Source organism: Marmota monax, unplaced genomic scaffold, assembly GCF_021218885.2.
Source record: "Marmota monax isolate L192 unplaced genomic scaffold, Marmota_monax_Labrador192_F-V1.1 WCK01_AAM20220418_F8-fsc00001, whole genome shotgun sequence".
Lineage (NCBI taxonomy): Eukaryota > Metazoa > Chordata > Mammalia > Rodentia > Sciuridae > Marmota > Marmota monax.
In genome coordinates, this window is record NW_026693777.1 from 15341266 (window position 1) to 15828138 (window position 486873).

Sequence of the window (486873 nt, forward strand, 5' to 3'; positions counted from 1 at the left end):
TTATGTATGTGTGCACAACTATGTATTGTGTTGTTATGTCTACATATTTGCTTATGTCCATGTATCATGTACATGGTATCAAAGTTGGCATTTAGATAAATGAGTGCTCATAAATTAAAATTTAAATGAGAAATGGATCCAAATACCTTTTAGTTCGTGAGACTTAAAAAGTTCATTTTAAATTTAGATAAACAGATGAGAGTAAAGATGTCTTTAAGTCCTTTGTGTATAAACTGAGGAGTGGGATAGCTGGGTTAAATGGTGGTTCCATTATAAGTTTTCTGATTATGTTTCTTAATTCACAAGTTTTTCTAGGTAGTCAGTTAACAAAGTGTTAGTGTCTATAAAATGTCTAAAATATAATATCCATTGCTTCTAGGATTTTTTCTTCAACAAGAAAGAGATGGCTAGTTCTGTTTACTATACTTGTCTAAGATCTTGGTTTTTACAGACATCTGATTAATTTACAAAGCTAAAGTTCTGAAACATCAACCACTAAATATAAAATCAAGTACTCCTTACTTATTAAGTTCCGTAAGGTAATATATTTAAACATTATGTGTGTTTTCATAAATTGGTAAATGGAAAAAAAAGTTTAATATTGCTTTGTGTCTGTGTCTTTGCTGAAACAAGGTTACTAAGAGTTAAGATTCTATCAGGTGTAATTTATATACAAAGAGTATAAGAAGTTTCAGTTGGGTTTCAATATAGTACCATAGTACCATAAAAACATGAAAGTATTTCATCTTATTAAAGTGGAGTAATTTGTCTAAATTCAGAAATTTTATAAGGGTTGTTTCAGAATGTGAATTTTTAAAAAGGGTTAACGGCTAGAAAAGAGATATAAGAAGATTCAAGATGTGGAAATATATTTTAATATGGAACGTTGAAGGAAAAAGAAATGTTTCTAGATGAGATAATCTTTCTGTGGTAAAATAAAAAGTTGTAGAAGGTCTAAGTAAGTTGCAGAAGGCTTATAGAGGGTAAATTTCAAAAAGTTTGTGTATAATTAAATTGGTTACATATAATTAGCATAATCAGTTAAATCATTCAAGGTTTTCCCCTAAGGTCAAATATTAATGTACTGATATAGTCCAAAGTTTAATCCTCTATGGGGTGCTGCTGGGAGCCATTAGCCAAGTAGGTATGACAATTTCCTTGCCAGCGTACCCCATGTTGCTGACATGTTGCAGTGACATTGAATGTAAGTGACCTTGCTCAAGGACCAAGGCAGATTAGGGTGTTCCCGGTTTTAAGATAATCTTGTTTAGGGCGTTCCCAGTTTAGGTTCCAGGTTTAAGGTTTAAGATTATTCCTGCTGGGAATAGGGCGTATCCTGCTGCCTGAGTTCCCCTTGAGTTCTCACGGGATTCAGACAGGGTGCAGTAACAGATTTCTAAAAACATTAATCTTCTCTTGTATATCAAGATAACTTCTTGTGTCTGTTAAATTTTATTCTTTGGAGAAACTGGTCTTAAAGGAATTAGGGTTTACACTTCTCTGGTTAAACAACAACTGTTATTTTAAGAGTATTTCACTATGTTATAGATTACAAACTTTTCTTTGAAAGCTAAGCATGGTTAATATGTGAACATCAGTGTAATTATGGTGCTGTTACTGGCCTCTTTTTATACTAAATGTATTTGTATCTTTCAGGTATTCAAGTCTTTAAGGTATAAGATTTAAAAGGATATTTTACCAAGTTGTTCTTAAAATTAATGTTTAAAGTAAAGGTTTGGGATTATAAAATTATATTTCTTAGTTAACAGCTATTATGCAAACTGAAAATGTTTTTACTATTGTTAATTTCATTTTGTATTTTCCTTGTAACTTTAACTGTTATCTGTTAGTACCTTACAGAAGTATAACAACCTGAGTTAATTTGCAATAATAGATCATCATCTATAGGACAGACAGGATGTAAGGCTAACTTCCAGTACTAATACAGACTTCAATTAAATAGAAGGAATAAACAACTGTAAAGTTATATATATTAAGGTTAAAATCTAGTACTCTTACTTTAAGACTGGTGAAACTGTCTTGTTGAATGTTTAAGACCAAAACTTGGAGATTAAAGTTAAGGAAATAAACATTGATGCGTCTGCATTACTGTAATATGCTGATTTTAAGTCATTTGGATAAGAACTGTGGATGGATAGCTAGGTAAAATGGTGTTTCCATTACAAGTTTTCCAAGGAATCTCCATATTGCTTTCCATAATGGTTGCACCAATTTGCATTTCCACCAGTAATGTTTGAGTGTGTCTTTTCCTCCACTCCTCGCCAACATTTATTATTGTTTGTAATCTTGATAATTGCCATGCTGACTGGAGTGAGATGATATCTTAGAGTAATTTTGATTTGCATTTCTCTAATTGCTAAATACGTTGAACACTTTTTAATGTATTTTATTGATCAATTGTTTTTCTGTAGCAGCCCAACTCACAATTGCTAAATGTTGGAACCAACATAGGTGCCTTTCAACAGATGAATGGATAAAAAAATGTGATATATACACACACACACACACACACACACACACACACAATGGAATATTACTCAGCCTTAAAGAAGAATGAAATTATGGCATTTGCTGGTAAATGGTGGAGCTGGAGAATATCATGCTAATTGAAATAAACCAATCTCCAAAAAAAAAAAAAAACAAATGCCAAATGTTTTCTCTGATATGCAGATGCTAATTTACAATAGAGGCATGGACTAGGGAAGAATAGAGTTACTTTTGATTGGGTAGAGAGTAGTGAAGTGAGGGGAGGGGGCTTGGGGGTAGGAAGGAGAGTAGAATGAATCAGACATTATTACCCTATGTACATATATAGCTATACAACTGGTGGGATTCTACATCATGTACAACCAGAAGAATGAGAAATTATACTCCATCTATATATGATGCATCAAAGTGCATTCTGCTGCCATGCATAACTAATTAGAACAAATAAAAAAACTAATAAAAATGATTTTATCTTTAAAATAAAATAGCTAAAAATAAAATTAAATTAAAAAATAAAAGGGCCAAAAAAGAAAATAACCAATTTTTGGCTATTGCCCTCTGAGTCAGCTTGAACCAAGAGAACAACGGAACTTCTCTGAGGGCTTTGCAACTCTGGGATTAATGAGACCCTGGAGAACAGAAAGCTGATCCATGCACATGCTGCAAAAAGGAGGGTCATTGAAGAAGCATCCCTGATGCTTCCAAGGTCAAGGAAGCCACAAGACCAAGGAGACCCTGATCCATTCTGGGAGATGGCACTAAAGGAGCTAAGAAGCTGCTTTCAAGTTCCTAAGAGTGACCCTCTGAGGAAACTCAGCTGATGCTTAACAATAGATAAAAACAAGGTCAATTTGACCAGCTTGGTGTTACACATCTAGAAAACAAGTTATAACCAAAGCACAACCATACCTGGGAATTTAAAAGAAGGAGAATAATCTAACTTAAGATGTATACTTATACTTGTTAGCCTCACCAAGAATAAATAAGAGTGGAGGCTACAAAAGAGAAATTCTTAGACAGGAGTGCCAGATAACTATCAAAAGAGACTATCAGAGTCAGCAGGTTTTTAGTCAATAGTCAATTTAAGGCCTACAAATCCTAACCTCCTACACAGGTAGGCTTGATCTGTGTTTGCTAATATGATTATCTAGCCCTAAGTGCTAAAAATAGGATCTCTACTAAACACAGAGGTTATGCCAATAAAAAGATATTTTATAAAAATCAGATAGCATTATATATCTTAACTACATCTTATAAGGGCATCTATGATGTTACAAAAACTAAGTTCTATGCTTACATTCCTGACAACTCTGACAATGTAAAAGATTTACATTCCCAAATAAATGCCTTATTCTCACTGGCCTTGTTATGGGAACAGCTTCTTAGCTCTTGCACCTCCTGGTGAGAGAGTATTGTGATGTTCCAGATAGTACAACATTTATTTTGTATTAATCTCATTCTAGTGCTCATGTCTTTTTTTTTCTCTCATAGAAGCACCCACCTCTCAGATGACTTTACAGCCTGTTCTTTCTCAACCAGACTTTTGCCACAGACCCCTTGACTGACCCAAAACATTCCTAAACGGGAAACCCAAAATGCTTGCCCCAGGTTGCTCGCTCTCAGCTCAAAGCAGCCAGGGCAGTCATCATCCAATTTCCCTTATAGCAGTAAGGGTTCCATTCTCAGAGGGGATATTGAGGCCAGGGGGGCAAAAAGGACATTCCGTGTAGGTAAGGTATGATTGGGTCAGATTGGGGAAGATGGGAACTTCTTTTTGAAGTTTGAAGGGAAAAGAAATAAAACGCTAATACCTTCAGAGCCCTTCGCCTCCTCTCCTGTTGCCAAGGTTACCTGTCTTCAGGGAATTGTTCCTCCCTAGAAGGAGTTGTTAATGAATGAATGACCCCCTGGGCCATTCCCTTCCTGGTCACTAGTGACAAAGGCAGGATGGGGGAGGAGAGAGCATGAGAACAAAGGAAATCTAAAATGTATGAAAGGGCCAGGACACCTCCACTTCCTCAGACACCCAGCTCTGGGACTCCTTCTCTTTGGAGAAGTCTATATCTCTTCTGTCCTTTAAATGAAGCTTGCTTTCTATGCTTGCCTGGCATTCCTCAGGTGTTCAGTCTTCACATTGGGGAAATGGAACTCGGCCCTGATTCTTATCACCAGTATCACAGCCACAGGAGGCACTTTGAGAATGAGCAATTCAAGGATTCTTTTAAAAGCCTGTTTAAATCATTTCTGATGTAATCCAGGCTGGGTAGGGGTCAAAAGAAGCTAGAAAGACAATCATTAATGAATGGGGTAAGAAAAGGGAGGCCCAGTCAAGGTGAGGAAAGATTTAGTAAGAATGAGAAAGCTCTAGGGTGAGAAGTAAGGAAGGGTTAGATCAGAAGGAGGAATTTTCCAGACTGAGGTCTTGGCAAGGGAGTCGTTCCCAGGGCTGAGCATACCAATAATTACTTGTGGGTCGGTTATTTCCTAGATACTCGCTATCTGGAAGAAAATTTAGTGGCTCTGAGCTGAGGCATGGGGGCCTCTCAATTTCAATTTCCTCTTTTGAAAATTGAGAATAACCAGCCTTTAATAACTATTATCCTACATTAAAAAAAAAAAAACCAGAAATATTAAATGCTCAGGAATTCAAAAGATCTTTGGGGATTGGGAAATTTTGTCTAAAAATTTTAGATTCAAAAGCCACTGGAGAGCCTATTATGGCAAATATTTCAACATCCCTTGAGCCTTTGAGCCTCGTTCCTTCATGCTCTTGCCCGTGATGCCCAGCACCTCTCTCTTCTGGTTGAGGTCTGCATCTGGGGTGTGTTGCAGATAACAGTCACTCCCCTTGAGTAGCCCCACCTCGTCTCCCCTCAGCCATGACGTTTATTTTCCTTGGTGAGCTAGCTACCCACCACCTCTGCAGAGTGGTGACTGTCATTAGCAGCGCTGTGGCTTGGCTGTTTTCGGTGCCAGCTGTGCTGGAATCTGCCCTCCTTTTCCATAGACACGCCGGCTGGCTTGGGGCTTCACCAGATTGCAGCAGGCTTTGTGGGCTTCTGTCAGCAGTTCTTTCCTTTTGCCTTCTTGGTCTCAGTTGTTTCTAGAAGGAGCAGAACTTGTCACTTAATCATCACTGGCTGAGATGCAGGAAGTCAGAGCAACTCTTAACCTTTCCCTGCCAATTTGTGACTTCTCCTTTACCCTTCAGAACTCTGATGGTATCTTCAGGGAGAAAATCCATAGGAAGAGATTGATCTAGCAGGAGGTTGGGATGGACTTAATTCCTCCATGTCTGATCTTGCTGACCATTTGGAGGTGTGGAGGGGTCCATTAACTGTGCCATGTCATTGGGACTTGCTTTGGCATCCATGTACGATGATGAATGCAGGAAAAGCAATGATGGGATTACATTAACTCTCCAAAAAGTGCTTATTTTAAAAAATAGATTGGAAAATAGTGTGAAAAAGGAAGGAACATTTTGATGCAGAAAGAAAGGTGGTGGAAGGTAGTAGAGAACCATAGCGAAAGACCAAGCAAATGGGTTGCCTCAGCTCTCCAGTGTCCCTGGACTGCACTCCTGGCTCTGCCCTGGGTTTTCCATTCTTGCTGACATTTCCAACTCATGAATCAAGGGGGTGTATTTGAAGAGGCTTTTGTTCAAACATGAGCAGCTGGGAGCCCCTCTGGGTGAAGGAGGACTTGCAGGTGCTGGAGGTGGGCAGGATGTGAGTTGAACAGCAAGGAAAGATGGTATTGGAGAGGGTGGCCACTGCTTGTGAATTTCAGAATTTCTCCATTTTAAAAGAAACTTTGGGGTTTTGGCTTGTGAAGGATGGTTCAATGAGTCACTTCTGCTGAGCTGGAGTGGAAAATTGCTAGTTTTTGTTCCCTTATGATTTCAAAAAAGTCTGTAGGTGTGCCACCATAGATCTTATTTATTCCCTTTGCACTCTGCCTTTCAACAGCTCAACAATTAGCAAAACTTCCTCATTCTGCTCCAGGTGGATCAAATTCTTTTTCTGTCTTTGGACTCCACAATTTTCTTGAGAACTCTCTGGGCTGGGAAGCTCTGTTTTGCTCCAAATTCTGTCCTTGTGACAGGATTCCTTAAATCTTATGACCAATCTCTGACCAGATTTATGTTTTCAAATAAGCAATGGCTTCACTTTTGTACATGGTCTAACACTTGATGTGGGTGTTTATCTTAAGGACTTTCTTTGTGGAGCTCTTTAGGGACTGTCCTTAATTGCTCAATGCCATAGTCTGTGGCAGTGACTATGTTGTTGGTATTGTGTTAATTTCCAGACAACCATGATTTTACTTAATTTTGACAACCCTGAGAAGTAAGTATTATTATTGTTGTTGCTGGAGGAATACAAGGAGCTTCACAAAAATTAGGTAAGATAACCCAGAATCATAAAGTTGGTAAGTGGCCAAGTGAGGATTTGAACCCAGGTCTGTCCTATCTCAAAACCCATGTGTCTAAACAGTCTGCAAGGGATTCGGTCTGGAGTTCATACCCTTGTCACTGCCATGTTCTATGTGAATTTTGTGTGTGTGTGTGTGTGTGTGTGTGTGTACTTTTCTAGCAAGTGGGATCATGGTCTCTGTTGGACTTTTGAAGGGTTGTGATCCCTCATAGGTTAGAAATACTGCACTAAACCATTAGAGTCAGTGCATCAGTGGGGTTGCTTTTGGTTACAAACTAATAATACCCAACTCAGATTGGCCACTTGTCATTGCTCTTATTGAGTTCAATCAGGATTCCTGCTTCCTTGCTCTGTAACACTCCTGGCTTTGCCCTCCTTTGATACTGCTTTTTGTCCTCAGGTTTCCCTCACTGATAGGACCATGCTTGCAACAGTTCTAGTTCGATGTCTGCGTGCCACATGTTCAGAAGGAGGATGTTTCTCTCTGAGTGAGGATTTGACAGGTTCTGCCAACAGAACCTGTAGGCTACCTTCTGACTGGACTAACTAAGGTCAAGTGCGCTATCCTGACCAGTCCGTGGGGCTGAGGGATGCCATGCATTTATTAGGAGGCAGACAGCTGGAAGAATACAGTGTGGATGGAATGCTGTGAGCACATCAAGCCTATGTCTCCATTACTTTCAAAAATGAAGAAACTAAAGCTCAGAGATCCCAATAACTAATCCTGGCTTGCTCAGCAAGTCAGTGAGGGAGACAAGATTCTTGTACCTAATTCTGAAACCCTTGCTCTCATTTGAAAACCTATAATATTAAAGAGGGTAAGACTATAATGGGCCTTAGGTCACTCAAGACCCACCACTGGGACTAGGAAAAGTCTTACCCAAAACAAAATGGCTGTTTCATAAGTCAGGGAGGGGTGAAATGAATGATGGGGAACCAGCTCACAATACCCAAGTATTACTACCCCTGGTAGTAAGTTTTTTTTTTTTTTTTTTTTTTTTTTTTTTTGGCATTTCATTGTTCTCTTTGATTTGAGGAGTTTAATATGCTGCTGTCTCCCCATCCCCAATCAGAGTCTATTTAGTGAGGCAGGATGCCCCTACCAAGTAACAGATTTCCTTTGAGATGCAGTTCTAATTAGAATCTCTGCCTCTGAGAAACACTTGTGTGGCCTGAGTTAAAGACTTCTTTAGTATATTTTCAACTTGTTTAAGAGTATATCGTCTCAGACTGAAAGGGTGGATGGGGTAGAGGAAGAGCATTTGAAAATGAGAATGTGAAGGAAGACAGAAGTCTTTTTGTGAGAAACTAAGCAGAGTGATGACTGCATGTGTCTGAAAATATAATTATCCTCTTTTGTTTGCTTGATAGAGTTTTGATAGATAGAATCTTGACAGCTCTGTTATGAAATGTTAAAATGTAATTTAGGTTAAAAAATCTTAATTATCTTAAATTATAGTCTGAAGTCATGTTCTAGGCTTTGATCCTTTTCTGTGTGGGACACAGCAGGGGCTGCAGGTGCAGCTAATCCAGCTGCTTTGTTTGCATAAAAGAATGGGGAAAAAAAAGGTTGATTGACTCACTGGACACCCCTGTGGTATATATGTATGCACCAAGGGACACTAGCAGGATTTACCTCCTACCCAGAAATTCCTAGATGAGGCTTTTAAATTTAGAGCAGAGGGGCATTGTGGGTATTTTCATTCATTCGAGAATAAAGCCCAAACTCCTTAGAGCAATATTCAGGCTCGTAAGGACCTGTTCTTAAACTGCTCTCTTGGTCTCAGGGAGATGGATGGTGCAGAGAGGAGAAAGTGAGTTTTAGAGTCAGGGAAAAGACTTACTTTCCCTGCTGACCAGCTGAGCAAGTCAGGATTTGCTATTTTAGATCTCTGAGCTTTAGTTTTTTCAGTTCACTAGAAAAGCGATGAAGATATACCATCTTGGTGTGTTCCCATCATTTCATCTCTTCTCTGAACACTTCCAGCTATCTGCCTCTTTTCTGTTACTCAGACCCTTCCATATATTCTGCTCTGTTTATTTCTCATGGCCTCTCCCTCTCTCCCATTCACGCTGGAGAGACTGAATGCTCATTGGAGACCCAAGCTGCATGTCTTTCCCTTCCCTCTTCATTTCCCCATCCTAGGAGACTGATTGGTAACAAGGTTTAAGTGCTGGGTACAACTTGCTAAAATGAATGTTCCCCAACATTTTCATCATCCATTTGGCCTTCTTAGCAAACGTCAGTAGAAAGATAAAAAATACTTCAGTGAGTCAGAAGGAGAGAGGGTTGGTGCAGTGAGTCATAGATTTGTACGGTGAGTGAAGTGCTCTGAGTTCAAATTCTGACTAGCTGATGACTTTGGGCAAGTCACCATTCTGTGCCTCAGTCAGATGGGCAATGAGGAAATGGATCTGGATGGAGACAAGTCTCATTACAAACCCTAGGGCTTCACTGCCAACCTGCTGACTCCTCCACTCATGGTATCTGTGCCCCAGTGGTACAGTACGACCCTGAGTCCATGCTCTCCTTAAGGTTGGCCCTTCCCATCGGGGAGCTCCTTCAAGTATATTGGATGGTGATAAAAGTTAATGGAGTTTTGGACTTGAATACCTATTTCTTCCTGTTTCAAAGAGGGGATCATGATTTAAAAGAGGTTTAGTGAAGTTTCACAATTCAGAAAGATGACTCCTCTAAGCTTGGGGTGAGTTGAAACAGAATTCAATACATGCCAATCCGCTTGATGCAGTGTCATTGCTTAGGGCCTACAAGGGTTCAGTATGAAAAAGATGAAAGGTCCAAGGTGCAAGGAAGGCATGCATTTCCTTCCTTCTGCCAATGGGTGTCCTTACTCCCAATCTTTCCAGAGACTCTTCTCATCTTCCACCCAGCCCCTGGCTCAAAATCCCTGCACACCTGCAAGAAAGCAAGAACCAATTTTACCATAAACACATTGCACATGCTTCTTGTAATTCCAGGGTAGAATCAAGCTCCACAGAGGGAAAGAGAAAACAGTGAATTTTATTTTTCTTCAAACACCTTGAACTCTACTGGCTAGTCTCAGAGGAAACACCAACAGTGCTCTAGGGTATCTTGGGGCCAGGAAGCTCCCTAGAGCATTCACTGCCTCAGGGGAAATCTCCAGAGAAAATTTCCCTCATTTGATTCAAGTGCTTCTGGAAGTAGAGATTCTAAACCATGCTCAGAAGATGGTGGTTATAAGGTTCTCTCTCTTTGGAGCCTGTTTTTAATATCTCTGGGGGAAAGCGTATTTGGAAGACAGAAAGAAACTTTTCTTTTTTAATTAGTAGTTGTTTACCCTACAAAGTTCTCATGTAGAAGAAGGATAGCTGTTAATAAGGCTGCAGAAATTATTGTGGGAACCATCTGGCCTCAGGCCTCTGTACAATATGCTAAGACACAGGATCATTTTACTTGCTTGCCCGATGACATTCCCTACTGGGTTCTGTTTGGCCTCTTAGAAAGGTCTCCCTGTTTTCTTCCTTTTGACATGTAGGGCTATAAATTCTAGAGCTTGCTGAGATGTCAGCCAAATGTGAAGCCAGACACTGTGTAGTGCTGCCTGCCTTGTCTTCCAGACCTGAAGCCTTTAAAATAATCAGACATATAAGTACTTGAAAGGCCAAACAAGGAAAACTGAGCTGAAGAAAGACTGCAACAAGACGTGACAAGCCTCCTACAAATTATTCATAATTCCATTCTGATTCATAGCAGAAGTTAAAATAGCTTGCAAGCCCAGGACCGCAGCTGGTTAAGGGAGAGCACTGGTGTGTTTATTTCCTCCAATGAGGGCAGGCCAAGTGGAGACCTTGGGGAGGGAGATCCCTGCAGATAACACTGACTCTTCAAGGCCAAATGGTCTTTTGGCTGGAGCTGTCAGAGATTTGGTAACCAGGATTGGACTATAACCAAGGAAGAGGCTGAGGAAAATCTTAACCATCAGTTTCCTGGATACTTTCTGGGGGTGGTGGCCCTTTCTGTGCCACCCTTCAACCCACCTATTACAGATTGTTTCTGGGAAATGAGGATCCCATAGCCTAGTTTTTGGTCAGTAGAATTGATGAATTATTATCTACTTCCAAATTACTTAGAACACTTATTAAAATGCACATTTAAAGTTCTACCCCAGACCACTAAATCAGAAACTTATCAGTACATCTGGGAAATCTGTTCTTCTAGAAAATACTCCTATCTCTTTGTATTAAATGTTGAAATCCACTGCTGTAGCCTAATAGGCAAATACTTTCCTGGGCTCTAGCATAATCTAAATGTTTCTTTCAGTAATAGAAGGATCTATTATGATCCAGATTGGATGTAGATGGGCAAGAATTTGACGTATACAGACAGACTTATGCACGGGTTCCAAAAATGAATTAACAAGTGCTTACCAAGCACCTCTGTCAGAGAAGAGAAGCTCAGTAATGCTGGTTGTGCATGTTAACTTGTGATGCCACAAGTAAGAAATGCTCAGGCCATGTGGCAGGTACTTGGTCTCAAAGGACTTTCACTCTATGCCGATTTCTGAATCCTGTGAGGTAACTTATAATTAAGTACTGAATTACCTAAGGTGAAAGTTAAATATTAGGTAAAAAACTAAGGCCTGGAACAGTCAGGGAAGCTTCCTGGAGGAGATGGGATATAAGACGGATTGTGAAGGGCAGGTGGATTGGGGGTCTTAAGAAAGAAAAGATGTTCTCAGCAAGGGGATCATGATGTCTGGAGGTCTAGAGGTAGAGTGGGGCTTGGAGCCTCATAGCACAGTAAGAACACCACGGTGGCTAGAGCAAAGGGGTGCACTGGAGGTGGGTAGGATGGGCTGGATCATGAAGAATTTTAGAAGCTATGTAAAGGAATTTAAACAAGAAAAGGGAACAACTGAAGTTGTTGAAAGCTGTTGAAATCAGGAACCACATTATTGCATGGTCCCAGCAAGACCAGAATGGTGATTAAATCTTTGGGCACCCAGAGCTAAGTGCCATTTACATGCTAAGCAGAGAAAGCAGTGAGAAATCAGATAATCTGCAGAGATTCAGCATAGAATCTGCAGCCTAGAGAGATGGGGGGAGATGGGAAAATAGAGGACAGACAGTCCCAGGTCTGTGAAGCCCTGGCTAGCAGGAAAATTGGGCACCAAATTCAGTCCATGATGGCTTGAGCCAGATATGGAGTTGAGTCGAGGTCATCCATGGTGGAGAGGGCCAGGACTTCACAAGCAGGGCAAGAGGCCAAAGAAGACATTGAAGTTAGCAAGTAAAGAAGTCTTGGCACTGCAGAGTCTGTGGAATTAGTCTGATTATCCATGGTGAAACGAGGCTCATGGGATATGCTCTTTGGAAATTCCAACAAAAAGCCAGTGCTGGGCCTTAAAGGGCCATCTCTCTTTGTACAACAAGGACTGGAAATACATTCCACCCATCAGGGGGGTTAGAGTCAGAATTGACTATAGCTTTCTTTCACATGGTGTGCTGGCAGGGTCATTCCACAGTCTGCTTAGAGCTGCCGTGGAAAAGACAGTAGGCTCTAGGTGTGTTACTGTCAACTTCTAGGATGTCATGATGCTTCTCTTTCTGGTGATTGCTCATCAATCAGCAAATCTGTATGTTGGGGAAATCCATGTCATGAAGGAGAGAATGTTCAGATAATAAGGGGAGGTTTTAGGTCAGAACACAGGGATGTTAAAGAGATTGTCTCCTGGGCCAATTCCAATTATTTGATGGTTAGTTTCTTGGAGTGCTGGGTCCAAACTGGGTTCCTCAGGAAAGAATGTCCTGATTGATTAATGGTGTGTGCCATGACACGGGAGGGGTGAGTGAACAGTGGCAGCAGCACTACTTATTTGCCATGTCTGATTCAGTTCCAACCTCCTGGCCTCATATGGGAGGAAACTGAAGCCCATAGATATTGTGTTACTCAAGCCCACAGAACTCAAGAGGCCATCTAGGGCTGGAGCTGAGGTCTCCTGACTCCGGGTCCAGTGTTTTTTCCTTTGGATCTTGCAACCTTCCTACCCTCCCACTCACCATGGGGCTGTCGCACTGACTTCATTTTCCCAGTCCCGCCCTTGGCTTCTGTTAGATTTTGCATTAGGAACTTGGCCACAGAACTAATTTGCACAATGGCTAAACTTGTTTCACATGTGATGAGGACTCTTGGGGTTGGATTCTAGGAAGAGGAATGGCAGATTGATTGAGAATTCCCAGGTGCTGGAAAATGTAACTACATAGGGGGATGGCAAGAGCTGACAAAGCGTGGGGAGGAGAATTAATGAGGGAAGATAGCATGAGTGAGGCAGGAGTAGATTGTCACTACTTTTACAGAATTAAAGATGCAAAATTGAAGTTGGAGGTTGTGAGCTACTCAAATAGGGGGCATTGGAAGGAAGGAAACTGATATTTATAGAGCAATGCTCAGTATGGGAAAGATGATGTGGGGTCTTGGGAAGCTTGTGGGCAATGGGGACACTTAAAACCTGGCTGTGCTGACGTGAAGTAGACATACATTCAATGTTAACCCAAATGACCAGCTGTGCTTTCAGCATGTCGTCTTCACAGCCACCCTAGGAGTGATGATCAGCACAATCTGTACAGAAGTAGGAAGTGACTTGGGTCTCAGAATGGTTAACTAACTCCTCCAGGTCTACAAGTGGCTGATCACAGTAACAGGTCCAAAATCCCATTCTCTTTTCCCTGGTAGTGAGAATGTGCCCTTAGGGAACCTTCTACTTAAGAGAAAGGAGTTCTCTCTCTGCTGATTACCCTGTTCGCTGGTGAAAGCCAGTTACCTTCTTGTGTGTGGGACATCAGTCTAACTTAATTCCTAATCCCTAGAGTAGAGACAGCTCTGTGTGCTGGTTTGTTCTTGGAGTGTGTGCATGTTGAAGAGCTGACTTCATAACTAAGGAGTATGTTTTTAACGTTTGTTAGCTGCATTTGTAACATATATTATTGAACCTCGTCTCTCTTCCCTCCTGTTTTTGCTTTTTCAAAAAATGGTGATTAACCATTTATTTGGAGAAATGTGTAGCCTGCTGAGTCCAAACCACCCTCAAGTTCCTTTGGTATTTTTGAGATATAAAATGTTGTTATTTGAGTCTGTTCGAAGAGGCTCCCAGCACATGCCCAGGCAGGGCCTCAGGGTGGGCAGAGCTCAGCTTGGCTACTGGCTCCACCAGGCTAATCACAGGGTAACGTGGCTCCTCCTCACTACAAGCTCCAGAAATTCAGCCTACATTTCTGGGGCCTGGCTATAAACCACCAACCCTGGGCTGCCAAGCAGGAGCTGTGCCCTCAGGGACCATCTGCAGGGGTGGTGTGGCCACTTATGGGCATTAAAAGCAAGCCAACTGGTTTAAACTATCTTTTGCTGCCAGCGTTGGAATCCAGAATCTAGAGGCCACTGGGGAAGTTATCCTGCAGCCTCTCTTCAGTCTCACAAAGACCCTGTGTCTAATTTAACTTAGTGCGATGGTCTCACAACTGCACCAAGAGCTGTGAAGAGGCCATCGATCTCCTTTAACACATGAGAACCAGGACACAAGACTTAATACATGGCCTGCCCAGGGTTACATAGAATTCCTAGCATTTTAAAATGGAAAGCCAGCTTCTCCATTTCTATAGACATGATTGTTTACATGAATACAAGCAGTCGGATACTGTTTTTATTACAGTGATCTTTTCTGAGAGAGATCATTATAATGCAAGTGAAAAAGAAAAAGAAAAAAAAATATTAATAGTTTCCCGCTTTTCGTTTTGGAGGGGAAGAGAACAAAATGATGCCAACCAAAAATACTTAACTACATGATATTTCAACAGTTTCTACTGTTTTGATTTAAAGTCTTTGCATATGCTACAGATTTATATTTTTAAAATCCTGTATTCAAAAGTCTTTGCAGTTATGATTTCTAAAACTTTACACATTATTGAAAAATAAACTCATAGTGGTAAACTTAGAAATCACTATAAAAATAGAAAGCAAATGCTATCCTACAATAAAAATTCAGAAATAACTATTTACATTCTATATTTCTTAGTCTTTTTTTTTACTGAATGCCTACATATATTACTTAACAAAATTAAAGTTTTGCCATGTACACTCTAGAGACCTAATTTTTCCCACTAATACCGCATTACCCTATTTGTGGAATATTAAGATTTCAATGCATTATTATTTTTAATTGACAAACAAAAATTATATATATTTACAGTATACAGTGTGGTGCTTTGATATATGCATACATCGTAGAATGCTTAAGTGAAGGTAATTAACACATCCATCACCTCACATCTCCTTCCTCATAGAGAAAATAGAAGCCACAGAACAGGTAATTGTTCAGTTTCCTGATGCTGTATCTACAAACATACCTACCTTTTTCCATTTTCACACATTTTGCTCCCTTCCTATAGTGAAGTGAAACATTTCTCCTCCTTACCAAGGCCTAGCCATTCCTATCCGGGGCTATCTCCCTGACTTCCTTGTCAAGGAATTCATGACTTCAACTTGGCCTCCTCTTTTTTTTTTTTTTTTTTTAAATTTCAATCTAATTAAATTTATTAGAATCAAGTTCAGTAAACCAGGTTCTCTTAAATATTAAATGTTGCTTACAAATGTAACTTCTATTGCAAATTCCATATTATAATGATTCTCCAAAGCATTTTACATATCCTTTTTTTTTTTAAATTTTTTATTGTTGGCTGTTCAAAACATTACATAGTTCTTGATATATCATATTTCACAATTTGATTCAAGTGGGTTATGAGCTCCCATTTTTACCCCATATACAGATTGCAGAATCACATCAGTTACACATCCATTGATTTACATATTGCCATACTAGTGTCTGTTGTATTCTGCTGCCTTTCCTATCCTCTACTATCCCCCCTCCCCTCCCCTCCCCTCCCCTCCCCTCCCCTCTTCTCTCTCTGCTCCCTCTACTGACATTCGTTTGTCCCCCTTATACTATTTTTCCCCTTCCCCTCACTTCCTCTTGTATGTACTTTTGTATAACTCTGAGGGTCTCCTTCCATTTCCATGCATTTTCCCTTTTCTCTCCCTTTCCCTCCCACCTCTCATCCCTGTTTAATGTTAATCTTCTTCTCATGCTCTTCGACCCTACTCAGTTCTTAGTTACTCTCCTTATATCAAAGAAGACATTTGGCATTTGTTTTTTTAGGGATTGGCTAGCTTCACTTAGCATAATCTGCTCTAATGCCATCCATTTCCCTGTAAATTCTATGATTTTGTCATTTTTTAATGCAGAGTAATACTCCATTGTGTATAAATGCCACATTTTTTTTTATCCATTCATCCATTGAAGGGCATCTAGGTTGGTTCCACAGTCTAGCTATTGTGAATTGTGCTGCTATGAACATCGATGTAGCAGTGTCCCTGTAGCATGCTCTTTTTAGGTCTTTAGGGAATAGACCGAGAAGGGGAATAGCTGGGTCAAATGGTGGCTCCATTCCCAGCTTTCCAAGAAATCTCCATACTGCTTTCCAAATTGTTGGCCTCCTCTTTTTGGTATCTTTGAACATTCCCTTTCATTGGGCCTTTCTCAGAATATAAATAAAAATTTCTTAAATGTAATAAATCTCTTTCATGACACAGTGTCTTCTCCTGATCTCTGGTCTCCTTCAATTGGCCACTTTTTAAAGAAATGTTTGCTTTTTAATTGACACATAGCGATTGTACATTTTTATGGGTTACTATGTGATATTTTAATACACATATATAATGTGCACTAAAATTGGGTCAGGATAATAGGCATATCTATGTCCTCGGGCATTTATCATTTCTTTTTGTTAATAGCATTAAAAAAAATCTCTACTACCTATTTTGAAATATTCAATTAATTGTCAACCATAGTTATGCTACTATTCTATTGAACAGCAGAAGTTATTCCTCCTGTTGGACTGTACCCCTGCACTCCATTTGCCCTCTCCCACATACTTCCCAGGCTCTGTTAATCTCTCTTCTATTTTTGACTTCTTTGAGATCAACTTTTAGCTTCCTCATACAAGTAAGAACCTGCAATATTTGTCTGTCTTTGCCTGGTTTATTTTACTTAACAAAATGTTCTTCACTTCCATCCATGTTGCTGTAAATGACGAAATTTTATTCTTTTTTATGGCTGAATAATATTCTGCATTTTCTTCCATCTGTCAATGGACCTCTAGGTGGATTCCATATCTACTTAGCTGTTATAAATATACTGCAATAAACATGGGAGTGCAGATATCTCTTCAACATCCTGACTTCATTTCCTTTGAATATATATACCCAGTAGTTAGAGAGCTGGATCATATGAGAGTTCTGTTATCTAGTGCTTTTGAGGAAATGCCATACTGTTTTCCATAATGGCTGTACTAATTTACCTTCCTGCTAACAGTGTGCGAGAGTTCCCCTCTCTCCATATCCTTTCCAGCATTTGTTATTTCACTTTAAAAAAAAATGTTTTATTGATTTTTTAAAATAAATGTCAGCAGAATGCATTACATTTCTTATTACACATATAGAGCACAATTTTTCATACACTTTTTGATAATAGCCATTCTAAATAGAATGAGATGATATCTCAGTTTGATTTTCATTTCCTGAATTATTAGTAATATTGAACAATTTTTCATATGCCTGTTGGTCATTTGTATATCCTCTTTTAAGAAATGTCTGTTCAGGCTCTTCCCCCATTTTTCAATTGGATTATTTGTGTTAAAGCAGTTGTCATAAAACCTTTTTTTGGAGTTCATTTCAATGTGGGGTACCATCATAAAATGGTGCTCAGTGATTTATTTGATTCCAGTTAGAAAAACTCAGTACTTCAATGCTCCTTCCTTATTTTAAGCCAAGTTCATGAATAGAGACTTGGCCTCTAGCAAATTGATCTTTAATGTCAAGTGCTAAGTAACACTCTTTATTTACTGGGCATCTAACATTGATATCAAGTTATTCAACACTAATATTGCAGGTTTATTGTAGGCACAAAATTCCTGAGATTTACAGAATTTGGGGACCCGTGTTACTTTAATTTATCATTTAACTTCTGTCGTTGCAGGACACACATGTTATGGCCCACCTGAATGTTTTGATGTTCCCTGTGTAGTATTGACCCCTGTACAAAAGATAATAGTCATATATTATGTAAGAAAATCTTGAACAGGTCTTTAGTACTTGTAGAAGGCACAATTTTGATCTCCAGTGAGTCACACCCTTGTAACAAGTCACCTCCTATTGAATGTTGGTGGAGCCTGTGAGTCGTTCTTAGCAAATAGAATATAGATAGTTACCCCCATTGTCAGGTTATTGTTATATAAGACTCCATTGTAGGAGACTAGAGAGGAGGCTTCTCCTTCTGGACTTGAAATGATAAGCTATCACATAGCAAAATCTCTGATACCCAGTGAGAAAATGGGAACCTTAGTTCTGTAGCCGCAAGGAAGTGAATTCTACTAAACCTGTGTGCACGTGGTGTGTTCCAGAAGGTAAAACAGCTGGGCCAACACCTGGATTGACCTTTACAAGACCTTGCAGAAGATCCAGTCAAGCCATACCTTGTCTGCTGACTACAGAAACTGTGACATGATAAATGGATGTTGTTTTAAATCATTAAATTCTTGGTAATTTGTTATATAGTGACAGAAATTTAGTATAATTTCCTTATCAGGGTGGAATGTGGGAGGGTGGGTATAAATCTCAGGTTTGCTACTTATTAACTATTTAACCATGACAAATTACTTAACCTCCCTGAGCCTTTTACCTCAACTGTAAAATAGGAATAAAAGTGATACTGTTTTAGGGTGAGGAGGATTGAATGAAATAACATGTGTAAGTCATTTAGCATGGGATGTGATCCAACCCATAGTCAGTTCTCAGTAAATGTCTTCCATTGCTGTCAGAAACTGGACATTTTTAGCTCCCAAATTCTAAACATTTCATTGTATTTTTTCTCCATGTATCCCAGGTTTTGAAGATTTTTGCCCATCATATTATTTGGATTTATCAAGTATAATTCATTTTTTCATCATTTCTAGATCATCAGCTACATAGAGCTTCTGATTCACTTGAGATATTCTTAATAATTGGATAATTATAGTTAATGTAATTTGGCTAAAAGCAAAGCCATTTAGTGTTATAGTTAATGTAATTTCCATTAGCTTTGAAATATTAGAAATGGATTGCTGAATCTTGTTAGACTGTCAGATTTGGAATTACATTAGTTAACTGATGGTAAATAGACATGGGGTGACTTCTGTAGGTAAATAAGGTGGTTATGGTTTGCCCCTAAATGCTGCTCCCTGCTCAGGTATTGTTAGAGCATGAGAATGGCTGGAAAGAAAATTGTAAGTTCACATGAAATAAAGAGGTGCCAGGAAAGGAAAAGAAAGATTTTCGATTCAATGTTAACATCATTTACATACTTAAAGGCTGGAAATTTTCTCACGAATCCTTGAGATTTTAGGAATGGTTGCAATGTCAGTGTTTGAACTGTGGTGAAGCGAGCAAATATCTGAGTTGATGCTCTGCATTTATATTGCAATGTTATTCTTTTGCAATTTATTTTGTGTATGGCACTAATATTTGAAGTATGATTGCTATTCTTTCATTAGTGCTTTATTTTCTCTGAATATTTTCTGGAAACTAGTGTTTTGTTGTATTATTTGCATTGAGGCATAATATATTTGGTTTCTAGCTGAATACTTTTCAAGTTGATTACATTCTTGATAGGAATTTGTATTTATGTAGTAGAGGTTTCTCTTATACAAGCTTAGCTAAAATTCTAAGAAAAATAGCTGTAAGGAACTGTTTCATCTGGTCTTAATACACTGATTTTTTTAATGCAGAAAACAAAAACATAGCTTAAGAATTACATTGGAAAAGTTAAATAAGACTTGCCTTTTACATTCTGTATATACCCTGAAAAACACCCGTTCTTCAATATAACACATTCACAACATACACAGTCACATAACATAACTTACACTCACATACAGACACATAATACACACAAAACACATAGCTTATACACACAAATGGCCTCCTTTATGAGCATATTAAGAATGCCAGGAAGTCCTGCAATAGAGACCAATTAAACTTTGTTTAATCATTGGCTCTTCAAATTAAATTAATCTCAGAATACCCTCCACTGTGTGACCCAGGCCACTCTGACTCTTGAGGACTTAATGTTTCCTGGAATATACTTTGTGAGAATTAAGTGTTGCATAGGGTAAGTAGGAGGTACCCCAAAGCTCATCAGTACTTGATACATACCACCATTAAATCAACCCACAGGACATACCCTACCTTCTCAATTACATTGTACCTCCTACAGTTTTCACTAATTCTCAATAGTCCATTCAAATCATGAATACATCAAATGGATTAATCCACTAATGAGGCTGGAACTCTCATGATCTAATCATTTCCTAAAAACCCATCTCTGAACATGGATGCATTGGGGACAAAGCCTTTAACACAAAAGTCTTTGGGAGTCACTTCATACTCAAACTATAATAACTATATATATAAAATAGCAATAGGAAACCTATTTCAGTAGATATGTACAAATGTCAATAAGCAACTCATTCCTGGACTAAAACAATGGTTCCCAGTCAACACTGTAGGACACCTCCAAGTTGTTTCCCAAAATTTCAAGAATATTGCAGTTCTTTAAATAAAATTGACTTTGGTTTGAAAAAAAGATAAACATATACAATTTGCTATGAATACAATTAAATAAAAAGTCAAAGAAATATAAAAAAAACCCCACAAACTAGAATGTAAAGAACATGGAGAATTATGGCAGGTACCGAATATCCTTCTTGCTTCCTTCCAGGATCATGGTTCTTTCTTTGGGTGTTATGTAGTGATAAAGCCAGGTTTGGCTTCAGGCAGTCACTGCTTTGCTATCCCCTTTCACATAGGTTGAGAGATCCTGCTCAGCAGTAAAAGGTGGTCATTTTCCTGCAAAATGATCCCATAACACAGGGATGGAAGCCATGACTCTCTGCTGCCTTCAACATCCTTGGACTTGACAACATGATTTGCAGCATTATCCTTGTGTGTTCCTACCTCTGAGGACCAGAGACAACTCCTTATCAGCTTATACACGTCTCTGTTTACTTCATAAGGAATGAAAGGGAATATATTTCAACATCTTAAGAATGTATGGTTGGGCATTTGGAGAGTGCTTACTCTAAAAGATGAAAATGGTTTTATCTTCATTAGGAAACTTTGACATTTTTTTTGTCAGGAAGCCAGCCCACAGTCTGTATATGCTCTCCTTGAAGCTTAACTGACAACTGCTCAGGCATAGGAAACCTTTATTGCTGCACTGAGAAGCAAAGTGCTGTATAGTTGAATGCATTAATATTTTAGATTTTGAATAAAACCATAATCTTCCACTGGGGGACTTCTCTATTAGAGAAATTGAAATCTTGGCAACTCCTAGATAAGCCTTTTATCAATAAATTACCTATTTATTAAGATAAAGCAATGAAAGAACTCACTAGAAACTACTTTGATTTGGTACACTCAACTTTTGAATATATATACAAGATATTTTGCTATGCACTTTGCCTGTCTATGTCCTCTGTAAGCAAGAAGCCAATGCATGATATCCTCATTCTTCCAGTATAATTTCCACTCATTCAAGGGCCTATTTGATTGGTATTAGCAGACTGGACATGTGCCAGAGCCAAACTGTCCTTTTTTCTTAAACACAGAACTAACCAGGTTAGTAAGTGAGCAGCATATAGCACCAAACTAGGCCCAGTTCACAGGAAATTTAAAATAGTAAAGAGCTACATCTACTCAGAAATTAGTTTACTGATTAAATGAAAATTTTCCCTTATTAATATTCTGAACTGACATTTTTGCCAAGCTCTTTCTGCCTTATTTTTGTTTTGTTTTGTTTTGTTTGTGCTGCTGAGGATTGAACCCAGGCCTATGTGTGTGTGCAAGGCAAGAACTCTACTGAGTTATATCCCCAGCCCCTCTTTCTGCCTTTTTTAGTGTAGTGTCTTGAGTTGAAACACCAAAGTCCCCACTTTGAAATGCACATATGGTTTAGGAAGTCAGATTGTTATAGAACATTGCCACCCTATCAATAGGACAAAGACAGGAGCTTCTTCAGCTTTTTGCCTGAGATCATTTCTAGAGACTCAACTCTGGGTGTTGGGGTGCAAGGGCTATCTTTTATTTGTGGCAGCATATGATTGTTAATTTCATGTGTCAATCAGCTAAGCAATGATCCCCAGATATTTGGTTGAACAATATTCTAGATGTTTCTGTGAAAATATTTTTTAGATGAGATTAATATTTAAATCAGCAGACCTCAACTAAAGCAGATGACCTTCCATGATATGAGTGGTCCTTGTCTAATCAGCTGAAGATATTTATTAACAAAAAAAAGACTGGCTTTCCTGAAAGAAGGGGAAATTCTTCTAGCAGACAGCTTTTGGACTTAACTGTAACATCAACTTTTCCCTAGGTCTCCATCCTGGCAGCCTACCCTGCAGATTTTGGACTTGACAGCCTCCAAAATCATGTGAGCCAATTTCTATTTGTTTATTTATTTTATTTTAAATATATTTTTTTAGTTGTTGAAAGACCTTTATTTTATTCATTTATCTCTATGCCATGCTGAGAATCAAACCCAGTGCTTCACATATCCAAGGCAAGCGCTCCACCACTCAGCCACAACCCCAGCCCATTTGAGCCAATTTCTTTAAATCTTTCTCCATATCTCCTATTGCTTCTGTTTCCCTAGAAAAGTCCTGACTAATCCATGGGTGATCTTTAATATGTCTTAGGGCCAAATGTATGAGTTCCTTTATTAAAACAATCTGGGATGACAAGGAAGACTTTTGGCCATATGGCTTGGTATCTAAATCTGCCTGGACTTTAGCTGCTGGGGGGCTCCCTGAAAACCCTGCAACTGACCCTCAGAACTATGCCTCTTGGGGGAAAACCTAGGTTCTCTTACACAGAGCTGAGCTGAAGCCCCTTGGCATTTTCTCTCCAGCTAAGATTACACATGGCACACTCCTAGTCTGGCACAACTCAAGGATCTATTCAGAATTTAAACAGCATGTCTGAGTGCCAATATCATACAGGTGGGCCAATTACTTGTTTAAGGTTTAGTGTTTTGCTATACTCTCCCCATTCAAGTCACATAGAGCTGGCCCTGTTCTATTATAGTGCCATTTTCTATAATTTTGGTGCATTTCTGCTCATGGTTTCCCCTGACCCTATCCCAGAGAGAGGAACTGTAAGACAAACTCACAGAGTCACCTGAATAGATACAATATTACATGTAGATGATCTAACTCTGAATGTTGGTAATGCTAATTATTATAATTATAATATTCATATATAGAAAATGCTTACTATGTAGCAGCACTGTTTTATAGATAACCAAACCCTTTAATGCTCACACCAACCTTAAATAACATAGCGCTATTATTATCCTGATTTTAAATGCAAGGAAACTGGACCACACATCCAATAGCACTAAAAATAGCAAATGACCCCAGAGGTTGTTCAGCTGTACTTATTAAAGGGCTTCCTAGTGTGTTCCACTGTTGGTCTTGGGGTTTCCCTCCCTGCCTCCATCCACAGGTGCACACAGCAGCCGCATCCTAAGCCTGCCTTCAAGGACACCACCCTTTAGAACAGAGCAGATGTGGCTTTGCTTCCCACCAGAGAAGACAGCTGTTTTTTTTTTTAAACCAAAGTTCCATGTTGCTTATTTCTTGTAAGTATGGCTTCAACACATGTATGAATTTATAGAGTTATAAGTTCTCAGTGATTGTTATTAAATTCTTAACTGGGAGGGAACAGTCTTCTCTTGCCAGAATACACTGGAGAACTCTTCTTGGATTAAAGGAGCCCTTTCCACACATCTCTCTGGAGAATCTTCCAGTGCTCTGTAACATGTTCCCTCCCTTCAAGTGGAGGTTCACTTCTTTGCTGTGTGTCCTTGTCTCCCTGACATAACAGGAGTCCATGGAGCCCATTATACTCCATGGTAAGATGACTACCCAGGTAATTTTAAAAAAATATTGCCCTCCAGAAAAAAGGCAGCCATTATAACCCAAAGAATCAATTCTTGCTAGAACTGCAAGGTCTGAGTGCTGCTAGACATGGGCAGACAGAGCTGTCACTGTCACGAGGCAGGAGTAGGTGAGAAGGAACTGCAGACTAAGAGATCTGAGACCTGAGGACAGGGCCATAGAGTTAGAAACAGAGGTGGTGGCTCCTGATGCCGACTGGTGCAGACACTGATGAAATAATGGCCAAGTTGTAACCAAGAGAGGAATAGGGCCATAAGTGGATAGCCAGGAAAATGTTGGACGTGGGTTTGGGACTAGGCTGAAAAGACTCAGAATTGAGACTTAGAGACATCACAGTTATTCTTGCCTCAGAAAGCAATGACTTTTCTGAAGTGATAGGTAGATTCCCGTTCTCTGAGGATTGACAGCTCCCATAGTACTGGAGCCAGGGTGTGGGAGCTCTTCATGTTGTGAGTGTTACTCCTGGTAGCATACTCGTGTTCTTTTCTGTACAAGAAATTTAGATGTTCTTGGATCTTAAGAGCTTGTTTGGAGGTTTTAGCAGGAGAGCACAGCTACTAGTCTACCCTTGATGGAAGAACACTCCTCTTCAACCAAGAGTGCAGCGTCAGGAGGGATGCACATGGGGATGTGAGGGGGGAAGGGGATACCGCCTAGCCAGCCAGATCAGCCGGATCAACCCTGGCCATCAATGGTGTGACAGATGTTCCAGCCAGATTACCCTTACATCCTAGATATTCTTGGAACACTGAATTGAACTATGTGAGAAAGAAAAGAAGGGAGAAGAGGAGGACAAGAAAGGGAAGAAGGGGAGGTGCATACCAGTGAATGAGCTGCAGCTGAGGCAAACTTTCTCTGAAATGCATATTTTAATATTTAGTTGTGTATCTGTCTCTAAATATAACATTCCATTTAAGAGAGGAACATGAATCTAATTTATGATTCAGATATTTTAAAAATCTCATTTGTTATTCCTCTCATGCTACAGGAAAGCAAAGTGAACTACATGAATTAAATAATTATATTTCATGTTCTTGAGTGATGTATTTGCCAGTTCTTTTCCTTTTCTTCCAGGTTTTTTTTTTTTTTTTTTTTTTTTTTTTTGGTGAATTACAGATGTCCAGAGTGGCGGGATTTGTAGTTATATATCTGTACATGCACACAATTGAACTATATAATTTGGCCAATATCATTCCTCAATAGTTTTTTTTTGCCCTCCTCTCCTCCCTGTCCCCCTCCCTCTTCCCTTCCTCCTCTCTACTGATCTTCCTTCAAATCTCTCGAGACCCACTCCTCAACCTTTCTTTGTCTTTTTCCTCTCTGGCTTTCACATTTGAGAGAAACTATATAGCCCTTGACCTTCAGAGTTTGGCTTATTTCACTTAATATAATGGTTTCAAGTTCCATCCATTTTCCTGCCAATGACATAATTTCATTCTTTCTCATGATGCAGTAAAACTTTGTTGTGTATGTAAACCACATAGAGTATACCATATATCCATTTATCTATTGATGGTCAACTAGGCTGGTTCCATAGTTTGGCTATTGTGAATTGTGCTAGTATAGCATGGGCCACTATAGTATGATGACTTTAATTCTTTAGGAAAATACTGAGGAGGGATATAACTGGGTCATATGATGATTTCAAGCCTACATTTTTTGAGTTATAAATATGTGCATTTATTTCTGAGATTTCTGTTTTGTTTTATTAATTTACATATGTGTTTTTATGAGCGTATTATGAAATTTCGGTTGCTACAGTTTTTTTTTTCTTTACAGGGGTGGCGTGCATGTCAGATGTCTTTATTTTTTCTTCATGCTTAAATTATATGCTTCTTAAAAAATCAAAATGGAACAGGGGTACATAAAGAAGAAAGTAGCAGTCTCTTATAATTCACATGTAAGAACCCTTAGAATGTAACTGTTTAACAGTGATTTATTGAGCACCTATCACATTCAAATGCAGGCACTATTTTAGAAGGTTCAAATACATCAGTATTTAAACAAAGGTCTTTGTCCTCCCTGGGTTTATGTTCTGCTGTGCTGTATGTCACAGTAGCCACCCTATGCCTAGATTTTTGAGGAACCTTCATATTAATTTCCATAGTGGTTATATTAATTTACTATCCCACCAATAGTGTAAAAGTGTTCCATTTTTTATCCACATTCTGTCCAGTATTTATTATTATGATGTTTGTATTCTTGATGGTTGCCATTATAATTATAATAAGATAAAAATCTGTGTAGTTTTGATTTGCATTTCCCTAATTGCTAATGATGTGGAACATTTTTTAAGTGTCCTTGAGCATTTTTTTTTTATTTTGAACATTATTTTTCATATATTTGTTGGCCATTTTTATTTCTTTTTTTGAGAAATGTCTTTTTAGTTCATTTGTCCATTTGTTAATTGTGTTTTTTTTGTTAGTTTATTTGTCCCAGGAATTGAAACCAAGGAAATCTAACCACTGACCCATAAACCCCAGCCCTTTTTAATATTTTATTTAGAGACAGGGTCTCTCTGAGTTGCTTAGGGCCTCCCTAAATTGCTGAGGCTGGCTTTGAACTCACAGTTATCCTGCCTCAGCCTCCTGAGCTGCTGAGATTATAGACAGGTGTGTACCACCACACCCAGCTTAATTCTTTATATATTCTGGATATTAATTCTCTGTCAGAGATTACCTATCAAAATTTTTTTCTCATTCTGTAAGTGCTCTCTTGACACTCTTGTTTCCTTTGCTTGGCAGAAGCTTTTTAATTTGATACCATCTCATTTATTAACTCTTAGCATTATTTATTAAGTCCTGTTGAAAAAGTCATTGCCTGACAGGTCGGGAGTGTTGACCCTATATTTTTTCTAGGAATTGCATAGTTTCTGGTCTAATTCCTAGGCCTTTGATCCATTTTGAGTTGACTTTTGTGCAGTAAGAGATAAGGATCTAGTCTCATTTGCTTCTATAAGGATAACCAGTTTTCTTGCACCATTTGTTTAAAAGGTCGTCTTTGGCACCTTTGTCAAGGTCCAGATGACTGTAGATGTGTGGGTTTGTCTCTATGTCTTCTGTTCTGTACCACCGGTCTATGTGTCTGTTTCTATGCCAATACCATGAAGTTTTTGTTACTATAGCTCTGTGGTGTACTTTGAAGTCAGATATGGTGACACTTCCAACATTGCATTTTGGGCATAGAATTGCTTTGGTATCCTGGGTATTTTATTCTTCCAAAGGAATTTTAAGACTATTTTTTTCTAATTCTGTGAAGAATGTCATTGCTATTTTGATGGGGCTTGCGCTGAATATGCATATTGCTTTTGGTAGCAGGGCCATTTTCAAGTCTTTCTTAACAGCCTTAGAACAGATTTCGTGAAAACCCCTGAATAAGCACAAAAGGTAGTAGATGTTAGCAGAAGTTAAACTCACCTTCCTAGGCACTGTGGAAAGAAGCCACACTGGTCCACAGATTAGAGGGATACCTATCTAGAGAAAATGACGTTTAAGACTTATAAAAGATGTTATTCCAGCTGGGCACAGTGGCACATACCTATAATCCCAGAGACTTGGGAGGCTGAGGCTAAGTCTGAGATATGTTTAAGAGTAGACTGACAATTTAGAAAGACACTGTCTTAAAATAAAAAAATAAAATAAAAAGGGTTGGGGAGGTAGCTCAGTAGTAGAGTACCCCGGGTTCAATCCTTAGTACTACACACACACAAAAGATATTACCCCGACTCAATCCATGCATAATTATAGCCTTCCCCACTTACTTTGCAGGTTTTTCATTATTCTGTCCCATCCAGAGAAGATACATCTCTTTGGTTGGGTAGCTCTCATCCTCCAGTGTAGCAGCAATTCCTACCTATAAACCTACATAATTAGAGACCTAAAAGAGATCCACATTCCTTCCCCATTTTGTCTCTTTAGAACTCTCATTCATTTTCATTTTCCCTGACACATCCTACATGCTCTTCCTTCCCTTCAAGCTGCTCAGAGCCCAGTTGCAGGACAGCACATTTTCTAGAACTTTCTGGAGACATGGTGCCTCTATCTAAATGCCCTGTGGTCAGAGTTCTGGTAAACAATGAAAGGCGTGTGTGGACTTGTGGGCATATGAAGATTTTGCCCTTCTGCTTCTTGGTGGGAAGCTGGGGAGGCTGGCCCTAGTTCAACCTCCAGCTCTTTCTTTTTATGAAGATAATGATGATCACAGAGTCATATTATTGGCTTCCCTGAGGGCACTTGGAAACAGCCAGCCTGATGCTCTCACGTTCCTTTGCTTTTCATTTGGAAACAACATGTAGGGGCATATAGGCTTGGTCAAGATAATTTGAAAAGAAGAATTTTGGGATTTAATGAAATAATATTTAATAATAATAAAGTTAGCTCAATTGCACTGCATATTGCAACATGCAAAGGACTTTCACATGTACTTGAAACACCGAGCCATCTTTGTGGTTGCACAACTATTAAAGTAGATGTTTTCCTCTGTCTCCATTGAAAGTGTGGCAGGAATAAAATATTTGCCATTGAGTCTTTTGTATAAGCCATCCTATTCCCATGCTTTTCAGCACAGACTAAATCCCACCTTAATCTAGTGCTCCTTTAAACACCTGTACATCTTTTATAACCTATCATTTAAGCTAAAATTAGGATTCACAGTCATAGACTTGTTAATTCCCTTTATAACAAGGTGTGTTGTTATCAATCTGTGCCGATGATCCTTTAGTTTGGGCTTGCAATGCACAGATTCTTAGAGTGAAAGCAAAGCATAGGTGGGCTGGCTTACAGGATGTTATTTTCTCTTTTCTACAACAGCTTATACCTCAACAGTCTCACAAGAAGCTGTGTGATAAAGTTTTGGCATTTGGGAAACATAATTCAACTTTGCAAAATGGTATGGACCAGCAGAGATCTTTCTGAACTAATAAACGAGACAGAAAATAAGCAATATTGAAGGGGAAGGTGTATCCCTGATCTTGAACTGAAAAAATGACTTTCTTTTCCTCCTAATCTTTCAAAATACTGAGATGGGCTGCATGTTACCCCTCAGTGGGCTCCACTGTCAGGAGTCTAGGCCAGTGAAGAGGGACTAAATGTATCTTTTCAATAACAATAACAAAAACACCCTTTTCACTGAGTACTTTACACAAAAGGTATGTTGCACGTGTGTATTTGTGGGCACACATAGATTTCCTAGCTCTGTTTACTGACAACACCTAGAAACAATGATCAATCCAATAGTGATGGACATCCTTAAGGCCTAGATATGGTCTCAAAGTACCATTTCTCACTAAAGGAAACTAGAGAAATGGACATTTCTAGGCTTGAGGTGGGAAATGTACAAGATGTGTTTTGGAACACCTTGTCATACCAGTTAATGAGGAAGTTGTCCAAGCCAACACAACCATGTCACAAACACTCAGAAGTCAACTTGAAGAGGCTTCCAAGTACCAAAGGGGGAAATTTGAGCAAAAAGGATCATAATTGTAATTATTTGAAATCCATCAAATAAGTTGAAATCCATGACTTAATAATGATGGAATCAGCTCTCTATCTGCAGTTCTGTATCTGTGGATTCAATCAACTGTAGATCAAAAATATTTGGAGCTGGGTATGGTGGCATATACCTGTAATCCCAGCTACTGGGGAGGCTAAGTCAGGAGGATCACAAGTTTGAGGCCATCCTATGCAACTTAGTGAGACCCCCATCTGAAAATAAAATTTTAAAAGGGCTGGGGCTGTCACTCAGTGGTAGAGTGTCTAGCATGCTCAAGGCCTTGGGTTCAGTCCCCAGAACCATAATCAAAACAAAACTGCATCTGTACTGAACTTTTTTTTCTTGTTCTTATTCCTTAAACAATTCAGTGTAACAGGTGTTTATATAGCATTTACATTGTTAGGTATCATAAGTAATCTAGAGATGGCAAAGTATCCAGGAGAACATATGTACACGGGTTATGTGCAACTGCTATGCATTTTGAATAAGGGACTTAAGCATCTGTGGATTTTGGTATCCATGGGGGTTCCTGGAATCAATCCCCTCCAGGTACCATGGGATGACTGTAGGTTAAAAATTGGCCTCCTTCAGAGGATGGTGAGAAGCCAATTCATTTTTGTGAAAATTGCTAGATGAAGGGAGAATCAAATATTCTACTTTTCTATGTGAAGGTGCCACTGAGCAATCAAATAGTAGACGAGGGAACCCTGTTTCCCATAAAAGCATTCCAATGGAAGAATAAATAAATGGAAAAGAAGTGAAAGAACTAAAGTCTCACCATCTAGCAACCCTCTTTGAAGGAACATATCCTGGCATTGAGCATCCACAGCTGTTATCATCACAACAAGAGAGACAACCAGACGTTAGTACATGGCTCAGGATGAAAGAACAAATCACCACCTAGAATCTTGCCAAAGATCAAACGGGAGACTGACCAGTTATCTGCATCCAACTCCTATTTGCAGGAAATCTAGAAGACAGAGGAACACGTTGTCTTATACCACAAATGTACAATCAGCAAAGGCCAGATGGCAGGAGGTCTATAGGTGAAATACTCAGATAAGTAGTAAGAAAAAGAAACTGAAGAAGTAGGGAACTGGTATAACACAAGTCATGTTGAAATTTACAAATGGTTAATATTCTGTTGTGGTGTTTAGGGATGAACACTCAGATTTTTTTTTTTTTTTGGTATGGAATTGAACCTAGAGGTGCTTTACTAATGAGCCACATCCCCAACCCTTTTTTATATTCTATTTAGAGACAGGGTCTCACTGAGTTGCTTAGGGCCTGGCTAAGTTGCTGTGAGGCTGGCTTTGAACTTTCCGTCCTCCTGCTTTGGCCTCCTGAGCCACTGGGATTATAGGTGTGTGCCACCACACCCCGCAACACTGAGGTTTTAACCAGGGAGAAAACACCAACAACACAGAATATAAAAGCATAACTAAATCAGGTTACTTTAGAAGTCAGGGTAGTGATTAGCTTTGACAGGAGGAAGCCACATGGACCAGAATAGGACACATGGAAGCCACCTGGACCAGACTTTGATTGTGAGTGGAAAGTTCTCTCTTGGCCTGGTTGGTGGTTGCTCAGGAGTTCACCTTGGAATACCTTACACGTTCCTCAGCCACTTTGTGTGGTTTCTGGAACCCGTGTTTTATTTAATAATGGAAAGATTAAAAGAGAAGAAGAATATAAGAATAGCAGTTTTAAATTTACATTTTTACCAATGCAATAAAACGCTTAGATAGTCAAGAACACTTTGGGTCCAGATACAATATAATGGGATGATAAAGAGCATGAGCTTTGGAACCACCCCACCAAATCACAGCTTGAACATTTTCAGACTGTGTAAACCTGGGCAGGTTACTCAGCCTCTCTGTTGTCTCGCAGTTTTCTCTTCTATGACATGGAGGTTGTTACAGTTCCTACTTCAGAGTGTCTTCATGAGGTTTAAGTGAGATGATGCATGTGAACTTCTAGAATACTGTAGGCATGCTTAGTAAGGGCTCAATATGTGATAGGCACATATTCTTTCTTCTTGTTTGGTTTCCTGTTATTTTCCTCTCACACGGCAGCACTATCTCTGCCTTAAAAGTCCTGGCCAGGGACTTGGGGGCAGGTCCTCCGCTAGTCCTCAACTGGGTCCGTCTCATCCTATTCTTTCTATTTTGCATTTAAAGACACTAAAAGAGGAATCTGACAGGATGGATCAGGAAAGATCCCAACTGGGCAGATTCAACCTGCTTAGTGGCCAGCAAGGAAGGAAAGGGACTTTTTTTATTTGCTACTGGATTCCCAGTTCCTTAAACAGCGCCTGACAGAGGTGATGGACATTGCTGAAAGGAGGAGTGAAAGAACTTACAGAACATGATTTAGAAAGCTCTGGTCCAGGATTTCTGTGGTCCATGGCTTTGGTTTTGCTTCCCTCCAGCCCAGCTGTTTCTCTTCCTTGCTGCCCCATTTCTGTGTTCATGAGTCAATTCGTGTCTATGTATCCCCTGGACAAAATGTATGTATTGCACTCATCCTTCCTCCAGAAAGCCAGACATTGACCCCCACCCATGCCTGTCACCCTGCTTGTCACTTTCCTCAGGAGCTCCCTCCTGCCCAGCCAGTCCCTCTTCTTCCAGTGCCCTTCAAATCCTTGCCCCACACCTGGCTCCTTCCCATCCTGTAGTATCAGGGTGGATACTATAGTATCAGTATCCTTTGGAGCAAAGCCTTTCTGGACCAGCCTCTCATTGGTATGTGTCCCTATACCTTGCTTGTTGAACCCTCCTGTCTTCCTTCAAAGTACTTCCTATGTCTCTTCCTGTGAACAAATGTGATGAATACATGGAGCAGTACTTGGCCACAAATGCCTAGCTGCAAACTGCCAGAGTGGAGGCGTGAGTGTGAGCAGACTTATCCATTGTCTCCATCTTGACTTTCAGGAAGGTGCCATGACTGCTGAGCTTAATAGCTGCTGCTCCTTAGTGGGGTTCCATAAATACTTTCCATAAGTACTTTGCAAATGAATGAATAAACAAATGGATACAATGTGAAGCCTTAAGAATGACCTTCTCATTGAGAAGGGACACCAAGGAGACAGGGAATCCAGGGCAGGGAAGCTCATCAGACTTAAGGAAATAAGCTTTTTATTACCTGAAAGACGTGCCTACAGTGAAAGAGACCACTCCCTGACTTTACTGAAAGGCAGGACTTAGGATCAGGACTGAGCCTGTAGACAAGGATGAGGGCTTCAGGATGGTGAGCAGGATTCCTGGGCCTCACTGGTGTTCAATGGGCAATCCTTGAAATGCTGATCCCCTTGGGCATTTCTGAGGTTTCTGAGAGTGACTGATGCCTCAGTTCCACCAAGGACTCAGCATGGCCCATCCCTGACAGGGTTCATTAGGACTTGGTGTGATCTGTACCTGTAGATAGTATAGCTTAGAAAGGCTTGCCTTTGAGTCTTGGTTTTGCCACTTCCTGTGTGACCTGGGGCAAGTTCTTAACTTTTCTGAGATTTGGCTTCATTGTCTATAAATTGACAATTTTCTACCTTCTTTTGTTATTCTGAAGATGAATCAAGATCATGTGAAGTGCCTCATCTCATATTGCTCAAACCTGACTGTAGTCAGAAAAGTCTTTAGGGAATTTAAACTGTGCTCACACACCTGGGCCCAATTGCTGAAGATTCCAATGAAGCAAAACTGGGTTTTTCCAAAAATCAGGTTTAGGAAAGCTAAAAGATGACAAAGCTCAGGCCTTCCCTGAGCAATGTCATATATGCAAAGCCACAGAAAATGGTAGCTTTTTCATCTACCTCTTCCTCCACTGCCACCACCTCATCTTTTTTCAGGTCCTGCGTGTATGTGTGTCTGAGTGTGTGTGTTTCTTTGTTATTAGGTGCAACATAAGTGGACTCGAGAAGCAGAGCCTTGAAAAACAAGTAAAGGCTAACAGCAGACATGTTGAATATTGAATCCAGTCAAGGGCCAGACGAAGGCTGCAGGAGCTGAGGTCTTGGTGCTAATTAGTCAGCCTCAGATATCTGGAACAGCAAATGTGAAGGTGAGAGAGACAGCCCTGCCAAAGCAAGCTTTGCATGAAATGACACATATACACCTTTCCAGGTTTTCTGTATTTTAAAAATTCACTCTGTGCTTTAAAAAATCACTTTTTACTAAAGCTGGAAGCACTCTTAAACAAAGTATAACCATACAGAATAAGAGTTGTAGAATAATGTAATTTTCTAGTGCAATGGAAATTTACAAAGTGGCTCCTGGGTAAACACTACTGAGACATTTACATTCATTTATTTATTCAAAGTGTTTATGAAGCACTTTTAAATAGGTGTTGGAATATAACAGTGGCAAAAAAATCCCTACCCTCTTGGAGTTTACATTCTAGTGAGAAAAGACAGGGCATAAAAGAATAAACATAATAAGTAAATCATAAAATGTTAGAATAAGATGAAATGCTATTTAAAGGGTTTTTTTGTTTTGGTTTGGTTTGGTTTTTTTTTTTTTTTGCAGCCAGTGCAAGGGCCCTCAGGCATACTGAGTATGTCTGAGGAGCAGCCAAGGCCAGGTTGGTCTCAGTGAAGAGCAGTTGAGGACTAGAGAATGAAGCTAAAGAGAAAATGATTAGATGATGTCAGGTTTTATAGGTCAGTCTGAGACTTTGGCTTTTACATTGAGTAGGACAGAAAGCCTACGGGTGGAAGGGTGGTGAGAAACTGAAGGGATAAGATTTGTAGTATAACAGGATCACTCTGCCTGCAGCTTTGAGCATATATTTTAGGAAGGCAAGGATGCAAGGAGGAGACACATGAGGAGGAGCCTGCAGGGATCCAGGGAGAGTCTCAGTGACGGACTGAGGTGGAGCCAGTGTAGGTGGAAATTCTGCAGGATTGCCTGACAGTTTGAAGTGGGGCATAATAAATAGAGTGGAATTAGAAAAGAACTCCAAGTTTCTTTTGTTATTGTTGTTGCTATTGTTCCTTCTTCTTCTTCTTCTTCTTCTTCTTCTTCTTCTTCTTCTTCTTCTTCTTCTTCTCCTTCTCCTTCTCCTTCTCCTTCTCCTTCTCCTTTTCCCAGAGTGACTTAAAGGACTGAATTACTTTCAAGGTGGGAAGAGCATAGGTGGATCTAGTTTGGGGAGCGATATTAAAGTTTGCTTTTGGTTATCAGAGTTTGATTCCCAAGTGGAGACTTAGGACACACTGGACCAAGGGTCTGGAGTTAGGAGAAGCAGGAGGTGCATATGTGGGACCATAAGCATATAGATGGCTTTATGCCAGAGTCTGTATGAAGTCACCAAGGAGCTGTGGTGCAGATGGGGGAAAAGTGTGAGGACTGAGCTTCAGCCCTCCCCAGGAGGTGGGGGCCACAAGGAGGAGCCAGCAGAGCAGAGCAATGAGGGAGAAGTCAAGGGAGTGTGGTGTCCTAGAATCCGAGGGAAGCTGGTATGGTGGAAAGGTGAGGGAAGGGGTCAGAGGAATGTAGCCAAAGCTGCTGGTGGTTGAGTAAGAGAACTGAGAGGTGACCATCAGATTTAGTACTGGGGAGGCCACTAGTTACCCTAACAAAAGCAGAGGAGTTAAAGCTAATGTGGGGAGGAATTGAAGACAGAATAGAGAAATAGAAAGTAGCTTACAGGGAACTGGGTCAAGAGGTTTTTATATTTTTGTTTTTAGTGGGAGTGATAATAGCATTTTTGTGTGATGATGAGACTAATGCATGAGATGAGGAATTCTTGATGAGAGAGAGAGACAGAGAGACAGAGAGAGAGAACGAGAGAACAAGCGAGCAGAGTTGCTGGAGCAACAACCTTCAATAGGTGGGAGGGGATGAAATCTGCATGCAGTGGAGGCTTGGCATTAGCTGGGCACATTGACAGGAAGCTGTAGGATCAGATTGAGGCAGCACATATGGTTGCTGATGCTGGCTCTAGTTTTCTCTGTGAAATGATAAGCCAGCTCATGTTCAGGAAGGAAGGAGGGGGAGATGACATCAAAAGCCCAGGGAGGGATAAGGCACTGTGTGGACTGCCAGGACAGCGGGAGATCTACCCATTGGGGCGTGGTCATGGTTGCCTGGCAGCAGGAGGAGCTTGTCAATGTTCACCTTGAACACAAAGTGGGATCAGTGAGTGTCATTATGAGTTTGTCCCCAGTCACATGTAGCTGCTCAGAGGCAATCTCAGTTTGCTGGTTTAAGGATTGAGATGTTGCAGGTGACAGAACTGGAGAGGGGTGAGGAAATAGAGATCAGATGCTCAGGGGTCATTGTGGCAATTGACCATTTAAGCAGGCTGTAGAGCGAAGAGGGCAAGGGGCATAGAAAGGTGGTCAGATTAATATAGGGGAAGTCCCAGTGGGAGGAAAGTGGCCAGAGACTGAATAAAAATGAGAATAAGGATGGTGTGGTTGTTCTCCACTAAGCATGGCTGAGCTACATTTTAAAAAATCTCTCTTTGCAGTTAGATGTGTTCAATGACTGATTCTGGCAAAAGGAATGTGGTGGAAGAGATGTGCCCAGTTTCTAGGCCTGGCACATAAGAAGTCCCCTCATGCAATCATATCTCCTCCCTCCTTTCTGTCTTCCAGTGGAGTGCAGAGAATCCAGCCAAGAACTGTGAGACCAGGGAATGGCCACACCTCGGGCCAGAAGGAGCCTGTCCCCCTGCACCATCACATGGAATCTCTCCACCCAACCCAACAGTGTGATGTAGCACAAAACAATGAAATACATTTAGAACGTGCTTATTTAGTCAGATTTATAATATTTTTTAAAAAATATTCTCCCTCTACCAAATTGGAGATGCTGAAATTATTGTTCTGGGAGGGTGTATCCTTGGTAGTGGGTGGTTGCTTTGTCACTAAATAATATGGAATGCATCACAGTGCTCCTCAAACTTGAAAGTCCCTGAGAGTCACCTGGGGATCTGGTTAAAATGCAGATGTTGATTTAGTAAGCGGCCATGACCCTGTTTTCCTAAGGAGTCCTGGTGATACCCATGCTGCTGGCCCATGAACCACTGGGTGAGAATCTCCTCCAAGATTGTTGGAGGAGAGAAGTTTGTGTGACCAAGAGGACAGGTTGTTGGAGCCCTGTATTGAAATGTATTGAAATCAACAAGAATAGAGAAAGTAGTATAGGGGAGAACAAATGAGCCAGGAACTGAAATAATCAAACAATGAACTGGGAGTAGAGAATAGCAACAAGGAGAGGTAATGGGTGGAAGGAAGTGCAGAGGACTGTTAACCAGGGAGGAGAGTAAATGGTATGGAAACAGTGTTTGGGGGCAAGGGCAAAATCATTCAGCCTCCAGGCCCAAGGGTTGGAAGAATGAGGGAAAAGCATCACTGGTGCAGAACGGGGTTGCCTAGGCAGTGGTGTCTCAGGGATCCAGGGGAAGGGAAGGTTCAGGACGGAGAGAAGGGACTTGGCTAGAGGATTGTGAAGCGAAAGGGCACATGGAGGGGTCTTGAAATGGGAAGATGGAGACAGAATGAGGGATGTGTGAATGGGGGGCAGAGAGTGGGAGGAGAAGGGTGATCTGAGAGTCTGGACTTCCTATGGCCACAGACACAGACAGGGATAAAAAAGCAAGATGCAGTTAGTCCTCAGGAACCGAGGGCAGAGGGTGGTAATGAGGGGCAGGGAGTGGTGTGTGCATGGGACTGTCTCGACTCCTGATGGTGGAGACAGGGAGGTCTGGGTAAGCGTGAATGGCATTTGTCCTGCTCCAGGGTTCTTCTTGAACTCAGGCTCCTTTTTAGCTCCTGTGGATACAAGAAAGAATGCCTGCTAGGCGTCAGGTCTAATAGTTGGGATTAAGACGGTGTCACATTCTCAGGAAGCTCAGTTTATCCATGGAGGAAAAGCATACTTCTACATATAATATGCCTATTATAATATGCAGTCTTCATTTAAAAGTTTGCTCTGTGTTCATTATAGAAAGCCGAGTCTGTGCTCTTGGCATTCTTTGCATGACTGGGTGGCTGTGCACAAGTTCCACCTACCAGGTGAGCCTTAGCTAATTCCTTAGCCCTGATGCTTTGCTTCTCACTGAGCAGTCCATGGGCCAGCAGCATGGGTATCAGCAGGGCTCCTTAGGAAGGCAGGATCTTGGCCACTTACTGAATCAGTATCCCCAGGTGATTCTCAGGCACTTTAAAATCTGAGAAGCACTGTGATACGTTCCATAATATTAGTAGGAACAAAGCAGGTGCCTCCAAGAAGAAAAACAGCAAGTCTAAGAAGAAGCCTGAGGAAGGATTACATGTTACTCATCAACCTTCAAATCCCAAATTCAATGCAGTTTTTTTTCCAGCCCTGGCAGCATCCTGGATTCATGTGAACTTCATTAAAAAATAAAACAAACAAAGTTCTAACTTGCATGACTTGAAAAACATTTCACTGTTTCTTTAGGGAGAAATAGATCAGAACAAAGTTGATTATACAGAATAAGGGAGAAAACAACCCTGAACTTTTAACCTGCATGAGTTGTCATTAGAGTCTTAGAGAATTCCAGAGTTCGCAGCAGTCTTTTTCCTTGTTGGATGTTGGCTGCTCATTAGAGTCACCTGGGGAACTTTCAAAACAGGAAAGAATACCAATGTTGAGTCCCAACTCCAGTTATTCAGACTTAAGTCATCTGGGGTGAGACCCTGGCATCAGATGATTTTTCAAAAGCTCTCTGAGTGATTCTAATATGCAGCAAGGAATGAGACACCTAGGTAGAAATAAAATGCAAGGCACTTTAAGTTATCTAGGAGCCAAATTAAAAATGGAGAAACAAATGAAATTGATTTCAATCATGTATTTTATTTAATATATTCAAAATATTACCACTGAACATGTGAAAAATGATAATGAGATATTTTCTTTGTTCTTAGTGAGGCTTCAAAATCTGGCATTTATTTTGGGCTCGAAGCATACCTGTTACAAGACTGTGAGAGCCACGTGCAGCTGATGGTTGTGGCAGAGAGTGCAGCTTCAAGTACTAACTGCAGAGCCAGGCTCTGGAAGATAGGTGTTACAGTTTGAATGTGAGGTGTCCCCCAAAATCTCTTGTGTGAGACAATGCAAGAAGGTTTAGAGGAGAAATGATTGGGTTATCAGAGCCTTAACCCTATCAGTGAATTAATTCCCTATACCACTCATTAACTGAGTGGTAACTGAAGGCAGGTGGGGTGTGGCTGGAGGAGTTGGGTCTTTGAGGGCATGCCTTTGGTGAGCTGAGCTTAGTCTTTCTCTGCTTTCTGATCATCCTGTGAGCTGCTTCCCTCTGCCACACACTTCTGCCATGATGTTCTGCCTTTTCCAGAGCCTGTCTTCTATGGAATGAGACCTCTTAAACTGTGAGATTCTAAATAAATTTTTCCTCCACTAAAATTGTTCCTGTCAGGTCTTTTAGTCACAGCAATGAGAAAGCTGACTTGAACAATAGGTTTCTACCTCTGGAAAAGCAACAATTGCCCATTTAAAGCAGAAGAGGAACATCGGAAGATAATGAGCGGTAATTCAGCATTTCTTGAATTATTTCCTCAGGACGATTGCAAATAGCCCCTTAAAAATCACTGTGGAAGTTCTACGAAGAGGTAGGATTTAGAAAGTTCCCAGATTTTCTTCCTAAAAGGAAAGTGTTGTCTGAGATTTCACTGACCTAGGCACATCCTTTGCCATGCTCTACTGTGAAGGCACACGGATGAGTACAGTGCTGGGTTCACAGCCTAAGGTGTGGGCAAATAATCCTATTCATCTGGTTTTGATGTAGGGAAAGTAAATGTGTGTGTGTGCGTATGTGTGTGTGTGTGTGTGTGTGTGTGTGTGTGTGTGTGTATGCTCTTTTCTGCCTTGGAATGAGCCACTATGAAGTGCAGGCATCTTTGGGGGTTTTGGTATCTGCATAACTGAGTTAATGTTGGAATCAGAGATGGGAGAGGATAAAATTCTGTGTTTTGGCATTGTTCCAATCTCCTTCCTCCTCTTAAAAAAATAAGCATAATTCACAGATCTTCTCCTAGATCAGTTGTGAAGAATAAAAAAGACCTTAGTATTGACATTAGATTGATTTCCTAGGTTTTAATTTTTACCCTGTTTTTTTTTTCCCTAAAAAAAGTTAGAGAAATCAGCCACTGGCATATGTTAAACTATAACCAGGTCATGGAGGTCTTCAGAACCTGAGGCAAAGAAGCAGAAAGCCTTAGTGGCATGTGCTGAGAACTAGGCTAAACTAATTTCTCAGGATGATTGCAGAATGGCTTGCTAGCACTAGCAGTCAAAAGTAGAGACTTGGGAGGGTTGGCCCCCAGTTACTCCTGTCCCTGCATCCTCTCCAACCATCCAACTCCCTATGCTTTTCATTTATCATCAACATGTCTTAGCTTCCATCAAAGCTACTTCTTCCTGAAGCTGACCATAGTTTATAAAAAGAAAACACTGAGATAAACAAAAATTGCCTTTGGTTCATCTACCCGCTCCATTTTGAGCCCTTCCCAGTGAGAGAAGCATAAGACCTCTTCTCTTCTGAAGGCCCTGGAGTGTATCTCTGTGTCAGAATCCCCCTCAGCAGAGCCATGATCTTACCCACACCAAACTATAATCTTTTACTTCAAGGTTCAAGTGACACATAATTGGTTGTCTCTATCCCAAGATTTTTGTGAAAAGGAATAAAGCTCTACCAGAAGAATATAAGGCATCAGCCAGATAGTGGGGATTTCTTAAAGGTAATTATTAAATTAGACCTAATGGAATCCTGAAATACCACCATGTAGGCAATAGTGTGACCTTTTGGCAAGGATTAAGTTGGAGAACCTTCAAGGGGTCAAGTACAAGCCTGCAATTATGGTACGCTGCCACTTGGGGCACTTCAGGGCCTTGGCCGTGTTGCCAAACTCCCAGGCTAAATATAATCAGAGAATAAGGTTACTTTTACTTTTTTAAAAATGTAGACTTTAAGTACTATTGCCAAAATTAGGTTTCAAGATGATTCAGATAAGTAAATTCTCTAGAAAATCAAAGCCTGAGAAAAATCTTTCTACCTGCCCTCACTGTTTTCATCTTTCAAGGCTAGAGACATTGTTTATAGCCAAGATGTAATGACTGGTTCCTTCTGACTCCCACTGATCTCTTCTTTGAGAACCATCTCTTTTAAAGGAGAACTTTTAAACAGGATTCTCACAATTTCAGTGGCCTACCACTTCCCGTCACTCTCCCTGCTTCCTTTTCTACAGTGTGGAACAGGAGGAGCGTTGCTGCCAGCACGTGGGGGTGCATTATAGACTTGACTGAGGAGGATAGTCACATGAATTAGGCTCTTTTTTTTTTTTTTAAATAAATGAAGTCATTTCGGCGGATGGCTGCAAGATGTTTTAAGGGCTTTTTGGGTCAAATTATTCTGAAGTCATTGGTTAAGAGAAGTCTGACACTTAGGAGACAAAATACGTGTTATTTAATCTGCAACTCTACAGTGCTCTCTTTTGTTTAAAGATTGGGTCTGATTTGTTCTAATGTGAATGACCATAGGACACATGGTGCACTGTTTCAGGTTAATGCTGAAAACTAAGGTGAAGACAGGTTATGAAAAAACCTTAATGTTTGCTTCTAGAGATTGCACGCAATTTTGTGGGAGCAGGGAACATTGAAGGTTTGGAGTAAGTGGGATGACGTTCTTACAGTGGTACTTTAACAGCAGGGGAAATGAATAGAAGGAGAAAGGCTCAAAATCTCTGTGGAAGTGGAATCGATAGGACCAGGCAGCCAAGCAAACTGTGGGAACTATGGAAGAAAGAAGAATTAAAGATGGCTCTGATTTTGAGTACAGGAGAGTGCTAGTGTCCTGAAAAAATAGGGAGATCAAAAGTTCAGAAGAAATAGAATAAACTTGATTGTGAAGATCAAATAAAAATATGTACTGGAAGCCCCTTGAAAAGTAAAAAGTACTATTCCCATGTAATAAAATAATAGCATTTATTAAACATGGGGCAAGTATTTCTGTACTTTCTCAGAAAAAGGCTGAGCCTTCCCTACATTAAAATGATTTTTACGTCTAGGAGGAAGGAACTTTGTGCAGAATAGATCCTAGGCTTCTTTTCCAGGTGGGCTAAATGAGAGAAAGCAATGACAAAAGAGCAAAGGGCCCATAAGTAGTCACTCGGCATGGCATGGCAGCTTGGACATGATGAGCTTTGGTACAGGAACATGGTCTTCAAGTGGAATTGGCCAAGTTCAGATTTGGACTCTGCTACTTAACCAGATGAGTTATCTTGGGCAACTTAACCTGTGTGTTCATCAATTTTCCTATTTGTAAAACTGAGCTAATAAATGTAGCTGCTCATGAGGATTAAGTGAGTCCATGCTTGTAAGTGCTAAAAACAAACCCCAAACACACACAGCAATACCTCAAGAGCTGTTAGTAGTGGTATCATGGGAGTTAAATCAGAGAAAGTTGTAATGACGTGATCAGTGATGTCAAATGCTGTGAGGCCCTTGTGACAATGGGGAGGAAACAAGGTCATTGTGTTTGGCAAAGGGAGCTGCATAATGACATTATGCAGGAGAATTTGCTTAGATCTATGGTGGGGGAAGGCAAAGCTTACCTCAGGGATATTGTATTTCATTTATTGTGTTTGTTAGAGTAATAGTAATAGCAGTAACAAAAAAATATATATAATTATTTCTTTCACAGTGGTTTTCTGATAGAATTGTAATACATTGAGAGGATTTTATTTTTACTCTTCTTCTTGCACATGAATAAAGCCCAAAAAGTAACAACATGTTAAAAGAAAGGGTGTTCATATTGTTGGCTCTCCATTTCTGTGGGTTTTGCAATTGCAGATTCAACCAACTATAGATCAAAAATACTTGAGCTTGGTGTGGCGCATGTCTATAATCCCAGGAGGCTGAGACAGAAGCATCACAAATTCAAAGCTAGATCAGCCACACCAAGGCACTAAGCAACTCAGTTAGACCTGATGTGGCTCAGTAGTTGAGTGCCCCTGACTTCAATCCCCAGTACAAAAAAAAAAAAATTGTTTTTTTTTTTGAAAAAAATTGCATCTGTACTGAACCATACCAACTTGTTTTCTTATCCTTATTCCCTGAACAGTACAGCATGACAACTATTTACAGAGCATTTACATTGTATTATGTATTATAAGTAATGTAAAGATAATTTAAAATATATCGGAAGATGTGTAGTAATTTATATGCAAATGCAAAGCCATTTTATTTGAGGGACTTAAGCATCTATAGAGTTTGGAGGGGTGTCCTGGAGCAAATCCCCCAGGGATACCAACTAGATGATTTAAAATACACAGAAGGATGTTCATAGGCTATATGCAAATACTATTCCATGATATATGGCGACTTATGCTTCCTAGAATTTGGTATCTGATTTAAAATACTTAGGGCTGGGGATGTGGCTCAAGCGGTAGCACACTTGCCTGGCATGCGCAGGGCACTGGGTTCAATCCTCAGCATCACATAAAAAAATAAAGATGTTGTGTCCACCAAAAACTAAAAAATAAATATTAAAAAATTCTCTCTCTCTCTTTAAAATACTTAATATAAAGTAAGTGCTGTGCAAATAGTTGGTATACTATTTTGTTTTTGAATTTGGAAAATTTTTATTTTCTTTTTTCTTTTGGTACTAGGGATTGAAACCAGGGACATGGCTTAACCACTAAGCCATGTCCCCAACACTTTTTACATTTTATTTTGAGACAAGGTCTCATTGAATTGCTTAGAGCCTCTCTAAGTTACTGATACTGGCTTTGAACTCACAATCCTCCTGCCTCAGCCTCCTGAGCTGCTGGGATTACAGACGTGTACCATGGTGCCTGGCTATTTTTATTGTTTTTTAACATTCTCAATCCATAGCTTATTGAATTCCTGAAGATTTAGAATCTGTAGATTCAGAGAACCAACAGGTTATGCCAGATTATTCCCCAAGAGGACACTTGTATGTGCATATGCATGTGTATGTGCTAATAGAAAAATATGCCTTGCTTTAGTTTCTATTTCTCTGATTATTTCTAAGTTTCAATACTTTCTAATTTCATTCCTCTAATATCATTTGCTGGTTCAGCTTTTTGTGTTGGCTTATTTCTAAGAAAACGATTCTTAAATTAACCTAAAATGGATGGTGATAATAAAGTTAGATTATTTTTTACTTTCTGATACTTACCCCCACCAAAATATAGTCTTGAGTCTAGAGCTATGCTTTTGAAATGCAATCACCATGTCAAGGTTTGATGCATATGAGTTTTAAAATGGCCAAATCCTGTTTGTACTCAAACAGAATAAACCAGCTGAAATACTTCCCTCAGGGGAAAACAGACAAACAAACTTCAGAAATCTTTAAAAAGAAAAAAGATCTTTAAGAAGTAAATCTCAATATAATATACAAGTACTTAAAATGGTGGGGCAATTTGAAAGCATTTTTTAAAAAGTAATCAGTTTTTTTCATAGATTGATTGAAAACCTAAATGCAAGATTCCTTAACATCTTGTACCTACAGAATCAATTTCTTTCTTTCCATGAAAACTGTACTTTCTGTTAAAGACACAGAAAAGAAAAATGAAAAGCCTGGGAAATGGAAAATGACCAGTGTGTGGGTTACAAGTTCTAGCATTTGATGTGTTTGACACATAACGAATGTCCTTTTTGTCCTGCTGTATTGATAAATTGGCAAGAAGAAAAAATCAATTCCAGACCCCCACCCCCAAAAAAGCAAGCAGGAAAAAGAAAGGAGAAAATTTATGGGTGGGTTATAAGAATATCTCAAGGAATCCAAGTGTGTGTGGGGTTGGGCGGGGGGTGGTGTAGCTGGGCTCTAGGAAGAGTCAGGGAGGGAGCTTTTGGGGGATACCTCCTTTCTCTTAATCTCTGTCTCTACTTCTCTCAATGCCAAGTTTGTTCTTTTACTTAAGGTTTTTCAGTCATGAATCCAAAATTTTTGGGAAAGAACCAATTGGCTGAGCTTATAGGAAGCTACCTATATGTGGGTCTCCTATAGCTGTGTGGGCAGAGATTCCATAGTATGAAGACATGGCATTTCCTACTACAACTATTTGGGTAGTAGATGAGTGGATAGAAGCTGTTCTCAGCAAAAAAAGTACACAGGGCAAAAAATTAAATAGTGTGTCATCTATACCTGCTATCTTGTTTCCCTTTGTGCCAGCCAACTGCAACTTCAGCTTTTCAGGAACTCTTGATGTATTCTTCCATTCCTCTGGTGTACTATGCAATGGGACACTTTTTGTATATTTGTGTCTTGTGTCTATGTTCAAGTAATGTCTTATAAATACCTATGTATTGAAAAGCACAATTAAAGAAATGCTTCTATGAAAAATGTCTAGAAAAACAAAATAATGTTCTTTGTTCAAATAAGTTCTAGAAACACTGAGCTAAACAAAGATACACATTTTTTTATTAATTCAGGGTCTTTAGTGTGCTAACGTGTTCTGCATATGTATAATGGAGTTGGGGAAAGAGAATTAGTTTCCTAAACTTATTGAAATACACATATGTGTGTGTGTGTGTGTGTATTTAAATTTGACAAATATCTAGAAACATCTTGGATATCATCTAGAATGCAATTTTGGAAATGCTGGCTCAGGTTTAAAGAAATGAAAAATGGAGGAAAAAGGTGTTGTGTACCAAAGAGATGAAATTTGTTAATATAAAAACCAAAGAGAGAAAAGAACTGGAGGGAATGTGTACCTCAGGGAGAAAATTAGCAAGGGGAAACAGTGGGATGCAGCCTAGTTTCCCATTGGCATGTAAAGCCCTCAGGTGAGCAAACACCCCACTACCCAGTGTGAAACACCAGAATGCACATTTTATATTTTAGGGACACCAACTATATTTTTCATGGTGTTTGTGTTTATTTATGAAATACTTTATCTCAGAATTTCACACATTCTTGGGAGTGTGTTTCTATGTAAGTTTAGGAGCAAACATCAGTAAGCAACAGCAGTAGGTTTATAACCAGCCTCTTGAACTGAAATTATCATGTCCTTTTAACTAATTAGTAACTGGATGTTTCAACCTCCACATGTCTTCCTTCTCTGCATTAAAGTCTTTTCTTCTACATCCAGAGAACCAGTCCCCTGACCTCGGCCTTCTCTCTTAGTGATAAATTACCAAATTACCAGTTTACAAATTAAAGCCTTTGTTTTTAATATCCTGCAAGGCAAGGGACAATGGCTATATAAAATTTTTCGTTATCTTGATGACACCTTAGGAGAGTTGGTCTTTCATTTAAACCACAATCTGTTATGGGCCAGTCGCTGTTTTAGGTTCAAGGACAGTGGCTTCCATTTGAATGTCTGTGTGCAGCTAGGAGAGAGAGAGAGAGAGAGAGAGAGAGAGAGAGAGAGAGAGAGAGAGAGAGAATAAACCAAGTAAAGTGAACAAATATATAATGTCAAATATGCATGTGCTAACAAGAAATGTAAGTCAGCCTTAGCAGATGAAGAGTGACTGAGATGACATTTTAGGGAGGGATGATCAGGGAAGGTCTCTGTGTTCAGTAACACCAGAGTGTTCACCTGGACTACCTGGGGGAGTAAAACCCAAAGCTCTGCCAGAGAAGAGAGTTCCAGGAGTCTAGAAGAGTAAGAACAAGGCTTGGGGTTCCCATCTGCTGGATGTGTTTGGGGAGCAACAGGTTCTCCCTGTAGACGTACTGATTTTGCTGAACGATGTTTGTCTCTTACACTTACATAGAAGCACACTCCTAAGAGTGTGTGAAATTCTGAGGCAGAGCATTTCATAAATGAAAACAAACATCATGAAAAACACAATTGTTGTCCCAGAAGCATAAAATGTGCACTCTGGTATTTTACACTGGGTAGTGAGTGGGGTGCTCGGTCACCTAATGGTGAACAATGGAACCAGGTGAGCAATGGGAAGAGAGACGGGGGAGGAGTCAGAGCTGCAGTGGGGAGGAAGTGTGTGTGCAGCCCCTCAGATTGTGAAGGGTCTTGTAGACTATAGGAATCATTTTTTTTGTTTTATTTTGGGATGGGATATAATAACCAGAACATAAAATATCAGCAACCACATCCTCTATATTCTTTGGTGACTCTTCTCTCAATTGCTATACCAAAAAATTGTTATATGAAAGGAAAAGAAACATACATGCTCTCTGGTGAGCACTTGGGAGAAAGGCCATGAGGAACTAGCAGTACTGCATGTGTGGAGCCATGATGGACAGGCCCCTCGTAAGTGGGTGGGCGTGGCCACTGATTTGGTATTCCATTTGCTGTTTATAAATATCACTGTTAATGAGAGCCATTAGCTTGGTGACTGGGTGAAGAAAGGCAAGTAGCACCAGGTCGCAACTGCTGAATCAGTGAGTCAGAATAGCTCTGTTCTTACCTGCATGTTTTAAATAAGTGAAAAGCTATTTGTAGGTGTATAGAGGCATGCTGGTGCAAGTAGGGAAGAAACATAAATCAAATGACACTCAAGACTTGCTGGTGTCGGGAGCAGAGAGAGCTTTTACTGTATCCTCAGAAATCCACTGAAGATAGAGATTAGTTCTGAGGAAGTAAACCACTCTCCATTATGCTTCTAACACTCCCATTACAGTGAGTTTCAAGCAGGTTGCTCAGAACTGACTCTGGGAAACATCTTTGTAATAGTGGCACTTAGAAATGGTAACATATTCCAGGTGCCAGGGCTTGGTGATGTGGCTCTGCGGTTGCTCTGAACTTGGTAGCTTTAAATTCTCCCTCTGGCTTTGTCTCTGAGCAGCTGTTTGTATACTTGACTCACCTTGTTTCTCTCTTCCCCTTCACTGTCTCAGATGTTGGGACCAGAAAGATTCTGGGCTCCAATTCTAGCTTCAGAACTCAGTAACCATGGGTCCTAACTAGCAAGTACCGGATCTTTCAGGACCTCAGTTTCCTCATTTATAAAATAGGGACAATAACAGGTACTTGTTATAAAGTACCCTAAAAAGGATTTGGCATTCAGGAAGCACATGAGAAATGTCATGGATGTTGGCATGTAATAAACAGGAATCTGAGTCTCCTGGAACTATCACTTGTTGATTGTCTCACTTGAGGGAAGTTTTTACATATTGTTGGTGTTAAAAAAAAATTTAAAAATTTAGCTATAAAATTATATATATATGGTCTCTACTTGTGCTTCAACTAGACACTAATACTCTTCCCATTCCTACAATGCTGCCCAAATACAGAAAGGGAGAGGAATCAAGATTTATTAAGTACCTACTACTGTTGAGGCATTATATAGATATGTATTGTCTCATTAGATCCTCACAAAATTTTTAAATATACCTATGTTCATCCAATGATTGAGAAAACAAAGTTCTGAAAAACTAAAAATTAAGAATTTAGTAACTGGTGAAATGGTAGAAGTAGATGCCAATCTAGGTCTGCTTGAATCCCAGGCCTGAATTCCTCCCAGGACCCTGGGTGGTCTACCAACAGCATCACTATTTGCAAATATTCAGTGTTGCGCCCAAATATTACCCTGAAAATAACAACCAGGGGACTAGCAGGCAGGGGATTTTACATTTCTGGCTGAGTCTCACTGGACTCTGAATAATTTATGTCCCAGAAATGGGGCCAGTCCAGTTGATGGTTGAGTATAAATCTATCCTTGGGCAACACTAGACAGATTTTTCTAGTCTATTTTAAAAATCAACTCCTTCCTGCCAATCATCTCTGGAGTCTCCAATCCTTGTAGAAGTCCTCATCTTAAGTATCAGTCCCCTTCACAGCGATGCTGCCACTCCTCACATAGCTCTACCCAGACATGAAGACAGATTTTGAATCCCACAGTACACTTCTTTAAAAAAAAAAAAATAGCCCCAGCTCCTTTAGATTTCCCATAAGGCCCATTTTTTTTGGCCTTTTAATAAATTTCACAACTCTTTTCTGGACATTTTTTCAAACTTTCCACCACTTGCCAAAGTTACTGAGTCCAAAATCGGGCATTTAAACCTAATGAAGCTCTAAGAAAACCCGGACGGCCTTATAATTCTATATTCTCACCTCCTGCTTCTGCGTCCCAAGGGTGTGCTCCATGTTTATGCTGCAGCATTAAAGCATTGAGTCATTTTCCTCAAGAAATGCCAACTTTGGAAAAAAATACCCCCAAAATGAGAAAGCCAGGGCTTCTAACAGTATTTAATAGAGCTCCTGCTACTACTATTGTTAAGGACAATTCCCACACATAGTTCCAAGAAGGAACATACCTAAAAATGAACATTTTCTACTAGTCTCAAGAACTAACAAAAGATGCCAAGCAAATGGATCAATTAAATGCACTTTATTAATGTTCCTGGCACCGAAAGAGTAAATTCCTTAGTTAATAAACAATTGGGGAGGGACCTGTAGGAGAAAAGCAAATGAGCTAAGATAAAGACTTTATAGCATGCATTCTTTCAAAAATTTTAAAGTAATAACATTTGGTTTTTATTTATAACTTGGGGGTGGGCAGTTAAATGGATTATTTGGAACAACAACAAAAAAAGAACGTTGCTTATTGCATTAAAAGATACTCTCTCACATACACCCAGCCAGAGGGAAACATGTTCAAAATTTGTTATTTGAAGTTTCAGTATTTGATTTGGTTAGGTTTTTTTTTTTTTTTTTTTTTTTTTTTTCCAGAGTCATCATTGCATTTAAAATTTAATTCAGCTTGGAGATTAGAAGAGCTTTCAAAATTCTTACATGTGATTTTTTTTTCTTTCCATCTCTGATCAGTTTTTTTGTTCCCTTTGGGACTATATTTTTCAGTTTCAAAGAGTCAATGAAAACATGAATGCTTCAATTTACAGAAAGTTCTTATTTAATAAATTGATCAAAACAAGCAGGCAGATCTGGCTACAAATCTGGTCTCCCACATTTGACAAGCAGCGTGACCTTGAGAAAATGACTTAATTCTGTCTTAAGTGTTTTGTAAAAGTGATTGTACTTGCAGTTCTTAACATGGGTTGAAACATGGTAACAGCTCAACAAACATTAGCAGCCCTTACATCTTTGCCAACTTCTTCTATTTGTTTAGTTAATTTGAATTCTAATCAAGTTCTTCAAAGTATCTGTAGTCTCACCGTTTTAACAAACTTGTCTTTGGGAAAAACATAAAATACCATTCAAATGAAATAAACCTTTGAAATTCAAGTTGAAATGTTATCAAAGTCAATATATCTCTTGCTTTTGTTTTTTCACTTTATCTGAAAAATTTTACCATTTCTTCATGAATCTTATTAATGTGTGACACGTCCATTCTTTAGGACATTTATGTGTGCTTTACGTCTTTTTTTTCATACATTTTGCAGTGATTTTCATCTGGGACATGTGCATTCCTTGTTTCCTTGTAGTTCTATGATAATTGTTATTTTAATAAGAATATTTATTTTCCCAATTTTATTTACCCATAGCACTTTTTTCTCTCCCCTGCCATTTTCATAAGTGAAGTGAAAAGTTGGGAAACATTGGTATTAAGTTTCTGACTAATATGAAGCATAGAAGTGGACAAATTTACCAATTCTCAATGGTAACAAAACTTTCCACATTCTGTGATAAACAGAATCCTTTCCCACACAGACTCTGCTCTTGTAATGGAGATATTTTTTGGCCAAGGAGACATCAGCTGTATGATGCAAGGGGAAGCCTGGTAGTACTTGCATATCAGAGCAAGTTTTGGGGGGGACATTTGCTCTTAGGAACTAACTGCCATACTGTGAGAAAAACCCAAGTAGACACACAGGTCTATGTGAAAGGAGACTGAGACCCCTGATGAACAGTCCCAGTTGAAGTCCCAGCTGATAGCCAGCAGGAGACTGCTAACTTTACAAAGAACCATACTGAAGGTGGATCTTCTAGCCCCAGGTTACCTGTGCCAAATGACATATATAGAGCTGAGACAAACTGTCCCTGCTGAACCCTGACCAAATTGCAAAACTGTATGCAAATAAGTGATTGTTCTTATTTTAAGCCACTGGATTTGGGGATGGTTTGCATGTTGCAATAGATAATTGAAGCAATCACTTTCACTACTGACCATAAATGCAAAATCAAGAGAAAACTATCAACAAATTGACTTTAATACAACAGTGTTGATGCTAGATGAATGCAAATCTGTCCCCCCCCCCCAAGGCATAACTAGACATTGAGAATAAGGAGGGTCCTGAGGCTTAAAGGAGAATCATTTTTCTAGTGGAGGCAACAGATCATCTGTTCTCTTTCTCCTCTTTCTTTTTTGACATGTATCCATGAGGCACTCATAGTCAACAAAGGAGACGGCAATCTCTGATGGAGTTAGCTTACTTTCCTACTACTTTAATTTCTTACCAGATGTCATAACCTTTGATAGATTGAAGTCTGACTGACTTTCTTATGCCTTATACAGTGCTGAATTGTTGAGAATAGTGAGCAATGGTGGGCCAAGGAGGAGCAGCAACTGGGACATGAGCCCAACTTCCATGAGAATGGCTGACACAGATGATAGATATGATGTCTTACATGTGCCATATTCATACTTAACAGGTCCACTTTTCCATACATACATGATTCGATTGTGGAGAAACTCCTCAGTGTGTGAGATTGTGGATTTTAGAATCTGAACACAAGTCTGAAGGGGTGAGGCAGCTCTTACCTTCTAGCTGAAAAGAAGAGTGGTGTCTTTATGATCAGCAGCTGCCAAGAGGATAAGCTTTGGAATCTTGGAAAAGATGGAAAGGGTGGAAGAGGGTTTGTGTTGCACTATAAATACAGTCTCTGACTTAATGATGGTTTTAATGACCATTTTTTACATTATAATGATGCAAAAACAATATACATTCAACAGAAACTGTATTTCAAAGCTTGAATTTTGATCTTTGCCTGGGCTAACGATATGAGGTTCCCTACTCAACAGAAATGCTGGCCAGGGGGAGTAGGCTGCAGATCCCAGTCATCTGATAACAACCTGTTGGGGGCATTTGTACTTTGTTTACTCCAAAGCAGAGAAACTGCTGATTATTTCATCAGATAACTAAAAAATAAAGGATTTTCCTTTGAAATCTGTAGAGAGACTGACTGTACAATGTAATAGTTTTAAGAACTGGGGTCAGACTTCTTGGGTTCTTAATTATCTTCTGCCAATTATCTCAATTTCTAAAATCGAAGATGAGGAAAGTAATAATAGTACCTACCTCATGAGTTGCTGGAAAGAGCAAATGTGCTTTGTAAATATTCAATAAATATCATCTATTAGTACTGGCTATTAATTCTCTCCTCGAGCACTTTTGCATTTTCCATCCATTGATTGATTGAACATGTTCTTAATTGCAAGACAGGAAGGGTCATTTTAACTATTCTACAGATAAACTTCTAGATGGGCCCCATTTAGATTTTCTCATAAGAAACCTAGCTGCAAATCTGGAAACTTCCAGCTTCAGAAAACCTTTTTTTTTTAAAATCTAAAAATACATTATAAAGCCATATTTCATGAGCTTTTTCATTCGTAAGCATTTAAATGATCTGTGTAGTGGAGATGTTAAAGTAATGCATATCCCTCACAACTAGTTACAGTATGTAAATAGGGTTTTCAGGGCCAAATTTTAGTCATCTCTGCCTGTGGAAGATTTTTGATCAAGGTTTGCAAAAGACTATTCACTAAGTGAGCACTAGGATCACTATTATATACTTGCAATCTTCAAAGTGCTGTGTTAGGAGCTTCACTGGGAAGCCAGCAAAATTCATCCATATGAATGCAAGTGAGTTTTCCAGCAGAGCCTGACAAATATTGCATATCCCTGTCCTGACCTTTCCTTCTTAACTTTGTAATAAAAATGTCTAACATAAGATATGGCTTTCTAACAGCTTTAAGGGTATAATACAATATTATTAACTGTAGGTTATAATATTGTACTGCAGATCTCTAGAACTTATCTTACATTAAAGAAACTTGTACCCATGGAATAGGAACTCCCCCTCTCCCAATCACTGGCATCCACCAACCATTCTACTCTGTACTTCTGTAAGTTTGCCTATTTTAGATACCTTAAATGGGTGGGTTCATATTGCATTTGTTTTTCTGTGACTGACTGATTTTACTTAGCAGAATGTCCTCAGGGTTCATACATGTTTGGATGATGTTCCTTTGTGTATGTGTGTGTGTGTGTGTGTGTATATATATATATATATATATATATATATATATATATATATATATTTAATCCATCTGACATGACTGAATAATGCAACGAACATGGGAATGCAGATATCTCTTTGGAGTCCTGATTTCAAGTTTTTGAGTGCATACCCAGATTTTTGTATCATATGGTGGTTCTATTTTTAAATTTTTAGGAATCTATACTACTTTCTATAGAAGCATCACCATTTAACATTCCTACCAATAATGTACATGATTCTAGATTCTTCAAATCTTTTCCAAAATTTGTCATCTGTCTGTCTATATCTATCTGCTATCTACTGTCTAACCATCTATCTTATGATCATCTTGACAGGCACAAGGTAATATCTCATGGTTTTGATTTGCATTATTTACATTTTCCTGATGATTACTAACATTGAGCATCTTTTCCTATAATATACCTGTTAACCATTTTTATGTTTTGGAGAAATGTCTATTCAAGTTTTCTGTCTATTTTTACTTAGATTGTAATCCTTTATCAGATGTAATTTGTAAATATTACATCTATCAGTGTATTGACTCAGTTAGTTGATGCCTTTTCCATGCAGAAGTTTGATTTCCTTTTCTACTCCCTCCCTTTCTCATTCCTTTCTTTTGTTTCTCTTTCTCTTTCTCTCTCCCTCATTCCCTCTTTCCACTTCCTTCTGCTCTTTCCCTTCCTCTCATTGAGTTTCCCTCCTAATATACTTGGGCTCTTAGATTTTCCTGTTGTGGTCATAGAAGAAATAACAATCAAAGTTATCCATATAATTTAGAAAACCTACTTGGTGCAATGGGAACTTGCTCCTTTTACTCTTTTGCACCATGTTGTAAATTCTGGGATGGAAATTTTTATTCTTTTTTTTCTTGTACTGGGGATTGAACCCATGGTCTTGGGCATGATTGGAGCTATATCCCCAATCCTAGAGTGAAACTTCCTGAATGTACTCAATCTTGATGTCAAGGCTCATAGAGTTGATCTACTTAGTTAACAATCAATCTCAAAACTGGAAGGCTTCACATCCATTAGGATGACTACTACCCTAAAAACAAACAATAACAAGTGTTGGTGAAGTGTAGTTAAATTGAAATGTTTGTGCAGCATTGGTGGTATAGTAAAATGGTGCAGCTTCTATGGAAAACAGTAAGGCAGTTCCTCAAAATATTAAAAATAGAATTTCTATATGGTCCAGAAATTCTGCTTCTGAGAAAATACCCAGAAGAATAAAAAGCAGAATCTCAATGAGACATTTGTATACTCATGTTCATAGAAGCATGTGAATTCATGACAGCCCAAAAGGTAGAAGCAGCCCAAGTGTCCATGGATGGATGAATGGATAAAGAAAATATGGCACATATATACAATAGAATATTATTTGATCCAAAAAGGAAGATAATTCTGACACACCCTACAATATGTATGGACCTTAAAGACATGCTCAGTGAAATAAGCCAGTCCCAAAGGAACAAGTATTGTATAATTCTACTCATATGAAGTATGTTGAGTAGTCAACTTTATAGAAATAGAAAGCCAGGGGATGATGGGAGGCAAATGGTGAGTTAGTGTTTAATAGGTGGACAGTTTCACTTTGAGAAAATGAAAGTTCTGGAAATGCATGGTGGCGATATAACTGAATTGAACTGCACAAATAAAAATGGATAAGATGGGGACTGGGGTAGAGCACTTCCCCAACATGCATGAGACCCTGGGTTTAATCCCCAGCACTGCAGAGGAAAAAGAATGCTTCTAATGGTATATTGTATGTTGGGTATTTTACCATGATTAAAAAAGTGTTTAAAGATAACATACAATAAACAAAATGTTTGGAAGGCGTGTTTAATTTGTTTCTCACTGGGTAGGAAAATACTATGATACTAGTACCCAAGTTTTATAATGTTTTCCCAAAAGTTGACACTAATGTTTATTTGTTAACAGATGACATAGAATGAACACTTACCTGTATCATTCACACAACAAACATATGAAGGTAGTATTATTATCTTCGTTTTAAAGGTGAGTATATTGTTCTTAGAAGCCCAGCAGTTAAAGTTGGTATTCTTGAGCATTCCTAATAGTCGCACAAGGTATGGCAGAAATGATTGGGCCCACTCAATCAAATGAGGAAGTGGAAGGGACACAGGTGTCTACTTCTCAACACCTATGAAGCTTTAGAATAAGTTGGTCCTAAGTATAGCTGATTGTGTCCCACTTCTTTCTTGGAGATGTTAAAAATGAATTCAGAAAAAGTGATACCCAGCTATTTCTCCCCACCCAACAGGTGTCAAACACAGATTTACCTCAGAACCTGGAATCATTCTGGAAGCTGGATGTGAGACATGCTTTAGTAGTGTACACACACACACATGCACACATACACACAAGATCCAAGGACTTCACAATTAGAAAACCATGTTCCCATTTATTGTCAATTTTAACTAGTTATCCCCATGCCCAGTACCCACTTGGTGGATATTTGCCTGTTAGTTCCCTGATCTTGATGTATTCTAATCCTATTAAGAAGTGGCCAGATAATAGCAGAATCAAAATTTCAAATGCTTCTTTTGACCAGACAGGCCTAAAGAGCACAAATCCTCTGTCTCTTCACAAGTCTGCTCAGAGGGCCAGACTCAAGAAGTCAGAGGGTCCTGGGTCTCTCTGGTTCCCAGACCTGAGAGGCATCCTGTTATTAGCAATGAACCTGAGTCTTAGGATCTGGAAAAGCACTAGATGCCTTCAGTGAATGGATGAGAAATGGTCGACTGATGATTCTGGAAAGTAGAAAAGTTAAAGTATTTCCATGATGGTTTTTAGCAGTACTTAACAACACTATGATACAGAGAGCATGGTAAAATGATGGGTTGTTTCACTATCTAATATCCTGTGAATTTTTCCCCAAGAAAGGACTGTCTTATTCCTCCCTGTGTCTAGCCCAGTACTTAGCACAGTGTTGTCAGCAAGAGGCACAGAGCTGATTGCCTGAATGAACGCATACTCTGTTCAAAGTTTGTCAATTACATCTAATAAATGTAATTATTTCTATCTTTAAGACTCCTCAGTTCTGATGTTAGCAGAAAACACAATGTCATGTGTAAAATACATGTGTGTCCCTTTGGAGTAGTTTAAGGTCCAACCCATCCATGCTTCTCTGCTCTCTTAGGGCCCAGTGGAATGCTACCCTGGGATGTGGGAACCTAGGTTTCCAAGACACAGGCAAGTTTGGAGGAGAGGTGCCAGTAAAGCTCAGAGGAGAAGGTTGGCAGAGCTGCCCCAGGGTTCCAAGGCTGACCTTGGAAATTCTTCTTTTCTAATCATGGTGCCTACCACAGGGAAGGATATTTGGTGGAAGGAAGGAAAGAGAGTGAAGAAACTTGCACTTACATCTTTTGTATAACTCCAAAGTTTTTCCAAAACATCTGTGGAAAAGAAAAGCAAAGAACCTTCTCATTCCTTCCAGTACTACCTTGAGGGAGAAAACAAACAAACATAGAAGGTTGGAACCTGTCTCCCCCACTCCACCCCCTACGCGCCCCTTTTTTGTTTGTATATAGTTTAACCTTATCATTGTATAGGTGAGGGAACTAAGGGTCAGGGTGGCAAAGTGACTACCCAGTTATTTAATTTTGTACATGAGAACTAAAACCCACTGCTCTGGACTCTCTAGATGACTATTGTTTCTACTAATTTCCACTCTGTCTTCTACTAGTCTTCTTTCTTAGAGCCCCTTGTCCTCCACCATTATTTTTGTAATTTATGGACCATTCTTTATGTCCCAGACAACCGGCATTTTCCATGTATTTTTATTTTATCCTAACAGCTTTATAAGGTCAATGCAATTGTTTTAACATTTTTTGCTACTGTAACCAAAAGACCTGACAAGAACAATTTTAAGGAAGAAATGTTTATTTGGGGGATCGCTGTTTTAGAGGTCTCAGACCACAGAAGATGAACTCCATTCCTCGGGGCTCTAGGTGAGGCCGAACATCACAGTGGAAGAGAGTGGCAGAGGAAGCAGCTCACATGATGATCAGACAGCAGAGAGACTCCACTCCCCAGATACAAAATATAAACCCCAAAGGCACACCCCTAATGACCCACTTCCTCCAGCCACACCCTACCCATCTTCAGTGTCCACTCAGTTAATCACCAATGGGATTAAGGCTCTCATAACCCAATCATTTCTCCTCTAAACCTTCTTGCATTGTCTTCCACATGAGCTTTTGGGGATACCTCGCATCCAAACTGTAACAATTTTAATTGTTACATCATGGATGAGCCAACTGAAGTTCAGATGAGTTGAAAAGCTGACCTGAGGTTCTGTAGCTTGCGCTGATTCCAAAGCCCATGCTCTTAAACACAGTGCCCCAGCATCTTCACAAGGGCCCAGATTTGTTCATGGTCTCCCTTCTTCAGCACTATGGAGATTTGCTTCTATTTTCAATAATTCCAAGTGAAATTCTCTATGTAGTAGCTTGAGTACCACAGAGTAGGAGACTCGAATAACAGAAATTTATTTACACATGATTCTAGAGCTAGAAGTCTGAAATCAAGATATCCCCAGGATCATTTTCTTCTGAGGCCTCTGTCCCTGCTTTGTAGATGACTCACTCTTTCCTGGGTCCTCATCTAGGCAACCCCCTCTGTACAAGTCTGTGTCCTAATTGCCTCTTCTTCTAAGGATGTCATTCATATTGGATTAGGGCCCACCCTAATGACTTGTTTTAACATAACTACCTCACTAGTTAATTAAGGCCTATCCCCTAATCCCATCACATTCTAAGGTACTGGGGGTTAAGACTTTAACAAAGATTTTGTGGGGAAGGAATTCAGCCCATCAATAGCCTGTTACACTCTTCCAAGAATGCTCTCATTTTGAAAGAAGTGCCTTAGATTAAAAAAAAAAAAAAAGCTAAAGCCTAAAAGAAGAACCATGGTGTTACTTCATGTACAAGATGAAGGTAATATGTACTCTGTTTAAGGGCAGGTGGGAGGAACACAGGTTGAATATAGGGTTTCAACTTCACTTCCAACAATACTGGCCAATATTGAATCTCAGCTGGTATGTATGAATTCTCAGATCATTGCCAGTTACTTAAGAGGAAAAAAAAAAAAAAAAGAAAAGAAAAAAACAATTTAAACGGGTCATGCCTGTTCACTGGAACTTCACGGACACCTCACATTTCTAACGCTCATCCCTTCTGGAAAAATCTGTAATTCTCACAGTTTAATGTGATTAACAGCAATTTTGAAATTCCAGAGCCTCATCGGGTGAATTCCCAGGGTCAGTGAACGACACAGCTCCAGAACCATTTACTGTTAGTTTGAGAGTTATTTGCTTGGTGTGCAAATAATTCCCTGGCTCCTGACTGAAGAGCAGCCAATTCCTCTTTCTCAGGAAAACCCTTAGGTTCTGTTTATAAATCCTCTTTTGTCATAAACTTGGGACCCAAAGAGTCTCCAGTTGCACTCTGGTTACTTCCTGTCATGAAGTAAAATCAAGGATGGGAGTAGGGACAGCGCATGTAAGTGGACTTCTAATGCCCGCCCAACTGGAACCTCTAGCATCAGGAATCCTTGAGGAAATGAGGAAGAAGCACAAAGTTGGGGGCCTCCTGGGTGTTGTGGGGTTTACACAGTGGTTCCATTGTTCAAAAAGGAACGAGATGCCAAACTCCCGTCCTGAGAAGAAGAAACCAAGAAACCGCTCCTCATCTCTTCTCTTCCTGTCCTTGCCCCCTTCTCCAGCCATCTTGGCATTTGAACTTGCAGTTCAGGTCAAGCAAGTTGGTGCAAATGGTATATTATTATATTTAACATGTCCCTGTGTCAAACAGGTGTGGGTTTAGTAACATAAATGGTGCCTGATGTTTTTCTTTTCCCAACCACTCCTTACCACCCTTAAAGCTCTGCCATTATTTTCCTTTGAAGAATAATTAAATTAAGCTGGGCGCACACCTGTAATTTCAGAGGCTCTGGAGGCTGAGGCAGGAGGATCATGAGTTCAAAGCCAGCCTCAGCAACTGGGCACTAAGCAATTCAGGGAGACCCTGTCTCTAAATAAAATATAAAATAGGGCTGGGGAGGTGGCTCAGTGGTCTAGTGCCCCTGAGTCCAATCCCCGGTAACCAAAAAAAAAAAAAGTTAATTAACTTTCATTTAGGCTAATCATAGCATAGGATGGTCAAACATTAAAAGTGAGGTCCCCATCCTTGGGATCTAATGCCAACTCTTCATTATCTCTTATAGGAACTAAACCCAGCAGTCTACAGCTGATCACCAAGCTGAGGGCCTGTGACACCCAGCCAGACTGTCCTCCCCACTGTGTGAGGAACCGCTGGGTTGACTGGTTCTGCCTCTCGGGCTGGGTGAGGGGGCAGGTGCTACATGCCAGCTGCTACGTGGAGCCCTCTTGGGAACAAGTCTGGGCTTCACCCCAGTGCTGGTGAAAGCAGGTCAGAGCCTGAGCAAGAGGGCGGGGGCCAGGGAGGGAGGCTCCACACATTTGTTTTTGATCCTCAGAGCACGCCAGATGGACTTAGGATAACTTGGGATCCGTAAGTGAACATTCTTGTCAGGAGGCCAGAGGACAGTGCCAGAACCTTCAGCACTAGGTTGAGCCGAAGGGTGATGCTTCCCCTCTGAGGCTGGGAAGGCCAAAGGCCTGCTTCCTGCTTCAAGGAGAGGCAGATGTGGTGCAGAGAGGTTCCCTATTTTCCTACTCTGTTGTTCATAGCTCTTAGGCACCTTGGCTAGCAAAGAACTCATCCAACCCTTTCCTTCTTCTTTCCCATCCATCCTTCCTCTTCTCTTCCTCTCTTGCAAAACAGCATTCATTTTCTCCTTTCAAAGCCGTAACAAAAATATTTGTTGTCATTTCTAAATAAGAGGATAAAACCAGAGGGAAGAAGTTCTGTTCTTGCTTCATAGAGTATCTGTTCCCTAGTGTGGGGAAGATCCAGTAACCTTTGGTGTGTCATGAAGAACTGTTCAATACACACAATCCAGAAAGCTGGGAAGGTAAAGCCTGATGTTCCCTACATTCCCATGTATTTAAAGAATATATTCTATGACCTACAAATTTCTTATAATGCAGTCATAGATGAACTACTAGTTAGTAAATAACTCAGAATATTTGTTCATGGAGGTGGAAGGGATTTTTCTCATGATTCACCACCATCTGGTTAAATAGCAGGAAATGAGATGTTTGGCAAATTTCTTTTTTTTGGCTTGAGGATTCTTTTTTTTTTTTTTTTCCTGAAGAAGTTGAACATGTGCTGCATGGCCTGTGACCTGCGAGAGGTCCTGTACTCTTTTTCATTACAATCTGTGGGCTTGTGGTGTCCATGTTGCCACGGAGCTGTGGGTTAGGGAACACAGCTGCCGGGGTTAACGACTTGGAGCCACCACCTGTGCAGATTTGTCTCTGGCGTTCATCACACAGACATGTGCAGAGGCCAAGGCAACGTTCGCACTTGCAAATTAACATCCTGCTTGACAGAGCAACTTTCCAGGTAGAAAGTCCAGTCTTCTGAGCATTAAAACTTCAGATGAGTCACTAGAGTCTGTATTCAGAGAGTCTGTTGGCCCAATTAGTCAGCCAGCCAGTGTGACAAGTTGGACACCAGTATGTAACTTGGCATGCCACAGGGACCTTACTAATCAGTTAGTATGAGCAGGCTCCTTTTATGATTGCAGATCTGATGGTCCAGTGGTGGTTGGTTTTGTCCCTTTAGAGAGGGCTCTGAGTAACGGTACATTGTGTGAGGAGCTGGGAGCCCTTGGCCTCACCATGACCGCTCTGAACTCACCCTGTATGAATTTGCACAGAGGTTAGATTGGGAGCCTGGTGACCTAGTCAGGGATCTGGCCTTGGTCAGTGAGGAACAGAGAAGGATCTGAGAGGTAGAATTTCATCTGCAAGAGGAAACTGGAATATGGATCCATGCAGGCTGCTCGGGGAGGTGACATCCCAATATCCCAGGGCAGAGGGTCAGGCTGTACATGTGTAAGTCAGGCAGGAAACTTTGGTGAAAGAGGGAGCCCCAAGCAGAGGATGGGGTACACATTGGCCTGCAGAGTTGCCTTCATAGGGACCGCTGCAGCCCCTTCTTATAGGGTGCCTTTAGCTCATTGCACAGGTGGGAAGGAAATGTCAAGATCAACAAGGTAGCCCAGATGCCTTCCCTTTGGCCCTACAATATCATAGGCAAGAAACAAGCTCTAGACAAGAGATGGGAAGTTTCCGGAAGTTTTAAAATTCTTGCAAAGTATATTCTGTGTGAGTTGCAAGGATGATTTTTGGAGAGAACAACTTTTGCCTCAGATATATATATATATATTTTGCTTCAAATGTTAGGGGCATGAAAATGTACTCTGTACTTGTTTTGTGAATAAATTTGGTTATGTTTGATGTATTTAAAAGTGTGAAGTCCTGTGAGAACGTTTAGAATCAATAGGGCACAATATTTTTTTTTCTAAGATAAAAAGGGAAATGTCCTTAGGAGAAACTTGTTTTGTGTTTATGCGTGGATATACCACAAAACTTTCTGTGAAGATTTCTCCCTCAGTTTTGGAACTGATTAGATACATATCTTAAAATTAGTTATTTAAAGCTTTGCTCTAGTTCCTTGCTTGCGAAGATGTTGGTATATGTTTAAATTACTGAAGCCATCCTGAGATGAGAACAAGCTAACTGTGCCTTTCTGTCCATGCCCCCATCCCCTGAACTCCCTGGGCAGGTAGATATATACTTCCTTGTGCATGTCCCAGGATAGAAGTCATGGTCTTTAGGCAAGAAGAGCTAATTTTCTTTACTTCTATTTTTGGTGGTGAAATGTGCTTAATAATTCATTCAAGAATGATAAATATGCATTAATGGCAGTTTTTCAAAGAACATTCTCTCATCATCTGTATAAGAAAAACATTAATGTCACAAACAATGTCAATTAAAGTGACCAGTGTTTATAAGCTGAGCAGACTCTATTTCTTATTTAACTATCTCACTAGAGACTCTTAGATTATGCAAGGGCACTAAAACCAAAAATCTTTAACAACTAGTCTTTTGGAACAAAGAAATAATGATAAACCCAATTTATTACTTTTCCAAATTCAAATAATTGCACTCTGTTATAGTCATCTGAAATCAGCAGGTAAACTGGAAAACATTTTGGAAATAAGTCTCAACTAGGGACAGTGGATCCCATAATCTTCTCACTGGTATCCTGGTTTTCCCTGAGTCCAAACCACCCACCCACTGCTGCCAGAGAGAATGTCCCAAACCTAGATTGGCTCACTCCTTGGCTCAGGAAATGCCAGGAGACCCCCAAGCCCAAGCTCCCAAAATGGCCTCTGAGTCTCTGTCTGATCTGGCCCCAGCCCGATTCTCCAGCTCTGTTTCCCACACATTTACTTGTCCCCACCCTGAGTACACACACCCTAGACTCACACAAACTGCTCACTACCCTGGAGCCACGCCCTTTTCCTCTGTGTCTGCTATTGCACATCTGCTTTCTCCCATTGATATCCGCTCTGCTTTTGGAAACTTTACCCTTTCTTCTTTCCCTGAGTCAGGCATTGCCACTCCCTCTCCTGCGTTCATCCAACATCATCACAGCAGATCCTCCTCCTCCTCCTTTGTATTAGTCCTGTATCAAATGCATTTCCTGCACTAGTCTGAAGGCTACCCATCAAGACTCTTGATTGTTCTCCAGTGCACCCTGGCTCCCTTATTGTGAATTAGTGGGAAAAGGAAAGATAGTAGAACAAAACAGACATTATTTATGTATATATGTGACTGCATGACCAATATGATTCTACATCATGTACACTCAGAAAAATGAGAAATTATATCCCATCTATGTATGATATATCAAAGTGCATAAATGCATTCTACTGTCAGGTGTAACTAATTAAAACAAAATTTAAAACTTTTTAATAAAGACTCTTGGTTGTTAATCTTTCATTCCTTGCAGTTACTTGAAAACACAGGTTCAGTATCCCTTATCTGAATAAGGGACCAGAATGCTCTGAATTTTACATTTTTTCCAGACTTTGGAACATTTGCAGATATATAATGAGGTGTCTTGGGGAATGGGACCCAAGTCTAAACTCAAAATTCATTTGTTTCATATATATATATATATATATATATATATATATATATATATATATATCTCCTGAAGGTAATATTATACATTTTTAGCATATCTGTGTTTTGGTTTTGACCTGTCACATGAGGTCAGGTATGGAATTTTTCATTTCTGGCATCATATCGAAGTTCAAAAAGTTTCAGATTTGGGAGCATTTTGGATATGAGAATTTTAGATTAGGGATGCTCAACCTGTACCAAGTGCTTAAATCTATTACTTTCTTCGGTAGTAGGTATAAGCCACAATTTGAATGTGTTAAACCTTTCAGGAGGCACATGAATGCCAATGAACCCTCACTAATCTATATTAAATTTGAGATACTGGTTTGAATTAGAGAAATATCTGCTTATTAGAATATTATTTCCAAATTATAACAATATTACTTTTGAGTGCCTGCCATTACCTGAGTTAGGCTGTCAAAGTTTGGGGCCTCCTCTAATTGATCCTGATGAATGATTTTGAGATCATTCTATCACCAGAGTCTTAGTAGGGTCTCTGCTGTTTCAAATTCAGCCAGATTCTGAGAACATTAAGTAGGTGCTTCCAAAGTCTTTATCTAAGACAGCTGCATGCTCTCTCTCTCTCTCTCTCTCTCTCTCTCTCTCTCTCTCTCTCTTTCTCTCTCTCTCTCCCTATTTTTATTCCAATTATATTCATATTATTGATTGACTCTCACAGAATAAGCTTCACTCAGCTCTGTTCAAAATTAGTATATTGTTGAATTGACTTAAATAGAAAGGAGAGGTTTTATTGTATAAGGCAAAAATATAGGGGAATATGGAAGTGAGTATTTTTAAAATTTGTATTTTCTTTTTGTTTCTTTTTATGTTTTTATGTCCAGGAAGATTTGGTTTGTTTAGTTAGAAACTATTCCATGATTCCAGACTATTAGTAATTTGATCAGATTTCACAAATGTTTGCAAGATGGGAACAATTAAGCTAGTTTCAGATAATAGTGATATATCTAGTAAGTAAGTAAAATTAAAAAGTATGACATTTTAGGTTATATGTAAACAGCTACTTTATTATTTATCTTTTTCACCCTCTGGTAATTAGTAACCAGAGTTTCGCATTTATAGAAGCCAGTTTATATGAAATGTATAACACAGATGTCTGTATTTTTTATGCTGGTACAATTATAACTAATAGAAACTAACACTTAATGAATGTTTCCTATGTGCCAGACACTCTTCTAAGTATGTACATTTATTAAATCATTTAATTATATGAAGTAATTTAATTCCTGCAGAATTTTGGAGACATTATAGAATGATCATTTTATTTTAGAGATGAAGTAACAGACATAGAAACATTGAGCAACCTGCCAGAGGCCACACAGCTGGTAGGTGGTGGAGCCAAGATACTAAGATAGTACTGTCAAACAGGGAGGGATTGAGTGAAGCACTATGAGAGGAAAACACAGAAAACAATCCATGCCTCAATAATGCCACAATCTAAAAAAGAAATGCAACACACACACACAGAATTCCAAGGGGTGAAAGAGACAAAGGACAAGAGGATTTTATTCATTTTTTATTTTGCGGGGTACAGGGCATTGAACTCAGGGGCACTCAACCATTGAGCCACATCCCCAGCCCTATTTTATATTTTATTTAAAGACAGGGTCTCACTGAGTTGCTTAGTGCCTCACTTTTGCTGAGGCTGGCTTTGAATTCATGGTCCTCCTGCCTCAGCCTCCCAAGCTGCTGGGATTACAGGTGTGTGCCACTGTGCCTGGTTCAGTGTAGTTTTAATTTGCATTTCTCTAACTGCTAGTGATGTTGAATATTTTTTCATATATGTTAACTGATTGTATTTCTTCATCTGTGAAATATCTGTTTAGTTTCTTCATTCCTTTATTCATTGAGTTATATTTTTGTTTGTTTGTTTTTGGTGTAAAGTTTTTTGTGTTCTTTATATATCCTGGAGATTATTGCTCTATCTGAGGTACAGGTGGCAAAAGACTTTTACCCATTCTGTAGGCTCTGTCTTCATGTTCTTAATTATTTCCTTTGCTGTGAAGTTTTTTAGTTCAATAACATCTCAATTATTCATTCATAATTTTACTTTTTGAGCTTCAGGAATCTTGTTGGCAAACTTGGTTCCTAAGCCAATATGATTGAGAGTTGGGCCTACATTTTCTTCTAGAAGGTGAAGGGAAGCTGGTTTAATGCCTAGGTCGTTGGTCCATTTTGAGTTGAATTTTGTGCAGGGTGAGAGATAGGGGTCTAATTTCATTTTATTACATATAGATTTCAGTTTTCCCAACATCATTAGTTGAAGAGGCTATCTTTTCTCCAATGTATGTTTATGGTTCCTTTGTCTAGAATGATATAACTGTATTTATGTGGGTTTGTCTCTGTGACTGCTTTTTCTATTTCTTTGAAGAATGTCATTGGAACCTTAATAGAAATTGTATTAAATCTGTATAGCACTCTTGGTAGTACGGCCATTTTGACCATATTAATTCTGCCTATCCAAGAACATGGGAGATCTGTCCATCATCTAAGATCTTCTTCAATTTTTTTCTTTAGAGTTTTGTAGTTTTCATTGTAGAGGTCTTTCACCTCTCTGTTAGATTGATTTTCAAATATTTTATTTTATTTTTTAGGCTATTGTGAATGGGATAGTTTTCCTAATTTCTGTTTCAGTGGAGATTTGGGGTCTTTTAAATATCAAATCATGTCATCGGCAAATAGTAATAGTTTGATTTTTTTTCTTTTCCTATTTGTATTCCTTTAATTTCTTTCTTTTGTCTAATTTTTTGGGCTAGAGTTTTTAGGACTATGTTGAATAAAAATGGTGAAAGAGGTCATTCCTGTCTTGTTTCATATTTTAAGGAAATGCTTCCAATTTTTCTTCATTTAGGATGATGTTGGCCTTGGGTTTAGCATATATAGCTTTTACACTGTTGAGGTATGTTCTTACTGTTCCTAATAGTGTTTTGAACATGAATGGATGCTGTATTTTGTCAAATGCTTTTTTTGGCATCTATTGAAATAATCATGTGATTCTTGTCTTTAAGTCTATTGATGTGATCAGTCATGTTTATTGATTTCTGTATGTTGAACCAAACTTGCATCCCTGGCTGAAACCCCTCCTGATCATGGTGCCTATTTTTTAAGTATGTTTTTGTACGCAGTTTTTCAGTATTTTACTAAGAATTTTTGCTTCTATGTGCATCAGGGTTATTGCTCTGAAATTTTCTTTCCTTAATGTGTCTTTGTCTGATTTTGGTATCAGGTTGATACTAGCTTCACAGAATGAGTTTGGAAGGGTTCCCTCCTTTTCTGTTTCTTGGAATAGTTTGAGGAGGATTGGTGTTAGTTCTTCTTTGAAGGAATGGTAGAACTCAGCTGAGAACTCATCTGGTCCTGGGCTTTTCTTTGTTGGTAAGCTTTTGATGGTGTCTTCAAATTCATGGCTTGAAATTGATCTGTTTAAATTTTCTATGCCCTTCTGATTCAATTTCTGCAGGTCATATGTCTCTATAAATTTGTCAGTGTTTTCAAGGTTTTCTATTTTATTAGAGTATAAATTTTCAAAATAATTTATAATTATCTTCTGTATTTCATTAGTCCATGGTGATATTTCCTTTTTCATTGCAAATTTTAGTAATTTGATTTTTTTTCTCTTTCTGTTTGTTAGCTTGGCTAAGGGTTTATCAATTTTATTTATTCTTTTTCAAAGAACTAACTTTTAATTTTTTTTTTAATTTTTGGACTTTTCTTTTGTTTCAGTTTTATTGATTTCAACTCTGGTTTAATTATCCCCTGTCTTCTACATTTGGTGTTGATTTGTTCTTCTTTTTCTAGGGCTTTGAGATGTAATGTTAGGTTATTTATTTGATGACTTTCTAATCTTTTAGTGAATGAGCTCAATACAATGAACTTTCTTCTTAGCACTATCTACATGGTGTCCCAGAGATTTTGATATATTGTATCACTATTCTCATTTACCTCTAAGTATTTTTTTAATTTCATCCCTGATTTCTTCTGTTATCCATTGGTCTTTCAAAATATATTATTTAGTCTCCAGGTGTTAGAGTAGCTTCTATTTTTTATCATTAATCATTAATTTCTAATTTCATTTTATTATGATCTGATAGAGTGCAAAGTATTATCTGTAATTTTTTTTTTTTGTATTTGCTAAGAGTTGCTTTGTGGCCCAAGATATGGTATCTTTTAGAGAAGGTTCTATGTGCTACAAAGAAGAAAGTGTATTCAGTCTTTGAAAGATGAAATATTTTATATATGTCTGTTAAGTCTAAATTATTAATTGTATTTTTAAATTCTATAGCTTTTTTATTTAGCTTTTGTTTGGAAGATCTATCCAGTGGTGAGAAAGGTGGGTTAAAAAGTTACCAAGTACTATGGCTTTGTAGTCTATTTGATTCTTGAAGTTGAGAGGGGTTTGTTTGATGTGCATAGCTGCTCCATTGTTTGGAGCAGTAATACTGACAATATGTCTTTTTGATGTATAATCACCTTAAGCAGTATGAAATGTCCTTCTTTGTCCCTTCTGACTGATTTTGGCTTAAACTCTACTTTATCTGATATGAGAAGAGAAACCTCTGCTTGTTTACAAGATCCCTTATGAATGATATGTTTTTCCCCATCTTTTAACCTCTGATCTGTGGAAGTCTTTGCCTATGAGGTAAGTCTCTTGGAGAAAGCATATTGTTGAGTCTCGTTTTTAAATCCAATCTGCCAGTCTGTGTCTTTTGATTGATGAGTTTAGGCCATTTACATTCCATGTTGTTATTGAGGAATGATTTTTATTCCCTGTCATCTTGATTTATTTCTGGTTTTTAACATGAATTAGTTTCTCCTTTGATTAACTATTCTTCCTCCCCTTGCTGGTTTTCACTTTTATTTTTTATTTCTTCTTCATGAAATATTTTATTGTGTATATTTTGTAGTGCAGGCTTTCTAGTTTTGAATTCTTTAAACTTTATTTAGCATGGAAGATTTTTATTTCTGTGTCAATTCTGAAGCTTAATTTTGCTGGATGTGTTATCCTTGGCTGGTATCCATTTTCTCTCAGAACTTGATATAGAGACCTGGACCTCCTAGCTTTGAGGGACTAGGTTGAGAGATCAGTTGAGATCTGGATTGGTCCCCCTCTAAATGTTACCTATCATTTTTCTCTGGCAAGCTTTAAAATTCTATTCTTAATCTGTATGTTGGGTATTTTCATAATAATGTGCTTTGGTGTCCTGTATTGTGATTTTGTATATTTGAGGTTCTATAAGCCTCCTGTATTTGATTTTCCATTTCTTTTGTTAGGTTTTGGAAATTTTTTGATATTATTTCATTGAAAAGATTGGGCATTCCTTTGGTGTGCCTCTATGAGCCTTCATCTCTGCTGATAAATCTTAAATTTGGTCGTTTCAGGTTATCCCATATTTTTTGGAAGTTCTCTTCATGGATCCTCAACATGTTTTCTCCATGGTCAACTTTATTTTCAAGATCATATATTTTGTCTTTACTGCCTGAAACTCTGTCTTCCAAGTGATCTAGTCTGTTGGTGATGCTTTCCATTAAAATTTTCATTTGGCTTATTGGTTCCTTCATTTCAAGGATTCCTGCTTGATTTTTTTTTCAAATTCTCTTTTTATCAGAGTGATCTTTCTTTTTCTGTATTTTCGCTCTGATATCACTCTTTACATCATCCTTTACCTTGCAGGTTAATTTGACTATGTACATTCTAAATGCCTTCTCTGACATTTCTTTCACTGTGGTGCTGATGGATTCTGTTATTGAAGTATCTTAGTTTGCTTGGGTTGATTTGCTTCCTTGTTTTTTCATGTTCTCTGTGTGTCTACCCATTTAACAATATGGATCTGAGGCAGCAGAGTTTCTTCCCTGTACACTTACAGTGTTCCTGAAGGTTTCCAGTACCTCACTGTTTAGGGGAAGACTAATAATAACAACAACAATACAAACAATATACAGCATTAAACCAAATATTTCCTGCTATGACATCTACAAAGTTGTCACAATAAACAGAAGTGATATGATCAGTTATTTCCAACAATAAAAACAGTATTGCAAAATGGTTTATAATTTTGAATGGTGGACAGGGAGAGAACAAAAGTGATGTAGGATGTGATGATTATGAAGGAGGAGGAGAAAAAATAGAAGTAAAAAATTAAAGGAAGAGCGACAGAGAGAACAATAGAGATTGGCTGTTAGCATAAGAAAGAAAGAGATTCAAGGGAAACAGATAAATGAAAGAGAAAAAATATATAAAGTAAAATTTTTAAAAATTTAAAATAAAATAAGAATACAAAATAAAACAAAACTGACATATACTAATCAAATTCCTAGTCCTCAAAACAACAACAACAACAAAAAAAAACTGATCCATGAAAAATAACTGGTTTCAAAAATGCTAGAAATGAGAAAAAAAAAAAACCAAAAACCAAATATGAACATGTATAAAAGTCCATGAACCATTAAGGTCACAATTAAGCAGAGAAAAGAGAAAAGGAAAAAAAAAAAGATTGCAAAGAAAAGTTAAAAATTGTTTCTGTTGTAATTCAAAAGATTCTCAGCTTCTCTTTTTGCTGGGTAGGTTGGGTTGTCTGAAGTATGATCCTTGCTCCACCCTCAGGTTGGGGTTGCTGGGGTAGGAGGGGTAAAGACATGGAAAATCAAATACAGGCAAGGCTTTAGGCTTAGGTAGGCTCCAGGCTCTTCGTTGGATGCCAATTGGCTTGGAGATTCTAAATTGGTGACCTCCAAGGCTCAGCAATTGCAGGTCCATGTTGGAAGACTGTAATCCAGGGTTTCCCCTGGGTTCCACTCATGTGGTGGAGGAGTCAGTCCTTAGTCCACCATGTCACCTGTGGACCACAGGTTTCCTAGTCTTGGGTTCAGTCTCCAAACTCAACCTCTCCTGCCCCTGCCCTTTCAAATTCCTGGCCTGGCATATCTTTTCCCAGCACTCCTGCAACCAGCTGGAATGAAGGGGGAAGGGCAAGAGCTGGGTGAATTTCCTGTTGTCCCCTGTGTAAATCTCTCTCTACATTTAATTTTCTTCTGGTCACTTAGGCACACACTATGTCATGCAATGTGGGCTTGCCTGGCCTGTATTTCAGGCCAGACGAGGGTTTTCCTGGACTCGGCTCCCCCAGCTGCAGGTCTCCCTGCTATGGCTGCAAAATGGTTCCTTCCTCTGTCTTCCACATGACACCCGGGGAGATGTGGTTTCTTTCCTGTACAAGGTATTTTGCAGCAGGCCTTTCAGTTTAGTTGGGCAGTGTCTTTGATGTCTAAACTCTCTGTACCCAGACCCGCCTCAGTCCTCCTAAAAATGTTAATTCCCTTGTCACTCCACTGTGCTTGCCGAGGGTCCACTCTGGCTGGTGCCTCTGGCCATAGCAGCAGCTGTAGTGTTAGAGATTTTTTTTCTTATCCAACCTCCGGAGTCCCCAATTTGCTTTGTGTGTCCAGTATTAAATGCTAGTAAAGCCCCCACCCTTTTTTTTGTTGTTGTTCACCCATCTTGATGAGAAGCTTCCGGTCTGCTTTCTTGGTTTCACGCCAGGGAGCAGCCAGGAAAGCAAACTGCTCTGTTCTGCCATCTTGAAACGAGTCCACACAATTTATTTTTTGATTCAAACATATAAATCTACATTTATTTACCCAACTAGACAAAGCGCTTAGACATTATTCTTGTCTTCTTTCCCACTTGTCTACTGTCACCTCCTTTGATAGTTTATTTTATTTTATTTTTTGCAATTCTATTCAGTCTTTCTAAAATTTTCAATCTTGTTTTAAAAGAAATTAAAATCTCTTTTATAATTTCACTGGCATACATGTTACTTAATTAAATCACATAATTACAACAAAAACTATAGCAGCATAAACAGGCGTGGGTGTATGCAACTCAGCTAGTGGGAGCAAGTGCGTGGGTTATTTAAAAGCAGCCTAGAGGTGAGTGCTCAGCATGCTGGGGCATTAGACAGCAAGTTTATGTAGAGAAAGGAGAGTTATGGTTAATCCAGAAGGTTCTTTAGGTTCTAAAGAGCATTTCTACTATACAGTAATTTATTTAACCAATTTCCTATGTTGGACATCTAAGCATTTTTTTTCCTGCCTTTATTGTTAAAAGTAATGCAGCATTAAATACTTACACAGAAAAATCTTTGGGCCCCTTCATAATTATTAACAGAATTGGAGCTGCTGAGTGAAATTATATGCATTTTCAAAAGCTTTAAATACATATTTCCAAACTGTTCTCTAGAAATGTTTCCCTGGATTTGATGTTTTATAACACAATTTAAAATATTAAAAGACCTCTTAATAGGCAGTCTAATTAAGCAACAATTGCATTTTCCTGCATGTGGTAGGAATTTAAGTCTTTTATTTCTAAAACAATGACTTCACCTCTTCTAAGACGTGGCATAAAAACACCTTCCTTTTGTTTTCTGTGACAATAGCAACAGTTCCCACTGATGGAATTTATTTTTCATCTAGTAATTCAATCCATTTGGTTTTAGGATGTGGCTAGGAAAAATGAGCCAAAAATGCAAGATTAAGGCAACTTGATTTCCATGCTGTGTATATAGTCCAGCTTTGGGTTTGGCCAGTACAGTTTCTATGGTTTGGGAGTTTTTGTTGTAGCAACAAGTTCCTCAGGCATCAGTCTGTAAAATGCAAGGTCCCTCTGTGAGGAACATGTTGAACTCTGAGAGGAAAATAATCAGATCAGGTGGTGCCTTGGATAGGTTCTCTGGAATGCCCATCCTACCCCAAGCTCAAGCCAAAAGTGAAACAGTCATGTTTCCCTGCAGTTTTTCCGTTGTTCCAAACTTCCCAGTGGGAGGATTCAGCTTGGCTAATGTTAACAGGGTTTGCATGAGGATAGTGGCAGAAGTATATGACTTAAACTAATATGAAACTATGATGAATTTGCTGTCATTGCTCTTCTCTGACCTCCTCCCCTGATATTTGAGATGAGGAGGTAGGTGTCTGAGAGAGCTGGATTTCTTCATCCCCACGGTGTTCCTTCAGGGCTTGAGAGTGGACACTGGAAACAGGCTCTAAAGAAAGTGCTGAAAACAAAGCAGAATCCCTTAGCTCATCCATGCCACCCAGCCACAAGAGCTGCACCAACGGCCCAAGCCAAACAACCGGGCCAGAAATGAGGGAGTTGGGGTAACCAGGAAAGCCTGGGGCCTGTGGATCTAGGTCTGGGTAGTTTCAGCCAAGACTGGATAGTGCTACCCTTGAAGGTTTTTTATAAAACCTTGGCAGACATTTGTGTGGATAAATAGTGTTCTTTTAAAAAGGCTGGGATGGAAATGGGCTGTTATGGTTTTGAAGAGAATATCTGCACACGACAGGAGGCAAGTCAGGAAGCAATGTAAACACAGAGTCTCAAGAGAGGCAAGAGAACCAGGAGTCCAGGGACCATTCGTGGCCAAGCCTTAGGCCCTTCTATCCCTAGGGAGGGGGCAGGAGGGTTCCTGGGTTCCCTCTTATCTCTGTCCTGAATTCTTATAACAGCTTATAGCTCCCCAGTAGAAATGCACTATTTGGGGAGTACATGGTATTTGAAAGTATTTTCAAAATGAAAGATCCAAAATAGATATATAAAACACATGCCAAGTAAAATGAATAATAATACCATCTACCTGACTGAAGAAAAATAGTTTATTATCATGTCTGAAGTCTTTGTCAGGACCTTCTTCTTTCAGAGAAAATTGTTTTCCTTATAAGGTAATATAGTAATATATATAAGGTAATCTAGTCACCTAGATTTTCTTTAAGATTTTTACCTTTCATATTAATTTATTTATAAATATATATTGTTCAGATTTACCTATATTTGAACTTTATGTAAATAGAATCAGACCATATCCTGCCACTTTTAAAAATTAATATTACGCCTTGGGACTCATCCATGTTCTTGTACAGATTTTCAGGTTTTTTTTATTGCTATATGAAACTGGATTGAATGAATATGTCACAAGTTTAAATTTAACCTACAATTAAAGGGCTTTTGGGTTATTTCTTGATTTTTTTTTCCTATTACTACACAGTGATGCTATGAATATTCTTACATGGGACTTCTGACGTTTGTGTGCAAGGGTTTCTCTAGGTTTATTCCTAGGATAGAAGTTGTGGAATTACAGGCTGTGAAGCTTCAAATATATTAGGGAATGCTAAATTATTTTCCAAAATGGTGTGCCAATTTTAACTTCTTCTAGTGTATGCAAGTGTTAAAACAATCACCAATTCTTGTTATTTTCAAATATTTGCTTTACTCGTGGGCATAAAATATTATGGGATTGTAATTTAATTTTGCATTTTTTCTTAATAATAATGAAGTTGGTATTTCCATGTTATTGATATATTTTCTGTTTTGGTTTTTTGTCTATTCAAAGTTTGACTTTCTTTCCTTCCTTCCTTCCTTCCTTCCTTCCTTCCTTCCTTCCTTCCTTCCTTCTTTCTCTCTCCTTCTTTCCTTCCTTCCCTCCCTCCCTCTTTCTTTCTTTTCTTGGTATTTAAAAATGTGTATAGTCTGAATATTCACCTTTGGTTAGTTGAATTTGTTGCAAATAACCTTCTCCAAGTTGGTGGATGGTCTTTTTACTGTGTGACGCTCTTTGTTATTCAGAAGTGCTTAATTTTAATGTAGTTGACATTTGCCAATTATATTCTTTATGGTTTAGACTTTTATATCTTATTTTCTAAAATGTTTTCCTCATAATCATAAAGTTGTTTATCTATATTTATTTTTTTCTAAGAATGTTAGTGTTAGCTTTTCCCCTTAAGTCTTTAAGCCACCTAGAATTGAATTTTTATATAAACTGTTAAGTGAAGATCCATTCAATTTGTTTTCCTTGCAGTTAAAATATTGTTCCAAAACCATTTTAGAAAAGTCCATTCTCCCTTTACTGTTCTGTAATGCTCTCCCAGTCACACTCCATTGTTTTAATTAACATAATATATAATAATTTTGGCATTGGATTAGGTGAATTCCTTTACCATTAGCCCGATTCTTCTTAAGATTATCTTCATTACTTAAACATGCATTGTGAATGCAACTTGTCTAATTATGTACATGCACAAAAGGGAAAAATTTGTAAAAAGATCTCTCAGAATTTTAATTTACATTATATTTAAGTTATAGATTTTAGGAAACTTAGCATCTGCACAATATTGAGTTAACCAATTCATGCTGAAACCTAGCTCTACATTTGTTTATGTGTCTTTAAATCATGTTTTGTCATTTTCTCTGTGAAGGCCTTGTTAGATACATTGCTATACATTTTTATGCTATTATATATGGTATTTTAAAAATCTCATTGTGGAACTCTTTTGTTGTATTAGGAAACACAGTTGCTATTTATATCTAGATTTTTATATCTAAAAAACTTGAATAACTCCCTTACTAGTTCTGATTATTTATATAAAGGTTCTTTGGGACTTTCTACTTGAGTAGTCAGATTAACTGCATTTAATGTGAATTTGTTTTATAAGTTTCTACGTTTCCTACAACTGGCTAGGACTTCTGGTAATAAGGTAAGTGTACAATGTAATTCACCACATTGTATCAGTTGATATTTTAGTTTTAAGTCAACTTATTATTCCTAGAATAAACCAAGTTGTGACTGGAACATACATTTTATGCATTATTATATTTGTTTTGCTCATATTTTAAATTACACATCTATGTTAATAAATAGTATTGACATGTTATCTACTTTTCTCCAACTGTTCTTAAGAAGATTGAGTATCAAAGTAATGTTAGGCTTATACAATGAGTTTGAAGGTATTCCTCCTTTTCTGTATTCTAGAATAGTTTGTAGAACTAGAATTATTTCTTTCTTGAATGTTTGGTAGAATTGCTGGTTAAGCCCACTGGACCTAGAATTTTATTTGTATGAAGATTTAATTTCTTTAATGGTTATACAGTTAGGTCCTCTTGAGTCTATTTTGGTAATGTACATTTTAAAGGAGTTTGTCCATATAAATATTTATGACTGCTTTCTGTATTTAGTAAATAGAATTTTTTAAAACTGAGTTTAAAATATTTTCTAATTTGTATTTTGATTCCTTCATTGGTCTACAAGCAATTTAGAAGTGTGTTTCTTAATTTCTAAACATGTGAATGTCTTTTAATAACAATTTTATTATCTGTATGATTTAATTACCTCATTAGAGAACATGAGGTGTGCTTTATGGTCCACTTTAATTTGGTTAATTATGAATGCTTTATGTGTGCTTTGACAGTATGTGTATTTCAATGAATTTTTCTCTTTTATATAAGGGATCAAATTTATGGGCACAAAGATCATAGTATTGAACTTTATTGTTCTTTTGAGCAGAAGACTGGCTGCTCTTCATATTTTATCTTTGGTGTTCTGGAATTTGGTTAAGATGACTCAATTTGTGGACCTTTTAAAACTTATTATAACTAGGATACACTGAACATCCTGAGTCTTCACATTGTTACTTATATTACTACCAGAAAGTTCTCTGCTATTATTTTAAAAAAAATTTCCTCTCCCCATTTTCTCTCACTTCATTCCTGGACATAAGGGACACTGATTGGATTTATGTTGACACCACCTTAGTCTATTTTACACAACTCTAAACTTCCCTTTTGAAATGTCTACCTATATCTGTATCTAATTGTTGTATTCAGGATTATATATTCAGATTTGCCTTTCAGTATACTAATTCTCTTTTCAACTTTGTCAAATCAACTGTTTTCAAATAGGCACTATTTTTTTTTTTAATCTCTTGCTTTTTACTTTGCTTTGGCAGTACTGAGGATTGCAACCAGGATGCTCTGCTGAGCTACATCTGCAGCCTTTTTAAAAAATTTATTATTTTGAGATAGGGTTTCACTAAGTTGTCCAGGCTGGTCTCAAACTCATGATCCTCCTGCTTCAACCTCCCAAGACTCTGGGAGTATAGGCATGCACTTACCTTTTACTTGTATTACAATCCTTGTACAGCCTCTTCTCTGATATCTTTTCATTGTTTTCTGCTCATGCTTTTGGTTATTTATTTTTTCTTTGAATACATAAAGTATTTTTTATTTGTGTCCAATAATTTCATTATCTAAATATTATGTATATCTGCTCCTCAGTCTATTTCTTGGCTTTCTTTCTTTTTTTGTGGGGGCAGGGCACCCGGATTGAACCCGGGGGCACTCAACCACTGAGATACATCCCCAGGCCTATTCTGAATTTTATTTACAGACAGGGTCTCACGGAGTTGCTTAGTGCCTCGCTTTGCTGAGGCTGGCTTTGAACTCACAATCTTCCTGCCTCAGCCTCCCAAGCCCCTGGGATTATAAGTGTGTGCCACCACACCCAACTTTCCTAACTTTAAGATGGCGATTTTCTGACATTTTGGGGATTTTTTTTTTTAACATGAACTCATATTTTGAGAACTTTGTAGTTGGCAACTTTTTGCACATGGGTTAAGAATTGTTTCCCTCATAGGGTTTTTACTTGGCTTCTGTCTAGTTCCAGGGCTACTACCAACCCCAAACACTTTAAAATAAATATTCACCTTGAAGATTTTTGGATAACCTAAGGTAATATGAAGCCCCATAAAATGTGGCTCGTGGTTAAGAATACTCAGAATTGTTCTTCCTCCCACCATCCCCACAGTTTGAGAGACAATTTTCCTTATATTTCACAGGAATGGAGCTGGCCTTCTATGGACTGAGACCTCTGAAACCATGAGCTCTCAAATAAATTCTTTCTCCTCTAATTGTTCTTGTTAGCTCTTTGGTCTCAGTGGTGAAAAGGTTGACTGAAACAGGGAGAGGGACATTGACGTTTTTATAAAATATGTTTGAGTACAACTTCCTAAATCACCCCTTACCTGAGCATGTAGCCTTTGTAAACTTTTATGGGGATCTCTTATTAGCCATCCTACTCTCTGTGTTCAGGAAACAAATTCTTCCTCCATGAACTCTTTGCTGTATAAAAATTAAGATACAATTTCCCCTGGGTTTGACAAATCCCTTGGAGCAAAAGCTGACCTAACTACTCTGCTTACTTTTCTAGATTCTTGCTTTAAATAAGTTCTTTTTCTGGCCTCAGAATATGTCTTCATTTCTAGACAGTTCAACAACAAGGCAAAAAAGATACTAAAAGACATCTCATTCAGAATCTTTACTTGTTTCCAGCAGTGGAATTGATCAGTGTCTCTAGCTCACCACAGTACAGAGAAATGGATATCAATTTCACTCCTTTAACCCAAGGCTTGGATCCTTGTTAAAATGCAAATGCCCATGCTTGAGGTAGTGTGTTAAGGTAGCTTGTCTCCTAGTGTTATCTTAAAACCACCTCCAGAAAAGGTCATCTGATATGCTTATTAAAATGCCAATCATAGGTTCCCACTCAAATTTTCTGAATACAGTTCTTAGGATGAGAGGGAGGAAGAATTTTTGTTAAGTATCCCACTGGAGAACTACTTTTAGGTTGTCATCTTCTATGCTTTTATATAAATTAGTTTCATATTCTTTTCTGAAATAAATTTTCATAACAACAGCAGTTACAACAACAAAAACATAAGAAATACTTCATATATGGAAGAAAATGTTTTCCTGATATTGACTTTAAAAAAAAATCTTTTCTTGTCCCTACATTGGAGGTACTTCCTCCCATTATCATTTTTATCTATTGGTTATTTAGTCTCAAAGCCTGAGGTTAACTTTTGTTACTGAATTTTCTCAAGAATATCCAAGAAATTGTATAAGTAGGTTTATTTTTGTGTCACACTTGTAGAGAAAACATGGATCCTCAAAAAGAGGAAGCAGCTTCTTCTTCCAGATAGGGTTGTATTATGGTTTAGATATGTGGTATCCTCCAAAAGTCTGTGTACAAGACAATGCAAGAAGGTTTAGAGGTGAAATGATTGGGTTATGAGAACCTTAATCTAATCGTGAATTAATCTCCTCATAGGGATTAACTGAGTGGTAACTGAAGGCAGGTAGGGTGTAAGGTAGGCAGTAAGTCATTGGGGGCAAGGCTTAGGGGTACATATTTTGTCCCTGGAAAGTGGATTAATGGATAAAAAAATGTGGCATATATACACAAAGGAATTTTACTCAGAATTAAAAGAGAATAAAATCTTGGCACTTGCAGGTAAATGGATGGCTTTGGAGGAGATAATGCTAAGTGAAGTTAGCCAATCCCCCCAAAACAAATGCCAAATGTTTTCTCTGATATAAGGAGACTGACTCATAGTGGGGTAGGGAGGGGGAACATGGGAGGAATAGATGAATTCTAGATAAGGAAGAGAGGTGGGAGGGAAAAGGAGGGGGCAGGGGATTAGCAAGGGTGGTGGAATGTGAGGGACATCATTATTCAAAGTACATGTATGTAGACTCAAATTGGATGTCAACATACTTTATATACAAAGAGAGATATGAAAAATTGTGGTATATATGTGTAATAAGAATTGTAATGAAAAAACAAAAACAAAACAAAACCAAACCCCAAAGTACATGTATAAAGGCAAAAGTAAAGAAAAGAAAGTAGAGTCTCTCTCTTTGCTTCCTGATGTGATGTCCTGAGCAGCTTTCCTCAAACATATTCTTCTGCCATGGGGCTCTTCCTCACCTCAAGCTCCAAGGAATGGAGCTTGGCCTTCTATGAACTGAGACCTCTGAGACCATGAGCTCCCAAACTCTTCCTCCTCTGATTGTTCTTGTCAGATCTTTTGGTCACAGTGGTGAAAAAGCTGACTGAAACAGGAAGAGAGACTTTGAATGTTTTTATAAAATATGTTTGAGCATAACTCTAATTAATTATTTTGATAGAAGAGGTCTTTGAAATATATTTACTAGCTCAAAAAGTATGCATATTTTAGGATTCCCCATTCCTAATAAAAATGGCTTTATTATCCATATTGTTAAAAAAACAGTATATACCCAGTGTTAAATATGTAAAGATATGTGAGAAATATTTAGGAAGAAGTTAAAATTACCCAAGCCTATCATCACCTAGAGAAAACTATGGTCAAACATGTTCATATAATATTCTATTAGCCATTTTTATTATGCATAAGCACTTATATTTTTCAAGCAGTGTGATTTTTTACATGCTCTTTTGTAATCTCATTTTTCACCAACATTATATTGAGACTCTCTTTTGACATCTATAAAGGTGAAATTTATAAACCTGAATAGTATTTTGTTATGCTTGGCATCTAGCAGAACACCTGATACTAGCAGTTCTCAGCCCCTGTATTTGTAGAAGGGATGGTCATTAGGAATTCAGGTCCAAGCCATTAGTTCCCTTCTACCATCAGTCATTGCCTGTTGAACGAGGGACAAGCAAGCCCCGCACAAACCAGCTAGTTCACAGGCTGATGAGAGATCCAAAGTGCAATCTCATAAAAAGGGCTGAGATAACTCATGAGATTCCCCTTTTAAAGGAATTTGAATTGAGAATTCCATAGAGGGGAAAGACAGCAGCAGGAGAGCAGAATTGAAGTCACTCAGTGCAAGACACTGGAGGTCATGAAGGAACATGTCCAGGTGAATTTCATCAAAAAAGCAGAATCTGACATAAAGACAAGATATGGAAAGGGAGCTGCTGGGATGCAGGAAGAAGCAGTCAATCCATGAGTCAGTTCATGGCTGAGCACCAGAGCAGAATCCACGCTTAGGCTGCTGTACTCTCCCTTGGGTCACTTTCTGTTGGATTGGGGATGGCCCATCATGTGGCTTTCATTGTTAAATTCCTGTTAGAGTTCATCTCTCTATTAGATTTCATCTCTAAAATTGTATCCTTACAATTTTATCTACCAATATATCCACCCATAATTTGAAATTTTGGGTGAGTCTCTGTTCCATGAAGCTTGAAGAATATAAATAGCACAATTATTTTAATTGTTTAGACCCAAGAGTTAAGACAGTAGATTTTTTTGTTTCAAGATTATAGTTGTTGTGAGGGGGGTGTGTGTGTGTGTGTGTGAATTTTGTTTAAATATGTTCCTTATTTTTAATTTCATTGTAGTGATTAGGAAGCATGACCTATATAATTTGCACTTTTTGGAATGTGAGGGGTTTTTTTTTGCAACTAAAAATAGTATATATTTATACATGCACTAAAAGGAATGTGTGAATGTGCATTCTCAATGTGAAGGTTCAATAATTTAACTTTATCAAATGTATCATTTAAATACTCTATGTTGGGGCTGGGGCTGTAGCTCAGTGATAAAGCACTTGCCTTGCATATGTGAAACACTGGGTTCGATCCTTTACTCTATTTAGAAATAAATAAAACTGTGTTTGGGCTGGGGTTGTGGCTCAGCGGTAGAGCACTCGCCTAGCACGTGTGAGGCACTGGGTTAGATCCTCAGCACCACATATAAATAAATAAAATAAAAATATATATTTTTTAAAAACTTTGTGTTCATCTACAACTAAATAAATATTTAAGAAAATATTAAATAAATACTCTGTGTCTTCATGTTGACTTCTTGATCTATCTATCTATCTCACCAGTAGACCACCAAGGGAGGTCAAGCCCAGTAGCCCAGATCTACCCACACAAACTTGTGCAGGACCCAGATCCAGGATGCAGTAGCATTTATTGAGGGACACCAGCAGGGTCTGGAAGCCAAACATCAGGGTGAGGTACAGACAATCTGCATGGGTACTACAAGAATATAGGGAAGAAACTGTAATATCTCAGATCCACACTGCAAGAAAGAAAGACACATAGACAACATGAAAAAACAAGGGAGGAAAGTGCCCCAAACAAACCATGACACTATATAACAGAACCCATGGACAGTAAAGTTGATGAAATGTCAGAGAAGGAGTTCAGAAGTTTCATAATTAAAATGATCTGTGAATTAAAGATTAACTTAAATGAGCAAATACAAGCAAAAATTGATCACTCCAACAGCAAGATAAGAGAGCAAATACAGGTAGCAAAAGATTACTTCGAGAGAGAGCCTCTGAAAAAAAATAACAGTCAGAAATACTTAAATTGAAGGATATAATAAATCAAAGAAAAAATTCAATAGAAAGCATAACCAACAGACTAAGATCACTTGGAATAAAGAACATCAGATAATGAAGATAAAGTATACAACCTGGAAAATAAAGTTGAGCACACAGTGAAGATAGTTAGAAACTATGAACAGAACATCCAAGAATTATGGGACAGCATCAAAAGACCAAATATAAGAGTCATTTGGATAGAGAAAGGCACAGAGTTCCAAACCAAAGGAATGCACAATCTCTTCAATGAGATAATATCAGAAAATTTCCCAAGCATGAAGAACGAATTGGAAAACCAAATACAAGAGGCTTATAGGACACCAAATGTACAAAATTACAACAGATCTACACCAAGCCACATTATATGAAAATGCCTAGCATACAGAATGAGGATAGAATCTTAAAAGCTGCAAGAGAGAGGAATCAGATCACATATCGGGAGAGACCAATTCATATCTCAGCAGATTTATTAACCCAGACACTCAAAGCCAGGAGATCATGGAACAACATATACCAAGCTCTGAAAGAAAATGGATGCCAACCAAGAATCTTATATCCAGCAAAACTAAGTTTTAGATTTGATGATGAAATAAAAATATTCCATGATAAACAAAAGTTAAAAGAATTTATAACTAGAAAGCCTGCACTACAGAACAACCTCAGCAAAATATTCCAAGAAGAGCAAATGAAAAACAATGATGAAAATCAGCAGAGGGAGGGATTACACTAAAGAAAAATCTAATCAGGGGAGAAACCAAGTCACGTTAAATAACAAAAATGGCTGGGAATACAAATCATGTCTCAATAATAACCCTGAATGTTAGTGACCTAAACTCACCAATCAAAAGACATAGACTAGCAGATTGAATTAAAAAAAAAAAAAGACCCAAACATATGCTGCCTCCAGGAGACTCATCTCATAGAAAAAGACATCCACAGACTGAAGGTGAAGGGTGGGGAAAAATCATACCACTCACATGAACTGCAGAAGCAAGAAGGGTTTTCCATCCTCATATCAAATAAAGCAGACTTCAAACTAAAGTCAATCAAAAAAGGATAAAGAAGGACCCTGCATACTGCTCAAGGGAACCATACACCAACAAAACTTAACAATTATAAATATATATGCCCCAAACAATGGAGCATCTACGTTCATCAAACAAACTCTTCTCAAGTTCAACAGTCAAATAGACCACAACACAATAATTTGGGGCAACTTTCACACAACTCTTTTATCACTAGATAGATCTTCCAAACAAAAGCTGAACTAAGAAACTATAGAACTCAATAATGCAATCAATAACGTAGACTTAACTGACATATATAGAATATTTCATCCTTGAATGAGAGAATACACTTTCTTCTCAGCAGCACGTGGATCTTTCTCTAAAATAGACCATATGTTATGCCACAAAGCAACTCTTAGCAAATATAAAAAAGTGGACTTACTACCCTGATTCTATCAGATCATAATGGGATGAAATTAGAAATCAATGATAAAATGAGAAATAAAATCTACTCTAACACCTGGAGACTAAATAATATGCTACTGAATGAACAATGGGTTACAGAAGACATCAAGGAGGAGATTAAAAAATGGTAGAGGTGAATGAGAACACAGATACAACATATCAAAATCTCTGGGGCACTATGAAAGTAGTTCTAAGAGGAAAGTTCATTGTATGGAGTTCATTCCTTAAAAGAAGAAAAACTCAACAAATAAATGACTTAACATTACATCTCAAAGCCCTAGAAAAGAAGAATAAATCAACACCAAAAGCAGTAGAAGACAGAAAATAATTAAAATCAGAGCTGAAGTCAATGAAATTGAAACAGAAGAAACAATTGAAAAAATTGACAGAACAAAAAGTTGGTTCTTTGAAAAAATATTGACAGACCCTTAGCCATGCTAACGAAGAGAAGGAGAGAGAAAACTCAAATCACTAACATGTGATAAAAGAGGAAATATCACAACAGATATTACAGAAATACACAAGATAATTAGAAATTATTTTGAAAACTTGTACTCCAATAAAATAGAAAATGTCAAAGCCATCAACAAATTTCTAGAGTCATATAATTTTCCCAATTGATTCAGGATGACATACACAATTTAAACAGATCAATTTCAAGTGATGAAATACCAGACGCCATCAAAAGTCTACCAACCAGAAAAGCCCAGGATGGACGGATACACAGCCGATTCCTACAAGACCTTTAAAGAAGAACTAATTCCAACATTTTTCAATTTATTTCAGGAAATAGAAAAAGAGGCAGCATTTCCAAATTCATTCTATGAGACTAATATCATTCTGATTCCAAAACCAGGCAAAGACACATCAAAAAAAAAGAAAAATTCAGACCAATATCCCTAATTAACATAGATGCAAAAATTCTCAATAAAACTCTGACAAATCGAATACAAAAACATATCAAAAAGATCGTGCACCACAATCAAGTGGGATTCATCCCAGGGATGCAAGATTGATTCAACATACAGAAATCAATAAATGAAAGTCACCACATCAATAGACTTAAAGATTAAAAGCATATTATCATCTCAATAAACACAGAAAAAGCATCTGACAAAATACAGCACCCCTTTATATTCAAAACACTAGAAAAACTAGGGATAATAGGAACATATCTCAACATTATAAAGGATATCTATGCTAAGTCCCAGGCCAACATCATTCTAAATGGAGGAAAAGCATTCCCTCTAAAAACTGGAACAAGACAGGGATGCCCTCTTTCACCACTTCTATTTAACATAGTTCTTGAAACACTGGCCAGAGCAATTAGACAAAAGAAATTAAAGGGATATGGATAGGTAAAGAAGAACTCAAATTGGCACTATTTGCTGATGATATGATTCTATACCTAGAAGACCCCAAAAGTTCCACTGGAACACTTCTAGAACTAGTAAATGAATTCAGCAAAGTAGCAGGATATAAAATCAATACCCATAAATCAAAGGCATATTTGTATATCAGTGACAAGTCCTCAGAAAGGGAAACAAGTAAAAATACCCCATTTTCAATAGCCTCAATAAAATAAAATACTTGGGAATCAACTTAATGAAAAGAGGTGAAAGATCTACATAATGAAAATTACAAAACCCTAAAGAAAGAAATCAAAGAAGGCCTTAGAAGTTGGAAAGATCTACCTTCTCTTGAATAGGCAGAATTAATATTATCAAAATGACCATACTTCCAAAAGCACTATACATATTGAATGCAATTCCAGTCAAAATTCCAATGACATTCCTCATATGAATAGAAAAATCAATTATAAAATTCATCTGGAAAAATAAATAGCTAAAGTAATCCTTAGCAGGAAGAGTTAAGCAGGTGGCATCACTATATCAGACCTTAAACTATACTAAAGAGCAATAGTAACAAAAATAGCATGGTATTGGCACCAAAACAGACTGGTAGACCAATGGTACAGAATAGAGAACACGGAGACTAACCCACAAAATTACAACTATCTTATATTAGACAAAGGTGCCAAGAACATGCATTGGAGAAAAGATAGACTCTTCAACAAATGGTGCTGGAAAACTGGAAATCCATATGCAACAAAATGAAATTAAACCCCTATCTCTCACCATGTACAAAACTCAACTCAAAATGGATCAAGGACTTAGGAATAAAACCAGAGACCCTGTGTCTAATAGAAGAAAAAGTAGGCCCTAATCTCCATCATGTGGGATTAGGCCCCAAATTCCTTAATAAGACTCCTGTGGCACAAGACTTAATATCAAGAATCAATAAATGGGATGGACTCAAACTAAAAAGTTTCTTCTCAGCAAAAGAAACAATCTGTGAAGTGAACAGAGAGCCTACATCTTGGGAGCAAATATTTACCCCTCACACATCAGATAGAAAAATAGTCTCTTGGGTATATAAAGAACTAAAAAAGCTAAGCACCAAAACAACAAATAACCCAATCAATAAATGGGCCAAGGGCCTGAAGAGACACTTCTCAGAGATGATGGACAATCAATCAACAAATATATGGAAAAAGGTTCATCATCACTAGTAACTAGAGAAATGCAAATCAAAACCACTCGAAGATTTCATCTCATTTCAGTCAGAATGGCAGTTATTATGCATACAAGCAACAATAAGTGTTGGTGAGGATGTGGGGAATAAGGTTTACTGTTACATTGCTGGTGGGACTGCAAATTGGTGCAGCCAATATTGAAAGCAGTATGGAGATTTCTTGGAAAATTGGGAATGAAACCACCATTTGACCCAGCTACCCTCTCCTCGATCTATATGCAAAGGACTTAAAAACAGCATACTACCACATCAATGTTTATAGCAGCACAATTCAAGGTAGCTAAACTGTGGAACTAACCTAGATGCCCTTCAATAGATGAATGGATAAAAAAAAAGTGGCATATATACACAATGGAATATTACTCAGCCATAAAAGAGAATAAAATCATGGCATTTGCAGGTAAATGGATGGTGTTCGAGAAGATAATGCTAAGTGAAGTTAGCCAATCCCCCAAAACCAAATGCAGGATGTTTTCTTTGATATAGGAGGCAGATTCATAGTGGGATAGTGAGGGGGAGCATGGGAGGAATAGAGAAACTCTAGATAGGGCAGAGGGATTGGAGGGGAAGGGAGGGGGCATGGGTTATTAATGATGGTGGAATGTGATTATCCAAAGTACAGGTATGAAGACACAAATTGGTGTGAATATACTTTGTATACTACCGGAGATATAAAAAAATTGTGCTTTATATGTGTAATAAGAATTATAATGCATTCCGCTGTCATATATAAATAACAAAACAAAAAGGGAAAAAAAAGAACCAAAGAGTACACACTTATTAAAAAAAAAAAAGAACTAAAGAGTAGTCTGGCAATGTCTGCACTTCTTATTATCTCTGACCATCTTTTTCTTAAACTTTTAATTTTCACTTTATGCAGTTTGACATTATTCATTTACTGAAATGTTCTTTTCTATTTAATGTCACTCACCTTCTTTTTGTGTGTTATATCTTTTGTCATGTCTGTATTTTTAACTGTTCTGCATCACAGTTTTTGTTTAGGTATGCCTCTTAATGAATATATAGAGATTTTGTTCATATTTTTGTCGGCTCTGTTAAAAGTCTCTGGAATTGATAGAATGAGTTTAGACACTGTCTAGCCATTCCCAAGTCTGTTGATTTTCTTCCTGGGCCCATAGTTCCCCTTGGTGTTAGGTGTGGCCATGTTCTAGCTAAAATATGATGAGTAAAGTCTCTTCACTTCCCTGGCTCTAGCCTCTTTTTCTGATTTACTTGCCAATAGCCAAGGCAACCCTGTAAAGTACAGGTGAATAGCAGAGCCTCTATCAGTCTGAGTTCTTCGATAACTGCATGGAGCAGAAGCCCTGTTCTGCTGGTTAAATTACATAGAAGAGCGAAACTAATTTCTCTTATGCAAAGTCACTCAGTTGATATAGTCACACCAGCTAGTGTAAAATAATGCAAGAAACGGTAAAGAATGTGGAGTGGCTCAGTAACAAAAGGCAAGATCATATACAACCTTAAAAGTTGGGCAGCCAGGAAACTGAGATTGAAGGCTAATGGGATGGAGACCCAAAATCTGCAAAGGCAAAACATTTGGAGAAAATATTGTCATTGGGCTGGTTAAGTAGTTCAGTGGTAGAGCACATACCTACTTAGCACATGTGAAGCTCTGGATTTGATCCCTGGCACTGAAAAAAAAAAAAAAGAAATTACTTATAATTTGCAAGGTAGATAAAATGACTACTGATCTCATAACTTTAGGGAAGGGAATTCAATGAAAGAATGTTAGTAATGGAGGCTAGTTGACAGGGGTATATTTTTTTAAAGTTTTAGGAGTAAAAGCTTATTATGCAAGAATTGGTTTAGTTTTCTGATTTGAAAACTAAAAGAAAATAGAGTCCAGAAATTTGGAGCTTAAGGAGCAGGAAAAGCTGACTGATCTAGAACACAGACAGCAGCAAATGTGGTTGAAAATAGATTTTGAGGAGTTACAACACTTTGAGATTGAGTCCTAGAGCCAAGCATTCATTAAGGTTGTGGTATTCCCTACCAAGTCACCCCAGATCACCACTATTTCACCAAGTGAAAAAAGAGAGGAAAAAAATTGAATGAGAAAAAATTTAGGCTCAAGTATTATGTCTAGGAAAGAAATTTGGGTATAGTTTTGAACATAGGGAGCTTCCTGATAACTATTAAACACTTTTTGGGGTTGGGGGTGAGGATTGAACCCATGGCCTTGTGCACGGAACACAAGCACTCTACCAATTGGGTTATATTCCCAGCCACTATTAAGTACTTTGAGAGAATTGTATAGCCTAAGTATCTAGAGTCTAGATATTATTAGAAGCTTCCTCTATGATATTTAAACTCTGGTAAATGGAAGTGATATACGTACAAGTACGTATATCACCTGATATAGCAATCTGGAAAGAGTGGCCACAGACTAGGACACTGTCAATCCCAGTCAAGGCTATCCATGCAGTTTCTGTCCTATGTTTGGTAAAGCTGCTGAATAAGAGGTAAAGGTCTGAACATCATTTGTCCATACATCAGAGGAGTCCCACAGCATGAGAGAGGTAGCCCATACCTGCAGGCTTCTCTTTGCTCTGGATAATGCTACAGGTGTGTAGCAGGAGAAAGGTGTCAAGCAAGCTGACCTCACCCATCCCATAGCTGTCTCTCACTCATCCCTGTCCCCTCCACGCTTAGGAAGGTTAGTATGGTTCCCTAAGGCTTCCTTCCCTTCTCCCTCCCTTTTCTTTTAAAAATTTTTTTTAACAGTTTTATTGGTATTCACAAACCATTATATAATTTATTCATTTAAATTATACATTGTCATCATAAAGCTGAAATTGTGCATTGAATAAATTCAGGGTCTGTTGACAACTATGGGTCTGTTTGCTATTTCACTAAATGGCCTTTGGAAAAAAATTCCCTTTATTATCATCAGCAGTAGCAGTAATGATTTATTGAGCACTCATTATGTAATGGGCTGAGGATAGCAAATGCTTTTTGGGAATTATATATATATATATATATATATATATATATATATATATATATAAATCTACTGTGGTATGCTTAGTACAAAAATTAAACATATAAGCTGTTGAAAATTCTTTAATGAACAAGTACGTAGAAAAATCAATGATTACAAACAACGATAAATTCTATGAGGGAAATAAACAGAGCGAAGTAAGAGGATGAGAGGAACCTACTTGATTAAAGTGATCTGGGAAGAATCATCCAAGGAGAATTTACCATGGAATGATTTATTGCAATAAGATGAACAATTAAGAGTTAAGATATGTCTTATATCTGAATCTTTTCATTTCATATTTGGGCAATATTTCAGTGAAGACATGAAACCAAGTTGGCAGATAGGTTTTCAATTCATTTTGTACTTTTTTTTCACATAATGGCAATATATGTATATATTAATTTTCAAAAATACATAAAATTCGAGAACTTTTAAAATACAAATTTATATCATTGGTGATCATGCCAAACTAAATAGTCAAGTGCTTAAAATATGACCCCAATTTTTCAAAATAATATATGCAAGTGACTGTTTTGTATATATCATATGTATGCATGTATTTTTTTAATTTGTTCTAATTAATTATACATGACAGTAGAATGCATTTTGACATATTATACATAAATGGAGGACAACTTCTCATTCTTCAGGTTGTACATGATGTAAAATTACATCAGTCCTGTAATCATATTTGCACATAGGGTAGTAATGTCCGATTCATTCCACTGTTCTTCCCACACTCAACCTCACTTTTATTGAGATGATTTTCACTCAGTGAGTAGGTAGATGAACATCTTTGGGTAAACTCTTTATCCCATGGGTGGGATGTTGTTAGTGTTTTTCACAAACATTCCCTTCCAGGCACAGTTAGGATTGTACTTTACCACCCTTTTGAATCTAGGCATGGCCCATGATTTGCCTTGGCCAATGAGAAGCCAACAGAACTGATGTGGGTCTTTTCTGGGATTAAGCTTTCAGAGCCAGTGTGCAATTCCCATAGCTTTCTTCCTATGATGTGGGGACATGGACATTCACAATGAGATGAAGGCTTCTTCAGTCCAGCCCCCTGAGCTATCTGCCTAGCAGAGCTCTCTGCCAATCTGTTTTGGATCTGCAGTGCGAATGAGATAGAAACCTCTGTTGTGCCAGGCCACTGGGGTTCTGGAGTTATTTGGCTTATTCTCATTTCAGCACATGAATCTCAGGATCAGGTCACTTTATAAGATCAAGCTAAACTAGTTGTTTCTGAGAACCACCTCCCCCTGCCCCATGTCTCTACAAGTGTCCAGGCACATAGCTGTGGCCATGTGAAGATGCCAAACACCACAGCCCTTTGGGCCAGCAAAACTGTCACAGAGGGGCATCAGCTCCCCTCTGGTATAGCTCCTCTTGCATGTAGACTTTGAGTCTTGGAACTGAGCTCCTGACAGGGCTCACCTCCTCTCTTTTGACTTTAGACCAACTTTTCCTCTTCTCATCCCTTCCTAGTGATTCAACTACCCTGTCCCAGACCCTCAGACAAATTTTCCTCTTGCTATGTCCCAGGAGTCTTCTGAGATGCTGTGGTTTGTCCTCATCTTCCTGGTCCAGCACAGGATCTGGCATATCCCTTTCTCTTCTGTATCCACAGTGGTGATGCCTACTTCACCAATTTCCTCTTAATCTCACTGTTTTGGTCCTCCCTTGCCATTCTTACTAGCCACTTCTTAAGGGTTTAGTAGTAAGGTTACTTACATCTGGAGAGCTGGAGTATTCTTGTGTGAATAGGTACCCAGCACTCTCTTGCCATTTAATGTGGGAAATTTTTAAAAATAAAACATATAATTCTTGAACACAAAATGTCACCTCTTTAGAGAAAGAACTCATTATATATGAAATAATGTGTGCCTTATGTCAGCATCAGCATTACATATGCATCAGTAAATTCTATGATGTGCCGTTTAGACAATTGAAAAATTGGGCAGCAGTTGATTAGGTTCAAGCTGCAGAATACCTACTTTATTGAGAAGGGGAATAACCCTGATGAGGTGTTGGAAAGATAGCAGCATCCTTTTTTCTCATCTTTTGGGCAATAATAGTTAAGGGACAAGGGGATGGGGGAAGCCACTGGTTACATTTTAGAAGAAATGTGAAAATAGAACATTTTTGTTTCATTGAGTAATAGATTAAGCTCTCGAGTCCACATGTGGATGTAGATAAATAAGCATTTGGAAAAGTTGTTTTCTAGGGTTTCTATAAGAATCATCACCAGGGTAAGTGAAAAATGGCAAATGTGGCAAAATTAATCACTAAAATTCACTTCCTTAGACCAGCACTGAAGGAGTGGAGAGAATCTTAGAGCTAGAGAGACCGTGGGAATTACAGGCTGTGTATCACTTTGCCTCAGTGGAAGGGCAGAGGCACCCATTTTTGTCAACCTCTTGTCTGTACCCATTCCAGAAAATGGCCTCACTTTGCAGGATTTGAGTCTCTTCAGGGAGTCCCACAGCAGCACTCTGTAAAACCCCTCCCTGTAATAATGTTGTCTAAAACAGTGTTGCAAAAAGGAATTCCTGTTTCTTGTTCTTATAAATGTAGGATTTGCATGTGTTGTGTTGCTCTTTAGCAACAATCAACAAATCTTACGGAAAAAGAAAGTGTCTCCAAGAACGGGAAAGAAAATTGAGAAGGAGCAGCTGTCATCACCCTCCTAGCCTTTCTGAGCCATTAATTTAGTTGTAGATTTCTCCAGGACAACTCCCTTCTCTATCCCTGCTCTACTCACTCCCAGGAGAACAAAAGGTCAACATTTTCTGTGAACACGTGGTGTGTTTGGACTTGGCAGGACTAGCTTTCATACAAAACAGCCAAAATACAGGATCCGTCTATGGTCTTCACCCCCAGGGCCCTCTGTATTGATGTCAGCTCAGGCAGCATTTGCCCCCAGCCCTTCCCTCCCTTTCTTTCCCAAGCCTCTGTTTTTTTTGCCCTTATTGGCACCAAGCAGTACAGCAGCCCAGGCTCTTGAGCCCTGGACATGACTTTGGGTGAGCTGCTCTCTGATCTCATTTCCTGATCAGGCCTTAGCTCCTGACCTATTATCTTAGTCCTTGAAATCTCCACTTGAACTCCTCAGCTCTCTATCCTCCATCACCTGGATCTGCTCTTCAGTGCCCCGGCTGGACTACCTGGGAATTCCCAGGACTGACAGGGCACATCCCAGGATTCTCTGTTTGTCCAGTCCCCTGTATCTCATGTGCCCATTCATCTTCCATCCCTCCACTTGGTAATTGGCCAAATGCACTGCCTCAGTGTCACCTTCCTGCAGGAGTCCTTCTCTTCTGACCACAAGTTTTATGCCTTCAGCTTCTAGCAACTGCCTTGGTATCTTCTGGGTGTTCCCTGACCCCTCTTCTTTAGTATGCCCCAAACTCACCCTCTGTTTTCTGATTCCCGTGTTCCATTTCATCATCACCCTCTTTAAGGTCTCAGGGCCTTTGCTACAGTTTCCTTTTCCTAGGGGGTGTCCCCTGCCCCTCCTCAGCCCTATTCTATGTATAGCTATCAACTCACCATCTTTCCAGTCTCAGTGTAATGTCTGATCCTCTAATAGAGTATAAGCTCCATCAGAAGTATTTTGGCACTGAATACTCTGAGTGCAATGGCTGGCACACAGCAAGAGCTTCATGATGGCGTATTGGATGAGTGTGTTGGATTTTCCTGGATACCTAACCCCCAAACCTCAGAGTCATGATGACTTTCTCCTCTTTCTTGCTGTCTAAATCCACTCTCAAGCCTGTTAACATTCTTGCTCAAATAAGACCTTTGTTTCTGAATTATTAAAATAAGTTCCCAAGAGGCATCCTATTTTATTTATTCTCTCTGCCTTCTTTGTCACCATTGCTCCTTGGTGAATTTTCTTTAATTATTTGTCTTGATTGCTCTTTCATATTAAAACACCTTCTACTTTCCTTGTACCTTAGCCTGGTCTTTAAGAAAATGGCCTCAGTGTTGTTTTCATTCTTTCCCCTCCCACACCCTCTGTCTGGTCAAGCTGTGTCTCAGCCATACCATTCAATTCACCTCCTCTCCATGTGCCTGTATCCTTCCCCTGTACTCACCTCTGCCTTCTCCAGTCTATCTGCAGTTCTTCTCCCCAGCCTGAGCTGAAATTGCATACTGCTCTCTCAGAATTCTCTGATTTTTGTTGATACTTGCAAGTATCTTGTACTATAATTGTTTATATGCAAACTACTTTAAGTGGATTGCAAACTCCTCTCTATATAAGACTAAATATGTATGTGTATTTAAGTATGTGTATGTATATATGTGTGTGTATATAAATGCACATAAACATACACATATATTACTTAGTGTCTACAAAATTTGATTTCAATTTGCTGAATGAATGCACAGGGATAACTGATCCCTAGTGGAGATAAGTGGCACCAAGTAAGACAAGAGATACCAGGTACTGTGGCAGGGTGGGAGTGGAACAACTGAGCCCAGAGTTCAGTATCACTGAAGCTTCCTCATTGGAGAGGGCTCAGGTACTGAGGAAAACTTTCCCTTGAACTTCAAGCCTTCTCTATTATCATCCTCTTTGGACGTTGAACTGAAAATGAGGATCTGGCTTCAAGGCTGGTGTTAGTGTTGGACGGGGTTTGACAACAGGCTTTGTGTCCTCTTGCTTCATTCCACAGTCTTAGAGCTGACAGAAAAAAAAAATTCACAGATTGAAATGACCACAGGAAAATTGGATCTGCCTTGCAATTAGCTTACTGGAGTGTGGATCAACTGTTGATTACCAATTTTTCTTTAACTTTCTTTTCTCCTCTCTTCACACACTGGGGCCAAAGTTCCTATTCAAATAATAAAATATGATTTTTTATTAAATTAGGAAAGTTAGAGTAGTTGCTTTCTGAGAACTTACTGGATATTTTTCCCCCTTGAGGCTCAGGACCCTTTATTAGCAAGATGGAAAAATGGGTTTATCTCATGAGCTAGTTCTAGTCGGGTGGTAGAGGCTCCCTAGAGTACCTACCATCTTGTAGCTGAGTATCATGATCTATTATATTTCCTGTTATGGGGGCAGGAAAAGAGAGTGGAGCACATGTGTTCTTTTGTTTGGTCAACATATGGTTATTGAGAACTTTAATATATTCCAAACACTTTGCTGATCACTGGGGATATGAAACCAAAGGAGAAAGGAACACTTTGGCTTCATGCAGTTCACAGGTTTCTTTGGAAAGCAGACAAATTGTGAGGGTGTGAAAAGGGGAAGCACATAGGTCTTTTGGAATATGTGATTGAAAAGAAAGGATAAACTTAACCCCATGCAGTGGTAATTATTATTATTACTATCCCCATTTTACATACACAAAATTGAGACAGGAAACCAGCTTGTTGAGGGTCACATGTTGTAACTAGAAGAATTAGAATTATCAACCAAGATAGTCTTACTTCAAAGTTACTGATCCTCCGTTCTTATTTTTTTTTTTAACTCTATATCAGACCTGACCATAAACTAGCACACAGTGGTATGCCTTTTAGCTTGTGCTGTATCATAAGAAGTCATCATGTATTTTTAGGATCGTTGCAAGTTTTTTGATGTTGTGCTGAGCTTGACATCAGTCATGGTGAGTATATCTACAAAATAGAAATTGGCATCCTCTATAAAACAGATATTTTTCTTTTCCAAAGAGCTAGTTATTAAATATCAACCACACACCACTGAATGTTCAATGCTACCACATTCTTTAAAAATTCATAAAATGTAATTAAGTTTTTAAAAGAAGTCAGTCCAGCAGATCTGAACTTTTAGTGGCATAGGAATCATTTGTGGGCAGTGGGATTTGTTAAAAGGGATTTGGGTTCAGGAGGTGTGATGGTTAATCTTGATCATCAACCTGAATTAATTGAGAGGCATCTAGGAAAGTAGTAAAGCGCACTTCTAGATGTGTCTGTGATGGTATTCACAGACAATGGGGATGTCAGTGACCTGAGAGGGGAAGACCCACCCTGAATGTGGACAGCAGTATCCAATAGACTGGGGGTCCAGAAGGAAGCAAACGTGGAAGGAGTCCATATATCAAGCTCCATAGAGACAGAGCCAGGGCCAGTGGGTTCTGGATAGGTACTGGGTGACTCCGTGCCTAGCTGAGGGAAAACAACTAAACATGGGCAAAAGCGATCCTAAGAAGCCAAGGGACAAAATATCATCAAATAATTTTTTTGTGCAAACTTGCCAGGAGGAGCACAAGAAGAAGTACCCAGATGCTTTAGTCAACTTCTCAGAGTTTTCTAAGAAGTGCTCAGACAGGTGGAAGACCACATCTGCTAAAGAGAAGGGAAAATTTGAAGACATGGCAGAGGTGAACAAGGCCTATTATGAAAGAGAAATGAAAACGGATATCCCTCCTAAAGGGGAAACAAAAACAAAGTTCAAGGATCCCAACACATTCAAGAGGTGTCCATTTGCCTTCTTGTTCTGTTTGCCCCCAAGTTGCAGGAGAACTCCCAGCCTATCCATTGGTTGATGTTGCAAAGAAACTGGGAGCGATGTGGAGTAACACCGCTGCAGACGACAAGCAGCCTTACAAAAAGAAAGCTGCTAAGCTGAAGGAAAAGTACAAAAAGAATACTGCTGCCTACGGAGCTAAAGGAAAACCCAATGCAGTGAAAAAGGGAATTGTCAAGGCTGAAAACAGCAAGAAAAAGAAGAGTAGAAAGATGATGATGAGGAGGAGGAAGATGAAGAAGATGATGATGATGATGATGATAAATAAGTTGATTTCTAGCGCAGTTTTTTTTTTTGTATGTGTGTGTGTCTATAAAGTATTTAATCTTCCTGTGTCCAACTCACTCCTTTTAAAGGGTGGGTGGAGGGGAGGAATGTAAGGCTGTGTAAGATTCATTTTAAAACTGTACAGGTCCTTTTTTGTATAGTTAACACAATAGCAAATGTGTCTGTCCTGGTAGTATTTTCAATAGCCATTAACCTTGCCTTACAGTATGGGATTGTAAATTGGCATAGAAATTTAAAGCAGGTTCTCTTTGGTGCACTGCAGAAAATAGTTATACATAGGGATGATAGTTTTTCAACTTCAATTATCTCTGATGCAGCTTATGTGAAATAATTATTGTTCTGTTAATTGAATACCACTCAGCAAATGCAAAACAAAACAAAACAAAAATTGAAAAAAAAAAAGTGGAAGGAAGGAAGCCCACCAGTGCCCACAAGCTCACTTCTCCCTGAGTGGATAGGTTTTTTGCTGTTGCCATCCATGGTGAACATTAGACTCCAGCCTTTTCAGCCATGGAAGGTGGATCCACATCAGTGACTGTCAGGATCACTGGGCCTCACCCTTGGAGTGGGGCTGCATCATTGGTTCCTCTTGCTCCAAGTTCTTGGACTGAGCCGTTCCTGGTTTCTCTGGCTCTGCAGCCTGCAGACGGCCATTTGGGGATCATCCAGACTACAATGTGAGTTTGTTTAATAAATTCCCGTGTGTGTGTGTGTGTGTGTGTGTGTGTAATATATACATATTTCCTATTGGTTCTTTTCTTCTAGAGAACTCTCATACAGGAGGTCTAGACTGAGGGAAGAAACTTACATGTCAAAAAAAGATCCAAATCAATAAATGGGATGGAATCAAACTAAAAAGAAGTTTCTTCTGAGCAAAAAAAAAAAACAAAACAAAACCAAAAACAAAAAAACAATCTGTGAGGTGAACAGAGAGCCTATATCCTGGGAGCAAATTTTTACCCCTCACACATCAGATAGAGCACTAATCTCTAGGCTATATACAGAACTAAAAAAGCTAAGCACCAAAAAAACCCAAATAACCCAATGAAAAAATGGGCCAAGGATCTGAACAGACACTTCTCAGAAGAGGATATACAATCAGTCAACAAATATATGAAAAAATGCTCGTCATCTCTAGCAATTAGAGAAATGCAAATCAAAACGACTCTAAGATTTCATCTCACTACAGGCAGAATGGCAGCTATTATGATGACAAACAATAAGTGGTGGTGAGGATGTGGGGAAAAAGGTATACTCATACACTGCTGGTGGGACTGAAAATTGGTGCAGCCAATATGGAAAGTACTATGAAGATTCCTTGGAAATCTGGGAATGGAACCATCATCTGACCCAGCTATCCCTCTCCTCAGTCTATACCCCCAAAGACTTAAAAACAGCCTACTACAGGGACACAGCCACATCAATGTTTGTAGGAGCACAATTCATAATAGCTAAACTATGGAACCAACCTAGATGCCCTTCAGTGGATGAATGGATAAAAAATGTGGCATATATACACAATGGAACTTTACTCAGCAATAAAAGAGAATAAAATCATGGCATTTGCAGGTAAATGAATGGCATTGGAGAAGATAATGCTAAGTGAAGTTAATCGATCCCCCCAAAACAAATGCCAAATGTTTTCTCTGATATAAGGAGGCTGACTCATAGTGGGGTAGGGAGGGGGAGCATGGGAGGAATAGATGAATTCTAGATAGGGAAGAGGGGTGGGAGGGAGAGAAAGGGGGCAGGGGTTTAGCAAGGATGGTGGAATATGATAGACATCATTATCCAAAGTACATGTATGAAGACTCGAATTGAATGTCCACATACTTTATATACAAACAGATATGAAAAATTCTGGTATATATGTGTAATAAGAATTGTAATACATTCCGCTTCCTTTTTTAAAAAAATCAATAAAAAAAGATCCAAAAGAAAATAAGAACCACTACTTTATAACATACTCAAACTTTTAAAATATTGTCTTTCTTCCTTCCTCCCCCTCCTTCTCCTCTTCTTCTCTTCCTCTCCCTCCTCCTCTTTTTTTTTTTTTTATGTGAAAAGTGCCATGTGAATTCCCTGTCAATGGTTCCAACCCTGATCACCCATTAAAATCACCAGGAAAGCCAATAAAAATTTGAGGAATTGGTAATTTGTGCCCAACTGTATTTCAGAATTGATATGTACAAGTAACTTCTCTATGACTTCTGTTGACCCTCTCTTGGTTTTGAACTTAAATGTTTACTGCATTTGTCTATCTCAGTATGATTATTGTTGGATGGGGCAGATAACTTGACTCTTTAGTTTACGAGTTTCCAGATCAAAACAAACTGTATTTGAAGAATCATATATGATTAGACTCATTTTTATCTGGGCAGGATTTAAAAGGCAAGATTCTGGCTTTTTAGTCTGAGTCTGTTGCTGTAATGAGATGAAGTTCTCGGGGTTGTGGGAAGGGGTGAGCATATTTTGCATATGGAAGTAATACAAATAATTGGTGGATAGAAAATGGACTATGGTATATTAAAATGGTCACAAATTCTTTGATACTTGTATGGTAGGATTTATCTCCCCCAGCCTCCCCTGCCTTTAGGTCTGGGAAGCCAGATAACATTGACCAATAGAGAATGCAGCAGTAATGCTAGGCCAGAAGGGGCCTAGTCTTTAAAAGGAATGGCAGAGCTGGGGATGTATCTCAGTGGTAGAGTGCTTGCCTACCTGGGTTCAACCCCTAGCACTGCTAAATAAATAAAAGAATTGGTAGTTTCTACTATGTAAAAAATTTGCCATATAAGAAGACTATGTAAATATTCCTAAGAAGACATAGGGAGAAGAAGATACCAGGTGAACCCAGACTTATATTTGTGCCTATAAAGGCAATATAAACCAATTCAGTTACCAGCTAAATACCACTGAGTGATCCCAATTGACACTACCTGGAGCACTACATGGTTACTCCTGCTCAAATTCCTGTCCCTCACAATAGAAAAACATGCAAAAGATCTTTGTTGTCAGCCACTAAGTTTTTTTGGTGGTTTGTTACATAGTGATGGATAAGCAGAACCCTTCCCCAGGTGAGTGTAATGTGCAGCCTTGGTACTCAAAAGTCATTTGCCTAGGTAGCCAAGAAGGACTTTTTCCCCCTAGCCTTTTATCCACGTATTCCCTAATCATTTTGTTCATTTCCCACCTAATTAAACTATTTTTATTTGGCAAAAGATGTCTCATGCATTTAGAGGAAACAATTCATTACTCCCATTTAACATTCAATAAAATGTTGTGGACTTTTAATGAGATCAAGTACTGGGTAAAGAGTCAGGAAAATTTGACTTTAGTTTTACATTTGACATCAGTACCTCCATAACTTTGAGCAAGTCATTTATCTTTTCCCAGTCTTGTTTTTGACACTTTTATAAAAAGAGGAAGTTAGACTACATCGTCTCTAAGTTCCCTTTCACTTGTGGGATTTTGTGACAGCCAGTGTAATGAATGATAGGTCAAATAGTGACTACCAATGGGGAGGGATTATTTTCATAGAAAACACACAACTCATCAATCTCCTCTTGATCACCACTGACTCAGTACAGATTCATATTCATCACCCAAGGGTGAAAAGCTTTGTTTTTACATCACTAGCTAACTTCTCAGGCGCTTAGCTTCCTAAGTATGCATGCCTATTTTAAATGCACATAGCTCAAGAAGAAAGAAAAAAGAAATAAAACAAAGCTCAACATCCATTCTTTCATTCCATAAAATTCTGTGGAGGCTTTGTATTCAGTGTGATTATGCTGGGCAAAGGATACTTTGTGCCATGAGCTGTTCCGGTGGAATGAGAGATAGAGTAATGAAATTCATGGCATGTAAGTTTGGATTTATAATTCGGCAACAAATCTGTCTGTGAGTCTTTCAGAATTTATCCACCTCACCCTAGTGACATGTCAAAAGCAGAAAGAAAGGATTCTTTGTGTGGAAAGCTGAAATATGCACCATCCTAGGACTGTAAATATAGTTGCTCACTTCCTGAAGCTCCAGTTAATCCCACTGACCTTTCTCAAAGTGTTTTTTTCTGGCTTCCATTAATAGCAGAGAACCTAACCCACTGCTGTTAACAATGCACATTATAGTTCTTAAAAGCTGGAAAGTAGTAGTTCCATGCAATTTGAAATGTTTTTTTTTAATTCTTTTATTTTCAAAATTCAGATATAACCTTGTGTAGAAGTTCAAATGTTCCTGGTAGTTAAAAGTCAATGCCAAACTCTTAACATACCACAGAGGATCATCAAAAGAACACTTCTCCCCTCACCCCAATAAATCAGACCAAACAAATTCTTCAGTAAGAACATTTTCTCTCATCCTTCGCTCAGTACAAAAAGCAGCAGTACAAAATATGAACTTCACGATGTTTGCTACCCTTGGGTGGCAGCTGCTAGAATGCAACACTGCCATTTGTATTCAAGGGATCTTTTATTCCCAGCTGCGTGAGCCAAGCCACAAGGCTTGCAAGAATGCTTGGGATGCTTCCTGTGGACTTAGGACACAAAGAAACTGTGGTGTGGCTCTGAAAAAGGAACCAATAGAGACAGAAGAGCTGAAAGGGACATTTATTATGTTAGAAAAAGCATTGGTATTCATGCATTGAGTGTGTGTGTATGAAGAAAACACCATTTACGAGGATGTGTATATGCAACTTTGGTTTCTTTATTTGAAACAATTGAAGTTATTGTTTCCAGTATAACCTAGAAGAGTGTCAGAAGGGCTTGGTGGGCACTGAGCCATCATACCTGTGGTTGGCCAAGTTGAATGAGAGAACTGAAGAATTAGAGAAGAAGCCTGTGTTTTTCTTATTATTGGTTAAGCCATTGCCCCTGATAAAAGATTTGAAAAGTTTGCAAATAGGAAACTGGTCACTCGAGCTGGAATTCCTTCCAAAATAACTCCCTATTTCACTAAGTATTGAGCAATTTTGGTATGCTAGGGACTCCAATAGAAGTTGTTTTCCATGAAACATTCGAAACTGATGTTTCTAACTTATCCCATCTGCCCTAAAAGGGCCTTGAAAGTCACCAGTAATATCACCTGGTACAGCAAGTGAAAGATTTGAAACATATTTGAGTATGTCTAAGTCAGGGGGGTCACCACACACACCAAAGATCTTTTGAGATGATTAACTAAGGTTGTGGTGAAAAGTGAACTTGAGCTTAAGTTCATGGTCCTTATTTAGAGCATCATGGTTTTAGGAGTACAGAAATATAATAGCAAATACAAACAAGACCTTGAAATTCACCTGACATGAGTGATCAACTCCCCTTAGTTATTCTTTTCCAAATTATAGATGTACTAATGAGCATTTTAGGGCAAAGGGTACCCCAAAAATATAAGCCAATTTTTCTTAGTCCCATAAGTAACAAATAGAGGTCATATGAAAGAATGGTTTGTAAGTGTCAGGGTAAGGTTCTTCATCATGTGAGATCACTCATATGGAGAAGAAGCCCAGCTTTTACAGGTACCCTCTTTGTGAGGTGCCCCTGTACCTTCTTACTTAGCATAAGCCTTATTTAAGCTTATAGTCCTGTGTATTTCTTCTAGCCTTGGAGACTATAAACAAAGGAAGATATTTCATTATTTAATTTGATTATGGTGCTAAAGTAAATAATGGTGCTAATAGTTTCTTAGAGAATCAAAACAAGAAAATATGTACCAGAAAATGTTGAGATTAAGAAACAGTAATGAATGTTGTTCAAATGATCCATTTCTTACTGATCTAGCATTGAAAAGAAACCGGCAGAAATGCTATATTTGCTGAAGGTTTACCCTCAATGGATCAAATCCAGCTCTATTTCTGACCTGACCACATACATACACATAGTTGATGCAGATCCCCAGGCAGTGCTTGTAATTTACAAGATTGATTTTTTTTTCCTCTGAAGAGCTGTTAAATGTGATTCATTCAAATGAAACTCAGGAAAATTCCCTTTTCCTTTTGCAAATAGAGAGGTAGAAGAATTCACAATTATCTGGAACACAAAATCGTCAGTCATGGGGTCATTTAGCTCTGACCTTTGCCAAATGGGGTGTTGAATGACTTTTCCCAAAATGAGACATGAGGGCTAAACACTGAAACTCAAATGTTAAGATACTAAGAGCTCATGTTAATTGTTAACTTCATGATTTCTATATCAAACACAGCGCTTACTCTTAAGCATCTGCAAATATGGTTTTTATTGACATTGGAAACCTAAAAATAACCATGAGCTTGGATTCTCAGATGACAGAGCTTGGTCAGAACATCAATCAACCTGCAGGATCAAGGTCACAGACAAACTCTGGAAGGAACAGAAATCTGTCTTCCCAGAATGCTGGGTATATGGATAGGGCTGAGAAAGCATGCAAGTGTAAGGTCTCTGGGTCTGCAGGTCAATTCGGAGAGCTGGGCCCAACCAACTTTGGAGCCAGATCTGATAATTCATAACAAATGATATAATAAAAAATGACCTTAAGCATATGAAAGTTGTTCACATTCATATTTAGAGGAAAACAAAACAATGCTGAGATGCCATTTCTTGTCTACTGGATTAGCTAAAAGTAACTTTTATAACATATTCTGTTGGTAAAGGTGTATGTGAATAAAATAAACAAATGAAATTTCACATATCTTGCTGGTAAGAAATTAAACTGGACCAACCTTTCGGGAGTGAAATCAATACCTTTTAAATTTATATCTTCACTTACTGTTTGACCTAGCAATTCCATTTTAGAAATCCAACCTAAAATACACTACCAATGATAGAAAACTACATGGACAGAAGGTTGTTCATGGAAGCAATATTTATAATTGCAAAATTTTGGAAAGAGTCTTAAGGTCTATAGCACTCTGTACCTGAAGTAAAAAAAAAAAAAAAGAAAAGAAAAAAATGCTGGGTACTGATTTCCTAAGATATTCTTAAGTGAAAACAAACAAACCAATATGCAAAGAATAAAGAATATTCCACATTAAAAACATAGAATATTAAAAGCATATACCCATACTGTTTATTTGTTCATAAGTAATTCAGACAGAATAAACCAGGGAGGAGTGTTATTAGTTACCTACAAGGGGTGGAAGAAAGCAGGGTGGAAAGAATGGGGAATGAACACAGAGTAGAAAGGGTTAGATATGAATAGTGCTTCTCTGAATATACCACTCCATGTAGATAGGACTCAATGAGATCTAAGCCTTCCATGAGAGTGTTTCACATGATTTTCTGCTTATCAAATAATTAATTTAATTCAAAGAGGGTGCTGGGAAAAAAACAAAATAACAATAGTAAGAAAAGGACTAACTTATATAACATCGGAAAACAGTATGTTGACTATCTACTGAAGGACATTGTAAAAAAAAACTGCAAAAAAAATGTATGTACAAATGTTGAAATCTAGTTGGTAAATGTGTTTCTCATGGATATGAGGTATAACAATTCTGATTTTGTGTGTCTACTAGGATTGAGTAGATAAATAAAAGCATTGCGAATAATGAGAACAATATTTCTCAAGTAGAAGATAGAAGTTACAGATAAAGAAGAGGGAGGAAGCTGGAAGGAACCCTATGGTGTTAGAATAGGTGGTGTCAGCATAACCCATGATTTTTATTATGTGTATGGGATAAAAAAGTAAACATAGATATGTGTATTCACATGTAATATACATGAACATATTTCCTATACATGTCATCACAGTAGTGATGAGCACATCTAGAACCTGAATCTTGGCTCTTCAATACTGTTCTTCAATAAAAGGAACCAGAGTTCCTTATAGAATTGGTTGATTCCAGGTCTGAGCCACAGAAAATGTAAGCTTGATTTGGAAAAGCCTAAGATGCTAGAAAGGAAATATTCAAAAACTGATGGACAAATGTTGAAAGGATACAAAAGATTTGAAAAGGCTATATATGGTGAAAACTTTAACAATTTGAGCAACAACAAAAGATGGTAATAATGGATTATACTCCCTGGAACAACAACAACAACAAAAAACTATAAGTCTAAATATATATAATTGAATGAATACTTAAGAAAATGTAAAAAAAACCCACAAGTCTTTTTAGTCCAATTAATAAATGTAATTAATAAAAGAAATTATGGAAATCAAAATTACTCTTCATCAAAGAGCAAACTGCTCAGGCAACAGTCATTGGGCACTAAGATTAATGGGTAAAATAGAAGGAAAACAATAATTTGTTTAGTCTCAAATTTTCTCTCAAATATTACAGAGGGAGAAAACAATGTCTTCATGGTGGAAAAACCTAGCAGACACTAACTTCATCAAGTCATCCAAGTTAACATCACTAGTAATAAAGTATGTGGATATTGTATATCCCTTGATATAGGACACTGAAGTAAAAATAGCCTTCAGGACATTCTTGCAAAAAAAAGTATAATTATGAGAAATAATCAGAAAAACCCAAACTGTGGGAATTTATCAAAAATAATTGGTATCAGAAGTGTTAAAATGAAACTTTTTGTCAAACAGACAAAAATGACCAGGAGTTGTCACAGATTGGAGATTTAGGAGATAGCACAGTTAAATGCAATGTGGAATCCTGGATTAAATCTTTTATCAAAAAAAAGACATATTGGAAAAAATGGAAAATTTCTAGTAGAGTCTATAGATTAGTTAGTAGTATCTTTCATTGTTAATATTCAGGTTTGCATAATTGTAATGGTTATGTCAGGTGTTGTTAGGGAAACTGGGTGAAGAATACTGGGAATCTCTGGACTTTCTTTGCAACTTTAAGTCTAAAATTATTTCAAAATAAAAATACTAAAAAGCTGATAAAGAGGAGCAAACGGAGACACAAATGAACATTTTCTTTTTATTAAAAACTTTAATAGGCCAAGTCTTGAATTTTTTACAACTGAAGAAAGTACCAACTGCATATCCTCATGTCTACCATGTGTTTAATCAAAAGCATGTTTAAAACTACTTATACTAAGAGGATATGCCTTAAAAATGACCATAAGAGATCAACTAATTTTTCTCACCTGATTAAACACAGCTAGACATAAGAAATCAGCCATAAAGATACTATATACACATGCCTCAAATTCTATGCACACAAGTCTCTATACTGAACTCTAAGGAGATGCCCTCAATCATTATTCAGAGCCTATTTATTCTTCCTTCCTACATAGGTCTGTCAATGTTGGCTCTGGTTTTCTTGCTTACAATAAATGAGAAGAGAATAGCCTGTATCAGACCACTGCAGAGGCAGGTCCACATAAGCGACTCGACTCCTACTCTGTGTTCACCAGGCTCTAAGGTTTTATAAAACTGCAGAGGTAAACTATGTTAATCACAACTAGCTCAGACTGCCTGGTGCCACTGTGACTTGCCCTCCAGCACACCTCACCTCATGTCAGATGGCATGGAGAGGCTGCAGGCATTTTTTGAGCTCCAGCTAAGAAGAGGTTGATTATGGTTTATTGGGATGTATTTATGTATTTTACAGTCACTTCTGTGTATTATTAAATCATTTCAGAGTGGGATTATCTACCAGAAATACCCTCCCTCTCCAATTTGGTGTCTAATTTTGTATTTGCAATTTTGTATTTTTTCTAAAGATTGCCCTTTACCCTGCAGCCACAAATTGCCTAAACTTCAGGCTCCTAAAATTTTGAATCCACCTTTGGAATTACACTAATATTTGAGGGGAGAGTCAGTTAGAAATGTTATAATAAGGAACTAGGCAGGAAGAAAACCCTCTTAGTTAATGTAAACAAAAGATCAAAAAGCTTAAGTGCTCTGGGGCTATTTAATATGTATATTAAGATCCAGAAAACTTCAGAAGATCCTTAAGCCACCATTGTATGGGACCATATATGATAATTGCCTCTAGCACTGATGATGGTGAGTCATGAAGAAATGCTTAAGCTATTGAATTTACTCTGCTAAAAATACACAAGTATGTAGTTCACTTTAGGAAGATTTAATTTTTTTAAAAATGTTGGTGCTAACATATCTAAATCTTCATTGATCCAGAAAACATACCTAAGAACAATTAATTATCCAAGGGTATAGATGACAGGGGTTACACTCTAATTGGCTTAGATAAAGCTAGAATGGTGAGTTCTGATCCTTAATCTAAAAGTAAGTGTGCTGGAGCAATCAGTTGAATCACACCTTTCTTGACCATAATTCGATTTCTTCTTGTATGAGTTTTTTTCAAATTGATTTTTTTAAAATAAATGATAGCAGAATGCATTATAATTCTTATTACACATATACAGCACAATTTTTTATATCTCTGGTTGTATATAAAGTATGTTGACACCAATTCGTGTCTTCATACATGTACTTGGATAATGATGTCTATCACATTCCACCATCCTTGCTAAACCCCTATCCCTTTCCTCTCCCTCCCACCCCTCTTCCATATCTAGAATTCATCTATTCCTCCCATGCTCCCCATCCCTACCCCACTATGAGTCAGTCTCCTTATATCAGAGAAAACATTTGGCATTTGTTTTGGGGGGGATTGATTAACGTCACTTAGCATTATCTTCTCCAACATTTACCTGCAAATGCCACGATTTTGTTTTCTTTTATTGCTGAGTAAAATTCCATTGTGTATATGCCACATTTTTTTATCCATTCATCCACTGAAGGACCTCTAGGTTGGCTCCACATTTTAGCTATTATGAATTGTGCTGCTATAAACATTGATGTGGCTGTGTCCCTGTAGTATGCTGTTTTTAAGTCCTTTGGGTATAGACTGAGGAGAGGGATAGCTGGGTCAAATGGTAGTTCCATTCCCATATTTCCAAGAAATCTTTATATTGCTTTCCATATTGGCTACACCAATTTGCAAATAATCCAATCAACAAATGGGCCAAGGACCTGAGCAGACACTTCTCAGAAGAGGATATACAATCAATCAACAAATATTTGAAAAAATGTCCATCATCTCTAGCAATTAGAGAAATGAAAATCAAAACTACTCTAAGATATCATCTCACTCCAGTCAGAATGGCAGCTATTATGAAGACAAACAACAATAAGTGTTGGCAAGGATGTGGGGAAAAAAGGTACACTCATATATTGTATGGGTTTTTTTGCACTTTTCTCAAAAAACTGTTATCAGAGAGGCAGACCACTCTCACGAAATGCTGTAGAGCTAAGATTTTTGCTAAAGATGTTTTGTTGAGGCAGAATGGTGTCTGTCAAAGATGAAACGTGGGCCATAAAACCAAACAGATACATTTGCACCTTTTAAATAGAGAGAAAGGGAGAAAAAATTGCCAATATTTACTGAGCATAATTGATCAAACTCTATGCAAAACATCACTTCATATTATAATACATCTAATTTAACCAGCACAATAACTCCAATAAAATAGGTATCTATTGGTCTTGTTCTTCATATGAAGAAAGTAAGGCCCAGAAGGTTTAAGTAATTTTTCTAAGGTCAGAAAGCTTCTCAACCCTGGCACTATTAATATTTTGAGCTGTATAATCCTTTGTTGTAGGGGATGACTGTGTGACTTAGATATTCAGAGCATCTTTGGCCTCTACCCACTTGATTCTGGTTGGGAAAACCCACCCCTAATAGTGATAACCAAAACTATCTGCAGATATTACCAGTATCCCCTGGGGGAGATCATCTTTGGGTGTGAAACTTGCTTACCAGCAGGAGTGCAGTCACTGCTACAAACCCAGCATCCAGTCATGCTCCTTTTGCCCATCGGATTCCTTTGTGCCTCTTTCAGAAATCTTTGTATTCTCAGTATCAGGCTGGCCTTTTTCCACAGCCAGGAGCAGGACACCGGGAGACTTTGAGCTCTGCCCATGTTCCTAGGTCCTGACACTCAGTCATCAATGGCTGGGCCACTCCCTTTGGAGAACTCCTTTTGTATCCCATCAAAGATCTGTAGAGGTTCTTGTCTATTCTTTTGTCTCCCTCAGGTCCCAATTTCACCCTAGTTGATATTCCATTCCTCAGAGACTGAAGTTTGGAGTTATGACTTTCTCCTAGTTTCAGGGAAGATGGTGGGGGTTTTATTTTACTATTTTCCATTTTTCTTAAATTTTATGTGGCTTTAAGGAAAGGATGTGAACCAATATACTTCTATTCTGTGGTCTGCCCACTGGGACCCTGGTCCATCTTTTATTTACTGAGTCACAATATTTGAAAAGAGACAGAGACAGGGAGAGAATAAAGTGTCTAAATGTAAGTCAGTGCCCTTTGAGCTTTGATATTATTTGCCTCTCTTCCTACATTGATTGTGGAATGAAGGCAAAGAATGGATATAGAGCTGGACGTGATGTTGCACACCTGTAATTCCAGTGACTCAGGAGGCTGAAGCAGGAGGATCACAAGTTCAAAGCCAGCCTCAGCAACTTAGGAAGACCCTGTCTCTAAATAAAATACAAAATCAGGGCTGGGGATGTGGCTCATTGGTTAAATGCCCCAGGATTCAATCTCCAGTTCCAAAAAAAAAAAAAAAAAAAAAAAAAAAAAGCAAAAACATACATAGAGCTCTTCTTAGAAGTATAGATTTTCAGAAAAATGCATTAAAAATCTTGTGGGAATAACCTAACATAATGATATAAAATTGCCTTGAAAATTGCCAAAACTATACAGTGATAATCTAATGTGCTTGATAATTATATACTACTTAATAACATAATTAATCCTTTCTACCTCTATGTACTCAGATGAATACAGAGACATGCACTATTTGAGTACCTGAAAAGTCAAGGCCCTGCCCTGGGCAGGCTTGCTGTTCTCTATTTTGTGTGTGTGTTTGGAACTTCTACCGTCAGACAGCCCACTAGGTGCCACAGGTCCCGGTGTAAGGTCCATTTTTAACCAGCTTGTTCCATGAAGTACATAAACGCTTCTCATACATTTAATATCTTTAAAGCCTTTGTGGCTGGTGGTGACTTTAACAATTTTGATATTAGCAGAAAGTGCTTCCTGGATTCTGAAGGGGGAGAGGTGTTGGACTGGGTAGGGGGTCCCTTTCTCCCCTCTTCTCCTTTTTGCTGTCCTTTCTTACCCCTCTAATCTTCCCTTCCTATCCCTTTACCTTCTTTCCTTTTTTAAAACTCCTTCATATTCAGTTCTCTCTCTCTCTCTCTCTCTCTCTCTCTCTCTCTCTCACACACACACACACACACACACACACACACTTCTCTCTTTTTTCGAAGCCCTGCCAAGGGTTTTAAATACTATACCTTGAGAAATAGTCATTTTGGTTACTGCCCAGTATAGACCTCCAGAGGAGGCCAACCTTGAGACTTCCGCACAACAGACTAACCAGCCTTGCAAGGGTTTCAGCCTCAGATTTCACCCTGACAAGCTCCTAGAAAGCCTTGCCCTTTGTTTGCCTTTAGTTTTACTATCTTCTAATTGTAAAATGGTTATCTCTTACCCCTGTGAAATGTTATAAGGGCCTCAGGGCAGGGACTATGCCTTTTAAGTTTATATTATTCCAGAGATTGCTTAGAAAATATTTGTTGACATATTTGACATGTTGACTTTCCCAGATCACCTAACTTCCATGGCTTGTAGCTAGACATTGCTGATCACTTCCTTCTCCTCTCCCAGACAACCTTCTTCAGGGTAACTCTACACCAGATCTCTTTAGTATGGAAACTCTGTGCTCCACCTCAGAAGAAGAGGGAGAAAACCAACAAAATAATGCACATTTCAGCAATAAACCCTGGAGTAGCAAAATGGGTGACTTTACCAGCTTCAAGCTGTGCTCTGATGCTCTCTGGACTGAAGAAAACCAGCTTCTGCCTGCGTGGGAAGAGCCCACAGGAATTCAACCTGATGGCCACTGTTTCTGGAAGGCTTTGTCCACTTTTCTCTGCCCTGGCCTAGGACACACCTGGCTCTAAGAAATAAAAAGATTTCTTCTCTTTCAACTAAGTTTCCCAGTCTATTGTATTCAAGATATTCAAAGTTTTGAGCAAAGGCTCTCCTCCCACGGATTTTGTTTTAACGCAGGCAAGACTGCAGACGGACCCAATGCACACTACCAAGAAGAGCTTGAAAACGTCTAAAACATCTACATTTCTTATTTCTGCTCCCCAGATCTTTCTATTTATATTCTCTGAGTGTCAAAATGGATGTGACTCAGCTGTGATACACCAAAAGATTAGGCAGTGTGTAATTCAACCCTCGCTCCCTCATTCTCAGCATATGGCAAGGTTTGAGGCTGCCAAGCGCCGCTCAGGCTCTTGCCTCCAAATATGGATGAACAAAGCCCCTTGGGCTTCATGAATCCAGCTCACACAGGACATGCTGTCCTCCTGGGTGGGGTCAGGCCAAAGTTCAAATGACTTACAAGGACCAGAGCTGGGTTTCCTAAGTGGGCTTCATCCCTCATCCTACATGGCCTGCCTTGCGCAGCATCCTTTGTCCCCGTCTTCCAAAGAAACCAGACAAAGATCTCTCCCCCCAGCCCATTTGAAGCAGCCTTCCCTTGAAAAAATAAACAAGGAAATGTTTCCTTAGCATCCTCCACCATTCCAGGCTTGCCTCCCACTAACAGAGAAGATTGTAGAAAGATGATTGCTTTTCTTTGAGTGGAAAAAAATTTGTGTGTATGTTTGAGGTGGGCATGGGAAGAATGAATTATCCCCTTTGAGTTGTGAGTTTTTAACAGAATGATTTTTTTTTTCCTGCCGAGTACTGGCTCCACTAGCAAAAGAGACCCAGTGATACTTTTGTGGTTCTCAGTCCTGAGATTAGTTCCTGATATTTGCCCTGCTGTGGCTGGAAAGTGAAGATGTGTATTGGCTCATGAATACACCAGGAGTTGTTTGTGCATGGTTGCCAGGATATAAAATTGGGATTACACTTCAGTTCAGTTTTTCCTGTTTTTCCTAAGCAACCTGTGGCAACACAATTGTGGAATATGCAATATGGATGGTAGTCATTTTGTAAAATGCCAGCCTACACCTGTGGGCTTGTGAAAAATGGGAGAAAACAAAGGAATTTATACTCATGACCCATCTTCGGGTCTTGAGTTCTCTAGTGCAAACACTATTTCTGCCTCAATTATCAATGGCACAGGGTTGAAGATCCAGCTCCTTCTTGGAACTGGGCAGGAGTCGCTGAGCCCTACCCCCTTAGAGTTTTAGTCATCTGATTTCTAATCTGGTTTCCTAAATTGCTTTGGCAGGCAACTCCTGTGCAGCTGCCGGGGTGTGGAAGCATCCCTGTGCTTGAGAGTTCCTGCTTGTCAAATGTTGGTTTCTACAGAACCTACATTCCAGTCCATTCCTGTGTCCCAAGATGAAGCGGCTCCTCAGATGTATTCTTTTTAAGTTCTCCCCCACCCAACCCACCATCTTTTTCTAATGTACTGTGCTAAAAATCTTATTCAGAGATCATATAAGAATCATTGAAATACCATAGAACACAATGATCAACTTTTTTTTCCTATTTGTTTAATGAACCAGGAAGAAAGTGAGGGTCTGCCTCCATCCAGTTGATCACCTTAGGCAGGTCATAGTTTTGCTCCCTACTGAGGAAAGATGGACAAGAGCTGGAAGTTTAAGGAGGCCCTCTTAGAGACCTCAGGCACAGCTGCCTCTGGGAGAGGCCCCCTCTCTCTATCCTATGGTCATCAAAGCCAGTGGTCAGGGCTGGTTGTGGGTCTGGGCTCTTCTTTTATGACCTCAAAAATGGGTCCCTTGTGGGCTTTCCTAATCTATAGAAAAAGAGAGTAAAAGAAAAGCACTTAAACAGGAGTGAAAATTTTCACAGACATCTAAATCCCCATGATTACAAAAAATCATACAAATTTAGAGCTAGAAGGAGCTTATAGACCAACTAGTCAAGCCTTCTGACTTTACAGTTAAGGAAACAAAGACCAAAAAAGAATTAAGGAACATACTTATAGAAGGTTATTTTTGACACACACTAACATCTTATTAGAGGTAGCTTATAGTGTTAAATGTAATAGGGAAGAGGAGAGAAAATAGTATTTTCACAAGTAACATACATGCTATGATTTGATATGAAAAAAGATCACATCTAGCAAAGGATTATCCAGGGTTGTGATTTATTTTCCTTATAATGATCTCAACAAATATTTAACAACAAATATTAAACAATGATTGTGCTATAATTATTATGGTGCTAGCTAACAATTCTTGCATTTAATACATGGCAGGTATGTCGCTACCTACCAGGCATTTGATGCTCACAGCATGCCTCTGTGGTAGGTAGCACCATTATCTCCTTCTCAGACATGAGGGGGCAAAGCATCAAGAGGTTGGTACTTACTCACTATGAGAGCTGAGAAATGACACAGTAAGGATTCAAGTTTGGGGTGACCGGTTCCAGAGTCCATTCTTAACTTCCACCATCTTGCGGACATCAGTTATGGGCCTAGGACTGTGCTAGTAGTTACAGAAGACAGTTTTCTTAAGCAGTTTACATGTTCTATGTGGGTACAATATTTTTATATTGGCAAAGCTCTGAGTTGGGTTGCGGAAGAAGAGGGGACCTTAGGAGTGACTGGGATGGTTTTCCTTTTGCTCATGTCTCTTGTTTCTGTCTTTGAGATAGGATTTACCCTACCAATGAGGAGAAGGTAGAAACAGGTTTGAAGATGAATTAGAGATTGCACTGCTCTAAGGAGAGTAGGAGGGAGCAACAGAGGGAAATGTGGCCACAGAGGATGATAGTCCTTCTCTCTGTGCAAGTTGGGGCTGCCTATATTGGGTCTTGGGTTTCCTATTTTTCTAAGTCTATAGAACATCCAAAGAAAAATGAGTTTAGAAACCATGCAATGTGGTTATCATTTGACTTTTTTTTTTTTTTAGAAATAATTCAATGAATGTCTATCTTCTGTATATGCACTAGTATCCCAGACTCTGGATATTGCTGAAAGCAGCAGTCATTGTCTTCAGGGTACTTTAGTGAGACTGTAGTAAAGGGTTAGTTTACAGGGCAGGAAAATAGACTCTGTGATTGAGAGGCACTGTGAAAATCCTGGGAGAAGAAACAAATAGGGGAGGGATAGGGAAAGTCAACATTTTGGAGAGAAGATCATCATGGGGAAGTATAGCCTCTGGTTCCTGGGAGAGCTTGGGCAGGAGGTGATTGAGCATTGGTCATAGGTGTCTGACAGGTTCCACACTGATTGCAAGGAAGCACTGAAAGACCTTAAAGGATTGTGACTTCTTCAGTATTGTTTAAAAACTCTGTTTCCCTGTGAGTGGGCAAATGAGACCAGAGATGCAGAACTCACAAGGAATCCTTCACAGCTTCTGACTCCTTGCATTTCCCATGGCAGGGAGTGAAGAAGTATAAATAAACAGAGGGCTTCCAGGGGCCATGGGAAGCAATAGCTGGGGCACAGGGAGAAGTGGAGGGATTTGTGTAATTGGTTGACCTCCTTAGTTTAGGAATTCTAACAGAGACCCAAAGTGCTCAGAAACCACATAGAGTATTCTAGAAGGACTCTCGAAGTTCCTAATGAGTTTACTCAATGTTCTGCCTCTTCTCACAAAAGGAGTGTTCTTCCAGAAAGCCCTGAGCACAAGTTGAACACCAGGAAGAAGGAGGTTGTGCTTTCTGGATGCAGATACTAGAGCATTCTGCTGTTTTATGTTGCCTGAACATACCACAGAACTCCATGTATAACCTGGGACATTGGCTTGGACTGTGCCCTGTGTAGGGCCACCAAGCTGAGAAGTCAGAGAGGGCTGGCATCCAGCTTATAGCCTACACTCTGGACCCTTGAGCTTCTGGAACTGGGGTGTGTTAGAGGTAGAGTCTTCTCCTCATGCAAAGGGATCCTGCAGCCAGCTGCAGCTCTGCCTCCCTACTCCCCAGCCTCCTAAACCCTACTCAATTGTCTGGATCCAAATCTAGTTATATGCCACTTGTTCCATTCACCACCCTCCATGCCACCATCTATACACAATCAATTGCTCCTTCCTTAACTTTCTCAGAGCACCTCATTGACTACTCTGTTACAATAGTGTTCATAGTCTAAATTGTTTTATTATTGCAGTTACATGCTGCCCTGAAGACATTATTTCTCTGTCTTTTGGGGCTTTCATACTGTCATGGAGAAGCTAGTGACATTTTGTTGCTGTTGCTTTGTAGGTAATATATCTTTTCTCCCTGGATGCTTTGAAAATTATCTCATTACCTTTGACACCAAAGGATTATTTGTAGAGTTCCTTTTATTTAATCTCTTTGGGATTTATTTGAGAATGATATTTGGAGAATCATCAACTTGAATATTGAATATTCCATTGAATATTTCTTCTGTGTCATTCCTATGTTCTCCTTCTGGATTTCTAATTAAATACATGAAATTGTCTTTTAAAACATCTTTTGTATGGCTGGGTATGGTCATCACACACCTGTAATCCCAGTGGTTCAGGAGGCTGAGGCAGGAGGATCATGAGTTCAAAGCCAGCCTCAGCAACTTAGTAAAGCCCTAAGCAACTCGGCAAGACCCTGCTCTAAATAAAATACAAAAAAAAGGGCTGGGCATGTTGTTCAGTGGTTAAGCGCTCCTGAGTTCCATCCCTGGTACCAAAAAACAACAAACAAACAAAACTTTTATATGCATATAGTCTTTGATGACTATAAAAATATTTCTGGAAAAAATATTAAAAATATCTCTATTGTTTTATAACTCTAGGTTTCATTCTGGATAACTTATTTGACTCCACATTCTAGTTCACTGATTGATCCTTAAGTAAGTATGTGTTTAATTCCATACACTAATGTCTAATCTCCTTGAGGTAAGGAACTACATCTATTTCTTTTTGGTTTAGAGTTTTATACATGGCCAGTGATCGATAAAGATTTGCTGAGATGAATTGGCCGGGAGGCCAGGGAGTCGGTGGTTAAACTTATCTTCATATGAGTGCAAGGTAGAAATATGTGCTGAACTATAAGTTGATTATCCAGTAGCAAGGAAAGAGGGATCGTGGTCATTTAGTGCTTGCTATTGGCATATAGCTCTGATTGGCTTGTAATTCTCGTCTGTCATTAAAGCACGTTAGGCCAGGCAGAAGCATGTAGCAGGTGTGCTTAACAACCAAGGCCAAGCCTCATTTTCAAATAAAACTCTCAAATGTCATCCTGCTTATGCAATAAAAATTGAGGCAGGAAATGAGACCTAATGCCAAACTTCAAACTGAGGAAAAAGCTGCTTTTGAATGGGTTATCTCACCTGGGTTGACACAAGGATAATCTGGACACATTTTCTCACTTAGAAGGAGATGGAGAAAGGTTACTGTCGAGAAAAGGGAGTTCACTAAGCCTCAGAAAGCTTGCTCAGACTGGTCCCCTCATGGTATCTTATCCCAGGCACCAGGGAAGTGGGACAAAGCCAGGCAAACAATGTCTGCAGAAATACACGATGCTGTTGGTAATCACAGTAGCCCCTTAGGCCTCATTAAAACAGATTCACATCTGATGTCTGCCCTTCAGTTGCCGTGCCCTGTGGCTGGTGGCCACAGTCATGCACACACAGTGTTACAGTCCAGAAGAGATATGCATGACTTCAGAGGGAGTTTCCCAGCATGTGTTTGGCAAGGGGAGAAGGCCTAGTGAGAAGGGTGAGTCTCTCCCCATGGCATTCATGCCTGGCCTTTAGCCATTCTTCAGTGGGAGGTTCTCGGGAAGAGACACGAAAATCAGTCTACAAGGCAGTTCTGTAAAACAGCATGTGATGTCTGCTGCTGATTTTGAAATTCTACCCAGTGAGAAAGGACTCTCAGCGTGCAATGAAGTTCCCCCTCAGCTTATATGATTATCGGGCTGGTGCATATCTTCTCCTGTCTGTCAGTGCTGCTGTCGAACAGTCCCAAAGCCACAAAGAAACAGCTGGCCTGCTATTCCAAAGAAGGCCATCTGACACACATCTGTAGTCCCCAGTCTCAGTTTCCAAATTGAGCATGTTGGGTGGTGGTGTAGTGATCCCGAAGAGTGTCATCAAATCCTCCCAATTGGATTCATTTGAATTAACTTTATCATTATTAATAAATATGTACCCAAAAGCATATATGAGCAGTATCTAGTAGAGCCAAACATATAGGGTGACTGTCAAAGCCCAGAAGTTAGCAGCATGGTCTGCATTCAATCCAAGTGAATTGCAAACCCACAGCTGGATGACTCCCAGGTCCCTTGGGAGCCCCTTCCCCTCAGGTCAGCACAGAGGAACAGATGGCAGCACTAGTAGGTCAAATCTGATTTCCTCTGCTTAGAAATCTGCTGCTTTATCTCAGTCGGGGATTTCAGCTATTCCTGATGGCAGCGATTTCCATCTGGGCCTGTGGTGAAAAATAAACTCTTGAACCATTAAAATTCATAAAGCTGTTAACAGTTAAGATGCAAAAAGCTCTTGAGATGTCTCCGAGCATGTGATTGTTGTCTGTTTTGTGTGAAAACAATCATACCTGTGGCGAAAATTCAATATACTTTTTAAAATTGAATCTCTTATGCCAAGACCCTGTGACTTAATGTCATGGAGGTAAGAATTAAATGAGATGGCAATGATGAAAGTGCTAGTTTGAAGATGATAATGTCACTGCCATCTTACAATCCTTTAAGGGAAAAGTATGAAAGGAAATTTGAGATAAAGTTGAGTTTCAAAAATTGAGCTAGGAATTAACAGTCTTTTGATTTAGACGTTAGGTAGAAATCTAGATGGGAAATGAGCAGAGGTACTCTGGGCCAGGGTGAGTTTCTCCCTCAATCTTGGGCCTCCAAGTTGATCTCTGACTATGGCACCCATCTGCTTTGGACAGACTCTGGCAGCTCCCCCAAATGAAACCCAACCAAAAAATTCCCCCAAACATTTCCTTGAGCAGAGCAGACAGGAGGAACTTGCCCTTGTGGCAGCAATTCCTTCCAGGGGTCAGAAAAGAGGTGGGCTACAGGTAAATTGTGAAGATGTGAGCAGGTGTCCTTTCTAATGAGGTCAGCCGCACTAGCAAAATATGAACCTAACGTTTCCAGATATTTAGACTTCTTAAGAGATTTCAGAATTTTGGATTTTTGTATGAGGTCTTCATATTTTCAAACATTGATATATAAAAAATAAAAGCCATCAAGTGCTGACTGTTGTGGCACACACCTGTAATCCCAGCAGCTTAGGAGGCTGAGGCAGGAAGATCATGAGTTCAAAGCCAGCCTCAGCAACTTAGCCAGGCTATAAGCATCTTATTGAGATCTTGTCTCTAAATAAAATATAGAAAAGGGCTGAGGATGTGGCTCAGTGGTTAAGTGCCCCGGGTGGTTAAATTCCCAGAAACAAACAGAAAATCTGTCATGTGACCCAAACAAACCATAAATGTGAGTAGGATTTGATTTGCTGGCCACCAGCTTGTACCTGGAGGAAATAGATAAGTTCCACCATAATTTTTTCTGAGGTCTATCTTGTACCAGACATTATTCTAAAGGTCACGGACACAGAGGTGAGAAAAACCTAGGGTCTGCTTCTATGAGTTCACAACCCAGAGGAGAGGAAAGCTGACTCATAAATCACTCCAAAGTTCTAGAGCTGGTGGTGGGTGGTGGTAGTTAGGGTGACCACCCCTGTTTGCCTGAATTGTTCTGATTTTAATACTGAGAGTGCTGTATCCTGGGAAGCCCTTCAGTCCTGGGCAAACAGGGATGGTTGGTGATTCCAGTGATGGTTCTCCAGCTAACAAGGGCGATAGTAGAAGAAGCTATAAGTTTGGGAAGATAATGAGTTTGATTTAGAGCATATTGAATTTGAAATGCTGGTGGATATTCAGGGAAGGATATCAGCAGACACTTGGAATAGGAGTCAATAGCTTAGGAATGGAAGTTTTTTGACACAGAGAGAATATATTTAGGGGCCATCAATATAAATAGAGGTTAGTTAGGACCACGAAACAGGTTTTATCACCCAGGGGCAGATTATAGAGCAAAATCAATAAAACTCTGGAGAACATAATATTGGCAGAGCCTCTGAAATACTGAGGGCGGAACAGAGGATGTAATAAGTACAGACTAAACATGGGATCTGCAAAGCCAAGGGAGTACAGAGCATCCCAAGGAATGAACAATCATCAGGGTCAAAGGCAAGGGAGATGTCCAGTACCACCAAGCATGAAGACTGTGGCTCAGCACTGGTAAAATTAGCAGAAACCCTTGCAGAGCTTTGACGGGTAGAACGTAGGGTGCTCCTGTGGAGAAGGGAATATGAATTGAAAAGTGGAGACAGTGAAAACAGCCTAATCTGCTAAGAAGCTTAAGGAAAAGGGGACAAGAGAGGTAAAGCAATGGCCAGATGGCCATGCAAGGTCAAGGGGGAGTTATTTAAGATGGGTGAGAACTGAAAAAATCTCATGAACTATGAAGGAAAAACTGGGAAAAGGAGGAGAATTAAAGTTATGACATCCAACAGAGGTAATTGAAGGGTCAGGGCCCATGGAGATCAGATGATATGAGATGGACTCAAAGCCACAGAGGAAGATTTTGGCCTTAAATAAGGGGAGAGAAGAACATAGCATACTCTGAAACTATGGGATGGAGTGCAGGTTAGAGTGATGGAGAAGTGAAGGAGCAATAACCATGTGGAAATGGGAAGACGTGAAACAGAGTGGCAGTTAATGTCAGGTAGAGGAGATGAAAATGAGGAAAATTGATGGAAACTATGGACAGATGAAGAGAGACCTCAGCCACCACTTTTAAGGGGAACAATAATAGCCTAAAGATTCCAAGTACTTTAAGATAACAATGGACCTAGAGTTTTTTTGAAAGTTCAAGTAAATAGATATTGCAGAAGTGGCTAAGTGCATGCTATTTTTCAGAGGGTTATAAAATTACTCCCTTTAGGATTAAAGGATTTGAGTCAGATTCAAGTAAGCTGTCAGCTCTGTCTCACACACATACACACACATGTGCAGCTGCACATGTGCACACATGGATACACATAGCTCTGATATGTAAACAAGATATTACCTGCTTGAATTCCAAAATAGAAAATCTGTGTTTTTAGACATAGACTGAAGAGAAATCTTTGCTAGGTGGGACATTGATACAGAAAGGTAATGTAAAAGAAAATGTTTTCAATTAAACTTGTATATTCAGTTAGGATGCATTGAGAAATCAGAGAGAAATCATTCAAAGTCAGTCTGGAGACGCATGCTTTGAAAGGAAATTACTAAAGCCTACAAAGTAGAACTGTGCTCTGTGCCAGTTGGTGGGTGAAGCCATAGCAGCAAGATGTCTATCAGAGAGGGTGATACCCAGCCAGCAGTCAGCAGGGAGGCCTAGCACCCCTGTGAATCACCCCTCCCTCACAGCCTAATGCCTCTCCTGGCACGGGAAGTACAGAGGTATTTCATCAGCTCTGCTTATTTTGGTCAACCACTAGGAGGTATGTACTTTTTCTTCTGGATTTTTTTTTTTTTTTCATTTTTAAAACATCAGTGTCCCCCACTAACTCCACCCTAGCATTAAAGCAGTATGTGCCTTGGTACACACTTTGGTCCATGTAGAACAAATAGGACAAAAAACAATATACTGGGCTGGGGTTGTGGCTCAGTGATGGAGTACTTGCCTAGCATGTGTGAGGCACTTGGTTCAATTCTCAGCACTACATATAAATAAATAAAATAAAGTTTCATTGACAACTAAAAACATATTTTAAAAACAAGATATCACCTCAGTTTCAAACACATTAACATTTTGGTAAATTTCCTTCTTACCTTTCTATTATGGTTTTCAGGATGAAAAGGACTGAGATCTTCCTTACTCAGAGGCACAGAAATTCCAAGACAGAGAAAATTCCTGGCAGAGGCACCGAAAGAACTGGATTCTAATCCCAACTCCTCCACTGCAGAGCTACCAATCCTCCTGAGGCTGCTTCCTAATTCATGAGATGACGGCATTGATGGACCAACCTCTAGGGCCTGTTCCTAGATTCAGATGTCACAGCCTGGGCATCCTCACTTCCTAGGAATTTTGGATACAAATTCTTCTTGAGCAGTTAGAGCTCCCGCTCCAAAATTCAGAGTCTTTCAAAGCTGTGACTATAGGACTGCCAAGGAGGGTCTTTGAAGTGATATGACTGCTTTCTATATTCTTTATTAAGTTCTAGACATTTTTAAAAAGTGATTGCACTGATTAAGGATGCATTTCAATGCAGGACATGTGTCAGAGGATGTTGATAACAGGTTTATGATTATTTAGTGAACTGGGGAAAGCCAATAGCTGATTCATTCTGGCTAATAATGCTACTAAAAGAATCAGGAATTAAAAAAAAATAAACAAATATGACTCAGCATCTCCCAGTTTGTGTTCTCAGAACAATTAGGAATTTTTTGGGGGGGAGGATTGGAGAGACTGAGAGAGAAACAGAGAGACAGAGAAGGAGAGGGAGAGATGGATCCATCAGTGGTCAAGTGAATTCAGGAAAGATTAGGGGTTTAGATCAAGTTTAACAGGTTTCTTTACTATAGGACCTTAGGACCTTAAGTATGCTTGAATGAGTGGAGAATACCAAAGGTAATATGGAGTCTGTATTCTAAGCTATCCTGATCATGACTATTTTGTTAAGGCACACAATTCACATCCAAAAGATTTAATTTTATAGAGAACATAGTTTGAACAATATTGGTCTAGCTTCTTTCATCAGTTCCCAAAGAGTAGTTTTCTTAAGGCACCGTTAGAAATCTTTCAATAATCATTCCTGATTGCTCTGGTCATTGTGGGGATATCTTGAGCTGAATTTTTTTAAAACCCATACCTTTCTTGACATTTTATAAGATACATTTTATAAATTGCATCTGAAGGGTGATTTTTATTTTCTCAAATGTATGTTTATCATGTGAGTGATAACCTGAACTCACATCATTCCTGTGTTCTTAGCTCTGTGTTTAATCTCTGTGATCTTGGATGAGTCATCTTTAAGTAGGGTTAGGTGACATAGGCTGGGGTATCTCCCTTAGGCAGAAAACTGGTTCAAGAGCCAACTCAGAATTATAGGATTTGGGTAAGTTAGAGGAGAGGTAAAGGTCTTGGAGTGAGAAGAGGAAGCACGGAATCTTGGCATGGAGAGGAGTCAAAGGTGAGTCAGAGGATTCTGAGCTCTCCATTGCCTAGGCCTGCTCTTCTAAGAGAGATCAGTATAAAGACGGGGAAGGTTAAGTTCAGGATCAGCAGGGAAGGTTAGAGATCAAAATTCAGAGGAAAGTCTTGAACCTGGGCCTTGGCTTCCTGTCACCTTCTGGGATTATAGGAGGTTGGTTCAGGCTGGGGGGTGAGCTGCATCTGCAGATCCGTGGGCTGAGGAGCCCAGGAAGGAGTGATTCCTGGCATCTGGACCCAGATAAAGTCTTTGGAAGCACTGGGTTTGAGGGGTCTGTGTGTGGGTATTTATTTCTACCTGGCTCATCACCTGTTAGGAATATTTCTTTACAGATATATCAGCCATTACTAAATAAGACCCAAATCTGCCTAAAGTAGAATAATGCTGCTATTAATGTGATTCACTTAAGAACAATAGACATTTGTTATCAAAGGCATCTTTATCAAGACTCTTAGGATATATCTCAAGTGGAAGAAAAAGGAGGTTTCTAGGGATAATTAGTAAAAGTAAAATTATTCTTTACTCTCCCTCCTGTTCCAGCCCATCTCCCTGTTGTCTCCAATCTGCTTTTGGCCATAAACTCACTTCCTACTTTTCTAATTCTTTTCTATGCTGTTTCCTAGAAATCTTGGCTTGGTTTTGTGTCATTGTTGTTGTCCAGATTTTTTGACTGATCTTAGCACCTAAATAACCAGATTTTTTGGTTTGGGCTTCTGAGGCCCCTCCATCCCTTTCATTCTCCCTCTGTATCTGAGGACAGGGTAGGAGCTGAGCGCAGAGGCACAAGATGGGCAGGGTAGAGGAAACACCTGACTTCAGGAACAGACCTTCTGATTCAGGAATAGACCCTCTGGCTCTTGTTTCTGGGGTTCCTGGAGTCATGGAATGTGGCCCAGAGGGCTGAGCCTCTGAACTCTGGTCTTTTTGATCACCTAGATTCCGGGTAGAAAGACACTGTAGAGAGGGACGGAAATGGCAAATGCCCAAGGCAAATGATCCAAAGCACAGTTAGGAGTAAAATGAAGAAGGAAGGACAAACTGGCTGAATCTAGGTGATCAAAAAGACCAGAGTTCAGAGGCTTAGCCCTCTGGGCCACATAAACAAGACTGTACAAAATACTAGGAACATAGTGGAAATAGAAAAACATCTGGACAAGGGGTCTGGAGAGCTGACTTACTTGGCTCCACTCTGTCTCTAACATGCTGTGTGATCTGAGGCAAGTCGCTTCACCTTTCTGGGCTGCAGTTCTCCAGTCACTTTCTCCATAATGAAAAGATCTTTTGGGACCATATTCTTCCTCTTACAATAGGAATTGACTGCAAAAAGGGCCAAACTGAACTAACTAAACCCCTTAGGCATCTTCAGAACCAGTGATGACACCTATATTTAAAGAGTTTCTGCTATAATAATCATCATTAAAAGCCTAAGGATGCAACAAAGAAAAGGCTGTAGGTGATCAAGTGTTGGATGACTGCAGAAACAAGAACAAAATCCATGACAGAAGGGTTGGGGCTGTGGTTGACAAGGCATTTTTATGAAAAGCAGATGTGGGCAGCTACAAATTCCTGGGATATCAGGTCCTTGCTTGCACTACATTTATAAAGCACTTGGGGCAACTTATGGGTGCTTATTTGAAGCTAATGGTGTGACCAAGAATCAGAGAAATGTCCCCACTTTCTACCCTGCAGCTAGTCTTCCTGAACATCCATCCATATTTATTTATTTATTCATTAATTCATTCATTTATTTATTTGGCAGTACTGAGGATTGAGCCCAGAGCCTCGTGCATGCCAGGCATGTGATCTACCATTGAGCTACACCCCCAGCCACATTTCTTAGATATCACTATGGAATAATGCTTTATAATATGCCCCAGTTACAGTAAGTTCCAGATGTTAGGAATTGGGTAGGTCATTCCTCACTATCATTGAATGAAAGACCTAATCAATGGATAAAAGAACATCCCTTATGGGAGCCCTCAACAGGGCTAAAGTGACTGGTTTATGCATCACACACAGCATGGAGCTGCTGAGGGGAGTGTTTGATAGGAATCCTGAGATTTGCATCTTTGCATTCATTCCATGGCATGCCTGCTGTAACACAGAACAGATGAGTTTTAATGTGGAACAAATAAACCCAACTGTGACTATTTGGTAAATCCTGGGAGTAGAAGAGCCCTCAAGAGCTCAACCTGTGCTGCCTCTGAGATGCCCTTGGTTTCTGACATGGTTGTTTATTTATCAACTTTTTTAAGGAGCCTTGGAATGTGGGCCAGATAAAGTGGGTATAAAGCTGACTTGCATTCCACATGTAGAACGTGATTCCTTGGTTCCCAAACTCAGCTGTTCTCTCTTTGACCCATCTTGCTTCGTATGCTGTCATTCTTAATAGTTTTTTGAAGAATCGAAGAAAGTTGTGTTGGTAGGATATGAGAGAGCAAGGCCAGTTATTAAGTGTCCCTTTCTTCAAGGCTTCTTTCCCACCTTCTCTCACCTCTGCCAGGATTTCTTATCTGTCCAGGGAAACTGTTTGCCAAAAAAACTGATTAGACTTTCACAGTACATTGCATTTTTGGGAGATGATCCTGATAGCATTTTCACAGCTTCCATGGAAGGTTCTGAGATTATGTATCTTATCTTCAAGCCACTCAGTGTCTTTGTCTAAGCTGCAGGTTATCTCCAAGGGTTTTTTGGTGTGTTTTAAATGGGTTAGGTGCTTTGAAGTTTGGAAGAAAGTTCTTCCTGAGTCTTTCTCAACTCAGTGAATGTCACAATATTATCTTTCCAGACCATTAGTGATGCAATTCCAGAACCAACGGGGATGATTGATTACTTATAATTAGGAAAGCTAGAAGATAAGCAAGGTGAAAATGAAGAATTGAAAGGGAACCTGGACTATGTTCTAGTTTGCATCCTGTTTTTCTTCTTCTTCTTTTTTTTACTTTTTGGTTGGGCTGGTCTTGAGGTGAGCAAAGGGTGACTCATGTTCTGTCTAGTTGCCAATACAGTCATCCATGGATTTCTATTCACAAGCCATCACGTACTCCTGGTCTGGTTCCTAAGAAGCCTGCAGCTTTTAGGAAAGCTGGTTGATGGAGGTGGAGAAGTGTACTTATAGAGACACTCAAGCTCACAGGTACTAGGACAAAGGCTGTGACTTTGTGGCTTGGGTTGCCAGAGAGATCGATAGAGTGCTTCTTTGAATTAGCAGGGATGGCAGAGGTTGTCTGTCTCTAACGTGCTGTGTGATCTGAGGCAAGTCATTTCACCTCTCTGGGCTGCAGTTCTCCAGTCACTTTCCCCATAATGAAAAGATCTTTTGAGACTACGTGTCATAGTCTTCCTCTTACAATAGGAGTTAGTTGCAAAAAGGGCCAAACTGAACCAACTGAACCCCTTAGGAATCTTCAGAACTAGTAATGACACCTATATTTAAAGAGTTTCTCCCATGGGTTTTGATTTCAAGCTAATGGTGTGGCCAAGAATCAGAGAAATACCCATCCCTTCTCTATCAGCTCTGTCAGAAGGTTATACAGTGTCTGAGATGCCCAAGAAAACAGAGAAAAGCACGGAATGGGGCTAGCACAGATGTTCCTCAGCATACAAAGGGGTTACATCTTGATAAACTTACTTGAAGTTGAAAATATCACAAGCGGACAATGCATTTAATATAACTCACCTACTGAACACCATAGCTCCGCAGTGCAATCCACTAGTGCCAAGAAGCTCCAGAGAGCACTGTACTGCATATTACTAAAGTGAGAAAATCAAAATTGAAAATAAGAAGTGCGTTTCTACTAAATACACATTATTCTTGCACCAACATAAAGTTAAAAAAGTAAAATAAAAATTTAAACCACCATAAATTGGGGACCATTTGTAATGGATTAAATAGTTTCCCCCTCTTATGTTGACCCTTACATTTATTTACCTATAGCTGAAATCCACTGGTTTTTACTCACTTTCTTCATAGCAACAAAAAGGAAATATCATGTTTTGACAATCCTTCCCTGTATTTAGTCTTCTGTTATTTTTTTTCTGCTTCCTATAACCTCTCAAAGTTGACCATCAGTGACTCTAAAATTCCTGCAGGCCTTGGGACTCCGATTCATGTAGGCCTGGAAAGATGGAGCCACTTAAAGTAACCAAGTCCTCTCTCACAAGCCACCTGGAACCCAGATTCCCTCTTTTCATTGTTTTTTCAACCCTCTGTAGGTCAAACATTAATCTCCTTGTTGATTAGCACAGAGATGAAACAGTCATTATGCATTTCTGCTCTCTCTCTCCTCTACTATTATTATACATCAACTTTTCCAAGCAATGTTCTTTGTTTCTTCTTTTCCTATAATCATACCCTTAAAAAGCAATTGCAGGGCAGGGGCTGGGGATGTGGCTCAAGCGGCAGCGCGCTCACCTGGCATGCGTGCGGCCCGGGTTCAATCCTCAGCACCACATACAAAGATGTTGTGTCCGCCGAAAACTAAAAAATAAATATAAAAAAAAAAAGCAATTGCAGATTCTAATTTTTTTCCCAAGTCTCACAGCTAATGCTAATTGTTAGCCTTCCTGACACTACCTATTCAGCACACACACACACACACACACAAAGAGGATACTCTTAGCTTGAATGATCTTGTCTTTCCTTTAATACAATTTGAAAACCTAATTTTTCCTACTAGATATTATGTTGTGAGAATCTTTCCAAATCATTAGAATTTACTCATAGGTATTGTACCCATTCATTCAATAAGCATTTACTGAGTAGTGACTATGTGCCAGGAACTATAACAAGTATTAGAGACGTGTTAGAGAAAAGAATAGAAACATGGCCTAATATGAGAAATGTGTTAAATAATAACACAGATGTTCAGTCACAACAGCAAGTGATACAAAGGAAACATATTAGGACTATGAGAGAGAACACATGGGAATCATTGACCTAGATTGGCACATAAGAGGAGCTTCTCTGAACAGCACAGACCATAATTTTCTCCATGATTACCCCATTTGGGGACTTTACACTGTTTCCAATCTTGCTTATTTTCAATAAATCTTCAATCAATAAGTGTTATTAATTCCTTTAGGCAGATTTTTTTTTATATTATTTTGGTACCGGGAATTGACCCCAGGGACACTTAATCACTGAGTCACATCCCTAGCCTGTTTTATTTTTTATTTTGAGACAGGGTCTCATTAAGTTGCTCATGGCCTCGCTAAGTTGCTGAGGCTGGCACTGAACTTGTGATCCTCCTGCCTCAGCCTTCCAAACAGCTGGGATTACAGGCATGTACCACCATTCCCAGCTAAATTCTTAAAACTATGATTATTTGATCCCTCTGTGCCTAAGTGATGTCATTACTCATTTTTAGTTAATTCCTAAAAGTGTAATTATCTGGGTCAAGAATGTGAACATTTTATGCCTCTTGACACATGTTGTCAAAAAACCTTCTAGAAAAATCAATACCACATTATAAAAGCTTGTGAAGGGTTTTGAACTACCACATCACCAATAACCTTTATGAAAATAGATTGATTTCCAGGGATCAATTAAATTGCCAGTAAGAGAAAGTGACCTGTTTCCTGTACATGTTCTAAACCTGTGCTACTCAAATGTAGTTCTCCCACTGGTGTAGGTCCTCCAGATATTTAATAGTCTATAATAATTAAGTAACTGAGAATTAAACATTTTAAACCTTTTATGGCAATCTGATAGAGTGATTTATGTAAAAACTTAGGTATGCATATTGTGTGTTATTTTTTCATTTTTCCCCCTAGTAATTCATGAATCTTTTTTCAAAACCAAAAGTTCATGATGAATCAGGAGGACAAATAAGTCCTTCCTCACAGAAAGTTCATGCAAAAGGTAGTGGAACCCCATTTTCCTTCTATAGGCCCCAAATGCTTTAATGCTAAATGATGATGTTTCCCTCTTTCTCATGGGAAACCAATGGGGTCAGCAAGTTTTGGCCATAGTTTTGTGTACTTAACTCACATGAGATTAGTGTATACCTTTCCCAGAAAGATAAAGCACATCTTTTGCAACAAATTGGATGTGTGTTGTTTAAAGAATTTCTGTGAAAAATTTCTCAGTCTGGGAATTACTGTTGTTTGCTTTTTGGTTTTGCTCTTAGACTATAGCAAGAACATAGCCTTTGAACCTGCCTGTGATCCAACAACATAATTAATGTTAGATGAATTATTATTAGTTGCTAGTACTGCCAGTGATTTCTTCCCAGAGGAAGTAATAAAAATTGTCCAAAAGGGGGCGGGGAAAGACCTTCCACCTCTGAAACTTTCCACCATTTGTATCCATAAAGTTTAACTGTGGGTTAAACTACTTCCTGTGTTTTTATATCCCCCAAACAGAAACTAGAACTATTCAGATGTTTGATAGGATGAAGAAATCTCACCAGTCAAGGGCTGAAACCTATATGGATAATATCTAAATGTCATTTAGCACTATACCAGATAGGAAATAAAAGGAGCTTCAAAACAATCTTTTGTTGGTCTCTTAGCGTCCTGAGAAAGCGTAAGTGGAGATCAGAGGAAGGGATCAATCATTAACATTGGCGAGGTCCCCACAGGTGAGAACCATATTTTCTTAAAAACTCTGCTTACCACCAATTTGCTGGTCAGTACAAAAATTAAGCATTCCCCTCCTTTTCTTCTCGTTTTGAATGAAAAGGAAGCTACGTTGTGGTAGGTGGAGGAGTGTAGATTCTGAAGTCAGACTTTACAGATCACCCGTTGGTAGCTGCTCAGGGTTACTTCCTTCTCAGGATCCCAGTGTTCTCATCTATATGTAGGAGAAAATCCACATGAGGTCCTTAGCACACACAATCCCAGCACACTATCAGAAATGAAAGCTGTTCTTGTTTTTATTATAAAACTCCTCAGAAGAGATTCTGTTTGGAAGGAGAGAAGGGAAAGAGAAAGAAAGAAAAAAAGAGAAAGATTGAAAAGTAATGGTGCTGATATCATAGGCTTATCCTTCCTGTGGGATGTTGGAGAAGGGCATGGGATTTGTATTGGGCTGATCTGAGCTCTGGGCCTGGTGTGCCCTTTACTAAGTATGGAATCCAGACAGGCAACACCATGCAGCCTCAGTTGCTCTTCTACAGATGGAGTGATGTCAATAACACCTGCCTCATGGGTTGAGTGCAAATGAGCTAATGCCCTGATAGATGCCTTGTGAGGAGTCAGAGTCATGTCAGTGTGGATGATCTCGCTTGGGAATCTTCCTTTGGTGTGGCTTTTCTTTGGCATGTGCCTGCTTGAACTGGCTCCTGGAGGAGGTGGGCCCTTCCTGAGGTCTAAGCTTCAGGGTTGGGGCTTTCCCTTTCTTTTGGCCTTCTGTTCTGCAATTGTTCACTTAGATCAAATGGATAGACCCCACCTACCTGATGGGAAGGGAGGGCTCTTTCTGGGTTTATCAGCAAGTGTGTTTTCTGAGTTGCTTCATCATACAAAGTGCCTGTTGATGAGGAAAAGCTTGGTCCTGGGCCCTTCAGCAACTGGTTTAATAGTGTAACCTCTTTGGGAAACAAAAGTATGAGGCCCTGTAAGATAAGTTTGTTTTCAAAGAGAGGGGAAAATAAAAGGAAAATTCATAGAAAAAGAAATAAGCAGAAAAGCCAGAGGCCAAGGATTCTAATCCACTTGTTTATGTGACATTGGGCAAGTAACTTAATCCCTTGGTGTCTTCATGTCCTTGTCCATAAAATGGGTTGTGACAGCACTCACCGACCTTATTAACATCTGCCTTATATGGATAATTTTCAGCAACGTATTGCTTCTAGGACTCCCTGGAATGGCGCAGGCTGGAAACAACTTTTCTTATGGTATTTCAATTTGATTGGCTATTTTCTCCATGTTTTGCTCTTTTCTCCATAAATTTTCTCAATTCTCCTGGTAGCTACTCACTAATGCTAATCTACTGACTGAAAAATATCTGTTTATTTTTCTAAAGGGCATTTTATTTCTACATTAAAAATAAATGTCCAGGGCTAGGGATGTGGCTCAGTGGTTAAGTGCACCTGGGTTCAATTCCTAGTACCAAAAAAAAAAAAAAAGTCCAGAGTGAAGCCACAGGAAAGGACCCAGGAGGCTCTAAGGAAACATGGGAGTAGGAAGTGCTGTAGTAACTCCATGAGCTGTGAAATGAGCCTCACCTGGGAGCTGCAATGAGCTCATGCGCACCAGCTTCTGACACCCACACTCTGACAGACACCTTGTAGGACTTCTTGGAAGACACATTGAGCCACTGCCCACATCAGTTTTCTGCCCATTCATATTGAAATATTGCCATCTTTAAAAAAAAATAAATAAAGTTTTTAATAAAGAGCAATTATGTTGATCTCTGCTCCTACCAAAAAAATCTTTACTGATAGTGAAGGGATATTTGTAAACCCAACACAACAAAAGCAGAAGAAACAATAGCAGAGGGGAGAGAATAAATTTTTGGAAGATAGAAAACAGATGAAATGTCCCTAATGAGCAGAACATGTGCTGAAGCCCGCTAACTAGTGCTGTAGAACTTCCGGAAGGCTGGAGATTTGGAGTTGGGTGTTCCTGAAGGCAGCTGGGGAAACTCCTGAGGACAGGAAAATGGGGGTAGCAAAAAATGACCCTCCTTTCCCTAGCCTACAAGATAGCTGGCCTCCATCATAGACAAAGGTGAGTTTCCCCCCTCAGGAGATGACATCCCAGGAGCTCAGGGCAAGAAAGGGTAGAAACCCAGACTGAGCTCACAGTGGGAGTGAGAGGGCAGGTCTGTAAACAGGAAGGGAGAGCTGGTGCTGAATGCTAAGGTCTCCTGCTCACCTGGGCCCCAGGATGCCACCAGTCCTTCACACCCAAGGCAGGAGGCTGGAATAGTCCTCTGGGGAAACAGGCAAGCTGAGGGGAAATGGTCTGCAGAAACTGAAGTATGAGAGTTCAACAAAAAAGCTGGATCCACGCAAGATCAGCAAATGATGAAATATACCTGCCATGCAGCTCAGCCCCCGCCACACACACAGCTTCTAACCAGCCAGGAACCAGGGGAAATTAAAAGGATGACTCAATATCCAGAGAGAAACCAAAATAAACAACGAAAGGTCCTAAAGGAAAAATAGCCAGTGTAGGGAGCAGATAGAAAATAGGCAGAGTAATGTAATTAACTTTCTGAGCTAATTAACACGGGTATTATGTCATGAGGCAAAAGGTAATTGTGTTACTTTTACTCCACAAGAGTGGTTGTTTGCTTAGTTGAAAATTAAATTGTTAGTTAAAACTCAATTGAAAAATCTCTTTTCAATGAATTTATTAACTATAACTGATGGGCAGTAAGCTGTACATTTTTTAAAACATACAATTGATGAGTTTAGGCATTTGTATGTATTCATGAAACCATCATGACAAACAGAAATGTCCATTTCTATCGTCTCAAAGCTTCCTCATACCCTTTTGTAATTACATCTCTCTGTCGACCTCCAGGTAACCATGATTTGTTTTCTGAAACTACAAAATCACTTGAACTTTATAGAACTTTAGATAAATGGAATCATATAATAAGTATTCTTTTCATCTGGCTGTTTTCACTGAGCAGGATGATTTGGGGAGTCATGTTGGTATTGCACATGTCAGTAGCTGGTTCTTTTTTATTGTTGCATCTTATTCCGCTGTATGAGATAGCACAATTTATTTACCCATTCAATGTTAATGAACATTTGAGTTGTTTCTCATTTGGGGCAATTACAAAAAACCGCAATGAATATGTGTAAACCTTCATGTAAATATAAGTTTTTATTTCTTTTTGGTAACTAAGAATGGAATGGCTGGTTTTATAGTAGGTATGCAGCGAACTTTTTAAGAAATGATCCAGCTCTTTTCCAAAATGGTTGTACCATTTTTCATTCTACCAGCAGTATATGCATTCCAATTGCTCCACATCCTCACCAGCACTATCAACCAGTCTTTTTAATTTTGATCATTCTGATGTGCATATAAAACTTCGTTGTAGTCTTAATTTTTATTTTCCTAGTGAGTGATAATGGAAAACATTTTTTCCACATGCTCATGAACATTTATATATCATATTTTGTAAAGTAGTCTAATCTCTTACCCATTTTTTAAAAGTGGGTTGCTTGTTTTATTATTGATTTAGAAGGATTCTTATATATTTTGGATACACATCTTTTATATAGATTGTGAATATTTTCTTGTATTTGTATATTTTAATTGTGTTTTTGAAGAACAAAAATTTGATTGGAAAACATTTTTCAATTTCTTTCTTTTGTAATTCATGCTTTTTAGAATCCTAAGAAACTTTTGCCAAGATCACAAGGTTTTGAAGATATGTGTGTGTGTGTGTGTGTGTGTGTTTTATAGTAATAGGGTTTGAACTCAGGGGTATTATACCACTGAACTACATCCACAACCTTTTATTTATTTATTTATTTTGATACAAGGTCTTGCTAAGTTGGTGAGATTATCTTCAAACTTTCCATCTTCCTGTCTCAGCTTTTTGGAATTAGAGGTGTGAGTCACCGTGCCCAGCTTTCCCATATATATTTTTTCTAGAAATTTTTATCATTTTAGGGGTTACATTTAGGTCTAGGATAAAATATTTTGAGTTAGCACTTATGTGCGATGGGATATGAGGATTGATATTTATTTATTTATTTTTTCTGTACAGGTACATAGTTGATCTGGCACTATTTGTTGAAAAGATTTTTCTTTCCCCATTGAATAATTGTGGCACATTTGTCACAAAATTAGTTGATCATATATATGTGTGAGTTCATATCTAGATTCCCTGTTCATTCATCTAAGCATCTCTATCTTTTTGCCAGTACAAAACTGCTATTATTATCACAGTAGCTTTATAGTAAGCCTTTGTGTGTGCATGTGTGTGTGGAGGGGGTGCTAGGGTTCAAATCCAGAGCCTCCCACATACTAGACTAGCTCTCTGCTCCTAAGCTACACCACCAATCCGGTAAATCTTAAGAGTAAGTACTCCAATTTGTACTTTCTAAAATTGCTTTGGTTATTCTAAGTTTTTTGTAATTCTGTATAAATTTTATAAGACGTGTATCAATTTCTACAAAACGGATGGCTAGATTTTGATAGGAGATTGGTTTGAAACTAAAAATCAATTTGGGGATAACTGCTATTGTAGCCATATCGTCTTCCAGTCCATAAATGACATTTATGTTTCTATTTTAGAATTCTTTAATTTTTGTCATCAAAAACTAACCATTTCCAGCATAGACATCTTAGAAATAGTTTAGTAAATTATTCCTATTTTATGTTTTTTTTTTCTTGAGGTGCTACTAAAATTTGAAACTTTTGAATTTTTTCAAATCATTCGATATGTGTATATAAAAGTTTATGTATCAACATTGCATCTTGAGTTCTTGAGTGTTCAATTCAATTATTGGTTCTCATAAGCATTTTGTAGATTCTCTGAGATTTTCTATGATATGATATAACCATCATATTAGAATAAGGGCAGTCTTTTTTCTTTATAATGCTCCTTTTCCCTCCTCTTTTTCATTTTTGGCTCTATTTCTAGAATTTCCAAAGCAATGTTAGATAGAAGTAAAAGGGAGTATCCTTGTTTTGTTCTCAAACCTAGGGGGAACAATTCAGTCTTTTGTCATTAAGCATGAGGTTAGCTGTAGGATTTCTTTTCTTTTTTCTTTTTTTTTTTTTTTTGCAGAAGATCATTATGAGTTTGAGGAAATTCTCTATAATTTCCAGTTCACTGTGGCTTTTTCTTTCTTTTCTTGCTTAAGTGATGGATTTTGCGAATGCTTTTTTTTTTTTTGCATCTATTGAAATAATCACACGCCCTTTCTCCTTTATTAATATGTGAATTACAGTCACTGATTTTTTTTTTATTGTTAAACTGAACTTGAATTTCTGGGAAAAAATCTCCTTGGTCAGCATATAGTATTTTTTTTAATGTCACTGGCTTTAATTTGCTAATATTTTGTTAAGAATATTTTTATCTAGGGATAGGGAGGTAGCTCAGTGGTGGAATGCTTGCCTACCAAGCTTTGTACAAAGCCCTGGATTCAATCCCCAATATCACCACCACAACAACAAAAATGAAGAAAGAAAGGGGAATAAAATTAAAAAAGAATTTTTTTGTCTATACTGTAATGTTTATTTTTTTTTCTGTTATGTCTTTGTCAGGTTTAGTATTAGGATTATGCTAATCCCATAAAAATAAGTTGTAACAGTGTTCTTTCTTCCTCATATATTCTGAAAATGTGTATGTACAATTGGTTATCATTTCTTCCATGATTGTTTGGTTTTAATGACCACGGAAATCATATCTACACTTGGAGTTTTGTTTGGGGAAAGAATTTTGATAGAGATTTAATTTTTATATAGATACATAGCTACTTAGTATCCTGTTTCTTCTTGTATCAATTTTGGTAAATTGTATTTTCCCAGAGTTCATTGAAATAGTTGGATTGGATGGTATAAAGTAAAGTTTTTCATCTTATTCTTTCTATCTTTTAAATGTCATCTAGATCTATGTTGGTAATAACCCCCTTTTCATTCCTCATATTGGTAATTTATGTTTTTATCTCTTCCCCTTTTTTCTCTATCCATCTAGCTTAGAGTTTGTCAATTTTGTTGATTTTTAAAAAATCAACATTTAGCTTTGAGACTTCTCTAAATATTTATTTTGGTAAACTCTGCTCTTGTTTTTTAATTATTCTCTGAGTTTTAATTTTTCTCCTTTTTATAATTTTAAAAGCACTTTAACTGAACTCCACAGATTGTGGTACACTGCTTTTTTTATGTTCATTCAGTTAAAAATCTTTTCTAGTTTCCCTTGTGATTTTTGTCTCAGACTAATAAATTATTTAAGAAGTTCTTGTTTGCTTTCCAGATGTTTGGGGGTTTACCTAGTTATTGTTATTGATTTCTCATTCAATTTTGCTGTATATTCCGATCTCTTAGAGGTCATGGACTGTTCTGCTGTACAGGCTTAGACAGCATATACCCTATCTTTTCAACACACTATGTGTACTTAAAGAGGAACATTCTCTGCAGTTGTTGGACCTGGTGTTCTAAAATGTCAATTAGACAGTGATTGATGGAGCTGTTCATATCTTCTATATTTATGCAGATGTTTTAATCAAGATTTTCCAAGTTGCTTGCTGACAGGGTGCTAGAATCTCTTGATATAACTGGAAAATTATCTATCTCTCCCCTTAATTCTGTGATTTTTTTTCTTCATTTATTTGTCTGCCTTGTTATAATTGTTATGTTTTCCTGGTAGATTAGTTGTTTTTATCATCATAAAATGTTCTGTGCCATTTTAAAGAAACATTCAGTGCTCTTTAAGGAAGGCATGAGAAGTGAAATTTAAATATATATACATGTCCAAAAAAATGTAGATAAAATTTAAGAACTTTCTCAGCAAGTAGAACAATAACAACAAATAAAACAACAGTGATAGAAACTGTTAGAAAAATGATAAGAATTTGAGAAGATTGCTGTAGGAGTGCCAGCATTCAAATAATATAAGTTAACAGAAGAAAGAAAGAAGAGCAAATAATATGGAAAGGAGTAAAATATCCAAGAAATAATAAAAATATTTCCCATAAGTGAAGGACAAAGTTTATCAGATTCAAAGGGCCCCAGAGAATCAGCACAATGAAGGGTAAGAGCTACACCAAGACCGGACATTGTGAGATTTCAGACAGGGGGTCCTATGGACCCCTGAGAGCAAACAGGGACCTCGCCTCTCAGTTGCAAGGTCCTATCCCCAGCTTGCCTGGACTCAGCCTCACAGCTGAAGCAGAAATTCCAAGCAGCTCCATTCCCCTTCCCCAGGTTTCTGGTTCGTGTGAATCTTTGAAATGCTCCTGGTACTCAAGCACTGAGGCGCCAGGAGTCTTTGTTTAACCACTTTAGCAAGTTAATCCCCAAGGCTGTGCTTTAAGTCTGCTACCAGATTTAATTGAGGATAATGTGTACGCTTCCTTAGGAGAACATGTGCCCCCACATGTGATAAAACCTAATGGTTACCCTTGGAACGCTTATCCGCTGATACCCTTGAGCAGTTAGGGAAATAATTTTCCAATGAGGTATAATGAGTGCAGTTATTTTGGAGGTCATCCAAATGAGGATACTCAGACCAACAGGAACTCTGGGAAAGAAGTGAGGGCCTGCACCTGCGCCCTATGGTCCTGCTGCTTGTGCTACCAACTCAGGATGATCATTTACAGCTGTAGTTTGCTGGGGCCAGATCAGCCTTGGGGACAATCAGGACTTGGCCTTAAATCATGTTTGTAGGTAGCTCTTGGTCCCTTCCTAGTCTTACTTTTGTTCTAAGTCATACCCTATCTCATTTTAAAAGGCCCCCGGAAAAGGCTGATCCTCACCCACGCAGTTGTCAGTTTCTGATGCAGTTTCTCCATAACTCCATGTGGCCACCATCAATCACTGCTGCTCCTCTGCTCCCCAGCTGACTTTGAACCTGGTGACAGTGATGCTCCAGGGGTCAGAGCTTCTGACCAACACACAATGCTCTGGTCAGTAAGAGAGCACACCTCTTTATGCTTCCCAGAGATAGTCCCGTCCTGCCTGTTTGACACACCCTGCATTGAGGACATTTGAACAGGTTGAAACAGTACTCCTTTCATTTGAAGATACTACCTGGAGTCTCTTCAAACACCTTTCTTGCTGTTCTGGACTGAGCCCTGGTTAGGGCACAGGCTTTTGGCTCTTTCTCAGGATTTTCAGCCTTCCTAGAGCAACATTTTCTCTTCTTCCTCCTTTCTCTCACTCCCAAGCACACACATCTGAGGTATGAGCATCTTTGTTTCCTACTTCCTACTAAGGACTGATATTCATGGTCTTAGAGCTAGTTTTGATGCTTTCTTTACCTTTTTATCCCAAGAAACCTTACAATCTTATTCAATTTCTCTTCACATAGAACTATCCCAGAGTTCTCAAAGGGATGATTCAAATGGAGCCATCCCTTGGAATTCTTTGTTTGGTTGTTTTTTTGTTTTTGTTTTTGGTACTGGGGATTAAACCCAGGGATGCTTAACCACTGACCCATATCCCCAGCCATTTTTATTTTTTATTTTAAGATAGGGCTTCACTTAGTGGCTTAGGGCCTCATTAAGTTGTTGAGGCTGACCTCGAACTTGCTATCCTCCTGCTTTAACTTCCCAAGTCACTGGGATTACAGGGATGCAACAGTACACTCAGGTAGAATTCTTCTTATTAATCATAGTTAACATTAATTGAGCACCTGCCATGTGCTTAAACATTTACATGACCTCAATTAATCCTTACCCAAACTCTGAACTCCCCACTGGACAGATGAGAAAACCTGGGTTAGAGAATCTATTTAATTTTTCCAAAATTTACAGATAAAAGTAGGCAACCATGGATTTGAATTCACATCTCTCTTCATCATTGTACAATTTGGTCTCCCAAGACCTGGAATACTGACCTCCTTGCTGCCCAAGAGGGCTCAGGGCTGAGAATCTTCAGCGGCTCTACTTTCAGGTCTGCATTTGAACAGTGTGGACAGACTTGAATATCATCCCAATTCAGGAAAATGCTGGGATGCTTAATTTTCCTCCTTGTCATGATTAATACAATGAGGACAGAGAGGAGGGTTAAGAAATATGTCTGCTCTTATAACTCTGAGGGATGAGATATTCACACAAAGTAGTTCAATACTGCCTGATGAATTTTCATGGTACTTAGATAACAGAGAAGAGGGTAAAGTGGTGACAAAACCAATGAGAAACTACAGTGGTGATTGAGGTCTGGCAGGAAAGAAATCTGGATAACACATCAACTATAGAAATCAGCACAGCTAGAGTGGCTGGGGGATTGTTCATGGAGACAAGTGGTCTTAACCATGTCCTTGGGCTGGTGAGATTTTGGTTTGTAGAAAGGAAGAAGGATGATGCAGGTAGGAGAAAGTATGACATGGCAAAGCAGAGAAGAGAGAATGAATGTGGCCATTGAAATGGTCCAGTCTGGAATGTAGGAATGGGGCTCACACTAGGGAAGGATGCAGGATAAGTTTGAAAAGGATCTTGAGCGTTATATTCAGAAGTTTGGAATTCAGTGTGAAGGCTCTGGGGAACCACAGAAGGTGTTTGGACGTGGGAGAGATGGGCAAACAAATACTAAATGCAATGTTTTGTTCCTAGCATGGCTCATTTTGCCACATCAAATGACTGTGACTGGAGTCGATAGCTAACACTGAACTACAGAATTAGGTTCCATTATCTTTTCAGCAACAGAGCCACCTTCTTTCTGCCCAGATTTTACCCTGGACTGAAGAAAAACCTTATGCAGAAAGTGAGAGATTACTCCCTGGCTCAGAGTCAAGAGAGCTAGATAACCTTAATGACAGAGTCATCAATTATGGTAATCCCCACTTCCAAGATAAGAATGTACCTGCTAGGAGAGTGACAGGGCTTGTTTCAGCCAGCCCAAACTTGCTGTCTCTCTTAGATAATGACACTCACCCCGGACTTTTGCTGTTTCCCTGTTCCTAGATTCAAAGTAGACTACATTTTCCACAGGACATGTGGTAACTAAAAGTTTTCTCAGTCAGGAGGCTATGCAGCTGATGTGGTTATGAACCAATTTGCATAAGTATTATTCAACCCTAAGGATGCAAATTGGTCACCCAGGTTTTTGACTGGATATAAGAGATACCTCATTTGCTTGTTTCAATTGGGCAAATGAGCTGTTCTGGCTGTATTTCACCCATTCTGAACTAATAACACCCTTTCAGAGGATGTTGTCACCCCCAGGGTCTAAGAGAAGTGTAGATGCTTTGGATCTTGTAGCTTTCTTTGCCTCTTTATGAAAAGCATGAATCATTATGGTGCTGTTAGCATACTGCATGATTTCCCTGTCCTTTAAATAAATCTATGAGTGGCATGAAAAACTCTGTTCTTCCCTTATATTACATTGAATACTTAATATACATGTTATGCTTAATATAGGTATATATATTGGTATACACAAACATTGCTACCAACATTTAAAAACTCCTATTGACAGACTTTGCAGCTTATCATAGGAGAAAATAGGGAATAGCTAAAAATGCTTTCTTCCAGACTTTTGCCTGAAATACCCTGGAAAACTACAAAAAAGAAAGACAATAGACTATAAATTTAAGATACAGAAAGGCCATATGCAGAGGTCCACAGGGAGTGCCACTAATGTAATTGTCAGTGAGACGCACTGAGAAGCATATTCTTAAGATTACATGCCACATGCCTCACACACTCAACCAGACAAGCCCAGCTGGTGCCCTGGTGCTGACAGATAATAGAAAGCTAATGTACCTTGCTTCCATCGTTTGTATCCTACTATTTCAGGACCTCAAGGCTATCCTGGCCAGGAAAGCAAATGGCCCAACAAAGAAGAAACTATCTTCTAAGCTAACCAGAACTAAATCCAGAGTCATGCCTCTCACCCAACTCCTCAATTTCTCCTTTTCACATCTATTCATGGACTATGGCCTTTAGTCTATAGCTGGGCAAGAGATAGAGGGACACAAGCAACAGTGTGTTGCAGCCTAGAATGGTTAGCTGTATGATACAGAACACCACGATAGGGACCCAGTGAAGAAGAAGGCTCAGAGCGATGCATGCTGGGAGGACACCTGATCTTTTATGTACTACTCTGTGATATAGGACAGCAGATTGTGTTTCTGTCTCTCTCTTACAAGTTGGAAATAATGTGGCTAGAACAGAAAAAGCCCAAACCTAATAGCCTGATACCTGAGCTAGAAAAATGTCTGGAAGACCCTAAAAACTCAGATAGGGAGGTATTCATCAGTTTATACTGTAACTCTGCTTTTCTTGTGCATAAAGGAAAGTGAGGGAGCGTGAAGACTCTTCTCTAACACTGTCTGTTGGCAAGTGCCAGCCTTGAACATATTGTTCCCTTTTCTATTATGAAAAGGTGGGAAAAAGCCCAAAAGGGACTTAAGAAAATAATATTACAAGATAAGGGAGAGGAAGCCTTTCCACTAAAACTTGTAGCTAGATGATATCTTTGAAAATAAATTTCTCAAGTCAAAAGGATGTTTTAGCAGATGTATTTTTTGGTATCCTCAAGATTAGTGGGCAGGCTTAGTCAGTCTTAGTCAAGGAGCGAGGGGCCATCAGGAGAAAGCAGACTGGGATGAAGGCAGATTTGAAAGACTGAAACAGAAGTAAGGGCAAATATACCAAAACTACAAGGGCAGAATTAAAACTGGTGTTGAAGACAGAGAAGACTTTAAAATTGAAAACAAAGAAAGGAACAAAACAAATGTTGAGTGAGAAGACAGAAAACAGGGCTAATATAGGAATTATGTTTATTATTATTATAAATTATGTTTTTTATTATTATAAATTAAACAAAATATCAGAAACAATGGTCAAATATGTGGCAGAGATCTCTGTCCTGAGCTGAAGAAGATCTGGAATTAAATTATCAGACTGGTACAGAGACAGAGCTTATAAAATGTTTTGAGGTTGCAAAACATTTGAATTCTATCTGAATCTTTCCAGGATTCAGACAGAAATGAGCATTTTACTAACAGGGACTCTGAGCTCAAGCTTCTCAACCTTTAAGGCTAAACTCCATTCATGGAAATTAAGTTGTATCTGAAGAAATCTGTTTTATGTGCAAAGGCTGTAGGAATACATTTTCAGATTTATAAGAAGGTGGAAAATGCATCCCATGTTATTCTTCTTGAGAAAAAGTACTTGACTTTGCTATCCAATTGATCAACAGGTGGCAATGGCATGGGGACATGCATGCATATACATACACCCCCCCCAAAAAAAAGTAGAAAAAGTACTTCCAGTGAACATTGAAGTCTATTTAAATGTAAAATGAATAATTCTCTTGCATATTACCAAACTGCATGCTAAAGCTAATATATGTTCTTGGAAAAAAAATTAGGTCTAAAACTTTAAATTAGATGCACAGAGACTGATAAATGAAGAGGAAGAAGTATACTCCATGTTCTCCAAAATGAGTGGGTGTTTTTTCTATAACTGTAGGATGATACAAATTGTTTTTCTTTACCATGATATAATGTTTTCTCTGATTGAATGTTTTAGTTAAAAACCTCCAAGAAAATGTTTTTCAAGCTAGCTTATCATCTCCAACACTGAAATTATTACAGATTTAGATGGGAAATATATCTGACTTCATTGGCAAGAAGGAAATCCTAATAAGCTAAGGCCTTCAAAAACTACAGAAAGAGAAAAGGCATACAAATGTTTTTCTTTTTCCTTTTTGTGTTTCATTATTCCAAGTAAGAAAAATGCTGGCATTCGGGAAAGTGAGGAGTAGTCGGTGGAAACTCAACGTGGGGTGACTGGTGAGGTACCTTTTCTCATTTGATATGTTGGTTGACAATGATCTGTTCCTTTATTGCTTATGAGTTTGCTTAGAAATTCATGAATTGCAGTTGAGCCAATGTAAGAATTTTGAAATAGAATTTCTTTCTCTATGGTCTTGGCCTCTGTTGAAGCTTTGATTTGCAGTGGGAGCGAAGAGGAATCTCACGGATTTTACATGTGTTATACTTCATAGAACGGGTATGTGTTGAGAAACTGGAAATTATGCTGAGAATGAATATAAGAAATAATTGTGAATGCTACAAATGATTAAAACTTTATTCTAAATGAATCTTTTCCCCTCCTTTACAGTGACACGATGATGTGATATTATCTTTGCTGAATTTATATCTGTACTCACCTTTGGTGTTAAAAGAAAAAGGATTTTCTGAAAGAGATTTGGAGGAAAGCTATAACATTATGCTGCAAATATTTGATTACTGGGGAAAATCTTGTTGCCATCTAATTTTTAATAAAATTAGAAAACCCAAGTCTTGGCCAGTAGCCCTTGCCCTGTCCTGTAACCCTCCAAAAATGCTAGTTAATTTTTTCATTAATTGTTGACAGCTCATCTATAATTCCCCATCTTTACTATTTCAAATATTTAAGAAGATGCATGTAGTAAGAGTAACTTAGCATCCCATAGGGCCATTTTTAGACTACGAATTTCCCCACACCATTCATCATTGTGCTTTTAAGTATTTGTGTAGTATTTGTTCGTTCATTTTACAAACTCAGTGCAACTCTTGCAGAGTAGAGATTTTAAGAGATGTAGAACATCTGCCTGTATAAATGATCAACCGACAATACTGATAACTTAGAGTAAACCCAACACTCTGCTGGTTGTCCAGGAAACATGGAATAAACATGCAGCTTAGTCTGTCATTGCAGTGGAAAGTTAGTTAGAGAGACAACAGTAACACACACAAAACAAATAGCAAATAGCAAGTGTTAACCTGAACTGTATTGTCTTCCCTGTGTTTCTCCATCTCTAAATAGAAATAATAAAACGACTTATTCCAACATGGCCTGACTCATCATTAGTGTTATATGCATTATTATTAATTTGTAAATATAAGAGGAGATAAAGAGAAAGAAGTGATCAGTGTGTGCTATAGCAGTGGGGACAGTTTAATTACAGAACTGAGACTTGAGCTGGGCCTTTGGTGATGAGTAAAGTGTAGGTAGTTAGAGACCTGAACCATAGGGAGGTCACCTGAGGTGGAGAGCCTGGTGTCATAGAGGCATGTAGGTTCTGCCTCTATGGTTAAGATAACAGTCTGACTGGTTCAGTGGGTGAATTGCCCTTTGTGGGATAGAAAATTGAATAGAGAGGGTGGGGTGAGATTACAGAGGCTTTACTAGTCAAGCAAAGGCGTTTGGATTTTGATGTGATCAACAATGAATTGTCTATACGTGAATTGGAAACTGTGATATGCCAAAGCCGAGTCTAGTAGTGGGACACAGGATGGTGGGAAGGAGCAATCAGGAAGGGCAGGAGGCAACAGCCCCACAGAGCTGTGGTGGAGGCTTGGCTGGCAGAATGGAGAATAAGAGGTGGAGCCAAGGAACTAAGAAAGGACCCATGAGCCCTGGGAAAGGCAGCAATGGAAGATAGCATGTCACATCTGGGGTCTAGTGCCATATTTGCTGAGCGGAGCACTGGAGTCCACAGTTGACACTTACATGTGTATTGATGGAACAATGGCTGTCTAATAATGGATGAGGTTGCTGAAAAGCTGAGACTTATGGGGACTCTAAATATATAGCCAGGTAGAGAAAAAGACCAACAATTGATAAAGAATATAAAGACATGGTGTCTTTTCTTCTGATCTTTTAGCTATTTCTATTGTGTGTATGTATGTTGTGTAGAAAATTACCAAATACTTATAATCCGGGATTGTAATTGTCCATTTGCCTATGTGTGTCCTCCACTGGTCTGTGGGTGCTTAAGGGCAGGAATGCATCATATTTATACCAAGTAACTGTATCCTTTGAAGTCATCTGATGTCTACCTAGGTTCAAATCCTACCACCACTTCCAGCTATTGACTCTGAGTGAGTTGCTGACTATCTCTGTTTTAGTTTCCTTGTGGGTAAAATGTAATATTACTAATACTTGGAATGCTTTTTTTTTTTTGGTACTGGATATTGAACCTAAAAGCACTTAACAATTGAGCCACATCCTCAGCCCTTTTTTATTTTTTATTTTAAGACAGGGTCTCACTAAGTTGTTTAGGGCCTTGCTAAATTGCTCAGATTGGCTTTGAACTTGTGATCCTCCTGCCTCAGCTTCCCAAGCCATGGGGATTACAGGCATGTGCCACCAATCCCGGCTGCAATACAATTATTATCGTGTAATATCATGGTACCACAAGGTGAGGCTGAGAGCTAATACATACCAAGAGCTTGGAACAGTGCCCTGGGAGGGCTAGAAGCTATCTGGGAGGAGTTGTAGTGGTGGTGGGTATTATGGAGAGGATAGTAGTAGCTCACTTTTCCCCAGTGAATATAAACCTTTGTGAGCCTTTTGTTCAGTAAATGTTGTGTGCATAGTCATCAAAGTTGATTCCTGTGAAAGCTCATGTACAATACTAAAGGTCAAGAGCAAATATTTGGGGAGTGTCTCTTAATGCCTAAATCCCAGTTTTCAAGGAGTGTCACCTTAGTTCAGCATTCACACAGTAATCATTCCACTAAAACAATGCTATGTGGGTTATATTCTTAAAGATACAAAACACTAAAGAGTGAAAGCTATTTGCAAAAGCATAAGGCATAAATGACACCAATGTATCACATGAGTTCATCACCTGGATTTCAGGTTGAGCTCCCTTATATCTTGCTTACTTTCATTAGTTCTTACACTGCAGGAACGTTGGCTTCTAGCCCCTAAAAAGTGGCTAATGTGGTCAGAACAGTAAGTGTGGACTGTCAAAGGAATACTCTCAGTCTCCTGACTGGAACCAGAAAGCCTCAGAGCACTTTCTGGCATGTGAACTCCTCCAAATGCATTCTGGGGGCCATTCAGCCAAAAACTCAGAAACAGAGATTTGGGCATATGCAGAGCAGGCAGAGCCTTTTGTTTTTCTAAGAAGTGGCCCCAATTTGTATTATGTTTTCTTTTGTTTGTTCACATTGTGTTTTATAATTTCAAATTGCAGTTCTCTTCCAGGTATACCATAAGGCAGGCAGTCTGTTATAAGAACTTCAACCCTTACTGTTTTTCAAAAGGGTTGGAAGTTTGAAGGACTGAAGAGTGGGTATCCTTTCAGTACAGAAGAGAAAAACATGTCTAGGAAAGGCTGACAACCTGAACTTGGTTAGTGTTTTCCAAGACGTAAACGAGATGCTGCCTCCAATACAACTATCTGGCTTTACCTACTTTGGGCTGGAATCCAAATGCTCCCTAGAGCTATTTGCTGACGGTCTGAAACGCTAAGTCTGGGGCTTATGTCATGGTACATGGGCAGGATGTAGGCCCTCTTTCTGGAGCCAGTACCAGAACGTGGTGTCATGGAAACTGTGGAACCCCACACCCACGTTTGGCTGAAGGCCGTGCACTCCCTTCCAGGGCCAACCAAGAAGCTTTTAAATTCTTATTTCTAGAACAAAGCTCCTCTTACAGCAGAGCAGGCTGAAAGATGTGTTCTGTGGGTATTTCCATATTTTGACTTTATCAGGGAGTCAGAATTGTGTATTTTACTTCTTTCTCTACTTAGCAAGAACAATTTGGAAGAGTTGAACTTCAGAAATGCCACAAAAAATAATCTTTTTATTATTATTATTAGTTGTTCAAAACATTACAAAGCTCTTGACATATTTCATACATTTGATTCAAGTGGGTTATGAACTCCCATTTTTACCCCAGATACAGATTGCAGAATCACATCGGTTACACATCCACGTTTTTACATACTGCCATACTAGTGTATGTTGTATTCTGCTGCCTTTCCTATCCTCTACTATCCCCCCTCCCCTCCCCTCCCCTCCCATCTTCTCTCTCTACTCCATCTACTGTAATTCATTTCTCTCCCTTGATTTTTTTCCCTTTCCTCTCACATCCTCTTATATGTAATTTTGTATAACAATGAGGGTCTCCTTCCATTTCCATGCAATTTACCTTCTCTCTCCCTTTCCCTCCCACCTCTCGTCCCTGTTTAATGTTAATCTTTTTCTCATGCTCTTCCTCCCTGCTCTGTTCTTAGTTGCTCTCCTTATATCAAAGAAGACATTTGGCATTTGTTTTTTTAGGGATTGGCTAGCTTCACTTAGCATAATCTGCTCTAATGCCATCCATTTCCCTGCAAATTCCATGATTTTGTCATTTTTTAGTGCAGAGTAATACTCCATTGTGTATAAATGCCACATTTTTTTTATCCATTCATCTATTGAAGGGCATCTGGGTTGGTTCCACAGTGTAGCTATTGTGAATTGTGCTGCTATGAACATCGATGTGGCAGTATCCCTGTAGTACGCTCTTTTAAGGTCTTCAGGGAATAGTCCGAGAAGGGCAATAGCTGGGTCAAATGGTGGTTCCATTCCTAGCTTTCCCAGGAATCTCCATACTGCTTTCCAAATTGGCTGCACCAATTTGCAGTCCCACCAGCAATGTACAAGTGTACCCTTTTCCCCACATCCTCGCCAGCACTTGTTGTTGTTTGACTTCAGAATGGCTGCCAATCTTACAGGAGTGAGATGGTATCTTAGGGTGGTTTTGATTTGCATTTCTCTGACTGCTAGAGATGGTGAGCATTTTTTCATGTACTTGTTGACTGATTGTATGTCCTCCTCTGAGAAGTGTCTGTTCAGGTCCTTGGCCCATTTGTTGATTGGGTTATTTGTTTTCTTATTGTTTAATTTTTTGAGTTCTTTGTATACTCTGGATATTAGGGCTCTATCTGAAGTGTGAGGAGTAAAGATTTGTTCCCAGGATGTAGGCTCCCTATTTACCTCTCTTATTGTATCTTTTGCTGAGAAAAAACTTTTTAGTTTGAGTAAGTCCCATTTGTTGATTCTAGTTATTAACTCTTGTGCTATGGGTGTCCTACTAAGGGATTTGGAGCCCGACCCCACAATATGTAGATTGGAGCCAACTTTTTCTTCTATCAGACGCAGAGTCTCTGTTTTGCTATCAAGCTCCTTGATCCATTTTGAGTTAACTACAAAAAATAATCTTAAAAAGAGGGAGAAGCTGAGCTGGACATGGTGGCACAACCCTGTAATCCCAGCAACTCAGGAGGTTGAGTTCAACCCACAATAGGGATCTTTTAAATTGTTCACTGTATGAGCAGGTTTATGCTTTTATTGATAAGACAGACGTCGATTCATAACACTCTTGTTTGAGGGTCTGTCTTCTCATACCATTCCTACCCTCTAACTTAATTCTGTTCAAAATGCTTTGCACCACATTTTCTCTCTTGTCCATCAACCACCTAAACACCTAACCATAACCCCGGCGTCCCCTTGGGTTTCTCCCTGTCCTTACCACTGCCTGCAACCAGTCATCAACCCTTGTCTAAATGTCCCTGAATCCCTCCTGTCTCCTCCCCACAGCCAGTGCCTGGCTCTCTCACTGCTCCCCAGACACTGTAAGAGCCTCGCATTAAGGCTCTCTAGCTCTGGTCTTGTTCCCAGTCTCCATGTTGCTGACAGGGTCTTTATAGATAAAAACCTGCTCAGTGCACCCTTGTGTGATTAAATCTGATGCCTCAGCAGACTTCTACTTGTCTCCTTTCTCATGGCTTCACTCAGATGCCGCACTCCAGTCACATGCAGGCTCTGATGGTGTCCCGAGCTTGCCTTGCTCCTCCTCACCTCCACACCTTGGAATGTATTGCTTATAATTTCTGGCTTAACATGCTGTTAAGCCTGCCTGACTCATATCTCTCCATCCTTATCTCAAGGCCTGTTTTCACTTTGGAAGCCATTTCTGATGGGCTGTCAGCTGGGTTGGGTGTACCCTTCACCAGTACCCCTCATGTGCCTGCTTAATCCTTGATTTTCTTATCTGTATCCCAAACTAGATTCCTTGATGATATATCCTTTCTACTCCATATTCCACTCACGAACAACCTAATGTTTGAACATAATACAAGGCAGATATAGGCTTATTAAACACTTATGAGTAGAATGAGATATTTCTGGCAGACTTTAAAATGAATGACTGACCAAATCAAGACCAATATGTGGCTTATTCTAATGCAATATGTGGCTCCTTAATATTTCTAATTTCTGCATTCTACTCTTCAATATGTGACTCTGCTCATATGATCCTTTAATGGTGATCACCTATGTGGCTATAAAGCAAGAGTGTGACTCATCCAAAGAAGAAAATGTGTGTGTGTGTGTGTGTGTGTGTATTTTTTCTTTTTCTTTTTATGGCTCTATAATTCTAACTAAGGGAGTTTTCAACCAGTTAACTTCCCTGAAGTGAGGGAGTTTGATCCCTGAGATTTTAACGATGGAAGACATCTAGAAAGCATTCTACTGTCAATCAGAAGAATTTCCAAGAAGCATGTTCATGTACTTGTCAGTAATTGCCTTAAATTTCCAGATCTGATTCTTGTTGGACTACTCTGAGTTCTAGCTATATTTGCAAGTTTAATCACTTTCTTTCCAGGAGTCTACATGGATGAGGTGGGGTATCTGACTACTAAGCATTAGCAGTATGAAGTGTGGTAGAGCAGCTCTGTACAAAGATTCCCATGTGAAATTGCTGTGTGTGTTCCATGCATCAGTGCTTTCTTTTACTGGCTCTGCAGGGATGTATGTGTGATGTTCTTGCTGTATAATTGTTATCAAAACTGCTACTTTGAATACAGAGAGAAAAAAAGACTAGAATAGCTCCCAAAGGAACCAAATTTTGTTTCATGCTTGGGTCTTAATGTGCACTTGCATATCTCTTTCCTGGTCAGTTTATATAGTTTGCTTTCTTTAGATTCTATCGCAAGATGCTTATTTAAAAATGGTGACTCTGTTGCTGAGGATACTGATCCTGGGTCCTTACCTTGAAGATGCTGAAAATTTCATTCTTTTTTATTTTTTCAGCATGTAACATATATGACATATCAGCCAGCAATATCTGACCTCATAGCTCTTTAAAAAAAGGATGATGTAATGTCACACGGATGGTATGGAAAGCTGCCCCAGATACAGTAATGAAGAGGGAAAAAAGCAAGTTTCAGGTTTATATACATAGGGTAAAACCACTTTTATTTTTTTGAAATACTGTTAAAAATGTTCTGGAGCTAGCAGCAGCAGTATTCCCAGGAACCTAGCAGAAATGCAAATTCTTAGGCCTCGCCCCAGACCTACTGAACCAGAAACTCTGGGTGTGGATTGGCAGTTGTGAATATGACCTCCCAATGGATCTGATAGGTGCTCAAATTGGAAGACAATTGCATTTCGAGCAAGCTCTAGGTTGCTGATGCTGCTCTGTGGGTCATATTTTAATAGCAAGTCACCAAAATGTTATCTGTGGTTATTTGGGAGCATTCGAATAGTGGGTGATTTATACTTCATATATTTTACCTGTACATATTATTTGAATTTTGAACAAAGAACTATATTCAGAGAAAAGAGTAAAGAATTTAAAAATCTTTCACCAAAATCTATATTACTCCTACACCTCTCTGCTGTGCAGGCATAGCCTTTTAAAAACATTGCCAAGAGTAAATCAAAAGGAAACTCATTTATTGTCCCTAAATATCCCTATACCTCCCACATTGTTGTAGATATAAATGTTAAAAAGCAGTGGTGTTAAATGTTGAGGGCAGTAGGAAGGATTTTATTAACTGAAAGTTTTTCAGGGTAGGAATCAGAAACCTAATTGGGTTCAAGATGAGAAAGAACATTTAAAAAAAAAAAAAATCCAAGGCAAATGCTGTGTCAGCCATGACAGAATCCAACTCTTCAATCGCATTCTCAAGCATTACTCTCCTACTGTCTCTGAGATGTGCTTCCTCCTGCCATGGCTCTATCTTCAAGACAGTTCCTCTTTCTCTAGGATAACCATGCCAGCTCTGGGCTCTGCTTCTGTGATTGGCAGCAGCAGCAGGAGGAGTCTTCCTTTTTCCCAACAAAAAGTCTAGGAATGACTCTGATGGGCAGAAACCCACCTCTGAATCTATCACAATGACTCTGGTTGTTTGAACTTGGCCACATGTCCACTTATGAAGATGTCTGGGAATGGTAAAACCTCATCCAAACCAGTGGAGAGGAAAAGATGATTACCTAAAAAAAAGCAAACTTTGGATACAAGAATAAGGGGGCATAGATATAATGGTGAAAGATGGTATTGTGTTATGCAGATTTTCCAGCTCAGTCTTCTCATTGCACTTATTTGGAACCCAGGGTGAAGTGACGTATCCAAGGTCACACAGATAGCCAAGAGTAGAGCCAAGATGTCCCAATTTCTCTGCTGTCTTTTCTTCTCTACCGTGATATCTCCACCTTCTTGGAAACCAGTAATGAACAAAACATGGAAGCTTCTACAATCCTTGCCTTATTGTTGAAATGTCTTCTTCAACACTATATTTCATATTAAGCTTTAAAGAATCTGTAATTACACATTCATCATCTTTGACTCTCCTACATTGACTTCTCAGGGTAAGAAAACCACATTCCTCCTGTGATAGTAATCCCTGCTGCTCCTTTCCTCTTTGGGGAAACAAGTCAAAACTTGACCAAGTGTGGCTGCTGATCTACTTGGAAGAGTTTTGAGCCCTAACCAGGTGATCCCATGAGTGAGGTGGACACCCTATGGACAGAAAATCTCATGCCAGCCCCGGCTGTCCTTTTAGGGCATATTTCATTCCAAGAATTTGATTAATAGTCTAGTCTGGGTCCTTTCCCCTGGGCAGATATGCTGCTCTCTCAATTTTCCCAGGCCCAGTGATATCCCTCCTGACAGGTATAGGCATGCATCAGAAATCTGGAGGCCTGCCCAAAAAGTATGTCTGCTGTTTGTGAAGGGGCCGTGTAGCAATTACATGAGTAATGCAGAGGCAAGCTCTCCTAAGAGAAATTGAAGCTGGAGGAAGAGGGCTTTCCTCCTTGAAGGAAGAGTGTTGGGTGAACTAACTCTTGCCTGGGAAACCTCTGTCCTCTCCTTCCAATCCCCTAAACTCAATTCCTTTCTCTCCAAACATTCTTTCTTGGCTACCTGGCTCTGGCACTCTGCAAGCCATGGAATAAGAAAGAGCTGGCAGGGAGGAAGGAGTCTGCTTGCTCAGAGCAGCTGAGAGTTCTCTTTCGACCGTTCTGGTTCCAGGGAAGGGAGCTGAAGAAACTGACATCTGTCCCGTTCTGTGACCAGTGCCTGGCTTCTGGTGGCTCCAGCAGCAGGTAGGAGAAGAATTGCTTAGTCTTACCTTTTGCTTTTCATGGAATATAATCTGAAGACAATTTTCATGTTAAATGTCAGTAGGTTGGACACAGTAGAATCATCAAAATGTTTAAGTAATTTGATTTCTGTCTGTTAACCAGCCCAGACTAGTGAAAGCATTGGTGCTGCTGTTGAAGACTTTCTGTCCCATGATTTCTTCTTTGGGGAGGAGAGGCCTCAAGTTGTCCAATATTATTACAGCCATGGCAGGCATGGCTGAGAAGGAGCTCCCATCTTGAGGAATTAATGCCTGTGTGCTCTGGACTTTAGCTTGTCGTGTGTGTGTGTGTGTGTGTGTGTGTGTGTGTGTGTGTGTGTCTGCATGCATGCACTGTGTATTATGGAGACACTCACCTTTGTTAGAGTCCTCTCAAAACACAGGTGCTGATCTGCGAGAACACAGGCCCCCTTTATGTGTCACATTTTGTTTTCAATGTTCCTGCTCTAAACATTTCATGAGTTCAACAATGACTTCTTGTAAGACACCAGCGTACATTTTTCAGAGTCTGAAAATATCAAGAAGGTGTCCGTTACATGAATATCAGTTACATGTTCACCCTCTGGGTCACAAAAAGAGACATTTATGTATTTTGGGTTCATGCACTTCTTTTATAAAGGATATAACTTAGTAAAACTAGACAAGAGACCATAAAGTGAATGCAATGAGCTGTTGCAGAGTTTGTCATAACCAGATCCCGAGTGCTGTAAAAGTAAAATATGCTGCATGTGTGATAGAAGGAAGTCATAAAGGGAATATGGGAAAGAACAAAGTGAGTTTATATGAAGTTTTAGATCTACTTTTTAAAAGAAAACTAAGTTTGTGGGTCAACAACCAGGATGTCAATTCTCAGAGAAGATATTTATGAAATGTGTCATTGCATTACTTTTCTAAAAGGACTGAAAGTGAAGTTATCTATTGTTTACCATTGTAGGTACATTTATACATATGTATGAGAGAGAGAGAGAGAGGGAGGGAGCGAGAGAGGGAGAAAGGAGAGACTGAGTTACAAATAGATGCTGAGTTAATTTAAAATACATCACAGTTACCATGTATTCTGCAAATTTTAATCAGAATCTTCTGTATATACACACACACACCCATATATATATTCCATATATGTATATGTATATATATATTCCAGATACGTATATGTACATATATTTTAGTTTTAGTTCAATTATTGTTAGGGAACTCCTGAGGTCACCTAGTTAACCTGAATTGCTTGTGTACTTACCTGCTGGAAGATATATATATTGTTCAATTGGGAAAAACACCTGCTGACAATGAATAGCACCTCTCAAGCCTCCCTGCTTGGCTCAAGCTTTCTTAAAATTCAGTTTTCTGAGGCCATTCCAGTTAATGCACTATTAGATTAGGATCCTATTGGTGGCTGCTGAGTTTTCTAGAGGAGGACAGTTCTCTCGACTGAGAGCAGGTGCTGGGCAGGAACCAAATGCCTTCTCTGCCCTGTCCCATCCTCCAAACCCTCTGGAATGAGCTTGACTGGTGTTAGGAGGTAGAACTCCCAGCCCTTCGGAGCACTCTTCTCAGAATGTTTCTCAAGGGACATGCTTCTTCCTTTTGTGTCAGCTCTGATGCTCTGCGGCCTCAGCAAGTGCTAGTAGGCCTCTTTGCATGCTAGCCCTGTGGCCCTGTACTGTCACTGGGGCCTGGCTCCTCAGCTGGTCTGAGGCAGACCCAGAGGCAAGGTTGATAGATGGGACAGTCACCTCATTCCCAGCACATGCTCTTCCCTTGCACTTCTTCCCTACAGCTGCTTCTCATCTTGGTCACTGTAAATAAACACTACTTGCCACTCTGGAAAATGTCTGGTTTGCTACTGATGGTGCCTTAGCTCTGTACATCTCCCAGCTCTGGTGATAAATGCTGTCATTTCACAAAGCAGAAAGAAATCAACAGCAACAATGATAACAGCACTTAAACCTGCCGAGCCCTGGCTCTGAGCCAGGCAATGTGCTAAAGGCTGGGTGTTCTAATGTATACTTGGCAGCGATCCTGTGGGGTAGACTACTGGAATTCTCATTTTACAGAAGAAGAAACTGAGGCTTAGCCTTTTACCTGCTGCTAGGAGATCAATCTAACTCTCTACTCCAAAGCACACACCAATGGCCTGCAATGTGCGTGACAAGCAGGTTTAGCTTTGAGAGTTGGCCAAGGGGAGACAGTGCAGGCCCATGAGGAAGGCTCTGAGGCAGTTCCCTCTGGTCTCCCTAGCTCCCCTGCTCTTCTGTGGAGCCCCTGGAAAGGTCTGCTGGAGACCTCCAGGGAGACCAAAGGGCTTGCTCTGCTGCCTGTGTCTTCTCTCTTCAAATGGTCTATCATGCCTGCCTTTGAGGTCTGGCAGCTGACATTTATCCTGATCTTTGTTTATAAACAAGGGCACACATCCTGTTCTCTACTTGCTATTCAGTTCGACAGGAGCATATGCTCTACTTCCATTGTGCTGGTGTTTGGGGAGACAGACTCCAACCTGAAGAGGAGTCAGGGAGTGTCCATCCCTGTTCTTTTCCTTTCTTTGACTTTTAGCTAATACACCTCCCAGAACCCACCTAGAACCAAGCAAGAGGAGTTCTCTTTGGGGATGATCTCTGTTTTATCAACTACCATTCCCAGTAACTGAAACTGCTTTCAGAAAGAGTTTGAGAAGTCTCTGGGATGTTTACCCTTAGGATCCACATGCCACGAGTGATGTCCTAGGCTTGTTTCTGAGGGGCAGGTTCATATCCAGATTCCATTTCTTTTTTCAATCTGTAGACAAATTTTTTGTAATGTTGATCTTGTCTCACAAGATGAGGGATATTAGGGAAGGACTAAGATCAGCCTCAGTGACTGACACTGAGTTATCTACCAGCTATAATTCCTCCAGTCAGAGCAATACAACCCTGAACTGCCATGTCCCATGCTTAGTGGAGTTAGAAGGTGGAGGAAAGGTATGGGATATGTTAAGAAATAGGGGAGGAACTCATGATAAACCCCATTGGTAGCACTTTGGTTAACTTGAGCAGTGCACCCCCACCCCCCATGGCTTCTTAGAAATGACTATTGTATGACTTGGAAATGAATTTAATGAAGCACAACCTTCATTGATATTTGGCCTTAGCTGGCTTATTTTCAGTTTCAAAAGGTTTCCTTATGTTGGCATTTTTAAAGAAGAGAATGAAAGAATTGGAGGTTTGAGACAACAAAATGGGAGAAGACTACTATATTCCTGGTACCCTCAATAGCCTCTTTGCATATGATACAGCATTGCATCATGATAGAACCTGGCCAGATAGAAAGACCCAGTTTGTAGTCGAAGAACCTGGGTTCATAAAAAGTTAAGCTACTAAGTATGATGGAGGTAGAATACAAGCATAGGTCAGAATTCAAAGCAAGATTACTCTCTTTATTCCATACTACCTCCATTATGGTGCCTTGATAATAAGACTCTTCCTAGTGGAAGGAGTGTCCCCAGATGGTTTATCTCATTTAACCTGCATAATCCTGGAGTGTGGATACATGGAAATGATTTGATCAATAAGAAAATTGAGACTGAGCAGGTGCTTCTGGGCCAATGAAAGCCAGTGCATATTAAAGTTTCCTACTCATCTCAAAGACAGCTGACTTCTGGGGGAAATGGCATTCATAAGAAATTTAATCCCCTGGATTCTAGTCAACAATAAATCTCTCTATATCACTTTAGATTTTCCCAGCCTTGATTTTAGCAGTGTGTTTGTTACATATGCTTTACTTTGTTCTACTCTATCTTAGCCCTGATATTTTCCAAATGGCCGTCAGGGCCATTCCTGGTTGCCTTGGATATAGGGTCTGATTTCTGTTTTAGATGACTGACTTCCTAGGGGACTGTCACTTGGCCACACTCTTGGTGTTCTCTCCCAAACACATTTTTTCGTTCTTTATAGCCTGGATAGGATGAGAATTTTTTCAAATCTTTAAGTTCTGCTTCCATTCAGATCAATGATTCCATATTTAAAATCATTTCTCTCTTCTCATTTCACATAGGTAGTCAAGAAAAGCCAAACTGCCCCTTCAATTTCACTAAGAAATTCCCTCAAATATCCAGTTTCATCACTCACAAATTCCACTTCCAATAAACACTGGACACAAACACTGTTCAGCTATTTTTTTTTTTTTACCATTTTATAACAATGATCATCTTTTCTCCAGTGTCCAGTGCCACTTTCCTCACTCCCTCTGGAGCTCATCAGAATGGCCTTGAGCACCCATATATCTACCAACATCCTGTTCAAGACCACTTAGGCATTCTCTAAGAATACTGAGGCTTTCTCTATAGCTCTTCCTTTTCTTCCTGAGTCTTCACAAGAATCATCTGTAAAGATTCATTTTGGAGAGAAACCAAACATTTAGACCCTAGCAGGAAGGTATGCGCTCCTAAGAGGAAATCACTGAGTCAAATAGTATGACACATTTTTTTTTAGCTTTATTGACAAATTGGTTGATTCCTTTTCTCAGAAGCCAGTAACAAACACCAACACTTATTTCCTTACAGTCCCAGGCTGGCCTATTCTTTATTAACCTGAATTCTTTTCTTTTTATAGTTCTCTCCAAAAGGTTTGGGGAACTGACCTTAGACTGCTTTTTCTCCCCATCGTTGATCCTTCTGAGGACAGACACTGAGTTATCTACCAGCTATAATTCCTCCAGTCAGAGCAATACCACCCTGAACTGCCATGTCCCATGCTTAGTGGAGTTGAGAAGGTGGAGAAAAGGTATGGGACATGTTGAGAAATCGGGGAGGAACTCATGATAAACCAGCAGTCAGAGCAGTTATGGAACTATTAACCTCTTTGCATATTGAAAGGAAGGCTAGGATGTGAAATACATTTATTCATTGATTGGTTTCTGTGGTAAACATCTATAGACAGTCCCAAGTGACCCCCACCTCCTGATCGTAGCACCCTGTATTGTACCTTTCCACATTCTACCAGGTTGTTCTGCGTAGCTAGTAGAATACAGGAGAAGTGATGGTGCGTCTCTTCCAATAATGGAGGTGGCTGCTTCCATCTTGGGCAGTTTCCATGTTGTGAGCAGCACTGTGGAGAAGCTCATGTGACAAAGAACACAGTGGGGACAGAGTTCTACCTGCAGAAGAATCCAAAAGCACACCTCCACCAGAAACCCTGTACATTGGCTCAACTTGTTCCTTGTTAGAGTTTGAATAGATAATAACAGGTAACTGTCTCTGTAGAACAAACCACCCCAAACCACGGTGACCAAAAACAACAAGCATTTATTGTTCTTTGGGTTAATTGAATAGTTCTTATGTGGGTTTTCCTGGGCTTACACATGTGACTATAGTCAGCTAAAGATTTAAGAGGCCCTCCCAAGGGCAGGGCCTCAAATCGGGGTGGCTGGAGCAGCCAAGAGGGCTGGAGTTCTTCCTCTTGTCATCATGAACTTTATCAAGAGGACATTTGGAGACTCTACAAGGCTTCTTGAAGTCTGGGCTTGGAAGTTGAACAATCTCACTTCTGCCACCTTCTATTGGACAAAGCAAGTAGGAAGGTCATCCTGGATTCAAGGGATAGGGGAATAAACTCTACTTCTTAATGAGAAAATTTTCAAGTAATTTGTCTTCATTTTAAATTGACTAAGTCCACACTTTGGCAACAATTATTACTTATGTAAATCCCATGTGCCAAATGCACTCATTCTTTTCAAAATCCCTGGAGTCTCCTCCTCCTCCTCCTATTCTTCTTTTTATAATATTTTAGCTTTAGATGGAGACAATTACTTTATTTTTATTTATTTATTTTTATATGGTGCTGAGGATCAAACCCAATACCTCACCCATACTAGGCAAGCATTCTACCACTGAGCCACAACCCCAGACCCCCTGAGTGTCTTCTAATAACCACGCAAGCTCAAAGTGATGATCTAATGATCTGCATTCAGTCCAGACATAGATAAGGCTTCTCGAGTATAGCTCCTCTTCATCCAGAGAGGAAGTTTTCCTTCCAACCTAGCAAGTCTTGGCCTGTTTACTTTCTCTAAACTCTTTACAAATTAAACCATATATCCAGCGTGCAATGAAACAGGGATGAGATAGTCCTGATAGGTATTCATATTGAAAAGTTGGCGTAATAGAGGCAATGGTAGTAATTGGTCCATAGTATTTCTGAAGTCTATCAGGTTCAAGCAGGAAGGCTTTGCTTTTTACTCATCCTTCTAGGGTTTTGATTCTGCCTTCTGAGATGTCTTCTTTTTGAAAATAAATGGCCTATGTGTGCAGCTAAATAATTTTCTCAGCCTGCTTCCTGCCTATGGAAATGTGAGAGCCCAGAAGTCTCCTATCATTTTAAATTTTACTTCAATCTGCTACAACTACTTTAAAAGCTTTGTGGATTTCTCTGCTTCTTATTATTGTATTCTCCATTAGACAAAATCTTCACCCATAATTCTTTTCAGGACAGGCCTCTTACACTGGTGTCGTTCAATAGAAACATAATGCAAACCACAGGTGTAAGCCAGATGTGAAAGTTTTAAAAATCCTAGTAGCCGTGTGTGTGTATGTGTGTTTTGTTGGGGATTGAACCTGGGCTTTTGCATATGCTAGGCAAGAAATCTACCACTCAACCACATTCCCAGCCATAGCCACATTTTTAAAAACAGCAAACAAAAACAGGTAGAAATAATTTTAATAACATATTTTCTTTGGCTCAATAGTTCTAAAACATTATCTCAACATATAATCAATATAAAATTATGGATATGATATTTTACATTTTGCATCCTAAGATTTTTTTAAATCCAGTGTATATTTTATACTTAAACACATTTCAATTCAGACTGGCCATATTTCAACTGCCCAGTAGCTTCATGTGGCTAGTGGTTACCATATTGGACATCCCAGCTCTAGGTTACTGAGCTATTTTAAGATTAAGCTTCTATGAATTTTAGAAGCCTTTTTATCTAGTTGAGAAGGCTACTCAGCACTACCCAAAGTCTTTTATTAGTGTTCCTAATAAAAGGTCTTACATCCACCCCTTTGATTAACTTTTACCTTGAGGTCATTTCTTACTCTGAGAATCTTTTGCCATCTGGAGAGAATGAAGATGAAAAACAGTTTTAGTTCCAACCCAGCAAGTTCTGGTCCCTCCTCATTTCTTCTACATTCTGTTTGCAAACTAAATTGTTCCTTCTTCAGCTCACACCTCTTCCTGCATATTTAGTGTTCTGTCTGAAAATCTCTTTAGACAGACCCACAGACTTATTACATAGATCTTTTTTTAAACTTACAAGTTACCACAGGTGGCAGTTTTGCTGATTGTTGCACCAATATGGGTTGCCTTTTTCCAGCTTCCGAAGACAATTTCTTCACTGTCTTCCAGCCTCTGCCCACTGTCTGGTCCCAAAGCTAATGCCACATGTTTTACATTTTTGTCCTGGCAGTACCCCATTTTAGTTTTTTTTTTAGTGATCTGTTGCAGAAAAACGAACACCTCCAACACTTAGTGACTTAAAACAACAGCAATTTATTACTTCTCATGAGCTATGGGCTGACTGGCTAATTTAATCACTTCTGGTATTATACAGGCTTATTCATATGACTGCCTCCAGCCGGAAGATTGACTGGGGCTGGGCTCATCAGGGTCAGCTGGCCTCTCTTTCTCTGAGTGTTCTTTCATCCTTAAGGAAGCTAGACTTTCTCACCTAGTGGCAACAATGTTCTAAGAGTACAAGTCTCAATGTACAAACACTTGCCAAGTCTCTACATTATCAGTTCTGAGAACCCCGTTGGCCAAGGTGAATCCCACAACAAAGCCCAGAATCAATATGGAAAGAAACCGCACAAGGGCATGGATCCTGATAGTCATGTCTAGTTGAGGAATAATTAGTGTAAAGCCTTCCAGTCTATTTCCTATAGGCATGGTGTGCGTTACCCAGGATATTTAATATAAAGCCCTTTTTAGAACAGTCCTGCTGCTCTGCAATCTGTCCAAAGTCCCACAGGCAGTTACTAGAATTCTGTTCCAAAATTGCTTTTCCTTTATATCTAGAAAGATTCCATGTTGCTTGTTCTAGTCACAGTCCAATAAGGAACAAAGAATTGAGTAGATGGGTCCTGTTTTCTGGGAGAGGTGTGACTTGGAATTCTACTACAGTGGAAGTAACCTGGGTAATTCCCACACAGAGACCTGACATTGTCCCTTGCTGTAGGTTCACTGAACACCTGTTCCATCATGGTCTTTTTCTTCTAGAGAGGAGAGTTGCCCTTCTTTAACAGAAACTGTTAACCTTTAGCATTGATGGCTGAGCCTATACTTTTTCTGTGAAAAGAGGTCACCTGGCATGAGCAGACAAGACAAAGTGAAGTAAGAGGACTGGAGATCTGAGTGCCAATTTTCCTTTCCATATTTTATATTAAAAGTTCTGTGATTTTTACAGAATATCAAATTTCCTGTGAAAGAAATTGGCTAACATTTTTTTCAGCACTTGTTATGTGTCAGATATTGTATAAAATCTTCAACTATTTTATCTCATTTAATCCTCAAAGCAATCTGTTTAACAGATGAGGAAATGAAGCCCAGAGAAACTACTTAACAGTCCAAGGTAACACAGCAAGTAATGGGGAGATTGAGAGCCTGAACTCAGGCAGCCTGGCTCTGAGGGCCATTAATCACTGTCACACAGCTTTCTTCATACAAGGAAGGCAAGAGAGACAAGGAGAGAAGAAAAGGAAGGCATGGGTTATAGTAGGAGTGAGGCAGCTGTCCAGATTTTGTGTATGTTCTCTTCAAGAATTTGGTTCTTTGGGTTTTTGTATAAACTGTGTTTATAGGTCCCTGACTTCTGTCTGGTGCCTTGCTTTCCCAGTTAGGAAAGCATTTTTTTTTTCTAGTTTATCTCACTCATATCTGAACTGAGCTTGGTAAATCCACAATACTCTAATGTCTTGTAGAAATAATGGCCTGGTGGCCCTGAATCCTGGCCAGAGAGTACACTGTGTCCCCTAAGACCTCAGCAGGACACTTACTACCCTAATGGAGAACACACAGCCCCATTAAAAAGTAGTTACTCTGGTTCTGCTGCTGTCGTATCAAGATGTATGACATGTGAATGAGCCAGGTTTGCAGGAAGAAAAAACAAAGCAGCTCATAGTCACAATTGACTCTCTTAAAATCTACCCAAATGTTGCTAAAGTTGCACTTTAAAGGCTTTTGGCAATGATGCATTTTGGGAAATGATGGGGGAAATGTTAAAGATGTAAATTCAGGTGGAGGTAATATAATGTAATATGCTTGTAAAGAGGAAAGTTTTGAATGGAGCCAGGATGTGCTACTTCATCATTTTTTAGCTTAATTTTTGTTTGCATTGACACAGAAAGGCTTGGGACATTAGTGTGTCTTCAGCTAACAGAGGGAGAAGATTTATGAGGTTAAAGAATTCTGGAGGCCATAGAGGATGCTTCGTAGTCATTGTTAGGTATGAGTCACGTATACCTCAAGCACTTTGAGTTGGAAGCCCTCAGCGTGACCAGTGAAACACATTGTTCTTACTTTAATTTCCATTGCAGATGTCAACAACCTCAAATGGATTTTGTAAATTAGGAAGTATCTTTGATATTTCAAGGATTTTGGCCATGAATACTCAATTAGTCTGTTTTTTTTTTTGTTACTATGATGAAATATGTGAGGCAGGATTATGTTATTTAAAAAAGGTAGCTCACACACTTTTGGAGGTTCAAGGCCATGGCCTGGCATTAGTTGAGCTCTGGTAAGGGCCTTCTTTGCTGTGTCACATCATGGCTGGAGTATGAGTGTGAGGAAAAGCTCATGTTGCAAAACAGGAAGCTAGAGGGATGTAGGTCCCATGATCCCTTCCAAGGGCATGTGCACCGTTGACCTAAGGACCACCCAGGAAGCCTCCCCTCTTAAGGGCCTCCTCACCTCCCACATCCCCACACCGAAAGCCAAGCTCCCAACACATAAACCATTGTGGAGACAAAACACACCCAAACCTTTGGAAATACAGGGAAACTTGCCAGCTAACCAGGGTCGCTTGGCATTAAGAAGGCTGGTTCCTTAGACAGCTTCCCTTTCCCTTCTTCATAGCACCATCCATATCCTCTGTCCCCAAATTCAGATGACTTAGAATCTGCTACATGCTGAATAATCTCTCCATGCCATCTCCAGTCTTGCTGCCTCATTTGGGATGCATTTACATCATTTTCAATAAACATCCTTTGGAAATTTCTAGTAAGAAACATTCTAGAATGCTAGTCATGATTTATCTTGTATGATTTTAGCTCTGTTTTAAGCCATTTATTTCTCCCTTCTGCATTGTCAGTTTCATGGGATTAGGATATGTCCTCTGCACTATCTTTCCATACCGTAGATTCCTAGTTTAAGCAATCTTTAATTTTTGGCTTGTCACTAATTATATTAATAAAGGGGAAGGCCACGCATCCTGCTTAACTGATACCTATCATGGAGCCCAAATGTTGTTTTTGTTGCTTTTCATTAGGTTATGATTTCTAGTCACGTCCTTATCATTAAAATAATAGAGGTTTCCTTTTGCTTATTTGTCAGTTTGGGTAATTGTGGCGCCTCTGATGTAGATTCTTTCTGGATGTGCCACAGAATGGAAAGCACCTGTTTCAAAGCATCATGTGTGGGTGATAGCTCCTGCTTGACTCTCTGGGACAGGCAGCCCTATTTTACCAGCTAGCAGTAGGCTCCTCTGATTTGACTCACCAAAGAGAGAACTGAAGGAAGCCAAGGAGCAAAGCAGGAATGAAAGAAAAATGAGCAGTTTTGAGTCAGGCCAGAGTAAGGTTTTCCTGGTCTAGAGATAAACTGCAATGTCAGCAGCTGAGAAATGAAGCCGTGAGCTGTCACTCACCCTAGAACTCTCAAAAGCACTTTTTTTCCCCCCTAGATAGATTTATGAAGATGTTGAAGAGGATAGCATAGACGACGCTTGCCCAAATTTGTTTTATAGTGTTTCTTTTAAAATTTAGACAGCAGCTGCCTGACATTTTAATTGAGCTGTTCCAATCCTAACCAAGATGCCAATCAGCCACTGGCACCTGGGACCATACCTCTTGTTTCTCCTCAGGTCCTAAAGCTTAACGCTGGCTCCTTGGAACAGGTTTCTGCGAGAAGTTCTGTCTTCAGGCTCAGACTTGAGTTGGGAATGGTTCTTCTGGTGGCTGACACCACTCTGACAGGGAAGCAGAGCCCCTTACCTAAAGGCTGGGTTGGACCTACACTGTTCATGTATCATTTCTTTATGTTAACAAATATTTTTTGGCCAGGCACAGTGGTGCATGCCTGAAATCCCAGCAGCTCAGGAGGCTGAGGCAGGAGGATCTCAAGTTCAAAGCCAGCTTCATCAATGGCGAGGCACTAAGCAACTCAGTGAGACCCTGCCTCTAAATAAAATACAAAATAGGGCTGGGAAAGTGGCTCAGTGGTCAAGTGCCCCTGAGTTCAATCCCCAGTTCCCCCCAAAAATAAAAAACCCAAATATTTTAAAAATATTTATCATTTATACCATAAGATGCATCACTTATATTTTAAGTTTTCCATTAATTGGCTGTGTTAGGTCCATTCTTTTGTATAACAAACTGGGCATGTCTTCAAGAAAGGAAGGAGGCTCACAGGTCAGGGGACAAGGACAAAGGAGCTGTCCACACAGGATATCAAGCCTGATGGAAGGAAGGGTTTCTGGTAGATTCTGAGGGGCGATGACTCCCAAATCTGTATCCACAGCTCTCAATTCTCTCTAGAGCCCCAAATCCATTGTACAATTTCCATATGGCTGTATCCACTTAAGTCCCAAGGGGGACCTAAATCAGCATGTCCAAACCTGACTCCATCCTTTCTTCTTCTTTGTCCCCACTCACACCTTCTCCTTCCTCCAAGTTTTTTTTGAACTTCTCTCCACTTTACCTACCAGTCACCAGATCCCCTATATTTTGTCTCATAAATTTTTCTGCTCCAAGTCCTACTGTTCCTGTCTTCTTTGTGACTCAGTGTCTTCACACAACCAAAGGGAGTAGCCTTTTTTATTGCCCTTTCTGCCTCCATCTCTTATTTCCTCTTCCATACTACTGCTAAAATTAACTAGGTCAACTCCAGTCTGGTCACCATTCTCCTCTAAAATCCCTGCCCTTAACAATCTGCCATATCTACAGAATAAAGTCTAAATTCTTCAGTGCACCCGCCAGAACCTGTCTCCATCTGAAATCCAACCACCCTACCTGACAGTGGCCTCCTCTGGAACGCAGGTCTTAGTGACTTTGCTTATACTCTTTCCTCTGTGTGAAATGACATTTTTCTACCTATCCCACTCTCCACTGTTCCATCAAACCTAGCAGAAGTATCACCTCCTCTCCATACTTTCTCCAGCTCCCCCAGGCCAACATATCAGCCCCTAGAGCACTTCACACAAAGCCACCCTTGTGCCTGTGACCAAGATATTCAGCTTGGAGCCTACATATAGCAAGTGCTCAGTGATGTTTACTATTGGATGAACAGGTAGGAACGGGGCTCCAAAGAATGACAGAAAGTATCAGAAAGGAGAAGAGAAAACACTGAACACCAAGGTAAAACAGCAAGATGTGTTCATTTACAACCACCAGACTGGAAAAGACTAAAAAAAGACTTACTATCCAGTGTTGAGGTTGAGGGAGGACAATTGCCAGTATCCTTTGCTGCTGGAAGTTTGGACACTGGTAGAGACTTTGTCTAGGAAAATTTTGACAGGATGCATCAAAGCCTTTAAAAAGATGACAGAATTTGACCCAGCACTTCTGTTTTGAACAATTCTTCTTAAGCATCATTGTCAGATTCTTCCCTTATCTAAAGATCCTTGTTTATTTCAGCAATAATGTAGTGACCTGTGAAATGTCAAATTATAGGCCATTGTAAACCAGAGCATGTTTTTTCACTCTGGACTATTAAACAGACATTAGAAATGATAATGTGGGTCTGTATTTACAAATGCGTAGGATGATACTTGTGATATAGTATAGAATGGAGAGGTCAGTTATAAAAAATATATGTACACCATGATTTCACTTATAAATCAAGAAGAATACATACCATAATGTTAACTGTGCTTATTCCTAGTTAATGGTATTCTTTACATTTTCTGTATTTTCTGAATGAAATGAGCAGGAATTCGTTATATAATGAGAAACACACGCACGTGCGCACACACATGCACACGCCATAAAGCTGTTTCTATTAAGGGAAAGAGCAGGGAAGGAAGAAATCAGTCACAGCACTTAGCCACCTCACCCTAAATTCCAGTTCCCAGCTTCACAATAGCCTCAGGGCAGCCTGGCTTGGGTGGACACTTAGGCAGAAGAGAGGCAAATGTGTCCCATACCTACCTTAATATTCAAAGGAGCCAAAAATCCATTTGAGGCTATCTGAAAGACACTGGGGGCTAAAGCAGCTAGTGACCCTGAATAATTCATAGATCTTTTCAAAAGTCTACTATAAAGGAAAATCATTTAAAAGCAGTGTGATCTAACAGGAATTCCAGTCTGACTGAGCTAAAACAGAGCAGGGCAGCTGGCAGCAGCTCCAGGGGCTGATGACCTCCTCCTCTTCCAGTCTCCCACCAGCACATTTGAGCTCATAGAGAGCCTGCTGCTTTCCATTCAGTTAGAAGTGCTCCAGCAACAGTGTTTGTTGAAAACACAACCCAGGGGAAGCCAAAAGGGGCAGACTGGGCATTGTGGTGGTGACAGTGCTAAGTGGGGACCTGGGGAGTATGACTCCACATTTGACTCTGGATCCTTCCCCAGACCCCTGGGCTGGGCGACAAGTGAGGAGACGCCTTTCCCTTGGCTCTAGAGATCAGGGCCACTCTGCCTCCAGCTGCTCTGTGCAGCTTGGAGCCACACAGCCCTTGCCCAGCCATGGAAGTCACCCTATCCTTCACTGCTCCTTCCCCTGCAGGGCAGCCTCAGGCTCCTGGTGTCGCTGGAACAGCTTCTCCCCTCTCCAGCCCCTCAGCCCTCCCTGCAGCGGTTTCAGTGACCAGAAGGCCTGGGCCTTAAGGATGTGTGTGGAGAGCACCCAGCCTGCTCTGTGTTCACAGCCCGCGCCAGCCCTGCCTAGTGACACATGCCATGTCTTCCCCCACCTCCTGCCTCTGTAGTGCCCCCTCCCTTGGCTGCCCAAACTCATAAATCTGGAGGGCCTCCGAGGCTGGCCCTGGCAGCCGTTTAGCTGAGCCTGTCCCCAGAGCAAATTGTCTGGGAGCTCTGCCAGCTCCTGAGGGAAAGTCTGCCTTGTGAACAGGGAAGAAGCCTCTTTCCTACTTGCTGTTAATCACGTTACTCACAGGAGAGAGATCTGTGTTTCCTTCCTTTCCCACAAGTCCCCGTACTCAAGCCCCTACTTGTCCAGAATCCTGGAGGAGACGAGAGCAGAGGTGAACAGGTGGTGGATGACTGTCCAAAATGTAGAGGAAAAAGTAAAATACATGTTCTAAAAAGGGGCCCGATGTTTCAAAAAGCCAAGGCAACTTATTAAACAGAAGAAAAATAACCATCTTGCTTGACTGGAAAGTTTATGGCAGCCCATGATGACTGCTTTCCCCCTTCCCCAAACAAATCATCCTGCGAATGTCTTTAAAAAGCAAACTGTAATTAAAGTCTGCTGCCTATGAGGTTGATTTCCCTGTGATGTTTCTAAGCTAATTTGATTGTCTCTGCCTCAACTTGTCCTCTCAATTTGGCCTTCTCTCTCTTCTCACCCTTTCCTTCAGGCCGTGGTCTTTTTCTTTATTTCATTCTAGGCTTTGAGCATTCTCAATCTCAAAGAGAGTGGAGGCCAGTGGCCACGGTGTGACTATGAAAGATCTGGATTTGTAAGTTAAGAACAACAACAACAAAATCATGTTTAAAAAAAAGTCAGGCATGGACAAGGGAGTCCTCCTAGTAATGAGTTCAGGAAGTTATGCCTTGACATCACTGCCCACCTTTATTCTAAATGTTAAGCAAGTCCTCCTCAGGAATTGCTTCTAGGGGTAGTATACCAGGAACACAAGGGAATCCATCACCATACTTTAATTTTGTCCCCTCTTGACACTGTTCTTTTCTTCATCAGGCTTGGCTCTAAATTACAAATTCTAATTGGAAAAAAAAATCACTCTAGAAGGACAAACATTTGCTACCAATAACTATACACAGGTGTGTGTGTTTTAAATAAGCCTTGAGGGCAACCCCATAAAAACAGAGCAATGCTGGAGTCAGGCAGAGCACCCTGAGTGGTGCTCTGTTTTGGAAGAGAGCTTCAGTTCGATGTCTAAGTTCAGAAAAGTTGTGTGTTGTTTATTTTTTAATCATTCTTCTTACTGTGAAGGTTGGCCGTTGTGACGTGGGGTGCATACCAACATTTATTGGGTAAGGCTTCTGAGAAGCCCAGCTTTGAGCTGAGCATTTTAGATGCAATCTCTCCCGTGATTCTCCTCCCAGCCTGTGAGAAAACAGGCTTTGAGAGGCAGCAAACCTGAGGAAGGCCCAGGATTTGGACCCATTTTGCCAACTCCAAAGCCCAGTTTGTCAACTCACCAACCTGAGGCCGGTCTCTTGTTTTCTTTGTGCTCCTACCATCCCAGGTTGTTTAGTGAGTCAAATAAAACACAGTGCAAGAAACACATCTCAATTGCTCAGCAATTAACAAACAACTGTCCATATGTTCCTTTTATGACATTTCTCCTTAATGCTCAGTATTCCTATTCCTTTTTCTCCACCAGGAATTATTTCCCTCTTTTTCCCCTGGCATATTATGAGTGATCTCTAAAAGATATCCAATAAATACTTTATTACTATAGATTTTTGCTTTAGCCAATAGCTTTATTTGTAGATGTTTCTGACTTGCCTCATAAAAAGAGGATCTCATCACTGATGTACCACAGGCAGTGCAAGTGATTTTCTGTGTGTACTCTCTGAGAAATCTGAATACATAAACACATCATATCCTGTGTTTACCAGCTCTATCAAAAATGTCTATAATTGGTCTCCTTCTCTAGTACTGGGAAATCTGCCTGTCCCTCAGGGATTATACCATAGATTTTCTTATTTTTTAAATATATATATATATATATATATATATATATATATATTGTAGTTGTACACAATAACTTTATTTTAATTATTTATTTATTTTTATGTGGTGCTGAGGATCGAACCCAGGGCCTTGCACTGAGCCATAACCCCAGCCCAATGGCCCTTCATAGATTTTCTATCTTTTTCAGTTTCCACCTTCTCCTGCCAACCTGTACAGGGACAATGTCTATGATATCTGTTTCATTCACCTAATGGTTTCTTTATACCGTCCCTGACCTTTCTGGATCATGTGAGCCCTGCTTTACTAGGAGGACTGTTGAGGCACTGGCTGGCTCTTCACTCTCTCTTCGCAGCCCAGAGTGAAGTTTGCAGGGCTGCTTGGAAAAGACTGTTAACTTAGTTGCTTTATTACCTCTAACCCTGTTCAAATTCCCCAAGTGGCCCTACTACTTTCTAACCTCCCAGGTGGCTATTTCCAGTTAAATTTATAAAACAAGAAACTGATGTTCTCCAAACAGAATAGAGACAGAGACAGATTTTTAAATTACTAATAATTTTTGGCCTTAACAATGTTTTTTGTTTTGTTTTGTTTTTTGGTGCTGGGGATCAAACCTAGAACCTCAGGCATGCAAGGCAAGTGCTCTACCACTGAGCCACATCCCTAATACAACTATAGTTTTTTATGTATAACCTCGGTGGTAGTTTTTGTGCCAGGTTTCCCAAAAGAAAAAGACTAGACTGATTCAGATAAGATAGTGTCAGAGTCCAATGGCCATGAGATGACATGAGGAAGAGGAAAATCCTGATTGTGGAAATTCTTCAAGGTTAAGGGATAAATGTGGATAATCCACTTCAAATTATGAGGATAGCAAAATATGAGGATAGCCTTCCAGCAGTTACTAGGAAGCATGAGTATTTTTTGTAGGTTATAGAACACATTACATTACAAACCATTAGTGCTTCCGATAGAGAAATGTAAGAGATTGGGGGTACCATTATGTCACCATTTTATAGATGGGGAAACCAAAACAAAAAGAAGTTACATTTCTTGGAAGAGAAAAACATTGGTTAAAAACTAGGATTCAGATTGTAGTTCTTATAAGGAAATGATAAATCCAATCTATATGTTTTCTACTCTCTTGATAATAGTACTTCACAGTACGTATGTACACAGGAATCATATGATCCTTCCAATCACTTCAGTCCTCTTCAATGCAAGACTAGAAATGAAGAGCATTGGGCTTTGGGTTTTACCTCTATGATAATCTCTGTCTCTGAAGTCTAGCCATGTTATCCTTCAAGTTCCTCATCTTTAAAGCATTGGCCTGGAGCTGGGTGGTGGTAGATAGATAATAATTATTCATATGAAGGTGTTATGTGTTGTGGCAATTTAATTAATGTTTATAAAGTATTTGGAGATCTTCAGATGAAAGGTGCTTGATCCAAGAACAATTATCATAGGATCCTTCCCACATTCTGCTCTAGATTTGGGGTCCAAAGTGAAAAGGGTTAACCTAGGGTCTGGGAAGCCCTAGCACCAATATGCATTATGATGGAGGGTATAGAAATCACCCTCCACTCCTCATGTAGAGAGATGGCTTATTTTGGTTGCTGAAATGCTGCCACAAATCACTATAACCCCAGGAAAAAATGTCCTATCATCCATCAAAGACTGCCACTGGGGAATTTTCTGCCTCAACAACGCCTTGTTCTCAAAGCTGGTTCTTGCAAGGAAGTCGCAACTGCCTTCAAATCACTGCTGTAAGATTCATAAAAAGAACTTAAGTCTTCGGGAGGCGGCATGAACTGGTGTGTTCTAGTAAACGTGTAGGAGAAATGTTGGCAGAAGGAGAAATCTGCATGTCTCCCCTTCTTCCTCATTTCTGGAACCTACTCAGTTCTGTGACCAGAATGAATGGAACAAAAGCAATGACTGGGGTTTAGTGGTGAGGCCACCGTGGGCCCCCGGAGCTCCTGTCCTCACTGCCGTGGTGTTCCTAGGATTGGTCACTGAGGCACCTTGGAGACCTCCTCCTCCCCAGCTCTGAGAGCGGATGTTCGGAGCAGACTGGCCATTCAATGTCAGATGAGGAGGCTTTCTACCTGCATTCTCAAAGTCAGGAGTGCCCTGACAGGCACAGTGGCCAGGAAGGAGTCTCTGTGCCAGCTTTCCCAAGACGTCCCTGCAGAACCAATTGGATCAGGATCACCTTGGAAACCTACTGAATGTGGGGCCCATGACTGAATTTTAACCAGCTCCCCACATTTCTCTGAAGTGTCCCCATCCTCTGACTCATGCCTTGTTAAGACCAGTCATGACAAAAAAAATTGGTCCCAATGACTGAAACAGGCTGGGAGTTCTGATTTCCTGAGCAGAGCCATTCCTGCCAGATGGCATATTCGGTAGCTGCTACCTAATTTGAGAAAATGTCTTCTCAGAACCTCATCAGAGAAGACTGAAGGACTGATTCTTTGGGCCATGCCTCCCAGCCTATTCAACTATTTAATACCTACCATGAATACCTGGGCCACGTTTTTCCCCGCTGATAGCTGATTTGGCTTTACAATGTAAGGTTTGGATAACAAAGGCTCAAGACAAATGTTCTTACATTCAGGGGAAGTTAGGACTTATTTGGCCAATGTTCTTGGCTATTTCCTGAATCTCTATTTTTTTTTTAATTTTCTTAAAAACTTTTATTTGTTCTTTTTAGATATGCATGACAGTAGAGTATATTTTGACTTATACATTCATGGAGTATAACTTATTCTGATTAGGATCCCATTCTTGAGGTTGTACATGACACGGAGTTTCACTAGTGGTGTATTCATATATGAACATAGGAAAGTCATGTCCAATTCATTCTACTGTCTTTCTTATTCCCATCCCCACTCCCTTCCCTTCATTCCCCTTTGTCTAATCCAATGAACTTCTATTCCCCCCACTGCCTTTGTTGTGTGCTAGCATCTTCATATCAGAGAGAACATTCAGCTTTTGGATTTTTGGGGGACTGGCTTATTTCACTTTGTGTGATAGTCTCCAGGTCTATCCATTTACTGGAAAAAGGTCATAAAGTTATCCTTCTTTATCTCTGAGTAATACAACGCTGTGTACATGTACCAAATTTTCTTTATCCATTCATCTGTTGAAGGGCAGCTAGATTGGTTCCATAGCTTAGCTATCATAAATTGAGCTGCTATAAACATTGAGATGGTTAAGTCAGTGTAGTATGCTGATTTTGAATCCTTAGGTTATATCCTGAGGTGAATCTCTATGTTTTAAAATGAAAGAAGGATTTAAGTATAATTAAGAGGTTCTCTCATGGCCCAGGACTAAGTCTGGGTACAAATCAGTTAACTTGGTCTTCAGCCTGGGCTCAGACTTCTCTGGAATTCTATCCTGTCACCCCTTTGTGCATGTCCTGCCTTCCTCATCTTTCATATCTGTGTTCTATCATCTTTGCAATGGAGGCCCATCTCTCCTCTCATGTCCTGATTGGAGGCAAGAGGGATTTAAGCTTTCTCAGCTCCTATGCCTATTGAGTGTAGGCTGATAGAGCACGAACTATGGGATATCAGGGAAGTCATATACCTCTCTGAGGCTGGTGACTTTCTTTGGGAACATGAGAAGAATAATTCTTACCTTGCCAGGATTAAATTAGATGATGCATATTACACATCTCACCTTGTACCTGGCACATGAAGAAGGTGCTCAACAGTGGTATGATGTCCCCACTATCATCTCCTGGACACTTGCTGTGCCTCCCCCATGTGTCTCCCTCTCATCTGATCCTAGAGGCAGCCATCTCTGACTAAGAGTCTCCCAAGTAGAATGTAGCTGGCCATAGGGGAATAGTTCTTAAAATTCTTCCCCTTGGGATGGGATTGTGGCTCAGTGGTAGAGCACTTGCCTTGCATGTCCAAGGCACTGGGTTAGATCCTTGGCACCACATAAAAAAATAAATAAACGAAATAAAATCATAAAAAAATTCTTCCCCATTCTAGCACGTTCTTCAAAAGTGATCCTCTTCAACAATTTTTAAGATAAAAATGTTAATCAGTTTTTAAGGGTATGATATGCCAAGAAGAGAAAGGGCACAATATGGGAGGTGAGATAGGTAGAGAAGGTGGTGGGTATTACATTTTTTATTGCTTATCTTGTTTCTTTTCCCCCCTCCTATCAACTACTAGTAGAGTTTCACATATAAGTCCCTGATCTTCTGGTTAAACCACAGTTGTGTCCCCACCCTCATCCTAGAACTGAGTATCAGATGCCTCCTTTCTTAGGTTTGCTGTGAGAGAAATAGAAGCACAAAAAACATTCCCCTCTTGGTCAGTGGTTCCATTCTGATAATGAACCTCTTGCTCTTGCCCAGTTCCAAGGCACCTTGCCTCACTCATTTCCATTACCCAGATCATAGCTCTCTTTGGTTCCTGCTCTGAGTGCTGATTCTGGGACACAATTTAGTTCCCTTCTACGCCTCATAACTTCCTATCCCTAACTAGTGCCTTTGCCCAGTTGAAGGTCTTTATTCTCCATCTGCCTCCATCTGTCACTACCTATCCATCTGTACCCACTGCCTACCTCTCTGGATTTCAAAATCTCTGCTGCCCTGTGACTAGACTCCACATACATATGGTGCCTCTACATCTAACAAAACCAGAGCCCCATTTTCTGCACCCTGTGTGGACCTCCCCAAGCTCCCGGCACATCATGTCTTGGTAGGGCAGTCTACTCTCACCAGGGCCTACTTAACCACCTGTCTTGCCCCTTAATGACAGGTTTGTTCGTCCTTGCTACATGGCCTTAATGGTATCTAGCTATAGCCAGAATACTAACTGCTTGAAATAGGCAGCCAGTGACACAGAAAGAATATCCTCAGGAGATAGGGAAACAGAACTGCTACTGAGGTTTCCAAGGAGACCTATCCATTGACTAATTGAATAGCTGTATTGAGAAGAACCATCAGGGAGGCTGAATTTTTATCATCGAATAGCATAAAATCTCTACCTAGAGGCTTAATAGGTATAAAATGGTTTGGAAGAAAATTCAGCTTATGGTACAAATTGAATGTGAAAAGTTTTAGAAAAACATAGCTTCAAGGGGACTAAGATGCTGCCAAGTAGTTACTATTGAAATGCAGAGGAACTGTAGGCTAGAAGGGGACATTTTCTAACCTGGGTGTTCTCTGTTCTGATCCCCATTCCTGAGCCTCAAGAAGTTCAGCTATTGTGCTTCTTAACTTCATCTTTAGCCCTGTACAGGAGGGGGTGACTGTACTAGGAGGAGAGAGGAGAAAGTGCATGCACAGTGTAGGGAGAGAGGCTGACAGTTTCTCCTGCTAAAGATTTGTCCATTGGTTAACCTCTTACCTTGAATTCCTTTTCTGAAGGACTAAACACAGCTATTACATATCCCAAGACTCCCTTTTAAAAAGTGAAATGTGTTCCACTTGAGTTAATAGATTCTCCATTAGCAGGGACTGGTTTTTAGGTTAGCTCTTTGCCATCCAGGCAATTAGATATAGGACAGGTCTATTTGCATTGAGGAACCAATAGGAGAAAAGAGTGCAGGCAGGCATGCATTGATGAAAGTGACCACTGGGGAATATAACTCTGGAGTCAAAGACATCAGAAGTAGGAAGAGAGCCAGGGTAGTGAGAAGTGAACACAAACAAAAATGGCACCTCCATCCACATGCCTCCAGAATGGAAGAGAGTGAGAGTGTGCAAGCATGTGTGTGTGCGCATGTGTTTGAGAATGGGGAGACTGGGGTGAATTCCTGACTTTCATTTGTCTGTAATTTACAACCTTTTAGAGCCTTGTCATCTCGGATGTTTAAAAAACTGAGAAAGTGCTCATACCTCCCTACCTTCAGGCAAAATAGACTAAGAAGTTCAGATAAATATGAAAATCTGTGGGCTTAAAACTCCATTTGTTTATTATTTTGATGAGCATGTGGAATAAAAAGTTCCAAATTTAACATTTAAAAGGGAACAAATAAAGTAGCCCATTATGCAAATGCTGTAATGAGGTGGAGAGTCCCTGGGCAAAGGAAGATAAATGTATTTATATTTGTGTTTTAATCTTTTCCAATGGAAACAATTCCTTTGCCTTTTTTAAACCTGATACTAATCTTTGAGTGAAGAGACAGTAACTTCAGGCTAGGACTTGGTTGAGATGGCTATCAATAGCCATTATAATGGATCTTGTAATTTTGTCTCCAAATTGTAATATCACTTTCAATTCTCTTTGTCATTACAGATAGATAGATGTTCTGTTATGAAAGACTGAATGATGAGCTTTGTTGTATACTTAATTATTATTTTTGTTTTGAAAAATGCCTAAAATTTAGAACTAGGAAATAACACTGATGATTAAGCAAACAATCTGTAATTGATATACTCCTCCCTCTAAATTACATTTTCCAGTGGTTTATTTATAAAAGTGGACCAATATGGTTTGGTTATTTCCATACATACAAGGCCATATCTCTTCCCTGAGGAGTTTGCTGGCAGACAGGCTAGGAGCAGTAATGAGTTTTCCAATCCAAACCAGCTGGAATCAAGGCTCCAAGTACTTTATTCCATGCAAAGAATGTACCACATGTCACAAGGACATAAAAATCCTTAATGAAGCATTAATAAAGAGAGCTGTTTATCCTTCATGTAGCTATTATAGAGGCCAAGAAGAATGTAGAAATATGGCTGTCTGAGTAAGAGAAATTTAGTGGTGTTTTTCTCAGTCATAGCTCTCAACTCTTAGTGAGGAAGGATAGAATACCAAGTTCTGTTCACTCTCCCAGTCCTGATCCTGAGCACAGTTGAGTTTTCCTCTCTTAGGACCCAACTCCAAAGCCTACCATTACACCATTACCATCCAGGTAGAGGCAATTGCACTTCATCTTTTGCAAAGCAATGAGATAAAATGTAACCCTGCTACAAAGTTAGCAAGAAGCCACAGTTATTTCAGAGTCATGGCCCTGCTTTCATGGAAGCTCATTCTCCAAATGCAAGCAGGTTCTCTAGTATGTCCTTCTATGAAAACTCACCAACCGTACGGCCTCACTCTGCTCCTTGGAGAATTGAACAGGAATGATGAGCAGCCCTACAGCCATTCTTCCCAAGTTTCTGTGTAAAACTATCAAACCCCATTCATTGCTCCACCAAGCATGACCGAGGCAATGGACAGATAGGATTAAGCTAACGCATTCCTTCTGCACAAGTATGACCTAAAACATTGAGGCCACTGTGACTAAGAGAAAAATATCATCTCATTATGTTCCAATGAACCTCTTTTAAAAACAGTCCACAGAGAAAAGGGAATTGGAGAGTTTGCTAGGTCCTGTCTGCCAGCCACTCATCTTCAGAGAGTCAGATGAAGCTTTGTGTGAAAACCCTATTCAGCAGTTATGTTTTTTTTAATATGAAGCAGAATATACCGTGAAGATGCACTGCAATACCAATAATTTAATCTCATCTCATGGCACAATGAAGGGATATTATTTAAAGTCAAGAGAAACGTAGGGAAAAGAGAAATGGAGACTTAGATGTTGACTACCCTCCATGGCACCCTGTAAGTAAGAGAGTTATCTTCCAAGGGCAGTGAAAAAGAGTCCCAGAGTTCTATCTATCTATCTATCTATCTATCTATCTATCTATCTATCTATCTATCAATCAATCAATCTATCTATCTATCTATTTGGGGAGTATTGAGACAAAAAGGCACTTTTTCACTGAGTTATATCCCTAGTCCTAAATTGCTGAAGGTCTCTCTAAGTTGCTGAGGCTGGCCTCAAACTTATAATCCTCTCATATCAGCCTCCTGAGTAGCTGGGATTACAGACATGGGACATTAAGCCCAGCTTCACATAGACCTGCTTGCATTAAATAGCTGTGAAATCTTGGGCATAACATTTACATTCTCAGAACCCCATTTCTACCTCTATATTATGGTCATAAGTATACCAGTATTCCTTGTGACTACCTCCCAGGGGTGCTCTAAGGGTCCAGTGAGAAAATATATATAAAATTTCTTTCTGAATAGTAGTAAATCTTCTTTTTATTGTTAGTTTTACTTCTGATATAATCCAAAGAGTAAATATTTTCCCTGTGACCCCTGTCATTTCTGAGGTCCAGAATATTTTTTTCCACTTTGGGAAATTTTAACCATTAGGAGTGAAAATGGTACAAGTCTTACTCTGAGTATTAACTGACTTCCTGCCTGGGGTGTTGCTGGGAGATTTGGATTATCTCATTGCTGGCATAGCATTATTTTCTGTTGAGTGGCTGTGGCTCTTTGGTGATAGTTCTTCTATTATAGCAAATACTGCTTAGGGGATAGGCATGTGTTTCTGAATAAAACAAGCAACACCTTCAGAATGACTCAAGCAAGTTGACTGACATTGATATATGCATCATATATGCATACAACCATCATACATTAACTGTATTTAATAAATAACCATTAGCCAGGGGAATGAAAGAAATTGTCCTGACATCATGGTACACACTGTTTCACTGAAAGATTTAATACATGTTTCTCTAGATAGAGTACTCAGTACTTAGAATATGGTACATTTAAAAAAAATAGTTGGCTGAAAGAAATGAATAAAATATAGTCCACTTGCGTTCTAAGAGTCAGAACAAACTCATTGGATTCCAATTTTGAGAGGCTTGAGGTTTTCAGTTTAATACATCAGAGGTTCCTGTTCTTAAATCCAGAACAAACCCAATTTTTAAATTACTTCCTCCAATGCAGTAAGAGGGTCATGGTGACCCTTACACTGTATGAAATAGTTTGTATTCCTTGCTGACTCATCCTGTGTAGTGGAGACGATTTTCTGTGGAAAAGTATTGGAGAGATAAGAAAGGAATGAAAGTGGACATAAAGGCAAATATTCCTTTTAGCTCAAAACATGGGGAGGGGGCGGTCTTTATCATTGATGGGTCTTGCACTTCATAAACCCAGGGGCTTTGTCTCAGATACTTTATCAATTATGGTGAAATTGGCAATATGATTTGCATTGGCTCTGAATTTTAAGAGAGACATCCACTGCATTCATGAACAAAGCTTATTTATAAATAGTCATGTCCATTCTGTCTTAAGGAAGAATAATTTAAATATTTCTTCTCTGTGAAAGATACCAAGATGAAAATGAAAAGTCAAGCTACAGAATGGGAAAATGTATTTACAATACATATGTCTACCAAAAGATTTGTCTTCAGATAAAGAACTTTTCAAACTAAATAATGAAAAGACAAATAACCTAATTTTAAAAATTGGCAAAAGAATGGAATAAATATATCAGTAAAATTAATGTGAATGATCAATAAACACATGAAATGGTATTCAAACTCATTTATCATCAGGGAAATGCAAATTTTATACCATAATGAAGTACCACTGTGCACCCACTAGAATGGTTAAAGTTAAAAAAGATGTAGGGCTTCTTATGGTTTCATACACTGCCTATGGGGATACAAAGTGGTGCAACCATTTTGGAAGAGGCATTTCCTTACAAAGTGAATAAACTATTATTTTATGACCCAATAACTCCATTCCTGGGTATTTTATTCACCATAAATGAAAATATATGTCTACAGAAAACTTTCAACATAAATATTCATAGTAGCTTTATTCTTAATAGTCTAAAACTAGAAACCACCCAAATGTCCATTAAGAGGTAAATGCATACAGTGAAATTAGGCAGCATTTAAAAGGAGTGAAGTATTCATATATACAGCAACATGGATAAATCTCAAAAACGTGATGTTGATCCAAAGAAAAACCACAGATGCAAGAGAATACACATTAATGATGCCTGAAAAAAGAAATTATGTGATAGAAAACAGATCAGGAGTTGTTGGGCTGGGGTAGGGGAGGATGATATTACAAAAGGATGTGAGTGGACTTTTTGAGATAATGGATGAAAGCATTCTGTGTCTTGACTGCAGAGATGGTTATAAGATGTATACATTTGGCAACATTATGTACTAAGATAGGTGCATTGTATCATTAGTTGTAGTTCTATGAGATTGATTAAAAAACTGGCATCATGCAAAAGCACACAAAAATGTACTAAAATATAATTTTTAGTCAAAGTAGGTATATTGTATATAATTTGTATTAAAATGTTTTTATTGCAATGGAATGTAGAGAGCTAAAATGAGATTGGAGTACATAAATTGAAAGAAGTGCTATCTCTTTCTTCTCTTAACAGTCATACTGTGGTGTATGCCTCCGAGAATATGAAGCACAATGCACCTGAATCTTCAGAGAACATTTACATATTTATGTCTTTTATCTTCCAATAGAGAATATATGCTCCTAAAAGCAAGGATGCTTGTCATTTTTATTTAAATTCAGGGAATAAAAGCATTGCTTTGTTGATAAAAGTAAGGCAGGTTAAGAAAGTCAGATGCAAAAACCCAGCCAAGAAGCAGGTCTTAACCCCAACCAGGAGAAGAAGGGGAAAAAGCCTTGCATCGGCTGTTTTGAGATTATAAATTTTCAGCAAAGAGATGTCGTGACATGATGAATTGGTCTCCCCATGATGCCAAATTTATTGAATTACACTGTGCACTTTGTAGTCACAAATCCCAGTCCTGGCCCATCTACTCCTTTTCTTTTCCTTGAAATACATCTGAGGTGCAAATCTCATAGCAATTCTATAAGAGATACTGAGACACTGCTCGGAAACAGGCTACTCCAAGACAGAGACCATGACTTTTCTACCTTTCATCTAGAGATCTTGGCATTGTAATGGCGCATACAAAACAATACATTCTGTAGAGTGGTCAGGTCTTTCTTATTTCATCCCTAAAATTTTATTTCTCTACTTTTCTTTAACTTCCAAAAATAGATTTGTGAAGGGCAGAAGTGATGTTTATGTACCATAAGTTCTTAGCTTTTGATAAATCACATTTGTGCTTTCATCTTCTTTAAGCCTACTTATTTACGTAGGCTTTTCTTTGAGTAATGCAGAAAATTCACTTAAAATGCAATTAAGAATACAAGGTATAGAATGAATACTTTTAAATGTAATAATCATTTTAAATGTACCAGGATTAAAGGTCATTTAAATGACTCATCCATGAAAACATGGATTAAAAAGACAGAATTCTTAATTTAGCTGTTCTTTAGGTTTGTTAGCAGAATTTTTAAAGTGGTTTAAATGCACCTCATGGTGAATTATGCAAGACCATGCATCAAATCATAATTGAATTCCTATCTAAAATGTCTTATTTCTAAATATCAGAAAATAAGCTGGTCTTAACCTCAGAATTTTTAGGTTATGAGTGACATACAAACAAAATCATTTTTGGTTGTACATTCTGCATATGGTAACAGAAATCAAAAGTGCAGAGACAGGAGTAATAGCAGAATGATGGGCAATTTAAACTTAGCCTTTGCAAATGAGCTTTCAATTTTTCAATTAGCTTTCTCATTTAGGTTTCTCTTGGTTGTACTGCTGTCGTAAGATCCAGCCACATGGTTTCATCCCATAATGAGAATGCCTGTTTTCCCTTCTACTTTATTTAGAAAGTGCTCTAGGAAATGGGGCATGAATTTAAAATCCAGTCATATGTATCTGCACCTTAGCATCATCACAAAATCGTACATTTGACAAATTTGCACAAGGGCCCCCATGTGGGCATTTGGAAAGAGAAAGCTACATTTTCTCCCTGAATTGGAAATGCTTCCTGTGCTAGAAATTTCTCTAGCAAATAGAGCAAATTAGATTTGGCCTGGAGAATTGAGACCAAAGAGGAATCCTGCTGTGGGTAAAGTTAAAATATATTAGACATTGAAAATACAGAACATAATGTAAACTTTTATGAGTAGTACTTCCTTCAGCTGGATGTATACTCAGAATTAAGGGAGATTGGCGTGGTCCCTGTGCAAAGGTGAACAGTGAACATTTTTTGTTAAAATAAAATGTTCTGCTGATTTCCAGTACACAAAACAGACAGAAAACGAGGTGCTCAATGACAGTGCTGCAGAGCACACTTTAGGCAAATGACAATGAATACATGAGTCTTTGGTAAATCTTCTATTAGACTTAGGTCAGGCCTAAACTGCAGGTGTTCATTTGTCAGCAAGACTTAAGCCCTAGATACCTCCTCAACCCAGGCAGGAGTTATCAGGTGCTAGGGGAGTTACAAAGCCAGGAATTTGGGAAGGTTCTTGAACTTATTGCCTTGCTCTTCTGCATCACAAAGACCAAATGGCCAATGAAAATAAGCTGCCCAGGCAGTCAAGCAATAATATACATTTATTGAGGACCCACCTGTGGAGAGCATTGTGTTTGGTGGTAAGGTGTCACTTGTGTGGGTTTCTGTCTTCATGAGATCACAGCCTAGTTCACAGTTCATGGCCATAGATGATGGCTGTCCAGTTCTATTCTGCATTGGCCCAGTTTCTGTACAGAGGCCTTGCAGGAACAAGGAAGCTGTGGGGAATGTACTCTTGGTCATCTGCTTCTACCTTACCCCACAAGAACAATAGAATGCATATACTAGAAAGCAAGTGATTATTACAAATATGATTTAAATGTGCTTTGTAGATTATTTTGTACTGTTATCATCAGGGGTGAAGCCTCCAGAAAGGTGAAGAGTATTGGAAAGGGCCTCACTGCTTAGATCATGCACAGGCCTTGCCAGTTTATAGTTGCTCATTTTTGTATATATCTACATAAACACTATCAAATATCTTATGTATAAAAATATACAAGTAGATGCATGTGGTTTCATATACAGTACAGTGGTTCAAAGCTTGGACTCTGAACCCATACTTCATGAGTTCAAATCCTTTCTCCCTCTCACTAGTCAACATTTTGGCAAGTGAGTTTACTTTTTTCAGTTCCTTCCTCTATAAATCAGGGATGAAATTTTTTGTTATAAGAATTCAAAATTTATTATATACAAGTATCTTAGAATAGTGCAAAGATATAACAATCACTCAGAAAATGTTATCTATTGACATTTGATCATTGTACCATGCTTATTTTTAAGAAGGAACTATACAAAACCTTAGCAGGTGTTTCATAGGGAAGAGGGTTTGCTGTGGGCCTGGAGAGGTCTTTTCCATTCTGTTGGGTTTGCTGATCTTTTGTAAGGATTACATTTTAGTTTTATGACAACAGAGATTATTGTACTAGAATATTTTTATTTCTTTTTCTTCTTTGCACTTCATATAAAAATAAGCAATCCTGGATGTATAGATGGATGGATGGATGGATAGATATATACATAAATAGATAGATACAAATTTATTTTTAAAGGAAGGGGAAATGAACCTGAGACTGTGTTCAAAGACCTTTTTTTCATTCACACCGCATTTCACTTTTTGCCCCTTAATTTTAACCCCTCTTATATACCATTCTGGTGAGATTCCATTCCTCCTGCCTCTTCCTTTTGTGCTAATTACATCATGATCCCTAACCTCATTTCTTTCAGTTCATCTTCCATTTCTTCTGGGGTATGGCGCAGATGTTCACACACTCTCCCAAACACTTGTACTGAAGGGAAAGCTATAAAATAGAAAAGATTTATTACTTTTACTCTTTTATCTTTTAGAAGAAGGTTACATGTATCCTTTGGGAGGTTCTCTGTTTTTTTTTATTTTTTTTATTTTTAAGGAGACTGACAAGGAAACACACAAGTGCAAGCACATGTTGATAGCCTTCGTGAAGGGGTTGTCCTATTGGGGACACAGGAGGAGTCAGGAGAAGGAATTAGGAAGTGAGCCGTAAGTTGCTCTTCCCTTCTTGACCAGTGCTCACCCAAGGCTGCCCTGATTTGGACAGGTGCCATGAACTCTACAGTGAAATAGCTGCCTATAACCCAGGCTCAAGGGGGTGTGTACTAGAGAACACATTGCTTTGCATGAAAGCACTGATTTTTATTAAAAGCTGGAGCAGACTGTCTCCTGCCTGTATCTCTTCGCCCTTATCACCAGAGTGCACAGTCCTTCTAACCATTGCTACTTTTTTCTTTGAAGCCTTTCTCTGATCTCTGGCCTCACTTTGCCACCCAGTTTGCAGGCAAGAAATGTCAAGGAGTAGCCCCTAATCAGTAATGACAGAAGTTGGACTATAAATACCCAGCTCCCTTGCCCCTTGGCTCTGATGTGTGTCCTTCTTGAGGTGTGTCCTTCCCCAGAAATAGGCTCTAGTTGTCTGCAATGATGGCTACTTTCCCTTCGCTTTTCTTTTTTACTTTCCCAAGTCCTCCAACATTGCTTTCTTAATAACTATTTTATTTTATTTTAATAACTATTTTATTCATGTCCTATTTATCTTAAATATTCTTGGAATATCTAATTACTTCTTTTTATTGGTTCTTCTTAGTTACACATGACAGTAGAATCTATTTTGATAAAATTATGCAAGTATGGGATATATCTTATTCTAATTAGGAGCCCATTCTTGTGGGTGGGCACAATGGTGAGATTCACTAGGTATTTTCATATGTACACATAGGAAAATTATGTTAGATTTATCCTACTGTCTTTCCTATTCCTATACCCCGTCCCTTCCTTTTATTCCCCTTTGTCTAATCTACTGAACTTCTCTTCTTCCCTTCTCTTTTTATTGTGGTTTAGCTTCCACATATCAGCAAAAACATTAAACCTTTGGTTTGGGGGATTGGCTTATTTCAATTAGCATGATAGTCTCCAGATCCATCCATTTACTGGAAAATGTCATAAAAGTCTTTCTTCTTTATGGCTGAGTAATATTTTGTTGTGTATATGTACCACATTTTCTTTATCTATTCATCTGTTGATGGGCATCTAAAGTGATTCCATAGCTTAGCTATTGTGAATTGTGTTGCTATAACCATTGATATGGCTGCATCACTATAATATGCTGATCTAAAATCCTTTGGATATATACCATAACTGGGTCAAATGATGATTTCCATTCCTAGTTTTTTGAAGAATCGCCACATTGCTTTCCAGAGGAGTGGTCCCAATTTTCAGTCCCACCTTTACCTTCCAAATAAACCTCTTACATCAAAGCCTTGCCCCAGCATGTTTCTAAAGGGACCCAAAATAGATTAATGGACAAAAGTCCTTTTGCAAACCAACCAACCAACACATGCCCACTCATTTTGTGTGTGTGTGATTTCAAAAATTTGTTCTTTTTAGTTATACCTGACAGTAGAATATAATTTGACTTATTTATACAAACATGGAGTACATCTTATTCTAATTAGGATCCAAGTTTTGTGGTCATACATGATGTGGAGATTCACTGTGGTGTATTCATATATGTACATAGGAAAGTCACACGCCCCTCTCTTGGTCAGATACTGTCCCTTTCGTCTCCACACATGGCTCAATCTCAGTACTCAGCATTGCTCTCTCCTCCATTCATGAGGTTTTGAGGACATGGATTACGTATTTTACCTTTGTATCTTCCAACACCTCAACAAATGCTTGTTAAATGAATTTCCTATAGATTTTGCAACCGTCCTCCAGGGAGAATAGCCCAACGCAGTATGATTTACCAGATGTGTAGAAGAAGGACACACTAGATGAGGATAGGAAATTATGTCTCAGTAGAGAGGGGAAAGCAAACCTTGTAATTTAGTCATGGTACCATTTAACCTCCACCCATGGGTAAAGCACATGAGTTACTGTGCTTCAACTTCCGTGTCTAAAGGGGGATTAAATAGCACTTGCCACAATTCAGTTTTGCAAAAGCACTTTGGAACTTCTGAACGACTCTGTATGATTAAAATAGTAGCCACTGTTCCATCATTTAAATAATCTCATTGGCAAAGATCATGCATTCATCATCACAGCAGAGTATTTTTATATTCTCTGAGCATCTTTCATCTGAGAATATCAGTATGGTTTATAAACATTAACTCAACATATTCCTCATGACAACATCCAGATTGGTCCTTTACAGGAATAAATAAACCGAGGCCTGAAATGGCCAAATCGCTTGTCCTAAAGCATCCAGAATTGAGGGCTAGGGACAGGTTACCACCAGCCGAGTAAGTAATCAAAAGAGAGCCTTGTGTAAATATTTAGGAAGATGGGACAAATAGATCAGATAGACTCCTAAGGAAAACAGTGCTCTCTCTTCCTTTTCCTGCTTCTCAGAAAACATCTGGGGTTCCTGTTGGGGCCTCCAGAGAAACCTCCCCTGAATAATAGCATTCCTGAATTAAGTGATTCCCTGAAAAATATTTAACTGTTGCTTGTGCTCAGCAGCAACTCTCTGTGCATTCCAAAGAGCAATTCAAGTGACCCCATATCTTTTGGGCTCCTGATAATAAAAATAACTATACCTTCCAGCCAGACAGAGAGGGAACACTGTTGCATCTTTAGGGAAGACAGATGGGTGTGGCACACATTAAAATGACCTCCATTTCAGCGAGAAACAGGATCCCTCGGTTTCCCATCTGCTCCACAAACAGGAAGGGCCCTCCCAGCAGGACTCCCACCCAGCAGTCCCCAACTCCTCCTGCCGGGCCCTGGAATTGGTGCGTGGCCAGTGGTCTTGATGTCTACTTTTTCTAACGTTGAAAACATAAAGGGAACCATTTCAGGGTGATTCTTTCATATCAGAGCAGAGTGCAAGAGAAACCTTTTGGTGCAGAGAGACTAAAACCAGTCAGTCAACCAAGAAGTTCCCAGGAAGCTCAAAGACTCCACCCCCACCCCTGCCCCTGCCCTTGCCCCAACACCCATTCCCATAAGTCATTAAGGGCTCAGCAGAGCCTTCCCAGCAAAGGGTGCTGCTTCCCCATCTTCTGTTAAATTAGTTGTTAAGGATTTCTCAACCCACCAGGTCCATACATAACTCCTCTCACACCAAATCAACAATAAGCTTTTTGGGCCATGTTGGCAGACCAGTCTCATAAACCCAACAACATGGTATTTGGGGTTTTCATCTCATGCCTTCCCTCTAAATGTGAAAGAAAATTCTTGATAGTGTTTGAAAGCACAGGGTTTGGTGCTGAGCTCCTTAGGCTTATATCCTGGTTGTGTTTCTTGCTAACTTTTTGGCCTTGGGCAAGTTGTATAACTTCTGAGTTCCTTGGTTTACACATCTATAAAAGTACAATAATAATAAAGATAATACCCACTGACTTTTCAGGATTGTTAGGGTCATTAAATGAGTTAGTACATGTTAATGCATGTAAGGTACCTGCCATTTAGTAAGCACTATAGAAGTGTTTGCTAATTAAAAATACGCATGCCCACATATATTCACACATATGTGAATGTGTGTTATTTTATGTAGAGAAAAAGAAAGGAGAGAGCCTATTATTAGGCACTGGACATTTTTTCTGTACTGTTTTTAATCAGGGTACTTATTATGCATCCACTAACAATCATCTCCCCCTAATGGATCAGGAAAAAGAACTGAATTCCCCACCCCCCAGCAAGTAGTTTGGAGGTTTTGTTTCCTCCCCCACTAAGACCACTCTGAGAGACACGTCTTAAACACTTCACTTGGGAAAGGCACCTGGTAGCCACATCTTCTCTAGAAAAACCTGCACAACCATTTTTTCCCTTTCCTCTAGTTAAAATGTACACTTTCTGAGATTAGAAGAAATGCCAGACCATGAGGATCAAAGACAGATTTCAATTCTCATCCCCAGCTTTGTGACAAGATACCCTGGATGTGCCATCTATTAACAGGCAACACTGTCTGAAATATTATGTGGGAACCAGCTCCTACCAGCTCATACGAGCCAACTGAAAATTTTAAGAAATTTTTTGAGGTCATCGTTAAATGTAGTCACTATTTCAAGTTAAAATTACCTAAACTTTAAATTATGTTCTATAGAAAGTTAGTAAGATTTGACTCATCACTATTTTTTTGTGGTGGAGAGGGTGGCTACTGGGGATTGAACCCAGGGCCTCACACTCACTAAGCGCACACTCTACAACTGAGCTGTACCCATGGGCTCTTCAACTTAAGACTTCTTTATTATTTTACTATATATTACTATCAGCTATACTCTTGAGGTTACTTAGTCTACTGAATCTGTATATTAAATATATCCCAAGTTGAATAGTCCTCATCTGAAAATCTGAAACACTAAATGCTCCAAAATACAAAATTTTTGAGTGTCAACCTAACACTCCATACCAAGATTATTGAAAATATTGTATAAAATTCCCTTCAGGTTCAATGTATAAAATGCATATGAAACAAATATAGTTATTGTTTAGATTTTAATCCTATTTCCAGGTATCTCATTATGTACCAGCAAATATTCCAGATTTAAGTCTAAAATCTGAAATACTTCTGGTACCAAGCGTTTTGGATTAGGACTGCTCAACTGTAGTTGATAATGATACCGTATCCCTCTTCTCAACTCTGTTTTCACTGGTGTCCTATAAGTTTAAAATGGGCGGTGGTGGGTATGTTCATACCACAGAAACTGGCAAATGCGACAGGTGAGGCTTCTAGTTACTAGACATTAACTTAACAACTCGATGTAGGTTAACATGACCGTTGATGAGACATTCTGACCTCATGTGCCCTTTGACATTATGTGCTTAGAGGACTATATTGACGTTGAAATATTCTTGTGTGAAATGCATAATCTTAACATAATCACACACAAAAAAGTCAATTAAACAAAAACTGAGAAACAGTCTACAAAACAACTAGCCATTCTTTTCAAAAGTTGTCAAGGTTGTGAAAGACAAGGACAGGCTGAGGTGTTGTCACAGCTGGGAGGACATAGGACAACTAAATGCAAAGTGGAATCTGGATGTTTAAATAAGGTCTGCAAATTGGTTATTGACACTGTTCCAAGGTTGATTTCTTAGTTTGGGTAATTAAAACATAACTGGGTATGTTAGTTTTCTATCACTATAAAAATATTGGAGATAATTAAGTGATAAAGAGGTTTGGTTTTAGATCCAAGTTTCAAAGGTTCCACTCCAAGATCAGGTGGACCATTGCTTTTAGGCCTCTGGTGGGGAAGCTGGACGGCCATGGCAGGGAACGAGGGCAGAGGAAGTAGCTCACCTCCTGGCCAGGAAGCAAAATAGAAAGAGGAAGAGTCTGAGGTCTCACAATCCCCTTGAAGAGTGTACCTACAACTGGGCACCACCTCATAAAGCTTCCTCCGTCTCAACAGTGGTGCCACCAGGGACCAAGGGACACATGGACCTTTAACACGTGGACTTTGGGGGGACACTCAAAATCCAAACTATAGCAGTGTGTCTAACTTATTTTTTAAAAAGGCTTATTGTACCCACAGCCATTATATAATGGATAGCACAAAATAATCTAGGACATATTCTTCCAGTATTCAGCACTATTCAGTTCAGGAAAGAATCCTCTCATGTCTTTGTTGGATAAGTAAAATTCTTACATGGTTGTTGTTGTTTCATTTTGGCCTCACTTAGTAACATAAATTTTAAAAAATGTATTCATATCATAAATATATTCACTTATCAATTGTAACGATAGGCTGGCTGTGTGGACCTAAGTCATGTGAGTTGGAAAAAAAATCAGCAAACATACTGAGTGTTCATTAGTTATATTGCTTGTATGAGAATTGTGTATAGCAGTAAAATTTATTAAAAAAACATGATTTTTTCAGAATCAAGTGTCAAACATTTATTAGCACCTCACTGAATATCTGTCCAAATCATTCATTGCACATTCATTCATTTTTCAAGAAGTTATTATATATCTGTTCAGAAAGTTCATATAGACAGACTTTGGGGTATAGAAATTTTATTATAAATACTTTTAATGAAGTACATCTTGGTAAAGGAAATTATCACCTCTAATTAATCATTTTTATAAGTACACATTTTCATACTCTGGTTTGATACATTGGTGATGGTGTCTGGGGATCTTGTGATTTTGTTGACAAAAATCATATTCATTCAGATTGAGGAAGGTAAATAAAAGACCTTTCCCCACACCAGCCTCTGTGGTTCCTCATAGAAGCCCAGCTGCTGTATTGGCAGTCATTGCATGCAAGCCTCATTGAGTCCTTAGCCAGTTTTCCAAGTGTTGACATACAACATGATTTACATTAATAAAAATCTTGTTTTTATGTTGGTTTCCTAATAGGTTGAGTCTAAAGATGTCCTTCCTATATAAATAACCATCTACATTGACCCAAACTACTAAGGACAGGACTTGCATTTTGTTCTGTGAACATTTTCAGAATCACTTCTCCTATTTTGGATCATATCCACCTCTTCAGCTGGGTTATTATAATTGTCCTCAGTCTGACCCCAAATCCTCTTCCAGATACAGGAGCCACCATTTTCATCCCCACTCCCTTTGCTATCTATGGCTGGTCTGCAAGACTCGCTGTCATCTGGATCCACTTCCTGGCTTCTAGGTCTAGCCATCACTCCACTTCTGTCAGGAATAACTTCTCCCTTTCTCTCTGCCCAGATGAATCCTGCCCCTTTCACCAGGCATGATGTCAGTACTTTCTTCTTCCTTTGTGAGGTTCCTTATGAAGACTTCTTCAACTTTCCTTCTTGCTACTCCCATACTATTTCTTGGGGGTATCGTTCATTTAGAGATTATGTGATATATTGGACTTTGTGTGTGTGTGTGTGTGGTGTGTGTGAGTGTGTGTGCGTGTGTGTGCTTCTATGTTCTCACCAACATGACTTTAAACCTCTAACAATGGAGACTACTTCCTATGCCTTTATTTATCATAGTAGAAACTTAGTATGGATTCAATAAAAACTTGCCGACTGCTTTTTAAAAACAAATGAACAAATGCCACAATTGAAGTTTTAAGTTTTTGTTCTTCAACATTAGCCTTTAACCTTTACACAAATTTATATGTCTCTAGAAACTTTTTACTTCTGAGTCTTTCAGATTAGAAGGATCAATATCATTACAATCCATAGGTGCATAGGACCTGTCATCCCTTGGTTTCAGTAAACAATATATTAAACTTCTTAACAGTGACAGCAGTAAGAAGATAGTTATCCTGAAAACCATTCATCCTCTTAGTCAGCTTTTTTTTTTTTTAACTGCTGTGACCAAAAGACCTGAAAAGAACAACATAGAGGAGGAAAAGTTTATTTGGGGGCTCACGGTTTCAGAAGTCTCAATCCATAGACAGCCAGCTCCATCCATTGGGACTTGATACGAGGCTCATGGTAGAAGAATGTGTTGGAAGAAAGCAGCTTAAGACATCACACCAGAAAGCAGAGAGAAAGACCCCACTCACCATGTACAAAATAAATACCCTAAAGTCATGCCTCCAAGGACCCACCTCCTTGAGTTGCATCCTACCTGACTACATACAGTTACCACCAAGTTAATCACTATCAGGGAATTAATTCATTGATTGTGTCAAGGTTCTCATAACTCAATCATTTAACCTGTAAACTTTCTTGCATTGTTTCACACATGAGCTTATGTAAACCACAACAGCCTCATTTTGTATTTCGTTGTCAACCCAGTGCCTAGGACTGCCTGGTTCTTAGTAGAACCTCAGTAAATGGAATAAATGTCATATAACCCTTGAGAGGGCTATGAGATCATTCATAAGAAGGTTTCCCTAAAATAGTTCATAAGTTCTTATATCCTACAAACAATAACCGTATCAGCCTCTGAGTGTGGCCAAGTGCTAAGTTATGCACCTTTTGCAGCACTCTTGATTTCATCTGAGTATACCCCAGTAACAAGGGGAGCCCCCATATGAGCAACTGCAATGCCAGGGGAACAAAGCCAAGACTTACTTAGGTTTTTGCTGTGCTCTGAGAAAGGGCAGGTTGATGGTAAGGAATGACTGCCCTGCTTAAAGGCCTTTTTCATTTTCCTAGGGTGGTTTGATTTACAGAAAAGTTGCCTAAAAAAAAAAGCTGAATAAAACAGGTCCCACAATATGCTGGTGTGAGTTGTCCTGAATAGCATAAATTATTTTCCTGAGGCTATTAACTCAGAGTCTGAGTAACACACTGGTATTTTTATGGGCGACTAATGTGTGGGGATCATGGCTGCCCTTTCTTCTATGCAATGCCTGACCTGCTAGCAAGTCTCACCTGGTTAGAAGCTTGGAAGTAGTCATCTTCAGACACTTCTAGCTGGTTCATCATACTGACCAATTCTGTCATTTAAAATAAAATTCCCTTGAACTCTATACTAATAAATGTCCTAAGCTCAAGATGGCAGGACCAGGTCCTCAGGTTTCCTGCTCTTCCTAGGATCCAGCCCACCTCTGCCACCTCCTCTACTCCAGCTTCCGAGGGTGTCTCTGCATCTTGGCTGAGGTGCTGCCTAATTAATTTTTGTCACTGCACACCAATGGAGCTCCCCTCAGTTGCAATTCTCCTTGTTTCTTTCCTCAAGGTGGATTCCTTTAGCTCTAGTGTAGTGAGACTAATAGGAGGAACATGTTATGGAGAACAGCTGGATTGCAGTTCCTGGGCAGGTAGGGAAAGAACCTAAATTTGCAGCTTTGGATTGACCAGCTATTGTGCTTGGGTGAGGCAACTCTGCCAGCTCCTTGCACAACCAACGAAGCGAGTCTGCGGAGGGCGGGGGCTCACCCTGTCCCTGTTCCTGCCTGCCTGCACGGACTTGTCCACACAGGTTGAATGGCTGTAGATCTCAGTTCATTCCAAAGGCTACTCATGGATTATGCTTTCTAAACCATAAACTAGAACCACCTCCTCTACCTATGTGGTTATTACCTATAGGACATCACTAAAGCAAGGATTTTCTCACTCTGCCTATGTTACTGTGGGATTTAGTCACCTGGACTCAAAGCTTAATCACAGCGGTGCTGCATGATTAGAGAGTGAGCTGTTCCTTGCAATGGTTGGATTTTTTATTGGAAAAGGGTATAGATGCTGGCTACTTGGAATTCTTTCTTTAAAGAGGCTTGCCTTTTAAAATCCTTCCACCTTTCCTATTCTGAATACCCATGGAATCTATGTAAATATCACTGTCTCTCCACCTTACCCAGGCAGCAGGCACTTTATTGAACCTTTCCTTCCACAACGTTCTGCTTAAAGGGGTTGTCAATGTCCCTATCCTTCCTCTCAAACTGGGGATTAAAATTCCCAGGCCTCCAGAATGGGTGAATAATTGCTTTGTCATGAGAAAAATCAATATCAGCCACCACAGGAAGTGGGGTAGAGAGCAGCTGGACAGAGGCCTGCACTTCGACCGAGAGCAAGGTCATCTGTGTAACCCAAAAGGTGATGCTTTCCTGCTTGCTTTACACAAGGCTGCTGAGCTGAGCAGAGGAGGAAGAGCCCAGAAAAGGCTAGAAGGAGGTGCTAGGTCCCCTTTGGTGAGACCACCAGACCCCTGGAGCAGACACTCAGCTCCATACTGTTGACCCAGGGTGATCCTCAGGAGAAAGCAAAGATTCCACTTCAGTGGGCTTCTCCTCCGTAGGTAAGGGAAACCTGTCCATTCCCCACTATGAGTCAACTGCTCTATTCGAATCTTCTGGACACTTTCTCTCCCCAGGCTCAGGGAGCTAGAAAACAAACAAACAAAAATGAGTGTTTTTTTTTTTTCCTTTTGGTTTTTGGTTTTTGATCGTCTTCCATTATCTTCTGATAGAGATCATAGAAACTTAAGTCCTTCACATTTTACAGGATTTGAATCCATCTGGTATGCGCCAAAACTTTTTTAGAGTAACAGCTTATTCAAATATGATTTCCATACATTAAATCCATCCCTTTAGAGTTTCAGTCTATTCACAGACATGTGCAACCATCACCACGGTCAATTTTGGCACCCTTCCTCACCTCAAAGACAAACCCTGAACTGTTGCACAATCATCACCCGACCAGCCCACCAACCCATCCCCAAGCAACCATAAAGCTGATTTCTATCTCTTTGAGATTTTCCTATTCTCACAAATGTGATCTTTTGTGACCAGCTTCTTTTACTGGCTTCTTTTGAGGACTACCTATGCTTTAGAATAAACCTGTACTTCATTCCTAAATAATATGCCACCATGTGGAAAAGTCACATTGTGTTTATCCACTCACCAAGTGATAGACATTTGGGTTGCTTTCATTGTTTGGCTATTAAGGTTGCACTGAACACTAGTGGACACATCTTTGTGAGGACATATGTTCTCAATTATCTGGGAATGAAATTGCTGGATTATATAGTAACTCTATGTTTCACTTTTTGATGAACAGCCAAACCATTTTCCAAAGTAGCTGTACCACTTGACAATCTCACTAGTAAATTAGGAAGGTTCTGATTTCTCCACATCTCATCAACACTTTTTTTGTCTGTTGTCTTGATTATGAGCAATCATGGTGGATGTGTAGGGCATCTCATTCTGGTTTTGATTTGTATTTCTTTTGTGATTAACTATGTTGAGCATCTTATCATGTGCATCTTATCTAGAGAAATGTCTTTTCAAATCCTTTGTCTATATTTGTCAAAGTGTTTGAAAAATATTTTATTTTCTAATTTTTATTCATAAACCAGCCTAGAAATTTCAGGGAGAACATTTTGCATAGTGCAATGATAAAAATAATAGAATTTCTTATATATTTGGAGGGAATTTATTTTAAAATAGATATATTTTTTAAAGCAGCTGTAAGTTCATGGCAAAATTGAGCAGAAGGGAAAGAGTTTCCATATACCTTCACATATGCACAGCTTCCTCCACTACCAGTACCCCCCACCAGACCACAACATTCATTACAATCCGTGAACCTTCATTTGACACACTGTATCAAAGCCCATAGTTTATATTAGGGTTTACAAGTGCATAATGACATGGACCTTCCATCAAAGTATCATACAGAGTAGTTTCACTGCCTTAAAAGCCCTCTGTGTTCCACCTACTGATTCTTTCCTCCCCAGCACTGATTTCCTTTTCCATAATATCATATAGTTGAAATTATTTAGCATGGAACCTTTCCACATTGGGTTTTTTAACTTAGTAATTTTTCACTTAGAAATTGAGAAGTATTCTTTGCATTTAAATTTCCTTCATGTCTTTTTAGTGTTGAATAATATTCTATTGAATGGATGTACCACAGTTTATATACTCACCTACTGAGAGTCACTTTACTGCTTCAAAGTTTGGGCAATTGTGAATAACACCATTATAAACATGTGTACGCTTTTTTTGGTAAACATGTTTTCAGTTCATTTGCCTAAATATCAAGGAGTATGATTGCTGGATTACATTATAAGAATATGTTTTGTTTTGTAAGCAACTGCTAAACTGTCTTCCAAAGACATTTTGCATTTCCACCAGCAATGAGTGAGGGTTCCTATTTCCTGGCAACCTTGCCAGCCTTTGATATTGTGCTTTGGGTTTTAGCCATTCATTGTGTAGTGGTATCTCATTATTATTTTAGTTTGCAACTCCCTGGTAACCTGATGTGCTTTTCATATGCTCATTTGCCATCCATATATCTTCTTTGGTGAGGTGGACATTCAGGTCTTGTGCTCATTTTTTAAATTGGGCTGTGCCCTTTTTCTTGTTGAGTTTTAAGAGCTCTTTGTATATTTTGGGTAAGTCTTTCCTCAGATATGTCTTTTGTGAACATTTCCTCGCAGTCCATGGCTTGTTTGACAGTGTGATTCACAGAGCTGAAGTTTTCATTTTCACGAAATTCATCTTATCAGTTCTTTTTTCCTTGGATCATGCCTTTGATGTTGTAACTAAAAAGTCATCACCACACTTGATCTCATCTAGACTATGTTATTCTCCAGGAGTTTTGTATTTTTGCCTTTTACATTTAGGTCAGTGATCCATTCTGAGTTAACTTTAGTGAAGGTTGTAAGGTCTGTGTCCAACTTCATTTTTTGCTTGTGAACTTTGAACATTTTCTTATGGGATTGTTGGGTTTCTTTTATTTTTTTATTGTTGAGTTGAAAGAATATATATTCTAGAGATAAGTCTCTCAACTGACATGTGCTTTATTAATATCTCTCCCACTCTATGGCTTCTCTTACTATTTTGATGGTGTACTTTGAATCACGGGAGTTTTGATGTTTTGGCAAAGTCTGGTTTATGTATATTTTTCATTTTTGTTACTGGTGAGTTTGGTGTCATATCTAAGAAACCATTGCTTAATCCAAGGTCAAGATTTGCTCTTAGGTTTTCTTCTAAGAGCTTTAAAATTTTGCACTTACATTTAAACCAATTGAAAAACCAGCCTCTACCTCAGAGCAAAGCCTGTCCAAGGAAGGGACATGACCTTTGTCCTTGGAAAGACCCACAGAGCACTCCTAGGCACATTCCCACCCTGCTGAGTTGTTTATCTACAAATACCAGGAGAGATCTGCTGCACCAGGTGTCCCTGACTCAGTCAGGCTAGGTGGGACCCATAGCAATCCCCTAGCAGCCACCAATCAGCATGAGACAGGGAAATACCTGGGATGCCAGATGACCCTCCCAGTAGTTTATGGTGTTGGGAAACCATGTAGTTCAGCAGTACTCCCCTCTTGGCTTAAACCAATCAGTTCAAATGAATCCCCCTCTTGCAGTAACCAATCACCCCTACCCAACTTATTCCCACCAGTGAATGTGCTAATCATGTTTTAGAGTTGTTTTATGATTTTCCCGCGGTGTGTGATGATTTGCTAAAAGATGCTATGATGTATGAGAAGTCCCTGCCTTCCCCAAAGAGTGTATAAAACTGCTGCAAACCCTGGGCTCAGGGCCTCTCAGCGTCACCAGTTGCTGTGTAGTGGCAGAGGACCGAGCTACACCTCTTTCTAAACACCTCTTTGCTGCTTACATCCATCTTGGTCTCTGGTGGTCTTTTGGGAGTCCCGAATTTGAGCATAACACAAGTATGTCTATTTGGAACTAGTTTTTGTACATGGTGTGAGGTATGGGTCCAACTTCATTCTTTTGCATGTGGACACCAAACTGTTCCAGCACAATTTATTGAAAGGATTATTCTTTTCTTGAAATGTCTTGGCACCCTTGTCAAAAACCAATTAAGTGCTTTTCCTTTGATCTTTATATGCTCACATTAGTACCATCCTGTCATAATGATTAGCTTTGTAATAAGTTCTGAAATTGAGAAGTGTTCTCTGCTTTGTTTTTCATTTTCAGGATTGTTTTGGCAATTATTTGCAAAGGCTAAATTTCCCTATGAATTTTAAGTTCAAGTTGTCCGTTTCTACAAAGAAGTAATCTTGGGTGTTGGTAGGGATTATGTTGAATCTGTAGTTTGGGGAGTACTAACCATCTTAATATTTTATGAAATAAAATATGAAATCTTAATATGAAATCTTCCTCATAAACACAAGATGCTTTCCCATTTATTTAGGTTTTATTTAACTTTTTTTAACCATATATAATTTTCAATGTACAAATCTTCCATTTCTTTTGTTAAATGTATCCCTAAGTATTTTGTTCTTTTTGATGCTGTCATAAATGAAATTGCTTTCCTAATTTCATTTTTGGATGGTTCATTGCTAGTCTATAGAGCTAACTTTATATATTTGATCATGTATCCTGAAACCTGACTGATCTCATGTATTAGTCCCCATAACTAACTTTCTCCCTTTTTACCCCTACTACTTTGCACTACTTTCCATTTCTCTAAAGTACTGAGCACCTTCTTGGCACAGGGCCTTTGCACATGCTGTTCCCTCTGCTATAGCTGCCACCACTCAGTCCATACCTGGACTCTTTTTGCAAGCGACTCTAATTACTATGTTTTCCCCTCAACGCTTATCTTAACTTATCCCTTCCTTTTTGCTACACATTGACTAATATTGTTTTGCCCAACAGATTATAAGTCCTGACCACGTTTCCTTACTGCAATAATTCTCAGCACTTTCAGCATGCAGTAGTTAGAAGCTCACTTAGCAAAGCATTGGGTGAATTAAAGAAAAGATGAACAGTTGGTGTTGGGGAAATACAGCCATCATTAAGAACTTTGGGTGGGGATGGGGGGGGGGATTGAAGGTGTGGCACATACCATCTGCATAACCAATCTGACCTCCTTCTGGGGAATTACATTCCAGAATGAAATATGATTGTCTCGGGAGAGCAGAGGCATTGAATGTGAGGCCAATAATGTGGAGTTTTCTTCTTTCCATTTCTTTGTTATTGTTTCTCCACTGAAACTCCCTGCCTGGTGGTGGGAAACTCAGAAAGGAAACCCCAGCTATCTGAATCACTGGTAGATGAATAACCCCCGTCTGACTTACTTGGCTTCTTACCTTTCCTGAGGTACAGTTGACTTATCGGGGGAGGTTAAAAAGGCTCAGTGCTTTTTTTCTTGCCAACTCTAACAAACATAGGGAAATTCCCAAACAGCTGCTCCAGTGACTAGCAAGAAAAACATTCCCTTGGAGCACCGCCGCAGAGACACCATTTTTGTGCTCACTCTCCTGAAAGAATGTTCTAGAGCCTTTCAATTACTACTCACCCTGGAGTGCTTCATAAATATCAGTGACAATTATGAAAAAGTGTTATTTCCTCCCCTTAATTGGAGTTTTCTTTAAGTCTGAGTTAAACTCTGGTGTGTGGTGGCACCGTAAACCCCTGGCCTAGGTGGGAGCCCAAGAGTGGCAGGCAGCAGAGGGAAGCCTAACTTAGGGGCCTGGAGAGTGAAAAAAGGAGGCTGTGGGCCCAAGGCCACCCTGGTGTGTGATGCACTTCCTGTCCACTTCCGGGAATTCGTTTCCCAGTTGTCAGGATGCAGATGAAAATGCTGGTATTCAGAGACTTTTCACATTGTGCTGTGCTTTGTAGGGTCCTGGCACATCTGAGATGGGGTTTGGTTCCAGGTGTTTTGAGACCTTTTAGACACAGGGAATCATTGTGTCATGAGACCACAAGACCATGAGGGTAGGGACCTCTGTTTTTTTCTTTGTCTTTCCATCACCTGGCTTAATGCCTGGCTCAGGATAGAGGCTCAATGAAAATTGGACAGAACCTCTTAAATAAGAGGATGCACTGGCATGGTGGTGCACGCCTGTAATCCCAGCAGCTCAAGAGGCTGAGGCAGAAGAATCGCAAGTTCAAAACCAGCCTCACCAACTTTATCAGGCCCCAAGCAATTTAATATAAAATCGGGCTGGCAATGTGCCTCAGTGGTTGAGAGCCCCTGAGTTCAATCCTCAGTACCAGGAAAAAAAAAAAAAGATGTGTACCAAACTAATTTTGTAAATTAGTTTTTACAGCCCCATGAACTAAACTTATTCCCCATTTTTCAAAAAAAATTGCGTCCTGAGAGCTTCCAATCACTCCTGCAAGGTAGGCGGGCCTGCGACCCACTGGCAGAAGAGGAGCAGCGTCCTGCTGAGAGGCTGAGCCGCCCCCTCCCCCTGCGCCGGCAAAGTAGAGGGAACTGTGACCACGCACAGAGCAGGCCCAGCGGCCTGCTGAGGGGCAGAGCTGCCCCCCACCACCCGCGCCTGCCAGGTGACCACCGACAGAAAAGGCCCAGTGGCCCGTGGTGGGACAGAGCTTCCAATCACTCCTGCAAGGTAGGCGGGCCTGCGACCCACAGGCAGAATAGGAGCAGCGTCCTGCTGAGAGGCTGAGCCGCCCCCTCCCCCTGTGCCGGCAAAGTAGAGGGAACTGTGACCATGCACGGAGCAGGCCCAGCGGCGTGCTGAGGGGCAGAGCCGCCCCACACCCCCCGCGTCTGCCAGGTAGGGGAACTGTGACCACCGACAGAAAAGGCCCAGTGGCCCGCGGTGGGACAGAGCTTCCAATCACTCCTGCAAGGTAGGCAGGCCTGCGACCCACCGGCAGAAGAGGAGCAGCGACCTGCTGAGAGGCAGAGCCGCCCCCTCCCCCTGCACCGGCAAGGTAGAGGGAACTGTGACCACGCACAGAGCAGGCCCAGAGGCCTGCTGAGGGGCAGAGCCACCCCCCATCCCCTGCGCCTGCCAGGTGACCACCGACAGAAAAGGCCCAGTGGCCCGCGGTGGGACAGAGCTTCCAATCACTCCTGCAAGGTAGGCGGGCCTGCGACCCACCGGCAGAAGAGGAGCAGCGTCCTGCTGAGAGGCTGAGCCGCCCCCTCCCCCTGCGCCCGCAAAGTAGAGGGAACTGTGACCACGCACAGAGCAGGCCCAGCGGCCCGCTGAGGGGCAGAGCCGCCCCCCACCCCCCGCGCCTGCCAGGTAGGTGGAACTGTGACCACGGACAGAAAAGGCCCAGTGGCCCGCGGCGGGACAGAGCTTCCAATCACTCCTGCAAGGTAGGCGGGCCTGTGACCCACCGGCAGAAGAGGAGCAGCGGCCTGCTGAGAGGCTGAGCCGCCCCCTCCCCCTGTGCCGGCAAAGTAGAGGGAACTGTGACCATGCACGGAGCAGGCCCAGCGGCCTGCTGAGGGGCAGAGCCGCCCCACACCCCCCGCGTCTGCCAGGTAGGGGAACTGTGACCACCGACAGAAAAGGCCCAGTGGCCCGCGGCGGGACAGAGCTTCCAATCACTCCTGCAAGGTAGGCGGGCCTGCGACCCACCGGCAGAAGAGGAGCAGGACCTGCTGAGAGGCAGAGCCGCCCCCTCCCCCCAGCGCCTGCAAGGTAGACGGAACTGTGACCACCATCAGAGCAGGCCAGACCTGCAACCAAGAGACAGAACAGGCCCAGTGGCCTGAGGAAGGGTAGAGCCGCCCCCCCCCCCCCGCGCCTGCAAGGTAGGCGCACCTGCGACCCATTGGCAGTACAGCCCCAGAGGCCTGCAGAGGGGCAGTGCCGCTGCCTGCGCCTGCAGAGTAGACAGAACTGTGACCACCGACAGAACAAGCCTAGCGGCCCGCAGAGGGACAGAGCCGCCGCCCGCGCCTGCGAGGGAGACTTTGCAACTATACAAGACCAATATAAATATATAGGGGGAAAATTCAATAGCACAACAGTTTCACCAAGTAGAAAGGAACGCGAACAGTATGAAGAGACAAGGAAAGAAAGGACCACAAGCATTGCAGGTCAACTCAACGTTAGAAGAGGTAATAGCTGCAGCAGATGGAATGTCAGATAAAGAATTCAGGATATACATGCTTCAGATGATCTGGAGTCTCAAGGAAGACATCAGACAGCAAAATCAGACAATGAAAGATCACTTCAACAATGAATTACATAAACAAATCCAAGAAGCAAAAGATCAACTATACAGGGAAATAGAGGTTATAAAAAACAAACAAACAGAAATCCTAGAAATGCAGGAAGCAATAAGCCAACTTAAAATCTCAATTGAGAATACTACCAGCAGAGTAGAACACTTAGAAGACAGAACATCAGACAATGAAGATAAAGTATTTCATCTTGAAAAGAACATAGACAGCTCAGCAAGACTGTTAAGAAACCATGAGCAGAACATCCAAGAAATATGGGATAACATCAAGAGACCAAATTTAAGAGTCATTGGGATACAGGAAGGGACAGAGTTTCAAACCAAAGGAATGAGCAATCTATTCAATGAAATAATACGAGAAAACTTCCCAGACTTGAAGAATGAGACAGAACCCCAAATCCTAGAAGCCTACAGGACGCCGAATGTGCAAAATCATAAGAGACCCACACCTAGACACATTATAATGAAGATGCCCAACATACAGAATAAGGAGAGAATTTTAAAAGCTACAAGAGAAAGGAAGCAGATCACATTTAGGGGTAAGCCAATCAGGATAACAGCTGATCTTTCAACACAGACTCTGAAAGCTAGAAGATCCTGGAATAACATATTTCAAACACTGAAAGAAAATGGGTTCCAACCAAGAATTGTGTTTCCAGCGAAATTAAGCTTCAGGATGGAAGATGAAATTAAAACCTTCCACGATAAACAAAAGTTAAAAGAATTTGCAGCTAGAAAACCATCTCTTCAAAACATCCTTGGCAAAACATTACAGGAAGAGGAAATGGAAAATAACAATGAAAACCAACAGTGGGAGGTAGGACACTAAAGGGGGGAAAATAATCAAAGAGGAAAACAAACCATGTTTAGTAACATAAATAAACAAATATGGCTGGAAGAACAACCCATATCTCAATAATAACCCTAAATGTTAATGGCTTAAACTCACCAATCAAGAGACACAGGCTAGTAGAATGGATCACAAAACAAGACCCAACAATATGCTGCCTACAGGAGACGCATTTGATAGGAAAAGACATACATAGGCTGAAGGTGAAAGGTTGGGAAAAATCATATCACTCATATGGACTTCGGAAACAAGCAGGAGTATCCATACTCATATCAAATAAAATAGATTTCAAGCCAAAGTTAATCAAAAGGGATAAAGAGGGACACTACATACTGCTCAAGGGAACCATACACCAACAAGACATAACAATCATAAATATATATGCCCCAAACAATGGTGCAGCTATGTTCATCAAACAAACTCTTCTCAAGTTCAAGAGTCTAATAGACCACCATACAATAATCATGGGAGACTTCAACACACCTCTATCACCACTGGACAGATCTTCCAAACAAAAGTTGAATAAGGAAACTATAGAACTCAATAACACAATTAATAACCTAGACTTAATTGACATATATAGAATATACCACCCAACATCAAGCAGTTACACTTTTTTCTCAGCAGCACATGGATCCTTCTCAAAAATAGATCATATATTATGTCACAGGGAAACTCTTAGACAATATAAAGGAGTAGAGATAATACCATGCATCCTATCTGATCATAATGGAATGGAACTGAAAATCAATGATAAAGGAAGGAAGGGAAAAGAATACATCACTTGGAGAATGAACAATAGGTTACTGAATGATCAATGGGTTATAGAAGACATCAAGGAAGAAATTAAAAAATTCTTAGAGATTAATGAAAACACAGACACAACATATCGGAATCTATGGGACACATTGAAAGCAGTTCTAAGAGGAAAATTCATTGCTTGGAGTTCATTCCTTAAAAAAAGAAAAAACCAACAAATAAATGATCTCATACTTCATCTCAAAATCCTAGAAAAAGAAGAGCAAAACAACAGCAAAAGAAGTAGAAGGCAAGAAATAATTAAAATCAGAGCTGAAATTAATGAAATCGAAACAAAAGAAACAATTGAAAAAATTGACAAAACTAAAAGTTGGTTCTTTGAAAAAATAAACAAAATCGACAGACCCTTAGCCATGCTAGCGAAGAGAAGAAGAGAGAGAACTCAAATTACTAACATACGGGATGAAAGAGGCAATATCACAACAGACACTTCAGAAATACAGAAGATAATCAAAAATTATTTTGAATCCTTATACTCCAATAAATTAGAAGATAGTGAAGGCATAGATAAATTTCTTAAGTCATATGATCTGCCCAGATTGAGTCAGGAGGATATAGACAACCTAAACAGACCAATATCAATTGAGGAAATAGAAGAAACCATCAAAAGACTACCAACTAAGAAAAGCCCAGGACCGGATGGGTATACAGCAGAGTTTTACAAAACCTTTAAAGAGGAACTAATACCAATACTTTTCAAGCTACTTCGGGAAATAGAAAAAGAGGGAGAACTTCCAAATTCATTCTACGAGGCCAACATCACCCTGATACCTAAACCAGACAAAGACACTTCAAAGAAAGAAAACTACAGACCAATATCTCTAATGAACCTAGATGCAAAAATCCTCAATAAAATTCTGGCCACTCGGATACAAAAACTTATCAAAAAAATTGTGCACCATGATCAAGTAGGATTCATCCCTGGGATGCAAGGCTGGTTCAATATACGGAAATCAATAAATGTTATTCACCACATCAATAGACTTAAAAATAAGAATCATATGATCATCTCGATAGATGCGGAAAAAGCATTCGACAAAGTACAGCATCCCTTTATGTTCAAAACTCTAGAAAAACTAGGGATAACAGGAACATTCCTCAATATTGTAAAAGCAATCTATGCTAAGCCTCAGGCTAGCATCATTCTGAATGGAGAAAAATTGAAGGCATTCCCTCTAAAATCTGGAACAAGACAGGGATGCCCTCTCTCACCACTTCTGTTCAACATAGTTCTCGAAACACTGGCCAGAGCAATTAGACAGACGAAAGAAATTAAAGGCATCAAAATAGGAAAAGAAGAACTTAAATTATCACTATTTGCAGATGACATGATTCTATACCTAGCAGACCCAAAAGGGTCTACAAAGAAACTATTAGAGCTAATAAATGAATTCAGCAAAGTGGCAGGATATAAAATCAACACGCATAAATCAAAGGCATTCCTGTATATCAGCGACAAATCCTCTGAAATGGAAATGAGGACAAACACTCCATTCACAATATCTTCAAAAAAAATAAAATACTTGGGAATCAACCTAACAAAAGAGGTGAAAGACTTATACAATGAAAACTACAGAACCCTAAAGAGAGAAATAGAAGAAGATCTTAGAAGATGGAAAAATATACCCTGTTCATGGATAGGCAGAACTAACATCATCAAAATGGCGATATTACCAAAAGTTCTCTATAGGTTTAATGCAATGCCAATCAAAATCCCAACGGCATTTCTTGTAGAAATAGAGAAAGCAATCATGAAATTCATATGGAAAAATAAAAGACCCAGAATAGCAAAAACAATGCTAAGCAGGAAGTGTGAATCAGGCGGTATAGCGATACCAGACTTCAAACTATACTACAGAGCAATAGTAACAAAAACAGCATGGTACTGGTACCAAAACAGGCAGGTGGACCAATGGTACAGAATAGAGGACACAGAAACCAATCCACAAAACTACAACTACCTTATATTTGATAAAGGGGCTAAAAGCATGCAATGGAGGAAGGATAGCATCTTCAACAAATGGTGCTGGGAAAACTGGAAATCCATATGCAACAAAATGAAACTGAATCCCTTTCTCTCGCCATGCACAAAAGTTAATTCAAAATGGATCAAGGAGCTTGATATCAAATCAGAGACACGCCGTCTGATAGAAGAAAAAGTTGGCTACGATCTACATACTGTGGGGTCGCGCTCCAAATTCCTCAATAGGACACCCATAGCACAAAAGTTAATAACTAGAATCAACAAATGGGACTTACTCAAACTAAAAAGTTTTTTCTCAGCAAAAGATACAATAAGAGAGGTAAATAGAGAGCCTACATCCTGGGAACAAACCTTTACTCCTCACACTTCAGATAGAGCCCTAATATCCAGAGTATACAAAGAACTCAAAAAATTAGACAATAAGAGAACAAACAACCCAATCAACAAATGGGCCAAGGACCTGAACAGACACTTCTCAGAGGAGGACATACAATCAATCAACAAGTACATGAAAAAATGCTCACCATCTCTAGCAGTCAGAGAAATGCAAATCAAAACCACCCTAAGATACCATCTCACTCCAGTTAGATTGGCAGCCATTATGAAGTCAAACAACAACAAGTGCTGGCGAGGATGTGGGGAAAAGGGTACACTTGTATATTGCTGGTGGGACTGCAAATTGGTGCAGCCAATTTGGAAAGCAGTATGGAGATTTCTTGGAAAGCTGGGAATGGAGCCACCATTTGACCCAGCTATTCCCCTTCTCGGTCTATTCCCTAAAGACCTAAAAAGAGCATGCTACAGGGACACTGCTACATCGATGTTCATAGCAGCACAATTCACAATAGCTAGACTGTGGAACCAACCTAGATGCCCTTCAATGGATGAATGGATAAAAAAAATGTGGCATTTATACACAATGGAGTATTACTCTGCATTAAAAAATGACAAAATCATAGAATTTACAGGGAAATGGATGGCATTAGAGCAGATTATGCTAAGTGAAGCTAGCCAATCCCTAAAAAACAAATGCCAAATGTCTTCTTTGATATAAGGAGAGTAACTAAGAACAGAGTAGGGTCGAAGAGCATGAGAAGAAGATTAACATTAAACAGGGATGAGAGGTGGGAGGGAAAGGGAGATAGAAGGGAAAATGCATGGAAATGGAAGGAGACCCTCAGAGTTATACAAAAGTACATACAAGAGGAAGTGAGGGGAAGGGGAAAAATAATATAAGGGGGACAAACGAATGTCAGTAGAGGGAGCAGAGAGAGAAGAGGGGAGGGGAGGGGAGGGGAGGGGAGGGGAGGGAAGTGGGGATAGTAGAGGATAGGAAAGGCAGCAGAACACAACAGACACTAGTATGGCAATATGTAAATCAATGGATGTGTAACTGATGTGATTCTGCAATCTGTATATGGGGTAAAAATGGGAGCTCATAACCCACTTGAATCAAATTGTGAAATATGATATATCAAGAACTATGTAATGTTTTGAACAGCCAACAATAAAAAATTTAAAAAAAAAAAAAAATTGCGTCCTGAGGCTCATTCTTCCCTTTTGTCTTCTATGCCACAGGGAACAAATATTTGGAATTCTTACTTTTGAGTTGTTTAGCAGAGATAATTAACTAGTTCTGAATCATCCTCAATAAAATAAAATTTAGAGGAAAATGACTCAAAAGTGGAAAATATAGCTTACTAGGCATCATTTTTTAAAAATGCTTTGTCTAAGGAGATTTTAAAATACAAGGAGTCTATATTGAAACAGAAATGGAAGAGGGAGTTTATAAAATTACAACACTCAAATACATTTACTTTCTTAGACTAAGCTATTAAGGGAAATATCATGTAAGAGCTACCCTTGCTTGTTTTTTCTTCCTATCCCAGAATACCTCTCTAATAAAAGGGAGCGGGGAATCACAACTTGGAGTTTTCCATCTGAATCCTTCAATGTCAGTAATACTGATACGGAGGATCTTAGACCAGAGGTTTCTGAGTTGTCATGGGCAAGTTTCCAGTTGCTTCCTAACAAAATTACCTCTATGTAAGGGCTGACCTTTAAGTTGGGATGACTTCACTTGAGTCTTGTAGTTTGTTAAGTTTGGTGCAAACGGTTCTGTCTCTAAATGGGTCAAGATCATTGAACTTGGACTTTCTTCCTTAGATTTCTTGTACTGGAAAAGCTTTTCCAATCATTTAGATGCTATGTGTGTGGGGTCCATACATATTCATTGAGCATTGATTAAGATACTTTTTTAGATTCTCTGAAAAAAGCAATAAGGCCCAAAGCTCCTGTTTGTGGAGTTTATGTCCGGATAGAGCTTATTTTCCCCACAATAAAATGCAATCAAAAGAATCCATGTCTTAAAGGGTTGCTCTGAGGATTAGGTGGAGGTGGGTGGAAGAGGAAGGGAAATTGAGTGAGGAAATGCCTCCTGACTCTTCAAGGATCTTGGCTCTCTAGGGATTTAGCAGAGGTCAAAGGAGACCCATTATTAAACTGCAGAATCTTCTGTATGGTTTTAGGCTGCAAGGAAGGAAGCAAGAGAAAGAAAAAAAATGTGGAAAACTTGAGTGAGAGGAAAAGAATGATAACCATTTTACTGATGGCACAGGAAGATTAACCTTGAACAGAGAACAGAACTGTGATTACGGCTGTCTTGGGGAGAATGTTGAGTGGGAAAGCCAAAAGCAGGCTTTATGTAAGCAGGCTCTGGGAAGTGTCATTTAAAGTTGTTAACAGTCTTCCACGTTAAGGAGTAGGAAATTTGAAGGGTAAGGTGTGATGCCTCTGAGACATTTTCCGTGCTAAATTATATGCCATGAGTCTTTGGCTACAGAAGTAATTTAAATACCCGTGGAAACAGAATGTTAATATTTCTCAAAGTTTGTGCCCAAGACCACCGCATTAAATCACCGAGTTGCTTGTTAAAATTACATACTCCTAGGCTTCAAAATAGGACATTTGGAAGTTGTACTTGGAGAGCTTTATTTTTTAAAAAATCTTGGTAAAATATGCATAACATAAAATTACCATTTTAACTATTTTAAAGTAAAAATTCAGTAACAGTACATTCACCATGTTGTGCAACCATCATCACTATCTATTTCCAAAACACTGCCTAACCCTCTAGGCAGTGTTTTGGAAATAGAACAACATGTACCCATTACACAGTCACTTGTTCCCCCTCCTTTCAGCCTCTGACAACTGCTAATCTGCTTTCAGTATCTATGGATTTGCTTATTCTGGATGTTTTCTAAAAGTAGAATCATATGTGAAAACATTTTGGGTCTGACCTCTTTCCTTTAGCTCAATGTTTAAAATATTTGACCATTCATAGCATAAATTATTACTCCCTTTCCGACTGAATAATATTCTATAGTAGGATATGCCACATTTCATTTATCCAATTATCAGTTGATGGGCATTTGGGTCATTTCCTCCTTTTATCTATTGTGAATAGTGTCTCTGTGGTCATTTGAGTATGAGTTTCTGTTTGAACACTTGTTTTCCATGCTTTTGAGTATATATCCAGAAATGCAATTGCCAGGTCACATGGCTATTCTTTGTCTAACTTATTCATGGACTGCCAGACTGTTCGTGTACAGTGGTGGTCCCACATTCCCACCAGCAACATATGTGGTTCCAGCTTCTTTACATCTTCGGACTCCTGTTACATTCCCGCCTTTAAACTATAGGCATCTCAATGAGTGTGAAGTACTATTCCACTGTGGTTTTGACTTGTATTTCTCTAATAACTAATGACATTGAACATCTTTCCACGTATTTATAAGCCATTTGTATGTCATCTTTGAAGAAAGTTCTACTCAGGCTCCTGCACTCACTTGTTAATTGGGTCATTTGTCTTCTTATTGTTCAGATTTAGGAGGTTTGGGTTGTTTATATATATATATATATATATATATATATATATATATATATATATATATATATATTTTCTGAAAACCAGATCCTTGCCAGACATATGATTTGCAAATATTTTCTCCCATTCTATGAGTTGTTTCTTCACTGCCATTGTTGTATTCTTTGATAAACAAAAGTTTTAAATTTGGAGGAAGTCTAATTTATCTGTTTTTTTTTGTTGTTGTTGTTGTTGTTGCTTTTTTTTTTTTAATTTTTTATTGTTGGCTGTTCAAAACATTACATAGTTCTTGGTATATCATATTTCACACTTTGATTCAAGTGGGTTATGAGCTCCCATTTTTACTCCATATACAGATTGCAGAATTACATCAGTTATACATCCATTGATTTACATATTGCCATACTAGTGTCTGTTGTGTTCTGCTGCCTTTCCTATCCTCTACTATCCCCCCTTGTTGTTGCTTTTGAGTACCCAGTTTTGATTATGATGTTTATGATTATGATTAATCTAGAACAGCCAATCTTTACCAAGCTATTATCTGTTGAGAATAACAGATAATACAAGTTGAACAACCATTAACCAAAATTATGGAAGTGAAATTTTTTTCAGATTTTGGAATGTTCATGTACACATAATGAGATGCCTTGGGTACGGAATTCAAGTCTAAACACCAAATTAATTTGTGTTTTCAATTTTGTCTTATACTCATAGCCTGAAGGTAATTTTATACTACATTTTTAATGTGTTTGCATTTTGACTGTGACTCATCACATGAGGTCAGGTGTACAATTTTCCACCTGTGGTACAATGTCAATGTTCAAAAAGTTTTGGATTTTGTATTTGGGGATTGGGGATACTCAACCTGCAGTTAGGTTTGCTTTAGGTATATAATTTAAGTGTATTAACAAAATCATACACCTTGTATGTATGTACATATGACCTAAGTGTATCAACGAAATCATACACATTGTATTTTTTTTAACTAAAATACACATTCATTACCCCAAGTATTGTTTAACATTTAGTTTTAATGACAGATGAATTTCATGCATTATTTAGAAGGTTTAAAACAAAACCAAAAAAAAAAAAAAACCAAAACTTCTAAGTACAAACTGTGTAGCCACCATTACTTTCTTGTAGTAATTTGACCTAAACACTTGCTTTTATATAATCTATATGTCACTCACCAAAAATTTATTGAGCACCCACCATATGCTATGGAAGTGTCAAGCACTAATAGAAGAAATACATGCTTTGTCTCCATTGATCTCATAGTCTTGCAGGAGATAAAAAGAAAAGAAAAGAAAAAACATGTATCCTTAGCTGGTGGGAGCTCAGAAAAGGGTACTTTCAGCAAGGAATTCCATGAACTAATTTAAGTTTTAGAATTACAATTCTGGTAGCAAAGTGGGAGTGAACGGGGCTAGAAGGGATAAAAATGAGACAGTGAGGTTAACATTTGGGCAATAAATTTTCCTCCTACTCTTCTTTGATTAGCCCTTAGAAATGTCCCAAAATGTTTCAAATGTGGATATGAAGTTTATGGAGAGCTTCAAACATTTGTAGAAGTCTTCCAGGCAGTGTCAGCAGAGCTTCCCCAGGGCCATGTTAGTTATTAGCTCTCCTATTATATACATTTAGCAAAAAAAAGTTTCTGTTTTATTTGCAATATACATTTATAGTTTGAAAATGATGTGAATAAATTGAGCTCTTTCACATTTGTGTAGTGCCTTGAATTTTTCAAAGTGCTTGCATGCTTTCTATCTAATGAACTCTAGTGGCGCTGCTATGCAAAGATGCCTATTATCTACTGTTTACAATTGTTATCAATTTTGCTTTGTGTGGCTTTGGGCTTGAAATGAAATAATAAACAGTATCTGCAAACATCCTCTACTTGTGAGCTAAGAAATTTGTAGTCAAGCTTGCATGGGCAATGAAAAGAAATTGGTGTAACGTCAGTTATAATTTACTTAACTTTCTACAGTGTGGGAATATTTGGCATTTATGCACATGCACATGTGATGGCATTTAAATCCATTGTTATAACTCAGTATTTTTCATGGGCTCCCAACTCACACATAAATTTCTTAAACTTCTTGGGAAGGTTTTTAGTAAAATCAAGGAACATGACAAGCTATGGATTAATGTAGGATTGGGGGCTGAAACATGCTGACAGATTACTGATAATTAATGCTCCATTCTTTTTAAATTATTTCTTAAATTTTCTTTAATATTCATAGACATGCACTAGGCAAGGTTATCTTTGAGGCATTCACCAAAGAGTCATAGTTCATATAGATCTTTACCCATAAAATAAAGACAATTGAGGTGCTCTTTAAAAACTAAATGTAATTGTATTTGTCTGAAGGCAAAGGATATTTGAACTGCCTTTGTATTCCCATATGACACAGTGAAAACATGCCCCAAGATTGGAAAGGAGAACAGACGTTGAGACTGTGGGCTCAGGAATAGAGCATATCTGGGTTTACAAACCACTGGATTTGGACCAGCTGCTTAGCTGTTCTGATTCAGGTTCCTCCAGTGATGTGCCAGATTCTATTTTACCTGCTTCCAAGAGCTGATCGCTAAATACACAAGAAATCTGTGAGCCAGTGTTTAAACTGTTGGTTAGTTGAAATCCAAGGTGTGAATATTTATAACATGGAAATTGGCAAATTATATATATATATATATATAATGCATACACATATATAATACATAGAATTTGCCAATTATATGTATATATATATATAGAGAGAGAGAGAATTTCCTTTTCTTTTCCCAGAACTGATTTACCACCGCACAACTGCCTACTAAGAAGGTTTAAGGACAAAACAAGTGAGTTATTGCAACTTTACATAGTATTGTTGACCCTTAATCTCCATGAGATTTGGTTTCAGGATCCCCCATGAATATTAAAGTCTATGGAGGCTAAGTCATTTATGTAAAATGGTGTATTGTTCACATATAACCTATGCAGTCCTCCTGTGTACTTTCATTCATCTATGGATTACTATAACACCTAACACAATGTAATAGTTGTTATACTGTATTGCTTAGGGAATAATGACAAGAAAAAAATTGTACATATTCAATATAAATGTAATTTTTTTCCCAAATATTTCTGATTTAACATTGGTTGAATCCAAAGTAACACAACTTGTGGATATGGAAAGCTAACCATACGCTGTTTAGAGAAAGTATCCATAAACACTTGCTACTATTATTGATATTATTATTTACCATAAAACAATTGCAAATAATTGCCAATTGTTTAGTTGTCAAATTTTTTAAATTAATTACTTAATTATAATTAGGTATATTTGATAGCAGAATGCATTTTGATTCATCGTACACAATTGCAGCATAACTTTTCATTTCTCTAGTTGTACACTATGTAGCATTGCACTATATCTGTAGTCATACATGTACCTAGGGTACAATGATGCCCATCTCATTCCACCATCTTTCCTGCCCTCTTGCCCCCTACCCACTCTTCCCTCCCCTTTGCCCAACCAAAGTTCCTCTTTTTTTCCATGCGCCCCCCCCCCCCCCATTATGGATCAGCATCCACTTATCAGAACATTCGGCCTTTGGTTTCGGGGAATTGGCTCACTTAGCTTAGCATGATTTTCTCAAACTCCATCCGTTTACCTGCAAATGCCATAATTTTATTCTTTTTTAATGCTGAGTAATATTCCATTGTGTATATATACCAGTTTCTTTTTCCATTCATCTATTGAAGGACAACTAGGTTGTTTCCACAGTTTAGCTATTGTGAATTGCGCTGCTATAAACATTGATGTGGCTGCGTTACTAGAGTGTGCTGATTTTAAGTCCTTTAAGGAGTGGGATAGCTGGGTCAAATGGTGGTTCCATTGGAAGTTTTCTAAGGAATCTCCATACTGCTTTCCAGATTGGTTGCACCAATTTGCAGTCCCACCAGCAATGTATGAGTGTGCCTTTCATCCCACATCCTCGCCAACATTTATTGTTGTCTGTATTCTTGATATCTGCCATTCTGACTGGTGTGAGATGAAATCTTAGAGTGGATTTGATTTGCATTTCTTTAATTACTAGAGCTGTTGACCATATTTTTTCATATATTTGTTGATAGAACGTATGTGTTCTGAGAAATGTCTGTTCAGCTCCTTAGCCATTTATTGATTGTTTTTTGTTGTTTGTTTATTTGCTGTTAAGTTTTTTTGAGCTCTTTATAAATCCTAGAGATTAGTGCTCTATCTGATGTGCATGTGGCAAAAATTTGCCCCCCAAATGTAGGCTCTCTCTTCACCTCATTAATTGTTTCTTTTGCTGGGAAGAAGCTTTTAGTATTAATTCTTGATTTTATTTCTTGTGCTTTAGGAGTCCTGCTAAGGAAGTTGAGGCCTGATACAACATGATGAAGATTTGAGCCTACTTTTTCCTCTATTAGGTGCAGGGTCTCTGAACTAATTCCTAGGTCCTTGATCCAGTTTGAATTGAATTTTGTGCATGGTGAGAGATAGGGGTGTAGTTTCATTTTGCTGCATATGGATTTCCAGTTCTCCCAGCACCATTTGTTAAAGAGGCTATCTATTCTCCAATGTATGTTTTTGGCACCTTTTCTAGTATAAGATAACTGTATTTATGTGGGTTTGTCTCTGTATCTTCTATTCTGTACCATTGGTCTACATGTCTACTTTGGTGCCAATAGCATGCTGTTTTTGTTACTAAGCTTTGTAGTAAAAGTTCTGATATTGTGATGCCTCCTGCTTCACTCTTCTTGCTAAGGATTGCTTTGGCTATTCTGGTTTTCTTATTTTTCCAAATGAATTTGATGATTGCTTTTTCCATTTCTATAAGGAATGGCGATGCACTTGAAATCACATTGAATCTGTATAGCACTTTGGGTAGTATGGACATTTTGACAATATTAAGTTTGCCTGTCCAAGAGCATGAGAAATATTTTCATCTTCTAAGGTTTTCTTCAGTTTCTTCCTTTAGTGTTCTGTAGTCTTCATTGTAGAGGTCTTTTGCCTCTTTTGTTAAGTTGATTCCCAAGTATTTTTTTATTTTGAGGCTATTGTGAATGGGGTAGTTTACCTAATCAGGATTCATCACTGATGTACAGAAATGCATTTGATTTATGGGTATTTATTTTATATCCTGCTATGTTGCTAAATTCATTAGTTAATTCTAGAAGTTTTCTGGTGGAGAGTTTGGATCCTCTAAGTATAGAATCATGTCATCAGCAAATAATGATAGTTTTAGTTATTCTTTTTCTATTTGTATCCCTTTAATTTCTTTCATCTGTCTAATTGCTCTGGCTGGAGTTTCAAGGACTATGTTGAATAGAAGTAGTGAAAGAGGGCATCCCTGTCTTGTTCCAGTTCTTAGAGGGAATGCTTCCAATTTTTCTCCATTTAGAATGATGTTGGCCTTGGGTTTAGCATAGATAGCTTTTACAATTTTGAGGTATGTTTCTACTATCCCTAGTTTTTCTAGTGTTTTAAATATGAAAGGGTGCTGTACTTTGTCAAGCTTTCTCTGCATCAATTGATATAATCATATGATTCTTATCTTTATGTCTTTTGATGTGATGAATTATATTTATTAATTTCTGTATTTTGAACCAAACTTGCATCCCTGGAATGAACCCTACTTGGTCATGGTGTATTATTTTTTTAAATGTATTTTTTGCATCAACGTTCATTAGGGATATTGGTCTGAAATTTTCTTACCTTGATATGTCTCTGCCTGGTTTTGGTATCAGGAGGATACTAGCTTCAGAGAATGAATTTATAAGGGTTTCTTTCTTTCCTATTTCATGGAATAATTTAAGGACTATTGGTAAGAATTCTTCTTTGTAGGTCTTGTAGAACTCAGATGTGAATCTGTCTGGTCCCGGACTTTTCTTTGTTGGTAGGCTTTTGATGGTGTCTTTGATTTCCTTGCTTGAAATTGATCGTTTAAATTATGCCTATCTTCTTGACTCAGTTTGGGTTGATCATATGCCTCTAGAAATTTGACAGTGTCTTCTAGGTTTTCTATTTTACTGGAGTATACATTTTCAAAGTAGTTTCTGTCTTCTGTATTTCAATAATGTCTGTCATGATATTTCCTTTTTTATCACAAATTGTAGTAATTTGAGTTTTTTCCCTTCTTCTTTTCATTAGGGTCATTAAGGGTTTGTTATTTTATTTATTTTTTCATAAACCAACTTTTTATTTTGTCGATTTTTTGAATTGTTTCTTTTGTTTCAATTTCATCGACTTCCACCCTGATTTTAATTATTTCCTGTTTTTCTCCTACTTTTGGTGTTGGTTTGTTCTTCTTTTTCTAGGGCTTTAAGATGTAATGTCAGGTGGCTTATTTGTTGATTTTTTTTCTTCTTTTAATGAATGAGCTTAATGCAGTGAACTTTCCTCCTAGCACTGCCTTCCTAGTGTCCCAGAGATTTTAATAAGTTGTATCAGAGTTCTCATTTACCTCTAAGAATTTTGTATCTCCTCCCTGATATCTTCTGCTATCTATGCATCATCAGTAGCATATTGTTTAGTCTCCAGATGTTGGAGTAGCTTCTCTTTTTAATTTTATCATTGATTTCTAATTTCATTCCATTATGATCAGATAGGATGCAGGGAAGTATCTCTATTTTTTTGTATTTGCTAAGACTTGTATATGCTTTGTGGCATAATGTAGGGTTTATTTTGGAGGAGGATCCATGTGCTCCTAGAAGAAAGTGTATTCACTCATTGATGGATGGAATATTCTATATATGTCTGTTAAGTCCAAATTATTGACTATATTATTGAGTTCTATAGTTTCTTTGTTAAGTTTTGGTTTGGAAAATCTATCCAGTGGTGAGAGAGGTGTATTAAAGTCACCCAGTATTATTGTGTTGTGGTCTATTTGGTTCTTGTATTTGAGAAGGGTTTGTTTGACATACAAAGATGCCCCATTGTTTGGGGCATAGATATTTATGATTTGTTGATGTATGAATCCCTTAAGCAGTATGAAATGACCTTCTTTATTCCCTTTCACTAGCTTTGGTTTGAAGTTCACTCTATATGATATGAAGATGGAAACCCCTGCTTGGTCCATGTGAGTGGTACATTTTTTCCCACCCTTTCACCTTCAGTCTGTTGATGTCTTTTCCTGTAAGATGAGTCTCTTGAAGGCAACAGATTGTTGGTTCTTTTTTTTTTTTTTAATCCAATCTGTCAGTCTATGTCTTTTCACTGATCCACTTAGGCCATTAACATTCAGGGTTATTATTGAAATATGATTTGTATTCCCAGATATTTTGGGTTTTTAACTTGACTTGGTTTCTCCTTTGATTGGCCTTTCCTTTAGTGTAGTTTTTCCCTTTGCTGATTTTCATTGTTGTTTTTAATTTCCTCCTCCTGGAATATTTTGCCGAGGATGCCCTGTAGTGCAGGCTTTCTCACTGTAAATTCTTTTAACTTTTTTTTATCAAGAAAGGTTTTGATTTTGTCATCAAATCTAAAGCTTAATTTTACTGGATATAAGATTCTTGGTTGGCATCAATTTTCTTTCAGAGCTGGGTATGTGTTGTTCCAGGATCTCCTAGCTTTGAGGGTCTTGTTTGAAAAATCTGCTGAGATATGAATTGGTCTCCCCCTATATGTGATCTGATTCCTCTATCTTTATTCTGTATGCTAAGCGTTTTCATTATAATGTGCCTTGGTGTAAATCTGCTGTAATTTTGTACATTTGGTGTCCTGTAAGCCTCTTGAATTTGATTTTCCAATTCATTATTCATATTTGGGAAATTTTCCGATATTATCTCATTGAAGAGATTGTGCATTCCTTTGGTTTGAATCTCTGTGCCTTCCTCTAGCCCAATAAATCTTAGATTTGGTCTTTTGATGCTATCCCATAATTTTTGGATGTTCTGTTCATGGTTTTTTACCATCTTCATTGTGTGGTTAACTTTATTTTCCAGATTATATACTTTGTCTTCATTATCTGATGTTCTGTCTTCCAAGTTATCTAGTCTGTTGGTGATGCTTTCTATTGAATTTTTTATTTCCTTCATTTCAAGGATTTCTGATTTTATTTTTTCAGAATCTCTCTTTCTTGAAGTAATCTTTTGCTATCTGTATTTGATCCCTTATCTCTTTGTTGGAGTGATCAATTTTTGCCTGTATTTGCACATTTAGGTCATTCTTTAATTCACAGGTTATTTTAATTATGAACCTTTTGAACTCCTTCTCTGACATTTCATCAACTCATTGTCCAAAGGTTCTGTTATTGTGACATCCTGGTTTCTTTGGGGCGCTTTCTTCTCTTGTTTTTTCATGTCGCCTATGTGTCTTCCTTTCTTGCAGTGTGGATCTAAGGTATTACAGTTTCTAACCTATAATCATGCAGTATCCATGCAAATTATCTGTTCTTCACTTTGGTGTTGTGCTTCCAGACCCTACCGGTGTCTTGCAATGGATGCTGCTGCAGCTAAGGATGGTGGCGGCAATAGCAGAGGTAACTTGAGATAGCAGTGGGCGTGTCCCAGGATGAATGCAACCTCATTCAGAGATGGGCTGAAAGGGTGGTCCTTACACTGGCTTTGGGATGCCTGTTCTGAGATGCAGCTGCTTATAGGCCCTGTCTGTTGTCGCAAGGTGGAGGCTACTGCATGGGGAGGGCTATGGTGATGGCTGCAGAGTACCAAGATGGAGTGAGTTGGCCAGGGCTCCCAGGTATGTGTGGGGATTCTGGGCCTGACCTGGACCTGAGCTCCTGTGTGGGTCTGCCGGTGGACAGGTAGGGGTGGACCTGGGTCTAACCTGGGCCTGGGATCCCACATAAGTTGGCAGGGGCAGTCCTAGGCCTGGGCCTGGGCTCCAGAGTGAGTCTGTTGGTTGGCAAGAGTGGTCTAGTTGTCAAATTAATAAATCACCTATGTCCTGTGTTTTTTTTCTTTTTTGCCCCAATTCGACATGTTTACTAGCATTATACCAGGGAACATGTTCAGACACACAAAAAAGCAGTGAAAACTTAACTCATTATAATGCTTAGTAGCATCCTAATCTTGATAAAATATTTGATGGGAGAGAGAGAAAAAAAAGAATGGAAGTTGTGAAAAAATAAAAGTAGAGGATTCTATCTACACTCCAAATAGTTTCTCTACCTGTGTCTTCCTTGAAACAGCTCATTTATGATTTATTATAAACAGCAAATGACAAAATAATGAACACTTTTGAACACTTGATAGAAAAATATGAAAATTCTGGCTATTTATAACAAATAATAGATTCTTAACCCAAATTACCTTAGGCAAAACGGGATTTTTTTGCTCATATTTATTGCAGAAAAATCAAGGAGTGTGTCTGGTTTTGGACACAGCTCATTGTAGGCTTTTATAGGTTATGAGTTCTTGTTTTGTCTGCCTTTTATTAGGTCACCAGGTGGTGATTCATCAGAAAAACAAAAATGCTTTTCTTATAGTTCCTGCAAAATTCCTAAATGCACTCTGAACAGGCTTTGTTTACACACCTGACTCCTGTGTGGAAGTCCTAACAGAATTTTAATAGGGTAGAGGTGATTGTCTAAAAAATGGAGTGCTGTTACATTGAAAAGTTGAGAGGGGGGATGGAGATGTAGCTCAGTGGTGGAGTACTTGCCTAGCATTAGCCATGAACAAGGCCCTGGGTTTGATCCCAGAACTGAAATAAATAAATAAATAAATAAATGGGAGGTCAGGCATAGAAGAGGAAAAAAATTGCCCTCTACAAATAATGTTCATTATCGAAATTGAATAGCTATTGATGACAACTCATATACATATGAACACACAGCTTTCCCATTGAAGAAAATTCTGATAATGACCATAGGAGGTGGGTTTTTAGACCTTGGCACTTCTGATGCCATTAGAGACCTTAGTCATAAAGAAGCAAAAATAGAGGTTATGTCTCTATAGGGAACTGATTTGAGAAATCTAGGTAGAAGAGTATAGAAAAGCAAATAATAGCAAAAACATAATTTCTCACACTTTCTACCAGTCAGATTTCACAATGAAAATTCAGATTATCAGAGAATATTTCTAGTATGCTCTGGGTGTTTTCCTTGTCCACCAAGAACCAGAGCCCTGTGGTCCAGTGCCCTTCGAAATTTTGGAAGCAGTAACCACCAAGAAAAGTGAGAGGTAAAAATTCTGTGTGTTCTGTAATGGAAATAAACCTGTTGGCATTTAGAAATTCCACAGAGTATTTGGCTGTCAATTTGTTTTAGAATTTCATTCCAGGAAAGTAAGTTCTAACTCTAATGTTATGGAGAAGTTTAAATATTTATTCTAGGAGGGGAAAATAAAAGCCAGCACAAAAACCTCCACCCCAGAGTCTCAACCACTGACAGATTATATAATTCTATCTAATGCAACATAGGAAGCTCGTGCTCTCTGCTGGGAAGCCAATGCTTCTATTTCTCTTGGTTGTAAGTTGCCTGTCCTGAGCCAGATGTCAGTCCTAAGCCTCCTCTTGAAGCCACAGGTTGTGATGCCTGAGTCATGGAGGTTAAAATGCAGCCTTTTCTGGTTTGTACCATATGCACATTCTGTAATAGTCCTGGAGGAACACTCCATGATTCATGTCCTAGCCTGGTGTGCCTTAACCAAAGGCATCGTCTCCTCTGGCAATGTATACTGAGAGCCCTACAATGCTTATTAGTATGGAGTGATTTAAGCAAACCATTTTTCTATCCCCAGAAACTTTCTTATGGTACACACAAAACAACAACAACAACAAAAAAGTCCCCTTGTGTTTAAAACAAAACAAAACAAAAACCTTGTGATACTCACCTTTATCTTCTTTAAATATGGCATACCAAATAATCTTGTGACCATGTCAAGGAAACACCAAATATAAGAAGAGTATTTATTTTATCAAATAGGGGCACATTTGTAAGCATTTTGGAGGATGACATAGTTCCCAAAGATTTTGAGATTGGATGGATGTTGTCATTCTGTATAACCCTGAAAAAAATATCTTGGGTCTTTGATAATTGAACTAGAAACTGCATACCTATCCAGATTTTGTAAATAGTATCTTCTAACATTGATTTTGAAATGGAAAGCAATGTTGGGGGAGGCGATATAAAAATTACCTTTTACTAAAAAGTACAATATATGTCAACATCAAAAGATGGGAATAATTACCATTTTCTTTTCTAATACCCAAGGATTTCTGGATCTTAGAAGAGAATTTCCATTATTTGCAAAGTTATCATTAAGGCTGTACAACTGTCACACCAAAGGACAGGAAAATTTTCTGGCCTTGCCAGAAAATAAATGAGAATATTCATGATCGTTAAGCACTACGAGTCATGTAAACATAGTTGGCATTTGTCCTCGTTTTCTTCCTGGGACCTTTTAAAGGAAAGGTTAGTAATTCATTCTTAATCACCCACAAGCTGTTAGGTACCCTGTGGCTTGTAGCCATCAGAATTAATTGCAGGTGCCTCTGAGGGTCTGCAAAACACAGTAAATGTGATCATGATAGATTCCTAACACAACCTGGCAGGTTTAGGGTAATAAGCTCTGGATCCCTCTCCTTGCTCTGAAGTGTGTCTAACTCTCAGTGGATTTCTGAAGCCCCATTTTGCCTTTCTTGAAAGATAATTGAAGAAATCTGTGAAATAGATAAAAGTCTATACTAAAGTCTCAATTTGGGAAGGGGAAGTATAGGAAAGACAGGTGACATAGGAGCTAAAGGCTAACATGCTTCTTTGAAGCCCTGTCCTTAAGAAAAGTGAATTTGGTGGTGATCTATTTGCCCTTGAATTAAAGAGGCATGACTCTTCCTAATACTCAATAGTCCAGACTTAGCGTCATCTTAATGTACTATAAAACCTTGCCTTTAAAAGTATGATCAGAGGACTAGCAACATGAACATCTCCTGGGAACTGGAAATGCAGAATCTTGGCCACCCCAGATCTGAATCAGAATCTGCATCTTAACAGGAACCCAGGTTCTTGCATTCACATCAGCATCTGAGAACTACAGGGGTAAGGCATACTTAATCCATTCAGGAAGTTTATCATTTCACCTAGAAGGCATTTATATTCCAGGTATGACTGCAAAACAGACCCAGAGGAAGCAGTGCAGGGCTGTTCCCCAGAGGCAGAGGGTATTGAAAAGACACAGCGCCATGCCTCTCTGGTTGTTGGGTTCCCAGCACCTAGCTCAATGTATGACATATTGAGGTGGAGGAGAGAAAGAAGGTTTAAGGGCAAGGTTTATTTTTTATTTGTTGGTATCATGGATGGAACCCAGGAGTGCTTAACCACTGAACCACATCCCCAGCCCTTTTTGTTTTATTTTGAGATTTTTCTTGCTAAGTTGTTTAGGGCCTTGCTAAATTGCTGAGGCTGGCTTTGAACTTGTGATTCTCCTGCCTCCACCTCCTAAGCCTCTGGAATTACAGGCACATGCCACCATGCCCAGCAAGAAATGACTATTTTAAAAAATCAGTTAAAGAGTAGTGTTTTGTTATTACCTAAATAGATTTGCTTCATTGTATGATGACAGTGGATTACATGTCAGTAAAAAAACAAACAAACAAACAAAAAAAACACAAAAAAACAAAACTCTTATTTTAGGAACTGACTGAAGAGTTCCAGGCCTCCACCTGGTTTGGGATGTGGAAGGGTATGTCTTCAGGCCAATAAGAATACCTTCCCTTCCCTGAAGCCATCTGTGTTTATGCTGTCTGTTATTGTGTTCCTGTTTCTGGCTGTTTGCCATCTCCATAGCATAAACCTTTTATAGGAGGGGACAGTGTCTGAAACATTGAATCCTCTGCACCCAGCACATGTCCCCTGAGCTGAATCAATGCCATAATAGTACTCATGCCTTCTCTACTGAGAACCAGACGACAACATAAAGGAATACTCTCCAGAGAACAATCTGTGCCCTTACTTTCTCGTCTCCAGATTGCCATTTCTTTCAAAAATAAGAATATTTTCATTTTATACTCATTTTATTACATTCAATATATTGTTGGAAATTAGAGCCAACTGAAATTATATTGGGCAGCTTCTGCTTTTCTGACACTTGAATGAAATGGCATTTGTGCCTCTTTGTCCTCACTGCCCTCAAGAAGCAGTTTCCCTGAGAGTCCTCTCCAGTGCCAGACTCACAGGAGACACTCCATGACTCCTAAATAGATAGCCCAGATAGATTCCTGAAATAATGCTCCAAGATGTAGAGGAAGAAGCAGGCAGTTAGACAGAGGTAAGAAAGCACTAGTCACAAAATCAGGAAACCTGGATTTGGATTCCAACTTTCTCAGTGACTCTAGTATGAACTTGGCAACTTTCATAAGGTCTGAAATACCTTATGTGATGGGGAGTCAGGATCACCAAATGCTAGTTGCTCTTGCATCTCTAGGCTCCATTTCCTCACTGTGATGCAAAAATTATCACATACTTTAGTAGCTAGCATGCTGAACATGTATAATGAATTCTTCCAGTTCCCTCTGATTTGCTGGTCCTTGGTACCACCTACACTATTTGGCATTTCCCCTTTTCTACGCAGAATCTCCTTAGGGTCAAATGTTCCATTTGGATCACTTTCTGTTTGTCCCTTGCTGCAGTGGCCTGAAGTCAAGGTCTCTCTGTCAAGTAGACTTTCTTCCAGCTCTAGAGTCACTTTTGCCAATCCCTGACTACCCACCGGAAGCCTGTATCTAGATCCAGTGCCTGCCTACACCCAAGGAAAGGATTTGTTTGCCTCATTTGCCACTGTTAACTGGTAGAAAATGATCAGAATCCAGAAGATTCTTAGGCCACTTCCACCTCTAACTTCAGTATTTTGGGTATTCTTGGACCAAATACAAATTTCAGAAATTTAACTTTGATTATATAGGTTCTTTTCAGAAGAAAAAACAATGTAAATACATATAATAAAAGGGAAGAAAAAGGAGGTCAATCATAATCCTGCCATAATTAGAACCAGTATTTGGCACCTTGATAAGCAGCCTTTGAAATCTTTACATAAATGAACATATACTATAATATACATATATTTACATACATGTATTTTATATACTTTTATATAAATATATAAAGGCATATAATATAAAATACATTAACATGTCAGGTATATTAAAATATTTTGAGTATATATGTATATATTTGTCTCTAACTACCATGTTTCCAGAAACTATCTGAAACTGAATATTCTTATTATTCTTATATTCTTATTGTTTTGTGAGTCTCTTTTTCATTTATCATTTGTGCTGTTGAATATAAATCATTATTTAAACAAGTCAATGCCTAGAACATTGCTTAACTCACAATAGTGTACCATGAATATGTATGGATGAGGAAACATTCCTAGTATTTTCTGTGTAAATTTTGAATTTTCTATGTTGGATTTCTTTTAAGTGTAGTAAATGTCAATAAATTGGTACCAAAACTGTATATATTTATGGCTTGTTTAGTATGCACAAGGTCCTGAATTTAATCCCCCATATGGATGAAAAAAAGTTTTCAATTAAAAAAAAAGAAGCCTTATCTAAGGGAGATCTAGGTGGACTCCTGTCTATCATAACTTTTCATTTCAGAACTGAGCACAGGTTTGGTATTGGTACTCTGTCTGGACTAATTCAACACAACAAATCTAAAAACTATTTTTCCTTTGAAATTTGGAAGAATTAAGTGCAGTATTTTCAGGGAACGGACAACCTGTTACAAGAGTGACAAGAGCCCTTGTGTCCCCTACCAGTAGGCACTATCCACTATCGGGCCCTGATGACTATAGGGGCAGGCAGTGATTTGACATGTGAAGTAGACTGGACATGATGCAGATGTAAACCCACTGAATCACTGAGAAACTGCAGTGCCACCTCCTTTCAAAGGGCAGCCACTACTGAACCCCATTATTGTATTAACATGGGGCTCAGTGGCACCTTCTTAATTTTCAAAAGAAGTCAAAATTTTCAGTATGTGAAATTCCTAATTCTGAAACAATGGCAACTTATTCAGTTTAAAAAATGTAAAACTATGCAAGCCAAACAAAATCCACTTGAGAAACCTCTGTGCTAGGTTAGGAAGTTGTTTAAATTACCTAGAAAACCTCAGGCACTGAAATGCCAGGTTTTAAGACTGCTTCAAAGATGTGCTGTGCCTGCTGTTATAGGGGGCACAGCACGTGGTTCCTGTAAACCAGACCTAGATTCTCAGTGGCTCCTGCAGGAAGTCACAAGTGGATGCAGGAAGTCCCAAGATGTCAATTCTGCTGTCAGTTCAAAGAGGAGACTGCCAAAACCTTCGACTAGTTTAGTAAATTTGGCAAGTAGATTAATTCCTCCAAATTTCAAAGGAAAAATAGATTTTAGATTTGTCACGTTGAATTAATATGATGTGAATACATTCTTATTTTTAAAAAGATTTCCTAGACTAAATTGTAATTCTGGAGATAAAAGCCTCTACCACATCTTAAAAGAAAAACAAATGTCAAAAACAGACAAATCCCAGCCAAGTGATAGGAAATGTCATTTTAAGTTAATTGCCTTAATAGCATCTGCACAATGGTCATTAAAATATATTCTTTCCCGCAGATGCCCTTAACTCTACAGGATAGGGATATGGCTTTAATCAGACAGGTCCTTAGATCAGGTTACGTCAGAATGCAAACTGGAGATTATGTGCTACTTGATCTACAAAGGAAAGAAACCCAGAACAGTTTTGTTTGCAGTCAAAATACTTTATGAAGGAAATGGATAGCTAGTCATCTTTATTATTCAGTGTCTACGAGAATTGATTGAAAAACAGAGACTGACACAGGCACTACTCTGGAAATTTTGAATTTCATTTTAAAGTACAGAGAGTCATAAGTCCACAATTATAAGAAAAGAGGCACAGGAAAGAGCACTTCAAATAAAGTGATACTCAATGGAGTGACCACTTGGTGCATTGTGTATACCTGGCTTTGTTCCTGGTCCCAAGGTGGTAGAGGTACTCTCTGGAACTAGTAGAGTTCAAGTCAGATTCAGTGCCCAATTCCTGTGCCTTAGTTCATGACTACATGGTACAGGAGGATTGACACTGAAAAAACCTCAGGAACTGACCTTTCACAAATCCTTGGAGATATTAAGATTTATTTCTTAGAAAATGTGCCTGAACAAGAACTTCTGTGGATCCTACAGAGTTGTACAGAATGCACACTGGGATGAGGCAAGAAGGGACACTCCATAGGTACTGACCCTTCAAAGTTCTTAGGATTTGAGGAAGCACCTGGGAGAGGTTGGACTGGTTTATAGTTTATTATTAAACAATTTCTCTTTGAAATGATGTGTCTGATGATTAGATTCTTTTTTCCCTTCATTTTCTGATATCCATACATTCATCCAAATTTCAGTGAGCACCTCCATTGTATCAGGCACTGTGCTGGGGGACAAGGATAGTAACACTGACACTAAAAGTTTCTGTCCTTATAGAACTTGCCATCTGATGGAGATGCATATTAAGTACTCCTACAAGTGGTGAAAAATTATAGTATTGAGCCTTTCTTTTATACCTCCTTTTCGTATCCTCTAACCCTACCTCCTATCTAATTGGGGCTGGGGCAATCAATTCCAGACAGACTTAGGTCAACTGAGAGAGGAGTCATTGGATTGTGGCTGTCTTCAGGGTCATGATGATTGTGGCTCTTTGCCTCAAGGGTCTGATGCCAAGGTGTGGGAACCTTCTGAGAACTCACAATTATCCAGCCTGGAGGTGGGGGTGTGTGTGGTAAATTAATACCAGTGAGGCCACATTTCTTCAATAAGAGAGACCAAGGCTAATAAATTAATGCTTCTCCTTTTTATCCTATGGATGGGAAGTTCCAAGATGCTTTTCATCAGGCTCTTCATAATGTTCCAGCAGGATTGAGCATCAGTTATCCACAGCAATAACCAAAGCATAATTTATCTTTATGTTGGCTTTCCCTCTGCCTAGTTTCATTCCCTTGCCTCCCACTCTTCCTCCTGAGAGCAATCCCCAAATAAACTACCTTCATGTAAATCATTTTCAGGCTCTGCTTCAAGGACCTGAGGTTAATAAGAAATATAAAGACTCTGAGAGAATGTATACATGTGCCCCCCCCCACACACACACACACATTTAATCTGGATATCTGGGCCATAAAGGAATATATTAATGTAATAGCTGTTGTACTAGACACTTTCAGTTTCCTACCTGATAAGTCATTTCCCTCTTCTTCCAGGTTGATAAAATCCCAGTTTTACTTTGGTATCTACCCCTTGAGGGAAGCTCAAGTATTCATTCTATGCAATCTAAACCATTTAATTTATTAATGATTGATTTAGGCATGAATATATGACCCAGTTTGGGCCTGTTAGAGACCTAAGAGGCAGTCTGCTGGAGAATTCTAGAAATTTGATTCTCTTACTCCAACGGCAGGCAGTGACTCTTCTGTACCTAGTTATGATGCTCAGACTTATGGCCAGCATTCTGTGGTCTTGAGGGCATCCAGTTGAAAGACAGGCCTCATGCTAAGAGAGTGTGGCAGAAAGTTGGGAAAATATTGGATTCTTGATGTCATTATTGAGTCACTGATTTTAATGATTTCCTTACTGTTTTCCTCTGAGTTGAATCTTGCCCAAAGTCTTAATCACAGGCTAACCATAAGCAAAGCATCAGGCAATTCCCAATAGAGGGACTTTGCACAAAACACTCGACTGGTACTCCTCAACAAGTCTATTAAGGTCACTAAAACCAAGGAAAACCTGAGAAACTGCCACAGCCAGGTGACATGACAAATAAGGATACGTGGCATCCTGTATGGAATCCTGGAACAGAAAAGGAACATTAGGTAAAACCCACAGAAATCTGAATAAAGTAATAATGTGACTTTAGTTAGTAATTATATGTTGGTATTTGTTCATTAGGTCTAATATATATCATAGTAATATAAGATGTCTATAACAGAAAGAACTGAGCATGAAGAAATAGGAACTCTACTATGTTTACAAATAGTCTGTAAATTTAAAGCTTTTCTGAAAAATAAAATTTATTTTTTAAAAATGGCACCCTAGTCTGTGCTTGGAAACACTAATGGTATACATACCATGGACCCTTCTCTTCAATACAAGATTTCCTCAGTAGCTTTCTTGGTTAAGGGGGTAATAATGTGAAAACTTAGGCTTTGTTTTACCTAAGGGCCTCCAGATGGCTATCATCTGGCAAAAGTCTACTTTCTGAGCTTTCTGGCAGAATACATAATCTTCAGATGCATATTGGGGAATATTTATCTTCCAAGAAAAAGCCCTACTGGTGGTCTATCTAAATAATGTCAAATTTTAACATGGAAATTAATGTATAAGCATTAACGTAATATAACCAGTTCATACCAAATTTAAACCAAATTTTATGTTCTATTATTCATTCAACAAATATATGATTGTCTACTATGTACCAGGAAATATTTAAACCATGTGCATTTGATTTTCAAAACTGGGTCATGTAGGATTTGTTTTTGGAATGGATTAATTCCAAGCACTTATAAATTTGTAGCTTTAACAAAACAGAGGTGCAAGTCTGCTCCTGGTTAAAAAGGCAACTGATAAATAGTAGTGATAGATTAAAGAAGGATACTACTGTTGATGCTGTTAACTTAATTACATGTTGGGTTCAGTTTACTGCCTACATAAGGTGCAAAATTCTTTGGGTGATTTGTTCAAAGGTCAAAACATGAAAAATGCAAAGACAATTTATAATTACCCCCTGCTTCTGATGTAGTCATTTGTACATACCTCAGCTATTTATAAACTCCTTCAAAGTCAGGGCTAAATATTATTTACCTTCCTGTCTTCTGTGTAAATACCAAAGAGCCTTGCATATAGTAGAGGTTCAGTACATTTGATGAATGAATTAAACCCAGTTTGCCCAGGCTGCTCCTATGACTTAGCAGGAGCCTTGACTGGAGATTACCCCACATGTAGAATACGCCATCTTGTTTATCACATCCTTCGCACCCACAAATGCCAATGGTAACACTATATTCAGTCAACTTAATTGATTTGTGTATTTGAATGCTCTGTATTCATTTTTCACACCAATCACTGAATAATTAGAAATTTTCTTAACAATTGTCAAAAACATTTCATTGTACCAGTTTTACTTTGCAAAATTTTATGTTGTGAGTAGGTGAGAGCCTTCCTGATCAGTGTCAACCTTAAGCTCTGAACCTGACTCTGTGGTAAAATTTGCTTAATTGCTTTATAAGACTGAGGCTCAGTCAAGCTTGTCTTTCTCAGCAATTCTTATGTCTGAACCCTTTATGCATTTAAGATAAGTCCTTGGGTAAGTAGGGGAAGGTTTGGGGTTAACATTTGGTAAGTCTTCTGTTCCAAAGGAGGTCTAGTCTATAATTAAGTCCAACTTCCTAATTCATAATCTATTCTTATTTTCATGAGGATACATATCTTAAATATAACACAGTACTGCCTCACTTATCATTGAAGAGTGAGGTCACCACTTAATTCTGTCCCAAGCTGCCCTCTCTGCTCTACTCTCTCCACTGTACTCATTCAACTTCAGCTGGGATATCTGTACTAGTGGCTTCCAAGTCAAGATGTACATCTCTGATCTTTAGGCTAAACTCCAAATTCCTGCATTTCCAGACTCCAAATTTTGTTTTTTGAGGGAACACATTATTTTCTCCTGGTACTTAGCACAATGTCTTGCATGCAGTGAGAAAGGGATAAATGAGAAAGAAAGCATTATTCACAGTAGCCAATATATGGAATCAGTAAGTGTAGATCAATAGATATGTGGTATATATACACAATGTAAAACTATTCAACCTTAAAAAGAAGAAAATCCTGTTATTGCAACAATAACCTGGATGAATCTGGAGGACACAGTTCTAAGTTAAATTAATCAGGCACAGAAGAACAAATACTGCACAATCACACTGGTATGTGAAGTCTAAAAACATCCAACTCATAGAAGCAGAAATGGTCACCAGGGCCAAGGGAGGGGTGGGATTTGGAGAATATTCTTCAAAGGATACAGAATTTCAGTCAGATAAGATACTTAATTTCAGGAGATCTATACAACATGGCAACTATAGTTAATAACAGTGCGTTTCATGCTTGAAAATTACTAAGAGACTAGATTTTAAATGTTTTTCACCAAAAAGTAAGCAAAGTAATGTATTTACTAATTAGCTTATTTAGCCATTCCACACTGTATGCATGTACCAAAATATCATGATGTACACTATAAGAATATACAATTTTTTCAGTAAAACATTTTTAACTGAACAAATTAATGATTTAATATATAATGCATAAAAATCAAAGTTGACTCACTTAAGAGCTAAAAAACTTTAGCCATTTTAAAATAGGAACTCTTTCAAAAAGTCATAAAATATTATTTCATACCTTTTTCAACAAAGTATGCTAAATATAATTTAATAGTTTTTTAACTTAAAAATTACCATTTTGAATATCAGTTGCTATAACATACAGTAATATAGTTAGCCCTTCAGTGTTATTAATCACTTGAGAAAACTGGTCCTCCTCCAAATGAGTTCCTTTGTGTAGTTTCCATATTCTTCATTGTCAGGATGGCAACTGTCATTTCTTGCTGTCACTTATATGTCTATCTCTAGCATCTGCCTCATTCTTGCCCTCTGATGGTACCCTGCCTTGCCAAATTTTGTGATTTTTAACGATTTAGAGTTAGAAAATCCAGCAGCTAACTCTTTAGACATTTCTAAGACAAAATTTTAAACAAAAAGCTCTAAGAAATGCCCTGAGGAATTATTTTGAGCATGGTGTCTAGAATTATTTAAGCCAGTTTGTCCACTAGGAAACATTTTTTGCCCCATTTCTTAAATATCTAGACAAGAGAAAGACACATGTAAACATGGCCTAACAAGTAGTACTTCATTTGGTTTGGTATCTGCCCTCTGATACCAGAGAATATACTAACTCTGAAAAAGAACAAATGTAAATTCAAAAGGAACATATTATTTTATTCCCTCCGTCTCTTTCTATTTAAAGGTGATGATTTTTGCTTTCTAAAAGATTTCAACAATTATGTTTTCAGTGTTTCCTAAAGTGTGGTCCTAGGACCAGTTGCATCAAAAACACTCAGATTTCTTGCTAACATGCAGATTCTTGTGCCCTATCCCTGGCCAATCCAATCAGCAGCTGTGATGTATGTTAGGGTATCTCCCCCCCCCCCCCCCCCGCTTTCTTTCTTTCAACAAACTCTCCTATTGATTGAGTCTCAGGCACACTAGAGTTTGTATCTCTGAACTTATGTTTCCTCTACTATACTTTATAGTTCTCATCCACCAACTTTCCTTTTATTTTTGGGCTTTTCCACATGTTTTGCTTACCCACTTTTTATTGAATTTGCTGCTCTCCAGATTCTCCAGATCCTGAAACTTCAAGTACTTTCCTTGGAACATTGTCTATCTCTTCATTGATCTTTCTCTAATCTAGAGTAAAGAGTAACCATTTTCTTTCTGCAAATGTGATTCCTGCAATCTGTCTAACCGCTTTCCTGTGCCCACAATTAGGTAAATGGATTATACAAAGTGACAGAAACACCCTTTTTGGAAGTTCTTAAGAAGTGAATATAATTACATTCATGTTCATAGGTAGAAAGATGAACTCATTTACTTATAAAGCCATTTCTAGACTTCCATGAAGTCTTTACGTTGTAAATAGTAAATTAATTATTAATGTTCTATCCTTTTCCTTCTATTATGTTTATTTTAGTCTCTTGTCTTTACATTTTAAAGTTTTCTATCTTGGGACTGTATTTTATAATTATTTTATACCATCCATAATAGCACTTACAATCTTCAATACATTTATTGATGTGGAATAAATAGGTGTTAATCTGAGTTTTGCATCATTGAGTTCTATATCACAAGGTAGTGAGAGAAGGCAGACATGCAGTTATTACAATGAAATAAATATCAGCCAACAAAAAACCAAGTGAGTATTTATACTTATTTCAATTTTCTTTCATAAGAAACTCTTAAGAGATCTATATTAGTGTCCTATGTCTTCCTTCCTTTTTTCTTTCTTTCTTTTGGACTGGAATTGAACCCAAGGTCACTTGTACCACCAAGCTACATCCCCTGTTGTTTTTTATTTTGAAACAGGGTCTCATTACGTTGCTGAGGGTCTTGCTAAATTCCCCAACCTGGCTTTGAACTTGTAATCTTCCTGCCTCAGCCTCCTGAGTTGCTGGGATTATAGGTATATATCACTGTGCCCGGCTCCTATGTCTTCATGTAGCAAATTATACCCTGGATGGAGTGGTAATAGTCAGCAATGTTGTGCTGATATTCACATTCATGAGGCAGGCAGCAGCTTCCTGGCAGGGTGGGAGGGGCTTGGTGTTGCAGTCCAGTGGGAGGTGATCTCTGAACATCTCACTTCCTTGAGTTGATCTTGTATGTTGTTGTTTTGCTTTATTTTTTAAATTTATTTATTTATTTATTTATTTTCATCAAGAGTCCTCCCAAAGGGGCCCATCCTTCCCCCTATCCTGACCTCTCCTCCAATGAATTTCTCCAAAATCCAAAATTACTTTTGTCCTCCCTTATAAAAGTTTCCAGCCTATCAACTTGATGAGCTTGGTATTAGGCAGAAAGTGATTTGCTTTTGGCATTTTAAAAACAAATGTTACTGGATGAAATGAATTTTGGATGATTGACATCTAAAAGTCCATATTCTCAAGGCCCACTCCCCACCATCAGAATACGATGGTAGTAACTTGCCATCCATTCGGAAAGGTCATACTTTGGGGGAAGATTGAACTAACTTCTGAGTAGAGAATCTTTGACCTCTGAATCTAGATGATGTGTGTAAGATGAAGTTCTTCAGCAAGAAGCATGAATACCAGTTGCCTCTCAAGGATGAATTCAGCCATGCACGGCTATAGAGGAAAGAAATCACTGTGGCTATGACACATATAAAAAAGACATTAATTTATCAAGCTATCAGTATGGTCTCTCTTGCAGTCTCTAACCCTAACCCTACTAAAAGAAGGCATTTTTAATTATTGAGGAGTTTACTGTGGAATTGAACAAAAACAATTTAATTTGACAATCCCTTTGACATTGGAGGGGATCTGTCACCTATGTAGTAGAGCCTGCTGTTCCCCATCACCACACCCCCCCCCCCCCGCACTGGAAATGTATCATAAATCACTAGGATTTAGAGAGGAGGGAAAAGGTGTCATCTATGCACTTATAGAGTCTGCAGCTGTGAATCATGCATATGATAGGACAGAGAGCTGCAGGCAAATAGCAGGAGACTTGTAGGCAAAGATTATATTGAATTTGACAACAGGCTTGGGTGGTTTTTTATGATTTCAACCTGATATTGACCTGATGAGTTTTGAAAAACTACTCTTGATCTGAAGGGCTCTCACTTTCCAGCAGAGGTTTCCATGTTAACAGATGAGCTAACTTTATTCAGTGAAAATGAAGGTCATGGGCATCTGAATGATGTGTGTGATCCTTTCAGGCTATTTTAATTGAGATTTTCCAATATCTTGATTCAGTGAGAAGAAAAAAAAAGGGGGAAAAAAAGCAGCATAGACTCATTTTCAATCTTATCTCAAATTTATATGTATTTGGAATATCTTCCCTAGAAAATCTTATCTTATACAAAGATCCTGGTGCTAAACTATTTTATAGGACTACTTTTCCAAAATTTCCAATTTTACTGTGTAGAGTAGAACTTGTGTAGAACTTGGCCAAAATCAGAGATTTCCAAGCTAGAATTTTTATCTGCCTTCCAGGGCCCAAGTCTGGCATCAGTACTTCTTCAGCTTCAAAATGAGTTGAGAAATGGGCCTGGGGGGTGTGGCTCAGAAACGACAATTTGAGAAAGCACACATTACTGCAAACTACACATTCATCGTCTACCCCAGCATCTCCAACCTGCCCCATCCCTACATCTGCAGGCCCTGTGATCCCAAAATAAACATCTTGCTTTCTTAACCAGATGATAAGTATTAGCTAGAGATTTTCTGGACCCAGGGACTAAAGGAATTAGGCCAGGAGCTTAGGTCTATCTAGACTGATCCAGATGCACACAGACATCTCTGTTCAGGAGGCCATGCATAATCATCATCAGGTAGCTAGAGATGGCAGGAGCATGGTTCACACCACGTGGCACCCAGGGATCTTCAAGTTGGCCCAGATGTATGTGCTCTGGAGATAAAATGTTATGAAAACTCTGAGGCTAAAGTAGTTCAAGTTGAGTAAGAGTGGGAACTCCAGTGTGCATGGTGAATCTCTGAGCCTCCTGCAGTGTTAACCTAGATAAAGCTTCTTCATTTCACTTCACATCCAAGCCATCCTTTCCCTACATTCTCTTCTCCAGCCCAAGTGCAATTTCTGCAGAATGGCTAAACCATAATGGGTAGGAAAAATGTATCACCAAGAAGATTTGAATCAGTACAGGATATTCCCCAGCGTAAGAGTTTATAACCTGAATTGAATTAAACATGGTAGATGAACTGACACGGTTTCCATTATAGTGATTATGGATTATTCCAGTGATCACTGCTGCATACCAAACCACCCCAAAACTTACTGACAAAAACAACCATTCCATATGCTATTGGGTTCTCTGAGTCAGGAATTCAGACAGGACATAGTAAGGAGAGTTTGCCTTTTTCCACAAAGCCAGGAATCTCAGTTAGGGAGACTCAAGAGCTAGAGTGCCTTGGTAACTGGGGGCTGGAATGATCTGTAGGTTTCTTTCTGACATGCCTGGTAGTTCGTGTTGACTGTAGGCTCAGAGCTCAGTAGGGTTACTGACTCCAGTGCCATCAAGCAGCACCTCTCACATGAGTCTCAGAACAGTAGGACTTTTTCCATGGTGACCAGAGTGAGTTTCCCAAGAGAACCCAGAAGGTGCTTCATGGTCCTTTCTGACCTATCATAGCATCACTTCCATGAATTATTCCTTACAAGCTTAAACGCCATATCCCCAGTGCTATTTTATTGTATTTTATTTAGAGACAGGGTCTCACTGAGCTGCTAAGCACCTTGCTGTGGCTGAGGCTAGCTCTGAACTTGCAATTCTCCTGTCCCAGCCTCTTAAGCCTCTGGGACTACAGGTGTGTGCCATCATGCCCAGCAAGAATTTTTATAAATGCTTTGAATATGTTTTAAAATCTCCTCATTCCTATAAGACATAACTATCAAGAACCAGAGCCATAAAAGAGTAAATGCTATCATAGTTACATTACAACTTTGATTAAATGTGTATCTACATTACAATAGGTCATAAAGAAGTGAAGGAAGTATATTAAAACATGATACTGATGGCTATTAAAAATGCTTAATCTAGTCAAGTGTGGAAAAGAGCAGCCTTATTCATGCACATTAGGTGTTATAACTATGCATTTGGAGGTATGTAGAAACAATTTTATTTTCAGAATTCAGGGTAGGTAACTTTGCAATTGCAAGTCAAAAACTTTCCAGGTTCTAATTAACTTTGCCTCTTAAAAACAGTTGTTTTATAACCAATTTTAAACTCTTTATCATGGAATGTTCTTGGCAATGCTGCTATGGACCAATTTTGTGCATCCTAGCTCTATTGATTATTCACACTACCCCTTGCTCAATGTTATTTCATGCTCCACCAGGAGGCCCCAGTTCCCCTCCACCTCCCTGGGTCATAGCTGACTTTCATGCCCCATTTTAACTGAGTCTTTCCCTGCACTGTACTCAGACTTGTCACCACTTTAAAACACTTAAATTCCTAAGCTTGGATCGTCGTCTTATTAGGGCTGTGCATTAGAAAATGCATTTGTGCTGGTGTCTTTGATCTTTGAGGCTCTGTGTGATTGAAGTTTGTCTCAGACCCTCGGTTTCCTCTCTAATAAGAGTGAATTTGGGCAGAAACATGCATAGCCTAGTTTTAGACAAAATCTCTTTTTTATGGTTTTTAAACGATGAGATGAAAAAGAAATTGGCCCCTTTGAGGAAAGAAGAAGTAAAAATGGAGAAGCCTGGACTTGAGGAGATTGAGTGGCCTCCATTTTGAGTATGGAACACTGGGGTCTGAGAGCAATGGAGAAAGAGCAGTCCAAGGACAACTTTGACAAAGAGATTAGGGACCGCAGGAGCTCAGAATAATGGGTGACTTAAAGGATAAAATTAACAACCTTCTTCTGAGGAGCAGAACAACAGCCTTACCAACAGGGGTCAAGGGCCCTGTTTGAAAGGCCCCAGGGCAACAGCCTCCTTCCAAGCATGAGTGAAAGCAAATGTTTAAATAGGCAGTTCACACACTAGTTAAAGAGTGACTTCACTTGCATGCAGGAGCTTGTGTTTGCCAAAATCTGGTGCCACGTCACTTGCAGAAAGGTTATCAACGTGTGATATTTTCTGAAGAAAAAATACAGGGGAGGAACTGTGTGTGTGTGTGTGTATTCCCTCTGTGTGTATATTTTAAGATAATGAAAAAGAGCAAGTATATTCACAGTCCTGTCCAAGTCACTTGCCAGTGGTGTACTCAGCTTGGACTAATTTCCATTGTGTAGCCTATAGAAGTCTTGAGGGAAAGCTTAGGTGGAGAAGCTTTTATCATTCAGAAGTCATCATTCACTGGCTCTTCGGATGGCACTGCCTGGGGCCTGCTCCCTTTGTTCTGCTCTCCATGGGGGGCGGGGGAGAGGTGGAGCCCAGGGAGATGAAAGTTCTTGACACTAATGCCTGGCAGGACAAGTCTGGCAACTTTCAGAACAATTCAAATTGAATGGCCAAATTACAGTATTTTCCCCAAACCGAAGTAACTTCTTCAGAGGAAGTTGTTATACTTGGAGTAACCATGCCAAACACTATTGCAACCCACTTGGTAGAAGCTGTTAGCTCCACTGAGTTTGAAGATGTTGCTGGAACACCAGATGTGTCCTGGTTCAAGAACCAAGAAGTGATGGCAGAGATGAGGCACACCCTTTTAGGCCTCCTGCCCTAAGGTAGTTTGGGGTTTATTTTTAAATATTTAAGAAGAAACAATATTTCTCACTTTCAGCCTAGGAAATGGGCAGAGATCTTTGAAGGTGGTGATGGTGGTGATTGCTCTTGTTTTTGCTTGAATGAATCACCAAGAAAGATAGAATGCCTTGTCAGGAAGTTATTCTGAGCAGATCTAGCCCAATCCCTGTCAGCCTGGAAGAGAGGGGAGAGAGCCTCAGGGAACCCACCCAGCCCCAGGAGCAGTGAAGCCAGGCCAGCAGTCATGCTAGAGGTGCATCACATTCCTCTGCCCTGTGTCAAGGGCTCTTTTGGGTTACACAGTGTTTTAAAAATGGCTACCAGCTTAGACAATTGCCATGGAAAAATCAGTTTTTTATTTGACCTGAATTACTGCTAAGGTTTAGTTTCTGAGTTTTGGTCCTGCTATGAAAAAGCAACTATATGTGACCTCCAAAGGATGTGTTAGTTGGTTAACTTTGCTGGAAGTCCAATTAACCAGAAAGTTACTCATTCCTACATGAGTACAGCTATTGATTTGAAGCAGTCCTACGTGGATTTTTATATTCTACATAGAAATCAAGTTTTAATTTATTCTAAATAAATGTGGATAATAAATGTGGATTCCCAAATATTTTAAGTAGCTGAAAATAAATGACATTTATACTATATTATTATTTATAGAGCCTTATTCACATAAATTAAGAGGAAATTTATTTATTTATTTATTTGTTTATTTATTTATTTATGGTACCAGGGATTGAACTCAGGGGCAATTAACCACCGAGGTACATCTCCAGTACTTTTGTTTAGAGACAGGGTCTCACTGAGTTGCTTAGGGCCTCACTAAGTTGCTGAGGCTAGCTTTGAACTCACAATCCTCCTGCCTCAACCTCCCAAGCTGCTGGAATTAGAGGTATGTACCCCTGTGCCCAGAAAGAGGGAACTTTTTTTAATTAATTTTTTTAAATTTATATATGATAGTGGAATGCATTACAATTCATATTACACATATACAGAACTATTTTTCATATCTCTGGTTGTATACAAAGTATATTCACACCAATTCATGTCTTCATACATGTACTTTGGATAATGATGTACATCACATTCCACCATCATTTTTTTTTAGATATAGAGAGAATTTTTTAATATTTATTTTTTAGTTTTCGGTGGACACATCTTTATTTTACTTTTATGTGGTGCTGAGGATCAAACCCAGGACCCCGCACATGCAGGCGAGCACGCTACCGCTTGAACCACATCCCCAGCCCATCCACCATCATTTTTAACCCCATGCCCCTTCCCTTCCCCTCCTACCCCTCTACCCTATCTAGAGTTCCTCCATTCCTTCCATGCTGAGGGAACTTTTTATAGGCAGTGATTGTCCTAAATTTACATATCAAGGTAGGTGGATATTTATTTTCCCTTAGCCTAGTATCAATGGGTTGAAAAATCAATTTAATGTGCCTTTATCAATAATGTAAAAGAGAAAAAGAATAAAACATAATGAATGCAATCAAATGGAAATTCACAGAATAAAATCGAAAATATCAGAACCTATTTTGTCTTGGTTAAGACTGAACCAAGTAATTTTTTTAAATTATTTTTTTTAGTGATGAACACATCTTTATTTATTTTTGTGGTGCTAAGGATAGAACCCAGTGCCTCACACATGCGAGACAAGTGCTCTACCACTGAGCCACAAAATAATTTTAATATCAGTCTTATATGTATGCACGTGTTGTTCTTGGTTATGTCTTTCCAAAAGTCATAGTAAAGTCGTTAAAAATTCTCCACATTAGCCTCCGGCTCTTGGTTTGAACAGTCTCTGAGTACTTACCTAATGAACTTCATCATCCAGTCTTCTGTGTCTGAGAGTGAAGTGACCTCGACGCTAGGTGGTGCCAGGACTGGTGATGCCTCACCCACTGAGAATTTGGTGGAAACAAATTCTCCCAGTTGTCACACTGGAGAGAAAACGATTAGCAATGCTTTTCCAAAATGCACTTCTACATCATCAAAAATATTCTACTTCTATATTATCAGAAATACATCTGTGAAAATGCTACTTTGTATTTCTGTAGTATCTTTTATTAATGTCACTGGGTTTATAGACATTAGTTTACATTGTACTGCTATATTAAATTTGTCCATTTTCTGATGGGCAAGCTTATGAAACCATAAAACAAAGGGAGTGGTATTTTTTCTTTTGTTGTGGTTGTTGTTGTTGTTGTTGTTGTTTTGGTACCAGGGATTGAACCCAGGGGTGCTTAACCCACTGAGCCACATCCCCAGCCCCTTTTAAAAAAAAATTTATTTAGAGACAAGGTCTCAATGAGTTGCTTAGGGCCTTGCTAATTTGGTAAGGCTGGATTTAAACTCATGATCCTCCTGCCTCAGCCTCTTGAGCCTCTGGGATTTCAAGCGTGCACCACTGTGCCTGGCAAGGGAGTGTTTTAAAGTATACACCTACCTCAGAACAAGTGTTTGACTATATCTTTCAAAACACAAGTCTTCCTTCAGTTGTAGGTTTTCACTATCATTCATATATGCATATAATATTTATATGCATGTTCATATATGCATATATAGGAATATGTATAGTATATATTCCATTTTTCAAACTACATAATGTACATGTTTACATTGACTAGAAGTATATACATCAAAATGCTAACTATGGAAGTCTCTGGATTGTAGAAATTTAAAGGACTTACATTTTTCATATAATTATTCTATAATACCTAATTAATAATTATTACTAAAAACAACAAAAACAGCTCAAATATTTCATGTAATATTCTCCACAATTTTTAATTTTTCCATTTGGGAGTATAACAAATTGGGCCACTTCTTTTATCCTGACTCCAAACAGTTAAGGGTGAAATCTTGTCCTCTAAACCAATCAGAGGAATTTGGGACTAAAAAGAGAATACAGACTTAGGCTATCGTACTTAATGACCAAAAAGTCCCAGGCATCTACCAGTGGACTGCAGGACCAATTGGAAGGGAAACTCACTGTGACAGAGCAAAGCAGTCTCACTGGTGGCTGCAAACTATACACAGACCAAGTTAGAAAGAGGTATCCAAGGTCAGCCAATTGCAGATCAAGTTCTAAGCCAATCAAACTGGGTGCCCTTTACCCTTGGAACCTTATTTAAGAACGTGACATGTTCCATCTTGAGGGGATTTGGAGATAATTTAATATGACCCCCTCATTGGAGGAATAAGAAAGGAAAGGATAATGGATCTATCCACATTCACAGAGCTATTTATAAGAAGGAAGTCTGCTGGGCTAAAGAAATTCATATGTTTAGAATAGCCAAGTGAACAAGTGGGTGACTATTCCAATATCAGCATGGAGACTCATTCCAAATCTAACATGGGCTGCTTGCATTGCCTGGTGATTTGTATGCTTCATACATTTCCTCAGAACTGTCAGTAAGGAATTGCTTATTCACATTAAATATTCATACAGATATGCTTCATTTTATAGGACAACAGCAATATTTTGCAGATGAATTGGACTAATATTCGAATATATGTGAACAATTCTGTTTAAATAAAATTCCTTGTAAATCAGAAATTTTTCTGAAAAAAAATACAATTGTCAAAACCTCAATTTACCTGCTTTATCAATCCAAATTTTCCTATATATAATTTGCTTCATTTGGAGTTTTCCTTAATTAAGTAACCTGGAATTTAATGAAGCACCATCCTTCTTATACAACACCACCTGTAGAATATGCATTTTAAAAGTCAGAGTCCCAATACGCTTTCAGAACCTAAAGCTAACCTCTTCTCGTGTGTCATCCATGTTGGTTTCGGCTCTAGACCAAGAACAATGTTTTATCAATTATCCTTCTGTGTGTAACTTTTACCTTGCAAAAGAGGCAGGATCACTTTTTTAAAATTATGATAACTATTCTGTTTTTTTATTTACAGTGCATTGTAGTTGTGCATAATGGTGGGATTCATTTTCACATATACACAAATGTGACCACTTATTTTTATTGAATTAGTTGGAGTAGAACACTTGCCAGAACGCCCCCCCCCCCCGCCCCAACACACACACAAATAAGAGACTCTGTTAATGTCCAGCAGGGGTTGCAAATTTCACTGCTGCAGGAAACAGCCAGTTGACAGAGGTGAGCAAAGCAGGTTAGGGGGAGAAGCAACAGGCAGTCATGTGAGCGTAGAGACAGGGGAGCTAGGACCCCATATGATGGGGCAGGTGCTCTCAGCTCCAGTTTATGGTCACCATGCAGAAATGTAGGCCACGTTGTGACAGATTGTCTAATTGTTTTAAAGGAAAATATCAATCTAGGCTTTTATCATTTTTTAATTTATTTTTTATTCATACATTATAATTATACATAATAGTGGGATTCATTATGTCATATTTATATATGCATGTCATATAATTTGCTCAGTCTCCTTTCCAGAACTTTATTTTCCATCTTTTCCTCCCTTCCCTCAATCCACGTGTTCTACCTCACTGATCTCCCTTCTATTATTATTATTAGTGCATTTTCATTATATATGAATATATACGTGTGTGTGTTTGTGTGTGTGTGTGTGTGTGTATGATTCATTGTGGTATATTTGTACATGATCATAACATGATTTGGTGGTTTTGTTTCCCAATATTTCCCCATGCTCTTCCCTCCCCCTTCCCTCTCAATCCCCTTCTATAAAAAACAGGATCTCACAAAAAGGAGATCTAGGCTTTTTAATCTAAAATCTTTCAATGTGTTAATGTTGGCAATGACTTTGAATTTGTTTAAAAATATTACAAGTGAAGGTCAAATAGCAAAGTTCTTTAGCCCACTAGTTACCAGTATGAGACTTCTAGATTCCTACCATAATATTTAGTGAGTGGGATTAAATTGTATAATCTAATGCACTTATTTTCTAAATAAAACAAAGATGACCCATTGGTTTATAGAAATCATATGCTTCCTTTAATCTTTGCCTTAGTCACTTCTTTCCTAAAGCTGTCTCCAATTCTCTGACATCATACACTAAGGTCTAAGGGCGGTACTTCACAACTGATGCTTAACTCTATCCTCTTTCATTGTTTCTAATTATTTCATGTTTGCCGGTCTTATATTTAGACTTCATTGTAAGCACTTCCAAGGCAAGACTCACATTATGACAACCTCAAAGCTCAATAACTGTTTGCTATTGACATTTTTTCCAATAAAGGACAAAGAAAATAGCCTTTGCTGACACACAAATACATAGCTATATTTGGAGTGAGTTTAGAGTCTTGAAATTGCCAAATTTATACCCAGGCAAGCTAGAAAGATAGTCATGGGCACCTTTCCCTGATGAGCTGATGAACATAATTTTTAAAGAAGAAAGCACTTGGCAAAATAGCTGTGAGTTCATCATGTCTTCCTAGAATAAAAATATTGTAGGCTATATTTAATCCTATGGAGGGGATGTGGCCCTTTATAAACCTTGACTGTGAATGGGAAATTTTCTGAGACTGTTGTCTGCAGGAAACCTTTCATTGATTTTGACATTAAAAATCTGATGAGCTCAGTTAAAGAAAGCCAAATTCATGTTTCACCTTCACAAGTCTGGACTCCCTGGGCCTTCCCAGACTGCTCTGGAGGAACAGAGCATGAATTGTAATCAGACTGAATCCAGAAACCAGTGTGGCAGGAGAAGAAGTGAGGAAGCACTGAAGCTCCAGAGAGGAATGGCCACTATTTTTGATCCTATACGAAGTGAGAATGGAGTGGTCAAACCAGCGCCATGTCTTGGTCTTCAAAGTTATCCCTGTACCGCCAGGAGCAGGCTAAAAAGCCAAAACAATCAGGCAGGTGTGCTGGGCTGGAGTGGGGCTAGCATTTGGTTTGTGTTGTTCAGTACCACCTGCAAGTGATCAAGAAGTCTGGAAACAATGCTGCCTAGGGATCCCTGAGACTGCTGGGCTTGGCGTGATGGGGAATCCAGAGGCTGAGGTGTGAGTGAAATGCCTGACCAAGGAAGGCATTGTATCCCCTCTCGCACCTGGAAATGCTGTAGCTAAAATATCTAGAAAGTACTGTTACCCAAGAAGCCCCAATTCTATACTTGCCCTTATAAACACAGAAACACCATAGACACGTGCCTCTCTCGGGCACTTTTTTATATCTTTCTTTTTTTGGTGCTGGGGATTGAACCCAGGGACATTTTACCACAGAGCTACATCCCCTATCCTTTTCATTTTATTTTGACAAAGGTTTCAGAGCTTATAACTTCCTTGTATTATTTGATAATCTAAAAAAGAAAGAAACCATTGAAACCAGCCAGCAGCATGAACACTGCCTGAGATCACATATTGAATTAGCAGATCACATCATTGCATTAGAAAGCAGAATTTGGAGTAAAAAAATGTATTTTTAATCCTTCAATTATTAAAAATTGTTTCATAACTAAGGCAAATTAAAATATCCTTTTTTTCTAGTCACTGTATTGATCTGTTGCATCTTTTTCAACTACACATTTGTTTAATTAAAAAATGATGCCAAAAATATAACTTACATATCCATGGCATAATGGTGTTCACTCTGTCCAAGAATTAATATGTTATAGTGAAAGAGAAATATATATTCCCTTTCTTGATTGTCCCTTATCTTTCTCTCAACAGCTTTCACATCCATTTTCTCTTATGAAGCTTGTTCTGGTTGAAAACTTCTCAGATTTCATCAGGTAAGATACATTAAATGTTAACCTTATAAACGTTTATTTCTAAAAACTCTCAAGTTTTGAAAATCTAAAGATGGTATCAGCCTTGGACAGAGATATCTAGAATGTAAACTGGGAAAGGTCGAACAGATCTCCAAACATACTCAGTTCAGGATACGTTTTGATTCTGATGATGAGGGTCCCCAGCCAGCAGCATAAACACTGCCTGAGAGCTAATTAGAAATGTTCTATGGATTTCTACAGATATCTCAGGCCCTCCCACAGTGTTTTAGTAAACTTCCCAGATGATTCTGAAACACACACAATTTTAAGTACCAGTTTTAGACTGGCTTCACAGACCAAATGAACAAAATATGTCTCCTCTTGGTTGAGCTAGATTGGGGCTAGCATTTGGTTTGACATGTCTGTTATTCATTTCCTTTCTCCATTGCTTTTCTTTCCTTTCACTTTATTCATTCCTCATCTGGCAAGCTCAGGTTTGCTTCATAAAAAATCATGCTTTGTTCTTTTTTTTTTTTTTTTATGTGTGTGTATGGTGCTGGGGATTGAACCCAGGGCTGGCCTTCAAGCACTCTACCAACTGAGCTACATCCCCAATCCTCACACTTTGTTCTTTATGAAAATGTAAATGCTATGTAATTGAGACCCCCCAAAAATCAGGCTTTCAGTAGAAATTTTCACCTATATAAATCCCTTGTTAGCTTTGAAAAGGAAAATAGTCCCGGAAGATACATCTATGAAAGGGCACCCAACCTCTGAGATGACTATTTTTTACACTTAATATGCAAAGGACATTCTCTTTACAAGTGAAGCAATATTTTTATGTGCTGGAAGTATTGATTTGTCACCTCTGAAGTCATTGCAAAGCAATGTGTTGTACAAAGTGTGGTCCTGTTCTCTTTTACTTATATGTTGGAGTTCTCTGTGACATTCATTGTCACCAACTGGGGAAGCCAGCCTAGATAGCTGCCTAGCACCCATATCTCCCCCAAATTACTATGTTTTGAGGTAACGCTGGGGATGCCTATGAATTATCTGCTTAACCAAAAAAAGAATATATATGGGGATGCTGTCATTATGAAATGATGACTGATTGTCACCCCAAAATATCTGCTTAAGATGACCCCTCCTTTGCAAAGAAATGCATAATTTTTTCTTCACATTATGCTTATTTCTTGAGAAAATAGGTATTAGAGTCTCTAAGACTCAGTTTCCTCACTTATGAAATGGAGAGAATAGAATTCACTTGTTAGGATGGTCTAAGAAATCCAGAAGAGAATTCAGGAACACTTAATACAGTGACAGTGTTAAACACTGGCCTTAATTACAGATAATTTTATTAATAGAATTATAAAATTTAAAATGTCACATCAGACCTTGTCCCATTAAGAACAAGCATAGGGAAGTTCTCAAGAGTTTCTTCCTTGCATAATTCACCTCCGTGTGTCCCCATCACCACCAGAACGCCACTTGCAAAGCTACTCTGCTTTATTTTCCAAAAGATTTGCTACTTTTGTTGCCACTTCTCTGTTCTCTACTTCTCTGTTTTGCTGGCCATTCCTGGCAGTGCAACAGGGCCCAGGTAGAATTGGGGCCATAGTGAAGTATGACACAGTCCCTCCATAGAGCACAGAATAGCAACTGCTATTAGCTCCTCTAATGTCAACCAGCCTTTGGAGTGAAATCTAAAAAAGACCATCCGGTGACTCAAATGCAGACATAAGAAGATCAAAGGGCCTGAAGAGAACCTTGAAAGATGATTTATCTCTCTAGATACTTAGAATATGCTGGAAAGGTACACTTCCATCTATGGAAAATTACCCTGTAGATGACTTTGGTGAGAGAAGGGATACAGAGACAGGAAAAGGGGATTCTTGGAAGAGAGGTACTGTAAAACATTAGGATCAAATAAATGCTCAATGAACAAGAGACTTTTGAGTTTGAATTAGTGACATAGAAAAATGAGAAACATCTGGAGCCTATACTTACTTTGCTGGTCAGAAACACAGTCTTGAAGTCCTTTGTTGAAGCATTTATTTTGTAAAGACTTATTAAAAACAAATGCCTAAGGTGGTGGAAAAGAGAATGCATTGAATTCAGAATGCCAAGACCTTAACAGGAACCATTTCAAAGAGCTTCGACTTCTCATCAGCTGAGCTTAAAGCTGTCAAATGAAAAGTTGTGCTGCATTTGTGTCCAATGAATCAAATTGCATTCTGCTGTCATATATACCTAATTAAAATAAGTAAGTTAATTAATTAAAAAGAAATCTGTCTCCTCAGAAGAGCCCCCTCGTTCCATTTGAATTCACACTTAAAGCCTTTTAGATCCATTTGCAATTACATAGTAAATTTTTGGAGAAAGAAGACCAATTTTATTCACATTCTTAAGTTATGTGATTCTTTTATAGCCAACATTCCCTCCCCCAACTCATATACACAAAAGAAGTACCTAAGACCCCTCCTAAGAGAGGGAGAGGGGGTGTCTGCCCAGATGTTGCTGTTAAATTTATTATAGACACAGCTGGGAGGTTACAAATGAGGCTGTTTTGTAGTTTTCATTTCAGGGGAAGATTCAGCTGTCCTGGAATGTGCCATGGATAGGCTTCTGGCCAAGACAAACCAAGGAGGAAAGAGGAGGGGTTAGAACTCCTTTAAACCCCACCTGTGTGATGCTTTAGTGTAGGTGCTTGCTGGGGCCTGTAGCTGCCCACTTTCTGTAAGGAAGTCAGGTGTTACAGGCCAAGAAGGTGGTCCGTGTTGGCATTCTGAGGAGACCCCTGAGTTATTTTATGCCCATGCCTGCTGCATCTTTTACCACCCTTTCATCCTGCAGGAGACAAAGGAGAGGAGAGAAGGGGAGAGGAGGAGGAGAGAAAGGTGAAAAGGGACAGAGGAAATGTCTGGAGGTGAAATAGATATTTCAGGGACACTCTACACCCTCATCAATTTGCTACGCTTCTCTCAAGTACTTTCAAGAAAGTAAATATTGTGAGAGGCCAGATCCCGGGGAAGGGATAGAAAGGAATCCTATATTAGCATAAGCTATGTTTATGAAATTCTGGCTGCTGGACTCCCACGGTGCTGCTGCAGAGCCAGCCTCACACTGGGCTGGTCTTTTGACTTCAAATTATGAGGATGGACACAGCCCCTGTGTCTTACATCTTTCTGCCCAAGTTATTAAAAGCAAGAGACTGGACACCCCAGCCTTAAAGGAGGTGGAGGAGGGGCAGGTGAACACAGACCAAGACCATCATGCTCTTAACAAAACCAAAGAGTCACCCCTGTATGTATTCAGACCCCAGACCTGCTTGTCTCTTCAACCAAGTGACCTGGTCCCAAAATGACAACTAGGAATAACAGCAGGGAAAGAAAGAAGACAAAGTTGCTTTCTGTGAGGCATACCAGAATCCTGCATCAATTATTTATTATTAAATTCATCATCCTCTTCATATTATTTTTTTTATTTTCTGATGGAAGCATCTCTTTTGGATAATGGTTTCCATAGAATTGCCAGTCACCACGGGACTGAATGCTTGTCATTTTTTATGCAAAAGCTGCCTTTGTTTCAACTTCAGGGAAGGTATTGGTGTCCTTCTTATGGTTTTGTAAACATCAATTCTCTCTTCCCTCAGCTTTTGTCTCTGCAGGCTAAAAGTTGTATAGAATGCCCCCGCCTCCACTTGCTCAGCCTTCTTCTGGTGTATCCTGAGGTTTATTGTCCTTCAAGCATAGATCAAGGTACATACAGAAATAGAATACAAATATCCACTGAGCCTTTAAAACCATTCTGGTAAAAGGTCTTTGCTTTGACATCTACATGCATTTTGTATTATTAAAATACAATGTAAACATGTTGCTTTTTCATAAGACCAATTTGGCCTTTTCCATCACAGCATGGAGCCTATTAAAAAATCTCAGGTGCCTGGAGAGATGGTGCCCCATCAGTCATTCAAAATGGCTACCAGGAATATTTTTATGAATCCTATCTTATTCCTGAGAATGGCTTAAATTTGAATTTTAAGATGTTTCATTTAATTTTAAAATGTGTCTTAAATTTTAACTTTAAGATGTAGTCACAGTCTAAAGTAAAGGTTAGAGACAAAAGAATTAAGGCAGATCATTCTACTGACATAAAATGACTTAGAAAAACAGGCTGTGAATAACAGCTTTGTCTGCTCCCTGCAGCCCCAGGGCTGTGGTCTCCCATCAGCTGAGGGGCCACCTGGCTCTGCCTTCCTTGCAGATGCTCCCAGGTGGCAATAGTGGTGGTGGCAGTGGCTGAAGGATGGAATGTCCCTTCTAGGGCCTCCTGGGTAAAACCTGTAAGAAAGCATCCCAGGAGGGACTTGCTGGGTGCCTGTCAAACTTTTTATTTTCATTAGATTTTTGCAGAACTTTAAGCCTCCTGGTCACAAAATGTTTTCTTTGTGAAACCCTCAGAGATTATTTTTCCTCTTCATCACAATGGCAGGAATACAGAGCTTTCTCATGATTTCTTAATGGGATTCAGCTGCCCAAACTGCAGAGCTTTCAGCTGTACTTTAGAATCCACTATGTCTTTGCCTACTTCGTCATTTGCAGATGCCTGACTCTCCCATCCCCTCTCCACCTCCCTCTCCCATCCCCCTCTCTCCCTGCAAACAGCAAGAGCTCATGAGCATGCTCTGCATCTTTATGAATGTGAACTCATCAGTAAATATTCCCAAATGGGGCAAATGTTATCTTATTTCAGATAGTCTCTGGTATTATCCAACATCCTTTGAAAGTAGATGTACATTGGAGACCCCTGTCAGCATCAGGCTGCTGGCAGCTGGTGGTAATGACCATGAGCCAGAATGGAGCAAGACCAGCTTGAGCCTGTGGTCAGCCTGGGGAGGAGAGCTAGCTGCTCCTTCCTCCATGGAGGAGGGAGCAAGGGAGTCAGAACAGATAAGGGTCAGAGCAGACATGACACCCAAGATGTGGAGGATCTGAGAGCAGGGCCGACAGAGGCTGCAGAACCAGAGGGACAAGACACAAGGAAGTTCAAAGCAAGCTACATGCCAATCATTTTTGCTTCAGAGCTCCTCCTTGTTCCTCTTGTGCAGACAGGAAGCCCTGTATAGGTATAAACAGGGGACTGGGACAGGAAGCATAGGGACAGGTGATCTCATGGATATATCTCTTAGATCCCCTAAGAGATCATGACCTCATAGAGAAGGAAGAGTTCTTTCAAAGCTCCCATGTGAACAGTGAATGTAATGTAGTTTGCAGAGGCGGTTCATGCTGACTGAAAACTCCTGTCTTTAACCTCAAGCATGCCTTTTTCATCTCTTTTGAAGCAATAATGCTTTAAAGTTCTTTTTTAATCCTATCACATTCAACATCTGACCTCCTTCAGTGACCAAGCTTCACCCTGTACTCCATCTAACCTCATGACCTTCATCTCTTCTTTGGCCCTCAGCATGTTGTCCACTGGCCGAGGCTTTCCATATTTCTATTTCCATCCTTTGCAAAATCTTCTCTCCCTTCGTAACACTTAAGAGTTCAAATATCCATGCTCTGGGGACAGGAAACTCCTAATAGCAAATTAACCACTGAGGCCATCCTGTCTGGCATGTCATTCAAATACTCAGGAAATATGTCCTTGTTTGGATTCCGTCATTGACTGGCCATGTGCTGTCAGGCAAGTCCTTCCCTTTCAATAACCCTCTCCGGCCTCCTCCTCTGAGCTACTGTAAGAAACAGAGAAAATAATGGAGGGGGAGGATTATACGCTTTAAAGCACTATACACATGGAAGGTGTTGTTATTATAAAACATGGATCCTGGGCTCCCAGTGGGGTGGGGTGGAGCCTCTGTCAGTCATTCTTTCAGCTTGTTTGTGTAACCTCTGGTGAAATATTAATAATTGCTGCTAAGCATAGGTTTCAGCACATTCTTTGTTTCTCCTGTGGCATTCACAAAGCAGTCAATCTGCCAAGAGTTGATCCTTCTAGAAGGAATGGAGGGGGAAGATAATGTAGTCAAAAGGGATTTGGGGATTCCATCAGATGAGACATCTTAGAAGCCATTTTATCTACTCCAAATCAGGAAAGAACAACCATATATTATCACCCCATGGCACAAATAACCGCTTGCTTAGCACTCGGTCCTTGCCATTTGAAATTTCTATTTAACAATGTTTCATCTCCAGCAGCTATCAACATTATAAACATCAAATTGAACTGAGTCACTATTAATTCCATGAAACTTCAACATATATTTCTGCGTACCAAATATGTGCCAAGTCCTATGTTAAGTATAGAGCCTTGAGTAAATCATGGATTCTTCCTTAAGGAGTTCGTATATAGATAAACACACACATTAAGAATGTGCTAATTGCTATCAGGGATAATTGCTACATTGAAAGTGCTGTGGGAGCATATAATACGATGGAGAAACAAACTCTATGGAAAACTGAAGAGGTGATATCCTGAGAGCTGAGCCTTAAAAGACGAATAGGAATTGGTCAGAGAGTGAATACAAAGGAGTGGTTCCATACATGGGCTGGGGGGGCCAGTCCACCTGGTCTAGATCCTGGAAACTTCCTAACTGCGTAACTTGGCTAGTTACCTCATATTTTGATGCCTCAGTTTCCTCATCTATTTTCATCTAATAGGGCCTACCTCTCCGATGCCCATGAACAGAAACGAGTTAAGGCAGATAGAGCGCCCAGGCAGCTCCTGTCGTGGGATCAATCGCTCAGGAAGCAATGACCATTAGGATTGCTATGTTTGTTCTTTACTAAGTCAACAAGCAGGAAAGAGATTCTTGGAATTCTTAGCAACCTGGTTTCTGAATTTAAGAGATTTATAATAGTGTCGTTATCATTATCAGTAACATTAAGGCTACCACTTTTATGAGTCAGGCACTGGACTCTATGCATCTGTAATTTCATTTAGTTCTCACAACGATCTTGAGAACCAAAAAGTCTACATTGAAATGTCAATAGCAGCCTAAAGAACATGAAGCAGATGAAAGACAAGCAGCACAGAGCGAATGAGAATGACACGAGGGGACACGTCCACACTGGGCACAGTGGCACAGCCTGTGATCCCAGAGGCTTGGGAGGTGAGGCAAGAGGATCTCAAGATGGAGACTGTCCTGGGCAACGCGGTGAGACACTGCCTCAGATTACAATGTTGAAGGGGCCGTGGGTGTAACTCCAGGGCAAAGTGACCCTAATTCAACCCCCGGTACCAAAATGGCGAATCTGAGCCAAATGATCATGGGTGTGTCTTTGTTTTCATTTTCTCCATTTTCATTTTTGTTTCTCTGCACATTCGTTGCCTCTAAGCAGAACATACCCTTTCTGGTTTGCTCTAGCTCACACAACTCATGTCTTACAAGGCCCTGAAAACCTTTGAGTAGCAAAGTTTGCAATAGGTGGACAAGGATCTAGAATTGAGGGTGATGACTGCTTGCTTTAGTTGACCAATGTGTTCGTGCCAGGCGCTGTTCCAGGCACATGACTCATGTAATGTCCCGAACAAGGTAGGGTTACCCCCAATTTCCAGATGAGTAGACTGGGTCTCAGGGTAAGTCCACGAGGTGAGCAAATCAGAGACACAGAAGCAGGGGAGTTCATGGCGTGTTCTAAGCCTTGATGACTAGAGGGAGGATGCATGCAGGGCAGTAGGATGAGTTTGGGTGAAAGAGGCTGAAGGACCTTGAAGGCCAGGCTTAGCCACTGGAATGTGGCTATGGGAAGCTAATAAATGGCAGGGTTCCTTTTCTTCTTTACAGCTTCATGAAAACCCACCCACAGCAAAAACATAGGCTGCCACCAGGTTTGCTTGCCCTAGAGAGGGAGAGATGCTAGGTGACTCCGAAGGAGAGTTCTTTTTGGAGAATGACCTGTTCTAGGCAGGGGTAGTCCTCCATCTCTCATGAAAACACAGGGAGGAAGGTCCTTCTACTCCATGTTCTCAGTCGAGCTACAGATAACCTCATTTTTTTTTTTTTTGGTATCAGGGATTGAACTCTGGGGCACTTGGCCACTGAGCCACATCCCCAGCCCTATTTTTGTATTTTATTTAGAGACACGGAGGATCTCACTGAGTTGCTTAGCATCTTGCCCTTGCTAAGGCTGGCTTTGGACTTGCGATCCTCCTGCCTCAGCCTCCTAAGCCACTGGGATTACAGGAAGATGACATCATTTTTAAGAACTGGCTACCAGTTTCCCTCCCTGGATTCCAACCCTTGACTTCTAATATTTGTCTTGCATTGGGGAGAGGGCTGTAAATAAAGAACGCATTCCTTAGCTTTTGATCCTTAAGAAGTTCATGACACTGCTCCTGTTTACCTTTCAACCCTTATCTCACTCCACTCCCCAATGTACTCCAGCCAGACTGACCCCATTGCAGTTCACTCCCAGAACCAGAAAATCTCCAGAAAACATCATTAAACCACACTCCACCCCAACCTCCATAACACCTGGCACTGATGGCCAGGTACCACTCCTCCAAAGGGTGGGACCATAGGCTCCATGACAGTAGGGGTCCTGTCTCTTTCTCCTCGGTTCCCCTGATTTAACACATCACAGCTCTTAGTTGATGCTCAATAACAGTTTGTCAAGGGAATGAGCAAGTGACTAAGTGAGAGAGTGGTGCCTGATGTCATGATCCTTACTCATTGTTGGACCCTGGTCTTTCATTTGCCAGGGTGTTGCTCTGATTGTCCACCTGACCTTGGACCTCCAACAACTTGATCATTTTTTTCCCCCAGATTCAGCTCCAGATCCAACATATTCCCCAGCCCTTTCACAATCTGATATATTTGCACACTTACTGCCACCAAAAGCCACAACAACCCAGGGCTTCTTTCTTTCTCTTTCTGGGGCTCAATCTTTCCTTCAAACCATTATTACCTGCCAGAACTCTGCTGCTGTTTCCCACAAAGTCTTCCAGGGACTCAGGTCTGTCATTTCCCTTTCAAATTCGACAATGACGTACAAATGGACTAGATGGGGAAAAAAAGCGACAGGGAGGGGATCGTTGACAGCATTTGATTTTAGAGTGTTTCTTGGAATAGAAGGGAATTGTGTGCGCATACAGCGTGAGGGTGTGCGTGTGGTGGGGAGGTGTCTGGTGAACTATCTTGGAATGGACAACATGGGAGGAACATGGATATCCGCCTCCTCATTGGAAAGGAGTGGGCTCTGCATGGGCAGATTCAGCTGGAGGGGTCGGGAGGAGTTCTGCCCAGCAGGCCACACGTGGAAGTCCCAACTAGCAATAATAATAATTATTTTAGCAGCATACCTGCCAACGCCTATGAGCAATCCCTATTTTCCAATCACTGTGCTAGGTGCTTTACATAGATTATCTCAATTATTTCTTACATCAATCCTATAAAGTCAGAAACTTAATATTTCTGTGTTACTACTTATGAAAAGAGGCCCAGAGAAGCTAAGTAGCTTGCACAAGTTCTCACAGTAAGTGGTTAATGCAGGATTTGAACCCAAGAACTCCATCATAAGAAACCCCATTGAATGGGGAATGATTCAAAGTACCCTTTGATAACTGAGTTAGAAGGTAGAAGCATCACAAAACAGCAATACTACTTGCTTTTATGACAGAATCCTTATATATTTAGGAAATGGAGGGATCATTAGGTCTTGAGAAATATGTACAGGATGAAAAATAATTAAAAATATTTCCTAATATCTTGCACCTACAGTTCATTTATAATTTGTCAATGTATTCCATCACACATATAAGGGAGAAGATCAAGGAAATATGGTGCTGGAACACCCTGTGTTGCATGTAGAGTGCTCTCCAGAATTGTGCATGCACAACCTGCTCAACTTTGCATGGTGACCCTGAAAGAGCAAGTTTCTTTATATCTAAAAATTAATAGGGACTGAATGCTCCATTAATGGTAATCTATTAATGGAATTTAAGTTAGTGTGGCCTTTAAAAACTAGAGAAAAAATGGGGGAAACATGTAAAAACATTAAATTGGCTGCAAAAGTACCATGAAAAGCAGCTATTTTTCACCAGTGTCTCTGTAGCTTCCTCTGCTGCCACGATTCTCCTTCAATTATTCCAATGTCCTTTAGCTTGCCACAGCCCCCAACATGCATGCTCCACACCTCCCAGTCTGTACAAATGCTTCTCCTTCCTCCTCAACCTCTCCCCCACCTTCCTTTACTCACTACTTCTGTCTCCTTCAAGACCTACCCTTCTTTCCCTCCATCTTTCATGCCTTCATTCAAAAACCATTTTGGGAGCACCTAAAGCAGGTGCAGAAGTGCTCAGGATGAGTGAGGTGTTTCCCACCGCCCCCCCCCCCCCCAGTTGCTCACAGTTTAGAGGGGGAATGAAATTAAAGTGAGTCCTGTCCAGGAACTTCTATGATCATTCTTTATTTCCCCCAGCTAGAGAAGTTCTTAACTTTAGGAAGCATTTAAAATATATATCCTTATCAGTCAAATAACAATCCAAAATGCTTAAAGCAAAGCAAATATATTGCAGAGAAACTTAGACAATATTTGGAAGCTATAAATCAGTAAGTTATACAGTATGCTCATCTCCCTTCTGAGTTCATTTGCAAGAAGGCAATAAAATGCTGAGTTTAAAGCTCAGTCAATTTTCTCCAGATTCTTGCCAATTTCATGGCATCGCATTCCACTGCGTTTCCAGCACTCCAAGGGGCTAAGTAGTGCTGGTGAAGAGTCAGTTGAGGGGAAAAAAAAAAAGCTTCATATTTCATTCTAGTCTGGAAATGCTTTTTGTCTCCCCATAATGTGTGAGGCTTGACCCGGACAGAAGTACACAGTGGGAAAATAATTTAATCCCCAAAGAAATAATGTAGCAAATTATCTGAAGGGAACCACAGCAGGTGAGACTTGTAAAAATCCTCTGCTGTGAATATCAAGCCCTGGCTGGACATGCCTGCTCCGCTTGGAGCATCTTAGCAGATTGTCGGCTCCTGAAGAGAGGGGGTGGTGTCCTATATATTTCTCTAGTCCAAGCCTTTAGCACAGGGCTTCATAAATACTTGTGAATATATTATACATAGTGATCACAGTAGAAGTCTATGCCATTTCCTCCTGGCTGGCCATCTCCCTAATGTTCTGGAGGAAAGGGCATTAGAGTTTATTTCTATTTTGTTTCTTTGTTTGGAGAGGAGCCATAGAAGAATTCTGTTGCTTCATTTGTCAAGAAATGTCAAAATCCAGAAGAGACCAGGATGAGATCAAAGACCTGATCCGTCAAGATACTGTAGATATTTGTCCCATTGATGATCCCACTTAAAGAGGAATACCCTCCAATAAGCTTAACTCCCTTGTGGTCAGCACTCAAGAAAATAATTGTCCAACAATGTTAGTCCCCTATTAACCTGGAAGTTTAGCTGAACTTTTTCCTTACGAATTGTACCCAGAGCATTCTATGGCTTCAGATCCCTACATTCCTTCCAAAAGCTGCACAAGCCCACAGGAAGCCCTGAGTCTTCCGGCCACCTTGTACTGATGACACAACACGGTGTGGATCACCTGTGAGATCAACTTGCCAATAAGAGTGGCTCACGAAGCCAGGCTCAGTCTGAATCACTCATTATGTGTGTTCATCACACCTTCTGTGGAATGTAGTATTTGATGTCACCACCCTCTTTTCCTGTCAAACTTGGCATTGATGTTTGGTTTGGCTGGATGGTGAGAAATTCAACAAAACCTTGAGAAATTCTCCTGCCAGAGCACTTTTTAAGGGAGCTTAGTTGCTTAAACAGGAAATTTGCATTGCTTAGCATTCATGAAATGCCCCTTGTGTGTATTAGTGAGAAGGTTCAAGGCCACGTACACACATTTCATCTCTGCCATATTTGGAACTCACAGTAAAAAGGATGGAAAAGATAAATTGATGAGATAAGGAAATTTTGTCATTTTATTCTACACATATTTTTAAACTTTCTCCTCTTTCCTCTAATAACTTCTGTTCATTGTAATGACACTTTGTGTGCGTTTTCAAAGAATTTCTATTTTATCACATATTGAATTATATAAATTCAATTTAGTAGACCCATTAGAAAAGTCTAATTCCTGACTCTTATAATTGGACTATAAAGGTTGTTGGTGGTAATGCAAATTGGTGCAGGCAATCTAGAAAGCAGTATGGATATTTCTTGGAAAATTAGGAATGGAACCACCATTTGACCCAGCTATCCCTCTCCTCGGTCTATACCAAAGGACTTAAAAACAGCATACTACAGGGATGCAGCCACATCAATGTTTATAGCAGCACAATTCACAATAGCTAAACTGTGGAACTAACCTAGATGCCCTTCAGTAGATGAAAGGATAAAAAAAAATGTGGCATATATACACAATGGAATATTACTCAGCAATAAAAGAGAATAAAATCATGGCATTTGCAGGTAAATGGATGTAGTTAGAGAAGACAATGCTAAGTGAAGTTAGCCAATCCCAAAAAACCAAATGCCGAATGTTTTCTCTGATATAAGGAGGCTGATTCATAGTGGGGTAGGGAGAGGGAGCATGGGAGGAATAGACAAACTCTAGATAAGGCAGAGTGGTGGGAGGGGAAGGGAGGGGGCAGGGGGTTAGCAAGGATGGTGGAATGTGACGGACATCATTATGCAAAGTACATGTATGAAGACATGAATTGGTGTCAATATACTTTGTATACAACCAGAGATATGAAAAATGTGTGCTCTCTATGTGTAATAAGAATTGTAATGCATTCTTCTGACATATAGAAATTTAAAAAATTAATACAAAAATGAAATGGGGACATTAAGAAGAAGCCAGCTGCTGCGGCTGCAGAAACGTTATGATGTTCGTTTGTGGTGTAATTTTTGTTTGTCAAACCAAAGAGGCTTAAATTTGTTCACCTCCCTGGTCGTCACTTCTTCCTGCCTTCACGTGTGTCTGGAAGACGTGCTGCCTGTCAGGGCACTGACTCCCCTTCTCCACGCCTGGTGTGCTTCATCCTCAGTGTTTCCCCTGACACGCACTGGGGCTGTAGCTCTGTCTCTGGGGACTTAAATCAAATTGATGCCAGTAACAAAGGGGCCCGCTATTGATCTGAAATAGACTCCTGGGTTTAAAAATTAGGGATTCGGAACTGAGCACAGTGGGAGCTTCCATAGGAGGCCGAGGCAGGAGAATCACTTGAACCTGGGAATTCAAGACCAGCCTGAGCAACATAATGATATCCTGTCTAAAGAGCAAAAAGACATTTGATGGTAAAGGAAAGCACTTAAAGAAGAAGAAGAAGAAGGAGGAGGAGGAGGAGGAGGAGGAGGAGGAGGAGGAGGAGGAGGAAGGAAGAAGAAGGAAGAAGAAGAAGAAATTAAAGAAGTCTATCACATTCTCTAGAGCTATCGATTTTTTGGATTCCTGCTTGTACATTGTTGATGTTTCCCTATCTTTTGGCCCACCAGACTGAAGAAATGTGGTTTTCTTCCTAAAGAGTTGAAGAAATACCCCATCTCTTTTGAGAGGTATAGGTGGCTTGCCCCCTGTTAACAATCTCTTCCTGGAAGTTGGAAATATCCATAGATATGGTGTTGATATTGAATGGATTTTCAGCCTCATTTTCTTTTTCCTGGTTTAATCTTCTGCAAAACAAGCTATAGTGCAATTCCCATGCTTAGGAACTGAGCAAACTATCATGCAGTACGTGTAAGAAGGAAGTCAGGTAAATTCAGGCTCCTCCTCCAAAATTATATGAAAATGATCTTTGCATCTACCCCTGCCTCCTGTTGAGGCTGATGGAAAACAACTTTATTTTTCTATTTACTTAACCTATAAGTCATTCAAAGCTTTTATTAAGCACCAGTTTTTGTTGTTGTTGTTGTTTTCTGTTTGTTTTTTGGACAGGGCCAGTAAAAATTCAAAAATAGTGAAGATCCTTGCTATTTACTTGTGTCACAATATCTATATGTATAAAATAGTTGAATTCTTCGATTTCTTTTAATTGTATGAAATTTAGTTATAATAATAAAAAATGAAAATTACTAGGTACCCAAAGCTTTTCTATATGTTTAACATATATTAACACATATATTAATCCTCATAGCATTCTTACCAAGCAGCTGTTATTATTATCCCATTTTACCCATAGTAAAATCAAGGCACTATGAAGGGAGGTTCAGTTCTGTTTTGCTTTACTGTTCATTGACTTCTCCACCCTGGCCTTTCCTTTGGTGACTTCTTCTACTGCCATCAGCCTATGCGTGTTCACCATGATCACTCCCCTCAGAAGCTGTACAGTTAAGCAACCAATGCAATTGTAAAAGTGCTGAAGGCAAATGGCCTAGGTTGGAATTCTGGTTCTACAACTTGGATGACTTGGGCAAATCACTTACCTTCTTTGTGCCTCAGTTTCCTCATCCATAAGATGATATTGTGGTCAGCGCTCACCTTCAAGCACCAATGCAAGTATTTAGCAAATGAATACACGTCAAGCACTGAGAACAGTCCCTGTATATAGCAGACATTCGCAGATGATAGCTATGTTGTTACTATTCCGGGATTCTCCTTTTGCTCCATTATGGTTTTGTTCTGTTGGAGTTTTTGTGTTTGTTTGTTTGCTTATTTTGTTATGTTTCTTCTATGACAACTGGGCAAGATGGAGTTCTCCCTTTCCACCAGGTATCTCACTCCCATGGCTTGTATTGTAACATTAATGAGCATGTTACATTTAGCACAGGCAGCCCCCTCTGCCTCTCCAGAACAGGTGCTCTAGTCCTCACAGACTCCCCACAACATTTAAGACCTTCCCTAGGAAACCACCATTCCTCCCCCTCACATACATGCAATTGGCCAAGTTTGATCCCAGAGGGTGAGAAAGGGTGAGAAAGTGACTCGTTTCTCCTTCTTTTTGCAATCTTAAACCCTAAAATTATGATTAGTCTACCCAAGTTTTTACCTACAAAATCTCAGACCAAGTAGATGATACAGATGTTTCAAAACTAAGGTTTCTGCTTCTGACACAGGACTGAGAAGGGATCAAAGGCAAGGATTTGAGAGGCAGATGATCTAGGTCCAAATCCAGGCTTCACATTTACTAGCTCTGTGACTTTAGATCAAATAACACCTGTTACATGGTTTCCTCACCTATAAAATAGGAATCCCCATGGTACTTGTTGTAAGGATGAAAAGTTCTAAACTTATGGAAAGTGTTCTACCCAACACATAGGGAATGCTCAATGAGCTGCCTCTTGCTAATGTTATTACTATTATTGTTGTTGTTGTCATGACTCCATCAACCTTCCAAGCTGTTACAGGTGTAGGTAAGGAAAGATCATTAAGGAAATGACTGCAAAGCCATCTCCAATTATGAATATACCTCATGTTTGAAAATGTAATGTGTGAAAAGATCTTTCAACAAAGTTTGAAAATTGTTTCTGGCTTTAATAACTCAACTAAGCTGCTGCTGGTGAGGGCCAACATTGGAAGGCATTAGAGCAAAGTGGCAGCCAAACCATAATCTCATTGTTTGGATTTCCCATTGTGAATGTTAGCTCTTCAAGCTGGAGGTGCCAACAGCGGTGCCACCAGCCAAGCATTTCAGTCATCTCTGCAATGCCAGAGGGTTTCAGTGCTGGGGGATGCTGAACTGTTGCAGAAACAGCTCTTTGAGAAGATTCAACCACTACTATATTGGTTCCACGTTGATATGGTGATACTACTGCCTGCTTTATTTTTTGATTCTTTGTAAAGATATTATTATGGTATGGATATGAGGCATCCCCCAAAGATTCATGTATTGCAGGCTTGGTCCCCGAGAGAGCAATGTTCAGAGGTGGAGCTTTTGGGAAATGACTGGTTTCTGAGGGCTCTGACCTCATCAATGGATTAATCCACTGAGGAACTCATAGCTGCATGGACTATTAGGAAGTAGTAGAAATCACAGGAGGTGGAACCTAGTAGGAGGAAGTGGGTCCTTGGGTGCAAGCCCTTGGGGACTGTGATTTGTTCCTGGCCCCTTCCTCTCTCTCCACTTCCTGGCCACCAAGAGATAAGCAGCTTTCCTCTGTCATGCCATGATGTTCCTGCCTTGGGCCCAGCCTAAAAGCCATAGAGCCAGATGACCATGCACTAAAACTTCTAAAACCATGAGACCAAATAAATCTTTCCTCTTCTTTTTATTCTTAGGTATCTTGTCACAGTGACTAAAAAGCTAACAGAGATATCATAGGCCATTCAGGCTTTTTAGTAGCTCTTTGAGGCACATGACTAACCTTGACATGTTGGTTTTATCTTCAGCTAAATTTTAAAAGTAGATTGAGGTGACTTTTCTGAACTATAAGTGAGAAAGCAGTGACACCTCCATTTTCTAGGGGGTACTGTGCAAATGACACCAGATTGATCCCTGTTCTTGTCCATGAAGGTAACCTTGAAGGTCCTTCCCACTGAGATTAGCTGAATTGACATCTTTTTCCTCCTCTGTGCATTAAACAGAACAAAGCAAGGCTTAGGGTTACAGCAAGATGGAAATGAACTCCCTGGGGCCTGGAGTCCAGGACTGTTTGAGTTAGGATTCTAGCAGACTATTTTTCACTTGTATTTTCTTTCTTCTTTTTTATGTTCTCTGGCATTACTATTGTCTACATTATGCAGCTATTTCATGTGCTTTCTTCTAATTTGTTTCTAGGCATTTTAAAAGATGAATTTTCCTTAAATCCTAGCAAAACTAGCAGAGAGAGAAATTTAAAAATAAAAAAAAGTATTCTGCAGGTCTCTAATTGATTGCATAATTAAAATTATAAATTATACATAGAGCAGAAAAGCTCCCCACTGCTGCAGCATCTTCTAGATCTGCAAGAGTACAGCCCAAATAGGGATCAACTCTCCATACCTTTCAAGATACATTTTAGTGATTAGCTGGAACTCTACCATCAGGAAAGCAATGGATCTCCTAAAACTACTGCCACAGGCAGACTGTCCTCAGCTCCATGCTCTGATATGCCATCATCTAGGCCTGTCGTGGTTCTCAGTTGAAATAGTTCTACAGACTCTAAGTTGGGAAGAATTAAATCAAAGAACCTAGAGAAGCTCACAGACTCTATGGGAAAACGAGAGAACCAGACTCAACACCCATCTAAAGAACAAAGAAAATTCACAAAGTGCCATGCTGCATGAAGAGTTGGGCCCAGGTGCTGCCATCTCTGGGACTGTATGTCACAGATGGCACCACTATCATTATGGTGATGTTGCCACTACTCAAATGAGCCCTAAACTGTCCAGACTTCTCTGTGTCACTCACACTGGAATCAGATCTCCCAAAGGGAATAGCCACGTGGCCTCCAACCACACAGTTGGTGACATCTTCAAGCATGGGTGGGAGATTGAGGTGATGCGGAGCCAAAAGATGAAATATTCACTTTCTTTCTTATCCCTCTCTACCTGTTCCCATTCTACTCTGAATCAAGTATAAAGCTTGTCCTCCCACTCCTGCCCCCCCCCAAAATGTTGAATCCGTACAATATAACAAATTCCATTTTATAAAAGGGAAAGCCAAATCTTGAAAGTGTTAAGAGACTTTAGAAAGTCACTGAGAGCAAAATTGTCACTATGTACAGGTTTTAAAACCCTGTTTGTTGGATTTCATCTTTGGTTTGTTTTTTTGACAATGAAAACTTTTTTAAAATTTTTCTACTAAAACCTCACAAGAGACCTCAATCTCTAAGGCAGATACAAGCAGAGCTATTTGAGTTGAAGAAGGATAGGGTAAAACACAGCCCCATTTACTTGGCTTCATATTCCTTATTTCAATCACACAAAACACTCACCACTGAGGGTTGGAAGAGGCTGACCACTGCTGGTTCATTTCCTGTCCCTATTTCTCTAGCCCTGGGCTCAGGACAGGAAATAGCTCAGAGTTCAAACAGAGAGTTCTCTGTTCATACCCAGTTTTATCCATGGCCATGGTCCAGTACTTCTCAAAATATGTTCCATAAAACACTAGTTCATCAGGATATTAATAAGCAATAAAAGAGTAAAACATTTTAAAGTTGACTTTCTCTTAGCTAATAATATGAAAAACAACAGGTTGCTAAACATTAAAAACATTTTTTTTTACAATGACTGATTTCTCAGAGCATAGTATGACACTCCATTGAAGTATCTAGACACTTCTTCAAAGATGTGTCTAGAATTTTCCAAACATTTGACAACAGATCCATTTTTCAAGTCGAATCTCTCAGGATCTGTCTCTTGGACATTTTTGGATTGGTTTTTCCAAACCTGCTAATGCCTGCTAATATCATTTGGCTATTCTTGGAGGGAGAAAAATTGTTCTTACCCAACCACTTTTTTTTACAAGGTTTCTTATAAAACTAGTAAATCCTGGAAGAAATGCTAATTCACCCAGGAAAGGTAAGCCAGTCTGGGTCCCTTATAGGTGAAGGGCCTGGTTTATGTGCAGCATTTATGTGAGGAAGAGCACAAGAAACAGCCAGAAAATCCTAGGCTTTGATATTCTCATGATAGTAATTACATGTCCTTAATTAAGAGATCTATAAAGTTCAATTACCAAAGGCAGTGAAGGGAAAGGAAACTTGCTTTCAGACTTACTCTTTCTAAATCCTGGTGGTTATGTATTTACCCCTCAAGAGATATGGCCGTCTCTTCAAAGGTCTGATCCAAATGCAGAAAGGAACCCAAGTTCTGGGGAGGAAATGATTTAGCTGGGTGGAAGGCACTGAGCTGCCCAGGGCAATCCATTCCAGGAGGACAGCTCTGACTTATCATTTTGCTCTGTTGAAGTCAATATGTAGCCTGATTTATAAATGCCTAGGAGGGCCCTATTGCCTTTTTCCTCAAATGAAACCTGTTCAGCCTCAATGGCATCTTTATCTCTCACCAATTCATTTCTCACCTTAGATAAATCACTTAGCCAATGTGAGTCTCTGTGGGTTCTGTTTTGTTAGTTTGTTTTAGCATAAATTTGGAGAAATCATATGCTTTGTTAGTTCTGAGGGTCATGCTAAATATGGATCATATTGGTCAGGACCAAGGCTGGCTCATATTGTAGCTTTGTGCAAATTAGGAAAAGGCAGCACTTTAGGAAATCTGCAGCTGCTTGCTCAGGTTTGGCTAGCAGCTCAGGCTAGATTTCAACCCCACCTACTCCTGAGTCTGGTACAACTCATCCAAAACTGCACAGCTAGTATCAACATATCCAAGAGGACTTTGTAAACTGAAAAATACTTTCATCAGGCAGTGTGGTGGAGCAGTCGAAGACAGCACCACCTAGATCTTGGTCTCATTACTGACTGTGCTACAACTGTGTGATCTGTGCAAACTCATCAACCTCTTCCTAGCCCCAGTGTCCTCATGATAAATTGAGAATGATAGCATATGAACTCTAAGAGAATATTAAGTGAGATAATGTCTAAAAGAACTTGGACTAGAGTAAACACTCAATAATTGTTAGCAATTACTATTATTATTAAAGCATGTTAAAGTGGACTTTTGGGCATTATTATCAATTTTTATTCTAGTGTAGATCCTTCCAGCCAAATTAATCTTCTTCCCAATGTAACAAGATCCATTGGCCAATTGCTGGGCCTTTCCTTATGATGCTTCTTACCAGAAAGTAGCTCAGTCTTGGTCAATCACAGCGATCATGCTATAAATCATGCTACAACATTAATAGAGACTAGTTAATGATAGAAATAAATTTTTATGATAATTCTATATCATAATATTCAAATCTAACTTAAAGATCATGATACAAAATAATATACTCACAATCCTAATTTTGTAAAATAAAAAATGTTGAGAATATACGTATCCATGTTTTACATTGGGCTCATTTTAGTTATTGTGGATTAGTTAAATAATACTTGTCTCCCAGCAGCATAGTTCAATTTCCCTTAGTATATTGAGTAATTGTACAGAGCATATGAACTCTAAAGGTCTATCAGTATAGTCCACAAATTACTATATAAATGACAGTTCACATCATGATCACTGACATAATCACCAAGTCTGTGATTGATCAGTTCATGCATAGGCAGCAAAGTGTGTGGCTGTGTTGCCTCCTTGTCTCTCAGTGATAAACACACATGGCATGATTTTTAATGGATAATAGAAGAAATTGGTCAATGTTAATGAAAGTGCAGCAAATAAATGAAAAGTTGTAATGGTGGAAATGAAATTTGAATTGAATGTATATTGAGTTGTAGAAGAAATTGCTGACTATGGAAATATTGAGGCTGGCACTTTTGAGAGATTCTAGACATGATACACAGATAAAACTTAGTTAAGATGAAACTGACAGATGAGGAAAGTGGTCGTGATTAAAAGTATGAAAATGTCAAAGAGGAATGGAAACTAGTAAATCTTTACATTAAAGAAAGTCTCAAAGGTAGGTCACATCTTTGAAAATAGAAGCCAATCCAGACTTAAAAAAGAATATGATAATTTGCCAAAATGTAGTAAATATGTTCCCTCTGTATTTAAAGTTGTACAATGAAAACCAGACAAGTACTGTTCAAATGGCTTTTGTTTTTTACAAAAATAAAAAAAAACTCTGTGTGTGTGTGTGTGTGTGTGTGTGTGTGTGTGTGTGTGTTAGGTACCAGGATTGAACCAAAGGGCACTTAACCACTGAGTCACATCCCCAGCTTTTAAATTTTTTTTATTTTGAGACAGATTCTCACTAGGTTGCTTACAACCTCAATAGTTGCTGAGGCTGACTTCAAACCAGTGATCCTCCTGCTCAGCCTCCTGAGGTGCTGGGATTTAAAGGTATGCGCCATCACCCCCCCCCAAAAAAGTGTTCCTATATTTTAAGAGTACTAAATATTAATTTTACTATCTTTATTTCCCTATATACTTGTAACCAAACAGTAAGCAAGATTTTAGTGTTTTGATTTAAAAAAAAGTAAAAGTCATAGAAATTAAATTTTCCCCATTAATAATTATTGTCACTTTGCATGTTTTCAGCTTGCATAATCCTTTCTACAATCCACATGATCGTGCAAAGTGACAACTGTCTTGCTATACTTGAATATCCCCCAAAGGCCTATGTGTTGAGTGAGTGGTCCCCAACCTGTGGTGTTAGTGAGAGATGGTGGAACACTGACCATGTGGGACCTACTAGAAGGAAGTTAGGTCATGGGTGGGCCCTTGAAGGAAATATTGCACCCTGCTCCCCCATTCCCAGCTGCTGTGAAGTGAGCAGCTTTGTTCTACCACATGCATCCTACCATAATGTTCTGCTTTGCCACAGGCTCAAAAGCAATGGTGTCAAGCAACCATGAACTAAAACCTCTGAAACTTCTCCTTGCTTAAGTTGATGATATCTCAGGTATTTGTCAAGTGACAGAAATCTAACCAACATGCCTATACCTATATCTCCATAAGAAAAAAAAAGAAACAACTAAATGAAACTACACCAAAAAGTTAACATAGGTATTAGAATTACAGCTGATTTTAATTTCCTCTCTGAAATTTTTATATTTTCAAATGTTCAACCATTAGCATACATTACTTTTATGATCAGAGAAAAAGTTATTTATAAAGTAGTTAGGAGCTTAAGACACTTTTGAGTGGTCCTTGCTATATTTTGTTCAGGGACCCTCAACCAAACATGATTAAGGGCTGGGGATATGGCTCAAGCGGTAACACGCTTGCCTGGCATGCATGGGGCGCTGGGTTCGATCCTCAGCACCACATAAAAATTAATAATATCCTCCAAGAATATACAATGTTCTATATACACACTAGGCACTTAAATATATATTCTAACCTATCTTCCAAAAACCTGCTAACTATTGCTGGGGAAAAATTACCCACAGATGCTCAAGGAACATATTAGATAACATTTGAACATATTTTGCAAAACTTCATGTAAAATTATTTAAATATTCTATTCATTTGATTAAAAATTTAATTCCTCTTCTTCAAACAATATAATGATTGAGAATCTAGAGGCTTCTAAATCATGGTAGTTACATTTTTGAGGTTTCCATGGTAACTGCAGTGCAGCTTCAGTGTCTTGACATTTCTTTGGATTATGGCAAATGGGGTGAAATTTATTATCCATATCTACAGGTCAAAGAAAAGTTATGATGTTTTAAAATCCACAGCTTCGATTTCTTAAATGTTGTTCCTTAACACCTATCTCAAACATGACTTTGAAAAAAATTCACGTCCTTGTTAAAAAATGCATGAAATACAATGAAAGAAAAACTCTGAACCTTCTTCATTACATTTAAGGATTCACTATCTGAACCAGCTCAAGACCGGTAGTGATATGGAAGAATTAGGCAGGTGTGTAATGTTATTTTGTCACTCAGTTTAGTACAGAATGCATTTGGTAGTTTTCACCTAAGCCTCCTTCTTATTTTTCATAATATGCTCCTGAGTTGTATTTCACTGCACTGCCCCCATCTTAATCTGACGTCCCTGATGCCTATGTCCCCACCTCCACTTGACCAGGAGTGTAGAGGAGGGGTTATCTACCACCTGCTACCCAACAGCTCCAGTAGACTCTCCCTTCTAAAAACAAAGGCATTTGCAGTATACCTCTAAGCAAGTCAAAGAGAGACTCTACCTCCCTTCTTAGCTTTTTGCATTCACCTTTTCCTGAAGAATGTAAATAAGTAAAAGCAAAGGCAAATTCTAATTTCAAAACGTGTCTACAATGCCTAGCTCTCCTCTCCTAGCCTTTTTAACAAACAGCTTCCTCCTTGCTGGTTTATTCAACTGTACCAGTGACAAGTGACCAATGAGTGACTACTTTTAGACTTGTGTCAGTACCCAAAGTTGGCTGGTGCCCACATGTCCCATGCCTCTGAAGGATGCTCAGATCCTCTGCCCTCAGCCTTGGAGATGATAATGAACATGTGAATGTGCCAGACAATGGTGAACTTGAGCTTTCTAATGACAAACCCGATTGTTTTGACTCTGTCTGCCCTGTTGGAGTTTATGGGCTTCATTCTTAAAGTGAATAATCTAGATAAACACTAATTCTCACTTCTGGATACCAGAACAGTTGTTGGATATATTAAGTACAAAATCAAAAATGGCAATTTAACATGTTTACTATATATTTGTGAAGCCCCCTTGTCTACCACTGTGAAATTTCTGTTCTTTCTTGTCAAGAATTGAATCCCCATACTTTCTAACCAAAGATAGAACAAAATGGGTTTGCATATATAGATGTAATTTTGGGGTGTGGAAGTGGGGATGTCAGGGTGAGTTATTGATAGAAACCTCAAACTCATTTCTTATTCTTTCCAGAGATTTATGAAGAACAGGAAATGAGTACATGTTTCAACCCTCTTCCACCCCAGTAATCCAACTCTCCATTACACTTAGAAACAGGAAATAGAGCAGAAAGTGTTCCTGCTATTTTCAGGTAGGAGGGCTTTGCAGAGCTATTTAGCAAAACTGACTGCTTTAAATTTTCATTCCTTCTTTTGGATATGATACTATCCAGAAAACTGCAAGAACTTATATAGAAGAGAAATAAAGAACTGAATGATGCCCTTTTGGGGTTCATCCAGCCTTAACAGAAGGGATGTGGAGCTCTGAACTGGAAACCAGAAGAACTTGTATTTCTCATCCCCAATGGTCCCAGAAGTCCACAGGGACCAATAGACCAAGGTTTTTAGAACAAGCAAATGAAGCACATACTTATAAAATATGATTTGAGAGTTCTTGAAAAATTCATTTTGCCAAAGCTATGTCAATCCTCTACACTTGGGTGCCCAGACTTCTACCTTTTAGGATAGCAGTGGCAGAGCTAGTCACAGTGGCGCCGGTCTATAATCCCAGCCACTCAGAAGGCTGAGGCAGGAAGATTGCAAGTTCAACGCAAGCCTCAGCAACTTAGTGAGGCCCAAAGCAATTAAGCAAGACCTTGCTTTAAAATAAAAAAGAAAAAGTGCTGGGGTTGTGGCTCAGTGGTTAAGCACCCCTGGGTTCAATCTCTAATACTAAAAAAAAAAGCAATGGTAGGTAAAGGCATTATGGTCAGAAGATCCCTTTGAATGCAAATATGTGCCCTGGAAATACAATTTAATTTTCATTAGCTCTTATTTCTCTAGATTATTTTATAAAACACTTTAATGTTCCTTTAACAGAGACTGGGGAAAAGATATTCAGAAATCATAATACATAGGACTGGTAAACTTGATTGTATTAAAAAGGATGATAATAAAGCCTGCGTTCAGGGTAGAATTGCTATGAAAGTGTCATTAGAAGTGTGAGGGTTATCTCTGGAGTGAAGCGTCAAAAATAAAAAGAATATTGAGAAAAGGGAGCATAGGGTAATACCATAACAGCATCAAATCCAACAGTATCTGCCAAATCAAAGATGGCAAGATGGGTACCCTTCTGCTTCATGAAAAACACAATTCATAAGAGTGAATTGAAGATAATATTATAGATCAATTTTATATGCAATAAAATAGAAAGCACAAATTTTCCATATTGTAACAGACTATGATCATTAAAAATATTTCAGTATACAACAGCTTTCCTTCCTTAGAGTCTTAGGCAATAATGAGTCTTCTCCATTCTGATTTTAATACTAAAATACTAAATTTAATTCTGATTTTAATATTAAAATAATTAACTAATAGGATTCTAATGTGAATGGAATCTAAGTTCCACAATCTTGAATTTATAGTTCTTATATTTTAGAGTATATGGAGTTTTATGTTTTGGTTTGTGCTTGTGGAAAAATGTTTTACTTCTGCTGCTGTTGAAATCATAGCCACCTGCTGTTTTCTGTAGCAATGAATATTGTAAGTCTTGTCACTTGCGGAACTAATGTTCCCTCCGATGTTCCCTCTCTAGCCCTTTTGATTAAAAAGTGGTGATGGCAAGAGACAAGGTCTGGGACTGAGAGTTGCCTATTATTTTTGTGTCTTATTTTGTCAGAGTGATTTTTCACCCCAGATGTTTTAGCAGAATGAACTATGAAGCATTTTGGAATTGTGGAATTTCCAGGAGTGGGGGGTGGACTTAAATTCCACAGGGAATCTTATGCATAACTGGAATCAAGAATCCTCACTTCTTTTGACTTTAGGGAATATTTGCACACAGTGTAAGTCTGAGGTTGGGAGATGATTTAAACTCCATAAGCTGAAACTATATAAGATCCTGTCAAATTATTAGATTAAAATATTTTGTGAGCACTCCTCTCTCTGTTAATGACTGCTCCTGTGACTTCCATGAAAGTTACAAGTGTCCTCCTTCATAAGTTATCGTGTGGCTAAAGGTACAGAGAATCATCAGAAATGACTTTGAATGTGCTGCTTTATATAAGGGTGGAAATGTTTTGCATCCTGAGGGTGGTGGCCTGAGTTGTGGCTGAGGCTCAGGCCCACAGTTAAATGGTGACACTTCTTGTGGCATGTGAACAGAGCTTGTCATGTGGGCAAGTTGATGGGTCAGAGTTACCTTGACCAGAACCCTAAGGCCTTGGTTCAAAAGTTCATGGGCCCAGAGAGGGCAATGAGAATGTAGAGGTCCTGCAGAAATGTTTTGTTTTACACAAGAGGATGTAGAGGAGCAAGGTCCTCCTGGTTTGTATGAGGCAAACACAGCCTTGCATATATTCGTGGGCTCCTCAGGTTGCCTTTGTTGCTCTGTTGTTGCAAGTCTAAACACTACACAAATGTTTGCTCCCTCAGGAAAAATTGCATAGCATTTGAATAACACATGTTAATATATTCATTTTATAAATATGCATTTTTATAAGAGCCTCATCTCAATGTAAAAGAGGGCATTTATTCCTGAAGTAAAATAACCTTTATGTGCACATTCATCCAAGCATTTTTCCCACCGTGTGATAGATAGAGCAACACATATTGTCTAATGTTTGCAGAGGCATGAACTAGATGCTGTGGGAGCTGAGTGGTATGGGAGGAGAGAGCAGCTCTCTATCCTACCATGGAGAGCTGACCTTATGTTTATAGACAAAACGTATGCACCATAACTAGAATACAGGGTAGAACATGGCACATGACACATGGCACAATTAAACTACTTTGCTATTTAAAATGAGGAGACTGACTCCAACTGAACGCAATTAGCAGAGACTCTGGGACAGACAGTATTTGAGAGCTAAGTAGGATTTGGACAACACAGAGTTTGCAGGAGGAACCAGGTGGGATGATTTCCAAGCAAAGGGAGCAGGGGTGAGCAGAGGCAGGAGACAGAAAACCTAGGACTTAAACAGCAAGTCTGGCTGGAATATGGAAGGTATAAAGAGGAAAGGCAGCTCTGCCACCTGGCACAGGGCCAGCCCAAATGATTGCGAAGCCTCTCTGTGCCCCAGTGTCCTCATCTGAAACAATGGAAATAATAGTGCCTACTTGCTAGGACTGCATGAGGAACAAGTGAGCTGAGTATGCAAAATATTTGAAACACACTTTGGTATGTAGTAAGCACTCTATAAATGTCCAAGCCTAGTGATTAACAAAAGGGGTAAAGAAATCCCAAGACCAAGATGACCTAAAATGGTTCTAACTCGAAGGACCTAGTATTCAGGGCCACTACGAGTTCTGCATGTTCTCTGACACTGGGAGCAGCCAGCTCTCCACGCTGAGGTGACACTGAACCTAGGGGCAGTTTTGGGGAACAAGGTAGTCAGAGACAGAGGTCTGGAAATAAAGATGATTCCAGAAACAGGGCTGCCTGCCCCCCCCCCACTTCTGCTGTTGATATTATTACAGAATTTGAAGAGCAAGAAGCCATCCCTGGAAGCCTCCAGTGGAAAATTTCTTACTTTGAATTTCCTTTAGCTTTCTTTCACACCTTATTTAATAATGAAAAGATTAAAAAAGAGAGTGAAGAGAAAGATAGCTTTGCCTTAGGAGAAAAAAAAAATAAAACAACCCAACAAACAAACATACACCCAGAAATCAACATTAAAACCTGTATTCCTAGAACACAAAGTGGCCCCAAGAGCCAAACCTCCTGCATACCCTTCATGCCTGTGGCAGAAAGACCCCAGGAATAACTGAGAACTAATGAGACAGGCTCTCTGGTGTGGGTAGAAATCAGTCTTGCTTGCCTGGTCACATCTCATTACCTTTCTAAGGCAGTTACAAACTTCCTTAGTCATGTTCGCTCTTTTCTTCTTCAAGTTTTTTTCCCCCTCAATCTTGGTAGTCAGGTTCTGAATGGTAACAGCCTCCCAGGTTAAATTCTCTTTGTTGGATACTGAAACAAATGTCTTTGAGACTCTCTTGCTTCTCTGCACAAGATTCTCCTTGAAGTTTAGTCTGGGTTCTGAGCGTGTCCCTGAAGGCTCAGGTTCCTCAGGGTCTGAACAGGGAGTCTGGAGTGTAGGTCCCCATTTCAGCTCCCCCAACACCAACCCCATCTCTGACTATCACACAGACTCCCTCCAGATCATTCTCACCCCAAAGGAGTTGTCAGAAGACTTGAAATCACATATCTGAAAACCCCTACCCTTTATAAATTCAAGGTCACGTTGTCGCTATTTGAAGTTTTAAAAATTACAGACTCTTGCTTTTTCTCCCAAAAAGGCATACAAAAAGAAGACAGTGTGATTTGTATTTTTTTTCCTCCTTTCTTAGCGAAAGCTCTCTTTTGAATCACCAAAGGGAATTAGTTAGTTGAACACAGACACAGAATTATTGTGGTGATGATAAAGTAAGATGCGCCGAAGCTCAGGGGCTTAATTTTTTGCTTCATTCAGTAACATATTTCAGAAGAGCAGGAGTAATTGGGACATAATTTATTTATCAACAGGAATTGGAATACTTGCTTGAAGTTGATTTTAGAAATCCATTTGACTCTTGCCAAGTGTTATCATCAAGGTGAGAAAGGCTAGAAACAGAATTTCAATGACCAAAGGGGAAAGAGTTCACTGTGGATGTTTAACACAGCCTGGCATTTGGCCACCAACCTCTGGGTCTTCCTTCGAAGTTCCTGATGCCTTCATTTGTAAGGAGGTTAATAATAGCCTTATACCTACTCCTCTGCAGTCACAGCTAAATAACAATTTCCATGATAAGCCTTTATTTCTCTGCAATTTAGAATTTAAGGCAGCAATTTCATCTACAATGTCTAAGCCCAGAATTTATTTTTAGCTTTTACAAAAGAGAGTCATACTCATTTAACTTTGCCTGACAAAAAGAGAGAAAAATATTTCTTAAAGCACAGACTTTAATTAGCTAGGCAGTGTGCCTTTCTCTGAACCACCGAACCCTGGCCATTGCCAAAGGCAGGGAGCCAGATGAAGTGGAACCCTGGTCTGGTTATGGAGAGGCAATGTCAAGGGTTTGCTTCAACCAATAGCCTGGTCTAATAATGTGAATATTATTTTAATGACCTATTAGTACTTGGCTTTGAAATGAAAATTGGGTGATTAGAGGAAAGAATATCTGGGCAGCAATTTTGAGAACATAGAGATAAGGTGCATTTTTCATCACTGCTTTTCAGAAGCTCTGAGATGCCCAGATGTTGACCTTCAAGCTGCCTCTCCTAGCTCTGGGGCTTTTGGGCAGACCCCTCCCCCAGTGCTCCCTGTGCTCTGGGCAGAGCTAAACTCCAGCTTTTGAAGCCTCTGGCCAGGGTCACCAACCTAGGGAACATTGCTGCTAGGGAAAGTGGGCTGGCTTGTAGCCTCTAGGTTTAAGTGTGTTTCGTTTTTTCCAAGACCACCTTTCTGGGACACCTCACAGTAGGATGTTCTGCCCCTGTGTTTAGGGTGTGTCTTCAAGGAAAGAAGACTTGGGACTTCAGTCTGGGTAACTTACTTTCCTTCTTCTCCTTGGGGAGAAACCCTTGTATACCGCATTTCACATCAAAACCAAGTCCAATGGTTGCCTGAGAGTTAGTGGTGAAACTCCCAGGTTCAGTCACTTGCTAAAAGACTCATGTGTGCCTTTTATTTGGAGCTTTACAAATCTCTCAAAATTTAGAGAAAAGTTCAAGGACTGCCTCCCAGCTTGGGTTGCTGCTTAAGGCAAAAAGTGTTTTTCTTTGATCATTTATGCACATATAAAACCATAAAATAGGGACTTCAATTGGATAAAAGCAATGGGACCCTGAGGAGGTTGCAAAACCATGATCCCTAATATTGGGATAAATCTCTCTAACTATCTCTGTACATTCTAATGTTTTTTGAAAAGGAAGAAATATTGTTTGCTTATTTTAGGAGTGTTAGAAAGTTGTTCATCAGAAGGTATTAAAGCAAAAAAAGAAACAAAAAATTTTGCTCCCCCAGGCTATGTAAGTAGTAATGGAAGCCTCTTGACCAAAGGACAAAGCCTCTTCTGAACCACTCCATTCTATTGTCTTTGGGATACCTGGAGTCCCAGCCTCCTATTCACTTACCCATCCACCTCCCCCCCACCCTCCACTCCTTGCTCTGTACCTTTCATCTTAAGGACTTTTTTTTCACAAGAGAAATTATCGAGGAAGGCAGGGCATCTTTATAGCCAATATTTTCCATGATACATGTTGGGAATTGACAGTTTTTCTAATGCATATGAGCCCATCACCACGTGAGTGGTTGAAGAATGACAAAGGTTAGGGTTCTATGTCTACCAATACCAGGCAAATGTCTCCCAATGCCTAGGCTTAATAGCATTGTGCAATTATAGCAGTCCTTTACATAGCTTGGCTATTTCATTTATTTTGTCACTTTCTTGGCAGTTAACAGCTTCCGATTTGAATTTTTATTTTTCCTTGTACTAAAATTGTTCTGTCTCCCTGATTCAATTGTGAGTACCCAGTAGACAGAGTTATCGTAGTCTTCTTGGCAAGCCTCTTCACACCAAAATCAGCTTCCTCAATGAAGAGCTGGATATCCTGCCACTCAGAAAGGGCTTCCCCAACATCCGGTTAGCCACGTTTCTAGTGGTCACTTGAGTGGAAATTCCAAGGGGCAGGGCTAGTAGTCCCTGCCAGTGACTGCTTATTATGAATTACTTCAGCCAGGTGGTAGATGCTCCTAGAAATAGAATGGACTAAGACAAATGGAAGTAATTTTTGACCCTGTAGAATACTGGGAAGTTGTGGCCAGACTAACAAGGAAGGATTTGAGGTAACCAGGTGTGTGTGTGTGTGTGTGTGTGTGTGTGTGTAATCCAGGAGAAGAAAGGGTTTGAAAGTGAATCCTCACTAACTCTGTAACTTGGTTTGTGGCTAGAAGCAGATGAGAATTATGTTTATAAGTACAAAACAGATGATTTGGAGACGGGGTGAGCAGACTCTAGCTGTTTTTACATGGCACCTTAGCTAAGGGTAACTTTTACATTTTTGAAAGGTTGAGGAAAAAAATCAAAATAACAATACCATTTATAACATGAAAGTTATATGAAATTTAAATTTCATATCTATATATAAATAAAATTTCATTGAAACCATCCTATTAATTCATTGGTGTATTGTCTATGGCTGTTTTCCTGCTATGATGGTGGAGTTGAGTAGTTTTTAAGCAACCTTGTGGCCTGAAAAGCCTAAAATATTCACTACCCTCCCCTTTACAAGAAAATTCTGTTAACTCCTGATTTTTTTCTTTTTAACTCTAATATCTTTGTATGAACAGCTTTTTATTGCTGATAAGTATTTTTGAACAATGGTATTTCTTCCTTTCAAAAAGTATTAAAATGTAGAGACTATTAAAGAGATTTTCATACTAACATTATTAACACAGAGAGAACAAAAGTTCATGCCTAGCCATAGGGTGTTGGCCAAATTATAATGCATCTATACAGTTGACTGGTATAAAATCACTTATTGGTGCTGTTCTAAATGCTTGCACACACACACCCCACACACATTAATATGTTGAAATGATGGTTAGGAGGTAAGGTTTTAGGGAAGTGGTTAAGTCATGAAGGTATGAAGGTACAGCCCTAATGAATGGGAGTGGTATCCTTATAAAAGAGACCCCAGAGAGCCAGCTAGCTCTTCCACTGTTTTGGAACACAGCAAGAAGCCTCCAGATATGAACCAGAATTCAGGCCCTCAGTAGACACTTAATATGAATGTATCGGCAGCTTTATCTTAGACTCCGCAGACTCCAAAACTATGAGAAATAAATTTCTGTTGTTTATGAGCAACACAGTATTTTGTTATAGAAGTCCAAACAGATAAAACAAGTGCCATAGAAGTTTTTCTAATATTAACTCTTTATCTAGCATGTGTCCATAAAAAGTATTCTAATCAAAAGTATATTCAAAGACTTATACTAAAATTTAGACATGTTATATCTGAGTGGTAAGATTGCAAGTAATTTTTTTCTTCTGTTTCTCTGTATTTCCTAAATAGTTTTCCATGAACAAATATTACTTTTATAAAAAGTAAAAATGTATAATGAAAACCCCTTGTTTCTCTGATACTAGACATGCATAGAAAAATAAAACAGATAGTACATTTGATTTTTTTCATCCTTCTGTAATGTCAAAAATAAAATCTTCTGGGGGACAGTGAAGCAAGGCCTGGGCATCAAGCTGCCCACAAGGCTTTATAACTCTAGTCTGCTAGTCACTGGTTGGATCATATGGTGTGAACTGCTTATGCTCTCTAAGCCTTGGATTCCCAAGTCTTCAATTAAGGAAAATAATATTCTCATAAGACTTTTTAAGGTACTAAATAAGACCAAACATAAAAACAACTCATGACTCACATGGTGACAGGCACAGAAGTATTAAAAAACTAAATTTTCAACATATTTTATGGAAAATGTTGGCTATAAACTTGTCCAGCCTTCTACAGTAATTTCTCTTGTGGAAACAAACAAACAACAACAACCACAACAAAAATGTCCTTAAGGTGGAATGTATGGTGTGAGGAGTGGGGAAGGTGAGTGAGTGAACAGCAGGACAGCAAGCAGGTGGGAATGCCAAGTATCCAGAGGAAATGGAGTGGTTCAGAAGAGGCCTCTGCTTTGCCATTGGTTCAGGGACAGCAAGGTCAGGGAGCGGGGTGCGCATGATGAAATGTCTGTAGGTGTGGTGGTGCAGGTCTTTGGAGGAATTCTAAAAGTTCACAGCACAGTTAACTTTTTAGAGTGCCTGCTAGGTGAAAAGCACCAGCATCCCAAGATGCATAAGGCATAATCTACTCCAGAGTGAGCCGATGGGTTTGGAGAGATGACTTTGGGATGAGGCACTGAGTGCTGTGTGCCACACCTATCCAATTCAAGGAATCAGTGTTCCAAGGAATGCTTGCACACTCAGGGTTAGCAAGAAGAAAAGGAAGATTACTATTAAAATGCTGTTAAAATAATTATATTTGGGGCTGGGGTTGTGGCTCAATGGTAGAGTGCTCGCCTAGCACATGCGAGGCACTGGGTTCCATCCTCAGCACCACATAAAAATAAATAAATAAAATAAAGGTTTTGTGTCCAAATACAATGAATACATACACACACACACACACACATATACACACGCACACACACGTATACATATATATATATATATATATATATATATATATATATATATATATATATGTATATATATATGTGTGTGTGTGTGTATAATAACTACACTTGAAAAAATATTTGATATGATAGGACTAAAAATAAAAATAGTCACTTAAAAAATCTAATGATTAGTTAGATAAATTCTAAGAGCTTAAGACAATGGAGAGAAGTGAAGAGAAGTCTCTAGCCCATTATATTAGACACCAAGGAGCATCTCTTGGGTAAGATAGCATCAAGTGTACCACATTCTTTTATTCTTCCTCATTCATTTTGTTTTATAGGGAATACTACTAGGAGTTTATATTCCACATTTACCATTCCAGATCCTTCCCTTATCCATCTAGTTCTAAACAATTAAATTATTGCTTACTATTAATACTGCCCTATGAATATAGCCCAGTCCTTGAGATTATATCCTTGTATTGCCAATGGCCTACAAGAGTTGTGATCTCAAAATACATGAGGGGTAAAAGAAAATAAAAGCCAACCAACACCATAACCATCTCTTTGTCAAGTTCACTATATCTCCACCCCTGTCCTGCCACCATCTAATTCATCACATAGTCATTACTTTTTCCAAGCTGTTTTCTGGTCTGTGGGTTCCTTTACACATTTATTTATTTACATACAGTCTTTGCATTGTGTAACTTATTCAAATTTAAAGGGAGATTTGCAAAGGCAAGCTATTGCTATATCAAACAAGGGAAATAAATTATTTTCTTAATGTGTTTATGCCTGAAATATTTAGAGTCTCTATAATTGCATTGCTTACATCTTACCACAAAGATGTATGTTCTACTTAAATGCCCTTCATGGGCACAGGAAGGATATATATCTCAAGAGGCTCTCCAGTGGGGATGTCATACTCCTTCTATAGAAAAGGCACCCAGTAGACCAAGATTATACATGATTAACTTCCTGTGGGATATGGAAGGATATGATTCTTTATGAAGTGAAGCCTCCTCTGTAATGGGAGATAGAAAGTGGACCATGCAAAGATTTCAATATTATGTTATACATTTTGAAGCCTGTTGAAAAGGAAGACAACTGACCCACAAAGTATCATTTTATTCATCTATAAATGGAATTAATATGTGGGGCAGAAGGAACTAGAACCCCTGAGTCTAAGAACTTGTATATTTCCCCTGCTGAAGCAGAATACTCTGAACCTCTTTAGGGTGATTATTTGTTACTCAGTTTCCATGCTATTGGCTCCAGAGGATCAGAGAAATTGGTGCCTTAATTGAAAACTGATGCTGTAGCCAGAAGTAAGATTAGTCAGTTCCCAGAGGCTAGCTTCTGTCCAGGGTAAAGTGAGGACTGTCTTCTGCAGGGACCTGTGAGGTGCCAGGAAGCCTGGAGGAGAGAGTCAAGGATGCAGCATCACATCTCCAAGCAACTTGATAGCACCTACTTGGGATCCTTGCCTGGGGAAAGAAAGACCCTCCATTCCACACATATACTCACACTCAGACTTGCACACACAGATTCACACACATGCAGTGGTACACAAATAGTCACAAATACACATGCACATGCACATTCACACACACACACCTATGACACATATAAACACACATACAGTTATATATACAAAAGCATGACATCCATGTGAACTCTTAGGATTCACATAACATGTGCACATCCTCTCACATGGACTCCTGCACATATATGCACACACCTACTGGGCACTGTGCAGGATCTTTCCAAAGAATAGTCTTAGCCCCAGCTTCCTCCCAGAGCCTCTGCTCTAATGATATTCTGACCTTGGGATGAGCTCATGGTGACCCTGACACTCCTGGGCTTGGTCCATGAATTATTCCCATTCCAATAGCTCTAGGGTTGAGTGTCTGAAATGAATACTAAAAAGCAGGAAGGCTGCAGTTGGAGAAAATGAGAGGGCAGAAGGAAGGGGGTGATCTCTTCAGCCTCTTCTGGTTTTAAAAAAAAAACTGTGAAACCAGCAATGTTTGGTATGTTATGGTGGAAAGTGAATTCTGCATGTAGTTTAATATGGAAACGATCAAAGAAATTATTGGCCCTCCCACAGAAGTGCTAATCCTAATCTTGAACAACAAAGAAATATCAGGATTCATCTTTCACAGAATTATTTTTTTCTTTCTTAAATTTCTTTGATTTATTTTATTATTTCCTTTATATAATAACATACAAATGTCATATTATTGTGAAAATTTCAAAAAATATACGTAAAGCCAAAGTCATCCCTCTCCCCTCAGGTGACCCTTCCTTAGAGTCAACCATGGTTAGCAGGCAGCATAGAGTCTTCTAGAATGTGGGCTGTCCGTGAACCTTCTTTTCAGATGTCTGTGACACCTTAATACATGAAATGTCTTGAAACTTACCATTCTTGCTTTTAAATCATATGTCTTAAAGAGAGAGAAGTCGCCAGGCAGGATCTTTGCCCCCTTCCTGCCCAGTTCCACATGGTGCCTGTGGTTGTTACAGAAATCCCTGATTCTGAGTTCCTGCGTTTCCCCGTCTTCCAGATGCAGCACTTGCTGCTTTACAGTGCGTCTTGGCTCCTGCCTGTCTGCTGTGGCCACGTGAAGGAAGCAGAGTCGTCTTACTGTAATTATTTGAGGTTCTGGGCAGTTTTCTGTGCATCAGATCCCGTAACACAAAGCAGAAGAAAACCATTATGCCCCAAACCCAGCTATTTACTCTCCCACACAGCATTTTCTGGGAAAGGGAGGTTGTAGTGATCTCTGTGGGAGAGGGAGCTGTGAGATCCCTGGCTAGGAGGCAGGGTCTGTGGGGAGCACCCTGGGTGCCCAGGCAAAGGGACTCAGGGAAAACAGGACCTAGGAAGGCTTGACTAGAGCACTTTGGCCAGGGAGAGTAATTCAGTACATTTTTTCCTCATATTTTTATTGGTGCATTATAATTATACATAATAGTGAGATTTGTTGTTATATATTTATGTATGTACACAGTGTAACGATATAATTTGGCCAATATTATTCCCCAGTATTCCCCTTTTCCTCCTTTCCCTCCCTCCCCTGGTTCCCTTCATCTATTCTACTGGTCTCCCTTCTATTTTCATGACATTGCCCCCCCACCTAGTTCCCACTCCCTCTATTTTTCTCACTAGCTTTCCACATGTGAGAGGAAGTGTACAACCCTTGGTTTTCTGAGTTTGGCTTATTTCACTGAACATAATGGTCTCAAGTTCCATCCATTTTCCTGCAAATGACATAATTTCATTTTTCTTTCTGGCTGAGTAAAACTCCATTATGGATACATACACCACACTTTCTTTCTCCATTTGTTCACTGATGAACCCGTATGCTGTTTCATAGTTTAGTATTGTGAATTGTGCGGCTATAAGCATGGGTACATATGTATGCTATAGTATAATGACATTAATTCTTTAGGATTTAGGAGGATTGCTTTAGCTGGGTCCTATGGTGGTTCCATTTCTAGTCTTTTGAGGAACCTCCATAGTATTTGGACTAATTTACAATCCCAACAAGAGTATAAAAGTGCTCCTTTCCCCACATCCTCTCCAGCATTTGTTATTGTTTGTATTCTTGATGGCTGCCATTCTAACTGGAGAGAATAGCCTAATATTAACACAATATAGGCATCATCAGATTTTATTTCTCAAATCCCAGTTTCAGGACCCACTGGCTCTAGAACCTCAGTCAGATACATATTATCTGCACACCTTGGCCAAGCTGATAAATGCTGTCATTCATTTATCCTTCTCATCTAAGGAATGGATATATAATAGTCTCCCCTTGTCTGTATGGATAGTACTGAAACTTATATATTGTTTTTTCCTATGTGTACATTCCTATGATAAAATTTCATTTATAAATTAGTCGCAGTAACAGTAATAGCAATAACTAATAATGAAATAGGACACTTATAACAATGTGCTGTAATAAAAGTTATTTAAAACATATGAATTATTTATTTCTGGAATTTTCCATATAATAATTTGAACTAACCTGTGGTTGACCGTGGGTTACTAAAACTGGGGAAAGCAAAAACCACAGATATGGGGAGACCACTGCAATAGCAATTATGGCTACTTTATGGGGTTGTGAAGCTTATGTGAGAGAATGCATAAAAGTCCTTAACACAGTGTCTGGCATGAAGTAATTCCTCAAGAAATATAAACTGCTGAGTGAGCTTTCTCTTCTCCTTCCTTCTCTTAGAATTCTTCTTGGTGATTTCACACCCTTGTAACTGTCCAGAGAGCCACCCTTTCTGTGTTCAGACATGCTTGCAAAGCTGAGAACCTGCCTCCTACCACCAGACTAGCCCTTCCCTGGGTGGGAGCTCCCTGGGATTTGCCCTCTCTCATCTTTCCTCAAACCCTAAAGCTAGTTGCTTTAGATCTTCCTCTCAACCCCTTGGGTAATTGAAATTGACCCACACTCATTCACACATTTGCCATTTATTCCTTCAATGTATACTCATGTTAGCACCTACAAAGTGCCAGGCACTGCAATAGGATAGAAAGGATAGAAAGTGACATAGTCCCTCCCCTGAGGGTGCCCAGTCTATTGGGTATCACAGACCAGTAAACTAGTTGTCATAATGCAGGGTGACAACCAAATGCTCTGGATGATGCCTTAAAGAGGGCATGCATACCGGCCTTGGAGTGGCTTCTCTACTTTCTGTATTTCTCCAACTCTATTTTCCAAACCTCCTATTGAATTTTTTATGCTATCAATTACATTTTTAATTTCTAAGTATCTTTCTCATCCTCAAATTATTCTTTTTTAAAAAAAAAAAAAAACAGTGGTTCTCGAAAGGTATGTAGGAATTGCCCGAAATCCTGAAATATACATTTGGACTAGAGAGATTCTAACAATTTGAGCAGGAAACCTGGTTATAATTATCCCAGCCTCTTAAGGTCTGGTTCTCTGTGAGATCTAAGCAAACAATTGGCCAAGCTGATAAATGCTGTCATTCATTCTCTCATTCCTTGCATCAATATCATTTTTTGTCTCTATGTTATGGGTTATGGTTTGGAGTGTCAAGGGGCATGGTCTGTACTTCTAAGAATTCACAGACAAGTGGAAGATTCCAGCATATGAACAATTACAATACCAATGGGCAACTCTACAAGTATCAGTGATGTATTGCCCAGGAAATGGTATAAGAAGAAGAAGGGAATGGTATGGCAGCAGGGGTAATATTATTGCTGTGTCTTAAAGAATAAGAGGTCATTCACTAGGCAGAGAAGGCACAGAGCAAGTGGCAAAGGAGGAATAATATTCTTGGCAGAGAGAAAGGCATGCATTCCATTGAACAAGTATTAAAGATCTTATTGCATGATTGAAACTGGTGAGAAGTTCTAACACTGGAATTTAGTGTTCCCAGAGTGGAGGGAGGTTGAGAAAAAGAAACCTGCAGGAGATTCAAATCAAAAGAAGTTGGTTCATCTGGATTGTGCAGGGCCTTAGCTGTCATGGTAAGGACCAGGACTTTGTGGTCATTAGACACTTAATATGGACCATTTTGAAAACATGGTAGAAATTATGGCTTTTCTCATCCCCGAAATGCACATAAACGGAGTTTCAGGGCATAGAAACTCTAGGCCCCTTCCTGTCCTTCTGTTTAAGCAGAGGGGAAGCCTCTAAGAGGCTTTAAGCAGGAATTTCACTTTGAGATGGAGGATCCAGTTCTGACTTACCCACTTCCAACTGCGTGCAGGGCCATGGAGTCACCTCTGGTGTGAGCATCATATACCTGCAGTTGTGGTGGACAGTTTTGTGCAGTGTCCCCTCCCTTGACCTGTACACAGGCTCACTCTCAGGGCCGCTGTCCCTTTTGACATAGGGGAGAGGAGAGGAGAGTTGGTGGATAAATGCCAAAGCCTCCTTTCTTTCAGGCCACCACCCCTCCAGCCACTTTGTTTTCAAGAATTCTCTAATTGCTCATGGACATAGAGTTCCCATTCTATTCTCTTTTTATACCTTTTAATTTTTAAAAATTGTTTAGTGGATATCAGGCAGGAAAAGAGTTAAGTGCTTATACTCAATTGGCTGTCACTAGTTAGATATCTGTTTAATTTTTTGTACTAGTTAGAATAAAGTTTAAAATAAAGTATAAAATATGAGTTTTAACAATAAATTTTAAATGGAAAACAAATACGAAAGTAAGGTTAAAAACAGAAGGAAATTAGAACAGGACCCTCAAAGTTCTAATTTAAAGATTTTAAGAAATTTTAAAAATCACTTTTCATTGGCCAAGTAAAATGCCATATGCCATGTTCCGCAATAACATTCTCTACAAAAGTCAAAATACTCAGTGTATGTGATAATAGGTCAAACTGGCTTCCAGTTTTGAAAAGGTGTATACTCCCTGGTCCCAGGGGTAGAAACTATTAAACACACTGCAGGATTAGGAGACAAAAGTTTTCCAAGGTAACACAGAAGTTTGGTTTTGAAGTGGTCAATTGAAAAGAAAATGAGGAGAATCAGTCGATGGTCATGACTTTGGCTGTTCTTTCAACCTATGGCTGTGGCATTGTGTAGACAGTCAGTTTCAAAATTCACTGACTTGCTTAAGGGCAAACAAAGGAGAAAATGGACATGGAGCAAGCAGGATAATGTGCTGGAACAAATAAAATTATTGAAAAGAAACTGAGGAATCTTTCTATTGCTGCTTGGCTCTGTGATACAGGAAAACCACTGTTTGTGGTCTTTGAGCATGATCTGCAGAGGGTGTTAAAGCCAGGAATCTCTTTGGAGAAGGAAAAGTAGTAGAGGCTAGAAAGAAAACTGCAGATAGGAAAACTAAAGAAATTTTTAAATTCCAATTTCCTTTTAAATATTTTGCTTTTGTTGTTGTTTTGTCTTATTTTACCAGAATTTCCCATGGAAATTTATAGAATGATCTAATAGGAAGAACTCTGTCAGTAAAGAGGGCTGCAAAAACATCCTTTGATCAGTTCCTGGCAGGAACTTGGTTCCTTCTGGAATCACCAGGCAGTACTGAAAAAGACTGATGTTTGGGTCCCACTTTTAGAGATTTTGAGTTAGCATATATATGACCTGGGTGTTAGGATTTTAATCATCTGTCCAAGCTCTTCTAAAGTGCAGCTGAGCTTGAGACCACTTTCTTCAAATTCAACAGGTCTGGGCTAGGACAAGAGTCTACATTTCTAATAAGCTTTCAGGTACAGAAATATAGATGCTGCTGGTCTGAGAAGACCACACTTTGAGGAGCAAAGGACAAGAGATCACTGAGGTCATTTTGAGCTGTTAATGCTATCATGCAATCAGCTTGCTAGACTTTGTCTTTAAATATCACTCCATTAGGATTCAAACAACTCTAAGCATTATAGAGTGAGTAGTTGATGGACTACTCACATTATGAGAGCCATGAAAAATTATGCCCATGAAGATACAGTAATAATGGAAGAGTGTCCATGTCATGATACAGAGTGAGATAAAAAAATAATGGCAGATGAAATTTTATGTGATCACAAATATGTCAAACCAAAAATGTACAGAAAAAAAAACTGGGAAGAATTATATCAAATGTCAATAGTAATCTCAATGGTGGGGTATTCTATTAATTTTTATAGTTTTTGAGTATTACAAAATGAACACCAATGACTTTTATAACAAACACAATATTTTCAAAAGAAATGCCTAAAACTCTACAAGTTGAAATAATATAGTGCATTAAGTACTTTTGTGTATCTAATTGTATATTTAATCCATCCTTGTTTATATTAAGAATTAATACAGCTTATGTAAATCTCTTCATTTTGCAGATGAGAAAACTCTAGATGGGACAGGTATTTTAATTACATAGCTAATAATTCACAGAGTTAAGGATAAAACTAGCCTCGTGTCACAATGCGGTCTTTCCTCTGAAAAACATTCTATCTCTCTGTACAAATATTTCATCCTTTTTGTGCTGAATAACTCAGAGTGCTACAAGTTTATGTAACCATGTAAGACAAGAGAAAGGAAGTTAGACCAAGTACAAGAATACTAATTTTATCTTGCCAGGAAACTAGGTACATGACCTTGGGCACATTGATTATTTTTCACTTCCATAAAATGGGTATTAATAGAAATGCCTATTTCAAAGGTCATTATGAAGATGAAATGAGATAGCAGGAACTTACTGAGATGATTCTACATCTGAAGGTCTTGATTTGCTTGTCAAGGAATGAGAAGGCAGAATAGAAGACCTCTAAGGCTTCCAAGCTTCCTCCAAACTCTAAAGTGTAAGATGGGAGAGCTATATTTTTGGAAGGTCTATAGAAACACTACTTGGAAGTTATCTGCTGTCAAATAACTTCCTACCAGTTCTTAGCACTGTAATAGGCAGCAAGGACAAAAATTCACAGTCAAATTCAATACAATAGGATATGTGCCATATGGGGAGATACAGAAAGTGCTATGAGAATCCAAAAGTATCTGAAGATGGAGATAAACACATTGTTGGTTGCAGATTTGGTTTATCAACTCTGTGGGTTTTGAAAGGGTTTTTGCAGAGGGAAGCAAGGTGTCAAACCTTAAAGGTATAAAGGAAGGCTAGGTCCAGTCCAGGGTGGCTGGAGCATATCTTGAGTAGGGGAGAGGATACAGAACCTGAATCCAGGCAGTTAATAGAGCAACACTCTGGCTACAATGAGGGGTTTATGATTTAATCTTTGAACCAGAAAGTAATATAATCAGATGTGTGATTTAAAAATGAACTTTAGGACTAGTTCCGTGGAAAGTATGTGCTTAGCATGTGCAAGGTCCTGGGTTCAATCCCCAGCACCACATATAAGCAAAAAATAATAACTCTAAGAGTAGCAAGAAAGATGATGTGAAGAAAGAGAGGGGAATTGAAGGTTATGATAATAATGAAGGCAAAATAAAACCCAAAAGGGTGTATTAGAGAGACTGATAGTTCTTAATGACTGTTTGTGTGTATGGGTGTGGGTGGGGAATGAAGAAATACAACTGTGACCCAGATAGAAAATGCAGGAGGAGGAACAGGTCATAGTGAGAGGTGCTAATAAGTTCAGTTTTCCTGGAGAAACCAGGAAGACAGAGTGAGCAGATGGGTGGATATGTGTACCTCCAAATCTAGAGGGAGAGCGATCATAGACTCTGTGTACAAGTGGTGAAGTTATGGGTGGGTCAACCTGTGTCTCTAAAATGCCAGTAATGTTAGGGGCTTCCAAATGTGGTCCAAGGACAGCCTTGCCTGTGTCACAGTCCCTTGGTATGGACTCTATCAGAGGCCCACTGATACAGTCTCTGTAGGCTGAGGCATGAGCATTTGCATCTTAACCAGAGTCTTTGCTCTGAGAAGAAATACATTTTGAAAAACTGACAAAAGCTATAGACCCAGCACCATCCAATAGAAATTTAATGTGAGTTACATATATAATTTTAGTTTTTCTAATAGCCATATTTTTTAAGAAGTAAAAAAGGGCCAAATTAATTTTAACAATGTTTTTTTAGCAAGCATATAGGTAATATTTTGATTTCAGTTAATCCATATAATAATTATTAATGAATATTTCACATTCTTTTTTATCACTGTAAGTCTTCAAATTTGAGTGCAGAGTTCATTCTTTCTAACTTTTAGTTATTGATAGACCTTTATTTTACTCATTTATTTATATGTGGTGCTGAGAATTGAACCCAGTGCCTCACGCATGCCAGGCAAGCACTGTACCACTAGAACCACCACACCAGCTCCCAGATTTCATTCTTAACCACCCACTTTAATTGAGGGTAGAGTATATCAAGTACTCAGTAGCTACATGTGGTAGTGACAACTACAGCTATCCACTTCCCATTTCCTGCCCTGAAAAATACACATACGCACAAAATTCGCTAGCATCCTGGGGATTCTCATGGCTCATAGAGCACATCTGTACTTGGTTGACAACTTTGTTTTCTAGGGTCTTTGGGGTTTTTGTTTGTTTTGTTGTTTGAGCCTGATTCTGGGAGTAGATGGCTTTCTTTGGTAGAGTAAGGATTAACTTTAAATATTTTACTCACATAGAAAAATAGAGTAATGTACACCGTAGAATGATTAGAATTCATCCTTGTACTCAAAAGAATGGTTTAAACAAATCTCTTTGTTTTGCAATTCAGTAATGGACTGTCTATTCTAAAAGATGGATTTTTGCATTTTCCAGGACATACTGTTGGTTGCAGACTTGGTTTATTAACTCTGTGGATATTGTTTCCAGGCCAAACAGAGAGAGTTCTATGTGACATTTTCTGGGTGAACACTTTAGACGGAATTTTAGTCCTGTGAGTTCTTTTCTCTGGTTTGAGTGGCTTCCTTTCCCCAGGCTTGGTTATATACATATTGCAGAGAACTGTCCTGAGGTTGTCCTCCCTTCCCAAACTCCTGCATGTGGGTCCTTAGGAGCAGTACCTTCATAAAGAATACTTCTTACTGAGTCTCAGGCAGAATTATTTTTAGAGGCCGCATCGTGTTGTGTTTGAAAGAATGACCCCTCCTGTAATTAGGACTATTGGGATGATTTGATTGTGGTCTCACCTAATTATAGACCTGTGACAATGGTCTGAGACCATCAGCATATTTCCGAGGCCTCTAAATCAAGGGTGAGCAGTTAATTGCTCACAGGTGTTTTCTTGTGCTTATGAATACATGCAGTCTGTGAGTTTTACAAAACTTGGCAGAAAAAGGGGCCATAAGTCCGAGCAGGTTCTTAGATTTACTGAGCTGATTAATCAGGCAGAGGAGGGATTTGACTACTCTGTTGAAGAAGCTGAGTGGTTGGAGTACAGCTGAGACGTAACCTACACATTCGAAGGATAGTTTAAGAGGAAATCAAAAGGAAACAGAGAAAAACTTTAGTAAGCTGCTGCCACTAAAGACTCAGTGCTGTGGCTCAGCCTGTCCTTGCTGCTCTGTGGAGATAAGTCACCTCTGAGAAATGGTGCTAGGTGCTAAAATAAAGCAGAGTATGTCAAGATATGAATTTTAATTTCTAAAGCTGTCTGTAAACTACAAGCCACACCATTGATTCTTGTCTTCTGCCCACTAAGAATTATTGTTGGGACAATGACCTTGGAGAGTATGGAAATGTAGATGAGAGGAATTTTATTTTAGATGTGTTTGGAAATTTATCCTAAGCAAGCAAATGTGATATTATTATTCTATGGCATATGATAACACCTCAAAGAATGCCCTAATAATTGTTCCAGGTAATTTCTACAGCAGTTACCCATGAGAATAAAAGCACACAGACTTGCAGATGTATAATTCATTTACAGCCAGGTAGACCACATCATTCTGCCCAAGAAACTAGGTAGAAAATGATTTTGCAATCAGTTCAACAAGCTAGAGTGAATGCTCATAATGAGCTGGTACTGATATTAACAGAGATGAATATATAGCACATTCCTGCTCTCAATTTGCTTACATTTGAGAGGAGATGATGAAGAAAAGAAAAGAAAGTGGAGAATTCCAATTGAAAGTGCCACATGCTATAGAAGTCTCAAAGCAGCCAGGGAATTCTGGAAACATTTCATGGAGACTGTAGCAACTGAGCCAAGTTGTGAAGGATTAGGAAGAGTTAGTCTGGATGTGAAAACCTAGTGTTCTGGGGAGAAGATTAGCAGAATACAAAGGACTATGTGGGGAGTGGGTAGACATGAGAGTGGAGACAGCAGTAGAGATGACAAGCCCCAAGGATTCCTTTCCAAAGAAGGAGAATTAAGTTTGCTTGCAATCTAAATGGAAAGATCCAGTAGAAAGAAAGAAACAGAGACCTGTGGAAAATATGGGTATAAAGGACAGAGTTTGAAGTTGTTCTGAAATAGAGGGGTGTATCAACCTCCAATCCAAACTGGAGAGAAGGGCAGCAGGGTGAGAGTGGATGTGGAAAGCTTTTGGGGGGGATGCAGAGTTGACACACCTGTGCTTTATGGCCTCTCATTTTCTGATAAAGTAGAAGATGACATTATCTGCTTAGAGCAATAGTTATAATCCTTGGATGTAAACTGGAATCATCTAAAACAAAATTAAAAATTTCTTAAAAAGTACTGATTCTTGGCCTCATTGCCAGTAAATTCACTTTAGTGGAACTAGGATGCAGAGTAGGAATTGGAATTTTTCAAAGGACCTAAGGTGACTTTAATGGTTTGCTACAGTTGAGAACTGCTGGTTTAGACAAAAGGGGTTCAAGAAAGCAGTGAATATTTGAAACAGCTGCTGGGGGGAAGGAGAAATTCAGCAAAGAATAAGCAGTGTAACTGACGGAGCCACTTTTCTGCCAGGCTAAATATATAAGGTCAGTGTGAGGACTCTCAAAGACCAGGTGAGTCTTGAGCTCATATATTTATGAGGACCAATCTGCAAGAGCTTATCTATCTATCTATCTATCTATCATCTCTCTATCTGTATATATTTTTATTTATTTATTTATTTATTTTTGCCTAGCAGCACTGTTTGTGGGTTTGTCCCAAGGTGGGTTTTGGTGGCTACTGGGCCTGATGGTGATGAAGAGCATGGGCTCAAGGAGACTGAGGTCTGAGAGAGGGTTCAGGTCATTTCCATGCAATCTAAGCTGTGCTGGGAAGAAAATGAGGCAGGAAGCAGGCCATCTGAATTTCACTATTATCCTATATTTTTGCTGGGGTAGTTTTGATAAACAGAAATATTGGTCAAAAACCAAGCAAATAAACAAATCACTAGGAGAACAAAGGAAGCAGGGACTCTACTACCTATGTAATTAGTTGCTATATAACCTAGAGGTGACAGTGCATGCTTACTATAAATATGCATGGCATTACTATGTCAAGAACTGAATTTTATCTCCATCCCTTTTGAAAACCACTTTATATGCTCATAAAGTAAAACCTTGAATATGTCTAGGATGTGTATGGCTTTCCCATTTGTCATAGGAAGCTTCTCTTAAATCCTTAGGGGAGCTGTGTGGTAGCCCCCTTGTTTTCCACAGGGACAGGCAGCATTGCTCTTGTTAAGGCGGTGACCTACTATTGAACTGCTTTGCATGTACACAGTGAGTCATTGTTCTGGCAGAATTCCCTGCTCTCCACACACATTTTGACCTACCTTTGGAATGTGGGAAAACTGACCTTATATATGTAGCCTGGCAGAAAAGTGGCTCTGTCAGAGATTTTACTACTGAACAGCAGGGGGTTGGTGGGGGGGGAAGAGAAGAGAAGAGAAAGGAAGGCAGGAAGAGCAGTGGCAGGAGATGGAGAGCAGAAAGGGCACAATGGTGAAGAGGAACCGGAAGCCATTCTTCTGTCTGCAGTATTGCTCAATTATGGGAAACCTGATTAAGCAAATCACAGTATGTTACAGCTACATTTCAGTGAGATAACAATATGAATGTGTATTTCTAATGCAAAATATATTTAAATAATATATTGCTGCGTGAACATGTTTGAGACCTTGGACAAGTTATGTAACCTCTTTGTACCTCCAATTTTCTTACTTATAAAAAAGAATGATTATATAACCTACCTTGTAGGGTTGTTGAAGGGATTAAATGAGTTAATATAATTGGAACAATTCTGGCACATGGTAAGAGAGCAATGTGATAGAGAGGACTTTGTTCCCAGCACAATGAAATATGTCTGAAGAGACAGATATGCTAATTATACTGATCTGATCATTATATATTGTATACCTGCACTGAAATACAACAATGTACCCCAAAAATATGTACAATTGCTATGTTTCAACTAAAAATATATTAATGAAATATTAAGAGCAGTAAAGTAAATATTTATTCTTGTTAATATTGTTTTTCTGTGTATTAGGCAGCTGTGAACTTGAGGATCTTAAACCTCCTTTTCTTGTTTAATTTCCTCCTTTAAACTTGTTTTGCTATCTGTAAAAGGAAGATATAATCATCTGGGGAATATATCGATAAATTTAAGGGATTAAGGACAATCGTGTACTTTAAAATAAGCAATATACAAATGTTATAGCATACAGTGATGATACATTTATTCACAAGAATTTATTGGACATTTATTATGTACATTTATTGAGCCAGAATAGACATAGTATCTGCCTTCACGTCTATAGTTTGTGGTAGAAGTTAGGCATTTTACACTGAGAAAGAAACCTTACACATATTATGTGTTAAATTATATAAGGTATATAATGATACAATAATTATTATAATAAAATAAATACAAAATTCAAAGTTGTGAGGGTTGTGAAAGAGAACAGATTATTAGGTCTGAGAATAACAATTGCATTCTCTGGGTGTATTACATTGCCTACCTTAGTCTGGGTGCAAGACTTTTTTGAAGATTTACGTTTAGAGAAAACTTGAGGGTAAAAAGAAACCTGTCAGTGTCCAGGGTGGGGTACAGGGTGGTAGGGAGAAGAAAATATTTTAGATAATTTTCAATACAAAGAAGGCCAAGACAGCTAGAATTTAGGAAGCCAGGGGGAAAGTGGTACAAGATCTGAACTCCATTAATGTATCTGGAAGCAAGAGCATGAGTTGCTCATATTTTCTTCTTTAAAGGGCTGGCTGTGAATAGAACAGAGTGGATAGGGGCCAGTGTGGATGGAGAGTGACCGAGGGGAGGCCATTGATTAGTGGTCCAGCAAAGAAATGAAGGGTGGCTTGGGGAGAATGGAATAAATTGAGGTGGGGAGAAAAATAGGCAGAGACAAAATATATTTTGGAGGTGAAATTGACAGGAAATGGTGCTAGGAAGATCACAAAGTGTGAGTGCTGAGAAGTATCAAGAATGACGCCCAGTTTTCTAGTCTGAGATGCTGGGTAGATGGTGTGTTCACTGATTGAAATGAGGAAGTCTAAAGGAGGAACAGGTTTGGTTGGAAGATGATTACATGTTATTTGCTTTCAAAATTATTGAATTAAAAATAGAAATTATTTTAATCCACTGAATTCTGTAAATTATTATAATTCCAAATGTATTTTTATGAATTGACAGTTTCACTTATGTGAAATATTCACGTGCATGTGTATATTTACATATATATGTAAATTTGTAATATTAAGGAAGTCCAGATGATCCTTGAACTTCACACACTTAAAGAATTTCAAATAATTGGTTGTGAGTAAAAAAAAAAATATGTAATCAATCATCAGGGAACCCAGAATCCCTTTGACTGTTATTTTGGCATCATTTGAACCTACTATTCTGCACATGACAGAAATTTGTCATGACAGAAGTTTGATTCAATAAAATGAAGAGTCTTCTTGTATTTATATTAAAACATAAATTTATATCTATACGGAAGCTGAGAAATATGAAGGAATATTCATTTTTTAATAAATGCACAGGAGGCCAGGCATGGTGGGACACTCCTGTAATCCCAGAGACTCTGGCAGCTGAGGCAGGATGATGGAATGTTTGAGGCCAGGCTCCGTAACTTAGATTCTGTCTCAAAATAATAAATAAATAGGATTGGGGATGTAGCACAGTGGTAAATCACCCCAGTACCAAAAATAAATATACTAAATGCATAGGAAGCTAGGGTTCAATCAGTGAACAATGAATACTGTGTCTCTTCTGCAATCTTTTGCTGTAGATAGCCGTTCATTAAATAACATAGTTGGGCTTTGAGATATAAAATAAAGCAAGGGAAAGGAATACAAAGAGAAGAACAGGAGGAAAATAAGGACAAAAAAGATGGGAAAGGAAATGGAGGAAGGAAATGAGAGAGGGAAGGAAAAGCAGGAAGCAAGGGAAGGGGAAAGGGAGAGGAGAGATGAGATGATGGCTTTCTGTCTAATAAATTTGAGGCCAACACACAAAGAAAAAACTACCATTTGGAAGGGTTACCATATGAAAAGAAAGATTTCTTCCCAAATAGCCTACACACACACACACAAAAAAAAAAAAAAAAAAAAAAAACCTCCCTACCATCATTACCTCACAGAACCGTCTCTCACTATTCTACACTCAGAGCATAAAGGTCTCTAGCTATTGGGCAGTGTATGACTGCAACCTAGGACACAAATCAGTCAATATGTTTGGAGAGCCTCATATTTCCTAGAAGCTAGTCCTCTGTACCTACCAAATTACATCAGCTACTTTGCATACTTTTTGGAATGTCTGAAATAACTTAACAGCTGGATTCCGTGTGTGTGTGTGTGTTTGTGTGTGTGTGTTTAGGATTTAATATTAGTCCATGGAGAAGAAAGAGTTGGAAAGTGAAAAGAAAGATGAACTTGAGAGTAATAGACAAGGCTTTCTTATGATAACTGTATTCAAGTTGTCCCTGAAGACAAATGGGCATTTCCCCTGTCGCCCAGATCCTTTCAGAGATGACCAGCCAAGAGCTGTGAGATAAGACAAGTTATTCACCTTTACGAGCCCCAGGTCCTTTGTTTGTAGAATGAAGCAACTAAAACTAAATAGTCTACTTGAGATTTCTTCCAGGTCTATCCTTCTACGACTTTGATTCACCTTCCTGGGAACACTGTATTCCAACACCATGGGAATTGGCTTGACTTGCTCTGTGGAGGTCATCCAAACCTGATTTCCACTCAGCTTGGTCTGTGGATTCTACTTTTAAATTGGCCTGGGAACTTTTCCTCTAAAATTTACAACTGGATGAAATAAATCCATCAAGGGCAGCTAATTAGCACAAGTATAGCTGCCAGCAGTAACTTACGAAGGAAGTTCTGTAAGGATAAAGGGAAATTATTCTCCCAGACCACAAGAAAATTTCCACTGATTTGGCACAGGATCAGGAATTGGGCACCAGAATAAAGGGCAGAGGGGTGATAACTGGGTCCTTTTCACTGAGAAAGGTATGATTCTAAAATGGGAAGGGACAAAAGTCCCCCTGTGCCCTTCATTCTATTTAGAACAAAGTTGGCAACCTCAGGCAGAAGAGCTTCCGTGGAACACATGACTACAGAACTATGGTCCAAGTATTGTATTGGTCCCCATCAATGTGGATGGCATATTATTGTTTGTAAGTTGACACCAAACTTGGTGAGCTGGGCAGAGCACATACACTGTCTTTAATTTCTGACCTTCCCAGAGACAGTTCCAGAGTAGGAAGTAGTAAATTCAGGGAGAAGAAATGTCCAAGCCAGCTGACTTGCCAGAGTTTGCTGATAGAATCAACTTTGTTTGCTGCAATGGGGCTTTCACATCACCACATTCCAGGCTGAAGTATAATTACTTTAAACACAGAGTGGCATTTAACGACGCCACTGTTTATATGCCCAAATCAGCCCTCAGAGAAAACTGCCTTTTAAGCCTTAACTTTTTGATGTAACCTCGACACTGCACATGACTTTAGCAGAGCAAAGAAGCCTGGTTATTTGTGTCTGATGGGATGACTCCAAGGTGCTGAGTGATAGAGTTTCCAAGGGAGCTATCTCAATGTCCTCGTGGGTCCAGCTTTCAATGGGGTGGAGGTTTTCTGCCTTACTGTCCTTTCAAAGTGATGTAGTAGTAATGAACTACTGTGACCCATTAAGGTCAAGTTATTGCCCACATAAACTTCCTTAGCTCCACCAACACATTCAGATGGCATGTTTCACCCAAAGGGGAAGGGCCTGGATGAGCTTTTTAACTGACCTGAATTTACTACTGCTCCACCCAATAGGTTGTTCAGGAAGATGGGTGGATCTTCATGAGAACATAACAGCAGGGACTAACTCTACTGGATTAGATGGTACCATTTATAGATTCTTGGATTTCTAAATGAAAGAAGCTGTACATACCAATGACTGATTTGCTTATTTTCTTCTGGTTCTAGGAATTGAATGTAAGGCCTGATAAATGTATCAGTAGGCAAGTACTCTTCCATTGAGCTACATCCCCCACCCCCAGTAACTAATTTTTTAAAATTTATTTAATTCGTATAATATCCAAACAACGCCTTTTAAGAAGATAGAAGAACATAAAAGAACCCTTTTCACAACCTATTATAAGTAGACAGTGTTTCCCCTACTTCAGAATTGGGAAACAGAGACTATTTCAGGCAAGCTGGGACAGAAAGCCAGTGAAAATGCTAAAGTTAGAAGTGAGAGCTTATCATCTGGGCCAAGCTTGTGTGGTCACAGAGGGGACCAACATAAATAAGCTGGCCATATCATTTCTCATGCAAAACAGGACTGTTTTTTAGATTGCAAAGGGAATTATTAAAATATAACCAAGAATTACAGGTTTAACCTGAGACTTTTATCCAAACCATTCTCCTGCAGCCTTTACTAGTGGTACCACATCTGGGTGAACCCTGAAACCAATGAAGTGGGAAGCTTCAGATTGCACAGGTTTCTGTGAATGCTGGGTGAGGCCAGAACTCCTAGAATGTTGTAGGTTCAGAACCAAAGCAATCAGGAAGTATTCCTTTGTAAAATTTTCTGGTACCTCATTTAAAGAGAGGTAAAGTCCCAAATCTCCAAGGCTTGTCATTTAGTTCCTTCTTCTAAATAATTATTCTGAATTGTCTTTATTTTACATACATATTTTTTATTTTTCTCAAAGAGCACCATCCTATTCACTCCCTCCCTCACTGCCGTCCAAATGGTATAAACTTCAAGCTCCACACCTGGTAGAAGGCCACCTGTTTAAAAGGGATGGTCTGAGAGAGAAGTAGGAATCAGAGTCTATCCAACAGGGTGCAAAGCAGGCAATTTCTCACACTACCACATTTGATCAATGGAATCAGAATTAAAACCATCACTAAAAGTGTCTCTAGAGAAGCTAAAGCAAAGGGTCACAGGTGAAACAAAAAGGGTGGCAGTAGTTCTGATTCCAATTCTGTGGGTGTAGAAAGAAATGTGAAATTAGTTCACTGAATGCTTATGAGCTTCAGAACCTTTTGTAGTGTCCTGTAAGAGTTACTTCCCTGTCCTAGAGCTTCACTCCTAGGCAGTCCCTGACCACACCACAATTCCCCCACCTGGGAAAAACTCAATTGAGTTTCCACAGAATTTAATTATATTCACAGCACTACAAAGATACAGCCCAAATCAAGCTTTGGGAATCCTACAACTGAATTCCTTCTCTGCACAGACCATTTTTGTGGTTTTGTAATGTGTCATCAGAAGATCCCATTTTCTTGAATGTGCAGTGAAAATAAATAATCCCTGCTCCTCAAAAAAAAAAAAAAAGTTCCAATTTAAAAATCAACTGGTCTCTATACTTACGAAGCAATGTCTTCAGTGTGGGGAATGTAAGATAGGAACATGTAGTTGTTAAAACAAAACTAACAGCACAGAAAACCCAAACTAAAATAATCTTGGTGGTACTCATCATGTTTTAAAGAATAAATTGAGATTCTCACACTGCAGAATCTCTGCTTCAACAAGTTGTGCATTTTGAGCCAGTCCATCATCATTTTCCTGATCCTAAGGAAGTGGCCTTTTAAATGGGCTCCTGGATTCTGCAGGTCCTAATGCTCAATTACAGGTGATGAAGAACATCAACCCCAGGTCAGTCACTCTGAATGCTGTAGTTCTGCACATCACTCAGTCCTCTCTCATCTCTGGGGCCTTTCAGATTTTTGCAAAGATCACACACATTTTCTCATGCTTCCCTACCTATTTACAGCGTTCAACCTGGACTACTTCCCATCATTCTCCAGTTTTCCCACATACCACAATTTCCTGGAAGACTGTCAGACCACTCACTGTTGCCCACTTTCATCACTGGTAGCCTCTTGTTGCTGCTCACGCCCCAGCATGCTGAGCTGTGTTATGAGGTTTTGTTGACTAACCCATCTCCTTCACTAGATGAAGGCAATCTGAGTGTGAAGACTGTTTTGGCTATAGTTGTAGACATTCAAGGAGTGCTGGGTAAAGGAACAAATGAATGAAAGCAAGAAGACACTGTATGGCACTGACATGGCAAGAATTGTAGTTTGGGGGCTTTGGAGATAGATGTAGAGAATTTCTTATGAAACTTATTCTGCTGTTTCTCAACTTAGAATCTGCAGCATTTACTGAAAATACCATGTGGGTAATACTATTCAAAGACATATAAAAAGAAAATTCCAAGGTCTGAAAGATTCTGAATGATATATTAAAGGATAAATTAGACTCTCCAGTCTAGTTTCTGGACTTTCTTTCTTTCCTAGCTTATAATATTGTGGCCTTCCTAAAATCGAGATAAATCTGTAGAGTGAGTGTGAACAAATATATATCATTCCATTGTGGAATACATTTATCTATCCTGTTGGTCTTTTTGAAAGGGTTTCTGGAAGGCTCTGCTTAGCCAGTGGACCAGAGCATCTTCTGGAGCTGCTTCAGTGCAGTCCCAGGAGCCCTTTAGGGATGTTTTTCACTTGACCTTATAAACTGCAGCACTGAGATAGCCAAACATCAGCATCAAATCTTTTATGCTCCACAGGTTAGTAAAATGAATTTTTAAAGTCAAAATTGGAGCTGAGGGAGTTTGGAAAGATTTGTCTGGAAATCTAACTTGCTATCTCAAAACTTACTAAAATAATTGTTCATCCCCGTCTTGTACTCATTTAAAATTGCATAAAAACACTGGAAAATTTTCAAATTGTCCAGGTAGAAGAAAAATTGTAATGACAATATAAGATTACATTGTATTGTTGGAAAGCCATAAAGACAGTTAACATGATCTATCCTGTTATATTAATGGGCCAACATTATCATAATTTTAAAACATCACTTACTGCTTATTCTATTTCCAGCATAATATGAGTTGGAAGGGGGCAAAACAAGGTGGTTGGAGGGAAACTTTGTAAGCAAAATCTATATTTGAACATTCGGTATCTGACTTCCAGCCATCTGCATATTTAGAATGAGATGAATTTTTGTGTGTGGGAAGTAGTAGTAGAAGGTTGTATGTATTCATCTCCTAAAAACTAATTCAGAAGAGGTTTAATAATTTCTACTATTGCATTTTCAGACAACAAATTAAACAAAAAAATCTAAATAGAACCCAGAAATTTTAAGATTTATAAGCCTTTATTTGTCCTATTGTCCTTCCGGAGTTTCCCTTATCTTTTCTTCTTTTTAAATGATGGTTGAGAAATAGACACATTTCTATCCATGGCAGGAAGCAGTACCTGGATAACTCTTCCTTGCACCCTTATTGGAATGGAATTTAGTGTCACAATGAGCTGCAACACACACACACACACACACACACACAAATTGCTGTAGCCTTCAAATCTTGTTAGCTGCCGAGAACAAACCCTATCATTCCAACCAGGTGGTTGTCCTCCTTGTTCTTTGATATGACATGCTCATTCCTAGCTCTAGGTCTTTGCAGAATGTTCTTTCCTTTCTTCTCTGCTTATCCACACTTGCTTCTATCAGGTCACAATACCAATGTGTCCCCCATTCTCTTCAGCTACTGTTAACTGTGCCCTTTTCTAAATTTCCCTAGTACTTACTGTCCAAATCATTCCTTTTTTTAGAACTTAATCTTATTTTCTCTTTACCAAATTATGAGAACCTAAAGTACAAGGTCTGTGTCTTTTTTTTTTTTTTTTTGGAGTTGTCATATGCTGGGTTCATGCTTGGCATTAAAAGTACAAGATAAATATTTATCTAAGCAGACTAAAAAATCATCTAGCCCTGGGGTGGCACTCCAAGGTCTGGAGAGCAAGATAGCATGATGGAGAAAACAGGCATATGGATTTTGAGTCAGACAGAATATTTTAACCTCGCTTGCCCTGGCTTTTGTTGTTGTTTTGTTCTCTTATCCTAAAAATAGGAATAAGAATACCTACTTTGCCAAGTTATCAGTATTAGAAATCATAAAAGGGAAGGGACAGGTACAGGGCCTTCTGCATAAGGACTTTCAATAAGTAGAGGTGGTTGTTTATGTACCTGGTAAATAATTATCCTATTTTGTATTAGTTTGTAATGGTATCATAATCATCTGTGATATAGTGCTCTTTCAATTTGTTGATAATCTTAACTTGAGATACTGGGACTGAATAAAGTTGAAAGGAAATGTTATTAAATTATCAAGTCTTAAATTAGCCAGATTTAATTAATCCTTGATATTTTTGGTCACATTTGTTTTTGTCCATAACATAAATTGCAGATTAATAATCTTGGCTTCTTAGGTATATCTTTGTGAATGAGACCTAGAAAGACACTTCATGAGTGACTGAAAAATAATGATTGAAAGATAGGGTTTTCCTTGATTGAAATGGGGCATAAAAGAATCAAAAGAAGGTAATAGCCAGATAGTACAACCTGGTGCACAGGAGACCGAGATCAGCAGATGGAGGAGCATAGTCCAAAGCTCAAAAATCAAGACAAATCAGGAGATGGTAGGGCACAGAGTGGCTGCTGGGCCAAGATAGGAAGTAGCAGATGGACATGTTGGGTGCTAGTTCTCAAAAAAGTAGGCCATGTCATTTCCATTGCTAATGTTGGAGGATAGAAGAAGCTTCTGGCCTGCTCATCTTCTCCCTGCTTCTATGGATTTTGTATTTAATGGAATCATACAATATAATCTTTTTTGCAATATATCTTTTGCTTAGTATAATATTTTTGACATTCATCCATGATGTAGTGTTTATTCTGAAATGGTCCATGTCCATGCATCAACTGCTATTATTAATAAGGCTGCTATAAATATTCACATGCATGTCTCTGTGTGGATATATGTTTTCATTTCTCTTGGATAATTGCTAAGAGCAAAATTGTTGAGTGATATCATAGGTGTAATTTTTAAAGAAACGGCCAATTGTTCTCTAGGATGAAAAATATCTTACATTCCCACTAGCTCCACATCCTTTCCAACACTTCTTATTGTCTGTCTTTTTAATAGTACCCATTTAGTGCATGTAGGCATTCTACCATGACGAATCTACTTATCAACTTGAAACAGGTTCTTTGATATCTGAATAAGCAGAAATACAATGTTAGTTCAGGAAAAAAACAGAATCAAGGAAGCTATTTATTCTTCATTTTATTCTCAAAATAATGGGACTGGGTGAGAAGACGCACAGGCAGAGGAAAAAGGAAAGCAAAGAACCCAATGTTTACTAACTGTCCACATGCTAGATATGAAAGGAGCATTTCCATGTTTTTTAAATGCAAAATTTATAATCCTTGAGTTTTATAATTGCCATTTCACAGATGAAGCAGAACAGGCACAGAGATGTTAAGAAAATTAAAAGAGGTCACACAGATAATGAGTGAAACTGGGATTCAAGCCCATAGCATCCAGTTCCAAACTTGATTTTATTTCACTATGCTAACTGAGATAAACAAAGAAGGAAAAAAGTTTAATGATCAGGAGAATTTTAACAGGAAATAAATGTACCTGTCAATTAATAAGAAACTATGAGATTTTGCAGTTGCCAATTATTATACCTAAATTACACGGTCAACAATATCTTGTGATACACAACTTCTACTCATTTCCACACTTTGGTGCTGTATGTATATGCAAAGTTCAAACCCTGTGGTCTAAGAGTCCTAACTGAAAGCTTCAGGAGAAATGTGGAGGAGTGGGAGTCCTGCTTATTGAAAAGGCATTTTGACTTTCTCCCAGCTAAGAAAAGATTGTTCATTCTGAGTACTTGCCCAGTCAGTGCAGAGAAAATCCACAGAGACATTTTTACCATCCAAGGTGAGAAACTGAGACGTTCCAGAATTAAACTGGTACATTTTTTGAGTAATAGTTTTGCTTCCCTCGGGGAAGAGGAATCTTTGCTGATGTCATTGCCACCCACCACCACCTGGCATCTCTGCATGGTGGCTCCAGAGCAGTATATAGAAGGAATGGTGAATTTAGAAGCAGTTGCAGGGCCCTTGGAAGACATGCCTCTCCAAGAAACACGTTTACAGATTCCACAGTGATCATCTCCTTAACCTTTCTGTTTAGAACATTGGACTTGTGGTCTCACCCTGTTTTTCCCCCATAAATGTTTATTTGGTTTTCATGAGAGGAAAAAGTGGTATGTTATCTTTAGGATATCTAGTTTCCTTGATTCCCCTATTACTTATAGAGTCAACTAAGGGGCGGCTTCTGCTTAGGTTGGGAACAGCATAAGAGGAACAGGGATAGGAGATGGGCATATTAGTAAAATACTATGAAGTTGCTTTTTTCTTTTTAAAACAGCCAACAAAAACTCTGGTAATTGGGGATTATTTGGATTCTTACCAATTATATCTTCAAATTTTAGGGCTTTAAAGTAAATCCTAATTCTGTCAGTAGTTTGTTAACTAGGCCTGTCTGTGTACTCAACAGCAATTATCTTCTAATGGGAATTAAAACACCAGTTAACAAACACAGCATCAAAGAGTGAGAGAAAAAACCAGCAACATGGGAGTGGGAAAGATGGTAGAATGAGATGGCCATCATTACCCTAAGTACATGTATGAAGACACCAATGATGTGAATATACTTTGTTTTGTGCTCTATATGTGTAATATGAACTGCAGTATTCCGCTGTCATATATTACAAATTAGAATACAAAATAAAATTAAAAAACAAAAAAGGGAAAAAAACAGCAAGAGTGACAAGGCATTTTTCCAGAACAAATTCTCATTGGTGTACTTATAAAAGCAGTGGTATTGTAGCACACAGGTCAATGTACTTCCCAAAGTACATTGTTCTAAGAAGTTTTTTTTTTTTTTTTAAGCAGTGCTGGGGATCGAACCCAGGGTATCAGGCAGGCTAGGCAAATGCTCTACCACTGAGCTACATTCCCAGCCCTGTCCTAAGAGATATTAACAGGTAATCTATTTGGGGTGGGGGACCCCAACTCCATAATCAAATAAGTCTGGGAAATACTAAGTAAATTTTTTATTGAACATCAGAGTCTTTATTACATTAAATGTTCATTATGAATTGTGTAAAAGAATGTTCTGTGGAGTATTTTCTGGGTTTCTTGAAGAGAAAAACTTTTAATCTCAGAATCATTTGATAAAACATTTTGGGGGAAAAGATGGCACAAATATGTACAAGAATGTAGTTTCTTATCTATGTAAAGTTCTCATATCCAGGCAACCCTTTTCATCTCACTTCCATCCCATCTTTCTAAGAGCTTCAAAGAGGGTCCAGTCTGGTAAACCCATGGAGCATGGGAATATATTGAAAGAGGAATGATGCTTATGGCTCCTTCTATATCTGAATGGTCTTCCAGGAACCTAGAAAGCCAGGCTGATTGAGGTACTCATTAATGATGATTTCATGTACAAGGGGAATTCATTGTAAGACAAAACTAACTTATACAAACAGAACTATTATTACTGTTTGAACTTGGATTTACAAACTGACTGTAGGAAGACAATTTTAGGATCATGAGAAATTTGAATGGTAAGGAATTATTATTAATTTTGTTAGATCTGATAATGGTAGTTGGTTATATTAAAAAAACACCATTTTTAAGAGACACATACTCAAGCATTTAGTGTGGAATATTATGATGTCTAACATTTGCTTAAAATGCCTCAAAAATACATGAAGCAAATAAGGCAAATATTAATAACTTCAAATCTAAGTAATTTGACATATGGGAGCTTTATATTTTTCTGTAGGTTCAGACTTTTTTTTTAATCATGAAGTTTCTTAAATGTGGATTTATCAGCACCAAATCAACCAAATCAAACTGTCATTACTTGTTGGAACCTGGGTTGCAAGTGTGCAAGTTGTTTCTCTTTTTCTCTCATGTCACATTACCAATGTTTTGGGGGTGTGGGAAGCCAAGATGATGGCTGCCTCTGGCCTTTTAGGGTCTTTAAACCTTAACCAGTCATTATGGCCTGGTTCTTTATTTTCAAGAGCCCACAAAGCAGTGCTATAGGTGTGTGAGCTTGTAATGTAACAAAAACTTTACTTATTGCCCAGATATATATGGTGACACTACAGATACTAGCTCAAAGATCAACTATTTCATTAAATAAGTTAAGTATAACATGTCTTGTTATTACTGATTAGTTCTGATGTTTGCTGTCTATAATACAAACACAGCTGCACATCTTTGAATTAAAACAGAGAAAGTGAATAATCATTTATCATAATTATAAGGTAACTATAAATTAAAATAAAAACAATGATATATTTTAAAAGGAAAAGAATTTAAATAATAAAAATAACTCTAGTCAATTTATAAAATGTGTCTTAAAAATAAGTTCCTTGGGGACAAAAGAACTACTTAGGATTAGCATAACAATGTATTATATTTCACATACTAAATGACTATCAATCTTTAGAAGTGATATTTTAGTGTATCTTTCTAAATTTTATTTTTTAAAGTAGCTTTTAAATGAATGCTGCAATGGACAGAAAAATTAGATATGTGTAGAATCCATGCTATTAATCCATATCACCTGTATTTTGAATAATCCATATCATACTTTTGAAATGTTACTGCAGAAGGTTTACAGAACATGCTGAGTATCTGCCTGTAGTTCATATGGTCTACATAAAGTGGATTCCCAGAATGATCAGCCATGGCCTAAGGCATACAGTCATTAAATGTACATTTGTAAGCTGTTTTGGTTTTTCTACATTGAAACAAATATATAACTACATTTTCATGTACTGAAATAATATACAACTATTTTTTTTAAAAGTGCTTGTCTGTTACCATCTAAAATCATGTGGCACAACACAAAGAGTACTCTTAGTACACTTTGGAAGATATCAACCTAATTTAAGAGCAACATGAATAAATATATCAGAACCTTTGCTAGTAGAGAAGAAAGGGAAAATTATTCCTCAAAGGACAAGCTATACTGTAATTATATTTGCATGACCTGTACCTGGCAAAGTGTCTAAAATATCTTAAGCATGCAACAGATATCTGTTCGAATAACTGAATGAATGCTTATCATATCTCTGAATTATCTTTATCCCCTATTCCCAAAACCAATTAATTGTCAAGGTGAAGGATTTAATGAAAGCTCTTAGTCCATGAAAATTAAATTGCTGGGCTTGGCCCCTTTTGTAGAAAATGTAAAGCTCATAAAATGCAAATACTCCTGGGAAATCCAAACACATTTCATTTACAAATATCTATAAAAAATGCAAACATAAAAAATTTATTTATAAAAAATTTATCTATTTAGATAAATATTTACTAAAATACGTTGATATTAGCTTTTAACATTTTTTAAAACACAAGAATATGGAAATTTCTCTCTCATGAATCTGGAAGCAGCGTAGTATAACTAAAAGAATGCAGTCAGAAAGACTAGGCTTGTATCCTGGCTCTGACACTAGTTAGCTATAGGTAATCTGGTAAACACACTTAATTTCTCTGAGCTTTGGCTTTTTCATCTATGAAATAAAAATGGTAAATTATCTATAAGTTTCCTTCCAGCTCTAAAACAGAGTCCACTTTCTGATTATCCTTCTCCCACAGGATACTGAGTAGTGCTTGGTGTTAAGTTTTAACTTCTTTACTAGTATTGAGCAAGAGAGTCTGGCATGGCACTGTTCATGGATCCAATAAATTATCATTCTGAATTATGAACCTAACTCCTGGCAAACAAAAATCCTGGGCATATCAGTAAAGGGTCTTGGTTGTCCAATTTTTTAAAAAGTTTATTTAGAAAAATTTAAAATGCTCTCATTTCCTTTAATATTTTAAATAAGTTTACTATGAGGCAGAACATTTTAGCTTTCAAGAACATATTCTCTGCATTCAAACTGTGTTTGAATCTGGTTTTAAAACCTAGGACATGGAATTTTTTTGTGCCTCAGTCACTTCACCTTTTTTTTAAAGTGATTATTAATTTGAAAAAATACTCTGCTTCTTGCATTTGTTGGGAGGCGTAAGAATTAAATGAAAACATACTTTGCAGTTGGGTGTCTGATATGTAATAATCACTCAGTAAAACTGATACAAACTTTGTTGTATATCCTTTATCTAGAACAAGAAAAAACTTTTTTCTGCTTAAACAAGTCTCTTGTGGGTGTGCCAAGCCCTTCACTCTGACCTGTTTATGTTCTTGTTCTCAGAATGAAAGAGGAGGCAAGTGAAGACCATCACCTGAGTGGTCCTTCCCATTCCTATCCTGGAGTCCTAGTCCTCTCTTCCATTGATAGAACTGCTTTGGTCAACTCAACTTTGCCCTCAGTTGGCTTTTTTTCTGTTTGGCTTTGTGCTATTGCCCATGTGAAATGCTATGTTGAAGATGGCTCAGGAAGTCCTTGTATTAGCTAGCACCCTTCTGTTTTTATGAGCCACATGAGATAACGTCTGTGGTTAAGAACTATAAAATGCTACTTACTCTATGTAAGGTCCAATTTGAGGATAAAATCTACAGGGAAAAGGCTAAAATGTGCGCTATGACCCCTAGAAGGTCTCATTGTTACAAGGTAAAGTGCTCATGCACTTTATATGTCCCCATTTGTGTACCCTGAGAGGGATGATCTAAAGAAAAGTAGAAAGCCCCTTTCCCAAGAGGTCTGAGAAACAAGCTAAGAAAATAAGCAACTACTGAGAAGAAAAAAAAAATTCACTCATAAATATCATCTCACATTCACATTTTAATAATATTTCACGTTTAAAATTCTTCATTTTTAATTAAAATAATCGGTCATAAATTCTATTTGTATGTGTATGTCCCATATTTAAGGGAAAGAATAAACATCTTAAATAAAAGGTATTACATCAAATCCTTTAAGAGCTGATTGTACTTTGATGTTAATGAATATTCTTCCTTTATTTTAGGAACAATTTTGTTTTATATATTTTTAAATTAAAAACCTATATATATATATATATAAATATATAAATTATTATATATATATATATATATAAATTATTATTTTTTCTTTTTTTGAAGAGTAACAAGAGTGATACCATTGGCTAGAAATAGTGACTGAGGGGAAAAAAACTGACCTAAAGCAAATGGCATGTTATCAGCACAGAACAGTACAATTAGTAATAACATGTTGCTGCCTCACATATTTCCAATGCAATGTATCTAAAAGCAAATTAAAGGGAATGAAGAATAAGGAAAGTATTTCCCCATTAATTACCATAAGTCACAAAAATTAAAGGGATTGCATTTTGAAGGAGGAATTACAAGTAGTAAGAATAAAGTTTAAATTCGGAAGTTTATGTCTTTATATTCTCATGAATGTAATCCATAAATCTAAGTTTTTTTCAAATCCATTTCAATTTAGGTCATCTTTCCTCAAATCTCCCAAAAGATTTTAATGGTTGTCTTCTTTTGAAATTAGGATATATATTTATGAGTTCTCCAAAATGCTGAGTAATAACAATCTTTGATTTAAGAAAGTTTGCCAGTTTTTTTTCTATAGGTAGTGAGCAGAGTGAGACAGGATAGCTTGGTGCCCAGTCCCCAAGAACAAGGGAACGGCAACTCATCCTTACTGTGTTGAAAATGGCTCCAGAAGTCCTTGTATTGGATCAGTCCTTATATTACCACTCCACTCAGACTGAGAGCTTCCAGCTAAGGGTGGTTCTGCATTGTTCACATTCCTACTAGAGAGTCTCACTGCTGTGCCACTTTGCTGAGAGTCACAGCTGACATAGGAGGTTCTAGTGACATGCTAGATTTTACAACCTGGCTTCAACAATGATACACAAAAGCATAGGAACTAAAGACAAAGATGATTCCAGGGACTGCCAATTTCCCATTTGCAAGCTAAACTGTCAAACTTTCTCCTTTATACTATGTTGTATGGCTCAAATGAAGTAACTGGAAACTTGGAAGAGAAAAGGCTGAGTTGCAAATAGAATGCAGAGGGGTGTAGCAACTTACCTGAGAGCTTTGATAATTCTTGCTTGAAACTTATCAGTTTAAGACATGGGCAAGCTGAAGCTGTTGTAATGGAAGCAGTGTCACCAAGCACAGCCATATTGATTCTTTCTTGGCAAATGACTTCACATAATTCTTTATAATTATTTTAAAGTAGTTCTACCCACTGGAAATGGGCTGAGAATTTTGTTCCTAGCCCTTTTTGTTCTATATACATATCTGGGTTTGAATCAATTTGAGTGGGCACATATCTTTTTTTTTCTTTTTCTTTCTTTCTTTCTTTATTTATTTTTAATTTTTATTGTTGGTTGTTCAAAACATTACATAGTTCTTGATATATCATATTTCACACTTTGATTCAAGTGGGTTATGAACTCCCATTTTTACCCCATATACAGATTGCAGAATCATATCAGTTACACATCCATTGATTTACATATTGCCATACTAGTGTCTGTTGTATTCTGCTGCCTTTCCTATCCTCTACTATCCCCCCTCCCCTCCCCTCCCCTCTTCTCTCTCTACCCCCTCTACTGTCATTCATTTCTCCCCCTTGTATTATTTTTCCCTTTCCCCTCACTTCCTCTTGTATGTAATTTTGTATAACCCTGAGGGTCTCCTTCCATTTCCATGCAATTTCCCTTCTCTCTCCCTTTCCCTCCCACCTCTCATCCCTGTTTAATGTTAATCTTCTTCTCATGCTCTTCCTCCCTACTCTGTTCTGTTACTCTCCTTATATCAAAGAAGACATTTGGCATTTGTTTTTTAGGGATTGGCTAGCTTCACTTAGCATAATCTGCTCTAATGCCATCCATTTCCCTGCAAATTCTATGATTTTGTCATTTTTTAATGCAGAGTAATACTCCATTGTGTATAAATGCCACATTTTTTTATCCATTCGTCTATTGAAGGGCATCTAGGTTGGTTCCACAGTCTTGCTATTGTGAATTGTGCTGCTATGAACATCGATGTAGCAGTGTCCCTGTAGCATGCTCTTTTTAGGTCTTTAGGGAATAGACCGAGAAGGGGAATAGCTGGGTCAAATGGTGGTTCCATTCCCAGCTTTCCAAGAAATCTCCATACTGCTTTCCAAATTGGCTGCACCAATTTGCAGTCCCACCAGCAATGTACAAGTGTACCCTTTTCCGAGTGGGCACATATCTTTAGTACCTCTTCCAGTTTGCTGAAACAGTTTGTTGTCTTAAAACCTAGTACACTATCAAAAAATTGTACACTCTAATGTCAGATTCTTCTTTTTTAAACACTAAAACCAGGTCCGTCCTTCCTTCCTTCCCTCCCTCCCCCCACCCCCCACAGGGCTTTTTTGCTTTTTAAAAATGATTTAGAAACTCAGCTACTGGTGAGTTATTTAACTTTGGGTAATTGTCTGTGCCCTGGCTTCTTTATTTATAAATAGGAATTATGGTGTTAACCTATCTCATAGGATTGCTTTTATGATAAAATGAGATAATAAACTTGGCACAGTACCTAAACACAGTAAATGATCAATAAATAATAAGCTATAATTTTTATTTTAAATGAATTACATTTGTGGAAACTACCCTTAAACTTTTCATTGCAAAATAGTTTGTATCCATGCCATCTTACATTTACCTATGGAGTGTCCCCTTCCTGAATGGACCAGCACAATGAGGATGAATTACATCTCTCTATATATCTAGATATACACATATTATATTATGTATGTATGTGTGTGTGTGTGTATATATACATATATATATATATACATACATACATATGAGATATTTAAATATTCATTAGACAGCATCAAAAGAACAAAATTATGAAATGGGAAGTAGAAATTGGGATGCTTATAAATCTCATTCAGTTTATATTCCATTTCCTCAACTCTGCCCTTTAGCATATTTATGGAAATGTTAATTAAGACTATGCTTCATTCATACATAATTAGTTTGATGTGGCAGTTTATGGTGACTAGATGCAATTATGTTATTCAAAAACTTCATCTTTAGTTGAATGGCTTCTTATTGACCAAATTAATAACCAGCTTTAGTTATTCCATTCACATCACAGGAAATTAAAAATAGACAACCTTTTCCCAATTTGAATTAGATGTTCTGACGTCAATGTCCTCACTGTGATAAAAAGATTACTAATTGCATCTTAACACATTCCCCCTCCTCACATGTTTGCATTCATTGGAAGAGGGTGATACAGTATCTAAAGCACTTGGAGCTGCAAATCAAACATTTCAAAATCTGACCTCTTCATTTAAAACTTGCTTTAGCAACAGGGCGACTGCTCATATGGTCATGAATGGGTGTCAAAATCATTTGGAGTTTGTTGCTGTTATTTTAATTCAAGACCCTGTCACCAGTTCTTACATGGTATCCTCAAAATCACCCCATACTAGAAACAAAGACCATAAGGAAGACATAAAATGTGTATTGGATGTTTCGGGGCTAAGGGAAAATCCAAATAATGTTAGAGGAAGAGTAGATGTAGACTCTAAGTCCAGATGCCTCACTCTGTAAGTTCCAAAGACATGATCCTTCAGCTCCAGCTGCTTTTCAGCAGGCCCTTGGCATGTTCAGCCAGCATCCCAGATGGAATCCACTGACCACCTAACACACAGGGCACCTACATGTTCCAGTCAAGTTTGCCTTTTAGATCAGCAGTTCTCAAGCAGAGGCAATAACCCTTCATTGTGGGGCTGTCCCCTGCCCAGAAGGTGTTTAGCAGTATCCTAGCCTCTACCTGCTAGGTGCCAGGAACATTTCCCTTCTCCCATCCCCATGAAGTCATGACAACCAAAAATACCTCATCACTCTCTGCTTGAGCAGCACTGAAGAGGCAAAGTGTGGGTTGAAGATTCCTTTGCCTCACAAATATCTCCTGTCTTCAGATGCCACAATACCCTTAATAAAGTCATGTATTTTTCTTTCTACAACCATAGATTAAAAACCTTCAACTATAGGTACCAGTTTAAGGTAACTTTGGTGAGAATACATTTCAATTAATGCTTAACTAGTCAGTGCATAATGGAAAAGGGTTGGTTCTCAGTACCTTCTCCGAATGGAAATAATAAGTGCTAGAGGTTTCTGGACACATGAAATGAGCAATTTTTAATTAAAAAGCCATTAATAAAGAAGAAACTTCTAAATCTTGACTGTGTTACCTGGAATTATTCCATCCATTTGTCAAACATGTACCAAGTGCCTTGTCAGGTGAGGTGCTAGGCATAGTATGAAATAGATAGAGATCAGCATCTCTGTAGGTGAGAAGGGTCTAAATGGTGAGATGTTGAGTATTTAAGAGAAATAATTTTAATGTAAAGTTCCAGGACAGGAGGTTAGTTTATGTTTACTTCTGCGTCCCTAACACCTAGTACAAAATGGTACTTAACAAGTATCTGCTAAATGAATCAATAACTGAATGATGGGAGAAGGCCTTGGAAGAACTAGAGGAGCTTAGGACACAGAGTTTGGGGAGGGGACTGAGGAGTCAGGATAGAAAGGTACAGAGAGAGGTCTATAAACTATTTCAAAAGGAGGTAGAAGGGACTAAAATCCAGTAAGGAAACACATGACTAGTTCTGTAATGAGAGCATGACACTTTGGGTCAGGGTAAGAAGTTAGCATAGAATTTCTTGGGTTCAGACCCAGGCACCACTACGTATTTTCTGTAAGACGTTGGGCCAGCGGTGGTATCTCCCTTAAAAAGCTGTTGTGAGGACTCAATAAAGTCATACTTATACATCTTAGATGAGTGACCAGTAAGGATTGGTTGACTGATTAGAGTGGTAGGATTTGGGATGAAGGACTTGAAGAGAGCCATGGGCATCTGAACAGTCATTGAAACAAGAAAGTCAGGCAAACAGGGATGAATAAAAAGGTGACGAAGCATCTGTGGCAACACTAATGGACTGTGGTCTTGGTGCTGTGCTTGACTAATCAGCTCGTTTATTCAGTTTTTGTTAGGCTTCCTTCATGATTTTAAAGCAAACTGCAAGAAAAGGGATGACTGAGTTGACCTGATTTTTGAGATTGTTAAGAAATTTGGATTAGAAGGTCAAGGGGATTGGGACACAAGACAACCCCAGGGATTAAACTGAAAAGAAAAGAAGCAAAACAAACAAAAGCAGCTAATAAATTGAGGGGCTTGGGGACAGTAGGACTGAAAGTCTGGAGAGACAGGTGGAAGGGCAGGATGTGGTGAACAGAGCAGCTTCCAGGAAGGGTTCAGAGGTACAACCACTCCTGCTGACATGGAGTCCAGTCAAATTTCTAAGGACAGTGAGCAGTAGAAGCAAGGCCATTCATTTACTCTTGTGGAACTTGAGCCACTCTGTTCCCAAGGCTATCTCATCAAAATTATTTGATGGCAAGGAATTAAATAATAAGTAATATTTCCAGTAACATCCTTTTAATGAACTTCTTATTATTGGAAAGATTGTAGGATAAACAGTTTTAAAAGCAGAAGTGAATGTGAAAACAAAATCTACCATAAGGAACAGGGATTAATATAGAATATTTATCATATAATTATATCTACTTGAAAAAAATAAACATTAATGAACTGGCTTATATAAGATGTCCCATTCAAATCATCCAGAAGTCTTCTCAAGAGATAGATCCTTTCTCATAAGTCCCTGGGATATCTGCCAAGAAGCATCTCAAAAAATGTTAATCCTTTCCTGTTCTCATCTCAGTATGTCTCTCTTCTCTCCCCCCAAACCTTCACACACAAATGCACGCATACACACATTCTCCCTCCCTCTCTACATATAATTTATGGAATTCACTCATTTAAAAATATGTGCCAGACACTGTTCTAGATACAAGGTCACAGAATGTAGAGATCAGCTCTGTGCTCATATGAGGCTTAACTTCTAAAAGAAGAGACAATGGATAAATAAGTGAACACATTCATAAAAAATTTCAGAGTGAAGTGCTATAAAAAATAAGCACATGATAATACTTTATACTGATTTGTATATTGAGTCTGTATTATACATAAAATTAGCATAGATTAGGTATATATCTCCATTATTTTTTAAGAAACTGGGACACAAGTGACAAAAATTATTGTCTAACATAGACTATCAGCAGAGTAGAAAACTACTAATTTGCTGATTGCTTTTCTGCTCAAGAAACCACACAGAATGTTTGGCTTCATTATGTATGAATCACAAACATATACAAAGTTTTAACAAGGGAACATATTTAAGGAGTATCTACCCCACAAAAGTCTTCCCTTCAAAGCTAGATCTAGTTTAGAGTGCTATTGCCCAGCACTTTTTTTTTCTCTCCATGCTTATCAAAACTAAACATCTGGATCAAAGGTATTTTGAGAATAGTTTCCCAATCCATGGTTTCTAGTTCAAACTCCCTGGTCTAATTACCAGTAGTCTTTCCTTGAAGAACTAGAATATAAGAAATCAGTCTAGGCTAAGAGAATGCTTGATTAGGTCACCTTGAAAAAGACAAATCTAACCATTCCTTACCTGTAGAAGACTCGCCCCTGCCCCCCACCCCCCACTTCACATTTGGATTTATAGCCAAGCCAAAGAAGACTAAGGGAAGATTTTGTTTCTTAGACAAGAGGAAAATAGGAATCTAATTTAGGTATCTAATAACATTTTGTTGCTTTCATCCAACCAGCTAGTATAACAAGCAGATAAGAGCTTTATTTTATGTACCCTGTTTTATAACCAAAATATCAAAGGCAAAGATGTTTCTCGGAAGTCCCATCAACAGAATCCTTCAGTGTTAGTGAACTTCCTATGAAATTCCAGAGCAAGGGTATTTATCTATACTTTTATTCATCACTCATTTATAAGCAATGAAAAAAAATTAGGGCATATATGTTATGCTTACAATTTCCTTAACGTAATTAAGTTAAAACAGAATGGTCAGATTTCAGAAACCCTCTTCAATTGGGCTGCTGTTGATATTTTCTATAAAGCCAATACTGGCCAAGCTGGAAATGCATTTCTGAAAGATGGATGTTCCATATCCCACTGCTTTTGCTCAATAGGTCTTGGGCACAAATTGAGAAAATGTCATAAAATACCAAAGAACCTTGCAGGGACCTATGACATCCATAATGTTATCATTTGTGTTTGAAAGTAACTCCTCCAAGAATATTATCTCAGACACAGACAGAGCATGCCTGAGGCATAGTTCAGAGTGACCAGGGTGTACCCAGATTCCTGCTTCCTTTTGTCTCACATCTATCTCTCTCCGTGGGAGTAGAGGGAGTTGCCTCCCAACAGTGGAGTAGGTATGTTTTATTTTAGCTTCTCAGAGAGTAATCAAGAAACCAGAGCTAAAAAAGTACCCTGGAGCTTTGAAGACCCACTGTATAAACACACAAGTGATACACAGTACATTTTTATATCATAGGGAATCTACCTTTTTTCTCATACTTCTAGACATTTTTCTATACTAGAGCCCTTCTACTTGCCCTCAGTCTTAACCCTCATGCCTAAAGCAGCAGTCCTACTTTTTGCATGGAACTCCTCAACTCTATTTAAGTTTAGCAGCATCTCCCTTCAGCTAGTCCTGCCTCTGCTACTATGCCTTTCAACCCTAAGCCTTCAACACAGTTCTCTATGCTGGGTTATCCTACCTTGTACAACCAACAACTTCATAAGAACGAAGGACTGGGCCTGGCCTTCTTAGCCCTATCAAACTTTCTTTTTCCATCTGGAGTATTCAAGTGTTCAAGCCCTCTATGAATTGGAATGTGATGTTAATGGTCAAACTGAAACCAAAAACAGAATAAAAACAACATAGCTCCTCAGCTCTGTTGTATATATCTACTATATACTTTTATATGCGAAAACAAACCAAACTTTGTCCCTGTGTATCAACTTATCCTTCTTTCAAATATTTTCTCAAAAGTTGATGAGCAAGAAAGCAGAGTTTAATGAATATAGTTTTTTCAACTTTCTATCTCTAAATTGGGGAAGATAAATCATTCTGAGTTATCTTGCTATATAATATCAATCCCTATGCTGTTGTACCACTATAAAACAATGACAAATGCACCTCATGGGGAAACAACCCCTAAACCCATTGCAACATGAAAATATTGTAAATTGAAAATTTACTGCATAATCACTAGACGAGGAAAAGATAAAAATTCAAAGTGTGCTTTCTGCTGAATGTTTACCAATTTTGTACCATCATGTAGTTAAGGAAAAAAAATCCAAATACAAACCATCATTAGTTAGGGACCATAAGTTGGGTACCATCTGTATTTGTATTCTTGGTTAGATGCTCCTGGAGTATGATAATTAGATAGTTGGATTAAATGATGTCAATAAATTTTCCTGATTTGAGCACTAAAATCTTTTTTGCTGTTTCTACTTTACTGAACACAGTAAAATTTCAGCTGAGAATAGTAAGAAGGGCATTTTAAATGTTAGGCAATGGAAACCAGAACTATAGCACTACACTATTTAAGTTTCTATGTGTAATTATTCTATCTTTTATCAGCTACAGGGACTTTAAGTCCACTTGTAGGGACAAGAGGACTTAATTTTGTTTGAAATACATTTAATTTTGTTTTTAAAGTGAATCTCCGTAATTACAAAAAAGAAAAATGAAACTAGTTTCTTTATTATGACCTTCAGTCAGAATGATGAGTAGTATTTAATTTCGGAAAAGTATTTTTTAAAAACCGTTATGTCAAATTACTGACTTCTCTTCTCAGATTAGAACTTATATTTCAGCATTAAAATATACTCTGAGGGGCTAGGGTTGTGGCTCAGTGGTAGAGCACTTGCGTAGCACATGTGAGGTGCTGGGTTCAATCCTCAGCATCACAAAAAAATAAAGAATAAAGGTATTGTGTCCACCTACAACTAAATTTTTTTTTTTAAAAAAAACTTGTTCACAAATTTAAAAAAAAATACACTCTGAATCCAAAAATCCTTGAATTAATTTTCTCCTAATGCACTGAACTAAATTGCCAATATATTATCCTGGTGTATAGAAAGTACTTGTAAAGAAATATAAATTACATGTATGAAGATGTGAGGAAAAAAAAGAATAGCATCATCTTAGATTGGGTAAAGAGATGTGAGGGGAAGGGAGGGGAAGGGATGAGGGAAAGGGATGGGGGGAAAGGAAGAATAATGGAATGAAATAGACATAATTATTGCTGTGTGTATATATGTGACTGCATGACCAATGTGATTCTGAAACCTGTACACTCAGAAAAATGAGAAAATTATATCCCATCTGATTCAAATGTAAAAAGAGAAGAAATGTAAATTATAAATTATATAAAAATTATAAATTATAGCAGTTACTATCTATTCATTTTCTATATAACTATGTTCCTTACACCAAAAAGTTTAAATATCACTTACCAAAGCTTAAGTCTTTTTAATTACAATGGTGGCTATAAGGTCATTGTGCTTTAAAAGCATGCTTCTGTGCTTGCTAATTCTGTGACTTCTACCTGTCTAAACTTAAAATAATCTGGGGATATTTAAAACAATCCAAAGCTCATGTCATATTCTGGAAAAATTAAATGGTGTGCCTGGGACACACACATTCATAGTTTTTGAAAATTCTCATATGATTCCAACATGCTGACCAGCTTGAGAGGCGCTGCATCAATGGACCTGTTTCCAAGCAAACTTCTGTTCATCTTTCCTATCTCAAGAGATTTCTGATGCTGTCCCTGCAGGTCCTAGGCTTTCTGCTATTCCTCTTGCATCTCTCTACATTAGCAAGCTTTAAGGATGCTTTAACTATTCATGTGCATGCTTATTTCTCCAATCTGCTATAAGATTCCAGAATATTTTTGTTTTTGAACTCCGGGTCTAGCACTGTGCCTGTTTTATAGATATACTCAATATACCCATGGGATGAATAACGTTTTCCTAAGAAAAACAAAAAATAAAATATAGAGTTGTGTTGATATTTAAGTGTGCCTCCTGTAAACTTTTACATGCTATATAGAACCAAATTTTGTCCCTGGATAATCAAGTTGTGCTATTTTTAAATACATTTTTTGGAAAAAATAATAATTTCAGATGTTCAGGATGATGTTTCACTGGTAGGCAATGTCCCATATTTAGGAAAACATTTAATTATATCAGTGAAAAATCAGTGAAAATAAAACTATCTCCCAACATCAAAAAGAGTAATATAGCTGAATTATCCACAAAATTGAATTCATTCTTATGATAAGCACAAAAGAATACTTCCTGACATAAGAAGTATCTAAAACCATCCATTCTTTCTCTGCTATTTTTCTATTATTAGTGGACTGTGTATTGTTTTCAGATTAATGCTTTCAAAATTATTTGATGTTGCACAGGCTTATGAAACTTATCTGAAAAGTATGTATGTATATATGTATATGTGTATTTATTTATTTAATTGCGGATTGAACCCAGGGATGCTCTACCATGAGCTACATTCTCCAGCCCATTTTTTATTTTGAAACATGCTCTTGCTAAATTTCCCAGGCTGGCCTCCAACTTGTGATCCTCTTGCCTTAGCCTCTGGAGTCACTGGGATTACAGGACTGTGCCACCATGCATGGCCTGATTTAAAAGTTTAAAGTACATAGTTTACAAATGTATTATATAAGAGTCTATACTTACTGAGGCACTCAACACTGTTAAAATGATTATTACAATTCAAAAAATATTCATGTAGTAAATTTTGTTACAACCTAATCCTAGACAATAAACCCAATCTTAAACACATGTTTTTTAAAAAGCTGTTTAAAATATTTTGCTCTTTGGTTTGCCTAATTATTTTATATTAGCAGCAATGTTTCACAACCTAACAATATGTTGCTTTTTATCTACTAGGTTTCCATGCATGAAGCTTGAAAATAAATTAGATTTAGGAACTGTTCTCCAAAATAGTAATATATTTCTCATTTACCTCGTTTATCATATACATGAAGTGCTGGATTATCTCATTAGACATCAAATTAAAGACCTTACCAAGTAGGTATTCAATATGCACATATTCTGAAGGCATATAAAAATAAAATTGAGAGAAAAAGTTTAATCTTCCACTTTAAGTGACTATATTGTGATCTACCACTGTTAACCAGTATTTTATTTTAGTATACTAATTAAGTACAACTAATTTTAAAAGGCAGGGATTGAAAACATACTTATTCTCCTTTCCATAAAGTTGTGACTTTACACCATAAATACAATATCTCTAGAAACTGTCCAAGTTTTACAAGAAATGAGTTCTGAAGATATTATCAATTGTGAAAAACACGAAAGATCACAGCTCCTAATATGCAGTTTTAGTGTCAAGTTCTCAGAGCTGTGAATAAGACAACTATTCCAAGTGAGCTCCAGTTGTAAAGAACACAAAGTTGAATTTCTTTTGCTATGCAAACAAGGCACAAGGGACAGGCACATTTTGAATAACAGCTAGCTTTACACATTTGTTTGGATCGAAAGCAGAGGACAATTTTAAAGTTGGCTTTTGTCAGCCATCTATCAGATATTGGCTGGTGTCCTTTCTCAAGTTCTCTTCTGCTTTCTTGTCAAAAACAGACACGTAGAATCCTCTGAATCATTCCTTTTGTGAAGGACCACTGGGGTATTTCTGCCACCACAGGCCAGGGGTCACAGGGTAAGCAAAGTCAAAGGAAGACCTAGGTGATTGGAGTTTCTAGGGGCCAGAAGGAGTTTGGGCCTCTTCCTGTCCCTAGAAACTCGCTCCTTCCTTAGACCTAACAACTAAAGGTGACAAAGAAACCCCCAAATCCTGGCTCCGTTCTTAGTGCTATAAAAGCATTGTCCACTGTCCCTTTCTATCACTCGCCACCCAGCCAGCCACCAATGAGAGGGGGCAAGAATAATTTCTAGGGGTAACATACGCCCAAAACAGCAGAAGCTGTGTCTACCTGGAAAACAGGAGAAGCAGAAAGAGCGGGGGAGGCCTGGCTTCCTTGGCAGCGCCCCCTCCATCCAGTATAAAACCTGAGGGCATGGTATCCCAAGAGGTGGGTGGGCAGGTGGGTGCGGGACTGAAAGGTTGGAGGGAATCGAGGAGTCACGAAGCCTCCTCCGGTAGGGACCGCCTCCTTTCCGAGTGGCCTCCCCTCGGTTTGTTCTGAATTAGTAAGACGAAGCTCAGGCCAAACAGCCGCCCCCGCCAGCCGACTCTGCTTGGGAGGGAGCATCCCGGGGGAGCGGGGGGCTGAGCCGCGGAGAAGGCCATTTGGCCAGAAGGGGGAGTTCCGACAGTGTTCCCTCGCGCCTCGGTCTGCCTCGCACTAGGAAAAGCTTCCATCGCCATGGTCCACACCACGGCATCCACCTGAGGTTCGTTTCGCTCCTCAGGGCCTGTGAGGGGCGGTTCCCACGGCTTTCTCCCCTTCCAGGCTCGCGGTACCCCTCCGGAGTCCGCTTGGTTGGGTCCGAGGCGGGGCGGGCAGGGCGCTCCACGTGCGGTGGCGAGCCCTGCGCCGGGACTCCGGCGGCTTCTCAGCCTCAGCCACCACCTCGGGCGGGCTAGGGACTGAGCCTCGGGGGCGGGCCGGGGCGGAGCCATGGGGGGCGGGCCGGGAGGCGAGGTGGGGCGGGGCGGGGCGGGCGCGCAGCGCTCGTCTAGCAGCCCGAGCCTAGGGGCCGAAAGGAGCGGGCAGGCTCGGCGCCGGCAGGAAGAAACCGAGAGCTGAGGAGGGTCCGACTCCTGGCGCTCGGGACTTTTTAGAGGTAAGAGTAGGAACCCAGAGCCTGGGGCCTCCTAGTCCAACCCCTCGCCTGGGCACCGCGCCCCGGCCGCCGGCTGGGTCCCGTGTCGGCCGGACCGTGGCCGCCGCGACTGGACGGGTTTCGGGAGGGTTTCTCGAAGTCACCAGTCCCGGCGAAGGCAGTGTCCCCCTCTCCGCGTCTTTCTTCTTCTAGCTCCCTCGGGTCTAGGCGTCGGGCACCGGGCGAGCAGGTCGCCTCGGCGAGTTGGAGCTCGCCCACGCCGGGGCGGGAGGACGGGGCCCCGGGGCAGCAGAGCCTGGCAGCGGGGGAGGCGCGGAGCTCCCGGGCCGCCTCTGCGGAGGGCGGGAGACCGGTCGCGACTGCGGGCTGCGTTCCTGGGCTCCGTGCGCCGTGCCTCGTCCCCCGGATCACTGGGCTCCGGAGGTTGCAGGGCTCGGTGGTGTCTCCGACGCTCTGTTCTAGGGCTCTTGCCTGTCGCTCTCCGTCGCTGTGAAGGGGACCAGCATCTGAGCCCGCATTCCTGGGGGCTGTGCGGTGCCGCCTGTTGTGTGCGCCTGGAGGCCGGGCAGCCCGGCTTCGGGAAAGGACCGGAGCGCAGCGTCTGCTCCGTTGACCCTGAAAGTGCCTAGTTGGGGAAACCCAACTCCGGTGTGGAGCTCGTGGGCGCCTGAAGGGGATCTCGGGGATATACGACTTGGGGGCGCGGCCTGCAGAATTTGGGTTTCTGGAGGAGTTTGCGGCCCGTAGGCCGGGCGTCAGGCAAAGAAGACCACCAGTTTACCCTCCGGGCTGGCCGGTCAGGCACTGTCAGGTATGGACACCTGGGGCCACCCGTGGGAGGTCCACAAGGATTAAAACAATTAAAACAACACCTCGAGTCCCAGGATGGCATAGCCTAATAGTGGGGCATTTTCTAAGATATGAATAGATGGAAAACTGTCAAAACTAATATATTTTAAAGTTGAAATGAAAGCTTGCAAAATTTTGGGGCCGTACAGTTGTGTAGCTAGTGCCTAAAGAAATATTAGGTCATTGACTCCCTTCTACCCTTTTTCGTTTTTGTTTTTATTTTAGCAAAGAATCTGTTTTGCCAGTATTTTCCTCAGGAGTTGTGCATTACCCACAGCAGGGAAGAAAAACTTAACAATTCTCAGGTTGCTTTTGACTTAAAGTCTGTGCTCTCGCACTTCTAAATGTAGAGGAAAAAGTATTTCTTGCTGTATTTTCTATGCATGATTCCTTCTCTTCTTCTCAAGGACCCGGTGATATTTGTTAATTGGTTTTATAAGCATCTATTTAAATGTAGTTTTTGAACGAAATACTCCCATTTGCCACAGGGTGTAGTTTGGGGATTAGAAAATGCTGTTGGAGAAAGCTGCTAGTGGCTTCATTTTCCAAGAATGTAAGTCATTTCCTTTCTGTGATTTCAGGGAGTTGATATTTCACAGCATCAGAACTTTGTGGGGAAAATTTTCCGTAATACATCTGTCATTAAAAAGGCTTTTGGGTTTCCTTCCTAAGAGCAGAGCATAAATTTAAGCCAAGCAATGTTAAAATATAAGAAGTTTTTTAGCATCTAGAGCATTATAAGACTACTGTAGAAATAAATTTTAACAACCGAGACCTACAAATGGTCTGCAGGATGTAGAGTGGGGGAGGGGAGAAGACCAGAAAAAGGCAGGAAAACAGATGCCTTTGCTTTTGTCCTCTGTAGTATAAAACTTGTAGCACCTAATCATTTTCCTTGGTGTAGTTTTGGGAAATAAAAGGTTTATGTTAAAAAAGAAAATACTTCACAATATGAGACAACTGACATTTGAATGCCTTTTTAGTATGTTTGTAAACATATTGGATTCATATTTCATATTAATGTGGACCTTTGGTAGGATTATTAGATATAAAGGGTCCCTGAGGGGATATCGCATATCAGGTTATCTGCAGGATATCTTCTTCAGAAAGCAGACTGGCTGTAATATGAACTTACCCCACACCCCCCATATGCCCCTTTGAATTGCTTGTAAGAATCCCTGAGATCTGACATTGATGGGCCACAGTAATCAGCAGTTCTTGCAGTGCTCAAAACATTTTGAGGGACAGGAAATCTTTCTCTATATCCAGTCCCTCCTTTTGGTGGGTATTAGGGGTAAGTACACAATTTGAACTTGCAGATTTAAGATGCCCCTGGTTCTACAGAAAAAAAGCCTGAAAATGACATGGGCTAGGATACAGACACTGCTTTTAAAAACAAATGCCACTGTGCCAGGTAACAGTTTTTAGCTACAAGTTCCTTAAAAACTATCATTAGACTGGGCTAGCTGAATTAGGGGTGTTATAGAGCTTTTTCTAGATTCTGGATCCTGTTTCCACCTTTAACTATGTTTATAAAGCTTTTGGATTTCAGAACTTATGACATAATAGACTGTGTACCCTTTTGTGGCAGATACTTGGAATGAGAGTTTCAAACAGAACTGTTTTTGACTGAGCTGTCAGTTTTAGAGTTTATTGCAAATGAATCCTGTCTCACAACTAACTTTTTTTGATAAAGGAATTCTTTGTAGTTTTCAACTTGGATATTGCACATTTTGATTTCTAAAGATGTGTTTTTTTTTAAATAAAACCTGCAAACAATTATTTTATTACATGAAAGCCAGTACCAAGAAAAGATTAATTCAATCCAGATGTAAAAATGTATGTGAATTTTAAATTTGGATGATCTCAACAAGTTTTCTTTTTGTTGATGAGGCTGCCTGGATCCCAGATGGCATTCACAAATTATCCCTTAGGTTGTATTCTGAATTGAGTACAAATTTCATGGGCATTCTCTAAAAATAATTTTATCATGGTTTTAAGTCTTTAAAAGGTAGAAAGTGGAGATGCATTTTTTTTTTTATTATTCATTAATACGTACTTCATAATGCTCTAGTCTGGTACATGAAGCCTGTTTCTCAAGTGGGAAAATGAGTTATTTAGTATTTTGTATCCTTATGGGCAAAGTATAGTGACTTTCTTTTTTATTTGTGCAATTTCAACTTTTTCCTTTTACAGGAAAAAAAAGTTTTTTTAGTCTTCAATGGAATTCTGCTGCAGTATAGTTTGTGATTTCAGGTGAAGCAATTAGTTCTTGTATGAAGATCCTCAATCCTCTGTGGCCTTCTTACCCCTGACAACAAACAACAAACACAACTTATAAGAAAACTTCAGTGTATTTTTTAATCTGTATCCCTAACACTGGAATTTTAAATGGTATTTGTGGCATACTTACAATTATATATTTTTAGGAAGTCTTTGTATGATTATATATATAATTACACATTTTGAGAGTTTGCTACATTGTGATTGTGTGTAAAACAGAAGGAGGAATAGGAAAAATTTAGGGAAGGAATTTATGATAATGAAATTTTAGTTAAAATATATCCTTCCTAAACCTAAGCAAGAAAAATGGTATTGTTGGCCTCTGTGGTTAAACTTCAATGTAGGGGGTAGTCTTTTTGAATTGTACCTTATCCTGGGGTAGAGACTTTGGGGGGGGCTATAAAAATAAGTAAAAACAAGCTAACGAGATAATTTGAGAGGAAGGAGGAAGTAGAATACTGGGCATTGAGTTGCAAGGAAAATTTAAACTTAGAAGGATAAGTATTTAAAACAAGGCTGAGGTAGGAAGAATTTTAATTTAGATGTGGGAATTAAAGATTGAGATCTTCTTTAGTTGAGGAAAAAGGACTAAATGATTGGAATTGAGCTGCCTATAAGCATGGAATAGGTTTTCTGGTTGATATTTGCCTTGGAAACCTTGTCTCCCTTAGTGTTGTGTTGAATCACTAGTTTGATGTTAAATAATGTGCGGAGTCTGGGTGCTTATTACTGTCCCCTACCTCCACCAAAAGCCAGTTCCTGTTTCAAAGATTGGGAACATATTTTGTCTAAGAGCTAATGATGAAACAAATACAAATATTTAATTAGTCCCGCAGCATTTGGGGAAGCTACCAATGCCTCCCTCCTATGCTGTGGGACCAAAGGGACTCTATAGCAGTAATAGCTGAAGTTATTATAAAGTTTTGAGTAAAAAATTAGCAATCTGTATTTCTCATTATCTTATGTATTTTGGTGTATAATTACTTCTGATGCAAGTTTGTATACTATCACTTTTTATATGAATCATATTGAGCAATCATGCAGTATACCATACTGATCAAAGAGGGATTACAGAATACTGAGAATGGCAAAGAATTCATTGATCTGACAATTGGTCATATTACCTCATCAAGATGAAAATCTTATAAAAAAATTCCCAGATGAACCCACTGTAGTCCAAAGGAGAAGGCAGTGCTTTTCTGAACGTTCTTTTGAGTTGTATAGCATTTTCTTGAATGTCTTTCCCCACCTGTGGCCTTATCAGTAGAGTTCAATCTCTACAGCAGGACACTTGGTAGAGACTGGGTCATTACTGAGGTCCTTGCATTAATGTGGTGATAGTTTGGATGATTTTTAGACCCTTAGTATTCTAGGTATTTTCAGATGTTTTCCTGTTTTTTTTTTTATTTTATATAAAGCAACACCTTATATTAATTGATAGCCATAGTTTTATGTGAGAGAAGAATTCATTGTAAGAATGAATTCTGGAAGAAGATTTTAGGAAATGCATTGAAGATGCACACTGAGCTTTCTAGGTGGTTCTCTTTCTGGTCACATTAAATGATACACTTGTGGTATATCATTTCAGTAGATGTCGTCGTTTCCTCCTCCTCCTCCTCCTCCTCCTCCTCCGGTGGGTACTCCTTGTTTTATTTCTTCAAATTTGTTCTTGAATTATTATATATAGCCAGAAAAATACACAAATCAGAAGCATACATCACAAAGTGATCACATTTGGGTAGCTAGCATCCAAGTCAAGGAACAAAAAACCTCACTGTATGATCATAGTCCTTGTCCCAAGGTTAACTACTGTTCTGACTGCTAATGTCATAGGTTAATCTGTTCTTGGACTGAATTTAAATTCAATCAAACATAAGATGTTGTTTTTGGTATCTTCTTTAGCTCAATATAATGCCATGTAATATGTCCAAATTGATAAAAATAGCAACAATTCTTTTTTTTATTTCTGTGGATGAATATACCCAATTTATTTATCCATTCAGCTGATGAACATTTGGGTAGTTTGGGTCTAATATTGTTGGGTAACCTTTTGATGGATCTTAAAGTTAACACTTTAGGTTGGAAGGAGAGCACAGTTTTAAGATTAACAAAGTAACTTCCAAAATTTTTTTCAGAATAGTCCATTCTTTAAAAAAAGAAAAAAGCTGCAAAGAAGATTCATTTTTTGCATTCTTCCTATGTTTATGCTTCTCCCCTCTACAAAGTTCTTTGCTTACTCTACACCACCCCCTCCCAATGAAGTTATCTTTTCTTAAATACTCATGGAAACATCCAGTCTTTACCCAAAATAGCAGTGAAATTCTGATGTTAAAGTCTGTGGTAGTCCCCAGAAAGTACTTAATATAAAACATAGGATTATGATTTCACTGAGAGATCTAATAGAGAAAACAAAGTGCTTGCAAAGGATGACTATTTGTACAGATATTTTATTTCATTTTTACCTAAAGAATAAAGGAGATTTCGTTATTCAAGAAAAGGGTCAGCCTTTTAGCTTAGGATCGTTAAAAGGTGAAAAAAGTATAAAATTATAGATGTTTTATAAGTTTGTTGTAAATATATCCTGCTTGGATGAGATACTGCTTACAACAGCAGAATTTAGCATGTATAATGTTAGATTTTTTTTTTAAAGAGAGAGAGAATTTTTTAATATTTATTTTTCAGTTTTCAGTGGACACAACATCTTTATTTTATTTTTATGAGGATGGAACCCAGCACCCCGCGCATGCCAGGTGAGCGCGTTACTGCTTTAGCCACATCCCCAGCCCAGATTTTTTTCTTTTAAACATGCTGATCATAGATCCACTTGGATAGGTTGCTCAGTGAATTATAAAGGTATATTATATCTTGAACATAGAAGAGAGGCAAAAAAGTAAAGAGATCTTTGAGATCAGTCTTCTGGGATCCAAATCCAGTTCTTTTATTCTCCATTATTATATAACTTTGGGAAAGTTACTTCAACTCTCTGAACCTCTTTCTTAATCTGTAAAACCATGGGTAATAATAGTAACTATGCTACAGAGTTGTTTCAATTATTAAATGAAATGGTACACATAAAACAACTGGCCTGGTCTTTGCCACATAGTAAAAAGTCAATAAATATTGGCTATTATTACATAAGACAAAAAGAAATTATATATAGAAAGATTTGTGTATTTTTAGAAGTCTCTGAGCCTTTGTTTATCAGAAATTCATGGGGGTGTGTGTGTTTGTGTGTGTGTGTGTGTGTATGTGTGTGTGTATTTATTTATTCATGACATTAAGCAGGGGAAAAAAACCTAGTATTTCTCAGTTACATATGTTGGAAATCATTATATTGCTGTATAAGGAACAGCTGGCCTGTCCCTCATCACTAATTGATTTGAGTTATTTTTTTCCTAATTCCCAGCCATCTTGGTCCCCCTGGCTTCTGCCTGCTAGATAATTGTTTTTTTTTGCAGATGCCAACAAGCAAATCCACAGATTTAAATTCTCTTTGTGGTGATTAATGATGTGTAAAGTACTTATAAACTTAAAGAGTACTGGTGACCCAGGTCTTCTGCTCATGTACTCTGTAGTTTCATGTGAGTCCTTTTAAAGAAAGCAGCTATGGGTGTGGGGCAGTTGTTTATTCCTCCCACTTCCCTGCCAATATTGACAGTTTATATAATGTGAGTCAAATCCTTTATGATTTTTGTTATGAGGCTCAGAGTTTAAGATTTTAAACCATTAATTCAAAGAAAATTAATAGTCGAAAGTTTCAAAGGGAGCATTTAAGAAAAAGGAACTTAAGCATGTTAGAAAGACACACTTACATCTAAATAGCATAATTACAAGCTCAGCCAAATAGACATAGGATCCTCTAGATGAATCATGCTTTATCATTCTACTCTGTTCATTAAAGGGGGGACCGTCCCCATATAACCCTTTTCCACATCTGCATTGTTTGTGTAAAATCTTGAACTTAGTACTAACTTCACACTTTAAAAAGGTTCACTAAGTCCATCAAAACATAGGTTTTGTCTTTTTCAAGTATTCAGGACTATAATGAATACTTTCAGCAATGCCTGCCAAAGTATTTTATGTCTGGAGTTAGGGAACAAAATGTATGGAAAGGTATTAGACATTTCCAGGTAAGTGTTAAATTGACTCCTGGATTTTAGGTAGCAAAGTCAATGATGGCCAAGCATAAGATGTCCCCAGCTTCCTTAGGGTTCTGGGTTTATTTAGGGTCATGAAGTCTGATTGAGATCTATCTTCAGGGACTTTTCTAGGAGCAACAAGAAAACCAAGAAATTGAAATTATTAAATGTTTAAATTACTTTGTTTATTTATTCAACATAACGTATGCTCAGGATATGCCAGTCTATGTTCTAGGCCCCAGAGACAGGGCAGTGAGTGAAAAAAAGAAAAAGAAAAAAAACTGTGCCTCTGTGGATCTTATATTCTGAGACAAATAACAAACATAACAAAGTAAATTTTATAGTGTTTTAGAAGGTAATGCCTATGTGTGGGGTGGAGTAGGCTAAGGGGCATTAACTGGCCTGGGGTAGGGGAGGTCTTTGCAATTTGGATTCCAGATGCTCCTTTACTTAAGATGGGATTTTTGTCCCAATAATTTTGAGAATATTGTGAGTTAAAAATGCATTCAATACACTTAGTCTACTGAATATCATAGGTTAGCAACATAGTAGACTAACGATTATCAATTGTTTGCCCCAGTGATCAAGTGCTGGCTGGAAGCTGTGATTCATTGCCAGTACCCAGCATCATGAGAGAATATCATACTGCCCATTCACTATACTGAGAAATATTAAATTTCAAAATTCACAGCACAGTTTCTATTGAGTACATATCAATTTCATACCGTGGTAAAGTTGAAAAATCATAATAGAACCATCCTAAGTCAGGGATTTTCTGTAATGTGGTCAAGGTAGTCCTCACTGAGAAGATAACTTGAATGAGGACAGGAGCCACCCAGAGATCCCTGAGTGAAGAGCGTTCAGCAGAGGGACTAGTGAAGGCCTTGGGAGGACTGTGCCTGGTGTGAGAAGGCCACAGCTGTGGTTCGTTCACAGAGAGCCAGGAGAATAGGAGTAGATGACATCAGAGAACTTTGGAGACTTCATGGGGTAGGGCCTGCCTGGATCATTTTAAGGACTTTGTCTTTTACTTTGATTAAAATGGGGATCCATTGGAGGGTTTTAAGCAGAGGAGTGAAATGATATGATTTGCATTTCATAGAATCACTGGCTGCTATGTTGAGAATAGAAAAAATGGAAGGGTGGTCAAGGGTAGAAACAGGGATACGAATTAGTATCTATTGCCAAAATCCATTTGAAAGATACCAATAGTAGAGGAGGAGATGAGAGATGGCCAAAAAGAAGAGCCAGCAGAATTTCTTGACCAGTTGTTTGAGGAGTGTGAGAGAGATCATGAGAGAGATCAGACAGACTATAAAGATAACATAAAAGCATTTTGCGTAATTTTGGACTTGCTAGTAACTGGGATGGAGAAGATAACCAAGACCTGTTTTGAATATCTTGTGTTTGACTTCCAAGTAGAGAAGTTGGAGAGGTTGTTGGCTATAGAATCTGGAGTTTACTGGAGAGGCCCAGTTTGGAGATACAAGTTTGGAAGTTGCCAACAGAATTTGGTTGGGGTAATTTGAGGAATATATGTAGACAGAGAAGGAGGCCCATAGACCAAGCCTTGGAGCAAATCAAGTATCTGCAGTTTGTAGAGAAGAGAAGAAATACCACAAATAATATAAGAAATTATTTTAAGCCTAAGGAATTATGCACATATTTCAACATAGTGGATCCAGTTAAATGTCTCTATTCCTTGAGTAACAGTGTTTAATTATTGGAATATATTGATAATTCCATTGACCTACACCATAGAACAGATAAACTAAGAGATATTTTTCTATCATAATGATGTACTGGGTTAAACCTAGATGCTTTGTCTAGATGTTGAGTTTAGAAGGAGAAATGAGAGAGATAGGAAGGAAATTAGAAGAATAACCCCAAAGACAAGAAAAGAAAATGTCTCCAGGAGAAGAGAGTGAATCAGTGGTATCACATGGTGCTAAGAGGTTCAGTACTAGATGAGGATTGTGAGTTGCTTGTTGGATTTAGCAACCTGGAGGTAATTCCAGTTGTTGATGGAGGGATTGCAATTTGGTTTCTTATCAATATTTAACACTGGATGTGAGTATTTTTCATATGTCTGATAGGATATGGGGTAGGACTCCAGAAATGGGAATGTTGGAGGCAATAAGAGCTTTCAGCAGACTGTGATAGGGATGGGGAGCCTCTGAGTTTCCCCCTAGTTATTATTGATAAGACTCTAGTATGAAAATTATAGTCTCTTGATTTTGAACAATTCCCATGCAGTTTAAAAATTCTTTATAGAAAGTCTTTGGACTGTTTCCTGGGCTTGGAATGTAGCTCAGTGGTAGACTGACTGTGTTGCCTAGTATGTGTGAGGCTCTGGAGTTCCATCTCCAGCATCCTCTGAAATACACACACACACAAAGAAAAAGAAAGAAGTATATACTGAATGCACTCACACTATGTGTTAACACATTTTTAAATAAAGATGAGTTATTTAATTTAACCTATCAATTATTTTCTATGAAAAGTGAGCCGTGCTTTGAATTGGTTTCTTTGTCAGCTTTGCTGATAGGTTTGAGGTGTCCAAGTCACATCATAGTGCCCCACCAGCCTGGAGGCCACAGAGGAGATGGTTCAGGTTAGGGATCCCCAAGAGCCGGAGCAAATTAAGTAATAGAAAAGTTGCTTTTTTCTTATTTCTTTTCTACTTCACTGATGACATTCATCAAGGGTATTATTCCAGAGTATGTGATTAAGCAGTCTTCATAGTTCCGTATTTTATGTCATAATTATGTACCAAGAATTTTCCAGGAATTACCTTTGAATTATAATGCTGTCTATAATACTATCAAAACAAATCAACAAGTCTCTGATACTAATTATCTTTGCTTTCTCTAAGCTTATTAAAACACTCACACTTAGGCTTTTAATGCATAACTATTGTTTTTGGAGAGTTAAAGGCTTACAGTGATTGGTAGAAGTAGCACTTTTGTTATATGTATTTTGAGTGTTGTTTGGTAATAAAAGAAAGTATAGTATTAGCCTTTGGAAAGTTGCTAATTATGGAAAAATCTTAAAAAGGGCAAGAACTTCTCATTTGCAGTAGATTATGGCACATATGTTAAGATATAGAGCTCCACTGATTATATGTGTGTTTCTAGTGAATTGTGTCATAGACACATAATGTCAGCATTCTCTTAGGTACTGCTTTCTCAACACTATTTTATTAGTATCATTTTTGAATGTTTTTTCAACTGAAACTTGTAAGTCACTCTACAGTTAAATGAATGTAATTGGCTTGTAAGAGAAATAATCAAGGCTAATGTGAAATTATTTGGCAGTGTGCAGAGTGTTTTACATGTTGCATAGTAGAGTGTTCAGAGGTTTAAAGCTAAGAAAAAATTGAAATTAATGTTAAATCTTTAAGTCAGTGACCACAGGATAAAACTCAGATCTCTTATCATGGTATTCATCTTGCCAAATAAGAATTGCAAGCCTGAGGTCCACAAGAAGATTGGCTGTAAATATGTTTTAGCTCTCGGTGTGGTGTTAAAAACATTTATCTGCCAACATTTAAAAACCAAAAAAATCTGACATTTTAAAACATTGAATTTTATACTTTCTTCTGAAATATTGGAAGGCCTGTCAGTGATCTCTTGAAGCAATATAACTTTCCACTTTGTACAGTATGGCCTCTGCAGTCCTCACAGTTCCCAGAAGAGATTCTCTTGCCCCCAACATCAAGACCAAGTGGCTTTGAACATTTCGTTGTTGCCTGCACCTGTGAGTTTGCTATGCTTGTGTTATAGTTACTTATTTTCCCATTATCATTTCAGAGTCCCTCAATTCTAGTCAAAATGTTCTCCCTGTTATGTGAGATATACATACATGCTTAGTATATATCATATTTCCTCTTCTGGATTCTCCTAGTGAACCCCAGCTACAATTGCTGTATAACATAGTTGAAACCTAGTATGCAACACTTTAGTCATTTATATATGTATATATATTTTCCCCTAACTTTCCAGTTGTACTGTAAGTTTCTTGAAAGAACCATATAAATTACTAGTGCCTAGCAAATTTATTTTATATTTTACTGGATTAAACTATTGTTTAGATTTAGCTTCCATGGCCTGGTAGTCTATGATTGTAATGACATTGTAGAAGAACTAGAAAATGCCAAAATGTTGTTTAAAAATCTGCTTCTTCAAATAGTGCTTTCTTAATTTACTCTGCCCATTCCTTTGTAGTAGCATGTACACGATCTATTTGAGTATTAATTCACTAAACACTTCATTAATTACCTATTCCTTGGTTCTGTTATATAGATGAGTGAAGTTTCTAGATAAATGGGCCTTTACTGCTTATCATTTTCTTTATTTTTAAAAATTCTTTTTAGATATACATGACATAGAGTGTATTTTGACATATATACATGGAGTATAACTTATTCTGATTAGGATCCCATTCTGTGGTTGTACATGTTGTGGATTTTACTGGTGGTGTATTCATATATGAACTAGGAAAGTTATGTGTGATTTATTCTACTGTCTTTCCTATTCCCATCCCCCATTTCCCTCCATTCCCCTCTATCTAATCCCCTCTGTCTAATCTAACTTCTCTTCTTCCCTCTCTCCCCCTTTTTGTGTGTTAGCATTTACATATCAGATTCATTTTATTTTCAATATGCTTCTAATGACTAATACTATTAAATGTCTTATTTTTTCATTCATTTGGCAGATAATGTGTCCAGTATGATATATCCTCCTGAAACTTTTTTTTAAGCTATAAAGGTAGATTTTAAATAATGGAGTACTAATGATTTAATTTTGTTAAATATTACTGAGAACTCATCTATTCCATGGCAGTTTATAAAATAATCAGAATATAAAAATACAACCTTCAAAATGTAAGAAATTTCTATAGCAAAATAATAGAAGTGTGCTTTTTTAATAGGATACGAGTATTCAGGGAAAAGAAAAAAATTGCCATTAGCCACAATCATTGCATTAATAATAAAGAATGATAATTTATAGCTTTAGAACTTATTTTATGATACGTAAGTTGATTTCTGTTTTAAAAAGTAAATAAAAGACAAAGGGAAACTGCTAGAAATTTAAACTTAGCTAACTTGGAAATCAACTTTTGTTTTATGAAACTATAATAATTCCAAAAGTATTTTCAGTAAGTATTTTTATCATAACTTTCAAAATAAATAATTAAAAAATAAATATATTTGCCTACAACTTGTTAGAAGATGGTCCCTTTGTTTAATATTTCTAAGCTAATGATGGAAACACATTAATTGTTTGTCAGTCTAATATTAAAGTCATATGGTATCATAAAAAAAAAACTTAGTAGTTAAGTGGAGTCATGCATGAACCAAAAAATAGAGTGGGTTTTTATGTGGCTGCATGTATTTTATCACAACATCAGAAACGCTTTACATACTTTTTCCAAAGAAAATCAAATTCTATACTTAACTAAACCCATCTAAATATAGTGGTGAAGTTAATTTTTGGAATAGCTCAGTGTCACACTGAAACAAAGGTCAGCTGCCATGGTGCCATTTCTGAAGTCTGTTGAGGAACTCATGTTACTTATAATTATAGAAAGAGATTCAAAAATAATTAACCCCTCCTCAAAAATAGACCATATATTATGCCATAGGGCAACCCTCAGTAAATATACAGGGGTGGAGATAATACCATGCATTTTATCTGATCATAATGGAATGAAACTGGAAATCAATGATAAAAGACGGAAGGAAAAATCCTACATCACATGGAAAATGAACAATATGTTACTGAATGATCAATGGGTTACAGAAGACATAAAGGAAGAAATCAAAAAATTCTTAGAGATAAATGAAAATACAGACACAACATATAGGAATCTATGGGACACAATGAAAGCAGTTTTAAGAGGGAAATTCATCGCTTGGAGGTCATTCCTCAAAAAAAGGAAAAACCAACAAATAAATGAGCTCACACTTCATCTCAAAGCCCTAGAAAAGGAAGAGCAAAACAACAGCAAATGTAGCAGAAGGCAAGAAATAATTAAAATCAGAGCGGAAATCAATGAAATTGAAACAAAAGAAACTATTGAAAAAATTAACAAAACTAAAAGTTGGTTCTTTGAAAAAATAAATAAGATCGACAGACCCTTAGCCATGCTAACGAAGAGAAGAAGAGAGAGAACTCAAATCACTAACATATGGGATGAAAAAGGCAATATCACAACAGACACTACAGAAATACAGAAGACAATTAGAAATTATTTTGAAAACCTATATTCCAATAAAATAGAAGATAGTGAAGACATTGATAAATTCCTTAAGTCATATGATTTGCCCAGACTGAGTCAGGAGGATACTCACAACTTAAACAGACCAATAACAATAGATGAAATAGAAGAAGCAATCAAAAGACTTCCAACCAAGAAAAGCCCAGGACCGGATGGGTATACAGCGGAGTTTTACAAAACCTTTAAGGAAGAATTAATACCAATACTTTTCAAGTTATTTCAGGAAATAGAAAAAGAAGGAGCTCTGCCAAATTCATTCTATGAGGCCAACATCACCCTGATTCCGAAACCAGACAAAGACACCTCAAAGAAAGAAAACTACAGACCAATATCTCTGATGAACATAGATGCAAAAATCCTCAATAAAATTCTGGCGAATCGGATACAAAGGCACATCAAAAAAATTGTGCACCATGATCAAGTAGGATTCATCCCTGGGATGCAAGGATGGTTCAATATACGGAAATCAATAAATGTTATTCACCACATCAATAGACTTAAAAATAAGAACCATATGATCATCTCAATAGACGCAGAAAAAGCATTCGACAAAGTACAGCATCCCTTTATGTTCAAAACATTAGAAAAACTAGGGATAACAGGAACTTACCTCGACATTGTAAAAGCTATCTATGCTAAGCCTCAGGCTAGCATCATTCTCAATGGAGAAAAATTGAAGGCATTCCCCCTAAAATCTGGAACAAGACAGGGATGCCCTCTATCACCACTTCTATTCAATATAGTTCTCGAAACACTGGCCAGAGCAATTAGACAGACGAAAGAAATTAAAGGCATAAAAATAGGAAAGGAAGAACTTAAATTATCACTATTTGCAGATGACATGATTCTATACCTAGAAGACCCAAAAGGGTCTACAAAAAAACTACTAGAACTAATAAATGAATTCAGCAAAGTGGCAGGATATAAAATCAACACGCATAAATCAAAGGCATTTCTGTATATCAGCGACAAAACTTCTGAAACGGAAATGAGGAAAAACACTCCATTCACAATATCCTCAAAAAAAATAAAATACTTGGGAATCAACCTAACAAAAGAGGTGAAAGATTTATATAATGAAAACTACAAAACCCTAAAAAGAGAAGTAGAAGAAGATCTTAGAAGATGGAAAAATATACCCTGTTCATGGATAGGCAGAACTAACATCATCAAAATGGCGATATTACCAAAAGTTCTCTATAGGTTTAATGCAATGCCAATCAAAATCCCAACGGCATTTCTTGTAGAAATGGATAAAGCAATCATGAAATTCATATGGAAAAATAAAAGACCCAGAATAGCAAAAGCAATTCTAAGCAGGAAGTGCGAATCAGGCGGTATAGCGATACCAGACTTAAAACTATATTACAGAGCAATAGTAACAAAAACAGCATGGTACTGGTACCAAAACAGGAGGGTGGACCAATGGTACAGAATAGAGGACACAGAGACTAATCCACAAAGCTACAACTATCTTATATTTGATAAAGGAGCTAAAAGCATGCAATGGAGGGAGGATAGCATCTTCAACAAATGGTGCTGGGAAAACTGGAAATCCATATGCAACAAAATGAAACTGAATCCCCTCCTCTCGCCATGCACAAAAGTTAACTCAAAGTGGATCAAGGAGCTAGATATCAAATCAGAGACTCTGCGTCTGATAGAAGAAAAAGTTGGCTCCGATCTACATATTGTAGGGTCGGGCTCCAAATTCCTTAATAGGACACCCATAGCACAAAAGTTGATAACAAAAATCAACAAATGGGACTTACTTAAACTGAAAAGTTTTCTCTCAGCAAGAGAAACAATAAAAGAGGTAAATAGGGAGCCTACACCCTGGGAACAAATTTTTACTCCTCACACTTCAGATAGAGCCCTAATATCCAGAGTATACAAAGAACTCAAAAAATTAAACAATAAGAAAACAAATAACCCAATCAACAAATGGGCCAAAGACCTGAACAGACACTTCTCAGAGGAGGACATACAAAAATAATTAACCTACATAAGGAAGTTTTATTTCAAATATAAGCCAATGTGATATTAAAAATATTTAAGGAAATCATTAGGAAACAGTTTTTAAGAAATGTCAAGTGTCATCTGTAACTTCAATTCTAATTAAGTATTTTTAAAATAAAATATTTTTAACCTCAAATATTTATTTTCTGGTCCCGCATTCATTTTAAATCTGTAAAAAAAAAAAAGTCATTGAGCTAATGATTTGTAACTGACAAATTATTTGCTCTTACAATTGTGTTAAGAAATTAAAAAGAAATTTTCATATATTTCCTTCACATAATAAAACCTAGCAGGAAAAACTAATGGAAATTATCTAATTTATCACACAAAATATCCTTTAAAAACTGATTTATGTATTTTTGATCTAGGCCAGTGTTTCTGACTAGAAAGTTTTCAGGAAATTTATAATCAGCATATTATAGACAAAGATCTAAATGCATTTTAATCTATAGTCTATTTTCTGTCAAGAAAACTTGAAAGATTAACATTTAACAGGGATGAGAGGTGGGAGGGAAAGGGAGAGAGAAGGGAAATTGCATGGTAATGGAAGGAGACCCTCAGGGTTATACAGTGGAGGAGGTAGAGAGAGAGGAGGGGAGGGGAGGGGAGAGGTGGGGAGGGGGGAGGGTGGAGGATGGGAAAGGCAGTGGAGCACAAGAGACACTAGTATGGCAATTTGTAAATCAATGGATGTGTAACTGATGTGATTCTGCAATCTGTGTATGGGGTGAAGGTGGGAGTTCATAACCCACTTGAATCAAAGTGTGGAATATGATATGTCAAGAAATTTGTAATGTTTTGAACAACCCACAATAAAAAATTGAAAAAAAAAAAAAAAGAAAACTTTAAATATATTTTAAATTGCCTAGGAAATTGAAAAGGCTGTGAAATTTTGTTTGAGGTCTTGGGTGGGCTGGGTAGTGGTCAAATTGCATTTCTAAGTGCTTGAGTCCTTACCAGACAAGCTGTCATGGTGACTCCAATAGGTGTATATTTTTCTGGTGGAATGACACTGTGTTATCAAGGTAGTCATGTCTGCACAAGTAGACAGTGAGCTGCTTGAGGACAAAAGGAAGCTATGTTTCTACCTCTCTTGAGCACCTAGCACACTGCTGGCCCTTGACATAAGCCCACTACATTATAACTTTATTCTTTCTGATTCATGTAAGGGAGAAAATTGCCATCTGGATTTAAACTAGCAAATCAAGTGTGACCTGATGACCCATGGGGAAAAAAGAAAAACTAAAAGAATATGTTTATCAAAATCCATGTGCCTCTTTTTCAAGTCTGGCATATGAGCAAAATATAACCCTCTTCATATTGCCAGTATGTTGGCATTGAAAAATATACATTTTATTACTGAAAATTTCAAAATAGGCAAAATACATATTTTCTTAAGTAGTCAAAAGATCCCAAGTAAAGTTTTCCTTTTTCAATTGCCAGTGTAATGCAGCAATAGAAATTATCTCTGATTTCTCAATACAAGAAGGCAAAGAATCTTTTGAAATGCCTTAGTTTAGGGTTTATTCTCAGTCTTCTCTTATATATGCCATGTTTTCTGTGAGCCTAATGAAAATATAGTATTAACCCGTTTTCCCTGCTTTCCTGGGGTTGACCAAGGCATAAGATTAATCCATTATCAAAATGGCGATATTACCAAAAGTTCTCTATAGGTTTAATGCAATGCCAATCAAAATCCCAACGGCATTTCTTGTAGAAATAGAGAAAGCAATCATGAAATTCATATGGAAAAATAAAAGACCCAGAATAGCAAAAACAATGCTAAGCAGGAAGTGTGAATCAGGCGGTATAGCAATACCAGACTTCAAACTATACTACAGAGCAATAGTAACAAAAACAGCATGGTACTGGTACCAAAACAGGCGGGTGGACCAATGGTACAGAATAGAGGACACAGAAACCAATCCACAAAACTACAACTATCTTATATTTGATAAAGGGGCTAAAAGCATGCAATGGAGGAAGGATAGCATCTTCAACAAATGGTGCTGGGAAAACTGGAAATCCATATGCAACAAAAATGAAACTGAATCCCTTTCTCTCGCCATGCACAAAAGTTCACTCAAAATGGATCAAGGAGCTTGATATCAAATCAGAGACATGGCGTCTGATAGAAGAAAAAGTTGGCTACGATCTACATACTGTGGGGTCGGGCTCCAAATTCCTCAATAGGACACCCATAGCACAAAAGTTAATAACTAGAATCAACAAATGGGACTTACTCAAACTAAAAAGTTTTTTCTCAGCAAAAAAAATAATAAGAGAGGTAAATAGGGAGCCTACATCCTGGGAACAAATCTTTACTCCTCACACTTCAGATAGAGCCCTAATATCCAGAGTATACAAAGAACTCAAAAAATTAGACAATAAGATAACAAATAACCCAATCAACAAATGGGCCAAGGACCTGAACAGACACTTCTCAGAGGAGGACATACAATCAATCAACAAGTACATGAAAAAATGCTCACCATCTCTAGCTGTCAGAGAAATGCAAATCAAAACCACCCTAAGATACCATCTCACTCCAGTAAGATTGGCAGCCATTCTGAAGTCAAACAACAACAAGTGCTGGCGAGGATGTGGGGAAAAGGGTACACTTGTACATTGCTGGTGGGACTGCAAATTGGTGCAGCCAATTTGGAAAGCAGTATGGAGATTTCTTGGAAAGCTGGGAATGGAACCACCATTTGACCCAGCTATTCCCCTTCTCGGTCTATTCCCTAAAGACCTAAAAAGAGCATGCTACAGGGACACTGCTACATCGATGTTCATAGCAGCACAATTCACAATAGCAAGACTGTGGAACCAACCTAGATGCCCTTCAATAGACGAATGGATAAAAAAAATGTGGCATTTATACACAATGGAGTATTACTCTGCATTAAAAAATGACAAAATCATGGAATTTGCAGGGAAATGGATGGCATTAGAGCAGATTATGCTAAGTGAAGCTAGCCAATCCCTAAAAAACAAATGCCAAATGTCTTCTTTGATATAAGGAGAGTAACAGAACAGAGTAGGGAGGAAGAGCATGAGAAGAAGATTAACATTAAACAGGGATGAGAGGTGGGAGGGAAAGGGAGAGAGAAGGGAAATTGCATGGAAATGGAAGGAGACCCTCAGGGTTATACAAAATTTCATACAAGAGGAAGTGAGGGGAAAGGGGAAAATAATACGAGGGAGAAATGAATGACAGTAGAGGGGGTAGAGAGAGAAGAGGGGAGGGGAGGGGAGGGGGGATAGTAGAGGATAGGAAAGGCAGCAGAATACAACAGACACTAGTATGGCAATATGTAAATCAATGGATGTGTAACTGATGTGATTCTGCAATTTGTATACGGGGTAAAAATGGGAGTTCATAATCCACTTGAATCAAAGTGTGAAATATGATATATCAAGACCTATGTAATGTTTTGAACAACCAACAATAAAAAAATTAAAAAAAAAAGATTAATCCATTGGAAATTCTCATTTAAACATGACTGCAGTTTTCCCTCCTGCTGTCCGCTCTTGGGGTGATTCAGTTGTCCACAATGAGATGGTCTTAATTTGGCCTGGATCTTGCTCATTTGAGTTGGTGTTCTTGGCCCTGTAGCCTAGGATTTAGGAGATAATGGATGTCATATTTTCTTATATAAGAGTGTTGTATTGTCTACCTTTCAGATTGGGGAGGGGGTGAGACAAGTTTGGATTGTTTCTAAATAAAAATTTTATGCTGCTATGCCAGCCACCTTCTGTGCTTGACCCTTGACCCTCTTGGAGATCTATGAATTTCAGCTTCCTCTGACTTCTATTCTTCAACTCTCCTCTCTTTTCTGTTTCTGCTATATCTAACCACCTATGTTCTCTATTATTATAAGAAAAAAAACCTCTGCATATGATATGTCCTATATTGGGATCAAAGGGCTAGTGGAGAGGAAAGTAACTAAAATCATATTTAGAGATTTTATCTCCTCTAAAAGTTTATAGGTAATACAGTTAATTTTACTCCTGTGTGCGTATTTGTACATTTTTCCTCTTGAAAATATTCATAAAATTACCATGTAGGTGGTCTTGTGAATTTAAGCTTTCAGAAACTCAGGGAGAAGTTTGAGCTATACAAAAACTAAACAAAAAATTAAACAACAAAAAACAAATAACCCAATCAATAAATGGGCCAAGGACTTGAACAGACACTTCTCAGAAGAGGATATACAATCAATCAACAAATACATGAAAAAATGCTCACCATCTCTAGCAATCAGAAAAATGCAAATTAAAACTACTCTAAGATACCATCTCACTGCAATAAGAATGGCAGCCATTATGAAGTCAAACAACAATAAGTGCTGGCGAGGATGTGGGGAAAAAGGTACACTCATACATTGCTGGTGGGACTGCAAATTGGTGCAGCCAATTTGGAAAGCAGTATAGAGATTCTTTGGAAAGCTGGGAATGGAACCACCGTTTGACCCAGCTATTCCCCTTCTCGGACTATACCCCAAAGACCTAAAAAAGAGCATACTACAGGGACACAGCCACATCAATGTTTATAGCAGCACAATTCACAATAGGTAGAATGTGGAACCAACCTAGATGCCCTTCAATAGATGAATGAATTAAAAAAATGTGGCATTTATTACACAATGGAATATTACTCAGCACTAAAAAATAACAAGATCATGGCATTTGCAGGGAAATGGATGGCATTAGAGCAGATTATGCTAAGTGAAGCTAGCCAATCCCTAAAAAACAAATGCCGAATGTCTTCTCTGATATAAGGGGGGGTGACTCAAAATGGGATAGGGAGGAAGAGCATGAGAAGAAGACTACCACTAAATAGGGAAGAGAGGTGGGAGGGAAAAAGAGGAGAAGGGGAAGATAGAAGGAGACCCTCATCATTATACAGAATACATGTATGATGTTGTGATGAGAAAAAGAAAAAAAAAGTGTGTCACATTAGATTGGATAGAGAGAAATGATGGGAGGGAAGGGGAGGAGTAGGGGGGATAGGAAGGGCAGCAGAATAGAATAGACATTATGATTGCTCTATTATATAGGTGACTCTATGACCAGTGTGATTCTGCAATCTGTACAATTAGAAAAATGAGAAATTATACCCCAATGATTCAAATGTATGAATTGCCAAGATCATTGTAATGTCATGTGTAGCTAATAAAAAAATAAAATTAAAAAAAAAATACGAAACAATGTGTTTAAGAAAAATCCACATGTTTATCTTATAAGTCTGACATAAGCAAAATACAACTCTTTAAGAGTACTTAGATTTAACATTGGCATTGAAAAATATAAATTTTGTTGTTTAAATATTTGAAAGGATATAGAGATTGCATTTGAAGATTACTAATAGTATGTAACTGTAAAACAAACCATTTCCTCGAAAAAACAAACCGGTGTGTCATTGATTAGGTCACATGGAAAACAATTTTAACCACATATATATTTTTAAATGTTTGATTATAAGAATCATTCCAAATGGTGTACTTTAAATTCTCTGCTAAAAGGTAAAATAGTATATCTGTACTTTATTAAGTTTTTCTGCCTGATTATGGTGAGAAATACAGCCACACAGAATGATTAAGAATTCTAAGCTGGGCGCAGTAGCACACGCCTGAAAGCCCAGTGGCTCGGGAGACTGAGGCAGGAGAATCAAAACCAGAGTTCAAAACTAGTCTTAGCAACTCAGCAAGGCCCTTGGCAACTCAGCAAGACTCTAACTCTAAATAAAATATAAAAAAGGACTGGGGATGTGGCTCAGTGGTTAAGTGCCCCTGGATTCAATCCCTGGTACTCCCCACCCACAAAAGAATTCTATTAGAATTTTGTATTACAATAAACTGTAGTTCAGAAGTTGAATTATATCCAGTATTTGAGAAGATGTATTTGGAAGATACTACTAGGATGGAATAACATATTTGAAAATGCCTTATAAGTGTGGTACTGACAAATTTTTAGTTTGAATCACAAGTTAGCTGAATGTGCATTTACCTCTGATAGGTGTCAGCAGAAGAAACAAGAGCAGAGAATTTGTTATAGTGTGTATGTGCCAGCCTAGAGAATGTTGCTTAACCTAGGCTGCAAGTAATAGAAGGGAGATTCTGAAACCCTAAAATACTATTCATTTATGGATGCATATTTGTAGGGCAAGGATGTACAACATTTATCACATTATTCTAGGGGTCTGGAACCCAATATGATTAAGAATCATGATTTGTTTATGTTATCTCTTTCTTAAAAATTGATGTAACGTGGGCATCTATTTAATTTCATTAGATTTTCTAGTTTTGTGATAATAGTTTATACGTATATGACATTTTGTAGTTTTAGAAAGAATATTTACTTTGATTATTTTACTGGATTCTCAAAGTGGTAGTTTGTTTTACAGATGAAGAGACTTTAATGATTACATGTTTTCTGATGCATTTTGTGACAAACATATTCCACCAGAACATGGAACTCATCTAACATGGACATCTGTGCTTTTTTTTTTTTTTAATTTAAGACATTTCTAGAGTGTTTGCAAAATATTCTGCAGTATTTTTATTTCTTTTTTTTTTTTGATACCTTTTAAAGTCAATTTTAGTTTCTGCCAGACACTAAATATCTTATGTTCTTTAGCTCACATTGATTTTGCCATAAGAAAGTTTTATGTCAGTCTGAGCTAGAGATATTTTCATTTTCTACTTTCTATGATAATGCATTTAACTTGATATAGAATTTTAGATCATTGGATTTTATATGTAGAAAGCAAGGTACATATCAAGCTTCGCATTATCGATCCTTTCTTCAGGGCACTTGTTATCTTGAAAAATCCTCTACTAATTTATGGAACTGGTTGGAAAAGGGAAATTAAAAACTGTTTTGAAATGATTTCACATTACACATTTAAGGTTAGACGTTAAGGATAACTGCTTGATCTACTCTTTAGGACTTCATTATCTTTAAATTGGAATAAAGAAAGCTGCAAAGTTCAAGTGGAACAAGGCTAGTATTTAGTGGAAGCATTTGCATATATCTGTAGCTCCTTTTTATTAATGGGTAGTATTCAGTAGTCACAATTTATATATTTACTTTCTGTTAATGTATATTTGACTTGTTTTCAGTTTGTTATTATTAATGAAGTTACTATGAACATTCGTGTATAAGTCTTGTGTGTATATATTTTTAGTTCTTAGCTGCATGATAAATGAATGCTTAAATATAAAAAAACATAAAAATTCTTTTCAAAGTGGTTAAGTCATTTAACATTTCTAACACCAGATTATCAACAAGACTTGCATTGTCATTCTTTTTAATTTTAACTCTTCTGGCAAATGTTCAGCAATATTACAGTGTAGTTTTTATTTGCATTTTAATAATGATTAATAACATTGAGTATCATTTTCATGCTTATTTGTCATTTGTATATCTTCTCTGGTAAAGTGGCTTTAAAAATTTTGGCCATTTTTTTGTCTTCTTTTTGAGTTGTAAGAGCTATTTATGTTATTCTGGACTTAAATCTTTAGTCAGATGTTTTTAAAATCTTTATTTGTTCTTTTTAGTTACACATGACAGTAGAATCTATTTTGATATATTTATACAAGCATGAAGTCAGATATGTTTTTAAAGTGTTTTTCCCAGTTTGAGAATTTCTCTGTCATTGTTAAAATTTTTTAATTTTATTTTTTTAAAGATAGAAGATTTATTTTGAAAAATAAATTTTACTATGGCAAAATTTAAACTTAAATTTAAAGAATTAGACAGTGAACTCATGTACCCCCATGTACTTTATACATTTAAAAAAAAATTGTAGTTGGACAGTATGCCTTTATTTTATTTGTTTATTTTTTGTGGTGCTGAGGATTGAACCCAGTGCTTCACACATGCTTGGCAAGTGCTCTACCACTGAGCTACATACAGCCCCAGCCCAATTTCTCTGTCTTTTTTAAAGCGATTTTCAAAAGGCAGAGTTCTTACATTTTTTTTATAGTTCATTGTTTTTGTACCCTAAAAATCTAAGGTCATAAAGACTTCCTAGAATTTTTCTGCAAGTTTTAGGAGTTTATCTTTTAAATTTGAATCTGTAATTCATCTCAAGTTAGTTTTTGTGTAAGAGTTATAATTTTTTTCCATGTAGATATCAAATTGTTTCAGCACCATTTGAATTGTCCCCCATTAAATTATCTTGCTGCCTTTGTCAAAAATCAAATGACTTTCTACATGTGACTTTATTTACAGGCTTTTTATTCTATTGGATATTTCTGGTTTCTGTTCCGTTAACCTATATGTCTGTCCTTAGCCCAATATTATACTGTCTTGATTCCTATATCCTTTATAGGAAGTCTGCAAACCAGGAAATAAGTTCGCCCACTTTATTCCTTTTCCAGATTGTTTTGGCTAATTTGGAATCCCCTTGTTGATTTTTACAGAAAAAAAAGAAAGAAAGCTCATTGGAGTTTTTTAGAACTTTGTTTTGAAATTATTTGCGACTTACATGAAGTTGCAAAAATAGTAGTTCCCATATTCCCTTTGTTAGTTTTCCTCAATGATAATCTCATAATTATGTTTTTAAAACTAGGAAATTGACATTGGTTCAATACTCTTTAACTATGCTATACACGTTATTTCAGTTTCTCCAGTTTTTTCATGCAATATTTTAATACTTTGGCATTTTGCCCCAGACTGCGTTGAATATGTAGATCAATTTTGGAAAAATTGACATATTTTAATAATATTGGATCTTCATTCATATACATTGTATCTCTATATTTAGTTAGTTTCTTTACTGTCTTGAAGAATTTTTTCTTCAATGGATAAGTCATATATTTTGTTAAATTTATCTTTAAATACTTCATATTTTTGATGGTATTATAAGTGACAGTTTAAATTTCAATTTTCAGTTAGCATTCAACATAAAACAGATTTTTTTTTGGTATGTTAACCTGTTGTTTTGAACTTTGCTAAACTCAATGATAGTATTTTTGTACATGTTTCAAGATTTTCTACAATGACAATCATGTCTGCAAACAAAGACATTTTTACCTCTTCCTTCTTCTTCCTTACTTATCTGGATGCTTTTTCTTAATACACTGGCTGGGATCTCAATATCATGTTAAATTGAGTAGTGAGGCTGACATCCTTGCCTTGTTCCCAGTCTTAGGGGAAGAAAGCATTCAATCTTTCAGCATTAAGTAGAATTAATATTAGCTGTAAATTTTTCATAGATGTGTTTGATCTGGTTGAAGAAGTTCCTCTTTATTATTAGTTTGCTAAGGATTTGTATGTTTTACCATGAACATGCGTTGAATTTTGTCAAATGTTTTATCTGTATTTTTTTGAAATTGATTTTGTAGTTTTTCTTTTATCATCTATTTTTATAGTGAATAACACCAATTGTTAAAATTTTTTTTACTAGTACATTATAGTTATATATACTACTGACATAATCATACATGCATGTAATACAGTTTACTCCATTTCAGTCCTTTCTCTTTTAGTCCTTTCAATATTTTCTCTTTTCCTTTCTCCTCACTCCTCCTCCCCCCTGTTCCCTTTCTCTACTCTACTGGCCTTCCTTCTATTTATTTATTGTTTTATTAAAATTGGTGCTTTATAGATATACATAAAAGTGGAATTCAGCCAGGCACAGTGGCATACACCTGTAATCCCAGTGACTCAAGAAGTTGAGGCAGGAGGATCACAAGTTCAAAGCCAGCCTCAGCAACAGAAAGGTGCTGAACAACTCAGTAAGACCCTGTCTCTAAATAAAATACAAAATAGGATGTGGCTCAGTGGTCCAGTGCCCTGAGTTATTCCCCAGTACCAAAAAAAAAAAAAAAAAAAAAAAGTGAAATTCACGATGGTATATTCATAGATCTACATAGCATAATTTGTTCAAAAACCCATTTAGTCATTATATTTATTCTTTATGTGTTACTGGATTCAATATAGCAAATTTTGTAGGATTTTTGTGTCTGTGTTCATGAGGGATATTGATTTTTTTTTCTTTCTTTGATCCTTACATCACCTCATTTGGTGAATTGCTGGACTCAGAATTAGGAAATATTTTTTTCTCTTCAAATTTCTAGGGGACAAAATGAATAAAATTGGTATTATTTTTTTCCTTTAAACATTGATTGAGTTTACCAGTGAAGCCATCTGTCAGAAGAGTTTTCAAAAAAATTTTAATTTAATACATATAGGGATGTTCAGGTAATCTATTTCTTCTTGAAGAAGCTTTGCTAGTTTATGTCTTTTAAGAGACTTGCCCATTTCATGTGTATTATAGAATTTATCAACTTAAATTTTTTATAATATTTTCATTACTGGGTACTGGATTTGGAGAGTTTGGACTGTGTTCTGACATGTAGGTATATTACTATTTGATTATTTCATGTACTCCTTTTATGCTTTAAAAATATAGGTCCAGGGCTGGGGATGTGGCTCAAGCCGTAGCGCGCTCGCCTGGCATGTGTGCGGCCCGGGTTCGATCCTCAGCACCACATACAAACAAAGATGTTGTGTCCACCGAAAACTAAATAAATAAATAAATATTTTAAAAAATATATATATAGGTCCAGAGCAGCCTTCAGGCTAGAACTACTTCACCTGCTCTAAGGTAATATCCTTTTAAAGCAAGCTATCTGATGCCTTAAGTATTGAAGGCCTCTCCTGTCTGCCTGGTGAGAGTGAGAACCATTCCCAGATCTATGTGAGCTCCAGGAATTGTATGCACTCTTGCTTTCTGAAGATTCTTTCCCTGGCCTTGTGAAAAACATTTTTTTTTTTTCCACATAGGTTTAGATCAGTACTTTGCCAGTGATTTGAGGGAATCTTTGTAGATCTTTGGACCTTGCTCTGGTGCCACTGCTTCCTCTTGGTAATCTATGCTGCCTACAAGTTCTGGCTGCCTTTGTTGCCCAGACTTTCATTTCACCTTTTCAACTCAGTGAGATTGAGTTGATGGGCAAAAACTGGGAGTTCTTGGCTCTAACAGGTAATTTTTTTTAACTCCTCAAAGTGGAAGAAATACTGTGTAGAATATAGTGTTTATCTTGATTTTTAAGGTAGAGGCCCCTAGAATAATCACTTGTCAATTGAAAATGGTTTATAGGTTGTTTTGAGTATGTGGTGCAATTGACATGGTAAGACTGAATTGGACTACTTTTATAATATCAATTTATTAACAAAAGTGGATCATTTAAAGCTCATTTGTCATTTCCAGTTCTGTAAATGGCAGCTTAAGAAACTGTCCTATCTTATACTCTTGGCGCAAATAATTTCTAAACTCTAGACAGATCCCATTCACTTGGAAGATGCTTTTGAAGGAAAGACTATGCAGAGGGAATTTCAAGATTTGATTTCCTGAATATTGGAGACCTAAAGGTTTGTTTGAATCCAGGGTTTCACACATGCTAGACAAGCACTCTACAATTCAGCTACATCTTCAGCCCTTGAGACCCAAATTGAAGGTGAAAAGCAACTAGATAATTCACAGTTTTGTGAATCTTATATCTGTTAAAAAGAATCCTCACCCATTTTTCCCTAGTACAAAATCCATTACCCAACCTTCTCTTAATTGGTTCTTCTAAATGTGAGGGTCACTGAAGGAAAATAGACATTCCTCTTTGATTAATTAATTTTATGATGCTGAGGATCAAACCCAGGACTTGACACATACTAGGCAAGTGCTCTACCTTTGATCTACATCTCCAGCCCCAGACACTCCTCTTAATGAGTACTTAAAAAGACAAAAAAAAAAAAAAGTCCCACTTGATTGTTTTTGTCTTTGGGACAGAGATGAGATGATTCCAAGGCAGCTCTTGGTAATAGACAGTTTTGCTTTGGGTAAGGTTAAGAGAGTAAGAAAGTTATAATGTGCTACTGGTGTTGAGTGGTGGTCCTTCCATGAGTGATGGCTAACCTTGGAGTAGGCTGCCCATCCAGTTTCTCCAGGATAAAAGTTTATGGGTCAGTTTCAGGAGTAAGTCACCTTTCTGGTGTGATTAAAGCCTTATGGGGGTGGGGGGAAGAATGCCAAGCAGAGGTAGGGTGGTTTCTGTTTTTTGTTTGTTTGGCTGTTTTTTGTTTTTTTTTTAACTCTGTCCTTCAGAGTTGATGTATGGTTCTATTTTTCATGGAAGATTAACCTTGTTAGTGTAAGGTAACATATAATTCTATTTTCCTTCCTCCACACCCTTTAAAAACCAGACTTTAAGTCTCTTACAGCATCACAGGATGACTACCATAAGAAGGAATGCTCTCTTTTGGCAATATGGAGGGGTATGCACATCATACAACCAGAAAATCCACTGAGTTGGTTTGTCAAAAGGAGGTGACTTTACTAGGCTATTCAGTGATGAACTATGGAGTTTTGTCATCTTCATATACCAGAGAGTCTAGAGGTTCACCGTGTGGTTTTATGTCTATCTCTCTCTCTCTCTTTTTTTTTTTTTTTTAGAAAAATGGATAATAGTTGACTTAGTCTGTAGCTTATTTCAAAACCCCAGTTGAGAAGAGTTTTACAAATAAAACCTGCAAATTGGCATATGGGAAATAGAATATTATTCCACAGTAAAGTACCATTGGAAAATGATATCCACATATCATAGCCATTTGGTGGAACTGGCAAATCTGTGGTAGTCATCTTTCAGAAGCAGGGTAAGGCAATTAACTGAGCAGTGGATGACAGGTAAGAGAGACAGTTTCTGATTAAAGCTGAGGTAAGGTGGTTTTTCTTCGGGAAAAACATAAGGGGTGCAGCCCTGATTTTCTGTGATGCTCCCTCCAGCCACCAATAGTCTCCAGAACAACACGAGACACCTCTGTCTCCTCAGAGTAGATTTGCCTATCATTTGATGACACCCTAGGAAAATGGGTTGCTTTTAAAGATTGGATTGTTGGTCTCAAGTTAATGAAGGCTGTGTTAAGATAGAAGTGTCTTTTAATGAGTTGGAGATTGAATCCCTACATGACAATGACAATGGGAAGTATTTTGTGAAGCTATAATAAAGAAGCTATATATAAGATAAACACTTTTATCATTGTATCTTAAGTGCTTTTAAAACTATCAATCAGAATTCTGAATGGATGTGACAACTTTGTCTGCAACCTATGTATTCATAGCAAAACCCCAAAGTGGGTGTTAAATAAGGACTTTTGTAGTAGTAGAAAGCCTTGTTAGAAATGTTCAGAGGGATTTTTTTTTTTTTTTACTTTGAAGTCTATAGATTGTGCTTTTGATCTTTTACTGTAAAGAATGACTTGCCCCATGAGTCTCACTTTGCACCATTCTGCTTGTGTACTGTGTGAGTGAGGGCATGGCCTGTGGCCAGTGCTACTACTTTGGGTGTGTCTCAGGAATAACATAATCTCAGCCCTGAAATTTGTGTTGTATAAGGGTAAAACTTGGATTCCTGGCATTTCAAAGTCTTTTTCAGGCTACATAAAATTTTTCTTTAATAAAAGGTGAAAGATTTATATGATCTGAAGAGATTTTTTTCTCTAGTTTTCAGGGTAAAAGGCATGTTTTATTAACACTTGGTATATTTGACTTTCTGAGTCATTTTAGCACATTTCTTAACTTTTCATTTAAATATATAAATCATTAACTTTATGAAAGAGACTAAATTATTTTCTAACCATTAGAGTGTTTTAATAGAACTGAAAAAGATCCTGTAAGAAAAAGCATACATTGGGCCCCCAAATGACTCAGATAATATTGGCCAGGGCGTTCTCTCAAGATGTTGAATTTTTTTTTAACCCATAAAATTAAGGAGCTGGATGAGGTCATCTCTCAGATATTATACAATATATAGTTTTCATTTAATTACACTTCCTTGAAAGTTTTCCATGGAGTTATGGGTAGAAACTCAGAAATTAATCCATATATGTGTCAACTAGTTGTCTCATAAAAAATTCATTAATAACACTAAAAGCTCTAAGCTTGTTTACAGTTTCAGAGCCATGAAAACAATCATGTAGTAGGTGAAATAATATTTTATAATGATCACATTAGTACATGGTACACTCTGTGTAGGAACTCAATGGATTCCTCTTATGTGAAACATTATAGCAGTTACAGGCAGCTATAGGCAGTTACAGCAGAATCTCATACTTGTTCTACATTATGTATCATTTAAAAAATTTAACCACCAGTATGTGATTATTCACAGCATTATCAACATCAATACCTCTGATTTATTTTACTTACTGAGATTGTGAAATATACAAATAAAATGTTTTTAATGTTTATGTGCATTTCAAGAAATAATAATGATAAAAGACACCATTGGATTTACTACCAAATTTAAGAAGAATGTTTCTCTAGAGTCTTCGAAGCTCCCTGTCCCTTTCTGAATACTTCTCCTACCCCCATCCAGCACCACTGTTATAATTTTGAGGTTAATCATACCTTTGCTTTTCTTTAGAATCTTATCACATTTATAATGCCTCCAAATGAATTGTTCTTTGGTTTTTGCTTATTTTTTCTGTTCACAGAAATAGAATTATATCATATATATACTTCTGATACTTGCTTTTTTAACTCAACATTGTTTTTGAGATTCATACTTAATGTGTAGCTGTAGATCATTAGTTGTCACTACTGAATGTTTTTAATGTACTTTTTATTGTATTGTCAATGGACTTCTTTGTTTCCAGCTTATATATTTTATTTTTGTTCATAGGAGATTTTTCATGATATAGAATATTCTTATACAATGTTCTAAGAATGCTAGAAACTTCCTAAATGTTTTGTTTAATCTTCGTTAAAGGAATTATACGCTCTTTGGGGCGGGGGAGTATTTCAGAGGGAAAATAAGTAAAGATAATGTTAAGATTCCATATATTGCTACCAGATAATGAGAACTTTACAGCAAAATCATTATCTACAAAACTATAATTCCTGTGTTAGAGAGAATTGTGTGCAAGTCCCATGAATGAAGGAATCAAAGATTTCATTGTGGAAATTAGAAGCAGATGCTTCTAAGTCAGAGGATTTTCCCTGAGAACAGCACTTTTTGTTGGCGATGTCATGCTAGAAATTCATCTTGGTTGAAAGGAATTTTTGTGCCTGGTTGCTAAACCTGACATGACTTTTGAATACAGATGGCTGTGAAAATAAGATTTCTTTGGTTTAAAATTCATGAATTTTACATTGCCTTCGTACTTCTTGTTGGTTCCCTGTCTGGTATCTCCCCTCATTCCTCAACTTCTCAAAGGTACCCAGGTTTTCATTTTGCTATTCATGTACTTAAGGGGAAGTTGATCCCACTTCCAGATCCAGAGGTAGACTTGTTCCTACCCAGTGATGGAAGCTGTGTGACCCAAGATATTCAATAAGAGTGAGTGTCAACATTATTTACTTGCTTGCTTCTATATTCTGCTGGTTTGGCAACTCTGAGAAATGTTAGCTTTAAGATGGAGCAGATTTCAAGGTGCAGGAAGAAACCAGTCCTATATGACATTGTAAGCTTTCACATCAAACCACCTATGGGCCCATTTATTCTACTTCTAGGCTCCAAGTTACTTTATCTTTTAAACTTCCTTAATATCATTTTATTAGTCCTATTTAACTACTAATAGTTAACATTTATGTAGTGCTTCCATACTATTGTTATTTTCATTTTACATGTATAAAAACTGAGATAGATGAAGGGACTTGTCCAAGGTCATACAGCTAGTTGTACAAGGTTATTGCTTAGTATATAATCAATTGAGTAAGATCTAGGCATTTTGGCTGCAGAGTCCTAAGTTTGAATTTGGTATTTTGGGTACCTGTGACTTAGTGTATTCCAACCAATATGTCTTCTTGTATGTATACTTTCACATAAGTTGTCTTAACCTGACACAGAGACTTTTCTATAAACATGTGTCTTGATAGTGTTGGAGAATAGCATTTTCACTGTTTGTTCACAAAATTTTGGGGGAAATAATGCATCTTTTCTCCTATAACTAACTTGCAGAAAATATTCAAGAAACTGTGACCAATAGTGATTCCCACTGGGTGGGAAAGTACATCTTAAAGAATTTTACTCTTAATTGCTAAGGAACTTACATTTATGATGAATAAGTCTAAACAATTTATTGAGCCAGTCCTACTGGGTACCTAATACAGAGCCAGTACAACCCTAGGCATTAGAGAGGCATAAAGATGCAAACAGAACCTGTCCTGGAAGAGGTTTGAGTCCTCCACAGGGAGCAGGGGAATCACCAGTCGGCTCCTCAGGATGTGGAAGCATGCTTCCCAGACTAGTGTCTTGCATTGTCCATGGAGAATGAAGATGTTTTGTTCTCTTGGACGTGGATGGGTTGATGGGACAATGCCCAAGGGAGGATATTCTAGGCAGAGGGAACAGTGTGGTCAAAAGCATGAGAAGTATGAGAGCAGGACTTGTTGAGAAAACCACAAGGAAATGAATCGTAGTAATTCAAAACATGAATTGGAAAATGGTTATGTTGAGGAGGAGTGGAACTGATGGTGAAAGATTGCAATGCCTTGACATTTAGTTATCCTGTGAAAGTGCTGAACCATTAAAGAATGTAAGCAGTGCTGTGATATATAAGGTTAGATATACAATTTAAGAGGGTCCCATGGCAGCTTTGTAGGATGGATTTAAGGAATGAGACAAGAAAACATTAAAAATCCAGGTGAGAACACAACAAGGATAAAGCGGGAGTTAGCCATTAAAAAGGTAGTCTAGAGGGAAGAAAAGGATTTTTTTCTTACTAATATTATTTTTTAAATATATGTGTAGCAATTAAATCATCCTCAATCTTTCAGTCATTGAGGACCATTAATTTTTAAAATTCTTCTTCTCCCCTATCTTCTTCAGTCTTTGTGTCTGGAAAGATGGCTTATCAAAACAAATTAAGTCATTTGTTTTCATTTTTTTTCACTCTGGCATGTGTTATCAAAATAAGCACTTAAAAATGTTATAAATGTTATTTAAGTGAATTATCTTTGAATTTCCATTGAGATATCACCATAGGTAAATATTCCATCAGGATTTTTGAAATATTGAAAGATCCACATGATTTCTATTATGGGCTTTAGGATGGAAGCCATTTAATAGTTGGTTAACAGAATTATGCTTATTAATAAGAAAAATGATTTCATTTTCCCAAATACTCCTATTATCATTACCCTTTGTGTTGCCTTTGTAATCAAGTAAATAAATGAGTATAGTCAGACCAGAAAATAATGCCAAAGAAGGGAAAAACTTGAGAGTAGGAGTCAGAAAAACTTTTGCCAAAGCTAGAGAAGGTGATTGGTAGAGGTAACAGAACAAAACTTTGAAGTGTATGCTACTTGTGAACTGTCCTGATGAGTCTCATCAGAAGCCTCTCCAGGTACTAAAGAAAGTGACTTACGTTTTGGGAGAACACCCCATAACTTGGTGTCTCAGCTGTCCAGTCTGTGAGTTCATACAGGAACCCCGCACAGGGCTGGGGCCTCCCTCCCACCTCTCCGCCAGGCCCTTGTGTCTGTTGCTTTCCACTCTTGGAGTTCTTTCTTCTTCTCCCCACAACATATGTTATTTCCTCCCTTCATGAAATCTTTTCTGAATGCTGCATTCCTGCCAGTTGCAGCCTTTTTCTCAAATCCCACAGCCTTCATCTTACCACATCATTTAATATTTAATTTAAAGTAAAATTACATCACTTTCTATTGTTTCTACTGTGTTAATTTTGACTCTTTGAAGAGATTATGAACTCTCTAAGGGCCACAATTTAGAAATAGTGTGAGAGTCTAAAGAGAATTTTGCAATTTTTAAAAAATAATTCTCTTCACTTATTACTAAATTTAGAGGCTTTCTTTATATTTTAAAATATATACTAAAATAGTATAATTTTTTTGCTATCATAGGTATCTGTGATTTGAAGGGAATGTACTCAAAAGTATTTTTTTTAATTTTTATGTGACTTTTGATATACTATGATTTGCTTGTTGTTGGACTGTATAGATTGTTTTTCCAGTTTTTACTTTGATGGAATACACTTCATTGAGTACTTTTGTTCAGAAGTGTAATGTGCTTTGTTTGAATTATTTTTTTATACATTCCCCAGGAGTGGGATTATTGAGTTGAAAGGTATGAACATCTTTATGACCTTTACTATAAACAAAGCCATATTGGTTGCAGTGATTTACAATGTTTCCCATAGCTTTTGAGAATATATAAATTTCACTAATTTTTCTCCTTATTGCAATATAAAGTTCTTGTCTTTCTTATTCTCCCTTTTCTATAGCCAAAGACTCACCACATAATTTTAGTTGTTAGAGTGTGATGAGTAGTACTTGGCATTAACGTAAATCCACTTAAATATGAAAGTTCTTTTCAATTCTTAACCTCAAGGTATATAAAATCTTATTTATACAAGAATGAAATAATCTATTAGCTACCAACAGGAAAAAAAGATTTCTCAAGTTATGCTCGATGACAAAATGGATAGATTACAACCACTACATATTACCAAAAAGCAGAGCTTCTACTTGTTTTTCATGATTGAAGCCAGTTCTTTATCTTGATAGTATTTAACTGGGTCACTTATGAGTAACCCATTTAATAATCTTCTTAACAATCTCATGTCAAAGGTAAGATAAATGGACTCAAAGAAGTAAAAAGACTTGCCTTGAGACACCCAGGTGATATCAAAGCTGGAATTCAAACCCAAGCAGTCTGATCTAGAGTCCAAGCTGTTAAGTAGCACATTATACTACTGATTGTTACATTTCCTCTTTCCAATCTCAACCTTTCCATTGATCCCACAACTGGCCTGCATTTCAAGTGAACAACGTAGCCACTTATAGTGCAATGTTATAGTCAGATTACAGTCTCTATTGGGTTACATTTGATAATTAGCTTAATGGTTTTTCCCTTATCAAATATATAAATAGGCCCCAAATTAATGTATTTTTACCAAAATTACTATGAAAATACTATTAGCAGCTACATCCACAAAATATGTATCATTCTACCTTTTCAGATACTTTGTTTTCAGAAAAGGCATTTTTTTTTCATGGCTGCAATAATTTATTACAGACAATGTAGTAAAAGTATATTCAGCACAAATCTGTACAAACACATCATAGTCTCTAATAAGACTGGATTAATACCCACACATTAATATTTAAGATGAGGAGGTATTCCTTTAATGCTGAAAATTATAGTTATGAATTAACTGCCCAACATGATTTGTTTACCTTAAAAACATTTATGCATTATTCACATAAGTTACTTGTTGTATGTGGTGCTCTTAAAGAATGGTAGTGTCTGCACAGCAACTGTACCATCTAAATTTTTCAGTTACTTGGACTTTTTTCTACTTTTGTAGATCTTTTCTGCTTATGATGCATACTCATCATAGTGAATATTCTGCTTTGTTTTTAAAATGGAGAGAAACTTTAATACAGAGCAGTTTTTTTCAAGAAAAGTAAATATTGGTATTGGTGTGCAGCCAGTGGGTGTAAATATTTTGTGAATAAATGAATGAATTATGAAGCAATCAGCTTCTTGTTGGGTGGACTATATTAGAGAGGACTTACTCAGTTGCAAGTGCCAGAATTAGTTTAGGAGCAAAGATAGTTGATTGGCTCACCAAATGGAAATTACTATGGATGATTCCTGGCTTCGGACACAGCTAGAGGCAGTGGTTCGAATAATGTAATCAGCATTCATTCTGAGCTTTCCTTTCTTCTGTGATGGTATCCTTCTCAGGAAAGTTCTTATAATGTGTTATCAAAGATGATTACTTGAGGCTCTAGACTCATATCCTTCTCACAAAGAGCAATATAAAGAAAGAATTTGCCCTCTCCATCCCAATGTTTATACAAATTTCATGGAAAAATTCTGGTTTTGCTTAGGTTTTATTTTCACCTAGTAAATCAACCTTTGTGGTTGGAGAATGGAGTACCCCATTTGGCCAACACAAGATCACATTCCTACCCTATATTACTTTTCCACTCTTTCAGATTGGAGAACATACTATGATTGATAGCCCATTGGAAACTTCTAGGATGGTACTTCCAAATGGAAAGGTGGTGCCAAGCAGGTTAAAGCATATGTCCTCTATCTTCGATCCTTTGATCAGCCAGCACACATTTGAACCCACATACCTACACATATCTTTTCTTTTTTCTATACATAAAATTTCAAAGGGGTAACCACCTAATATAATGTTACTGACCCATTTACAAACAGTAATACACCTAACTTTATCCCCAAATAGACCTCCCAAAGTTTTGCCCAATTGTTGCATCTGGCTCTAAGGTGTGTATTTCTGATATGAATTGTTGTTACCTGGTTGTAGGCATTCCTTCTCATTACCTGTAAACTCATGACTTGTATTTCAGTGAACAATGCCTCCCCCCAAACAACTCGATGTATGATACTCATTAAAAATACTCATTAAGTCTCATGTAATTCTTCCAATAACCTTAGGAGGCCATTAGTATGGATTTTATAGATGAAGAATCAGTCTCGGAGATTAGATGACTTGCTCAAGGCCATACAGTTAGCTTTGGGGAATCTATATTAGGGTCTAGGTTTTACTCTAGGGGGAGGTTGGTCTATCTTAATCTGTATTTTGTCCATATTGCCTCTAAACACCTGAGGATCACCATATGAATAATGGTCTTAGCCCTTCCACAGTGCTTCATTTATCTATCCACACAATGATTGGAAGATGGGAAAGAGAGGACACTAAAGAATCTGATGTTCTTGCCAAAACATTTGGCTCCACATAGTTGATAGATATCAGTTACTTTCTTCTTAGGTAAAACAATAACTGAAAAAATGGGCCATGACACAAAAGTGTTTAATTTTTTTATTATTCAAATTAAGTGACAAAAATAGTTCTGTGGTTCTCAAATGGCTCTTATGAGTAAATGAACCTTTCTTTTAAAATGGAAAAAAAATCCATATAACACAGAGCATACAGGCAAATTGAAAATGAGGTATCAGTTTTTTCCAGGTAACTTTTTATATTTTCATGTTTTAGTATCAAGATATAGAACCTTCTAGAAACAAGTTTCTAGTAATAATGGAAGTATGTTTCTGTGAGAAGTGTAGTAACACACTACACTAAAAAAAATTAAGTTTCAAGAAGGCTAAACTTCAAAGATATTCCAAAGTCAGAGGCCATGCACATATAAGAAGCTGACTTTTAAGGTTCGTATTTGAGTTTTTAGAATTCAATTATTGATTTTTAGTTAGAAAATATGTATTTAGGAAGAGCTATATTATTACTTAAAAAAAAAAAAGAAACTCAGCTAGGTGGTTAAAAGAAGCCTGTAATGACTCTGGTGACTCTGGAAACTTAAAGAGCATTGGTTCCCAACTATGGGTAATTTAGCGTCTAGGACAAATTTTGGCAATGTCTACAGACATTGTGGGTTGTCAAAACTGGTAAGAGAAAGGCTGCTGGCATTTTGTGGGTATAAGCCAAAGATACTGCTGAACATCCCATAGTGCACAGGACAGCCCCTCACCACAAAGAATATTTGACCCAAAATGACAGTAGTACTAAGGTCAAGAAAGCCTACTGTAGAATCTTTATTGGCCAAAGACATATGTAGTAAACCAGACAACCAGCATTTAGTGAGGATATGTGCATTGGGGATTAAAACACACACACACACACACACACACACACTCACTCTCTCTCTCTCCCCCCCCCTTCTTCCCTCCCTCCCTTTCTCCCTCTCTCCCTGTTGTAAGATACCTTGTATATGATGTGTAGTAAATATTAGCCATCATAAGTACTATTATTTCATCTATTTTGAACAATAAGTGAGCCTTAGCATTTACCATTCTCACTGCCTGGAAAACTCTTTCTTGAAATTCACAAATGAATGGATGGATGGATAGAAGGAAGGAAATGATAACCCCCTCAATTCAGGTGGCTGTTCAGATATTGATCCATCAGAAATGCTTCCCGTGATTACCCTATGTGATGTAGCATCCATACCACTCTCATATCTCCATCATCTCTCTCACCTATCCTGGACTTACTTTTCTTCATAGCATATATTATCACTATGTATTGTTTGTATGAGAACAGGGTATTTATTTTGTTTAGTGCTGTGTGCTTAGAGCTTACAGCAGGTGTTTAATGCACATATTTTGTATTAATAAATAAGTAACCAAAAAAAGCTGAGGCATTTGGATATCATTTTTAGGATAGACTATCATACATTAGAGACAGTATACTATTTATTCGAAAATGATCTCACCCACAGTAATGTAGCACAGTATTCACATACTTAATACTGTTATCCATTATAAATTCTCTTGAGGTAGACATGAGTGTACTCTTAGGTATCAAGAACAAAAAAGTTTTTTGGCAGTGATGTGTCCTTAGATGATTATTCCATAAGTGGTGGTGCAACATCTATTGCTTTTGTAGTCTTGCTTTTCAGCAAATAAACATTATATAAAATATATCACACAGATATGTAAGTGATTTTATACATGTGTGACAATTAAATTAGAAAATAGGGGTCTCTGCAATCCAATTTTCCAAACGAATTTTTTTGCTTTGTTTTTTGTTAGGTATATTGACTCGATATGTCTTAACCAGGCTTACCTTATAATAATCTCTTATCAAATTATCATCTTTTCCCCCTTTTTTAGGGAGATAACCCTAGAATTGAAAATCCTCTTTTGCCTCTATTCAAAAGGAGACTATATTATATGGGTGGACATTCAAGGTGGAGAATTTCATATTTAGTGTATTTTGTTTTTAAATTAATTGTTAATGAAATGGAAGGGTAAGACTTGATCACTGTTAAGGCTGTTTTTTTGTTGCCTAGAAATTACATTAGGACAACATGGTTTGTCCATAAACACACAGTCATAAGATGTCAGATGTGAGAGATTTGCCTTGGAGTAGGAAGTGTGTCCTCCTGGCACTGAGTTGGGGCTCAGCTGAGGATGAAGTATAAGTAGCCATTGTCTGACAGGCTGCTGTGTACAATTCAAATTGATATAAATTTAGTCAGTTTTTTTCCCCGGGACTGCCCCATTTAAGATTAAATTTTTTACTGGTATATGTGGGAGAGATGGTGATTTTGCTGTTTCAGTGGAACCATTTAATCAGTTTTAATGCTGTCCTGGGTAAAATAAAACTTAATCCTTTCTCTTTTAGAGCTTTTTTCTACCTTCAAAGCAAAAAACAAACAAACAAACAAACAAACAAAAAACAAACAGCTGTAAAGTAGCACTGTCTCTTCTAAACTCTGCTTTTATTAAATTTGCTTCAATAATCTTCCAGTCTTCTTCTGCGCTACATACTTAAACCATAAAATAAAAGTTGTACCCAAATGAAACTTTCAAGTTATTTTAATGAAGCTCTTGAAATATTCCAAACTTCAGAAGATTTTTTTCTCAGTTTATCTTTTAAATCCTAGAAAGTAGGTCAGTAGGAAATACCCTGCTTTAATTGGTTTAATTAGAAATGGAAAATTATATGACTAACTCAATTTGAAGTATAGATTTAAATAAGAAGAATTATACTGGGGTTAATATCACTTAAAAGTTTGGCTTAAATAATAGGCATTTAATCATAGCTTATAATTTCTTTGTTTTTTTGAAAACATTTCATACAGTAAAGAAGAGGCCTAACTATTGAAATATACCAATGTACAGGGAATATTTTTTTCCATGAAACATAATATTTGACAAAGAACTCATTTTAAAACTGCATTTCTCAAATGATATGCCTAAGAGTATCATTGTACAGGTCCTTAATAGGTATACCTTGGGGATATTCCTGTACTCAAGTAAGTTTAAGAGATACTGAAGTAAATTAGAAGTTGCCTGCATGATTTCTCAGAGGCTTTAATATTTTCTGAATTTCTAGGAAAGGGCTAAATAGAATACAGTAGTAAACCAACTTGTTTGCCCTAGATCACCATTTTTTAGGAAAATGTTCTGAGTACACAAATTTGATCTTCTTTAGGGTTTTATACCTTTGAAATGTTAAGAATGTTACAGTGATGATGTGATATCATTCACATATGTTGCTTAATCCCATTTCTTTGTTTCCAAGATATTTTCCCAATGTATACCCTAAGATAATATATCTAACACTGTGCTCTGTAGCTCCCATTAACTGAAGTGGTGGTTTTCAAACGTGGCTGCACATAAGAAATACCTGGCCTGGGACATTCTATGTCAGTAGCAATGTCACTGCGCTCGAGATTCTGCACCTATTACAAAGCTCCCAGGTGACTCTTATACAGTCAACACTGTACCCTGTCAACTGGTACTTTGGAACTATTGTATGAAAAGCATGCATTTTTCTAGATGAGGGATTAGATTTTGGAATCAGTTAGATTGTGGTCCTAGAATACATGGCTGACCATCCATTCTGGAGAAAACCGTAGCACTGACCTCCAGCGACCCAGTGAGGTGATATGATGGCACTGACCAATGTGGAACAGTTGCACAAATCCTTTAAGAAGAGTAGAATTTTGGGCTGGGGATGTGGCTCAAGCGGTAGCGTGCTCGCCTGGCATGTGCGGGGCTCTGGGTTTGATCCTCAGAACCACATAAAAATAAAATAAAGGTGTTGTGTCCACCGAAAACTAAAAATAAATATTAAAAAATAAAAAAAAAAGAAGAGTAGAATTTCTAAGCAGACTTTTGGTCCCTTTCCTAATGAGGAAATGCAGCATATGATTACCATTTGTTTTTATTTACTTTTGACTAAATCTTTAATAGATGCCATTTTATTTATAACTTAAAAGAATGCTAAATTATATTTACTTCTTATGCTAATATATTCACTCCCCTCTTGCTGATAGCAGATAGACATTTAACTTTAAAGAGCAAATAGGCCAAGATTTGATCTCATTTATGTTTGATTTGTGTTTCTTTGAAAACACCTTCCTAGAAATTCTCTGTTGCATCCTATTTTTAAAAGTTGGCAAGGAATAATCCCATATATAGAGGACAACTAATCTTAACATATCTTTTTTGAATAATGTTCTATTAGCAATATTATATGTAAGCCTCATTAAAAGTAGGAAACATTTGCCACTTTTAAAATTGCTCTATAACGTGTTACCAATGCAATAAGACATGAAACAGAATTGAGAGGTGATTATTGAAAGTTGGAGACTAAATTTTCACTACTTGTAAATAAAATTTTATGCATAAAAATCATATAATTTTTTTTAAAAAATAAAAACAACCTTTTTTCAACTGATTAGAGATGGAGAGGCAACCAAAATACATAGTGGTTTAATATATACAGTCTTATTATTTCTATGTATTAATTGATTGCTGAAATGAGAAAATTAAGTTTGAATTATCAAATTAGAGAATCATGAGAGAGCAGCATCATAAAAACTGAACCAACAAAGTTGTAAGAAGGGCCTAAAACCCATGGTAAATTGGTAAAGTGAACCCTGTACTTTACTCCTGATGGTCTAAAGATGTCTGATTTCCTTAGCAGAGTGAGCTAGTAAGGTGAAGGAAGTGGAAGCCAGTCTATGGTCTTTGAAGAGTGAATGTGATATAAGAGCCAAGACATTTATTTTGCTAGTAATGGAAGAGAGGTTTTGTTGTTGCTGCTATTTTTTGTCATTTGATTTCCCATCCCTTAGTTATCTTCCTGTGAGACTAGGAATCCTCAAAGGAAAGATCTGTTTCCAAGAGCATTATAGTGCATATTACTGCCTTGCATGTGTGAAGTGCTTGTTGGCTTTGAATTTAATAGATGACTGTGAATGAAAGTTTGAAAACTGCTAGTGGGCAAAATATAGAGGACATTTTGGTGACTTCTCATGTATTGAACGAGGCCCCCTGCCTGAGACATGCTGTTCCTGTACCCACATAGTATTTGTGCTCTGCTCACCTCCCTGTCTCTGTCTTCATCAACTCAATACCTTATTCACCGGCCTCCCTTTGGGCTTTTTTACAGCTATGAAACCTACGTAGTCAAACAGCATGATGCTTCTCCTGTCAGCTGTGTGATGAGGAGGAGAGTTTGGCTTTGGAGCGCTGGGAACCTGAGCGATTGCTGAGGACTCAGAGCTCAGCCCTGACCACTAGAGAGCTCACAACACAATGAACAAATTGAATTTCCATAACAACAGAGTCATGCAAGACCGCAGGAGTGTGTGTATTTTCCTTCCTGATGATGAATCTCTAAACATCATCATAAATGTGAGTAGATCCATTTTAAGCAGTGTTTAAATATTGTGTTCCTACCACATTCATGTTATGACTTGGTTCAAGGTGTAATCAATGTAGAATGAGACCAGTAGTAATATGGCAGAACTGGGGTTTTAAATAATCTACACAGGAACAATCTTACATTATGACTTATGTGCAGATGTCTTCAAATTAGAGAATTTTCATAACTCTATTCAAAAACAAACACCATTTTAAAACTTTTATTGAAATATAATTTTTCTTGAAATATATAAAGTCTAACCAATTTTAAGGACTAGGTGTATGGGCTGTGCCTTTGGGCACTAAGTAATCGCTTATGACTTTGAGAGTTTGTGAGTTTGTCAGTCAGAGTCAACTTGTTTAGTTAACCTGGATTGAGGAATATAATACCATTTTTTTTAACTCTAAAATCTGAGTTATAATTTACATACTGCAAAGTATAGAAATCTTAGTGTGCAGCTAAATGAATTTTTACTAGTGTATATAACCTTGTGACCACAACTCAGCTTGAGATATAAATTTTCAGCACCCTAGAAAGATCTTTTATGACCCTTCTAGTCAATAGCCTCTTTCTAAAGGGTAATAACTATTGCAGTCTCTATCACCAGAGAGTAGTTTTGCTTATTTCAACCTTCATGAAGTTGAAATTATGTGATATGTTCTCTATCTGGCTGCTTTCACTGAACATTTGACCTGTGAAATTCATCCATGCCATTTCATGTGATAGTAATTCCTTTTCATTGTTGTATAATATTCCATAGTATGAGCATACCCAATTTATTTATCCATCTACTGGTGATGGTTGTGGAGTTATTTTACGTTTTAGACTATTAAAAATAAAACTTCTGTTAACATTTGATGAGTATGCACATACATACACATTTACTGGTTTATACCCAAGTGGATATGTGAATCATAGAGTTTATCAACATATGTGACCTTGATAGAGACTGTCAAACAGTCTTATGGTCAGTAGCATACCTAGCATTTTTCAGTCCCTCTCCCTATTATCCACTTTCATATCCTTTCATTTACTTAATTGCATTCTGATGGAATTAAGGGGAAAAAATAGCCTTAATACAATGCCTTGAATTAGATTTTTCCATTTATACTACTTTATTTTTAACCCAATTGCTGTATAAAGGAATATTTCTAAATGTTATACTGAATATATATGGCATTTAAATAGCATCAATAAAAGGTTTAGATAGGAAAAGTTCTGCTTTATAGGCACATTTCTGGATTAGAATTTATCCTAAAAAAACAACAGTTTCTATATTTATTCATGTAACCTCATTTCTGCTCATAGGAATTGTCTGAGCATTAAACCTGCCTATTGGATTTTTATCATCTGTTAGGCAGAGTTTTTAGTGATGAACTGCATTCCTGCTCAGGATACTTAAGGTTATTTTGGATATACAAAGTGTTAGGCTATTATTTTTGTAGCATTTGGTTTTTAAAATTTAGTGAAAATTGGCAACATTTCAGTGTAGGTACTGGCAAAATAAATTCAAAATCTATTATACGTGTGAATATGCTGTTTGAGTTCTTTTATACAGTTACATGAAATATGTTCTTTAGATTTTTAAAATATACATATTCTAGGACATGCAACATAAGTACTTACTAAACTTCTCTCACTTCCATGTCTGTCTTCTTATTCAATGGGATATATGTATGTGTGCTCATGTGTGTAAATCCACATACAGGATGTGGACTAAAGCTAACTAAAAATCCCATCAGGGGGTTAATTAACTGATTGGGTTAAGACTCTCATACTAACCGAAGTTAGGTGGAGAAGACCAATCTGACTTAGTGAGGAATACTAAGAGGAAAGTTTAATTTCTTCTCAAATTAATTAGTACTAGAATCTCAGCTACAGGAGATAGTTTTGGAGAACACACTGGAAGATAGCCAATCCATATGTTCCTATAGATCTGTGGTTTTAAAACTTGAATATACATCAGAATTATTTGGGGAGCTTGCTAAATTTTTAAACTATATGTTCTACTAATTGAAAATGCTGATGTAGAAAATTTATAATGTCCTTAAATAGGGGCTGTGGATTCTCTGAAATCTTAGACAGGCAAAGACTTGTATCCCAGTGTCACCTAGTTTCTTTCACTCTCCAGAATTCCATTTACTAGATTGTACTTGTAGCATTGTGTCAGTGGCCTGACCCTTTTAACAGTATATTATGCACAATATATTAAGCACCAAGTAAATGGTTATTGTAATAATATCATCATCAACATCATTATTGGGAGAAATGTTATAAGATTATTCATATTTTAACTCTAGTTTACTAGATTTGTGAATTTTGTACAAGTTGCTTAAGCTTATGTTTTTGTTAGCTTTTTGCTATTGGACTAAAATTCCTGACAAGAACAATTTAGGGGAGGAAGAGGGCTCATGGTTTCAGAGGTCTCAGTCCATAGAAGGCCAACTCCATGCTTTGGAGCTCCAGGAGAGGCAGAACATCATGGCAGAAGAGTGTGGTGGAGGTGACTTACATGTCAATCAGGAAGCAGAGAGAGAGACTCCAATTCACAGATACAAATGTACACCCCAAAGGACCTACCTTCTCCAGCCACACCCTGTCAGCCTTCAGCTCCCACTCAGTTAATCCCATCAGGAGATTAATTAACTAATTGAGTTAAGACTCTCATAGCCCAGCCATTTCACTTCTAAGCCTTCTTGCATTGTCCCACACATGGACTTTTGGGGGATATCTCACTTTCAAACTGTAACAGCTTACTGTCTTACATATTTCCAAATTCAGCTTGTCCAGTACCTGGCACATAGTAGGTACTCAGTTTGCATTGCCTTCCTTTCTGCCTGCCCTTTACAAAGAATAATCGAAGAGCAGTCTAATAGTGAAAAGAAGTGGATATGTTAAAACATCCAGACCTGAATTTAAAGCCCATATATGAATAACTTAGAAAGTAAATTGAGCCTCCTTCAGCCTTAACATCTTTACCTGTAAAATATGAATAATATCTGTGCTGTAGTGTAACTGTTAAGAATTTGGGGTTAACACATAGCATTGTTGCTGGTGCATAGAAAGCAGCTGCTATTGATATAGGTTGAGTATCCCTAATTCAAAAGTCCAAAATCTGAACCAGTAGTCTATGCAAATTTTCCAAAATCTTAAAAACTTTGAAATATGAAGCACTTCTAATCCCAAGTGCTTTGAATAAGGGTGACTCAACCTGTATTTTAATCACTATACAGAAGCAAATTTTATGCTTCCTTAATTCCCCCTGTTTACAAAATTAGTATAATAATCTCTCTAAGGTGGTCAAGACTGTGATCATGGACTGGGCAGCCATGTATCATAATTAAGGTGGGTTTTAGAATCACAAGGACCTGTGTTGAAATCCCCACTCCACAACTCACTTTGCAATTTTTGAGCATGTTTCTTAGAGAATGTTTGTTTGTTTTTTGCTGTCTTGTTTGATTTCCTCATTTATGAAATGGGGATAGTCTTATGCTCCTCACCAGGACATTGTAAGGATTTAAACATGTCACAAGCATAAAGTGCTTAGTGTAGTGCCTGGCACCATGGGATTGCTCAGTGAGTGCTTCATAGAGTAGCATTTTACTTGTTCCTGTCCTTGGAGCTGCTTGTTCCTTTCCTCAGGGTGTTGGGTAATTGAAAGGAAAACGAAGAGGCTGCACCCCTCCTGGGCTTATAAGGTCTCTCCCTCCAGGGGCATAAGACTCTTCTGCCTCACCCAAGCTCCCCTCTAGCACCTGGACCCACAGGAAAGGGTTAAGTAGCATAGAGCTTTGCCACTGCTAGAAAAATATTTCAACTCTACCAAGTGACCTTTTTTTTTTTTCCTTTCTACAAAGAATTATGTTTGGATTTAGAAAATAGCACTTTATAGTTTGGATATAACAAATTAAGTAGCAAAAATAATTTCATCAAGAGTCTTGTGTTTTATTTCATCATTTGTAAATTTTTTTTAAACAGAAAGATTTTTTTTCTTTGACAAGTATGGTTTATAGAATGTTGCCCTTCTGCATGTGGAGTAAATTTCAATCATTTTGAATTTTTTAGGAACTATACTAGGGGCTATTTTTAATTATGTTAATCATCAAGGAGATATTAAGTATGGAAACAGAAAATTTTGGAAATAAAATCATGATAAATGTAAGAGCCATTAGTTTTTGTGATAGAAATTTTGGCTAAGAGCATATGTCTTTTATTCAGAGGTGCTTAACTACTGAGCCACATCCTGCCCCTTTTATTTTTTATTTTGAGTCAGGGTCTTGCTAAGTTGCCTAGGGCTCTCACTAAGTTGTTGAGGCTGGCTTTGAACTCTGAATCCTTCCTCCTCAACCTCCCACACCACAAGAGCATATGTCTTAACTAGGGCTAGAATGAACAACTTTTTCTAGAAAACATTTTAAACTTTCTTGTGCAACAGCAAACCATTGATATATTTAGAATCAAATTGGTGTTTCAACTTAAAAGTTCCATATAGAGTATTATTTTAGATAAAACTTTAACTCTTAATACCTCATACTGTGTAGCACGTTAAAAAGTTTTCATTTCTCTCTTTAGGGTTCTGTAGTTTTCACTGTATAAGTCTTTCACCTCTTTTGTTAGGTTGATTCCCAAGTATTTTATTTTTTTTGAAGATATTGTGAATGGAGTGGTTGTCCTCATTTCCATTTCAGAGGATTTGTCGCTGATATACAGGAATGCCTTTGATTTATGCGTGTTGATTTTATATCCTGCCACTTTGCTGAATTCATTTATTAGCTCTAATAGTTTCTTTGTAGAGCCTTTTGGGTCTGCTAGGTATAGAATCATATCATCTGCAAATAGTGATAATTTAAGTTCTTCTTTTCCTATTTTGATGCCTTTAATTTCTTTCGTCTGTCTAATTGCTCTGGCCAGTGTTTCGAGAACTATGTTGAAGAGAAGTGGAGAGAGAGGGCATCCCTGTCTTGTTCCAGATTTTAGAGGGAATGCCTTCAGTTTTTCTCCATTCAGAATGATGCTAGCCTGAGGCTTAGCATAGATTGCTTTTACAATATTGAGGTATGTTCCTGTTATCCCTAGTTTTTCTAGAGTTTTGAACATAAAGGGATGCTGTACTTTGTCGAATGCTTTTTCCGCATCTATCGAGATGATCATATGGTTCTTATTTTTAAGTCTATTGATGTGGTGAATAACATTTATTGATTTCCGTATATTGAACCAGCCTTGCATCCCAGGGATCAACAAATGGGCCAAGGACCTGAACAGACACTTCTCAGAGGAGGACATACAGTCAATCAACAAGTACATGAAAAAATGCTCACCATCTCTAGCAGTCAGAGAAATGCAAATCAAAACCACCCTAAGATACCATCTCACTCCAGTAAGATTGGCAGCCATTATGAAGTCAAACAACAACAAGTGCTGGCGAGGATGTGGGGAAAAGGGTACACTTGTACATTGCTGGTGGGACTGCAAATTGGTGCAGCCAATTTGGAAAGCAGTACGGAGATTTCTTGGAAAGCTGGGAATGGAGCCACCATTTGACTCAGCTATTCCCCTTCTCTGTCTATTCCCTAAAGACCTAAAAAGAGCATGCTACAGGGACACTGCTACATCGATGTTCATAGCAGCACAATTCACAATAGCAAGACTGTGGAACCAACCTAGATGCCCTTCAATAGACGAATGGATAAAAAAAATGTGGCATTTATACACAATGGAGTATTACTCTGCATTAAAAAATGACAAAATCATAGAATTTGCAGGGAAATGGATGGCATTAGAGCAGATTATGCTAAGTGAAGCTAGCCAATCCCTAAAAAACAAATGCCAAATGTCTTCTTTGATATAAGGAGAGTAACTAAGAACAGAGTAGGGACGAAGAGCATGAGAAGAAGATTAACATTTAACAGGGATGAGAGGTGGGAGGGAAAGGGAGAGAGAAGGGAAATTGCTTGGAAATGGAAGGAGACCCTCAGGGTTATACAGTGGAGGGGGTAGAGAGAGGGGAGGGAGGGGAGGGGAGAGGTGGGGAGGGGGGATGGTGGAGGATGGGAAAGGCAGCGGAGCACAACAGACACTAGTATGGCAATATGTAAATCAATGGATGTGTGACTGATGTGATTCTGCAATCTGTGTATGGGATGAAGGTGGGAGTTCATAACCCACTTGAATCAAAGTGTGGAATATGATATGTCAAGAAATTTGTAATGTTTTGAACAACCAACAATAAAAAATTTAAAAAAAAAGTTTTCATTGTTCCTGAAGATTAAATAAGTTGAAAATTTCACAATCAGCTTAGTTATGGCTTGAAAGACTCATACTATGTGAATACAGAAAACTCAAGCTTGTTTTCACAGCAGGTAAGACTTCATAGCCACATCCTTATTTAATTATAATTTTTAAATAAAAACACTATACTTATTGATGGTTGTTAAAGAGCTTTATCAGTAGGCTACAAATATCTGATTTAAACTGGTGGGACAATAATAATTATAAGGGATAATGGAGACATGTGCAGTATTGTTTGGTCAATAGTCACACAAAGTTATAACATAGTTTATTTTATGTACACTTAGTTCAGGGTTTGGAAGTTTAACTGTTTGCTACATTTTGTCCAGACTACTTTATGTCCAGTTAGGTCAAACTGAGGATTAAGTACATCAAACTAAGTATTAAAGGTACTCTAGAATAATAAGTTCTCAAATTTGTAGTATTTAGTTCAACTTAAGAATTGTATATGACATTTGATATGTTCTCTTTTTATCATTGTTTATTTAAGCCTATTTATAAAGTGGAATTATGATAACATGGAACGCAAAATCCTGAGTGTTTTCAGTGAACATTGGAGATAATGTAGTCTCTGTAGGACACACATGAAGCTCTCTTATGGTTGAATCAAGCTAGTTGTATACAAGGGGATGATAGTGGTTTCCCATTGGTAGATGTGATCTCCGGGTTGTAATTATGGGTTTACATTGATATATTTTTTCCTAAATTTCTAAATAGTACATTTATAAAATAGTTTTCTCAGTAAATTAGGAAGAAGTCTGTGGTCATGGAACACAACAAAGGTATAGAGGAGCCTTCGGGAATCAGATTTCTGGCTTTCATTCATCAAACATTAATTTGAGTGCCTACTGCATATCCTGAATATTAAATAAGACACTGTCCTTGTTTCATTGAGTTCCTGATGCTGCTTAAACAACTGAACATGTGCTACTCTGGCCTTAGGTGACTCTTCTTTCCAATGGGTAAAATGCTTTAGGTTGGTCGCCATGTAATAATGAATGTGCAAAAGAGCAATAAGTCCATCCTTCTCACTGTAATTAGAATCATCATTAGATAGTGTTGAATTGTTTGTGTTTCAGTTTTCTAGGCATATTTTTATCAAGATATTGAGTCATTAAATTCAGAGTTAACTAATTTAAAACTTATAATTTAAACTAATTGGCATCATTATCACTGAAGAAATGATTAGAAAATTAATGCCTATGAGAGGGGATATGCTACATGTAATACATGTAGCTATATGCTACATGTAATACATGTAGCTATATGCTACATGTAATATATGTAGCTATAATTATAAACTATCATGTTGCACATATTTGTGTATTATTTATTCATTCATTTATTTTAATACACAAGTGATTTGTGAATTCTGCCTTTGATACTACTAGCTACATGACTTTAAGCTGAGATTTCTACTTCTATAAAATGAAGAGATTGAGCTCGATAGTCTTCTAAAGTTGATCCCAACTGTAATAAACTTTGGTAATTCGAATTCTGCAGATTCAGCAGAATTAATGCCCTCTCCCAACACTTCATTAACATTTGAGAAAGATCAAAACTATGTCTTAAATTTAGAATAGCTTACCCACAGAGTTCCAGATTAACATGATTTTAAAATGGAATTATACTAGACTCAGAAAAGGACAAAGATATTAGATAATAACAGTGATTGGCTGAAATAAATATAAGCTAGGCAGTCACTCATTGTTCAGTATATAAATAATTTGCTTACAGTATTAAGAAAACATTTCTTTAAAAGATACTTGCCCTGAACAGGCATTTATCAAAAGAAGATACACAAATCATCAGTAGATGAATGAAAAAAATGCTTAGCATTACTGAGCATCAAGGAATGTCAATTAAAGCTACAATGAGATATCACCTTACACCTGTTAAAATGGTGCTTATCAAAAAGAGTGAAATTAATGAGTGTCAACTCATTAGGGAATGCTTGTAGTCTATTTCCATTGTGGAAAACAGTACAAGGCTCTTCAAAAAATTAAATATAGAACTACTATATGGTCCAGCAATCCCACTTTTGGATATATATACAAAGGAAATGAAATCAGTAAGTCGAAGAAACATCTGTATTCTCATGTTCATTCATTGCAGCACTTTTCATAATAGGTAAGATATAGGATCAACCACAATATCCATCAGTGGTTGAATGCATAAAGAAAGTCATACACACACACACATCACACAATGGAATACTGTTCAGCCATAAAAAGAAAGAAATTCTGTCATTCATAAGAACATTTATGAACCCAGAGAATATTATTATGTTGAGTAAAATAAGGCAGGCTCTACAGAAAGATAAGTACTGCATAGTATTATTTATATGTGAGAACTAAGAAGTCTAACTCATAGAAGCAGAGAGAGAATAGTGGTTATTAGAGTAGGGATGAGTGGGGATTGGAGAGATATTAGTCAGAGGATACAAAATTTCAGTTATACAGGAAGAATGAATTCAAAAGATCTATTATATAACATGGTGACTATTGTAAATGATAATGTATTATATACTCAAAAATGTGTAGATTTTAAATGTTCTCACCACAAAAAATCCATATATTATTTCAGTATATCTATTCAATAATGTATACACATATCAAAACAACATATTGCATCCTGTAAATTTAAATGATGCCTTATTTTTCAAAAAGAAAGAAAAGATGCTTTTCAAATGAGTACTTTTTTTAGTAATCAGGTAGGCTGTCCTAGGCATCTTTTTTCATACCCATTTTTCATACACTGATCTGGGAGCCTTGCCCACTCATCATGAGATTTATGAGTCTTGTGCAATATTGTATTGATACTTAATTTTCGTGTTGTAAAAATGGATATTGTGATAATCAAGGAAACACAGCCATAGATTAAAGTGATTTCCACAAATTAACAGTTGTTTTGCTAATTGGACTAAGGACTGTGTCACTTAGTCCTATCAAGGTATTTATTTATAGAACATTAAATTGCCTGATTGTGGTTCACTGTGTGTACCTAGTTTAATTGTTATTTCAAGTTGTGCTTTTTTTCCTTTATAGGTTAAAATTCTGTGTCACCAGTTGCTGGTCCAGGTGTGTGACCTTCTCAGGCTAAAAGATTGTCATCTATTTGGACTCAGTGTTATACAAAGTAAGTCTTTTTTTTATTATTTTTATTTGTTCTACTTAGTTGTACATGACCGCAGAATGCACTTCAGTTCATCATATTAATATTTATGTTTTAGTTGGTCACAATAACTTTATTTTATTTATTTATATTTATGTGGCGCTGAGGATTGAACCCAGGGCCTCAAATGTGCTAGGTGAGATCTCTACCACTGAGCCACAATCCCAGCCCCAGTTCATCAAGAATCTTAATCGTATCCCTGATAGATTTAGCCAAAGATCCCTAAACTAATGTGTAACTTAAATCAGGCATATAATTATAAAATTGTGATTATCAGAATGTTTATAAACTTATCTTCACTCTTAGTCTAATATTTATTTATTTATTTAGTTAGTTAGTTAGGTTCTGGGGGTTGAAACCTAGGGCCAGGCCCTTGTGCATGCAAGGCAGGCACTCTACCAACTGAGCTATATCTCCATCCCTCATATTTATTTTTTAACCTCAACTACTATGTATTTTTTTTATAATCCAGATTTTATGCATTTATTTTCTTATGTTTTAAAATTAAATATTTTTAGACTTTTTTTTTTTCTGTGTACTGGAGATTGAACCCAGGGGCACTTTACCACTGAGCTACATCCCCATCCTTTTTTATTTTTTATTTTGGGGAAAGGTTTGCTAAGTTGCTGAGGCAGGCTTCTGATTTGCAGTCTTCCTGTCTCAGCCTTGTGAATCACTGGGATTTTAGGCATGTGCAACCACATTTGGTTTACCAACTTATGTTTTAATGAACTAAGCTTCATCTTTATTTCCCTGAATTGTGGGAATAATTAGAGCTAGGAGAAAAGTATCCTAGATATTTTTGTAATCCATTTTATAATATTTGAGATTACACAAATATTTCAATATATATAACAGTGATCTATTAATTGCATCTTATTTTCTGTCCTTCCCTCCCCACACATTTTTCCTAGTCAGACTATATGACTTGAAAACGTAGGGTTGTTATTGTCCATATATTTTATGTGAGAAAAATTCAAATGAAGAATTCCATACAAGCTTTCCTCTCCCATAATATCTTAGAGTTAAATTCTCAGGACTTATCCACAGCCATTGTTTTTATAAGTTTTCTTCTTTCAAATCATATTTTGAATTTTCTGTGATTTAGTCTTCTACATACTCAAAAACCTTTCATATCTTTGCTCATTTTGACAAGAAGACTTTTTTTCATGAAATTTATTTATATTTTATACTTGGGCATAGGTGTTGATTATTTTCTAATAGTAGGATTAGTATAAATTTTAAAGCTTAATATAGAACATGAAGAGAGAGCCTACAGAATGGAAGAAAAATTTTGTCACCTGCACCTCAGAGCATTAATCTCCAGGACATACAAAGAACTCAAAAAATTTAACACCAAAACCCCCCCAAATAACCCAATCAATAAATGGGCAAAGGAACTGAACAGATACTTCACAGAAGAAATACAATCACTCAATAAATATATGAAAAATGTTTTACATCACTAGCAATTAGAGAAATGCAAATTAAAACTACACTGAGATTTCATCTCACTCCAATCAGAATGGCAATTATGAAGAATACAAGCAATAATAAATGTTAGCAAGGATGTGGGGGGAAAAGGTCCACTCATACATTGCTGATAGGACTACAAATTGGTGCAGCTACTCTGGAAAGCAATATAGAGATTCTTCAGAAAATTTGGAATGGGACCACCATTTGACCCAGTTGTCGCTCTCCTTGGCATATACCTAAAAGACTCAAAATCAGTGTACTACAGTGATGCAGCTACATTGTCATCTATAGCAGCTCAGTTGCTAAGCTATGCAACCAACTTAGGTGCCCTTCAACAGATAAATGGGTAAAGAAAATGTACATATACACAATGGAATGTTACTCAGCCATAAAGAATGAAATTATGGCATTGGCTAAATGGATGGAATTGGAGACTATCATGCTAAATGAAATAAGCCAGTCCCAACAAACCAAAGGCCAGTGTTCTCTCTAATACGTAAATGCTGACTCACAATAGGCACAGGGGAAGAATTAGTTGGAAGCTCACTGGATTGGGGGGGGGGGGGAGGGTAGTGGGGGGAAGAGAGGTGGAGGGGTATGGGAGAGACAGTAGAATTAATTGGACATAATATTCCTATGTTCATATATAAATACATCACCAGTATAACTCCACATCATGTACAGCCACAAAATGGGAAGTTATACTCCATGTGTATATGACATGTCAAAATACATTCTACTGTCATGTGTAACTCAAAAGAATAAATAATTTTTTAAAAAAAAGTTGTCTCTCTCTCTCTCTCTCCACACACGCACACACACATACACACACACACACACACACTCTCTCTCTCTCTCTCTCTCTCTTATATTGGTGTGAGGAATTTAATCCAGGGCTGCTTAATCATTGAGCCACATCTCCAGACCTTCTGTTTTGAGGCAGGATCTCGCTAAGTTGCTGAAGTTGGCCTTAAACTTGTGATACTCCTGCCTCAGCTTCCTAAGTCACTGAGATTACTTGAGTGTGGCACCACACCCGGCATCAGTACATTTAAGTGTTTATATTTGCCAAGTTGGAAAGTGCATCATGATCAAGTGATAAACTAGGCCCTTTCTCTTCCAAAATGTGAACTGTGTTTAGTTGACTTTTTAGGAGATGCTAACCATGGTTCAGGGATCACATCAGGGCCCTGTGAATCAGCCATTTGCTCTTCCATTTCTGCCTGTGGTGGTCAGAGCAGTGAAAACACAAACACTAAGCTGTGTCCTTGTGTTAGTATATACCTGTGTTGTCTTTCAAGGAAGAGTCTTAAGATGCCCTATAGAGTCTAAGAATTTTTAATGTTATATACTCAAAAGTTAATTCTTCTCACTGAACTACAGCTACAGAATCTAAATACCATTCCATATGTTGATATATGTTGTTCAGCAAGTCAGTCCAAGAAAGCCAGTTTACGGCTCCCTTCGGTTTCAAAATAAGCATTTTAAAGATGTCCTCTTTAAAGGTGAAGAAACAGTGGAATGGGTATCTGATGGCCCGGTTCTAATTCTAGTTTTGCCACTAACTAGCTGTGCAACTTTGGACATACCATTTGACTCCTGTCATTGTCAGTTTTTCACATGTCAAATAGAACTTACTGCCCCACCAATTTTGCAGGATTGGTGTGTTCTTGAGAAATTTTTTTAATAAGCCTCATTTTGTAGAGTACTTTTAGGTTCACAGCAAAGTGAAGCAGGAAGTATAGAGAGTTCCCATATATGCCTTGAACCCCCGCCCCTGACACACACAGAGCTTCCCCCACTGTCAACATCCTGCACCAGAATGACACATATTACAATCAATGAACCTACATTGACACATTCTTAGCACCTGAAGTCTATAGTTAACATTTGGGTTCACCCCTGGTGTGTTATATTCTATGAGTTTGGATAAATGTATAAAAGCATGAAACTACCATTCAGTATACAGAATAGCTTTATTGCCCTAAATACTCTCACACATTCTTAGATTGGTATCTGAAGTTCTCCTTATAAGTCAAATAACAAAAGATATATTTTCTGTAGTACTTCAAACATTAACATGTTAAAATACAACTATTATTAACATTCTAGTGCCCTCTAAATACCAGGAATCTAAATACCATTCCAAGTATTGGACTTTTTGTTTTGAAATGATTTCAGATTTACAGAAGTATGGCGTGAATACTACAAAGAGTTCCCATATCCCCTTCATTCATATTCCTCAAAGGTCAACATTTTATCTCATCTGTTTCTTCCATTCATGCATGTCTTTCCTCTATTCCTACATACTACAAACAAGGACATTCTCTTCTATAACTACAATATAAGTATCATAATTAGAAAAATTAACACTGGTTTGATACTAAATGGCCTTTAATTTTGTCTGTTGTCTTAGTAATAGTCGTTATAGGCAAAGAGAATCTAGGACTGTCAAATTTTTCCACTCACAAATTTCTCCACATATTTTTCTTTACACTCATGAGTTCATATTAACACACATAATTCCAATCCATTTCCATGGGATTCGTTCCAGTCCTTTCTTTTTTCATTATTTGTAACCTCTTCCTCCAACAGTGAGAAACCCAGCCTACTCGTTCAGTCATTTACCAGTTTATTACAATGGATACAGATGAAGAGATGCATAGAGTGAAGTTGGGAGAAGGGGTACAGAGTTTCTATACCTTCTCTGGGAGCAAAATTCTCCAGGAACCTCCTTTCAGCTTTTCAGAAACTCTAGAATTCTTAAATTAAAAGCTCTGGTCAAACTGTAAGGGGGTGGAAATACAGTGGTAGGTTAAAAATATATATGTGCTCCCATGGTGAACAGTCTCAGTGCTGTTTATTATGTTGCTACTTCTTTCGGAAACTCACATCAAACGCAAATTAGATTTAACAGGAAGGCTGTCTGGTCTTGTCCACTTTGTGTTTGATCAGTATAAATGAGAGATGGGAGATAGTATTCCTAACCTGATAATTGGGTTTAAGTGGCATCCCTTTGTTGACTCTGGGACCACTACTTCATCCTTTTCATTCAAATTAGATGATATAATATTCCATTTATAGCCAGCGTAGCTTTACTCTTCCTATTCTCCTCTGACATTTTTCCAGTTGAACCTCACTATTCAGCCAGGAATCAGCAGTGTAATCAAGCTTGTTTATTCTTGGAGCAAAGAGACCGCTTCCCTTCCAACATGAGTATTTTTATGCAGAACATTTCAAGAGGATGCCCCCAGTTAGTGACAGAGAAAAAGGAATTGGTTTGTAAAATAAATAAAACTTGGTACAAAACAAGAGTGCTTAAGACTTGTCTGGTGGGACATATTTCACTTTTAAAGATTATTTTTAGGAAAAATGGAGAATTTATAATCAGCTTTTTTTCACATATGTATTCATTTTTACATAGTTTTAGCAGTCTTATTTTCTATTCACCTTATAAACAAGAACCCCTTGAAGAAATATTTTGGCATTCATACTTGTTTTTATAAGATTCTTCTCTTTCCACAAAATGAGTCCCAAAGGCAATCAAGAAAACACAGTATGACAAGTTTATCATTTTGTTTTGATGCAGGAAATACAGAGAATTTTTCTTAAAGACTATTCTTGACAAAATGGCTTCAGAATTCTCACTTGGAAATGGGCTGTCATTAATAATTTATAATTTCTTACATAGCAATTAAATGGTGTTTCTGCCCTTTTTCATTATTTTGCACCTACAGGAACAGTTTTCTGTGAGTTAAACAAAAGCATGTTTTTCCAAGACTAAGTGACACCCACAGTGTTGGAAATTATATGAAGTTATAATGACCCTAGAAACTAAGCAAAGCAGAAATTCAAAACCGGGTTGTTTTTTTTTAATTAATCTTACATACTACAACTACATTTTATGAGTTTTTGTATTGTAGAAGTGAAATAATGTATAATCTCATTAATGCGTAGCCCATAGTACTTTTAATATTTTAGTATCTCGTTGAGTTTTCTTGGTAGTATATAAATTCAGACTACATTCACAAATCTCAAGGCTTCTTTTAAAAAGTTGTTTCTTTGAACATTATTCTCATTTAAATATCTCTTTTTTAACATCTTGTCTTTTTTATTTTTTTACTGTGCAGATAATGAACATGTATATATGGAGTTGTCACAAAAGCTTTATAAATACTGTCCAAAAGAATGGAAGAAGGAGGCCAGCAAGGTACGACAATACGAAGTCACTTGGGTGAGATTATATTTATGAGCAAAATTTTTTTGATTTTTTTTAAACTTGTTTATTTGGCTGTTAAATATTATAAAAAATCATGAATAATAATTTATTCTATAGAGAATAGAAAAAGGGAATGAATTATACATTCTAAAATATCACATTAATCAAGTATGAATAACGTATAGTATAATGATAGTTCTGAATGTTGTTTAATGTTGGATAATAATGTTTTAGTAATCTTGTGATAATGCTTTGAAGTAAAAAGCATGGAAAAATTATATGCTTCTTTTCCATAGTTACGTTGTCAAAACTTGTTCTTAAATTTACTATTAACTATTTAATCTACTTTTACTATACTTGCATTTGATCTTTAGTTATCTTATCATACTGTTGCCTTTATTTAGTAAAAATTCCATTTATACGCTAGAACATTCACAGGAAATTCATATTGAGTTTCCAGGATCACCCTAGTAAGTCAGGAATAAAATCACAGTGTCTAATCCCAGATGCTCCAATTTATAGTTAAGAATTCTTGGGATGAACTGGAGGGTTACTTCAAAGCCAGCTACAGACTAAAGAAGATGAATGTCTAAATAAACAAATAGCTTATTAGAATTTGGTATGTGGAATGTCAAGGGAATAAGAGAACATTTGTAATAAGGAGCAAATGGTCACCACAGGGGACAGAGCTGAGCCAGGAGCTGAATCTCAGCTAGAAATTTCTATGACATTTATTTTTATCTTCCCTTATGTTGTCATTGGCATTACTGTGAATGAGAATTAGATAAAGAGATAGTGTCCTGTTTTGCTTTGTAATTTCCTAGTTTTTCAGGGACCTGGTATTCCAGCAGAACCCACTTCAAGCCCCCACTCATTACTACTAAATAATGGTATTGTACTTGCTTTTGAAACCCATTTTTGAAGCAGCCAAAAATAGCTTGTTTTCTGTGTGTGTTTTTGTTTTAGGGTATTGACCAGTTTGGGCCTCCCATGATTATACACTTCCGTGTGCAGTACTATGTGGAAAATGGCAGATTGATCAGGTATGAGGACAAGGAGGAATTCTGAACCTTTGTTTTCTCATTGCACTTCTTCTAACGTACCAAATAAGTTACTTGTGTTTACTGTTTCTTTCCACCTGTTAGAATATAAAGTCTATAACAGTAGCAATTTTTTTCTTTTTCATCTTTTTACATCCTCATGTATCTTCAATCTATAAAACAAAGGTACAATCAGTAATAAATATTTATTGAATATTTAGTGATAGTAGTAGACTATGAATGAAAATGTTGACATCACTGGCTCACATATTTTTTACTCCACATTTTCACTAAAATACTAGCCAAGAAGAAGGAATTAACACTTCCATGGAGAGGCTGATTAAAGGATTATATTCTTTTCTAGGAGTGGGATGGGGTACGGCAGGGGCAAGAGCTTACTTGTAAAAGTGCCTACATCTTTGCCTGGTATTCCTTTTACACTTGAGGGTCTTGTTTCTATTCCTACCAATGCTTCAGAACTAAGATTAATCCCAGTGGAGCTATCCTGTGGGACACTGAGGTGCAGTTTGATGAGGGCTGGTAATCAAGTCTTCCTTCTAGGGGTGGGTTTGTGAAGAGTACTATGCCCATGATGCAAATTCAGAATTCAGCCCTTTGAAAGCTCTGTTAATCTTTTGTATAGAAGGATTTGGTGCTTTAAAATTTTCAAAGGTGATTTTTCTTAGCTGATAGAAAACACAAGAAATGTGAACTCTGTGTTTTACTTTATTATTAAACTCTGAGAAGTTCCATGTAAAAGAGAAAAAAATACATTGCCTGGTGAATTATTTAGCAAATTAGTTCTTGATATTTTATGTTATTGCTAGGTGCAAGTTAAAGAGTAAAACACATCATCTCATGAGGAATATTTTTTAAAAGACTAAGAAACTTTACTAGTTATTCTTAGTTTATAGTTTGATTTTATTCAATTTACCTGATAAGGGTGCAATGCCTTGGAAAGAGGGAAAATATATTATTTAGCCACTAATTAACCCCATGGAGGTAGCCTATACTTCTGCCTTTTCTCCCAGTCCAAACAATGTGTGGTCAGTATTATAAAAAGAAGTGCTCTGAAGAGTTCTATGTCCCAAGGGGAAAGAATTACATAAATGCTTTATTTTTAAGCTCCTCATATTTAAAAATTGCCTCAGTTAAAGTAAACCAGTATGTTTTTATTATCATCTACTAATGAGCTATATATCTTAGGTAAACAGTCAACCTAAAATGGTAAGGAGGCAGTTAGCTCATTAAAATACATACATATGCACACATTTTTTCTTGCATATGTACTTTGATTGCAAAGCATCTTATTTGCCCATGAACAATTTTTTTTTTTTGAGCTTTGACCAGGTTTTCCATAATCCACCTTTAATGGAGACTGTATTTATTTCTGACCTCAGTGGACTGTCATGAGTGCACTAGTAGCTCTTCATTTTGTGGGCAGCATATGGTTGTCATGACCCTGTCTATGATATACAAAGTAATATCTACTTAATAAAAAAAAATAACAGATTTAAGGGAAGCTTTTAGTTCACTCTCAGAGAATTACAAAAACAAAAAACACTATAGTTAAGCAGATTTTTGTTTTCTAGAAGGGTATATAAACAAACATTTTTAAAAGGGCCTCTGATATTTGTAAGTGCTCAGCTAGGAAACAAAAAAGAACAGCAAAACATTAAATCCAGGATTACTCCTATATTTGTACTTATTTGTGTCATGTGTAAAGCATCATCGTGGTAACAAACTATTTTAAATACAGCAGATGCCGTGGCTTCTAATAGGTCCATTCTGTGCATTCAGTGATATTTTTACCGTATTGGAGTAAATACCTCCACCCTTCTGTGATGGATCAAAAGCTGTGAGCCTTATCTTTGCTGTGGTAGTCTGACTTGGAGTCCTCCCCTCCCCTCACTCCCATGAGCAGCCCTCACCCCCTTTTCAGTGAAGTGGTGGGAGGAGAAGAAACAAAGGGCTCCTGTCACCAGATGGAGAGCAGGATTGGGTTCTGTTTACATGCCATTGCATTGTTCACCAAAATGTGATTTCTGTTTTCTTTTATTTTCCTAGTGACAGAGCAGCAAGATACTATTATTACTGGCACCTGAGAAAACAAGTCCTCCATTCTCAGTGTGTGCTCCGAGAGGAGGCCTACTTCCTGCTGGCAGCCTTTGCCCTGCAGGCTGATCTTGGGAACTTCAAAAGGAATAAGCACTGTGGAAAATACTTTGAGCCAGAGGCTTACTTTCCATCTTGGGTAGGCACTGTTTTCAAATTCTCATGAGTGTTTTCTTGAGTACTTTTCTAATTTGCTGTTTCTTATACTGTTTTAAGAGATGGGAACCACATGGCTATGGGGCCATTAAAACCACCCATGATGCCCCAACATACACTTAACACTTGAGAGCATGATGCACATGTCTTGATGTGCTTCTCAGCATGTAGCTAATGGGGAGAGTCTATTCTCCACCACCAGTATGATGGAACTTGAATTTGCCATTCTCCTTCACCATGTACTGACTGTGTCTTATTCACTCTTAGTAGAGCAGTATTTTCCCCCATTGAGTAGGAAAACATTACTCCTTAAAAGATGAGATCATTCACAGTTTTCTTGGGCTGAGAAAACAAATCTAAATCAACTTCTCACTCTGACCTCCACGTCCTTTCCTCCTAGGATAGGAGCCACCCTTTACTTTAGAAAGAAAATTTAGGTTGTTCCAGTGTGAACTGTCACTCCCTTTCTGTATCCTAATTCATTTATCTTCCCATCCTTCCTACAGATCTTGCTCTTTTCTCTCTTCTGTGTCATCAGCCCCTTCTCAGACTCACACTCCTTTAGTCAGGACACTCAGAATATGAGTGTTTGTCCATACAACCCAGAGAAAGAAGAGCCACCTCCATTGCCTTCCTTCTCAGGAAGTTTCTTGAAAAAGCAGTGTGTAATATAAAGTTACATGGCATAATGGTTAGCACTGTGGCCTCTGAGAATGTAGTGTGTATTTAATTTTCTAGCTTCTTCCTTCCCAAGTGAACCCAGTGCCCAACACATGCTAGGCAAGCACTCTACCACTGAGCCACAACCCCAACCCTTTAACCAGCTTTAACAACCTCCTATATGCAGGTAACTCCCAAATCTATTTCTTTCCCCTATGTCTGTGAAGTAGTTATTCATCCTTAAGTATCCAAACTCAAGATTTTCTGAATCAAATTCATCATCTTCCCACCTCACTTCTGTGTAATCCTATCTCTCTTTTTGTCAGGGGCACTGTCATCTGCCCATGTGCTCAGAAACTGGAGTCAGATGGAACTCTGTCTTATAACCATGCCTTCTCCCTGTCCTGTCCAGCCATCCTCCACAGCATCCTCTGATAAAACACTTCAATACCTGTGACCCTGCTTAAGAAATAACATCCTTTTGTGTTCATGGTTTCCCTCCCTCTCATGGTCCCTACCATTTTCCAGACTCCGGTTCTCAGCAGCACTGTCACTTCCTTGCTTATTCCATAGCTTGAGATGATTTTGGAGCTTCCCTGTGGTGTGAAATCCAGAGCTCCTAAGTATGACCTAGAAACTCCCCAGGATGTGGTCTCTGCTGGCCTCTTTAGCTTTCTCGTGTTCTGCCCCCCCCCGCCCCCGCCCACTCTCTCTCTAGTTGTCCAGCACCTTGAACTTCTGTTCTAGCAATATTCTGCAATTGATAAGTATTCACACTTACTGTGGTATTTCACACTTCTGGGCCTTTCTTGTAGTTCTTTAACCAGTTGAGCCCACTCCCTTTTTTTTTCCCATATGTAATGGTTTTATTATTATTTTTATTTGTTTTAATTAGTTATACATGACAGTAGAATGCATTTATGAACTTTGATATATCATACATAGATGGGATATAATTTCTCATTTTTCTGAGTGTACATGTTGTAGATTCATACTGGTCACGCAGTCACATATATACATAAAGTAATAATATCTGTTTCTTTCTACTATCTTTCCTATCCCAAATTCCCTCCCCTTTTAAGTCTGCTAACTCCTTTGGGTCCTCCAAGACTCAGTTCTGGTGTGGCTTCCTCTGGGCAGTCCAACTAGGCCCTATTCTGGCTGAAGAAGACCTTGAACATAAGTGTTATCCATCTATTTTCAAATGATCTGTTCATCTCTTCTCCCCAGTAAATTCAGCGTTTCTTAGTATATTCCAAGGACCAGACATAAACAGAACCTTTATTATCTTCAGTTCACACTGAAATGCGCAATAAATTTCTGATTGACATTGCTTTACTCATTGAAGAGAAACCACATTGTGTGTCAAGCTCTCACTGTGGAGTGCATTGCTTTCTTTAGTTGTAATCAGACACTAAATTTGATAGTTATATCAGAGATCCCAAAAGAGTGTGCTATGGTACCAGTTTACTCTAGAGATGACCCCAATTATCCATTCTGTTACTCTTACAAATATTATTTTCTGTGGTTTTTGAACTGAAAAAAGAAATGTTGACACATACTGATTTAGGTGATTCCCATTTAAAAAAGAAAAAAGTCTAGAAAAACCTATAATTTGAGTTCTCAGCAAAATTGGATAATCACTCAATAACTTATAAAGTTTAATTCTTTATAAATTATTCAATAGGGAGAAACAAAATACCAATATCTATGAAGTCATTTTTAGGCTTAAAAATCGCTAATTTTTTATTTTGATTATTTTCATCACTTTTTGCTCATGCATAATTCTTTACATATTGTATAATACTTGTGGAATCAACTAAGACTTTAATCAACACCTTTCTCTTAGCCTGCAGCTTCTGGATACTATATATTTTTGATATCTAAAATGTTACACTAATGAAAATCTAGGCTATAAGGAATTACAATGCATGTTCGAATGAGTTTGTTTTCTCACAAGTATTCAAATAGATTGTTCATAGCCTCTTAGGCAAGAACCAAAAATGTTTTGGAGAATTCTTCCCAGTCCCTGGCCTTCTTCTGATGAACATTTATATTCTTCCACTCCGTGGCTGTAATTTAGAAGTTAAGTAGGATCAAGAACTTGCAGATATGCTGACAGTAAATGTATTTCATTGTGCTAATCATTTTGCAAGTATAAACTGTGATGTGTACAAAATTATGCAAGTTTGCATGTCATTTTTTTTCTTGGTGACTTTAAAGCCAACAGAACCTAATTTTTCCACCTCCTGTGACTTTTCTTCTTAGATATGCAGTACTGCTGATAGTACTGCATATCTGGCTTATAGCATTAGCTGATTCAGCTTAGTCTCTTAACAGTTGATGAAAACAGAATAAAAGTAGGAATTTTCTAATGGAAATTAGCCAGTTTACATGGCCTGCTGTAGATTCTCTCCCTTTTATCATTTTGGCGATGGGGGTGGTACTTACATCCCTCAAACAAATGTTGCATTGCACATCCCTTGTATCCCAACAGGTTGTTTCCAAGAGGGGGAAGGACTACATCCTGAAGCACATTCCAAACATGCACAAAGATCAGTTTGCACTGACCGCTTCCGAGGCTTATCTTAAATATATCAAAGAGGCTGTTCGACTGGATGATGTTGCAGTTCATTACTACAGATTGTATAAGGTACAAAACTGAAATAAACTGTAACTTTTGAGAAAAACGCCTTCTCAATTAGGATTTCAGTTCTCTTGAAAATTATGATTTCCTTTTTTAACTGACTTTTACAAGTTTTGGTTGAACTGTACTTTGTTATCAGAGGTTAGCCTGGAAAGTGATGGTGCTTTCCCTCTGGCATGGAAGCAGGATGGAGTATTTTTTAACAGTTCTTATTTTTCAAAGTGAAACCTTGCGTACATCCTATGCATTAATTACTAGAATACCACAGCAATAGCTAATGTTTATGGAGTACTGTGTTTATGGGGCACATTTTACATGTATTCTTTTTTTTTTTTAATCCTTATAACTCTATAAGAAAGGAACTGTAATCCTCATTTTATAGACCAGGAAACTGAGGAGGTTAAGTAATTCACCTAAGGTCACAAAACTAAGTGATGAGCCTAGATTTAACCCAGGCCTCCTGATAACAAAGCCCATGTGCTTAAGCCACCACACTCACTCCTCACTCTTTGAAATCCTTTACTGTCTTTTGTGTCATGTGTGTCCCTAGTCTCACCCTGGGGCAGAGGTTACATACCCAAATAATGGAGGTGGGGGCATGTTCTGCCCAGAATCACTTACACTGCTGTTTCTCATCTTCTTGTCTTCTCTTCCCTCTTCCCTCTGTTCTTTTCCCAATTCTACAAGTGCCACTTCCTTGGTAAGAACTCCTGAATTCCCACTTCATTATTCAAGATATGTTTGCAAACCTAATAGGATGAAGAGCATGGTCAGTTGGGCCTAATTGCTTGGGATTGAATCCCAGCCTGCCTTCTTACTGTGTTACCTCAGACAACTTATTTACCCTGTCTGTGCTTCAGTTTCCCGCTTAGTTAGATGGAAACAATTATATTTACCTGTTAGGATTGCAGTAGACTAAAGGAATTAGTGGATAAAGAGTGCTTGAAACAGAGCTCATAACCTGATAAGCACAGTGCTAAGCTTGCTACTTTTCATCATTAGCATTGTTATTACTGTGCTTGTTATCTCTGCCATACCCTCGTGGTAAAGTTAGCTTAACTAGACCATTGGAGACTGAACTGTATTTAGATGTATTGCTGGGTAATCTAGCTGGTTCTGAAAACTTAATCAGGGACCAACATATTCTCCCTTTTTCCCTCTCTCCCTCTCCTTTTTCTTAAGATATTTTATGTGTGACACTTTACATGAGAAAATGCCAATAAATGATACTTTTGACAATCAGTTTATATTTTGAAATGTGTTAGAAGTATGAATAATATGATAGAAAAACTTTGGCTTTGGAATAAAGTATCAGGTAGAAAGCATATGTCACTACTCATTGCTGCTGGGTCCTCGGCTACTATAACTATAACCTCGGGCCATCTATTAAGTGAGAATGATGCTATATACTCCAAAAGGTTGAGAGGGTTTAAGGAGGTAACAAATCTGAAATAACAAGGTGGAATACCTGTCACATTAGTGAGTGCTCAATAACTATTAATCATTTCTTCCCTTATGTGCTGGGGAAGTTTGCTATTTTAAAGAATTTTGTTGAGAGCCACAGCCAAAGGGGCCCCAGCAAACTTCCAGCTGCCAGCAAACTTCCAGCTGCTGGCTGATGATTGGCTCACAGCGGCCCCAGCAACATCTAGCTGATTGGCTCCTCGGCCCCAGCAACATCTAGCTGATTGGCTCCTCTGCGGTGATGCTCATTGGACTGTTTCCCTGCCCTTTCAGACCACGGAGCTGCTCATTGGGGGACTTTTTTGGCTCCGCCCACGTGACCCAGCCAATCGGCCTCAAGAGCAGGAGGATTGTGGGAGGTGGGGAGAAGCTTGTGTGGGAGAGAGAGGCTTGGGGAAAGCCGGTGGTGGCAGTTGAGGCTCTGAGGGTTTTTCCTGAGAGACTATTTTGTTTGTCGTGTGTGGTTCTAAAAATAAAGTTAGTTTCTTTTGACAAGTGGCTCCTGATTGTGCCCAACCAGACTGCGGCAGAATTTTATGAAGAACTAAGATTCTTTCAGTGAGGAAGTATGTAGGCCCAATGTATCTTTTTTTGTCAAAACCAGTTTTTCAAGTTTGCTTGATGTGTGGTTCTTCTATATTGCATAGAAAATTACTCTCTTGTCTGCTTGATTTAATAAAAATTTAACTGAATAAAATGAGTGAATAGATATTGTTACTTGATGAGCAGTTTTCATTCTTTGGAGAAATCAAGTGACAACCGTTTAATACACTTCATTTACGTGTTGCTTATAAAATGTAAAAAAGATAGGACAGGGAATATTCTGGAATAAAAAAGCTGTTTTATGATCCTTTCCCACCAATACACACCTCACACCTGAACCACCATCTTTTCTTGAGCACAATCTTATCTTAGAAGGTATCTCAAGTACAGCATGGAAAGGAAAATTAGTCAAAATTTGTCATGGATATGTTTCTCCTGTTAAACCTTAGAAATACCTTTCATTACATAAAAATATATTAGTTGGAAAGAAACCAGTCCAAATAGGCTATGTCTTTATCTCAGATGACTATGCATTTTCTAAAAATATTTTTTACATGTTTGAGAAAATTGGCATCAAACTTAATAATGACTTACACACATTCATTGGTTTGAGAGTTAATGAAAATATTTTAGTTGTAACTTTATTTTATATTTTGAACTTAATACCTTATATATACTTATTACAGATGAGCACTTGAAAGAAGGGGCCAAATCTCAGAGTATGTTTTTAATTGTAGGATTATTTTTCCTTATGATTGTTGTAGTTTAAGTTTCACAGTTTATGGTTTAGTTGGTAGAATGCATATCATACTGGCAAGTGATAACTGAACTTCTTAAAAAGAAGTACTTCCAAACTAACTAAATATAAAGCTTTTGTGGTTTTATTACCTGTGCTCATGAAATATCTTTTAAATGTTTAATCATTTGTCTGTACTTTTGGCTTCAGGATTAGGAAGCTGGGAGATTTGCCCAATTTTAAATATATGTAGTCTAATGCATCTCAGTTTATAACCATGACATTAGATTCAAGATTCTAACATCTGAGAAAAGAGTAAGCATAGATGGAAGGTGAAAAAAATTAAATGATGCAAAAGCAACAAAAAAAAAGTCTTATCTATTAGAGTTCTCAATAACCAAGTATTTAGTATATTATAAGAAATGAAAGGATATTAATATACTGAAAACACTAAAACTTTGAAACCTAAGGACTTAAAATGTAGAATATGCCATTATTGATTTAATGTAGGTTCATTATTTTCTCAAATCTTGTAGAAAACTTGGAATGTGGAAAGATGTGAACAAAGTTAAGACAAAAATTTTCCAATCCTGAAATTTCTCTCTTTTTTTTCCTTTGGTGCTAGATTGTTTGTTATAGGGGAAAGAATATACATTTTCATAATATTTTATTCCTGCAGGATAAAAGAGAAATTGAAGCCTCACTGACCCTTGGATTGACTATGCGGGGAATACAGATCTTTCAGGTTGGTATATGAGAATTAAGTGTCAAATGGTATTGACCATGTCTTACATTGAAAGTGTGCCTGTGAGATCCTGCCATAGGCACAGTGGTTCATTTCCAGTTATTATTTCCTATTTGTCTAGCACAGATGGTGGATGATGGTGACTGAGTGAAAGAAGTGACTCAGCCTGATCTGACAGTAGTAAGTCCTCTGTAACAGAAAACAACAAGCTGAAAGTTAGCCCAGGTTCATCATTAACAGATCACTAGCAATTGTTACTATCCAAACATTTCTGTTTGTATGGCATTGATTTTCAATATTCTTTTTATCCTCTAGAGAATTTAATAACTGTGGAAATAAAAATGGCATTTTAATATGGAGCCTGTAATTTCTGTTACCCTTTTCTGATAAAATTTGTCCCTTTAATAAGTAGTGGCTGTTACCCTTTTGCAGGTAGGATACTATTATCCTACAGCCATCAACCAGGGAGAGAGAAAAATCTTCCTGCAAGATAGAGGACCATATAAGGATATTTTTGATGTAGGCAAAATACCCAATTATGAAAGTCTGAGTCCCTTCTCACATCTTTTGAATGTCTGAGTCTTTTGGACTTTTTATTTAAATTTAGGGATAGGCCAGAAGGGAAAAGATTGCTTAAAAGGGCCAGTTAATGCAGTCATGAAGGAACTAAAAGCTACAGAATTTTATCAGTAATCTTTTAATTACTGTCTGCACTTTTCCAGAGAGAGTTGAGGAACTCTTTCATATTTTAATTACTAAATTTTAGTTTTCTAGGAGAGAAAAGCTGGAACCATTTTAGAGTATATGTCCTTTTTCGTATTAACTCTAATGCATCATTATTTTTTCCACAGAATCTAGATGAAGAGAAACAATTACTTTACGATTTTCCCTGGACAAATGTTGGAAAGTTAGTGTTTGTGGTAAGTTGAAAATAACTGATTTAAAAAAAAAAAAAAGTAAGAAAAGTCTCACAAGTTGTTTGTTTTTGTGAATCTTTATTTTTTGTCTTATTTTGTTTTTAGAACATTTTGTCTCAGGCACAAAAGTTGTTGTTTTTAAAAAATTGAAGCTGGAAATAATTTGCTTTCTTACATCCTTATAATCCCTGTCAGTCATAAGAGTAGTGAACTTAAAGTCAGATAATCTTATAACAAAAGAATTTACTGATTTTAATTTATGTGTTCCTACCATAGTACCCTAAGTTATTTTAGTCGCAGAAGAAATAGGGTAGGAAAAGCATGAGTCAAATTCATTAGATGGGACTACCATAGGAAAACCTATAGCAGAGGGCTGGAAACAGAAAGCCATAATCACAGGGTGAAGTATCTTGGTATGGAGACGGGCTGGTGCTTTTGGAGGTTACTTCTTTTGAACAAAGAATAAAGAGTGATATGAAAAGATGTTTCTATTAATATCAGACTATTTAAAACTCATCATTATAAAAGAAGATCTACAATGCTTAATGGAAAAAAATGCTTTTATTTTTAGAATCTTGAGAATGATACACTTTCGTTTGTTATGGCAAATTCTTGATTTTTCCCAGCTGTTTCTTTGCTTTGGCATCTATATCCATATTTTTGGTAAGGTTCAAAGAATTCCACTTAATATTGTGTATACCTGGTGATCATTAAAATTCATAAGTCTGCTTTGTTCAGAAATTATTGGAAAATATACAAAGTAAGTATATAAGAATAAGGATTTAAAGACCTATGCTTCTCCCCTGTAAGGAAGATGGCCTATATAAATAAATGGCTGCATTGTGCATGGAATGTGGACCTGACTCCATGCTGTCCTGTGAGTCAAGAGACCTACTTCTGATTTCACATTACTTTAATTACTTGGGCACCATTCAATCCAGGATTTCACTGTAGTCATACATTAAGTGAGGCCTGCCCTGCCTCCTCCTTACTGGCTCTATTCAAGTTCTTTGCAAAAGGATCTGACCTGTTTGAAAGTGAGCAAATCATAGTTCTGCTTATTCGTTTCATGGCCCAAATTCAGTAATAATAAAATGTACTAGTCAAATTGAGATTTTTGGGGTCCTGCACTCATGGTTCCTGAATCTTATTGTGAATCAGCCTTATCTGAAGAGTTTGCTGGCTACCTGGCTGTGTGACCCTGAGAAAGCCACTTAACTGCTACATTGGTCTCATTCTAAAATGGTGATAATTGAGCCTTCCTCAGAGACTTTTTGCGAGGATTAAGTGAGTTAATAGATGCTTAGTGCTTACTAAATGTCAGTTAAAACTATCCCAGCATTGGGATCCACTAGTAGGTCCTTTAAAAAGCCCAGAGGTTTGGGCTGGGGTTGTAGGTCAGTGGTAGAGCACTTGCCTCGCATATGTGAGGCACTGGATTTGATCCTCAGCACCATGTAAAAATAAGTAAACAAAATAAAGATATTGTGTTCATCTATAACTAAAAACAAAAAGAAAGCCCAAAGGGTTTAAAAAAAAAAAAAGCCCATTTCTATCTGAGCCTCACAATCCCATGTTGCTTTCCAACTCTGAGGTGTGTAGATAGACTATACTATCTCCTTGCTCTGTCTTGGCCTTTCAGTGGAGAATCATTCTGTCCAAAATATTTTAAATCTCTGTTGCCTAATTTGTTATTAGAAAAGTTTAAAGAATTCATAATATCCAAATACAGTAGGAATGTTGAGACTCACCCACAAACATACAATTTTTATATTAATAATCCAGACTTAAACAGTCAGGTTTTTGGGGACAGGTATACTGGGGCATGAACACAGGTGTGCTTTTAGCACTGAGTCATATCACCAGCCCTTTTATTTTGAGACAGGGTTTCCCTAAGTTGCTTAGGACCTTGCTAAATTGCTGAGGCTGGCCTTGAACTTGAGATCCTCCTGCCTTAGTCACCCAAGTTGGAGATTCCTTATGTTACTACTAATAGTTATTCTTCTTTCTCTTTTCCCATCCTCCAAATACTAGCTGCCTCCTTTATCCAACTAGAGAAGTTTTCTATATTTTTTAAACCCTAAATAGGTGTCCTGTATTGTTCACTATCAAAACTGATTTATTGCATTTCCAGAATTTATCATAAACTATAATTATTTCATGTGTTTATTTACGTTCTTTCCCATTGGACTGTAGCTTCTTGAGAGTAGGGACTTGTCTTATTCATTGTTTTTTTTTTTTTCAGTGCCCAATCAGTGTTTTGTTAGTATTTGTTAAATATGTGGATGCTTTAATCTCTTTAGAATTTTATCTCTTATTTGTTGAGTTAGGGTGTTGGAATTGCATCTCAGGGTGCTTTTATGATGGGCCTTTCCCTTATCCATAATACAAATAGCCTGACCAACCAGAGAAACCAAACACATTCCCTAACTGTCCTGTGTAGAAATTGTTTCCTAGAGGACATTGGCTAGATACTTCCCTGAATTTTTTATAATCCTCTGTCCTGTGACATTTTTGAAAGGGAAAACAGTAATCTATCCCTTAGGGAATTTTGAATGGAGCTTTATACATCTACTTCTGAATATGTAGTCTTTCTTACTAAATAAAAAATGAAGGAGGCCTTGGCAAATCAAATCAGACGTTTTTCTTCCTTAATTTGATTCATGCTTTTCCTCCACAGGGTAAGAAGTTTGAAATTTTGCCAGATGGCTTGCCCTCAGCCAGAAAGCTCATATACTACACAGGGTGCCCCATGCGCTCCAGACACCTCCTGCAGCTTCTCAGCAACAGCCACCGCCTTTACATGAACCTACAGCCTGTCCTGCGCCACATTCGGAAGCTAGAGGAAAATGAAGGTATCACAGGGTCTTGGGGTTGTAGCAGCAAATGTTGCCTCTACTACCCCTGGGCTCTTACTCTACTGCTGCTGTGAACCAAATTTAAGCTCTGGAAGCCTGGGCTTTGGAGACTGGGACTCTGAAGATTCAGAGCAGCAGTTCTGTTTACATCTCAACATGGTCCTGGAAGGCAAGAGGATGGGCTTGAGGCCCACCAACCATAGCACCTCTTCAAAATCTCTGAAGTTACCCCAATCCTTTAGCTTCATTCTCTTTAAATAAAGTTTCCCACACCTTCCCAAAACCCCTCACAAAGAGCCATCATAGAGAGGCACAGGGCTAGGGTTTATCTGCAGCTTATATTTTATCTGCAGCTCAGAGCTCTGTATACACTGACCCACCTTGGTGCTGTTATCCACAGGCAGTCTGGAATTCCTCTCAATGTGATTATTCCTTAGGTTAAAGTGATAAAAGTGTCTCCAGCCTCTCAGATTGACAGCTGGGAGACCCCCAAGTTTGACCCAACAAGAATGACAAAGGAAAAAGAACTTTTAATCTGAGGACTTCGTGAGACAGTCCTATGGAGGCTTTACTAAGCTGCGGTTAGAATACAGTAGGCTATTTGGGGCCCCAGAGTACCAGGCCCTGCAAATGTGGGAAAGTCAAAGTGAGGAAGGGAATCAGAAGTCAACTTTACAATATTAATCTCTAATATGGTTAACCTTTTATCTTGAGTTGTGGCACATTGGTATTCCTCTATCTAACTCACCCAACTTCTAGTTCTCCAAAATGCTATCTTACACATTTACTTATTTTTTAATGTTTTCAATTTGTTTTTCAAAGTCATGTTCCAGTTATTTTTATAGTAATTAGGCCTTATGATAATTTGATTATTAGAGTTAATGGACCTCAGTATACAGATTTTTATCTTAGATCCATTATCTAAATCAAGTTTTGACCCCGAGACCTTTTTACCTGCGAAAACAGGACAACAAAACCAATAAAATAACCTTAAGTTCATGCATTTATTTGAGTTCTCTCAAAAACTCTCAATCCACATAAGATCTTGTTTGGAGAGTCCCTGGTAATTTAGCAGCAATTAGGACATGAATCACTCCCACTGTCTGCCACTAGACTGCATCAGTCTAAAGAGAGAATTCATATAACTTTTCAGATGCATTGGCTTTTGCTGCTGCCAGACTGGCAGTTCTTCCCCACCATGACTCATCTGGCTGGGAAGTCCAAGATCAAGGGATTGGCACCAGGTGGGGGCCTTCTACTCCATCATCCAAAGGGCAAGGAACAGGAAATAGAAATAGTAAAAGGAGGCCAAGTTCCCCCTTTTATAGTGAACTCTCCCCCTGTATAACAGATACATCTCCCCTGTGCTAACATGAATATTAAGAGGAATTCAGTGGAGGGCAAAAGCAGGAGCCTTTGAGAACCGTTGACTTAATTAGGTGCAAATCCTATAATATGCCAAGTTTACCTCTTTCCTAAATGGATACAATGGCACCTTGAGAAGTTCATTTATTCCATCATCTCTCACTTGTAGCATTTTAGTAAATTCTTGTGTAGATAATCTTATGGTGAACCCTTGAGGTCCTAAAAGAATTAATGACCCTCCTCTGTAGTTTTTAAGATAAAATTCTAAAGGATTTTGATTTCTTGGAGGGACAAGGCTTTGTCCATTACAGTGCTTCATGCCTAGTGTAATTGGGAGCATCAATGATGCTCTAGTCTTAGTTCATTCTATGCTACGATAACAAAATGTCACAGACTGAAGCATTTTGTAAAGAACAAAAATGTATTTCCTACCATTCTGGAGGCTGGGAAGTCCAAGATCAAGGATTGACACCAGGTGGGTGTCTTCTACTCTGTCATCCAAAGGGCAAGGAACAGGAAATAGATATAGTAAAAGGGGGCCAAGTTCCCCCTTTTATAGTGAACTCTCCCCCCTAAGAATGGCATTAATCCATTAATGAGGGCAGAACCCTCATGGCCTAGTCACCTCTTAAAAGTCTCGTATTTTAATACTGTTTTAGCAGCAGTTGGATTTCAATATGAGTTTGGCAGGAGACAAACAGACAAACCAACATAATGTAGGGGACTGAAGGATGATAAAGGAGTAAGTTGGAACTTTTATTTGGATAACTGTAATAGATTCAGGGAAAACATCTTTTCTTTTTCTTCTTCCAAAGAAAATGTGCTCAATTTTTTCTGCTTAGAGGTGCCTTCAATGCAAAGAAGTCTCAAGCCAACTTTCTCTGAGCCAACTTTGGCCTAAATCCAGTTATCTTATCTACACCTAAGGGCTTATCATTTTAATAAGAAGCACCTCTTTCTTGACATTAGAAAGAAAGTAGTTTTCTTAATTAAATTTCATTTAGAATCGCCTTATCTGTGACACTGTTTTACCGTTTTATGGTAGAAAATGATAATGAGAATTTCTTCATAGCATTTAGAAGAGAAGGAAAAACATTGCCTTGTGTCATTAAAAAAAAAAAAAAAGTTTAAGTCCAACTTCATTCAGTAACTTGGATATATTATTAAGTGTAGGTTAAGAGGTATTATTTACTCTACTGTGCTCAAAAATTATGCATGAAAAACTGTTGTCTCTGAGCTTTTACAACAGAGGGAATAAAAAGAACACAGATTGATGATGTGTGCTGTTAATAACAGTGATTATTATTGGGAGTAAAAGATCGCATTTTGCATTTCTTAGAATAAATTCCAGAATTATTTAAGCCTTTTCCTCATTTTGGAACTGGGTGAAGCTTTTTAAATGTTTGCAAAAGGCCTAAATGACACAAACTAGGAAGAGAATAGAAGCTAGTCCCTTAGAACACCAAGGCTGCACTAATATGTTGACAGCAAATATGATTTACACTAGGCTCCTGTTATGTTTTCACATAAGTGAACTAGTGACTGTAGAGGAAGTGTAATTGATTCTGAGCCTATCAGGAAGATGGAGTGAAAGGGCTTAAAAAAAAAAAAACACTTATTGGCGCATTATAATTATACGTAATAGTGGACTTTGTTGCTATACATTAGTGTATGTACTTAACACAGTTTAGTCAGTTTAATTTCCCATTACTTCCCCTTTCCCATGCTTCTTCCCTCCCTCTAGTCCCCTTCCTTTACTCTGCTGGTCTCTCTTCTATTTTCATGAGATTTCCAAACCTGTCCCCCTTTTGTTTTCCTTCTTTTCTATCTAGCTTCCACATATGAGAGAAAACAGATGGCTGTTGACTTTCTAGATAAAATAACTATTTTTAAAGATGCAGGAAAACTTGAAATATTAGATCCACAATTTCTAATTGTCTTAGACCTATAGAAATACAGCATCTTGTAGCAGTGTTTTATTTATTTATTTTTCTCTTTCCAACTTTTATTTGGATAACTGGGCCACATGGCTATTATTTTGAAACAACAGTTTATAGAAATTACATGAGAAATTTGTAAGCCCCTTTGATCCTGCATCTTCATCTCTGCCCATGTTGACTTCACAAGTCGGGAATCATCAGAGTCCATCTCATTGTGATGATGGGAAGGGATCTGCTACTGAGTTCCTGCTTGCCTTCTCTGTGGCTACACATACTTGCCTTTGTGTTTCAGCCTGATTCCTTAGAATAACATGAATGAGCTGTAGCCCAGAAATGTTTACATAGCCTTACCCAAGCATTTTTTGCATTTTGCATTCTGGAAAGTGCATCTTCTGTCTCCTGCCACTCGTTGCCTCCCTGGGGAGGCTATAGTGATTGTGCTTCAGAGCTGGATTCAGACCTGAGGAGTGCAAGTATTTTCACTTAACCAAGAAATAAGACAATTAAATCCATTAGCAACCCCCTGAGACCTCAATTACCCTTCTAGTTAGCAGTTTGTAAAACAACATCAACTTAACATTCCCCAAGTGCACTCTTGTCTTTAATAGTGGTCTAATGTGTTATTTCTCATCAGTATTGAGAAAGCAAGGAGGCTAAACAGTTTTTTACATTTTCTGACCTGAAACAGAAAAATAATATTTTTATATCAGTGCATAACTGCAGTTCAGTTTTAACTTCATGCTTTAATAAAAGAGGCTCCCCATTGTCTCTCATGTCTAAGTTTGACTACATTAAAGAACAGCACTGACATGTTAAATCATAGTTTTACCAATCTGAGGCCACATGTTTATAAGTCATCAGACCAGTAGTGATTACTGTTTTCTAAATAGATAATAAAGCCTCACTAAATGGAGAAAAGCACTCTCATATTCATGAAAATCTAAACTGTAGAATCTTTGAGAGAAATTTTCTGAATAGTTTTTTCTTAAATTGTATACAGCAGCTAGACCTAACAATGGACCAAATTTAACAAATGAATAAGCAAACAAATTAAATTGTCTTCTATAGCAGTGCTTCTGAAATTATCTGTGGAAAAGGACCAAATTTTTTTAATATCTAATATGTTATGGACTGATACTTTTGCAAAATACAAAATCACATTAGTGACTGTCACATTGCTCTGGAAGTTTCTAAATGTTCTCATTTATTGTATTTATTTCACTATGGTACAGTAACAACTTGTAGAAAAAAGTGTTCTATGACTGCACTTTGAATAGCACTTCTCTCTAATGTGTGAAGCTTCAGAACGCTGAGTGGTTTAAATAGTTCCCTCAAGTCTATTATGTTGGTTTTCATTCATTCTGCATCCACCTAAGTCAAACTTCTCTCTCAGTTGTCACCACTTATCAGTCACTAGATTCAGAATTTGAAATTGTACTTGTTCTTGGCCTGATGACTTGCACAAGCCAGCCAGCCATTCCTTGTGTCTTAGTTGACATGATGATGAGCTGTGTTCTCACCACACAGAGAAGAAGCAGTACCGGGAATCTTACATCAGCGACAACCTGGACCTCGACATGGATCAGCTGGAGAAACGGTCACGGGCCAGTGGGAGCAGCGCAGGCAGCGTGAAGCACAAGCGCCTGTCTCGTCATTCCACCGCCAGCCATAGCAGTTCCCACACCTCAGGCATTGAGGCAGATACCAAGCCCAGGGACACAGGGCCAGAGGACAGCTACTCCAGCAGCGCCATCCACCGCAAACTGAAGACCTGCAGCTCAATGACAAGCCACGGCAGCTCCCACACCTCAGGGGTAGAGAGTGGTGGCAAAGACCGTCTAGAAGAGGATTCACAGGATGATGGTAATAGTACTGTCATCACCAGATCACTTTTTTTCCCTGTAGTTTTTTCAACTATTGCTTCTGTAGAATTGGTATCTAAGGAGCAGCTAGGTAGTGGTAATAGAGAAGTGGTATCATGTGGTCTTCCCCTGTGACTTGGTTGAGTTGCTTGTGTTTGGTTGTGAACAATGCAGCCCTCTGGTCCAGATTGTTTGCAGCCAGATGGTTGGCTGTTTAAGTGAAGTAGAGTGGAGTTTAGTCCTACAGCCCTTGCATCTATATTTCTGACTCCGAGATTAAATATTTAAAGGCAGTGGTTAGGACAGCAGAGTGGAATGCAGTGATAGTGACAGAAACATCTTGAACTTCCGTTCCCTCCCCTAAAGAAGATTTGAGTCCATGATGTTGATTGGATTGGTATGGTATTTTTTTTTTAAGTGCTTCCTACATAAGCAGAACTATAGGGAGTATAAACAAAGTACAGCACCTGGCTGCTAGAAACTTAGTCTCTGTTAAGGAAATCAGATGAGATCTATGGCCTATGTCAGCCTATCTTAGCATCAGTTGCCTCTTTTTAAATATTTTTTCTGTCTCAAATGAGTACCATAGCATTCTAGTTGGGTGAAAACATGTTGACTCTGTTAAGGGAAACTACAGAACATGTTTACTATAGAATTCATGTGGCTCTCAAAGCAAGTCTCTGAGTGCCTTCAGAGCAGCAGCTATGGGTGAGGGGGAGCTTCAGGAATGCCCATTCTGCCTGTATCAGCAACCCTTGCTTTGGCATTCAGCAAATGGCCCATCAGCCTCAGTTTGCCCTTGGTCATCACAGCAAGGTCATGTAGTTTTCCTTCTTAAAGAATAATTGATAATCAAATCATGTCATGAGAGGATACATAGATAACACAGAAGGCTTATGGAAAAGGGAACAAGTGACTCTTGAGGCTGAGAAACCCTAGAATTTCCTATTGAAGAGTCTCACTAGCAGATTTACTTTCAAATATGAATAATTATATGACTACCTTCGAAATGTGGTCACCATTTCCCTTCATGTTATTAAATGTCTTCTTTTTCTTCTGGTCAGAAATAGAGATGTTGGTTGATGACCCCAGGGACCTGGAGCCGATGAATGAGGAATCTCTGGAAGTCAGCCCAGACATGTGCATTTACATCACAGAGGACATGCTCATGTCAAGGAAGCTGAATGGACACTCTGGTGAGCTCTTATGGCCAGTTCTTTCCCTGAGGCAGTAGATTATTTTAGACCAAAAAGCATATGTCTCAGAAAATAGAAGGGGCAGGTGGGAGCTCTAGATCAGAGGCAGGACTGGAAAAGAGGTGCTTTAAGTCACTGTCCTCAACTTCAGGGCCAAGTGCCCTCTGTGGGAGAAAGGAGGAAATTAGCTTCTTCTATCCCATGATTTAGACAAAAGGTAGTTGTATAATGGGTTTTCTTTCTTTATTTTATTTTATTTTGCTATTTTAAGTTAGAGTCAGAGAATCATGTAATGCCTCTGGAATGGGCCTGGAGACCTTTCAGTCTGGCCTCCTACATTCTTACAGGTGAGAAAACCTGTAGATTTAGAGAGACGAGTGCTTCATGTCTAGACACAGAAGTCAGGCCTCTAGGTTTGCCTTGTCTTATGTTCCCCACTGTATCATACAAATAGAGGAGTCTGGAGGAAAAACATACCAAACAGGGTTGACCTAAAAAGATACTCTTAAGTTTTATATTGGTATAAATTCTTCTAGAAGACATGCATTCACTGTCACCCTATTTTAGGATTACATAATAGTATATAAAATGTATGTTTCTACCATATGAAAGATACTATCTTAAAAAGGCAGCAGTGTGGCTTTCATTTTTAAACCTCAGTTGCTTCTATTTGCTTTTGTCACATGTCGTGAATTAGTCTCTGTTCTTTCAGGATATCTGCCTTAGGAGCCAGCACTGTAGAAGTGGCCTGAGTAATTATTGTCCTGCCACTTCCAGCTTTGATGGAGTTTAAAGCCCTGTTAAAACTAGGGTGTGGCCTGTCATTGCCCTGTCAGCTCCTCAGCCCCAGGGCAATGCTTGAGCCTCTCATCAGTGTCAGGCACCAAAAATCAGAGGGAAACAGACTGATGCATACAGCCCCATCATCCTGGCACTTGCTGTGCAAAAATATAGGGCACCTTTAATTACCTTTAATTTACTTACGAGAAACCATGCCCTGCAGACGCTCTGCAGGTCCATTCTCCCTTACCAACAGACATTTGATGCTGGTCCCTGTAGATGTGCTTATTAGTTCATATGCTAAACTTTGCTTCTTTTGCCCATTTGCTTTACTATATTGAACTTTCTCTTCACAAATACATTCTAATATATGTTAAGTATAAGCTCACAATTATAGGCAAAAGATAGGTTCATAGGTAGCTCTACATATATTTATTTGTGAAATGAAATAATTTAAAACAGTGTATACTGCAGGGCCTGTGGGAAGGAGGACAGGGGACAAGGGACAGCCTACTTGTACTTTGTATATTTCTATGTTCAACTTTTTTAAGGTTGTTAATTTTGTAATTTAAGTAGAAATAAAATTTAAATAGGATGGCTGTTTTAAAAAATTATACACAAAAAAGTTTGTTGAAATGTTACTTGTAATACCAAAAAAAAAAAAGAAAAGAACAATAAATGGTTAAATTATACTCTTAAGAATGTCATCCAGCCTTACATATGAGATTTTCAAAGAATATTTAATAACATAAGAAAGATAGGTAAGGAAAATAGTACAAATTATATAAAAGTATGATCTAATTTTTAAAAAATGTTTATATAAAAAAAGAAAATACATAAAAATATTTACCTTTTCTCTATATGATAGGATTATGGGTGACTTTTTTCCAAATTCTCTACAATGTGAGCATGTAAACATTATTTTTAAAACACTGAGCTAAGGTTGAGTAGGAATGAAGGATACAACTCTGCCCTTCTTTTTTAAGAAGTGTAATGGTAGGTCAGAGTTTTGAGCATCTGGCTTGATTCTGACTTTTTTTTTTTTTTTTTTTTTTTTTGTGGTGAGTGTGGGCTTTGGAGAAGAGTATTTGCAGGCATGATAGCCAAGGATACATTTAAATTCACAAGGAACCATACCATGTGCCAGCCCAAGTCAACACATTCCTGTAAGGATTTGTTTAAAGGTTTAGGGCTCTTTACAAGATAAGTGTCTTTCTCAAGAAAGCCTCTACAAAAGCAGTGTGTACCAACCCTTAGAACATGAGCCTCACCTGAGAGTTCTTAAACTGCCCACATGTTTGCCAGGAATGTTTTTACATTTCATGTTTCAGTTGAATTGATTATTGAATCCTCACTGTGCACAAGGCATCTGCTGAGCTCTGAATCATTGAGATATTTCTGAAACCTTAAGGAATAGAATACAAAGAGCCATTTCTATAGGCTACTGGCATTGGTTGAATAAAAATCCCATTTCTTGAGATTCTTTCTTTGTGAGGTTGGGTGTACTTTTCCTAAGCCATTTTGCCTTGTTGGAGGATCTAGGGCTTGACCTACTCATTTTCTTTACCTGTCTCACTGGTGTTCATTTACATCTCCAGTTCTTGTCAGTAATTTTAGCTTCTGAAACTTTTTTTTCCCCCCTCAGGGTACTTTACTTACATTCCACAGTCATAAAGGGAAATGTCAGCCCTGGGTTTCTGCTTCTGAAAATGTGTCAGATTTTCCCTGAGCACTGAGGTGATTGGGGGCTATGTTGATCTCAAAGACTGGCACAAAATCCTCACTGTGGCCTCCCACCTTGGTCTCTTCCTGGTGGGATCTGTAGCAGGAGATTTGTGCCACAGTGGCCTCATCAGCCAAGAGGAGCTCCTTACCCTTGTCACACATTCACTGTCAGGCATCAAAACCAACACTAGTAAACAGATGCTGTTATCAGCCCCAAGTTGTTAGAGGAGACTAAGACATGGGGAGACTCAGTCATTGGCCAGGATACACAGATACTTCATTTATCTGGCCAGGTTTCAGCTCAGACCTGTCTGACTGCAAGACCAATCCCCACACCTAACGACCACTTTTCCAAGTGGAAGCAAACCTAGAAGGCCGCATCCTCTTCCCCAGGGGGTAGACTCAATGTTGGTGATATGTGGAGGAGGGAGAGGCTTCATGAGATTTCACAGAGACCACTTTATACCTGCATCTTTGTCTGTTTCTGTTGTTGTCATAAATAGCTTATTTAGAAGTTTGTTTTAGAAAATTCTAACTCTAAACTTCTTTCTCTATTCTAGCCCCACTTTTATGCGCTACCCTCTTTTCCTGCAAAAGCATATGTGCCACCAAAGAGTCACAGCGAGGGTCCTCAGTAATGATTACTATTGGATTTTTCTTTCCTAGTAGTAGCATGTGTCAGAATAGAGTTATGAATAATCTGAAATATTCATTGTTTTCTTCTCTGTATTTTACCTCAGGGTTGATTGTGAAAGAAATTGGTTCTTCCACATCCAGCTCTTCAGAAACAGTTGTCAAACTTCGTGGCCAGAGTACTGATTCTCTTCCACAGGTATAAAAGGAATTCAAAATTTTAAATTAGCAACTGGAATTTGAGAAAATTTTAATCAGGAACTATTTATATTTACATAAATGAGCAAGAAATTAACCCAAGGAGATGATTCTTTTCAGATACATACGTTCTTGTTTTATTCTGAATTTATTTTCATCCTGTTAGTTCCACTTATTTTTAAGGTGGTTTTATTTTCATAAATTGCATATTTTTAAGATGGTTTTTATTTTCATAAATTGCATACTCTCTATAGGTGGAAGTCTATGGTCTTCAAGCCTCAGGTTAACTGTGTGTGTGTATGTGCACAGGCATGGTGCATGTGTCTGTGTGGGCAGTAGATTTCAGAAAACCTGAGGGAATAATATTTTTGTTGGGTGTTTTGTGGCAGAAATGTTTCCACACTCTAGTTATTGCATTAAGATTGAATTTTTAAAGTACACTGAACTAGAGCATTTGACAACCTGTGATCACTGTTAAACTATTAAAATGTAAAAAGATATAATAAAAGTACTCTGAAACTTAGGGTTTCAGCATTTGGATTTAATCTGCCTGATACTGCTATTCTCTGAGCACTTGCTCCTCCTCCTATGCCTTTCTTACGCTCTCTGTGTTGTGTATGTATGTATGTGTGCACTTTCTCTTTTCTTTATCTCTTCCTTCTTTTTTTCTTCCTTCCTTCCTTCTTTCTTTCTCTGGCATTTTGAGTCTCTTTATCCCCTGCTTCTTACCCCTTTCTTCTTTTTTTCTCATATTTCCTCTTATTTCCATCAAAGTAGCCATAATATAAAAATGACATTTATTAAATATTTTTCTGAAAATTCCAAGTCATTTTTACTACCCTCTTCTAGCAATGATTAATTGGAGTTCAAACTCAAGTTAGACTGTGTGGTTTGCAGCTTCACCACCCAGTGTTAACTCTTTTGTACAGAAAACTGTCCATGAGGCTCAGCTGAGAATCAGATATCACACCTACACATGTGAACATCACAGATACATGTGTGTGTGCCTGGAGGGCTTGTGGGGATGACCAAATGATCCTTTGTGTAAGATCCTGTTGGAGCCTGGGAAGACTGCATCATCACAGAGATCGTCCTGCACAAGTGGTACCACTCAGATGTGACGGCTTGGTAGCAAAATGTCCTGCAACTTTTACAGCAAGCAAAAGTGATACCTTGTTCTAGCAAGGCTTTCCTTTTTAGTATGGAGCAACAACAGTTAAAGATATGATGCATGGTTTTCTTAATCAGCCCATTAAGTATCTTCCATTCCCATAATTATCTGAACAATTTTTAAACGTATTTATGGGATAATGAGTTCCAAAATCTGCTACCTGCAGTAAAGCATTTGGCAAGACACAATTTCTGAGCATTCAGGAATAGCCTCTCAATCTTGGTACTGGCCTCTCAACCTTTTCAGCACCAAGAACACTCTATACTCTACCCAGGAATTTTGGCTTTTTAAAAACTCCTTCTTTGAATTGTGCTTCTTGATTGATAACTGTTTTGTTTTATTTTGTTTTGTTTTCTATTTCCTATTAAACTGATAACAGACCTCAGCACAAGAGTGTAGTTGTACTGAATTGCCATATCCTGGTGAGAAAAGCAAATAGTATTGTTATCTTTACAGCCTTAGTTTATGCTAATTGTTTGATTTCTGAAATGCTGGGGATAGTTGGATTCTGTTGAGTTTGCATTTCTTTGCGGGTTATTTATCTGTTGATCTTTTAATGGAGAGAATAATAACATTTGTCTTCTATAGCTATTGGGAAAATTAAATGGCTTAATACATGCTAAGTGTTTAAGTCAGACCTGACACATAGCAAGTGCTCAGTAAAAGTCGGCTACTGTTGGTATCAGTGGTGATGGTGGTAGTAACATGTTTCCCTCACAGAGTCTCAGAGGCCCCAAATCTACTGATTGGAAACCACTTTCTAACATATAAGGATTATTTAGCTTTTTATGTCTTTGCACCATCTCTCTTTGCAGGGCAAACACGCTAACCTTTCATTTAGTCTAGACTCCTAAAGTAATCTCAACCTTCCCTTATTTTTCAGACTATATGTCGAAAACCAAAGACTTCCACCGACAGACATAGCTTGAGCCTTGATGACATCAGACTTTACCAGAAAGACTTCTTGCGAATTGCGGGTCTGTGTCAGGACACTGCTCAGAGCTACACCTTTGGGTGTGGTCATGAACTGGACGAGGAAGGCCTCTACTGCAACAGCTGCTTGGCTCAGCAGTGCGTCAACATCCAAGATGCTTTTCCAGTCAAGAGAACCAGCAAATATTTCTCTCTGGATCTTACTCATGATGAAGTTCCAGAGTTTGTGGTGTAAAGGACACCTGTGTGCAGCCAGGTGGGCAGCCTGCTGTTTACCAGCGGCTGTGGAAGTCATGGGTTCTTTACATATTGTGCCATATTTCTTCACCCCAACCATAGCTCTTTCTTTATAATATTTTGATGGAAACAAAAGCCTTGGGACAATTGCACTTTAAGTATTATGCAGAGGTTAAGGAACTACAGAGAATGTACAGCAAGACAAGTGCCCAGAAGTTTATTGATCCTTTGGAAGGAAATGTGCTTTACAGGTTACCAGGCCTTCAGACTGTTGGACTGTGGTATATTTGTTTATCTGTTGTTTTTTACTTCAGTAAATGTAACATTACAGTTTTTATCACATGAAAGATGTTAGGCTTATATGTTTGCTTGTAAATTTTTTTTTTAAACCTCTCCCTCATAAAGTGCTCATGGTTTAAAGGAGGAGAGGGAGGGTTCTCTCTTCTTGTAATAGAGAGACCATTGCTGCCTCACTGAGGATGTCCCAACGTGAACACTAATGAAGTGGTCACAGTCGCATGGTTCTAGCAAGCCAAAGATATGTCCATAACAGAGGCACCCACACTGATAGTCAAGAAGACGTGAACTAAGCAATAACCAGAAGAGTGTGCACACTGCAATGCCTGTGACTCCTTCACACCTGATAAGTTTCACGTCCTCCTCTGTGCTCTTCCAGAAAGCTCTGGGATTCAGTTGAGTTCCTCCTTGGATTAACAGATGAGTTGTGCTCACAACATAATACATTTTGTGGCATTTACAAAGCTGGTGTCTGTTGAAACAATGGGAATGTCTCAGAAAACATACCTGGTGGTGTTCTGTTTGTTTTCACTTTTCAATTATCAAGAACAAGTGATGGTAATGCTAGTTTCTGCTTAACCAAAATACCCTAACTATATGTATATATTATACATATATAAATACATGGGATTATGTGTGTTTATATGTGTTTAAAGCTTACTAACTCTTCATTTTGGCTTCCATAACTATCTTGCATATATAAACTTCCTTGTTCAGTACTGAGGATACATCACTGAATGAATAGTACCTACAGACAATCAGATGATATATGTAGAGTTAAGAAGACTTTTTCCTCATGTGCCTTTGGCCATGATTCTCAACCCTGACTGCATAATAGAATAATTTGGGAAACTTTTAAAAAAAACTAACAATGTCTGGGTCCTAACCCAGACCAATTAAATCAGTCTCACATGGGTGGGACCCAGGTAGAATTTCCTTTTTCTTTAGGTTTTCCAGATGGAGCTAATATGAAACAGGGTTGAAAGCCACTGATCTGGAGGGTGTTTTTTTGTTAATTTTGAAGTAAAGGTGTACAGAAGAAGTTAGTAAACAAGAAAGGGCCATTTTTAAGACAGTGACTGTGTGCTGCTGTTATGATATATAATGAAACCAAGTCAGAAGGATAAACCTATCCACCTTTTGATGTACAATAAAAATGTTGTTGCTTGTGCTTCAGGAGAGAACTTCATAGCACAATGTCTTTCTATAGGATGTTTTTTAATGATTTAGTATTTTACAACATTTGTTTACCATATTTTGATAAACCATTTTTGCTATTTGCCAGGTTTTATTAAAAGAAAACTATATATTATTTTCTAAAGAAAGTCATATTTTTGTACAAAATTATGTTTTCAGGTAACAAAGAAATAGATTTAGGGGGACAATAGAATATAGCAGTGTTACTGTGGATGGGAGTCAGTATTAAAACTTGTGACTGCAAACATGCCCCACCTATGCTGCCCTTCATGCAGGACACAGCAGCAAAAGAGCTCATCCAGTTTGTTTCAGCTGACACTTTAAGAGGAAAACAAAAGTCCCGTATAGTCCTATGGTCATGAGATTATTTTGTTTTCATCAAATGCTTTCAAAGAACCAAAGTTTCAGATATCAGAATGTATAAAAGTATCTCAGTCTCTGTATAAAGAATAAAGAATGAAGAGATTGTTTAATGATTTTTATTTACAAGTCATTAAATAATCCACCATATCTTGTAGATGTTTAAAAGTCAAATCCTATTCAAGTTTGTACTCTGAAGAACCTAGATCATAATGCGGTGCATTTCCTTAGCCCTTAATGTTTCTTGCAGATATTTTTTTTTAAGTATTTAATTGAACAAGTAGCACCTTATACTTTTTTTCCTCTGCTTCAGCTAGAGTCAGACCTTCAGGGTTTTGCCAGCACTGTTGGTGGTTTTGCACACCCTCTTTCTAATTGGATTTGTGAATAGTCTTGTGGGTTTTCAAAAATGAGACATGCTAGAGAACATTTTTGCTTTTCGATCCACTGTTTGCAGCAGAATTATATATGTGTGTGTATATGAAAATCCACCTTGAATAATCTACATTTTTGTATTTGGAAATTGTTTTAAAAAATAAAAATGGAAAAGTATAAAGCTGTTATTTATTCTGCATTTGTTACATATCCATTGCTAGTAAATATACCAGTTTGGTATATACTGCCTCTAGACATCATCTACATTTGTATTTGCAACAATGAGCTTTATATCTACATAAACTGTAAATAATCCTTTCTGTGAAAGGATCATCATATCAGGATGATACCAAAAGTATGTAAAGAAACTGCATTATTTTGTAATTATTTCTTATAGGTGTTTCATGGTAAGATTAGTAGTCAATAAAGTTACTTTTTTGCCTTTAAAATGTCTTTTCTTATTAGAATTTCTCGAGCAAGAAGCATGAAGAAGTGCATGTTTTCTTTCTGTCTTTCTGTCCTATGATGGAACATATTAAAGGACAATCTAAAGGACCCTTGTGATAAAATTCCAAGCAACACAGTCCTGTTAGTGATGATGGTGGTAGCTGTCACCGGGCACCTCCATGGCCAGGCTCTGTTTGGATGTTCTATAACTGCATGTATTAACTCATTTAATCCTCATATTCCCACAAGACAGGTGCTATTTTTATTGTCAAGTTAGAGGGGAGGGAACCAAGGAGACTTTTCACAGTTTCTACCAAACAACATGTGGAATAGAGCCCTCTGGCCAAACATGAAATCCAAGAAAAACTTCTTAGTGGGATGTTACTCAAGAATTTTGCAGAATAACTGATAAATTTAAGGAAATTGAAGTCAATGGAAGAAAATACCTGTTTAGCCACTCTGCATCTGATGCCACACACATCATGTCAAATCCTCCTTCCCAGGAGTTGTCACCCTCCTCCTCATTTCACAGTGGAGGAAACAGTTAAACTGCCCAAGATCCTACACCTGGTACAGCAGTTTTTCTACCAAAAGCTTTTTCCTTTGTATATACCATGTTATGCGCTGCCCTTAGAGAAAGTCAGATCTGAATAGAGATGACAGACTCACTTTTGGTAGTGTTAATAAGTGAAATTTGTTTACTGATTTGGTGATTTTTTTTTTTTTTTTTTTTTTGGTTAAGCACCCTTTACGTGCCAAGCAGAGAGGAGACTGATAGAGGCATTGCTTTGACACACAGAAGCAGTAAGGAGCTGGCAATGAGGAATGGAAGCCTGGAAGATATGGAGGTTTTACTGAAAAGGCCATCCTTGAATGGGGAGTGCTGGCAGGATGGGGTGAGATGTGCACCATTCAGGCAAAAGCTTAGAAGCAAGAGAACAATGGTCATTGGAGGACCTCGTGGGACCTCTTGCTTGAGTCATCACTCTAGCCTAGTCACGAAAGGCCCTGGATGCCTAGAGAAGGGCAGTGAGTTGTTGTTTTGTTTTTCCTAGATAGCAAGGAGCCACTGAAGGGAGTTGTAAAAGAAAAAAGAACTGGGCTGGCAATGTAGCTCAGTGACACAGGGCTCTCCTGGCATGCAGGAGGCCCTGGGTTCCATCTCCAGTATCTCAAAAATAAATAAATGAAAAGGAGAAAGATTTGTGTTTGAGAGAGAATGGGAGCAGTGCTTGTAGAAAGTTGGGAGGGGGCAATGGGAATAGAGATGGCCAGGGTCTAAAATAAGGGTGTGGTGGCAAGGAAGCAGAAGCCAAAAACTGTGATACACAAAGTTGTCCTTTCCTAAAATGCTTAACCAATAGGCAGTTTTCCTGTGCTTGGGAAGACTAGAGTTAGCTACTGCTTTAAATTATGAACTGAATACTCTGTATGAATACTTTGAATGTTAGAAATTGGCACAATGGCCACATCCACTTCAGTCCACAGCCACACTAGAATGACCTAGAAGGCATTAAACAGCAATACTTAGAGCATCGTAGCTCAGAGATTCTGACTGATTTGATCTGGGGTGTTTCTGCAGATGACACATGTACATCAGGGTTGCAGCCTATTGGTCTATATCTGAACCTGAGCATGGCAGGACAGCCAGGCTCTCTGCCTCCAAAATAGTGTGGGACATGTTTGGGTGGGTCTCCAGGCTGTCCAAATACACGCCATTTTGTGAGAATGGCATTGTTTTATCAATCAAGCTGTCAGAGAGTGAAACAAAAAAGTTCAAGTGAGGCACTGAACTCACCATTTCAGAAAATCTCAACACCCCCACATTCTAGAGAAGAGGGTGTTACATGCATATGACTATTGGACTAAATATGAGGGAGGAGGCTATGTAAGTAGAATAAAATATTTTAAAATCTCCCTGTCATTGTTTTATTTGCCTCATCATTTCTCAGATGTTTTGTACAAGTTGATCCCCACACAGAGGTATAATGAAAATAAGCTAAATCCAAACAGCCCTTTGATTCCGAACACTTGCATTTAGAGCTTAATGGAGGAGCCTGACCTCTGGAAAGTCCTGCTCAAATGCACTGAGCCATTGTAGGTGACGAAGTAATATACTCTCAAGAGATGAATCGAAGTCTATAAACATGGCACAGCTATAATTAACTAATTTAGTACTTAGGGTGGGTGTTTACCCATCTGGTGTCAACTTTAGTCAGCTGAGGTCTCCTCAATTTATTATTGTCATTACTTAAAGAGATGGATTTCCTAAGAACAAACAGTTCCCAACTTAGGGAGGAATTATGTTCCAAGTTTGCTTCTAAATTGGTTGTTTGACATTTAGAACACACATCTTCAAATTCCCTAAGTAGCCCACAAATGCCTATTTAACCCAGAGATATTATTAGAGCTAATTTTTTTCCTGTGCATTAGTAACCTATCTGTCAAAGAAAAGGCCCATGATATAAATGAGGTAGGTGGAGTAACCCAACAACCAGGTACAAGTGTATCGGTAGCTCAATCTTCAGGTTTTACTTCTCATAGTTTGTCCATTCCAAACTATAATAAAAGTAGAGAAAGCATCAGGCGGGCCATGCCACGATGAAGTAGCCCCAAGCCAGCGTCCTCAACAACAAGGATTGCTTCTGCTGCTTCTCATCCACACCCCAGACCCCAGTCCACAGCTGCTCAAGGCTGCTGTGCCATCGTCAGAAAGTCAGCTAGATAAGACCTTCAACTTCTGATCCACAGTGGTGGGAGGAAGAGAGTAGTTCCAGCTTTAAGAAACGGAAGCTCCAGAATATTCTTAAACCTTTATCCCTGAACTGCACAGTAAGAGTAAGATACTGCAGAGGGAAGTCAAGGACCCCAATTGGAACCTTAAAATGCAATAATATGAACATGTAAGACCCTAATGTCCACTGGAGGATTTGAAAAAAAGCCTAAATAAATCAATAGACCATGTTCCTCAAAAGAAAGACACAATTGTGTAAATGTCAAATTTTCCCATCAGTTCCAACTAAAATTCCAAGTGAACTATTTCAGCCATGATGAAGCAATAAGGACTAGCTTTATCATCCAACCTTAAATAACTTTAAAAAACAAAACAAAGAAAATATGTATAAAAATGTTTTTAACACAGGCTCTGGTTAGCCTCTTCTGCCCAGTGGGACTGTGAAATTTGGTCTTCCACAATAGGGTTCTGCATGGCTGGTATAGGATTGGGTGGGATTTTCAGAATCTTCTGGAAGCCTCAGTTTAGCTCCTCCCCAGCCATCTTCCTAGTACCTCTCTTTCCTGGGCAAGGGCTCCTGTCAAAAGTGGCCCCTACTCAGTTGTGGACTATAAATGGTCCTCAGTTCTTCCTCATGCTCTCATTATCTTCGACTTCCACTTCCTCCCCACTGAACTGGGATCGTACTGCGTTTCCTGAAGGCACATGGGCTCCAGCCAGGAGAGGCTCCTCTGCCAGCTGCTGGCTGGTCTACCCGTCACTGCCGCAGCCTACGTAGTTGTCATACACATAGTGCTTGCTTTGGGTGTGCATTCTGGGTTTCATTCCTCATCCCAGCTTCTACTGAAAATCATTGTTATTGCTGTTATTACCAGAGCAGTCGACTCAGCCCCTGCCTGTCCCTCTGGCTGGGAATTGGAAAGGTCCTGGAGCCCAGCTGCCTCCTCTTTCACCTGGTCCTGCAGTCTGAGATCCCCAAAGCCCCAGTGCTCTGCCCTCTTTCCTCTGTCTCTCACGTGTCCCTCTACTTCACCAGAGTGAGATGGCAGGGAGGAAGAACAGGAGAACCTAGGCCCTCTCCTATGCTTGGGTGCTCGGCATCTCTCATCACTTAGGAGTTCCCTGTTTTCTCAGCCAACCTTTCCATCCAGTGGCTTGATCCCAGCAGTCCACCGATTTTCTTGATGTACCTCATTTAGGCCTTCTCTCTCTCTCTTTTTTTTTAACCACATTTTTAATGCCCAGGCAGAGATCAGGATTATGCTTGTATTTTCCCTCTGCCTTGTAGCCAGGTTCACCAGGACTTTTCATTCATCATGAACCAAACCATGTTTTCTGAATGCACTGAGGAAACGTCTATCCTCCTGTCTTGAACTTTGCTGAGTCCTGCTCACTTCTTCTCTTTAGGTGCTTAATAAAGCATTCATGCAGTGTCACTCCAGAGGACCCACAGTGATGCTCTTTGACACTGTGAACAATGGTCACTGTCTGCTGGGCAAACAATTCTGCAGGGCTACACTGAAATTGAGAGCTGACTATGTGGCTGGAAAATGGAATGAAATTCCCTTTCCTTTTTAATGCTGTGAACTAGGTCCTGACAAAGCTTATGTTCCTGAGCCAATAAGCCACTGGATGGTGGGAGGCCCTCATCAAGAGAGCACCCAGGCATTGACTTGGCCCTCTCTAGAAACAGGAGATGAACACTTTCCTGTGGAAAAGTCTCCTTTGGATCACAACAATTTGGAAGTTTCCACCAAAAATTTGAAGGAAGTTAGTTTGCACAAACTCAGCAATTTCATTTCTAGGTTGTTACCCTTTAGAAATAAATACCTATTTTTAAAAAAGATTTAACAGTATTTATTTGAACAGAGAAACATGTTGTATGATCTAATTGTCAAGTTAAATCGGCACAATCTTATTGTGACATAATATGCAGCAGTTAAAAATAATAAACAGTTTAGATGTACAAATGTTAACTGTTGTTGGCCTGTGTACAAAAAGAAAAAATGAAATGATGTACACTAGTATAGTGGGAAAGCACATGATTACATATGTGTGTTTAAATGTAAGTGCATGAGAAAGGACCTTGAAGGAGATCTAACTAAAGTATGGCTAACTCTGAAAAGCAGAGTGACTGAAGAGATGGGAGGAAAAAGATGGAACAATGTCCCAGTGGCTTATGGCTCAGGAATACAAGCTTTGTTGGCATTTGGTCCATAGCAAGGAAAAGGAGCAGAGATTGTATTCCAACTTCCAGCACATTGTGCAGTCAGCTCAGTCTTTTTTTTTTTTAATTTTCTTTTATATTACACATCTTCTCAGGAAACTAATTTCAAAAAATGCAGAGAATAAAAACATTTTTAGAAGAAAAAAACTATGATTAATATTTTCAGAGACAAACTATTACACTCAGAAAATTAGAACAGACTGATATGCAGACAAAGGAATAAAGATAGAATTGTAAGAGCTCTTCAAAAATGATAATAAAAATGAAAAAATGTGATAAACAAGATAAATATTTCAAAAGAAGAGGTGGAAGATAAAGGGAATCTCTTTGAAAGCAGAACAAGGAGACAAAGAGAAGGACAACAGAAAGAACAAGAAAATGAGAGAATCGCAACACCCAATGGTAGGTATTAACAGACATATCCATAAGATAGACAGCTTCTATACATGGGTAACATGGAGGGGAAATCGTATAGGAAAATTTCTCAGAATTGAAAGACATGCATTTCCAAATTGGAAAAAAACGGCAAAGAATACCCAGAAAAGTGAGTATCATAAAGACCAACCTGGAATGCATCCTCATGCAACTTGGAAAACATCCTAAAATTTCTGGGAAGAATGTGGGGGAAATTTGATAATGCACACATAGAACAACTAAGCAAAAAGAACGTGACTAACTCTGAGAACAAAATGTTGAAAGAAGACATATCATCATGGTACACCACATGGCTCAGCAATTAATCTTTGCACAATCCTTATGTAAACACAACATCAATTTAACAAAAAATATGGCATAAGTATTCGAAGGGAAGAAAATTCTACGTGGAGGGGGAAGAGGGGGGAAGATATGTCAAGGTGCTATTTTCTCATTTTTCACACTATGCAGTTGATAATGTCCCACATTGAAAAAAACGATTTGTAAATGTTCTAAGACCTGCACTTAGACACATGGAGGTAAATATTTCTCTTTTAAAACAACTTCAAATGTTGAAAGCATGGGTGGTGGGGAAGGAAGAGAAGCTGCTCTTTTTTGTTAGACTTTGTAGTTCCTTGACATTTAAATCATATGAATATACTACTTTGATAAAAGTAAAAAAAAAAAATAAAAAATTATTTCAGTAGCCTTGTATGGTGTTAATAACACAAGTTTCCTTAGAGCCATTAGGTGAAAACGAAAATGGAAATGAATAGGGGTGGTAGTCGTTCAGTGTCTGCTGTGGGAAGTGGACTGTTGGGTTTGCCTGGAGTGAACAAGGCACGTGGTGCCCAGCCCAGGAGGAGCAGCCCAGGAGGCAGGCTCTCCCCGGCATGCGGGTCTTCTGGGAGGTGTTGGGATATTAACAAAAAGGGCCTTGGGAGCCACATGGGAGATGTTTGTAGTGAAGATGCCAGAAGGTGAGATGGATCACCTTCTCCATGCACACTGAGAAGGGTGGCATGGATGCCTAGTGAGAGCGATCTGGCTCCAGTTTCCTTGGAGCCAGCAGCCAGCAGATGGGCGTCTGGTAACCCTAAGCCCTTGTTGAAAGGGCCCAAGTCAGTTGCTCCACCTGGCACTGGGGCTAAGGCTGACTCGGGTTTCAGCCACAGGCCTCTGGGGGCTCATGACAAAAAGTGGGGCTGAAAGAAGCTGGAACCTGAGACCTGGTATTCAGAGGGAGGGGCTGGAGACACAGAGGTGGGGATCCGTCTTGCCCCTAGATCAAGGGTTCACAAACTTAAAGGATTTTCAGAATCTCTAAAGGAGGTTTTCAATGTATGGATTTATTTCCAGGCCTCCTGCTGATCAGAGCCAGGTGGGGCCCCTGGTTCTGATGCACCCATACATCCTTCTGACCACCCTTGGAAACGGCTGTGTCTGTGTCTGTCTCTATCTGAGCCCTTACTTTCCTAGAATTTCAGTTGCTAAAGTTGCTTTCCAAATGCCAGGGATCTAAGAGAACATTGTTTAAAAATATGCCTTTTACTAGGGACTTGATATCATGTCTATCACAAATTCACTCTATAGGAGAAGCAGGTGTTCTGGAAAGGGTAGGGACAAAGCTCTCCTGTAGATTGTTGTCAGTTTTCATTCCCATCATCCATCTTCCATGAGAACCTCTGAAAGGTGATTAAGAGATTTACAAATAGTTCTTTCTCCTCGAAGGTCTCAAAAGGGTGTGGTGAAGGTCAGGTCATCAGTGGTGGGCAGGCTGCTGGACTTTTGCTCAGCCCCAAGAGGCAGAACCCCAAATGAAGACATCCAAATGGGCTGACTTCAGCTGTAGAAGACAAGAGCTCAACTTTAGGAACCTAATTTCCTTTCCCACTTGGCACTGGGATAGTGGAAGGAAGATGCTGGAGAGCTATGAGAAGCTTTTCTCCCTAAAGATGAATGGAAGGTTGCAGCTGAAACATTTTATCTGAGTCACTGTGCTGATACTGTATTCAGCTGCCTGGGAACCGCACAGCTGGTTTCCCAGGTAGGTTTAGGTATTCACTAAAGATCAAGACCATCCTAATCCAAAATCCAAAATAGATTTTTTTTTATAATGAAGAAAATACATGATAAACAGATATTGAGAGATAATAGAGCTTTATCGTTAAGAATTGTACCAGGTTGTAAACTGGGCAGAGCTCATGCCTCCCTTGTTCATAGCATCACCCTCATGACCGAGGACAGCGCCTGACATAGAAAGAGTGCCCAATAAATGTTGGATTAAGCAATGGGTGAAAGTTCTATAGCAGTCTCAGTAGAAACCAAAAATAAGTTCTCTCTACCTGGGACACTCTTCCTGGTACTTCTCTTCATTCTAATCTTAGCTGCATGACCACCCTTCAGAAAGTTCTCCCCCACCCCCACTTCTGAAACTGCCCTCTCCATTGCATCTCTACTACAACCCCATTCACCTGCCACAATCTCCAACTCTTTCACTTACCTATTTTATTTCTTATTTTTTGATTGCCTGCTGTGAAGGCACATGGAAGCCAGAACCTTCTCCATCTTGTTAGTTCCCCCCAGTCCCTAGCATCTAGAATAGGCCCCAGGTACAGCAGGAGTTCCAGGCCTTGGGTTGAAGGAAGACAGTAACACTAGATTATAAGAAGAGAGAAAACTTTTCTCAATTCTGAAATGTATTTTAAGTGGTTCTGAATGAATATGGTCTTATGGTGGATTTTGCATATTTACTATCATCTTTCCCTCCTAACTCTCCCCCAAAAAACTGGTAGAGTGGGGTGTTCATGTAACAGATTGTGTCTCAGCACCAAGGAAGGACAACCAATGGGGAGTATCTTGAGCAGTGAGCTTAGCAGCCTCTAAATCCAGGATGATTTTACTAAGTAATGAGGAGGATGGAAACATATCAAAGGGAATAAAATAAGGAAACCAATGCTCAGAAATGATTAGAAGGAACTTGAAGCATTAAAAGCATCCAGAGTAGGCAGGGCCAGCTTGCAAAGTCTTGGCTTGGAGACTGCCCCAGTTTGGAGCCACTGCTTACAACATTGTTCAGAGTGCTCCTGCACCACCCAGAACCATCAGAACCACTCAAAGAGTTGGCATGAATGCAGATTCTTGGACTCAACTCCTATGCTTTGAATGGGCCTCCACGGGCAGGGCAGGTAATCTCCTTTTCTAATAAGGGTCCCCCAACACACACACACACACACACACACCACCTCATGACTATTAAGCAAGTGGTTCTCAGACATGACAGGTGGAAATGGGAAATTTCCCTTGGGACCTAACCTGACTCCAGACAGCTTCTGGAGTGTCTGCCCCGTGTCTATTACAAAGGCAAAGGGAATCCCACCAGCCACTGCTGGACACTGGAGGAGCTGGATGAGTCTCAGTGAGCCCTCATTCCCACTCCAGGATGCCCTGCATGTGGGGCCTGGGAGAAACCAGGTCTGAGCTCTTCTTTGGAAGATCTACTGCCTCTTCCTAACTGCAGCCTGACCTCTGGTGGTCAGAAGAGGTTTGATGGGAGAGACCCAGAGTGGCCTTGTGTGGTTCCAGGGGAAACTCAGAAACTCTTAGAAACTTAGATACCCTAGAAACTCTGCCTGTACTCTACTCAGAGATGTTCTCCCCCAGACAGGGAGTAACTGAGGAGGTGCTCATGCGCATTTCATAGATTCTCCAAACTCCTTGCTCTGCCTCTGTTGCTCACTCATTTCCTTGGCTCCCCTTCACCTGGACGTCTGCAGGTGGCATTTTAACTTTAGTTCTGCATTTCTTCCAAGGGAGCAGAAGAGAGAAAAAAGAACAAGGAGAGACTGGGCCTTTTTTATAAAACATTAATATTTTTCAGGGTTGTGTGTTTTCTTGAGGGAGGAGAGTGGCCACAGTGACAAACTGGCAACCCAACCCACCTATGGAAGAGGTGTGTGTGGCTTCCATTATTCATGTGAATGTCTTTCTTCTCATTGGCCTTGATCACACTCTGGCACTCACCTGGCTGGAGGACCTGAAACCACCAAGGATGGAGCCAGCTGGCTGCACTGCTGCCACAGCCCCGTCCCTGTCCCACTGGGTCCTAGTGTGGCCAACCTTGCATCCAGATCCATAACCTGCTCAACTTGCATGAAAAAGTTCATAAAAACATTTGTTTTAGGGGCTCGCATTGTGGCTCAGTGGTAGTGCACTTGCCTGGCATGTGTGAGGCACTGGGTTCAATTCTCAGCACCACCTATAAATAAATAAATGAAATAAAGGTCCATCAACAGCTAAAAAAATTATTTTAAAAAACCATTTAATTTAAAGAAGTTTTTTAGGATTTGATAGCCGGTACACCTGGATCACCTGAATTTCATGATAAATAGTTGAGAACTTTTGCATTTCTAGAATTGAAATACAAAGTCCAATTCAAGGAATTATTATTCTTTTGACCACTGATCAGTAAGGTAAGAAAGGTGAGTATAATGATGGTGGTAAGGCAGAGACATCACATGTGGAGGAATGGAGTAGCACATAGCCTCAGCCTGAGAGTGCAGTCAAGTGAACTGTGTGGAGTTCATGTATTTCACCATTTAACATGCTCTACAGGACACCCTCTATAAGACATCTGTTGAATTGGATGCTAGGAAGACAAAAAAAAAAACACACATAATTTTTTTAGTAAGATTTGTCTTACGGAAGAAGTGGAAAGAGCGCAAAAATTATCAATCATGAACTTCTGTGGCATATTTAGCTCTTTGAATCGCTGCATTATTAGTATCATTGTTGATCTCATTCATAGAACCCATAGACTCTTATTTGTTTCTCAGAATAATTCTATGTAGGGGTCCTACTGTAATTCTCATTTTGTAAATGAAGAAACTGAGTCTTGAGAAAGATCAGATAAGTTTGCCCAAAGCCAAATAGCTAATAGATGGTGGAACTGGTGCTGAAATCCAGATCAGCTTGGCTTCAGCACCCACACTGATATCCACTAGGCAGTAAGGACCTCCAAAGTCTTTGACATGGTTTAGATATGAAGTGTCCTCCAAAAGCTCATGTGCAAGACAATGCAAGAATGTTCAGAGGTTAATCGCTTCTCGGCCTTTTGGCTAAGATCAAGTGAAGAATGTTCAGAGGTGAAATTATTAGGTTATAAGGTGGAGCATGGTCAGTGTGCTAATACACTGATAGAAATTAACTGGGAGGTAACTGTAGGCAGGTAGGGTGTGGCTGGGGGAGGTGGGTCACTAGGGAAGTACCCTTGGGGTTTATATTTTGCCCCTGGTGAGTAGAGCAAGCTCTCTGCCAGCTATTTGCCATGGCCTAAGCTTCTTTCCTCTGCCCCTCTTTTCTGCCATGTTCTGCCTTATCTTAGACCCAGAGCTACGGAGTGGGCTGGCCGTGGGCTGAACCTCTAAAACTATGAGCCCAAAATAAGCCTTTCCTCCTCTACATTGTTCTTGTCAGGTCTTTTGGTCATAGTGACAAAAATAAAAAAACTTATCTAATACAGACTTCCACTTCTACTCTTGTTTTTGCTGCTCTCAGGCTTAGCATCAACTTCTCACCCTCTCACTTGAAGAGCTGTCTCTACCCACTTACCTGTCCTGACGTTCTTTCCTCCAATCTCAGAAGATACAGTACACTTCCTCCTGTCAAACCTCATTCACCACCACACCTCTCCTCCTGCCCTCCGAGAACTGCAGCCCCTATTTCATTCCTCTTGGACCTTCAAGTCATCACCCTTGTTTCTTCCCTGCCGGTTCATAAATATGCCCAAATCACTCCTTTTCTAAACAAGCGTGCAAAACAACAACAACAAAATAAAAGCCTCTTTGCCCTGTACCCAGCTCAACTCTGCCCATTTCCTGCCCCACCAACCCCATCCATCACCCACCTCCCTCCACCCCTTTTCCTCCAGAACCTCCCAAATGGTAATTTCTCCTCACCTTTTCCACTTTCTCAGCTTCATTTATAATTCCTTTCACTACATTCTGATTTCTGAAACTTCCTCATCACCAAATACCATAGAGGTTTCAGTCTTCATCTTGCTGGGTCTCTGCTGTATTTGAAACCATGGAATCCTTCTTCATTGAAGGTCTCTGATCTTCTGGTAATGTCATCTCCCCTGGTTCTCTTTATACTTGGAAGGCCATTCCTCTTTGTCCTTATGGACTTCTTTTTTGCTGCTTATCTTTTATTATTATTATTATTATTATTATTATTATTATTATTATTATTTTAGTTGTAGTTGGAAACAATACCTTATTTTATTCATTTATTTTTAAGTGGTGCTGAGGATCGAACCCAGTGCCTAGCATGTGCTAGGTGAGTGCTCTATCACTGAGCTACAACCCCAGCCCTCTTTGGCTACTTATCTTTTAGATGTTATGTTCTCAGAGTTCCCTCCTTACCCATTACTTCTTCCTCTTAGCTTCCTTCCAGGACAATCTTATCCACTCTCCTGGTTTGAACTACACCTACCTGTTGCGTTCTCCCAAATCAGTATCGGCAGTCTACATCTCCCTCAAGCTCCTGCTGCCGGCTGGTCATCTCTACCTGGATGTCCTCTGAGCACAGCAGACTCAACTGCACAAAACCAAATTCATCACTCCTTTCTAAACCAGCACTTCCTGAGTGTCTGTTTCAGGTGATGATGTCACCATCTAAGCTAGAAACTTAAGAAATCACTCTTGATACCTGACATTCAATTGTCTGATAGGGTCCTCTTGGTGGATCTTCTAGATGCCTCTCTCTCAGTTTTGTTATTGTTGCTGGTGGTGGTTCCCCCGCCCTCCAATATCCTAGTCCTGGCACAATTGTCTCATTCCTGAATCATGCAATAGCGTCCTAACCAGGCTTAGCATGGACAGGGATATCTTTCCTAAATCTCTTCTCCACCTAAGGGCAGAGCAATCTATATAAAATATGAACTATCTTCATCAAACTCTCAGTGGCTATCTGTCATTTAGAGTCAGAGCTCCAGTTCTTTTGTGAGATGCACAAGGATCTTTCCACTGCCTATGATAGGAGCATCTTCTTCAATGACTCTGCATTGCCCTGTCTATAGGACAGAACAGTCTGTGGTCACTTGCATTCTGCAGTTCCTCGTTTCTACCCCTCAGGTGTGGCTCTCCAAGGAGAAGTTCTTTTTGCACCCTAGCCCCACTCCTCACCCACCCAGTTAGCTTCTATCATGCATTCCTTAAAAACCACTTCTTACCAACCCTCCTCTCCCCCTCAAGTTTCTGTTCCCACGATTTGCCTTGTGTCAGTGCCACATTTCATCAAGTTTTCATGGGAATGTGATAATGCCTGTTTTGAGTGCAGGACTTCTAATTACCTTAAGTGATCCAAACATTCTCTTGCTTGCTAAGTGAGATTCGTGAGCTATCAAGGAAGTATTACGAATACTTGGGGTGCCATAAGCTGCCTTTCAAAAGCTATTTAGATTCTAAAATGAGAAGGAAAGACGTGGAAAGAAAATGAGTGCCCCCTCACTAGAGGGCTACATGAAGGCATGGCTCTGAGGACTGCCAGGATCACTTTAGCCCAGGCCTGAGAATAAATGAGAAGGGGTGGAAATTGAAATCTACACCCATTTCCTAACACATAACCACAACCGTCAATGCTGTCTGAAGTGGACATGCAGCAGCAGGGAACATGGGGGAGATTTAATAGCCATGCCACTGAGGTTATAGGAAAAAGATAAGGAATGCATTCACATCTTTATGGGACAAGAGGAATGAAAGAATTTTAAAGCCTAGTCAGGACTCAGTTCCCCGACCAAGGGCAGGACTACTAGTATATATCCCACTTTACAGTTAGGAGGTCTGACTCTAGACACAGAACCAAGGGTAGAACCAAGGCACACAAGTCCTGAAGCTTCCAAGCAGCTCTACAGGGTCTCCCTTCCCTCCATCCGTCAGTTGTCATCCATAGCAGAATCTCCTTTTGTGTCCTTTGGTTTATCCTCTCCATTTTATGAATGGGGGAGGCGACTTTTTAAAAATAAATACATTTTCATTTGATTTAAAACATGCTGTGTCTCAAGTTTCCCTGCTTCACTAGCTTTTGCCTTCTGAAAGAAGAGAGTCGTGTGCCATCTTGTGGCCGAGGGCCGCCATAACAACGGTTTTGTACCCACCATCCTGCCTGGGTTCCTAGGAGCAAAGCTCTGGAAGGGGATCTGGTTGGGGCAAGAGCAGTCAGAGAATGCACAGTAGAGAGACGGATGTCACTGGGAGCCGAACTGGCCAGTAGTAATATTGCAGCAGGGTCCAAAGGGACTTTTTCTGGTCTCTCCACTGCTACGAATTCATCTTTAGCTGCCATTTCCCCCCTAGGTAATAAGTGGATTTTGATTGCTAGTGGCCTAAAATTAACAACCTTGCACTGTGGCAAGAACACCAGACTGAGAGCTAAGACACCTGGCACCTAATTTCCCCTGCATCACAGCTACCCAGCTGATTTAGCAATAGAGGATAATAGAAAAGGCACTGATCTGGGGCCAAGAGGTTCCAATTCTGGCATGATCACAATCTGGTGTGTTACTTTAGGAAACTGTTCTGCTGAGCGCCATCCCGCTCTCAGTTTCTTCTTCATAGCTGCTCTTCAGGATAGTGTCCTACAAGTGAGGAAACTGAGGCTCAGCGAGACCCCCGGAGCTGTCCAAGGTCCCACAGAGCCAGTGAGTAACGACTCAGGCGGGACTTGATCCAAAGTCTGAAACTCAAGTTTATAGATCTGTTTAAATTTGTTTTCTGTTTTGTAATTTTTTTATCGTGTGAATTAATACGTTGTGGGGATCAGACCTAGGCCAGGTGACTTGGGTTTTTTGTGTCTCTTGGTGATAGGACAAGCCCAAATTCTGTGAGTGCTCAACAAAGCTGCAGACACGGTTGCCTATTAATTCCCCGTGTGCTCTCACTGCCCCGCCCCCCCGCCATCTAACATTGTTTGTAAAGGCATTTAAGAGATCCAACTCTTGAGCTTCAAAAACCATGTGCTTTGATTTCTGAAGATAAAAGGTACAACCTAGAGAGAGAACACTGTCATTCTGCTGAGGGATTAATAGGAAAATTAAATCCTTTATAGGGAAGACAAGATGTTGTGTGCCTCTGATGTTGCTAGCACTGCTCCCAGGACCGTGCCCAAAGGACAAGGTGCATGTTTTATCATCTCCAATTTCCCCACTGAGAGAACTCAGGCACAGAGAGGTCCAAAAACTGGTTTGAGATCATGCAATCATGACTTCCACACAGGCCTTTTTCTTAAATAACTTTATTGAAGTATAATTGGCATTCAATAGACTGCATGTGTTTAAAGTACAAAATTGGATAAGTTTTGGTTGTATAAACCTGTGAAACCATCGCCACACCCAAGATAATGAACATATCCATTATCCCATCACTTTCCTCATTTCCCTCAGAAATCCCTGCACTACCATCCCCAGCCAACCATCCATCTGCTCTGTCACTGTAGTTTTCATTTTATACAAATGGAAACATACGGTATGCCCTCTTTTTTGTCTGGCTCTGTTCATTCATCATAGTTATTTCAAGATTCATTCATGTTGAATCCATATGCACATATTATATATATATATATATATATATATATATATATATATATATATATATATATAATGTATATTTTATATATATAATATGTATGGATACTTCATTCCTTTTTATTATTCAGGAGTATTTCTTTCTATAGATATACCATAATTTATCCATTCTCTTGGTGATATATTTTTGGATTATATTCTGCTCACTGAGTCTGCAGGTTCTGCATCCTCAGATTCAAGCAACCACAGACAGGAAATGTTTGTAGGCCTTTAATGGTTGCATCTGTACTAAACATTACAGACTTTTTTCTTGTTATTACTCCCTAGATGATACAGCACAACAACTTTTTATATAGAATTTCCGTTGTATTAGGTATTGTAAGTCATCTAGAGATGATTTAAAGTACACAGGAGGATATGCATAGATTGTAGGCAAATACTATTACATTTTATATAGGGGATTTTATATAGAGGACTTAGTATTTTGGCATCCGCAGATTTTGGTATTCTTAGGGGGTGCTGGAATCAATCTCCTGAGATTACCAAGGGATAACTGTATTTCCATTTGGGGGTTACTATCAACAAAGCTTCCATGAACACTGATGGGCAAGTCTTTGTACTAGATATAAGCTTTCTTTCTTTGTGGGTAAAATCCTTGAAATGGAAAGCTTGGGTTATTAATCAGCATATTTTTAATTTTTTAAAAATAGCTAAAATGTTTCCAAGGAGGTTATACCATTTACATACCAGCAGCATAGGAGAGTTCTGGTTTCTCAAAATCCTTGCCAGTGCTTGCTATGGTCGGTCTTTTCCATTTTAGACTTTCTAATAGGTATATAGTGATATCTCATGGTGGTTTTAATTTTTAATTTTTCTTAACAGCTAATGGTGTTGAGCATCTTTTCATGTACTTTTGGATCATTTGTATATCTTTATGAAGTGTCTGTTCAAATATTTTGCTAATTTTTAAAACTGGATCCTTTGCTTATTATTGAGTGCTATAGTTTGGATCTTGAATGTCCTCCAAAGGTCTGTGTATGAAAGACTTGGTTTCCAGGGTGGTGCTATTGGGAGACAGTGGAATCTTTAGAATATGGGACATGGTGAGAGGTCCTCAGGTCATTGGCTGTGTACCCATGAAGGGCATTGGGGGACTCCAGTCTTTTCAACCTTTACTTCCTGACTATGCTGCAAGTGGTTTTGCTCTGACATATGCCCCCACTAACAGACCCACACCAGTGGGGCCTTAATGGACTGGAACCTCCCAAACTGTGAGCTAATGTAAACCTTTTCTCTTTATAAGTCAATTACTTCAAGTATTTTGCTACAGTAATGGAAGACACTAACACATTGAGTTTTGTGAGTTTTTTTAATGTATTTTAGATCTGAATATTTTTTGGATCTGTTTTCGAACAGTTTCTTTCATTCTGTAAGTTGTCTTTTCATTTTCTTATTGTCTTTTGAATAGTGGACATTTTAAATTTTAAAAAATTCCAGTTTATCCATTTTTTTCTTTTATTTCTATGTTTTAGTGCTGTATGTAAAAGGTCTTTACATAATCCAAGATCATAAAGATGTTATGTATTTTTCTAGAGGTTTTGTGGGTTTGGTTTTACTTTTATGTTTATGACCAATCTGGTTTTTATTTTTTAAAATATGATGTGAGATACAGTTTTTTATTTATTTTTTTTCTGCAAATGAATATTCAATTTTTCTAGTAAATTATTCCAATAAATATTCATTTATTGAAAAGACTATCCTTTCTCCACTTGATTTCCTTTGCATCTTTGTTGAAAATCAATTCACTGAGATATATATTATTCTGATTCTATAATCTCTGTTCTGTTCTACTGATCTATTTGTTATTTTTATGCTAATATTGTACTGTCTGATTTCTATGGCTTAATAATATAGAAACAAAATCAGTTGCAGGGACTGAAGACTAGTACAACCACTCTGGAAAGCAGTATGGAGAATCTTCAAAAAACTAGGGATGAAACCATCCATATGTACAAGCTAGCCCACTCCTTGGTATTTTTCCAAAAGATCTAAAGTTGACACACTACAGCCATACAGCCACCTCAGTATTTATAGCAGCACAATTCACAATATCTAAATTATGGAATCAACCCAGGTGGCCCTTCAGTAGATGAATGGATTAAGAAACTGTGATACATACGTATGTATGTGTATATGTGTATGTGTATGTATATGTATGTATATATTTATATACACACGTGTATGTATATGTATACACACACACACACACACACTCACATGATGCAGTTCTACTCAGCCATAAAAAGAATAAAATTATGGTATTTGCCAGTAAATGAAAGGAAATGGAGAATATCATGCTAAATAAAATAAGCCAAACTCAGAAACTCCAAGGTCAAATGTTTTCTCTCATATGCAGAAGGTACAAGTAAAGGAAATAAAGGAAAGGCAAAGAGAAGGATAGGGTAACATAAAGGTAAAGGAAAGGTCAGTGATGTAGAAGGAGATGGCAAGGCAGAGTGGAGGGATGGGAAGGGGAGGCAATGCAGGATGAGTTCTTTAGAAATCATGTTATGTGCACATATAAATATACCACAGGGACTTTCACCTTCATGCATAGGTAGAAAGAAACAATCAATTATAAATTAATAGAGGAGTGAAAGGAAATTAGAGGAAGGAGAAGGGGAGAGGGGAGGGAGAACCAGAGGGAAAGCAGGAGGGTCATGAACTGATATCAAATCCCATGCATGTGTGAGTTTGTTGGCATGATCCTGACTACCATGTATAACTATAAAGCTCTAATCAAAATCAATAAGTAAAACCAGGGAGGCTGAGCTTTACTGTTCTTCTTCAAAGTTGTTTTAATTATTCTTGACACTTTTCACACAAATTTTAGAATCACCTTGGCAGTTTCTAACCCCCACACCCCCACCCCCTGATTAAAAAAGAAAGAAAAGCAAAGAAAAAGAAGAAAATGTTCTGAGATTTTACTTAGGACCACATTGACTATATAGATAAGGTTTGTCTCATTTTTTTACCATCTCTCAAGAGTCACAGACTGTCTCCTAATGTCTGTATTTTGATAGCTATTGTTTCATTTTTTAAAGTGTGCTTTGTTTTTGGTTTTGGAGTTTTTGTTTGTATTGGTAATGGTGCTGGGAATTGAACCCAGGGCCTTGCATATGCTAAGCATCCTCTCTATCACTAAGCCACATCCCCTCTCTCCAAACTTATTTCACTTTTTTTTTTCCTTCTCATGTTTTGTTTTGTTCAGTCAGGGATTTTAAAAGCAGTAACTGTTCTCCACCTTGACTAGAAATAGCAGGCTAACAAACTAAGGACTTGTAATTCCGAATCCCATGTTGTTTCTATAAGAAACATAAGAGAGAATAGAAATAGTATTGTTACCTTTTTATAAATATCTTACAAAAAAAATAAGTTTTATTCCTGTTACTACTTTCCATAAAAGCTTAAAATGCTGTCCTCCAACTCCTGATAAAATTGGATTACCACAATTCAACTTTAAAATTCTCAAGTTTTTGTTCTCATAGATCAAATCTCTTACTTTTGTTTAATTCCTTATCATGGAAAATCACACACACAGGGGCTGGGATTGTGGCTCAGCGGTAGAACTCTCACTTAGCAGTTCAATCCTCAACACCACATACAAATAAATAAATAAAATAAAGATGTTGTGTCCAACTACAACTAAAAAGTAAATATTTAAAAAAAAGAAAGAAAATTACACACACACACACACACACAAAAACTGATCTTATGTCAAAATTATTTATTTAGGGGAGATGGATAGAGAGCTGTTTCTTCTGTAATTCTGATAGTTTTTAAATGATTTCCTAGGACAGATAACATAGTCATTTGGCAGGAAAAGCACTAGTTCTTCTGATAAATCCCACCTTGTGCCCAAACAGAAGGGAACTGTGGGATATTGGTGGTTGTAGGCAAGCGCTCAGCTTCTGAGCTATATCCCCAGCAGGAATATTGGTGGTTCTAAGCAGAAACCCTAAATAATCAACTCTATATACTTAACTTGACTTCATTAACTTTTTAGAAACAAACCTGTTGGAAAAGCTAACCTAATATCATTCATTGAATAAGAAAAATAGAAATTAGATAATTAAAGTGAATATGGCTGATTTGAATAAAACAAAGTAAAAAAAAAATGCTTTATTACTCTTGCTGACTTCAAAGCAACCCCTTAATGAAGATTTTTTTTTTCCACCAGGAAAACTAATTTGACAAGTTCACACAGCCAGCACATCTCAATTTACACTTTCAGTAAGTGGCTTTTTTCTAATACAGAGAATGGCTGTGTAATATCCCAGAATGAAACAGGACCTAAGACAAAAGGAGACACCTCACATTGGTGGTGGGATGATTCTTCCTATCTAGTTTGGACAGGAATAGTGAACAGTAACATTTTCAATTTTTTTAAAATTAGATTTAGTCTTTCTATTTTCTTCATTGATAGCTTGCCTTAGAAATGTTATTGGAGGTATCAGGTTAGTTCTAGAATTTATTCCTCCTTGGATATGTTGATAGAAGTAGGAATTTGAATACCTGTAACATTTCCAATTGCCAGTTCCCATGAAGAGGGAGCAACATAAGATGGTAACTTCTCAGAAAATTAATTTCAGTTTCAACCTTGTAGCAAATGATCACTAGAACATATAGTACTGACCCAGCTGCTCGGCTTTCTTAGAAATGACTTAATTACACAGTGGGAACAGCTGCTGGAATCAACCAAAGACACAGGGAAAAAAAGAAAAATCCAAAACAGAGGAGAAACAAGGCAGGATTAATTTGTGGTCTAACTCATTAAGCCCTCCTGCTGTCATCTTTTGCCAAACCACTGAGCCTTCATGTTTGAGAAAATGTTCTCAGACCTCCAGCCACTCTTATTAGTTCTCTTCATTTTGCAGAAACCATAACAGCCCCCAGGAGTCATTAAAAGCACCCAGAGCATGTAATTTATTCAAACTGGGTGAACACTGCCCAAAGAGACAAGGGGCCAGTTCATAGGGGTTTTGCCCGCCCTTCACGATGGTGGTGGTAAATCTCCCAGTGCAAGTGGCTACCAACTGCCCAGAGAATCTCTCACATGCCTTCCTTCCTCCTTCCTCCATCTTCTTTCTTCTCTCCTCTTTCTATTTTTCTCTCTGTCCTTGTCACCTCTGGCTGCTGGTCTGGGGTCGAAGGTGGGCTGTCGGGGACACGTGCATACAGCTGCTGTCCATGTACTTATTTGACAACTTTTGTTCATTATCTCACCTAAGCTTTAGGATACCTCAGCATCTCAGAGGAGGTATTTCTCCCCATTATACAGACACAGGATGGAGGCTTAAGGAGGTTATATAACTGACCTAAGGTCATTGTACTGGTTGTTAAGCAATGTTCTTTCTCTTTCAAAACTGCCCTATTGCGCATTGCTTTGTGATGCTGAAGCTGGAACTCTGCAAACCGCATTTCTGCCTTGGCAGCTGGCTCTTTGTTAACAGGCTTGCAAGAGACTCTGAGGGCAGATGAGGGAGAAGGGACCGGTTTCTTCCTATTTCCTTACTGTTCTGTCAGCATCATCCCCATAATTGGGTTTGTCACCCCAGCAGCAGTAATTTTCCACACACCCAGAACCAGCACCTCACAAATACCCACACCTGTCAACCATCTCCCCTTTCCTAGAGATCTGTATCCCAGCCAAAAAGGGCTTCTGCTTCAAACTTCTGGGTTCTAATACCTCATCCCCACTCCACCCCACCCCCTGGTAGTCTTTGGGGCTAGGAGCTGCTTCCTGAAGTTACTATCTCTCTGGTGACCCAGTGTTTCCTTTTTATTCCATCTAATTCCATTGAACCAATTCCTTCCTGTCAATCCTTTTCTGTGCAAATTACTGGTTTGGTTTCCATGTTTCTGACTAATACACACAGAAGTAATAGGACTAAAACACAACTGTGTCTGACTCCAAAGCCAGGCCTGTAACTCCTATTCTGTGCTACTTCCCATCCCCATCTCCATTTGCAACACTTTGAGTTGAGTATAATTGGGAACTCAAGTCATGTTCTTGTGGTGCATTCCTTGGGGAAAGTTCTAGACAGTCATACTGATGATTGAAGATTTCATTCACTGTCAAATGATTTAGAAAACCCCTGGAAATGGCATAAATGACTATAGAAGCCTTTGCTAAGTAAGACAGAGCTCTGATTAATATATTACTAAAAACATCACAGAATTGACACATTTACAAGTCATCAAAGTAATGGGAACTAACAACCATCTATAATTCTCCTGGAAATCTCATTTTCCTAAAAGCAGAACATATATTTTTGACTTTGTCTTGCTGATGACTTCATTTTTCAGAAGGAAGAGGAAGAAACAAAAGGAACTCTCCTAGATTACTTCTTACCCAACCAGGAAGGACTGGTTATTGAAGCAGAAGTGTGTAGTCAAATCATCTTTCACATGGGGGATAAAACCCCCAAGAAAAGCCAATCTCAAAAGCCTCTAACATGGCCCTAAATAGGTACATCGTTCTCAGGAAGCCAGAGGAAATTGCTGTCTAATCTGGTAAGCAAATAATCTGAAAGAAAAGATGGTGTAATAGATGAGAAGATCTTATAAATGAAATTCTGAGGATACAAAGATATGGATCTTGATAAGGAGTGAAAATGACTAGCTTTCAAGAATACCAGTGTGACTGCACAGAGACCAGTTTAATGAATTTAATTAATCAAAATGGAAAAGGCCAAAAATGGAAGACCACACAGCAGATGACCTATGAATGCCTGTTTGCTTCAGACACCCTTGGGGGTGAACAATCTCGGTTGCTGCCTCAAGTCACTTACCCTCCAGTTGAGGAGACAGACAATGAAACTAATAAATAGAAACAAATAAATGTAGTTTTGACAGGTAGTATTAAATGTAAAAACACTGAATATATGTGTTGAGCTAATTGAAATTAGCAATATTCTATCATTTCCTACCTATAAAAATGACAATTTCATATGGTACAACCAGGTACGTGGTTGGGAGGCTGAGATTTTTCCTGACCTAAGGTTGTACAAGGTCCCTCACAGAAGGCAGCAGAGGAACAGAGTCCTGGATGTAGTGGAGAATGAGCCATGAGAAAACTAAGAAGAGTATTCCAGACTTAGGGGAAGCAAGTTTCAAGAATTTGAAGCTGAGATTGTGGGTGTGAGGAACATCACTAAGTCCAGCTAGACACAGTAGAAGGGTAGGAACAATGAACAATAACAGGTGACATGGGGGTGGCAGATCACATGGGGCCTTAGAGGACTTGCAGGGCATGACAAAGACTTTGAATTATATTCTGGGAATAAAACAAAACATACTTAGAGGTGCGAGAAGAGGGGGAGATGTGATCTGATGAGTATTTTTGGAAGGTTCATCTTGGGAATTTTGGAAACCAGACTAGAGAGGGCCAAGTATGGAAGCAGGGTGACAAGAGGCCTTACAGGAATCCAGGAAAGAGCCAATGGTGGCACAGGAAAGTTTTGAGCAGTGAAGGAGTTGGGAAATGGTAGGCTTTAGGATATATTTTGAAGCTCAAAGTGACAGGAATTGCAAATTGAATTAGATAAAAGCAATGGAGAATAATGAGTCGAAGATGAAAAGAATTTGGGCATGAGTTACTGGAGAAATGGTGGAGCCATTTATTGAGCTGGAAAAGAAGGGAAAATGTGAAGATTCACTTGGATAGAAAAACGTGAAGAGTTTGATGTTAGATGTGTTCAACTTAACTTTCTTCTCTGGCATCAATCTGAGATACCATGTCAGCAATTGGATGAACAAATTCAGAGTTCAGGAAGAAGACAGAGAAGAGATGTACATTTGGGTGTTGTTAGCATACATATTTACTTAGTGCATGGGACTGATAGAGATCATCTCAGGAATGAATGCAGATCAGAGTTCTAGGGCACCGGTAAGGAACGTGCCAATTAAGACTGCCTCCTGATTCAGGGTATTTCATTTTCATTCTACACATCTCTGTAAATGGATGGATGGGAAGATAGACAGATGGACAGACAAACAGACAAATGCAAGTCTTGAGGTCCTGAGATTTGTACAAACATTATTCAGAGTTGGTGGGTTTAACAGTATCCACCTGGTGCATTGCCAGTGGGAATGCAAAATGGTACATTCATTGAGGAAAACAGTGTGGCAGGTCCTCACGAAATTAGCTATAGAATTACCACATGATTCAGCTCTAGCATTTCTGGGTGAAGTAAAAGCAGAACCTCAAGCAGATATTTGTATACCCGAGTTTATAGCAGCACTGTTCACCATAGCAAAAACACAGAAATAATCCAGATGCTTATCAGCAAATGAATGGATAAATAAAATACAGTGTACACAAAGAACAAAATATTGTTTAGCCTTAAAAAGAAAAGAAATTCTGATACATGCTACAACATGGATGAATCATTTAGACATCATGCTAAAAGAATTGAGCTATAAACAAAAGGACAAATACTGTAGGATTCCATTTAATATGTGGTACTTAGAGTAGACAAATTTATAGAGATAGAAAGTAGAATGTTGGTTGCCAGGAGTGGAGGGGAGGGAGAATGGGAAGGTATTATTATTGGATAGGAAGATGAAGCTCTAGAGATGGATGGTAATGATAGTTGTACAACAAAATGAATGTATTTCACATTAAAGTGTTCACTTAAAAATGGATAAAATGGTTAAAAAAGTTGATCAAAGACAAAGTTAATCTATTAGTCCGTTCTCCATTGCTATCATAAAATGTCTGAGGCTGGATAACTTGTAAAGACGTCTATTTATCTTATAATTTGGGGGGGTTAAAGAGCACTGCTCAGCTCTGGTGATGGTCCCCTCAGCTGTATCACATTACAGCTGATGACATCACAGCTGGAATATATGAGAGAGGGTGAGGTCACAAAGTGAGACCAGGAGGCAGAGAGTGGAAGGGGCTGATCTTGCTGTTTTAGGACAACTGGCTCACTAGAGAACAACTAATTCACTAGGAGAGACCAGAATCAAGCCCTTCCGAAGGCTGTAACTCCAGTGACATAATTGCTTTACACTAGGCCCAACCTTTTAAAGGTTCCACCACTTACCAACAATACCACACTGGAGAGCAAGCTTTCAACCCATGAACCCCAGGAGACTCACTCCAACAATATGCACACCATTGAAGATTAAAAAGAATGTTCATCTGACGAATGGTGTCTCTTTAAAAAATTATTAAAATTACTTCACTGAAAGAAAAATCACATTGTTAATATTATAGATATTGTCTTTTTAAAAAAGCACAGTGGTGTATATACGCAAAAGCAGATGTATGTGTTGGCACATAATTTTTATAATTTTTGTGTGGTTTATCTTTGAGATTATTTCTGTTTCCTTTATATGAGAGCTATAAACTCATCAGTGGAATAATTACAGTTTTCAGCATAAATCTAATAGCTGGGGGAAAGTATTTTCAGATTGCTGAAGGAAAAAACTGGACTTTAAATAATTAAGCCAAAATAATTGCATTAATTAACTTATATCCTTACTCACTAATTTCATTTTTCGTTTTCCCTAGACTTTTGGGGAAGGAATAATCTTTGTCTCAAAAGCAGGCTTTGGTGACCTACAGGTTAGAAAAGCAACCAGAGATAACGAGGCAAAGATATTTAAATGGCAACTCTCCAGTAATTATTAATTGAAAGTATGATTTTGGCTGAGGCCACTGCCTTTCCCCTCTGCTGGGCTAGGATCTTGGTAAAGGAGAGTCCCAGCTGTGTTCCTCCCTTTATTATTTTTTTCATGAAAATACTAATAATTTTGAAATTTTTATAAATTTAAATGATGGTTAAAAATAAATATTCTAACAGTTCAAAACCTGCCATATTTCAACTGAAGGATTTTTTTCTAAGCTAAGTTGATGTGAAACCAGGAAGAAATTTCTATTGGCAAAGTTTGTTGGTTATGGCAATAGAATTCTCAGAGAATATAATGAGGGTTATGGATATAGCACATTATCATGGTGCACAAACATGCATCTGTGTATCAAAACGATGGCAGCCAGGAATGGTGACGCATGCCTGTAATCCCAGCGGCTCAGGAGGCTGAGACAGGAGGATCTCAAGGTCAAAGCCAGCCTCAACAAAAGTGAGGTGCTAAGTAACTCAGTGAGACCCTGTCTCTAAATAAAATACAAAATAGGGCTGGGGATGTGGCTCAGTGGTAGAGTGTCCCTGAGTTCAATCCCTAGTACCCCAGCCCCGCAAAAACAAACAAGCAAACAACAACAACAACAACAAAAAAAAAAAAGACAACCTGACTTTTTCAGGATAGGGAACAGGAAGATATGAATGGTGGGAACACAAGGTAAAGAGAATAATTCTATAAAGTGGACCCACTGTGCTGAACCCACATGCTCTGTTTTCCAAGAAGTGATTTATCTGTAGCCCTGCCTGGCTTCAGTGGACAGGATATGTCACATTCCTCAGCAAACTACCTGAAGAAAAGCAAGCCCAAAATAAAGGTTGATAAGAGGAACCCAAGTTACCCTGAAGGGGGTGACTTTTGTGACCCTTTTCACAGACCAGATTTCAAACTCAGGGAGATAAGGCTAATTCTTCCTAACCATAAAATCTGCAAGAACTTATGGTTAAGAATCCAATTAAAACCAGTCAGCATGGGCCAAGGCAACGCAGAGTTGTCATGGCAGCAGAGGGGACTTGAAAGTCTTATGTCATCCAGCTGTCAGTCAAAAGTCAAGAGGTAGACCTGGGTGGGACTCCCTGGAAACTTCTCTGGGATCCCCAATAAAATTGAAGTACAGGAAAGACACATTGTCCCTCCCCTCTCTGAGAGGACCCACTCTTTCCCTTGAGAGTGTCCCCTTTTTCTTTCCTATCCCTTCAATAAACTCATGCCCATTACTCTGAGTGACATATCTGAAATCCTTCTGACTTGATCACAAGAATCAAGGTTTGAGGGGGGGAGGGGGCAGTTCTTTGTTCTGCCTCAGTTTCCCAGAAGGCCCCAACCCTGTAACAGTGGAAAGTCACACAAAATATCTGAGACTCTTTAAAACTATGGGCGAAAATTTTACACAAAATATTTTTAAAATATTGAGCAAATATAAAACACGAATATGAAATTATAGCTGAAAACCTCATTAATTTACCTATAGATGTATTTTTTAAATAATCAATAGTTATGAACTTAGGCCATCCTTTGACAAACAAATGTGGAAATCATACCATGTAAACTTTCTGATATAAAGTAGCGTGAGTTGTAATTCTGTGTGCATTTCACAAATATCTTGAAATGCATTGAAATCACATTTACCAGTGCCTTAAAGCAATTAAATTAAAGGTAAAGACTTATCTGAGACCCTTCAATATTTTGGGCTTCTTTGTCATCGGTTTGGTTTAAGCTGAAATATCTGTGAAAAGGCAGACCATGTGAACAGTTTGCTTTGCCTAGTAGGTTAGTATTCTATACTTTTAGAAAAATATTAGGTCCCTTATTTTATATATTTAGCACCTAACAACTGATTATTAAAAGAAAATACCCCACATTAAGAAAAAAAAATGGAACGAAGGGTGAATTAGCAGAGGCTCAAAAGCAAAGTGAAAGAATGTTACCCTAAGAATTCAGATGTTGCAAAGAACCCTAGGGTATCCACAGAAGGGAAAAAGGAAGTCTCCTCAGCAAGGGAACTAGAAAAGAATGTGTGTGGCTTGGGGGTGGGGACACTGTAGGATTGTAAAATAAAGAATATATAGTTAGGACTGAGGGTGTAACTCAGTTTTATATCACTTGCCTAGCATGTGTAGGCGCTGGGTTCTACCCCTGCATAGCAAGAACAAAACAAACAAAAACAGATAATTGGTCCCTTAGGAAAATGGTCAAATATCCAAATGGTCAAAAATATATGGTGAAAGATTCATCTTTATTTGTCCTAAGGAAAATGCAAATTTAAAACACATTATAATATCACTTCATATCTGGGCATGGTGGCTCATGCCTGTAATCTCAGAACTTTGGAAGGCTGAACTAGGAGGATTGCAAATTTGAGGCCAGCCTCAGCAATTTACATGACCCTGATCTCAAAATAATAAATTTACCCGCCCGCCGGCGACCGACCGCGACTGAGAGGCTAGAGATCGCCCGCCCGCCAGCGACCGGGAGCTGAAACCAACCAGAGACAGTCCAGTCCCACCCCCCCATTCGGACACCACAGCAAGGAGCCTGGGGCCAGCCATAGCAGAGAGGTGACGTCACTGGAGCTCGGCCGTCGGAATTCCTTCCCAGCGGATTCCACTTTAGCAGGCATAGTCTACCAACACAAAGGAGAGACAACAGAGATACAAAACCAAAACAAATCTATAGAAGAGAGCAGAAACACAGCAATCAAATAGAGCTGGAAAGTAACGTGAACATCATGAAAAAACAAGGGAAAAAAGGAGTACAAACAATGCAGGACAACTTAATTCTACGGGAGGACCTAGAAGCATCAGAAACAGGGATAGGGAAAGAACTCAAGGCATACCTAACTCAGATGGAAAGGAATATTAGAGAAGACATGAGGCAGCAAGTCCAAGCAATAAAAGTATATATTGAAAATGAATTAAACAAACAAATTCAAATGACAAAGAATGAGCTTTACAAGGAGATAGAGATCTTAAAAAAAAATCAAACAGTAATCCTAGAAATGCAGGAAACTATAGACCAAATTAAAAACTCAAACAAGAATATTACAAATAGACTAGATCAAGTAGAAGTCAGAACATCAGATAATGAAGACAAAGTGTATCAACTTGAAAAGAATATAGTCAACACAGAAAAGATGCTTAAATCCCATGAGCAATCTATTCAAGAGATATGGGATGTCATAAAAAAAACAAATTTGAGGGTCATCGGGATAGAAGAGGGCATAGAGATTCAAACCAAAGGAATGGACAACATATTGAATGAAATAATTCTACAAAACTTCCCAGAGATGAAAGATGGAATGGATTGCCAAATCCTGGAAGCCTACAGGACCCCAAACATTCAAAACCGTAATAGACCAACTCCAAGACATATAATTATGAAGATAGCCAACATACAGAACAAGGAGAGAATACTAAAAGCTACGAGAGAAAGGAGGCAGATTACATTCAGGGGTAAACCAATTAGGTTAATGACTGATTTTTCATCACAGACTTTGAAAGCAAGAAGATCCTGAAACAATGTATTTCAAACGCTGAAAAACAATGGATTCCAACCAAGAATACTGTATCCAGCAAAATTAAGCTTCAGATTTGACAATGAAATTAAAATCTTTCATGATAAACAAAAGCTAAAAGAATTCGCAGCCAGAAAACCAGCACTGCAAAGCATTTTGAGCAAAATACTACAAGAAGAGGAATTGAAAAATAGTGCCCAACACTAACAGCGGGAGGTATCTCAGTAAAGGGGGAGGAAAATAACCAAAAAGTAAAAACTAGCCAAACTAAAATAAATAAATAAATAAACATGACTGGAAGTACAAATCATATTTCAATTGTAACCTTAAATGTTAATGGCCTAAACTCACCAATCAAGAGACATAGGTTAGTAACCTGGATCAAAAAAACAAATCCAACAATATGCTGCCTTCAGGAGACTCATATGATAGGAAAAGACATACACAGGCTGAAGGTAAAAGGTTGGGAAAAATCATACCACTCGCATGGCCCTCGGAAGCAAGCAGGAGTGGCCATACTCATATCGAATAAAATCAACTTCAAACCTAAGTTAATCAAAAGGGATAAAGAAGGACACTATATACTGTTAAAAGGAACCATCCACCAACAAGACATAACAATTATCAATTTATATGCACCAAACAATGGAGCTGCAACGTTCATAAAACAAACTCTCCTCAAGTTCAAGAGTCAAATAGACTACAACACAATAATTATGGGTGACTTCAACACACAGCTATCACCATTAGACAGATCCTCTAGACAAAAACTGAATAAAGAGACTATAGAACTCAACAGCACAATCAATAACCTAGACTTAACCAACATATATAGAATATATCAACCATCATCAAGTGGATACACGTTCTTCTCAGCAGCACATGGATCCTACTCAAAGATAGACCATATATTATGCCATAGGGCAACTCTTAGTAAATATAAAGGCATGGAGGTAATACCATGCACCATATCTGATCATAATGGAATGAAACTGGAAATCAATGATAAAACAAGGAACAAAAAATCCTACATCACATGGAAAATGAACAATATGCTACTGAATGATCAATGGGTTACAGAAGACATAAAGGAGGAGATAAAAAAATTCTTAGAGACAAATGACAATACAGACACAACATACCGGAATCTATGGGACACAATGAAAGCAGTTTTAAGAGGGAAATTCATTTCTTGGAGTTCTTTCCTCAAAAAAAGAAAAAACCAACAAATAAATGAACTCACACTACACCTCAAAAACCTAGAAAAGGAAGAGCAAAACAACAGCAAATGTAGTAGAAGACAAGAAATAATTAAAATTAGAGCAGAAATCAACGAAAATGAAACAAAAAAAAACATTGAAAAAATTGATAAAACTAAAAGTTGGTTCTTTGAAAAAATAAATAAGATCGACAGGCCCTTAGCCATGATAACGAAGAGAAGAAGAGAGAGAACTCAAATTACTAACATACGGGATGAAAAAGGCAATATCACAACAGACACTACAGAAATACAGAAGATAATTAGAAAGTATTTTGAAACCCTATATTCCAATAAAATAGAAGATAGTGAAGATATCGATAAATTTCTTAAGTCATACGATCTGCCCAGATTGAGTCAGGAAGACACACACAATTTAAACAGACCAATAACAAAGGAAGAAACAGAAGAAGCCATCAAAAGACTACCAACCAAAAAAAGCCCTGGAGTGGATGGGTATACAGCAGATTCTACAAAACCTTCAAAGAAGAATTAATACCAATACTTTTCAAGCTATTTCAAGAAATAGAAAAAGAAGGAGCTCTTCCAAATTCATTCTATGAGGCCAACATTACCCTGATCCCGAAACCAGACAAAGACACTTCAAAGAAAGAAAACTACAGACCAATATCTCTAATGAACTTGGATGCAAAAATTCTCAATAAAATCCTGGCGAATCGAATACAAAAGCATATCAAAAAAATTGTACACCATGATCAAGTAGGATTCATCCCTGGGATGCAAAGCTGGTTCAATATACGGAAATCAATAAATGCTATTCACCACATCAATAGACTTAAAGACAAGAACCATATGATCATCTCGATAGATGCAGAAAAAGCATTCGACAAAGTACAGCATCCCTTTATGTTCAAAACACTAGAAAAATTAGGGATAACAGGAACTTACCTCAACATTGTAAAAGCTATATATGCTAAACCTTAGGCTAGCATCATCCTAAATGGAGAAAAACTGAAGGCATTCCCTCTAAAATCTGGAACAAGACAGGGATGCCCTCTATCACCATTTCTATTCAATTTAGTTCTTGAAATACTAGCCAGAGCAATTAGACAGACAAAAGAAATTAAAGGCATAAAAATAGGAAAAGAAGAACTTAAATTATCGCTATTTGCGCATGACATGATAATATATTTAACAGACCCAAAAGGGTCTACAAAGAAACTGCTAGAGTTAATAAATGAATTCAGCAAAGTGGCAGGATATAAAATCAACACGCATAAATCAAAGGCATTCCTGTATATCAGCAACAAAACTTCTGAAATGGAAATGAGGAAAACCACTCCATTCACAATATCCTCAAAGAAAATAAGATACTTGGGAATCAACCTAACAAAAGAGGTGAAAGATTTATATAATGAAAACTACAGAACCCTAAAGAGAGAGATAGAAGAAGATCTTAGAAGATGGAAAAATGTACCCTGTTCATGGATAGGCAGAACTAACATCATCAAAATGGCGATATTACCCAAAGTTCTCTACAGGTTTAATGCGATGCCAATCAAAATCCCAACGGCATTTCTTGTAGAAATAGATAAAGCAATCATGAAATTCATATGGAAAAACAAAAGACCCAGAATAGCAAAAGCAATTCTAAGCAGGAAGTGTGAATCTGGAGGTATAGCGATACCAGAGTTCAAACTGTACTACAAAGCAATAGTAACAAAAACAGCATGGCACTGGTACCAAAACAGGCAGGTGGACCAATGGTACAGAATAGAGGACACAGAAACCAATCCACAAAATTACAACTTTCTTATATTTGATAAAGGGGCCAAAAACATGCAATGGAGGAAGGATAGCATCTTCAACAAATGGTGCTGGGAAAACTGGAAATCCATATGCAACAAAATGAAACTGAATCCCTTTCTCTCGCCATGCACAAAAGTTAACTCAAAATGGATCAAGGAGCTAGATATCAAATCAGAGACACTGCGTCTGATAGAAGAAAAAGTTGGCTACGATCTACATACTGTGGGGTCGGGCTCCAAATTCCTTAATAGGACGCCCATAGCCCAAGACGTAAAAACAAGAATAAACAAATGGGACTTACTTAAACTAAAAAGGTTTTTCTCAGCAAGAGAAACAATAAGAGAGGTAAATAGAGAGCCTACATCCTGGGAACAAATTTTTACCCCTCACACTTCAGATAGAGCCCTAATATCCAGAGTATACAAAGAACTCAAAAAATTAAACAATAAGATAACAAATAACCCAATCAACAAATGGGCCAAGGATCTGAACAGACACTTCACAGAGGAGGACATACAATCAATCAACAAGTACATGAAAAAGTGCTCACCATCTCTAGCAGTCAGAGAAATGCAAATCAAAACCACCCTAAGATACCATCTCAATCCAGTAAGATTGGCAGCCATTATGAAGTCAAACAACAACAAGTGCTGGCAAGGATGTGGGGAAAAGGGTACACTTGTACATTGCTGGTGGGACTGCAAATTGGTGCAGCCAATTTGGAAAGCAGTATGGAGATTCCTGGGAAAGCTGGGAATGGATCCACCATTTGACCCAGCTATCGCCCTTCTCGGACTATTCCCTGAGGATCTTAAAAGAGCTCACTATAGGGATACTGCCACATCAATGATCATAGCGGCACAATTCACAATAGCTAGACTGTGGAACCAACCTAGATGCCCTTCAATAGATGAATGGATAAAAAAAATGTGGCATCTATACACAATGGAGTATTACTCTGCATTAAAAAATGTCAAAATCATAGAATTTGCAGGGAAATGGATGGCACTAGAGCAGATTATGCTAAGCGAAGCTAGCTGATCCTTAAAAAACAAATGCCAAATGTCTTCTTTGATATAAAGAGAGCAACTAAGAACAGAACAGGGAGGAAGAGCATGAGGAAAATATTAACATTAAACAAAGACGAGTGGGGGGAGAGAAAGGGAGAGAGAAGGGAAAGCATATGGAAATGGTAGGAGACCCTCAATGTTACACAAAATTACATAGAAGAGGATGTGAGGGGAAAGGGGGTGAGGAACAAGGGAGAGAACTGAACAACAGCAGATGAGGTAGAGAGTGAAGATGGGAGGGGAGGGGAGGGTGGATAGCAGGGGATAGGAAAAGTAGCAGAATACCATAGTCACTAATATGCCATTATGTAAAAATGTGAGTGTGTAACCGATATGATTCTGCAATTTGTATTTGGGGTAAAAATGGGAGTTCATAACCCAATTGAGTGAAATGTATGAAAGATGATATATCATGAGCTTTGTAATGTTTTGAACAACCAATAAAAATAAATAAATAAATAAATAAATAAATAAATAAATAAATAAATTTAAAATGGTTGGGGATATGACTCAGTGGAAAGCTTTCTCTACCTCAGATTGAACCCCTGAGTTCAATCCCCAGTACCAAAAATTTTTGAAAAGAAAAACTATCAAGTGTAGGTGAAAATATGAAACAAAGATAACTCTTTTATGGTAGTTATGAGAGTACAATTTGGCACAACCACTTTGGAGACTTGTTTGGCATTATATACTAATGTTGAACCTATGCATTATTTAGGACCCAGGAATTCCACTCCTGGGAACCAACAGCAATGTATGCCTGTGCTACCATGCTCACCAAAAGGCAAAAACATTTATAACAATTAAAATTAGCACAATTTAAAATAGTCCCCAAATAGAAACTGCACAAATGTTCCTTAATGATTGGATGATCAATCATGGTATTTCACACAACATAATACTATACAGCATCAAAAATGAGGATCTACAAACTAATATGCAAAAACATAAATGAATCTCACAAATACATTGGGCAGCAGAAATTGCAGTAGTGACCCCTTCTCCATAGCAAATCTTAACTAAGCTTCTCCAGAAATCTTCACTATAATTGATTTTAGGACTATCAGCAAGAGTCTCTACAAAAGAGTTCAATGTAGGTAAACTTCCTATTTTCCTGTTACTCTATTTTACTTGGTCAGTGGCCTGGAAGAAATCAGCACTCCGGTTGCTAAATACCCTTTTACTAGTTTTTCACAAATATTTATCCAGTATAGTAGTTTGTAAAAGTGTGTTGCAGATGCAAAATGTGATAATAAAAAAGATCCTTTAACAAGGCCTCTGGCCTTGAGCTAGAACTTCACAGAGGTGCCTACATTTCTAAGATAAGTTACAGTTGGGCTCCATGGTAACAGCGGGCAGGGGGAAGAAATAAAGGGGAGAAGACGCTCTCCCCTTCTCAGGTGCTGTCCTTGAAGAGTTAACTTGCCCAGAACAGTGAAAGAAAAAGCTGCTTTATGTGAACTTCTGCAGACTGGGAACTTCTGAGTCCCTCCCCTTACATGCCGTGTATAAAGTTCTGAAACTACTTGAACTCCTAGTTCAGGGGATTAATTGATTACAGCGAAAGCTGTGCCCTCTGAACCTGGCTGCAGCCAAATAAACTGTTTTCTGCTATTTTCAGTGCCTTGCCTCTTCTGTCCCTTATAACAAAACGAGACGTAAATGAGTGTTTTGTATGATTTCATTTATTTAAGTTACAAAAATTGTTAAAACTCATCTACGTTCTTAGAAGGAAAGAGAATGACTCTTGGTTGGGCTCTGGGGTCGTAATGGGGAGGCAGTGTGAGGGGATTTCTAGTTGCTAGTAAGGTTCAGTGTCTCATTCCGGTGCTAATTACACAGGTGCAATCAGGTTTTTAAAACTTATCGGGTTGGACACTTATGATAAATGCCTTTAGATATATGTTATATTTAAATATAATGTTAGAAAAATAAGGAGGAAATGACCAAGGTAATGCTTCTAAAATATAAAAATGGGTTCATCACAGAGGCCCTATGTGTCATGCTAGGGACCATATGCCCCTCAGATTCTGTGGTCACTTGGAGAGAAAGGGTCCTTTGGCTTTTCTTTTCTGGCAATTGGTGCTACCCTCTGAGAGGGCCAATCAGACACTGTAGACTTCTGTGCAGTTTGAATTCCATCCTGGAACATTGGAACTAAAGATAGAGAAGGAAGGGAGGGAGACGAGAGGGAGAAAAAGGTGAAAGCAGGATCTCCACACTTCCTCGTGGAAGTTCTACCCAGTGGATGTATTCCTTTTGTAAATCACACTTGTCACCCTAAAACCTAGAAGGCAGCCCTAACACACCACAGATGCTCTTCAATGGAGTGTGGGGATAATATTTTATTTCTGGGTAGCATTGTGATTCCAGTACAGGGTTTGATGTGATAATGTAAAGTGTCCAATTTAATAGAGATATATATATATATACATGTCATGTAAATTTATATGGAAGGATTGGAAAGTTACCTATATAATAATACATTAAAAAAAATACAAAGAGGAAAAAGCAGAACAGGTAAACTGAAACCATCAACATGAGCTAATGCTTCACGACAAGGTTTCTCTACCTCAGAATTAATGACACTGGGAGCAGGCTCATTCTTTGCGGTGGTGGCTGTCTGCATGTCTGTAGCATGTTTAGCAGCATCACCAGCCTCTACCCCCTGGATGCCAGTAGCACTCCTCCTCTAGTCATGACCAGGAGAAATGTCCCTGGACATTGCCAAATGCTCCCTGGAGACCTCATCACCCCAGTTGAGAATCATGCCCTACGGAACACTTTGCTTTTGTTTCTGTCATTCCTGTAGGCAGTCATAGTCTGTCCTGAGTGAAGCCATGACTTCAAAATCCAATGCAGCTCACTATTTTCCAATCACTGGAGCCAGAGCTCCTTGGAAGATGTTGGAACTAGTCTTGGGGACAAGAAAAAGCATGATAGGCTGAGCCCATTTTGATAACTCTCAGAAAACAAAAAACAGTTCCAGAGAAATCTGGATTTGGTTTTACTGGATTTTTAAAGAAGATGCCCACTGTTAAGGTTGGAAAAGCTAGAGGGATTTATGACAACAATGAATAGTAATGATAGTGGTGACATCTATTGGAAGGAACCCATTTTTCCGACTGTGCTCAGAAACTCACAGCTGTGGAGTGGCTTCTAGATGTGAAACCCTGAGCATCAGGATAAATGTTGATCATTTAGAACCAAAGCCATTTTTGCTCTGGTCAGTTTCATGATTCAGCCCAGCATCAATTTTGATAAAAGAGCCCTAGTTGTCCACATGGATACCTTCAGGAAGAACAGGTCCAAACAGAGGACAACTAAGAAGTTGTCTGGTTTCAAGGTGCTAAACAGGACTCCAGCCATCAACATCAGCTAACTGTTCTGCTAGCCCAGCCCACATGAGCACCCTTAGTGGTCAGGGCCATGTAAGAGTATCTAGACCCAGCAGCTCCGGAGGCTGAGGCAGGAGGATCTCAAGTTCAAAGCCAACCTCAGCAACAGAGAAGCACTAAGCAACTCGGTGAGACCCTGTCTCTAAATAAAGTACAAAATAGGGCTGGGGATGTGGCTCAGTGGTTGAATATCCCAGAGTTCAATCCCTGGTAACCGCCCCCCACCCTCCCAACAAAAAGAATATCTAAAAAGGACAGCTGTTTAGGAAGCAAGCCCAGCACCACAGCTTCAGGAAATAGATGCCTATTAATCAGGAACGAAATGAATTTCAGCAAAATCATTTCTAGACTGGGCTATGAGGCATGAGAGTGGGACATGAAAGTCAGTGCTTATGTTTGAGGACATGCTCTACAGCAACCTCCTCCACCTCAAAAAGCCCGTGGCTCTTGCCCTCAAGAATATCCTGTATTCCCCTATGGTTAAAGGAGGAAATGACAATAAAACCTAAACATCATGACACCTTTTTGGGATTAAGCCCAGAATCCCTGGGAGAACCTCTTTTGAACGGAGGGCTGGAACTTGCTTTCTGTAATGGTTGTGGGTAAGTACAGAATGTGCTGGCTCACAGTAAATGGTCCTTTGGAGGAGATTGTTTCAGTGTTAGCCATTATTTCTCTCTGGTCAAGGTTCATTTGCTTTTCCTTTGGGAGCTTCATTCATATTTTTGATCTTATAAAATGACCCAGGCTCTTGCAGATTGGCTTCAATCTATCATCATCTTCTATCTTCTCTGGCCACAGTGATCAGTTCAGGGACGGCCGTGGTGCCTAATTCAGACCAATGAGAGAGATACAGCAAAGGCCAGCAATTGTTGAGAAGATGAGAACTGATCAGATGATGGCGGCATCCTGAGTGTTGTAGGGCGAGGTTCTGAGGTTGAGAACTGCTGCCACCATTTTGTTACCAGGAGGGGAATGGACTTGACGATAAGAATGAGCCAAGAGCTGTAGAAAGCCAGGACTTAGTTTTGGATTTTTAGGATCAAACTGCCTGAAGTCAGGGCTAAATATGGATTGTTCAGTTATATAAACATTTTCATTTTTTTAGTAGCTAACAACAACAATATATTATCTAACCCAGTTTTCTTTAAAAAATTTAAGTAATTGTACAAAAAGTTTTCTATCACTTGCAACATACAGGATCATGACAAATATAATGTGTTCAGAAAAAATTTAGAAGGATTTGCATGAAACTCAGCAAGACAGTTGCCTTTATGGAGAGGCACTGGGGGTCTAGGTTAAGAGGGAGACTTATTTATGTGTGTATACAAAATTGACCGTTTCGAGGGATTTTTGTTTGTTTGTTTGCTTTTTACTATGTGCAGGAATCTTTTTCAACTAAAAAGCAAGTAACTAATTTTTTTAAAAAATAAAACTGGTTCTAAGCAAATTTAGGACTATTGCATGCAGATCATCTCTAGGAATTAGCTAAAATTATAGGCTTTCCCTTAAAGCAACTGATACAGTAAATCTGAAGGACCCAAGAACTTGTATTTTTAAAGCTCTCCAGCTGATTTTTATAGCCAGCCATGTTAGGACTTCATTCTTCCACGGAGTTCTCTATCACAGCTGCACATTAGAATCACTTAGTAGAGCCCCCGAAGGTACCAGTGCACCAATCACGCCCCAGAAGGATGAAGATCCTAACAAAAGACAACCAGGAAATGCAAAAAGACTTCCTAAGGAGGGTCTCTTAGAGAAGCTCTGCAGGCTAAAACTTGGGATAACACCAACTGTTGAAGAAGCTATGTGAGAACAGCTGGGACTCTCACACACTGCTGATAGGAGCACACACTGACACAAGCCATTTTAGAAAATGTTTAATAGTATCTATTATAGCTAAGCATATGCCTTCCTATGACCCAGGAATTCTACTCCTTGATATAGTCCTAAAAGACTTGGGTGTATATGATACCAAAAGGCATGTACAAAATTATTCATAATATTTTTATTCAAAATAGATGAAACTGGAAACAATCCAAATGTCCAGCAATGGTAGAACAGACTTGTACATGAATCATTGAAATCCTACATAGCATATAGAATATACATAGAATATATGAGTATAAACTACTGTACTTATATATACAACATTGACAAATCACAGAGACATTATACCTGGCAAAATAAACTTTATTTGAATGTATAAGAATGCATTTGTGTGATCTTTTTTATGTGAAGCTCAAGAGCAGGCAAAACTAGATTATGATGATAGAGGTCAGGAGAGGGGTCACTTCCAAGGAGGACTTCTAGGGTGTGGATAATGTTCTATATCTTGATCCACTGGTGGGGAACCAGGTAGGTCCCATTGTAAAAACCTATGAAGCTGTACATTTCAGATCAGTATACTTCACTGAATGTAAACCTCAGCAAACAGTTAAAGTAAATCAGGCATGATGGCACACACCTGTGATTCCAGTTCCTCAGGAGGGTAAGGCAGGAGTATTATAAGTTTGAGGCCAGCTTGAGTAATTTAGGGAGACATGTCCTACAATAAAATAAAGGGGGTTGGAGAAGTAGCTTAGTAGCTTGCCTGCATATGCAAGAAACTGGATTCAATCCTCAGTACTGAAAAAAAAAAAGTAAAATTAGAAAAAAACAGGAAAAAAACTATTCTTATATGCATCCATGTTTGAGAACCACTATTCTGCAGCCTCTGGCGTCAGAAGGGCATCTGACAAGTAAATTACTCTGCTTTGGTGATAGGATTTGTTTTGTACCTCTTACCTCTCTGAAATCCTTCCTTCAGTTAACTCCTGTGGAAACTGGCCTTTCTACATTATTAATCACATTGGCCTGGGGAAGTGGGAAAGAGTAAATTACACGCTATACATGTTAAATTACTTCTAAACTTCTATTTTTAATTTATAAGAATTTTTATGCAATGATGCCACTAGAATGGCTAGCATAAATCCAAAATGCATCTGTATATTTTTCTTTCTTGCAATGTTTGCTAAGGTGCAATATGGATGATGAGTCACTCTTTCCATATTGTACAGTTAAGAGGCTTCTCGGTAGCCTGATGTGGTGGCACATGCCTGTCATACCAGTGATTTGAGAGGCTAAAGCAGGAGAATGGTGAGTTTGATACAGTCTCAGCAATTTAGCAAGACTCTAAGTAATTTAGTGAGTCTGTCTCAAAATAAGAAGTAAAAAAGACTGGAGATGTAGCTCAGTAGTAAAGTGCCCCTGGTTCAATACCTATCGCCCAAGGGGGAAAAAAAGTTCTTAGTATCATATATGGAAATGCAATTCATTTAAAAATACCTATTTCTTATTACTCAGCAATAAAAGAGAATAAAATTATGGCATTTGTAAGTAAGTGGATGGAGTTAGAGAATAGCATGCTAAGTGAAGTTGGCCAATCCCCCAAAACCAAAGGCTGAATGTTTTCTCTGGTAAGTGGATGCTAACCATGGGATGAGTGGAGAAACTTTGGATGGGGCAAAGGGGAGGGCAGGGGGCATGGGGGTAGGAAAGATGGTGGAATAAGATGGACATCATTACCCTAGGTACACATATGATTTCACAATTCGTGTGACCCTACTTTGGGTTCAACCAGAGAAGTCAAAAATTGTGCTCCATTTGTGAAGAATGAATTGAAGAGCATTCTGCTGTCATGTATAACTCATTAGAACAAATAAATATACTATAAAAATAAAATATAATATAAAAACTATTCCTACTTTCAAATGGTTCTTCACTCTAACAGCATAACAGGCCCAGCTCTGGCATTCTTAACAAAGTTCTATTCCTCAGTGGGAACCAGTGCTGGGCTGCCATTGCTTACTCAAGGATTTCCCATCCTGTCCAGCACCAGTTCTGAAATAAAAATGAGTGTCCAGTCTCACCTTCAAATTGAAGATGTCTGTCCAGTTCCTGGAACGAACAGAAATCTCATTCAAGATAGAGATTATAAAATTCTTAATACTTCCACTATTTAAGGTTGGGACCATCTTTGCTAAGTAGTGTGATCCCAGAAAATGTCCTTTTTGTTATTTGACTCTTACAAACTGCTCTATGTAAAGCACCCTGGTCGGAATACAAAGTAAGGCCCTGCTTTTACATTCATGGGTTGGTCAGGGGCACATGATATCTAGAAAGGGAAACAAAGAATGGAATAGACTATGTAAATGATTGAATAAAAAATAATGTGATTGGAACAAAGTGCCCCAAGGGTTCAGAGTGGCTGAGATCACTTCAGAGTAGGAAGAAATAATTAGAAGTGCCCTTACAGCCCCTGCCCATGACACATTTAGATAAAGAGCAGTTAGAGGGGAGGAATCATTGAAAAGTAAGTCAAACCCTACAGGAACCTCTGGAAGAATGTCCAAGAGAATACAAGAGATTGGCTAACAGCAAATCCTGAATTCCCATTCCATTTTGGTCTCCCACACACTCAGGGGGAGAGTGGAACAGGTTGTGACAACCCTATGATATTTACTCCTGTGCAGTAGCAGAGGACTTTACTGTGTTCTACTGTAGCATTTGATATTGTTGTCCCTTTTCTCTCCAATCATCAAAACTATAACATTCTCATATTTGGCATTTAGATGACAGTGGGGTTTCTAAGTATATTGTCTTCATTTACATTTTTCAACCACCCTACAAGCTGGATGTCATTCAGATCCATTTTACAGATGAAGAAACCAACAAACAAAGGAGTCCAGTAGCTTGCCAGATTCACATAGCCAGTGCTTGGTGGAGTCAGCTCCTGAGCCTGGCTCCCTGCCCAGGTGCCTGAGCTCCTGTTGCCATAGAAACTGTTCTCAAGGTACAGAGCTCTGGACTATGATGCAAACCTCTAGACTGCTCTTGAAGAAAGGCTTCTGTGACAGCAGGAGCTTATGCTCACAATTGCATCCCATTTAGCCTCTTGAGTCTTTCTCAATGCCATCACGTTGTTTTAGGTTTTCGTTTCTACCTCTCATGTCTGTGTGCCTGCAATCTCTGCACTTCCATGATAAGCTATCAGGAACAGCGTCTAAGACTTCCAGGGACCACTGGAAATCTGATATTGTTGAAGTCCGTTAACCACAGCATGGGCTCAGCAAGCATCGGCTTCTCTTTTCCTGTACTCTCTTTTGCCTAGCACAGTGCTATATACAGCTCCAAAAATATGACTTGCAGACAGTAGGCATACAAAAACTCATTTCAGAATTTTAGGCATAAACTCTATAGATGAAATGGGGCAGGCTAATAGCACTCTTGCTCCAAAATAACATCTGACCTAATGATTTAGTATTATTACTCTCAGTCTCTGGGTGAGTTGAAACCATTTTTTCCCTTCCTTTCTCTCAGGAAGAACAATTAACCTATTCATGAAATAAGATGGCTGAAAGTGAAAAAATAACTCACAAAGCTCAGCATATGATAAAATGGGAAGAGAGAGGCTGCAAAACCCAGTGGTCTGCTCTCATTTTGCCATGGTCTGTCATATGTAGCAGGAGCTGCTGGGTCTACTGTCCAGACTCTGCTGCTGCAAATCGTTGCTGCTCAGGGCTGAGTGCCAGGATTAGGACTTGCCAGGATTCACAATTCTATAAGCTTCAACTGTTGGCTTCTGCTTTGGATCTAAAATGTACCATTGCACCAAAAAAAAAAAAAAAGTACTTAGGTATTGGGGGTCCAAGACTGGAAAGGACGAAGAACTGAAGCACAGTTAAGTCAGATAAACAGAACTTAAGACGATGATCAGCTTCCCTTCTGAAGTATAGGATATGAGGTTCCAGCCTGCCAGAAACTGAGTTCTGTCTTAGGAGAAGCACTTTCAAGAATCCCCCAAAGTATGTAGACACCCTGCCCTGAAACAATCATTTTATGATGATGAAATCAAGACATTTCATGTAAGGTGATTCCTCAGGAATTATATGTATCTCTCCTAATTCCTCCTGGAACCTAATTCTCAGGCTTTTCCTGACAACTTTAAGGTATTCACCACCTAGAAACTAGATTCACCAAATACAAACACTAGGTGACATTATGAACCACTTAACAAAAGCTAGTCAGTGTTTTGGCACTTTTTATTAACTTATGTAATTCTAACAACAACTCTATAAAATAGAATTGACGTTTTCCTTTGATTTCTTATGAACAAATTGAGGCACTGAGAGATTTAGGTAAGTTGCTTCAGCTCATAGAGAGGCAAATGGAGTCGGGATTCACATCCAGAAAAGTCTAGTCCCGCAGTCCACACTTTAAACACAGTAAAACAACCAGGCAGTGGGAAGGGTTATATAGAAATGGGGACAATAAGGGAAGAAGGCACGGATAAGAAGTGAGATGGACACATTTCCCTTCAAGAGATGGAGTCTACCCCTGGGCTGGCCCTGTGGCTTGCTTTGACCAAGAGAATGTGGCAGTAGTAAGAATGCATGTGTTACAAGCCTGAGTTTTAAGAGATTCAGTATCTTCTGCTTTTCTCTGTTTGGAAGCCCAAGTGCAAGAAAGACCGGGTTGTTCTTCAGAAAAGAGAGGCCAGTGGGAAGCCCTAGAGATGAGACTCCTCCTGGAGGACGAGACCTTGTGGAAGAGCACACCGAGGCTCCCACGAGGCTCCCACACCGACAGAACAAAGCCCCTAGGCATGTGAGTGAAGACCCAATGAACTTCCAGCCTAGGCCAGTGGCAGCCAGATGGAGCCATGTGAGTAAGCTCAAGTGAGGACCACAGAAGAAGCATCCAGGCACACAGAGAATGGTGAGAAATAATACATGATTCTTTGAAGGCACAAAGTTTTGAAGGGGGTTGTTATGCAGCAAAAATAACTGATACAGAGGGTAACTGAATTACTTGACTTTAAAATTCCTTGTTACCCTGAAATTTTATGGCTCAGTGAAGCAGGATAAGCACATTTGGTTGAAGTAGATCACCATGTAAGGAAAGATCAGGAGGTAAGCTTAAGGCCAGCTAAGGGGGCCTCAGTGCCCCAGTAAGGAATCTGGACTCAACTGGTAGGTTCTGAAGATGTTGTCTGAGGAGGGGAAGCGGCATGAGAAGATAGCTCTTTAGGAAGACTAACATAGCAGCAGCCTATAGAATAGACATGTGAGCATATAGAGCAGATATGAGACAAAGGGACAGGAAGGCCTGATTGCTGAGCCTAAAAGATGTAGTTGGAAATTACTGAGCAACAAGCCAGTGAATGCAGAATCAAGCCTCCAGTCTTTAAAGAACAGATGTTTTCTGCCTAACTACAGCCTCTATCAACTCTTCATTTTTCCCAGCTATGAATGTTCTTACTTTCAAAGATCCATGGATGATGCACAGTGTGTGGTTAAGAGCCTGGTGTTTGAGATTAGAGAAACCTGGCTTTAAACATGTTCTCTTCTACCTTCTGACTGTGCACCTTGGGGCAAGTTACTGAGATGAGTTGTATCTTAGCTTCCTCCCCTGTAAAGTGGACATAATGATATTTGCCATACTACACAGGAACTGCAAAGACAAAAAGAGATGATGCCTGTTATGTATTTTTGGCGAATCACCAAATAACCAAGTAATATAAATATTGGGATGATCATTTTTCTTTCATGTAGTAGTCAGGGTCAGGGGTTTCAGGTTGATTCTTCACACCTGCATAAAAAAACACACGGTAAGAGCTGTGTTCCATGCATACCTTCTAGGGTTATTCCACTCCCCTCCATTCCAAAAGGAAGAGGGGAAAAGAACAGGAAAGACCATGCCCAAGAATGATGGAGTGAGACCCTCAATGCACCAACCTGTTCACATTCCATTGGCAAGAAATTAGACACATGGCACGTAGCTTGCAAAGGGACTAGGAAGTCCCCAGCTAAAATTCCACTCAATAAAAATAGAAGGGAAGAGAAGAGCTGGATATTAGTTGGCATTGCTGAACTACAAAATCCACCTGAATATATCTTCCAACATCTTACAAACCTGCAGTTAAATCAGCATACTGCAGTTAAATCCTGTGCATCGGGATTTTCTGAATCTCTTCAACGGACTCTAATGTGCAGCAAAGTTTACGAACCACTAGGTTAAGATTTATCTCTGGCATGGTTCTCTGCCTCATGGATTAAGGCTGCACATTTCAAACTTTTGAGCATAAGAATCTCCCAGGGGGTCTTGTTAAAATGCAGACCCTGATTCAATAGACCTGGGGTGGGCCTGAGAATCTGCATGTCTAACTACCAGATGAGGCTGGCCTACTGGCTCACAGGCAACACTTTCAGTAGTGAGGGTTTAAGCAATTATATTCAGTTATAGAACTCCAAGTTATTGCTGTGCAGTCAGTTCCATGACTGAACATTTTTGGTAATCAGTGAAGATCAGTGTATGCTTTTCTATTCTACCCTTCAAAGATACTATCATCTCATAAAAACAGGATGAATACTTCCCTACTTCAAACTTGCTAGAGAACTGTTTCAAATTACCCTCTTGAGACTGCCCCCCCCACACACACACACCAAAAAAAATATTCAATGGATATCCTCTCTTGGACTAATATTGACTTGACATTTTGTCCCAGGAAGTTAGAAAACTGGAGGAGAGAAGTCAGAGGGTTGTCTTTTATTTTAAAACTGAAATTTCCTACTTTCACAAATGTATCTGCCTTTAAAGTAATAAGAAAACACTGACAATAAATAACATTGAGAAGAAAATTAGGAATGCTTTCATAAAGAGGACACAAAATGAGTTTTAATTGCCGGGCACTCAAACTTACCTGTTCCAAACTGCTAAGGAATGGATAAGTTTGAGTGCCCTGCAATGAAAACTTTGGTACATCCAAATCCCAATAAAAACTGAAGACCTAAGCAATACCCATTTTCTTTTCTTTTTTTTAATGAGTTTGACTTTTTAAAAAAATTATTTAATATGACAGCAGAATGCATTACAATTCTTATTGCACATATAGAGCACCATTTTTCATATCTCTGGTTGTATAGAAAGTATATTCACACCAATTCATGCCTTCATACACGTACTTTAGATAATAATGTCCATCACACTCTACAATCATTTCTAACCCCATGTCCCCCTCCCTGCCCCTCCTATCCCTCTGCCCTATCTTGAGTTTGCTATTCCTCCCATGACCCACCTCCCTACCCAACTATGAATCAGCCTCCTTGTATCAGAGAAAACATTTGGCATTGTTTTTTTGGGATTAGCTAACTTCACTTAGTATTATCTTCTCTAACTCCATCCATTTACCTGCAAATGCCATGATTTTATTCTCTTTTATTGCTGAGTAATATTCCATTGTGTATATGTGCCATATCTTTTTATCCATTTATCTATTAAAGGGCATCTAGGTTGGTTCCACAGTTTAGCTATTGTAAATTGTGGCTGTGTCCCTATAGAATGCTGTTTTAAGTCCTTTGGGTATAGACCAAGGAGAGGGATAGCTGGGTCAAATGGTGGTTCCATTCTCAATTTTCCAAGAAATCGCCATACTTCAATACCCATTTTATTTTCTCTCATTCTTTCTTGAATTTCCCCCATCCAGGCTTTCCCCTTTATTCCTCCATACCTGTGTTTGGAGAAACCCAATGTTCAGTACTCAGTTCTCAGCTAACTCAATCAAACCTTTTAAAAATTTGTGTCCACACAATACCTTCCACTTGCTCTTTTTTCATTAACCATTTTAAAAGAAATATTATATACACATACTTAAAAATTAATGTGTACCTATTGGCTTGGAAATAAGAAACCAGAGCCCATCATTCTACTCCTTACCTCTCCTGATGCCTATTTTTCTGTGACAACTATTTTTGAATCTTTAGCTTTTATTCCAATATTTAAGTAAATAATATTCTTGAATTGCTATTTTGTTTATCAATTTTAGATATTTGGCTAAAGTAGGATCTAAAACATCTCTCCCTTTTTCAAAAACATCTTTCTCCTTGCAATAAACAAGTATTCTTTAAATGATATGATTTAATCCCCCAGGAGCCTTTCACTTGAAAGTTTTATCATCTATTCATCATTCTTACCTTAATCAATTATTACATTGGAATTGCAAATGGCTATTTTTCTATCATCATATCTATATTTCAGCAAGTATTCTTTCCTTTCTCTTTTTTTCTATCTATATTATTCAATATGTCACATTAGTTACACTCATTATTTTTGATGCTCTAATTGTTCCAAATTTGGCCAGCAGAAGCCGTTTGAGCTGTTTCTGTAAGCTCTGACACAATCCCATTAATCTTTGTGCATTTCCTTACTTTGGAACAACAAGATGTCAAGGCTCACCTTGAACTCTTCCTATCCTACACAAGGACTCAAACACTTTCCAGAAAGAGCCTCAGTTCCTTGTAGGAAAGAATGCTATTTTGGGTTTCTGGTTCTAAAAGCAATACACACTTACTATAGAAAAAAAAAAAACTGAAAAATAACCGAAAGCATAAAGGAAGAAAATTAAAATCACATTGTTATTCTACCAAATAACTACTTAAACTTAGGAACTACTTTAAGTTTATTTCCTTTTGGGCTTTTAAATATGTATTTATGAATATTTTGATTTTAAATTATGGGTTGATACTATATTACTCTGCATTTACCAACTATATCATGAGCTTATGTCATTAAATAATCTTAATGACAATTTTAATATTTGTATTATAGAAACTATGTCTTAAGTTTTTTGATTCTTTCCCAGAGCATCACACCTGCCTGTTGTGAGCAAACTAAACCATCCTACAGCTGTGAAACCACATCCCGAATCTCCATGGAATTATAGGACATTAGTTTAAGTATCAAAAAGTAATGTGGAATGCATAGATCTCTCAAAAACAGAAACTTGCACAAGGCAATAAATTCTATGTTCACCATGGGCCAGTTATGTGAGATTCGCCCTATTAATTCCTGTGAGTGGACATAGTTCCTGGAGTCTGGACACTTTAGTTTTTAAAGTATCCACTGATAACAAAACACCAAAGAATTTATTGTAAGTGTTCCAAGGGTGGAACTGATTTTTTTAAAAATATAGTTGACCAACAAATAGAGATTACATTTCTACTTCTTCCTTTCTATATGGCCGTGGGACTATTATTTAACTGTTCTGCTCTGTAACTCACTTTTTTCTCCATTTTTTATTGGTTTATATTAGTTATACATAACTAGAATTCATTTTGACATAATTATAAATGCATGAAGTATAATTAGCTCCAATTCAGTCCCCAACACTTACCCTTACCTCCCCTTCCTCCCTCCCCCTGCTCCCTTTCCTCTATTGTACTGATCTTTTTGCTATTTACTTACATGTACCGTTTTTTGTTTTTTAATTAGTGTCTCAGGGATATACATAATGGTAAGATTCATATATATATATATATATATATATATATATATATATATATATATTAGGTCAGATTCATTCCACTGTTTTTCCCTCATCCTGTCAATCCCCCTTCCTCAATCCCCTTTTTCTACCTCTACTGATCTATCTTTTATTCTGATGGACCCCCCCACACACACACACACACGCACTCAATACACCCACACCTGTCCCCCTTCTCGTTTTAAACTACCTTTTACATATCAGAGAAAACACTTGCCTTTGACTCTCTGTGTCTGGCTTATTTCACTTAGCATTGTAGTCTCCATTTCCATCCATTTACCAGCAAAGGCCACAATTTCATTCTTCTTTATGACTGAGTAATACTTTCTTTATCCATTCATTTGTTGATGGGAACCTGGTTTGGCTCCATACCTTGTACTGTGAATTGAGCTGCTATAAACATCCATGTGACTGTGTCACTATAGTATGCTGATTTTATGTCCTTTGGATATATACTAAGGAGAGGGATAGCTGAGTCATATGGTGTTCCATTCCTTGTTACTCACTTTTTAAATCTATGAAACCAACAATAGTTTCTCCTACATGGTCTTGTATGGCAATTAAATTAAGTAATAATGTGTTTATTGCAGGTTTTGACACAAGGTAAGGACTCAATAAATGCTGACTATTAGAGGAAGTACTGCCGGATAGAATGTTGAGTGGGATTTGAACTGATATTAATGAAAGAGCAGGATTTAGGCTGATGGTGTGAGACCTAGAGGCATTTAGGAGGAGGAGGAAACTATAATTGTAGTTGGGAATTCAGAATACCTGAGGTCTATTGAGCACACCTGCTGAGCTGGCATGGGCATGTGCCTTGTGATGATTAAAGAAGATTGCTCTCACGATGGCATGACAGTTCAGAGTGAGCTTTTATCTCCCATTCTTCTTTCTTGGTATATTTCTACATATCCAATATAGCATTTCCACTGACCTGGATTAAAGCAGTAGTGGTGGTTTTTATAGGAAGAGAAAGTGGAAGTACTCAGCTGAGTTTTAAAGATTTTTACAGCCTTGAAACCTGATGCCCACCTGATTCTCAGCTCTCTTTACTCTTAGATCTTCTTTCAGATCTGATAAGTCTCTTAGAGGTACCTGGCCATGTTTACATAGTAACTGTAGGGCACATGAAAAGGTCACTTCTAACTGTGTGACTACAGAAAATTACTTAATCCCCTGAGGTCCTAACTTTCCTTATCTTCAGAACAAGAATTACAACAAGATTGTCTACTATATAAGGTCATTATAAGAATAAAATGCAATGTCACATGTGTACCACCAAATACCATGCCAACCAGTCATATATACAGGGTTAACAAAAAATGGTACTGTTTATTTATGATGATATGTATTTGAGACTGAAAGTCCTTCAAGTTTCAGCACTCAGAGACTTACTACCACCATTATATTTTTCTTATCAAATTTGGAAGGCTGGGGTTGTGGTTCAGTAGAGCACCTGTCTAGTATGTGTGAGGCACTGGATTCAATTATCAGCACCACATATAATAAATAAATAAAAATAAAGGTTCATCTCCAACTAAAAAATGTATATAATAAAAAATTTTAAACTAGACTGTAAGATACATTACCTTAACCATGGAGTTACTTAATATTGAAAAATAATCTCCTCTGTCTCTTCCCATCACAGGTATCCATGTTATAGCATCACATTCATTCTATAAGCATGCATTTAGCTATTGCTTAACTATGTATTACTATGGTGGACCCTGGGAACCCACAGAAAGTTCATATAACTTAGAAAAGGCCAAAACATTTAAGTCGTTTTTGATAATGTTAAGAGTTGAAAGTTGGAATAGATATTTGATTATAATGCTATTTGTTAAGCAAGTGCAAAATTAAAGTAATTGTAAGAAGAGTAAGCCCTTTAAAAATACATCCCTTCTAGGGCAGCAGAATAGAATAGACAATATGATTGATGTATGTACATTCCATGTATGTATTATATGTAAAAATGCATTCTACTGTCATGTATGACTAAAAAAAAATAAATAAACAAAAATTACAAAATAAATAAATAAATAAAAAGACATCCCTTCTAGAGAGCCCCTTTGGAACAAACTCTTCAGAATATGTCACCATGAGTAGTAAGGGACATGGTTACAGGTCATTTTTGAAGGATTCATCATCTTCTCAGAAAAGAATGATAAAGACTCAATGTCTGGAGCCAGCAGTGGTCCAAGTGGTATTTTGAGAAGAATCCTCTTCTACCCCAGAACTTCTAAAAATACCTTGAGCCTGAAATTTTGGATCAGGGATTGAGAAGATGTTTTACAGTGTTTCTAGAGTAATCCAATGATCTGAGATGCCAAGTCGGCCTGAAACCTCTTGTTATGGTTTAGATATGTGGTATCCCCCAAAAGCTCACGTGTGTGACAATGCAAGAAGGTTTAGAGGTGAACTGATTGGATTATGAGAGACTTAACACATTCAATGAATTAATCCCCAAATAGGGATTAACTGAGTGGTAACTAAAGGCAGGTAGGATATGGCTGGAGGAGGTGGACCTTGGGGGTGTGCCTTTGGGGTATATATTCTGTATCAGTGCTCCACTTGCTTATATCCTGAGCCATTTACCTCTACCACACTTCTCTGCTATGATCTTCTGCCTCACCTCAAGTCCCAAGAATGGAGATGGCTGTCCATGGACTGAGACTTCTGAGACTGTAAGCCCCAAAATAAACTTTTCTAACTCTAAAATTGTTCTTGTCATGTCTTTTGGTCACAGCAGTGAAAAAAAACTGAGTAAAGCACTCCTGTGTAGTTCAGCCATATTCATCAATAAATGCTTAAGTAAGAAAAAAAAGGGAAAATGGGGATGGGGGGAAGAAGAAATAGAAACAATACCACTTGCCTACGCTCCATCATTCATAACTTAAACACAAATTTGAATGCCACTATGCGTCAGGCACTGTGCTAGTTATTTGAAACTGACAAATCTCAAGACACTCCTCTCCTTGGGAAAAGTGACTCAAGAATGAATGGCTCCTGCCAACCACAGATCATTCATAGCAATCTTCATTTTTATAGTCCCAGAGGGTATTGGTAGAGGCTTGGAGTCATGGGGAGCATCTTCTTATGGAACAGCAACTGCAGTAGTCCCAGCTCCTGTTACAAAATAATCTACTATTCTCTCTCAAGTCTTATCAGTCCTGAGAGTCATTAGCTCATTTGCTCCTGAGACCCAATCAGAGGGAAGAAAATCTATTATTTTTGGCTCAGTTTCTTTACCTTACTAAGGGATACAAGTTTAATAAATCAGAGGATTCTTCTGGCTTGGTCAGATTGACCAGGATAAAACTAACATTTGCTTCAGGACACATTTTGAGCTGAACAATTCTCTGTTATATAAAGCTTCTATTTTCAAGAGGGAAGAAATATAATAAAATTCAGCATTTGAAAATGCTAAATATATAAGCTGATACTTGGTCTGCCTTTTCTTATAGAAAGCTAATGTTAGATAATTACAAATTAAACTAGTCAAAATATCCTCAGTTTCTGTAAAGATACTTTTGGGTGAAATAACAAAAATCTCAACTTAGACTGCATTAAAGACTAAAGAAATTGGCATTGTCATAGTACAAGAAGTAGAAGTACAGGAATTAGGCAGGCTTCCTTGTTGACATTATTCAGTGAAGATACAATGTCAGCAAGGATCCAAGTTAATTTTGTATCTTTGCTCCACCATCTTTTTGTTGGCATCCTTCTCAAGGGAGTAGCACCATGACTGCCTCAGCTCCAGGTATCAACCCGGATACAACAGTATCTACAGGAAGGAGAGAGAGATGGGCTCTTCCCACTGCTCTAGTATTTCAGCCACCTCACAACTCATTGGCTTTTTAACTCAGACATGGCAAGGGAAATGGGATCACACTTGGCCCATTAGTGCCAACCCCAGGCAGAGGTGGAATCAGTGTTACCGGAAACACCCGGCCAAGTGTGTGTGAGGATCGGACGTCTGAACATGAGGAATTGGAAGGAATGGATGGTGGGTAGAATATAATCAGCTGCAAGAAATAGAAAAGATGATTTACAAGTGATTTAATCCAAAATATCACTCACTTCTCTCCCATAAATTAGTGCATTAGCTGGCTGTGGACCTTGATTCAGCACCTTGATATTGATGTTGATGTTGCTTGCTTAGTGACTTGGAGAGGCTCCACTTTCCCTCGTGCTTGTCATCTCATGATCCTGAGATGGTTGATCAAACATCATGTCTGTATTCAAAGCAGGAAGAAGGGGGAAATGGATAGAGGGGATGAATAAAATATGGTGTAAAGTGTGCTGAAATCTGTGGGACACGTGAAAAGTTAGGTTTAGTCTCTCTACCTAGCCGGGGTCTACAGTAGCAAGACAAAATGTAAATAAATATAATCACACCCTGGGGATTACACACAATGTCAGTGCCAAAAGAAGTATGCAAACAACTATTACAGGAGCTGGACACTGTCACAACAGAATAGACATTGCAGCTTCCCATCTCCACCCCCACATCTGGTTGACCTTCCAACCTTGTCACACTCCTGCTCCCTTACTGGGCTCACTTCAGCTCCAGGCAAGCTTCCAGAAATCATGGCATGCACACCTGAAAGGGACAGATCTGTGTCTTCTTGTCCTTTACCCAGACACCACTTTTCTATTGAGAAGACAGTTCAGAGTATCAGATAGAGGCTCTTGGATGACAGTATTGTCCTGGCAAGTGTCCAGGGTGGCCAAGAAATAGCATTTAATGGGTCTGGTGGCAGAGCAGTTGAGGTTTGACTAGATGTGACAGAGGACAAGGACCTCTTTGGCACTGACATTATCAGAGCTTGAGTGGCTCTCAACTCAAGTTTTAGACAGCCAAGCATCCATTGCTGGCAGCTGTCCAATGGCCATGTTACATTTTGTGACCATGAGTTAAGTTTGGAGGGAGTTTATAGAAAAGATGGTAGGTGTTTTGTGTGGATGTGTCTTTCATAACATTTTAAATTTGGTAAGGGCCAGGAATATATATTTCCACCCTCATACCATTGTGCTAACCCCTGGCCCATGATGTGTTTCTTTCTAACTTAGTAACATATGCCTGGAACTTAGCAATCTCTCCATTGCCAAACTATCCACTAGCCTCGTCCTCGTCTCCATCTCTCCAGCTACTGTCCTCCTTGCTTTTTTATCACACACAGATTTTACAGCTCTGGGCCCTGCAGTGCCATTTCAGCTCTCATTCTCTGTCCCCGGCACAGCAGCTGGCACTGTTCACAGTGGCTCTTTCTTCACAGCTTCTGCACATCACTGTCTCCTGGGTTATGTTCCCTGGGAGGTGGAACATAAGTGTCTGTTTTCTTCTGGGCTCTGTCTCAGATCCTGGATCCCATTTTCCACTTTCTGCTTCCTCCAGGGTCTCTTGTACAAATACACAGTTTAAACCACTACTATTGTCTCCAGCTCAGATCTGTCTCCCAAACATCACAAGTGAGTGAGACATCTCTAGTGCATAAACCACAGGTGCACTGAACTCAACATGACCAAAATTGGAAACAATCACTTGCCTCAAAATGGAACTGCTGTTTTTAAAGGACACCAGCGTCTGTGAGCCAGAAGCCAGTGTATCATCCTAGAATCTTCCCATGTTTGCATTTCATGCCTCAGTCACCCTTGTTAAAATATTGCATGCAAAACTGATGTCATCTATAATCACATCCACATCCACATCCATCATTGTCCATCAATGGATAAAGAAATAGCATATATTTATACACATGCAATGGGTATTCAGTCTGAAAAAAAGAAGCTCCTGTCATTTGTGACAACATGGAGGAAGCTAGATGGTATTGTGTTAAGTGAAATAAGCTGAACAGAGAAAGGAAAATAGTGCATGCATGAATTCATTTATATTTGGAATCACAATGAAACAAACAACAACAACGAAAACCAAACACTGGAATACATAGAAACAGAGTAGAAAAGTGATTAGCGGGAAATGAGTACAGGAGCGGGAAATGGGGAAATGGAAGTCCATATCCAATTACAGTTGTGTAGGGTAGATAATATGCCTAGAAAGCTAATATATAGCATGAGAACTAGAGTTACAATATGTACTGAAAATTTCCTAAGAGAATAGATTTCAGGTATTTCTACAATTCACCTAAATTAATAAATAAATTTGAGATGAAGGATAAATTAATTTGCTTTATTATATCATTTTTTCACTATTTATAAGTGTATATATATATATATGTATGTGTGTGTATGTATATATATATATATATATATATATATATATATATACATATATATATATAAACATGCCTTAAAATATATAAAAATATTACCATCTTAATATGTGATATACCTAACACTTTCTTCAAATCCACCACAGTATGTCATTATTTGGGGCCTCCTCTATAACAAATCTCCATTGCCTCTTCCCCTCCAAGCCAGTCTGAATTAGTTGCCTGCTTCTAAGATCCAAAAGCAGCAATAGTACCCAGCTCCTTCCACTATAGAATTTATAATTAGGTATTTTAATTATGGGTTTCTTTCATGGGTCATAGTAGGCTGTGATTTCTTCCAGGGCAAAGACCCTGCCAAAAAATTTTTGGAATTTCAGTAGCCAACATATAGTAGTTATGAATTTTTTGCATAAATTAGTCAATAAATAGCTGACATTTTTGTACTATAAAAGTTCATTAACACATTTTAATTCACATAGAAGAGAAAAAAGGCTACCTATAGTTCTAGCACTTAAGCTGAGCTACAGTCACATTTGGGTATATTTTCTTATTTTTTTCTTATGGTTAAGATTTACTATTACCTAAACATAATCACCTTGCACTTATAATTTTGAATCCTGCTTTTCCACTAAGAATATTTTATTATTGTTAAATATTCCTTATATCATTAAGAAAAATGTTTTTGTTCCTTATTACAAAATAGATACTTGCTGATGATAATTTTACAAATATAAGAAATTTAAAGAATAAATAAAAATCAACCATAATCTCACTGCTCACAAGTACAGCTATTAATGTAATGTTTAATAAAATATTAAACATATATTATACCTCTTATTATGATAAAATACATTTTCATGGCAGGACTACATTCTATACTGCTTCAGATTCTTTTAGGAATTATGAAATCAAAAATTTTCTGTGCCTTTAAAATATTTTCCAAATGTTTTAATAACTGCATAATAGTTCATTATATGTTTGCTCCATAGTTTATTCAAGTTGGAATTTATGATTGCTTTCAATGTATTGAAAATTGTTACAAAGAACAATTAAATAACATCTGTTTGGGTTTCACAATGTAAATTCCTGGTAGTAAAAATTAATCTATAAAAACATGAATATTTTAAAGACATTTGATAAATATTGTCAAAATGCCTTCCAGAAAGTTTTTATCAGTTCATCCTCCCACCAAATAAGAGAAGACACCCCCCTGATATTTCCCCCAATACTGTTTATCTGACAGTTTATCTGTTTATCAGACTGTTTATCAGACTGTTTACTGTTTATCAGACTGACAAATACTAAAAACCATAAACATATCTCAGCTCTTACTGTTTTATTTATTTTTATTTCTTTCACTACAAATGAGATTGAAACCCTCAATAATTTTAAATTGCCATTTATAGATTGGGTTCTTTTATGAATTCCTTGTTAATGCCTTTTGAGATATAATTTTTAATGGAAATACTACCATGATTTGTATAAATTCTCAATACTAGAATGGTAATTTTATCGATACTTTTCAAAAATATTTTTTCTTAGCTTATTGTTTCCTGTTTAATTTTATTAATGATTTTTCTTAATATGTAGATTTTACTATTTATGTATTAAAGCCACTATTTTCTTTCATGATTTCTTCTACTGATTTTAACCTTAGAAAGGGCTTCACTGTCCATAAATCAAATATTGAGTTATTTTTTCCTCCTAGTATTTTTATGTTGTGTGTACTTTTATATTTAATGCTTTTATTTACTTGAATTTATTTTGCCATGTCACATGAGATAAAGATTAAAATTGAAGAGAATTTTTTCTTTCAAGAGTTAAGCAGTTGGGAGAGGGAAGATGGCGGCGAGGGGAGTGCATTACCCCCGTGTGCTGCTTCACTGTGTGGGAGTATGACAAGTCAGGACGGCTAAAGGATATCTTGTTAGGAATTTCCAGCAATAGTGGGGTGCGCCGGAACCTGGAGGAAGGATTTCCATCGCATGAGGATCGGCTACGGGGACTCAAACGCGAGAGGTTTGTCGCATGGAGGGTAACACTGCTTATTAAGCAAATCGCCCCGCGGCTAGAGTCTGCAAGGCGCGCTGGGATAGAGACGCAGGGTTACAGCGCTGCAGTTTCTGCCAGATGCGCAAGCACCGCACTCAGGGCTGAATTCTGGGTTCGAGACGGGGAAGGAAGCGGTCCATCTCGGTTCTCCACACCGGTCAGACCACAGAGGAGGCCAGCAGCCACCATGTTGGTAAACTGACGTCACCACACCTGTTTTTGACTGACCGCAGCTCATTCAGCCATAGAACAGGTAATTTCAGGCTGCAATTCGCCTGCGGCTTGCAGACAGATTGCTAGGGTTCAGCGCCTGGGGGCTTCTTAAAATCTGATCTTATCGGAGTGAACACGGAGCGCGGGGCGGCCGAGTTCCGGCTCCCGGAACCGTCCCGGAACCGCCCTGGCTCCGGGCTGCGGAGCCTGCGGAGGCTGCTTCTTGGACCCTGCTAATATCAGAGCAAACACGAAACACCAAGAAGCCGAATTCCAGCTCCCGGAACTGAGCCCGCGGGGACTGCTTCTTGGAGCTTACACTTATAGGAGCTTACACCGAGCACAGAGCGGCCGAGTTCCGGCTCCCGGAACCGTCCCGGAACCGCCCTGGCTCAGGGCTGCGGAGCCCGCGGAGGCTGCTTCTTGGACCCTGCTACTATCAGAGCATACACCAAGCACTAAGCGGCCGAATTCCGGCTCCCGGAACTGAGCCCGCGGGGGCTGCTTCTTGGAGCTTACACTTATAGGAGCTTACACCGAGCACGGAGCGGCCGAGTTCCGGCTCCCGGAACTTCCCTGGACCGGGGCTAGGAGCCCGCGGAAACTGTGTCTCGGTCCGGGTCCTGCTGAGGGCAGGTCAGGACTCACCCATTGCTTGGGTTGCCTGGCAAGGGGAACGAAATGCTGCCATTCGCATAGGATACCAACATGGCAGAGATCTGATGTCAGCAGAAAGCGGTGGAGGAGAGATCTTCATCAATACCAGCGGTGACATAAGCAGTTGGTCTCCTGGTAAGGGGGGTGAGGCTCAGTCACCCGAGTCTCCTCAATTTGTCCTCGAGCCAGAGGGAAGGAGCCGGGCCGCCGCCAGCCCCCGGAGCAGGCCCAGCGGCTCGCCAGCGTGGTGACCGCGTGACCCCAATTGGAGAGGGGGCGGAGCGGAGCCGCCACCCACACCCGCCAGGTGGGCAGGCCCACGACCCAGTAGTACATGGGCGTGGTAGGAGGGGCAGGGCAGAGCCGCCCTTCGCGCTTGCAAGGTAAACAGACCTGTGACAGCCTGGCGGGTCAGGCCCAGTGGCCTGCCAGTGTGGTACACACGTCACCCCAACTCGAGTAGGGGCAGAGCAGATCCTTATCCCACGCCCGGATCAGGCCCTGCCAGTGTGGTGGTCACGTGACCCCAATTGGAGTGGGGGTGGAGCGGAACCGCCACCCGTGCCCGCAGGGTGAGCAGACCAGTGATCAACCTGCAGATCAGGCCCAGGGGTCCGCAGGCGTGGTAGGAGGGGCAGGGCAGATCCGCCGCCCGCGCCTTCAAGGTAGGCAGACCTACAACAGACCGGCGGATCAGGCCCAGGAGCCTGCCGGCGGGGTACAAACACCACCCTAATTGGAGTAGTGACAGAGCAGAGTCGCCTCCCTTGCCAGGAACAGACCCAGCATCCTGCAGGCGGGGTAGTCACGACACCCCAATTGGAGTAGGGGCAAAGCAGAGCCTCCACCCGTGCCCGAAAGGTGGGCAGATCTGCGACCGACCAGCGGGACAGGCCCAGTGGCCTGCTGGTACGACAGACACGTCACCCCAATTGGAGTAGGGGCAGAACAGAGCCGCCACCAGCTCCCAGAACAGGCCCAGTGACCTGCCGGCGTGGTAGCCACGACACCCCAATTGGAATAAGGAGAGAGCAGAGCCGCCGCCCGCACCTGCAGGAAAGATACGCAAGCAGTATGAAAAGACAAGGAAAGAAAGGACCACAAGCAATGCAGGTCAACGCAACTTTAGAAGAGGTAACAGCTGCAGCAGATGGAATGTCAGATAAAGAATTCAGGATATACATGCTTCAGATGATCTGGAGTATCAAGGAAGACATTAAACAGCAAAATCAGACAATGAAAGATCACTTCGACAACGAATTACGCAAACAAATCCAGGAAGCAAAGGATCAACTATACAGGGAGATAGAGGTTATAAAAAACAAGCAATCAGAAATCCTAGAAATGCAGGAAGCAATAAACCAACTTAAAAACTCAATGGAGAATACTACCAACAGAGTAGAACACTTAGAAGATAGAACATCAGACAATGATGACAAAGTATTTCAACTGGAAAAGAACATAGACAGCTCAGCAAGACTGTTAAGAAACCATGAGCAGAACATCCAAGAAATATGGGATAACATTAAGAGACCAAACTTAAGAGTCATTGGGATACAGGAAGGTACAGAGCTCCAAACCAAAGGAATGAGCAGTCTATTCCATGAAATAATACAAGAAAACTTCCCAGACTTGAAGAATGAGACAGAATCCCAAATCCTAGAAGCCTACAGGACGCCGAATGTGCAAAATCATAAGAGATCCACACCTAGACACATTATAATGAAGATGCCCAACATACAGAATAAGGAGAGAATTTTAAAAGCTACAAGAGAAAGGAAGCAGATTACATTTAGGGGCAAGCCAATCAGGATAACAGCTGATCTTTCAACACAGACTCTGAAAGCTAGAAGATCCTGGAATAACATATTTCAAACACTGAAAGATAATGGGTTCCAACCAAGAATTGTGTATCCAGCGAAATTAAGCTTCAGGATGGAGAATGAAATTAAAACCTTCCACGATAAACAAAAGTTTAAAGAATTCGCAGCTAGAAAACCATCTCTTCAAAACATCCTAGCCAAAGTATTACAGGAAGAGGAAATGGAAAATAACAATGAAAACCAACAGTGGGAGGTAGGACAGTAAAGGGGGGGGGGGAATTATCAAAGAGGAAAACAAACCATGTTTAGTAACATAAATAAACAAATATGGCTGCAAGAACAACCCATATCTCAATAATAACCCTAAATGTTAATGGCTTAAACTCACCAATTAAGAGACACAGGCTAGTAGAATGGATCACAAAACAAGACCCAACAATATGCTGCCTACAGGAGACGCATTTGATAGGAAAAGACATACATAGGCTGAAGGTGAAAGGTTGGGAAAAATCATATCACTCATATGGACTTCGGAAACAAGCAGGCGTGTCCATACTCATATCAAATAAAATAGATTTCAAGCCAAAGTTAATCAAAAGAGATAAAGAGGGACACTACATACTGCTTAAGGGAACCATACACCAACAAGACATAACAATCATAAATATTTATGCCCCAAACAATGGTGCAGCTATGTTCGTCAAACAAACTCTTCTCAAGTTCAAGAGTCTAATAGACCACCACACCATAATCATGGGAGACTTCAACACACCTCTCTCGCCACTGGACAGATCTTCCAAACAAAAGTTGAATAAGGAAACTATAGAACTCAATAACACTATTAATAACCTAGACCTAATTGACATATATAGAGTATACCACCCAACATCAAGCAGTTACACTTTTTTCTCAGCAGCACATGGATCCTTCTCAAAAATAGATCATATATTATGTCACAGGGCAACTCTTAGACAATATAAAGGAGTAGAGATATTACCATGCATCTTATCTGATCATAATGGAATGAAACTGAAAATCAACGATAAAAGAAGGAAGGAAAAAGCATACATCAATTGGAGAATGAACAATAGGTTACTGAATGATCAATGGGTTATAGAAGACATCAAGGAGGAAATTAAAAAATTCTTAGAGATAAATGAAAACACAGACACAACATATCGGAATCTATGGGACACATTGAAAGCAGTTCTAAGAGGAAAATTCATTGCTTGGAGTTCATTCCTTAAAAAAAGAAAAAACCAACAAATAAATGATCTCATACTTCATCTCAAAATCCTTGAAAAAGAAGAGCAAAACAACAGCAAAAGAAGTAGAAGGCAAGAAATAATTAAAATCAGAGCTGAAATTAATGAAATCGAAACAAAAGAAACAATTGAAAAAATTGACAAAACTAAAAGTTGGTTCTTTGAAAAAATAAACAAAATCGACAGACCCTTAGCGATGCTAGTGAAGAGAAGAAGAGAGAGAACTCAAATTACTAGCATACGGGATGAAAAAGGCAATATCACAACAGACACTTCAGAAATACAGAAGATAATCAAAAACTATTTTGAATCCTTATACTCCAATAAATTAGAAGATAGTGAAGGCATAGATAAATTTCTTAAGTCATATGATCTGCCCAGATTGAGTCAGGAGGATATAGAAAACCTAAACAGACCAATATCAATTGAGGAGATAGAAGAAACCATAAAAAGACTACCAACTAAGAAAAGCCCAGGTCCCGATGGGTATACAGCAGAATTTTACAAAACCTTTAAAGAAGAACTAATACCAATACTTTTCAAGCTACTTCAGGAAACAGAAAAGGAGGGAGAACTTCCAAATTCATTCTATGAGGCCAACATCACCCTGATACCTAAACCAGACAAAGACACTTCAAAGAAAGAAAACTACAGACCAATATCTCTAATGAACCTAGATGCAAAAATCCTCAATAAAATTCTGGCGAATCGGATACAAAAACATATAAAAAAAATTGTACACCATGATCAAGTAGGATTCATCCCTGGGATGCAAGGCTGGTTCAATATACGGAAATCAATAAATGTTATTCACCACATCAATAGACTTAAAAATAAGAACCATATGATCATCTCGATAGATGCGGAAAAAGCATTTGACAAAGTACAGCATCCCTTTATGTTCAAAACTCTAGAAAAACTAGGGATAACAGGAACATACCTCAATATTGTAAAAGCAATCTATGCTAAGCCTCAGGCTAGCATTATTCTGAATGGAGAAAAACTGAAGGCATTCCCTCTAAAATCTGGAACAAGACAGGGATGCCCTCTCTCCACTTCTCTTCAACATAGTTCTCGAAACACTGGCCAGAGCAATTAGACAGACGAAAGAAATTAAAGGCATAAAAATAGGAAAAGAAGAAATTAAATTATCACTATTTGCAGATGATATGATTCTATATCTAGCAGACCCAAAAGGCTCTACAAAGAAACTATTAGAGCTAATAAATGAATTCAGCAAAGTGGCAGGATTTAAAATCAACACGCATAAATCAAAGGCATTCCTGTATATCAGCGACAAATCCTCTGAAATGGAAATGAGGACAACCACTCCATTCAAAATATCTTCAAAAAAAATAAAATACTTGGGAATCAACCTAACAAAAGAGGTGAAAGACTTATACAATGAAAACTACAGAACCCTAAAGAGAGAAATAGAAGAAGATCTTAGAAGATGGAAAAATATACCCTGTTCATGGATAGGCAGAACTAACATCATCAAAATGGCGATATTACCAAAAGTTCTCTATAGGTTTAATGCAATGCCAATCAAAATCCCAATGGCATTTCTTGTAGAAATAGAGAAAGCAATCATGAAATTCATATGGAAAAATAAAAGACCCAGAATAGCAAAAACAATGCTAAGCAAGAAGTGTGAATCAGGCGGTATAGCGATACCAGACTTCAAACTATACTACAGAGCAATAGTAACAAAAACAGCATGGTACTGGTACCAAAACAGGCAGGTGGACCAATGGTACAGAATAGAGGACACAGAAACCAATCCACAAAACTACAACTATCTTATATTTGATAAAGGGGCTAAAAGCATGCAATGGAGGAAGGATAGCATCTTCAACAAATGGTGCTGGGAAAACTGGAAATCCATATGCAACAAAATGAAACTGAATCCCTTTCTCTCGCCATGCACAAAAGTGAATTCAAAATGGATCAAGGAACTTGATATCAAATCAGAGACGCGCCGTCTGATAGAAGAAAAAGTTGGCTACGATCTACAGTCGGTGGGGTCGGGCTCCAAATTCCTCAATAGGACACCCATAGCACAAAAGTTAATAACTAGAATCAACAAATGGGACTTACTCAAACTAAGAAGTTTTTTCTCAGCAAAAGAAACAATAAGAGAGGTAAATAGGGAGCCTACATCCTGGGAACAAATCTTTACTCCTCACACTTCAGATAGAGCCCTAATATCCAGAGTATACAAAGAACTCAAAAAATTAGACAATAAGAGAACAAACAACCCAATCAACAAATGGGCCAAGGACCTGAACAGACACTTTACAGAGGAGGACATACAGTCAATCAACAAGTACATGAAAAAATGCTCAACATCTCTAGCTGTCAGAGAAATGCAAATCAAAACCACCCTAAGATACCATCTCACTCCAGTAAGATTGGCAGCCATTAGGAAGTCAAACAACAACAAGTGCTGGCGAGGATGTGGGGAAAAGGGTACACTTGTACATTGCTGGTGGGACTGCAGATTGGTGCAGCCAATTTGGAAAGCAGTATGGAGATTTCTTGGAAAGCTGGGAATGGAGCCACCATTTGACCCAGCTATTCCCCTTCTTGGTCTATTCCCTAAAGACCTAAAAAGAGCATGCTACAGGGACACTGCTACATCGATGTTCATAGCAGCACAGTTCACAATAGCAAGACTGTGGAACCAACCTAGATGCCCTTCAATAGACGAATGGATAAAAAAAATGTGGCATTTATACACAATGGAGTATTACTCTGCATTAAAAAATGACAAAATCATAGAATTTACAGGGAAATGGATGGCATTAGAGCAGATTATGCTAAGTGAAGCTAGCCAATCCCTAAAAAACAAATGCCAAATGTCTTCTTTGATATAAGGAAAGTAACTAAGAACAGAGTAGGGACGAAGAACAGGAGAAGAAGATTAACATTTAACAGGGATGAGAGGTGGGAGGGAAAGGGAGAGAGAAGGTAAATTGCACGGTAATGGAAGGAGACCCTCAGGGTTATACAGTGGAGGGGGTAGAGAGAGAGGAGGGGAGGGGAGGGGAGAGGTGGGGAGGGGGGAGGGTGGATGATGGGAAAGGCAGCGGAGCACAACAGACACTAGTATGGCAATTTGTAAATCAATGGATGTGTAACTGATGTGAATCTGCAATCTGTGTATGGGGTGAAGGTGGGAGTTCATAACCCACTAGAATCAAAGTGTGGAATATGATATGTCAAGAAATTTGTAATGTTTTGAACAACCCACAATAAAAAATTAAAAAAAAAAAAAAAGAGTTAAGCAGTTACATAAACATGATTTTTAATAACATAAAAATTTGCATTGAATTTCATTTCAAGACAAGATTGCTGCCAGGCTCAGTGGCACACACCTATAATCCCAGTGGCTTGGGAGGCTGAAGCAGGATGATTGAAAGTTCAAAGTCAACCTCAGCAATTTTGCGAGAACTTAAGCAAATTAGGGAAACCCTGTCTCAAAATAAATAAAAAAGGGCTAGGGATGTGGCTTAGTGATTAATTGCCCCTGAGTTCAATCCCTGGTATCAAACAATAAAAATTAAAATAAATAAATAAAATACATGATTGCTAAAGGGAAGTCAGGATGATGTTTCTAATGAAATAAAATCTCCTCATAATGCAATTTGGAACATGGGTGAAGGTCTGGGATCCCAAGAATTGGCGGAGGAGTGGGGTTGAGTATGAGTCAGGCCCTGGGAGCATAAATGAGTTCCATTTCTGGATGTATCTTTAGCAGGTGCAGAGAGAAGAAGCAGGACTGTGGTTATGGAACCTCTCAGACTCAGGCGTGTAACACATAAACAAGACTGACTTAGCAATGCCCAGACACCATATTGCCACTTCCATTTCTATGGATCTCTATAAATACAATAAAATAGGTATTAGAGTAGATGGGGAAATGTTAAATTTAATCCAAAATCTAAATAAAATTTAATATTTAAAGTTAAATAAAAGTAGATGAGAAACATATTATTTAATTTGTATCACTTCACACCCAAACCTCAATCCTGACCCCATGTTAAGCAATAACTTAATGTCCACACATTGATAAATATTTTAAAGACTACAGGAACTCCATACAAACTGAATGCAAATTTGTCTCCAAAAACCTAGGCTGCCTTAAGTAATATGTTTCCTCAAATGTCAGAAGAGATTTTCCAATAGGAAAAGGAATCACTACTGAATCCATCCCCTTCACCAAGGGTGTGGACCAAAAGTATCAATAACATGATGATTGTCTGTCTTTACTTGACAGATGTGGGTTTTGTTTGGGAAGTCAAGTGCAGGATCCAGCACCACATGGCAAGGACCTCTGGTTTGGTTTGGTAGGCCACAATAAGCTACCGTGCCTGTGCAGAGTCCTGGGAAATTGTCCTTCTGCCCGTTTTAGTCATCATAACAGAAGAGACTTTATGTCTCATAATATCAGCAATGCTGTGTAAAACTGAGTGCATCAGCTAAAAGAGAAAAGAGAAATATTGTAGCCTCACGCATGCACATGTGTACTCCCACACACACACACTTGGCTCAGATTTACTGATGAGATCTTGACTTAGCAATCAAACAATGTTCATGCAATTTATGAAATATGCACAAAAATGCACTAAATAAGTAGTTGTCACAGAAACATAAATCCTTACACTACCAAGTCACAGCCTATGTACAAATTATCTATATTTTTCTCTTAAAAAGGGGAGCGGCATACACAAGCTGGAAAGATTTCAAACCATATTGACCATATTGTAGTGCAATGCCATTGTGTTGTATTTTGAGGTTTCCCACTTGACTTTTCAGTTTTCTTATCAATTACTAATTGTTTCCTAATAATGATTTCTTAGCTTTCTTTCCCAGCCAGGTTACCAAGTCCCTGAGTGCAGAGGCTGCACCATCTTTGTCCTGCTCACAAGCCCAGCTCAGTGCTTTGCCCATGAAAGACGTTCAGTCCAATCCCAGACTAGGAAGTTTAACAGGTATGTCTATTCTGTGGTGTTAGATGGTTCTTAAGGCAAATAAGGCAAAAGCTAATATATGATGACGATAAAAATAACTGGTACCAGGAAAAAATGAGTTAGATGCTTTATTCAAGACTGATAATATATGGATTCTCAGGCCTCTCACCTTTGGAAGGGAAAGAGAAAACAGAGGAATGCAGACTTTTTAAGCTGGTTGTTAATTCTAATTTCTTGTCATCATTCTGGATGAGTACAAGGTTGGCCATCTTTGTAAAGTATTAGAAACTTCCAGAAGCCTCTTCTCTCAGTGTTCCAAAAAGGTCAGATCATGGTGTTTAGGGTTTCAAAAGTTTTTACTCAAGTTTTATTTCTAGCAACTAAAAGTGGAAATTTTGTCCAGCAGTAATTGAAGAACTTTTTATTTTTTACAGCTTCATTGAGGTACCTTGAAAATTATATAGATGTAGAGCATTTCACCATCTGGAAACGTTTCCTAATGCCCATTTGCAGATTGTGGCTCCCACCTCCTGCCCTAGGCAGCACTGATCTGTTCTGTCTCTGGAAACTGCCCTTTCTAAACACATATATAAATGGGAGCATACACAAAATATTCAGTCTTTTGCATCTGGCTTTCCTTCACTTCATTTATGTTGTCACATGAATTAGCATTTATTTCAATTGTTGATTATTATTCCATTGCATTGATTGACCACATTTTGTTCATCTATCCTCCATTTGGTAGATATTTAGAAAGTCTCTAGTTTGGGGCATATGAATAACATTCCCATGAACAGTTGCATCTGTGTTTTTCTGTCAGACATATGTTTCCATTTCTCTTATAAAAATTCCCAGGAGTGGGAATAGTCATATGTTACTTCTATGTTTAACTCTGTGTGTGTGTGTGTGTGTGTGTTTTGCTGGGAATAGAACTCAGGGTCTCCTGCACTTTAGGCAAACACTCTACCACTGAGCTATACCCCCAGCTCAATGTTTAACTTGTTAAGAAACTGCTACACTATTTTCCAAAGTGATTGTATTATTTTAATTTCCCACCAGCAATGCATGGAGGTTCCAATTTCTCCACATCCTTGCCAACTGCAGTATTGTCTCGCTCTAGTGGATGAGTAATGGTATTTCATTGTGGTTTTAATTTGCATTATCCTAATTACCAATGATATTGAACATCTTTTCATGTTCTGATCTCTCTTCCTATATGATCTTTTGTGCAATATCTGTTCATATAGGTTCTGTCCATTAAAAAAAATGGATTGTTTCTTATTATGAGTTTTTAATATATATATATTAGATACAAATCCTTTATCAGATGTGTGAGACTGTGGCTCATCTTTTCATTTTGTTCATGTTGTCTTTTGAAGCAGAAAAACTTCAATTTTGATAAAATGTCATACATCAAGAGTTCTTATATTATGCCAAATTAAGAAATTTTATATAGCTATAATATTTAATATTAAAATATGCATAAATATACTATATAAATATTATGTTTACTTTTATACTAAATATACATTATGAGGAAAGTTAGTAACAAAGCTTTCTCTGTTCTCCCCCAGACCTACTTTGTAATTTGAGTAGAAGCCATGGTAATACTGTATGAACTAATGTTAAGTTTTTCAAAGCCCACAAGGAAAGAAATCCACTACATGTCCCTAGCCTTAGAGACTCAATCTGACACCTGGGTCACAGTACCAATGCAAGCACACTTCCTAAACAAGCTTTATTTAATTGCATTAATTGAGCAAACAAAACTACACTGACACTCTTCTGCCTGCCGTATTGATTTCCTTCCTGTGCTGTGCTTCCTGTTTGTGTTTTTGTCATTTTCCTTTGTGCAGAAGGTGTTTTGTTTTTCTATTTTTTCCCCTGCCTCTGCTGAAGTTGTCACAATGTGAGAAGGAGACCCTCAAATCCCCAGACACATGCTTTCCAAAGAATTGCTGGATTTGTTGCTTTTTCATTGTGCTGACAAGAATTATCTGCCTGCCTTTTTTGGAGCGTACATCCATGTCAGGAGCAAAAGCATCACTGATATAATGTTTTATGCTTCTGAGGAAGCTTTTTCATTAGTGCTTAGCATACTGAGCAAAAAAAGAAATGTGGTGTTGATCATATAAGCAGAGTCCCCTTTCCATGTGGTAAGGCAGGGTTTAAAAAAAAATGTTATAATTTTGAATGCCAAATTCAAGAGCACTCTAAAGAGGCATCTGGAAGAATTTACTCCTTCTTCTGAATCAGCCATCAGTGGGCAGCAATTGCTGACAAATGAATGCTGGGAGTGATCCTGGATGAGAAAGCAATAAGGGGAAAGGGAGAGGGGAGTTTAGTGAGGCTAATAGTGGAAGCCAGCAGAGAGGGGGTGGAAAAAAGCACGTCATGAATCATGTTCAATGGGATATGCATGCTGTGGGTGTCAGGGTGGAGACCTTGAGCTTGACTTGGAGTAGAGACACATCATTCTCTGAGATTAAGGGATAAGAGGGAAGAAATGTTGTTGCTAGGGATAAACTTGTTGCTTGGGAGGAGTGAAAAAATAGAAACCATCATGTCTGATGGAATTCATTTTACTTGATGAGGTAGGAGATGAGGTCATCTGAAGAGTTCAAGGAGGGGAAGGAGAATGGTGAGGTCTTGGAATTATCTGTGGAGGAGATGACAACTAGAGAGAACAAAGGATTAATTAAAAGGTCAGTGAATAAGCACAACTCGAATGAGCCATAGATTGTGAAGGCTAAGTGGTTGTCTCCATCCACACCTGATAATAGTATTTAGGAGCAATGAGAAAAATGGATTGGCAAAGTATTGAAGTTTCCTGGGGGTGAAGCTGACCCAATAATACAGGAAGGAGATGTATTTGGGTGGTGAATTATACCTTCCAAGATGGTAGCTCAGCTCACAAAGGTAGGCTAGAGGGTGTTGATACCAGCAGTTGCCAAACTTATCTAGATATAGAATCACCTGGGAATCTTTTAAAAACTTCAAAGCCCAAGACACTTCCCAGGTGCATTAAATCACTATCTCTTAGAGTGGGAATCAGGAAGAGATATCCACATTGTTTGAAGCTCCCCAGGTAATTCTAACATAAGACATATTTGGGATATTTTGGGTCCATATATTAGGACAGTGGTCCTCAAAATGTGGATTCCAAACTAGCATCATCACTGTTGCCTGGGAAGTTGTTAGAAATGCAAACTCTTGAGCTCCACCCCAGAGCTACAGAATCATAACTTCTGAGAAGGTGTTTCATCACGCTATTTTAACCTTTGTGAGTTTCTGATGCCTATTAAAGTTTGGCAATCACTGAATTAGGAGGAAAAGAAGGTGTGCTGGTCCTGGTGAGCCCTTTGAGAGCAGGTGTAGTGAGGAAGCTAGAAGGACCTGCACACTTTGATAATAACACATTAGAGATTATGACTAGCTTGGGATCAGGCCTCAAAAAGCTCATGAAAGTTAAAGGCTAGCATGTTGGATTGTCATTCACATATATGTTCAAATATTAAAGAAGTATGTTAGGACTTGGGCATGGTAAGGAAATTTATGATTCAGACCATGTGTCTAGATATTCAGTGTTTAAGAAAGATAGAGAGTGGCAGAAACATCAATGGAGAAATGTTATTTTGTACATGGCAGAGAAGTAGCACAAGGAGGCCGAGTGAATCCAGACCCAAAGCACCGTGTTCTTTCTAGGAGCATGTGGGACAAAGAGCAGCCGCCACCCAGGAGGAGACTCTGCACATCTGGAAAAGGTAGGCTTCCCCTAACAGTGGTAGAAGGACATTGACAAGAAGAAAATGTCGAAGCATTTATTTTCTGTGGAATGGTGGCTTAAGAAGGAAGAATGGAAAGGGTCAAGTGTTTGGAGAGAGAAAGGTTGAGGGTGGAAGGAAACAGAAGGGAGTGTAAAGCTACAGAAGATGAGAGAATAACAGAGGATAGATGTTTGGTTGTATAAGGGTAGGGGAATGCAGGTACCATTTGTCTTTTGGGCATCAGACATGGATTACCAGTATGGTGCAAGTGGTAGTTAGTCCAAGATAGTCCTTCCATCATACCTGGGGAGCTGAGTTCCTGTGCAGTAGAATCTAAATGAAATTCATTTTACTTGATGAGATAGGAGATGAAGTCATCTGAAGAGTTCAAGGAGGGGAGGTAGAATGGTGAGGTCTTGGAATTATCTGTGGAGGAGATGACAACTAGAGAGAACCAAGGATTAGTTAAAAGGTCAGTGAATAAGCACAACTAGAATGAGCCAGTTTCCAGCAAGGCTGCTATGTGATGGGCAGGTCAGCCACCAGGACTGGTGAAGGGTCTCAAGCTGAAGAGAAGGTGTAGAGCCTGATATGTGATTAGCTTTTCTACATGGGCGATATTCATACCTCAGTACTACACACCTTCTCCTACCCAGCAGGGAGCTATGCCTGCCCAAATTATTTACTCCAGAGCCCAGTCATTATCAAAAGGGACAGCAGGACCAGAAGAATCTTAAAAACTTTTAGATATTTCTTATCCTGGCTCCCACTGATAAGTGGGCAGAGAAGAAAGGAAGGAAGAAATAAATCAAGGAGACAATAACAAAAGCAGAAGAAAACAGGTCTTTTGAGCTGGGGTAAGTAGTTTGGCTTTTGATTTCTGATTCAAGGCCACACTGAGGATTCTGGAATACATGATACTCAGGTATGAATTAGGAATTTTAAATGGTCACAAGATGTTGCTTAGTTTACAGACCAATAATATTGTCTGGGCTGGTCCAGGACTGAATTATGAAGCTGCTGAAATTTGTTCCCAGCTGTACTTCATTTTCAGATCTTCTTTCCTTCTTCAAAAATCTTCCTGGGCTGCTTCTCTCCCTGTAGAAATGTTTTCATCCTCCTTCATGATCATCCCCAAGGCTCCACTTAGGGACAGCACAGAGGCCTTCTCTCCTTTTCTGCCTCATGTTCTGATGGGCAGGATCTTGTATACTGTATCTCCCTGAGGATGTAGCTCTCAGTCAGTCCACTGTCTGCAAACAATCTCAGGGATGTCAAGGACTACAACGACGAGCCTTTCATGCTTTGTCATAATACATAACTACTGATAGACAAAGAAGCCAATCAATAGAGTGTATACCAGCTGTAAACACTTCAGTAAAACAGCAAGGTACATACTGGCTCAATAGCTACAGCTTTCTTCCTGCCTAGATTCTCAGTCCTCTAATGACCTTGTCCTCCCCTGTCTCCTGTTATGGGCCAGGCTATATGGGAAATGACCAAAAAAACTCCATTTTACCCTAAGACTCCATATCATGTAAGAAATGCTTCTCCCATCTCTGTACCCATTAATAATTGCCTAACATAGTATACTTGGCAACACAAAATAGCAATTCTTATACAATGTAAAAGTGTTCTCTTTGATTTTCATTTTTCTTGGGCAATGTACCTTGTCAGAGATTGACTGTCTAGATGTTAGTAACCATTCTCTAAGTTATAACCAGGGTCATTTTGACCCACTTCCCTTCTGCTTGCTTGCTGCTATGCCAACCTGGAAAGTCCAGTGGGAAATACCAATGTATCCATTGGATTGTCTCGCTAACTGTCCAATTCAGCTTCTGTGCCTGCTTGCTTGCAGCTATGCCAACTCAGATGTGGGTTTTGTCTTTAAATACCCTAAAATGCTGAAGCTCAAGGCTGTGTTCTGCAGATACAACTTGGTCCTGTAGAAGCAGTCCCAGCCAGCCAGACTAAAGACTCTTTAATTTGGGCAAAACTGGAACTTGGTGTGTTCTCTGAGTGACCTGCCCCACAACACCTCCCTGTCTGTCCCCATGGCTATATCCCAGATTTGCCATTACCATCAGCAGCAATCATTACATGTTGACCTTATAACTAATCTTTTCAACCCTATAAATTCTTTAATTCAAACAGCTTTTTTACACACCTACAAGCTATCAGTCCTGACCACCTTTTACACTATCCCTCCAGCCCCTCAAACCCCTGTTCTCTCCTTCCTTAGCTCAGATTCCATAGTTCATCATCATTATTACCCTCCCACCCCCTCCTCTCCCTTGACTTTCTCTCCAGTGTATCCATGTGGTAACACCCATTCTCGTTAAATCCAACTCATCACGTGCTACATACCTGTTTGCATGGCTGCCATTTCCTGCCATCTTAAAGGCAAAAACCCTGTCTCTATCCCACATCACACTCTAGTCATTGACCATTACCCTGCTCTCTCTTACAGTCAAATCCCGTGAAAGAGGCATCTTTCTTCACTGTCTCCAAATCCTCTATTCCCATTCTCTATTAATCTCTCTCTTTTAGGATTTCACCTCCACCACTGTTACAATTCTATTCTTAGCAAGACCATCAGAGACTTCCACTGCTAAATCCAATGGTCCATTCTCAGTGTTTATTTGACCTCTCAGCAGCCCATCATGGTTGATCATGCCCTACTTCTTGAAGCACTTTCTTATTTTTAAGATTCCTCCTTCCCTAGTTTTCCTCCTCTATAATTAGCCATTCCTTCTCAGAAATCCTTGCTGGTTCTTTTTCCTCTTATTGACTTTGAACTAGTGGAATTCTTCAGGGCTCAATCTTTGGACCTCTTCTCTATCTATATTTTCTTCCTATACCCTCTTTGCCTCAATGACTCCCACATTTTTATTTCTAGCAAAGACCTCTTACCTGAACTCCAGTCTCATATCAACCATCCATCGAACATCTCCACTTGATGGTGAATAGGTATTTCATGTTCTGCATGTCCAAAATGCAATACTTGATCTTACCCCTGAACCATTTTTCCTACATTTCTCCAAAGCTCTGCAAATAGAAACTGTATTCTTCCAATTACTCAAGTAAAAAAAAAAAATCTTAAGAGCTGTTCATTTGCCATCTTTTCAGCCTCAGACTCTACATCTAAGCTATCAGCAAACTTCTTTGGCTGAACTTTCCATATGGATTCAGAAACTGACCAAGTTATTTCTACCACAGTCCAAGCTGCCGATATTCTGGCCTGAATGATTTGTTTTGTTTTTGCAGTGCTAGGAATTGAACCCAGGGCCTTGAGCATGCTAGGCCATCACTCTACTACTGAGCCACATCTCCAGTCCCTGATCTGAATTATTGAAACAACTTTTTAATTTGCATTTCTGCTTTCATCTTTGTCCACCTTCAGCCAAGCCTCATTAGAGTATCCAAAGTGATCCTTTTGAATTTTCAAACATCAGGTTACATAGTTTCTCCTTTGAATATCCCCCAAAGTCTCTTACTTTGTTCATAAATTCACTTCAAAAACTAAAATAATGAATTGTGATGTTATCTGATGAGACCCTACAACAAGATGAGTTTCTCTGGCCCTGCTCTTCTCTGATTGTGTGTCCTACCACTGCCCTTGCTCATGCTACCCAGTGACCTCCTTGCAAGTGCTCAAATGAGCCAAGCACATTCCAGATTTAAGACCTTTGTACTTGCTATTCCCTCAGCCTAAAATTCTCCTCCTCTAGACCTCTGCTTTTCCAGTTCTCTAATTCCAAGAGTTATTTAATTCCAACAGCTTTAATGTCACACTCCCAGAGACCTCTGCCTTTAACATTTTTAACCTACCTCCTCATCCCATATAATCACTTCCTATCTTCCTTTCCTTTAAAAATTTTTCCAGTACCTAAACAATATCTGACATATAATACATAATTATTTATTTATTGCATGTGTTCCCCAATAGAATGTAATTGCACGAGGCTAGAACAGGAATTAGTGCCTGTGTAGACCACTTTGTAATCCTCCATACTTAGAACAGTGTTAAGCACATATTATGCACTCAATAGATATTTTGTTATGAATGGATGGATGTAGATGAAAAGGACAGCAAGGACAGTCTGATTCTTAAAGCCTAGACTACCAGGGGCTGGGATGTAGCTCAGTATTAGAGGACATGCTTAGCAGGCACAGTTGTGCCTGGGTTCAATACCCATCACCAAAAAACCAAAACAAGCAAAAATGTTAACCCAGTATTAAAAACCACAATCCACAGAGAGAAATATTGCATTAAAAGGAGTCACAAAGAGCTCTGTGTGTTTGACTAACCAATTTTAAGAGAAGGAAGGGAGAGACTCATTTTTTTTTAGCAACCAGATATTACCTGACATTTTTCTTCTTCATCTCTTGGCCTATAATAAAGCAGATCTCAAAATTCAGATTTAACATCACTGGAGAAGGCCTGATGTAAGTAAACTAAATCATGACCCATGTCAACATAATGTTATTTTCAAAAGAAATCATAATCTAACACCTCAAAGGTTATTTATATCTTTAGGTGTCTCACAAAAAGGTATCAAAATAAACCATTAAACAGTATGCAACATACTTCTTGAAAATTCTCTTCATTGTTGACTATATTATTTTCAAAATTAACAATTTTTAATTAACAATTTTAACAATTTTTACATAGTGATTGTGTGACAAATTTTTATTTTAGCACATTAAAATGATAAAGCTAGCTCAAAGAATAAGATAATATGATGAATATATAGTCAGTAGAAGCAAAAAAATAAATGCAGAAATAAAATTGTTAATGAATCAAATGATTAGTTATGGCAATAAATCATTATTTCAGAGCTGGGGTTGTGGCACAGAGGTAGGGCACTCACCTAGCATGTGTGAGACACTGGGTTTATCCTCAGCACCACATAAAAATAAAATATACTGTGTCCACCTACAACTAAAAAATAAATATTAAAAAAATCATTATCTCTAGGATTATATTTTCTACTTTCAGAAATAATTTGCATTGCTAAAGGGCAAAATTTATTCTCTCTCAGTATCTTAGCTTAGACTGCTATAATAAAATACCACAGACTAGGTGGCTTAAATTATAGAAGTTTTTATTTAAATAAATTTTTAATTTATATAAAACATAAAACACTCAGAGTTCTAAAGATTGGGAAATCCAAGATCAGGTCTCCAGGATGATCGGTTTCTGATGTGGGCCCTCTTTCTAGTTTTCAGATTGCTGACTTTTCTGTGTCCTCCTGTGGCAGAGACAGAAAGCAAGCTCTTTGGTGTCTTTTCTTCTAAAGGCACTAATCTCCTCATAAGCTGCACCTCATGATTGCATGTAAACCTAATTCCTTCCTTAATGTTCCTTCTGCAAATACCATCACACTGAGGATGGGGGCATCAACCTGTGAATTTGTTGGAATTCAGTCCATAGCAAAGGCAACTTATCAGTTTTCTACAAAGTTTAAAGTCTACATTTATAGAATTGTAAAATGGTCTAATAAATAATGGGTAGTTAGTAAACTGAAGAACTTTCAACACTTCTGAGTTCAGATGACCTTTAGACAGATTTATTAGAGTCATAACATCACAGAGATAACACATAGTCATCTTTTTACCTTTCGGGTTTGGAAAATTTTTCTTAACATTACCATTTACTTCTCTATAGACCTACTCAAGAGTCACATTTATGGATCCTGAACTATATTACAATTTGTGGGGAGAGGTGTTATAAAATAAGAATGTAAAATGAACATGTACAGTATTCAGGTCCCAGGAACTTAGAACGGGGTCTGTATTGTGAGAACTTCATGGAAAATCCACCTCTGGTCCTTATTCATAGCAATTTCCATAATACCACTAAATCTCTTTTCTCTTCTAAACATTCTGTAAAAATATCCATCTCTCATGGCTTTCTCTTTCCTCCTCCAGCTCTTCTTTAGTTCCTCTTGGTCCATAATTTCTTCTAATGTAAATCACTTTAAATACTCCAGGCATCTTCTCATTCTTACTACCTGTTACCTTTATAGCAGGAGGCAGTAAGAATCTCCCCCAAACCTGAAGTAGGGTTAAGGTAGTAAATACAAATATAATAATATCTTCCCATCAACACTTGCTCTTTAGGAAAAGTTCTAATGCCTCTCTACTCTAAGGTGGAGATATCTGTAACTAAAGTGTGGCAATGGTCCATACCTATATCCCCAGCAACTGGGGAGACTGAAGCAGGAGGATCATTTGAGCTTCAGAGTTCAAGGCCAGCCTTGGGGGTTTTTAAAGAGTGGTCAACAAGCCTTCAGTCAAAAGAATAAAAACTGCTCTTTATGGAATTTCAAGAACAAAGAATAGAAGTGTGATATATTTGAGGGGCATAACAAATGGCAGTATTGATTTTTAGAAGTTCCCAGCAACACTGTCAAAGGAAATCACTCACCATCATGGTAGCCACTAGCCCAGCTTCTTAAATGCTCTCCTGTGTGCGATCTGCTGGGATGGCAAAAGAATTGACCTCATATCGAATGGCTGCCTCTTCCCTGCCACTCTACCCTCTTTCTATACTGATACAATATGGCAGCCAGATGAGTAGGATATATTGTGTTTGCATTTGTATTGAGATATTGTGGGGTTCTTTTTAGAGAGAGAGGTGAGAGAGAGAGAATTTTTAATATTTATGTTTTAGTTTTCAGCGGACACAACATCTTTGTTTGTATGTGGTGCTGAGGATCGAACCCGGGCCACATGCATGCCAGACGAGTGCGCTACTGCTTGAGCCACATCCCCAGCCCCAAGATATATTGTGTTTGCATAGCTTACAATAGATGCCTTGAGGTCCTTCTCAATAATATCACCAGAATGCCTTTTCACACCCTCATCATGCAACACCAATTGAGTTGGTGGGCATGGTCCTAGGCTTTGGGACAATTTATGGAAATTTTTTTTTAAAAAAGGGCAGACAAATAATTTGCAGTATGTTGACTTCATTCAGATACTGCATTAAATAATAACACATTGGAGAAGGGGGAAGAAGGGCCTTTGAAGGACAGGCAGGAGAAGGGAAAGCAGCACAGGAGGATGCAAATACAGACTTGTATATCAAAAGTTCTCCAGAGGTTCTCCCACCCTCATCTGTAGTGACTGGGTACTGCACTCTGATGGCTACTCCCTGGCCTTGCCCGGCTTCTGCCTGCTGCAGTCTTCCCTGCTGTGGACAGAGTCACGTGGAAGACAGGCCTTCTCTAGTGACTGAAAACAGAGCTTGTCAGCCAGCTGGGAGACAAGAGCCAAGTGCTGGGTAATGGTGGCAGATGAAAGGCTGACAAGATGCTAATGCTATTCCCTCCTGAGGGTGACAAGTGGCCTCTGCAATGTGCAGCAGGCTTTGTGCTCCTCTGCTCTGTGGGTACTAATGCCACTGGGTGCTGGGTAAGGACAAGAGACGCCCACTCAACATCGAGGTTGCTAAAGGAAGTCCTTTTCGTGGGTAGAAGGAAAGCGTGAAGACATTTCCTAAGTGATTATGGGAACCCATCTAGAGCCATAATGTGTGCAGATTTTTGAGTATCTGACCTGAAGTGCCCATTAATAGAATGAAATGTTTCAGAAATATATTTTCTTTTCCATTCCCTTGAAAGCATTCCATTTGTTCCTGCTTCATCCTACTCTGAGTTAGATTGCTTTATTATTTGCTTGGCTTAAAGATACAATAACTGCCCACCTAGTTACATATGAAGGATAATAAAATTCTGTGCTAAAAAAAGCTGGGGACCCTGAAGGTTAGCAGAGTCTTAACCAAAGGGGTGGAATGTAAATGAACAGAAGGTGAGCTCTGGAGAGATAGGCATTAGCCACTAGCCCAGCTTCTTAAATGCTCTCTGAAGTAGCAGAAGCAGAGACAGGGGAAAGCCTCTAGGCTAACCTGATGATTCTTAATGGCCCCCAGCTCAGGTGAGGTGAAGAGGGAAATTGAGCATCAGTAGGAAGCAAGAGGAAGCCCTGAACTAATCACATCTGATAAGAGGCATGAAGCTCCTGAAAATATGAAGTGGCAAGAAAGACAAGGCTTGCAGGCTTTTGATTCTTTCAGCATTTAAACCTATCTTCCAACACATTTCTTTTATGTTGAAATGGGGGGGAGAGAGCTATTTATATCCAGACCTTCCAGCTGTCTTTACCTGCAATATTTTAGCAACTCACAGTTGTCTAGGTAAATAGGTGATTTCAAACTGCATTCTCCAGTTTCCTCTCCCCTCCTCACAACTACAGCTGGGACACAGAATATCACCCACCACTTGTCTGAGATATGCTGACCCAAAAATCAAAGCCTAACCCATTTCTCATTCTCACTGTCTGTGCTCCTCCACAAACAGACGCACCTAAAAACAATCTTAAGCAAATATAATATCATCTACTCCTGCCCCTTACCCACATATTTCCAATAAAGAGAAGATCAGAATTTTTGAGGTTCTCAAAGTTATCTTTCTTTTAGAATTGAAACTGAATATAAACATTTAACAAAGCAGAACATCTTAGCTAAAGTGTTACATTTTTCTTTTTCCTATTGGTTTATAAAAAAATCAGTCTTGCTACTGTTAGAACTTCTGCTTGTGAGCGTTAAAAAGGAAGTACTAATGTCCAACCTTGGAAATATCATGGTGTGAGATGTACAGGGAAAATCAGATTGCAGACAGATTAGTTGGAGATGCTCTAACAGGGTGGGTTGCTTAAACAACAGAAATGCATTTCCCACAGTTCTGCAGGCTGGGAAGTCCAAAATCAAGGTGCCTCTCTTCCTGGTTACAAATGGCTGTCTTCCTGCTATAGTTTCACATGTGGAGGGGGTCAGGATGAGAGGGAGAGGAGTCATGATTATCTCATTATCTCATGCTTATCTCTTAGAAGGGCACTAATCCTATCAATGAGGACTTTGCCCTCATGACCTAATGATCTCCCAAAGACCCCATTTCAATTATTATCTCATTTGGGATTTAGGCTTCAATATGAGAATTCTGTGGGAACACAAACATTCACTACATAGCAGAAGTCTTGGTGGCAGTATGGTGTAATGGAACAAGGTCTGGACTTGCTGGTGGCCTCAATTCTATAAACTGCTACTTCACTGATCGACCTTGAACTCTCTGTTACCTTGAATTTTTTGTGTCTCTGTTTCCTTTTACATAAAATGGAAGTCTGCTGGGAGCCATTAGCCAAGTAGGTATGACAATTTCCTTGCCAGCATACCCCATGTTGCTGACATGTTGCAGTGACATTGAATGTAAGTGACCTTGCTCAAGGACCAAGGCAGATTAGGGTGTTCCCGGTTTTAAGATAATCCTGTTTAGGGCGTTCCCAGTTTAGGTTCCAGGTTTAAGGTTTAAGATTATTCCTGCTGGGAATAGGGCGTATCCTGCTGCCTGAGTTCCCCTTGAGTTCTCACGGGATTTAGACAGTATATTTTGGAGATAGAAGCCCAGTGGAGGTGAATTTGGGCAGAGAACGTGAATTTGGGCAGAGAACGTGGATTTGGGCAGAGAACGTGGATTTGGGCAGAGAACGTGGATTTCCCCAGAACGTGTTTGTAGACGGCTGGTGTGAGTTCGGGAATAAAGAGTTGCTGTTTGAATCTACAAGCTGTGTGGTGGCTCGTGATTGTGTGCCCAGCCAGACTGCGGCATTTGTGCCCAGCCAGACTGCGGCATTTGGCGGCCCGTGCGGGGAACTTCTGAAGCTTGGAGGTAAGTGAAATTGCTTGCCCCTGAGGAAGAGCGAAAGAATGGGTGACCAACTCAAAAAACAATGTGTTATTGTTTTGATTTATCTTGTTTTTGTTTCAAGCTGCCTATCCCTAGAAATTTCTCAGGCAAACTGGAAAAAATGGTTGACTAAAGGTTTGAAGTTTGTCGGCCCTGAGGAAGAGAAAATTGATACAACGATTTTTTATTCCGTTTTTGTTTCATTCAGTTTCGGCTTTGTTTTGTGCTATCTTATTGGGTTGCGTTATCTTTATAGTAGATTAGAAATTAGTAAAAAACAAACCAAAAAGATGTTAAGTAAATTGTTAGAGGTTCAGACCATGGAGAAAGACATTTTAGATCAAGCAAAAGAGAAGGTCTCTCGAGCTAGTCAGACAGAGGAAGAAAATTTAAAGGAAAAGGGGTTGTTAGGAAAAAGGCCACAACAGGAGGCTGTTACTAACTCCATTTTATCACAAGAGGGCGTAATTCAACCAACAGCCCCACCGATGGAGACAGCTGAGTGGCCCTCAAACCCCGTAGTTGATAAATGGGATCCTGAGACAGGACCTCAAAGATTAGCATGCCCTGTACTTGAACAGGCAGGAGGGCAGCGAATTCACCGTGCTTTAGATTTTAAAACAGTGAAGCAGTTAAAGGAGGCTGTAACAACCTATGGTCCCCAAGCTCCCTTCACGGTAAGCATGGTTGAGTCCATTACTAACTTGGACATGACGCCAGCAGATTGGGCTAGCATGTGTAAATCTGTACTAAATGGAGGACAATATTTGTTATGGAAGGTTGCCAATGAGGAATTTTGCACGGAGACAGCTAGGCGAAATGCAGCAGCCGGTTACCCTCAAAGAAATCTAGATATGTTGTTAGGAAAAGGACCTTATGAGGGTCAACGGCAACAAATTGAATATGATCCTGCTATATATGCACAAATTGCTGCAGACGCAGTTAGGGCATGGAAGACTTTACAAGGACATGGAGATTTACAAGGTCAGCTATCTAAGGTAATACAGAGAGCTAATGAACCTTACGCTGACTTTGTAGATAGGCTAATTCAAACGGCTGCCAAAATTTTTGGGGATACAGAACAAGCAATGCCATTAATAAAACAACTGGCTTATGACCAAGCAAATCGTTGCTGCAGAGAGGTTATTAGACCATGGAGACATGAAGATTTAAACACATATATTAAATTATGTAGAGATATTAATGAACAAGGGCAAGTCTTGGCAGCTGCAGTACAACAGGCTTTAGATGCCAGGCCAAAAACATGCTATGATTGTGAACAAACAGGACATTTTAAAAGGAATTGCCCCATAGGAGGAGGGTTTAACAAAAGTAGGTATCAAAGGAATAGAATACCAGGTATTTGCCCACGATGCCGTAGAGGGAGACATTGGGCTAATGAATGCCGTTCTCAAACCACCATAGAAGGTACTCCCTTATCAAAAAACGGACAAAGACCAGGTATTTATCCAAGATATCGTGGAGAAAGGCATCAGGCTCCATTGCCAAAAAACGGACAGGGGGGCCCAATGCTCCGGGGCCCACAACCACAAATATACGGGGCAGTGGAGGATCCCAGCAACACCATCAGGGTAGTGCCCAGGACACATTGTCCATTAAATCCCTCATCAGACAAACCCGAGGGAGCGCAGGGTTGGACATCTGTGCCTCTGCCAGAGCAGTATTAACTCCAGAGATGGGAGTTCAAATCATTCCCACAGGAGTAAAAGGACCTCTTCCCCAAGGAACAGTAGGCTTATTATTGGGACGTAGTTCATCTACATTAAAAGGACTTATGATAAGTCCTGGGGTAATTGATCCCGATTATGTAGGTGAAATAAAAATTATAGCTAGTTCTCCAAGAGGTATATCAGTAATTTCACCTGGAGATAGAATAGCACAGTTGTTAATAATACCCAGCCTACATAATAAATTTCCTAGTCATAGTGTAGAAAGAGGTTCCAGGGGATTAGGCTCCACAGGTGTAGATTGGGCTATGTTGTCTTTAAATTTAGATTCTCGCCCAATGCTAAAACTAAATATTCAAGGTCATGAGTTTAATGGGCTACTGGACACAGGAGCTGACCTTAGCATCATATCTCGTCAAGAATGGCCAAAACATTGGCCATTACAACAAGCCACTCAAACGCTTCGAGGCCTAGGAGTGGCGACTAATCCCCATAGAAGTTCTATGATATTAGATTGGAAGGATCCTGAAGGATGTGAAGGAACTATACAGCCATATGTATTGGATCATCTTCCTATAAATTTATGGGGACGAGATGTCCTAGATCAATTAGGTTTGACGTTAACAAATAACATCAATCCTAATGCGCCCACTACTAGGGCTAGACAAGGCTTTAGGAAAGAAAAAAGATTAGGAAAACAAGGGCAAGGTATAGCAGCACCAGTACAAATAGATCAAGGAACAGACAGACATGGGTTGGATTTTCAGAAAGGGCCACTGAGACAATCAAAATTACTTGGAAATCAGAAAGACCAGTGTGGGTTCCTCAGTGGCCCCTGACTAAAGAAAAGATACAAGTAGCCCATGATCTGGTCAAACAACAATTAACGGAAGGACATATACAACCTTCCATATCTCCCCATAATACTCCCATTTTTGTCATCAAAAAGAAGTCTGGTAAATGGAGATTATTGCAAGATTTAAGAGCCATTAATAATGAGATGGTTGTTATGGGACCTGCTCAATCAGGGATTCCTCAATTGTCTGCTTTGCCAAAAACCTGGCATGTTTTAGCTATAGATATTAAAGATTGTTTTTTTTCAATTCCAATTCATCCCAAGGATAGTCCACGTTTTGCATTTACTATCCCTGCATTAAATCATGAAGGTCCTGATCAGAGATATGAATGGAAAGTACTCCCTCAAGGGATGGCTAACAGTCCAACTATGTGTCAAATATATGTTAACAAAGCAATCCAGCCACTTAGAAATCAAAATCCTGAACTACAAATATTTCACTATATGGATGATGTATTATTGGCACATAAAGATAAAAACATATTGCTGGAATGTTATGCCACACTTACAAACTTATTAAAAAATTATAATCTAGAGATAGCAATAGATAAAGTACAATTAAATTTTCCAATTAATTATTTAGGAGTTCTATTATCCTCAACCATGGTCCGTCCACCAAAAATTCAAATACGAGTAGATCAACTCAAATCACTTAATGACTTTCAAAAGTTATTGGGAGACATAAATTGGATAAGGCCTTATCTAGGTATACCAACAGGAGAATTGGGACCTTTATTTGATATTCTAAAAGGTCCATCAGATCCAAATTCACCCCGCATGTTAACTCCTAAAGCAAGAAAGGCATTAAAAATTATTGAAACATATATGGAAAACATACATTTGGATAGAATTGATATAAGTTTGCCTTTATTATTTATTGTACTACCAACAAAAAATATTCCTACAGGAGTATTTTGGCAAGAAGGTCCATTATTGTGGATACATTTATCTTATTCTCCTAACACGATTCTTACTAGGTATCCTGAGGCTGTAGGACAATTAATACTCAAAGGAATAAAAGCAGCGAAGGGAGTGTTTGGAATTTCTCCCAATAAAATTATTACTCCATATACTATGGATCAAATTGATGAGTTAGCTAATGAGTTAAATACTTGGGCAATAATCATGTGTAAATCTAATGTTTCATTTGATAATCATTTACCATCTAATCCTTTGTTGTCTTTTTGGTCTAAGCATCCTGTAGTTTTTCCTAAAATGACAAGAAAAACACCTATCATGAATGCTCCAAATATATTCACTGATGGGTCAAATAATGGTACAGCAGCAGTAGTTACCCCTGATCAAACTTTTACATTTTTAGTACCCAAACAATCAGCTCAAAAGGTAGAGCTTAATGCAGTTTTACAAGCTTTTGTGATGTTTAAAGATTCTGTATTTAATTTATTTTCTGATAGTCAGTATGTAGTTAATGCTATAGTATCTCTTGAAGATGCTGGTAGGATTTCCCCTTCTTCGACTGTTTTCTCTTTGTTTTCCACTATACAAAGTCTAATCTGGGACAGAAAAGATCCATTCTTTATAGGACATATTAGGGCACATACAGGATTGCCTGGAGCCCTTAGTTTAGGCAATGATTTAGCAGATAAAACTACACATGACATACATATTTTCTCTACATTTGAAGAAGCTACAAATTTTCATAAAAGGTTTCATGTTAATGCTAATACTTTACAAAAGCGTTTTAAAATAACTAAGGAACAAGCCAGACATATAATAAAACAATGTCAAAATTGTGTGACATTTTTACCACAAGTTAATCTTGGAGTCAATCCTAGAGGACTGATACCTAACCATATTTGGCAGATGGACGTCACACACTTGCCAGAATTTGGAAAATTAAAATATTTACATGTTACAGTCGATACTTCTTCTGGATTTTTGATGGGCTCCCTTCATGCCGGAGAAAAAACTAAAGATGTTATAGCTCATTGCTTACAAAATTTTGCCACTGTGGGCGTTCCTAAACAGTTAAAAACCGATAATGGTCCTGGCTATACCTCTACCTCTTTTAAACAATTTTGCTCATCATTTGGTATTACTCATATAACAGGAATCCCATACAATCCACAGGGACAAGGCATAGTTGAAAGAGCTCATCAAACTATTAAAACATACTTATTAAAGCAAAAAGAGGGAATTGGAAGGGGGTATATATCCCCCAAAGATAAACTTAAAATAACGCTTTTTACTCTAAACTTTTTAAATTTGGATTCATCAGGACTTAGTGCTGCGGAAAGGCATATGTATCCAAAAAATGTACATAAGCCTAAAGTACTTTGGAAAGATATTCTAACAGGACAATGGAAAGGTCCTGACCCAGTGATTGTCTGGAGTCGGGGGTCTGTTTGTGTTTTTCCACAGGGAGAACAGCAGCCCATTTGGGTTCCAGAGAGATTAACTAAAACAGTTTCTACAGATCGAAAAGAAGATGATTTGACTCAAATCCATAACAGCTGATATCCAGAACTCCAGCTTGGCCATTCTTACATCTGCGACAGTGATTAACCAGGATGCTTTTTTCAATAGCTATTTTATTATTGCATTTTTCCACATCATAAGGTTCTATTTTTATTTTTTGAGCTCATACAAACCTAGGTTAATGTTTTTCTGATCAGTTTTATTTTTTGACTGTGGAGTTTTTAAACATTGCAATGGAGATTTCACCTAGGTAAAGCTACAAGGCCTTTACTATTTTCTTATGTGTTGTACGTTTGTGTACACTCTTGTGTTTTGTGTTGTATGTCTGTATGTGCGTATGTCCATATTTCTTATATGAGGAGCGCTCATGAAAAAATGGATCCAAATTATTATTATTTTTTTTTATTCATGTGATTTAAATGGTTTAATTTAAATTATGTAAACAGCTGTTAAGGATTGTTTTTAAAGGTGGTTAACAGATCTGTTTGTTTACTAATTTAAATTAGGTAAAAGGCTGTTAAGGATTGTTTTTAAAGTAGGTTAACAGATCTGTTTGTTTACTTTCACCTTTCCTTTTCATTATATTTAATAATTCTTTTCAGGATAATGTCTCTTTAGCATCATTGCCAGAATTCCTATCTCCATCCCAGTGCCGGTGAAGAACTCAACAAGTAATGCTCAATCAAAGAGTCAACTTACTTTGGGAGGAGACAGATTTTGGGGAGGAAATGGACATATTGATAGATTCCTCTGCTTTGAACTGCTTGCAGAACTTGCCTGGACTATGTAACTATCGTTTGGTGCAGCGAATTGTGGTAATGCTGGCATATCTTTGCTGATGGTGTCACTGGTGATGCAATTTTTCCTTGCCAGCGCACCCCATGTTAATTGTGGTAGTGCTGACATATCTTTGCTGATGGTGTCACCAGTGATGCAATTTTTCCCAAGGAGCCGTCAATTGGCTTGGTGTCGTGGCATTTCTGTATCCTCCTCCCTTCTGCTAGTGATGGTCTAAAATTTGGGGGCCAATGGCTTATGCTGGACCGGTAGTCAGTGACGGGTATGATCCAATTGCAGTGGTATCAACCTAAGACAGGAGGCTGACGCCTAAAGGTCAGTTTTCCGATGACGGGTAAGAACCATATGTTGAATTGGACAACCTACCAGGCACGGTCCATAAGCCACATTAACCTCACTCCCCCACTGGCACCAAGGCCAAATTTGGGGGCCAACAGAGGTGAGGCAAAGAACCTCACCCCCCCACTGGTGCATAGACCTATCCACAAGTATGGCTGTATGCTGGACCGGTAGTCAGTGACGGGTATGATTCAATTGCAGTGGTATCAACCTAAGACAGGAGGCTGACGCCTAAAGGTCAGTTTTCCGATGACGGGTAAGAACCATATGTTGAATTGGACAACCTACCAGGCACGGTCCTTAAGCCACATTGCTTGTTGTTTAATTAATCAGAAGGGGGGAGATGCTGGGAGCCATTAGCCAAGTAGGTATGACAATTTCCTTGCCAGCGTACCCCATGTTGCTGACATGTTGCAGTGACATTGAATGTAAGTGACCTTGCTCAAGGACCAAGGCAGATTAGGGTGTTCCCGGTTTTAAGATAATCCTGTTTAGGGCGTTCCCAGTTTAGGTTCCAGGTTTAAGGTTTAAGATTATTCCTGCTGGGAATAGGGCGTATCCTCCTGCCTGAGTTCCCCTTGAGTTCTCACGGGATTTAGACAGTATATTTTGGAGATAGAAGCCCAGTGGAGGTGAATTTGGGCAGAGAACGTGAATTTGGGCAGAGAACGTGGATTTGGGCAGAGAACGTGGATTTCCCCAGAACGTGTTTGTAGACGGCTGGTGTGAGTTCGGGAATAAAGAGTTGCTGTTTGAATCTACAAGCTGTGTGGTGGCTCGTGATTGTGTGCCCAGCCAGACTGCGGCATTTGTGCCCAGCCAGACTGCGGCAGAAGTCCATATTGAATGGGGTTGTTTGGGGAATCAAAGGAGATAATGAATATAAAAATGTTTGACAGATTACAAAAACCATACAAACATGAGTTATTATAGCTATCTCTTACCATGCCACCTACCTCATCAGTGTCCTCTCCTTTCCCTGCAATGTTTGCAAGCCCCTAGAATGTCACCTGCCACTTCTTTTGTTACTCACCCTCGTTTTGCACTGCCTGGATGGCCTAGCTGAATTTTTACCTGCCCAAATATTGCTCATATTTGAAGACGGATGCTTAAAGGCCCTAAGTCCCCCTTCATGTAGGCTGGCTGACATTATATCCAAGATAGCAGACAGAGTGACCCCAGAAATCTGGCATGACTATAATAAAAGAAATGAAAATCCCTCCCCCTTATTTCTTTCACTTTGTATCTGTAACCACCTGACCTCCAAGGTGTGAGAAGTGATTTGTGAGTTTAACTCCCTCTTCTGTTCTTAGCCAAGAATAAAATCTCTAGCACAGGTCAGTCAGTGCTTGGCCTTGTCCTTGAGTCCACAATTATAAGAGGGAAAAGAAACTCAGTCTTTGGGTTCAAAAATCAGTAACAGTTTTGGATAACCTGATCAAAGTTTATCAGGGGTAATACACTTCTTTCTTTCTCTAGTCCATTCTCCTCTAATCTTAGACACATCTGAAAGAAAAACATTGCAAAGCAAACTTATAGGATTTTCCATTCCTGCCCCAACCTAAAATTTTCCAGTAAACAAACAAACAAACAAAAATACTCAATGCCAACATATAACAAAAGCTTTTTTTTTTTTTTAAACACAATAAAATATTTTCAGTATTAGGTCTTTAAGTGATCTCATCTAAACATTGATGAAATAAAACAAAACTTTATTGGAAAACCAGTTATCAAAGAAACATCCTCACTTTATATTGTTTCTCACACCTAGACATGGAAGGAAGAAAAAAAAATATCACAGTACATGTACTATGAGCAAAGTACTCTGCTAAATAGTGTGAGATATAAACTTGAAAGCATGACTCATTCAAATATAAAGTGAGTAGATGTCAAAGGGGTTTTAATTTGTCAATAAGGGAACTGGCAGTATGATTCAAAAAGAATTAGAAAGCAAAGGATTAGAAAGCTTGAAGTGTTCTTAGAGGCTGAAAAAGAATAATATTTGAATAATATTCATAATTTAGATACATAACTACTTCCTATCTTTCAGGGAAATAACAGTGTAACCTTGGGCTCATCTTTTCAACCCAGAAATAATTTTCAACCTTTCTGTGTTACTCTTTGACAGGAATCATTTGCATTGCTGACTTTTATACTTACAGGTTTTAAACTATTCTAATAAAAGAGTAATTAGCAAGTCAAACAAAAGTGCTCACTACAGGTATTAGGTACAACCACCACAGACCTATACACAGCCCCTGATCACCATGGAAAGGCCTACTAATTCCCAAAGTTTGGATAATTATTCTTAACAGACTCTTAAGATATATAAAACAGCAGAATTTAATATTCACTACTTCATGAGATCTATACAATTCTGAAAGGTGGTTTTTATTCCTCTTACATAAATGAGGAAGCTGAAAATCAGGAAGATCAAGAAATTAGTTCAAATTCAATGTAACAAATGATTACGCTGATCTGTTTAATTTTATAAAGTCCTTTTACCACAATGTACACATTAACAAAAGAAGAAAAATAATTTAATGGATATACAATATTCACATGGTAAAGTATATAAGTTCTAAGCATATGGTTCAATAACTTTTTCTGCATGCGTGTAAGTGTGTCTTTGGTCAAATACACATCACCATGACTCAGATCAAGATGAAAACACTTCTAGTACCCCCAGGTTCTCTGATGCCCTTTCTACTCTAAAGCCGCCATCTCTGCTAACCCCAGGTAGTCATTTTTCTGACACCAATCACCATAAATTAGTATGTCTGTTTTCCATAAAATGGTGTCATGCAGTCTGTGTTCTCTTGTATCTGGTGTCTGCCTCTCATAAATTATGTCTGCAGCATGCATCCATATTGTTGCATATGGCAGTGTTTCTTTTTTGATTTGTTTTACTTTTTGGCATTCTATTGTATGAGTTTACTGTAACTTATGCTGAAGAATGGTTGTTTCCAATTTTCAGCTATAAGGCATAAAGCTAAGAACATTTTTAAAGCAGGGCATGGAGGCACTATCCTGTAACCCCAGCAACTTGGGAAGCTGAGGCAGGAGGATTATGTGTTCAAAGTCAGCCTCAGCAATTTAGCAAGGCCCTAAGCAACTTAACAAGGCCCTGTCTCAAAATAAAAAATTAAAAAAGGGATAGGGATGTGGTTCAGTGGGAAAGTGCCCCCAGGTTAAATCTTCAGTATCCAAAAAAAAAAAAAAGCATAATTTTTATAAACTTTTATGGGAATAAGTAAACATTTTTATTGACTATATACTCAGGAATGGAATTGTTGGATTGCAGTTTATATTTGTGTTTAGTTTTAGAAGGTGCTGCCACACATCACACATTTTTCCAAATGGTTGTACTAGTTTTCGTTTCCCACCAGCACTATTTGAGAATTCCAGTTGCTCCATAGATTGCCAACACATGATGTTACCACTTTTTAATTTAAATCTTTTGTGGATTGAATAGGTACTCCTCTGATGTGTAAATTGTTATAAAAGAAGAAAATAATTTGATAGTTCTTTAAAGCTTTATAATGAAGACAAATTATATTAATTCTATCTTGAGTGAGTAAATAGATCCCATGCTTCCAATCTGAAGTGTCACTTTAAAAGAAGAGTGAAGATCTCCCATCCAAGGTCAATAGGGGGGGTAGAGAGAGAAGAAGGGTGGGGAGGGGAGGGGAGGGAGGAGGGGGGATAGTAGAGGATAGGAAAGGCAGCAGAACACAACAGACACTAGTATGGCAATATGTAAATCAATGGATGTGTAATTGATGTGATTCTGCAATCTGTATATGGGCTAAAAATGGGAGTTCATAACTCACTTGAAGCAAAGTGTGAAAGATGATATATCAAGAACTATGTAATGTTTTGAACAACCAACAATAAAAAAAAAAAAAAAAAAAAAAGAAGAGTGAAGATGAAGAATTATACCTTCCGGATACATTCACTTATTCTCAGTTTGGGTACCACTATCCTAATGACATTTGTCCACTCAAATATAATTGGTACAAATACTTAGAAATATCAGAAAAGCCCTCTGAATTTAGCCCTGTGTAAAAAGACTCTTTAGGGACTGTTACAGTTTAGATATGAGGTGGCCCCCACAAAGCTCATGTCTGAGACAATGCAAAAAACGTTTAGAGGTAACATGATTAGGTTACAAGAAATGTAACCTAATCAGTGGCTTAATTCACTCAACTGGATTAATGGATCGATAACTGTGAGCAGGTAGGGTATAGCTAGAGGAAAGAGGTCACTGGGAGTGTGGCTTTGAGGTATATATTTTGTCTCTGGTTTGAGTAGCTCTCTCTTCTTCCTGACTGCCACATTCTGAGTTGTTTTCCTCTGCCCTGATGTCCTGCCTCAACTTAAGCCCAGAAGGAGTTAACTGTCTATGGACTGAAACCTCTGAAACCATGAGCACCAAATAAACTTTTCCTCCTCTAAAATTTTTCTTGTCAGATATTTTGGTCACAGCAGCACAAAAAAAAAAAAAAAAAGCCAACAAAAACCTCATCAATATTATATAAGCACTACATACATTTAATGAAATCTCTACTATAAATATAAACACATCAAAGTATAATCAATATACAGAGATCTGATTTCAGAATGACTGCCTGTCCCAAGGAGATAGTAAATATATGGTGCTCGTTTAATGTTTATGAAGGGTATTGATGGCACATTTCTCTTGTGTTATCTGCTTTCAGCAGGCTTGCTGTCTCTTTTTCATTGTTTTGTGTTGGTTCCACATAAGATCATTTATTTTGATGTGTTAGTCAGCTTTGCATCACTGTGACCAAAATGCCTGCCCAGAACAACTTAGAGGAGGAAAAGTTTATTTGGGCTCACGTTTTTGGAGGGCTCAGTCTATGGTCAGCCAAATCCATTGCTCTTAGCCCAAGGTGAGGCAGAACATCATGGAAGAAGGGTGTGGAGGAAGAAAACTGCTTGGCCTATGATTGCCAGGAAGCAGAGAAAATGTGTGGTACCAGAGACAAAATATAAACACCAAAGGCATGCTCCCTAAGACCTACTTCCAATAACCAACACCTACCTGCTTACAGGTATCATCCAATATAATACTCCTTTCAAATTATTAATCCATCAAATGGATCAGTTCCCCAATTTACCTCTCATAATCTAATCATGAATTTTCAGGAGATACTTCATGTCTATACCATAATACTCAATCAAAGGCAGATTCACTAATTTATAGAAAACTTGCAGTCTTCATTTCTACAAAAACCTTGGATTTTAATTTTAAACAGTTTTCAACTGTATTTCCAAATCGCTAGTTATTTTTGTTCCTACTGCACAAGCTAATATCATTTATGATTCTCAGGAAGGCTGCTTTCGATCAATGTCTAGACTTTAAATTTGTTCTGACTTTTCTTTACTACAGTGGGTGAGTGTTTGATAGATGACTATAATCTTTTGGCAGGAAGAGAACGATTAAGTTGTTTGGCTTCAAATCCTCTCTCCATCAGTTACTCACTATGTGATTCTGGCAAATCACTTAACCTCCATGTACCTCTGTTCCATCATCTCTAAAATGGGAATAACAGCTTCTACTTTAAAGGGATGAGAATTAAATTAGATGTTATTTGGCAAGAACTTAGAACAGAGTAGCAAACAATGTACAGGTGTTTATTAAGTAAAAAAGAAAAGTTTAAAAACCCTATTTCATAAAGTCTTAAGTATTCAAAAATTTTCTCTTTGGATTCTTTTATGGACTCTTTTAACCATCCCCTTCTAGATCTACACATTTTCCTACACCAACTTATGCATAATACTCTTAATACCAGAAGTATAAGGTGCTCAGTAACACTAAGGGACCTCCACTGTAAACATCAGAGAAAAATCTCTGATACATTATGTGAGTCACAGAGCCAGACTGCAGAGGCTACATATTGCATGATTCCACTTTTGACATTCTGGAAAATGCAAAATAATAAAGATGAAAACAGTGGTTGCCAGGGATCAGAGTTTGGGGAGGCATTAACTATAAAGGGAAGATGAGAGGATTTGGGGGAAATGCCACTATTTCTTATCTTGATTGTGGAGTGGCTACACAGTTATATGCATTTATTGAATATCATATAACTATACTTTTAAGAGGATAAGCTTTGTTACATGCAAATTATACCTTAATTTTCCAACAAATGGGGGAAAAAAGAGAATAAGAGGTACCACAAAGTATTTTAACTTAAAAAAAGCCTTACTATTGCTCACTCCCTCACACATAAGGAGTGCTAGAATATATGCAGAACCATATCTAACTTGAGACTCAGGCCACTTAACTGCACTTCTTAGATCCCCAGGAGTCCTGAAATTTTAGCCAGTTGCAGGATACTCTTAGAAAATTGCTCTTTGCTTTACTGTCTCTGTAGTAAGCATTGGACATATGTTGTAGTTGTTTTGTATCAATTACTTACATCACACAAGCAAGAACTATATAGGACTTAAGAAATTAAAATTCACCTGTGAGAATGGGCAAAGGTGAGTTTTTCATAGCTGGAAACCTTGCAACCAGTCTGAGAGCATGTCACCTGTTTTCTCTTACCTCCAGAGCTTTCTTTATTCCTTATCCTTTTATCATGAAGAAGCTTTATGTTTCTGTATTGTGTCTGATGTACCTTTCCATCAACATATTCCCTATTATATCTATGAGGCAATCTACATTTGATAGAAAATCAGAGGTGGCTCTGCTGGGAGCCATTAGCCAAGTAGGTATGACAATTTCCTTGCCAGTGTACCCCATGTTGCTGACA

General features: G+C 38.6%; 2 protein-coding genes and 1 long non-coding RNA gene across 6 annotated transcripts; 2 read left to right on the top strand and 1 right to left on the bottom strand.

Moving 5' to 3' along the window:
- The first annotated feature begins 22363 nt into the window (after positions 1-22363).
- On the top strand, positions 22364-37008 carry LOC124104220 (uncharacterized). The gene is made up of 3 exons (XR_006855381.2): positions 22364-22501; positions 33411-33575; positions 36115-37008. It is a non-coding gene; the product is annotated as an uncharacterized LOC124104220 (long non-coding RNA).
- Positions 37009-148191: 111183 nt separating this feature from the next.
- On the top strand, positions 148192-396197 carry Frmd6 (FERM domain containing 6). Of its 4 annotated transcripts, none has more exons than XM_058584530.1 (15): positions 148192-148520; positions 236830-236891; positions 352187-352431; positions 361777-361867; positions 367510-367613; positions 368565-368641; positions 370706-370892; positions 374067-374222; positions 377639-377704; positions 378556-378624; positions 381302-381476; positions 386312-386647; positions 387711-387842; positions 391088-391179; positions 393233-396197. In XM_058584530.1, exons 3-15 carry the CDS (start codon positions 352333-352335, stop codon positions 393515-393517), a joined length of 1869 nt encoding a protein of 622 aa, XP_058440513.1. In that variant the 5' UTR covers positions 148192-148520; positions 236830-236891; positions 352187-352332; the 3' UTR covers positions 393518-396197. The 4 variants fall into 4 exon arrangements, with proteins under 4 accessions (XP_058440513.1, XP_058440515.1, XP_058440514.1 ...); XM_058584532.1 differs by having other exon boundaries at positions 148193-148520; positions 367510-367589; XM_058584531.1 differs by lacking the exons at positions 148192-148520; positions 236830-236891 and adding an exon at positions 310269-310289.
- LOC124104596 (skin secretory protein xP2-like) lies at positions 310304-312680 on the bottom strand. Its single transcript, XM_046461617.1, has 3 exons — positions 312667-312680; positions 310731-311406; positions 310304-310588 (listed from the first exon to the last, which is right to left on the bottom strand). The coding sequence occupies exons 1-3, from the start codon at positions 312678-312680 to the stop codon at positions 310304-310306; spliced, it is 975 nt and encodes a 324-aa protein (XP_046317573.1).
- Positions 396198-486873: the final 90676 nt, after the last annotated feature.

Excerpts from the sequence above, each read along its gene's own strand:
- LOC124104596 (XM_046461617.1), bottom strand. Across the intron at positions 310,589-310,730 it reads GGCCGGGGCGCGGTGCCCAG|GCTCGGGCTGCTAGACGAGC; the intron begins GCGAGGGGTTGG and ends TTCGGCCCCTAG.
- Frmd6 (XM_058584530.1), top strand. The coding sequence starts at position 352,333 with ATGAACAAATTGAATTTCCATAACAACAGAGTCATGCAAGACCGCAGG. Across the intron at positions 367,614-368,564 it reads GACAATACGAAGTCACTTGG|GGTATTGACCAGTTTGGGCC; the intron begins GTGAGATTATAT and ends TTTTTGTTTTAG. Across the intron at positions 381,477-386,311 it reads GAAGCTAGAGGAAAATGAAG|AGAAGAAGCAGTACCGGGAA; the intron begins GTATCACAGGGT and ends CTCACCACACAG.